This window comes from Ahaetulla prasina, chromosome 3 (genome assembly GCF_028640845.1).
Source record: "Ahaetulla prasina isolate Xishuangbanna chromosome 3, ASM2864084v1, whole genome shotgun sequence".
In the NCBI taxonomy this organism is placed as follows: domain Eukaryota; kingdom Metazoa; phylum Chordata; class Lepidosauria; order Squamata; family Colubridae; genus Ahaetulla; species Ahaetulla prasina.
Window position 1 is genome coordinate 94,033,335 of NC_080541.1, and position 576,716 is coordinate 94,610,050.

General features: G+C 37.7%; 1 protein-coding gene and 1 pseudogene across 1 annotated transcript; one reads left to right on the top strand and one right to left on the bottom strand.

Moving 5' to 3' along the window:
- The first annotated feature begins 24,952 nt into the window (after positions 1 to 24,952).
- CDH12 (cadherin 12) lies at positions 24,953 to 483,268 on the top strand. Its single transcript, XM_058176923.1, has 14 exons — positions 24,953 to 25,025; positions 40,410 to 40,489; positions 137,942 to 138,092; positions 289,844 to 290,266; positions 367,405 to 367,699; positions 401,638 to 401,757; positions 408,210 to 408,377; positions 430,303 to 430,490; positions 442,607 to 442,860; positions 460,435 to 460,571; positions 464,494 to 464,615; positions 473,959 to 474,076; positions 479,525 to 479,776; positions 482,158 to 483,268. Exons 4-14 carry the CDS (start codon positions 290,036 to 290,038, stop codon positions 482,655 to 482,657), a joined length of 2,385 nt encoding a protein of 794 aa, XP_058032906.1. The 5' UTR covers positions 24,953 to 25,025; positions 40,410 to 40,489; positions 137,942 to 138,092; positions 289,844 to 290,035; the 3' UTR covers positions 482,658 to 483,268.
- Positions 483,269 to 537,926: 54,658 nt separating this feature from the next.
- On the bottom strand, positions 537,927 to 539,434 carry LOC131194976 (zygote arrest protein 2.L-like; annotated as a pseudogene).
- Positions 539,435 to 576,716: the final 37,282 nt, after the last annotated feature.

Genomic DNA, 576,716 nt, shown 5'->3' on the forward strand with positions numbered 1-576,716 from the left:
GGAGAAAAAAAATGATTCAAAGAAGATTTAATAGAATCAATAATGATGCATTGTAGTAGGTAAAATTTAGTAACCAAAGCATACTTTGCTAAAAATTTAACCAATATGGAATAATGCAGTTGTAGGGTACACTACAGAATGTGAACAAGAGGTTGAAAATTATGCATAATAATGGTGTTGTGATGTTCTGAGAGATATTCAACAAATTGTTTGACCTTTCTCTGTCTATATTTGCCACCTGGTAGAGCAACTATGTTGCACTCATAATTTACAAGAATGGTGTGGTGTCTGTAAATCATATTGACATCATTAGACAAAATTGGTGCGGAGATGACACTGCAGTCTTGTGACAGGAATTGTAAGGTTTCCCAATTCCTCTTGTAGGGATGTGCAATACATATTATATATCCAAATAGGATGCAAATTATCATGAAATAGCATTGACTGTCTTTGGCCTTACAGGTCTTTGCTCAACTCTGTTTTGATGTTATATACAAAAAATGAATTCTTGATTCATGACAGGGTAAAGGTGACAGTTGTTGACTTAAACAAGTCGGCCATGAGTTCCATAATTTATACAAATAAAAGGGATCATTCCTATTCATGCAGGAATCTAAATTAAATTTTCCCAAATGAATATATCATTTGTGAGAAAAACTTTCAAAGAGGAAGAGACCGCCATTTATCTACATAATTGGTTCCAATGTTCTGAACAATTTAGCATAAATAGTGTATGGTAAAAATATAATTTAAAGTGATGAGACTGTGGTCCTTCAAAGCATAATAAAGTTACAGTTAGTACCTGCCCCTCCCCCAAAAAAGAGTTGGAGATACATAAAAGTCCCACCAGGCCCAAGGTTGACTCAGCCTTCCATCCTTTATAAGGTAGGTAAAAAGAGGACCCAGATTGTTGGGGGCAATAAGTTGACTTTGCATATAATATACAAATGGATGAAGACTATTGCTTAACATAGTGTAAGCTGCCCTGAGTCTTCGGAGAAGGGCAGGATATAAATGCAAATAATAAAAAAATAATAATAGTAAATTACAAAGTAATTAGTGTATAAAGGAAGGGAATATAGATGTGATTAAACCAAAAATAACTCTTGATAGTTCTGGTAACTCTTCATGGATTTTTTTTTATGATTAGAACCGACTAATGAGATTTTAGGGATGTATCTGTGGATAAAAGTTGTGTTATGGGATAAAGAAAATATTGTGGATAAAGAGGGAAGTTTCTTCTTTGCATTTCTTTCTCTCTCTCTTGGTAATACTCTTATTTGAACTTTATTTCCTATACCTTCTTTTATATTATCCCTTTTTTATTTTCTTTCTTCTTTCTTCTCTTTCTTCTCTTCTTCCTTCTCTTCCTTCTCTTCCTTCTTCTCTTTCTGTGCTGCTATTTATTTTTGTAGTTTGTATTATATTTTATCTGTAACATATCTATATATGTGTATGTGTGAGAGTGGGGGGGGAGTTATTTTTGCTATTTTACCAGTAAGGAAAACTCTTAGTCACAATTACTCAACACCCCCTTTTTCCCCCCCAAAATCCCAAATTTCCTCAAATCCTATTCAAAATTGACTAGAAGAGTAATTAGCTCAGTTTTTCCTAAACATGTCCTGTCCTTACTGTGTTGTCTTAGAAATCTTCTATCCTCCCTTTAGGATATTGTTTTTAAGTGTATCATTTTTTATTTTTTTTTGCATTTCTTGAAGAATTTGAATTCCCAAAAATCTTCCGATTCGTTCCTCTTATATTTTGAAGGTTGTTCTTCTTACATACTGAAAAAATATGTTCACTATTAATATTCACAATAGTGTACAAAAATACCCTAGATTCTTTGGGGGGGAAAATTGTATATGCCTTCCATCCAGGGAGTTGATATAGCAAGACTTATTTAGCTCCAGCAGTAGAATTGTTACCTGGGAAAATAACAAGTTTCCTGGGGAGAATGAGACAATCCTTTCTGCCAAGTAATTTCTATGAAGATTGAAATAGCTGCAGTTATACTACAGATGATGGACTGGAATGGGAGATGTGATCGAGAAAATATGGAAAGCTATTTTTGAGTCTGTGACATCCATGAAACACCAAAACTCATAATCTTTCCTTTTGTTAAACCCACAACTTGTACAAGTGTATGTTATGCCTTGTTTGCTTTCTTGGTGTGCCGCTTCAAATATGTTCAAATAGTATTAATTGACGGCACAATAATTGAAGAAAAGCAACCCCTGCCAAATGTTCCATTAAAACAAGAATATATCACAAACGATGAAAATTTTTAATTTCATGATGGCTGTTTGGGTGGGCAGAAATGAAGGAGAAAAGTAGGCAAAATAGCAAAACAAGTACCTCCCATTGGCAGCTTATCAAGGGCTTCTGCAAGGCAGCAAGAACATTTGTATTGCAGTTTCATCTCACAAATGACACAAATTGAGTAATGATTCAATTCACATAACTTTGCACAATTATATCATGACATATGACTTCATCTTGGCTAGCACCAGAAACTTATGCTTTTTCTTTTAACTTTGGGTGTATCTATAGAGAGAGAAAGAAGCAGCTATTGCTCAAATAGTAGCATTAGATTTATACAAATAAATCTCAGGCAGAAGAAATTACCTTGGTGAGACTTTTCATCCCTATTTGCTCATACTCATAGAAATTATTTATATGCAGCTACACTTAGTATTGATAAGAGGCCTCCATGGAGAGTAACCCAAAGAATGAACTGTTTCTGTGCTGCCTATGGAGAAGTACTCTCTCCTTTCTTTGTTTCCTTCTGGTTCTTAAAATATGGAATTTAAAGAGGTTCATTTAGAAAGGTTTCATAATAAAGACTTTGTGCATCTCAAAATGCAAACCAAGATGAAAATGTTCTAAAGAGACAAGCTAAAATGGTAGGATGATTCAATGAGTTATTCATATTTATAGAAACACTTCCCAATTTGGTTAAGTTATAATAATTGGGGATGTTCATGGTCTCTGCCTTCAATAATACTATAGCTTTCATGATCTCAAGGCAGTCATTATTTTATCTTTACTTTGAAAGCACACAACACTTTCAACTAATGATAGTCTGTGTACCATTTTTAAGAGATCTTTTTATGTGATATTTATATGACTATAGAATGTTTCCTGTTCAGCTGTTAAATGAAATATATATTTGCCTAAGCTGTTCGCCCACACCATTCAAATACACTAATAATCCTCGTTTAGTGACAATAATTAGGAACAGTGAGCTGGTTGCTAAGTGAAGTGGTCACTAAATGAAAAATCACATGACTGCAGCTGTGCTTATGATCCTACTTCAGTTTTTTGTTTTTTGTTTTTCTTTTGCAGTATCAAAAGGATATAGCCCCAAACTGCCACATTAACCCAAACAGTAAGGAAAGTTTCCGGAACTCAACTCATGAGGAAACCAGGTAAAAAGACAATCTTATAACTTATTCCCCACTCTCTTCCCTTTGTAATGCTCACCCTGGTGCTGGGATAATTAGCAAGAAGATAATTTATGTTTTTATCTACATTCATAACATAACATAACATAACATAACATAACGTAACAACAGAGTTGGAAGGGACCTTGGAGGCCTTCTAGTCCAACCCCCTGCCCAGGCAGGAAACCCTACACCATCTCAGTCAGATGGTTATCCAACATTTTCTTAAAAATTTCCAGTGTTGGAGCATTCACAACTTCTGAAGGCAAGTCGTTCCACTTATTAATTGTTCTAACTGTCAGGAAATTTCTCCTTAGTTCTAAGTTGCTTCTTTCTTTGATCAGTTTCCACCCATTGCTTCTTGTTCTACCCTCAGGTGCTTTGAAGAACAGCCCGACTCCCTCTTCTTTGTGGCAGCCCCTGAGATATTGGAACACAGCTATCATGTCTCCCCTAGTCCTTCTTTTTGTTAAACTAGACATACCCAGTTCCTGCAACCGTTCTTCATATGTTTTAGCCTCCAGGCCCCTAATCATCTTTGTTGCTCTTCTCTGCACTCTTTCTAGAGTCTCAACATCTTTTTTACATCGTGGCGACCAAAACTGGATGCAATATTCCAAGTGTGGCCTTACCAAGGCATTATAAAGTGATACTAACACTTCACGTGATCTTGATTCTATCCCTCTGTTTATGCAGCCCAGAACTGTGTTGGCTTTTTTAACAGCTGCTGCACACTGCTGGCTCATATCTAAATGGTTATCCACTAGGACTCCAAGATCCCTCTCACAGGTACTACTATTGAGCAAGGTACCACATATACGGTACTGGTGCATTTTGTTTTTTTGGCCTAAATGTAGAACCTTACTTTTTTCACTGTTGAATTTCATTTTGTTAGATAGCGCCCAATGTTCAAGTCTGTCAAGATCTTTTTGTAACTTGAGCCTATCTTCTGGAGTGTTGGCTATTCCTGCCAGCTTGGTGTCATCTGCAAATTTGATGAGTTCCCCATCTATCCCCTCGTCCAAGTCATTGATGAAGATGTTGAAGAGTACTGGGCCTAAAACAGAGCCTTGGGGTACTCCACTGCATACTTCCCTCCATGTGGATGTAGTTCCGTTGAGGACTACACGTTGAGTGCGGTTGGTCAGCCAGTTACGAATCCATCTGGTGGTGGTGCTGTCTAACTCACATTTTTCTACTTTATCTAGTAGTAGGTTATGGTCTACTTTATCAAATGCTTTACTAAAGTCCAAGTAAATTATATCGACAGCATTCCTCTGGTCTAAGAAAGAATGCGATAAGATTAGTCTGGCATGATCTGTTTTTGACAAACCCATGTTGGCTTTTGGTTATTACTTTGTTTGCTTCTAGGTGTTCGGTGATTCGTTGCTTGATTATCTTTTCCAGAATCTTCCCCGGTATTGAGGTCAGACTGATAGGTCTGTAGTTTCCTGGATCTGTTTTTTTTTCCTTTTTTGAAGATGGGAACTACATCAGCTCTTTTCCAGTCCTCTGGCAGCTCCCCTGTGCTCCAGGATCTTTGAAAGATATAGTTCAGTGGTTCTGAGATCACGTCTGCCAGTTCCTTCAGAACCTTGGGGTGTAATCCATCCGGTCCTGGTGATTTGAACTCGTCTAGGGTAGACAGGTGTTCACTTACCATTTTCTTCCCTATTTTAACTTGTGTTTCTAATCTGTTTTTGTAGTGCTGTTTTGATAGGTTGGATTGTTTTTCCTTTTGTGTAAAGACAGATGCAAAATATGAGTTAAGTAGATCTGCTTTCTCCATGTTGCTTGTCATCTTCTTGCCACTTTCTCCCAGCAATGGGCCAATTGTTTCCTTGACTTTTTTCTTGTTTTTAACATGTTGGAAGAAGCTTTTTTTGTTATTTTTTACTTTTGTCGCTAGCCTTTGTTCATTGTGAGCCTTAGCTTTCCTCACTTCATCTTTACAGGCTCGGGCTATTTGCTGATATTCTGCCTTAGTTATTTGCCCCTCTTTCCACTTTTTATATTTGTCCTTTTTGTCTTTCAATTTGTCAGATAGTTCTTTATGCATCCATGCTGGTTTCTTTTGAGATCTATTATTTTTCTTCTTCATTGGTATTGTGTTAGACTGTGCTTTTATAATCTCACTTTTCAAAATTTCCCAAGCTTCTTGAGTTGTTTTCCCCCTGAGGATTCTCATCCATTGAATCCTTCTCAAGCTCTCTCTAAGTTTATTGAAATTAGCTCTTAAAGTCCAAGACTCTAGTTTGACTTTGTTCTACTACTTGTATTTGCTTAATGTGGAATTCCAATATTGCGTGGTCACTTGCCCCAAGGTTCCTGTAGCTTCAACACCTTCTATCATTTCATCTCTGTTAGTGAGAATTAAGTCCAATATGGCTGATCCTTGTCGCCTTCTCTATTTTTGGGAAACAAAGTTGTCTGCTAGGTTTGTTAGGAACCTGTTGGATCTTCCACTTGGTGCAGAGTTTGTTTCCCAGTTGATGTCAGGGTAGTTAAAATCCCCATTACTACTGTGATGTGCTTCCTACATACCTTAGTTAGCTGACTAGCAAAAGTTCATCTACTTCCTCTGTTTGGTTGGGTGGCCTATAGTATAGACCTATGGCAATATCGTTTTCACCCTTTTATATTGACCCAAATACATTCAAGATGATTTTCATCATTGTTGTGCTCTATTTCTGTAGAGATGTAGTTATTTCTTATATATAGTGCAACTCCACCTCCTCTTTTATTTGGTCTATTTCTTTTAAATAATTTATATCCTCTAGCTGTATGTTCCATTTGTCAGTTTCATCCCACCAAGTTTCCGTAATGGCAACAATATCATATCTACCCTCATTTACTTGGGTTTCTAATTCACCCTGTTTATTCCTCATACTCTGTGCATTGGTGTATAGACATTTGAGTCCATTTGGATTGATCTCGTGTTTACTGTCTACATAACCTGGGTTGATTGCCCTACTTTCTTGCCACCTGTTGGTTTAGTGCACATGGTATGGCACTCACTGTTAAATGCTTGGTTTTGCTTGATAGCATGGTTGATAGTCTTACCCATACAGACATCTATGTTACATGCACTGATAACCCTTTTAGTTTTCGATTGCTGGGGACAGAAATTTTCTATATCAGTTAATTCTCTGTCCCCACTGTTCAGTTTAAATGTTTATCCAGAAAATCTGTGAATGTATTGCTAAGTAACTCAGTCCCTTTCTTTGATGGATGCAATCCATCTCTTTTGTACAATTTTTCATTGGACCAGTTGCAGACATCATGACTAATAAAACCAAAGCCTTCCCTTTTACACCACTCCTTTAGCCACACATTAAACTCCACTACACGCTGGCCTTTACCTTTTTGTTCCTTATGTACTGGTAAAACCTCTGAAAAGTTAAGCCTACAACCTATGCTATTAAGTTCATACCCCAAGCTCTGGAAATCATTCTGCACAGAAAGCACATCCTTTTGGGACAGATCATTTGTGCCAAGATGTATAATAGCATCAACATCAGAATCCTTACTGGCATTCTTGACTATCTTAAGAATATGCCTCTTGTCTCTGCTGGCAGTAGCACCAGGTAGACACCTGACGTCTTTCTAAACCTCCATATCCTTTCCTAAATTTACATCCCTTACAATTGAATCACCAATCAGAAGGTGGCTTCTCTTTTTGGATACCATGCTCTTCTTGTGTGACCGATCTGTAATACTTGATGCACACTTTTCCAAAGTAGGTTCACACTTTTCCAAAGTAAGTTCTTCATCTCGAACCATAATCCCTTGATTGTTTGAGTTATCAGTATCACAACTGCCTTGATCTGTCACTTTAGTGTTCCTATTTAGGTCAGCAAGGGCACTATATCTGTTATATCTGTTATTCGTTGGAGAGGAAGGCATTACAACAGATTAAAAAGGCACCAGCTCTTTACTAGCACTCTTGGTTCTGTGAGCAGCAGCTTCTTAAAGAGGGAAGCAAAAGCCTTTAAGTGTGAAACTGATTATGTCAGCAATTTCAGGCAGCAGATGTAAGATGGTGGGAGGGTTCCTAATCATATAATTAAGATCACAAAACTGAATCGTCGCAAAAGTGTGGTTAGCACTTTTTTGGAGGATTCTATTCTGGAGAAAAAGCAACTCAGGAAGGGAGAAAAAAAGGGAAAAAAGTGTCAGGACAATGCATATTAATTGACAGTATTGGGTAACATGTGACTGAAAGGGGGAGAAAAAGAGAGAGATATATGTGAAAGTCATTAAATACAATATTACAGCCAAAAACCTGGGTGGATGCCAGGAATCGTGTTTTATTTAGGAGGTTGTATCATTAGCCATGTAGCCTAGTTCTGAACACATTGACTGCCGCTGACTTCACCATTATGAAAATAGGTCCTTCAAATTCTAGTTTGACAGCCATGGTAAGCTAAACATCCCTTTCTGCATCTGGATGGTGTGACAAGCAATATGGGATGGGGGAAACTGGCTGCCAAAATTCTCTCTGGATTAAGGAGAGAATTTTGAGATAGCCCATGGGACTCTGCACAACTGCTCTTCATGAGTGAACCACGAGATTTGTCATTTTGTGAGGTTTGTCTATGGGCTGCGAGTCTAAGGAGGAACCATCTTTGCTCACAGTTCTTGATGTAGCCTTTAACGCATAATATCTTAATTTGCATCTTACATCTTAATCACTTTGGATTTGAATTCCAAAAGATTCTTCCTAATGGCAAGTTATATTATATTTGGTAGGTCAGTCAGCTTCTTAGAAAAATAACTTTTAAAGGGTGCTTTGAATATGGACTTTAGAAAGTTTAATCGTGGATTAAGGGCTCAGAAGGACTTTGAATTTTAATTTTAAATGCCAACAAAGGGTTTTGACTAGAATAAATTTTCCCATGGGAAAAATGGCAATTGATCTGATATAGATAGATAGATAGATAGATAGATAGATAGATAGATAGATAGATAGATAGAGGGACATGGAAGGTTGAACACTAGAGTAAGCTATAGGATAAAGAAGACAAAGCAGAAATCTATAGTAGAAGCTTGAACATATTTGTCTGCTAAGCTTTTGGACAAAGTAAATAAATTTCCTGATAAGGTTCACAGAACTTGTAATGAAATTACAGAGTAAGAACTAGTTGCAGCAGATGATTTCAAAATTACTTTGAAGGAGGACTTACATTTAGCAAATAATGAGAAAGATATGGGCACATACAGTAAATGGAATTGATGGATGACTTATTCGTAAAAAGAGATCTACAAATATTGAACGAGGGAACAAACCTTCTCTCTCTGTGTGTATGTGATATACAAAGAGCTCTGCTAAGGTTTTGAAATATTTTATTAGATGTGATAAACAAAAGAACAAACTTTATTTATTGGATATAAAGAAGAAATCTGCTAAAGGTCTTATTGGCTTGAAACACAGATGAGCAGAAAATGAAATCTCGGACTCTTGAAGGAATTAAAAGATATTTTTACAAACTCAGGAAGGAATTTGAGGTTGACTAGAGCTAAAAGAAAAAAAATATTTACTTCTGATTGCCCTTTCTGCACTTTTCCTGACCAAAGGATAACTTATGAAGCATTTGGATTTTGGTTTTGTTTTGTTTTTCCTAAATAGATGAGCTATGGCTGAGGAGAGATTGTGTTGTATTAGAGATAGTGATAACTGTTAAGACTGTATTCACTTGCTGGGATGAAAATAGAACTTTATTGCTTTCATTTTTTTCCATTTTTTAAAATTTTGTTCACACTTTTCTATTCTTTTGTATATTTCTGTTTTGACTTTTTATACCCTGTATTATTCTTTTCATTTGTAACCCTTAATAAAATTATGTGGAAAAAATAAACAGGGATTTCCTAGCCCTACCTGAAGATGCTATGCTTTGAACTTGGCAATGCTTACAAACAAAATGTATCTTCTGATCTTGTGTGTTTATATTTGTGTGTATGTATAAGAAAGATTATGCACTGTTTAAATATGATAGAGATAAAGATGTGGCTTAAATCTTTATCCCTAAAAATGTAAGATGTTGATCTGACATTCTGATGTGTGGAGTTTGATTGGGTTGCTTTGCAGAGTGCTTACTATTCCTCTCCATTGTGTTCTGTTAGTTATGTCAGTGATCAAATCTAGGGCTACCAACTTTTCCACTGCAAAAATCCAGATTGGAAGGCTCATTTAAGATGACAAATTCTGGGTTCTGTCGTTCTTCACTATTTGGTGAAGGTTGCAGTGAAGGTTTTGATCAGAGTTTCCCAGATTGCAAGAGTGTAATTATTTTGTTTGGCAATTGAGCCAGAAACAACTTGGTGCAGAGTTTATTTTTATTTTGTTTACTTGGTGGACAGAAATGGTGTAACTGTATGATTTGGAATGTCACTGGGAGTTCTCCTGACACATCTTCTCATCTGTATTCTTCACAGTTACTCTAAACAGGCAACCAGCCAGATTTTTTCTTTCACAATTCCACATCCCCTCCTACACCAGCCTGCCTTTTAACTTCCACTGATCCCCATAGGGATTCTACAACCGCAATATCATTCTCATCACTGCATCTTGTTCATCATTGTGACACCAAATACCTCAGAATTGAGGGAGCGGGGAGAGAGAGAGATGGTCAAGGATATGAAGGGGAAAAGAGAAATAAACAACTTCCCAAGAGAAGCAGTTGTGCTACAAGAAACTGCGGGAGGTAAGAGAAAGCCAATTTCTCTGCCAGCTGCTAGACTGAGTGTAAAATACTGGTTGGGCAACTCCTGAGAAGTTTAGGAGTTAGAGGGGAGGAAGAATTGTGATACTCTTGATTTCTTTTCCAAGTGCAAAAGATTAAGTGAGGGAGTAGATTGAATAAGGGCAAGAACAAGGCAGGGGGAGAGGGGAAATAATTAAATGAATTGTGTACACTACATTAGTTAAAAAAACTGGATTTATATTATCATTTATTAGAATTCCCAGAGAATGGTCATTTGTGTTGCCTAAATATAAGCAAGCTATGGATCAGTTTGGAATTTGCAAGGCAGTAGTATAACTATTATTCCTTTCCAATATCTATATGATCTGAAAAGAAACATTGCTGCAAATGTACATTACCAAAACTCCTTTTGATTCTCTGTATCTTTAGGAACTGGGCCCTTGCAAATTTCTTCATTAAATTATCTGATCCATACATCTCTCATGGGGGAGAAGATATTTAGAATATTTGTAAGGGCACAAGCCCTGATAGAAATCTTTGGATGTTCTTTAAATAGTGCATATTTCAGATTTTAAGATGTTACTCACAGCAAAAGAAGTTATCAAAATTTAAAATAAAAAAGAGTGGAAAAAGTGAATTAGCAATAATTAAATATCTAAAAGCATAGTGAAATAAGATTGAATTGATTATGTGACATCAAATCAATATCAGACACTTAGCAACCACATTCATGGTTTTCTCCATGATAATCAATCCTTAATTTGGTCTTTCAGGTATTCTAATGGTAAGTACATTAATCAATGTAACTAAATGGAAGATCATATCTTGAGCTCTGGTGGCGCAGTGATTAGAATGCAATATAGAATTTTTAGAATAGAATTTTTTTTATTTGCCAAGTGTGATTGGACACACAAGGAATTTGTCTTGGTGCAAATGCTCTCAGCGTACATAAAAGAAAACATACATTCATCAAGAATCAACACTTAATGATAGTCATAGGGTACAAATAAGCAATCAGGAAACAATATCAACATAAATCATAAGGATACAAGCAAAATTACAGTCATACAGTCATAAGTGGAAGGAGATGGGTGGTGAGAACGATGAGAAGATTAATAGTAGTGCATACTTAGTAAATAGTTTGACAGTGTTGAGGGAATTATTTGATTAGCAGAGTGATGGCATTCATGAAAAAAGTGTTCTTGTGTCTAGTTGTTCTGGTGTGCAGTGTTCTATAGCGTCGTTTTGAGGATAGGAGTTGAAACAGTTTATGTCCAGAATGTGGGGGGTCTGTAAATATTTTCATAGCCCTCTTTTTGACTCATGCAGTATACAGGTCCTCAATGGAAGACAGGTTGGTAGTAATTGTTTTTTCTGCAGTTCTAATTATCCTCTGAAGTCTGTGTTGCAGAACCAAACCAGACAGTTATAGAGGTGCAGATGACCGACTCAATAATTCCTCTGTAGAACTGTAACTCCTTGGGTAGTTTGAGCTTTCTGAGTTGGCGCAGAAATAACAATCTTTGTTGTGCTTTTTTGATGACAATTTTTTGATGTTAGCTGTCCATTTTAGATCTTGCGGTATGATAGAACCTAGAAATTTGAAGGTCTCTACTGTTGATATTGTGTTGTCTAGTATTTTGAGACGTGGAAGTATGGAAGAGTTTCTCCTAAAGTCTACCAGCATTTCTATTGTTTTGAGTGTGTTCAGTTCCAGATTGTTCTGGTCACACCACAAGACTAGTTGTTCAAACTCCCATCTGTATTTGGATTCATCATTGTCTCGAATGAAACCAATCACTGTTGTGTCATCTGCGAACTTCAGTAGTTTAACAGATGGATCATTAAAGATGCAATCATTGGTTTACAGAGAGAAGAGAAGTGGGGACAGCACAAAGCCTTAGGTGGGGGGCTGTGCTAATTGTACAGTTATCTGATGTAATTCTGCTTAGCTTCACCTGCTGCTTTCTGTTTGCAGGCTAACTTTGCCCACTGCCAGGAGTTTGACCCTGACTGACTCAATGTTGGTTGACTCAGCCTTCCATCCTTCTGAGGTTGGTAAAATGAGGACCCAGATTGTTGGGGGAAATATGCTGATTTATAAACAGCTTAGAGAGGGCTATAAAGCAATATGAAACGATATAGAATTCTAAGTGCTATTGCTATTGTTATACACTGTGCTTCTGTGTTTTCAGCATCATACTTTAAGAAAATGCAATATTTCCGAATCAGTATTTTCCCCAAAGGAAAAAAAAGTCTTCAGCATCTCAGATAATTCTAGACAGGTATAAAAGTATACGGTATGAGAAATTTCAGATATGTTCAGCAGATGTAGTAAATTAGTTATTATCTATATAGAACTCCTTGCCTTAAATTGACCTCCAGGAATAGTAAAATTAAATTAAATTAAAATAGACTAATCTTTCTCAATCACACTTTTCTATAAAACATTGCTAAGGGGATGATGAAGGGAACCCAAGATTAGGATTAGGGTTTGATTTTCGATGAACACATATAAAGAATAAAGTTACCATTTGAGTGATTTGAATAGCACTGATTTTAATTTGGAATTGCAATTTGCAATACAGCCATACATGCACACACCCACAGCTGTGGAAAATAAAGGATAAACATATGAAGAACAAAGTTGTGCATCCAATATAGATATCGTTTAGGCTGAAGAATCGAAGCCTTTGAACTCTGGTGCTGGAGAAGACTCCTGTGAGTCCCTTGGACTGCAAGGTGAACAAACAAGTCAGTTCTAGAGGAGATCAACCCTGACTGCTCTTTAGAAGGCCAGATCCTGAAGATGAAACTGAAATACTTTGGCCACCTAATGAGAAAGAAAGACGCACTGGAGAAGAGCCTAAAGCTGGGAAAGATTGAGGGCAAAAGAAGAACGGGATGACAGAGAACGAGGTGGCTGGATGGAGTCACTGAAGCAGTAGGCATGAGTTTAAATGGACTTCAGAGGATGGTAGAAGACAGGAAGGCCTGGAGGAATGTTGTCCATGGGGTCGCAATGGGTCGGACACGACTTCGCAACTAACAACAAAAGGCTGAAGAACTTTGAATTTTTCAGTGTATAATTCTGTATCACTGAATTAGCAGCTTCAGTTTGTGTCTATGTACAATCCATATTTTTATCTTCATATGCTTAATAAGAATAGTGACCTTCATCAAACAGTTGATTAGATAAGTACTGTTTTCATCTTGTAGTTATTCTATGGACAGGATCATTTATGGCAGCAAAATTATCAGGGGTGTCACATTTTGAGAGAAGGGAAAAGCTGTGCTTGTTTGGTTTCATTACAAACATGATGTAAGTTTGAAATTTACATTATCAAATGTTGCAGCCGTAAGAGACAGCATTAAAGGCTACATGATACTAATCTAAAAGAGCAACACAATTGCTATGCGAAAAAGGCAGCCAGCTTTTGTTATGGTTGTTCCATTTTTCCTAAGCTTAGGAGATACAGAAACCTTTTCATTGGTCTTCCAAAAACCCTGATTAAATAGCTTACCTGAGCCTTCCTTCTGAGAAAAACTTGTTTGAAAGGCACTATCAGAGAGGGAAAAGCCTTTGTCCCTATAGTCTTCAGCCTCATCTTCAGTGACGATTGTGTCTTAGCTCATTTACCTTTTAAGATCTTAACGAATAACAGCAAATACTGGAGGAGATATAACCTGATAGAGTTGCCAGTGGAATGCTTTAAAGGTCAGAGCCAGTCTTCTGAATTCTTTCCAGAATGAATTGGCAACTAGCTGAGTTCTTCAAAACCCCTGTAATATCTTCCCTGAAACTTATGCTAGCTAACAAGCTGCAATCTGGACCAGAATGAGTTGATACAGCCAACCCTATAGAACATTATGGATGATATAAACTCATTATCTTTCACACCGCTCCTGTGTTTGCAGTTTGTCTGTCCCCTTGCCAATATAACCTCCAGGGTTTTTTTTAAAGCTTTTTTTCACATGCTTGGAGTTTTGCAGAACCATAAATGAATTCCCTGCCTGTAATTACCAACCAAATCAGCATTATTTGTCACATATCACTGCAAGAACCATTTCTCTGGAAAGTAACAATATGAATAAGACTGCTTGTAAAGTGTAATTCATAAGTGCTTAATATATAAGGGGTGTATTATGCAAGCAATAGATGAAGACAATGGTTTTTGTAGGCTGTTATTCCTTGCACTGGGTATAGCAGAAAGAAAACAAGGTGGTTTGAATATCAGTTATTCATCCTTCATCCCTATAGTGACTCTTATATTTAATTTTCCTTAAGAATTCTTGATTATTTCATTTTACTGAATAGGATAATTCAGATTGTCCCAAATTTCAAGCAAAAAGTGATTATTTAGAGTCCCCTTCTTAATTTTCCTGCAACAATCCTTTGGAATTTTGATGATAGCAAGTATTTCCCTTCTTTTTCATAATCCAGCAGTCAATTTTGTCTTCTTTTAGTACAGGGAACAGATACAACCATCTTAAAACTGAGGCATATGTCTGGCTACCCAATCTTCTCAGTAATGCCATTTTATTGTACTGTGTCATTTTGGTGGATTATGAACCTGGGAAGGAAAAATAGAGAAGGGATAAGAGATATATAAAAGCTGAACACAGAGAGGAATAAGATATTCAGAAATCAGACAGAACTAAATCAAGCTGAGAATTAAACAAATTTTGGATTAACGCAAACAGCAGGAAACTACATAGAGTGTCTGCTGAGAATAATAATCAGCGAAGTGACTACATCAGAAAGGGGAAGTGTATTTAGTCGCAGGCATGTTAGTATGTGCTGTCTAGTATAAATACAGCATTGTGACTTCACAATCCTCAATGCTGAGTTGAACCACCTCCTCCTATGCCCAGCCTCAATGTGGGGGAAAAAATAGTCTTCAAAGCGACACAGGAAACTGCATTAGGAATTAAACTGAATGGTGAAGCAGAACATTTGAATGACATATTCACTGTACCTCACAGAATAGAGGAAGAAATACCTCTGTGGAGCCTCTTTGAAATGACACTTCTAGTATTACAAGGCTGAGAGATAGTGGAGTAATGAAAAAAGAAATGGTAAAAAACTGAAAGAATAATTTTTGGATTAATACTCTCAGACATACTGAAAAGATTGTAGGAGTAAGATAATGTATAAATCAGATAAACATGCATGCATCCATGCATACATACATACAAAAAATTTCCTACATGTTAAAAAGATATGCAATTCCTGGAAACCTGGACCTTCCCGAGGATGTTGCATTTAAGCTCTGAGTATTCATTGCCCTTATCCCAGCTAAGAATTCTGGGTATTACAATTCAGTATAAGCTATAGGATCCCAGATTGTTCCTCATTTCCTTAATCACATTTAATGTAAAGGAAGAATCTTGCTGGATCAGATCAGGCAAGCAAGGCCTGGGGAAAAAAAAGTAAACTGCTTTAATGTAACAGGACTTCACCAAACTAAGTATGCACTATTAAGTCTTTTAAAAAAGTAAAATATGGAAAAACGAGGAGCAAAACCAGGGTTAAAATCCAGCAGGTTCTGACAGGTTCTGGAGAACTGGTACTGGAAATTTTGATCAGTTCAGAGAACTGGTAGCGGAAATTTTGAGTATTTCGGAGAACTGGCAAACACTGCCTCTGGCTGGCCCCAGAGTGGGGTGGGAATGGAGATTTTGCAGTACCCTTCTCCTGCCAAGCCCACCAAGACACACCCACAGAACCAGTAGTAAAAAAAATGGATTTCACCACTAAGCAAAACTATATTTGAAAGAACAACTCAGTTGACCAGTTAAGGTCCTTAAATTAACTAAATAAGTCCATGAAGGAGAAGTTGCTTCTTCATTTCCTTTTCCGTCTCCTCCATTAGTCTGGTTTTTTTTTTAAAAAATGTTTAATTCAGCTGCCTTTTCTCCTTTGCTCTGATAAGTCAATAAAATTATTTGTTAATATGCATCATGTTTTATTATTTATACAATGGATATTATACAGAAATATATTCTTTAATTCATGACTGTTTCAGCCAACCTCTGACAAAATTTGAAGTGGGGGAGATTTATAAAAAGAATGCAGATACAATTTGGAGGAAAAGAGAAAATGCCTGTTAGAATAGGGGAATTTGGATGGTAGGTGATCATACAATGGAAAAAAATTAAGGCTAGTTAGCAATGAACAAGTGACTTCATAAAGAGTAGAAAAAGAATGAGCACCTACTTCCTAAATCCATTTTGGGATTGTCATTTAATAGAGTTGCTGTATTGTAAGATTTGAGAAAATGAGAGTTAATAAATAACATCATTCATATTTTCCATCATACTCACATTTCTTCAGACACTTTAACTAAGGCAAAACAGAGATGAAGTTCCTTTCCAGTCTCAGCCTCCTCCCATCACTATCCACATGAATGTTAAAAATGGCTCAGATCAGTGGTGGAATACAATTTTTTTGTATTTATTTATTTATTTATTTATTTTTCGTATTTTTATACTGCCCTATCTCCCTAGGGACTCAGGGCGGTTTCCAGCCAGAATAAAACATACATATAAATACAGGATAAAACAACAATTAAAAAACTTATTAAATAAGGTCGAATATTTAAAATAGAAACACAAATAATAAAACCCCATTAAAACCAAATTCAAAATTTAAAAATTCAAAAATTCTAGTCCAGTCCTGCGCAAATAAATAGATGTGTCTTAAGCTCGCAGCGGAAGGTTCGAAGGTCAGGAAGTTGGCGAAGTCCTGGGGGAAGTTCGTTCCAGAGGGTGGGAGCCCCCACAGAAAAGGCCCTTCCCCTGGGTGTCGCCAGTCGGCACTGCCTGGCTGATGGCACCCTGAGGAGTCCCTCCCTGTGAGAGCGCACGGGTCGGTGAGAGGCAATCGGTGGCAGCAGACGGTCCCGTAAGTAACCCGGCCCTATGCCATGGAGCGCTTTGAAGATAATTACCAAAACCTTGAAGCGCACCCGGAAGGCCACAGGTAGCCAGTACAGTCTGCGCAGGAGAGGTGTCACATGGGAGCCACGAGGGGCTCCCTCTATCCCTCTATTTCTGTGGGCGTGGCTTAGTGGGCGTGGCAGGGGAAGAATACTGCAAAATCTCCATTCCCATCCCACTCCAGGGGAAAGATACTGCAAAATCTCCATTCCCACCCCACTCCAGGGGAAGGATACTGCAAAATCTCCATTCCCATCCCACTCCTGATGGAAGGATATTGCAATATCTCCATTCCCACTCCACTCTGGGGCCAGCCAGAGGTGGTTTTTGTCGGTTTTCCAAACTACTCAAAATTTTCACTACCTGTTCTCCAGAACCTGTCAGAATCTGCTAAATAGCACCCCAGCTCAGATCCTGCAAGAAGAAATGTGTTCCAGCAGCCCATAGAATATTTATCTTTTGATACAAAAACTTATTCTCCATTTCAAACTTTGATGGATAACTTGGAATAGCAACCTAGTTTACATTCAGATTTGCCAGAATGTGATGGAAACGGTGTATGAAGTTTTTTTTAAGTATAGTTCTTGTTATTTTTATAGCAAATAAATGAAATTATACATTTAAAAAAACTGCTTGAACATCTATGTGTGCTGTGCAACACAAGCTTTGTACACATACCATCAACTGCTTAGCATTATAACTAAGCTTTTATTTTAATAGCATAACTAAAGTCTTGGATGAATTAAAGAATGGTCTTAGTTGCTGCAGGACATAGAATCTTTTGTTTGTTTGTTTGTTTGTTTGTTTGTTTTATTTGTCAAGCCATATATAAGAGAACAGGTAAAAGTATAAACATAATTTGAATACATGAAAAGAGTAGAAGTAAAAAGGAATATTAGGACAGGGACAGTAGGCATGCTGGTGGATCAATTAAAACTGTAAGAATTTAAAGAAACTTTGAATAGATAAGTAAACTGTGCTTCTTAGTTAAAGGCCCATAAAATAAATTCTAATAAAGGGAGTTGAAAATATTGCAGTATCCTATACTATTTTACCATCTGTATTTCTTTTTGTAATTGAATATTACAAAGTACTGAATAACTGAATTTGTATGGCTAATGAATAATGGAACAGAAAGTTTTAATCTTTTATTAATATTAATAAAGGAGATAATAAAATCATCAACCATACTATATTATAGGCCATTGGTATAATCCATTCTGATGGTTCAGTAAATAATAGCAACACTCCCTCCTTCCTGTCCAATTTAATTTAAAATTGAAAGGAAACAATTATGTGGCAAAAATATGCATGAAATTTGTTCCATAAATGAAACTGGACAGAAAATCAGAATGTCCTTCAGAAATAGTGAATTTATATTTTCTAGAATAACTCTAAATAAGGCAAAGCTTTTTTTTTTTAGCACTAGATAAACACAATTCATTATGTTTAAACATTTGTTTGCAGATTTAAGAAGCTTGCTGATTATTTTTGATACTGTGTAAATCTTTTTTTAATCGTGGAAGACATATTTCTCAACTATGAGCATCTGTTTCTCTTTGTCAGGTAAAAAGAGTTCTGAAAATATGAAAGGAAAAAAAATGGTTTAAAATAGTGGAATTAAAAGAAGATGTATTAAGTGAATTTTGTAGTGGAATGCATATTTCTGGCAAAATGTTTTCCCTGTTGTTGAATTTATGATGGATTTTGGATTCTCTGGCTAAAATAAATCCACATATCTATAGTGTTGTAGCTTCACAAGTTTAGCAATGCCAGCCTACATATTAATCAAAATAACTTTTTGCATTAATGTGCTGGGGCTAAGTTTCACAACTGGCTTGTCAAAAGGAATGTTTATTTACCAACCAACTTTAACTCATAGATCCTCTGGGATATGCATGAGATACAGAAGCAGAGGGAAAAAATACACAATCAATACTTTTATGCTTCCTCTTTGATTGCTTCTGAGGAATCTCTTTTGAGTCTTGTTTCATTCCTGTAACTTCATCTCCGTGTGCATGCAACTTTTTTGGCCATTTGCCATTGTGTAAGGATAGATGGAAATGACCTTATGAGACAGATATGGAAATGAGACAGGAGGATGCATAGATAAAATCATGCAAAGTTACCTCCGTCTGCAGGGGCATGGAAACTGCCTCAGAAAGGACTCTTCCTAGTTTCTTATAAAGCACAAGTAAAGAAGGGGAGACCGGCATTCAGACTTGCAAAACTGATGTCAACTTTTTAAGACAGCACAGACAAAAAGGACAAACCATGAGTTGTAAAGTTTCCTTTACTGTAAGGTTACAGTAACAAAACCTTTAGCTCAAGCTCTAATGATAGAAAATGGGTTGCATTCAAATGAACTTATTTTGCCTCTAGTCTCTCACAGAACCCTAGGATTCCATGGAACTAAATTTGAAAAACTGTCTTCTAATTTATAGGTATATCTTCTAAATACTGTGCTAAAATTTCATCTCTAATTTCCAAAATAGTTTTCTCTTGTTCATAGAAGAGGTTTAATTTTTCCCTCATTTTGTCATTTTTCCCTATAGAGTGTGTGTGTGTGTGTGTGTGTGTGTGAAAGAGAGAGAGAGAGAGAGAGAGAGAGAGAGAATGATGTTTCCCCAAAAATAAACCCTAGCATGCTTTTTACACCTGCGCCTAATATAAGCCCTACCCCTAAAATATGTTATAGTATTAAGTTAAGTTGATAGAGCATGCTGACATTGTTGATGTTTGTTCCAAGTCTCTCCATCATCCTATTCCTTTCCTAGTCTTCCTGATCTGAAAAGGCCTTCCCTTCTGCATTAATTGAGGCAAGGAAAATCTGGGAGCTGAAGGCTGTTGAAGGCAATATTGTACAAGGAAATGTCCTCCCCTCCCCATAAAATAAAAAGGGACTCTGGGGGAGAGAGAGAGAGAACACCCAAACCCAAACTATTGTATGTGGCACAACATTAAGTACTCTATAGGCAGTTCTCTATAGACCCAGTTCAAGCTATCAGTTCCAACATAGAAATATTTCAGTTATCAATCATTTCTCCTCCTCCTCACTTCCCTCCCTCCCTCCCTCCCTCCCTCCTTCCTTCCTTCCTTCCTTCGTTCCTTCCTTCCTTCCTCCCTCCCTCCCTCCCTCCCTCCCTCCTTCTTAAAAACATACACAGAAGAAACATGAAAACAAAAAGAATGATAGAAAAGGGATTTCCAAACTATATAAAACCGAGTAAAAAGTTCAAAGTGATAGTAGATTAGCATTGCATATAAAAATGATCAAACCCAGTATTAAAATCAAGTCGAGATGAAATAATTAACAAAAATAGCCAGGATAATAAGATTCCTGTCAGAATAAACAATTAGCAAGAGTTTCTAATTTTTTTAAAAAAATCCTCTCTTTATTAACAAGCCAGGCAAGACCTAATGTATTAAAACACCCTCATGTTAAGAGAAATCCAAACTTCAAATGTGGTATGAGACTACAGTATACAGAATTATATACAGTAGAATTATAGTCAGTTGCTGGTCATTATTTAGCCTCTTTCTCTTTCAGTGGCAAATGCAACTGAATCCAGTAGTAATTAAGATGTGCACAGGAGGATGTTTGCCCGAAAAAGAACCAAGTATTTGTTAACTGTCATTGCACAACAGAAGTTAAATGGGAGGATTAATTCTCTTTGTTTTCTGCTCATCCTCTTAATTGAGATCCCTAATTTTTGGAATATATAGATGCACACACATGAACACACAAACATAATTTCTCTGAATCAGAACTGCCAGTGATTTGTTGGCTAGGAAATATTGTATTTTTAATTAAAAATGTTAGTTTTTACCAAGCTTTCAAAATCAGCCCTTACTATTACTATTTGATACAAAGCGGTTAATTGTAGTCCATGGGTTCTTGATGCTTATCATTTTAGTCACTTGTGTACCTCATGAAAAAAAGATGCTGGATACATGTTTTTTAATGGGAGTTAATTGGTATATTTAGAAAATGCTTAGGAAGAGATGCTTCAGACCTCCTGCTAGCACTTCTTTGCCATTCCATCTGCACTCGGGGAAAAATGCTCTGACTATGAAAGCTTTGTTCTTGAGATCTGTAAAAATTCAGAGCCAGTGTGTCCCCAAAAATACAGAAGGCAGCTTTCTAAAAAAGAAAATGGCAAGATGAAGGAGAAGCTCTGCTTAATCTAGCATTTAGAATGGGGGGGAATGATTCAATGGGATTCAATTCTAATTTGACATGTATAAAATAGCATGGTAGGTTTCAATTAATCTAAGAACCAAATCTACATGTCTCCATCTACAACAGTAGGACCGTTCTCAAGTATTGGTGAATTTAAATATAGCCATCAGTTATCAAGGTTTACTCAGTTTGCAACTGATAATAATGGGCTTTGTTTATCAGTTACAAAAACAGGAGACAAGAATGATGAATTATGCAAAAGTACCTGTAAAGCAATATCCTTCCTTCCTTCCTTCCTTCCTTCCTTCCTTCCTTCCTTCCTTCCTTCCTTCCATTACACTTTATCTAATTATTGAAAGTAAAAGTGGAGGCAATGGTGAAATTCAATTTTTTTACTACCTGTTCTGTGGGCGTGGCTTGGTGGGCATGGGAGGGGAAGGATACTGCAAAATCTCAATTCCCACCACATTCTGGGGCCAGCCAGAGGTGATAATTGCCGGTTCTTTGAACTACTCAAAATTTCCGCTACCAGTTCTTCAGAACCTGTCAGAACCTGCTGGATTTCTCCTCTGGGTGGAGGTAAATCCATCCAGGCACCTAAAGTGCTGAACTATTTAAATGTCAAATCTATTTAATGGGAGGCTTAATGCACCACTGTGTATCTGCTGTTTCCTGGTGTAATACATATATCATGAATGTAATAAATCATTATGCTGATGGGTTATAGATGTTCACTATGCCATGGCAAACAATTGTTTCTTCATGGAACTGATGGCTGCTATTACCTGACAGATTACCTCAGACTTTGTTAAATGAGAGTCAAAAGATCGAATAATATCATAAAGAAGTGTCTGTGCTGAACTGATTGATACGTTTTTAATTATAAATCAAATTTTAATTCGGTTGCTCGGTTTACTCAGGCAGAACTTATGAAATTTAATATATAAAATATTCATATGTGTAATAATTGAGTTTGTAATGTTGGAGAGTCCCATTGCTCAGGAATGCAAAGAGTTTCCTCATTCATAATTTAAAGTTTTGTAATCTGCACCAATGTAGTTAGGCACTTGCAGCCTTCCCCAACTTGGAGTTTCTCAAATATATTGGGAAATTAACTTCCAGAATTCTCAGAAAGCATGTTAAATTTTTTTTTTTAAAAATCACCACATCTTTATATCCCACAGGAAATTGGGTATCTTTTTACTCTCAGTCAAATCCTACCATTCATCATTGTGTGTTATATAACTGCTTTGCATGTTATATAACATGCACAATATAGAGCGAAAACCTCAGAAAACATATCTATATCTATATCTATCTATATTTATCTATCTATCTATCTATCTATCTATCTATCTATCTATCTATCTAGACAAACTATTCTTTCTCCGTTGTGTTCTGGTAGCAAATCAAGAGCATGAGGTTTGGGGAGCACCCAATAAATGGAAATTTAAACCATCTTTCTGCAATATGGACTTTTCCAGGTTTGTATATCTGCATTTCCCAGAATTGTCTCTAAAGCCTGGGATTTCTGAAAATTATATTCCCAGCATATCAGGAGGGCACTATATTGGGAAAGCTGTTTAAACTATGCATTGCTACCTGGTCAGCCTTATATTGTATTATTGTAGGCCATACAAGTAAAAAAAAATGTCATCAGTTGTTGTTTTTTCTTTAGTCTCTTGAAAAAAGATAGTAACACATGGTCTACTTACTGTATCAAGGTGGTCCGAGTTAATCTACAGTTGTGCCATAAGTTTATTTCATTGATTCATTCTTTAAAGCTGACCAATTTTAAGAATTGAATTGTTATATCGTCTTAAACAATGAGACATAACACAGATGTAGCTTAAGTTTTATTGTAAGCAGACTAAAGGCCTATTAAGGTGATGACTCAATTCTCACTAGCTGTTAAGAATCCTCTCTCTATAAAAGTCTTCTCTCTATAAAAATCCACTCTATAGAAATAGATTCAAAAACCATGCACCATGTTCCTGCATTTTCTTCCAACTAACCCAATTCTATATTTACATTCCTTATCCCCTCCTCCTTAAGTTACTATAGAATTTCTACATTCTTCACATTTTTCCCCATAGAAGCAAACAAGGTTGTGACCTTAGTCTGAGAAACATCTTCCCTTCCCAGTGCCATCTCACTTGCTCTGTAGATTTTGTGTGTGTAAACAGAAGCTAAGAAAATAAAGCCGAGATCATTTAGATATGAAGCATGGTTAGTGTATTTTGAATTTTCAACATACATATTGATGTTACTATAGTTCCCTACAGTTATTACTAACAGTAGTTTGATTTCAAAACATACACACAGAAGCAGTACTCAAATTTACTAAGAACGTTTGATGTAGACTGATGGTGACCTGGAAATTTATATGACTAGAGAAATGATTTTGTAATTTGCATAATGAAAGCTCAGATACATTCTCTGCGATTTTAAAAACAGTCACACAGTTGTTAATTGTCTCGTCTAATAGAATTCCATTTAAGATCAACTGGAAGAGAATACAATCCTCAAATTAACTTGCCTTTCCATTCTGTAACACCTCTGTTGAAAATATTACCTCAGTACAACTCATTTTAGCAAGGAGAATCTGTAATCAACTTTGATTTTCCTAAAAAGAATAGGGTTTCCTTTCCTGAAAGAGACAGGGAACAGTGGCCCCCCTGATATTTCTGAGTTATAATTTCCATACAATTTCCATAACCTTGCCGGTTATGGTCAGTAAGTCGGTAGGTCAGTGCATGGTTAAATACAGTCTTTGGAATGACGAACATTAGACTGAGGGTTAGCTGGTAGATATTTATTTACACAGTTTGTATCCTTCTCAACTCTAGAGACTTGGGTAACGTAAAAAAATATAATTGAAAGCACGTACAAATGCAAGTAGAAAAAATAGGGACCACCTTTGGTGGGAAGGTAACAGCATTCCGTACGCCTTTGGCGTTGAGTCATGCCGGCCACATGACCACGGAGACATCTTCAGATAGCGCTGGCTCTTCGGCTTTGAAACAGAGATGAGCACCGCCCCCTAGAGTCGGCAATGACTAGCACGTATGTGCGAGGGGAACCTTTACCTTTACTATAATCAATGCAGAAATATATATCAATGACTTTAGCCTAGAGAGAAAACTGGGTCTTTATTTTCTAGTACTTGTATCAAGATCTCTTCACTAACATCTATGAGGTTTGTCCTTTCCAATGCCTCAACTTTTTCATCAGCCAATATGCTTTTCAAATTTCAATGATTCACATAGTACAAACACAATCCTAGCAATATCATTCAACTATCACCAATCTCCTCTACATCTTAAGAGCTGGGTAATATTTGAGATATATATATATCATCGGCTCCAAGGTGCCTAAGTTAGGCACAAGGCTTAGTGTTTCTATGATAGTTTGTGTCATGCCCCACAATATAACTTTTATATACTGTTCTTGCTCTTTATCTAGGGAAAAATGTGCTCTAACATACAATCTTTATATACTGATGTTGCTCTCTAGTGTTGTTCTAGATGTTGCTCTCTTTAGTGGCCGGAGAGAAAAATACTATATTGTTTGAAGCTGACCCCACCCCATTGCTCATCAGCCCAGACTCTCATAACAAGTGCATGCTGGGAAGCCAGGCTCCATTTCCTTTAGCATTTGGAGAAGATAGAAGCACAAAGAAAAAATCTATCTTAATCTGTGGCACATGGTCATCCAAGGACAAACTCACATTCCACACGCAAAGCATCACTGGTGAGACTTAAATTGCTTCGATTTATTCATTGCTATGTTCAGCAATACTGTCTATCTTGTATTTGGTTCTCATTGTGTGTATTCTTATTTTACCCAGTTTCACCATATCCTGTTCTTTCAATAAACCATTCAGGTTTATGCACACAGTCTGTTTTATTGGAGGATAGGTGTTGAGCTGCACACAGACTTAACGGGTAGTGAGAGCAGAACACTGCATGGTGCTAGCAAGGAAGGGGGGAAAATCTTGAAACTATTTAACAATTCTGTTTCAATCAGGTTATTTCATTTGCCATGTAGGACTAATTGGATTATACTTTTTTGCTTACAACCAAAATATGCCATTGGCTTCCATTCCTACCGGCATCAGATTCAGAATGATAGGGCTGAGAGGCTTCACATTTATTTTATCTTCTGTAACTGTGGTTTCTCAAAATTTCATCCCCTCCCTTACTTCTCAGCTCAGGGAAGCAGATTAACAAGTTTATAAACTTCTGAGTTAAAAAAAATATTATTACTACAGTAACATCTTCCCACTGAGATGGGAAGAAATTTGCACTTGGGAATCCTGGCAAGATTCAGGCCTCTTTGTCACTGTCACTATTCACGCCTTTTCAAATTTGCTTGATATTCCCAGTAATGCTATTGAATTTCTTGTAAATAAAACTTAGCATTATATACTTATTTCTCTCTGTAATGGAAAATACTGGGGAAAGCTGTGTAGGATTTATTCATTGGTTTGCTTTTTTTTTTTTTTGGGCTGGCAGCTTATTTCTTAGTATTAGTAAGTGGTGTGCTGTATCTTCCTGTAGTGAGTGTTGAACACAGAGGAGATCACCTAGATCAGCTGTCAAACTCACAGCCCATGGGCCAGAGGTGTCAAGTGCTGGCCACACCCACACCAGTTTAGCAAAAGGGAAAAAAATTCCCGTTACATCACATGATAACAGCGTGACACCGCATGTTTGACATCTCTGACCTAGCCTGTTTCTAGGCCTAATCATAAGAAGAATTGAAGGCTGATTAACATTGAGTGGACATTTACATCTGGGATTGTCTTTAAGTGAATAATAAGCAGAAAGATATTGCAGAGAGATGCATGCTCACAAAGAAACATATTATAAGTGTATAAAAGATCCTAAGAACTAAACAAGAAATGCAGGCAAATTGCTGCAAAGATTCTGGATGATTAAGGCCAAGGAAATATATTGTTTGTTTTAATAGATGGTAACTTCCCTGCGTGTATTAAAATAGTGGCTTACTTTATAAAATGTAGTCCCTAAAAGATTCTTCAGGGTCTGAAATGTATGTTCAATGTCAATATGCAACTTATCTACTAGTGACACTTTTCTTCTTCTTTAAGGTACAATATAATACTATTCCCTGTGTATCAGAACCTGATAGATTTCAGATATAATTTATTGGATGACCAGACTGGCTAAGAATTCTTGGACTATAGTAGAGGGAGTAGAGAGCATCAACCTGAGCTAGTTTTTCAGAATAGATGGGGAAAGTATTACTTTTATAAGCTTCCCTTTTTGTACAAAATCAGAAATGGATCAATACAGGATCAACTCTGAAAAAGACCCTATGCAAAGAAAAAACTGGAAACAGGTGATTGTACAGCAAGATTCTTAGCTGCCTCAGTGCTGAATCTTACTGTAGGATAACTGTAAAAATCAAGCGTAGGTCATTAGTTCACTTAATCCTGCCATATTCTTTTCTGGTGCTACGAATCATTTAGTATGCATTTACATGGCAAAGGTTATATTCATCTGATAATGAAACTATCTTTATGGGAGACAAATAAAGAAATAGGCCTCAGAAATCCTATGAAAAATGATCAGGAAACAGGGAAGTCTTTCCAATGAGCTAGAATCTACATGATAGGATTTGCCATTTAACAACTTGTAGAAATTTATAACATTCTTTGCTTTTGGGTAAAGGCAACCCACTATTCAACTAATTTAAGATGATTTCCCTACCTCAAGTAGAAGATTAGTCAGAGAATGCCTATCACATTTTAATGTTATTTTAAAAGTGAATTATTTCACATTACTATAGTAATATTTAAGACCAAGATAGACAACTTTCTGCCCACCTATGTGGCAGCATCTACTGGACCTTGACCAGGGGTGAAATGCTACCGATTTGGACCGGTTCAGCTGAACTTGTAGTGATGGCAGCGGGTGATTCGGAGAATCGGTACTGATGGCAGCGTGAGGCTCTGCCCACCCACCCAGTTGTCGTTACTTCCTGGTTTTAACCAGGAAGTAATCTGTTTTTTACCCTCTGCGCATGCACTACTGGCGTGTGCACTTTCGAATTGGTAGGGAAGGTAAGTAGATTTCACCTCTGACTTTGACTGGTCTCAGAAAGCAGGAAGGGACCTGGTTTTGTTTGTACAGGAGTTATGCATACAAAACTGGAAAATCAAAACAGCAATCTCCAAAATTGACCACTCCAAGAAAATTGCATGTAGATTTCCATAAATTCACAAAGAGTTCAGCTTGACCTGAGCAAGAGTTTACTTTAGGCAAAATTACTGTGTGGGTGTAGATTGTGCAGATGTTTCATTGTGCGAGATAAGTATGTTTGCATTAATCCTTATAGAGTCCTATGTCAGATAGATAGATTGATGACAGGTGGATGGTTATATCCAATAGTAATCTGTACACAGAAATGTTCAAGTTTCATTTCGTTCAAGATAACAAGGTATAAAGCTGAGTATTTTAAATTTGCTATGAAAATAACTGCTTTGTTTCTTCATTATTCAAACAAAGGGCTTTCAAGGACTTTTCAATTCTGTAACTAAAAACTAAAAAAAAAAAAACGCACAGAGATAGAAATGAGGCTTCTAAAAAAGCTAAGCTTTGAGAGGATAATGATAATGGGCAAAAATATTCATTTCTCTTACATTGTTTTACTTGCCTTGATTTCAGTAAATGCAGATCACTGTTTGCAAGACACCCCCCCTTTGAGGGGATGCTTTGTATGAAAATATCAAGGACAGCTCAAGAGAATATGTCTCAGGGGAAACATCACAACAAAGTAAAAGATTGATTAAAGGGAGATGTATATTTGGAAGCATCTGTTGAGCGATTGTAACTGAGTCATAGGATAAAAGGCCAGAAGATAAAAACAAATTTTTGAGATCTCCTCCGCCACTCCTTTTTTGATGGCATTGTTTCTTCATTCAACACATTAAAAAAAAAATTTAGGCTCTCCAGAATGCATATGTTAAAACATGCACTTCCATATGAAGCTTTGTCTAAAATATTTCTCTTTATCTTTCTGAAATGTTCAGTGACAGTTTTGAACATAGTCTGTTCCTTTTCAGCGAAAATTAATAGGACACTCTTTATATTATTCCCCCTTTTCCTTTATCTTTTTTTAGAAAAATCCTAGCACAAAGCTATCAATGCTCCTTTCTTTTTCTGGTATAGAAAAATTGATACCTTGTACATAATTAATTTTAAAATGGCTTATAAAGTTTTAGATTGTCAAGCAATTGCCCACATCACTTGGCATCAGAGCTCCCAAGATTTCAGATGGAAATCATTTGGGGGGCCTTACTTGATAAGGGTGGGAATTGAATCTAGGATTCTACACATGTGTGGCATATGCTCTATCGTTGAGCTATTCCCAATGAAAAATTGCAGTGCATGTGAAATTAATAGAAAAGAACTGGGGGGAAATAGTCAGAAACCAGAACATGATTTGAATGTTGAAATTCCAGGTTCAGAGATCTCTTCATGTTTCCAAATAAGACTGGAGAAAAAATTGTGTTTCAAGCTCTTGATGTTCTGCCAAGACATCTAGGCAATTCTGGGCTGTAAGAGGATCCTAACATTTTACTTTATTATTTATTTGTTTTAGATATTAAATGTAATAGCAGATATGATATGGTATTATTCCTAAGTCTTTCTTCCCCTAGCCTTATCCTCATCCCCAGGCCTCTTTGCTGTTTTCTTTTAGGAATAAACCTGTTGTTGTGACCCAGGCCCAAATAGGTAGTAGTAAACTCAGTCAGTTAAAAAACAAACAAGCTTTATTAGAACAGCTATTTCTCAGTGTAGTCCAAACTAAATCAAAGCAAATTCTTCCTAACACAATTCTTTCGTCTTATCACCAACTTTGGTCTAATTAGGCAAACTGTCAAAGGCTTTTCTTGGCAAAAGTTCAAAAGCAGAAGACGCCGACAAGAAATAAATGCAGCAAAACAAGGCTATCAACGTTGTTTTCCGGCAAAGAGCCCAAACACCATTGCTGGTCTTTTAAGCCTTATATGAGGGGCCAATCATCTCTTGGCCTTACTCCCAAGTTGTCCTCTTTGCTTTAGCTGCTCTTGCCTTCTGGCAGCTCTTCTCATGCATGCATTAGGAGCAGGCTCCTCCTGTTCCTCTGCCTCACTAATGTCAGCCTCTAGAGGCTCCGGAGTCCACACATCACTCCCAGATGGCCCTGGCCCCATCTCTGCCTCTGACGCAGAGCCCTCATCCGGGCCTTCCCCAGCCTCCAGGACTGGCCCATGTTATTCCTCAACCTCATTGCTGTCTGACTTCATTACCAGCTCCCCAGGCTGCTGGCAGACCACAACACCTGTTATCACTGTATTTATTGATGTACTACAAGCAATTTTATTTATTTACCTATGTTGTTTTTATGGTTTTATTGTGCTTGATTGTTGGCAATTTTCAGTAATAAAATTTGGGGGGAAAAGCACTATAAAACCATAAAAACTTCAAAAATATTTTTTTAAAGAATATGGCAAAACCATGTCATCAGATAGTACCGAATGGTATTGGACTTCCAAAATGATGCCACATAGTTCAGGTTTCACTGTTTTACAAAAATAAAATAGTGCAAAGCCTCCACAAATTGCACTTTTCAGATACCTAGCATCCCTAATCAGGATGTTTCACGTGGGAGATGGTAGTCCTAGAGATAGCAAGCCAAGTAGATACCTGAGCCAAGTAGAGCTGTCAAGGCTAGAACAACCTTTTGAATATCATTGCTAGATCCTTTTGTTTCAGATAAGACTATAACTAGCACATCATCTGAAACTGGATGAGGACCTCTTCCCATTCAATAATAATTGGGAGTCTAAGAGAACAACCAAGAGAACAACCAAGTCTTAGACCTGTTCTTTCATGGGGATTGCCACTACCTTGAATATAATCCCTAGAACAGACCGAGAGTCCCTTTTCCCAATGCTGCATTAACAGAGGGATAAAATCAAGGTCACGTGAAGTGTTAATACCACTTTATAATACTTTGGTAAGACTATTCTTGAAATACTGCATCCAGCTTTGATGGCCACAATGTAAATAAAAAAAATGTTGAGACTCTAGAAAGAGTGCAGAGAAGAGCAACAAAGATGATTAGGGGACCGGGTGCTAAAACACATGAACAGCATTTGTTGGAATTGGTTATGTCTAGTTTAATGAAAAAGAAGGACTGGGGTGACATGATAGCACTGTTCCAATATCTCACGGGTTGCCACAAAGAAGAGGGAGTCAAGCTATTCCCCAAAGCACCTGAAGGCAGGATAAGAAGCAATGGATGGAAACTATTCAAGGAAAGAAGCAATCTAGAACTAAGGAGAAATCTCCTGACAGTTAGAACAATTAATCAGTGGAAGAACTTGCCTCTAGAAGTTGTGAATGTTCCAACACTAGAAGTTTTAAAGAAGAGATTGGATAACCATTTGTTCTGAAATTGTACAGGGTTTCCTGCCTGAGCAGGAGATTGGACTAAAAGACCTCCAAGGTTCCTTCCAACTCTTTATTCTGTTCTGTTAACATTTACTGCCAGACCCTAACCTAACCTGGGAATGTAGATCTTCAAGAGATCAGTTTCTTTATCCTCACCTATTCAGGTTTTAGGAATAAGCAGAATTATATTTTGGCTTTGAAAGTTTCATGATACAATTAGCTATTTAGTAATTTTCAGGTATCTAATTTCAAAACACTTCGAATAAAATGGATGACATTATGAGGGGTTTCCTCCCATTTTCTGACTGAAAAGTCTGGACAATTAGAATGGCTAGTTTATAAAAAAAGAATAATTAAAAATATTTTTAATTAACCATTTAATTAACCAGCATAAAATTAACCAGCAAATTGAGAATTTCCTAGATGATGAAGAATGGATACACTTCACTTTCATAAACTTTCTAATTTAGATTCTGTATCCTGGATCCAAGCAACATGAGTTTGGGATAATAATAGGAACCGTTCCCCCAGCACATATTATCGGTTGTGAATTTGTGACTCAATGAAGTAAATGCAAAAGTATTCAGACTAGTGAAATATATTAAGGGAAAGGATGATATGATGATATGCTTTGCACTGTCACAACACAAACTCTCCTGTGCATTGGGCATGATGTCTTTCACATATAGAATAAGAGTGGAACTTTGGACTTTATTATTACAAGGTGTGGTGCTGGCTATCAGCTTGATTGGCTTCAAAACGGGTTGGACCAGTTCATGGACATTATGGGGATTGATGGCTATGGCAGTGTGACTGCCTCTAAAGGCCATCTTCTGAAAAACTGTTGAGTTTCCTTTTGCCACTGTGAGGACTGCCTGCTGGATTATATGGACAAGGGGTTAACTGGAGGCTTTTAAGAAGAGACTGGACAACCATTTATCTGAAATCGTATAGGGCAGTGATGGGTAACCTTTTCCGGACCGAGTGCCCAAAGCATGTGCGCGTGCACGCAAATCCACAAGCATGCACCTCCCTCAAAATGCAGTGCGTGGACAGCTCCCCCCGCAAGTTCCCCACCGCCACTCAGGCACACATGCCCCCTACATATGCCCCACCCCCTATGCATGCACGTGGCCCCCTGAATGCCCCCACCCCCTGCGCATGCACGGCAGAGACCCAATTACCAGCTGGCCAGCGGGAGGTGCACGTGCATGTGTGGCGGAGCCGAACTGGGGCAACAGCCCCCAGAGAGGGCACACGTGCCATTCGCCATCACGGGTATAGGGTCTCCTGCTCAAACAAGGGGTTGGACTAGAAGACTTCTAAGGTCCCTTCCAACTCTGCTATTCTATGTTCTAGTAATTAAGCTATTATGTAGTATTATAGCACAATACTTTTTTATCATTTTGATGGAAGTTCTGGGTTCATCAGATGCCTCTGAATCAGGCCAATTTTTGCTCCTTTACTTATCAAATGTGTTACGTTCTCTGAAAAATGTAAACTTTCCTCTGCCTTTTTCACAAACTAAGTTAATTGCTCAAAGGGTGGTGGTGGGGGATGTCTTTTTTCCGAAAGTTGGGCTGCATGCTAATGTGAATGGCATAAGATTAGGGTGGGTTTTTTTTTTTTTACACAACTTGTTTACTGCTTCATAAGCCTTCATTTCATGAAAATATCTCCAATTTGAATCCCTGGATTTGGACTTGATAGCAATTGTTTTTTTTCAAAATCCAACTACAGATATGGAAATCTTTAATTAAAATAGTACTATTAATTAAAATAGTAACATATACTACAGCAAAGAAAACATATCTAACCATATGCAAGACAAAAAAAAACACAAACAAAATCAAAACAAGCTGTAGTCCAATTGAATATAGGAAAGTATCTAATTACAAAAATCACAAATGTATAAGGAATTTATTTAATTGCTAGGAATCAGTTCTATAGCTACAAAAGGCCCGTTAGAATTCTCCCAAGATTTAGGCAGGAAATATTTATGCAGTCCAGTCATTGATCTTATTAATAAGCTAAGCACATCACTTTTTCCATATTTACTTACAATCAGTACTCCTCTAAATTCTTTTTCCCCTTCTACAGGCTGTTGCAGTATATTAGGATAACACAAGACAAAAGAAATCCAAACATTTTTTCCTTCTCAGCATGATACTATTGGAGTAGTTTTTTGTAACACAGTGGTACTTCAGTACTCATTGTTAATTGGTTCGGGGAGGTACATTGAATACCAAAAATTAAGAGTACCAAACAAATTACCCCCATAAGGAATAATGTAGTGAGTTAAAAGGTAGCCAACACCGAGAAGTTCTAGATTCTGTGTTGAGTACCAAACAAATGATGAGTACCAAACGATGCAACAAAATGTTTGTATCAAAATGCACTGAGTGCCAAATTCGATGAGTTTTAAAGCAGTTGAGTACCAAGATACCATTGTAGTCTATTGAGAAATTGAAGACATGATTCAGTGGTTGCTGAGGGAGCCATTCTTATTTTCCTTTTCTATAGGGTTCGTATATTTATTTGTACAATATTTATATTTTAATGTGGATTTTTATATTTGTTGGTTTATTTGATTGTTATACAATGCCCTGATCACTTTTTGTGAGATGGGCAACTATACACATTTGATGAATGATTTTTTTTAAAAAAACTGTTTTACTAGTTGCCACCAAGAACCTGGAAGTGGAGCTATATAAGGTGATGAAAAAGTTTAATATGGATAGCTGAAATCTTCAGCTACTGGGAGGCTGCTGGAGGTAGTTTACCACAGATACTTTAACACAGTTTTTTCAAGCTTAGCAACTGTAAGATACTGGACTTCAACTTACAGAATTCCCCAGCCAATATCCTCGGCCAGCAGGAACAACACAATAAAAAGCATCTTTGTTGGAAATAGTAACGGAGGATAAAGTAGGGATCACTGGGGAAATAGTGTTCAGTGGGGAAATAGTATCTATGATAAAAAACAGTGCTGAAGAAATAGAAACAAACGCGCGCACACACAAATTCCAAAAAGCATTAAGTGAAGTCCAGCAGCATCTATATTAAGCAATGAAAATGTCAAAATGATCCATGCTTCGTCCTGTTATCAATGTAATGATGTCTAACAAAGTACACAATGTTATTTGCCCTTATTGTCCCCCATGCAGGTATTCAAGTAAAAGGCAATGGGAAATGGTAGCTGTGTGTGTGTGTGTGTGTGTGTGTGTGTGTGTGTGTACATGTATACACTGATCACTGGAAATGATTATTCAGTAAAGAAATAACATTTAAGCAGAATTTAGATAGCAGCTAAGAACAATACAAATATTATTTTATGGAACAGAACAAAGTCCATATACGTTTTGCAGAAATCCCTTTCTTTGCCTTACAAAGAAAAGAAAAACAAAATCAAATGGGCAGGGAACATGATAGCTCTGGTACATATACTTTAAGAATTAGAAGTGGGAGAGAGGAGTACTGAAAATCTACCCTGTATATAATAAATAAATCAGTTCATTAAGAAAAACTGATGAGGTAGAAAGTATTAGTTTTTGGTTAGAGAGAACTCTGATGAAAACATTTGTCAGCAACAAGCTTCATATTGGAAATTTGGAAGGGCAGAAGCCTGAAATTTAAACAAGAGTCTCGCAACATAACTCTCAGATATGTCTACGCTGCAGTGAGCAATCAAATATTTTGTTTGGGACTTTATTCTTGTCTGCAATGAAGATTCTATCAAGTTGAGTTGTGTCAGGAAATCTTCTGCCAAATCCAGCTAAGAGGTAAATTAAGGTCCTGATGTTGTGGTTGGAAGCTGGGAAAGAAAAAGCAAGGAAGAATAAGAGAAAGGGGGATGAGAAGCCAGCCTGTATACAAAGGCAAATAATAGATCAGGAAAAGAAGAAATAAGAAGGATGGATGCATGGTTATCTTACTGTTACACAATCTTCTTAAGGAATGGGGTTACAGCAGGGGTGTCAAACTTATGTCGTCATGGCAGCATCACGTGATATATTGGGACTTTTTTCCCCTTCATTAAACCAGGCATGGCCAGCATGTGACGCATCCAGCCCATGGGCTGGGAGTTTGACAGCCCTGGGATAGAGCCTCCAGAAGTTCACAGAAGGAAGGTAGGTAACTCCTATCCATAGTTTCTCATCACTGCTTTATGGCCATGTCAGCTCAATGCATTTCTGGACTCTAATATGAAATTCAGACCACTTCACAGGATGGTCATTGGTATTATGCTCTTTTTCTGGATCTAGACCTAGGTGATCAGACCAAGAAGATTGTCTTTATGAAATCCAACTTAGTGCAGGTTGCTCCACAATCTCGGGATCTCTGTTTCTGGGGTCCAAAGAAGCAAACTACTGGAGCAGCCATCTACACCTCATGGAAAACTCAGCAACTTCCTTGGCCTGTAATTACAAGTCTAGTTTAGTTGAAAATTATAAGAAGCCTCTACCCACTATGAGATCATTCTTATGAGCAACAAAGAGACCTACTAGCTCCATTGATATCTAGCCTCTAATGGTTCAAATCAATGGTGAAACCCAAATGTTTTTTCTACCGGTTCTGTGGACATGGCTTGGTGGGTGTGGTGTGGCTTGGTCGGCGTGACGGGAATGATACTGCAAGATCTTTCCCACCCCATTTCAGGGGAAGGATACTGCAAAATCCCCATTCCCTCCCCACTCTTGGGGGAAGGATATTGCAAAATCTCCATTCCCACCCCACTCTGGGCCCAGCCAGAGGTGGTATTTGCTGGTTCTCCGACCTATTCAAAATTTCTGCTACCGGTTCTCCAGAACCTGTCAGAACCTGCTGGATTTCACCCCTGGTTCAAATGATTACCTTGAGCAAAATTTCTAGGAAGAACAATCCTTAGAGCAAACTGCAACTTTTCTTTGAATAAATTCAGTTAGAAATAGACAGAGATGAAAACATTCTTTTCTTCTCATTCTTTGTTGTTGTTAGTTGCGAAATCGTGTCTGACCCATCGCGACCCCATGGACAACATTCCTCCAGGCCTTCCTGTCCTCTACCATCCTCTGGAGTCCATTTAAACTCATGCCTACTGCTTCAGTGACTCCATCCAGCCACCTCGTTCTCTGTCATCCCCTTCTTCTTTTGCCCTCAATCTTTCCCAGCATTAGGCTCTTCTCCAGTGAGTCCTTCTTTCTCATTAGGTGGCCAAAGTATTTCAGTTTCATCTTCAGGATCTGGCCTTCTAAAGAGCAGTCAGGGTTGATCTCCTCTAAAACTGACTGGTTTGTTCACTTGCAGTCCAAGGGACTCGCAGGAGTCTTCTTCAGCACCAGAGTTCAAAGGCCTCAATTCTTTGGTGCTCAGCCTTTCTTATGGTCCAACTTTCATAACCATACATTGCAACTGGGAAAACCATAGCTTTGACTATACGCACTTTGGTTGGCAGGGTGATGTCTCTGTTTTTTAGTACGCTGTCTAGATTTGCCATAGCTTTCCTCCCCAGGAGCAAGCATCTTTTAATTTCTTAGCTGCATTCCCCATCTGCAGTAATCTTGGAGCCAGGAAAATAAAATCTGTCACTACTTCTATTTCTTCACCATCTATCTGCCAGGAATTGAAAGGGACGGATGACATGATTTTAGTTTTCTTAATATTGAGTTTCAAGCCAACTTTTGCACTCTCCTCCTTCACCCGCATTAAGAGACTCTTTAGTTCTTCTTCGCTTTCTGCCATTAGAGTGGTATCATCTGCATATCTGAGGTTGTTGATATTTCTTCCGGCAATCTTAATTCCAATTTTTGATTCATCTAGCCCCACCTTTCTCATGATGTGTTCTGCATATAAGTTAAATAGGCAGGGTGATAGTATACAGCCTTGCCGGACTCCTTTCCCAATTTTGAACCAATCAGTGGTTCCGTGTCCAGTTCTCACTGTGGCTTCTTGACCCGCATACAGGTTTCTCAAGAGACAAATAAGATGGTCTGGTACTCCCATCTCTTTAAGAACTTGCCACAATTTGTTGTGATCCACACAATCAAAGGCTTTAGCATAGTCAATGAAGCAGAAGTAGATGTTTTTCTGGAACTCCCTAGCTTTCTCCATGATCCAGCGTATGTTGGCAATTTGATCTCTAGTTCCTCTGCCTCTACGAAATCCTGCCTGTACTTCTGGTAGTTCTCGATCCACATATTGCTGGAGCCTAGCTTGTAGGATTTTAAGCATAACCTTACTAGCATGTGAAATGAGTGCAATGGTGCGATAGTTTGAACATTCTTTGGCATTGCCTTTCTTTGGAATTGGAATGTAAACTGTCCTTTTCCAATCCTGTGGCCATTGTTGAGTTTTCTAAATTTGCTGGCAAATTGGGTGTAGCACTTCTCATTCTAGCTGACCTGAAGCCAGTTTTTAATGTGTTTTGCAAGATACATTCTGCACCTACCAGCACTTCCTTAAAGAAGTTGTCTTTTCTTTAGTTAACATAGTAGCTATTTTCCCTGGAAAATAGATAACTTCAGATAAATGATATTCTGACCAGGTGTGGCAAAATACTTTAGGTAGGTATGGGCGTTCTGTTACTGCCTCACACTCAAACACATATTTTCATGGGATCTCATAATTAACCATGTGAGGCCAGGAAAAGATTGGTTTCTTTAAAGAAGTATATATATCCAAGCCCTCTTCAAAACAATATTTCTGCTTTGTATCCATTTTCTTTTCATATCTTTACTAGCAACTTTCAAGGATACTAGCTTATCCTACTTCATTACCCTGAAGTAACCCTATGTCCCCCACCCCCCAACAACTGCTATCTTAAGAAGGCTTATCTTTCTTTACAATCCTAAAAATTTGGTATTTCAGGTGTGTGATCTCACAGGATAATTTGAAGTGGATTTCAGCAGCCATATTACCTTTCAAAGCTAAAACATAGCTTAGAAATATAATATGACTGTAAGTGGGTTTTATGTAAATTGCTATGTTTTAAAACCATATCATACTGTTTCTATAGTGCGCGGGTGATAGAGGGAGCTCCTCGTGGCTCCCATGTGACACCTCTCCTGCGCAGACTGCACTGGCTACCTGTGGCCTTTCGGGTGCGCTTCAAGGATTTGGTAATTATCTTTAAAGCACTCCATGGCATTGGGCTGGAATACTTACGGGACCGTCTACTGCCACCGATTGCCTCCCACCGACCCGTACGCTCTCACAGGGAGGGACTCCTCAGGGTGCCGTCAGCCAGGCAGTGCCGGCTGGCGACGCCCAGGGGAACGGCCTTTTCTGTGGGGGCTCCCATCCTCTGGAACGAACTTTCCCCAGGACTTCGCCAACTTCCTGACCTTCGAACCTTTCGCCGCGAGCTTAAGACACATCTTTTTATCTGCGCAGGACTGGATTAGAATTTTAAATTTTAAATTTGGTTTTAATGGGGTTTTTACTATTCTATTGGGGTTTTAATATTCGGCCGTATTCAATAAGTTTTTTAAATTGGGGTTTTAACTTGTATTTATGTATATTTTTTACTTGGCTGTAAACCGCCCTGAGTCCCTTGGGAGATAGGGCGGTATACAAATATGATTAAATAAATAAATAAATAAATAAAATAAAATAATACAAACCAATAACTATAATATAGAAATGGAAAGGGAGAAAAAAAGTGACTCCTTTAGCTCAACATGTGAAGGTCAGGTCATTTCCAAAATGTGATTGTTCTTTTTGACACATTCTCTTTCTCCCCACCTTCTGTCCCCCACCCAAGATCTTACTCTCAGAAAACTTCCAGCAAAACAAGCACATAATATCAACTAACATGTCAGAACAGACACTCTCCCTCCCTCCCACAATATACTTTCTGTCTCTCAAATCTTAAAGAGAGCCAACCATATGAAACCTTAGTAACTGGAATGAAATAGTATTTGACTTTGAAAGAGCATTATTCCCTTTAGAGCAAACCAGTGTGGTTAATAAGATGTTCTAGCTTTTGTTCATCTGCATGCATACTTCACAGCTGGAAATAGTCTGCCTACTAGTTCAACTGAAACTGTTATTCTCAGCAAATGCAAATGTCTACAGCAGATTTGCTTTTGTTTTTAACCAAATGCACTTTCATAGCATTTTTGATTGGATTTCTATCTCAGCACAATATGTTTTTGGACGTACTGTACATTCTTTTGGATACAAAAAGAGCTTGAAGCAACTGTTACAGATAGAATTAATAATTCTTAATAAGCAAGATCCTTGACTATATCAGTTTTGAGAAATAGATGCCAAAAGCCACTCAAACATCCAAACCCAGACTGCATCATTTCTGTTGTCTAGCAATGTTCGATATTTATAACACTCACTTCCATCCCAAGAATTCCATACAGAATTCTGTGATGTGGGAGTTCCATATCAACAAATATATTGACCAAGTTCCTTGATCTTAATCAATGCATTGCAATGATCTAATACAAAAGTGCTGTCTTGTCTGTATTCCTAGTCTTCTGTATCAGTAAGCCAGTACAATCACTTTCTCTACTGTCATAATTTGTGTATATACTGTTGTTATTCTCTGGCTCTATCTAGTGGCCAGGGCCAAATACCAATCTGTATTGTTTGGAAGCTGACCTGGCCCTTTAAGTATCATGTTCCCATAAACCCTCACTCAAAAAGCAAGTACATCCTGGGAAGCCAGACTCCATTTCCTTTAGCATTCTGAGGAAACAGAATTATAAATAATTACAGAAAAAATTATACCTGTTTTCATTCATTTGGCTAGAAGGAAACCCTGCATAAACTCTGAGACTGTCAATTCCATGAAGCATTTTTCCCCCTAATATGACAAGTATAAACTTGTCCATCCTTCTATGGCAGGGGTGTCAATCTTGCGGAATCACATTGTTGTCATGTGATGTATCGTGACTTCCCCCCCCCTTTGCTAAACCAGAGATGTGTTGTGGTCCGCCAGCAGCCTGCGGACATGACAGCGGAGTCAGATAGTGAGGGGGCTGGGGAGGATGATGGGCCAGTCCTGGAGTCAGGGGAAGGTCCAGACGAGGACTCTGCATCAGAGGCAGAGATGGGGCCAGGGCCATCTGGGAGTGATGCACAGACTCCGGAGCCTGCAGAGGCGGACAGCAGAGAGGCAGAGGAACAGGAGCAGCTTGTTTCTAGTGCATGCATGAGAAGAGCTGCCAAGAAGATAAGAGCAGCTGAAGCAAAAAGGACGACTCGGGAGTAAAGCCAGAAGATGATTGGCCACTCCCGTAAGGCTTAAAAGAGCAGCAATGAGCTGTTGGGTTCTTTGTGGAAAAGCAATGTTGATTCCATTGCTTCTTGTCAGCGTCTCTTGAACTTTGTGGGGGTTTTGCTAAGCAAAGCTTTTGGCAGGTTGCCAAAGACAATAAAGGTTGGTGATAAGGCCAATGGACTGTTTATTAAGAATTTGTTTTGGATTAAGCTGAGAATGGATTAATTCTCAGCTGTCTTAATAAAATAAGTTTTTTCAGGCCTGTATTGTTTTTGGTAATCAGTACTGGGCCTCGTTCACAACAGCATGGGCGTGGCCAGCACATGATGCAGCAAGTTTGACACTCCTGTTTTAGGTAGTCCAGAAAAGAAGCACCATCCATCAGTACTAATGCTACCTTTATTATATGGTCACAATAACAAGTCTGAAAGTACATTTTTTCTCCCTTGTATTTAGAGTCCCAAAAACTAGGAATGGTCCTTTCTGGAAGGTTTGTCACACTCCCAATCATTTTACCTTTAACCAGTTCTGAATCAGTAAGTTTTATAAATCCATTTTCTTCCTCTGTTTTCTAGCTCAATGGGCAATAAAAATGATGAGATGTTTCCTATGCACTCTTTATTTCTGTTTGACATTTTTTCCCTTTGCTTCTGCTAAAACACTTTGAGTAGAGAATTTATAGTATTATGCCAAACGTATAATATTAATACTATGGATCAGTTTATAGTATTGCGTAATGGCCATTAATGTTTATAGTCACTAACATGGAATGAAATTCAACTTCACTACAGTCAATAGCACCTTGGCAAATCATGTCAATAATATGCATATTGTTCCTTTGTTCAATACTATTTTCTTCATGGTTGGCATCAGATGGCTCTATAGATTTTTCAGAGCTTCTGGAATTATTGCCCATACAAAAGTATATAGGTAGATTAATTCTAAATTTATTGGTGGAAATCTTCCAGCCTGATATACATTCATGTACGGCTTAGGTCCCAGCACCAATAAACACATCAGCCGGGCCTTTTTTGTTTATATTATTTATATCCTTTCTGACAGTATGTTTATGTGTAATGTGTAAATTGTGTGGAATTTCCACATAGGCAAACTTAGTGGCATTCTGTAAGATGAAAATACCTGGTCAATAAAGGGACTCAGGAAGAATTACCTGGAAAGGGGCGTGCATAAGAGCACAAACGTGCCTACCATTCCTGACCTATTGTTTCCTTTCGTTATATCCAATTAATATAGTCATTACATACTTATACTCATATATATGCTTATATATTGTACAATTATGTCATGCTTATGCTTATATATATACTGTGTGACAAAATAAATAAATAAATAAATTTAAATGAAACTTGTACCAGTTTCAGGACAGGAAAAGGTTAGTCCATTCTCATTACAACTACTCAGAGTTTATAATTTTCAAATAAAGATAATTCCAATCTCACCATTGTCCTTAAGGCTGTCAATAGCTTCTAAGATAATTCCTATGCCTTTGACAGATTTGTGGCAAATAAATATTCAGTATGAGAAAGATTTTCCAAAAGATGTACATAAAGGATGCACTTACAGATTTGGGCTGCAAACCTCAAAAGCACCACTAGATGTCAGCAAAAACATATTTCCATATCTATTTGCTGCTAACTATTGATTCTCTGGATTTTTGCAACCCAAATTTGGTGACACTGATTATTCAGATAAATACTCTATGTGTGTGATATAAGACTGGAAAGTGCCTAACCCCTTTGAGTGTTGGGGTATTTACAAAATAACCTCTTGGACTTTTCTTCCCTTTGAAATGGTTAAGGTTTCTATAGATGTGATTTTAAGAACTTGGTGTTATATATCATCTGTCTCATATATTTATAAATATTTTTCTATTTTTTTTTCATAAATAGTTTCACTACATTTACAATTGTTTCTGGGGTTCTAATGAATTCTCCATAGCTGTTTTAAATATTGTGTCATTTTTTTAATACATAGGCTTTACTCAAGCTTTAGTTATTGTTCCTCATGCATCACCAGACATTCTACCCAATTTTTAAAAGACTTTTGGCTGTACTATATTTATACCAATAAAACATTTCTCACACAAAAATAATTCTTCCTATCACACATATTATCTCTACTTTTCCTGTATATGACCAGAATGTCAAATATGGATCTATAAAGAATATGCTATTGCAGTCATTTTTTGCTTCCCCTGTATCATACAATAAATACTTAGCAATAAAAATGATGGGAGGGAGGGAGGGAAGGAAGGAGGGAGGGGGGAAGCAAAGAAAGTTAGCAATCTCCCCCCCCCATTTTAGAAGAATGAAAGATTTTAGGAAATATTAAAAAGGCAGATTATTATATTTTCCCTAAAGGAGAAACGTATTTCTAATTTTTTTTTTTTAAGACAGAAATTCAGCCCCATCTCCCTTCCCCCCCTTCAGTTCCAGGATGATGGGATTAAGACATGACACTCAGGACATAGTAGGATTAGCCCTCTACCCATCTAACAGCAGGGATCACTGCATTGCAAAATCACCTGGGGACATTACATCAGCTCACAGTTCAACCAGAAAAAATCCTAAGATTTGCATATGACCCCTACAGCAACCAATGGGATACCTATCCTTGCACAGGAACAGGAAGTTTAAAGGGAAGGCCCAAGGGACAATGTAACTATATCTCTCTCTCCATCCCATGTGGTCAGCTACCCAGGACTTCAAACCCATGTGGTCCTGTCCACCATTAAACCATCCTTCCAAGCATGTTTCTCCATGTTTCCACTCTCTTTCTTCCCACTTGGAACTGAACCCAGATGGACATTTCTTCCAACAGAAGGAAAAAAGGAAGGAAGGAAGGAAGGAAGGAAGGAAGGAAGGAAGGATCTATCTATCTCCATTTTTAGACAAACAACCTCATGTTCATCTCCACTTCACTTATCTCCCCAAATGTAACTAAAAACTGTTTTACTTTTTCTAATACCAAAATATCTGTAAGTACCTTCTAGATGTTATTTTGCCCAAACAAACTGAATACTTATTTTTAGTTTTGTTCCGTTTTGTTTTTAATTAAGTGAGCCATATATAACTTCACAGTTCCTTTTGTTCATTTTCACTATCACTACTGGGAATTGTAAGTTTTAATTTTGGATTTACTTTGAACTGTGATATGACAGAAATGAAAGGAAGGAAAAACAGACAATCAGCATTTAAATATATAAATGCAGTTAAGGCTTTTGCCTGAAAATATAAAATAATGTGGGGGGAGGCAAAGCCCATAGTTGGATTTTAAGGAGCATATTGAGAAAAAAAAAGCCAGAAAATGGCCAAGTCTAAAGGGTACCTTCACATAATGTGGTTGCTGGCTCTTTATCTAGGCCTCTTTTCTCTTTTTATTCCTCTCTGGTTTGTTTTCTTTGTCCTCTTTGTTCTATTTTTAATTCTTGTTGTGTCTTCGTTTTATTTCTTTTTTCCCCCCTTAAATGATTTTAACAATTGTAAACTGCCCAGAGCCACTGAGAGTCAAGTGACAAATTATTATTACTGTAGTTAGTATGCACAATTATTAATATTACCTATCTATCAGTGGTGGGTTTCAAATTTTTTTACTACCAGTTTTGTGGGTGTGGCTTGGTGGGTGCGGCATGGCTTGGTGGGAGTGGCTTGGTGGGCGTGGCAGGGGAAAGATACTGTAAAATCTCCATTTCCACCCCATTCCAGAGGAAGGATACTGTAAAATCTCCTTTCTCACCCCAATCCAGGGGAAGGTTACTGCAATATTTCCATTTCCCCAGATCAGCTGGGACTCAGTGGCAGAGAACAGATGGGGGCGAGGCCAGTCAGAGGTGGTATTTACAGGTTCTCAGAACTACTCAAAATTTCTGCTACCGGAACTGGTCAGAACCTGCTGAAACCCAGGTCTGCTATGTATTGTTTTAAATGTTAAAAAAATAAGTTAGAAATTATGCTGGACTTTAAATATAAAATTTGAGATTTGGAACTGTCAGGTTTGAAGCTGCATTTTGCAGCCTGCTACCTGGTTTGGATGAAATATGGGTGCTGCTAGGAATAAGAGAATCATAGAACTTAGAAGAACACAACCTGACGTTTGGGTGGCATGGTTTTCTCTTGTATAATAAATTAAAAATTAATGTAGACTTTTTTTTAAAAAAACCCACAATATTAGTAATGTCCTATTGAGAATATGGAACAGATATAAATCTAGGCAGGACCGAAAATGTCTTTGTAGGTATTATCACAAGAAGCATTTTCTAGAAAAGAAACAGAAAGCAGACAAAGCCGAGATAGTTAACATACAGTGTCAAGAGCTCTTAGAACAAGAATGTGGAGAATATAAGATGAAATCAAGAGCTCAATTAACTGTAGAAGGATTTAGCTTTCAATAGTTTTCCTATGCACAGTTAAGAGAAAAATGTGAAGTAGATAACAGAACATTTGGAATTGAACAGCACAAGAACAAGATAGAATTTGAAAATGAGCTAGGTACAAATGATGAACATGTAATTACTAAAATGTATGAACTTTCACTGAACTTAGAAACAGAAGAAGAACAAGGAAAAGAGTGCATGATAAAATGGACAAAACTTTGGACATAATAGAGTGAATGAAAAATAGGAAAATGTTGAAAGGACTGAAATTCACATTATATTAGAATTTAAAAGAGAAATAAGTTGATATATGACTTCATAAAAATTATTTATGTGCAAAAGTACTTCAAATTTATGATGGAAATTTGGAAAACATGAAAGAGCATTTTTCAAAAAAAAAAAAAAAAAGCCAGAAAACTTTGGGTTCAAAGACACATAGCCATACAAAGAATTTTAAACATTAATATTCAATTTAAATAAGTTTTTTTCCCTCATTGGGACTAATGGATAGTCAATTAGGAAAGAGTTATGGAATACTGTTTTTATATATGATAACTGTTGCAAGATTATTATATGAAGAAAAATGGAAAGAGTGTGAAATAGCCACAAAGGAAGAATGGTTAGGGAAGATGACAGAGTTAGCAGAGATGGAAAAAAATGACCTTTTTGATTAAAGAAAGGACAATAACTAAATTTATTAGTGACTGGAAACTTTTAAGAATTTTTGGTGAAGCAAGAAAAAATGAACATATGACTTATGGGTTTGATCATTAGAAAGGGTAGACTATGGAAAGTCAATAAACTTAGTGAATTGGAAACAGAGAAGGTAAAGTATAGTTGTTAAGAAGACTGGAATCCTTTTTTTATTTCTTTCTCTGCTGTTTTTACTTTTTTATTTCACAATTTGTTGTGCTTTTATTAAAATTGTTTAATAAAAATTATATGGAGAAGTTGTGCTGGGTTTTGAAGGGGTATTTGATTTGATGATTTATCTGTCAAAACATTCTCTTGAAAGGACACTGCCAACAGGAGCAACTCTTGCACCCACTGAGTAATGATGGATCATGGGTCCGGCCATAGTATTTGGCATCACCTGACTAAACTGCATTCTATATGTGCCCTGTGAATATGTAGAAGTCATTTTCCTCAAGATGAGGCCAGTAGTTAAGGAAGATCAACTACTGGCCTCATCTTTCATCTTCCCTGAAGATGAGGAACAACCAACTTTCCTCAGGATGAGAAGGATCATCTCTATCTTAATGCTTTTAGGTTGTTTCACTGAATGACAAGAAGCACTAAATATGCTGGCTTTGTCCTGGCATTCATATGCAATGTAGTAGAATACTGTTAAGCATAGGAAGAAATCTATAAATAAAGGCAGCAAGTTTAGTCATAAAAATTCAACAGTACTAACCATGGTCTCATTTCATCTCCATTTTGGGGGGAAAATGCATCTCTGTATCTCAGGCAACTCTTAAAGTGATAGCCTTAATAGAGAGAGGAAGGGGATGAAAGGAACTAAAATATGGATTCTAGATTCTTTTGAGCTTTCTGTTGCTTTTCCTCTAGAGTATTCATCCATTAAGGTGCGATGCAAGTAATTAAAAAAACAAAAACAAAAGGCAACTCTCCTGAGAATAAAACACTCTCAGAATACGAAAGGGATTTTACACATTAGCCTTCCATATTATGTTTAGTGCTTCTACCCAGACTATTTGAATGGAGCAATGTTTATGTCAATGGTCCATCTCACAGATTTTATAGTCACAGATGAATCTATGTTCCTTTTAATTTATTCCTTAGATTTTTATTCCAAGCTCAAGGTGGTATAACCAGCAACACATCCTCTTAATTCTCCTGGAATTCCAAGGTAAACCAATGAATTTCCCAAGATGCAAATTTGAACCTGGATTTTCCCACTCTTATCCAACACAACCATGACCCTTAAAACAACTACATTCATAAAATATCCTTTTATATCAAGATAATTCTAATTCAGTAATTGAGGAACAGGGCTGGCACAGAGAGAAATCAGCAATATAGCCATTGGATATGATCTCATCCCAAACTTGTGCACATCTACGTGCAGGCAAACTTTTGAAGACAACTGTGTTGGAAACTGAGAATACATGTTGAAATGGCCATTCAATCGTATTGAGCATTGCCCTTTTATTTAATTAGCATAGTTATAAGCATATTATTCAGAAACAATTTCAACAGCAATCAAAGTGACTACTTAATAAATATGGTGACATTCACTACTGGGGAAAAATAAAGTGCTGAGGTCACTATATGTAGATACTGACCTACCTCTCATGCTATTTCTTTTTGGGGTAAACAACTTCATGTAAAGTTCAACCTCTAAGCAAATAAACATAATATGCAATTCAATACCATCGCTAAATTAGCTTTCATTGGCTATCTGATTATTATTCTGCCAAGAATATTTACTTCTTGTTGTTGTTGTTTTGAAGAACTTAATGTAACAATATTCAAAGTTATATGTTTGGGAGTTATGCCATTCTCACTTCCAGAAATTTAGCTGGAATAATCACATTGTAGTTAACTTCCAACAAAGTTCTTGTTACTCAATCTAAGTTCTTCCATGCAGAGTCATTTATAGTAGTTGCTCATTAATGGCAAAACCATTGCTCCATGAAAAAGTGGGCAAGACCTTGTAACATCAAAAATTGAAAAGTCAGCTTAGTGAAAAAAAAATATTTTTCAGTATCCCTTATCTGAAATGATTTCTTGCCTGCAGTGTGTTATTATATTAATTATTCATCTGTATATGATATTTATAATTAAAGGGTTTTCCATGTTAAAACTAGAACTACACTTGTATCAAATGCTTATAGTCAAAACTTGAGTGCAAGATCGTACTGGCTCAATTTTTGAAGATGCTTTAGAGATTCTCAGAGATTTTTGCATTGTAAATATGTTTTTTTAAAATCCATATACCTAGTACTGGTGTTTATGGTGCTTTAACACTACATTCAGGGAAAATGAAAATCCCTCTATATACAACTTTGCTTATTCTAGGTGTATCTTTCCATGTGAATATACATATAATTTGCAAAGATAGTGCCTTCAAATTTGTCAAGGCTGGACATGTTTTGAAAATAATTGGGAGTTGTGGTTCAGCCTTGCATGAACATAGCACCTTTGTCCTCTTCATTAAAGCAGCCTGACTTTTTCCAGAGTGCTAAAGCAGTGCCACTTTTAAAAAAACATACTTTCACAAAGTCTGAAAAAGCCTAGGCTATTTTAATATAAAGGTACTTGGTCTTCTTCTAAGGCATTTTTGAAGCTTATATCCTGTTTCCCCAAACATAAGTCATTCCCTGATAATAAGCCCAATCAGGCTTTTGAGCGCATACACTAAAATAAGCCTTCCCCCGAAAATAAGCCCTCTCCGAAAATATTTAAATGCAGAGCTGGAAATCAGGTAAGACGGCAAGAGGAGCCCCATCTTACTCCACGTGCCCCAAAATAATAAAACCTCCCTGCAAATAAGGCCAAGCGCTTATTTCAGTATTCAAAAAAAATATAAGACAGGGTCTTATTTTCGGGGAAACACGGTATATCTCTCATGTTTGTCTTTGCTCTTTGACAATATACATACTAAGATGATTTTCATCTCTGTAGGATGGTCATGTTGATATAGGTAGAAATGCATCCATACAAGTGATCTTGGACTACTTTCAGAGCTGGAGATCTGGTCACAAAATTCTTGCACAATCCTAATTTTGATACCATTGGGAGGGTAGGATGTCTGAATTAAAATAACATGGTTGGGTACTAACAATTTAAAATTAGCCTTTGCATTCATTTCTCTGTGTAAGGATTAAAAAAAAAAACTGGTCTTTGAATCAATCAACTTTGAAATCCTTCTCTGCACCTCTGAGATAAGAAAATAGGAACCAAGGAAATGCAAAAGGGGTGCTAGAATGCTGCACATAACCTATGTTCTGCAATGTTTGTACCCCAGATCTAGGATTCTTAAAAGTGAAAGCTGGCAAAAATAAGAAAACATCTACACTTCAAGCAAAATCAGCAGGATGTCAAAAGTATCTCATCACTTCTAATGAAATAGTTGAAAGGCAGATTCAACTTCAGTCATGCTCCTGGGCAATAATTCCACATAGTGGTTATCACTTATTCTTAATTAATGGACTGCTTAGCTGTTTGGACCTCCGGAGATAATACTACTTGTTTTAATACATGTTGCACATTGGATGTCACTTTATACAAGCCAAATATAAAAATATGCCTTTTCTCTTCTGAGGTTAAGAAAAGAAAGAAAAGAAATTCATGTAAAGCCAACATCATGTCTATACTCAGAGAGATGTTTCCCTTGTCACACAGGGTAGAGAATAGAAGTCTGATTCACAAGCTTAGTTGGTTTCCCCCTTAGGAACACTCTAATGTTCAGCTACAAGGAGTGCAGGTATACAATTTCTTTCTTGCCTCTACAGGAATTTCTTTCTTGCCTCTCATTTCTATGTGTTGGTGCTCCAGGATGTATGAGCTGTCAAGCTGAACATAGCTGAGAAGTCCTGAACTCTTTGCTCTTTTGCAAAAGCAAACAGGATATTTATCAAGTTCATAACAGAGCACAGTACACAACTAGCGGATTGTATTTGGCTTCTCAGCTCCAGCATTGTGCAGGCCTGAACTAGAAGCAATCTAAATAAAACTGAATGGCTATGTGTGTGTGTGTGTATGTGTGTGTATATATATATATATATATATAGGTCTTTGGTTGTTCGGGTTTTCTCCCGTGTAAAATTGGAAGTGTCTTGGCGACGTTTCGACGAAGTCTCATTCGTCATCTTCAGGCTTCAGCTTCGTGCTTCTGGGAGCAATGTGTGATCGCAGCTGTTTCTTCCTTTTAAATGCTAGTGGGGGTTTGAACTGATTGGATGGGAGCTTGGCTGTGCTCTGATTGGATGGGGGTTTTTCTGTGCTCTGATTGGCTGGGGGTGTCCTGTGTTGGTGGGGGCTTGGTTGTGCTCAGTCTAGTCTGTGCTGCAGGGGGATTTGAGCTGGTGAGCTGCATAGCTGTTGTTTGGCTTTGTGGTCGTGCTACATCTTCATAGTGGGTGTCAGTCTGCTGCATGAATGGATTGGAGGGGTTTGAAATGGCTAATGTTGCAGCTGCGGTCTGGCTTCTGGTCCTTGGTCGTGCTTCATGATCAGTGTGGGTTTGGGTCTGCTTTCTGGGTGGATGTGCGGTGGTGACATCCTGTGTGGACCTTGTGAGTGTGGGTCTGGTGTCATTCCTCGTGTTAGGGACTCGTTTGTCAATAAGGCGGGTTTCCAAATGGCTGGTAGGCGGAGGTGTCATCTCGTTTGTTCATGCTGTGTGGGCGTTTTTCTATCTCAATGGCTTCTCTGATTATTCTGTTGTTAAAGTGTTCAGTTTTGGCGATAGTTCTGGTCTTTTTAAAGTCAATATCATGTCCTGTGACTTTAAAGTGTTGGACCAGGGAAGAAGTTAGTTCCTCTTTTTGAATGAGTTCTTGTGTTCTTCAATCGTGCACTTATTCTTCTGTTGGTTTGTCCAATGTATGTGGTGGGGCAGGCGGTGCATGGGATTTCATATACTCCTTGATTTTCTAACTCAATTTTGTCTTTGGGGTTTCTTAGGATGGTGGATATTTTTCTGTTTGTGCAGAATGCTGTCTTGATGTTGTGTTTGTGGAGGATCTTGCTGATTCTGTCTGTGGTGCCTTCTATATATGGGAGGAGGGCTGTGCCGTTTTCTTGTTCTCTGTCTTGGATTTTAGTGGGGGTTCTTTTGGATTAGCTTGGTAATCTTATTTCTTTGGAATCCATTGGATGTTAGTACGTTAGTGAGAGTGTCTAGTTCGGTTTTAGGTGTTGTTCATCAGCTAAGCATTTTGTTCTGGAGATGAGTGTCTTGGCTACGGAGTTGATCTGTGCTGGGTGGTGGTGTGAGAGTGCGTGCAGATAGCGGTTTGTGTGTGTTTTCTTCTGGTAGATGGTGTGTCCTAGGGAGCCATTGGGTATTCTGTAGACTAAGACATCCAGGAAGGGAAGTTGGTTATTAACTTCTGTTTCCATGGTGAACTGTATTTTGGGGTGTAGGCTATTGAGGTGTGTGAGGAAGTTTTCAAGTTTTTCTTTCCCGTGTGGCCAGATTATGAAGGTGTCGTCTACATATCTGAGCCAGAGTTTGGGTTTGTGATCAGATTTTCTAGAGCTTGGGTTTCAAAGTGTTCCATGTAGAGATTGGCAATGACAGGTGAGAGGGGTGATCCCATGGGTGCTCCTTCTATTTGTTTGTATTTTTGTCCATTATAGATGAAGTATGTGTTGGATAGGCAGTGGTTGGTCAGATCTAGGATGTGCTTGGGGGGGTTATATTTGTTTTGGATAGCTGTCAAGGCTTCTTTGATTGGCACTTGGGTGAAGAGGGATATGACATCAAAGCTCACGAGTAGGTCGCTGGGCTGTAAGTTTTGTTTCTTTATGATCTCTATGAACTGGAATGAGTTTTTACGTGTGAGGTGATGGATTCTGCATAGGGCTGTAGTTGTTTGGCGAGAAATTTGGCTAGGTTTTGTAGAGGTGAGCCTATGGAGCTGACTATGGGTCTGAGTGGGGTTCCTTCTTTGTGTATCTTGGGAGGCCATAGAGCTTAGGGCATCTGGATGATTTCTCTCTGGGAATGATTCTTTGTTGGATTTCTTCGCTGATGGGGGAGGCTTTTATTTTGGATCTAGTGCTTTTTTCTAGGTAGGTGGTGGGGTCTGTGTTTAGGGGCTTGTATGCAGGGTCTTGGAGTAGGTTGGTTAATTTGGTTTGGTAGTCAGATGTGTTCATAACCACCGTGGCGTTGCCCTTGTCTGCTGGTAGGATTATTATGCTGGTATCTTTTTTCAGGTTAAGTAGTGCTGTCTGTTCCTCTTTGGGTAAGTTGCTTTTGGGTGGCTTGCTGGTGCAGAGGATGTTGGAGATCTTGAGTCTGATTTTGTTAGCGTCATCGGGGTTGATTTTGGTCAGGCTGGTTTCAACTCCGCATATAATGGTTTCGGTGGGGATGTATTTGGGAGTGACTGCAAAGTTGAACCCTTTGGAAAGGACATCGGTTTCAGCTTTGGTGAGGATCCTATCTGAGATGTTATGCACTGTTTGTTTCATGTGTTGCTGTGAGGGTGGAGGGGTTTGTTTCTGGCGTTCTTGTAGTCTTCGGAGTTTGTTGGTGTGCGTGTCTGTCTTGAGGGTGGTCTGTGTTTCGGCTCTCCAGACGGCAAGTTGTTTGGATTTGTCCCAAAGTGCAGGGTGCATCTTGTTGCTGAGTTTGAGGTGAAGTGTGAGGAGATCTTTGTTGATTTGATCTAGGAGGAATCTTTTTGTGTGAAGTTCATTTCTGATTAAGGCCAATTCTGTTCTTTTTAGGATGCGTTTGGTGGCTGCAGAGTTGGAGTGGAATTTCAATTGGAAGCATTTGGGGATTAAATTTTGATCGCGGCAGTTTCGTAGGAATGCGAGGTCACATAAAATGGAAGCTCTTTGGACTTCTAGTTTTTCATAGGTCCTGGTCAGATGGTGGATTTCCTCCCCGTAGAGGTGCAATATTTGTTTTCTGAGGTTTTCACGGGTGTTTGTATATAGGTCTTTGGTTGTTCGGGTTTTCTCCCGTGTAAAATTGGAAGTGTCTTGGCGACGTTTCAGCCATTTGGAAACCCGCCCTTATTGACAAACGAGTCCCTAACACGAGGAATGACACCAGACCCACACTCACAAGGTCCACACAGGATGTCATCACCGCACATCCACCCAGAAAGCAGACCCAAACCCACACTGATCATGAAGCACGACCAAGGACCAGAAGCCAGACCGCAGCTGCAACATTAGCCATTTCAAACCCCTCCAATCCATTCATGCAGCAGACTGACACCCACTATGAAGATGTAGCACGACCACAAAGCCAAACAACAGCTATGCAGCTCACCAGCTCAAATCCCCCTGCAGCACAGACTAGACTGAGCACAACCAAGCCCCCACCAACACAGGACACACCCCCAGCCAATCAGAGCACAGAAAACCCCATCCAATCAGACCACAGCCAAGCTCCCACCCAATCAGTTCAAACCCCCACTAGCAGTTAAAAGGAAGAAACAGCTGCGATCACACATTGCTCCCAGAAGCACGAAGCTGAAGCCTGAAGATGACGAATGAGACTTCGTCGAAACGTCGCCAAGACACTTCCAATTTTACACGGGAGAAAACCCGAACAACCAAAGACCTATATATATATATATATATATATATATATATATATATATATATATATATATATATATGTATGTATGTATGTATGTATGTATGTATGTATGTATGTATGTATGTATTTAAGTATATGGGACACGGTGGCTCAGGGGCTAGGACGTTGAGCTTGTCGATCAAAAGGTCGGCAGCTCAGCGGTTCGAATCCCTAGTGCTGCTCTGTAACGGGGTGAGCTCCCGTTACTTGTCCCAGCTTCTGCCAACCTAGCAGTTTCGAAAGCACATAAAAATGCAAGTAGAAAAAATAGGGACCATCTTGGTGGGAAGGTAACAGTGTTCCGTGCACCTTTGGCATTGAGTCATGCCGGCCACATGACCATGGACATGTCTTCGGACAGCGCTGGCTCTTCAGCTTTGAAACGGAGATGAGCACCCCCCCCTAGAGTCGGCAACGACTAGCACATATGTGCAAGGGGAACCTTTACATTTATATATATATGTGTGTGTGTGTGTGCATATATATATATGTGTGTGTGTGTGTGTATGTGTGTTTATACACATACACACACATGTGTGTACATGTACAGTATATGTAGATGTTTATGCTCATAGATTCAGATACTTATACATATATACCAGGAGTGAAATATACTTACCTTTCCTACCGACTCTGATTTACATGTGCTGCACACCGTCATCTACGCATGCACAAAGCCTTCTGCGCATAAGCAGATGGTCAAAACTGGGATGTGATGACATTCTGGTTTGGGGGAGTAGAGCCTCCCGCCACCGGCGCTACTAGCTCTCCAAACTACCCGCCGCCGGTGCTACCAGCTTCTGCAAGCCAGATACAGCCGGCAGCATTTCACCCTGATATACACATACATGAATACATACATACACATACATGAATGTGTGTTGGTGGGTGGGCATATGTAGTGCCTGAGGGCCTGCCTTGACAAATCCCTGCATTTTAATTAGCAGGTTTTTAAAAAATGGTTTGCCTTTGATTCCTTCCTAGGTTTATACAAAATGACCAGCCCAAGGTTACCCAGCTGGCTTTGTGCCTAAAGCAAGACCACAATTCACAGTTTCCTGATTTCTAGCCTGTTGCCTTAACCACTGCACCAAATTGGCTCTCATATATATGAAGGATGTATGCCAAAATTATATTTCATTTGTAAATGACAACAACTACCTCAAGATGGCTATATGGGAAGCAATGTTAAAATATACTGATCAAATAATGAATTACACAAATAGATTTATGATTAAACAGAGGTCACAATGACTTGGGCAGTAAAAGATGGATTTGTCCATTGCTAAAAACTATAGGGTCCTGAATATTGCCACAGTGAACATGAAAGTAATTTCATTCTGAATTTAGGTATGCTTCTAGACAAGATTGATCCTGTCAGGTCTAACTTTATGTGCTTTATTTGCCTCTCCACTCTTTATCAACATGATTCTGATAGAGCTGTTGCAAACGCTGAACAGATGAAGCTCAGTTGCCCAGAATGACCCTGGTCTTGGCCTAAGAAATTGATGCTAATATTTTTTAAATGACAGGCTTAAATGTAAAGAAAAATAGAGGCAGATGCAAATTTAAATTTGATCTGTACTACGGACTACATTTCTGCTGCTTTTTATCCTTTCTGAAATACATGGTGGTGATTTGTAGTTCTGCTTTTGTTCATCTCCATTTCCATCCTTCACTTTAAGATAATTTATTTTAATTCATGATTTAAAAAGGGGAGAATGTTTTGAGGGAAGAGCAAAGATGATGTCAGCCTGAGAATGTAGACCAGTCCAAGAAACAAATTATGTGGAAATTTAAAGCAACTTTTATTAAGATGGATTATAATAACAGAACCTTGCAAACCTGGTTATTCTTTGCCTTCTCTCTTTCTTATATTCATATACATGAGGGAGGTGTTTCTCGGAGGTGTTTCTTTGAGCCTCAAACCATATTCTTATATTTGATAATGGATCTCTCCTCTCTCTTTTAAGGTTATCCTTTTTACTCTCTATATCCAAATATAAATTAAAAAAAAACTTATTAAGGAGTAACTTAGATTTTCATGTCATACTTTTTGCTCCTATTTCACTGAGTGATTGTGATGGTGATTTTTGCTCCTATTTCGCTGAGGACATACCATGGTGATTTTTACTCACATAAGCAATGAAGATCTAGAAACTGAAGCAACTTTAGTCTTCATAGGTACTGTACATTCCTTGAGCGACTTCTGATTCATTTTATTTATTTAGTTTGTCAAACATGTAATAAGATAACAGATGTAAGTATAAACATGATTATGAATACAGGAAATTGATATGAATAAATGGGGATAGTAGGATAGGGATGGTAGGCACTTATGCACCCCCCCTACAGACCTCTTAGGAATGGGGTGAGGTCTACGGTAGACAGTTTAAGGTTAAAGTTTTGGGGGTTTGAGGATGTAGCAACAGAGTCAGGTAGAGCATCCCAAGCGTTGACCACTTTGTTGCTGAAGTTGTATTTTCTGCACTCGAGTTTAGAGCAGTTTACCTTGAGTTTGTATGTATTGTTTGCCTGTGTATTATTGCGGTTGAAGCTGAAGAAGTCATTGACAGGTAGGACATTGTAGCAGATAATTTTGTGTACTACGCTTAGGTCAGACCATAGGTAGTGTAGTTCTAGGTTGTCCAAGCCCAAAATTTCAAGCCTGGTGGCATAAGGTATTCTATTGTGAGCAGAGGAGTGGAGTACCTCTGGACTCGCTCAATTGTATTAATGTCCAATATACAGTGCAGAATCCAGGCAGATGAGCTGTATTCAAGAATTGGTCTAGCAAAGGTTTTGTATGCCCTAGATTGCAGTACAATATTACCAGAGAAGAAGCTTTTTAACGCTTTTTTGGCAATGCTGTTACAGTGGGCTCTGGCACTTAGATCCTTTGAGATGAGTACTCCAAGGTCCTTGACAGAGTGAGGGTCATCTACGACGTCGTATCCGCCCAGCTTGTATTTGATGTTCTGATATTTATTTATTTATTTATTTATTAATCATATTTATATACCGCCCTATCTCCCAAGGGACTCAGGGCGGTTTACAGGCACTAAAAACAGATAAATACAATATAAATACAATATAAAACATTTAAAAAACTTATTCTAAAGCCCGTCCAATTAAAAATAGAAATAAAACCCAATTTAAAACCCAAAATTTAAAATCTAGCTCAGTCCTGCACAATTAAATAAGTATGTTTTAAGCCCGCGGAAGGTCCGAAGGTCCAGCTGGCGAAGTCCGGGGGTAGATCGTTCCAGAGGGTGGGAGCCCCACAGAGAAGGCCCTTCCTGGGCGTCGCCAGACGACATTGCCTCGCTGACGGCACCCTGAGGAGACCCTCTCTGTGAGAGCGCACGGGATGGTGGGAGGTATTCGGTCGCAGTAGGCGGTCCCGTAAATAACCCGGCCCAATGCCATGGAGCGCTTTAAAGGTGGTCACCAAAACCTTGAAGCGCACCCGGAAGGCCACAGGAAGCCAGTGCAGTCTGCGCAGGATAGGTGTCATATGGGAGCCACGAGGGGCTCCATCTATCACCCGCGCAGCTGCATTCTGGACTAACTGTAGCCTCCGGATGCCCCTCAAGGGGAGCCCCATGTAGAGAGCATTGCAGTAATCCAGGCGAGACGTCACGAGTGCGTGAGTAACCGTGGATAGGGCATCCCGGTCCAGAAAGAATAAATAAATTTTATTTATTTAGTTTGTCAAACATGTAATAAGATAACAGATGTAAGTATAAACATGATTATGAATACAGGAAATTGATATGAATAAATGGGGATAGTAGGATAGGGATGGTAGGCACTTCTGTACCCCCCCCTACAGACCTCTTAGGAATGGGGTGAGATCTACGGTAGACAGTTTAAGGTTAAAGTTTTGGGGGTTTGAGGATGTAGCAACAGAGTCAGGTAGAGCATCCCAAGCGTTGACCACTTTGTTGCTGAAGTTGTATTTTCTGCACTCGAGTTTAGAGCAGTTTACCTTGAGTTTGTATGTATTGTTTGCCTGTGTATTATTGCGGTTGAAGCTGAAGAAGTCATTGACAGGTAGGACATTGTAGCAGATAATTTTGTGTACTACGCTTAGGTCAGACCATAGGTAGTGTAGTTCTAGGTTGTCCAAGCCCAAAATTTCAAGCCTGGTGGCATAAGGTATTCTATTGTGAGCAGAGGAGTGGAGTACCTCTGGACTCGCTCAATTGTATTAATGTCCAATATACAGTGCAGAATCCAGGCAGATGAGCTGTATTCAAGAATTGGTCTAGCAAAGGTTTTGTATGCCCTAGTTTGCAGTACAATATTACCAGAGAAGAAGCTTTTTAACGCTTTTTTGGCAATGCTGTTACAGTGGGCTCTGGCACTTAGATCCTTTGAGATGAGTACTCCAAGGTCCTTGACAGAGTGAGGGTCATCTACGACGTCGTATCCGCCCAGCTTGTATTTGATGTTCTGATTTTTTATTTTTATTTTTTGCCAATGTGTAAGAGAGAGCATTTGTTAGTTGAGATTTGAAGTTGCCAATTGTTTGACCATTCTGACATATAGTCAAGGTCTCTTTGTAGGGCTTTTGTAGATTCATTTTAGAATCAGACTCTAAGTAACCTCTGGGCTTGTAAATAGAGAGTCAGAAAACAGTGTAGTGATGGTAACAGGAGGGGAGTTATACCTAGTTCTGTGGCTTATATTTAATCCTTTCATTTAGTTACACAATTTTTTTTCAGTTCCTAAGGAGAGTTTCTAGACAATGTCATCCTACTATTCTTGAGTAAACTGATTTCTAGAATTGGGGATGTATACATCTGAAAAACTCAATACAATCTTTCCAGTGCTATACAGCGAATACTACAGGTAGTCCTTGACTTATGATTACAACTGAGCTCAAAATTTCTGTTGCTGAGACACTTGTTAAGTGAGTTTTGCCCCCATCATGACATTTCTTGCCACAACTGTTCAGTAGTTAAGTTAGTAATATGTTTGTTAAATGAATCTGGTTTTCCCATTGACTTTGCTTGTCAGAAGTTCACAAAAGGTGATCACATGACCCTGGACATTGCAACTTTCATAAATTTGAGTCAGCTGCAAAGTGTCTGAATTTTGATCAAATGACCCTGGGGATGCTGCAACAATTTTAATTGTCAAAAACGATCATAAGCCATTTTTTCCAGTTGTAACTTTTTCCAGTTGTAACTCCAAAAGGTCACTAAACAAGCTATTGTAAATTGAGGATTACCTGTATCTTATAAGACTTCCAATTTCTAGTGGTGGAGAAAATTATGAACACTTTCATCCTGATCTTAGCTGGGCAAATGAGGATATAGGACTGATTTATGTGCCCATCATAATTTCCCACACTTTTTTGAATTCTCATTGTGCAGGATTAAATCTACTGCTTGGGAAAATGTTTGTTATCGTATGTTCTACAATATGACTCATGCTATACTAAAAATATAGAAGGAGAAGCTCTAGAACCACTTCCACATTACTACAATAACAGAGATTTATGAGCAAAAATTATTGATAAGAAAGGCAAACTCTAACAAAACAAATCTTTTGAAAATTATCACTATGCTGAAAAGTAGTTTGTATTTGAAGGGGAAAAAAGTATGCTTCAGAGTGTAAAAGTGTATGAAGAGAACACCTCTTTGCAAGTCTTTAAACTGAAAATTTTCCCCTCTGAGTTCACATATGATCTACGAAAAGCCTTTTTTTGAATTGCTTTGATTGATAATGATGAATGATTGAAACTGTTAGGAGAGAATTTGAGGTGAATGAGTTCTTAATGTGGAGCTATTATTTATCCTATCTAAAGCGGTTCTTCAGGAGAAAATGGACATGGAAGAACAAGCCAGAAATGGGGAGAAAAACAACTAGAATGAAGGCAAAAATAATTTTAGGAAAATTGTGTACATGTCTTGAATGGAGAGAAATTTAGATGATAAATTCACCTTCAAGCAGAATCAGCTAAAAGCATACCTAAAATGAAAGCTGTGGAGTTAAAAGGATTGTCTTACTGAATGGTATGGAAACTGCAGGAGTTGTGCTAATGAGAAGAATGAGGAATTACTGTTGGTGAAATTACGAAGTGAAAGAGCCTGTGGATGAGGGGAAAAAAGTGGATATAAGAGAATGAGTGATTCTAAAATGATGAGAGGAATATAATGTATCATGTATCTGCAGAAAAACAGATAAGCAATGTCTGTGTAGCTTGGTTTAACTTGTGTGTGAAGAATGCATCTCTTTCTGATAATTGTTAAAATGCTGTTGGAATTTCAGAGCTGGAAAACACAAGGCACGGGTTACACGTGTAATGGGCTGGGAGAGGAAGGAAGAAGTGGTCTGTGCTAGTGATGACCCAAGCAGAATGTGTGGGTCTGCCTTTATTTTCAAACTGGTATTGGTGTAGTGATGGGGGGGGGGAGGGAGAACAGCACAAGAAGAAGACAGAATTTGAAAATGAGCTTTGAACAAATGATGAACATTATTTCTAAATAATTACTAAAATGTACTGTATGAACTTCTGTTGAACTTAGAAACAGAGGGCGTTGACTTCCGACTCCCTCTGATACAGTAAAATAAGGCATTAACATCGAACCTCAACTTTTTACTTCTCCATAATAGTATAAACTAGCCATTTCTATAAGAGCAAATCTAATCTAATCAATCTAATTCAGTAAAACCCAAAATCAATGTTTCATTTTTTTTATCCCATTATTTTTTGACATGGCAAAAGAGCCTTGGTAGGGTTTAAGGAAGATTTGGAGCACTCTTTTTCCTCCTATGATCCTGAGTATGACATAAATATGATATTCACAAATGAGTATCTACTTTCCACTTACAGCTGTGTGCATGGTATTTGGGTAGTCTATGGAATGAGGCTGTATTATTTGGCATGCTTTTTTTTCTCATTTTCTTTTTGTAACTACAAACAAAGATTATCCATTTGCTCTATCATTTCTCTTTGTAACTTGAAATTGTTCCTATTTCACTCAATTGTTTTGCATAATGGATAGTTTGATTTAGCCCCAAATCTGAAAGTAAATTACATAAAAGGTTAAAATACTATCCCTATCAAATACCTCCTCCTTAACTATTGTTTTTCATATTTAAGTCTCAAGAGTTCTAAAACAGGCAAATTCCGGATCTGTAAAATGCTTTAAAGTTTTGCAAATTCTATTCAGGTCAATGAACTGTTACAGCAGCTTAAGTTTAATCAAAAGTTAGAAACAATGTCAAAAAGCAAGGATCACAATAAAATTGTTGAAATAATTAATATAGTACATAGTTTTAAACAAATTGTAGAAGTCCCATTTCCTGAATTACTGTATGGATAGCAGCAATTATTATCGCTGAATAGTTTCTTTATATTTACAGTGGGTTTTCTTATTTTTTTAAAGTTAGCAGATCAAGAGATTTGATAACATGAATTAATGACTGAATACATACAAAACTAGGGTTTGATACAGAATGATCTGTAGATTCCTAGATCAGGTAGACTAATAGAATGAAATTAAGCATATTGTTACAAAATAAAAGGTTAGGCTTATTTAAGGAAGAAAATGAATTCAATAGAACATAAACATTTTGTCCTAGTGAGTTCTTATGTGATACACTAGCCATGATATAATGACCTTTGCAATGGCTGTTGCCTGTGTAACATGGATCAAATTCTCACTACATTTGAGACAATTTTATAGCGCCTAAGTTATGCTACAATTTGATTTAAAGGCAGAACATTATGCTCTGTTTTTAAATTAACCTTTAAATGTTTAGCTTCAGATATCTCTTGCATATAACTTAAAATAAATTAAGTATTTGGTATATGCTGTGCTCACTCTAACTTCCATGGAGGTAGGGCAGGATTTTAAACCCATTTATTTATTTATTTATGCCGCCCAGTTCCATTCCAATTCTGGGTGGCATACAATAAAAATAATTCAAAACCATAGAAAGTGATGGAATGTAGAATACTTCTCGGTCTTCTGTCTGTATACCTAGAGGTACTTAAAACATTTTTTAATCTCATTTCATCTAATATTAAAGAAGTATCCAAAGTATACTTCCTGAATTTTGGCACCATCCACAATCTCTGGCCACTGTTTTTTTATATATTTGCAATTCTGGGTAGCCCTTCATTCCCCCCCCCTCCTATTTCCAGTTGATCAATCATGGTAGGTAGAAAAAAATGACTGCTCTGAAGACCTTATTAAGAGAGCAGTGGGACAGCCATAATACTTTGGATTGCTGGCTGGTGTGTCAAGCTTTATGTAATGATGCTAGGACCAAGATACAGTATTTCAGTTGGGATCACTGGAGATAAGAGACTTCAACATTTTGTTGCTTCTTTTCCCACCAGTTTTCTCATTGTAATTGTCATCATACTTGCCTCACCTTATCAGGCAACTGTTCATTTGACAGGAAGGAGACTAACTTTACTCAGCTGCAACAAATAAGTATTTGCTTTTCTACAGTTCACAACAACAAGAGAGCAAGAGTGCCACCCGAATCCTGTTATACATGAACTAGGGTGCAGTCAACCTTAAAAATGTATATAATATAAATTTCTCACAATTTTGAAAATAATATAAAGTACACGCATGCAAATCTGCTTGCAAAAATGTATCGATTGAATTATAGGCAATCATACATACATACATACAATTTACAAAATTATATGTATGAATAGACAAAGAGTCTGGACAAAATGGTATATATGGAAAGATGCACGTATACAAAGGCACAGACAGAAGACAGACCGATAGATATTTTATTAATTTGATTCAATTTACTAGCCATCAAACTCCAGTGGGTAGCTAGATGGCTGGATGGAGAAAAAAAGAAAAATAAGAGGAGAAAATTGTCTTAGCATTTGTTGGTATACTGAATTTACCCAGAATAAGCATTAGAAGATATTTGAGTATCCTTGCTTTGCTATCCATGTGGGGAAATGATAGATTTTCCCTGTGAAGGCTGCAGTTGTACAAAATACTTTCCAATGATAGGATTTAATCTGTTGATACAGCATTATCACAATGCTCCCCTCATTTTAAGTATCATTCCACACTGTTTTGTGCAGTGTTGAATTAACATGTGTCCCCACCTTTTCCTCATTGAGATAGCTGCTACTTCCTCCAGTTAGCTATTGGATAATGTCAGAACAAGAATCCATTCTATTTGTGACAGCTTTTTTGCCCTAAACAAAGAAACATCTGGGAGATTAGGATGAGGAAGCAAAACTCCCCGGAACCATAGTTTCTGAGAACAAAAATAAAAATCTAGAAATTATTGTGGATCTGGAATCGGGTTTGTGTAGATGATGTCTTTAAAAAAAAGAGCTCAAGTGGTTTAGAAAAGGATAAAGTAAAATTGACTTGAGCCATGACCTTCTGTGTGGTGTTAAAAAGCTGAACAAATTTCTAAAAGGTTGTGTTATAAGCCTCTTAAGAGCAGATCTTATTGCAAAAGTGCTGATGCAATCTTAACTATAAGGGTGGGTGATTCAGACAGCTATAATTTAATTAAACAGAAAATGTGTTTGTCTCTGCCTATGAATAACTAATATATCTTTAATGGTAAGTGCCAAACGTATCCTCTAAATACTGAACAGGAAAGATGGAAGTGAACTACAGCTGTGATGAGCAAGTAAAGAATCTTAAGACCCTATAGAATGGGCATTTGGGGAAGTCAACAGTGAGAAGGAAAATAGGGAAATATTATTAAATCAATTTCTTGAAGAGTGTATGTAGTATCATTTACATGGGTAAATGGGACGTAGCTGAATGTTGAAGAAGTTGGTGTGGCGTGCAACATCATTTGCCAGGTTTTTTTTTAATTAAAAATAAATGTAACACAGTTATAGATTTTATTACAATTTACCTTTAATCTAATTTATAATGAACTATTTTAACAAGAGTGTCATGAGAAGAGATTTGGTTCATTGCTGCAGAGGTACAGTTAGAACATTTTTTTTCTTTGTTATTTGGTTCTTTGTGACAAAAAGCTGTAGGAAAAAAAAGGCTGGCTTGCGATTTCTTCCTTATCTATCTTCTGGATTAAAGTATTAAATTATTTCCTAACTGGTTCCATTATTAGTTCAATACCAGGGATAAAGCAGTTCAAAAAAGGTTGCTGTTATCAAAAGGATGAGCTGTGACTCATAGTCAACTATACTTAGATTTAATGACTGGGGAAATAGTGAGAAAGAAGAAAATCAATCTCGGATGATGTGAGTATTGGAAAGTAGTACAGCTTTTTCTGAGTTTCTCAGTGTCATGCTGTATTTACAACCATAGTGATGACTTATATTTTTAGTTGATTAAATAGTTGCTGCTTGGGAATCCCAGGAACATAATTTTGTTCCGTACAGATATAAAGGAGTATCATTTATTGTATTTGGAGTAATGAGCCCAGGCGTTCAAGCACTATTCCCTAGTGACTGCCAACTAAAAAACCTCAGGAAGGAGTAAAACCACTAAAAACGAAACCACTAATGCAGGGGTGAAATCCAGCAGGTTCTGACAGGTTCAGAAGAACCGGCAGCAGAAATTTTGAGTAGTTCGGAGAACCGACAAATACCACCTCTGGCTGGCCCCAGAGTGGGGTGGGAATGGAGATTTTGCCATATCCTTCCCCTGCCATGCCCACCAAGCCACACCACGCCCACCAAGCCACGCCCACAGAACCGGTAGTAAAAAAGTTTGGATTTCACCACTGCCCTAATGTGCAACCCTTGCAAGTGAGCCAAAAAGGTATTCTAGCTGATTATATCAAATGCCATGATAGGTATAACAGGATCAAGAAAGGTATTTCCTCCCCATACAGGTCTCCAAAAAATCCTAATCCACCAGAAAAGTCAGTACAGTTTTGGTTTCATTTCCAGATCTGAATCCAGATGAACTGTACCTTCTAGAAAAATCTGTTTTACTTTCACAACAATGTTCCCCCTAAAAGGGAAGGTTTGAAATTGGATGAAAGTTGTCAGTCATGGACAAATCACTGGACAATTTGTTTGAAATTCTTTATTGGAGAGCACATTATCATAATTCCAACCCTTTGCTACAAATAATCACCTTTATTGGTACCTTATTACCACTTCAGAGTCAAATCCAACCTCTCATGTCCTGCCTGGCAATGTGCAAAAGCCAGGATAAGCATGGCTGTCAATATAGAGGTAACAGCATTTAAACTAAAGGAACCTTTACACTTACCCAGGTTCCAGAAGCACAAAAGAACCCTAGTTAACATCACAAACACCACTTTGCTGATCACCATAAACTGCCCAACTGGTATCCCATCCTGAGCAGATACAAGACACCTTATTTATTAAGAAATCCACAAAATCATCCAGTATAACCGTGGGTGTTTTATCCTACTTTTTACACTTTCAAACTATTATTCTGACCTCCACAATGCTCATAGGGGTGTTCTGAACTGCATAGTACCTTTGCATTTCTTTCAGAAGAAAGTGCAGAGACAGCCAACCTCTGTACTTGTTCAACTCTGTATCCCAATGTCAAATATATACACACACACACATATACATACATATATATGATGTATGTATGTATGTAAATAGATACAGACAGACAGACAGACACACACATACAGATGCAGACACACACACACACACACACACACACACACACATTTATATAAAGTTGAAGCTTCATTTGATTTTGGATCTAGTCCAGGGGTGGGTTCTACTTACCTTTACTACAAGTTCGCATCGTGCCTGCACACTCTTCTGCACATGCGCAGAAGAGTTTTCATGACATTTGGATCAGTTTTGCTACTGGTTCTATAGAACCAGTCCGAACTGGGAGCAACCCACCACTGATCTAGTCCAGAATCCTGACTTTTATTGTATGGCTGCCAAAGAAGGCAGTTTTAAGTTAAGTTAAGAACAGAAGGAACAAGAAATACTTAGCTGAAAGCCTGAAGGTGTTTTGAATTTTCTAATTCTTAAGGGTAAATGACATTGCATGAAAATATATCTAACAAAGTTATTTTTAAAATGAAAACTTGCCTCAGATGCTTGTTATCGTGAATGGAAGAAACATTCTGCGTTTGCAGAAATGGGAAGAAGGAATAGTATTTAATCTACCTTTTAAGTTACTGATCTCATTTATATTTCCTGAAGTAACATATAGATTGGAACATAGACATATTTTGGGTTATGTACCTTTCTAAATTTGACAACATGGTTTTCAGAACAACACTTGCATAAAAATGCACATACAAATGAAAGTTTTATAAAAGAAAGCACATGCTAGAAAATACGTTGTACAAAAATAAATGCTGACTGATGTGGAAATTAAGTGGAATGGATTTTCAAGTAAATCCATCAAGAATTGGAATGGATTTGAAACAGTGACTTATTCGTCGATTCTGGGTTCATTCATGTAAACATGGCACTCTTCTCGAAGAAAAGTGGCTGATCTTGAGGTATGTAATTTTTTAAGTGGAAAAAAAAAAGTTAAATGGCAAGTGTTAAGCATTTCCATCAGAGGTGGGTTTCAGCAGGTTCTGACCAGTTCTGGAGAATCGGTAATGGAAATTTTGAGTAGTTTGGAGAACCGGTGGTAAAAATTCTGACTGGCCCCACCCCCCTCTATTATCTGGCTCCTGAGTCCCAGTTGATCAGGAGGAAATGGGGATTTTGCAGTAACCTTCCCCTGGATTGGGGGGGGAATGGAGATTTCACAGTATCCTTCCCCTGGAGTGGAGTGGGAATGGAAATTTTGCAGTATCCTTCCCCTGCCATGCCCAAGCCACACCCACCAAGCCATGCCACGCTCACCAAGCCACACTCACAGAATTGGTAGTAAAAAAATTTGAAACCCACCAGTGATTTCCATGTCACTAACTGACTCACAGTCTCTTTTGGCCTCTCCTTCTCTTTCTTGAAAAGCATCAAAGACTTGGTCCTTTCTTTGCAGTTTGGGGCCAAGTGATTAGATATTCCTCCTAGAGGGGTAAATTTCAGTTCCTGATTATTATTTTCTGTTGTTTTTAACCTGGTTCGTTGTCTATTTATTTTGTTAATTATATGTTGCCTGAAATCTGAATTGGGTGGCCATATATATTTATTAAATAAGTGGGGAGAATAAAATCTGACAGAGTCTGCTATACACATTTGTTCATGGTTTGACTTTTTTGTTTCAAGAAATATACAGTATATTATGCATAACTAGAGCACTCAAGTCAGATTGAATGATTCATATATAGTTCAAGGGTGCTTCAAAGCAAATAAAGCTCCTTGATCTAACCTATTTATACAGATTAATTGCTTCTGTTATAATCTTAATCTTTTTATCCTCTTAGGTCTTAAAATCTTTGAACCAAGTTTTTTTTTTTCATTTAAAAGATATACCTGTATTAGGTAGTGAGTGAAGGGTTTGTATGAAATGAGGATTTAGCCAATTTAGGCCAAATTTACACTAACAGGAAATACCATATTTCAAAGACTAGTGATTTTTCATGAGCAGTTTTATATTGAAATGATTTTGTTGGATAAAGCAGCCCAAACTGAAAAGACATTCCTGTTTGGATTTTTAATCCTTCAATTCAAACAGACATGGAAGGATAATGATTCCATGTTCTTCATATAATCCAGATTAAAAGTCAGAATAGCAAGAACTAATTATATTTTTATGTGATTCTAGGAAGTGTGAGGTCAGAGAGTGTTATACAGCCTAAGTCTTTTACATTTTCAATACTGCATACAAATAAGAGCCAACCATTTTGATACAAAGGTTAAGGGGTAGGATTCTAAACAGCAAGTTTAAATCTATTCATAGTAATGGACGCTCACTGGGTGCCTTAATCCAACGACATTAACAGCCCAATCTACCTCACGTTTGATGGGGGAGTGCAATATAAACCTAAGAAAAATAAATAAATAAATAAATAAATAAATAAATAAATTAATTAATTAATTAAACAAGCAAATAAATAAATAAACAAACAAACAAACAAATAAATAAATAGGATTTTCCCATTTATCATCTTGGCTTCTTTGAGAGAAGCTAAATATAAAACTAAATATACATTTATAAATTTTAAAAGAAGATAAATATAAAGCTGCTACTTTGTATAATGACATCAGTTTTATGGTCATGTTGTTTCATGCTCATGTAGCTTATACTGAGCACATAGTGCTTTGTTTCTTTGCTCTGGAACTGTCGAAGACAACAGAAGAAGACAACCATGTCCATCTAAATTTATAGCTTTATAGCTTCATCAGTCTCAGAATTCATGCTGGAGGCAGTTTCAAATGTTCTGCAGCCTCAGCAGGACATGATTTGGCTTGCCTGTTAGCCAAACTTTAATGAAGGATTAATAGTGAGGAGACTATGAGCATAAAATCCCACTTGACTTTATTGAAAATCTGAACATCAGGGGCCACATTGTACCACTATAGCTAGATGTTTCTATCTTTAACCAATTGGAATAATTGTTTTAAAGTGCACAACTACAAATAGTGCTGTGAGACAAATGCTTTACAATATACAAACTCACAACAAAAATATTGTGGAATTTGAGTTTATATCCATTTGTACATATACATACATACAGTGCAGAGGTGGGTTTCAGCAGGTTCTGACCAATTCTGGAGAACCGGTAACAGAAATTTTGATTAGTTTGGAGAAATGGTAGTAAAAATTCTGACTGGCCTCATCCCCATCTATTCTCTGCCTCCCAAGTCCCAACTGATCGCAGAGGGACTTGAGGATTTTACAATACCAACACTCTTCATACTATACATAAATGATCTTTGTGACCATATCTCAAGTAATTGTGTTCTCTTTGCTGACGATGTCAAACTATTTAACACCACCGACAATACATCTACCATTCAAAAAGACCTTGATCATCTAACCGCTTGGTCTAAAACTTAGCAACTCCAAATCTCAACCAGCAAATGCTCAGTCTTTTTGGAAAAAAGAACCCAAACACTAAGTACATACTTGATGGACATTACCTTACAGATGACCTCCACCCTGTTAAAGACCTTGGAGTTTTCATATCAAATGCTTTAAGTGCCAAAGCCCACTGCAACTACATAGCAGAAAAGGCTCTAAGAGTTGTAAACCTAATCTTGTGTAGCTTCTTTTCCAAAAACACTACATTACTAACCAGAGCATATAAAACATTTGCTAGACCAATTCTAGAATACAGCTCGCCTGTCTGGAACCCTCACCACATTTCTGACATCAATACAATTGAACGTGTCCAGAAATATTTTACAAGAAGAGTTCTCCATTCCTCTGAAAACAACAGAATACCTTATCTCACCAGACTTGAAATCCTAGGTTTAGAAAACTTGGAACTCTTCGCCTTCGACAAGACCTAAGTTTAACTCATAGAATCATCTATTGTAATGTCCTTCTTGTTAAAGACTACTTCAGCTTTAATTGCAATAATACAAGAGCAACCAATAGATTTAAACTTGATGTTAACTGCTTTAATCTAGATTGCAGAAAATATGACTTCTGTAACAGAATCATCAGTGCTTGGAATACTTTACCTGACTCTGTGGTCTCTTCCCATAATCCCAAAAGCTTTAACCAAAAACTTTCTAATATTGACCTCACCCCATTCCTAAGAGGACCATAAGGGGCGTACATAAGAGCACAAACGTGCCTACCGTTCCTGTCCTATTGTTTTTCTTTTTCTTCTTCTTATATATATAATGCTTATTCCTCCTAATATTTACTCATATATATGTTTATATACTATATAATCTTTTTTGTATTGTTGTGACAAAAATAAATAAAATAAAATAAAATGAAATGAAATAAAACAATAACCTTCCCCTGGGTTGGGGTGGGAATGGACATTTTACAGTATCCTTCCCCTGCCATGCCCACCAAGCCATGTCATGCCACACCCACAGAACCGGTAATAAAAAAAATTGAAACCCACCACTGATACAGCAGGAGATAGAGAGTAAGTAATAGAAAAAGACAAAATAAAATGACAAACGGACTTCTAAAAGCAGGGACATCTTTGGAAAAGTTTCTCTTGAAAATATTAAGTCCTACCTAGATTCATGGCAAGATAAGCTCAGAGTTTTAAGCTAGACTTTTAAAAACTCTTTGGGGGATCCATGGGTTTTGCAAGAACTTTATGGGGTTCTGTGAATAACCAGAGGCAAAACCAATAAGCAAATCACTTGAATGAAACCAAAGAGCTTTGCCTCTTGATTAGAGGTTCCACCTCAGTCATTTTTTTAAACAGGTTCCATGGCCTGAAAAAGAAATGGAAAACCCCTGCTCCAAGCTCTTTAAGACCAACGTTTTGAATTGGGTCAAAGAATCTACTGGCTACCCAGTACAGATTTTTAAATATAGTTTATACAATTGCATCAAGCATGAATTACCTGGTGAGCAGCTAACACTCTGGGCACAGTTTAAGGATAGCCTATCTAGTTATGATGTAATTAAAGCACAAGTAAGTGCTAACTAGATCAGGAACAGCTACAGCTGACACACAAAGTCTGTGCAATTTCAATGCAAATTCACTGCTACCGTTTGGGCCCAGAAGGAGAAAGCAGTGCTCCCAAGGTATGAATCAGATCATTTGTAAGCAATTAAATTTCTTTTAGAACATCCCAATTCCTGAGCCTGATTTTCCACATTTAATCTTAGCTTCATCATGCTTATCTAATCTATTTCTGAACACAGATGTGAGAGATCATTAACAGATCATTTTCAAGACTATTTTGCTTCGTTTGTTTTAGGAGAAAGTAATAAACCTGAGAGAATTCTTGATATACATTTAATTGACATGTGAATAAAAAAAAAACCCGATCTCAAATTGTATGATGGACAGATGAATAGAATTATATAGTAGTCTCCAGAAAATAAGAGATGGAATTAGTACAAATAAAGAGGGAGGGAAAAATGATCATTTTCATGGGCTACAGCAGAACTCAGAATCTAACAACCTTGGGTCTACACATCAGAGCAGTTATTTTTGGGGTGAAACACCATAAACAATGAAACAGGCTTATGTGGTGAATAAATTCATCAATGAATATTATAGCCAGCTCTTCCTTTTTCAAAAAGATTTGCCCAGCAGATGTTCATGACCTATCTAAGCAGTTGTCTTTATGCTCATTCTTTTCATCATTTTGTTAATGACGATAAATCATGTAATCTTTTGAGAAGTGTTGTTTCAATCACTTACCTTTGCATCGTTTTATCTTCTAATGTATCAGATGAATGGAAGTTCATGAGTACTCTGGAGCAATGGTGAAATCTAAATTTCTTTCCTACTGGTACTGTGGGCATGGCTTGGTGGGGTAATGTGACTGGGTGGGCATGGCTATGTAACAATGGGACTGGGGGATCAAAAGACAGAAACCCACTAACAATGTCCTGCTGGAGCACGGTTGGACTAGATGATCTCCAGGTCCCTTCCAGTCCTGGATTATCCTCTGAAACTGCGTCTAGTGCCAGGTTTGTAGTCCTTCCTTCCTCTCCTTTTTCCTTCCCTCCCCCCTCCCTCCCTCTTTCTTTCTCTCTCTCTCCAAAATGAACTCCCCCTCCATTTTTTGCCCAGCAGGCTTCAGCTTTTTTACCTTTTAAAAAATGCTTTTAAAAGTAAAAAAAAAAAGCCTCTGACAATTAGGTAACTCAGCTGGGATTGTCAGAGTATTTTTTTACCTTTTAAAAGCTTTTTTTAAACAACCTCTTCAGCAGAATAGCTTGTTAAAACATGCTTTTAAAAGTAAAAAAAAAGCCTCTGATGATCAGGCACATCAGCTGTGATTGTAGAAAGAACATTTTTTTTACCTTTTAAGAGCATTTTTTACAACCTATTCAACCAATAGGTTGTAAAAAATGCTTTTAAAAGTTAAAAAAAGGCTCTGACGATTGCGTGACTCACCTGGGCATGGGTGGGTGGGGCGGGACTTTTCCTACTGGTTCTTCGAACCATTTGCCTCCATTGCTATCAGGTCGGCCAATCCGGTCTGAACCGGGAGCATTTCACCCCTGCTCTGCTGGCACCTTTCTTCTCTGCTTGGCTAAGGTATCGTTAGAAGCTATCCACAACCTGTTTGTCAGTCCCTCTTAGAAAATGAGAGTACTAACTTGATGCAAGCCACATATATGCCATGTTTAGCTTGACTGGAGTGGTGCTGCTATGCAGACATTGTGAAATTGATGCATGTGTGTGTGTATGTGCAGTGTGCAAAGAGAGGTAGCAAATCAAATATGTTGGATGATGATGATGATGATGATGATGATGATGATGATGATGATGTTTAGTCACACACTCAGCCAGGTGTTGAGACCGGATTTAACATTTTGGTCCATCTATCGAGTCCTTTCCAAAGATCTAGGGTAGGGAGAGATTTTTAATAATACTAAAGATATTGTTGCAGGATATAAACTATTTCAGATAAAGCTACCTTTTGCAATTGACTGGTGGTGATTTTGTCAATGCTAATGGTGTTCAAGTGGTGCTCCAGTTGCTTGGAGTTTACACCCAGGGCATCTATTACAATTGGTACTAGCTTTGCTTTATTTTGCTGCAGTCATTCTATTTCTATTTGCAGGTCTTTGTATTTTATTATCTTCTGCAGTTCTTTCTCTTCTATTCTGCTGTCTCCAGGTACTGCCACATCCACTATTCAGGCTTTCTTTTATCTTTCTTATTGACAATTGTTAATCTGGGGTGTTATATGGCAGGTGTTTGTCTGTTTGAATTCTAAAGTCCCAGAGCACTTTAGCCTCTTCATTTTCTATTACTTTGTCTACTTTGTGGCTCTACCTGTTCTTGCTTGCAGGCAAGTAGTATTTCTTCCACATATTCCAATGCACCATTGTGTCAAACCCCGACCCGGGGTTTTCCATACCTGGGGGAGGGACTCCAGCACAGGAGGTGGGTGGTGGGAAGACTGGATGTCACACAACAAGGCTGCAAGCAGTGTCCCGATCCCGAAGCAGCAAGCGGTGAAGCAGCAAACTACGTGATGCCAACAAACAGATGATCGTTGGCCGGCTATGCATTCAGCCTGGATCATGATTGCCTGCAAGCTGGCCAAAAGATCTGTTGATCGACTCTGCCAGCAGCCTGACAATTGGGCCTGCCGGCTGCTCTGGAGATGCAAGGGCATGGCTCCAGCATTTAGAAGACTCTGGGAGGCAAAGCGCAAACTTTAGTCCTATATTTTTCGGAACTCACCGTGTTCCAAGAAACTGGCTTAATAAACCACTGGGAACTCCAAGCATGTGGCATCCTGATTGTGGATTGGGTTCAGAGCTCAGACCTTTGAGACATTGTGCTACTTTGTCATGCCATTGTTTGTATATGCAGTTTTCTTGCAGCAGCTAACAAGATGTCCGCTGTTTTTTCAGCTCATTTGCAGAAGCTACATTTGCTGTATGTTCTGTCTTCTTATGTCTGGCTTTGTATACACTTGTCCTTAAGGCTTGGTCTTGTGCAGCCAGAATTAATCCTAGTGTCTCTTTCGTCAGGTTTTCCGCACTTAGCCATTGCCAGGTCTTGTTGTTACCATATCTGGTTTGCTGTTATATTTTTATATATTGACATAACAATGCATCTTCACTGTCCTTCAGAAATTAATACTCTATCCTTTTTTCTTCTTCAACTCTTTGATCTAGTACAACATTCCACATCTACCTATTTTTCTTCATAAGTAGAATCTGTCAATGTTGCTGAGTGCAAGAATTCATAATCATTATTATTCTGTTCTTCCTACCTTCAATTCTTTTCAATTCTACTTCTGTGAATATTTTATGTTGTATTATAAATCAATGTTGATCTGCTAACCTCTGTTCTATTATTTATGATTCTGGATATTATTCTTTCCAGAACTGGTGCATTCTTTTCAGATATCTTTTTTTCTCATTCATTTGATTAGATTTGATTTGTATTAGCAGATCATTATTACTTTCTTTTCAGTCTTTGTATATTTGTAATGGTAAGCAATTTTCTTCCAGCAGTCCAGCAGCTGCTTTCATTTAGCAAAGCTCTTCATAAAGTCAAGTAATATCTATATGAAAAATATTCAACAGTTTGGGAAAAGAACTTTGATTCATCTGAAAAATTTGGCAGCTGAACCAGTGAAATGATGCTGTAACTTCAAATCTACCAAATGGATGTGTCTTTCATTTACACTAAAGACATATACCTTTTCTTCTCATGAAGAAAAGCCCTTTTCACAAAATAAATATAATAAAAAAGCATGAATTTGCATATTCTCCAGTATGAGAAAAACCTTTTCCATCAAATTTTCTAGTTCTTATTATAGTGCCCAATAGCTTCATTCAATTAATGAACAGAGTACAGATAGTCCTTCAGAATAAAAGCCTCTGAAAGAAGCTTCAGGAAAAAAGGCTTCTTTTCTGAAGCTGTTTCGGAGGCTTTCAGAGGCAGAAAAAAAGCAAAAAAAAAAAAAGCAAGGCACAGAGCTCACAACCAAGGAAACTGTTGCTAAAATTCACCTCTGCGGAACAGCTCATTTAGGGTATTCCGGGAGGCCAATCCACCTGCTAATCAGCTTTTTTCTTATTTTCCTCCCCCAAAACTAAGGTGTGTCTTATACTCCGGTGCGTCTTATACTCTAAAAAATACGGTATATACCGTATATACTCGAGTATAAGCCGAGTTTTTCAGCACGTTTTTTGTGCTGAAAAACTTCCCCTCGGCTTATACTCGGGTCTATACGGCTTATACTGGTCTATACGGCTTATACTGGTCTATACGGCTTATACTGGTCTATACGGCTTATACTGAGTGTTTTTTTTCTTTTTTCACATTTTACGGATGAAGCCCTGCGGTGCAGTGAGAGGCGGGCGGGGAGCCGCCAGCCTTCTCAGCTGAGGGAGGGAGGGTTTCCCCAACCGGTAGGTGCCTCATTTCCCACCCTCGGCTTATACTCGAGTCCCCAGTTTACCCCAGTTTTTGGGGTAAAATTGGGGACCTCGGCTTATACTCGGATCGGCTTATATTCGAGTATATACGGTAACTGAAATGCATAGGTTTGGTTTTGTTTTTTTTGTGGGGGAGAGCATATTTTAGAAAAAGAAATTAAGGGCTTTATAAAATCTGTCTTCTAACATTTGCTGGTACATGTTCCATGAAAAAAAATAGCATTTCAGTTTTCATTGATCCCTTGTTTTAACATTGTCCTTTCCTAATGATCAATTAACCTAAATCAATAATCAAGTCCTACTTAAAGATATAGCTGTCAAATAAAGAACTGAACAATAATTAACATTGGGTTACACCAATGCCTAGTGACCTTCTAGTTCCCCTTCATTTATTTCTTTACAGCTTTACAGTTCTTTTGCTTTATAGTTTAACTCCCCCCACACCGGTATTTCCCATTGTTTTTCCCATTGTATTGTATTTGTATTGTATTTGTATTGTATTGTATTTCCCATTGTTTTCCATCGCATCCTGGACATAAACTGTTTCAACTCCTACCCTCAAAACGACGCTATAGAGCACTGCACACCAGAACAACTAGACACAAGAACAGTTTTTTCCCGAAGGCCATCACTCTGCTAAACAAATAATTCCCTCAACACTGTCAGACTATTTACTGAATCTGCACTACTATTAATCGTTTCATAGTTCCCATCACCAATCTCTTTCTACTTACGACTGTATGACTATAACTTGTTGCTGGCAATCCTTATGATTTATATTGATATATTGATCATCAATTGTGTTGTAAATGTTGTACCTTGATGAACGTATCTTTTCTTTTATGTACACTGAGAGCATATGCACCAAGACAAATTCCTTGTGTGTCCAATCACACTTGGCCAATAAATTCTATTCTATTCTATTCTATTCTATTCTATTCTATTGTTTTTTTACATTTTGAAATCACAACACTGAAAGCTACTAGGAAAGCAGGACCTTGTAGATTTATTCAACTTCATAATCCTTCTAGCATGAACACCTGGCCATTTAAAATCACCATTGTATGTTTACAACCCTATTATCACTTTCTTTTTTTTTTTCAAATAAGCATTACTTCCTAACATGAAATAAATCTTCAGTGGAAAAGGTGGTTCATTTACATACATTATCTGCCAATCAGCACAAATCTTCTGCTGATGGTCTTTGGTCTTCTTCAGAGAGGCAGATTAGACACTATCCAATTAGATTATATTTTAATAAAAGTGCTCATATACAGTAGTTGCATTCAAAACTCCAGGTACCCATGATCAAATTGTAATTTTTAGCCAATTTTAGGTGAATTGAAGCTGATGAAAGTTTACACTGCAAAAAATTAAACACCTTTCTGACAATTTGAATGTACAGTTACTATATATTTCACATTGTCTACCAATTCAAAATAAGAAAACAGTAAATATGAAAGATATGAATGTGTAGAACCTTTCAATCTGTACATTTGGAATTCCCCCCCTTCCACTTTGCAGAATTCTTCCACCTTAGAAATAATCTTAGGTCTCCATGCACCCATTTCATATCGAAGATCACCCCTAGATTTCAATAATATGCAAGTCTGAGATCTATGAATTCCATTCCAAAATCTTTATTTTTTTTCTTTTCTGCAAGTTCCTCATGGTTCACTTGGAGCTATGTTCGCGTGTTTGTCTTGCTGAATTAACCAATCTCTTTTCAGCTTCCATTTCTTCACCAACTGTGGGACATTAGCTTTTTCAATATGTTATTTGTGATTTCTATTTTGAAATTTTTATGTCATCAAACAATTCTATCTAATATTAGTCCTGGGCTTTTATTTCTTGCTTTCACTTCAATAGTTCCATTTCTTAATGTTTCTCATAGTGGAAATTGCTAGCTGGAAGCATCTGAATTTTTAAAATTATCTTCCCCTGGTTTGCAAGAATGAATGATCTTCATTTATAAATGTTCATAGATCTGTTTAGAAGAATTCTTAGTTGCTGGAAATACACAGAACAGAAAGTACAATTTGAAAGGTTACAAGAACCAAAGTATTTGTTCATCTGTGAAATTGTGTTCATCTGGCTAAATGTATATCTAATGAGTCTATTGTCTTTTTCTTTTTAGTTAAAAAAAATTCCCACTGGCACAAGGTTGACTCAGCCTTCCTTACCTTCTGAGGTCGGTAAAACGAGGACCCAGATTGTTGGGGACAATATGCTGATTCTGTAAATTGCTTAGAGAGGGCTGTAAAGCCCTATGATGTGGTATATAAGTCTAAGTGCTATTGCTATTGCTAATGGATGAATTGGGTGCATATGCACCATTTTCTTATTTTGAATCCCTAAGCAATTACATATAAATAATTAACTATGATTTAAGTGAATTAAGTTCATACATTGAATCTATGAATATGTTGGTTAATTGATCGGAATGGAACAACCAAATAAAGAAATTCATGTTAAGAAATATATCATATAAGATTGTCATGTTACAGTGTGCATGCGGATAAAGGTTCTTAATTTTTTTTTATTTTTTCCCTGATAGTTTAAATTTTGCCATTGTCCTGCACTTTTCCAAAATTCCTTGCAATATTTAAATAGGCCAATACAGGTAGTCCTCAACTTACAATCATCAAGTGAGCCCAAAAGTTTGGTTACCGCAGGAGACAGTTTTGTGAGTTTTGCCACAATTCTTAAGCAAATCACTGCAGTTGTTATGTTAGTAACATGGCTGTAAGACAAAACTGGTTTCCCCATTGACTTTGCTTGTCAGAAGGTTGCAAAAGGTGATCACATGACCCCGGGACACTGCAACTGTCATAAGTACAAGTCAGTTGCCAAGCACCTGAATTTTGATCACATGACCACAGGAATGCTGCAATGGTTATGAAAAGTGAAAAACAGTTATATGTCACTTTTTTGAGTGTGGTTTTAATTTTGATCATTAAACGAAATGTTGTAAATCAAGGGCTATCTATAACAAGATTCTATTAGATGTGACATCCTAAAAGACTGTTTGCAAGGCCTGAAAGAGGAGGGGAGAGGCACAGAGTATGATATTAGTGTAAACTGTATTTAATTATGTACTATGAAAGATAATTCATGGAAGACCATAAAGACCTGGTTCTTCCCTCAAGCACTGGGGCCTCGTGGCAAATGAGCTTAGCACTTGTTTACTTGTTTTTGAGAGAGTACTGGTATGGCAATAATGGTGTATTAATTTGAATTTTGTGTCTTTTATTTATCTGTTTTGTCAGCTGCCTGGGCTCTTTTTATAAGGTGGTCATATATACATATATATTTTTCAAATGTATAAAACAATATTCCACTGTATATTCATTGTTCTCCCATTTTAGTTATGACCTAAATGAGAAGATAAAAGGATGATTAGCTTGGAATAACTAATTAATTCCACCCATGTGGCACCTGATATTCAAAACATGTAGCACGAAACAAGCCAGCCCAAGTTATTGTGGAATTTCCTCCTAGGTAAAGGGCAAAGGCAGCACATTGTTTCTTTCTAGGTAATATAATGAAGCAGAAAGGAAAAATAACAAAGGATGTAAATTCATTTGCGGCAGACAATGTATTGGAAAATTAACATTGTTCTAGTGTAAAGAAAGTCCATGAATAAAACATAACAATGCGAGTGTTGATTCAAAATGCATCAGTTTCTAAAAGAAAGTCTGAAATCAGCAGACCAAAATCTCTTGCTCCCAGCAGATCATTTCTCCCCCCAAAAAGCTGCTATTATGTTTTGGATTTAACATGCACGATTTTACTTGTTTTTATTTTTTAAACTTGCAAGGATCCCCCCTCCCCCCTTAATTTTGTTTAATGCCATCCGTGATAGAGCATTTATCCTTATAAAGCAATTCATGGTCTCTAAGCATATTTCTGATTGAGAACAGTCTGCAATGATAATAGAAAGCCTTTTCAAGTATGTAGGTTCATAATCATAGAGCTGGAAGGTGGAATTTAGGGTATGCTTAATGTGTATATATTCAGTTTTAAACATCTATGATACATAGCTGTCTAGCTTCCACCTGAATAAATGGGAGGCTACAACATTTTTGGGTAATTGGTTTCAATTGCTTCTTTCTCTGCTGAACTATTCTTCTCTCTCTCCCTCCCCCCCCCTCTCTCTTTTAACATTCAGCTGGAATCTGCTTTCCTTTAGCTTAAATCCAATATTTTATGTCATGCTTTCTGGAATGATAGAGAAAAGGTCTTGACCTTCTTTTGTGTGATATCTTTTCAGAGGAGAGAGCTAAAATAGGAATTAAATAGTTCTGTTTTTTCTTTGTCACTGGTTAGCATTTTTGCTGCCTTCACTGAATACCTTTTCTCTTTCTTTTACTTTGAACGCATCGAAAGAAACCTTTCCTTCCCTGTACTTAGCATCTGTGCCAACTTCAGCTCATCATGAGTTTCAGTTTTATTGATTATTCTCTCTATAATTCCAGGAGCCTCAGTGTACTGTTGTTGTTGTTTTTATGAGACCTCATTCTTGCCATTCCCCAGTCTCCCAGTATGTATTTCAGATCTTTATGCATATTTTTATGTCATCCGACTGACTTCTGCTGTCTTCCATTGTACTCCTCATTGCAATAGTCTTAATTATCTTTTTAAAAATATTTCATCTGTTAAGAACTCCTGCCAATCATGAACTACTACTTCTATTAGCTTTTCAAGCCCTGGAATCCTTTTTAACATTCTTATTTAAATTTTACTAAAATGTGATTTTTGAAATGCAAAGTGTGTGTTTAATTTCAATCAGCTTTTAAAAACGTCAAAAATATCATTATGTAAGTTAAACTTGGCTTTGGGCAACTGCATAAATGCATCTTTTTTGGCAGTATTACAGAAATGATTTACTACTTCCTACTTCCATGGAACCCTGGTGGTACAGTGGTTAAGTGCAACATTACAAGCAAAATCTGCTCATAGCCTGGAGTTCAATCCTGATGGGGCTCAAGGTTGACTCAACCTTCCATCCTTCTAAGGTTGGTAAAATGAGAATCCAGATTGGTGGGGGCAATATGCAAATAATGCTTCCACGTTATAAACCGCCTAGATAGCACTATAAAGTGCTATGAGGTAATATATAAATCTAAATACTATTGATATTCTGGGATTTTTTTTAAAGCTAACTAGCCTATATTATACACTAGGAGTGTCCAGACAATTTCCCCATCCAAGTACTATGCAATTTTAGTTTCCTTTTAGATTTTTAATATTGTAGTGGGATATAAATGTGCTAAATAAATAAGTAAAATGAAGAACTGCAGAATTAAATGATCACTTTTTCCAAGCAGTCCTGTTATTTCCATTTACTCAAGCAAGTCTTTTGATTAGTGTCAAGTGAAGGGTAGCTTAATTTATTCCTTATACCATTGTTTAAAAATGGAATTGTCAGTAAGATAAATTAGAAATTTCTTGAAAGTATCATAACTTTGTTCCCCAACAGGTATGGGGATAATAAAAGTCCTCAGCCATTACTGTTTTGCCCCTCTTTGAAAAATCTGCAAGTTAATTTTGAAAGGCATTGTCTTATCTTTTCCTTTGTTGAGTAGATGATAGTAGACATTAATCATACTATTGCTTGAATTCAATTCCTCTACTTATTCATACCTCTACTTTAACCCAGATGTACATTTTACACAATCACCACATTTAGACACTAGGATTTCTGGTATGTGCATATTTTTACCATGAACACCTTCATTTCTTTTTAAACACATTGGATCCTATAATTTCACTATTGTGAACATGGAAAATAGCACAATCCTTTGATCTGATCAATCTTCACCTTTTCTTATCAGCTGTGAGCTGATTTGTTGCTCTAATCCTCTGGCTTGTTTCAAATTCTCTCCTGCTGTAAATATATATATCAGAATGTTTCAGCTAGTAATACATATATATCCCTAGAATTGTTACAAAATCCTGTATCCATTTTTACTTTTATTTCTTAAGACATGATTAACAGAAAGCATTTATTTTTGTTCCATGAAGCAAATAAGGACAAGCATTCTTGTAAAACTCCACTGCACTGATTTTACTTAACAATCTAACTTCTTCATATTAATGACATTGCTTACTGGGACCTGTGGGTGGGTGAGTGGGTGAATTTGAGTCATTGTTGACTCTTGGTGATTATCTGGACATGGCTCTACAATTTTATTAGCGAAACAGATATATTTATTATGTTTGCTTATTATATATTATTTGTTGGTTTATTATATTGATGTTTTAATTGGTTGGTAGTCACCCAGATTTCGATAGAAAATGGGTGGCTATGTAAATTATTTAAATACATGAATTTCAAAACTGGATTGCTATTGCTTTCTTCATAGGGCTGAAAGAAATGACTGGCTCAAGGTCTCATCCCATCTGGTTTTGTGCCTAAGGTGACACTAGAACTCATACCCTTCCATTTTCTAACCTGATGCCTTAACTGCAAACAAAAGTGGTGCTGTCCCTGATCCCTTCTAGAAACTCTGTTTATTCAGCAGGACATAATCAAGCAGAATGGAAAATCAGGAGTTCTGATTATTGCTGATTTATCTAGGTACATATATACAATATTTTTTTCACCTTGCAAAACCTTCTTGGACAAATAGACATGTAAATAATATTATTATAATCCTAGGTCATAATATAGGAATGCCATAAAATACAATAAAACCATAATAAAACAAATGAGAGGAATAGAAGTATTAGATGTAAAAAGTTTACAACAAAACAAAGTCAAAGCTATAAGTAAGAACGTAAGTAATCTTTCTAAGTTTAAATGACAAGTACTACAAATGTAGCAATGTGGTTGCTGACAGTTGGAAATACTTCTGCAAAGTAGATAGTTCAATTTTTCAATGTCAGAGCCATGAGTTCATCTGCCATTAAAGATTTGGTCCTGATCTCATTGTAATTCTTATACAAATATTGCCTAGACCATTGATGGCTAACTTTTTTGCCATCGCATGCCAAAAAGGGGGGGAGGGGGCGGCACACGTGTGCGTGCCCACACCCATAATTCTATGCACCCCACCCTTGCGCATATGCACACAACTCTTCCCCTCCCCCGACATGATGGCCAAGTAAAACTGGGAAGGCCTGTTTTTCTCTCTTACCTGGCTCCAGAGCCTCTCTAGAAGTCTGGGGGAGTGGGAAAACTGCCTTTCCCATCCCACCCCAGGCCCTCCGGAGGCCAGAAATGGCCCGTTTACCAACTTCTGGGTGGACAGAAAGTGATGCAGGAGTGAAATCTAAAAAATTTTCCTACCGGTTCTGTGGCCATGGCTTAATTGGTGGGCGTGGCTTGGTGGTCAGATGGCTTGGTGGGCGTGGCCAATAACAATAAATTATAAAAATTATAAACAAAATATAAAAAAACAATGAGGTACCAAAAACCAACTTTCACACTTTACACACACACAACACAACTGACTCACACACAATGTAAAAGCAGCTGCACTTCACACTTCACACAGCCACAAAAAGCTCAAAAACCAAATTTCACACTTTACACACACACAACACAACACAACACACACACACAATATGCCACATACAGCTTTCTGAGATTTTGTGTGTTTGTGTAGTTAGAGTGAAACACTACAGAAACACACCAAATCTCAGAAAGCTGCACAAATATTTTATTTATTTATTTATTTATTTATTTATTTATTTATTTATTTTATTGTGGACTTCAAATCCCAGAGTTCCTCAGTCAGCAAAGCCAGCCAGTTGATCACCGAGGAAATAGATTAGCTGAGCCATTGATTCTGTCTAGCTGAAACTGAAACTGCTTTGGGGCTGTGGCCATGTGTTCATCAGTAATCAGGTAAGTGCCTTAGAATCTCTACTTTTACTTGTAGAAAACATGTTTTCTACAAGTAAGAGTACAAGTAAGGTTCTGCTGTTTTTTACTTTTAAAGGCCTGTTTCTGCTGAAGCAAAACCGGCTTTTAAAAGTAAAAAAGAAACCACCTCTGCAGATGGTGCGGCTTAGCAGAGGCAGAGGGCGGGGCCAGTGATTTTTGCTACGGGTCCTCCGAACCAGCAACCAACATCACTAGACTTTATTGATATTCACACAGTGTAAAAATTAGAAACTGGTTCAGTTTGTGGATATCAGATCATTAATAACAATAAGCTAGAAGAAAGGGTGTCTGTGTATCTCTTGATTTAGTAAAGAAGGAACAAAAAGTCTAAATTTATAGGAACTGTAGATTACTATAAGCAGAACTTTGGTGTATGAAGTTACAAAAATTCTATTTAAGGAAAGTTCACATTTGTTGATTGGGGAAGGAAGGAAAGGAAGGTAGGTAGGTAGGAAGGTAGGAAGGAAGGAAGGAAGGAAGGAAGGAAGGCTTTTCAGAATAATAGAAAACTGAGGAATGTGACCTAGCACATTTATTCTTTGCCCTCTACGAATTTTATGTTTTCATTAGAAACTTTAAAAGCAATAGAAATAATGCTAACAGAATAGGTGGAAGAAAGAAAATCTGACATAGACTACAGCATTTGTTTTGATTAATATGCCCACTTCAAAGTTTTTTTTCTCCCAGAACAGCTTACAATATTCTGAAATGTAAATTTGCCTTTTGTCATTTAAGAAAGATAATATAGCAACCAAAATCTTCATTCCATTGGAACATGTTTTTGGCTCATGGCACCTAATGACTGAAGAATATAATCACACTGTGTACACATTCAATAATAATAACAATAAAAATCTCATACAGTTAAATAAATTTTAATTATCTTCACTAACTAGCCATTTTGTAATGATTCCCTAATCTCTCATTACAAACATTTCTGAGGTCTTAAACAATCTTTGTCTATTTCTTTTTTTGCTTTTCATTATTTATTTTATTACTGCTGGATACTATTAGCTATTCTTAAGCATGTATTGAAAACTTGTATTGGCTTTTATACTCCAGCTTATTATTTTATGATTTTTTTAAAAAATAACGTCCTTTAGGTTAAAAGGACATGAGTGATACAGACTAAAGCACCTATGAATATAAAGGTACAAGATATTTGAACAATAAATATTCAACAGACATTATTCTTAAAACTGATATGTATATGGGACATACGTAATATAATTTAGTGGCAATTTATTCACTTACAGTATTTCAAAATGACCTCTTTAGTTTTGAAACTGAGGTCCTGAGTTTTATTCAGGTACAAGGGGAATGAAAATTAGATTTATAGATTTTATAATTTCAAACATGTGAGTCTCATTAAGATTGGAAAATAGAAAATTTCAAGTGGTGACAAGGTGCATTTCTTACTATTTTTCTAGTTAGAACAGTATATATAAATACTGGCCTAGATTTCCCTTTCCAATACTAAAGAGCTATTTTTAAAAAAAAAAAAATTGAATACATGATGGATAGAGATCAAGCATGGCCAACAACTGTAGTTCAAAATACCTGGAAGTTATCAGATTGTAAAATGCCCAACATATCAACAATCAGGCAGAAGATAATCTAGAAATAGCATCTGGCCCAGAATATGATAGGGTATATTTTAATCTTTAAAAGACAGGTATATGTAGAACAGGACTTCTATGAGATTTTCCATGTATCTCAAGTTGACGTAGTTTGACTGATTGCCTGGTATAGGCTGAGCCCAATTCAAAATGCTCACATTTCATTAAAAATTGTTCAGAATGCTCAAGTTTGCTTTAATCCTTGGCTCATTAATGGATGAATTCTCCTTCTGGATATATTTAACACCAGTAACTTATTGTGACAGGACCCATATTAGAGGGGAAAAATACTGTACTTGGAATAAGAGCCAGGACTAGGTAACTATAATCAAGGATGGTTCATATCATTTATTTTTCCGTGGCTTTTAATGATATAATTGTACTGTACTCTATATTGATTTGTATACTGCTAAAATTCTCATTGTCATGACCTTTAACTGGACAAAATGGTCCATCATAGAGTAAAAATTTCAAACCAAGGTAACCTCAAATGAGCTAATGTGTTGAATTTATACAAAATTCAAGACTCATAACTCCCAAAGGAAATGAAATTTGGGAAAGTTATGACTTCTTCAGTACTTTTGGCTGCTGATGCACTGCTGGGCTGCTGCTGTGGTCATGTGATATTCATTTTTAATGTTCAGTGACAGTTGTCTAGCAGTCTCTCAATTCCTCCCTCCCTCCCCCACCCAGCTTGTCTTCCTGCTGGAAAGGGAGTCTCAGGAAAGGAAGGGAAGGAAAAGAAACATCTGCACACCCCTTATGGACCACACCACTCACTGCACACTCCCCCAACTGTCCTGTTCCCCCCATTTCCCATGCACCTTCTGGACATGATTATTTCCCATGTGCTTTCTTTGTCCTGTGCAGGTCCTCTTGCACATCCCACCAGTGGTGGGTTTCAAATTTTTTTACTACCGGTTCTGTAGGTGTGGCTTAGTAGGTGTGACATGACTTGGTGGGCGTGGCAGGGGAAAGTTACTGCAAAATCCCCATTTCATCCCAATCAAGTGGGACTTGGGAGGCAGAGAATAGATGGGTGTGGGGCCAGTCAGACTTTTTACTACCGGTTCTCCAAACTACTCAAAATTTCTGCTACCGGTTGTCCAGAACTGGTCAGAATCTGCTGAAACCCACCTCTGATCCCCACACATCCTCCTGAACCGGTGCCCCTTCTATATGCCTTTCCTGACTAATGCACACCTCTTGGCAACCCCAGACATCCTTTCTGACTTATGCATCCTTCCTGCGGGCTCTTCCTGGCCTGCACAGCACTATGCACACACCCCTGTAACCCCAATTCATTCTTCTTGACCTGCAATTCTCCCTATGTGCTCTACATGATCCATACAACACCTTATGCACATACCCATTACCCCAGGAACCCTTCTTGTCCTGCACTGTTTCCCATGTGCCCTACTTAACTCACACAGCACAGTCTTGCACACCCATAGACATCCTTCCCAACCTAGTCGACTCACTCCTGTGCCCTCCCTCAGCCTTGAAGAAAGGATAGGAATTCAAAAAGAAAGGAATGACATTTTTTTTTTAAAAAAAAGCTGCTTCTATACATATAGGGCTTGCTTTTAAAACCTAGCAGTTGCTAGAATTTGTTTGTTTTTGGCTTGTATGTATGGTTTTCCATAAAGGTTCCTTATCAGAAGTTCTCAGATTAGTGTAAACTGGCCTAATTGATTCTACTCTTGCTTACTGAGTGAAGTCTGACAAAAAGCTCCTCGGTGAATAATTGTAATTTGGGCATCTGCTACATTGTCATCTATTAACAATTGCTGCTAGGTTTGAACAATGTCCAGTCTGGCACAAACACTTCCCCCAAGTAGTGTGTGAGGTTTAAAGCATTAAAGCAAAAATGTGGATCTTGCTTCAAAGCTTTATTTACAGTGCATTTATAATCCTACAAATGCAGACACTGTCATCAGGCTCCATGACAGGAACAACAGGTGTTGCCTAACTAGTGTGCATGACTGGTTCAATAATTCCTTGTGCAATGATATATGATCCAATTTTGTATTGATCTCTGGGTGCAAAACAAAAATGTGATTCAAACGTTCATAGGCATGGACACTATATGGGTATCCAGCTGGATTGCCATAGGTTATCTTGAATTCACCTAACACTTTCTTGAAAAGCTGCGGGAAACTCAGCAATAAATGTCTGGGTGCTGCCAAACTGAAACATACTGAACATTTAAAAGGCACCATTAATCTGTTTATCACAAAGCTGATAATTGGGTTTTTCTATCTTAGGAAGTCATTAGGAAAATGTCATTTTGCCAGAATCTGCGTCAACTTTCTTTATGGATTCCTAGCCGTATTTATTTGCAGACACCCACATCTGTGACTCTGGATCTTCTGAAAAAATAATTGTCAGTGAAAGTTCATCCAGGAAATTCACGGCAAAAAAATGGTTTGAGATGGGAGGGTGGGGGAAATTCAAGCAGTTAGCAAGATAGTCTTTAAAATTTTGGCATGAGAAGTATAAAAATAATTTGTTAGTGAAATATGCTGCTTTAAATGATACTGGGTCTGATCGGCTCAATTTGTGGATGATTCAGCTATTAAGTTGATCATATAGGATAGGTGTTAAGAGCCAGGTGTTGCTCTATTATAAGCTGCTAATGGTAGAGGATGCTGTGAGTTGTAATTGACCAATACGGGAGGCCATCAGTTTACAACTAAGGCTGCTTAAACTTATTTAATCATACATGTAGTCCGGGGTGAAATGCTACTGGTTCAGACTGGTTCGCCCAAATCGGTGGTAAAAAAGGCTACTGGTTCGCCAAACTGGTAGTAAAAAATGTTAAAAAAAAAGTTCTGATGATCAGCTGAGTGACACATAATTGTCGGAACTTTTTTTTTTTTTTTACTTTTTAGGCATTTTTTTTACTACCGGTTCTCCGGAACCAATAGTAAAAAATGCTTTAAAAAAGTAAAAAAAAAGGAGGCTCCGATGATCACAGCTGTAGTGCGCAATTATTGGAACCTTTTTTTTTTACTTTTTTAAAGCATTTTTTTACTACCTATTCAGGTAAATAGGTAGTAAAAAAATGCTTTAAAAAGTAAAAAAAAAAGGATCCGACGATCGCGCGTCACAGCTGATCACCCCCCCCCCCACATGTGCTGTTCTACTTACCTTCCTTCCCATGCCTCCTTTTGGTGTGCACTGTGCATTTGTCACACAGCGCACACGCACAGCCACTGAACTGGTAGTAAACCGGTTCAGATTTCACCTTTAATTTAGCAATTGAAGGCATGTGTTTTGTATTCATTTTCAATTGTAAATATGTATTATTATTTCCTATAAGTTAATGAAAAGAAAATAAGTTATATGTGCTCTGATAATAATCATTTTATCATATTTTACAGATCTAGCACAAGTCGTACATATTTAAGAGAATTGGCAACAACTATGCTTATGAATGTGATGTGCTCACTTCAGACAATGATAGCTGAAGGATAGCTCTTTAATGAAAGCCAACCCAGTGAGCCTTTCTATGGTCAAGCTGGGCTTAGCTATTATTTACACTTGGCAGAAGTCTACCACTTGCTGTCCAAATTTAGTTTTCTAATGTTCTCGAGACCCACATGGAGTGTTAATACCTTTCTGAATGTCTTTCTTTATGTGGAAGAATAGGTTGCTTAGCAAAATTGCAGGTACCCTGGGCTGCCTTCTTTCTCTCTCATTTGAGCTTTCTCACCAGTATCAGCATGGAAGAATTGCCAGTAAAGCTGCAACCTTGACAGGTGTGGGAGGAGACAGGAGTAGGATGGAGATGTGTGTTGTGGGGCGCTGCAGCCATCAGCAAACTCTGTATAGCAGCCAAACGAAAGGAGGTGTTTTTTCCGTCAAAAGGTGTGAATAGTCCAAGAGAGAGGAAAAGTATATATACATATTGTATATAAATAGAGGCCCAGCAAGACAAAGCATACTGTAAAAATGTGCATGAGATATACATGTTAGCCATTAATAGAAAAAGAAGAAACCTCATTCAGAGAGGACTTAAGACAGAACATCCTTAGGAAAGAAGTATTGATGCATACTAGTAATAATACAGAATAGAATAGAATAGAATAGAATAGAATAGAATAGAATAGAATAGAATAGAATAGAATAGAATAGAATAGAATTATTTATTGGCCAAGTGCGATTGGACCAGTGGTGGGTTTCAAATTTTTTTTACTACCGGTTCTGTGGGTGTGGCTTGGTGGGCATGGCATGGCTTGATGGACGTAGCTTGGTGAGTGTGGCAGGGGAAGGATACTGCAAAATCCCCATTTCCTCCCAATTAGCTGGGACTTGGGAGGCAGAGAATAGATGGGTTTGGGGCCAGTCAGAATTTTTACTACCGGTTCTCCGAACTTGGCTGTACACCGCCCTGAGTCCTTCGGGAGAAGGGCGGTATAAAAATCGAAATAAATAAATAAACTACTCAAAATTTCCGCTACCAGTTCTCCAGAACTGGTCAGAACTTGCTGAAACCCACCTCTGGATTGGACACACAAGGAATTTGTCTTTGGTGCATATGCTCTCAGTTTACATAAAAAGACATTTGTAAAGAATCATAAGGTACAACACTTAATGATAGCTATAGGGTACAAATAAGCAATCAATCAAGGAACAATCAATATCAGTATAAATCGTAAGGATACAAGTAACAAACATACAGTCATGCCATCATAAGTGGGAGGAGCTGAGTGATAGGAACGGTGAGAAGACTAATAGTAATAGTAATGCAGCCTTAGTGAATAGTTTGACAGTTTGAGGGAATTATTTGTTTAGAAGAGTGATGGTGTTTGGGAAAAAATGTTCTTGTATATAGAGGATAGTATATAGGTAACCAGTAATAGTAATTGAATAGTACTGATACATTGGAATAGTAATTACCATAGTAATATATAACAATAGAATAAAATATAGGAAGCATTCACATATCACTGTTGGATGTTTGTTTTTACAAAGCAAGACATCTTCCTAACCCTTATAAAAAGATGTAAATATGGGTCCAATGCTTGTGTGTTTTCCATGTGTCAATCTAATTGGGTATGTTTTAAAAAAGTATCTGTGAAATATACCCCATACAGTATTCACAAATCTAAAGATCTTTGAAAATGTCAGTTTTTCATCTAATGAAATTCCAAATCTCTGGAGTTTGCTTTGACTTCACTCATGCAACATTCCACCAATAAAAGGTTAGAAGTCAGCAATAACCTATATTGTTGTCGTTACTTTTATTACTGCTGAGACAATAATATATTTCAAGTGAATAATTGGCATTGAAGGAAGGAGGAAAAAAATACAATTCCTTTGTTCTAAATTCTGAAGAAAGAGCCTGGAGTCACCTACAATGTAGTTAAATGCCAAGTGCTTTTGGACTGAAACAAAATATAATTAAGTTTTATTAATATGTCATTTTTTTTACTGGAAGATGCTCCATATTTAGTTGTGTGTATTTGTATAGGTTGCAATTTGCAAAATATCCCTATGTAGGACATGATGCATCCTGTCAGTGGAGGCAGAAAAGGAGCAAGGAAGACATCTGGAAACTTGTATATGAGAATAAGATCCCACTGAAGCAATTTACAGTTTTCTAAGACACTTTCAAAAGTAGTACACTTCCCTATCTATTTCAAATCCCTCTTCTTTTGTCCCATATAACTACTATTTGCATTAGATGGCATGCTTTCTGTGCAAATAGCAGAGATAGTGGGGATTAATGCCCTCTTAAGGGTGCGCAACTTGGGCGTTCTCCTGGATGGACGGCTGTCTTTTGAAGACCATTTGACGGCCGTCTCCAGGAGAGCTTTTTACCAGGTTCGCCTGGTTCGCCAGTTGCGCCCCTTTCTAGACCGGGATGCCCTATGCACGGTCACTCATGCTCTCGTGACATCGCGTCTGGATTACTGCAATGCTCTCTACATGGGGCTCCCCTTGAGGAGCACCCGGAGACTCCAGGTAGTTCAGAATGCAGCTGCGCGGGTGATAGAGGGAGCCCCTCGTGGCTCCCATGTAACACCTCTCTTGCGCAGACTGCACTGGCTGCCTGTGGCCTTCCAGCTGCGCTTCAAGGTTTTGGTAATTATCTTCAAAGCGCTCCATGGCATAGGGCTGGGCTACTTACGGGACCGTCTGCTGCCACCGATTGCCTCTCACCGACCCGTGCGCTCTCACAGAGAGGGACTCCTCAGGTTGCCATCAGCCAGGCAGTGCTGACTGGTGACACCCAGGGGAAGGGCCTTTTCTGTGGGGGCTCCCACCCTCTGGAACGAGCTTCCCCCAGGACTTCGCCAACTTCCTGACCTTCAAACCTTCCGCCGCGAGCTTAAGACACATCTATTTATCTGCGCAGGACTGGACTAGAATTTTTAAATTTTAAATTTGGTTTTAATGGGGTTTTATTATTTATATTTCTATTTTAAATATTCGGCCTATTTAATAAGTTTTTTAAATTAATGTTTTATTCTGTATATATATATGTTTTATTTGGCTGTAAACCGCCCTGAGTCCTTCGGGAGAAGGGCGGTATAAAATCGAAATAAATAAATAAATAAATAAATAAATAAATAAATAAATAAATAAATAAATAAATAAATAAATAAATAAATAAATAAATCTTCCCCAAATTTTGTTATTTTTAAGGACAATTAGGCAATTGCTAACCCCCCTGAATTCATCTCATCTAGTTTGACTCATTCAGAGAGGACTTAAGACAGAACATCCTTAGGAAAGAAGTATTGATGCATACTAGTAATAATACAGAATAGAATAGAATAGAATAGAATAGAATAGAATAGAATAGAATAGAATAGAATAGAATAGAATAGAATTATTTATTGGCCAAGTGCGATTGGACCAGTGGTGGGTTTCAATTTTTTTTTACTACCGGTTCTGTGGGTGTGGCTTGGTGGGCATGGCATGGCTTGATGGATGTAGCTTGGTGAGTGTGGCAGGGGAAGGATACTGCAAAATCCCCATTTCCTCCCAATTAGCTGGAACTTGGGAGGCAGAGAATAGATGGGTTTGGGGCCAGTCAGAATTTTTACTACCGGTTCTCCGAACTTGGCTGTACACCGCCCTGAGTCCTTCGGGAGAAGGGCGGTATAAAAATTGAAATAAATAAATAAACTACTCAAAATTTCTGCTACCAGTTCTCCAGAACTGGTCAGAAGTTGCTGAAACCCACCTCTGGATTGGACACACAAGGAATTTGTCTTTGGTGCATATGCTCTCAGTTTACATAAAAAGACATTTGTAAAGAATCATGAGGTACAACACTTAATGATAGCTATAGGGTACAAATAAGCAATCAAGGAACAATCAATATCAGTATAAATCGTAAGGATACAAGTAACAAACATACAGTCATGCCATCATAAGTGGGAGGAGCTGAGTGATAGGAACGGTGAGAAGACTAATAGTAATAGTAATGCAGCCTTAGTGAATAGTTTGACAGTTTGAGGGAATTATTTGTTTAGAAGAGTGATGGTGTTTGGGGAAAAATGTTCTTGTATATAGAGGATAGTATATAGGTAACCAGTAATAGTAATTGAATAGTACTGATACATTGGAATAGTAATTACCATAGTAATATATAACAATAGAATAAAATATAGGAAGCATTCACATATCACTGTTGGATGTTTGTTTTACAAAGCAAGACATCTTCATCAAGATGCTACTTTTCGTTAAGAATTCAGTTTATAGGTAGACCCAGAACTTTGAATGACTGTCCAAGGTCTCAAAGAATTTGGCACCAATTGCTACTATTGAATATATTTATTGCTTCTTGAGTTGTTCAATTTATATTCCATCTTTTCTCCAGAAGCTAAAAGTAACACATATGGAAATTATTATTACCCCTTTAACTACAATCCCTGTAATTCTGAGAAAGTACTACTGGTCTTGGGAGTTTCTATAGGCTATTAGAATTAATATTTCAATTAATTCTAATTAATTGAAATTCCAATTCCTATTTCAATACCAATTATGTACCATTTGGACATTCAGATTTCCTTAATAAATGAATATGAGGCAAAGAGAAAAGCAGGGGTCCAGGCTCCCCATTCTTTTTCCACAATCTACTGTGGAAGTGCAATTACATATGTGGATACAAGGGACGCTAATTCTTTTTAAAGATATGTTATGCCAACAATAATATCTTTCATGGCATAGCTACTTGATACATCACCTTCTTCATATGTTTTTGTCACTCTCATTGATTAACCAATGTCACTTTGCAGTGCCCAGTAAATATGCTTTCTTGGCAATGGCTCCTTGTTGAATGTTCTCTCTAGGACATCTATAATGTTCCCATTTTTCTGATATCTTGCAAATTGTTAAAAGCCTGACTGGTTTCCATCCTTTCTGGTGGATGGATTTTGCAAGCAGGAAAGAACAAGAATTTTATACATGATAGAAAACTAATCAAAATTCTGGTACACAATTTCACAATGTGGCAGGAATTATGCTCTATATTAAGTATGCACCTCCTACATCCAGGTTTTCTGCTATGTACAGTAATACCAACAACTGTGATTAAAAGCCAAATAAAATCAAGGCTGTTTAGTGCTTAAATCTTATGTAGACCAAGTCAGGCAGGAAACAAATGAATTCCCCAAAAAAAGCCATTTCTATATTATTGTCAAGTAAACTTACTATGTCCAATTAATGCATCAGAAATTAAATCCAACTTGAAGAAATTGCCATTTAAAAAAATGGTGAAATTATTGTTGTTAGTTGCGAAGTCATGTCCAACCCAGCATGACCCTATGGACAATGTTCCTCCAGGCCTTCCTGTCGTCTACCATCCTCTGAAGTCTATTTAAGCTCACACCATGGTGAAATTATGTGACCCCAATTTTTAGGTCTTGATAGTAACTGCCAGGAATGTTTATCAAATTATGAAGTCTAGATAGAGATAAATTGTCCTATTCTTGTAAGCAAGGAGTTGTATGCTGTCTTTAAGGTTCAACTATTTCTTTAATGTAATGGTTTGTATTAGGTTGAGTCAGTCCAAGAATTGTAATGATGAGTTACTGTGGCTTTCTAGTGTCACAACTGAATTATCTTTCCTAGGGATTGCTGATCAGTGTATATCTTGTCTATAGCAATGGAGTCACATAATATTTTGTTTCTGACAATAGTTTTATAAAATGACAGAAAGTCCACACCTGCTTCGCAATTTTTCAATTCATTTTTCCACAAAATATATTATTTGTATAATTTAAATAATAATTCCAAAATGTAGTATATTTCTTTTGTAAAACATCTAATATTTGTATTTCTGTGCATTACTGCAAAATGTAAACTTTATTTAAACACAATGAGCTTTAAGATAGTTTCCCCATAATGTGCTGATTTCTACGAACCTTTCTTAGATATTTCTTGCTTCACATAGTATTTCCTCCTACGAATGACATAGGCTAATTAACTCATTTGTTGCTTACATGTATGACAGATTATGACAGTTTAGCAGATTATGGCATTTTCTAACCAAAGAATGTGACCCATTGTAGTATTTCTTCAATTTCTTGACCATTTTCTTCCTGCTTCTCTTTCCTACTGCAGTCTTTCAAAAAAGTCTCTTTAGCAAAAACTGCTATCAAGTGATTTATTGGCTTATTTGATGCTATTGTAATAAGAAAAATGACTCTTGGTGGTGCACATAAAAATACAATATATATAAAAAACTCCATATAAAAATTAAAAATACAGCAATGCTTTAGAAATAAAAAAAAAGAATGAAAGATGGCAACCACAAGTCAAACCAGGAGAAGGCTCCTCTGCAAAAAAAAAAAAATACTAGCTCATGGAAAATCAATGAAGAAAGGATCTAACTGATCTCCCCAGGAGACCTTACCCAGCCTTCAAATCTCCCCAAAGTGTGTGGGACTTGCTTTGGTTTTTCCCTGCTAGATATAATTAGACAGACATGAAATTCACTAATTCCAGTATCAGTGTGGGTTGAATTCCATAAGCAGAATGGGGCATCAAATATTTGTAACATAGGAAGACATTTTTTCAATGATATCATACACGTGCCAAAATGAAAAGTGCGTATGCAAATGGTTTGTTGTTTTTTGACAGGCATTAGGATAATAATTAGGGATCACATTATAAATATGTGTTAAAAATACAGTACCATAGCACCCAGGAAGAACCTATAAGAAGAAAATATATTACTGATAATATTAATATTACTCCAACTACAGACATGGAGCTGAAGAGAAAGCTCTTAACTCCTTTCCTAAAGGTAGAAAGAATAGAGGCTTAGCATAATTTCCAAGAAGTACTTCCCCTTGTTTGGGAATGAAGCAGGAAGAAATGATGCTCCACTTCTGTTGCTCCAAATCATGGCCCTGTAGCAATTGGGCTTTAAAAACAACAGCAGTTTTACGAAGCATCCAATGGTTCTTGTTAACATTATTGAATGGCTAATTGCTACACAGAGAGATGGTTCATTGCTGAGGAACTGTGATGTTAACCCTGCTTTCCCTATGCACTTTATGAGCAATTTAAATTGGCCTCTCAGCAGCAATTAAGTTTTCATAGAGCTTCCATTGGTGCTGATGTGGGAATATGCATGCGCGTGGGTGTATTTAAAGCTGAGGGTGGCAGATAATTCTGTACAATGGGGGCGGGTTGACTTAATAGGGGAAGCAAGGATCATAGGTAGGGAAAACATCACTTGAAGTGCATTATTTTTATTACATCTCTGTTCAATAAACAGCCCTTGAAAAAACTCCAGTGGTCCCATAACTGGTGTTTTTAAAGTAATAATAATAAGCCCTGTATGAGGGAAGGCTGGGGAGGAGGGAAAGCAAGGGAAGGGAAAGCAAGTGACGAAAATTTGAGGCTTTGTGCAATATTTTGCCTTCTTAGAGCTGAGAGAAAGTGATGGGATCAAGACAAGACTAGAACTCCTGGTCTCCTAGTTTCTAACCCGATAACTTAACCACTACACCAAACTGGGTTTTTTTCGTAATATAATGATACGATAAACTCTGTCTTATTTTTTATAAGGTAGAGAAAATATGCAGAATCTGATTTCTGGAATTCATTCCAACCCTTTACCATCAGGACTTGGTTATAGAAAGTGTTTATGTTCTCCCTCCCTCCCCCTCCCTCCCTGTATTTCTGTTTGTGAAGTCTTGCTCTGCATACATTCCCTCCTGTTGCTTAGTTAGGTTGGGTGAATACGTGTTGCATCTCTTTGTAAATACGTTTCTGCTTTTTCCTCATGTATGTGGTTTGCATGCACGCATTGGAATACACAGGATGAACTGCAGATACTCTATTTTATTTTTTTATTTATTTTGTCACAACAATATACGTAAGCATCACACAAAACGATTATATAGTATATAAACATATATATGAAGGAATATAAGGAGGTATAAGTATATATATATATATATATATATATATATATATATATATATATATATATATATATATATATATATATATATATATATATATATATATATGAAGAAAACGAAAACAATAGGACAGGAACGGAAGGCACGTTTGTGCTCTTATGCACACCCCTTATGGTCCTCTTAGAAATGGGGTGAGGTCAATAGTAGAAAGTTTTTGGTTAAAGAATAGAATAGAATTTTATTGGCCAAGTGTGATTGGACACACAAGGAATTTGTCTTGGTGCATATGCTCTCAGTGTACATAAAAGAAAAGATACGTTCATCAAGGTACAACATTTACAACACAATTGATGATAATATATCAATATAAATCATAAGGATTGCCAGCAACAAGTTATAGTCATACAGTCATAAGTGGAAAGAGATTGGTGATGGGAACTATGAAACGATTAATTAAATTAATTAAATTAAATTAATTACTGCAGATTCAGTAAATAGTCTGACAGTGTTGAGGGAATTATTTGTTTAGCAGAGTGATGGCCTTCGGGAAAAAACTGTTCTTGTGTCTAGTTGTTCTGGTGTGCAGTGCTCTATAGCGTCGTTTTGAGGGTAGGAGTTGAAACAGTTTATGTCCAGGATGCGAGGGATCTGCAAATATTTTCACGGCCCTCTTCTTGATTCGTGCAGTATACAGGTCCTCAATGGAAGGCAAGTTGGTAGCAATTATTTTTTCTGCAGTTCTAATTATCCTCTGAAGTCTGTGTTTTTCTTGTTGAGTTGCAGAACCGAACCAGACAGTTATAGAGGTGCAAATGACAGACTCAATAATTCCTCTGTAGAATTGGATCAGCAGCTCCTTGGGCAGTTTGAGCTTACTGAGTTGGCGCAGAAAGAACATTCTTTGTTGTCCTTTTTAATGATGTTTTGATGTTAGCTGTCCATTTGAGATCTTGCGATATGATAGAACCCAGAAATTTGAAGGTTTCTACTGTTGATACTGTGTTGTCAAGTATTGTGAGAGGTGGAAGTATGGAAGGGTTTTCCTAAAATCTACCACCATTTCTACGGTTTTGAGTGTGTTCAGTTCCAGATTGTTTTGGTTGCACCACAAGGCTAGTCGTTCGACCTCTCGTCTATATCGGATTCGTCATTGTCTCGAATGAGACCAATCACTGTTGTATCATCTGCGAACTTCAGTAGCTTAACAGATGGATCATTGGAGATGCAGTCATTGGTATACAGAGAGAAGAGAAGTGGGGAGAGCACACAGCCTTGGGGGGCCCCTGTGCTAATTGTACAGGTATTTGATGTGATCTTGCTTAGCTTCACCTGCTGCTTCCTGTTTGTTAGGAAGCTTGTGATCCACTTACAAGTCTGTTCCGGTACCTGTAGCTGGTTTAGCTTAGTTAGAAGAATGTCTGGAATGATGGTATTGAATGCTGAACTAAAGTCTACAAAGAGGACCCTTGCATAGGTCTTTGGAGACTCAAGATGTTGTAGGATGTAGTGCAGAGCCATATTAACAGCATCATCTGTTGATCTATTTGCTCGGTATGCAAATTGCAAGGGGTCTAAAAGCAGATTCGTGATGGTTTTCAGGTAGGAAAGCACTAGCCTTTCAAAGGTTTTCATGACTACAGATGTTAGAGCAACTGGTCTGTAGTCATTCAGTTCCTTGATGGTGGGCTTCTTTGGCACTGGGATGATGGTAGAGCATTTGAAGCAAGAAGGAACATAGCACATCTCTAGTGATTTATTGAAAATATGGGTGAAGATGGGGGCCAATTGGTCAGCACAGACTTTTAAGCAAGAAGGAGTTATCTTGTCTGGGCCTGGAGCTTTTCCTGGCTTTTGTCTGTGAAATAGGTCCTGCACTTCCTTTTCTGTGATCACTAGGGGTTGTGAACCCAATGAAATGGGGTCAGTTGTAGGAGGCTTGGCTGTTGTTGGTGTGTCTGAGATGGGGGTTGTGGAGATAGGTGGCTGTAGTTTCCTTTCAAACCTGCAGTAAAACTCATTCAGGTCATCTGCCAGTTGTTGATTACCTTCAGCCTGGGAAGGAGGTTTGCCATAGCCGGTGATATTTTTAAGAGTTTTCCACATGTTTGCTGGTTCATTTGCTGAAAATTGATTCTTTAGCTTTTCAGAGTAGCTTCTTTTTGCTGCTCTTATCTCCCTTGTTAGTGCATTTCTGGCCTGATTGTACAGCATTTTATCACCTTTTCTGTAGGCTTCCTCTTTGGAATGTCGTAGCTGCTTAAGTTTAGGTGTAAACCAAGGTTTGTTATTACTGTGTATTCGCAAGTTCCTTGTAGGTACACATAGGTCTTCACAGAAGCTGACATATGATGTTACAGTATCTGTGAGTTCATCCAGGTCTGCAGAGGTATCTTTAAAATATTCCAATCAGTGCAGTCAAAACAGGGCTTTTGAAGCAGTAAAGAACCTGCTCTCAAGTGATAGCCTGCTCATCCAATATCACGACTCACTACCCCTAGTGCTGGTTTGCGATGCCTCCCTTATGGGGTGGGGCTGTACTCAGCCATAGACTTCCAAACGGCACAGAAGCCCCTATAGCGTTCTACTCTAGAACGATGTCCTCCTCAGAGAGGAACTACAGCCAATTAGACAAAGAAGCACTAGCCATTGTATCAGGGGTCAAAAAATTCCATGAGTATGTCTTTGGGCGGAATTTTGAAATCGTGACTGACCACAGACCGCTACTAGGATTACTGGCTGGCGACCGCCCAACGCCTGTGGCACTTTCGCCACGTTTGACCCGATGGACTATATTCTTAGCCGCTTATTCGTACAAGCTGCAGCATCGACCGGGAAAGGAAGTGGGGCATGCCCGATGCCCACTGCCCGGGGCGACCGAAGACCCCACTCCAGGGACACCCATCCTCCTTATTGACTCGTTGGACTCTGGCCCAGTCACATCGAAGGAAGTGGCTCGGGCATCATACCGGGACATTGTGTTAAGGACTGTACTCGGTTGGGTACAGAGAGGGTGGCCCGCTGCGCCGGGCGAACGGTTCAAAGAATTTGTTAAGAAACGAGATGAGCTCTCGGCTCAAGGGGGGTGCCTGTTATGGGGTGATCGTGTAATAATTCCTGTTAAGTTAAGGGAAAAGGTATTGGACCTCCTCCACGAGGGTCACCCAGGCATCGTAAGGATGAAGGGGTTAGCTAGAAGCTATGTATGGTGGCCACTCATGGACGCAGAGATTGCTGAGAGGGTAGGGAAATGCCAAGCTTGCCAAGAGTCCAGACCGCTACCCCCAACAGCCCCTGTCAGAGAATGGGAAAAGCCCCAAGGGCCTTGGTCAAGAATCCACATTGACTTTGCTGGCCCCTTTCACGGCCAAACGTTCCTAGTGGTGGTGGACGCATTTTCCAAATGGTTGGAGATCATACTCATGAAGTCCACCACGGCCGAAGCAGTAATCGCAACCCTGCGCCACCTATTCGCAACTCACGGGTTGCCGGGCACTCTGGGGTCCGACAATGGGGCCCCCAACACGGCAGCCCAGTTTGAAGAGTACCTGGCAGAGGAAGGCATCCGACATGCCCTCTCTGCGCCTTTCCACCCTGCGTCGAATGGCCTTGCAGAGCGTTCCGTCCGGAGCGCTAAGGAGGCATTGTCCAGGCTCAAGCCAGGTGACTGGCAAACAAAAATAGACTTTCCTAGCCGTCCAGCACAGAACCCCAAGCACAGCCACTGGAAAAGCCCAGCCGAATTGCTAATGGGACGGAAACTCCGGTGCCCACTTGACGCTTGAACCCCATTACACACCCGAGGGTTACAAGGGGAACTAGAAAAGACAAGAGAAATGAGCATAGGCGACCGGTGTGGGCCGAAACTATGGGGACGGCCCGAGTTGGGTCGCAGGACAAGTAACAAAGATAACAGGCCCAAAATCGTGCGTGGTAGAGCTACCAGACAACCGAGTGTGGCGGCGCCACATAGATCAGTTAAGGAAACGAATAACTGACCAAACCAAACCAATAGAGACAGGTAATGACCAATACCACTTTGAATCCACAGCTGACAATGACCCGGGGGAGGCGCAAGACTTAGCTGAGGTCCCAGAGTTCCAGCGACGCCATCAGGTCCCGAGGAAGCAGCAGGAAAATTCAAAATTAATCCAAGGCCGGATGGCCAAGAAAAAGAGTCGGCCAATAATCCGAGCCCGATGGCCCAGAGAAAGAGCTGGGAGGAGAAAACAGCCCTCCGACCAGCTCAAACACCACCCAGAACTGAACCGCGCGAGGTCAGAAAGAACTAGGAGACGCCCAGGTTATTTGCGTGACTACGTCGAAAAATAACATGTAAATAAATATGTAAATAGAGACATGGTTCATTGCTGAGGAACTGTGATGTTAACCCTGCTTTCCCTATGCACTTTATGAGCAATTTAAATTGGCCTCTCAGCAGCAATTAAGTTTTCATAGAGCTTCCATTGGTGCTGATGTGGGAATATGCATGCGCGTGGGTGTATTTAAAGCTGAGGGTGGCAGATAATTCTGTACAATGGGGGCGGGTTGACTTAATAGGGGAAGCAAGGATCATAGGTAGGGAAAACATCACTTGAAGTGCATTATTTTTATTACATCTCTGTTCAATAAACAGCCCTTGAAAAAACTCCAGTGGTCCCATAACTGGAGTTTTTAAAGTAATAATAATAAGCCCTGTATGAGGGAAGGCTGGGGAGGAGGGAAAGCAAGGGAAGGGAAAGCAAGTGACGAAAATTTGAGGCTTTGTGCAATATTTTGCCTTCTTAGAGCTGAGAGAAAGTGATGGAATCAAGACAAGACTAGAACTCCTGGTCTCCTAGTTTCTAACCCGATAACTTAACCACTACACCAAACTGGGTTTTTTTCTTAATATAATGATACGATAAACTCGGTCTTATTTTTTATAAGGTAGAGAAAATATGCAGAATCTGATTTCTGGAATTCATTCCAACCCTTTACCATCAGGACTTGGTTATAGAAAGTGTTTATGTTCTCCCTCCCTCCCCCTCCCTCCCTGTATTTCTGTTTGTGAAGTCGTGCTCTGCATACATTCCCTCCTGTTGCTTAGTTAGGTTGGGTGAATACGTGTTGCATCTCTTTGTAAATACATTTCTGCTTTTTCCTCATGTATGTGGTTTGCATGCACGCATTGGAATACACAGGATGAACTGCAGATACTCTATTTTATTTATTTATTTATTTTGTCACAACAATATACGTAAGCATCACACAAAACGATTATATAGTATATAAACATATATATGAAGGAATATAAGGAGGTATAAGTATATATATATATATATGAGAAGAAAAACGAAAAACAATAGGACAGGAACGGTAGGCACGTTTGTGCTCTTATGCACACCCCTTATGGTCCTCTTAGGAATGGGGTGAGGTCAATAGTAGAAAGTTTTTGGTTAAAGCTTTTGGGATTATGGGAAGAGACCACAGAGTCAGGTAAAGTGTTCCAAGCACTGATGATTCTGTTACAGAAGTCATATTTTCTGCAATCTAGATTAAAGCGGTTAACATTAAGTTTAAATCTATTGGTTGCTCTTGTATTATTGCAATTAAAGCTGAAGTAGTCTTTAACAGGAAGGACATTACAATAGATGATTCTATGAGTTAAACTTAGGTCTTGTCGAAGGCGACGGAGTTCTAAGTTTTCTAAGCCTAGGATTTCAAGTCTGGTGGGATAAGGTATTTTGTTGTTTTCAGAGGAGTGAAGAACTCTTCTTGTAAAATATTTCTGGACATGTTCAATTGTACTGATGTCAGAAATGTGGTAAGAGTTCCAGACAGGCGAGCTGTATTCTAGAATTGGTCTAGCAAATGTTTTATATGCTCTGGTTAGTAGTGTAGTGTTTTTGGAAAAGAAGCTACGCAAGATTAGGTTTACAACTCCTAGAGCCTTTTTTGCTATGTAGTTGCAGTGGGCTTTGGCACGTAGATCATTTGACATGAAAACTCCAAGGTCTTTAACGGGGTGGAGGAGATTTAACTAGAACTAGATATAAAAAGTGGGTTTCCCTTGAAACAAAGTTTATTCCATCTTGGAGTTTCTTTCTTTCTTTCTTTCTTTCTTTCTTTCTTTCTTTCTTTCTTTCTTTCTTTCTTTCTTTCTTTCTCTTTCTTTCTTCCTTCCTTTCTTTCTTTCTTTCTTTCTTTCTTTCTTTCTTTCTTTCTTTCTTCCTTCCTTCCTTCCTTCCTTTCTTTCTTTCTTTCTTTCTTTCTTTCTTTCTTTCTTTCTTTCTTTCTCCCTCTCTCTCTCTCTCTCTTCCCCTCTTTCTCTCTTTCTCTCTTCCTCCTGCCTTGTTCCCTCCTCTTTCCCAACAGCAGGAAGGTTTTTTTCAGTTGCTCAATTCTTCCGGATCCTGTATGCTATTTTGGAAGTTATTCATGATTATTGGAATGCTATATGTTTAACTATAAGCTTGTCAGAGTCATTCAGAGTCAACTGGTTTATAAATTCTATCAATAATAAATAAAATTGGTGTTGCTGTATTTTCATAACTGTTATGGAGTTGAGTGTCAAGTGCTGGGGAAATCAGGAGATTTAAGTCGTTCAAATGAGTATGAAGATTTATTACAAGCTGAAGCTCTGTCCAAAAAATTTGAAATACTAGTGGTCAAGGGAAATGAGTGGAAGCTAAGAAAGGAATTCAAGGTGGGCTGAACTTAGATCTCTTGTGAGTACTCAGGGACTCATGACTGATGATGTATTTGACCCCTCCCTTGCGCTCATCCTGGTCATCTTGTACATTAAGAATGAACAGTGAGAGTTAAAATTTGCTTATTATTTTGAGAATTAAAAAATGAATTTTTCCAAGCTTAGCACTCAAATACCAAATGAAACTGAATGTGAAATGAAAGGTGATACATAACAGGCCAAAAATAAAGTTTATAAAAAGTTTATGTGGAGTGAAAATCTAGTTTTTTAAAACATTTAGTTCTACAACCTGTTTTGGTAGCGTAGCTTTCAATCAACCATAACTATACTAAAATCCATTTTTTAAAAAAAAATATTGTGGGGAATAGGAGGTGTAGTACCAAAGACAAATTCCTTGTGTGTCCAATTTTTTTTATTTTTATTAGCCAAGTGTGATTGGACACCAAGGAATTTGTCTTGGTGCATATGCTCTCAGTGTACATAAAAGAAAAGATATGTTCATCAAGGTACAACATTTACAACACAATTGATGATCAATATATCAATATAAATCATAAGGATTGCCAGCAACAAGTTATAGTCATACAGTCATAAGTGGAAAGAGATTGGTGATGGGAACTATGAAACGATTAATAGTAGTGCAGATTCTGTAAATAGTCTGACAGTGTTGAGGGAATTATTTGTTTAGCAGAGTGATGGCTTTCAGGAAAAAACTGTTCTCGTGTCTAGTTGTTCTGGTGTGCAGTGCTCTATAGCGTCGTTTTGAGGGTAGGAGTTGAAACAGTTTATGTCCAGGATGCGAGGGATCTGCAAATATTTTCACGGCCCTCTTCTTAATTCGTGCAGTATACAGGTCCTCAATGGAAGGCAGGTTGGTAGCAATTATTTTTTCTGCAGTTCTAATTATCCTCTGAAGTCTGTGTTTTTCTTGTTGGGTTGCAGAACTGAACCAGACAGTTATAGAGGTGCAAATGACAGACTCAATAATTCCTCTGTAGAATTGGATCAGCAGCTCCTTGGGCAGTTTGAGCTTACTGAGTTGGCGCAGAAAGAACATTCTTTGTTGTCCTTTTTTAATGATGTTTTTGATGTTAGCTGTCCATTTGAGATCTTGCGATCACACTTGGCCAATCACACTTGGCCAATAAAAAATTCTATTCTATTCTATTCTATTCTATTCTATTCTATTCTATTCTATTCTATTCTATTCTATTCTATTCTATTCTGGCTTTTGAATCCTTGATGTTTGTCTATCACTGCTTGATGCTTTTCTGGGAGGTTTTTCGTAGCACTTCATGGGAAGACCATATGACAGGGCATTGCCAAGTATTTAAAAGGTTAAAACAGGAAGAGATCTTATAATTTTTTTAAAAAAGCAGGTGCAATATTTCTTGGGATGAGAAGGACAAATGATAGTCATATTATGCTTCTGGCTAATGTTTGCCCCTATACGGATTTGACAACATGTTGTCAATATTAACATAGCATTAAAGTAAAATCCAGCAAACCTTATTACACTTTAATGCAAGGTGTGAATGCAGCTGCTATATGGCTGGGAGAAGTGAATAAAAATACCAAATTAGAAATAAATGAACATTCTTTTGAAGTGTCAGGTTTTTTAATGGTATGAGGAAAAGGTATAGAAGTATGTTTGGTATATTGATAGTAGACAATACATTTTTTTCTCATAGTGCTAGATCTCATAGTAGCTCAGTGGTAGAAATAACGATTTTTTTCCCAACACAGCATGTTAACTTGTTAATATAGTATTGACCATAGACAGGTGGAGTTCAAAAGAGAATAGACAAATTTATGGAGGATAAGTTTATTCTTGAATATTAGTCATTATATCTATCCATTACCTTTATATGGATAGCTATAAATACTATATTATATTATATTATATTATATTATATTATATTATATTATATTATATTATATTATATTACATTATATTATATTATGATATGATATGATATGATATGATATGATTATATTATATTATATTATATTATATTATATTATATTATATTATATTATATTATATTATATTATATTATATTATATTATATTATATTATATTATATTATATTATATTATATTATATTATATTATATTATATTATATTACTTCCAATATCGAAAAATAACCAAACCCTCTCTACCTGTTGCTTGCGATCATGAGTGGGAAGGTGCTATTGCATTCATTTTTGTGACATCAATTTGGCCCAGTAATAATAGAATAATGGTTGAAATGCTTCTAAATATGATTCAGTAAAGCTCTTATGAGCATAATATCCATTATGTTTTCAAATTTCATATGTATGATCAAGTTAGACAACTTGTTATTTAGATGGACAGCCTGATCTGAATAAAGTTGTACTTTACATTTTCTATCCCTGATTTAGACCACAGAGTATCTCAAAAGAAATATGCTGATCTTTTCTAAGTAAGTTTAATTTCTCTCCAAAATGTATATGTGAGTGGAATAAGAATATATATCTATATTCATATATATCAGTATGTCTGTTGACTTTCTCTCAGGTTTAAAATTGTTAAGGCATCAGCAAAAAAGAGTATTAAGTCTGCTCATATTATGCTTTGCACCAAAATACTTCAGTTCTTCCACATCAGAAGGTGTAATTTCTACTGCCCTCAAGATATACATTTATAATTACATTCAGATCTGCATTCAGATCAGCTGCATTAAGACCACCTCAAAGAGATCTGAGATAATATGAAAATTCCATCTGCACAGAAAATATTGGTTCTCTTACTCATGATGTCTTATGTTGCAATGATCAGATAGTGATGCATATCTGAATCAACCCATAGATGTGCCCATTTCTTCAGAACTTCTTAAATCTTGCCAGTCTGTTTTTCATCATTATTTTTAAATTTAATCCAATTCATAGATATATTAAGAATTTCTTTAATTGAGGGGAGGGTATTTCAGAAATATTTTACAGGACATATTTAGGTTACAATTTTTCATAATTTGGAAGATTGGGTTGACTACCATAATAATCCTTAACTAGATTATTGATCTGAAAACAGTATGCTGCAGTGCACATCTAATCCTTGACTTCCAACCACAACTGAGTCCAAAATTTCTGTTGCTAAGTGAGACATTCGTTAAATGAGCTTTGCCCCATTTTGTGACCTTTCCTGCCCGAGTTGTTAAGTGAATCACTGCAGTTAACTTAATGACATGATTGTTAAGTGAATTTGACTTCCCCATTGATTTTGCTTGTCGGAAGGTTGCAAAAGGTGATCACATGACCCCAGGACACTGCAGCCATCATAGATATGAGTCAGCTGCCAAGCACTTGAATTTTGTTCACTGTGGGGATGCTGCAACAGTCATAAGTGTGAAAAAGTGTAAAAAAACCCACCCATTCATAAGTCACTTTTTTCAGTGCTGTTGTAACTTTGAACGATCACTAAGTGAACTGCTGTAAGTCAAGCACTACCTGTACTGAGTAATGAAGAAGGTCATATGAATGAAAATTGTATAAATGTTTGAGGAGATTCACAGTTTTGTGTATAACAACATGTGTCAGATACTTAGAGACATAAATAATGGGTTACTCTCATTTCTCCCTCTGCTCAGAGATGTTTTGCGCGTACGTTTCTTACATAAAGCGATAGACAGTATATTTTGTCCATTTGGATTTATATTTTATAGTCTTTCACTTTCACAATTTTATTCATGAGGGTGGGGTGTAAATCTAAAAAGGTTCGTCCTAAAGGGTTTCTATACCCAACTGATCTGAGACCATTTGCAAGAGTTGCAATGATCACCCTTTCATAATATATTACCGGTAGCTTTCCTCTATACAATGGAGGTTACCCTTTCCCTCTCATTCTGTGGAATAATGCTGCATCATTTCATAACTTTTCGTATCTCAAAAACCTTTTTCATTTAAAGCTAATGAATTTCTCCAGTTTTAAGGTGTCACGGGATGTTTTGTTTTTGCACGAAACAGTAAGCATAGTTTGAAAATGCTAACACGCTGTTATATCATTGCTTTAGCTGTCACCTGTATCTCCATTATTATAATACTAGTGGACCATTAATTTAGTAAATGGTAAATAATAGTAAAAAAAGACACATCCATTGTATGTAATAAGCATTCCCTACAGAAAAAAAATATTTAAGAATTAAATATTTAAGGTGTATTTAAGTTTTATCACCCCAACCACAGAAATGCATGTTTTTCTTACTTTCTATCACCAATTCTACTCAACTTAAGAAAAGCTGAATTATGAAAGTCATTTCATTTTTAGCTGATCATACTAAATAAATGTCTAAATGGTTATAACTAAACATATAGATGCATACGAACTGGATTCTTACATGGTTCATTTTAATCATAGTTTCCTAATTAGGAAATCACAAATTGTGCCGTTAAGTACAGAATGAAGAAATATACAGCATTTTTCCCCATTATGTTTGAAACCTGTGGTATGAAATTAACAACATTTGATTTTTTAAAAAATATTATTTAACAAATGGCAAGCTTAGTTAATTTGAAAGGGCATACGAGATACTTTACATGTAGTAACTCCAAATCATCTTTACACATAGTGATCTACAGTGGGGAAAAATATCTAATTGCGCTTTCCATAAATAAGACAATAAGAAAGTAATATATAAATTGTTACAGTTGTTTGATTTAGCTTAGCATATTGTATCAATTTATACACATGGATTATTCAAGAAGTCACGTTTAAACCAAAGCTCAGTGAGAGGTGTGAATAAAGGATAAAATAGGATAAACTGCTACTGACCAAGGATCTGTGAATTGCCTGATGATAGTTTATTATTTATTTTTTTCAAATTATTAATAATGAATGAGAGTTTAAGCAATGCTTTGTTTTATACATGATCAGAGAGGTGAAGCACTGTAGTTAAAAGTAAGTAAAGGAAACATGTTCTCCTGCTCCTTTCAAAGCAAATACAAAACAAAATAAAAACAAGCACAAAATCTAACATATGGTGGGGAAAAAAATAACATAAGGTGGAAATGATCTTTTAACGAAGTGGCATTGTATAATGAATTCTAATCACCGGCTTGAAAGTTTTCTTTTTGCATGTATAGAATTTTAATGTGTAAGCAGGCGTTTATCAGAAGGCATTGGAGCTACTTATTTCCTATATATAAATATTGCACATTGCAATTTTTATATCTCCTGTGAGGCCTTATAACAATTTGAGCAATCTTTTAAAATTAAATGTAATGGGCATTATAGCGTATTGTGAGTCTGCAATAGGGACTCATTACATGAAAGAATCATTTAAATCAGAAAGGCTACTGATCTGAACCTAGTTAGGCTGAAGTAATGCTATCAAAGGCATAATAACTATTACAGAATTAAAATAAATAGCGATGTTTAGCGAAAGAAAGAGCTTCTTCGTACTCAGTAGGTTCCACTATAAATTTTCTCTGTCAAGCACCACCCAAATTTATTTCTGCAACACCTCTATCCTAAGAATATTTCCTTTTCTTTTTTTTCCATCCCTGTCCAGTTGTTTTGAATGCACATACTTGAACAGGCAAGGAAATTAGATATAATCATTAGATGTAATTATTAGCATTAGATAGCTATTTCCTTATTGTTAATTTATCCATAGCAAGTATATAGATGCATTTAATTTAGTCTGAAAATGAGGAGATTACATTTGGGAATGGCAAGGAGATTAAAATCTTTGCATTGTAATGGAACAGGTTGTGTTTGCACAAATTTCCCATTATCATTACAGTGAGAGTGGGTTCATGTTGATCCATATTCTCATCTCATTACAAGTCTCATCACAGGAATATAACATTTCTCCCCCTAACTTGGTCTCTCTCTCTCTTTTTTTTTTCCAGGGGGAGGGAAAGAACAGGGAATAGAGCAAATATGCTAATCTGTCCATTACCAGACAGCAAGATGGCCCTTCCTGCTATTAACTTTTAAACTGGTTTAAAATAAAACAGGGTCATTCCCATTACAGTGCTTATCTCAGAAAAAAAACCAATGTAGGGAATCACTCTTTCCATTTTGTTATCTTTCTTTCACATATCATATTTCTGGTTTCAAAGATGTTAAAGTATATCTTTAACAACAATGTTATTAATAGAACAAGCAAATATAAAAATGGTATAGAAGTAAACTCTGAAAAAAAAGAGCCCATCGTCACAGACCCGTAGTTGCCTCTAAAGCAGTTTGTGTGCTATGTTTTTTTTTAAAATAATTTATTTTACAGAGAGCAAACAGAGAATTATTATGGAGCTAAAGCATAGTCTGTTTGTCCAGTTTTGGGTTAAGTGTATTAGTGGATATGTTGTTGCCTTGTAACCCATAAAATATGGCTTGGTGCCTCCTGTGAAATCAATCAGTTTTAGTATATTGAATCATGAATAAACAGAATGGGTTACCATTCAGTTATTGTTTCCTGATTGCTTATTTGTACCCTATGAGTATCATTAAGTATTGTACCTTATGATACTTGATGAACATATCTTTTCTTTTATGTACACTGAGAGCATATGCACCAAGACAAATTTCTTGTGTCCCCAATCACACTTGGCCAATAAAAAAAGTTCTATTCTATTCTATTCTATTCTATTCTATTCTATTCTATTCTATTCTATTCTATTCTATTCTATTCTATTCTATTCCTGTGAAATCCATCAATTTTAGTATATTGAACCATGAATAAACAGAATGGGTTACCATTCAGTTAAATGTGTATTTAATGAGCCGACAAAGGGATCACGTACCAAGCCCACTTTATCTCCATTTCTGACACTCCCGTGGAATCTTTTGCCATTTGCCACGAGCCATGGTTGTGCAATGGTTAGAAGTACTGCAGGCTACTTCTGCTGACTGCCAGCTGATTGTAATTTGGCAGTTCAAATCTCACCAGGCTCAAGGTTGACTCAGACTTCTGTCCTTCCGAGGTGGATGAAATGAGAACCCAGATTGTTGGCGGCAATATGCTGACTCTGTAAACCAGAGGGTTATAAAGCACTGTAAAGCAGTTTATAAGTTTAAGTGCTATTCTCAAATGCCACCCCTTCTTCCTTGAGAACAGTACTTGTGGTACCTGACTTATACAGTATAGGTATATGAAATAAAGAGAGAAATTTAGCTATACTGCCGGCACATGCGGTCATGCCCATTTTTTTTCTTAAACATGAACTTTCTTGGAGAGGGCTTACAATGTAATTTTTCAACATTAGGGGCTTCAGTATAACAAACAAACATTATACAGGAAGTCTTCAAGTTACAACCATTTGTTCGGTGAGTGTTTGAAGTATTTGGTGGCACTGAAGTAATATTATGTATGCCTGATCTCTGAAATTAAGGGCATCACAGTGTTCTTGCAGTCACATGATCAAAATTTGAATGCTGAGCAACCTATCTCCATGACTGTAGGGGCACTTCAGTTTTTCCCCCATGTACCTTCCCCCATCTTTGCCTTTTTAACTGCCCTACACAATAGCTTCATGGTGATGGTAGTAACTCGGGCTGAATCAGAAACATGGGGTTTTTCATCAATATCACCCAATCCCCTTTATCCCTGGGCCTCTACTTCAGCCCTGCTACTGCTGCCAACAAGGAGTGCTATCTCATGCTCTAACACACCCAACCACCCCAACATAACAATGCAAAGTTCCAGCAACACACACTGCTTGCACTTCACTTACCCTGCAACCATGGCCTAGCAAGGTGGCAAGGCAAGAGAAGTACAGTGACAAGGCCAGCAGGGTTAGGAAAGGAAAGAAATTCAGGACACCAAGGCCAGTGGACTGGCAGAGTAAGCAGAGTGCAGGTCAGGAAAGCAAGCAGGTTGGTAGAGGCAGCAGTGTGAAAGGAGTGCAAGGCAGCAACAAGTCCAGCAGGGCAGCCAGAGGTGGTATTCAGCAGGTTCTGACCCATTCTGGAGAACCGATAGTGGAAATTTTGAGTAGTTTGGAGAACCGGTAAATACCACCTCTGACTGGCCCCACCCCAATTTATTATCTGCCTCCCGAGTCCCAGCTGATCGGGAGGAAATGGAGTTTTTGCAGTAACCTTCCCTTGGAGTGGGGAGGGAATGGAGATTTTACAGTATCCTTCCCCTGCCATGCCCACCAATTCACCAAGCCAAACCATGCCCACAGAACCGATACTAAAAATTTTTGAATCCCACCACTGAGGGCAGCTGAATGCAAGGAGCCAAGGCTGATGGGCCACTAAGTCTAGCAGGATGGCATGTAGAGTGTAGGATGGCAAGACCAGCCAAGCAGCAAAGTACAAGGCTACAGAAAGGGCAGAGATAGTGGGAGAGCTAGGTGGATAAGTGCAGTTGAAGAGGAGGAAGTTCCTTACCTTACCAAGGCTTGAAGCTAGGAGAGACCAAGTCAGGATGCTTTGGCTTTTTGGGTGGTGGATGGTTCTTTGCCTAATAACTAGTGGGATTCAGTTAACAGTAAAAGGGAATCTTGGGATTGCCATCTCTAAATTAGATTGTCATGTGAAGTTGCATTTGATGACTGTACCCTGCAGTGACAGAAATTTTGGTCCCAATTACTTGAGGACTACCTGCATGATGATCTGCATTCATTTTCAAACTTCAAACTCTGTGTGGAGCCAACAAAGATTAAAATTACTCCACCCTAAGTGGTTAAGGGGCTAAGTGGCTAAGATGCTGAGCTTGTCTATTGAAAGGTCGGCAGTTCAGCAGTTCAAATACCTAGTGCTGCTGCGTAATGGGGTAAGCTCACGTTACTTGCCCCAGCTTCTGCCAACCTAGCAGTTTGAAAGCATGTAAAAAATGCAAGTAGAAAAATAGGGACCACCTTTGGTGAGAAGGTAACAACCTTCTGTGCACCTTTGACACTTAGTCATGCAGGCCATATGACCATGGAGATGTCTTCGGACAGCGCTGGCTCTTCAGCTTAGAAACAAAGATGAGCACTGCCCCATAGAGTCGGGAATGACTAGCATATATGTGCGAGGGGAATCTTTACCTTTTAAGCTGCTGACAAAAATGCACTAGCCCCTCCAAATCTCTTACTTATTTTATGTTGTGTGCATTATTGTGATAATCTTAACAAATTTATCAGATGCAGTAGTGTAATTCCATTGTATGCTTTTTAACAATTGCATATTAAGGAATTTAACAGTGAAAGCATCCCTTGCTTTTTCCTGTAACAATGTATACTTGGATCTCTTTTACTTTTAAAGCACAAAATAAACTATTAGGGATGTTTCTGCCTGATCAACTTGATAAGGAAATAGAAAGCATGTGTTCTCATCAGGCAAACTATTCCCCTCCCCTCAAAAAAGGGGGGATATGAAATAATGTGATGGTTACATTTTTATAGCTGGAAAGTTAGACTTTCCTTCTGTAGAAATGACAAGATTTACTTTGTTCTTGTGAAACCAAGAACAAACAACAGTGAGAAAAAATCAAAACCAAAAGAATAGCATTAGCATTAAACCCTAGCATCATTTTATTCCAGGACTTCTGTTAAGCTACAGTATTTGTAGACTCAGATAAAAACTAAAGAGAGAAGTTGATCATGTACATTCTGTCTTATAATATGCTTTTGATTATATTAGCATTTATAACTTTAAAGTGCATTTGAGATTAACCTTGACTTGTGATGTATTTTTCCTTATAATTTGCCTTATTATTTATTTTATATGATTTATGTTGCCCTGAAAACTTTTACTATAAGACTAAAGACTAATTCATAAATTGACTAAATAAATATATCTTCCATCCATTTAGCTCCACTGTAATCTAGTGATGCCCCTCTAGTACATTTTTTTCAGATAATGTAGACAAAGATGCTAAAGGGTTAAATACGCTACATGATTGGAAAGTTTTCAACATTACACTGAGTTTGTTATGCATTATTTTTAATTATAAATAATAATATTAAAATATAGTGACATGCTTATGCATTAAGAGCGCTTCAGAAATTCAACATTTGTGGATTGTCTGTAAATTAACTGCATCTTCTGCATCAATGTACAGATCAAATCATAGTTGTCTATCAACATTAGTTTTTTGCTTATATCCTAATATAGTACTGTGCTCCAGCATGTGTGTGTGTGTGTGTGTATCTGTCTGTCTGTCTGTCTGTCTAACTATTTATCTATCTATCTATCTATCTATCTATCTATCTATCTATCTATCTATCTATCTATCATCTATCTCAATTTTTGATGCTACAGAATAACAGTGGAAGAGGTCTTTGTTGTGATGCTGAATGAAATTGGTTGCTTGATATGGAATGCTGCAATTTTTAAAAATACAATATCTAGAAATATATACTTAAATATGAATTTCAGAATGGATTTTATAAAGGGGGGAGAGAGAGAGAATTAATTGACATGTAACATTATGTAACATGACAAGCAAAAAGGCAAAGATTAAGAATCTTGATTAATCTGTCCCTGGGCATATTCCAAATATTCCAAGTAGAGTTAAGTATTTACAAATGTGAGACTTTTAAACAACTATTCTTTTTATTGGATTCAATAAGAAAGTCCTTTAGTTTTGACTACTTAAATTAAAAGAATTTGATGTTTTAGCAGGTTTCAACATTAATGAACAGAAGACAAACATGTTAACAAAAGTACAAAAATAAAAGATCAAACAGAATTGATGAATGATGAAAAGCTTTGGATGTGGTTAATTGGATTGGAAGGGAAAATTCTATTCTATGTTTGGTTTATGTATAACAATACCTTGTGATTGACCCGGGAAGCCGGGGGAAGGAGGGGAAGGGGTTTTGGGAGGAGGGGAAAAAAGGGGGGAAAATGTCTTTGTTTTTTTAAAAAACTCTTTCAATAAAAAAAAAACAGAATTGATGAATGAAATAGATTTTAAGATCAAGAAAATAAAATATCTGCACATCACTAAGATAAATATGAGCTGTATGTTATTTCAAAATAACTACGTTAAGAGATGGAATAAAGTTTAAAAAGATGGAAGATAATACAACTTTCATTTCTGTGAAAAAATGGAATGTCTTGCCTAGAATGATGTTTTTGGAAACTGATGCACCATTTTAACAGTGGAGAAGAAGAAGAAGGGGCCGGTTTAGCTCACGCTGGTAAAAGCCTGTTATTAAGAACACAGTAGCCTGCAATTACTGCAGGTTCGAGCCCGGCCCAAGGTTGACTCAGCCTTCCATCCTTTATAAGGTAGGTAAAATGAGGACCCAGATTGTTGGGGGGGCAATAAGTTGACTTTGTAAAAATATACAAATAGAATGAGACTATTGCCTTATACACTGTAAGCCGCCCTGAGTCTTCGGAGAAGGGCGGGGTATAAATGTAAACAAAAAATATATATATATCTAAATTTGTGGACGAGTGAGGGGAAAAAAACGTAAGTTAAATGTAAGGTGCTACAAGAGTCAAAAGAAAGAGGAAGATTGAGTCTAACAAAATTTGATATTTTGAAGCTTGCTCAGTGAATGCTGCTGAGTGTTATAAGGCTCTTGGATATAGATAAGGCTCTTGACTCAGCTCTTGGAGAGAGAAGGATATGATGTGAAATTTGAGTGGCATGAATATTTGTGGCACGACACAGTTGAGTTTAATGAGGATCATTTGTGTAAAACAGAAAATGAATATGTGATTTGTGGTTTTGATAATTAGACAGATTACAGGTAATTCTCCACATGCAGCAGTTTATTTAGTGACTGTTCGAAGTTACAATGACATTGAAACAAGTGACTTATGACTCTTTTTCACACTTGTGGCATCCCCATGGTCACATGATCAAAATTCAGACACTTGACAACTGACTGATGTTTATCATGGTTGCATGTCCCAGGGTCCTGTGACTACTGTTTGTGACCTTCTGACAATGGGAAGCCGGATTCACTTAACAACCTTGTTACTATATTAACAACTGCACTGATTCACTTAACAAGTGTGGCAAGAAGGTTGTAAAGAAAGGCAAAACTCACTTAATAAATATTGCACTCAGCAACAGAAATATTGGGGCTCAGTTGTGATCATAAGTCAAAGACTACCTGCATAGAAAGAAAGCAGTTATGTTATTACTATAGAGCAAGAGGTAAATTTAAAATCATATTTTAATTGTTGATCAAAAACTACTTTATATATGTGTGTGTGCATGTGTGTGTGTGTGTGTTTCTTTTATATTTTATTCTTCAACTTATTTCCTTTCTGGGACTTTTAGTTTTCTCTTTGATTTCTTTCTCTTTCTTTTCTTTTTCTTACTTATATTAGCTTTTATTAGTTTTAATATTCTTTTAAAAAATATTTAGTAAAATTAGATGTTTATTTATTTGTTTGTTTGTTCAATTTCTATAGTCGACCATCTCAGTCATTCATGTATTATAAAGTTTTGGCTGTTTAATGACCTTGGAGATAAACATACAGTGTTACAGTGATGTATAGCAGCTTTGGAGTGAGAATATGTCTCTATATAAATATTAAGAAGGATGTTTGGAAATAATATTTAAAATATAATCCAGGATGAGTTCTAGCTTTATAGAAAGCTTAATTGTTTTCTAAACTATTTTAGTGAAATTTCATTCTGGCCATGAAGAGGCCAAGGATATGGTTTATTTACGCTTGTTTTTCTTGCAAGGATATAATATTTCATACTTAAATCTAATCATAAGTAAGTAAATTTTTATCTTTTATATCATTAATGAAAGTTTTCATCCAGGTGATTGCTGTGCAAATAACTTCCTTATGTGGTGTTTTATTCTCCACATTTTATATACAAGTAGGAGCAAATGTGTATATAGATTTAAATATGCAATAAATAACATTTTAATAAGTATGTATATTGTATTATGGAAGAAGCCCACAAATGGAAATATATGAAACATGACTGATGATGAGAATGACACTTTTATGTTGAGAGCTCAAAATAAACTTGCATTATTTGAAACAGTGGCATCAGCAACATTCTGATTGTATTAACAAACTTCAATTACAAAATGTGCTGAGACAGGGCTTTTACTTCAGGTGCCAGAGTCTCAGAACCAGAAAGCAGTTTATTGACAGCAGAGTGTTGAGCTATAGATAAATGGCTCTGTAATAGTGCAATTCACACACTCTTTCAGGCTAGGCGTGTATAGGTGATGGGCTTGCATATCAGATAATTCTGCGCCAACTCAGAAAGTTCAAACTGCCCAAGGAGCTGCTGATCCAGTTCTACAGAGGAATTATTGAGTCTGTCATTTGCACCTCTGTAACTTTCTGGTTTGGTTTTGCAACCCAACAAGAAAGACACAGACTTCAGAGGATAATTAGAATTGCAGAAAAAATAATTGCTATCAACCTGCCTTCCATTGAGGACCTGTATACTGCACGAATCAAGAAGAGGGCCGTGAAAATATTTACAGATCCCTCACATCCTGGACATAAACTGTTTCAACTCCTACCCTCAAAACGACGCTACAGAGCACTGCACACCAGAACAACTAGACACAAGAACAGTTTTTTCCCGAATGCCATCACTCTGCTAAACAAATAATTCCCTCAACACTGTCAAGCTATTTACTAAATCTGCACTACTATTAATCTTCCCATTGTTCCCATCACCCATCTTCTTCCACTTATTACTGTAACTTTGTTGCTTATATCCTTACGATTTATACTGTAATTGATTGTTTCCTGATTGCTTAATTGTAGCCTATCGCTATCATTAAATGTTGTATCATTAAGTGTTAAATTTGTACCCTATGACTATCATTAAGTGTTGTACCTTGATGAAGGTATCTTTTCTTTTATGTACACTGAGAGCATATGCACCAAGACAAATTCCTTGTGTGTCCAATCACACTTGGCCAATAAAAAAAATCCTATTCTATTCTATTCTATTCTATTCTATTCTATTCTATTCTATTCTATTCTATTCTATTCTATTCTATTCTACTCTACTCTACTCTACTCTACTCTACTCTAGTCTAGTCTAGAATAATGCATTTTATTTACATTTTTGTTACTTTGATCTTCTATTGGCATCTTCTCACCTAGGTTATCTAGCGTGACTTTTCCTGCTCTGCTTCATTTGAACTAACATTAAAGCAGTTCTATTATCATCATTGAATGTATCCAAATTAGGCTCTACCCTTACTTACAAGATGTAAGTTTTATGGGACGCAGATAACTTATTCATCTGAGATCCCTTTTCTGTTTTGGTGTGGCACTTCCTATAGGTTACCACTTCTAGAAGAACAGCCATTTAGATAAAAACAAAACACTTTTCAGGCAAGTTGAAATAACAATAGCTGGAACAAGTTGGGCAGCTAGAATTTTGAATGAGATAGGCAAAACCAATCCCCTTTTTGCTGTTCATTCTAATTACACTTGCGAGATAGAACAATTGCCAGAGAGAATAATCAACCCCTGGAACAGATTGCCTTCATGTGGGTGCTTCACCACTGGAGTTTTTAAGAAGAGACTAGACAGCCACTTGCCTGAAATGGTATAGGGTCTCCTGCTTGAGCAGAGGGTTGGAATAGAAGATGTCCAAGGTCCCTTCCAGGTCTATTCTGACTACTAGGAAATCAGTAGCATTTCCCTGATTTTTTTTAACACAACACTCACCCCCCCACACACACTGTAATGTAATGCTTTATATAGGCTTAACTGTTTAAAAGGCAAAGGAAAGACATTAGACTCACTCTATAGAACATAAGACAAATAACCATTTGATAATTTCACCCTTTGGACATTAAAAAGTATGCTGAGTATGGCCCTTGTCCATCTAAAGGTTGTTTTCCTGATCTAATAGAAGTAAGTAGATTTAGCAAAAACTTCTTGGTGTCCCTAAGGACAAAAGGAAGTACACTGTAGGAATCCTATCAGTATTTGCCAGACAGAGAACTGAATGTTCAGCTACTGCCTCAAGCAGATCTTTAGTGCTCTGAGGATATATTGCAGGTAAAGTGTAAAAAAGCAACTATAGATGTGTATTACAGGTAAACCCTCCTCAAAGAATCCCTGTGGTCCATTTCAGGTCTATGAAACGACCTGGTGATGTCCTAAAATATTCCATTTTGCTGAATCCAGTGAAATTATTCTTTAATTAATTAGAATATTTCATTGGGCATTGATGCACATACACACACATATTATACACACCTATATCCATATTTATACATGTATTATATACACACTCACTGAATGTACCGGTTAATTTTTATTTAATCCCACTTAGTTTTGATCTTTTACATATTTATAACTTTTTCTTAATCTGCTATCTATTCATTTTTTCAATTGCAATTGGCGAAAGCTACTTTGGAATACCTTACAAAAAGCATTTTTGTATAGGTTTACCTAAAAATAGCAGAAAAGCTATGCAGCTCTCTTAAATTCCTTAAGAGCATTAGAAGAGCCCTGCTAGATCATACAATTATTCCTTGTAGCCTAACTATTAGTGTCACTTTACAGACATCAGTGTAGATAGTGGATATTTCCTCAGCCAGTGAATCATACGATATCCAGAAGTAAATATTCTAGGCAGTAGGTGACTCACTGGATGGCTTTAGGTTAATCTTACAGGTTTACTATTGTGAGATAACATTATTGTTGTTGTCATCATCATCATCAACAACAACATCATCATCCCCATGGCAACAGCATTGAAGTGTAGATCAGTGGCCAGACTTAATGGACTTTTGCTGAGCAGGATTGAACCACAAAACTTTAAGGATTTATTTATAGATAAATATGGAAAGAAAAGAGGGTGATAAATTATTAAAATTGTTTATTCCTTCTCTATTTTTTTCCGGCAATTTCTATTTTGTTTCCTTTTTTTAAACATGGATTAGTTATCTTATGCCTGTAATTAATACAATTACTATAAAGAAGGAATATCAAATAGTTGTAATGTTTGAGACAGTTATTATAAAAAAGGAATATCAAATAGTTCTATAACTATGGCCCAAAAAAAGGGAAAAAAACATGTGGTTGTGTTAATAGGGTTTGCTGCTAATCTGTTAATAGTCTTCAGTGAGCCTTAAGTGTTTCCCTAAGCCTCTTGTTTAAAAATAATGCTGGCCCATATGACCTCAGTTTCCAGAAAATGGTAAACAATAGCATCTCCCTTTTAAGCACAGAACTGGGCTAAGTTCTGAAATAAATGCCAAAATCATCTTGGTTGGATACTATAATAAACACTGCTCAGAAAATAATATTGAAAAAAGTGACTATATTCTTGGCAAGAAAAGACTGTTTTTTAAATGTCCTCTGTTTTAAAATAGTTACAATGGCTGCTATATTTAAACTTTGGTTATGTGGGTGCATATATATTGGAGCTTGGTGCTCTGTTTTGTATTCTTAGAACTGCAGCAGAAATCAATAATTAAGCCACTTGGCAACAAATGAGTCACTAGGAAAGAGACATTACATTTATCCGCTCAATTTCTGCATTAGAAACTTGCTACTGCTGTTTCCTATTTTTATTACATTTCAATCATAAATGCCTTCTTTATAATCCATAACCATTTTTTAAAAAAACCCACTGAAGTCAATTTATTCATGATCTAGAAAACAGTATTTCTGGGATGTGCAACAGAAGCCTGATCATCTGGGTTGCTTTTCATATTGGGAAGTCTGTGTGGTGCAAACCATTTCTATTCCTTGCCTTCAATTACTGTCTCTGTTACACTATGGTTGGTATGCATGCATTCATCATCCTGTTATCTCTTTATCTATTATGACTGCTGAATGGGGAAGAAAAGTGGACTTGTCTTATGTACTATTTTAAAGCATTCATCACCGCCTCTCAGTAGAGGAAACCAGGAAGTCATCAAATAATGCTATGAAAATTCTGGCATTCATCATGTCATTCTTACAATTAAAAAATTCTCAAGTAAAGACAATCAGACAATGCTCAAGTGAAGACATTGACTAATGAAGGTATCTGTCATATTTGAATTACTTCACAGATTCACTTTGGATGTTTTAACTTTCAGTCATTTGACTGACAAACAAAATTTTAAAAAATCCTTGGCCTCTCTAGGCTGCTTCTCAAATTTGGGCCATATTCTAACTCTAGATCTCATGATATAGATCAAAGGCAAACACATGTGTTTATAGATGAGGTTGTTGCGGGAAAATAACATAACATAACATAACATAACATAACATAACATAACATAACATAACATAACATAACATAACATAACATAACATACAACAATATACAGTTCTAAGACATTATAAAGATATTAAAGTCTAAGATTGTTAACATTAAAGGGAAGAAATATAAAGTTGGTCTATTTGAACAAAATTAAAATAGATAATGTTATTTCTGGTAACCCTTAAAGGAATTTTGTTGAGTAGGATTGGATTAAAGCCTTGTCTATAGATAGAAATTATCCAGTACCATTTGGAAACAGTTTTTCTTTCATTCCCAATACCAAAAATCTATCATAGAAACTCTTTCAGAAAATGTAGTCACACTAATCTATTGTCAGGTGAGAATCAGGTGTGGCTTGGTGAGAACAAAGAGACAGGTTATCTCTCTTAAAAACAAAAGTACATTTATTCAACTGAATAAATTGGGTCCTCCTGTCAGATTGGAAGAACCCTGAATGAAGTTTGAAGCAAGTATATATAGATTTCTTATTTTTACTTGGTTATATAAGAGGCAATCAGCATACAGTAGATAAGGTATAGAATAGAAAAATATTTGTGCATGCATCTTCTGATTTTCTTATGTGTTCAGCTTGCAGGCTTATGGTTTCTTATGGAACTTTACACAATACACAATTCCCAAGAGCCTGATAAAGCCTGAATTTTATTTCTGCCATTTCAATATAATAACCTTTTGACCAACTGTCAGAATTATCAGAATCCTGATCAACACTATGTACTGCTAAAACTCTTGTGTCTGTTTGTCTGTCTGTTACCCTCAATTGGACAAAATGGTGAATCATAGGGTAACAATTTTTAAATTAAGTTATCTCAAATGTGTTGACTTATAGAATGGCAGGACCCATTACTCCTAGAGAAATGATATTTGGAGAAGTGGTGGCTAATTTAGTGCCATTGTGTGGCTGCTGTTTCAGCACTGCCACACTGCTGTGGTTAGTCAAGGTTACCTGATCATCATTTTGAACATTCCTTGCAGCTTCTCACAAGTCAGTAGTGAAACCAGCAAGAAACGTAAACTGTTAATTGCTGACGTTCCCTGACAGCTCCCACAAGCAAAATCATTGCTTTTGGAAAACTGGCAGGGAGTATCAGCAATGGGGAAGACAGCAGGAAAGATGGCAAGTTGCTTGGGTAAGTCGCCCCCACTCAAACATCTTCCCCAGTTCCTCTGGGTTCTTAACCACACTAACTACTCATGAACTTTTGAACACTCCTCCCACCTAACATGGTACCTTTTGTGCAACCCTGTGCAGTTCATACACCCTTCTTGACCGATACAAAATTCCTATGTGCCGTCTCCATCGCCCGAGGCACTTCTTAAGCAGTGTTTTGCACCTTCTCTGACTTTTGCACCTTCTCTGACTTTTGTGTTTTGCATCTGTTTCCTAATCCGTGCAGCCTTCAGCCTGTGTAGCACGTCTTGTGCGACCTCTTGCATCTGTGCTGCACATTGCATGCCTTCCCCATCATGGAGTATGTACAGAGTTGCACAGAGATTATGAGAACACCATGTGAGTCAGAAAGTATATGAGTGTGTGTGCAAGGGGATGCATAAGAAACCCCTTAATGATCAGGGAGGGTGTGCACAAGAGGCAGTGTGTAGGCTTCAGAAGGTGTGTAGGGGGTGTGCGGGGTGTAAATGAGTTGCAGTATGGGTCAGGGAGGGTGTGGGGGTATCATGTGTTGGGAAGGATACACAGGGATGTACAAGAATTGCATTTGGGGTATGCAAAATTAAGTAGAAAGTGCAGGAGGTACGCAGTAGTGTGAGGGAGGTATGGTGAGGGTCACAAAAGATATTACATAGTAAGGAAAGAAAACAAGCAGCAGTTGATGTAAACTACACATCTTTAATAACATATAGTATGTCTATATGTTTTGTTTACCAAATAGGAAGGTAAAAGAAAATTATTTTGTTAGGTAGAATAAACGTTTTGTACAAGCCTCCTGACGCTTCCTGCTTTTTCTCACAGTCTTGTGCATTTAAAGATTGTGACTAAAGACCATGACAGTTGCAAACATCATGCAAAAATGCACTTTAAACAAAATAAACACTTAGTTTTGCATAATTCCTTTTCTTGGTGGTGGAGGAATACTGACAGTACCTGTTTACAATTCTTCTGTTAAATTCTTCACCAGAAGTGCATTATTATATGCAGCAGTATCTTCATAACTGTTCAGTCTGCTCATAATATTCCTTTGTAACATGGTATGCCTTTTTTTTTTGTCTTCCACCCTCCCTTTTCAAGGTTAAAAGGTTTAACAGAGATTATATCATGGTGAACATAAGAAAGTTCCTTATCCTGAGGACACTTCCCCATTACCAATCTGAGCCACTGCCAATTTCAAAATGCTCAGAACACAACATGACATGATCATTAAATTATCAACTGGCCAATAGGAAAGTTAAAAAAAAAAAGCATCTAGTGCCAGGACTCTATCATCGTTTTTGTGGGTGTGAAAAGATTTTCATAAACTTGGATAAAGAGCATTCATAACCAGGGGAATTGCCAAGTTGCTGATTAATTAATTTAAAAACAATAGTGCAGCAGTAATGGAAGAAGTAAGAACAGGAGGAAGAACTGCAATGGTCAGATAAAAAGAATTAAAGGTCAGATAATTGCCGTGGTGGCTCAGGCTGTAAGATAGCCTGTTATTAAAACACAGCAGCCTGCAATTACTGCAGGCTCGAATCCCACCAGGCCCAAGGTTGACTCAGCCTTCCATCCTTTATAAGGTAGGTAAAATGAGGATCCAGATTGTTGTGGGGGGGCAATAAGTTGACTTTGTAAATATACAAATAGAATGAGACTATTGCCTTACACATTGTAAGCCGCCCTGAGTCTTCAGAGAAGGGCGGGATATAAATGTAAATAAATAAATAAAAAAGATAAAGGAAATTTGAGTCTGGACCAGATCTGTAAAATGAGTAAGTGTATCAGACAAGACACTTCCTAATTTTCATAAAGATGGAGGGAGGGGAAAGTGCATTTAGAATTATAGGATTCTGTTATTATAACCTTATAATAAAAGTAATATTAGCTTGCATCACTTCAGTTTCCTAATCTGGTCTACCGTAGAAGACTGACAGAAAGTAGAAAACTGAAAAGCTATTAGGGAGATTGTGGCACAAATGTATGCTCATAGGAAAATCTGTCTTTAAGCTGATTCCATTGCAATTTGTGAAAAACCTTAACTGGGACAGAAATAGGGGAGCTGAATTACCCAGCAGAAAGAAAAGTGTGGAATCACACAGGTGTAGAGGTGATCTGGACATGATACAAATTACAATACACTTATCATTAATAAATTATATTTTGTATTGATTAATACAATATTTTACTTTTTCTAATTTTACTTTAGAATGACTATTATGTTAGTTTTATGTTGGTCTATGCCCAAAACATAAGATAAGATAGATAAGATAAGATAATCATCATCATCATCATCATCCAGCCTCCTGGAACAAAATGGAAAATATTTATTTTATTTATTTATTTTGTCACAACATCATACAAAAAGATTATATAGTATATACACATATAAACATATATAGGAAGAAGAAAAGAAAAACAATAGGACAGGAACGGTAGGCACGTTTGTGCGCTTATGCACGCCCCTTATGGTCCTCTTAGGAATGGGGTGAGGTCAATAGTAGAAAGTTTTTGGTTAAAGCTGTTAGGATTATGGGAAGAGACCACAGAGTCAGGTAAAGTATTCCAAGCACTGATGATTCTGTTGCAGAAGTCATATTTTCTGCAATCTAGATTAAAGCGGTTTACATTAAGTTTAAATCTATTGGTTGCCCTTGTATTATTGCAATTAAAGCTGAAGTAGTCTTTGACAGGAAGGACATTACAATAGATGATTCTGTGAGTTAAACTTAGGTCTTGTCAAGGCGACGGAGTTCCAAGTTTTCTAAGCCTAGGATTTCAAGTCTGGTGGGATAAGGTATTTTGTTGTTTTCAGAGGAATGGAGAACTCTTCTTGTAAAATATTTCTGGACACGCTCAATTGTATTGATGTCAGAGATGTGGTGAGGGTTCCAAACAGGTGAGCTGTATTCTAGAATTGGTCTAGCAAATGTTTTATATGCTCTGGTTAGTAGTGTGGTGTTTTGGAAAAGAAGCTACATAAAATTAGGTTTACAACTCTTAGAGCTTTTTGCTATGTAGTTGCAGTGGGCTTTGGCACTTAGATCATTTGACATGAAAACTCCAAGGTCTTTAACGGGATGGGGTCGTCTGTAAGGTAATGTCCATCTAGTATGTACTTAGTTTTAGAGTTCTTTTTCCTATATGTAAGACTGAGCATTTGCTGGTTGAAATTTGAGCTGCCAATTTTAGACCAAGCGGTTAGATGGTCAAGGTCGTTTTGAATGATAGAAGTGTTGTCTGTGGTGTTAAATAGTTTGACATCGTCAGCAAAGAGAACACAATTACTTGAGATATGGTCACAAAGATCATTAATGTATAGAATAAAGAGTGTTGGTCCAAGGACGCTGCCTTGAGGAACGCCACTCTTGACAGGAACAGGATTTGATAAAGCATTGCCAATTTTGACCACTTGTTGTCTGTTAGACAGAAAAGCAGATATCCATTTGTGGAGGGGTCCTGAGATGCCATAGGATGTTAGTTTAAGGAGAAGTTTATCGTGTACTACTGAGTCAAAAGCTTTGCAGAAGTCTATGTAGATTGCATCTATTGATTTGCCTTGATCTAGATTTGAAGTCCATATGTTTTTGCAGTGGAGAAGTTGTAAGTTACATGATAACTTTTCCTGAAACCAAATTGTTTGTTGGAGAGTAGGTTGTTAGTTTCTAAGTGTGAGGTAATGGATTGATTGATGATAGATTCCATGACTTTGCAGGTGACGAGCAAAGGGAGATCGGTCTGTAGTTTTCGACTAAGCTGGGGTCTCCTTTTTGAAGATGGGGATGACTGTGGCTAGTGACCAAAGTTTGGGAAGAGAACTGGTAGTGAAAGCTTTATCAAAGATAATACTTAGGGGTTCAGCTATATTAATGGAAAGTTTTTTTAAGAAATATGCACATAGACCATCAGGTCCAATAGAAAGCGATGGTTTTAAGTTGTGAAGAGCTTTACCAACGTTGTCTTCTGTGAAATCTATATGAGTTAGATCATCATAGTCATTGCTGGTTCGTTTGTGGAATGTTGGATATGTGTTATCGGAGTTAACAAAAACTGAGCCAAAGAAAATGTTGAAGAGGTTTGCTTTGACTGTTTCGTCATTGCATTCTTTGTTGTTAGAATCTTTTAGTGGTGGGATGGATCTTGAATCTTTAAGTTTACTGTTGACAAAATTATAAAAGGCACGATTGGAATTTGTGCGTAAAGGTTTTCTTCTTGCTTGGTGTGGTAATTTGTGCATTCAGTTTTAATTTGGTTGCATATGTTTCTGTAACGGTTTCTGAAGTTTGTAACATAGCCTTTTTGTTTCTTTTCAGAGGATTTTTTTTGATTGAAGCTTTTTATTGATATGGGTAGTTTGTTTTCTTGGACATGGTAGTCATTCGTGGTACATATAATTTAATGACTCTATTGATTTCAAGTAGGAAGATTCTATAGAGGTCATCAGCGGTTATGCAGGTTGCAAACAGATTTTGCCAGTTCAGAAGTGAAAGATCGTTGTTTATAAGGTCGTAATTGGCTTTCTTGAAGTTGTAGTTGGGAGTTCTGGTGTTATGACGAATTAAGTATGGACGATATTGAGACGAAAATCAATCATGCAGTGGTCACTGTTTGAAAAAGGTTCTTTAATTTGTATACCGTAAATTGAGTTTGGATTGTTGCAGAAGATGAGGTCAAGGCAGTTGTTGAGTCTTGTATTGTTAGTTACAAGTTGTTCAAGACCTAGGTTTGTAACAGCGTTGTATAGTGTAGTATGGATTGGGTCAGTTGAACATTCATTGGTTGTCCAGTTAATGAGAGGTAGATTTAAGTCACCAAGGAAGATAAGAGGGTATGGGCAAGAGGTAGTCCATGTTAGCATTGAGGTTAGCATATTTGCGTGGGTAATGTCATAGTCGGGGGCTCTGTAGCATAGTAAGAATCGAAGAGTAGTGTCAAGGGATAGGTCGCATACTATGGTTTCAGGAAGAGAGAGTTTATGTGCTACTTGGATATTTTTTAGATTCAGTGTCTTTTGTAAAGATAGCCACTCCACCACCTCTTGGTTTTCCCGATCTGATCGATAGACTTGATATTCTTTGTTTGAGATAATGGAGTCAGGAAGGGATGAATTCAGCCATGTTTCACAAACAAAAATGATATCAAATGTGCCACTGTTTAATAAGAGGATAAATTCAGGTAATTTGTTGACTATGCTTCTTGCATTTATCAATTTGCATTTGAGATCTGGTATGATTGGTGTTGAAGAGGTAAGGCGTGCATACCTAGTTTTGGGTGTTAGTAGGTTGGGGGTTGTGGACAATAGATGGTTGTATAGATGGTTGGATGGTAGTTTGGGTGTTTGGATGGATGGTTGTTTGGATGGCTGGTTGGGTGGATTGTTGGGTGGCTGTTTGGATGGCTGGTTGGATGGCTGTTTGGATGGCTGCTTGGATGGCTGCTTGGATGGCTGTTTGGATGGTTGGTTGGATGGTTGGTTGGATGGCTGGTTGGATTGTTGATTGGATGGCTGTTGGTTGGATAGTTGGTAAGATGGTTGGTTGAATGGGAGGTAGGGGGATGGGTACTTGGTTGAATACTGGGATGGCTGGTTGATTGTTATGGGTGATGGGGGGTTTGGAGGTGATTTTTTGATTGCAGGTTTTATTTTTTATGCAATCAGCATGGTAGTCGATGTATAGGTTGGATTCACCATTGTCTTGTCTTCTTTTAAGTTCTGTGCGAAGTTCACGAGGCGTATCCTTTGTAGAAAGGATAGGTCAGGACGTGATCTAAGTTTACTGTAGGTAGGGTTGGATTTAGCAATTGAGTTTATAGTCTTTATGAATTTGCGTTTGCTGTCCTCATTAGTGCATATAACTCTACAAAATCTTGGTGCTGTTGTCCCATCGCTGTTTTTATATTCTGGTCCATCTCTGGAGACAGCAATTATTTCATTTGGGGAGATGGTTGATGAATTATAATTTCCAATGATGTTGTGAATCTTATTGATATCTGGTTCATTTGTGTTTTCAAGTCCAAATAATATTGCATTATTTATTTTTTGTCCTCTCTCCATTGCATCTCTGATTAGTTGATTAGTAGTTGTTTGTTGATTGGGTTGTGTTGTATTAATTTGATGTCTAGGTTGAGTTGTAAGTTGTATATTTTGTGGTGATAGATGAGTTTGGAAGAGATTTAGATCATTAGAGTTTTCATTTTTTAGTGTTGAAATTTGTTTTATCAAATCTGTGAAACTTTGTTCAATAACTGATAGAATTTTTTTCTAAGTTTTGTTCAATATTTTGAATTCTTTTTCTAGGTTTTGTTCAATATTTTGAATTCTTTTTCTAGGTTTTGTTCAATAGCTTGTAATCTTTTATCTATGTTTTGTTCAATAGTTGTTAATCTTGATTCTAAGATTTTATCAGCGTTTGATTTTCTGGCTGGCATAATGATGATCTTTCTTATTCCTTTGTTTTATTTATTTATTTATTTATTTATTTTATTTTATTTTATTATTATTTATTTTAGTAATGATTAAGTGTCTGTCACTTAATCAATTATCTTTGATTTTATATCTGTCTCTTTAACTTTAAATGGTAGTCAATTTGGCAGTTGCTATGGTAATAGGGAGTTACTATGGTAACAGTGAGATTTGGCGGAAATTTAAAATGGTGAGATAGGGTGGTTGGAGAAGCTTCTTTACAGGTGGCTGTAATGGCGGAGATTCAAAAGTCAGTAGAGGCCGGAGACTGGAGTCTCCTAGGAACTCACCAGTAGTCCTGCAGCAGTCCTGCCGATTGGGGATAGGTTGATTAGGGTTGTTGTAAATGTTGCTGGGCTTTTATCTCCTTGGTGGGAAATTTAAAGTTTGTAGCAATGTGGGAGGCGATGATGGAGGCGGTGATGGCAGCGGTGCGACTCACGGTATCGGCAGCGGCAGCGGCAGTCCCGGGTCTGGTGGGGTGGCTTTAGTGGTTTCGGTGTCTCAGCCGCCTTTAATGCGTAGCGGTGGTCTCGGGTCTGGCGGCGGCTCTGGCGGCACAAGCGGCAGCGGCAGTCTCAGGGCTGGCGGCAGCTCTGGCGGCGGCTCGGTGGCGCTCACGGGCTGGCGGCGGCTCGGCGGTGGCTCCGGCGGCACCAGTGGCAGCTGGCAGCAGCAGTCTTGGGGCTGGGAGCTCCGGTGGCGGCACAAGGCGCAGCGGCAGTCTCAGGGCTGGCAGGGGCTCAGGGCTGGCGGCGGTGGCGGGCGGCGTGGCTGCGGCGTGGCTGCGGCAGTCCAGGCTCCGGCGGTCTCCGACTCTTCGCCCACCGCCTGAGTCCTCAGCAGCCTGGAAGAACCTCGGCAGCCTCAATCCACGGCAGCCTGGAAAAACCTTCGGCTCTGGAGTATCGCCAGCAAGGAATCTTCGGGGAAACTGCTCTCCTAAGAGCTCAAAAGAGCCCTTTTACAGAGAGCATTTCTCCGGTGCAACCTTCCTGGTCGCCATCTTCCGGAAGTCAAGGAAGTCATATTGTAATAACAACTGACATGGTTGCAAAACAAGCAAAGGAGGTCAAGACCTTGAATGGAAAAGTAAAAGAGTCAATGCAAAAGGAGGATCCGCAAAATATTAAAATTAAAGCTGAATGCTGGAAACATAATTAAAGCCATCAATACATGGGCAGTTCCAGTGATACATTACTCAGCTGGAATCACCAACTGGACTTTGGCTGAACTGGAAAACCTGGACTAGAAAACACACAAACTTTTGAATATGTACCACACTTTACATCCATGAAGTGACATCGAAAGGTTGTACCTGCCAAGAAAAATAGGGGGCAGAGGACTATTGCAAATCCATCAAACTGTAGAAGAATAAAAATGAAGTTTGAATGGAAAACCAAAGCTTTGCATGGACAGCACTTGAAAAACATTGAAGGAAAATGTGATGACAACTTTACATGGGCATGGCTTAATAGTCGCTGCTCCATAACAAGGACTACAAATTAATGCCATGAAAGCAAAGATACAAAGATCCACTGACAATTCAAACTGCCGACTTTGCAACAACAAAGTCGAAACTATGAAGGTGAAGATCTTGTGGGACTTTTGAATACAGATCGATTGTCACTTGAAACACAACACGCCAGATATCACAATTGTCGAAAACCGAAACATACAATTTATTGACATCGTGGTACCAGGAGATGCCAGTCGAAGAAAAACAACTGGAAAAAATCATGAAATATTGCGACCTGGCCATTGAAACTACACGGCTATGGATGAAACATGTAACAGTAATACCCATTGTCATTGGGGCACTTGGTATCATGTCCAAGAATTTTATAAGATACATCAACAAATTGCAGCTTCCTGCAACAACACCAGCGGAACTGCAAAAAACTGTGCTCCTTGGAATATCGTACATCTTAAGAAGGTACTTGGTTGATACCTAGGACACTGGCAGCAACAGGTATTAACCATTAGCACCAGTCAATGGTATTTGTGATGTATTTTTGGATGTTCATTTGACTGAGTTTCATGTTTAATGAATAAAGTAAATAATAATATTATTTAATAGAGGGGACCTGAGAGATTTTCTGAGAGTTTTGTATTAGCCTCAGAGAAAAGCAAATTGGTTTTCTACTAAACTGATGACAAAATAACTGCTAACTGGTGTGGGAACTGATACATCTGGTTGAAAACAACCTCGGTCCACCAGGGCAAAACAAAAGATGTCCAACTACAGAGAATAAAAGATCATCTCCTAATTGATAAGATGATTTTGGAAACCTTCAAGAGAAGAAAGACCAACTTAAATGTAGTGTGGATTGATTACAAGAAAACATTTGACTGCTGCCACATGATTGGATAATCGAGTGCCTAGAAATAACAGGAGTCAGTAGAAACATCAGATCAATGGCACAATGGAGGATACAGTTCCTATTTAATGGTGATAGACTGAGAGAGATTAAAATTAATATCAAGATAGGAATATTTCCAGGAGACTCACTTTCACCACTATTGTTTGCCATTTCACTGATTCCTCTATCAACAGTTTTGAACAGATCAACTCCTGGCTAGTAAGCATCAAAAATATCTGCCAGGCTAACCATCCTCCTCCATATGGATGATCTGAAGTTATACGGAAAAAAAATCTGAAAATGAACCACTGCTCAAAACTGTCTGTCTGTCTGTCTGTCTATCTCTGAGATATTGCAATATAGTTTGAACTGGAGAAATATGCAGCTCTTACCATCAACAGTGGAAAAATAATGACAACTCAAATCTGAAATCAAGATGTCTTATGGAAATAATGTTAAGGGTCTGGGTGAAGATGATTATCACAAATACTTGGGCATCGTTCAGATTGACAATATCAAGTACATTGAAGTCAAGAAAAAAAAGGGAATGAAAAGTGAAGAAGATCTTAAAAGTTCAACCTTAGTAGAGAAAATATCATCAAAGGCAGTTAACATCTGGGCAAGTCCAGTTATTAGATACACAGCTGGAATAAGCAGAACTTAAAGCCCCGAATAGGGAGACCAGAAAAATAATGACAATAAATCATGGCCTTCATTCACATAGCAATGTTGATAGATTCTACTTACCAAGAGTGGATTATTATGGGGTGTTGCAACTACACTAGACAGCTGAAATAGGGAATAAAAACTACATTGGTAGAATATCTGAAAGAAAATGAATATAATGTACTGAAGCTAGTATGAAGGCATATTGAATAACAAAGACATCAAACTAGCCTACAAGAAAGACAAAGTGAAAAATAGAAAAGAAACATGGGAGGGGAAAGTATTACATGGCCAATATATATATATATATATATTGATTGATTGATTGAATGAATGAATGAATGAAATCTAGCAGGCAAAGCAGATAACAACAAGACCTGTTAATAATTAAGAGCAGAAAAGTTGAAGAGAGACATAGAGATAATAATTCTGGCTACACAAAACCTTAACAAATTCAGACAAAGCCAGCATTGAGAAGACAACAATAGACAGCATAGAAGCTGATGAAACATTGGACCACCTGGTTAGCTGCTGCAAAATGATTGCATGGACTGACTAAAAAGAGAACCATGTCAAAGCAGCAACAATGGTGAATTGGAATATCTGCACAAAATGTCATTTGCCTGCAAGGAAGAACTGGTGAGACAAAGAAATAGAGAAAGTAATAGAAAATGAATAAGCTAAAGTGTTATGGCACCTCAGAATTCAAACTGACAAGCATCTGTCACATAATATCTGAGACCTAACAGTTGTCAATAAGAAAGACAAAGAAGTCTGGAGAGTGAATGTGGCAGTACCCTGAAACAGCAGAATAGAAGAAAAATCACTGGAGAAAATCATGAAATACAAAGACTTGCAAATAGAAGTAGAATAATTCTGACAAAAGAAAGTAAAGATATACTAATATTATTAAGTGCCTTAGGTGTAATCCCAAAGGATTTGGAGAATCACTTGAAAACCATTGGCATTGACAGAATCACCGCCAGTTAATTGCAAAAGGCAGCTTTACTTAGAACAGTTTGCATTCTGCAAAGGTACCTTTAACAACATGAAACGACATCTGTCTAACCCAAGTCATTTGGATGAATTTGGTAGGTGGATAAAAATGCCAGTTCCAGTCTAAACAGCTGGCTGACTGTGTGACCAATCAAAATTTCCATGTTAATTATAATAGCTCCTGCTGCTTGGATTCACACATACAATACACTGATACAATTTCAATATCCTAGGTTCTTGCGAAGAACTTGATGTGAATGAAGACCAACATCAGCTAAAGAACTGGGAATTGTGATTGTAGGCCTACCAATTGTCATCAACTGTGGGCAGCTCACAACAACCAAAGAAATTACAATAAATGTCATCTTAAGGGACCTAGGAAGAATGATTTTTATGTCAGTGTCCTTACACTCTGGAAAAGAACCTCCCCAGAGATAAGGGCAATGTTCTCTTTAGGCCTGGGGTTAATGCATGATGAGAGAGAGGGAGAAAGAGAGGGAGAAAGGAAAAGAGAGGGGGAGGGAGGGAGAGAGGGAGAAGGAGAGAGAGACCTGGAACATTCTAAGTTCAGAGTGTTTTGCACATCTCTGAGATTTTTTAAAAAAAACATCATTGCAATGTGCAAACGAGACGACAAATGTATATAATTTCTGTGTTTTTTCTGTTTGCCCTTCAATACATGGTTCACTGCCAATAATTCTGTTAGTAAAATCAAGGCTTTTATTAACAAGAAGTCAGATCTGTTTCTTTTTCTAAATGATTGGTGACATAATGCAGACTTGAGAAACTTCAATCAAGAAAGAAGGGAATTGTACATCTGGGCAACATGCCATGCCTTTCTGTTTCCTTTCTATGATTCATACTTAGCAGCTCAAACATATCACTAGTACCTTTTAAAATAATGAAAATAAGATACTCATTGACTTATTAGTTGGGTTAGAATTACCACAACAATTGTATGAATGATTATACAATTGAATTATTGGCAGCTTAATATCAAAATACATGCAATCGTTGGCTTATTCTGGACACCAATAGTTGTGATAAGCCTTAATGACTTCTTTTGTTTGTTTTTATATAGCATATGACTCCAACTATGAATAACATTATTCATGAACTCATCCTTGTATATTCTTCAGCAAAAAGCAAGTTACAGCTTATCATGATTTGTGAATCTGATAATTATATAAATGCACTATGCAGGAAGTACTGTAGTATCGTATTTCCCCGAAAATAAGACCCTGTCTTATATTTCTTTTGAACCCTGAAATAAGCGCTTGGCCTTATTGCCATGCATTCAAAAGCCCGATTGGGCTTATTATCAGAGGATGTCTTATTTTGCGGAAAACAGGGTAAATTCTGTGAGAATTCAATTTACAAGTGGTTTGTGCCTATATTGCATTCACCTTTCAAATATTCTTCCTATATTGGCTTAAGCTGAAACCATGGGCTGTGTGCAGAGATTTTTAAGTAATATAGTGCTTTGCACATTAAAAGCAGTACTTCTAGTTTTGCCCAGAGGGTAAAAGGAAGAAAGTGCAAACCTTGGAGTAAAAGTCTCATGTGCTTTTGACATAGCATACCAACATAGTGGAAACTACTTTAAATTCCCAAGGCAGCAAAAATTGTTCAAAAAAAAAAAATTGCAAGGGAACCCTGTAGGATGTAGACAAAGGTTATCAGTACTGGCAGATGTTGTAAAACATGAACTCTTGATTAATGTAGCCCATCTCAAGCTTGTGTTGCATAACAATATATTAAGTGAACTGGATTTTTTTCCCCTCTTGTTTTTCATTCATATTAAATGTTATAAACCTAATCGGTGGTGTGGTAGTGCAGGATTTCTGGATCATTTTTAGTTATGTTGAGAGGATACTTATGGGGCTACAAATAAATCTAATTTTTTTAAAAAAAGATAGTGAAGGTGCAAGGTAGCGAATGTATTAAAAAATAAAAAACAAGAAAATTTTGGGTTTTAATACATTCACTGATTCAAATAATTTTAAAAATTAACTTCCAGCTGAAACCAAAACATTTCCTCTTGGGACTGATGGATGAACAGTTGGGGAAAAGTCATGGAATATTGTGTGTGTGTGTGTGTGTGTGCACGTGTGTGTATACTAGAATAGAGTATAGAAAGAAGAGAGTTATGATGTAACACTAGGATTTAATTTATAATTGTACTTTTATTTTTTGCTACTTGTTTTCATATATATATATATATATATATATATATATATATATATATATATATATATATATATATATATATATATATATATATATATATATATATATATATATACCTTATATAAAGAGAGCCCTGCCCTCTCTCTCCCCCTCCCTTCCTCTTTCCCATTCTCTTTCCCTCCCTCTCTCTCTCTCTGTCTCTCTCTCTCTCTCTTTCTCTCTCTCTCTCTGTTTGTTCATTTGCACTGCTATATGGCATTCTGAATATAGTTAGTGAATAATTATTGAACTTTTCAATTACATATTGTTATCTTGCTGATTCTACACATTTAGCAAATTTACACAATTACCTAAACTCCCAGCTAAGTCATTCATTTAAATAATGGGTTTATTGACTATATTCAAAGAAGAGTATACCAACGAATTAAAGTGTTTGAATAATTTCATCTGGAATTAGTTTATCCAAAATTTTAATATGGAATGTAATTAGCTTAAAAGGGCAATTGTTCAACTGCAATGTGGAATCCTGCTTGAGGGCACTACAAAAAGGACAGGGAAGCCCAATGAAGAGACAAAAAGTCAGATACCTCCAGAGCAATTGCCTATCTCAACATCAGTAAAATAATCCAGTCAGAATCTTGACTGCCAAGGGAAGGAAATAATTAAGAGAAATGTTACACCAATTCAAATGAAAAAAGAAGAAAGAGGGAAAATGGTAAGAGAAGGACATAGAAAGAGGATGGGTTTTCAATATTTTTTTCCAGGCTCCATTGGGCTGTAGTTGTAACATTTAGGAAACATTTGAGTTGGAAAAAGGGGGAAATTCCACAGGGATACTGGGATGATGTAATATAGATTCTCTTTTAATTTTTTAGGTCCAAATATATTGCGGTTGGTTCATGTTCAAAGATTGGTGTAATGTTTCCCCAGGCATTGCTGTTTGCAAAGGATCTTCACCCTCAATTATTCTATTTGATGGTCCAAGATAAATTTGGCAAACCTGTATATGGGGGAGCAATTAGGGACTGGCAATTGGCATGCTATGGGACAATGGCAACACATCACAGAGCACAATTTGCAAAGGTTTTCTCATGGACAAACGTCTGGTGCATAGGCAGAGGATAGATACTCTTAATCAGAACAGAAGAGGGATTATAGGCAAACCTAGTCAATAATATATGGGGCCAAAAACTCAGACAAACAGAGCTCCTTGGTCAGATTTTATCTTGACTAGATTCGCTCTTCTCCTTTCAATGTGATAATTAAACCAAGGAAATTGTGTCTGTTACTGCTATTAGCATATTCTCACTATAGGTAGTTTTCAACGTGCGACCAACAGGGCACTTACATTATTAAGCAATGCAGTCATAGTGTTTGACGTCATGTGTCTGCATGATTTAGCAATGGAAATTCTAGCATTTCCTATTTTCATTGTTACTTGAAAACTGCAGGTTGTTAAATAAGTAACCATCGCAATCCAAGCCATTCTTGGCGTGGCCCCTCCTAGACCTGAGCCTCAGTAAGACAAGGGATTGTTTCCTTTTCAATTCCTTGTACCCACATACTGTATCTGCCATTTTGGCCATCCTGCTCCTTGCCTTGTGGGTCCACAAGCAGTCCCCAAAGTACACATAGTTCAGGGACTTCTTGGTGTGCTCTGAGGTTCAAGCAGACCTTGATCCTCAGCACAGCATGAACGCCAGCTCCAGTTCAGCCCAGCAGTACGACACAAAGAGACTTCTGGGTATACTGAAACTTTGGTGCTGCAAAAATTCCTTGAGTTGCAGTGCAGATGAACAAAGCCTAGTACCAGTCCAGCTCCAACTGCAGATGAGGCATGCCCATGTTGGCCTTCATAAGTCAGTTGCTGGCCATGTGAGGCCATTTTCTCCAGGTCTTGCAAGGAAACCACTTCACACAACCTGGAGAAGAAAGCCAGCTTGCAGGGTGGCAGCAGCTGCAGAGTGCAGGCAGTAAAGGAGTATAGATAGGAAGATGGGGAGAGTTGAAGCACTCCTGAGGTCATAAGGGCAGAAGGACTGCCAAGTGCCTGAATTGTGATCACAAAATTGCAGTAGCACTTAATGGCCATTACTTTGGGGACATTCACTGCCACCGTAACTTTGAACGATTGCTGAACAAATGGTCATATGTCAAAGACTACCTATTTGCATTTTCTTGTATTTGAGTGCCAAAGAGCAGTTGGTTAATCTACAGTTTGCAAGTATATCTTTCTCAGTTCCTGAGTCATTCATCCTGACTATTTAAGTTCAAGCTGAGGGAACTGGAATATTTTTATTAGATTACTGTAGGTCAACACTGAAGGACAGTAGTAGTAGTAGTAGTAGTAGTAGTAGTAGTAGTAGTAGTAGTAGTAGTAGTTGTAGTTGTATTTGCATATCCTTCATAAAATGTAAATAAAATATTTTTTTATTAATATTAAAACCCCACAAACTCTCTCATGTCCCGAATCTTTGCTATTCACTATCCACTGTAAGAGAATTCAGGGGATTTTCCCAAATCTGTTTCAGACAGTTCCATTTACCCAGTTGAATAAATCAACATTTTGAATCTATGTTTGCATTTAAATTTGAGATAGTGAACTCATAGGAAACCATTCACATCATTTTTGTAATGATGGACAAAAATGTTGCTTGAAGGGGAGAAGTAGGTATACATTTTTTTTCTGGGCCATTGGATGTCCACTAAATGTGGTTCTGTTAAATCAAGGGCTTACTATTCTTGCATGATCAAAGCATTCATGAGGAAGTTATGGAATCCTGGATAAATCAGATTCCTCCTCTATAAAGAAGTCATACTTCAGATATGCATACCTTGTAGTGTACTTTTACTTAGTTGTTCTAAGAGTTAGAATAGAATTTTTTTATTGGCCAAGTGTGATTGGACACACAAGGAATTTGTCTTGGTGCATATGCTCTCAGTGTACATAAAAGAAAAGATACGTTCATCAAGGTACAACATTTACAACACAATTGATGGTCAATATATCAATATAAATCATAAGGATTGCCAGCAACAAGTTATAGTCATACAGTCATAAGTGGAAAGAGATTGGTGATGGGAACTATGAGACGATTAATAGTAGTGCAGATTCAGTAAACAGTCTGACAGTGTTGATGGAATTATTTGTTTAGCAGAGTGATTTGTTTAGCAGAGTGAACAACTAGACTGTTTTTGTGTCTAGTTGTTCTGGTGTGCAGTGCTCTATAGCGTTGTTTTGAGGGTAGGAGTTGAAACAGTTTATGTCCAGGATGCGAGGGATCTGTAAATATTTTCATGGCCCTCTTCTTGATTCGTAAAGTATACAGGTCCTCAATGGAAGGCAGGTTGGTAGCAATTATTTTTTCTGCAGTTCTAATTATCCTCTGAAGTCTGTGTTTTTCTTGTTGGGTTGCAGAACCGAACCAGACAGTTATAGAGATGCAAATGACAGACTCAATAATTCCTCTGATAATCCCCAGATCCTAAGGAACTATTGGAACAACTGCTCTAGACTGATCTATTGACTGTCTTATACTCTGCATTTGGAAACACTTTCTAAATGTTTGGTTTTGGCTCCGACTGTAACATTCATTTCCTTTATGAATACTGTGATTGAATAAGGCTTGCTGTCTAATCGAATTTGCAGCTCACTGAAATTGTTGGTTGTTTTGTAGCTTCTTTAACTTCATCAATAGACAGACTTTTTGGCTGCATTTTCACATTTAGTCAGTATGTAAGTAAAGTACTTAATTTAAAATTTAGTAGGTAATTTTCTGCCAATTCACTTTTTCCCTCCAAATCTATTTTGCAGGATGTTTGTAAGGGTAAGTTTATATATGATGATGGGGAAATAATTCATGCTGATGACCACATTGTAAAAAAATAATGCTAAAAGTATAGTCAGACAGTAAAATATAGGTAGGTAGACATGCCAAAGTAGCATATATATTTTATTTTCAATGTTGTACAACAGCACATGATTTTGTTTTCCTAAAGACTTTTGTGATTAGGGAAACTATTCAGTTCAAGTGTATGTAGGGGCAGGGGGCAGTGTGGTGTAAGTCAACTAACCGGTCAGGCTGGCAGATGGCTTCTCTCAAATATTTTGAAATAGTCTGGGAATTCAATAATGACCTGTTTACTTAATGTGTTATTGTTTCTCCCTTTTGTTGTATCGTGTTGTCATTCAATATTAATAGTAAGAATGATAGCCTCTTTCTTTTCAGTCCTGCAAAGTTCGGATGATGCACGCACACCATTTCTTTATTTAGGAATAGGGACACTTTCTGTACCGCAACTGTTTCCAATAAACTTCTTCCCTCCAATCTCTGAAACAAGTTGCATGCCTCTATTTTTGATGGCCCTGGCTGCAAGAATCTATGGGTGCTAAATAGAGGAGTCAGATAGCGGCATAAGCCAGTTACCTAGCCTCAATGTTGTAGTATAAATTGTAAAAATCCAGACATCAGGAATGTGAGAGACATCAAATTACTAATCCTTGAGGCAGAACATCTAAATGATATTGTCTTGCCCCTCCTACATCAATAGTGAATAATTTATTGAGCATTTATGCTTTATTGCCATTCAATGGCACCCCAGATCTGTAAAGATCAACTACTGTATCTGATGCAGATGATCACTAAATCAATTTCACATGTTCTGCAGGAGAGGAAGCAATACACAACCAGGTATGCAAAATATGTCCTTTCATAAAATTGCACCATTGATTTAACTAGGCTCAAGACTGCCAGCAGGTGACTTTCCTAGGAAAGAATCTGGGAGCTTATCTATGCAAGACATGTGTTCTACTATTTCTTATTGTGCATTTAAAAAAAAATTACTATTCCTTGAGCATTATTTAACAGAAAGCTGAGAAGCAAATGTATCCAAAACCAAACAGATTAATAAAAACCTTAAATACTGGACTAGTATTTGATCCATCTATTGATCCATGGTTTTATAATTGGACAAATATCAGATGTACTGCATAACCTGTCTTCTCTTTTTTCTTGGGCATCTTTTTTTTTAAAAAAATCTCAGGAAATGCCATTGTGCATTTATAAAATTGGCTGCCCATTTGGTAACCTTGTTTGAAGGGAGCGTTTCTGTCATGGAATATAACTTTGTACATCTAATGGCTTACTCCCACTTACAAATGTGCCATGCAAAACTACTCCCCTCCTACCCAACAATAGTAAATTGCCATCTGGGAGGTTTGCCCACCAAAATAATTTTGTTTCTGTTAAGCTGAAATCGGAGTTCCCACCTCACCCTTCAGCTCCCCGTGTTCTGTATATGCTGAGCATCCTATCATGAAATCCGCTCCATCCATCTGCTTTAATTAATCAGTCATAACCTGTTTGGAATGCTGACGCACCTTAGAAAAAGGAGCATTGCAGAAACACATTTCCTTTTGAAATCATTAAATTGCTTTGCACTGAGCATTACCCACCTTGCAAATTACAACCTCAGCTGGAGCAGCACATCTATTAATCTGCATGAGATGACATTCCCAAGTGGCCTCCGTGTCTTTTGCGACTCCCTGGTGGACCAGGAATCCTCCCAGTGCTTTCTCTATGTGTAAGGAGTGTGCTGTGTGTTAATCAGGTCAGCGATCATTCTTCAGCTCAAGGGACATGATAAAAACCTCTCGCAGCAGCCATAGGATTCTTCAGACCCAAGATGTTTTGTTGAACATCCTCCTTTTAAGCCACGGGGCTTCTGTACTCTCACTTTACTCAAGATCTCTCCGGAGGATTCCAGCTGATGTTTCCTTCTCTCCCGTCTTTTTTTTTTTCCTAGACAGTGAAGAGTTCAACGTCAAGAGCAAACGACAGCCCAGGATGATTCTTAACCTGAAGGGTGCTGATTGAAAACTTAGACTGCCCTCTAAATAACAGCTGAACTTGCCTCCTTCTGTTCACTTTGTCAAAAGAAAGGATTTTCAATTAAGGTAAGTGCTGCGTTATCTGGTTGACTGCATCACTCTGTATTTCTGCATTGAAAGTTCTAAATGAGTAAACTGACATTCTGCAGTGCAGCAGCTCCATCCGTTTGTTGTATAAGGAAAGAGCGAGAGAGAGAGCTGGAGGAATAGAGAAACTGAGTTTAAGAAGAAGTATTCCAGAATAGAACTATTGTCTCAAGAGAATGCCTGTTTTATTGTTTTTTAACCTGTAAAAGGGGAAACTCTTCTTAGAGAAGAGAAACATTTCCTGATCTGAAATCTTCAGCATCCCACTGAACTGTTTGGATTGTCTACAGAGATCTATATAGATCTATGAATGAAGCATTCAAAAGGCATATCACTTACTATTATTATTATTATTATTATTATTATTATTATTATTATTATTATTATTATTATTATTATTATTATTCATAGTTAGATTAATAACAAATATTATAGGTAAGCAGTGATGATTAAAGTTGGTATGGGAGTATTTATTCAATATTCTACGTTAGAAATAATGTGTGTATATGTGTGTGTGTGTATACACATATACACACACACAAATCATAAATCTTAAGTGAACATATACACACACACAGGGATATATATGAGGATGCTTAAACATAAAGCATGGCATGTAATGGTTGCCTCTTGCAAGATTAACAGCTGAATTTCAGTGGGGTTGTGAGGGAAAGAATTGCTTGTGATGTGTTAGGGAAATGAAATCTGTAGCTGTCAGCAGTAATAAAGTGTGACATGAATAGTCATTTTGATTAAAAGGTCAGGAACTGGTAGAACAAAGAGAGAACAGTAGCACGTTAAGAGAGAGAACTAAACTGACGGTTGAGGTAATTTATTGGAGAAGGATATAAAGTAGATGAAAGCAGCGTGACTTAAAAGATTAGCAACCTTTTAAATAAAAGTCTTCAGATGCTGCCATCTAAAACTACTCTTAGTTAACTAGCCTAAGCATGGCAAGAGTATCTGATTCCCAAATGGATTTAGTCTAGTTTTCTTGACCTAAATTACTCTACAACTTACCAAAAACATAAGCTGGAAAAGTGAAGACTATTTAAGAAGTTTGTGAAAACGGAAGGGAGTACACTTGTAGTGTCTTCTCTTCTCTGTCTTCATGTTTGGTTTCTTTAACGTGAAAACTTTCACAAAGTGTCTTCGAAGATTGGTTTGAAATGTAATAAAAGAAATCAGAATCATAATGTAATACTGCACTGTACCATTTTGGATGCTTTTGCAAAGTTAATTAAAAAGTATTAACTGGGACAGCAGTTCACAGCATTTGTATAGGGCACATATTTTATCACTTGTCATATATTATCATATTTGTGCTGTGGGGAGAAAAGGGTATGGTAGATAAAGCAAAATCAATTACATTTTTGAGGAAAAGAAAAGAAAAAAAGAAAGCAAAGCTTCTGATTTTGTAGCTGAGATGGGATTTAAATTAGCATCTTCACGGTTCAAAACTTACTTAACTCATATGCTATACCAAATATTTATACTCTGCACAATTCACAGTGCTTACAACACATGTAGTACATAGAACCTGAACTAGGTAAGTATCTCTTTCTTTAGAGATTGCCTTAAAAAGAAATATGGAAGTAGGTGCCTGAATTCTTATCATCTCTTAAATTTATGGTTTAGGATCATCATCATGATGTCCATCTCTCTCTCTCTCTCTCTCTCTCTCTCTCTCTCTCTCTCATCCTGGAATAAAAGAGTTATATTACCCTGATAAATTATTATATGGAATATGGATAACCTGCTAATTTGCATCATTCTAATCATCTAAGGTATAGAAACATTCTTGTAAATTTCATAAGAATGAAACATCTGTACCAAGTGAGAAAATAATGTAGCCCAGCTATGTCAACTTGGATTGACAGCAATCTGACAACTTCTTCAACTGAAGTCTTTCCCATCACCTGCTACCTCCTCTTTTAAGCTGGACTTTCCAAGGCTTTGACCTTGAGCCTTGTGTATGTAAGACATCTATTTGTACTGGAATTTACTGTAGGAAAATTGTGCTACATGGGTTGGAGCTTGACTTGTGTGTCTTTAGATTCATTTGTATCATTTCTGCCCAGTGGATAATATTACTCCCAATACTTGATTGGTAGTGCATTGATTTGGGGAGGAGATTATTTTTTTTCTTTTTGTTTTAAATATACTTTCACTAGTATATACATTTTTACATTTCCATGATACATTGAGTTTTTTACTTCATGACTCCTATCATACAGTATGTGTATGTGTATCATGTATATATGTATGTATGTATGTATGTATACACTTACACACACATTACACTGTATATATGCAGTATGTTTGTGTATATGTGTGTGTATATGTGTGTGTACACACAGACACACTTACACTGTATTTTCTACCATGTTTTTTTTTCCTTTTATAGATTTGAAAGCAACACTGGGAAATACCAAATAGAATGGATTCCAACATACATTTTATTTTCCTATATGTAGCATCAACTGAGTAAATGCAAAATATTCTAACATGTTTCTAATAATATGAAACAACTTGATCTGAACTTAGATACATACTGATAAAAAGTGCAAATAATAAGTAATACACATGAAATTAGTAATGAATCTATAGCATTTTGTTATTAACTTAGTATATTTCACTATTTGAAGCATTTCCTATTATTTCAATAGTCCTTAAAATGCTACATTATTCTCATGATTAGAGGGTCAGTAGCTAAAGCTTTGACAATATTGGGTTGACAAAAGAATTTGGTTTATTCATAACTGAAGAAAAGTATTGGTTATTACAAAAATTCAAGGTTGCTGCATAACATCTTCTGCCAATATTTAATTAGTGCCATAACACTAAGAACCAAAGTCATGCTGGGTAGTTATTATTTTCAGTATTGCTATTGTGTGTGTGTGTGTGTGTGTGTGTGTGTGTGTGTGTGTGTGTGTGTGTGTGTATATATATATATATATATATATATATATATATGTATATATATATATATATATATATATACATATATATATATATATATATAGTAAGTTTCCTAGAAGCAATATCTTTAAATGATCAATATAGGAAGTACAATGCTATATTTAGCAATATAAGGACTAATGAAGTCTTCAATCTAAAATAAGGGCTCTTTGTTCCTGTGTAATATGTCTCCTGATATTAGTACTCAAATCGTATGATTCATTAAAGTGCCTATTGTAGCTTTCAGAAGTTCTTTAAAACTCAGGAATCCATTCAGAAGTATCCTAAAGGTAAAATATCTAGCCCAGACAAGTGAAATGTTGTGTGTTTGTGTGTGTGTGTGTGTGTGTGTGTGTGTGTATTAAACTCTTGCTCAAACTTCAGCCAAGTCATGAGGCTCAATGGATGGCAATAACTAAAAACTGCTCTGAAAATGAAAAAAAGAAAAAAAAAAGATCATCCATAAAGTCATAAGTTTCCTCAAGGAAAGTAAACTAATACTAAGATGATAAAACAAGACAAGATGATAATCAGTGAGATACTGATAACTTTGATAATCCAAAAATATCATTATTTTTATGTTTTGCTCATAAAAATTATAATCAGAAGTTCTATCTTTTTTAGCTCCAGAGTATCATACTTCATACAATATTTCATCAAGGAAGCTTTCTGATGTATGTGCCTATGCTGACTCAAGTTTTATAAATAATCAAAACTTTTTCTACACAGTCTATATGTCTGATCAAAGCATTCAGTTCATAATTAATCCCCCTTCTTCACCAACCTTGGAGAAACAAAGGGGGGAGGGAAACCTTTATTTTCTTTTTGAGAAAATATTAGCCCAAATAGAGATACAAGAGTTGTGTCATTTACGTATTTGTATTATTTACATACCAATTATACTAAGCTACTCATTAATATCCCCTTCATTTTTCACGATAGTAGGAATAGCAGAATTAAGTGGATAAGAAGCATCACACTTGAGGTTTCAAAATTAAACAACCAAAAAAAAAAAGAGTTTGTTTTTATAGGCATGGAAACACATTAACATTAACATACACATTAACATACACATTAAGTATGTTATTTGGAATCCTATATTTTCTCTTTCTCCCACCAGAAAAAAGTGCCACCTTTCCCTCCACCACAATTAACTGCACAGACTGGGATATCATTAAAACCTCAACATCTAGGGGGAGAGTTTCTCTCACATCATTCCCTGCTATGAGCAGAACAAACAAACAAAAAACTGACCCTTTCTTCCAGTATTACTGGATCAAAAATAATTCCCATTGGTGCTGGTGACAGCTTCTATTGGAGAATGATGATAGGATGACAACAGGTGATTTTTTTTTCCTCTTGCAGTAATGAGGATTAAATCTTCCTTCTTGGTTACTGGGGCCTAATGGATTCCTATGCATGTTTATAATTAGTTACTGATGTTGTTAGGCCTTGAGCCAATATCCTGAACATAAAGAATTGTTTGTTTCATCTAACTAGGCATATACTGTACAATGCATGGCTGAAGGGCTGACAGGTGTATACCGGGGCAGGTTTCAAAACCCCTTGCTACTGGTTCACTGGTGGGTGCACGCACACCTGTGCACTCGTGTGACACTTATGTGCATGTGCAGAAGCATCTGGGCAGGGAAGCAGAGCCTCCCACGGCCACCAGATCAGGCAAACCAGTAACAACCCACCACTGGTATATTCCCCTCAGCTGTCTATATAAGGAAGGACGTGACACGGAAAGTTCTAGATATTCCTTTTGAAGATAAATGTGTACAGGATGGATTTGTACAGTGTGATTGATTTTGCATCTGCATGGTCAACAAATTCAACCATTTTGGTTTCTAAGTTATGGTTTAATATTTAGCATATTGTGTTAATATACCCAACTCTTTTTTATTTAATAAATTGTGGTGAAGCAAGTATGGTGTAAAACCTACCACATCACCCTTTGGACTCACAAAGCGAATGCATTATACCCCTAGTCTGATATATGAACATGGGTAGTACAGTGAAGTGGTCATGTGAACCGCTATCGTATGTGGTAGTCAAAAAATTTCAAATTTGGATTCCTGAAGAATTCTGATCTTTCATAAATAAATTGCTAGGCTATGTAGAATATAATCATAGCAATATAGCTTATAAATCAATATTTCCTAAGCATCCTAAGACATCCGCTCTAGTTTATTTTGAGACTTGTTTCTTTGTATTAGACTAGAGTTAGTGCTTTTGCCTCATGGCAACTTATTCTTTCACTCTAACAAATCCTGCCTATGTTTGGCTATATATTGTTCTGTGATGTTTTTCAATAAATGATGGTTTGCAGAAGCAAGATTGTAATTAGGGCAATGCTGTAGCCTTGGCAGGTGGTATTGCCTTTGTAAGATTGCTTTGCAAAGATATTGATGATAACAAGTCAGAATGTGGCTAAATGGGGTCTAAATAATAGAAAGTTAAAAATCTTGCTTCTTTTTGCAGTATCAGAAACCATTAAAGAAGCCCCATTATGTTCCTGATTTCTAGAAACCGTATATTTTCATGAAAAACCCTCAAACAAAGATCTAGGCTGTTAACACCGAGAAGCATGAAATTAAATTAGAAGCCATACCCTTAAGTCTTTCCAGGATTTTGAAGGTAAAATGTTGCAGGGGAGTTTCAAGTTGTCAGTCTAAGAGAGTGAAGAGAAAGAGAGAGAAAGAGAAGGAAGATAAGGTAAAGGTACTGTAAAGGTTCCCCTCGCACATACATGCTAGTCGTTGCTGACTCTAGGGGGCGGTGCTCATCTCTGTTTCAAAGCCAAAGAGCCAGCGCTGTCCGAAGATGTCTCCGTGGTCATGTGGCCGGCATGACTCAACGCCAAAGGCGCACGGAACTCTGTTACCTTCCCACCAAAGGTGGTCTCTATTTTTTCTACTTGCATTTTTATGTGCTTTTGAAACTGCTAAATTGACAGAAGCTGGGATAAGTAACGGGAGCTATTTAATTTATTTATTTTAAATAATTATTTTAAATAATTAAAATAATTAAATATTTTAATTTTTAATATTTTAAAATATTAAAAAAAATAATTATTTTAAATAATTATAAATTAAATAAATTTATTTAATTTATTTAATGTATTTAATTTATTTATTTATTTATTTTAACGGGAGCTATTTATTTAAGATATTTAAGCCAATTAATTGTCTCATATAAAGTGAATCAGCTGTAAGTTATTAATGATGGAAACAGGCCTGGATTAATTGTTATGCTGAGAAAGCCACAGAATAGGGACTTGATTCCCCTAGAGTTCCACTACAGTCTAATTGTCAGAGAGTATTGCTTATTTTCCACTTTGGATTCTTTTAGAGATCTCAAATTAGAATGCCACATCACAGCATCTAATCATCTATTGTGATGTGAGCTTTTAATGTGAAATCTCTAAGAGAATCTATTCCTATTCAGATTTTACAAAGTCAGGAAATTCATCATGTGACAATTTCTGATAAACCACTCCCAGAGGCAGTAGTGCTCAAATGACCTTAGTTTGCAGAAGAAGGATATTCTTCATACATACAACTGCAACCCTTTGGTATCCTGATCAGCTGGGTCCCTGATATAGTGCATGCCGACTGAATATATATACTGTGTTTTCCTGAAAATAAGACCGGGTGTTATCTTAATTTTTGCTCCAAAAGACACACTAGGGCTTATTTTCTGGTTAGGTCTTATTTTGGGGAAAATATGGTAGTAAATGCACCCATCTGGCTGACAATCTTAACTGTGGTTTATTTTTGGGAGGGTAAGGCTTATATTACAAGCATCCTGAAAAATCATGCTAGGAGTTATTTTCCGATTGGGTCTTATTTTCAGGGAAACAAGGTGTGTGTGTGTGTGTGTGTGTGTATCTTCCTTGTGCCAGTCAGATATATTAGTACCTTATTCTGTGGCCTTTGATATGATTACTTAAGGTAGATTACTTATTATTGGTTAGTTGTATATTCTTACTTTTAACTCATCTGAAACCTTAAAACAGGTTTGTGTAATGTGCAAAACTCATTCCAAGTTTTTCTGATCTTTCAGCAGTCTATTTGCATATAAGCTATATTGTCCCATTAAAGTTTTATCTAGTTCCATGGGTCGCTCTTATTTTTATTAAGTTAAATGAAGCAAATAAAGGAATCTACACTGCAGATATCAGTGCAAAGCAAAGGAGAATGCAGAAAGCCATGCATTTTGTCTTAAATGTACATAAATAATCCATCTTGTATGTGTGTTCTGGCTCATTATGTCTACCAGCACAAAACCTTTTTTGGGACTACATAAATTTTGATGCAATTCAAGTGGTTAGTGAATCTGTGAAATTATAAAAGATAATTTGCTCTGGAAGAAATAAAATATAAGAGCTACAAAATTGCATCTGCAGAAAATATTCCTCACAAAGCCATTGAAAATCCAATGTATAGATGTATGGGCAGTATATTTCACAAAAGCAAGCAAAAGCATCTTATTTCTATTAAACTTCCCTATTATTTAGTTGCTTGTACATTTTTTTTTTACAAAACTGTGATCTTCAACACAAATTCAGCTTTTAAAGTATATTGGCAGCCACTTACCGTATATACTCGAGTATAAGCCGAGTTTTTCAGCACGTTTTTTGTGCTGAAAAACGTCCCCTCGGCTTATACTCGGGTCTATACGGCTTATACTCGAGGTTTTTTTTTTTTTTTAAGCCCCTCGGCTTATACTCGAGTATATACGGCTTATACTCGAGTTTTTTTTTTTTCTTTTTTTCACATTTTACCGGACGGCGCGGGGAAGCCCTGCCGGTGCAGTGAGAGGCGGGCGGGGAGCCGCCAGCCTTCTCAGCTGAGGAGGAGGTTTCAACCGGTAGGTGCCTCATTTCCCACCCTCGGCTTATACTCGAGTCCCCAGTTTACCCCAGTTTTTGGGGTAAAATTGGGGACCTCGGCTTATACTCGGATCGGCTTATATTCGAGTATATACGGTAATTTTAACCATCTGGCTCACCATTCATGTGAGTAACTATTATTCCTTCCTTGACTGGTCTAGTCATATATAATTACTATATGTATTTCCTTGCTCCCGCATGTGTGACAGTGTTTTTATACTATGACTACTAGTAGTGCTGCTACAAGTTAGAGCTTAACTTGCAAATATAACTAGTATATTTGAATGCATGTTATTTTGGTAAGTGTTTGTGTGTAAGGCGGTATTATGTTTGTAGTGTAGGAAGATATAGGAGATTATGGAGATTCTTAGTCATCCAGGTCATGGTTGTCCCAAAGCTGCTTTTTCAAAAGGCAACTGGACTTTCTCTGTTTTTTCCTTGAAGACATTTCATTTCTCATCCTAGAAGGTTCTTTAGTTCTGAAATGAAGTGTTAGTGAAGAACTGAACAAGCTTCTTGGATGAGAAGTGAAACATCTTCAAGGAAAAAAACAAAAAGCCCAGTTGCCTTTTGAAAAGCACCTTTGAGACCTATAGATTGGTGATCCAGGCTAGTGGGAAAGGGGAGGAATGATTTTGTGTCTGTGTATGTATACTTGTATGTACTGTATGTCTCTTGCATTGCTCCAAGGAAAACTTGTAGCCTTTTTATGGATGGACATCACCCAAAGAACAGAATTTCCTCTGCAGATGGTCAGGGGCCAGTGGAATATAAAGTTAGAGGTTATTAATAGCAATAAACAACTAGTTTTTCATTGCTGATATCAGAGGTGTCCCATTCCCTTTATTTTATCCTGTAACTTTCCTGAAATTATAAGGCTGAGGCCAAAGTAGATGTGGTTAGAAAATTCACGTTTCAGGTGCTTGCATATTTTTTCCTGTGTCATTTCCCATCTCATCCACTGGCTTAATGGTAGCTAATCCAGTCTCTCCCACTAGCTTATCCTAGAGACAATTCTTAGAACTGAAATGTCCATTTCCCCTTTGGCTTAATCATGATACCTACCAGCACTATCTAATCACTTCTGATTGAAAAAGCTAAAGATGTTTTTTTTTCCCTACACAGCAAAGAATAAGCATTTGATTTTCTTCACTGGCATAGCAAATTATTTAATATGTCACAATCGTGTTGGCCAAAATGCCTCCTTTTTAATGCAGAAAACTCAAGCATGTCATATATGTTTATGATGTATCTGTCCATTAAGAAGTAAGCTAAACTATTTGGGGGGAAAAAATAACTTGGGACGGCCGTATACATAGTTTTAATAGGTCACTTTGAAATAATCAAAGTAAAGAGAATTATGTAAGGAGATTATATTTGAAAGGTATAATCTCTTTGGATGAAAGATTCCCCCCCATGCTTGTTATTTAACTCATCATTTCAAGTGTCCTGAAATATCTGTAGGCATTATCTTCTGACAATGCATCTCCTCCAACTCCTTTTAAAAAGAACAAATGCTATGTAAAGTCACCTATTTTAATCAACTCCCTTATCTTTGTAAAACTGGATGGCATCTTTGACCTATTTCTAACCAATCAACATGTAAATTTAAATCAGAAAGTTACACACCTGAGTGTCTTATTTGACTTTTTTCCATTTGTTTGTTTTGAAGATCACCTTTACAGAGCACATCTGTTTGCAAATTATGACCTAATTTAGAGAAGATACAAGCTTCCCCTGATTTCTCATTTCTCTTGAAGTAATTTGTGGACATTGACATTTCCTGCAGGTCCATGTGTGCCATCCAAATAGGCAATTCTTTTTATAAGCCTTTATATTCTGTGAAGCAAGTGTAGTTAAATGTAAAATATAATTACATATATACATTTTACATATTATTATACATATATTCAAATGCTACTAGAAACAAGCAATGTTATGCAGAAAAGGGATTAGCAAATAGTTGTCCAAAATAATTAAAGGTATGATATAAGAAAAAAAGAAAACTAGTTTATACCAATACAATTATCTATACCTCTTCAGCAGGGGTGATAGCAGGCAGGCGCAGAGCATCAAAAATGTGGATAAATGGGATGTGATTACGTTCGGGTGGCTGGGCGGAGCCACCTGCAGCCACCACTATCAGTTCTTCCGAACCAGATAGAACTGCCTGAATACCACCACTGCTCTTCAGACTTTTCTATTCTTGCATATCATTCTCACTTCCATAACCATTTCATGCATTACCTTTCCTTCTTTAAACTTCTAACCTCTTTAAACTTTCTTTTTATGTTACATTCTTCTGAACTTCAGAATACAAATAATATTTCTTAATATCTTCTTTTTTTGAACATTTTATTGATTTTGTCTTTGCTTAGTGTTTCAACATGGAAATATCAGTTTAAATCATTCATCTTTCTATTAAATCCAAACCCTTCTTTTTCCCTTCCCTTGAAGAGTAAGGAAACGCCCTGAGGAAAGTATTCAACAGATATTCTGTAAAAAAAACAGGTTAACCCTGGAAGGGATGATGGAGTATGAACGAAATTCAAGAATGCCCTATATTGATTCCCTTTGTTATATGGGGGAGGAGGGATATCTGCCAGGTTTTGAAGAGTCTATTATTATATTCTGCAACAATAAAGTAGAATTTCAGCAGTCTTTGTAGAATTTATTTCCTGACTTGGCCTATTTTGAAGAACTGACCCTTCCTTTCCCCTTCTGTTAGCAGTATACAGGTAAGCAATTTTTAGCAACTATCAGGAAAGGCTCTAACAATTTGGGGGGGAAATCCTTAGGCATTCCCTTTTGCCCATTGCTTATATGGGTGAATGGAATAGTAAAACTATCAGTAAGGTGGTATGTGGAATATCCTATTATATTTTTGGGTTTCCCGTGTGCAAACTTGTACATATGTACAGGTTTGCACATATTTTTACAAAGTTTGTTCCAAGAATAAATGGGAGTCAATTTAAACTACACTCTTGTGGTACATGGAAAAGTTACCAGATATAATGTCAGAGTACCTAGTTAATGAATTTCATGCGATAGAAGAAAGAATCTTTTCTGCTTTTGATATCATGGAAAATCTGTCTCCTGTTGACCTCACCCCATTCCTAAGAGGTCTGTAAGGGCCATGCATAAGTGCACCAACATGTCTACTGTCCCAGTCCAATTGTCCCCATTTATTTGTATCCATTTCATGTGTTCATAATCATGTTTATACTTATATCTGTTATCTGATACATGCTTGACAAAATAAATAAATAAATAATAATAAAAATAAAAATAAATGATGCTCTTAGGCAGAAAAGGCAATAAGGGGCTAATTTACTGTAGCTCAGCATTAAGCGGCATTATATGTTGAATTATTGTCTGCATCTTTACTTTTTTCTGATCGCTAGATCAAAAAGAACTAAGCTGTTCTTTTCCTTCGTGAGTTCTGAAACATGGTATGAGATTATATATTTCCTCCTGGGATATTTCTTTTCACTAGAGAATATGACTGAGCTTTTTTCCTCATCATTGTTGAGTCATTCAGTTGCTTCTGATTCTTTGTGCTCTGATGGATAGTGATTCACTAAATCTGTCAGTAACTGTTTGTAACTTCATGCTTGTGGAATTACTGACAGTATCCACCCATCTTTACTTCTGCCAGTCACTTTTTTTATTACTTTTTATTTATCCAAGTCCTAGAGTGTTATCCAAAATCCAAAATTTAAGCTTTAACTTCATTATAAGCACTTCGAGTGAGTGGTGTGTTTTACTTCATTTAGCATTAAACAGTTTGTTTTCTCTTATTGTCCAAGGTACTTTCAATGTTTTCTTCTGTTCAAAGTCATTAACTGACCTTCATTAAATCTCTCTGATAGCTCTTTCATATTATAACTGGGAAAACTATGACAATATGTGCCTTTTACGGCAGTGTGTTGTTTCTACATTTTAATGTTTTTGCTCAATTTTTCAGGAAACACTGCCTCTTTGTTTCATGACTACAGACATTATTCCTGTGGATTTTTGGAGCCATCATTCCTGGAGGTCTATTACTAGCTTCACTACTTCTTTATCTAGTTGCATTGAGTTGTTATTATCAGATAATATAGAATTAGATTAGGTTTTTCATGTTTTTTTTACCTTCAGCAAGAGATTCTTTAATTCTTCCTTATTTCCAACCACCAAAGCCATTACTGTATATCTTTGAGTTTTTTAATATTTCTTCCATCAATTTAAATTCCAACTTCTTCTTCTTTTTCTGATCCAACATTCCTACACATTTGGCATTTAAATTTAATATATTGGTTATATTACATGGCACACTCCTTTGTAATTTTTAACCATGTTTAACCATATTAGTTCTTCCATATTCATTAAGAGATGCATTACTCTAACCCTTGTTAAACTTGAATATATTTTCAATATTTCTTAAAGACCAAAGTAAAAAACCTTTTTGTAGCAAAAGCCATATGTTACATTTTGAGGAGGTTGGAGCCACTATGTGAAGTCATGCATGTTTCCTCCCTTTCTAAGCTGTGGGCATAAATTGTGTTTTTGGTGTTTTCATTTCATATAATAGGTCATTCTGTCATTAGTCTTCAATAACCATGCTTGGAGGGTTCCAGTGATCTAATTAGATATTTAGATATTCCTTAGATCTTTCAGATAGTGATTAACCTGTGTATATTTATGTGGACAGATTGCATAAAAAAATGAGTTTTCTATAGAAGGCATATAGGATTTACCTGGAGTTAATTACCTGCTCTGTTGATCTACACCAGAGGTGTGGAACTATGGTCCTTTTATGATTTGTGGACTTCAACTCCCAGAATTCTTGAGCCAGCCATAGTTCCCCACCCCTGATCTATACCACTTGATTGAGGCTGTGCAAAACTCAGAATTGCTAGGACAGACTATTGTTTTTTTTTCTCTATTTCTTCCCATATTTTCCAAGCCATTCAAGGAGTGGTTTGGTAAATGGTCAGAACAGGAAGTGATTCATGGATTGCTGGAATGATTTGAGGGGTGGGGGGGGGAAGAAAAGGAAAGACAATCCAGATTCTCAATAGGTTCAGTTTCTGGAATCTTCTCTTCAAAGGATGAGTAGCAAATGATTTTTTAAGGATAAGCTGCCAACAAGACATGCGGATATTGTTGAATTGCAACTTCATCATCACTCAGCATTGGTTCCATGTGTCTGCCTGAGATGTATTTTGTTAATAATTATCAGCCTCAAGGTTTCTTTTACAACAGCAGGGTAAAGGTTTGTTTAGAAATGAATGGAGCCTCGTAATCCCTTATATAATCAGGGATGTTGATACAAGAACATTAAAAGAGAATGCTTCAAAACACACAAATTATTTCTTCAGTCTGATGCACTGGCTAAGGAAGTAAGTAAATAAAAATAAGATGCTAATTACTATATTGAGGAAGGATGTGCAGTTAAAAATAGAGAATTTGGTTTAAATTAAAAATGATTCATAAACATTACGAAAAATATATATTTAAAATAGCAGTTGCACATGTGCTTGTCTACATGTGCATCTTTGTATGCTTAGATGGTATTCACAGTAACTATTGCTTCTACAAATGATTGTCTATCATGTTTAACAAAGAGGAAGACTGGATCAATCGCTTCCCTTTTTCTTGTGTCATTCCACCTACCAAAATTGTACATTCAGTGTAAGGTTTGGTTGTTATCCAGCCATGGCAGACAATTATGGAATACCCTATGTCCACTGTTGGCTAGTCAAGCAAAGAATTATTGCTATAGTCAGTTTCTATACATCTATATTTGCTTGCATTGTGACAACATGTTGAATGATTAAAAAAAAAACACCCTACATCTTCATACTTTTCTTTCCTGCTTTGAGATAAAATATTGCTCAGTTGTAACATGAATAATACTTCCCTTATTCATCTGTTTCATTTTGATGAGACTACATGATGGTTATGAAGTGTGCATATGAATTGGAAGTTAATATTCCATTATAACTTCTACTTTATTTCTCCAAACTGAGAAAGAAGATGTGGAATGAGTTTGAATCAGAACTCTTTTTAAGAGTAGATAAGAGTTGAATCAATGGTGAAATTCTACCAGTTTGCACCGGTTCAGTGAACCGGTAGTAAAAAAAAAAAGCTACTGGTTGGTCCAAACCAGTATTTCCAATGATCAGCTGTGCTGCACAATTTATATTCGCTAGAAAGCAGGAAATCCTACTTTCTAGCAAATCTAAATAGCGCAGCACAGTTGTTCCCCTCCCCTCGCTGTTCTACTTACTGTCAAGGTTACTAGACCACCATACTAGACTTTAGGGTTCCAGACGCTGCCACTTACCTTGTTAAGTGTCCTTTTTCCATACAAAGCACATGTTTGGTGACACTGAACCAAATCCTATCATTTTTATTTTACTCAAAGCTTGTTCCAAGATTTAAAATAGACAGGTAGTATAGATAGTCATCGTGTATAGTTTCTGATGATATTATTAAATATTAAAAATAATTTTAAAAATTCAAAATAAAATATTTTTTTGAGAATATATATATTTTAAAGAACATCATGAAACTTCTCAGAGTATTCCCTGCTTTCTCAGAGCTGGAAATTAAAAAGCAGTAAAGTTGTATGTTATCAGCATACTGATAGCATCCAATTCCAAAACTTCAGAAAATCTTTCCCAACTGTTTCATGGAGCTATTTTATGGAGAAACATCTCAATGAATGTTGCAAATATATTGCCCCCAAAGCCCAACCCAATTAAGTGGGTCAGAAAATACTACAGTTGGTAGTATCCAAGAGCTACTGAGCGATCCAGAAGAACTAGGAGGCCTGTCCTCCTACATTTTGTTTCTGATGCAGAATGGGGAATTACACCAACATCTTAAATGACTCAATAAATTGGTCCAGAAATTCAGTTTTACCCAGTCATGTTTGGAAACATGAGACCAGCACTTTTTCAATGATCTTGCCCAAGAATTAAATAGTTGAACTAGCCTATAATTAGAAATGTATTCCAGAGAGACTTCTCTTCCATAAAAGTTTTATAGCTATAGCTCTTCTTTAGGCAGGTGTAACAACTCTCCGTGCTCACGGAAAGATTGATCACCTTCCTTAACAATGAGCTCCATCCCAATCTGATTGAGTTAAAGATTGCTCTGATATTGCTTTTAGGAATTAATCCATTTGTAATGGAATCTACTATAACCCAGTTGAATTAAGGATATGTTATGTTATCAACACTGCTATTTTGATCTATTTATTTATTTTATTTATTTATTTTGTCACAACATCATACAAAAAGATTATATAGTATATACACATATAAACATATATAGGAAGAAGAAAAGAAAAACAATAGGACAGGAACGGTAGGCACGTTTGTGCGCTTATGCACGCCCCTTATGGTCCTCTTAGGAATGGGGTGAGGTCAATAGTAGAAAGTTTTTGGTTAAAGCTTTTAGGATTATGGGAAGAGACCACAGAGTCAGGTAAAGTATTCCAAGCACTGATGATTCTGTTGCAGAAGTCATATTTTCTGCAATCTAGATTAAAGCGGTTTACATTAAGTTTAAATCTATTGGTTGCCCTTGTATTATTGCAATTAAAGCTGAAGTAGTCTTTGACAGGAAGGACATTACAATAGATGATTCTGTGAGTTAAACTTAGGTCTTGTCGAAGGCGACGGAGTTCCAAGTTTTCTAAGCCTAGGATTTCAAGTCTGGTGGGATAAGGTATTTTGTTGTTTTCAGAGGAATGGAGAACTCTTCTTGTAAAATATTTCTGGACACGTTCAATTGTATTGATGTCAGAGATGTGGTGAGGGTTCCAAACAGGTGAGCTGTATTCTAGAATTGGTCTAGCAAATGTTTTATATGCTCTGGTTAGTAGTGTGGTCGTTTTGGAAAAGATGCTACGGAAAATTAGGTTTACAACTCTTAGAGCTTTTTGCTATGTAGTTGCAGTGGGCTTTGGCACTTAGATCATTTGACATGAAAACTCCAAGGTCTTTAATGGGATGGGGTCGTCTGTAAGGTAATGTCCATCTAGTATGTACTTAGTTTTAGGGTTCTTTTTTCCTATATGTAAGACTGAGCATTTGCTGGTTGAAATTTGGAGCTGCCAATTTTTAGACCAAGCGGTTAGATGGTCAAGGTCGTTTTGAATGATAGAAGTGTTGTCTGTGGTGTTAAATAGTTTGACATCGTCAGCAAAGAGAACACAATTACTTGAGATATGGTCACAAAGATCATTAATGTATAGAATAAAGAGTGTTGGTCCAAGGCGCTGCCTTGAGGAACGCCACTCTTGACAGGAACAGGATTTGATAAAGCATTGCCAATTTTGACCACTTGTTGTCTGTTAGACAGAAAAGCAGATATCCATTTGTGGAGGGGTCCTGAGATGCCATAGGATGTTAGTTTAAGGAGAAGTTTATCGTGTACTACTGAGTCAAAAGCTTTGCAGAAGTCTATGAGATTGCATCTATTGATTTGCCTTGATCTAGATTTGAAGTCCATATGTTTTTGCAGTGGAGAAGTTGTAAGTTACATGATAACTTTTTCCTGAAACCAAATTGTTTGTTGGAGAGTAGGTTGTTAGTTTCTAAGTGTGAGGTAATGGATTGGTTGATGATAGATTCCATGACTTTGCAGGTGACGCAGCAAAGGGAGATCGGTCTGTAGTTTTCGACTAAGCTGGGGTCTCCTTTTTTGAAGATGGGGATGACTATGGCTAGTGACCAAAGTTTGGGAAGAGAACTGGTAGTGAAAGCTTTATCAAAGATAATACTTAGGGGTTCAGCTATATTAATGGAAAGTTTTTTTAAGAAATATGCACATAGTCCATCGGGTCCAATAGAAAGCGATGGTTTTAAGTTGTGAAGAGCTTTACCAACGTTGTCTTCTGTGAAATCTATATGAGTTAAATCATCCTAGTCATTGCTGGTTCGTTTGTGGAATGTTGGATATGTGTTATCGGAGTTAACAAAAACTGAGCCAAAGAAAATGTTGAAGAGGTTTGCTTTGACTATTTCGTCATTGCATTCTTTGTTGTTAGAATCTTTTAGTGGTGGGATGGATCTTGAGTCTTTAAGTTTATTGTTGACAAAATTATAAAAGGCACGATTGGAATTTGTGCGTAGAAGGTTCTCTTCTTGCTTGGTGTGGTACTTTGTGCATTCAGTTTTTATTTGGTTGCATATGTTTCTGTAGCGGTTTCTGAAATTTGTAACATAGTCTTTTTTGTTTCTTTTTCAGAGGGATTTTTTTTTGATTGAAGCTTTTTTATTGATATGGGTAGTTTGTTTTTCTTGGACATGGTAGTCATTCGTGGTACATATAATTTAATGACTCTATTGATTTCAAGTAGGAAGACTCTATAGAGGTCATCAGCGGTTATGCAGGATGCAAACAGATTTTGCCAGTTCAGAAATGAAAGATCGTTGTTTATAAGGTCGTAATTGGCTTTCTTGAAGTTGTAGTTGGGAGTTCTGGTGTTATGACGATTTAAGTATGGACGTATATTGAGACGAAAATCAATCATGCAGTGGTCACTGTTTGAAAAAGGTTCTTTAATTTGTAGTCCGTAAATTGAGTTTGGATTGTTGCAGAAGATGAGGTCAAGGCAGTTGTTGAGTCTTGTATTGTTAGTTACAAGTTGTTCAAGACCTAGGTTTGTAACAGCGTTGTATAGTGTAGTATGGATTGGGTCAGTTGAACATTCATTAGTTGTCCAGTTAATGAGAGGTAGATTTAAGTCACCCAGGAAGATGAGAGGGTATGGGCAAGAGGTAGCCCATGTTAGCATTGAGGTTAGCATATTTGCGTGGGTAATGTCATAGTCGGGGGCTCTGTAGCATAGTAAGAATCGAAGAGTAGTGTCAAGGGATAGGTCGCATACTATAGTTTCAGGAAGAGAGAGTTTATGTGCTACTTGGATATTTTTTAGATTCAGATTTCAACTGCTGTTCTTTTCCATGCACACATTGGTGAAAATTGTCCAAAACCAACATCATTAAGTTGTCCTTTCTTCTAATTCATATGTTATCTTTAAGATGATCTGTATTCATCAATATGAAATACAGTTGATTATGCTAGGGAGGAAATGCTTGCCCTCACTCGAATAGCAATAGTAGTCTCATTTCAAAATGTAATATTTTAAATAGTCTGCATAGATGATCCATAGAGATGAATGCAAATCCACAAAATATGTCTTTTCCTACATTCAGAGCCCTTCAGGGCAAACATTTTTAAAGGCAGGGAAAACCATAGCGCCAAGATAAATGTTTCCAGTATGATCTGGGGATAAATATAATTCAGGGATAATAAAGATAAACGTCTTTTCAGAAATAGGGGGGAAAATGAATACTTTATTGTTCACCTAGTCTATCTCCTGTCAGGAAGCTAATTTGATAAAAAATAGTTTTCTTGCAAATGAGCCATCTGTGAAAAGATATTAAAGTTCTTGTTTTAAAAAACCAATTCAGTTTTTTCAACAGTCAATATTTTGGATGTTAAAATACATACTACTAAATAAAAATATACCTTCCTTTGACAAAAGAAGTGTTCTAAACTATGTTTTAAAATCATGGTGAAAGTAATACATATAACCAGAACAGTATGACTAACACACAGCCCTTTTTGTCTCCTATTTGCTACACACTACAGATATTTTGTGAAGTGTTCTAGATTCTCAGAGTAAAATCTGAGCCCCATCCACCTCTTTTTACATAAAAATTATCTGGTAAATTCTAGATAGGACCAGGAATAATTCCTACCTAAATTTAGACCAAAGTAGTCAACCCGGTGGCCATTTGAACTATATTGCACACAGTCATTTCAATAAACCACATTAGTGGCAGCTAATGGGATCTGGAACTCAAAATATTTTGCAAATCCTAACTCCCTATCCTTAGATAGAGGATTGATTTTACTTGAGATTAAAAATAATTCCAGATAGCTCATTGGTTGTTAGTGTTCACTAAAAATACTGCAAATGAGTCCAAAATGTTCTAGCCCAGGCATTCATGTTTCTTTATATATCATTCCCATTTGGGGGGACTTGAACAAGAACATAAAATGTTCTTTTCTTTTCATATTTACAGCTTTTCTTCTCTTATTTAAAAAAAAATCTGAAAACCTCAAATTATCAGAATGGAACATTAATGATTGTGATAAAATGTTTAAGATAGTTGCTATTCTGATAAAAAGAGGCCAGGCAATGTTCATGAGTTCTATCAAATCTTAGCCTATCAAGTCGGAATATGGAAACCATTGGGTTTTAGTTTGAAAAGCATACTAGTCTTAGATGCAGTGGATATCATGTTGCTTCTGCTGTAGATGTAGCTTGTACCATTGTGAAACATATGGTATTGCATTTATGCCTTCCAGTTTTACAAGTTGACTAGTATAAGACCATGACTACCAGTGTGAATTTGGTTACTTATGTACAATCATAAAATGAGTTATTTGGTCAAATTTTGGTAGTTAATTGCTTGTTCTGAAAGGGCAGAAAGAGAGAGAGAGAGAGAGAGAGAGAGAGAGAGAGAGAGAGAGAGAGAGAGAGAGAGAGAGAGAATGCTATAGCATGATATATTTACATTAATGCTTGGCTTGAGCGGATAGAAAGAGTAAGTTATTAGGAGCACTTTAGATCATCCAGTCAATGCTAATGTTGCAAGAATGCTCAGCGATACACAAAATATGGAATGTAAATAATAGCTTTGAACAATACAAGAAACCACTTCCTTTAAAGCAGTGCTTCTCAATTATTTTCTGTCATGCCCCCCTAGGAAGAAGAAAACATTTTTCGCGCCCCCCGCACGACTGTAAATAGTATCATGTTTGTTATGTTAGTATGTTTGCCGAGGTCAAACGCGCCCCCCTTTACGGAGCCTCGCGCCCCCCCCGGGGGGGCCCGCCCCACTATTTGAGAAGCACTGCTTTAAAGCAACTAACAGGCATATGTGAAATCATATTCGTTGAAGCCTGGTGTGAGACTTGAAAACAGATAGCATTTTGTTTGATTGATTTTCTGATCACATATTTACTACACAGATATTTGGCCTTCTTCCAATGAATTTGGAACATTTATTAAGGGAATATGTAGTGCAGCAGATTAGATTAAAATAAATTGAGAGAATTTGATTTAGCCAAAGCAAGCCTATTGAACTTTGTACATAGATGGGCAGGTTTTGAATCCAAGGCTTGCTCAAAGTCCAAAGCCACATGCTCCCAAAGATAATCACTGAAAGAAAAATGAATTGGTATAAATGACTACTTTGGATTCTAGTTTAATTGGATTTCAAAGAGATGTAATAAAACTTTTCTCCAATTATTTTATCAATCATTGTGGAGGGTTTGGGGCTTCTTTTTTTTGCTCATTATGAGGAAAAGAACATTTGAAATTAGAAGAAATACAAGAATATTGGAGGTTGCAGAGAATATGATGGCCATATTGATTTTCTAGATTTTAGGATGCTGAGGGACAAAAACATAAAAAAGACTGCAAGTTTGGGGATGATAATCTTCATAGATTTGATGCTTTGGGAAAATTTAAGAAGAATTAGAGAGTACTGTGGAAATTTAGCTAAAAGAGAGTGATTAGTAGTGAACACAAGATACGTATTGGTGAATTTTAAAAACAGAATTTATTTTTCCACAAAACAGGAAAGAAGAAGCAATATTCTCACAATAAAAATGCTCATTATTTATGGACATGATTTACTGTATGTTCATTAATCTACATGTGTTTTAAAATTCTGTAATAGTTAATGTGTATTCTTCAATAGAATTATATTCCTCCTTGAACTTTATCTCGTATTCTCTCACATACAGAGACACATATTGAAGTTCAGTTTTTCCCCCCAGTTTGTTTTCTCTTTATGTGTACATTTTCAGTGGCATTGTTGAGGTAAAATATTTCTTTCTTCCTAGATATCTGACAATTGCAACCACAAAGCTCTTTCTGCTTACTCATAAATGAATTCCAAATTTTGTACATGCTTAGTGGAACTGAACTTAAACAGATCTACTATAAGTGATCCAATGAAATGTACACATCATGTGTGATTAGTTATGGAAAAAGCAGCTGATAAGCCATTTTAATAGTTATCCTTTTCCCATTCACCAAAAAAAAAAAAAAAAGCCTTGGAAGTGCTAAAACCCTCACTTAAAGTTTTGGATTTCCATGCCAGTCTCTTTGTTAACATATATTAATTGTAAAGCCAGGATTCTGGATGAGTCAGGTGAGAATAGTTTAACCATTGTTGTGGCTTTCTATTAAAAAAAAGTAATAAAAATGGTCTCACCAACTATACACCAATTATCCTTTTATCTTAATTATTTTTTAAGTGTAATTAGTATATTATGCAAGGTACATACATAAATTTGAATATCTGGCCTGTTGAGGAAGGCTTCCTCAACAAACAGGCTTCCAGGTCAACAATTTGTCACTGACTGCCGTTACAATTCCTTGCTGAAAAATACAACAAACAGCCACATGCTAAATTATACGCTGCATTTGCTCATCTTTGAGCAGCATTCAACTTGATCTACATTCAACTATGGCAAGTTGGACTTTGATGGCCTCCTGCTTCTGATGTATAGTATAGGTATAGGTACAGGGTTAGGTGTAGTATATGTATATTTAATGCAATGTATGTAGTAAAGGTAAATAGTTTATATGAGAAGAATGATTTAAAAATAAGGACAATCACTAGGGAAACATTTCTATATATTGAGACTTGACGAGGGGTGAAACTAGCTTGTATTATAGCTCTGTTGCCCTTTAATACTTAAAAAGTATAGTAGTACTCTGTGGAGATTCGTGACCCAAAATTATTAAGAAAAAGAATTCAAATTCTTTTATATGCAGACAATGTGTTAATACTTTCAACAGTGTAAGTTGGCATGAGACTTTGTCATCTTTTTGCAAAAATGAACATTTGATCGTAAATTGTGACAAAGCACTGTTTTTCCAACAGTAGACAGAAGCACTAATGAACAATTAACAGTCATATTAGCAAGCAGGTTAATCAGTGTAAAGGATCTAGGAGTTGTTTTTCAAAGCAATAGGAAATTAAAGACTGAAATTACCCATGGCTCTTTGTAGGCACAGAGGAATGTCTTAGCCATTCTAAGATTTTATAGAAAGTAAGGAGGGAAATTCGCTTTGGCAGCAATTAATCAATTTCAGGCCAAATCAATAGTGTAAATGATATATGGAATACAATTTGGGTCCACACTCACATTTTACAGCCTATGAATAGATTCAGTCAACTTTACTTAGGGCCGTAATAGGTGTTCCCAGATGCATATCTAATGTAATCCTGAGACTGGAAGCAGGTTTGGCAAGTACTAAAACTCAGACCTTGTCCAGAATGTTAATAACTTGGGTGAGAGTTACTTTAAACCCCAGTGAATTACTTCTCTTGTTAATGGGTAAATATAAAGACAAGTGGCAATTAGTTTATGAACAAAAGCTCATTACCTGTGGCTGCTGACCTGAACATCTAAGCCAACTGGGATATGAGGATGCTAGGAGAATGCTTAACACTAGAAAAAGCTTGCCCAAGTCCCATGCTTCTTTTGCTTCTTGGTAGAAGATACTAATGGTGTCCTAATTGTTTACAAGATATTTTTAACAAATGTAGATAGGTCTTTTCAAGAGCACACATTAATGCTTTCTTCTCTTCAGTTCACACTCTTCTTAGGTGCAGCGTCTTTCAACCAGCCAGACACCAAAGGGCAACTCCATTTATTAAAGGTTTAAAAGGTTTAAAAGTTCAGCCCTTCAGAACAAGTTGCAAGATTTTACTGTTATTAATCCATAAAGCTTAAATGCCTCATGGATAAAAACTGTCACCAGATTTAGCAAAGCAAAAATATGTATTTCATCACACTTTAATACAGCATGCCATAAAGTTATTTACTTCCTCCATTTCATCTTTTCTTACTTATTTTTATGTACACCCATCCAAAGATTGTAAAGTGGAAAATAAAGTACATAGGTTTAGCTGACAAGATCAGATCAGCTTATAGCTTTTATATCTATATTTTTAATACTATCTTAAATTTACCTACTTATTTATTTACCTATATATACATGGATATTTTCCTGTCATTTTTTTTTCTTTCTCTGTTTTGCTTTGCACTGGTCACTGACCATAATAAAATTTGTTCTGATGGTTAAAATCCCCCAGTACCAAACCTAGTTAACGAGACTCAGAGATTCTGAGAAGGATTGAGTCCAATGGGACTTCTTCCCATGATGACCCTGAATTACTACAAACTGTTTGTCTTATTTTTCTTGGTCTTTTGTAATGACAGATCTGGCTGGAGACAATAAATAGCTAATGTCTAATTATAGTGCTGTTCTTCTGGTCCACAAAAGTTATAAAACATTTGTTATCTTTTAGTTGTCAAAAAACCTCTTTCTCTTTTCATAATAACAGAAAGTGTTGCTGCTAATACAATATATAAATGTGTTCAGCTCAAGAGAAAGTAGCTTTGCCTATGTAGCATTGCATATTAGAAAAATGTGTGAACATTCCATGATGTCTTGTTTTCTACCTCTGTAGCCTCTGCCATCTTAGTTATCCTTGTTTGTTTGTTTGTTTTTCGCCTAATAAGCAAACTCCCACACACACACACCAAAAACAGGTACTGAATTGGAACCATCCAGCATCTAGATTGTGAAGAATGCAGTATTTTTATGTGACCTAAAGATATTTCTTAAATACTAATCATTGTGGAGGGGGCCACTTTGCTTTATAGTATCACTTTCTAATTTATTTATTTCTGTTTATTAAAGCAATAGCAACCAGTAAGGGAAATAAGACCTATGTTTAACACACAGAATTATCTATTGCAATGTCCTTCCTGTTAAAGACTACTTCAGCTTCAATCACAATAATACAAGAGCAAACAATAGATTCAAACTTAATGTTAACCGCTTCAATCTTGATTGCAGAAAATATGATTTTTGTAACAGAGTTGTTAACGCTTGGAACACACTGCCTGACTCTGTGGTCTCTTCTCAAACTCCCAAAAGCTTTAATCAAAAACTGTCTACCATTGACCTCACTCCATTCCTAAGAGGACTATAAGGGGCGTGCATAAGAGCACAAAAGTGCCTACCGTTCCTGTCCTAATATTTCCTTTCATTACATCAAATTAATACAATTATTACATACTTTTGCTCATATATATGCTTATATGATATTTTGTTGATTTATGTTGATGCTTGTGTATACTGTTGTGACAAAATAAATAAATTGATGCCAAGAAAGGTGGCATTTTTAAACCTGGCTGCTACATGCATGCTGCAAAAGTCTGGATGATAACTAGATGACACCACAGAGTTAGAACATGTTTTAAAAAAACATGTTTCCTACTATCCAGTGGTCATCCAGAATTTTGCAATTCAGATATGATAAGCTTAGCTTATCACAGAGGCATCCCTCTGTGAAACACAGATATCCATCTCCAGGTACCGTTGTTACAGATGCAGCTTAATATGTCTGGTGGTTAGAATAGCAAAGGGTAAGGGATATTTAAATCAATTTCCAGAGAAATAACTATTAGCTTGTGGTGCAGTGGTTAAAATGCAGGATTGCAGGCAAACTCTGCCCACAGCTTGGAGTTGGATCCTGACTGGGCTCAAGGTTGACTCATCTTTTCATCCTTCCAAGGTCAATAAAAAAAGGACCCATATTGTTGGGGGCAATAAGATGACATTGTAAAACACCCAGAGAGTGCTGTTAAGCATTATAAAGCAGTATATAAAGTCTAAGTGCTATTGCAGAACATTGTATTTGTGGCACCTCAAAGCCAAGCAAATTTAGTCTCATAAGCTTTCTTGATCATCAGACCTCATTCATCTGCTGAAATGTATGAACTACAATTATAGAGTAATACACATTTTGTTGTTGTTGCGAAGTTGTGTCCGACCCATCGCGACCCCATGGACAACATTCCTCCAGGCCTTCCTGTCCTCTACCATCCTCTGGAGTCCATTTAAACTCATGCCTACTGCTTCAGTGACTCCATCGAGCCACCTCGTTCTCTGTCGTCCCCTTCTTCTTTTGCCCTCAATCTTTCCCAGCATTAGGCTCTTCTCCAGTGAGTCCTTCCTTCTCATTAGGTGGCCAAAGTATTTCAGTTTCATCTTCAGGATCTGACCTTCTAAAGAGCAGTCAGGGTTGATCTCCTCTAGAACTGACTTGTTTGTTTGCCTTGCAGTCCAAGGGACTCGCAGGAATCTTCTCCAGCACCAGAGTTCAAAGGCCTCAATTCTATATAAATACACATTTATGTATACTGTATAATAGGACTCTTTATTCTGTAGAACAATGTTACCGAATAAGAAAAAGACCATGTACTAATTGTACTAGTACAGAGTTAAAAAGACAATATTTCTCTCTTGCCAATCCCAAATACTAACATGGGAAAATTCTCTCTAGGCCTGTACCTGGGAGACAACTTGTATCCTTGTATTCTTAGCAAGAGAATGAGTGCTAAAACTAGAATAAATCAAAAGGAAAATTGATAATAGTAATCCTGAAGACCCAACTTGAAACAATTCACAAAAAAGATCTCTTCTCAGGTCTACTTCATTTTAGGAACTAATTTGTCCAACCGCACCTTTACAATTTGGTGATAAATCACTTGAGCAAGCCAGTAACATCAGGAACAAGATTCAGAATAACAGAGTTCGAAGGGATCTTGTAGATCATCTAGTCCAACCCCCTGTTCAAGCAGGAGACCCTATACCATTTCTGACCAGTGGTTGTTCAGTCTCTTTTTGAAAGTCTCCAATCATCCACAACCTCTGAAGGCAAGCTATTCCATTGGTTGATTGTTCTCACTTTCAGAAAATTTATCCTTATTTCTGGTTTAATCTCTCCTTGATCAGTTTCCATCCATTGTTCGTTGTCTAGCCGTCATGTGCTTTGGAAAATTGGTTGTCTCCCTCCACTTAGTGATAACCCCTCAAATATTGGAATACTGCTATCATGTAACCCCTGTTCCTTCTCTTCACTAGACTAACCATGCCCAGTTGTTGCAACTGTTCTTTATATGTTTTAGCCTCCAGGCACCTAATCATCTTTGTTGCTCTTTTCTGCACTCTTTCTAAAGTCTCAACATCTTTTTTATAGTTTGGTCACCAAAACTGAATGCAATATTCTAAATGTAGCTTACTAAAGCTTTAAGACTTGCTTGAGATCATGTGGTTCCCCCTTTCCCCCAAAACATTCCCACCCCAAAAGTAGAAATCCAGGGCTTCCATAAATCATTTTGCAATCATTTTGTGATACTAGTATGAGTGTATTTTAATGGATTTTCATGATAAAGCTTTGATAGGTATGCCAGCATATTGAAGTTATGGTCAAATGTAGCCTTTTCAACAATTTTTAACAATACTGACCCATCAGAACATCAATTACTTCACTTATTACCTAATTTTGGTTTCTGTCATATGTAGTGATTTCAAAAAGCATATCTTAACAGTTCATATGACTTGGAAAATATTACTTTTCACTCTTAACAATAGAGTTGTGTTGTGTTTGGAATGGTCTAGCACATATATTTTTATTAAATCTTTCTGTAACTTTGTTTGATTGTCTTTTTTGCTCTGCCTATTAATCATGAAGTACTTAACATGTGATTTTCTTGGCAAGAGTAATACAATTATTTTACTTTTCTAGGAAAGTGTAATAAAATTACCTTACCTTTTTCCTCCTTCATTCTCATATACTAAAAGAAATATATGTTTTTATAGTTACTTGTTTGCCTTTTAATGAAATTATTGAGAAGAGACAAAGAAGGAAGAAAATTATGTGTGTGTGTGTGGGGCGTTTCCCTGCAACAAACTCACTTTAGAATGTTATTTTGTGTTACAAAATTAATGCACTCTAATCCATTTCTTTAAATAACAAAGCATTTAGAAATTAGACAATCTTTACCATCTTACTATCTAAAACGATGAAAGAGACCTTTAGATGCAAGAAAAACCAAAACCAAACCAAAACTTATCCATATCTTCCATATTATAAACTAAACCAGAAAGGCATCATGATTCAATATGAGGATTAATTGTGAAAATGATCATGTTAGTTTTCCAATAATTTAAATCTTAATTATAACTATGTTAGGCCAATTAGTTTGGAACACAAGGCTAATGTTAGGGCTGGATGGCTAGTTGGCATCTGTGCACAAGTGAACAACATCTGTTGCCAGGCACTAGAGTGATAGAAAGTGTCAGCTTGCCAGCTGTGAAGTCAGGAAAGCTCTTTTAAAAAGAAATTTCAGGCAACTTAATGATTCAACATACTTGGGGAGCTATAATGCTTATTGCACTTATATAACTAATACACACCACAGAGTAGCATTGAAAAGACAACGTAGTGGATACTGGTAAGTTATTGATTTTATTTCAAGCAAGGTTTATTTGTTACATATCTCTAATGGAAAACTATCTAAGATATATTATTATTATTATTGTTGTTGTTGTTGTTGTTGTTATTATTATTATTATTATTATTATTATTATTATTCTCTTTTATTCATTAAACATGAAACTCAGTCAACTGAACATTTAAAAATGTGTCACAAATACCATTGACTAGTGCTAATGGTTGATATGGGTTGCTGCCAGCGTCCTAGGTATTAACCAAGTACCTTCTTAAAATGTATGATGTTCTGAGTAGTGCAGTTTTTTGCAGTTCTGCTGGTGTTTTTACAGGAAGCTGCAATTTCTTGATGTGCAGTTGCTCCTGCTGCTGCTGCTGTTGCTGTTGTAGTTGTAGTAGTAGTAGTAGTAGTAGTAGTTGTTATTACTATTATTATTATTATTATTAATCATCACACAGTCAGCCAGATGTTTAGACTGGGTTTGGCATTTTTGTCTACCTATCAAGTCCTTACCAAGGACCTGGGATAGGCAAAAGTAAAGCCCAGTCCAACCCCCTGCTTTCTGCAATTGACTGATGGCAAATTTGTCAATGCCGATGGTATTCAAGTGGTGCTCCAGTTGTTTTGGGACTGAACCCAAGGCACCTATTACTATTGGTACTACCCTTGCTTGCCTCTGACATAGTCGTTCTATTTCTATTTGTAGGTCTTTGTATTTTGTTATCTTCTCCAGTTCTTTCCCTTTTATTCTGCTGTCTCCAGGCACTGCCACATCCATTATCCAGAATACTACTACTCCTTCTCCTTCTCCTTCTCCTTCTCCTCCTCCTCCTCCTTCGCCTCCTCCTCCTCCTCCTGTAAAAAATCTTCAGTCTAAATTGAGTTTTGAAAAACGAACAAGTGTAATTTTTCAACGCCAAATATATTTCTGAAAATTAAAGCAGAAATAATAGCAATACCGCTTAGACTTATATACCACTTCATACTACTCTGAGTGGTTTACAGAACCAGCATATTGCCCCCAACAATTTGGGTCTTCATTTTACTGACCTCAGAAAAAGGGAAGGCTGAGTCAACCCTGAGCTGGTTAGGATCAAACTCATGGTAGTGGAATGCAGAGTTTGCCTGCAATACTGCATTCTAACCACTGTGCCACCACAGCTCTAAAAACAGTATGAAATTGAATGCTAATGTACTAATTACTTATTATATTATTTTAAAATGTTTGTCCTATATCTCCTAGCAGCTTTTTCCTACCTCTTTCTGGTTTGACAGATACAATGATGGCCTCTGTGAAAGCCCTCTGTGTTTCTCAATTTGACCAAATTGACAGTGGTTAGAATGAGTATTGCAGGCTAAATCTGCTGATGGCCAACTGCCAGCGGTATGGCAGTTCCAATCTCATGGCTGAAGGTTGGAACTCATCCTTCTGAGGTTGATAAAACAAAGACCCAGATTGTTGGGGGCAATATATAAACTGCTTAGAGAGGGCTGTAAAGCATTGTGAAGTGGTATATAAGTCTAAGTGCTAATGCCATTGCAGGTGAAAAAAGAGCCCTTCTTTGCACATTTATATTAGAAATTAGCATTTGAATTGGGTTCAGAAACAAATGGGCAATTCTACTTTTTTGGCTAGTAATAATGTGCTGCTTTTTGCTAGATTTATATAGAAGGTATACTGTACATTCTGTGTTGTTTCCAGCTCATCATTAACAGCAGGAACACCAGTGGTGGGTTTCAATTTTTTTTACTATCGGTTCTGTGGGTGTGGCTTGGTGGGCATGGCATGGCTTGGTCGGCGTGGCTTGTTGGGTGTGGCAGGGAAAGGATACTGTAAAATCTCCATTCCCACTCCACTCCAGGGGAAAGAACACTGCATAATCTCCATTTCCTCCCGATCATCTGGGACTTGGGAGGCAGAGAATAGATGGTGGCGGGGCCAGTCAGAATTTTTACTACCGGTTCTCCGAACTACTCAAAAATTCCACTACCGGTTCCCCAGAATCATTCAGAACCTGCTGAAACCCACCTCTGAGTAACACCCTGAAATACTTGTATCATCTAAAAGAAAAGGTGGCAAACAATGAACGATTGAAGTCATAATATCCTGGATACCCTAGCTTGATGAAGACAATGAATTTTGTAGCTGAACATATCCAGAGAGTAGAAAGTTTAGAAGGTGTGATGAATATGGATAAAAAGACAATATGAAAAGATGGTATTGAGGACAGTGAACTCTTACAGTACATAGAGAGGGAACAATATCTAATGTTTAAATAACATCATTTTTAATTTTACAGTATCCATTTTCTTTGACTGACCATGGAGGAAAAAGATAGAAGGATATTAAAGATGCATTAATTATAGATTGTCCAAGCATTTAAACTTTAACAAATGCAGAGTGGCAGGATGGGGTTTTATATTCTCTAATTATTAACAGCAATCTTGGTCATGTCTATTATTGCTGCCCTCAATTGTGGATATTAACAGTATTACTAACTTTATGGAGATGTGCTTAATATTAATGTATGATTAATATTTAATGCAAGCACGTAAATTTTCATGAAAGGTAATCAGCTGGTATCAAGATAGCAAAGAAAGAGCATCAAAATTGGTGACAGGATTGTGTTGAACATGAAGATATGCACTTGTGCTAAGTATTTATGATAGACCTTTGTCAATAGTTTCATTTGGATTTTTAAAAAAATTGTTTACACTTAAAAACTACAGATAAAGGAGATGACTTTTCTTTGAGTAATATTGTTCTTAATTTGGATAAAATATATGATTTTTCAGTGCATTTGGACATGCACTAAAAATGAATTTCCAGTCATGATGGAATTTTCTTGTCTCCCTACAATAAAAAGAAGTTCTGTCTTGTAGCATTTACATACAGATACAGATACAGATATATCATTAAAATGCATTCTTGTTTGTTTGCTTTCAGATCACTCTTTTAAATAGCACATCTGTATTACCCCAGACTGGAATCTTGACATCAGACCACAAACACAGATATAGAAGATATGACTTTTGTGGCAATGTTTGTGGCATTGACTCAGTGTTTATTCTTTATGACTTCATAAATTTCCTCCAGGATAAATTGTTCTCAACTTGGTTCTTCAGGTCTTTGAATGATACTCCCATTGCTGTTGTAATTGATGTTGAGCATCCTCTTTTTCACTTTTCTTCTTTTTCCCCATTTTTCTCAATAAAAGCTTGTCTTCTCATAATATGTCCAAAATGTGGTAGTTTGAACCCAGTAATTTGTGTCTAGGGTGAGAAGATTATTATTTTTTCTATAATACATTTATCAATACACTTTTTCTTCTGCTTCCTCAAATTTCAATTCTGCTTCCATAGGACCAATTCTCCAAAGCAGAAATGATTTTCATTATTAGTTCTAAGGCTGGTTGTTGCCTCTATTGTCATTAGTTTATTCTTCTTTATATTCAAGCCCATGGTTGTTGTTTTTTTCCACCTTGCTCCTGGGATTTCAGAACTAAAACATGCAGGAATTGCATTGCTAGAAGTTGCAGATGCTTGGTTTTTTTAGTTTAGGTTGTCAGGGATAAGGGTACGCTTTGTTCTTCTATTCTTTGATTTGAGTTCTTCTATTTCCATGTACCAATAATGTAGACAATCCAATTTCTCTGTGTGCCAGTGATGTGCACATATATAAGCATGGTTGTTGGAAAATTATGTTAGTAGCATAGAAGTCACTGAACTAGCAGAAATTGCTAAATCATTCTCTTTTTTAAAAAAATAATATTTATTAAATTTTCAACATATAAAACACAAAATGCAAAAAACACAAAAAGAAGAAAAAGACACAACAAAAATTTAACAATAATGACAGCTTTTCCATATCAGTATCTCTATCATAATAAACATATTTACAACGATTCTAATTCTATATATCTCTATCCTTATTTAAATTAAATGGATTACATCCTTATTTCTAAATTATACTAACATCTATTCACAATTCGGTTTCATATCCTATATTTCTTCAACAGTTTTACCTTCTACATATTATATTTAACAAATTATCCCTTAGGTTTTAGATTTACTCTCAAGCCAGGAATACCATCTGTTCCAAATTTAATAGTAGTTGGTTTCTTTGATTTCCATAGACAGTCTATCCATTTTTGCACAGTCATTATTTTTTTTTATTATAATTTGGTCTGGAGGGATATCTGATTGTTTCCAATTTTGTGTTAGGACAATTCTATTTGTGGTGAATATATGTACTGTTATATATTGTAATTTTTTTTCCTCCATTTTCCCTTCAAAAATGCCCAAAATGAATAGTTCTGGCTTCATCTCGATCCTCTGTTCAGTTATCTCTTTCAACCATTTTCTTGTGTTACACCAGTATTTTCTAACCTTAGGGCAGGTCTATCACATGTGGTAGAACATCCCTTGTTTATGGCCACATCTCCAACATTCCGGGGACCTGTTCAAGAACATCTTGGCCAATCTCACTGGTAGCAAATGCTATCGATAAAACATTTTGTAAAGGTTCTCTTTATATGCAGCTGACATTGTTAGTTTGTAGTTTCTCTCCCATAATTTATCCCATTGATCTAATTGAATACTGTGTCCAAAGTTTCTCGCCAACTAATCATTCTAAATCATTCTCTTGCTTCACTTCGGTTTCCAAGTGATTTCCGCTTTAACATTCCCAATCTCCAAGCATCTTATCATGCTAATAAGACAGAAGGGGTTTATCATTGTCTTTTCCCACATAGAATGATTTTATTTTTTTAAAAAATGCTGTTTTGCTGGGTTGTTTTTTTTTTCCTGGAGTAAAGTTTAATACACTAAACTCTTTCCTGTACACAGATTCAATTCAGATCAATAATCTTTATTTTTACTTTTTGGAAACTTTTGCCTAGAAAAAAAACAAACAGATTTTCCACACTCTTCAGTTTGCTCTAAGCCGTTGTATAGAACAGAAGTGTCAGTGAAGCAAAGAGAAAGATTATGATTAGCTTGCCAGACACTTTGTCAAGAATCTTGCTTCTGTTTGTTCTCATTTGCTTTAGAGTTTATTATATTGATCCCATGGATTTACTTTTGACAATCCCTGGATATTATTATGGACACTTTCCATTTATGCAGACTAAAGATAGTCCATTTTGGAACTGGAGTTGATTATTGGTTTTCCTAGAAATTAAAACAACCAGACAAAAAATGATCATGTAGTAAAAGTGTGTGTGAGGGGAGGGGGGATACATGACTGTAGCCTTCCACACCTTGCATATGGCTGTTGGATGCACTCTGAAATTACAACTTTTAATTTATGATTAGGGAGAAATTAGTAAATAGATAAGGCATAAGCTCATGAATACTTGTTAATTAATGGACACAAAGTTGCAGCTCATAAACTTCTCATTTTATACAGTTGAAACTACAATTTAGCTGCAAAATGTTGTCTTTTTAGATAGTATGAGAGTATAGTACTTGCATACTTTTTTCTTAGTCTGCCAATTCAAATAGGTTTTGTGGGATTATAAAACATGAATTTGGAAGTGATAAAGCATGATGCTGCTTGACAAAAATGGAACAAGAAATCATTTTGACAGAGTCTAGATCTTGGTCAGGGCTGCTGACTGTGTTGCCTCCTTCCTACGCTTTCAAGGTCAATCTTCTTTATTCAGAGTACATCTAGTATGTCAGTAGAGAAAGAAAAGTGGGCAGGCTGGGTTAATGCATTTGGGGTCAAAATGGACTCACAAAATAAGAAAGGCTGTCCCTTTGAGAGATGGGACTGACACTCAGGCATTAAAACCGATTGGAGATTAAACCCCAGCTGCTTAGAATGCATAAAACATTCATGAGAATCAGGATGATAGTGCAAATTGAACTCTAAAACAAAATAAAAACACAAAGCAAAAATTTGCTTTTCAGTTCAATTCAAATGCAATTCAGTTCAAATCTTTATTGTCAGTGCACAACATATGTGCAATGAGATTAGTTCCAATATATACCACATATTTAGCCATGCATACACACACACACACACACACTTCCCTCAAGGATTTAAATATAGTAGTAGTAGTAGTAGTAGTAGTAGTAGTAGTAGTAGTTAGTAATAGCCTAAAATAATCCACCACAGAATAACGAGGTGTGAGAAAGAAATGAAAGGTCTTTCAAAATGGATCCAATGCTTTTCCACCTGAATTTGTTTTTGGATTATTTTGCATAGTTCAGATTTCTGCATGTACTTTATACCATGTTTAGTTATAGTTTTAAAAAATGGGGGGAAATGTGGTTTTGAACAGCTGTTTCTCTGATTTGCCAACCCTTTTAAATAAAGTATTATAATCCAACTCTTCTACACAGTTGTCAGATTCTTTGTCAGCCACTTTTGAGAGCCACTTTGGTCTAGTGGTTAAGGCACCATGTTAGAAGTTCTAATCGTGCATAAAAGCCAGTTGAGTGACTATGGGCCAGTTAGTCTCTTTAAGCCCAACTCACCTTACAGAGTTGTTATGGGAAAAATAGGAAAAATAGGAGGAGTGTTAGATATGTTTGCCTCCTGGAGTTGTGTATAAAAAGTAATCAGTAACATTACCTGAAATAATAAAGACAAAATAAAATATCTAAAAAAAAGAAATTTTAATGTGCAGATATTTCTAATAACAGTAAGGCCGAAATGGGGGAAAACATGTAGGGGATGCTCATACCATTTCTATGACAAGAAAAAAAATCAAATATATTTACCTTTTTATGGAGAGAACCACATTCATAAATATTATTGTACTGGTGTCAATTCTATTCAGAAATATGTGGATTATGAGAGGACCTGTTTTTGTCACAGAGTTCACAGATACGCAGTTGAATTTTTCATTACATCTAACATTTAAGATAAAGAAAGATAGACTGATGTTTAAAATATTAGAAAAAGCTGTAGAGATATTAAGGCAGAGTTTATGAATGCACAGATCAGGAAGCAAAGCAAAGATAAATGTAATCTGTTTTCAGATGGGAAGGCTTATGATTAAAAAAAATTGGATATGTATATTTTTATTTTTAACATCTATAAAATTAGGATGCCATTTTTGGTTGATTTTGATACATGGTTACAGTAATAGGATAGAGTGAGATGAAATTAGAGGGATGTTTATGATAAAATGTTTAAATATACATATATAAATATATAGGATTTAGGCCACATATCTTGACCATATTCTGTTATTAACAACAGAGGTTTAAATGTTTTTAATATGTATTAATTTTTGCTGACTAGAATTAAATGAGGAGGTTTTAAGAACCTTTATAAATAAGAGATGAGTTTTGGGATGAAGAGGGCTTTTGATGTAGTATTAGAGTAGATGGCATTGTGTTTGATATGATGAAGGAGGATATTATTTCTTATTTCTTTTTTTGTTTCTTTCTTTTCTTTAATATATACTGTCCCCCCTTTTTCTTTTTGCATTTGATTTTTCTTTTCTTTTCTGGAAATTTAACTTTTTATATATATTTTAAATTTGTATTAGTTTTTGTTTTCGTAATTGTAAACTTTAATAAAATTACTGTTAAAACAGATTTCTGACAAACTGACAAATCACTTCTTTATCATATGTTGCCTTGACCTTCTGCATTTTTTTCAGTTTATTTAAAAATAAATTTGCATTTGGCATGCTACAAATCAATCTTTCAGCCTGAAGTATAATCATGGTCTGTCAGATTTGAGCTGCGATAATCTCGTTGACTACTAAGTGGCAACAAAGAGATAAAAAATATACTGTATCTGGATTTTTGAGCCTAGATCTAGTAATCCTCCACAATTCTTATTTTTGAAAATATTTCAGCATTCTTCAATATACCAGAGCCCCTATTAGAACTTAAAAATAATAAAGACTGGAAATGGTCATCCATAATGCCTAATACTTTTTTTGGAAGTGTGTGCCAACCTGTGTAGAAATGTTCAAAATGAAGTAATAGCAATCATCCTGAGAAATTAGTCACATTTAAATTGGTGTTTTGTCTCTGACCAGTCTGATCATGACAGTCATTTTGTAATACGTGCTCTCAAAATCCAAAATATTTCAAACTACTTCAAACTACCTCAGAAGGCTAGGTAATTTTATTCTTTGGTTTCTGTACTAAATCTTGTTTCAGGAAAATTGTTTCAAAAACTTTCTGAGACAGAACTGGAAAGGCTTTTGAGAAGCTATTTAGCTTGAGACATGGCAAGTTGAGATGGGATTGAAACCTTATTTGCAATTGTAATCCATCAAGATCCTTTTGGAATTAGGGTGAGTAAAAAGTATTGTATAAAGAAGGAAATAAATCTGTGGATGATTGTAGAGCTTATTATGTTTAGAATACTCATGCCTGTTTTACGTTTCTTCCTCATTATATATGAGTTCTTAATAGTTCTTTATTTGTCCATCTGTAGTACATAAAAGTATATTCTCATGGATAAAAACACATTTTTGCGACACTCAAATGTTTCAAGGATGATATAGCTTTATAAGTTTTTTTTCAATCACTTTTTGGTGCTCTGATAGTTTTTTAGTTCTCAATAAAACCAATAAAAGTAGGTGTTTCATAAATAGATAATGAGACAAGATTTGGAATCTATCCAAGCTTCTTCCTATTGTGTCTCTGAGCAGATGGCATGTTGGAGTAACACCAGTGAGATGTTTAGCTCTATAATTTTTACATATATCTTGTAGAGGGGGTTGGAAGCTGCTGATTTACAGGCTGTGATTCAGTTACTGCCTCAAGAGCCTATGTGTTTGCCTTAGCAAAGAGAATGCTGCTGCTGTATGTTCATGCCCATAACGATATAAGTATGTTTTCCCTCCTTTGGCAGGGCATCAACAAATAAAGATTGGGCGATCACATACCCAACTTTATAGACACCCCCAGAATTTTATAGATGGGAAAAGTCCTTTATAAATTATATGAAATAAGTGTGGCACTGGTCCTCTTCAGCTTCCTCTTCTGGAAGATGGTTTGAGCTTTTCTAGGCACAATTTCAGAATGTGGGAATGAAGATACTCACTCACGGACTTTTTGCCGTGAGCTGAAAACGCACCTATTTATTCAAGTGGGACATCTTAGAAGTTTTACTAAATTTTAACTGGGGCTATTTATATTTTAGGGTTTTAAACTGTTTTAAATTTTGGCCATCTTGTAATATGTTTTGTTTTAGTCTTGTTTTAAAGTGTATATTGTGGATTTTTATTTGGCTGTACACCGCCCTGAGTCCTTCGGGAGAAGGGCGGTATAAAAATCGAATAAAATAAAATAAATAAATAAATAAATACTTTTAGTTGAAGGGAAGCAATATGTGCAAAAGTGGAATTCTGGAGTTGATGATGCACGTTTTTAGCTATAACAAAAATAAGAGTTTGTTGATGAAATACAATAGAGGTAGGCAAAACTACCTCTAAAAATGATTAATTGCATCATACCAAAGAGGAGGATTAAAAGGTAAGAGCTCAGTGATACATGCCTGGGAACAAAGGTAGAAGGAATGACCCTTATTAACAATCTCAAACAAAGAGCAGGCAGCGTTAGAGACAAGAAGCAAACATGTAGTCTCTACTTACCTTTCTTTCTCCAGTAGTCAATAAGCTGTGAAGTGTGAAGAATTATTGCCAATGATGTCAGTCTTCCAACATCCTTCTCACTGATTAAGATGCTGATTTACAACTCTAATAGCATTTCTTGGAATATTTTATGTTCATTTCTATAGAATACATTTGCCAGCATTCCTTTTTACAGGTAGCGGCTTAGTTTTATATGTCTCTTTTTGAATGCTTCACAAATCTGCTGTGTGTCAGATGCAGTTTTCTAATCTGGGAGCGCTAAATAAATTCCTAATTGTTCTCAAACATGACTATTGGTTTTGGCTTATCTATCTCCCGATCTGTTGATAGTTTATATAAACATACAGTCTATTGGCATATTTATGCTATAGACACATGCTCTGTTTCAATGGAGAATGTAACAACTATTAACTATTTTTTTTTCTATATATGGATTGGATTACCTCCTTATAAGAACAATTATCCATTTATTGCCTTATAATATTCCCTACCTTCTGCCCAGTCTACATCCCTATGGCCTAACAATTTGACAGTGGAGATCTAAGTTTACAGCGCCATTTAGATTTTAATTATCCTCTCCAATTCAGTCCTCTTTGGTTAATGCATTCACTTCCTATATAAGGGATAATGCTTTTGCAGTAGTGATTGACCTTGTCAATGGGGCTATGTACAGGTGGTTTCCAACTGCAGACCTGTATTCATCAGTTTCAAGAGGTGGATCAAATCAATTTGTTTTAGGAAGTCAGTTTCTATTGGCATCATTGACTTTAGTCAAGAAAATCCTTTGTTCTGTTTCTTTGGTTGAGAAATGAAATTCCATCCTTCTGTCTATCTTCCATTCTCCATTTTTCCTTCTACCGGTATGGCTCTGCTGAATAACTTTATAGTATCTTAGGTAGCCTTCTTATTTTGGTAGCATATGACTAAATCATCCACAAAAGTGCAAATTTATTCCATCTGTTGTTTTTGAATTCAGAATAAAATTGGAATGAATTTTACCTTCACCGAATAAATGCTTGTCAAGCCTCTGGTTCAAATTTTCATTCTTGGTTCTAGCTTGCTTCAGGACTGACATGTTTTTTTTCTGAAACTTGCACATGAAACCTTCCTTTTCTGTATCTTTAAAATCGGGTGAATGTTATGTGTAAGATATCCATTTCTTCATTAAGAAAAGTAGTATTTACAATCACTGTGCAGGCTTCTTAGATAAGAATTAGAGTCCTTTTTTGTATTTCCAGGTGTAGCTTTAAGCTACCAGTTTGGCTTTATGGTTCTACATATCCTGCATCATGCTTGTTCTCCAGGCTTATTTTTATCTTATTGTTTTCCATCTTGCATTAGCTTGACAAACTTCCATATACTATTCTTGATGATCTTTTCTTTTATGTACACTGAGAGCATATGCACCAAGACAAATTCCTTGTATGTCCAATCACACTTGGCCAATAAAAAATTATATTCTATTCTATTTTATTGTGGAGCATTTGGTCTCTTCTTCTGCAACTTTTCTAAATTTGTCTGCTGTAATGATTAACCTTTTGATCTTCTTCCATATGGATTCTCTTCCATTTCTTGTTCTTGGTAATGTAGGATAATCTTCATGATGTTATCTCTTTTCTGACCTCTCACAGCATCTGGGCTGTTCATACACTATCTTCTGTTTCTGGCTCTTCCAGATCCAGTTCTGGACATGTGAATAGAGCCTCCTCAAAGATTTGTGGTTAATGCTTTCCATTAATGTGGATATGGAGGACAAAAATCTGTCACCACAAGGCACATTTGCATAAAATGTAGAACCAAATACTTTTAATGTGTCTTAGGCTGGGCTTCCTTCCATCCCATAGCACATTTGGTACTGCACTTAATGACTTTGCTTGCTCACATGTCCAACATTTTAAAAAATCTCTCTCTCTGCAGCCCCACCTCCCATACCAGGCCACATTTATTTTTTCTTGGCCAATCAGACTTTATTTTATGACCAGAAATGTGTTCTGTGATTGCATTTTTCTGAAGGGTTTTTCTCAAATCTGGCAACAATTCCTGTAACTGAATATTTACAGGATTTTGTAAATTTGAAGAGCATTGGAAAAAAATCTACCCTTATGAAATTAGAGATGTGGGATTGAGAAATGAACAGACAATATATTGACATATTAGAATGTCAGGGGTGGAAAAGAAGTAATGTAACCACCCTCTTGTGGCTACTAAGGGATAGCAAGATCTTTGGACTTAACATGAGATACAAATATAAACATTTAAGCAATTTTCACTAACAGAAAGGAAACATCAAAATCAGAAGCAGAAAATATGGGAACATTTTTTTCCCTTTCAAAGATCAGAAAACAATATCAACCCCGATAAGAGAAAGGAGATGGAGACAAACACAGAGCTATAGGCTATATGAGAAGTTAAGATGGTATTAAGTTCATAGGCTTAACAGCACAACAGAGTAAAGACACTTAAAACAATATTCCTCAGCAGGAAAAGAAATATTCAGGCACTGAACCATCAAAAGGAATATTAATTTTGAAAAAGTAAATAAAATTTAAAATATATTGCATATTGTCAGAGATAAAAATCAAAACAGAAAAAAACATCATTTAAGGGATTAGAAAGAATAGAATAACAATTCATTTTTTTAAAAAGGAAGTACAACTACTCCTGTGTTCATAGGATGGGATGGTAAAAGGAAAGCGACAGATAAAATATATGGAAAATAAATGTACATGGAATAAAATATGTTTTATGATAATCTTATTTAAATGCACACACTAATAGGAATGGGGAGAAGTGCTCTGTCTCTTTTTTATTAAATGTTTTGCATGAATGCAGAGTGGTTTAGAACTGCCATCCTACAAATTCAAAATTAGCAGCATTTCTTGAAATTATCAATGATTGCACTCTTTCAGAAGAAAAGAAAGAAATTGTTTCCAAAGAAAACAATTCTATAAAATCAATATTTTAACATTGATACCTGTTCAATATTTATTTATTGATGTAAAGTGTTTTCAAATACAATATTCAATAGCCAAACTTCATATTGCAGCTTTATAAAATGTCCAGTATCTTTTGTAAGACAAACATGTTCAATTAAGATGATTCTATATTTTTTTCTGGATTTGATCTAAACTGGAGAATATAATTGTCAATGCCCTTTACTAATTACATCCAAAATGCATTTCTTAGACCATTTCTCGCTACACTTATCACTGCTACTGGAATAAATATTCTAATATTAGCTAATAATTGTATTCTCCCTCTTATTTTCAGTTTATAGCTATGCATGAACTTAATGAAATGTTGAATAAGCTTGCAATTATTTTTTTAAAAAAAGGCCTAAAATGGTATTTCTTCAGTAGATTTTTTTCATTTTAAGTGTAGCCAGTTTTTAAAATGAATATTAAAATGAATATTAAATATTTTTAAAGTAGTGTTTGTGACAAAACCCCACCCAAATTTTATACCAAATTTTGAAATCTTAAATTCAGAGTGTTATATTTGAATTTCAAGTGATCAGAACATGACAGAATCAAACTAATTCAACCATAATAGTAAGTCAGGATTTTAATTACAGTTTGTTGATTAAATCAACAAATAATCAACAAATTAAATAAAGAGTAATTTGTTTTACACATTTTGCCAAGCTGAAAAGAGATCCTATTATACCAGTGAAATATTTATAGACAACTTCTGAATCACATTTGAAATTGTTGTTCATGTGCTTTGAATGCTAGCAAACTTAAAATTTTACTGTTGGGTATTACACATTGACTTTTGGCCAAACCACAAAAAACAAAAACCCAAACAAACCTAAAAATGAAAGTGGAAGAGGACATTGCATTTTCATTTTAAATTTTCATTTTATTTCATTGCATTCAACTTTTCTATAGTGTTCATTATCCATATTTTTCACATTGCCAGCATTGCCTCCATTATTGCTCAACAGACCTCTTTCAAAAAAAAGAGGAGGAGGGAGGAGGGGGGAGGGAAGAGGGAGGAGGAGGAGAAAGAGGAGGAGAAGGAGAAGAAGAAGAAAAAAGTATTTTTAAGGCAAGCTTTTCCAGCTTAGTACTTTTAATATACTGGGACTAGTAGTCCTAATATATTCAGAGGACAGCAAATATGGAAGATTGTTGTAAGAGCTTTATATTAACATAAATACCAAAGAACACTCTCTAACTTATTCTGTAAACTTCACTCATGTCCCACCAGGTGCCTTCAGTTCTTACATGCAAAATATGACCGTGGTATGAATTTATTGGTATATAATACTAGCAATCCCAAATGAATCTTGAACAGTACTATGGAACAACATTTTTATACTGAAGTACACAGCATTATAAATGAAGTGCCCCCCCCAAAGAGACTTCTTTATGAAGGCAGGTGATCTAAAGACACAAATTGATAAATTTTGGCCCAACTGAGAAGACATCAGAGACAAGTATGAGTCTGGTAGCATTATCTATAATTGGCTACAGCTGCTCAGTTTTGCATTATTAAACTTGCTGGTCATTTGTAACAGCTTATTCATTCACTGACTGACTTAGTATTTATGAGCACTAAATGCTGTTTCCATGATCAATTATTTCCTTATAGACAAGCACTTTAAACCTGCTATTAATGAAGTCAGATATTGACAGAAGTAGGGTTTGATCATCATCTGTTTTGGCACAATATCAGATTGAAATTGGAAGGTGTAAGCTCACTGTTTCCAGCTGAACTTAACTATCCTCTCAATCATATGAAGTATTTCAGATAGAGCTGCAGAACAGATTTAATGCCCTTTGGTGAAATGAAGATGATGCTGATATGGTGTAAACTCTGGGAACTCCTCTGAACTGCCCATCATAGACAGTTCAAATTGACTTGTGAAGTTTAGGAACTGGTCCTAGTCTCCTCCAAATTTTCACTGGGTTGCTTGATGGTGAGATGGGTGGTGTATAAATTTAAGAAATAAAACTTAAAAACAACAAAGCCAAAGGATCTTACAAAGTGACTGTGGGGCCACTGAGGACGGGATTGGTGGAAATACTCAAGTAGTCAATTATATTTACAGGTCATACACAGTGGTATGGAAAGAACAACAAATATCACTTGGTGAAAACTTTCTGATATCTTGGGCATTTTCTTTTTTTTTTTTTTTTTTTTTTTTGTTTTGTTTTACATTTATACCCCGCCCTTCTCCGAAGACTCAGGGCGGCTTACAATGTATAGGGCAATAGTCTCATTCTATTTGTATATATTTACAAAGTCAACTTATTGCCCCCCCAACAATCTGGGTCCTCATTTTACCTACCTTATAAAGGATGGAAGGCTGAGTCAACCTTGGGCCGGGCTCGCACCTGCAGTAATTGCAGGCTTTGTGTTCTTAATAACAGGCCTTACCAGGCAGAGCTAAACCGGCCCTTTCTTCCATGACTAATGGTAGAATGAGGATATTTGACTGATATAGTCAACAACCCCCAGTTGCATATGAGATCTAGGAATAATCCCTTCATTAGTATGGAACATACTTGCCTTAGCAACTGCTAAAAAGACAATGTCCACCTGGTTGGAAAAATGCCTCCCCAAAGGTCAGAATCAGCCTAATACAGTCTGAAACACAGCAGGTATGTTCTAATATCACAAAATTTGCAGGATTTGCTCAGCACAGAAAAGGTTGGGAGGATAACTGCAAGGACTTATTAGCCATGGCTGCCATTGCTCCAGCAATTATACTTTACAATTTGCATTGCTAGAGCACATGAATTAATGAATGAAACCTGAACCACCTGGTGCAGAAATAATGAGATATATGGTAAAACTATTAATGGGAAATTATGTTTTAAATAGTGAAGAAATCAGTGTTTCTCATAACATTTTTAACCTCCTGCTTTATACAATAACAATTATTTCACTTTAAAGCTATGCTTGCATCAAAGGGGTGAAGAACATAACTCTCTCAGATTTGGATAATGAAATTTCATTTGGGTTTGTTATAATGAAACAAAGAAAAAGATCACAATGTAGCTTCATTATTAAGCAGCAATGAATGTTTCACTTTTCCATTTCAGCATGTGTGGGAAAGGACAAAGATAGACAATATAGTCCAGAATGAATATTATTATTTTGTTTAAAACAATTTGCTAAAAAATGTGAAACTGACCTTTTGGAAGCTTTCTGCTCTGTATAGAATAGAATAGAATAGAATAGAATAGAATAGAATAGAATAGAATAGAATAGAATAGAATTTTTTATTGGCCAAGTGTGATTGGACACACAAGGAATTTGTCTTGGTCCACGTGCTCTCAGTGTAAATAAAAGAAAAGATACGTTCATCAAGAATTCTAAGGTACAATACTTAATGATAGTCATAGGGTACAAATAAGCAATCAGGAAACAATATCAATATAAATCATAAGGATACAAGCAACGAAGTTACAGTCATACAGTCAAAAGTGGAAGGAGATGGGTGATGAGAATGATGACCAGATTTAGTAAATAGTTCGACAGTGTTGAGGGAACGATGGCATTCAGAAAAAAACTGTTCTTGTGTCTAGTTACATACTTAAATATATTTTGAAGGAAACTCCATATTTTGAGGGACATTTTAATGCCTCTAATTTGTTCTGACTCTTACTCCAAAAATATTCAATTAGTGTTGCTTAGAACAAAATATATATATTTAAAGCTGTAAAAATACTGAACTTCCTGTATTAAAAATTGCACATTTTTACTAATGATTCCTCTTGGGATATGAAGGATGACTTTTAATCTTCACTTGTTGTCTCACTCAGCAGTTTAAAATTATACAGATATATTTATAAACTTAGAGCAATATCTCACTAAATGTGCTACTGTATCTGTCTCTATCAACATCGTATGGTAAAAGATAAAAAATAAATTTAAACAATATTTTTTCTCTACATAGAGCAAATGAAGTAGCACAATAAGTGAGATATTCTGTCTGTGAATATCCACCAATATAAGTGAAAGTCAACACGTGTTTGATATCATTCAATACTATTTTTAAAGGTGGATGAAAGCCTGATCAGTAACATATTGATAAAGAAAATTGCTGTTTTTCTGTACTCATTTAGCCTATTTGTTTAAAACAGAAGAATATTCAGTCATGCTATTTCCAGAACTAAAATGCTATATTCAAGGAAAGTTTTACAACTCACGTATTTTTAAGAACTATGCACAATGGATTATTTGTAGTGCCAGTTTTACAATAGTAGGAGGAATTAGACGCTTGTAATAGCCAATTAGAAGAGAATTGTCTTCCTAGGATAAGAAATACATTAAGAAATATTATTTCTCTTTATTTATCCACATATCTTAACATCTCATACTAAACATTTCATTAACAACCCAGAGTAATCTGTGCTTGCACCAGTCCTACATTTTGGCAGAATGAGACAGTGGCCTCTGAGAGCTTTTAGAAGCAATTGGAAAATAGCAATAAGATTGTGAAGAACAAAACTGTGTATGCTCTGTCACCTTTCCTGAATCACCTTAAGTCAGCTTGCTACAATAGATAAAATGTGGATTGTTGTTCAGTTGCCAGGGTCAAGATGACATTAAATTACCTGTCTGGTTGAGGTTCTTGTTTTGTTTGTAATGTGATAGGAGAGTGGCAAAGTACTTTACTTCATTTCTCACCTCAGGCAGAAAGTGATATGGTTTTCATAATCAGCATTCCATTTTTTCTCTGTTCAGCTATATTAATTAAAAGGCACAAGCACCAACATTACTATTTAAACTTAGAAAATTGTGGGGGGCGGCGGCAGGGAATGAAGGGAAAAGACATGATTCCATTGTTTCGTGTCTGACTACCTGCATTCAAAGGGGTCAGATAAGTTATCTACAAAAGAAAACAGCTTGAGATATGATAAGACCGGTGTCAGTCAAAACAAACTGAAATATGGTGGCTCCATGTGCTCAAAGCTAAACTTGACAATTTATCCCAAGCACCTCAATTTCTTTCTTAACTTTGTTACAGTTGGACATACTAATTAGCTTACCTTGGGTGAGGTTTTTCAGCTCCTATATTTCAGAGGAAGTTTTAACTTTACATTTCAGTTTTTAAATAAAACACGGAGACTATTTAATGAGTGTATTTTTAAACTCCTTAGAGACCTTTCCTGCCAGGTTGTCATTGCTGAACTTTGGTTACAAGAAAAATATCTGACAGCTGTTTGAAAAGAGGGCAATTGCTGAAAAATTAAAGACTTATTAGTCTGTGAGGTGAACATGTGGGAGGTTTTCTTTTCGGATAAATACTGTACAAATAAAGGTCATACTCATTCTCTCTCTTTCCCCTCTTAAATATAGTCGCTCATGGAAAGCTGTAAGTTAATTAAAGGCTTTTCTTTGCTGGTAATATCAGAATCCATGTTTTGATCTGAAAGAACTATATATCTACCCTGAAAGCTGAAGGATTAAAAAGCAATTTAAGCTTCAGCAATAAATGTATAGATTGGGCATGATTTGACAATTTGTCACCTGTAAATTTTTAAACTTCAAATGATTTTTAAATATTTTCTTAGTGCATCTTTGTGTGTGTGTGTGTGTGTGTGTTTATTGTGTGCTTGTATTTTCATTTGAGTTCAAAAGCATCATTTAAGCTGTGATTCTACAGTTAAGGCAGGCCCTAATTCTATTCATTTCCATATCCTGTTGACAAATACAAGAACAAATGTGTTGAAGTGGAAATGCATTGTTTAAAATAGTTTTGAAAAGTGGTGCTGCCAATTTTCTAGTTTGAGCATATTTTATTTTAAGCTTTCAGTGTCGCCAGTCCTGATTGTCAGAAATGTTCCACATAAAAAAGCCATTGCAAATCACACTCATCTACTGCATGTCTCAATAGTTAGAGAGTAAAATCAGTCCAGTCCTTTTATTAATGTGAGTCCTGTCATCATGCAGGGCAGTTATACCAATCCTGATTTTTATATTTCCATGTGTGATTATCATTAAAGATGAGTGAATTTTCCTCACTATACTGCTTTCTTGGCGAGTGAGTATGATTGCTCTGCAGTTTAATCTTCCTGAATTACTTTAAATCAACTTTAGAAACAGAACATGGAAAGATTGTCAGACTTTTCTGTATTGTTCCAGCTTTTCTTCAATTATTAATGTTTGTGTAAAAAAAATCCCACTTATGTGGCTATAGATGTGGCTTATATTAAAAATAATAGTAAACGGAAATCTGGCATACTAGAAAACCAAATATGATAAAGGTAGTCAGGATCAGTTCAGAAATAGAAAAGGAGAATGAATGAATGAATGAATGAATGAATGAATGAATGAATGAATGAATGAATGAATGAATGAAATGAATCCCAGAAGATTCTCTAGAGTGAAGAAAACATGGTTTCCCTGAGTCATAAAATCCTAGCTACTGGACTGATTGGTGATTGCTATGTATCCCAAAGCAAGTTTAATCATTCAAACTAAAAACTATTTAACACCACCAACAATACTACTACCCTTCAAAAAGACCTTGACTTTGTATCCGTTTGGTCTAAAACTTGGCAACTCCAATCTCAGCCAGCAAATGCTCAGTCTTACACATTGGAAAAAAGAACCAAAATACTAAGTACCAGCTTGATGGACATTACCTTACAGATGACCCCCACCCTGTTAAAGACCTTGGAGTTTTCATATCAAATGATCTAAGTGCCAAAACCCACTGCAACTACATAGCAAAAAAGGCTCTAAGAGTTGTAAATCTAATTTTGCATAGCTTCTTTTCCAAAACTCTACACTATTAACCAGAGCATACAAAACATTTGCTAGACCTATTCTTGAATACAGCTCACCTGTCTGGAACCCATACCACATTTCTGACATCAACACAATTGAACGTGTCCAGAAATATTTTACAAGAAGAGTTCTCCGCTCCTCTGAAAACAACAAAATACCTTATACCACCAGACTTGAAATCCTGGGTTTAGAAAACTTAGAACTCTGCCGACTCTGACGAGACCTGTGTTTAACACATAGAATCATCTATTGCAATGTCCTTCCTGTTGAAGACTACTTCAGCTTCAATCGCAATAATACAAGAGCAAACAATAGATTTAAACTTAATGTTAACCGCTTCAATCTTGATTGCAGAAAATATGACTTCTGCAACAGAGTTATTAACACTTGGAACACACTACCTGACTCTGTGGTCTCTTCTCAAAATCCCAAAAGCTTTAACCCAAAACTGTCTACTATTGACCTCATCCCATTCCTAAAAGGACTATAAGGGGTGTGCATAAGAGCACAAAAGTGCCTACCATTCCTGTCCTATTGTTTCCTTTCATTATATCAAATTAATATAGTTATTGCATACTTTTGCTCATATATATGCTTATATGATATGTAGTTATTTTATATTGATGCTTGTGTATATTGTTGTGACAAAAAAAAAGGAGGTAAGTTCTGCTTCCGGATGGCTCACCAGAACCCATATGAAACTCATAACTGACTGAGAAATTATTAGTTTAAGAGTCTGATTAACTTTCTAGCTCTTGGCTTAAGACAGTTGATAAAATTTATCTTTTGAATCTACCTGAGCTGGTGTTGAAAATGTAATTACAATTTCTAATCTCAAAGAAGGGAAAGAGAACAAGATATAAAGCCAGGAGAACAGGAGGCATACCTGGGTGAACCTGGATTGCATAGCCAATTTCCTGTTGGGTGTCAGACTTGGCTCTTAACATAATTTGCATCTTCCCATTTCCATGCTCACATACATATCTCTCTCTCTCATGAATATTAAAACAGTATTAGGTCTTTTACAGTTATTTCTTAATATTATGCACCTCAGGCTAAAAGTTTAGAAAAGAACCAATTTGTCATGAACTTAACTAGTCTAAAGTAACTGTAGAAAACTGAAGAGAAACAGTAGATAAAACTGCTAATTTTCTATGAGGTGAGGACATCACAATTCTGTCTTGTGCAAACTCCTAGAGGTATCATAAGGTATCACAGAGACATTGTGGAGATGTCACGAGGCATCACAAAGGGCCAGCAGCAGCAGCCTTGGCTGGGTATGCCTCATCACTGGGTGTGGTGGTGGTGGAGAAGACAGTGAATTTCTGCTGGGGGCCATGGGGATGCCATGAGTAGGTGACAGTGGAATGAAGGATAGCCAAAAGGGCACAGATGGAAGAGGAGGAGATTGGTGAGTCAGGGGGGTTGAAATGCATGCTGTGGTCAAAAATGCAGGCCGGCTGCCAAGCACCCAAATTTCAATAATGTGAGAATGGGGACACTGAAAGAGCCGTAACTTAGAGGATCAATTATAAAGGCTTTTTGTTCAGCACTGTCATAACTTTGAATGGTCACTGAAAGAATGGTTGTTAAGTGACTTGTAGATGCAATCTGGATGGCAATTTACAAATGTTCAATACTATTCCAATTTACATTTTGCTACTTTTATTTTGGCGGGGGGGATTCTTTGTGTTTTTCAAATGTTTAACGTGCACAAAAAGCAAAACTAAAAATTGTTTCTGAGTACATGTTCAAATTATGGAGTAACATTAGTTTTATTAATTTTTGAACCGAGTTTCCATCTAAAATCCAGCATAAAGAAATCCTAGATTCCACCTCTAGTGGAATCTGGAATAGCCAGAATGCACCCTACTGCAGCCAATTATGACTTGTTTCAAAAATAAAACTCTTGCATGTAGGCCAACAAGTAAGTTGAAAAAATATCATATTCTGACCTAGAGCAAAATGACCTCCATGGGAAAACAGGGTATTCTGAATTACTCATAAACCAGTTTATATGCCACAGTGATAGGATAATAATCTACTAAATAATACCTAATTTAAATCATTTAAGAGGTTAGTAAGTCTGGCCAAGAAGTTAAATTGATAGAATTCATGGTAATGAAGGAAGATATAATTCTAGGTTCAGGCATCACTATTTTTGAGGTATACACTTGAATTATTAAGAAATATGAGTTATTATCAAAGAATAGATTCTATTAAAACACCAGTTTTTCAGAAGGAAAACACCAGTTTAATATTCTTTACTTACTTTATTGATTAGCCCTTGGGCCATATCAAAGTGAGTTTAATATTCCAATAAGGATTTTTTTTGGGGAAAAATAAATCTGGAAATATAGTTTACTTTTGTTTTGAAAGACTAACAAAAAATATTTATCTCTGGCATTGTTGGAGAACCTACAGACACACAAACACACACTGTATAGTGACAGGAATAAGCTTGCATGAGCTACAGCTCACTTGCATCTGATTAGGTGAACTGTAGCTTATGAAAACTTATTATTTTTAATAACATTCTGTTAATCTGAAAAAAATGTTACCAGCCTCTTTCTGATTTTTATGTTGATGGCAGAGAGTGATATTTCCCTGGAGATTACTAAACAACCGAATATTAAAATAGCATCATTATGTATTTTTTTTTTCCTAATCTGTTCTCAGCGAAAGGATTTGCAGAAATGCCAAGACATGGTTTTACTTCAGATGAGTTAAGTGTATGCTTTCATTTATGACAAAAAGACGATACAGTGTACAGCATATTCTGAGTGTACACAGCTATGCTGATTAAAACAGGTGTGCAACCTTATCTGTGTTATGACATACAAGTATTCCAAGGACTTGGATGTTAATGGAGTAAGATTTCTTGGGGAAATAGCGTGTGTTTACATTGTGTCTCCGCCAAGTGATTGATTTTTCTTATAAAAAGAAGGTGCCCTGCATAGCTGTTTGATTGTTTTTCTATCCAGAGATACTCTTTCTTTTACTCTTTTATTAACCTGGTGCTCCTAGCTCCCCCAGGGAGATCAAGGATACTAGATCATCTAGATTGTTTAACAAGATCAGTTTCCAGTTTATTTTGAATGAATTTTACCATGGATCTCACTTGGCCCTTAGCTTATTGTTTAACCCTTGTACTACATGACATAATACACATATAAAAACCAGCAACAGAATTTGCTCTTTCTCTTTTGTCAAAGACTGACTAGCCTCATAAGAATCAGGGATGTTTCCCTTTTCTAAACTGAATTCTGTGAAAAGATTGTATTCATGGGAAATTATAACAACTAATTATTTTCATTTATTTTCAATTCCATGTTTCTGGAATAAAGTGTTAATGCCACAGTATAAAACTATACTTCTTAGGAACTCACTTTAGGTTTCCAAAATGGAGCAACAATGGTTTTCAAATGATGCTTGGAAACACTTCAATCTACACACAGTCTTAACTGAATAAGACCCATTAGAGTAAGTAAGGCTTTTAAACATACTTGTGTAAGGTCCCAAAATGTACTTGAGTCACCAGAATGCCAAAGAGAGAGAGACTCAAGATGAGGCTTTAAAAAGAAGCAGAATTTATTTATGGCCAAAAAAAAAAAAAAAATACTGGGTGAAGCTATATCCAGAACATACAGATACAGTGCATGTGAGGAATAGCCACACCTTGGGGAAAGTATGACATGTTTTTATACTTTCAGAATACCCAATTCTGGCCCCTTGGCCTATCCCTTCCTTTGTTTTTGTTTTTTTTTTTATAAAAAAGTTTTATTTTTACAATCATAACAAATAATTCATCCAATGTACAATTATATACAATTAGTCGGGCTTGCCCAGTCACCACCCCCCTTTTTAACTCTCTTCCCTCTTCTGCCTTCTTCTGCCTTCTTTCCAAACCTTCCTCTCCTTCTCTTATCTACATCCTCTCCTCCCTCCACCCTACACTCCTTCTCCCTCTTCTACCCCTCTTCCTTCCTCTTCTCCTCTTTCCTACCTCCTACTCTCTCTTTTCTCCCTCCCCACCGTTCTAAAATGGTAACTGGGCAGACTCGACCCTACATATTTATATTTATACATCTTCATTAATCCTGTACATTCACCATCACTCCATCTCTAGCCTCAACCCCAATTCCCTCCCCATACCCCCCCCCCGACTTCCCAGAACAAAATGCAGGGTATCAAAACTAACAATCATAATCTAAAATAATTCCTAAATTATAATCTCTAGTCTCTCCACACTTAATCACACTCTCAATTCCCCTCTCCTTCAGAAATATATCTAATACAAAATATTTCCTAAATTCTTTATTCTCTTTCAGACCACGGATTCTTAGAGCAAATTCCATATTTCTATATTGTATCAAAACTATTTCATCATCTGTTTTTTCCATTTTACTTTGAAATTCAGCCATTTTATTATCTAATTTTGAATTATGTTGCTTAATTTCTTCCATCTCCTCTTCTAATAAAATCACATTTGTTGCCAAACTTTGTACTGCAATTACAAATCCTTCCTTAACTTCTTTATTTCCCACTTGAATTTCTGATATCTGCTCTTTCATTTCAGACATCTCATCAGTTATTACTTTAAATTTTTCTTGCATAAAGTCTTTTAAATTCTCTTGTACCGCCTCTAAATTCAATGTTCTAGTCTCTGCTGTATGAGCTGGAGAGGCACCAGCTGATGAAATTCCAGAGCCCTTTGTTACAGTAGACTTTAATTGTTTGGCTGCCATCTTCTATAAAATTATTTATTTATTTCCAACTTAATATTCACTTTAAATCTTCTTAACCTCTGAGAAACACAGTCTTTTAAAGCAATATTCAAAAAGAAAATCTCCCCTAGATTCTAGGCAGCAAAGAGTTAAAGAGTTGAAGTAGCAAATAACATGCAATTTACCACAGGCAGACGGCAAACGCTGAAAGTATCACTTTCGCTTTCCACTCGTTAACTTGTTAACAATTCGCCTCCATTTTCTTGCTGTTTTCAAACTTGTTACAAAGTATCGGGGAATTGGCTTGGCTACTTGCATAAAGTTCTCCCACTTTCGTTCTGTCCGGTATAATCCTTTATTGTCCAAAATAAATCTCGGTGTTTGGTCGTGGTGATTGGTTCCTCCAAAGCAGAAAAATCCTCGGATCTGGAGCACTTCGGGTTGCTGGAGGGAACTTAACCCTTCAAACCCCTTTTTTCTCAGGGGCTTCTGCCCTCAGCTCACCATCTCTTCTTCTCCCGAAAAGAGGGTTTTTCGAACCGCTGGACAGCAGATTTAAACTGTCCTAGCGATTCCACATAATCCAGAGGTTGGTGATCGTAAAGATCACCGCCATCACCTACGGTGCCAAACCGGAAGTTCGCCCATCCCTTCCTTTGGCAGTGTAGCAAGGAACAGGGGAGCTGAGTTCTTAGAAACAGAGGGGCTGGGTACTTAGCAACAGAGGTATGTGCCCATGACGTATTCCGTTCCAGGCACTGTGGTATACAAAAAAACAAGGAGTTATATTCCAATTCTTAGCAAAGCAATTCTTACAGAAGAAAAACAGCAAGTCAAACCAATTCTACTGTCTACTATTATGTCCCACTAATTCTACCTATTCTATTATTATGTCCCTACACTTGTATATCATCATACTGTTAATAGAAGGTCCTTGGAAAAACATTATCGTCTTGAAGATATGTAGAATGAGATCACCTTCAGAAGTTCCTGAATAAAAATGATATGTATTTACATATTTACAAATCATGTATTTACATGATTACAAATTAATTAAGATTAATAGTCTATGATTTTACCAAAATATTTTAATTTGCAGCCTTATGGCAACATGTTCCTGCCAAAGGAGACTGATGTGTTCTCCTGTACGCTGCTAAGAGAGTCCAAAGCAATGGGTTGTTAACTTCATCTGATTGGCCTGAGACTGAGTTGAATTTGTTTAAACACACCTCCTCTTCCTGTTTAGCTCCAGTTTATTAACTTAGTCGGCCATAGAGAGACTACCTCCTTTAGCTCCATTGCTTTTGACTCTTTTATCAGCTCATAGGACTTCAATAAATTAGGAAAAATTCTTAAAAAAAGTTTTAAAGTGCCCAATTGTTTTTTCTTGACCGCTGGGAGCCGGAGCGGCAAGGAAAGAGGCTCGTGCTTCGCGCGCAGCCCAGCGCCGCTCAGCTGAGCCGCCCGAAGGCCGGCGGCCATTTTTTCACATTCCAAGCCTCTCAAGCCTTGTAGAATCGCCGGTTTGAGGAACGGACATCACTGGACCTCACCAAACTGTAAGTGGAGGCCAGCGGAGCGCAGGAGAAGCCGTGGTGTCGGCTTCGCGCCTGCAGGGGTGGAGAAAAAGATCCGTGGTGTCGGAGGCTAGTTCCCCCTGCCAACGCTGCAGTAAAAAGGGCGCTATAGGAGCAGTGGTGCCTGCTTCGCGCCATTTGGGGACCCCCCCAAAGCAACCCCCCATGCAGCCTTTGAATGCTTTGAATCCGGCTGTGGTGTCAGCTTGGTGCTAACTGGCCCTTATTGTTTGACCTTATTCCAGGATTCTCAGATCAGGGCCACTATATTATTTGGGCATATATTCCAAGGCCTCTGATAACCACTAGGCCTCATTTCCAAGATGGCGGATCGCAGCAGATCTCCTTCCCGGGCTTCTGCCTCGCCCTCCCAAGGACACCTTACTAGCGTGGCTCCTCCCCCTCACAAGAGCAGATCCAAATCAAGGGCTTCTGCCACCAAATCTAAGTCTTCTACTTCTCTCCAAACCTCTGCTGCTGCAGAGAGAGATGCCTCCAGAAGACAACGGGCCTTGGATAGGCAATTTGATAAAGCAAAACAAAGATTAGCAGAGGAAGGCAGGGAAACTTCTGTTCCACTAACTGAAGATTCTCCTTTATTAAATCAGCCTGGATGGTCTCCCACTATCCCTAGTGGTTCAGGAGAAAACCAGGAAACAATTTGTACAGTTTTTGGAGATTCTTCTAGAGCCATGCCTGAGCCCCCACATCAGGCACCTTCTGCCACCTTCACTCCCACAGCAGCGGGAGTCTCCCACAGAGAGGACAGTAATCCTGCCATTTCTCAGGATATACGTCATCTTATCATGCAAACCATTTCTCAAGGCATTGACAATGCCTTCACTCAGAGAGGTTTCCCAGCTCCATCTCCTTCGGGCAGCTCTGACCAAAGACCCCATTCTGATAGCCACCCACCCAGACTATGCGCGCTGCGCATACGCTCTCCAACCCCTTCACACCATAGTGAGGACTCCTTTTTGGGGGAGGAAGACATAGCAGAGTATAATCTTTCTGAAGACGAAGAGTCTGCCCCAGACAAACCTGCTCCCACCGGCCTTTTTCGCCATGAGCTTTTCTACACATTACTACACAAGGCAAAAGTTACGGCCAACATGGGGGTTGCCTTACGCCAATCTGAGGGAGCTTCAGATCCGTCAGACCCCAACAAATTCCTCTTTACTGAACCAGTCTCAGAGCAACGGGTAATTCCTTCACCCAAGCTCTTCTTGGACACCATCCAACGTCAATGGGGTCACCCTGGTGCCATTCCTACTCCTAGTGGCTCAGACAAAAAGATGTACACGACGGATCAAGATCTTGAGGACCTCCTCAAGGTTCCTACCAGACACCCCAATTGCCACCTTGGCTTCTTCCTCCAACATTATACCTTCAGATGCAGCAGAAGGTCTCGAACGGAGGACTGCAGAGCGGAACTCTCCACCAAAAACCCATCAAGCGGCTGCCTGGGCTATCAGATCTGCCACAGCAGCCTCATTCTTTGCTAGAACCTCTTTGATATGGCTCAGACAAATGCAGGAGAGGATTCCTCAGATTTATGTCCTCAGATTACATCAGGACATAAATAAATTGATAGCGGCTGCTGAATACACTGCGGATGCCACCCTTAATTCTGCAAAATTTGCATCCCGAGCCCTTGCCTCCAGCATCACCTCCAGGAGGCTGTTATGGCTCAGACAATGGCAAGCCGACATGAAGACCAAATGGCGGTTAGCGGCTGCCCCATTTAAGGGTGGATCTCTCTTTGGTGAAGCCCTAGACCCTATTTTAGTTGAGGGAAAAGACAAACGTAAGATCCTTCCCTACGTCTCTAGACGTTCAGATAGACGTCCTTCTCTTCCTTACCGCAGACAGCCTTTTCGCACCCAGGATCCCGGGTTCCAATCCCCGGCCTATCAACGTTCCTTCCAACCTCCCCCTGACAGGTTTCAGGACAGACAGTCCTTTCGTGACAGGACCAGGCAATCCCAGACCAGACGTCCCTACCGTGGATCCGGTTTCCGACCTTATCGCAGGAACAAATGACTATCCCGGCCAGGATCCCATCGGCGGTCGTCTCACCAAGTTCGTCCCTACCTGGTCCCACACGACAACCGATGCCTGGGTACTGCAAACCATCACCCTTGGTCTCTCCCTCGAATTCAATTCAAATCCTCCGAGGAGATTCATCCAATGCCAGATTCCCAAAGAACCCACCAAGAGGGCTCAAATGGAAGACGAGATTCAACACCTGTTGTCCATCAGTGCCATAGAACCGGTTCCCATGCCTCACCAGGGGACCAGCTTCTATTCAATTCTTTTCCTAGTGGACAAAAAATCAGGCGGCACCAGAGCCATCTTAGACCTGAAGCAACTGAACCTTCACATCAAATATCGCAGATTCAAGATGCACTCCCTCAATTCAATCTTAGGAAGCATCAGAAAAGGGGACTATCTAACATCCATCGACCTCAAGGAGGCCTATCTACATGTACCCATCAGACCAGCCCACAGACGCTTTCTCAGGTTCAGTTATGCCGGAGCCCATTTTCAATACAGGGCCCTGCCCTTCGGTCTATCTTCCGCTCCTCGTACCTTCACCAAGATTCTGGATGCTGTGGCCCACCTTCGCACAATTCCAGTAAGAATGCAATGTTACCTGAACGATATATTGATTCTGTCGTCTTCCGCCCAGCAGGCGTTACGGGACTTACAGGTAACAATTCAATCCCTACAGGATCACGGCTTTTCGGTCAACAAAGCAAAGAGCCATCTAGTGCCTACGACCGAAATTGTCCATCTGGGAGCAAGAATCAACACCAGATCCGGCCAGGTGTTTCTTTTCCGAGACCGTCTCCTCAACATGAGAGACACGACAAAAAAGGTAAAGGCACTCAAGAGGGTTCCACTTTCACTGCTCTCACAGTTATTGGGAAAGATGGTCTCTTGTCTGTCGATCGTGCCCTGGGCACGTCTTCACTCACGACCACTACAATGGCTACTTCTCCCACACCAAAGAACAGGCAACAGCCATACCGATATCAGAATTCCTCTGCCCCCAAAGGTCAGAAAGTCTCTACAGTGGTGGCTGTCTCCAGCCCTGACAAAGGGCTGCTCATTCCAGGAACATTGCCGTCTCGTCCTCACCACGGATGCAAGCCTCTACGGCTGGGGTGCCCACCTATCAGACCAGGTAACTCAGGGTCGTTGGTCCCCCAATGACCTCAAGAATGACATCAACTGGTTGGAAATGAGAGCTGCTCATCTAGCTCTCAGGTACTTCCAAGTGCAACTATCAAACCATCATGTGCTACTGCTGACGGACAACACTACCACAAAGGCCCATGTGAACCGTCAAGGAGGCACCCGATCCTGCATATTGATGAAAGAGGCTGCAGCCATAGGCCTGTGGGCAGAAAAACATCTTCTCTCACTACAGGCAGCCCACATATCCGGAGTCGCCAACACACAAGCGGATTGGCTGAGCAGGACGACCATCGATCAATCAGAGTGGCAACTGCATCCGGATCTGTTTCTCACAATCACGATCAAATTCGGGCAACCCATAGTAGACCTCTTTGCCAGCCCGACCAACAAACAACTTCCAAGGTTCTTCTCCAGGTTCCAAACCCCAGGAGCAGAAGGAACAGATGCTCTACGATGTCAGTGGCCCCGGGGCCTTCTTTATGCCTTCCCCCCGACTCCCCTTCTGCCAAGGGTCATACGAAAGATCTTGGAACAGAAGGCAGAAGTTCTCCTCATAGCCCCTTACTGGCCTCGGCGGATCTGGTGAGCCTGTCCATCAATCCACCTTGGCGAATTCCACCGGATCAGATTTCCCTACGCCAAGGAGCCATTCTCCACCCAGAACCTCAATGTTACCAACTAGCCATCTGGAACTTGACAGGGAGATACTAAGGAAAGAAAAGCATTCCATGGGGGTCATCTCCACCCTTCTGGCTTCCAGACGCCCATCCACAACGCGTATTTACGAGGCCACATGGTCATCATTCCATCGCTGGTGTCTTAGACATCGAATAGAACCTACTTCTGCCTCCATTAGACATATCCTGCAATTCCTCCAGGACGGATTGGACAAGGGTTTAGCTACCAACACCATCCACCGGCAGGTTGCAGCTCTTGCCACTGTTTTATTCTGTGACGGGACCTCCACACTTTCTCAACACCCCCGTATCCGACGTTTTCTGAGGGGAGCTTACAATCTGCGACCGCCTCCGGTACACAAATACCCTACCTGGGACCTAACCCTTGTCCTTCAGAAGCTTACGTCTTCCCCTTTTGAACCCTTGAGCTCCTCCAGTCTCAAGCTCTTAACCTTTAAAGTTGCCTTTCTCATAGCCATAACCTCAGCCCGCAGGATCTCCGAGATCGCTGCCCTTTCGGTCAGGAAGGACTTATTGATTTTTCACTCTAACCGAGTCATTCTCCGATTAGACCCTACCTTTCTTCCTAAAATAAACACAAGCTTTCATAGGTCTCAAGAAGTCATCTTACCGGATTTTTGTCCTCATCCCAAGCATCCATCGGAGCGTCGATGGCACACGCTGGACGTAAGAAGGGCCCTGCGTATTTACCTCAACAGAACAGCTCCTTTCAGGAAGACAGAATCCCTATTTGTTTCCTTTCAACCAAGGGCTCTGGGCACCAAAGTCTCCCCATCCACCATAGGCAGGTGGATAAAAGCCTGTATTTCCATGGCCTACGACCAGCAGAAACACCATCTTCCAGGCCGCATCACTGCACACTCCACCCGCAGCTGCCACCACAGCTGCCTGGGCCACCCAGGCCTCTATCTTGGACATTTGCAGAGCAGCCACGTGGGCCTCTCCTTCGCCATTTATTAAAAACTACAAGATGGACCAATTTGCCTCAGCCGAGGCCTCATTCGGACGGAGGGTCCTGCAGCGAGTTCTTCCTGTTGCTGAGTCTTCCTAATCTTTCCTTTCCCACCCTAGGGATATTTAGCTTGGGTATATCCCATTGCTTTGGACTCTCTTAGCAGCGTACAGGAGAAGGAACATTGGCTTACCTGAAGGTTCCTTCTATGTACGCTGCGTGAGAGTCCAACCCCTCCCTATTTTCACTTATTGTTTTTGTCTATATACAGGGATCTGGAGGTTATTGTTCCGTTTTTTCCAGTTTTCAAATTGAGTTCGTCTTCTCCAATACCGCTTCTTCGTTAATAAACTGGAGCTAAACAGGAAGAGGAGGTGTGTTTAAACAAATTCAACTCAGTCTCAGGCCAATCAGATGAAGTTAACAACCCATTGCTTTGGACTCTCACGCAGCGTACATAGAAGGAACCTTCAGGTAAGCCAATGTTCCTTTTCCTGATCATAGAAGCTACCTCTTGTTTTTATAATAGATATATTGAGAATTAGTGAATACCAGCGATCAATATTTGTTAAATCTTTTTATTAACATTTTCATAATACTTGATTTCTTTTGGCTAAATGTTCCTTGGTTTTCTTTCCAATTGAATAATTCCATGGATGTATCTCCTATGTAGTGATAAATATTAGTTCAGTTTATTTTGATCATAAACTAGCTCAAAGTTAATTTAAAATTAAAACACTTGATTCCCAAATAAAAAAGTAAAGGTTCCCCTCGCACATATGTGCTAGTTGTTCCCAACTCTAGGGTGCGGTGCTCATTTCCATTTCAAATCCGAAGAGCCAGCGCTGTCCGAAGATGTCTCTGTGGTCATGTGGCCGGCATGACTAAACCCCAAAGGCACACGGAGCGCTGTTACCTTCCCACCAAAGGTGGTCCCTATTTTTCTACTTGCATTTTTTATGTGCTTTCGAATTGCTAGGTTGGCAGGAGCTGGGACATGTAACGGGACCTCAACCCATTACGCAGCACTAGGGATTCAAACCGCTGAACTGCCGACCTTTCGATCAACAAGCTCAGTGTCTTAGCCACTGAGCCACCACATCCCAAATAGTGAGTAGTAAAAATGAGCATTAGTTCAGAACTGTGAAACCTAAATATGACTGACTGACTAAAATAAAATAGAGTAAAACTAAAAATAAGTAAGCAGCTTGTCTGGGCAAATGATACATTTAAAATGCTTATTGATATGCAAATCAATAGACAACAAAACAGCTTCTGACCTGAAACACCATAACAGCAGCTATATAGTATAACATAGCTCATTGAACTAGAACGTTAAATAAATAATTAAACCATAACCACACAAAATAATCTTCCCCCTCCTCCTCCTCCTGTCTTCTTTTTTTTTTACAAAAGTTTTTATTTTTCACAACAACAACAAAAACTAAACACATTCACATCAAACAATTATAATGTGCTGAAGGGGTGTTTACATATCTTGTGCAATCTCAAAATAAACATCTCTTTCATACATATATATTATCTTTTCTAACATATCTTTCCTTCTAACCAGTGGTAAAATAAATCCCATATTTTATAATATTGCTTATCTTCTTGATCTCTAATTTACCTCCTCCTCTGTCTTCTATTGCAATGAAAGCATGTACTTTCATAAATGGGAAGTGAGTGCATGCTATATAATTCAAGAACATTGTATAATTCCGAAGTGCTGTTATTCTAATTTGTATATTTTTCATGGTGAAATAATAGGTATTTATGTTCAATTTTGTCAGATGCAAACAATTACAAGTATCAGATTTACATTACATGAACTGATCCCTTTGAAAAGAGCATAGCACCTTCCAGGGAAACTCAGAGCACAGACAGCTATACAAATTAGCCTTTTTTAACAAACACAAATCTTACTTTATAATAAAACAGCAGCATGATTAGAATGCAATATTGCAGGCTAATTCTGCTGACAACCAGCAGTTTGATCTTGACCAGCTCAAGGTTGACTCAGCCTTCCACCCTTACGAGGCTGGTAAAATGAGGACCTAGATTGTTGGGTACAACATGCTAACTATGTAAACCACTTAGGTCTGTATAACACTATGAAGCGGTATATAAGTCCAAGAGCTATTACTACTGTTTAAACTACAAAAAGCATTTTATTATGCTGAGAAAAGTCCCATTAGTCATAATATAATGGCAGCATATGGTTTCTTTAATATACAAGCTTCTTGGTCATTTTATTTTTGCAAATAAAGCATTTCTTTTTGTATACAAATCTGTAGGTGGCATTTTTGAACTAAGTAAAATTTTACATCCTGTACAGCAACTTTAGGAACATCAAATTTAATTTCTTCACAACTCATAGAAATTGTTCGCAATGTTAACATGTTAATTTTTTTGTAAGTTGAATTTAGGTGCTGAAGCTGTTTGGCTTCACACTTCGCTTGTTTTCTTCTCTATACCCATTCTGTAATATATTCTGCAATATTGTTAAGTACACTAGCACAACTAAATAGCTTAAAGCAGCTTTCTTTATTACACTGAATCAGCTACAGTGTGAAACTCAGGATTGGCTTTGCATAAAATACTCTCACATGAAGAAGCCAAACAGTAATGCTTGCAGTTTCGTTTTTAAAACCTAGAGAATGCAAGAAAGTGGAGAACAATACTAGAACAAAATGTTTCACTTCTTTATGTTCCTTGTTTTCATCCCAATAACTCGTTTGGGGGGGGGGAGTGTAAAAAAGTTTGTGAACCCCACGTAAAACTATACAGTACATAAGAAGTATACTTTCCCTGTGAAAGCCATGTGATGAATTTAGATATCTTCAGCCAAATTTCACATTTACATGAAACTACTAGATGAAGTCATCTGTCGGTTCAGGATCTGGTATTATTACAAACATGCTTCTAATACTCAGTTGTATAACCCAATCCTGAAGTTCACAGATGAAGCTGAGTCAATGTCTGTAGAGGTGTGAATGGGAGTGATTCTGACTCAGCCTGTCAAAAGTGTGTGATTATGGCTAGTTAAGTCCCTTAGCTTTGAATAGGGCTATTTCCACACTGCATTTCCCCATCTGAGACTAGGGTACAATTTGTAGATTGTACAATTTGTACAACAGTACATCTACTGTTCAAAGAGGAGATAGCAACTGTGGCCAGGAAGGCTTTTTCACAGGTCCACATGATAGATCAATTGCACCCTTCCCTTGGTTCTAAACAGGAGCAGCCTTGAACTACCACAATGTAGCACTGAGGACAGTAATGAATTCTTCTTGTTATGCCCATGTGTTATTGCTGCTGTACAAAGTGCATTGACTCCCATTGGGCTTCTAGGAACAATTCAAGGTGATGGGTGACATTTATAAATCTTTTCATGGCATAGGGCCTAATTATTTGAGGGACCATGATCATTTCTGTCTATCTGGTATGATTGGGAAAATATGTGCATTCCATTAAATGTGTCATCTTGTGGAACCAATGATTGTTGGCTATGGTCCCTTCCCTCTAGAATGATTCTTAGTCATGGCTCCTGTCCTCTGGAAAAGCATTGTCCTGGAAATATGCATGACTTATTCAATACTTCTTCAAGTATTGACTTCAAATATGGAAGTCTCCTCAGACATGGCCCTGATCCCATGCTTCAGTCTATAGTACCTCTAAAAACTATGTGGAATATTTTGGGATATTGATGTGCTTTTGTTAGGACATATTTTTTTTTACAAAAATGTGTATTTTTAAACACATTGCAAGGCCCAGAGTCTTTTCAGAATCAGGTGGCCTCAAAATCCACTTAATAAGTCAGTAAATGCTTTCTTTGCCATAATTAGCCTTCAGCAATTTAGTCTCTGAATTTATGTTTTGAGACTACATACTGAGTTTGCAGCCTCATTTCTTCATTAAAATACATTTTTTAAAAAAGTATACTAGGCTTCAGGCCTTCCCCAACTTTGTCTTTGTCCTACCAAGTTTTCAGAATTTTATTGTACAAATGGAGTTAAATACAGCAATATTTTTTTCACATGGTCAATAATAAATGTTGTAGTACGTTTGAGGATAAAGTGTGACTTGGACTGGAAACTTCACACATTTTCATAGTCATTATTCAGACAGTTTCATTGCTCTGCATCATTATCAAACATCAGGACTTTCATTAATATATTTCATATGCTCATTAACATATTTAGGGACTTGCCTCTTCTACTTGGTTTACATGCTTTGAAGTAAGATATCAAATATGGCTTGTCAACAGCAAAGGATGTCCTTTAAGACTAAATACAAAAAAACAAACAAACCACCACTTAGTGAGATTTAAAATAGCTATAATTTTCCTGTTAAATGAAATGGATTTGAGGAGTTTGGGTCAAAAATAGTTTACTGTATTTAATATATTAAGTGACAGAAACTATTAGAGCTCATGGTACCAGTGAACCATACATAGCACTAATATTCATAACTGTGGTGAGGTTTGTGAAAGTACTCCAGAAACATAATGGTGTGATGAGTAATATTTAATTTGAGATGAATTATATATTTTCATCTCCCTTCTGGTTTGATTGACATACAGTTTGAACACCTAATATTAATATGCAGTGAGCTACTGCCAAGGGGAGTAGGGACCAGTGAACATGGTTCAGAAATTGCAGAAAGAATTGTAAATGGTACAATCTCATTTTATAAAGGATGAAAGTATTACTGTTTAAAGCAGTCTTCTTGTATTCTGCTAAATAGATATCTAACTTCTGGGAGTTGCATAGGAATCTGGATCCTGAGTAAATATCAAAACAAAACAAATACAGAGACAGAGATAAAGCACTTGTCTGTATACAGTAGTTTTACATATATAGTGCCTTCCAGAGATGTTAGACTATACTGACACCGTAGTCATTGACTATGGTCTATATTTGGAGAGTATGGTCTGTGGGAGGTTTAATACAGGTGAACTATACAAGATAAAAAACCAGCAGCCATATTGAAACAGTGAAGTATGTCTTCAGAGGTGGTAACTTCTCTTTTATTGAACACAGCTCTCCATATTTTCTTCCCATAATTATAAAGAATAATAGCAAGCTAGCTTCATGCAATAAACTTTGTATCTTGTGTGCTTATGGATTTGGATGCTTGATTTAGACATTTTAACCAGAGTTGAGAAAGACAGGCAAATTTTGAAAAGAAAATGTTTTGAACACTCAGAAATGAGCTCGCTAGTTTGGTAGGCTTCCATTTTCCAAAGAAATTTATCTACTGATCACTGGTTGGTTTGTATGACCAGAAATATTATTTACAAATATAATTTAAAATGGCTGTGTGAGACAGTTTCTATTACCTTCTTGAAAGAGAAGTGATCTGTTTATCTAACCCCTTGGGCCAGCTATCTGTTTGAATATTTAACCTGAATGAACATGAGTTCTTGCCTTCAGACATGGTTTTCTTTGGGGACAGTTTTCAACTAGTTTCAGTTTTCCTGTGGGCTTCCCAGAACCAATTTGGGCATAATTGCATCTTTGTGTATACTTTGGTTGTTTGGCCTTTTACAGCTATCATTAGGTATAATTAAAAAGCAATTTGCGCAAGGTCTCTGTTGCTTTTGTTGCTTTTTTAAAAAAAAGGATTTTGGATCTTTCATTTTTCAACACTGTGAGAAAGATTGAAAGATAATAGAAAGTTCCTAAAGCTTTCATTGAAACTGAAATGGAAAATTTCCTTTATTCTGGAATCATTATATTGTTTGTAAAATTTATATTCTGTTTTTGTCCAGGAGTTTAAGGCAAGATATGTACTAATTCATTTTCACTTTTTCCCAAAAATGTTCATTGTGAAAAAGTTTGAGAGTTAATGACCTAGATTTTTCACAGTCCTATTTCAATAACTTCATTTCTTCATTCCATTACAGATGCTATAAATCCACAAGATATAGAACTCTGCTTTCTATCCCAGAAGCATATTAAAAAGAATTGTTTAAATAGTTGAATTGTTGTGAACTATCAATCTGGTTCTACAGATCATGTTATCCGTACTGTATCATGTTAACTGATTTCTAAATTGTTTCAAGATCTAATTCTAAAGTTTTCATAAAATCCTATAACATGGGTTATCTGAAGTCATTTCTTACACAATACCTGAATTCATCTTCAGGGGCTTCAATTTATTATTCTTGCCTGGTTGTAGTATGTTAGATGGTTGTTTGAAAGTGGACTTCCCAAGAGAAGGTCCAAATCCTCAGAAAGAGTGGCATTTTGTTATTTTTTTCATTGCCAGGTAAAATTCTACATTTTTTTCTTCAATTCCTAATAAGAATAGGCTTTCTATGGCAAAAAGCCTGTAACAAAAGTAGGCTCCTCATGTCATAAAACTTGCATTCAGCCTCTACCACCTTTTCTTGTGTTACCTGGAACACTCCAATACTGCACTGATGATATTAGATTACAAGCTGATAAGTAACAGTGCTATTGTTTCTAGCCTTTTTTTTTTAAAGTTGCAAAATGACAGTAAATAAGAGACATAGTACCCTTTCAGAATGCTTAAAGATTTCTATATTAATAAAATTCTAAACTATAATTCTAAACTATAATTAGATCAAAGGGCTAAAACTGGTACTCCCATAACATATCAGAAAGAAAGAAAGAAAGAAAGAGGCCACCAGATTGTCTAGTTCTACCTTATATAATTTTATTATTTGTATTGTTTTAAGTGGTGCAATCTATTTTTATTCTCTGTGAGATTGGTACTTGCTTTGATTGGCCTTTCTGTTTTAACTGATATAATTTCAACATGCTTTTCTTTCATGTTTGGATTGTCACAAAATATAAGTAAGCAGTTACCTGTAAAGGTCAAAGCGGCTGAATACATTTCTAAGTTTGTTGTTGTTAGTTAGTTGTGAAGTCATCTCTGACCTATCGGGACCCCATGGACAACATGGGCCTTCCTGTCCTCTACCACCCACTGGAGTCCATTTAATTTCACGCCTACTGCTTCAGTGATTCCATCCAGCCACCTCATTCTCTGTCGTTCCCTTCTTCTTTTGCCCTCAATCTTTCCCAGCATTCGGCTCTTCTCCAGTGAGTCTGTCCTTCTCAATAGGTGGCCCAAATATTTGAGTTTCATCTTTAGGATCTGGCCTTCTAAAGAGCAATCAGGGTTGATTTCCTCTAGGACTGACCAGTTTGATTGCCTTGCAGTCCAAGGGACTCGCAGAAGTCTTCTCCAGCACACCATAGTTCAAAGGCCTCAATTCTTTGGCGCTGAGCCTTTCTTATGGTCCAACTTTCACAGCCATACATTGCAACTGGGAAAACCATTTCTAAGTTAGTATTATCCATTTAAGGGTAAAGTATCAACACCTTTCTTATCTACAGATTTCCAGCTAAAAAGTAGAATAACACATACATTTATTTACTTCTACAGAAATTTTACTGTCTACCCCAAATACTCTTTTCATCTTCCCTGTAGATTTACCATAAACCAAACTGTGCTGCCATAAACTCAGCACAGAATATGGTTCATACTTATAGATGATAGCTCAAGAATATAATGCATCCTCAGATAGTAATTTTGACTTTGAAATTAAACATAGCTAATGTTCTAGCTGCTTTAATTGAACTCAATGCAGGGAGAAAAGTTATAGGGTTTGCAATTTTATTTCAATAAAGTAGAATCAATGGTCTAAAAATAGACTTTACTGTATATATATATATATATATATATATATATATATATATATATATATATATATATATATATATATATATATATATATATATATATATATATATATATGTAGATCTTTGGTTATTCGGGTTTTCTCCGTAAAATTGGAAGTGTCTTGGTAGCGTTTCAAGTCTCATTAAAATCATCTTCAGGCTTCAGCTTCGTGCTTCTGGGAGCAATGTGTGACTGCAGCTGTTTCTTCCTTTTAACTGCTAGTGGGGTTTGAACTGATTGGGTGGGAGCTTGGCTGTGCTCTGATTGGATGGGGTTTTGGTGCTCTGATTGGATGGGGGTGTGTCCTCTTTGGGTGGGGGCTTGGTTGTGCTCAGATTAGTCTGAGCTGCAGGGGGATTTGAGCTGGTGAGCTGCACAGTTGTTGTCCGGCTTCGTGGTCGTGCTACATCTTCATAGTGGGTGTCAGTCTGCTGCATGTATGGATTGGAGGGGTTTGAAATGGCCAATTTTGCAGCTGCGGTCTGGCTTCTGGTCCTTAATCGTGCTTCATGATCAGTGTGGGTTTGGGTCTGCTTTCTGGGTGGATGTGCGGTGGTGACATCCTGTGTGGACCTCGTGAGTGTGGGTCTGGTGTCATTCCTCGTGTTAGGGACACGTTTGTCAATAAGGGCAGGTTTCCAAATGGCTGGTAGGCGGGAGGTATAATCTCTTTTGTTCATGCTGTGTGGGCGTTTTTCTATCTCGATGGCTTCTCTGATTATTCTGTTGTTAAAGTGTTCAGTTTTGGCGATAGTTCTGGTCTTTTTAAAGTCAATATCATGTCCTGTGACTTTAAAGTGTTGGACCAGGGAAGAAGTTGGTTCCTCTTTTTTGACTGAGTTCTTGTGTTCTTCAATGCATGCACTTATTCTTCTGTTGGTTTGTCCAATGTATGTGATGGGGCAGGCGGTTCATGAGATTTCATATACTCCTTGATTTTCTAACTCAATTTTGTCTTTGGGGTTTCTTAGGATGGTGGATATTTTTTGGTTTGTGCAGAATGCTGTCTTGATGTTTTGGTTTCTGCACATTACCAGAAGAAAACACACACAAACCGCTATCTGCACGCACTCTCACACCACCACCCAGCACAGATCAACTCTGTAGCCAAGACACTCATCTCCAGAACAAAATGCTTAGCTGACGAACAACACCTAAAAACCGAACTAGACACTCTCACTAACGTACTAACATCCAATGGATTCCAAAGAAATAAGATTACCAAGCTAATCCAAAAAGAACCCCCCACTAAAATCCAAAACAGAGAACAAGAAAGCACAGCCCTCCTCCCATATATAAAGGCACCACAGACAGAATCAGCAAGATCCTCCACAAACACAACATCAAGACAGCATTCTGCACAAACAGAAAATATCCACCATCCTAAGAAACCCCAAAGACAAAATTGAGTTAGAAAATCAAGGAGTATATGAAATCCCATGCACGCCTGCCCCACCACATACATCGGACAAACCAACAGAAGAATAAGTGCACGCATTGAAGAACACAAGAACTCAGTCAAAAAAGAGGAACCAACTTCTTCCCTGGTGCAACACTTTAAAGTCACAGGACATGATATTGGCTTTATAAAGACCAGAACTAACGCCAACACTGAACACTTTAACAACAGAATAATCAGAGAAGCCATTGAGATAAACGCCCACACAGCATGAACAAACGAGATGACACCTCCCGCCTACCAGCCATTTGGAAACCCGCCCTTATTGACAAGCGAGTCCCTAACACGAGGAATGACACCAGACCCACACTCACAAGGTCCACACAGGATGTCACCACCGCACATCCACCCAGAAAGCAGACCCAAACCCACACTGATCATGAAGCACGACCAAGGACCAGAAGCCAGACCGCAGCTGCAACATTAGCCATTTCAAACCCCTCCAATCCATTCATGCAGCAGACTGACACCCACTATGAAGATGTAGCACGACCACAAAGCCAAACAACAGCTATGCAGCTCACCAGCTCAAATCCCCCTGCAGCACAGACTAGACTGAGCACAACCAAGCCCCCACCAACACAGGACACACCCCCATCCAATCAGAGCACAGAAAAACCCCCATCCAATCAGAGCACAGCCAAGCTCCCATCCAATCAGTTCAAACCCCCACTAGCAGTTAAAAGGAAGAAACAGCTGCGATCACACATTGCTCCCAGAAGCACGAAGCTGAAGCCTGAAGATGACGAATGAGACTTCGTCGAAACATCGCCAAGACACTTCCAATCTTACACGGGAGAAAACCCGAACAACCAAAGACCTATATATATATATATATATATATATATATATATATATATATGGTTGTTCGGGTTTTCTCCGTGTAAAATTGGAAGTGTCTTGGCAATGTTTCGAAGTCTCATTCGTCATCTTCAGGCTTCAGCTTCGTGCTTCTGGGAGCAATGTGTGATCGCAGCTGTTTCTTCCTTTTAACTGCTAGTGGGGTTTGAACTGATTGGGTGGGAGCTTGGCTGTGCTCTGATTGGATGGGGTTTTCTGTGCTCTGATTGGCTGGGGTGTGTCCTGTGTTGGTGGGGCTTGGTTGTGCTCAGTCTAGTCTGTGCTGCAGGGGATTTGAGCTGGTGAGCTGCATAGCTGTTGTTTGGCTTTGTGGTCGTGCTACATCTTCATAGTGGGTGTCAGTCTGCTGCATGTATGGATTGGAGGGTTTGAAATGGCTAATGTTGCAGCTGCGGTCTGGCTTCTGGTCCTTGGTCGTGCTTCATGATCAGTGTGGGTTTGGGTCTGCTTTCTGGGTGGATGTGCGGTGGTGACATCCCGTGTGGACCTTGTGAGTGTGGGTCTGGTGTCATTCCTCGTGTTAGGGACTCGTTTGTCAATAAGGCGGGTTTCAAATGGCTGGTAGGCGGAGGTGTCATCTCGTTTGTTCATGCTGTGTGGGCGTTTTCTATCTCAATGGCTTCTCTGATTATTCTGTTGTTAAAGTGTTCAGTTTTGGCGATAGTTCTGGTCTTTTAAAGTCAATATCATGTCCTGTGACTTTAAAGTGTTGGACCAGGGAAGAAGTTGGTTCCTCTTTTTGAATGAGTTCTTGTGTTCTTCAATCGTGCACTTATTCTTCTGTTGGTTTGTCCAATGTATGTGGTGGGGCAGGCGGTGCATGGGATTTCATATACTCCTTGATTTTCTAACTCAATTTTGTCTTTGGGGTTTCTTAGGATGGTGGATATTTTTGGTTTGTGCAGAATGCTGTCTTGATGTTGTGTTTGTGGAGGATCTTGCTGATTCTGTCTGTGGTGCCTTTTATATATGGGAGGAGGGCTGTGCCATTTTCTTGTTCTCTGTCTTGGATTTTAGTGGGGGTTCTTTTGGATTAGCTTGGTAATCTTATTTCTCTGGAATCCATTGGATGTTAGTACGTTAGTGAGAGTGTCTAGTTCGGTTTTAGGTGTTGTTCATCAGCTAAGCATTTTGTTCTGGAGATGAGTGTCTTGGCTACGGAGTTGATCTGTGCTGGGTGGTGGTGTGAGTGCGTGCAGATAGCGGTTTGTGTGTGTTTTCTTCTGGTAGATGGTGTGTCCTAGGGAGCCATTGGGTTTCTGTAGACTAAGACATCTAGGAAGGAAGTTGGTTATTAACTTCTGTTTCCATGGTGAACTGTATTTTGGGGTGTAGGCTATTGAGGTGTGTGAGGAAGTTGTCAAGTTTTTCTTTCCCGTGTGGCCAGATTATGAAGGTGTCGTCTACATATCTGAGCCAGAGTTTGGGTTTGTGGTCAGGTTTTTCTTGGGCCTGGGTTTCAAAGTGTTCCATGGAGAGGTTGGCAATGACAGGTGAGAGGGTGATCCCATGGGTGCTCCTTCTACTTGTTTGTATTTTTGTCCATTATAGATGAAGTATGTGTTGGATAGGCAGTGGTTGGTCAGATCTAGGATGTGCTTGGGGGGGTTATATTTGTTTTGGATAGCTGTCAAGGCTTCTTTGATTGGCACTTGGGTGAAGAGGGATATGACATCAAAGCTCACGAGTAGGTCGCTGGGCTGTAAGTTTTGTTTCTTTATGATCTCTATGAACTGGAATGAGTTTTTTAGGTGTGAGGTGATGGATTCTGCATAGGGCTGTAGTTGTTTGGCGAGAAATTTGGCTAGGTTTTGTAGAGGTGAGCCTATGGAGCTGACTATGGGTCTGAGTGGGGTTCCTTCTTTGTGTATCTTGGGGAGGCCATAGAGCTTAGGGCATCTGGATGATTTCTCTCTGGGAATGATTCTTTGTTGGATTTCTTCGCTGATGGGGAGGCTTTTATTTTGGATCTAGTGGTTTTCTAGGTAGGTGGTGGGGTCTGTGTTTAGGGGCTTGTATGCAGGGTCTTGGAGTAGGTTGGTTAATTTGGTTTGGTAGTCAGATGTGTTCATAACCACCGTGGCGTTGCCCTTGTCTGCTGGTAGGATTATTATGCTGGTATCTTTTTTCAGGTTAAGTAGTGCTGTCTGTTCCTCTTTGGGTAAGTTGCTTTTGGGTGGCTTGCTGGTGCAGAGGATGTTGGAGATCTCGAGTCTGATTTTGTTAGCGTCATCGGGGTTGATTTTGGTCAGGCTGGTTTCAACTCTGCATATAATGGTTTCGTGGGGATGTATTTTGGGAGTGACTGCAAAGTTGAATCCTTTGGAAAGGACATCGGTTTCAGCTTTGGTGAGGATCCTATCTGAGATGTTATGCACTGTTTGTTTCATGTGTTGCTGTGAGGGTGGAGGGTTTGTTTCTGGCGTTCTTGTAGTCTTGAGTTTGTTGGTGTGCGTGTCTGTCTTGAGGGTGGTCTGTGTTTGGCTCTCAGGCGGCAAGTTGTTGGTTGTCCCAAAGTGCAGGGTGCATCTTGTTGCTGAGTTTGAGGTGAAGTGTGAGGAGATCTTTGTTGATTTGATCTAGGAGGAATCTTTTTGTGTGAAGTTCATTTCTGATTAAGGCCAATTCTGTTCTTTTTAGGATACGTTTGGTGGCTGCAGAGTTGGAGTGGAATTTCAATTGGAAGCATTTGGGGATTAAATTTTGATCGCGGCAGTTTCGTAGGAATGCGAGGTCACATAAAATGGAAGCTCTTTGGACTTCTAGTTTTTCATAGGTCCTGGTCAGATGGTGGATTTCCTCCCCGTAGAGGTGCAATATTTGTTTTCTGAGGTTTTCACGGTGTTTGTATATAGGTCTTTGGTTGTTGGGTTTTCTCCGTGTAAAATTGGAAGTGTCTTGGCGGCGTTTCGACGAAGTCTCATTCGTCATCTTCAGGCTTCAACCGTGCTTCTGGGAGCAATGTGTGATCGCAGCTGTTTCTTCCTTTTAACTGCTAGTGGGGTTTGAACTGATTGGGTGGGAGCTTGGCTGTGCTCTGATTGGATGGGGTTTTCTGTGCTCTGATTGGCTGGGGGTGTGTCCTGTGTTGGTGGGGGCTTGGTTGTGCTCAGTCTAGTCTGTGCTGCAGGGGGATTTGAGCTGGTGAGCTGCATAGCTGTTGTTTGGCTTTGTGGTCGTGCTACATCTTCATAGTGGGTGTCAGTCTGCTGCATGAATGGATTGGAGGGGTTTGAAATGGCTAATGTTGCAGCTGCGGTCTGGCTTCTGGTCCTTGGTCGTGCTTCATGATCCGTGTGGGTTTGGGTCTGCTTTCTGGGTGGATGTGCGGTGGTGACATCCTGTGTGGACCTTGTGAGTGTGGGTCTGGTGTCATTCCTCGTGTTAGGGACTCGTTTGTCAATAAGGGCGGGTTTCCAAATGGCTGGTAGGCGGGAGGTGTCATCTCGTTTGTTCATGCTGTGTGGGCGTTTTTCTATCTCTGTAGACGACACCTTCATAATCTGGCCACACGGGAAAGAAAAACTTGACAACTTCCTCACACACCTCAATAGCCTACACCCCAAAATACAGTTCACCATGGAAACAGAAGTTAATAACCAACTTCCCTTCCTGGATGTCTTAGTCTACAGAAAACCCAATGGCTCCCTAGGACACACCATCTACCAGAAGAAAACACACACAAACCGCTATCTGCACGCACTCTCACACCACCACCCAGCACAGATCAACTCCGTAGCCAAGACACTCATCTCCAGAACAAAATGCTTAGCTGATGAACAACACCTAAAACCCGAACTGGACACTCTCACTAACGTACTAACATCCAATGGATTCCAAACAAATAAGATTACCAAGCTAATCCAAAAAGAACCCCCCACTAAAATCCAAGACAGAGAACAAGAAAACGGCACAGCCCTCCTCCCATATATAAAAGGCACCACAGACAGAATCAGCAAGATCCTCCACAAACACAACATCAAGACAGCATTCTGCACAAACCAAAAATATCCACCATCCTAAGAAACCCCAAAGACAAAATTGAGTTAGAAAATCAAGGGTATATGAAATCCCATGCACCGCCTGCCCCACCACATACATTGGACAAACCAACAGAAGAATAAGTGCGCATTGAAGAACACAAGAACTCATTCAAAAGAGGAACCAACTTCTTCCCTGGTCCAACACTTTAAAGTCACAGGACATGATATTGACTTTAAAAGACCAGAACTATCGCCAAAACTGAACACTTTAACAACAGAATAATCAGAGAAGCCATTGAGATAAACGCCCACACAGCATGAACAAAGCGAGATGACACCTCCGCCTACCAGCCATTTGAAACCGCCCTTATTGACAAACGAGTCCCTAACACGAGGAATGACACCAGACCCACACTCACAAGGTCCACACAGGATGTCACCACCACATCCACCCAGAAAGCAGACCCAAACCCACACTGATCATGAAGCACGACCAAGGACCAGAAGCCAGACCGCAGCTGCAACATTAGCCATTTCAAACCCTCCAATCCATTCATGCAGCAGACTGACACCCACTATGAAGATGTAGCACGACCACAAAGCCAAACAACAGCTATGCAGCTCACCAGCTCAAATCCCCTGCAGCACAGACTAGACTGAGCACAACCAAGCCCCCACCAACACAGGACACACCCCAGCCAATCAGAGCACAGAAAACCCCATCCAATCAGAGCACAGCCAAGCTTCCACCCAATCAGTTCAAACCCCCACTAGCAGTTAAAAGGAAGAAACAGCTGCGATCACACATTGCTCCCAGAAGCACGAAGCTGAAGCCTGAAGATGACGAATGAGACTTCGTCGAAACGTCGCCAAGACACTTCCAATTTTATACGGGAGAAAACCCGAACAACCAAAGACCTATATACAAACACCCGTGAAAACCTCAGAAAACAAATATATATATATATATATATATATATATATATATATATATATATATATATATACGTTTTCTGAGGTTTTCGCGGTGTTTGTATATATATATATATATATATATATATATATATATATATATATATATATATATATATATATATATATATATATATATATATATACATCATGTGTATTGTCTGTGTTGCTCATTAATTGTGAGGGAAGCAAATCTTTCCTCAAAATGGTGCTTCTGATTGTGGAGTTCCACTTTATATTAGATATTAGCTCTAAAAGTGGACCTAAAATTGCAATGGACTGTACAACTTCATGGCATAATCGTTTTTTTGAACATTTGTTTTTTGGTTTTTTTTAAAAAAATCTGTGTCATATTTCTCAACATAGCTATAGCTCAGATATGATTCATATTTCTTAAGCTGTATTGATTTGATATTTTCTTTGTTGTTTTGATTTAGTACAGTAATCAGAGTTATTCAGAAATATATAAAGCACCACTAATTATTTTTAGAAATGTTCGTTTTATAAAATAATTGCCCTTGGATGTTATGCCACCTGTAGTCTATCCCCTGACCTGTTTAAAACATTAAAAACAGTACCTATTGTACCTATTTAAAGAAAACAAATGTCATAAATTTCATAAAGCAAAACCACAATATTTGAATGGATTGCAGGGTGTCCAATGCAGGAATGCCACTTTGTAGCTCTTAGTCTACATCAATTCTATAGTTGAAATTCAACTTTCCTATTTCAACAAGCTAGGACTTACTCCATGAGTCCATGGTCAAAGATTAATCAAGGAATGTTATAGATGGAGTATACTTTCCTCAAGGTAACCAAAAACAGACATTCTATTTGTCAAGATCAAATTAGACATTAATCTTATTTGTCTGCACTTATTTATTTTAGGGCGACATCAAATTCATAGGAACAGTTATTTAAGAAGTAAGGTAAATTTTAGCACAGAAAAATATAAAATATGTACTTACAAAGATGGTATCCATCTGGTGACTGATGACTTACAGAACTCTATGGGTCTCTCTTAGTCTTTCTCTTCCTCCCTCAGATTTGTTTTAATAATATTCTATGCAAAACCAATGAAGCAAATGCAAACTGGAATACTGATTCTTTTGGAGATCTCACCTTTATCTATAATTTATGGCAAATATTAGAGTGAGAATTCAAAGAGTTATAGACATGCTGTCTGAGCCATTGGGAATGATCTCCACCTGCAAATGGAAGCATTACTTACATTTTGTGATGTATTTAATTGATTTTAAACAAGACTAAGTGTAATGTATTTAAAATAAACATCTTTCTTTGGGCTTAGCTTTAAAAATTAAGCAGGTGTTTGATAGTCTCATTAAAATCAGTGAAATTTTACAATGTTTAATATGGATTGGGCCATACTTTATATGCTTTATTCTATGTCTGAGTTAACTTGCTTTAATTCCTCATTCTTCTCTAATGAAATACATTTGGGAGGCATCTAAGCATTGAATTAGAACCAAAGATACTGGAATTCAAATTCATTCTTGCCTTTGAAAATTCACTAGGTGCCTGAATCAAACTCTTTCTTAGCCCCACTTCATATTAAAAAAATGGAGTTGTCCTTCAAATTCATTTTGGATGATTCAGGATAAGCAAATAGGAATAGTTTTGATCCACAAAGATTTTTACATGTAGTCCTCAATCTATGACTATTCATTCAGCAACTGCTTGAAGATATGACAGTACTGAACGAATGGTCCTTGGAGTTCCAGCCATCCCAGCACCCAGGGCAGTCACATGATTGCAGTCTAGTCACTTGCCAACTGGTTCACATTTTCAACAGGTTGTAGCGTCCCATTAGAATGTGATTTGTAATGCTCCCTTCCAGCTTCCCCAGAAAGTCAATGGAGAAGCTGGCAAGTAAGGCTGCAAATTGCTAGGTTAAGTCTCCTCCACCTGTGTAGCCCCACAGCAACTGTGTGCTGGCACTGCACCAGCCAGCCATTCATGCACCCCCTGCCCTTCCGTGCACCCCCTCACTTACTTGTGACCCCCCCCCCATCACTCTCAAACCCTCTCCTCACTCATATGGGTGAATCACTGGCAAGTAAACATCGCCTTTTACCTCAGAATATCGACTGTTTTTGCTTTTGCTTCCATGTAGCTTTTAACTGAGCCTGCTTTTTTTCTATTAGTCGCCACCAATTCAGCTCTTCTCCTGACTGCTCTGTGTCATTCTCTTTCCAGACCCATATTTCTGTCTTGTTTAGATGGAACAATATACTCCAGGCTTAAATATGTCAGCTCCTTTCCCAAAATACTACAAACTCCAGCTCCAGCAGCCACCGAGCAATCTAGCTTTCAGCCACTGTTCCAGTTTCTGAGTCTTATTTACCAGTTAGTAGCTGACAAATACCATAGATGCTGCTCCTAGAACAGTTGTAGATCTATTCCAGGAGAAACAAGGTACACATTTGGCTCATCTCCAAAACACTAGCATTGGGAAAAGGGCATTTTTCCAACCTATTGGAATGTCTTTGTACATATATACATGTAAAAGAAAAGTTCACATTCCACAGCTTTTCCATGTGAGCTTCACAATTATCTTAAATTTATGGAGCAAAGGCAGGCTAGAACTCTAACAAATTAATTTTAAAAATGTACGTTTCAGGTAATATCTTCTTTCCACTTTAATCTGTACTTCTCCCCTGGTAGATAATACTCTTAAAATCAATGCTTCTTGTTTTATTAAAACGGAGTAATTTTTTTTTTTTTAAAACCACTTCTTGACAGATAACATTTTATGGTATTTGAAGGGCAAAGGAGTTCTACAAGAACAGAACTCCTGGGACAGACTGAGGAACAGCTACATAGCAGTAGAGCAAGATGAAATGACCTATGTTCTTAGTACTCTTGTCAGTTATTTGCTTCTTGGGAGTTGGGTGGGGGAATAGGCTCTGCAAGCAGGAAAATTAGAAGAACACAGCTGAAAAGCAGTCTTTTGGCAGAAAAGCAAGACAGATTTTGATATATCTTACCCAAACAGTTTCTGTGTAGTGGATTTATTTTTTGACTATTTGAAACCTGCTAATTAACTGTTGTAGTTCACAAAGTCATGTTAACCTGGAATCCTGCTCTGTAAGCATTTTTTTTTAACACAGCTGTCCTCAATCTGATCCCTGCCTGGGGAACTGGAGTTAAAACTCTCAGGCTTTCCAACAGACCCTTAGCTAATTTGACCTGGAAATTTTGTGAGCTAGAATCCTAACAGGACTGTGGGCTTGAGAAAGTTGCCTCCTTTCCTTCTCTCTTTCCTTTGTTCCCTAAAGTTACCTTTCCATACACTTGCTATTTTCATTATTAGGATGAAGATCAGTAAATACAGGAGTAAGCATCCTCATCTGTCCATTTCTCCAACACAATAGCATAAGCCACAGTGGTTAGAATGCAGTATTACAGACTAATTCTGCCCATTGTCAGGAGTTTGAGCCTGACCGGTATTTAAGTGTTATTGCTATTCTCAACAGCCTGCCAAATAACAAAGAGAAATTTGGTTTAAATGACGGAGGTTGATGAGTCCCTCTCCTGCATGCAAAATAAGATGGAAAAGTGTGTGTGTGTGTGTGTGTGTGTGTGTGTACTGAACCTGCACATAAATGGGTGTATATGTCTAACACATCACTTGATGCATGTTCATGAATGCCCACCTATGTGTATATGTATCTCCACAAGAATGTAGATATTCACAGGTATGGCACTGACATATTTTAACAGAAAAGAACTATGACTTGGTTAATTTACCGAGCAAAGCTGAGATCATATTTAATTTTTCATGTATTTACTGTCCTGGTTCTATATCTGATCATAAATTTCCCATATGGAAATCATGAACATGTGAAGTGTTTTCCTTCCAATATTCAAATTCTCATATATGTTTGGTAACTGTTTTTATTAATGTTATTTTTACATAATCTTCACAGCATGCATGTCATGCAGGCTTTTTTCTTGGTATTTTTGTATGCAAACAAAAATGCACTGCCAAGTTCAGAGTATTTAATTATTATTTCATATATTCTCCAACTATCCTAAATGTTAGGGAAACGTGAATTACAGAACTTCATATTTACATCCAAACAAAAGGAATTCCTGCATGGACCTCCATCCAAATATACTCCAGGGCTGAGCTTGCTTAGCTTCTGAGAGCAGTCAATTACTGATACAGAACTGGTGCATTGCTTCTGATGGATCCCTCAACTTCTCTTTTCCATTATTTTTAGATCTACTACACAGATGGGTGTTACGAGCGGCATCCTTATTGCCACGACTTGACTTTCTATATTCCTATTTTATTTATTTTTGTCACTTTCTGTTATTAGAACTTTATGGTTCCCCAAGTGCAGGGCCCAAAATATTCCTCTTGCTTTTTTTCACTCATGAAAACACGTGCCAGGGATAGGTTTGTGTTAACTGCAGACAGTTTGATAAGATATAGACATCATAGATCATATATACGACTTTATTGCAGATCTAGAGGAAATTAACTTTTGAATGACTTATGGCACTCTCTCTGAAATCAGACTCTAGGAAGAATTCTTCTCTAACTTTGTACAAACAGTTATGCATCTGATCTCTTGCTGGCGTAGCACTGTCATAGACAGACCATGTTTAACAGCTGTGTCCTGACAAAATGCAAATTTTGAGCTCCATAGCTAATAGATTAAGAACACTTCCATATACTTTTTTTCTTCAATAACCACAGCTAATTCAACTTGTAATAGGACTACTGTAATATTTATTTCATAGTTACGTTTATTTAATTTAATGCAATTCAAAGGACTTGGGGTCAGAAACATATGCTAATTTCTCTACCAAGTCCTTATCTCTGGTTGTCCAATGCCAATCTGAGAAAGACCCCTATTAGGAGAATAAATTGGTATATTAGTGGATTTTTAATTTGAAAAACTTCATTAGAAATAACATCTGTAAATCAAATCATCCCACTCCTATTTGGTGAATTCATCATGTAGCTTTAGGCAAGGTGTTATATCCTATCCTTCTTTTGGATACGAAAATAATTTATACTTTTTGCCTAGGTTTGAAACATATGGTTGAAAGATCATAAGATTGCAAGCCACTGCCTTAGAGAAATGTGACTTATGATACATGTGCCTTCAAAGGACAAATGTTTGTCACTGAGTTACCAAAGAAATCTGCCTTTTTTTCTTCTTCTTTTAGAATAGAATAGAGTAGAGTAGAGTAGAGTAGAGTAGAGTAGAGTAGAATAGAATAGAATAGAATAGAATAGAATAGAATATGGGCCACGGTGTGGCTCAGGCTGTAAGAAGCCTGTTATTAAACACAGCTGCTTGCAATTACTGCAGGCTCGAGTCCCACCAGGCCCAAGGTTGACTCAGCCTTCCATCCTTTATAAGGTAGGTAAAATGAGGACCCAGATTGTTGGGGGGGCAATAAGTTGACTTTGTATATAAATATACAAATAGAATGAGACTATTGCCTTACACAATGTAAGCCGCCCTGAGTCTTCGGAGAAGGGCGGGATATAAATGTAAATTAAAAAAAAAATAGAATAGAATAGAATAGAATAGAATAGAATAGAATAGAATAGAATAGAATAGAATAGAATAGGATTTTTATTGGCCAAGTGTGATTGGACACACAAGGAATTTGTCTTGGTGCATATGCTCTCAGTGTACATAAAAGAAAAGGTACCTTCATCAAGGTACAACACTTACAACACTTAATGATGGTCATAGAGTAAAAATTTAACACTTAATGATACAACACTTAATGATAGTCATAGGCTACAAATAAGCATCAGGAAACAATCAATATCAATATAAATCATAAGGATACAAGCAACAAAGTTACAGTCATACAGTCATAAGTGGGAGGAGATGGGTGATGGGAACAATGAGAAGATTAATAGTGCAATTTAGTAAATAGTTTGACATCGTTGAGGGAATTATTTGTTTAGCAGAGTGATGGCGTTCGGAAAAAAACTGTTCTTGTGTCTAGTTGTTCTGGTGTGCAGTGCTCTATAGCATCGTTTTGAGAGTAGGAGTTGAAACAGTTTATGTCCAGGATGTGAGGGATCTGTAACTATTTTCACGGCCCTCTTCTTGATTCGTGCAGTATACAGGTCCTCAATGGAAGGCAGGTTGGTAGCAATTATTTTTTCTGCAGTTCTAATTATCCTCTGAAGTCTGTGTCTGTCTTGTTGGGTTGCAGAACCAAACCAGACAGTTATAGAGGTGCAAATGACAGACCTAATAATGCCTCTGTAGAACTGGATCAGCAGCTTCTTGGGCAGTTTGAGCTTTCTGAGTTGGCGCAGAAAGAATATTCTTTGCTATCCTTTTTTGATGATGTTTTTGATGTTAGTTGTCCATTTTAGATCTTGCGATATGGTAGAACCTAGAAATTTGAAGGTTTCTACTGTTGATACTGTGTTGTCTAATATTGTGAGCAAAATATTCTTTTGCTATTCTTTGTGTTTAATTTTAATGGTGTGCTGGTTAGTTAACGACAGTGATTTATTTCTGTACCTTTGCTTTCTCTCTCAAACAGGGATGGGCAATGGGAAAGTTGGAAGTTGATAGAGTGTCAAACCTTACTTCAATATATCTGGTTTATTTCTTAAGTTATTTGGGACTGTTTTTCATAGTGAATGTTATTTGCTGCTCTCTGATGGTGGCATGATAGCAGTTCTTTTTATATTCCTTCTATTGTAGATTAAAGATAAGAAAGTGTATAACCTCATTGTAGTGTATTCATTTAAATACACTGAAAACATTTCAAGTATTGATATTTGTGAGAAAGGGTTCAAGATAAAATTTCTTCTGTACTAAAATAATGGATCTCTGAAATTTGGCTTAAAAAGGATTACACTTTCTTTTAATTGATGGCATGTAAATAGCTTTGAGAGTTGTTTTGGTTTGTGTCGAGCACTGATAAAAATGCTTTAAATGCATTATCAATAGTAAATTAACTTCTTTAATATACAGTACGCATATTTTAGTCTATATTTCAGCTTGGCTCTAGTGTGTGTATTTGTGTGTGCATGTGTGCATAGTCAGAAGTAAATATACTATGTACACACTCAAAAGAAAATCCATGTACTTTTAGTAATAGCAGCTATGTTAATGTATACAGAATTGCAATGGTTTTATTTAATTATTATTTTAATAAAGCCTAATCAACTATACACACACACCTGTTATACACATAGATTTAGCCCAAAACTCTGATATTTCAGTATTTTAAAAAATCCCAAATTGTTACATTATACAAACCTACTTGCTGCAATATACAACACTTATATAGCTAGTGATACCACTGATATTCAATAACTTATTCCAACTTCTTCATCCTGAAATGATTAATACTCCTCTCCAAGCAAAACTGTTCAAACAGACAGAAAAGAATAATAGTCCCTTGGTTATAAGGGACAAAAGCCAAAATGCAGAGACATTGCCCATTAGAGTTGAACTGATGACAGGCTATGGTCAATAATTTTTATAGCTCTGCTAAACCTTAATTGTTATATGCAGAATTATAACAAGTGCACACAGAGAAAGGTTCTGCAGTGGTTTTTACAACAGTATGTTTTTTTTTAAAAATGAGAATGAATATATATATATACATACATACATACATACATACATACATACATACATATATATATATATATATATATATATATATATATATATATATATATATTTTCTGAGGTTTTCACGGGTGTTTGTATGTAGGTCTTTGGTTATTCGGGTTTTCTCCCGCGTAAAATTGGAAGTGTCTTGGCGACGTTTCGACGAAGTCTCATTCGACATCTTCAGGCTTCAGCTTCGTGCTTCTGGGAGTAATGTGTGATTGCAGCTGTTTCTTCCTTTTTAACTGCTAGTGGGGGTTTGAACTGATTGGGTGGGAGCTTGCCTGTGCTCTGATTGGATGGGGGTTTTTTTGTGCTCTGATTGGCTAGGGGTGTGTCCTGTTTGGATGGGGGCTTGGTTGTGCTCAGATTAGTCTGAGTTGCAGGGGGATTTGAGCTGGTGAGCTGCATTGCTGTTGTTTGGCTTCGTGTTTGTGGTTGTGCTCCATCTTCATAGTGGGTGTCTGTCTGCTGCATGTATGGATTGGAGGGGTTTGAAATGGCTAATGTTGCAGCTGCAATCTGGCTTCTGGTCCTTGGTCGTGCTTCCTGATCAGTGTGGGTTTGGGTCTGCTTTCTGGCTGGATGTGTGGTGGTGACATCCTGTGTGGACCTCGTGAGTGTGGGTCTGGTGTCATTCCTCGTGTTAGGGACTCGTTTGTCAATAAGGGCGGGTTTCCAAATGGCTGGTAGACGGGAAGTATCATCTCGTTTGTTCATGCTGTGTGGGCGTTTTTCTATCTCGATGGCTTCTCTGATTATTCTGTTGTTAAAGTGTTCAGTTTTGGCGATAGTTCTGGTTTTTTTAAAGTCAATATCGTGTCCTGTGGCTTTAAGGTGTTGGACCAGGGAAGAAGTTGGTTCCTCTTTTTTGACTGAGTTCTTTTTTTTTTTTTTTTATAAAAAAGTTTTATTTTTACAATCTTATCAAATAATTCATCCAATGTACAGTTATATACAATTAGTCGGGCCTGCCCAGTCACCACCCCCCTTTTTAACCTTCTTCCCTCTTCTACCTTCTTTTACTTTCCAAACCTTCCTCTCCTTCTCTTATCTACCTCCTCTCCTCCCTCCACCCTACACTCTTCTCCCTCTTCTACCCCTCTTCCTTCCTCTTCTCCTCTTTCCTACCTCCTACTCTCTCTTTTTTCCCTCCCCACCGTTCTAAAATGGCAACTGGTCAGACCCGACCCTACATTAATTATATTTATACATCTTCAATAATCCCTGTACATTAACCATCACTCCATCACTAACCTCAACCCCCCAATTCCCTTCCCCTTTACCCCCCACCCCCCACCCCGACTTCCCAGAACAAAATGCAGGGTATCAAAACTAACAATCATAATCTAAAATAATTCCTAAATTATAATCTCTAGTCTCTCCACGCTTATTCACACTCTCAATTCCCCTCTCCTTCAAAAATATATCTAATACAAATTATTTCCTAAATTTACTCATATGCTATTTGATATTTTTTTATCTGATACTTATTTTGAATATAATCAATCCACATTTTCCATTCTAAAATATATTTTTCTTGTGTATAGTCTTTCAAGTAAGCAGAGATTTTTGCCATTTCTGCCAGATTTGATACTTTAAGAGTCCATTCTTCAATTGTAGGTAATTCTTCTTTCTTCCAATATTGAGCAATCAAAAGTCTTGCGGCTGTTATTAAGTTCAGAATCAATTTAGTCTCTATAGCTGTACAATCCATAATTATTCCTAGTAAAAAGAACTGCGGGGTAAACTTAATCTTCTTTTCAAAATATTCTGCATGATCCACCATACTTTAATCCAAAATGCTTTAACTTTTTTGCAAGTCCACCATATATGATAATAAGTAGCATCTTCACAATCACATCTCCAGCATTTAGCCTGTACATTAGGATACATACATGACAATTTTTGGGGTCTAAATGCCATCTATAAAACATCTTATAAAATTTTCTCTCATATTTTGCGCTTGTGTAAATTTAACATTCCTCACCCAAATTCTTTCCCAAGTTTCCAACATTATTGGTTGCTGAAAATTTTGTGCCCACTTAATCATACAATCCTTAACCAAATCAGTCTCTGAATCTATTTCTACTAATACATTATACAACCTCTTAATATGCTGTTGACCTTGATCTCTCATTTGTTTTAACAAATTATCCTCAATTTGCTTAACACCTATTTTTTGATCTAATTTCCATCTAGCTTGTAGTTGTCCATATTGGAACCATGTATAATTTTTCCCTTCTTCCCCCATCTTTTCTCTAGATTTTAATTGTAACTCCCCCTTTTCCATACAAAGAAGTTCTTTATAAGTAACTACCTCCATCTTTTGATATATATTTATATTTTCTATCATGTGTCTCGGGTTTGCCCATATTGGAATCTTTCCATCTAATTTGTATTGATATTTCCTCCAAACCCTCAATAATGCATTTCTAATTATATTATTTTTAAATATTTTATCAACTTTCTTATCATATAATAAATAGGCATGCCACCCATATAACAAACCATAACCTTCTATATTCAGAACTCTTTCCTCAGTTAAATTAATCCAATCAGTAATTAATGATAAAACAACTGCTTCATAATACAATTTTAAATTAGGCATTTTAAGACCCCCCCTTTCCCTTATATCCTGCATTACTTTTAATTTTATTCTTGGTTTTTGCCCATCCATACAAATTTACTAATCCCTTTTGCCATTCCTGTAATTTAATATCATTCTTAAACACCGGTATCATTTGAAACAAAACAAAACCTGGGCAAAACATTCATTTTATAGCCGCTATTCTTCCCAGCAAAGATAGTTGTAGCTTCTTCCAACTCTCCATTTCTTTCCATACCTTCTGCCACAATACCTCATAATTATTTTTGTATAATTTAACATTTGAAGCTGTAATATATATTCCTAAATATTTAACCTTTTAACGATTTCAAAACCTGAAGTTCTTTCTAACTCTTCTTTTGTTGTATATTCATATTTTTAGTTATCATCTTTGTCTTTTGCTGATTCACCTTAAATCCAGATACTTTACCATACTGACCAATTATATCTTTTAAACCAGTTACTGAGTATATTGGTTGAGATACAGTAACAACCAGGTCATCTGCAAAAGCTCTTAATCTATAATCTTGATGTTTAACTCTAATTCCCTTTATTCGATCGGAACCACGTATGTTATTCAGAAGAATTTCTAAAGTTAAAATAAAAGTAATGGGGACAAGGGACATCCCTGTCTCGTCCCTTTCTCAATTTTAAAAGTTTCTGTTAACCCACCATTTACTATTATTTGTGCTGTTTGCTTCTGATATATTGCTTTAATTGCACGAATAAAATAATCCCCAAATTGCATTTTTCTATTACTTTAAACAAAACTGCCAATCCAATCTATCAAAAGCTTTTCAGCATCCAAAAAGGAATGCCGCTGATACTTGGTTGTTTCGTTCCAAATATTCAAGTAAATTTACGATTTGCCTCACATTATATCTCATCTGCCTACCCTTAATAAATCCTGACTGATCATTATGAATTATTTGATTCATCACTAGCATTAATCTATTAGCCAATATCTTGGTAAATATCTTGTAATCAGTATTTAAAAGTGATATAGGCCTATAATTCTCTGCTTTAATACCATCTCGATCTTCCTTGGTATTAACGAAATAAAGGCTGTCCTCCATGAAGGGGAACATCTCCTCCCATTTGAATTTTATTAAATAACTCTTTAAGTGGTTCAACCATCTCATTTTGTAAATTTTATAATAAACAGCTGTTAAACCATCTGTTCCTGGTGCTTTACCGATTTTAAGTTGTTTAATTGCTAAGAAAATTTCCTCTGAAGTAATTAATTGACTCAATTCTTCTCTTTGATTTTCTGTAAGCTCACAAATATTTTGTTGTTGTAAATATCTTTCTATCTCTGGATCATCAACCATATCCCTAGAATATAACTTACTATAATACTCTAAAATGCTTTTTAATCAAGTTCTTTTGATAAACTTCCTTACCCTATATTCTATTTTATCAATCGTTTGTGATTTCTGTTTTTTCCTTATTAAATAGGCAAGCCATCTTCCTGGCTTATTGGCATTATTAAACGTATTATGTTTTACATATTGTAAATTAATTGCTACTTGATCTGCCATCAACATATTAAACTGACCTCTCAATATATTTATTGATTCTTTTATTTTACTATTTCCTGGGCTATTTATCAATAATTGTTCTTTCTTTTAATTTCCTCTTCCAGTTCCTTTTTCTTTTCTGCAATTTATTTTTGTATTTAATATTCATTTGTATAAGATTTCCTCTCATATAAGCCTTACTGAGTCCCAAATCATCTCTATAGATGTCTCTTTTTCATATTCATAATAAAAATTCTTTCATTTGTTTTTACATTCATTTACATTTTGTTCATATTTAAACAAATTCTCATTCAACCTCCATGATCTCCTAGCCTCCTTTTCCCGATCAAATTCAATCCAAACTGGACTATGATCAGATAAAGTTCTTGAACAAATCTTCGTCTTCTTCACTCTAGAATACAAGTCATTAGTAATCAAAATAAAATCAATCCTCGAAAATGATTGGTGCCTATCAGAAAAGAAGGTAAAATCCCTCTCTTCTGTATTATGTTCTCTCCAAATATCTCTTAATTCCAAGTCCTCCATCATTTCAAAAAGCCTTTGGTAATTTCCCGCTTGATATCTTCCTTAAGCTTTTTGTCTTTTGAGTATCCAACACACCATTCCAATCACCCATTAATATATATGATTTATAATCCCAAAATACTATTCTTTTATGTAAAAACTTGAAAAATTTTCTTGTTGTTGATTCAGCATAAACTCCTATTAATAATGTCTTCTTTCCTCCAACAAGAGTTCAATAGCAATGTATCTTCCTTGCTTATCCACCTCAATTAATTTTGCTGATATATCCTTCTTTATATATATAACTAAACCATTTTTTTCTCCAAAGAGGAGGCAACAAAATGTACTCCCAGTTTTGAATTTATCAAATATTTCTGGTCTAAAGATCTAATATGTGTTTCTTGTAAACAAGTAATGTCATTTTAAATTGTTTCAAATAATGAAATACTTTCCTTCTCTTCTGGTGAATTCAAACCATTAACATTCCAAGATAATAGTTTAATTGCCATTATCGGCCAAAGGAAACTTTTGGAACACTAGCCATAAATCACATTTTGCTTTAGGCCTTGCTCCTCCACTGTTTCCGTTGTAGTAGTTGCCAGTTGTTGTTGTGCCTTCATCTCTTGTTCCTTGCGTTTAGCAGCAGCTCTTGTCAGCCTTTGTTCTTTTGAATCTGGACCCGTCATAGGTATTTCCAACACTTGTAATAAATCTTCTTCCATCGCAATCTGTTCTTGAACCTGCTTCACTTCTCTTTCCTTCACTTCAGTCTCCTTTCTTCTAGCATCCAGTGGAGAAAGACTTCCAACTTTTAATGCCTCAACATAAAATTCTCTTGCTTTTCCAACTGTATTGAGGCGATGTACTTTCCCTGCATAATATACTATTATACCAGTTGGAATATCCCATCTATATTCAATCTGACGTTTTTTAAGTTCATTCACCAGGAAGGCAAATTCCTTTCTAGCCCTTAACATTTTTGGTGGAATTTCCTTTAATATTAAAATATCCTGACCAGCAATCTGAATCTTCTCCCCCTTATATGAGGCTTGCAAAATCTGATTTCTCACTGTTCTATTTGTAAAATAAATAACAACATCCCTTGGCAACTTTTTTTGCCTTGCTATCCAAGAATTCACACGATATATTTTATCAATTTGATAAGCCACATCTGCTGGACGAGCTGCTAATATCTCAGCAAATACTTCAGAAAAATTTCCTTAAATCCTCTTCTTTATTCTCTTTCAGACCACGAATTCTTAGAGCAAATTCCATATTTCTGTATTGTATCAAAACTATTTCATCATCTGTTTTTCCATTTTACTTTGAAATTCAGCCATTTTATTATCTAATTTTGAATTATGTTGCTTAATTTCTTCAACCTCCTCTTCAATAAAATCACATTATTTGCCAAACTTTGTACTGCAATTACAAATCCTTCCTTAACTTCTTTATTTCCCACTTGAATTTCTGATATCTGCTCTTTCATTTCCAACATCTCCTCAGTTATTACTTTAAATTTTCTTGCATAAAGTCTTTTAAATTCTCTTGTACCGCCTCTAAGTTCAATGTTCTAGTCTCCACTGTATGAGCTGGAGAGGCACCAGCTGAGGAGATTCCAGAGCCCTTTGTTACAGTAGACTTTAATTGTTTGGCTGCCATCTTCTATAAAATTATTTATTTATTTCCAACTTAATATTCAGTTTAAATCTTCTTAACCTCTGAAAAACAGTCCTTTAAAGCTTTTTAAAGCAATATTTAAAAGAGAATCTCTCCTAGATTCTAGGCAGCAAAGAGTTAAAGAGTTAAAGCAGCAAGTAACATGCAAATTACCAACTGCAGACAAACGCTGAAAGTATCACTTTCGCTTTCCACTCGTTAACTTGTTAACAATTCGCCTCCATTTTCTTGCTGTTTTCAAACTTGTTACAAAGTATCGGGAATCGGCTTGGCTACTTGCATAAAGTTCTCCACTTTCGTTCTGTCCGGTATAATCCTTTATTGTCCAAAATAAATCTCGGCGTTTGGTCGTGGTGATTGGTTCCGCCAAGCAGAAGAATCCTCGGATCTGGAGCTCTTGGTTGCTGGAGGAACTTAACCCTTCAAACCCCTTTTTTCTCAGGGGCTTTAGGGAAATTCAACCTCTGCCCTCAGCTCACCCCCTCCTCTTCTCCCGAAGAGAGGGTTTTTCGAACCGCTGGACAGCAGATTTAAGCTGTCCTAGCGATTCCACAAAATCCAGAGGTTGGTGATCGTAAAGATCACCGCCATCACCTACGGTGCCAAACCGGAAGTCCTTTTTTGACTGAGTTCTTGTGTTCTTCAATGCGTGCACTTATTCTTCTGTTGGTTTGTCCGATGTATGTGGTGGGGCAGGCGGTGCATGGGATTTCATATACTCCTTGATTTTCTAACTCAATTTTGTCTTTGGGGTTTCTTAGGATGGTGGATATTTTTCGGTTTGTGCAGAATGCTGTCTTGAAGTTGTGTTTGTGGAGGATCTTGCTGATTCTGTCTGTGGTGCCTTTTATATATGGGAGGAGGGCTGTGCCGTTTTCTTGTTCTCTGTCTTCGATTTTAGAGGGGGGTTCTTTTTGGATTAGTTTGGTAATCTTATTTCTCTGGAATCCATATATATATATGAATATGAATGAATGATTACATATCTTAAATTAAAATTACTATTGAATTTTATATTTCTTGAATATATAGTGCACAAAAATATATAAGGGCGGGAACCAGCCCTACAATTTTAAATGATATTATAGTGTAGTCCTATGCTCAAAAACCAACCCCCTCTGAATTCAGTAGATGTCAGGTATGGAGTTTAATACAGTAATTTGATCTGTAGAAGATCAACAAAGACAAAACGAGATCCTTCTAGAGAAATAGTAAAGTTCTCAAGTTTCCTCTAGGCTGTGGAGATTTTAGTTGCTAGAATTTTCTGTATTGATTATGCTTCTGTATTGATTCTGCTATTTTGGAGCACATTTATATGTTCAGGGTACAGATTGAGGAAGATTGAATTAAGGAATACTGTATCATCACTAGCATTAATAATGGTAGAAAAAAATAACTTATTTGTAAGTATGACTGTACAAGGGGCAATTAATGGTGGAGAACAATTGTACTGAAACCCTAGTTTTGATTCCCAAAAAAACAATATTATACCTGATCCTGCAGGAACATCTGTGCTGTTCACAATATAGGATTTTGAGGCTGTTTTCTTGTTGCTAAATATGTCGAGAGAATTGTGGGGGAAATCTAAGATTGACACTGCCCTTTGCCTAGCAATTCGATGGGCTGATACTCTGTAATGTTCTTCTATACATGTATAGCTCTTGATCACTCTACCAATGTTCTAATTCAATTCATGGTCTTCATTCACTCTAAAGCTCAATGAAGCCTTGCTCATTTTAATAGCTATCAAGCAGCCATTTCCAATAGGGATGTAGCAAGGAGTGGCACAAGAACAATATGGATGTAGAGTGGAACTTGTAACTTTATCCTCTGTTAGTGTTCCTTATGAAAGTCACGATTTTCCTGCTATGAATGAAATCACTGAACCTCTTGGTACTGGATTGAGAAAGAAGAAATAGTTTTCTGCTCCAAGAACCATACAAATATGTGGGGGAGAGAGATGGAGAGGAGACATGAGTGAGTTTCCAATCTGTATTAATGTGGCTCCCCAAACAGTTCTGAAGATATATTAAAATATTTACTACTGATGCTCATATAAATGTCCATGCGCCCAATCTATAGAGTGTCCAACAGATATTGGGCCAGTTTGTATGTCTACTTATGAGTAGTACAAAGGACTGGCTACTCTTCTATGAATTTGGTTATTTGATTGCCAATCTTGAGAGATTCTGAAAATAACTTCTGTGGACAATATATTATTAAGCGTTAGAGTTTATCATCATTGACCACTGTGTTGTTTTGTTAATGGACATTCAATTTTCCTGTGATTAATTTTAATGAATTAAATATCTAAAGCAGTTTTGAATCTGCCTGGAAGTGTTGCACTTCTTGCCAAAGGATCTCTGTTGGCATTATCACAGTGCCCCCCAAGATAAGAAGAGATGTGGCTTTGCACATTTTTAGGCATGCTCATCATCCAAAACATGGCAGGTAAATTGCTTTAAGTTTGTAGAGACAAACCTGTCAAGTTTTTGACAGCCAATTTGCCATACTGCTAATTAATAATGAAGTGCCAAGTCTGTTACTATTTATGAAGTGATAGGAAGTGTCATAAAGAAATGAGCATGCCCTCATGAAGAAAGTAATTCATAGAAGCATTAAAAAAATATTTCCCTGTATGTTTAACATCCTGGCCAAAACTCATTTCTTTTAATCACTTTTATTTGTCTGCTTCTTAATGTAATTATGTAACTGAAGCACCCACTCAAATATACATTATCTGACATACTTGACTTATTAATTTCACACTTTTGAGTGAATGTATGAACCAAACCTCAATTAACCATTAAAGTTCTTTAAATAAAAAATGTATATAGAATGTATATGTTATGGGGAAATGCATGCTAAAACACTCATATAATTATAAAAATAGCTACAGATACATTATTTTAAACCAAACTTTAAAACTTGCTAAAATGTATACATTAAATAAGATTCTGTATAAATATGTCTAGCAGGATAAAGTTACAGCAAATGCTGAAATGCAAACAAAAATAATTGCCTAGGCATGGAAAGCGCACAAACCAAAATTAAACAAAAATGGATAAAGATAAAATATGAGAGAATTGTGGGGAAATCTAAGATTGACACTGCCCTTTGCCTAGCAATTCGATGGGCTGATACTCTGTAATGTTCTTCTATACATGTATAGCTCTTGATCACTCTACCAATGTTCTAATTCAATTCATGGTCTTCATTCACTCTAAAGCTCAATGAAGCCTTGCTCATTTTAATAGCTATCAAGCAGCCATTTCCAATAGGGATGTAGCAAGGAGTGGCACAAGAACAATATGGATGTAGAGTGGAACTTGTAACTTTATCCTCTGTTAGTGTTCCTTATGAAAGTCACGATTTTCCTGCTATGAATGAAATCACTGAACCTCGTTCCAGAGGGTGGGAGCCCCACAGAAAAGGCCCTTCCCCTGGGTGTCGCCAGTCGGCACTGCCTGGCCGACGGCACTCTGAGGAGTCCCTCTCTGTGAGAGCGCACGGGTCGGTGAGAGGCATTCAGTGGCAGCAGACGGTCCCGTAAGTAGCCCGGCCCTATGCCATGGAGCGCTTTGAAGATCATTACCAAAACTTTGAAGCGCACCCGGAAGGCCACAGGCAGCCAGTGCAGTCTGCGCAGGAGAGGTGTTACGTGGCTCCCTCTATCACCCGCGCAGCCGCATTCTGAACTACCTGGAGTCTCTGGGTGCTCCTCAAGGGGAGTCCCATGTAGAGAGCATTGCAGTAATCCAGACGCGATGTCACGAGAGCATGAGTGACCGTGCATAGGGCATCCCGGTCTAGAAAGGGCCGCAACTGGCGAACCAGGCGAACCTGGTAAAAAGCTCTCCTGGAGACGGCCGTCAAATGGTCTTCAAAAGACAGCCGTCCATCCAGGAGGACGCCCAGGTTGTGCACCCTCTCCATTGGGGCCAATGACTCGCCCCCAATAGTCAGCCGCGGCTGCAGCTGACTGTACCGGGATGCCGGCATCCAAAGCCACTCCGTCTTGGAGGGATTGAGCTTGAGCCTGTTTCTCCCCATCCAGACCCGTACGGCTTCCAGACACCGGGACAGCACTTCGATAGCTTTGTTGGGGTGGTCCTGTGTGGAAAAGTACAGCTGAGTATCATCAGCGTACAGCTGGTACCTCACACCGAAACCACTGATGATCTCACCCAGCGGCTTCATGTAGATGTTGAACAAGAGGGGCGAGAGAATCGACCCCTGAGGTACGCCACAAGTGAGGCGTCTTGGGGCTGACCTCTGCCCCCCCGTCAACACCGTCTGCGACCGATCAGAGAGATAGGAGGAGAACCACTGATAAATGGTGCCTCCCACCCCCAATCCCTCCAACCGGTGCAGCAGGATACCATGGTCGATGGTATCAAAAGCCGCTGAGAGGTCTAATAGGACCAAGGCAGAGGAATAACCCCTATCCTTGGCCCTCCAGAGATCATCAACCAACGCGACCAAAGCCATCTCAGTGCTGTATCCGGGCCGAAAGCCGGACTGGAACGGGTCTAGATAGACGGTTTCCTCCAGGTACTGGGGTAGCTGACATGCCACCACTCTCTACAACCTTCACCACGAAGCGAAGGTTGGAGACCGGACGATAATTACCTAAAACAGCTGGGTCAGGAAGGCTTCTTGAGGAGGGCCTCACCACCGCCTCTTTCAAGGCGGCGGAAAGACCCCTCCAACAAAGAAGCATTCGTAATCCCCTGGAGCCAGCCTCGTGTCACCTCCTGTGTGGCCAGCACCAACCAGGAGGGACACGGGTCCAGTAAACATGTGGTGGCGTTCAACCTACCCAGCAACCTGTCCACGTCCTTGGGAGCCACAGGATCAAACTCATCCCAAACAGTCTCAACAAGACGGCTCTCTGACATCTCGCCTGGATCTACCCAATTTTGGTCTAAGCCAAAGCTGAACGATTTTGTCGTATAGATAATCACTAAACTCCTCGGCACGTCCCTGCAACGGGTCATCCCACTCCCCCTGTTGAAGGAGAGAGCGAATCACCCGAAACAGGGCAGCCGGGCAGTTATCTGCCGACGCAATGAGGGAGGAGACGTAGCAACGTCTCGCTTCCCTCATTGCCACTAGGTAGGTCCTAGTATAGGACCTAACTAGTGTCTGATCAGCCTCCGAACGACTGGACCTCCAAGAACTCTCTAGGCATCTTCTCCGGCGTTTCATCCCCCTCAGCTCCTCGGAAAACCAGGGAGCTGGTTGAGACCTGTGCCGGGTCAGAGGCTGCAAAGGCATGACACGGGTCTAAGGGCCCCACCGCGGCCCTTTCCCAGGCCGCGACAAGTTCCTCGGCCATGCCATGAGCCAGACCCTAAGGAAACGGCCCAAGCTCCGTCTGGAACCTCTCCGGGTCCATCAGGCACCTGGGACGGAACCAACGTATTGGTTCCGTCTCCCTGCGGTGTTGAGTGGCGGTCAGAAAGTCCAGGCGAAGGAGAAAGTGATCTGACCATGACAAAGGTTCGATGACTAAATCCCTCAAGTCCAGATCCTTCAACCACTGACCAGAGATGAAAATCAAATCCAGTGTGCCTCCCCCACTGTGAGTAGGGCCATCAACTATTTGAGTCAGGTCCAAGGCCGTCATGGAAGTCGTGAACTCCCGAGCAACTGTCGATGACATGCCGGTCGATGGCAAGTTAAAGTCCCCCATGACTATAAGTCTGGGGGTCTCAATCGCCACTCCAGCAAGCACCTCCAGGAGCTCGGGGAGGGCTGCTGTCACGCCGCAAGGAGCCAGGTACATGACAAACAAGCCCATCTGACATCTATGACCCCACCTCACAAAGAGGGATTTTTTCCTAAATCCATGGTGTCCTTCTTAAAGTGAATTACTAAAATTCTACCACAATATTCCAAACAAAAATAATATTTTATCAATTCCCAAACCTCCAAGAAAAGATGAATTGCAACTTCATAATAGACCGCCCATGACTTGCATACTTGTTTCAAGGTAGCATGCAATTTTAAAGGACTGAGGTTGAAGAGATTCTGAACACACCTTGTATTAAACCCAGAGGTGTGTCTCCTTTTGTTACTGTTTGATTAGGGTCATTTTCATTTCTGATATTTAAAATTTATATGTCTTTGTGACATCCAGAACACCAATTTATATGGAGTTATTGAAATCACCAATTACTAATATAATTCTTTTTTTTTTCAGATGGTCTCTTAATTTAGTTTTGTATCTTTAGGTCAGTTTTAGTTTCTCAGTCAAGGAGCAAAAATCCAAACATGCTTTTGAGGATTCATATGAATATTCATAGCGATTTGTAAGGCTTACATTAAATGCTTCATGGCTTGTTTGACATACAGGTTTATTCTATCCTAAGTATGCCCTTCCCTGTTGCTTCCACAAACCTTATATTTAAAAAAAAAGGTTTATCTCTCCAAGTGTTTCATATAGATGGTTTAAAAAAAATGGAGACAGAATGGAGCCCTGGGGAGCAACATACAAAAGCTGTCAAGAAGCAACTTTTTTCCTAGAAACACCATCTGGTATGTCTGAGAGATAAAAACAGAATCTCCACAGAGCACAATCTCTTCTATCCAGATTTCTCAGAGAACTAAGATGTTTACATTAAAACTGTCTAAGAAAACAAATCCATTTATCGCTGTCTTCTAAGTAGATGGCACAAAGTATATCAGGAAAAAAAATTAACTAACTGACTAAATCATTCCAAAATCCTGCACCAATTGCATAACCCAGAAAATAAGAGACCCAGAGTTAGCTTGTTACTGCAAGGTAATATGATACCTAATTATCCTTGAACATAAAGCCTATATATACATATGGGTGACATCAGCAATTCCTTTGCAAGGATTTTGTAAAAGAGATGTTATTCCTGTGATGCACCTTCTCATCATCTGTTCTTCTGCAGGGCCAAGCTAAAGAGCAATTTTTCAAACTCAGGACTTGGTGGTAAATTAGATCTCTCCAAATTCTTTCCTCCTTCTTCAACTTTTGATTGGACTTGGCAGAAGACTCTGAGATGTACTAGAGCAGACCTGTGCATGTGTAGGAGCACATCCAATTCTTTGGCTGTCCTGTCTGATCCACATAAGGTCAATCGAAAATTAGAAATCAAATGTAAATAATTGTGCACCATACACGCAATACATTGCTTTCATTTTGAAGGTGACTGCTATTTTTTTCTCCAATTTATCCATGGTTGTGAGTTAGTGTTTACACCTTCACAGCCCCATTGGGTCATCCCTCCACAACAGTCCCAGTTTCTCATATGGCCCCTTAGGAAAATTAATTGCCCAGTCCTGTACTACAGTAATCATTATTATAGAAAAAATGCAACATTTCACATAAATGTTAATTGTATACTGCACTGCAAAAATCCCCCCATCCCTCTCATAGTACCATACCAGCATAGCATAGCATAGCATAGCATAGCATAGCATAGCATAGCATAGCATAGCATAGCATAGCATAGCATAGCATAGCATACACAATACAACACAACACAACATAACCTAACCAGGCTCTAGGGTTTAAACTTTAGAGCTTTTTTCCCTACTTATTACTATTAACAGTCACATGGGCAGTCACTCAACAGCCTTGGGAGGCAGTTGGAATATCTTTACACAATGGATTTCTTACATCTAAATTAATCTCTGCAATCCTAGACAGGCATTAGTTGTAGTAGTATTAGCATTACTTTGTAGTTATACTCCCACTAGACTAACTTGTAGAAATTTGAAATGCAAAGCTATAATGAGAATGTGATAACCGTTTCTCAGAATGATTGCAGTCCTTCACCAAGAAATATGGAAGGATGGAAAAGAAGCACTGGACTCCTGAGTGATTTTTTTTTTTTTTGGCCAAATTCCATTAAGTTAGTTGTGTTTACAACAAGCTAATAACTCATACATCACTCTGCAATCATTTTAAATCCTGCTGTATGTCCAAACTGATACCCAAGGAGGCTTGCTGATTAAGGATGATGTGCAAGTTTCCTGTCAGCCTTCGCTTCACAGAATCTGAATAAAGGACAAGGTCAGGCTTTCCAGGCCGGCTGGCTAGATTGACATATGATAATAACTCATTCCCAGCCTTTTCAAGAGGGCAAGCAGATATGATTATCTAAGAAGCTAAAGCCTTCCAAAGGGCCGTATTTGTACTCTTATAACCCCACAAAATGGTTGACTGATTGGCAGGGATAGAAAGGGTACATGGGGGGAAAATCTGATGCAAAGCTTCATGACAGTTTAGTAGAAGGTTGTTTATAGATGTGTGCATTGTTTCTCCGACGATAAACAAAAAAACAAACAAATCAGATCTTACAAAAGGATTTTAGAATCCTAATAGGCCCAGAAAACCAACCATTGCATTCAAACTTATTTGACATACCTGTGAAAAGTTTGCCCTTAATGCCTTTCAGACTGAATGAATAGGATGACTCTAGACACAAGCAGTATTATTGCTTTTATTTTGACAGAAACTCTTGAATTCGTGTACTTAACCCCATCTTTTTCAGCATTTGGTTTGGAAAAAGAAAAGTGACACTTTCTGGTGTCTCAGAATTATGGTTGAAGTCTTTGCTTGTGGTCCTGGCTTTCATAGATAAGTTGTCAGGAGGACCTCTGGTTTACAGGAATGGAGGCTTTAAGACTCTTGTTTTCCAACCTCAGATTAAATCAAGAGGTATTCCTTTCAAAGCATTTTAACACTTTTATAAACATTTAATACTTCCTTCTGTTGGGTTTCTATACGGGATTGTGTTTGCATTTCCTAATACATGTACAGCGGTGGTGGGTTGCCCCCGGTTTGGACCGGTTTACAAGAACTGGCAGTAAAACCAGCGGGAGGATCCACCACTAACCCGGACATCATCAGGAAGTTTCTGCACATGCACAGAAGTGCGCTTGCACGCTTCGCTCATGCATGCACGCAGCCCCATAACAAACCGGTAGTAAAGGTAAGTAGAACCCACCCTTGATGTATAGAATATGTGTACATGCTTGAAAGGGACTCTGTCCATGTGATATCTTAATAAAAAAGAAGAGGGCAGCACAATGCAAAGCAAAACCTCAAACTCTAGTGTTGAGTTTATTTGCAGCAATTTTTCTGGGAGACAAACCATAGTAAATGCTGGATAAAATTGCCAGATCAAAGTAGCAAAAAGCAATAAACCCCTAGATAGTAGCAAAGAATTTGACTTTTTTTTTGTTTGTTATTTCTTTGCTGCCAACTATTACTTGTGGTGATTTTGTAACCAGATTTGATAGACATAATACAAGCAGATTAGGTTACTTTCTATAAATGTATCTTTTATAAATTGCCATGCCCCCACCTCCCGGCAACTATTTTAGGAATATACAAATCTTGTGTGGCACACATTTTGTGAGGATACTTTTATTTTAAAAGTGTTAAAAGTAGATTACATACACACATTCATATATGAAACCATACTTACATACATACAAACATTAGCAGGAAAAACAAAACAGAAAAACATAAAAATCAGGTAAATGACAAGAAGTGTACAGCACAATTGTGCTGAATTTATGGTTTTTCATAAGTTATTAAAGAATAGATTAATATTTTGGCAGTGGTTTGCTCTCCAAGCTTGCTTCAATTTAGTTTCTGAACATTTTCTTACCAGACTAGGTAACATCATCAGCAGGAAGATGATTCCTAGTCTGGTAAGGAAACATTCAGAAACTAAACTTGAACAAGCTTGGAGAGCTAACCACTGCCAAAATCTAAAACCCGAGCTACAAGTATTTTCTATTATTTCAATAGATGAATAACTTTGTTCCCCAAAATCACTATTAAATATCTTGCAGAATATACATACTAGGAACAACAAGTTATGTACCTTTTTTGCTTTATTGAATTTTACATATAATTCTGATGATTGGCTTTGTCAGGTACTTACTTAGTTGTCACTAGCAACTGCTCCCATAATGGTCATACTCAAAGGACAAGCGTGGTTAATAGTTACTGATATGACTCGGAGAAAATTTAAGTTAAATAAATTATATATTTAGATCAGCAATTCTTAGCACACTATACATGCAGTGCAACAGATTAGGGAAGAAATTAAAATTTGTGGACAGTAAAAAAAAAGAAATAAAAAAAGTGTAGTGTTGAGGGATGGTGCCTATCTTACAATATCCTCCTAACTTTAAATACCAGTAGGTTTAATGAATCACACCACCTATTCCACAAAGTATAAAATGCTCAGATGAAATGATTGGTAATTGTAGCAGAGTGTTGTCAGGAATTCATAGAAGTATGTAAAACGCTCCAATTGCTTATATAAATTAGGTGGCTACTCAGACCTAGAAGAATTGCAAAAAAGAAATAATTACCATGTCTATAACTAGGTGACAAGCCAATAAAAGAGAATCTCTGTTAAATTCCACAACTGCATAACATGGTCCGGTGTCAATTTCTCCTTTTGATCAAACTGCCATGGGTTATTATATTTTGCCCTACTCATTTTTTAAGTGGATTGACTAGAAATGATGGGATAGTTCCTTAATTTATGTAAATGATTTGATTTTGTTGCCTCTGATTGATCCATGCCTAACGACCAGCAGATAACTGTGTGACCTGAAATTATTCAAAAGTCTTACACTGAAGAGGAGATGGTAATAAGCATAGAATAAGTAGGAAATGTTCACGATCAACTTGGGGGGAAACTTAAAAAAAAGAAAAGAAACTGAAAAATTCCAGATACAATTACATAGTCTACAAGGCTACTTTTGGACCAATTCCAATACATAAACTCTGCAAGATGGTCTGATTTAATAGACCCATTCCAGATGTAAAGCCTATTAGTTGTTTTGGTTAGACTGCCACTTATTGTCAGAACTTGATTTCAGAAAAGCTAATCAAGATTGGATTTGGTTAGCATCTGAAAAGCCCAAGCTGTCAGTTGATCAAGGTAGTCCATATTCATTTATTCTTTAATAGATGAGCACTAAAACTACCTTTATTGTAAGGTTATAGTAAAAGAATCTACTAAAACTATTTTTCCCCATTCTTGATTTTTTACTTTCTGGAAAACTAGGGAGGACTTCTTCTGAAATGCTTCCCATGACCCTTCTGTTTCTTTAGGCTGAGATACCTTTTGCATGAGAGTTATTAAGTCTGTGGCTCTTCTGCCTAACTCCCAAGGTCATTCCTACATATCATTAAACTGGCACACTCTACTAAAGGTAGAGAACCTGTCAGAAGTGGCCAGTGACTGCCGTATTGTGCCCTTCCCCACAAAAAGATGGCTTCCTGTAATTAAGAATAAAACCTGCTTTGAGGGAGACTTTATCTTATATTCAGGCTAAACGGACACTTTGTATATCCTTACTTTTAACCCATTCTGGCTGTATTTCTTCCTTTCCTTTCCTTTCCTTTCCTTTCCTTTCCTTTCCTTTCCTTTCCTTTCCTTTCCTTTCCTTTCCTTCCCTTCCCTTCCCTTCCCTTCCTTTCCTTTCCCTCCCCCGTCCTCCTTCCCCTCCCCTTCATTCTTCTACAATGTCCCATATTTGATGTAAATATATGAGTTTTTCACCATGAAATAAATAAATATATATATATTTTCTCTGAAGTTTTCGCGGGTGTTTGTATGTAGGTCTTTGGTTATTCGGGTTTTCTCCCACGTAAAATTGGAAGTGTCATGGCGACGTTTCGACGAAGTCTCATTCATCATCTTCAGGCTTCAGCTTCGTGCTTCTGGGAGCAATGTGTGATTGCAGCTGTTTCTTCCTTTTTAACTGCTAGTGGGGGTTTGAACTGATTGGGTGGGAGCTTGGCTGTGCTCTGATTGGATGGGGTTTTTGTGCTGTGATTGGCTGGGGGGGTGTTCTGGTTGGGTGGGGTCTTGGTTGTGCTCAGATTAGTCTGAGTTGCAGGGGGATTTGAGCTGGTGAGCTGCATTGCTGTTGTTTGGCTTTGTGTTTGTGGTCATGCTACATCTTCATAGTGGGTGTCAGTCTGCTGCATGTATGGATTGGAGGGTTTGAAATGGCTAATGTTGCAGCTGCGGTCTGGCTTCTGGTCCTTGGTCGTGCTTCCTGATCAGTGTGGGTTTGGGGCTGCTTTCTGGGTGGATGTGTGGTGGTGACATCCTGTGTGGACCTCGTGAGTGTGGGTCTGGTGTCATTCCTCGTGTTAGGGACTCGTTTGTCAATAAGGCGGGTTTCCAAATGGCTGGTAGGCGGAGGTATCATCTCGTTTGTTCATGCTGTGTGGGCGATTTCTATCTCGATGGCTTCTCTGATTATTCTGTTGTTAAAGTGTTCAGTTTTGGCGATAGTTCTGGTCTTTTTAAAGTCAATATCGTGTCCTGTGGCTTTAAGGTGTTGGACCAGGGAAGAAGTTGGTTCCTCTTTTTTGACTGAGTTCTTGTGTTCTTCAATGCGTGCACTTATTCTTCTGTTGGTTTGTCCAATGTATGTGGTGGGGCAGGCGGTGCATGGGATTTCATATACTCCTTGATTTTCTAACTCAATTTTGTCTTTGGGGTTTCTTAAGATGGTGGATATTTTTTGGTTTGTGCAGAATGCTGTCTTGATGTTATGTTTGTGGAGGATCTTGATATATATATATACATATATATCATATATCATATGATATATATGATATATATATGATATATGATATATATACATACATACATATATATATATATATATATATATATATATATAGATAGATATATATATATAGATAGATATATATGATATATAATATATATATATGAAATAGAAATGGTAAAGCCTATTGATCAAACTGGTGAATGGATTTCTTCTGGTATTTATTTGCAATGACAATTGTCTCAGGTCATTGCCTATAGCGATGTTGGCTAGAATATATCAAAACTGTGACACAAAAACTTGCATAGAAGGAGCTGTATCATTATTTATTTCTTTGTCAAATTTATATGGCTTCCCATTTCACATGAAGTGACTCTGGGTAGTGTACTATAAAATTGTTTATAATATAGCCTCCAGCTGAATGCTTGGCATATAATTGTGTGGTTTACAGGCCTTTGAGTTGAATCATAGGAATGATTTTGTCACTATGGCTTTTTCTCATAGTGTGGGATTACAGTAGTTGGATAAAGCTTTGCTTGCTAAGTATTTCCTTTCTCTGTTGCTACTAAATATACAGGAGAGCTCTTTGAATCCAGGTGCACTAATCTAAAACAAATGAAGACATAGACTTGCCAGGAAATAAAAGGAAAAACAAAAACTGGGGCATTTTCAGAATTAGATTTTTAAAGAATTCCTTTCAGTGATATGCATACTTCAAAGTGATTACAAATCAGATTCAATGCTAGAATAATATAGTGAAAGTTTGACAGCTTACATACAATTGCAGGGTGTAAAGCAGGTTGATGTACTCTTATTTTTCAGATATGACTGCTTTGTCTTACAGTACAACATGATAAAGGAATACAGGAATGCAGTTTTTGCCTATTGTTACAATATGCTGCAATATGTGCACAACTATCAGGCATTTGGGATAGAATCCCATAGGAAGAATTCTCATGAAAAGTGTTTCAATATGAACCTGCCTTTACAAATTTCAGCAGTCTGCATGCATCAGTGACCTCCCTCCTTTTGGTACCTTGCACAACCATGGATCTGTTTCTTCACTTGCATTTGTTTCATACTGTGTTATTAAGCCGAGGCTACTTCAATCAGACATGGGAGATTCCATTTGCATTGGAAACAAAGTGTTTGGAGTTTCTATACTTATGGAAAACAAAAATACACCAATTTTTTTAAAAAATGGCAAGTTTTCTTTATCCTTTCTTCTATTAGCAAACACATAAGGCAGTGAAACAGAATTACCATGAATAAGACAGAAAATATTGAAAATATTAAAACTTTCTTCATTTATTTTTTAACATGTTATTCATTGTGTGTGTGTGTGTTTTCTTTCCACACACATCCAACCACACACATGCACACACATGCACACACACACATACACATGCACATATGGTGTAGGTGTATACATATATATATACACCTAATACAAAATGAAATGTCATGTTACACTGTACTACATATGTAATATATGCTGTAAGTCTATATGAAAATTTATATTTTTATACCATCTTCCCCTGTTCCCAACTAAACTTTGTTTTCTTACTATGCACACTTGCCCCTGATTTAGTTAAGTGCAGATTTAAAAGAAGATTTTCTACAAAATTGAGAAAAATATCAAGACGGATATTATAATTTCATATTTAAATTTGAGAAATGTAAGCGTGCTAATTCACATTATATTGTGAGCCAAAAAAAAAGGCAAGAGACAAAAATACATACTTTTATATTCACAGGCTCAATAAGGCACATCATGACAGGTAGCGCAGGGAAGAGTAGACAATAATGTGTGTGATGATGTCATAAATGTGACAAGTTAAATATTTGCATCAGTTGTCAGACTCGTATATTACTGATGTACATTTTTACAGTTTGATGCAAATAGTGATGGTGATTCATACATGAATAAGTATTAGAAACTAGCAGACTAATGCAAACTTAGTGGCCATTGCTACAAGTTATTTAATATTTATGGTATTTAACATTATAAGAAACATTATAGGCAATGTTAGGGATAAGTTACTGATTTCTTGCAGAGAAAAATGATCTGTCATGTCAAGCTAATACTTTAAGCTTTATTAGCCTTTTGTGACAAATTGTGAACTTTGATGAAGGTGTTTGTTCAGTGATGATTAAATGTCCTGTAAGTGATTCCTCCTGAATGTCCTCCCATCAGCTTGCTGTTTGTGGATAAAGCACAGATTTGGGGGTTGGCCTGATCACCTTTCCCATTGTGTATTAGGTATCCCCCATTTGTCTCTGCAGTTTCCAGGTTGCCCCAATGTCCTCTGCTCACAGCCTTGAGATTTTGATTGATGATTGGCTGACTTTTTGCTTGTTCATTGATCTTACTGTGAAGGTTGCTAATTTTTATCTGATTAATACTTTTAAGGTTTGTAAGATTCTGACTGCAATAAGATTGAAGCTTTATTTGAAGCATAGCTTTGTTGCTTCAAAATTAGATTATTACAGTACAACATCTCCTAGAACGTGTTCCTGATTCTTCTCTTCATCCCCTGATTTTAGTTAGAACCATACTGTTTGGGCTATTTGGTAACTTCCATGCTACTCTCACATATCTTCAGACTGCAGGCCATCTGTGCCTTTCCCTTCTTCTTTTTCTCTACAATCCTGTTTGCTCTTTCAGATCTGAGCAGGGCCTTCTTTCTGGTTCTTGCTCCAATATCCAAATTAGTATCTATAATCAGTTTTCTACTTCTGTTCACTTTATAAGTAGTTGATGCCCTTTAAATAAAGATTTTTCTTAATTTAAAGAATTAACAGATTCATATTGAATCTAATCATCTCACTCCACTTTTGTTTTATTTTTTTTAATACTGGATGCATGCATGTTTGTTGGATTGCAAAGTTTTGAATTTATTTGTATGTTGGTAGTGTTTGGTTTGTCTAATTTGTTAATATTTACTTATTCGGTTGACTATTAAGTAGCAAAGTGATTTTATTGAACATAATTTTTTAATTGCTCTGTCTTTCTGCACCTTAGGAAATACAAGTCATAAATATTGTCACTGTCATTGTTTAATAGGATAAGAAGTCAAGACTTAAGAAGCCAAGCACAAGCTGCTTATCTGACGCTGAATTAACATCATACCTATGTAAAAGATTGTTCATATTTTGATAAAAAGAAGCAAAACATTAGTCTTGTGAGGAAATCTAGACAAAAAGCACACCCAGGAATAGCAGCTCTGTATTTATTGTAAGACTAGCTGATAACCTGGCATTGTCCAGGTTATTTATTTATCCCAATCCTGTATTAAACAGGAAAAGCCATCACTCACTCTGGTGAGAATTAGAGACCTTTTTGCCCTGGTCAACAGCCTGGGAAAAATTCTACATGGAACAGCCTTTGAGGTGATTAACTGCATTAGCAGACACCTTCCCCAACAACTTGCCTTCTTTGCTTGAAGCTGAGGGCCTAGGAGGTTTTTGTTTGTTTGTTTGTTTGTATGTATGTTTAAGAACCAATCTCCCTTACCAGAGGAACCCCCTTGTGGAGTACTGTGAATATGTTACCATTTAACTCCATTGTATGTACATTAGAAGCCATTTTAAGGCACAACAGGCTGTATCTTATCTGTATAAGGCTGTATCGTATCTTATCAGAACATGAATACAAAATGCACACTATCATTGTCAAAAGTAATGTGATTTGACACTGTTTGACATTCATTCCTTTTCATTTCAGCAGCCTAGGCGTTCCAGAGTTATGCTGGAACACACACACACAAACACCCCCTGAGGGGTGATAGGGGTGCCTTTCCTCACAGTATTTTTTTACAGAGAGTAAGTCTTCTGTGTAGCACATTTGCTTGAGGTGTTCCAGAGTTATGCTGGAACATACACACACCCACACAGACACACAGACAAACACCAGGGGTGTCTTACGCCCACAGTATTTTTTTCCAGAGAGTAAGTCATCTGTGTTCCAAGTTTGGTTGAAATTGCTTGAGCCATTCCAGAGTTATGCTGGATCGTATATATATATACATACATAGATCCTTTTATATATATATATATAGAAGGAGGAGGAGAAGGAGGAGGAGAAGATTACATTAATAGAATCTTACAAGTCTAACAATACATCTCTTTCCCCTTGCTTTTACAGTCCCCCCAAAAAACTAGAGAGGTTGCCTTCTGAGACATTTACTATGCCTCATTCCTTCTGCAGACTCAGCAACCACTTATCTAACCTTTGTATAGTTTGCAGCAGTTCCTTCTTTCTCCCAAGGTCTTTCCCATATACCATTACACAGAAAAGCTATTTGATTCAGAACCTTGGAATGAGGAATGTTTGTTTCTAGAAGTGGGTTTTGCTTCAATGATAGTTATGCCTATTTCCATTTTAGATACTTTAAAAAATCTAATTGAGACTAAACAGATAATTTCCAGTCAAAAATACATCTTAGGCTCTCATGCAAGATTACTGTTATTAATCTCATTAAAGTACAAATACCCATTAGTTTCTGGACTATTAACTCCATAATTCCATTGATAATGGTTTTGCACTCGGGCTCATGCATCACTTTATAGAAATTACAAATAAAGATCTTTAGGCCACAATTTAGCATTTTCATCATAATCCTGAGTTAGGGCATCATGTCCCATGCCTTAGTCATTTTAATCTGTTGAATAATTAGTGCTAGTGATAGCATTGCAATAGCAATAGCATTTAGGCTTGTGTACCGCCCCATAGCACTCTGAGCACTCTGAGTGGTTTACAATGTAGCAGCATTGTTTGAACATTGCCCCCAACAATCTTCATTTTACTGATCTTGCAAGCATGGAAGGCTGAGACAGCCTTGAGCTGGTCAGGATCGAACTCCAGGCTGTGGGCAGAGTTTGCCTGCACTATAACCCCTATGCGACCAGGTCCTCGGTGTTATTACTGACGCTCTTTATAGACTAAAATACTTTGAATACCTACTTATTTATTTTTATGTAAATAATTTATATATATGACATTTTACAACACTGCAGTGTACAAGGATTAAAACAACAATAAATAACCCATGATGCCCAAAGTTAAAACAATCAACCCACATTGGAAAACAAACAAAAACAAAACCCGCCACATATGAAGAGAAAAGTGTGCTTTATCCCACCCAAGGTGAGAGTAAACTGCTTCATGTAGTTGTTAAATAGGAGCAGGAAGAGAGTAAAGGCCTGTGACAATCCAGAAAAGAGCTTAACCTGACTCAACACTGACTAGAATTGGTTCCAGAGAAATGAGGAACACGACGGTAAAACAGTCCCTTCCATTCCCGATCCCCGAAGCTGGTCTAGAAAGATATCATGACTGATGGTATCAAAGACAATTGAGTGATCAAGGAGGCACAGGAAGAATGCACTACCACCATTTTGATCCCAACAGAGATTATCAACAAGAAATGTCAATCTTGTCTGAAGGGATTCAGATAATTTGGTTCTTCCAGGGCACTTTGGAGCTATAAACCAACCACCTTTCTCAAGGGGGATAGAACCATTCTGTCTCACACAGAAGGATTCATCATCTGTCACTTGCTGGGAGACTTTAATCAGTGAGGAGAGAAAAGGATCTAAAATGCAGGTAGCTGAACTCAGAACTCCAAAAATTCTGTCCATTTTGTCAAGGTCAACAGGTTTAAACCTATCACAGATAACCACACATGGCTGTGCCTCAGATAACTTCACTGGAGGTTTTAAAACAGAGCTGAATAATTATCTTTCAAAACTGGTGTTGTGAATCCTGAAGTATGTAAAGGCTTGAACTTAATGACTTGTTTTCCCAACTCTATGAGTCTGTGAACTCCACAGGATTTGTAAAGCCAGGTTCCAATTCACAGCAAATAGAAGCAACTTTATCCAACAATTACCTAGAACAATTCCTGCAGCAAAGATTTATTTATTTATTTATTTATTTGTTTGTTTGTTTGTTTGTTTGTTTGTTTGTTCGTACTTTTATACCACCCTATCTCCCTAGGGACTCAGGGCGGTTTACAGCCAGATAAAAACATAAATATATACAGAATAAAACATTGATTTAAAAAACTTATTCAATAGGCCAAATGTTTAAAATAGAAATATAAACAATAAAACCCTATTTAAAACCAAATATAAAATTTAAAAATTTAAAAATCCTAGTCCAGTCCTGCGCAAATAAATAGATGTGTCTTAAGCTCGCGGCGGAAGGTTCGAAGGTCAGGAAATTGGCGAAGTCCTGGGGGAAGCTCGTTTCAGAGGGTGGGAGCCCCCACAGAAAAGGCCCTTCCCCTGGGTGTCGCCAGTCGGCACTGCCTGGCCGACGGCACCCTGAGGAGTCCCTCTCTATGAGAGCGCACGGGTCGGTGAGAGGCAATCGGTGGCAGCAGGTGATCCCGTAAGTAGCCTGGCCCTATGCCATGGAGCGCTTTGAAGATAATTATCAAAACCTTGAAGCGCACCCGGAAGGCCACAGGCAGCCAGTGCAGTCTGCGCAGGAGAGGTGTTACGTGGGAGCCACAAGGGGCTCCCTCTATCACCCGCGCAGCCGCATTCTGAACTACCTGGAGTCTCCGGGTGCTCCTCAAGGGGAGCCCCATGTAGAGAGCATTGCAGTAATCCAGACGAGATGTCACGAGAGCGTGAGTGACCATGCATAGGGCATCCCGGTCTAGAAAGGGGCGCAACTGGCGGACCAGGCGAACCTGGTAAAAAGCTCTCCTGGAGACAGCCGTCAAATGGTCTTCAAAAGACAGCCGTCCATCCAGGAGAACGCCCAAGTTGCGCACCCTCTCCATTGGGGCCAATGACTCGCCCCCAACAGTCAGCCGCGGCTGCAGCTGACTGTACTGGGATGCCGGCATCCACAGCCACTCCGTCTTGGAGGGATTGAGCTTGAGCCTGTTTCTCCCCATCCAGACCCGTACGGCTTCCAGGCACCGGGACAGCACTTCGATAGCTTCGTTGGGGTGGTCCGGTGTGGAAAAGTACAGCTGAGTGTCGTCAGCATACAGCTGGTACCTCACACCGAAACCACTGATGATCTCACCCAGCGGCTTCATATAGATGTTGAACAAGAGGGGTGAGAGAATTGACCCCTGAGGCACCCCACAAGTGATGCGCTTCGGAGCCGATCTCCGCCCCCCCGTCAACACCGTCTGCGACTGATCGGAGAGATAGGAGGAGAACCACCGATAAACGGTGCCTCCCACCCCCAATCCCTCCAACCGGTGCAGCAGGATACCATGGTCGATGGTATCGAACGCCGCTGAGAGGTCTAATAGGACCAAGGCAGAGGAATAACCCCTATCCCTGGCCCTCCAGAGATCATCCACCAACGCGACCAAAGCTGTCTCAGTGCTGTATCCGGGCCGAAAGCCGGACTGGAACGGGTCTAGATAGACGGTTTCCTCCAGGTACTGGGGTAGTTGACGTGCCACCACACTCTCTACAACCTTCGCCGCGAAGCGAAGGTTGGAGACCGGACGATAATTACCTAAAACAGCTGGGTCCAGGGAAGGCTTCTTGAGGAGAGGCCTCACCACCGCCTCTTTCAAGGCAGCCGGAAAGACCCCCTCCAACAAAGAAGCATTCGTAATCCCCTGGAGCCAGCCTCGTGTCACCTCCTGCATGGCCAGCACCAACCAGGAGGGACACGGGTCCAGTAAACATGTGGTAGTGTTCAACCTACCCAGCAACCTGTCCATGTCCTCGGGAGCCACAGGATCAAACTCATCCCAAACAGTCTCAACAAGGCAGCTCTCCGACATCCCACCCGGATCTACCCAATTTTGGTCCAGACCGTCCCGAAGCTGAACGATTTTATTGTATAGATAACCACTAAACTCCTCGGCACGTCCCTGCAACGGGTCATCCCGCTTCCCCTGTTGAAGGAGAGAGCGGGTCACCCGAAACAGGGTGGCTGGGCGGTTATCTGCCGACGCAATGAGGGAGGAGATGTAGCAACGTCTCGCTTCCCTCAGTGCCACTAGGTAGGTCCTAGTATAGGACCTAACTAGTGTCCGATCAGCCTCCGAACGACTGGACCTCCAGGAACTCTCTAGGCGTCTTCTCCGGCGTTTCATCTCCCTCAGCCCCCCGGTAAACCAGGGAGCTGGTTGAGACCTAGGCCAGGTCAGAGGCCGCAAAGGCACGACACGGTCTAAGGCCCCCGCCGCGGCCCGTTCCCAGGCTGCGACAAGTTCCTCGGCCGTGCCATGAGCCAGATCCTCAGGAAACGGCCCAAGCTCCGTCTGGAACCTCTCCGGGTCCATCAGGCGCCTGGGACGGAACCAACGTATTGGTTCCATCTCCCTGCGGTGTTGAGTGGCGGTCAGAAAGTCTAGGCGAAGGAGAAAGTGATCTGACCATGACAAAGGTTCAGTGACTAAATCCCCTAAGTCCAGATACTTCAACCACTGACCAGAGATAAAAATCAAATCCAGTGTGCCTCCCCCACTGTGAGTGGGACCATCAACTACTTGAGTCAGGTCCAAGGCCGTCATGGAAGCCATGAACTCCCGAGCAACTGTCGATGACATGCCGGTCGATGGCAAGTTAAAGTCCCCCAAGACTATAAGTCTGGGGGTCTCCACTGCCACTCCAGCAAGCACCTCCAGGAGCTCGGGCAGGGCTGCTGTCATTTATTTATTTATTTATTTATTTATTTATTTATTTATTTATTTATTTATTTATTTATTTATTTATTTATTTATTTATTTATTTATTTATAATTACATTTCTATACCGCACCATCTCCTGGAGGACTCAGGGCGGTTTACAGCCAAAATTAAAATACCCACACCAATACAATATAAATATAATAAATAACAATATTTAAGAACAATTAAAAACAAATATTTACTGGCCAAATCACTAAAACGATCGAAGATCGATTAAAACCCATTAAAATTTTGCTAAAATATGTCTTAGGCTAGTCCCGCTCGGTGAAATAATAAGGTCTTCAGTTCACGTTTGAAGGCCCGGAGGTTGGGGAGTTGGCGTAACCCCGGAGGAAGCTCGTTCCATAGGGCTGGTGCCGCCACAGAGAAGGCCCTCTCCCTGGGGGCCGCCAACCTACATTGTTTGGTTGACGGCACCCTAGGAGGCCCACTCTGTGGGAGCGCACAGGTCGTTGGGAGGCAATCGGTGGCAGAAGGCGGTCTCGCAAATACCCCGGTCCTAAGCCATGGAGTGCTTTAAAGGTGATAACCAGCATCTTGAATTGCACCCAGAAGGCTACCGGCAGCAGTGCAGGCCGTGCAGGATGGGTGTTATATGGGAGCAACACGGTGCCCCCTCTATCACCCGCGCGGCCGCATTCTGGACTAGCTGGAGCCTCCTGGTGCTCTTCAAGGGTACCCCCATGTAGAGAGCATTGCAATAGTCCAGGCGGGAAGTGACAAGGGCATGAGTGACCGTGCGTAAGGAGTCCCCAAGATATTCCCAAGGCCCCTCCCTACTGAAGAGGTACAGGTTAATGTGGACAAGACAACTGATTGCCTCACTGCAGTTACAGTAAGGGTACAAAAATAGCTAAATTTAATTTATCATCATGAACCATAATCCTTAAGAAAGGCCTTCAACCATTTTTGGACAGGTTGACTTTTTATTAGAACTTTTTATTACTAGTGTTCTAAGCATCTCTTATGCTGTTTCATCACTTTCAATTCCTCTGAAAACCAGGAGAATCTCCAGGATCCATGCTCTGATCCAAGTCTTCTTCTCATTCCAAGCAGCAATTAAAGCCCAGTCAAACCAGGTATCAGAGCTTCTGGGATTATTCCAAGCTCCTTCTGAAACTCAATGGAATCTACATATCTCCCACAATTTTCATTCCCAAGTGAATCAGGAAGGATTCATTTTGAATTTCTCCTGAACATGAACCCTCTTTCCAGGACTTAAGGAGTGGCTGTATTTTCTATTTATAGAACAGTTTATGAATATTTCTTTCAAGAATGTCTCTGTGATTCTCTACACCTTGCCTCCAAGGCCAATCAGATTTCAGTAATGGGAAAAACATCAGCCTTGTCATCCACAATTCAATCCTTGATGAAGTAAGCTTTGTTATGAGCAGACCAGGAGAGAAATGCTACCAGTTCGGACCGGTTCTTCCAAACCGATAAGTAAAAAATGCTACCAGTTCAAGTGAACCGGTATTTCCGACGATCAGCTGGGTGATGATCAGCTGTGACACATGATTTATATTGGTTAAAATCATCGGATTTCCTGCTTTCTAACTAATCTAAATTGCATGGCACAGTGGATTCCCCCCTTGCTGTTCTACTTACCTTTGCAGACTCGGAAGGCTTAATAATGTTCTTTCTTTAGCACTGCGTGGGCGTGCATGAAGCACTCGCTCGCTAGCAGACTCACAGAACCGGTAGCACACTTCAGAGGATTTCACTGCTGGAGCAGACCATACATTATGTAGCAGCAGGCAGAAGAAAGTATTTCCAACGCCCTATTTATCACGCCTTGGGGCAAAGCCTAGGGGACTGGAAGACAATATTGATATTAAACTTTGAGGTTTAATATCTCAAATATCTTTGAGGGAAGTCTAACTATCTACTTAAATAGAATGGTAAAGGATCAGAATTGAGTCATGGGTCAAATAATGAATAAAAATAATTTACCAACAATTGTAACTGGTTACACAACCTTACACATTGTGTCGTGTCCCACTCCTCCGCTGACGGCCGGGTCAGGGAAATCCGAATCAGGCTTGCCTCTGCAGCTCTGCCCAAAGTCCTAGCAAAGTCCTCAGAGCAGGCAGGAGACCAGTAAGTGACTTCAGCAAGATAAGTTGGACTTTTGCCTGACTCAGAGACTGCCAGAAAGCAGATCCTTTATATAGGCCATGGGGTGTGGCTCCATGACTCAGCACTCATTAAGGCCTGCCCCTCCCTTCCTTCTGTTGCCTCCGCCTATCCAATCTTCTGATGCGAGGGTCACTCCAATCAGCTGTTGGTAATAAACCCTCCTCAGGCTCACATGCTGTGGAGGAGGGAGAGGGGTCTAGCTGCTCTGTTTGCCTGGGCATGGAGTCAGGGCTGGGGCCGAGAGGTGCTCCTTCTTCTGCAGTTTGTCTGGGCATGGAGCCAGGACTGGGGCCGGGAGGCATACATTCCTCCGTGTTCGGGAGCAGATAAGAAGGCCCCGGCTGCTCTGAGGGCGGGCAAGACACAACACATTGAGATTCAGTAGAGTTGCAAAAGACACTCTGTTTTCTTTTTTAGCTAGCTACAATATTTAGAATCAAAGTTTTGTTTACGAATGTATCTGCATCCTCATGGACAAAATCTCCATATGGGGATATATAAAGACAGTTAATAAATAGAAAAAAATAGCTTCATTTGTTAGAAAACAATGTGAGAAGATGAAGGATGTGAGGAAGGATATAATTCTGAAAGATATACTGATATAATAATTCAACTATAAACTATTCTGCAACCTTTTCTCCTTCATTTTCTAAGCGCAAGGATAATCAATACAAGAAAGGAAGGAGAATTTGTAATACTTAGCTTGAGCTTTGCTTGCAGAAAAGTCAACATTTATCTTTACATAATGGAATGGTTCTGACTTGACAATAATCTTAGTCCTTGTTGATAAAACTTTGTCATCTCTCATATATTAAGAGACATTTGAAAGACATGATATCAATATTTGCTTCTTTTAACAGAGCTCCTAATAACATCCTCACCTATGTTCTTTAACCATAGTCTTTATCTTTTCCAGAATTTTTTTTGAACTTATATTTTAAATAAAGTACTGGACATTTTTAATTCTAAATATAGTTGGACATTTTTTAACCATACACAGTGCAACATTATTGCTAAGTGAAAGGGTTCTACACACAAATATCAGTTATAATTATTTATTTTACTTACCCCTTCCAACTTCTCATGATCTCTTATTTCACCTAACTTCTCATGATTTTTGTGGGGAGGGAGACATGTTTATAAAAATAAACATCCATACAAGTAAAAGTTATATAGACAGCCCAAATCCATTACAAACTTTGATTATTTATGAAACCTTTCATTTACTTTTCAATAGTAATTTAACAACAAAAATCCAAATATATAGTCTGAAATGTATTTCAAATCAGTTTTTAATTCTTGGCAATTGCATTATTACAACTATTTAATTGAAAACTTTGTCCAGTTAATCAATTACTTTGGCATACCCAGGCTAAATTCTTATAAGTGTCTTGAGGTGACAGCTCCTACAAGCATGGTTGAACATGCAAATTCTAGTCCCAAGAATGAAAGGTTGAGGGAGAAGAATGTTGAAAATGTAGATTTACAGTACACATACACTTACACACACACACACACAAACATGCACACCATGCACACACAAGACAGTTTTGATGCAATCAATATCTGCTGTTGGCTTAACCATACAATGCTTTTGAATTCATTTGCAGAGCTAGCCTCCACGAGCTTTGATGACAATATTTTTAGATTGCTTGTATATATATTCCAATTTTAACTATAAAAAAACTGAACCCAAATCTAAACCAGATATGGCAAAACATTTGTTTATTCATTGGCTGTTTTGCTCATTTATAAATGGTCTTTCATTAGTTTTTGAATTTATTTAATTGTGAACAAGAAACATGGCTTGGAACTTAGCCATTTGCTGGCAAAGGCAATGTTAGGCCACTATTGAAGAGGAAAGTTCAATTTAAAACAGAGATGAGCAACAGTTTCCTTCTGGTGGTTTTCTTTCTATTTCTTTATCTATCTAGATAGTATGGATGGTACTATAAACTAAGAGTTCTAATTAATTTCTGGAGGAGAAACATACCAATGAAGATGGTATATATGGAAAGAGTATTAGAGTCAATAAAACGTGAAGTGATAACAGTCAAAGTGGACAGAGAAAGCAAGTCAGTAACTTACTGTTTTAAGCTAAAATAAATCAGTCTATTCCTTGAATATTTGCATGTTCTCTACAAGCAACCAAATTGTTCCATTTTAAAATTAATGAACAAACTTCTAAGAAGTATACACTGTAGAATGAATTCATTCTAAATCATCCATTTAAGAATAGAAAAGACCACTCAGTGCCTGAATAATGTATTAATTTCTTATTTTCTTTACATAATAATTATTTAGAAAACAAATAATTGAGATTGTGGCTTAGTATTGATTTTTAGTAAAGTATCTTTTGTACAATCAGAATTATTTATTTACCACTCAATTTGTCTTGGTGCATATGCTCTCAGTGTACATAAAAGAAAAGATACGTTCATCAGGTACAACATTTACAACACAATTGATGATCAATATATCAATATAAATCATAAGGATTGCCAGCAACAAGTTGTAGTCATACAGTCATAAGTGGAAAGAGATTGGTGATGGGAACTATGAATGAATACAATTAAAGGGAACATTAGGACAGGGACGGTAGGCATGCTTGTGCTCTTATGCATGCCCCTTACAGACCTCTTAGGAATGGGGTAAGATCAACAGTAGCCAGTCTATGGTTAAAATTTTGGGGGTTTGGGGATGAAACCACAGAGTCAGGTAGTGCATTCCAGACTTTGACCACTGTTGCTGAAGTCATATTTTCTGCAATCAAGTTTGGTGCTGTTTACCTTAATTTTGTATCTATTGTGTGCTCGTGTATTGTTGTGGTTGAAGCTGAAGTTGTCATTGACAGGTAGGACATTGTAGCAGATGATTTAATGAGCTATGCTTAGGTCATACCGAAGGCGGCATAGTTCTATGTACCCTCTTTCCCAAGAAGTATAACTTTTCATTGAAATTTGTAACTTCCAATTAATTAGTCAAGTTCACCTTGAATTTTGTTTTAATCAGAGTCTAATTTCAAAATAGACATAAAAGGTAAACATTTAGGTTCCCCTTGCACATATGTGCTAGTCGTTCCCAACTCTAGGGGGCAGTGCTCATCTCTGTTTCAAAGCCGAAGAGCCAGCACTGTCCGAAGACGTCTCCGTGATCATGTGGCCGTGGTCAACACCAAAGATGCACGGAACGCTGTTACCTTCTCACCAAGGGTGGTCCCTATTTTTCTACTTGCATTTTTTATGTGCTTTTGAACTAGGTTGGCAGAAGCTGGGACAAGTAACGGGAGCTCACCCCGTTATGCGGCACTCAGGATTTGAACCGCTGAACTGCTGATCTTTCAATCAACAAGCTCAGCATCTTAGCCACTGACCACTGTGTCCCTTTTAAAATAGACATATAAAAAATGGTTTAGTTATATATATAAAGAAGGATATATCAGCAAAATTAATTGAGGTGGATAAGCAAGGAAGATACATTGCTATTGAACTCTTGTTGGAGGGAAAGAAGACATTATTAATAGGAGTTTATGCTCCGAATCAACAACAAGAAATTTTTTTTAAATTTTTACATAAAAGAATAGTATTTTGGGATTATAAATCATATATATTAATGGGTGATTGGAATGGTGTGTTGGATACTCAAAAAGACAAAAAAAGCTTAAGGAAGATATCAAGCCGGGCGAAATTACCAAAGGCTTTTTTTGAAATGATGGAGGACTTGGAATTAAGAGATATTTGGAGAGAACATAATACAGAAGAGAGGGATTTTACCTTCTTTTCTGATAGGCACCAATCATTTTCGAGGATTGATTTTATTTTGATTACTAATGATTTGTATTCTAGAGTGAAGAAGACGAAGATTTGTTCAAGAACTTTATCTGATCATAGTCCAGTTTGGATTGAATTTGATCGGGAAAAGGAGGCTAGGAGATCATGGAGGTTGAATGAGAATTTGTTTAAATATGAACAAAATGTAAATGAATGTAAAAACAAATGAAAGAATTTTTATTATGAATATGAAAAAGAGACATCTATAGAGATGATTTGGGACTCAGTAAGGCTTATATGAGAGGAAATCTTATACAAATGAATATTAAATACAAAAATAAATTGCAGAAAAGAAAAAGGAACTGGAAGAGGAAATTAAAAGAAAGAACAATTATTGATAAATAGCCCAGGAAATAGTAAAATAAAAGAATCAATAAATATATTGAGAGGTCAGTTTAATATGTTGATGGCAGATCAAGTAGCAATTAATTTACAATATGTAAAACATAATCGTTTAATAATGCCAATAAGCCAGGAAGATGGCTTGCCTATTTAATAAGGAAAAACAGAAATCACGAACGATTGATAAAATAGAATATAGGGGTAAGGAAGTTTATCAAAAGAACTTGATTAAAAAGCATTTTAGAGTATTATAGTAAGTTATATTCTAGGGATATGGTTGATGATACAGAGATAGAAAGATATTTACAACAACAAAATATTTGTGAGCTTACAGAAAATCAAAGAGAAGAATTGAATCAATTAATTACTTCAGAGGAAATTTTCTTAGCAATTAAACAACTTAAAATCGGTAAAGCACCAGGAACAGATGGTTTAACAGCTGTTTATTATAAAATTTACAAAATGAGATGGTTGAACCACTTAAAGAGTTATTTAATAAAATTCAAATGGGAGGAGATGTTCCCCCTTCATGGAGGACAGCCTTTATTTCGTTAATACCGAAGGAAGATCGAGATGGTATTAAAGCAGAGAATTATAGGCCTATATCACTTTTAAATACTGATTACAAGATATTTACCAAGATATTGGCTAATAGATTAATGCCAGTGATGAATCAAATAATTCATAATGATCAGTCAGGATTTATTAAGGGTAGGCAGATGAGATATAATGTGAGGCAAATCGTAAATTTACTTGAATATTTGGAACGAAACAACCAAGTATCAGCGGCATTCCTTTTTTTGGATGCTGAAAAAGCTTTTGATAGATTGGATTGGCAGATTTTGTTTAAAGTAATAGAAAAATGCAATTTGGGAATTATTTTATCCGTGCAATTAAAGCAATATATCAGAAGCAAACAGCACAAATAATAGTAAATGGTGGGTTAACAGAAACTTTTAAAATTGAGAAAGGGACGAGACAGGGATGTCCCTTGTCCCCATTACTTTTTATTTTAACTTTAGAAATTCTTCTGAATAACATACGTGGTTCCGATCGAATAAAGGGAATTAGAGTTAAACATCAAGATTATAGATTAAGAGCTTTTGCAGATGACCTGGTTGTTACTGTATCTCAACCAATATACTCAGTAACTGGTTTAAAAGATATAATTGGTCAGTATGGTAAAGTATCTGGATTTAAGGTGAATCAGCAAAAGACAAAGATGATAACTAAAAATATGAATATACAACAAAAAGAAGAGTTAGAAAGAACTTCAGGTTTTGAAATCGTTAAAAAGGTTAAATATTTAGGAATATATATTACAGCTTCAAATGTTAAATTATACAAAAATAATTATGAGGTATTGTGGCAGAAGGTATGGAAAGAAATGGAGAGTTGGAAGAAGTTACAACTATCTTTGCTGGGAAGAATAGCGGCTATAAAAATGAATGTTTTGCCCAGGTTTTTGTTTTTGTTTCAAATGATACCGGTGTTTAAGAATGATATTAAATTACAGGAATGGCAAAAGGGGATTAGTAAATTTGTATGGATGGGCAAAAAACCAAGAATAAAATTAAAAGTAATGCAGGATATAAGGGAAAGCCGGTGTCTTAAAATGCCTAATTTAAAATTGTATTATGAAGCAGTTGTTTTATCATTAATTACTGATTGGATTAATTTAACTGAGGAAAGAGTTCTGAATATAGAAGGTTATGGTTTGTTATATGGGTGGCATGCCTATTTATTATATGATAAGAAAGTTGATAAAATATTTAAAAATAATATAATTAGAAATGCATTATTGAGGGTTTGGAGGAAATTTTCTTAGCAATTAAACAACTTAAAATCGGTAAAGCACCAGGAACAGATGGTTTAACAGCTGTTTATTATAAAATTTACAAAATGAGATGGTTGAACCACTTAAAGAGTTATTTAATAAAATTCAAATGGGAGGAGATGTTCCCCCTTCATGGAGGACAGCCTTTATTTCGTTAATACCGAAGGAAGATCGAGATGGTATTAAAGCAGAGAATTATAGGCCTATATCACTTTTAAATACTGATTACAAGATATTTACCAAGATATTGGCTAATAGATTAATGCCAGTGATGAATCAAATAATTCATAATGATCAGTCAGGATTTATTAAGGGTAGGCAGATGAGATATAATGTGAGGCAAATCGTAAATTTACTTGAATATTTGGAACGAAACAACCAAGTATCAGCGGCATTCCTTTTTTTGGATGCTGAAAAAGCTTTTGATAGATTGGATTGGCAGTTTTTGTTTAAAGTAATAGAAAAATGCAATTTGGGGATTATTTTATTCGTGCAATTAAAGCAATATATCAGAAGCAAACAGCACAAATAATAGTAAATGGTGGGTTAACAGAAACTTTTAAAATTGAGAAAGGGACGAGACAGGGATGTCCCTTGTCCCCATTACTTTTATTTTAACTTTAGAAATTCTTCTGAATAACATACGTGGTTCCGATCGAATAAAGGGAATTAGAGTTAAACATCAAGATTATAGATTAAGAGCTTTTGCAGATGACCTGGTTGTTACTGTATCTCAACCAATATACTCAGTAACTGGTTTAAAAGATATAATTGGTCAGTATGGTAAAGTATCTGGATTTAAGGTGAATCAGCAAAAGACAAAGATGATAACTAAAAATATGAATATACAACAAAAGAAGAGTTAGAAAGAACTTCAGGTTTTGAAATCGTTAAAAGGTTAAATATTTAGGAATATATATTACAGCTTCAAATGTTAAATTATACAAAAATAATTATGAGGTATTGTGGCAGAAGGTATGGAAAGAAATGGAGAGTTGGAAGAAGTTACAACTATCTTTGCTGGGAAGAATAGCGGCTATAAAATGAATGTTTTGCCCAGGTTTTTGTTTTGTTTCAAATGATACCGGTGTTTAAGAATGATATTAAATTACAGGAATGGCAAAAGGGATTAGTAAATTTGTATGGATGGGCAAAAACCAAGAATAAAATTAAAAGTAATGCAGGATATAAGGGAAAGGGGGTCTTAAAATGCCTAATTTAAAATTGTATTATGAAGCAGTTGTTTTATCATTAATTACTGATTGGATTAATTTAACTGAGGAAAGAGTTCTGAATATAGAAGGTTATGGTTTGTTATATGGGTGGCATGCCTATTTATTATATGATAAGAAAGTTGATAAAATATTTAAAAATAATATAATTAGAAATGCATTATTGAGGGTTTGGAGGAAATATCAATACAAATTAGATGGAAAGATTCCAATATGGGCAAACCGAGACACATGATAGAAAATATAAATATATATCAAAAGATGGAGGTAGTTACTTATAAAGAACTTCTTTGTATGGAAAAGGGGAGTTACAATTAAAATCTAGAGAAAAGATGGGGAAGAAGGAAAAATTATACATGGTTCCAATATGGACAACTACAAGCTAGATGGAAATTAGATCAAAAATAGGTGTTAAGCAAATTGAGGATAATTTGTTAAAACAAATGAGAGATCAAGATCAACAGCATATTAAGAGGTTGTATAATGTATTAGTAGAAATAGATTCAGAGACTGATTTGGTTAAGGATTGTATGATTAAGTGGGCACAAAATTTTCAGCAACCAATAATGTTGGAAACTTGGGAAAGAATTTGGGTGAGGAATGTTAAATTTACACAAGCGCAAAATATGAGAGAAAAATTTTATAAGATGTTTTATAGATGGCATTTAGACCCCCAAAAATTGTCATGTATGTATCCTAATGTACAGGCTAAATGCTGGAGATGTGATTGTGAAGATGCTACTTATTATCATATATGGTGGACTTGCAAAAAAGTTAAAGCATTTTGGATTAAAGTATGGTGGATCATGCAGAATATTTTGAAAAGAAGATTAAGTTTACCCCGCAGTTCTTTTTACTAGGAATAATTATGGATTGTACAGCTATAGAGACTAAATTGATTCTGAACTTAATAACAGCCGCAAGACTTTTGATTGCTCAATATTGGAAGAAAGAAGAATTACCTACAATTGAAGAATGGACTCTTAAAGTATCAAATCTGGCAGAAATGGCAAAAATCTCTGCTTACTTGAAAGACTATACACAAGAAAAATATATTTTAGAATGGAAAATGTGGATTGATTATATTCAAAATAAGTATCAGATAAAAAAATATCAAATAGCATATGAGTAAATTTAGGAAATAATTTGTATTAGATATATTTTTGAAGGAGAGGGGAATTGAGAGTGTGAATAAGCGTGGAGAGACTAGAGATTATAATTTAGGAATTATTTTAGATTATGATTGTTAGTTTTGATACCCTGCATTTTGTTCTGGGAAGTCGGGGTGGGGGGGGGGGGGGGAAAGGGGGAAGGGAATTGGGGGGTTGAGGTTAGTGATGGAGTGATGGTTAATGTACAGGGATTATTGAAGATGTATAAATATAATTAATGTAGGGTCGGGTCTGACCAGTTGCCATTTTAGAACGGTGGGGAGGGAAAAAAGAGAGAGTAGGAGGTAGGAAAGAGGAGAAGAGGAAGGAAGAGGGGTAGAAGAGGGAGAAGAGTGTAGGGTGGAGGGAGGAGAGGAGGTAGATAAGAGAAGGAGAGGAAGGTTTGGAAAGTAAAAGAAGGTAGAAGAGGGAAGAAGGTTAAAAAGGGGGGTGGTGACTGGGCAGGCCCGACTAATTGTATATAACTGTACATTGGATGAATTATTTGATAAGATTGTAAAAATAAAACTTTAAAAAAAAAATAAAAAAAAATAGACATATAAGGACCTTTTAGTGACACATGGAAATACATAAATACTAAAGCTTATTTTCAGATGTTAAGGTGTAGACTGACCAGGAAATAGAATACTGGCTTTGAATTTTTCTGATTTTTTTTTATTTTGTAAAAATAAAATCCTCTGTAATTGTTTTGAGATTCCTAGCATAAATCTAGGGACACTAACCAATAACTCAAGAAGGATCTTTGTGAATGTAATCTTTTGAGGAAAAGTCAAGGTTTCAAATTGTCTTTGAATTGTCTTAAAAGGCTCTTAAGAAACTTAAAACATAATGGAAATAATTGATTAGTAACCAAAGTTAGAAAGCATAGGATATCTAAATGCTTTCTTTTGAAAAGTAAGAGCATACACAAGCAGTGTGACCTTCAATGGTTTTTGAGCGAAATTATGTTAGAAAATATGTGCATTGTTTGCTGAGAAGAAGGCATAAAAGCAGATTTGACACAAGATTTAGACATACAATACTGTATAAAATGAAAATAAATAATAATAATAAACTTCATGTTGGTCTGCAAGATGTGGAAAATAGATAAAAATAAAAACTATATTACTGTTGGATCTTTGGTCCTCTTTGATATAAACTATTCCAAGTAAAGCTGTATTTTGCAACTAAGTAGGGATGATATTGTCAATGCTAAATGGTGTCAAAGTTGGTGCTCCAGTTCTTCTGGGATTGCATTAAGGTGCCTATCATTATTGGTATTACCTTTGCTTTCTTTTGCCACAGTCATTCTATTTCAATTTGCAGGATTTTGTATTGTTATCTTCTCAAGTTCTTTTTCTTCTATTCTGCTGTCTCCAGGTACTGTCACATTCACCATTCAGACTTTTTTGTCTTTCTTATCAACAGTTGTAAAATCTGGGGTGTTATGTGGCAGATGCCTGTTTGCTTGAATTCTAAAGTCCCAAAGCAGTTTAACTTCTTTATTTTCTATTACATTGCCTATTTTATGGTCCCTGCATAAATGATCTGTCTCGGAAATATTCTAATGCACCATTGTTGCTACTCTGTCATGCCATTGTTTATAGTCTATACAATTTTTTTGCAGCAGCTAACTAGATGTAGAGCATCTGGATTCCTTCCAACTTCACTATTTTTGCTCTGTTGATGGTGAAGTGGCATATTTGTCCAGTCCAATACTTCGGCTGTATATACAGACAGTGTTAAGCAGCTACTGTATTCTATTTCAGATTATGTTTTTCCATTACCTTGAGACTGTCTATGAAAAGGAGTTGGGATAACCTGGCAGACGCTTTTGATGCTTGATAGCAGTGACCTGACTTGTTCAATATTGTTGACAGAAGAACCAATGCAATGAGAAAGAGGACTGGTGACAGTGAGTCTCCTTGAAAGATTATCTTCAAACTCATCTCTCCCAGTTTATCACCATTGACCAGCAACTTCTTCTTTCATTGCACCATTGATCTTTGCATAAAGCTACTGATGTTTCCACTAATTCCTGTTATTTCTAGGCACTTGATTATTCAATAATGTGACAGGTAGTCAACTGCCTATTTGTAATTAATCCATGCTACGTTGAAGTTGGTCTCCTTTCTCTTGAAGTTTTCTAGACTCTCCTTGTCAATTAGAAGTTGATCTCTTATTCCTCTATTGTTTGCATAGTTTCCTTTCAACTCAGGTAGAAAGAGCTTGTTTTCAACTAGATGCTAATGAATTGTATCAGCTACCATCTCAGCAACCGTTCCTGTCCTATTGTTTTCTTTCAATATATGTTCCTATATATAACGTTGTGACAAATAAAAAAAAAATTGAAAATGGTTGATACTGGCCTGTAGTTGCCTGGTGATGATGATGATGATGATGATGATGATGATGATGATGATTAATCAGATAGATATATTCCAAAGTGGCAAACATACCTAATTCCCACCTTTTATTTTCCCACTAACAACAACCTGTAAGATGGGCTGAAGTGAGAGAGTAACTGATTCAAAGTCACCCAATCAGCTTTCATGCCTAAAGAAGGCCCAGAACTCACAGAAAGGAAAGTAATCAACATGTTTAAAAATAATAATAATTAAAAACTATCAGTGATTTATTCAGGAAGCTGTCCTTCCTTACTAAATATTTCAACACTATTCTGGCCACCATGCAAGTATTTTCAGGTCACACTAGTTGCTTTCTTAACTCTTGTATCTTGAACATCTATTTCAAACTTTATTTCTTGAATGTTAAGAATAGCATTGAGGGCCTTCCAGCAAAGCTTAGACCCGGTGTGATTGTGTTGAGCTGAGCTGAAATAAGGTGTTTGTGTCCTGAAATATTGTGAACTTGAAAAGCTTGCCTACCTCTAGAAGGGGAATAGTATTATGAGATAAAAAAACAGGACTGTGCAGTAGTCAATAAGTTTTTATTTTCATAGTCTGCAGTTAAAAGTCAGGCAGATATATTAATATGGGGAGGGGCGAAAGGAGGTAAGATGCTGACTAGCAGATAGGAAAGAATAAATCTGTGGCAAATAATATACCAACACATCTAACAATTTTTCATTCAAACCAGACATATAGTGATTGTATTTATTGAATAGCCAAAGGGCCAGTAAAATCATAAAGACTTTACTCATTTTTCTGACTTTGAGTTAGATTTTTAATTCTCTTAGAGGCAACGAGCTATACATATTATATATTTGCACAGCAAAATGGAGTTTAAAATAAAGGCTTATTTGAGTCTCTTTGAAAGGCTCCTTGTAAAATGGAAAGCCTTTGGGGAATATCAAAAAGGTCCAACAACAGAGAAATCTTTTGTTAAAGGATGGTAATGTTACAAAAGCCGTTTGAATCTGGGATGAACTAGTTTTAGAAGCAAACTTTCATTGTCTTTCATGTCCTTGTTTGTCTTTTACATCTTTCTGACAACCTTAGAAAAGCAAATGCTTAGAAAATGGTAGAATAAACTCTTTAGCTAATGGTGTGTTGAATAAACTATCACAATATATATATATTTTTCTAAAAAAGACTGCAATCAATAAGAGGATAACTGTAACCTGTATCAACTTATGCCTTCTGTTGTCTTGAATAATATTAGTTACAATGTGACCACCAGTTCAAAGATGTTCATGTTTGAAAACACATCCAATCATATCTTACTAATTTAATTATCTAATCTAATATCCAGTGGTGAACTTCACATTTTTTAACAACCGGTTCTCTGCAGGGCCGGGTGGGGCAGGGCCAGCCAGTGATGGGATTTGCTAGTTCACCGAACTGTGCAGAATTGTAACAACCGGTTCGCTCGAACTGGTCTAAACTGGCAACAGCCTACCTCTGCCAATATCATATTATAAACAACAGTGAAGTATATTCAGCAGTAGTTTTGAATGAAATATATACCTTTGGGACTTTCTCTAGCCAACTGTGACCGATATCAAAAAAGTTAATGTCAGATCTAGCTAATGAATTGGTTAGAAACTAACAGAGCAGCTGAGCACTAGGTAGAGAATTTGGAAAAGCATATCAGGAAAAAAACTTATTTGAATTATCTAAGCATTGTTGCATGGGAATTATGTGATATTCCATGTATTCATTGTGAGTCTGGTTTGACATAAGGGAGCCTTTATCTTTCACCAAACTCTTCAAATAATTTTAAGGAAAGCAATTATTTGTACATGAAACAATACAATATCCACTGGTTATCAAAGGCCGGGTTACTTATGGGACCGTCTGCTGCCACCGATTGCCTCCCACCGACCCGTGTGCTCTCACAGGGAGGGACTCCTTAGGGTGCCGTCCGCCAGGCAGTGCCGACTGGCGACACCCAGGGGAAGGGCCTTTTCTGTGGGGGCTCCCACCCTCTGGAATGAACTCCCCCTAGGACTCCGCCAACTTCCTGACCTACGAACCTTTCGCCGCGAGCTTAAAACACATCTATTTATCTGTACAGGACTGGACTAGAATTTTAATTTTAAATTTGGTTTTAACAGGGTTTTATTATTTTAATTGTAATTTTAAATTTCGGCCTAATTTAATAAGTTTTTTAATTAGTGTTTTATTTTGTATTATATTTGTATTTTTATCGGGCTTTAAACCGCCCTGAGTCCTTTGGGAGATAGGGTGGTATAAAAATTTGATTAAATAAATAAATAAATAAATAAAAATAAATAAATAAATTTTACAGATTAAAAAATGCTTAGCTACTTATTTTTAAACTATAGGTTTCTTATTGGTTTCCAAGACTGTGATTGGGAAAGGAAGGAAGAGACCTGCCCCCTACAATTACCATTATCTGTCATTTTTTTATAGCTATTATTGAAGCAGCCACTAAATTGCTAGGTAAGATTTAAGACTAGATGATTCGGATCATTTTATTATATTTATAAAATTTAGGGACTGCCCCTCTCAGAGTGACTCTGGGCAGTGTACAATTAAAAACATAAAAAATAGATACAAAACATGAAAATACTATATCTCAGTAAAAGAAGACGGGTAAGACAAGAATAGAATAGGTAGAAAAGAATTTTTTATTGGCCAAGACACACAAGGAATTTGTCTTTGGTGCATATGCTCTCAGTGTACATAAAAGAAAAGATACCTTCATCAAGAATCATAAGGTACAACACTTAATGATAGTCATAGAGTACAAATACACAATCAGGAAACAATCAATATTATATAATATAATCAATATAATATAAATTGATATAATACATCAATATAATATAAATCGTAAGGATACAAGCAACAAAATTACAGTCATACAGTCATAAGTGGAAGGAGATGGGTGATGGGAATGATGAGAAGGTTAATAGTGCAGATTTAGTAAATAGTTTGACATCGTTGATGTTAAATTTAGTAAATAGTTTGACATCGTTTTTTTAGCAGAGTGATGGCCTTTGGGAAAAAAACTGTTGTTGTGTCTAGTTGTTCTGGTATGCTCTGGAGCATTGTTTTGAGGGTAGGCATTGAAAAAGTTTATGTCCAGGATGCGAGGGGTTTGTAAATATTTTCACAGCCCTCTTTCTGACTCGTGGAGTATACAGGTCCTCAATGGAAGGCAGGTTGGTCGTTATTGTTTTTTCTGCAGTTCTAATTGTCCACTGAAGTCTGTGTCTGTCTTGTTGGGTTGCAGAACTAAACCAAATAGAATACATTTAAAGTTAAAAAGGTTAAAAATGCTAACCAACCCCAAGATCAAATGCTTTTGTGTGAGTCCCAAAGGGGTTGGCAAAGTCAGGTCTTCAAACTCTTTCAAAATAAATTTTGAAATAAATTTTACAATTTAGTTTTGCCAAAGTTCTCATCTTACTAACTGTAAGTTCTACAATTCAGCTGCTCACAAATAGAACATAGAACATCAGAGTTAGAATGGACTTTCTAGTCCAACTCCCTGCTGAAGCGGGAGGCCAAATACCATTTCAAAGAAATGGCTGTCCAGTCTCTTCTTAAAAGCTTCCAGTGATGGAGTACCCACAACTTTTGAAAGCAAGTTGTTCCACTGCAGGGGTGAAAGGTTATGACAGGTTATGACAGGTTATGACAGGTTCTGGAGAACCGGTAGCAAAAATTTTGAGTAGTTTGGAGAACCGGTAAATACTACCTCTGGCTGCCCCAAAGTGGGGTGGGAATGGGGAGTTTGCAGTGTCCTTCCTCTGCCACACTCACCAAGCCACATCATGCCCGCCATGCCCACAGAACATTAAAAAAATTTGAATTCCACCACTGTTTCACTGGTTGATTGTTCTTATTCTCAGGAAATTTCTCCTTAGTTCTAGGTTGCTTTTCTCCTCGGTTAGTTTCCATCTATTGCTTCTTGACTTGCCTTCTGGTGCTTTTGCATAAATATATATTTTAAAGATTTTTCATATGAAGTTTTCCAAAGAAATATACTTCATAAGCATTTTTGTAGAAAATATAACTTTTGCCATTCTTCTTTTATCAACACGTTCTTTTCCCTCTCTCTCTCTCGTCCTATTGTATGTCAGTGACTTTCATTGCATCAATTGCTACATAGATTGATGATTCTTCCTTCTCTTTTTGCTTTTGCCATTCAAGTTTCTTGGGGCTTTCATTATTCATGTGCGAATGAAATTACATGATGTTGTCAAAATGATGTTGCCACTCATTTAAACAAAATTATACAAATAGTAAATATGAAGAACAGAAAACAACGGCATTCCAGAAGCAGGTGTTGGCATGGCTGCATCAAGCTTCATGTACAAATGTACATCTGGGGGAAAATATACCAGCTACATATCTCTTGATTTTCATAAGAACAAGAACCTTGTGCTTTCCAGCTCCATGGAGACTAACACTTTATGCACAAAGATCTCAGCAATCTAGATATCTTTGTTCTTTGTTCTATATATATTTCTTTACTGACATCAATGGTCATTCGGTGTTTTATAGTGCAGATTTGGCAGCCCTTATTCACACCTATAAATTAGGTATGTCATTTAAGCTATGTGTCATTTATTAGGAGCAAAAAGCAAAAGCTTAAATCAGAAAGGGGGAAAAAGTCAAAATGTTGAACTCCCTAAAATACAGAGTATAATTAAACCAACCAATTTTAAGAGCTGAACATAAATCATAGATAAAAAAGCAAGTTTGTGTTTGGCATGCTTAGGAAAGATCCAGTATTTGAGAGAGAAAGAGAAACAAAAGTAGTGAATAATGGTATGGGAGCAGCAGCTGCCACTTTATACTGAGCTGTGCTATTGTTCCATGAAGACCAATATTGTCTATATTATAAAAGGTAGTGGCCCTCTGAAGTTTGAAACAGATGCTTTATTATCTACTATCCAATCTTTCATCATATATTTAGATGTCAGGTACTGGACCTGGCATTGCCTAGATACAGGGCATATGTTCTTCTACTTAATTATCACATTTCCCAACTGGAAGAATGGAAAAAAGAGCTAGCATGAGCTTTGATGCATTTTTAGCAAGTGCACAGTCAAGCAGAAGATCACATTAGGATACCATATACTTTGTTGTTATTTCAAAATAACGATGACAACATTGATGACGATGAGGCACTTTTCGTTGTTAGAAATAATGTCAATAGCAAGAGCAGTTCTAACAGCCAATAAAAGGAACAATAGCACCAACTCAACAAAGTTTCTTGTTCAATAAATAAGCTTTCAACTGGTCATGAAAGCCTGGAAGATGTAGATCCAGCTTTTTCATAACAGGAAAAGAATTCCATAATAAGAGTGTCTAATAAGAGAATATCCTCTTTTGAATTATTACATAGAGAATTCCCTGGGCAATTAAGACAGAATCTCGTAATTCTTAAATGATAGACCAATACATAAAAGAGAACATGGTACATCATTTATCTAGGTATTAAAACATATTGACAATTGTATTGTTCAAATGAGTATCTTTAAGTTGTACTTGAATTTGGCTCAGGATCAGATCGATACTGAACAAGTATAAGACCATCATGGTCAGCCCAACTTTGAGCCTCTCTCTTTCTCAAAGTGACAAAACAACATCCTCCTTTGTCTCCAGAAACAAATATATTCAGAGGGATCAACAGGATACAGTCAATTTTCTTTAACCATGGAGATAAATCATCTATTGGCATATGTCTGTTTTAATGGGATGACTGAATTAAAAGATATTTTTCAAAATCCATATTGTATCATATATCAAAGTGTATCCCTTCCAACTGCTAACATTCTCTTTTCTCTACCAGCAATGCAGGGCTCTTTCTTTCAGCCAAGAACTTATAATATTTGTAGAGGTCTATCACTCATTTTCTCCAGCATCCTTTGGGGATTCTTTCTAAATTTCAAATCAGAATTACTCAATATTTGAAAGAAAGGAATAAAGAAACAAACAAGGTAGGTGAACAGGGAAAGGCTTGAAGGTTAATGTAGAGTTTTCAGTTACCTTTTGTTTTGATTGCTGGTGTGACCTATATGCTGGTTCAGGCTGTTTGACTAATATTTTGGAAATAACCAAACTCCTCCTCCTCCATTATCATTAAAAATAAATTATCATTAACAATAAATAAATTAAAAATAATTACTTGTTGGCAGTTTCTCTGAAAACATAAATGTCAAACCAAAAACAAAGCATTTTAACACTTAAACATTTCCTCCCCCACATTAATTGGAAATTTTCTATATATTGAACATAGAAAGTAAGTGCTTAATAGAATTCCAATGAAACAGTGATAGGGTGCAATAGGAAGTGCTTATTACATATGCCAAAACTAAGTGAAAGAGAGGGAATGGAAAATGGCAGAAAAATGCAAGGCCTAGGATAATCGCTGGATTATATGCCATCAAATTGGTATGGACTCTTAGCAACCACATAGATAAATTTTCTCTATGATGATCTGTCCCCCAACCTGGTTCTTTAAGTTCTCCAATGATGTACTGATCACCACTGTAACTGAGTTCTTCTACCTTGCTGTAGTCAACCTCTCATCTTTTTCTTTATGCCTTTCCCAACATTATAGAATTCTCCAAGGAGAGAGTTTTTTAGCTACCCATAGATATGTCTGAAAACTAATTGGATCACATCCAATTTCTGAAGAAGTATCAACTATGAACTAAGAACTATGATCCATCTCTTTTTTTCACAGAACTATAAAAGGATTATATGCATCAAGATAGTCTTTTTATTAAATATATCTGCATACGTACAATGGTGTAAAAAGCAACATGAAACAGGTTTGCCATCACTCAAAATAATTTTTCTGTGTCTTCTTTTTTAGTATGTAGGCACACATAAATAACATCAGACAAGCATTCAAGTGAGTTAATAAACGCTTCAATTTTAAAAAGCAAATTTACAATTCCATGTTTTTTAAAATTGAAATGGGAGTAATAGAATACAATACAAAGTAAACTTCAAGCTCAATAATGGAACAAGACAGGATAAATTTATTCACGCCTAAGAGCAAATTGGCAGAGTCACTTAGAATCAGTAAGGAAGAAACAGATTTCCAGACAATGTTAAAACCATTACTTTGATAACAACTTCATGATTTTTGTTTTTGTTACTCCCACAAATTAATTCCCCGAGTGCTAAGCTCTTACATTCTAACGTAATCAACATTACACATCTTTGAATTTGCATGACAAGTGCATTTGTTTAGTTGGAGAAACAGGATTTGGACTATAGACAGATAGGGAATTGGCACAGAGAGAAGTGGGGAGTTTCTTGGCAATAGAATCATGGGAGATGGGTGGGTTAACACACCTGGCTGCATCTAACCTAGGGGTTGGGACAGTGTGGGACTTCCAGGCTGAGTATCTGTAGCTTAATGTAATTGTGCATCTAATCTAGCCTCCCCTCCTGAATATTTGCAGAGAGGGAGGGAGGGAGAGAGAGAGATTGATTCACATAATTGGCTTTATAATTACCCAGAATTCTGAGAGAAAAAAAACCCAATGATAGGTAAAAGTTGTACATTTCACATACTGTATAAGCAACCCCTGTAACATGTACTTACACACACATGCATACATGTATATCTAGAGAAACTCCTTTTTAAATATATAACAAAGTGAAGGTTGTTGCTTGCTTTTTTTTTTTTTACTAATATAAAAGATATGGAAGATTTTTTACAAAAGCATAAACAGAGAGAAAGATTTGACTTCGGATATACAGAATATTCTATACACATAGGATTCAATCTATATAAAGCAAACATGAAGAATTAATTAAGGAACAGAAACGGAGAAGATAGCAGAATAATATTCTGTAAATTATAAATACAGTGTATTTTAATTGAAGTCTAATGCAGTACTTTTTTCAAAATCTCTGCTCCATTTCAGTTCTCTGTATGTGTTGTTCAGAACGCAAAACATAGTTCTTGGTTTTACCCATCATGCTACTTTTTCATAAATGTACCATGGTGGAGATTTCTTTTGTTCACTCCTTTTATGCTTCAATTTATGTGTTTTTAAGAATAGAATATGTGTAGTGCATTTATTAGTTAGGATCTGCCTAAGCAATGGCTGTTCACAGTAGTATAAACTCTCAATATGAAGCCATTCATTGTTGGTGTATTTTTCAGAGATATCATTTCATCAAGGACCATGTCAAAGCACAGCTTCAGGGAAGCTTAACTTTACAAATGTGTCATTGATTTTATATCTAAACCACATGCTGTCAAGCTTCAAGGAGTAGACAAATTTATGCTTATTGTCAAAGGTTAGGCAATAAGCATTGTATTAAATCTATTGATTTCAGCTGCATTTATGGAGTTTCAGACAGCCTTATAGTAAAATAAATAATTGTATTTTAGCTGTAATTAGTGTTAGGCCAAATATGATTTAATTTCATTTTTCAAACTAGTCTAAAATAACATAGCCTGTTTGAATTAGTAAAATTCCTAATTCCTTCTGGAAAATACTGTGTGAATTGTTTCACTCGCATGTTTTCCCTTGCTTGCCTTTATTCCTGAACTGATCACCCTTGATTATTGAGTTAAATGCAGTAAGAATCTTTAATTCGACAGATTTTTTAAAAATCAAATGAGATATGCGATTTTGGTTCCTCAAAAGTCATATTGCCCATGGGTGGGAAGGTAGGTGTCAAAATCTGCAAGATGACAGGGCTGGCCTTGTGACTGAGTCTCCAGTCCTTTTGTATGTGCACAATACATATATAAAACAGCGTAGGCTTTCATTATTATGCTGCACCAGCCATCTTGCTGTTTTCATGCTGGTTATTTTTCTTGATAATATGCACCTCTTGAACCTTGACCACAGAACTACTCTTAGTAGGAGAGAATCTCATCCATACAGAAGAAACTGAATACTTTTTAACATGGGACTCATTTTATCAATGGCTAGCCAAAAAAGCAGAAGTTAGAAATATGGAAATATAAGAGAAGGGTTAATTTTATGAATGTTTATTAAAACAAATAAGCAAATATGATGATGATGAAACCAATACCAATGTGATGAATACTATTGTAAATATTATGATTGTTGATTCTCAAAATTATTTTATGCAGACAACACACTATTCATTTAGAAATGGAATTTTTTAAAATGAAAAAAAAAAAAGGAAGAAGAAGAGCTGACAGGAAAAAGACCCTAATAATTGGAGTTATTAGGTGTCAAGTCAAAGGAAGACACATCTTCCTTTTTGTCCTCATCTCTATTTGGCAGACATAAACTTAAATTAAATATTGTCCAGCTTTTTGAGTATCTCACATTATTTGTTTCTAAGCAACTTTTCCCCATAGTGCAGAGCTCCTTTAATAAAGGTAGTTCTTGTTTAACAACAGCAATTGGTACTAGAGTTGTTACTGCTAAGTGATATATGGCACATGACCACAACACTCTCTCTCTCTCTCTCCCCTCTCCCTCCCCCCCCTCTCCTTTTCTTTGCTCCTTCCCCTTCCAATAATTTCTGTTGTGGATGCCAAGAAAGTTAAACCCTTAGTATAGCCTCCTTTCATCCCATATATCCTCTTTTCCAATTTTCTATGTCCTTCCTTGCATGATAAGCTATCTGGTAGCATAAGATACAATTAAAGTAAATTGAGAGGCCAATATAAATGGTAACACTAAGGGATTGCATAGCAATAATAGTAATAAAAAGGTAAAGGTGCTTATCTGTTGTGCTTGCCTCTTGGTGGCTACATTTTTTCTCCTTAAGTACAATTTGATCATTTAGTAGATGGAAACTAATCAAGGAGAATAGCAATCTGGAATTAAGGAGAAACTTCCCAAGAGTGAGGACAATTAACTAGAGAACAGCTTGGCTTCAGATGTGGTGGGTACTTCATCACTGGGTTTTTTTTCAGTCACTTGTCTGAAATGATATAGGGTTGCCTGCTTGAGCAGTAGGCTGGACTAGAAGATCTCCAAGGGTCCTTCCAACTCTATTTAGATAGATGGATGGATGGATGGATGGATGGATGGATGGATGGATGGATGGATGGAGGCTGCAAAGAATCCCTACAGTTAGGATAAGCAGTTTATGATGTTCAAATACACCTGAGCTTTTTAGTTACTATCTCAGCATCCCAAGGTTGCACCTCTGAAATTCAGTGTTTTCAAAAAGTGTAATTCTTGCTGGATTGTAAGGTTAACAGATTAAAAATAAGAATAGTAATCATTACAATGGTACTGCATCTACAATTAAATAATAAATGAAAGTGACCAATATTGAGCCTGACATGCAATGACACAAAGTCCAAAACCATTCAAAAAGGAAAACAGTTGCCTGATTACTTTCCCCAACAAATATTCCTGTTAATTTCATGACACATTAATTCTTTTTATCTAATTAATATATAATATCTATATTAATAAATACACCCTTACCTGGCCCAAGGCATATAACAATTTCCTATTATTTCTGTATTGTTCTAAGGTTTGCTTCTGACCTAAGAAATTGTATAATCCAGTTTGGTTGATTCGAAGTTGTGATGTTGCCTCCATCTTGGGGAAGAGGAGAGGACTCCTTACCAGAGGTGGTATTCAGCAGGTTCTGACCAGTTCTGGAGCACCGGTAGCAGAAATTCTGAGTAGTTTGGAGAACCGTTAAATACCACCTCTGACTGGCCCCGCCCCCATCTATTCTCTGCCTCCCAAGTCCCAGCTGATTGGGAGGAAATGGGGATTTTGCAGTAATCTTCCCCTGGATTGGGGAGGGAATAGAGATTTTACAGTATCCTTCCCTTGCCACACTCACCAAGTCACACCCATCAAGTCATGCCACCGCCACCAAACCACACCCACAGAACTGGTAGTAAAAAATTTGAATCCCACCACTGCTCCTTATCCACCTAATTCTTTCATCCAGTTTTACCTTTCCTGGCTGTGGCAGAGTTAAGATACAAATCAATTTGCTCTCATGGTGAAACTGCTAAGCAATTGTGGCTGATGTTGCTGTGTTCTACAGCCTTGCTTCCTGTATTTGATCCCTGTTTTTACTGTGTCCTTTTTTAAAAAATGGAATATTATCTGTTTCCTTCATTCACTCAGCAGGGAGCAGGCGGCTTGTGTGTTTAGGATGCTGACTTGACAAGCAGCAAGCTTGTGTTTGAGACCCAAATGCTGCCTTGGAGGGAAGGGGTAAGCTCTGGTTCTTCTCTCCAGCTCCTGCCAGGAACATAAAAAGAGCCCCCAACTGGGTGTCCCCTGGGCAACAATGATGTCACCAGCTAATCTTTTCAACCTGAAAGTGCCTCAGTGCCTCCGACATGAGTGTGATTCAATTCACCAAAGAGCCAAGATAGAATGCTACCAGGAGTAGAAGTAGGAAGGCTGCATAGTGTGGCCTTTAGAATGGCAGTTTTTATTGCCAGAGACAAATGTTTGTCTCTAGGCTGAAAGGACCTCACTTTTCTACAAGTAAGATGGCAAAAAAATAGCCAATCTAACTTTTTCCAGTACTAGTTATCTTGTAGGAACTGCTTGAATAACTCATGAAAATAACATTGAGTATGTGTCACTCCACCTTGCCTTCTGACAGAAAGCTCAAGTTGGTAATATGGTTTCTGGTCAGAAATCACAAGGCTAGACTTAGAAAACCCTTCCGTGAAAGTACCAACATTCACTCCAGAAATGAAATACATTGCATTCAACTTTCTGTGATATAGCACCCAAATTTGTCCCCCAAGTGTTAAAAACCAACTCAGCATCTGTTGCAAAATTGCTCAGCTCATTAGTCATGAACCTTGGAAATATGCAGAGTACACAGTAGAGACATTTTAGAATTTATAATCATGTAGGTCAAACAGATTTCTTGCTTTCTTTTACCAAGGGAGAAAGTGTAACTTTTTTTAATGCATGCTGACATTTCATGGCTAAATCTGACTTATAAGCATTGGAGCAATCCCCTAAGAAGGAATAATTGATTTGCTGTAAAACTATTTTAATATCTTTTGAAGCACAAATGTTTATTTCTACTTGGAAAATGAGGGGCAATAGTAGACAGAAACCGCAACGAAAAATATGTGGGATCAGTATACTGGTGTGGATTCAGCAATTCAATTTTTTTTCCTGATTTGTTGAAAGTAAAAACTTAGAAAAGGAAATAGAGCAGGAATCAACAACACCGAGCCTGCAAGCAATCAGATCAAGTGTGTTTATGCGTATACTTTTATGCAGTGTCCAAAATGCTATGAAATTGCAGTATCTGCAAAATCTTGCCTAACTCCTGTAATAATAGCAATATGGGTCATGGAATAAAAATAATTAACTCTAGCTCCTAGGAAGTACTTTTGGATATAAAGTACAGTCAATTGCTACACTTCAAGGAAAATTGCAAAGTGAAACATCATAATTTAATGTCCATTCATAGTTACTGTCAGAGGTAACATTGTCTTAAGTGTGCAAAACACCTTTGCATACAGAATTAATAATAATAAAATTCATTGCAGCCATTCTGGGACCATCTAGCAAGCAGGCTCTGACTCTATCTTTTGTAGAATGATAATTGCCATTTTGTTAGCTGAAAAGTGCATGTGACTTTACTTGAAATGAGTGGTTTTTGATTTGATTTGATTTGATTTGATATCTATCTAATTTAGATGGCAGTCCATTCACTCTCAGTGAGTCTGGGCAGCTTACAAAAAATAAAAATCCAATATACATCAATAAAAACAATAACCCCTCATTCCCCCTACCCCTGATGATGATAAAAATCAAACAAGCCACTTGATGGGTTCCATCCCACTCTGGGTACCCCAGGCCCACTGGCAAAACCAGGGACTTGTGAATGAGTGTCAATGTGGGGGCAAGTCTAATCTTCGCAGGGTTAATGTTCCAAAAGAGGGACATTTAATTCTTTAATTCTTGACCACCTCTAAAATGCTTAACTTGCAGATACCATATTTTTCGGAGTATAAGACACACCTTTTTCCCCCCAAAAAGAGGGTGAAAATCTGGGTGCATTTTATACTCCGAATGTAGCCCCGCCCAGCTTCTCAAATGGAGGTTTTAGAGGCTGAAAAAAGCATCAGAAACGGAGCTTCAGAAAAAAAGCCCCAAATGGAGCTTCACGAGCCTAGAAAAAAAGCCCCAAACAGAGCTTCAGAAAAGAAGCTCCCAAACAGAGCTTCAGAGGCCTTTTTTTCTGAAGTTCTGTTTTGGAGGCTTTCAGAGGCAGAAAAAAGTTTTTTCTGAAACAGAGTTTCAGAGACAGGGGAAAAAAAGCCAAAAAAAGCAAGGCAAAAGAGCTCACAACCAAGGAACCTGTTGCTAAAATTCACCTCTGGGAACAGCTGATTGGGGGTATTCCGGGAGGTCAATCTACCTGCCAATCAGCTTTTTTCTTATTTTCCTCTAGGTGCGTCTTATACTCCAGTGCGTCTTATACTCCGAAAAATATGGTACTTTTAAATATTCCAGTTGTACAATAGTATCACTGTATCACTGTAGTTTTGGCATTTTGACCTAAATTAGGGACCTTGAGCTGGTACATTAAGAAGTCAAAGGACACAGTCTCCTTCCCACAACCCTGTATCCCAGGAGAAGAAAAATCTGTGTTCACTCCAGATGATCACTTCACACCTCCATTGTGCACAAAATGAGATCAACAGGTTTAAAAATGTGATAAAGAATGATAAAATAGGTTCCAATCAGGGGTGGGTTCTACTTACCTTTACTACTGGTTTGCAACAGGGGCATGCACGCTTCTGTGCATGCGCAGATTGTCAATTATGACATCCGGGCTGGTGGGCAGAGCCTCCTGCTGCTTTTACTACCAGTTCACAATAACCGGACAGAACGGGGAGCAACCCACTACTGGTTCCAATATTTTAAGGCTATGTATGAAGTAGATTTGTATTTGTATGCAGAAGGCCCGTGGCAAATCATAAAAATTCAATAATTAGAGAATGTTGTTGGTGTTTACTTTAAAACCAGCAGTGGACCAATACCACATTAGAAGAAGAAAAAAAATAACAAGACCCCAAAATCAAACAAAATAAAAAGAAGCATCTATGTGTGTTTGTTTTCATTTTTTAACAATACAGCTTGGGAGTATATAGAACTATGTTTATAACTTTAGACTATATTGAAAGTTTCAAATATTTATATTCAAAATTTGGTACAGATACCTGTGTAAGTATTCATATTGTCAGAAATAATCTATTAGGATATACACCATGGTTACAAAACCTGAATAAAACAACCTAACCTAAAAATTCTACAAGAAACCTTGTTCTTTGTGTCTTTCAGCCAATTCTATTTTATACATATTTAACCTTGACTAACACACACATGTACTTTAATTTTATTACAACTATGTCAAAATTTTCAAAATTCATAGAAACTACATTTGCTAGATCAGAGATTTTATAAATTACTTTTCTGTAAGTGGCAGCTTAAATATACAGTATAACGGCTGTTCTCTGCTCTAGAAAATTCACTATTTTTATCAGAGTTATTTAATTTCCTTTTCAATTGCTAAATATTTGAACCTGGAAATTAGCCTTAAAGTTATTTTGAACACCATTGTAGGACCTTCTTGTCACCCAAACATCTTTAACCACTAATTTGAAAAGCCTTGCAAAAACATTGTTTCCATGCAAGTAATTTAGTAGGGCTTCATTTGATAATGTGATAGGATTTTCTACTATCTATGCTGAAAATATAGTGAATAGTTGCATACCATGTTTCTTACTTATCAAACAGAATAGTACATTATATGCTTCTGGCTCTCATCATATGTTATATGTTTACCTCAGCAAATTGTTCAGGTTTCCACAGCTGCAGAATGTTGCTTATACATTTTGCTTTACCAGGATAATATTTCATTGTAACTATTCTAGTCATGATCTGTTTAGTTCACAGTTTTCTTAACGGCTGTTCAGATTTGAAATTGTCTCTTCCAAAATAGATTAAGCAGGAATTAGAGGTTAATAGGACACTAGCAGTCATTATGTACAGATATAGCAGTTCCACTGTAGACTACTTCATACTTGTGTTGATAACATTTGAAGAAGTTCATGTAGAAAATTTAGAGACTAAACTCGCTGACCTACATCTTGCTAGCAATGCTAAGGACTACTAGAAATGCTTCAGGGATGTTGTCCATTCATCTGCATCGAAGATGTCAAGGCCTTCTACTTGCAAGCAGCAAGATTGGTTCAACGAGAATGATGAGGAGATACAAGTTTTACTTCTTGGAAAACATCACCTTCATTGTGTCCATCAGAATGATTTATCATCAGCTGCCAAGAAAAATGTCTTTACCAGTACTAATAGGATAGATCAGAATAAACTGAGTAAAATGCAAGATTCCTGACTGAGTGCCAAGGCAGGCAAAATATAGGAATATCCTGATAGAAGCAAATTAAAAGTAGTTCTATGAAGAACTTAACACTCTTTATGGACCTGAGTCTCTTGGGGTTTCCTCCCTTATGGGTATAGATGGTAAACTTTTATTATAGAGAAGACTCAGAGTGTGCAGAGATGGGCTGACCATTTTGAAGCTATCTTCCATTAATGATGAGGCAATAGATGGGGATCCCCAGATCAACATCAACAGCACTATGGATGACCCTCCAGTAGAACCATAGTTGAAGTTGTGGTTAACCAATGGCAAAGCCCAGGGGCAGATGCCATATCTGCAGAGATATGCAAAGTTGAGGGTCATTCATTTTATTTATTGAGAATATATATATGGTCCCCCAACCCACTCACAGTGACTCCGGGCTGCTTACAGAAGTAAAACCGCAAGTCCAAACCCAATAAAAGTTCATTCCTTTGGTGAAAAACACACAAGCAAATCACTTGCTGAGTTCCATATCACCTTGGAGTTCCCAGGCCCACTGGCCAAACTACATTTTCAGGGCCTTTCAGAGTATTAAGGTGGGGCCAATCTTACCTCTGAATTTTAGTAAAGGAAAAGAGAAAGAAAAAAAAAGAAAGAAAAAATCAACAGAAGTTTCTTTTTTCCCCCCTTTGACTTTGTTGTTGTTGTTAGTTGCGAAGTCATGTCCGACCCATCGCGACCCAATGGACAACATTCCTCCAGGCCTTCCTATCCTCTACCATCCTCTGGAGTCCATTTAAGCTCACGCCTACTGCTTCAGTGACTCCATCCAGCCATCTCATTCTCTGTCGTCTCCTTCTTCTTTTTCCCTCAGTCTTTCCCAGCATTAGGCTCTTCTCCAGTGAGTCCTTCTTTCTCATTAGGTGGCCAAAGTATTTCAGTTTCATCTTCAGGATCTGGCCTTCTAAAGAGCAGTCAGGATTGATCTCCTCTAGGATTGACTTGTTTGTTCGCCTTGCAGTCCAAGGGACTCGCAGGAGTCTTCTCCAGCACCAGTTCAAAGGTCTTTGACTTTAACACTTCTCTTTTACTTTCAGAATAAAAATAAACAGCATTAACAAATTATGTTCCTCCTCTTTCTCCTCCTCCTCCTCCTAAGTAATTTTTCTCATGTATTTAACTATTATCTTTAAAACATTATATTAGGAAGGAAAATGATGAACTCTTAAAAGAAGTCACAGATATTTTAATTCTGACATATTTTATCAACAGACACAGATTTTATCTGAGGAGAAGTCACTTGAGGGTATAAGTAGGGAAAAGTATAAAATAGTTGTTCTAAACTGAATGGTTAGACTCTGTAAGGTGTTCTTCCACATGGCACACTATGTCCATTCAAACACATCTCTCTTGGACTGGAAAATTGTTTAATTAACAACAGAATTCATAAACTTTAAGCTAATATTTGTGTTCCAGGTGCTGGCTATAGCAGCAGGCAATCTATATTATGCTGACAGAACCTGTTATGGATACAATATTTTATTAGAAATAAGGCATGCTCTGGAAGTTTGTGTAAGCACAATCTGAAATTACAGTTACATCTGCTCCTGTATTGGTGTTGAAGCACCAAGTCAAATGATTCTCTCATGATTTGGCAGAATCATTAGGGCAGTCATTTGGTTCCCAGAATAAATGTTCATTGGTTTTACCATGTTTTGTGAATGTCCTCATCTCTTATTTGGCAGATGGCTATATTTGTAGCATCCAGCAATTTGAGCAGTATATTTCTTGCCTCTCCTTGTTATCTCCAATACTAAATTCAGCTTCGCGGGTGGAGATTTCCTTGATCATAGGAAAACAATAGAGTCTGCTCTTGTGGATGATGCCCTTTTATCGCTGAAGAGTTGGAATATTTTAGCAAACTTTGCAGCCCCATTAAGTGTCTGTACCAATGTCAGTTTACAACTTCGCTCTTTTGCATAAAACCTACTTAAATAGAATCTGAATAGTATTTTTTTTATTGAAGGCACTTTATGGAATAAAAACATTACAAATGTAAAGAAAGGGAGAAGGAAATTGATAAATAAGTAACAAATGAAAAGAAAGAAAGTAAGAAAGAAAGAAAAGAAAAAGAAAGAAAGAAAAAGAAAGCTTATCTGCTGACAACAGTTATAAATACTTTTTTATGTTATTCTCTCTCTTTATAATTATATTGTGGGATCCTTCTTTCCATATTTTACCTTTCTAATTATCAAATCTATAAATCATATTTCTATTTTCAGCAAAAAGTCCATAAATAGTTGTCACTGACAAATGTAATAATTGTCATTTCCCTAATCAAACAAGTCAACTTGTTATCTCTGTAAATTCTGTAATCTTTATCAACCATTCCTCCATTGTAGAGGAGTCTTTCCCTTTTTGTCGTATAAGAATTTTACTTCAGTTACCATGTATGAAAACAATTTTCTTTTGGTCTTTTCCAGTTGTTTGTCCACCAATCCACAAAAAAAATGGCTTCAGTTGAAAAGTAATATTTAAAAATTCTTGTAAGACTTTGAACCCATTTTTTAAAAAACTTTTTTACAAGTTCCCCAAGCAAGATAAAATGACATTTCCACATTTCCAACATAAATTTAAAGGACTTTAACATTCTAGAAAGTTTTTTGTTATCATAAGAATCTGAATTGTTCTAGTTATGTTAGAATTCAGGCATACTTGGCACAATTAAAAAAGGGATTAATACTGTACTGAAACATGGACCTGCCTTGAAAGACTCTAGAAATTACAGGCATATTTTATTTCTTATAATGGGTAGGAAAAGCTTGGAGGGAAAAAATATTTTTCATTCACCTGTCATTTTCTACTCTTTTTGTTGTCTTTCTCTTTTTTCTTCTATTTTTCTTTTTCTTTCCTCATACTTCCTTCCCTCTTTTTCTTCTGTCCCCTTCTAAGAAGAAAATGAGATCTAGTTACATTTAGAATAGAATAGAATTTTATTTTATTTTATTGGCCAAGTGTGATTGGACACACAAGGAATTTGTCTTAGTGCATATGCTCTCAGTGTAGATAAAAGAAAAGATACCTTCATCAAGGTACAACACGTACAACACTTAATGATAGTCATAGGGTACAAATAAGCAATCAGGAAACAATCAATATCAATATAAATCATAAGGATTACCAGCAACAAAGTTACAGTCATACAGTCATAAGTGGAAGGAGATGGTGATGGGAACGATGAGAAGATTAATAGTGCAGATTTAGTAAATAGTTTGACAGTATTGAGGGAATTATTTGTTTAGCAGAGTGATGGCGTTCGGGGAAAAACTGTTCTTGTGTCTAGTTGTTCTGGTGTGCAGTGCTCTGTAGTGTCGTTTTGAGATAGGAGTTGAAACAGTTTGTGTCCAGGATGTGAGGGATCTGTAAATATTTTCATGGCCCTCTTCTTGATTCATGCAGTATACAGGTCCTCAATGGAAGGCAGGTTTTTCTGGAGTTCTAATTATTCTCTGAAGTCTATGTCTGTCTTGTTGGATTGCAGAACCAAACCAGACAGTTATAGAGGTGCAAATGACAGACTCAATAATTCCTCTGTAGAACTGGATCAGCAGCTCCTTGGGCAGTTTGAGCTTTCTGAATTGGCGCAGAAAGAACATTCTTTGTTGTCCTTTTTTAATGATGTTTTTGATGTTAGTTGTCCATTTTAGATCTTGCGAAATGATAGAACCTAGAAATTTAAAAGTTTCTGATTTTTTTTTTGCCATTTTTTATTTATTTTTTATTTCATTTATCACAACAGTATACACAAACATCGTCATAAATAAAAAACAACACATCTTAAAAGAAATATATATTTTCTGCAATCAAGTTTGAAGCGGATGACATTAAGTTTGAATCTATTGTTTGCTCTTGTATTATTGCAATTGAAGCTGAAGTAGTCTTTTACAGGAAGGATATTGCAATAGATGATTTTGTGTGTTAAACACAGGTCATGTCGAAGTCGGCGGAGTTCTAAGTTTTCTAATCCCAGGATTTCAAGCCTGGTGATATAAGGTATTTTGTTGTTTTCGGAGTCGCAAAGAACTCTTCTAGTAAAATATTTCTGGACGCGTTCAATTGTATTAATGTCAGAGATATGTATGGGTTCCAGACGGATGAGCGGTATTCAAGAATAGGTTTGGCAAATGTTTTGTATGCTCTAGTTAATAGTGTAGAGCTTTTGGAAAAGAAGCTGAGTAAATACTGTGTTTTTACTGTTTTTACTTATTATTAATAATAATAATATTAATATTATTATTATAATATTAATATTAATATTAACATTATTATTATTACTTATTTATTATTATTATTATTACTTATTATTATTATTACTTATTATTACTTATTATTATTATTGTTTTTAGTTTTTACTGTGTAAAAACAGTATCTACTGTTGATACTGTGTTGTCTAATATTGTGAGAGGTGGAAGTATGGAAGGGTTTCTCCTAAAGTCTACCACCATTTCTATGGTTTTGAATGTGTTCAGTTGCAGATTGTTTCGGTCGCACCACGAGGCTAGTCGTTCGACCTCCCGTCTATATGCAGATTCATCATTGTCTCAAATGAGACCGATCACTGTTGCGTCATCTGCGAACTTCAGTAGTTTAACAGATCGATCGTTGGAGATACAGTCATTGGTATACAGAGAGAAGAGAAGTGGAGAGAGCACACAGCCTTGGGGGAGCCCTGTGCTAATTGTACAGGTATCTGATGTGATCTTGCTTAGTTTCACCTGCTGCTTCCTGTTTGTTAGGAAGCTTGTGATCCACTTACAAGTTTGTTCAGGTACCTGTAGCTGGTTTAGCTTAGTTAGAAGAGTGTCTGGGATGATGGTATTGAATGCTGAACTGAAGTCTACAAAGAGGACCCTTGCATAGGTCTTTGGAGATTCAAGATGTTATAGGATGTAGTGCAGAGCCATATTAACAGCATCATCTGTTGATCTATTTGCTCGGTATGCAAATTGCAAGGGGTCTAACAGCAGATCCGTGATAGTTTTCAAGTGGGACAGCACTAGCCTTTCAAAGGTTTTCATGACTACAGATGTTAAAGCAACTGGTCTGTAGTCATTCAGTTCCTTGATGGTGGACTTCTTCGGCACTGGGATGATGGTAGAGCATTTGAAGCAAGAAGGAACATAGCACATCTCTAGTGATTTATTGAAGATATGGGTGAAGATGGGGGCCAATTGATTTACATTTGCTTTAGATTTAGAATATAAGCATCCAATTTCCAACTATTTGTAAACATATAATCTAATCATGACCTGGCATTGTTAACACTGAAAATTAAAATAGCATAATTATAGTACTTATTCATTGGTGGAGGGGTTAATTTAAAATGGTGGCTGTTACACGTAAGGTCTTGAGTGTTTATTTCCTTTCCATGTGCACAGTTCAATATATGAGTTGTGCTACAAGATTCATGAGCTACACATGAGTCTTTGACTTTTTCAATTGCTGAATTTTAGAAAAAAAGTGGGTTTTGCTTGTTATTGTTCTAAAGTTTCTTAATGGAGCTCAGTCCATGCTTTTGGAATTCTTCCAACAAGAAAATGTATTCTTACTTTGAAAAATAGAATAAATGATGGGAAATAAATAGATCTGAAGAATCTCATCTCTATGCAAAAGTCATTTATCTCAAACCTTTTATTAGAATTTGAGATTTATTATTTTGTATTTCCAGGAATGCTAAAGCATTTTTTCAGTCCTTTTATTATTGTCTTGTAAATTAACCCACTAAATAAGTACCTTCATTTACAAATTAATCACTTAAGAGGCTAATAATCTATACTTCTCTGCTATCTCTAAAAGAGGGAAGCTTTATATCTAGCATTGGGAAAATACTTCTAGTGAATAAACGGAAGAAATAAATAAAGTGATTTGTCCTTCCTCCAGCAGCACATTTTACTTCACTCTTCTGAGGCCAGCATAGAAATATAGGGTGGCCGAAAAAGAGTAATAAATTCACCATTTACCTGCATAGAATTCCTTTCTTTTGCCTGCACTATTTTTTTTAAATTAAATAGTATTTATTTAAAAAATAGTGCTGCTTCTTTTAACAATGCCTAGAGCAATTTACAATAACTATACATGTCAAAAGCAAGATAAAAACAGATCAAAACCCAAGTGAAAAGAATACAAATAACATAAAACCAAAAATAAGCAAATAGGGGAGGGGATAGATTAATGGCCAGAGAATGCCAACATAAAACATTAGCTTTAGACCCTCTGATACCACAGACGATAAAATAATTCCACAGGACAGGTTTACTACATATCCATACATAGGAAAGTACAATGACAATGCCCCCAAAAGATAACACAGGAACTTTATCCCTCAAATGAATATTTGTGCCATGTCAGGCGCAAATAATCAGATTCACATGGGTAGAATTCAAGTTGACTATTTCATTGTATTCTGCCTATAATACAGGAATGTTCTGAAACTGCTTGGTTTCCTTGGAAACAGATGGATCTATGGATATTGGGGAGAGGTAGAATCAATCCTAGATTTCTTGCAGTTGAGCATCATTTGAGTCGTCCTCCCTGACCAGCTGGGCATTTCCCAAGTACATAAGTCATGGAACTGAATAATTATACAAACATCACCCTTGCAGTTGCCTATGATTCCATCCTAGCTGGATGCTCATACTATATCTGGACTACAAAGACAATTGCTAGATAGCAGCAGATCCATCCAGATTTTTGGATCCCAAATTTGGTAACCCTGATCTCAGTGTTATTGCCAATTAGTAAGCCAAAGAGTGCTGATCAAGATCTTTCCACAGATTTTTGGCTTCTGAGAGATGAACAAAATGGCCTATTCCTACATTTGTCTCTGGAAGTCCCCTGCATTGTCAAATGCAATATCGTTTTTTTCTGAACTTGACTCTTACAACTTCCTGCATTCTGGCAAATTCTTTCAAAGCCCCCCTCCCTTTTTAATTCTTCTGCTGGATAATAGAATTGTTATGCTGATAACTTTTCACCTTTATACATGTATCTTATTTATGTATATCATGCTATGTGGTTTTACATTGGATTTTTACTTCACCTTCCTTTTTCTTATATTTCTCTCTTCCTGCTTTCTCTCAGCTCTGGTAGCACAACATTTGCCAAACTTGGTCTCTACTTCAGGCAGCAATTTTCAGAGAGATTATTTACACAAGACTTTCTTTGCTAAGAGAATTTTTATCTATCTTTTTATACTAAGCAAAACAAGTCAAACACTGCAGGGGAACTTGCTAATAACTTAATGAGTAATGCTTGAGAGCCAGTGACCTGCTTTGTTTAGTTGCCTAGGAAACACAATAGTAGAAAACCCAGTCTTTCTTTTGATCTCTGTTTGCCCAGAGGAGTTAGCAGCCTCAGTTATGGTTCTTTTGAAAGTAGAAAGCATCTTGATGCCCCTTAAAAGACATGAAATTTATTATGACTTAAGCTCTCATGAACCGCAGGCTCCTTCTCTGGATACATATGTAATAAAAAATATCTATAGTCAATAGAGCAACAAACTATTTTCCATGACAGAGGCCACAGAACTCTTCATGGTATGTTTAGCAACAGATAACATCATTGTGTCCTTCTCAAAATTGTTGTTGGGAATGATCACTAATTTAACTCGCACGCATTGAAGTGCTGATTGAATTGTCATGCTGTTTAAAATTCATCACCAAGTAACCTAAAGTTTTGACAGGTTTCCCTCTTCTAACAACTGAGGGATATATTTTACCATCTGGGAAGTATGCAGTATGCATCTATAGGAAATAGAAGTTTCCTAATATTAGAGAGGCCACCAGAGTCATTGCTTTCTAAGGAAATTGTTTTTGACCTGTAACAAATTGAAAAAGAAGGATCTGTTTGGCATGTATCCCCTTGTCTAAAGCTCTGTAAATATTTAAAAGCAGAAAGAGAAAGTTATATACACATAAACAAGAGTTATAATGGGAGAAGGAGAAATTATATATAAGAAATAATTGTATTTCTTTCTTCTTTATAAAGAAAAAAAGCTGTGATTAAAAAGAGCCACGGTGGTGCAGTGGTTAGAGTGCAGTACTGCAGGCTACTTCTGCTGACTGCCGGCTGATTGCAATTTGGGCAGATTGAGTCTCACCAGGCTCAAGGTTGACTCAGCCTTCCATCCTTCCAAGGTGGGTAAAATGAGGACACAGATTGTTGGGGGCAAGATGCTGACTCTGTAAACTGCTTAGAGAGGGCTGTAAAAGCATTGTGAAGTGGTCTGTAAGTCTAAGTGCTATTGCTATTACATTGGGAGGGGAGCCTCTGACATATCACATAACTATCCAATGGAAAATAAACTGTTTTCCATTTCCATGATACTGAATAGCCCACAGATACTTCCCCGCTTCCTACAAAAGTTATCTGTGTGCTTTATTTGGCATAACTTCTTCTATATATACTTCTTCAATAACCTGTGTTTTAAATAGCTATATTGGCATTGCCACGGCAGGTTCTTGGGGCAGAATATTAGGGCTCTATCCAGCAATTTAATATGTATTCAGATCCTCTTTAACATAAATGTCAAGACATTCTCAAGTCAAACATGACTTTTTTTTAAATATTTTTATTTTATTTTATACACAAACAAACATATAATACATCAGTCATTCCTTTCATGTGACATCTCGGTGTTTTCTCCTTGACTTCATCTTTTTGTTGCTTCTTCTATCTTTATTTTCATTTAATCTGTTACAATTTTTTCCACCAATACAGTATTCTGATTATACCATTTTCTTACATAACTATTAATTTGCTTATCTATATCTTTTTTCTAACCAATGGTAAAATTGATCCCATATCTTAAAATATTCTGAATCCTTTCTTTCTTTAATCATCATCATCAACAACAACAACAACAACAACAACAACAACAACAACAACAATAATAATAATAATAATAATAATAATAATAATAATAATAATAATAATAATAATAATAATATTTTAATTTGTATACCGCCCTTCTCCCGAAGGACTCAGGGCGGTTTACAGCCAAGATAAAATACAGCAACAAACACATACAATACTAAAAACAGACATTAAAAAACTTTGGCTCCATTTTAAATTTGGCTCCATTTTAAAATACAATCAAACCCTATAAAATTGATAAAAATTTTAAACCCATAAAATCAACTAAAGGATTTAAAAATTCAAGCCAGTCCTGCAAGACGGAATAAATAAGTCTTAAGTTCGTGGCAAAAGGTCTGAAGGTCAGGTAGTTGTCAAAGTCCAGGAGGAAGTTCGTTCCACAGGGTAGGAGCCCCCACAGAGAATGCCCTTCCCCTGGGAGCCGTCAGTCGACATTGCTTGGCTGACGGCACCCTAAGGAGTCCCTTTCTGTGAGAACGCACAGGTCGCTGGGAGGTACAAGATGGCAGTAGACGGTCCCGTAAGTATCCCGGTCCTAAGCCATGGAGCGCTTTAAAGGTGGTAACCAATACCTTGAAGCGTACCCGGAAGACAACAGGCAGCCAGTGCAGTCTGCGCAGGATAGGTGTTACATGGGAGCTCCGAACCGCTCCCTCTATCACCCGCGCAGCTGCATTCTGAACTAACTGGAGCCTCCGGGTGCTCTTCAAGGGGAGCCCCATGTAGAGAGCATTGCAGTAGTCCAAGCGAGAGGTAACAAGAGCATGAGTGACCGTGCATAGGGCATCCCGGTCCAGGAAGGGGCGCAACTGGCGAATCAGGCGGACCTGATAAAAAGCTCTCCTGGAGACGGTCGTCAAGTGATCTTCAAAAGACAACCGCCCATCCAGGAGAACGCCCAAGTTGCGCACCCTTTCCATCGGGGCCAATGACTCGCCCCCAACAGTCAGCCACGGCTGCAGCTGACTGTACCGGGGTGCCGGCATCCACAGCCACTCCGTCTTGGAGGGATTAAGCTTGAGCCTGTTCCTCCCCATCCAGACCCGTACGGCTTCTAGACAACAGGACAGTACTTCGATAGCTTTGTTGGGGTGGCCTGGGGTGGAAAAGTACAGCTGCGTATCATCAGCATACAATTGGTACCTCACCCCAAAACCACTGATGATCTCACCCAGCGGCTTCATATAGATGTTGAACAGGAGAGGCGAGAGAATCAACCCCTGTGGCACCCCACACATGAGGCGCCTCGGGGTCGATCTCTGCCTCCCTGCCAACACCGTCTGTGTCCAGTCAGAGAGATAGGAGGAGAACCACTGATAAACGGTGCCTCCCACTCCCAAACTCCCCAGCCGGCGCAGCAGGATACCATGGTCGATGGTATCGAAAGCCGCTGAGAGGTCTAATAGGACCAGGGCAGAGGAGTAACCCTTGTCCCTGGCCCTCCAGAGATCATCAACCAACGTGACCAAAGCCGTCTTCGTACTGTATCCGGGTCGAAAGCCGGACTGGAACGGGTCTAGATAGACAGTTTCATCCAGGTACTGGTGTAATTGACGTGCCACCGCACTCTCTACAACCTTCGCCGTGAAGCGAAGGTTGGAGACCGGACGATAATTTCCTAAAACAGCTGGGTCCAGGGAAGGCTTCTTGAGGAGGGGTCTCACCACCGCCTCTTTCAAGGCAGCAGGAAAGACCCCCTCCCGTAAAGAAGCATTTGTAATCCCCCGGAGCCAGCCTCGTATCACCTCCTGCGTGGCCAGCACCAACCAGGAGGGGCACGGGTCCAGTAAACATGTGGTGGCATTCAACCTCCCCAGCAACCTGTCCATGTCCTCGGGAGTCACAGGGTCAAAACTATCCCAAACAGTCTCAACAAAACAAGTCTCGAACCTCTCGCCTGGATCTACCCAATTTTGATCCAATCCATTCCGAAGCTGAATCAAGGTTAATCTATTCATTTCTGCACAGCCTAATTTTTTTTAATAACTTCCCCTTCCAGAGATATTTTCTCTGCTTTCCAATTTTGTGCAAAAACAGTCCTTGCCGCTGTTATTACATGTATAATCAAGTAAATATTTTCTTTACTAATTTTCTCTGGGAGGATACCCAATAGGAACAGCTCTGGTTTTTAATCAATATGTTGTGTCATTTCTTCTAACCATGTCTTAATTTTATTCCAATAGTTTTTAGCTTCTGGACATGTCCATCACCTATGATAATAAGATCCTGGTAACTGGTAACATTTCCAACATTTAGCTGATTTATCTTTAAACATCTTTAAACATATGCCATCTATAAAACATTTTATATTGATTTTCTTTATATGCCGTAGACATTGTTAATTTATAGTTCTTTTCCCATAACTGTTGCCATTTGTCTAGATCAATTGAATATCCAAAATTATTTGCCCAAGCTATCATTGTTTCCTTTACTTGTTCTTTCTCTAACTCAATGCCAAGTAGAAAATTATATATTTTTAAAATTAATTTATCCTCTGTTCCCATTAGTATCCTATTGACCATCATTTGTATTGTAAATGTTGTACTTTGATGAACTTATTTGTACCCTATGACTATCATTAAGTGTTGTACCTTATGATTCTTGAAGAATGTATTTTTTCTTTTATGTACACTGAGAGCATATGCACCAAGACAAATTTCTTGTGTGTCCAATCACACTTGGCCAATAAAAAATGCTATTCTATTCTATTCTATTCTATTCTATTCTATTCTATTCTATTCTATTCTATTCTATTCTATTCTATTCTATCCAACTCTGTCTTTTCTAAATAAAAGCCACATAGTTTAGCATCTTTTTCATATCTTGTTTGTATTTGCATGTACATATACCAATCCAATTCAATCCCCTGTTCTTCCTGCTCTCATTCCCCCTTCAATTCTCCCTTCTCTGTTAATAACTCCTTGTATCTAACAATATTTCTAAAATTAAAAGTATTTGGGTGTATTAAAGCTTCCATTATTGATAAAAATATTGGTATTTTCACATAATACTAAGTCAAGCTTGACTTTTGATGATTAATTCATGGCCACAAGGATGCAGTTTCCTGGACAGCAATAATAAAATACTTCTCCCAGTTTTAGCTTATAGCTCTGGTAGTCACTGGTGCTAGCCAAGATTGATTCTGCTTAGCTTCTGAATCCAAACATGGTTGGTTCAATGCTACTTTTGCTCCTAGCTAGACCAGTGAATGTTTATATAGCAGAATGAATGACAGACTTATGCCTAGTATCAACATGGTGTGGCGTTACCAGTCAAATATATATCTTTACATTGTAACTGAACTCAGCTTCTCTCCTTTTTTCTATTTTGTCTTGTATGAGTTCCTGGACCTGTCTGATTTTTAATAATATGCTCTACTTATCTTTGTGTGTTCTGCTATACTACATGTTTCTGTAACAAAAACAACAGAACTTTATGCCACCCTGAAAGACTTAAAACCCTCTGGGTCTGCCACAATCATTAATTAAAGCTCCAAATTAAGTGAAATTCATTTGATTTGCCCTAAGTCACAGAAATATTTAATTATACCCTTTTAATGTTATCAATGTACTAAGTAGCTACAATTATTTAGAAAAAGCATATATGTGAAAAGCAAATACTCAAAATGTCTAATTAAAAACTAGCTAGGAAGTATACATTGGCATGATGTGTGGTACTCATCACATACTTAGTGAACGGTAAGTGTTCGCTCTATCAAGATGTTTTCCTATGAGAGCTATGCCTCAAAATGGTTGTACCTTGTGCAATTCCCATTCAGTGCAATTGATCTTATGTGGGAGATACTGCCCTTGGGATAACAGTAGCAGAGTTGGAAGGGACCTTAGAGTCATCTAGTCCAACCCCCTGCTCATGCGGAGACGTATACTAGGGATTCGAGCTGCCAAACTGCCGACCTTTTTGATCAACAAGCTCAGCATCTTAGCCATTGAGCCACCTAGCCAGGCTATTGTCAAATATTAAAACAACTGATCCGTCAAGAGAAGAGCAACAAAGATGATTAGGGGACTGGAGGATAAAACATATGAAGAACGGTTGCAGGAACTGGATATGTCTAGTTTAACAAAAAGAAGGACTAGGGGAGACATGATAGCTGTGTTCCAATATCTCAGGGGCTGCCACAAAGAAGAGGGAGTCGGGTTGTTCTCCAAAGCACCTGAGGGTAGAACAAGAAGCAATGGGTGGAAACTGATCAAAGAAAGAAGCAACTTAGAACTAAGGAGAAATTTCCTGACAGTTAGAACAATTAATAAGTGGAACGACTTGCCTTCAGAAGTTGTGAATGCTCCAACACTGGAAATTTTTAAGAAAATGTTGGATAACCATCTGACTAAGATGGTGTAGGGTTTCCTGCCTGGGCAGGGGGTTGGACTAGAAGGCCTCCAAGGTCCCTTCCAACTCTGATGTTATGTTATGTTATGTTATGTTATGTTATGTTATGTTATGTTATGTTATGTTATGTTATGTTATGTTATGTTATGTTATGTTATGTTATGTTATGTCAACTGATTTCCTTCCTCATTCTTCTTGCCTGAGTTCTATACTCAATTTATTTGGGATCAGCTTTAAAAGCAAAAGCAGATTTTCCTCTGGCATGTTTCCCCCCCTCCCCCCAGAATATTTTTCTGAAGTTGGGAATGAGTTCAGGATGGTTCTGTACTATACAGTGTACACCGCTATGGCACAGGACAATGCATATTCATTGACTACAATGATGAATGTGTTGTTAAGAGAGAGCAATGCTGAAAAGCAACGCTGAAAAGATAGTAAATATAGACATTGTTCCCAAACTTACTTTTTCATCACTGTTATAATTGCGAAAGTCGCCATGTAAGGCAGATTATTTGTACTATGTTTCCTGCTCTGCATTTCTGGTAACTTCTGGCTAGATGGAGGAACAAGAATGAGATCCTGAATTATTTTTCTTTCATTACAGATTTTTAGGAAAGGGAACTTCAACAGAATTGGCATTTCTTTATTTGGTTTTGAATTTCTCCTCGATGAAACTCACATGTGTGAAAATAATGGCAGTAGTTAAAGTCATTCCATAATATCTTCTCTTTTAAAAAGACCTATTGTAATAGAAATAAATTCTTTGCAAAATGCAGGTAACTGGGATAATAGAAACATTTATGTTTGCTTAGTTGCTGTTAAGCCCATTGTAGGCACAGCGCAGCAGCACAAAGTACAGCGAGGCACACAAATGAGAAATGCCTTTGTGCATATTGTTATAAAACGTAACACCAGTGGTGGGATTCAGCCAGTTCACACCTATTCGGGAGAACCGGTTGTTAACTTTCTAAGCAGTTCGAAGAACTGATTGTTGGAAGAAATCTTATTTTGTTTTTTTCCACTTTACAGGGCTAATCCTCTAAGGAAGGCAGGAAGGAAACATTCTGGTGTTGTTTCTTGCCTAATCTTTATTTCCCTGCTTACAAAAACTGCCTCTCTTGTTAACCCTTATTACATTGTAACAGCTAAGGCGAAGCGCCCATTTGACGTAAATGATGTTGAGTTGGCCATGCCCATACAGTCACATGACCACCGAGCCACGCCTATCCAGCTGGTCATTAGGGCAGAGAACCTGTTGTTAAATTATTTGAATCCCACCACTGTGTAACACCCATGCTTATCTTACCACAACTTCATCTGTGTGTGTCTGTTTATGGAGTTGCTTGATGCCTCTTTTGTAGCCAATAATCTCGTAGTACTTACATTTGGTGATAGGAGGCAGACTTTCACTTTGGGAATATTGTAAATGTGTCCTCTGGGTGACACAGAGATGAATTTCAGCAGGTTCTGACCAGTTTTGAAGAACAGGTAGCGGAAATTCTGACTAGTCCCATGCCCATCTATTCTCTGCCTCCTGAGTCCATCTGATCAGGCGGAAATGGGGATTTTGCAGTAACCTTCCCCTGGAATGGGGTGGGAATGGAGATTTTACAGTATTCTTCCCTTGCCATGCCCACCAAGCCATGCCATGCCCACCAAGCCACGCCCACAGAACCAGTAGTAAAAAAAATTGAAACCCACCTCTAGGGTGGCAGACCAAGTTCAAGAAACCCTTAAAAACCATTATTTGGAGACTGAGTATTGGTTTTGCAGTCCTGAAGGATAAATAAAGTTCACCCTTATTGTAATATGGTTGAGAAGGGAGAGGGAGGTTACAAGTTTTCTTTCCAAGCTAACATAAATGGGCCAGTGAGATGGGACTAGCCTTGTTCTCATTTTTTGTTTGTTGGTTGGTTTTTCTTTCTTTTCCCTTGTGAATTGCGAGTAAATAATAACTACATTCACTGTTGTGTAACGGCTTTATTTTATAACTGGGCCATAAAGGGCAGACACTAGAATAATACATAGCAGAAGCAGAATGAGGTCCTGCTAATATTAGTTTACTATATCTGGTTGTGAATCAGTGCTACAGCTATGTAGGTGTGAGAGTTTGGATGACTACTTCATTATAATTTTTTGGTATAATTTCATGCTGCCATATAATTTTTTTTTATAGGTCCCTTTAGATGGAATTTTATGCAGCAGAAACCTTGTCAACAGAAGAATTAATGTCTGAGTTATCATTTTGGCAATAAGAAAAAAAAAAAGCTGAGCAGTGAAGGTCAACAGACAGCCTCAAACCTGGATTCGTCAGCTCATCATTCAACATTGGAGTTTTTAAATCCTTGTGGTAGAGAAACCATTGCCAATGCTTACAAGGAACTGCTTATCCCTGCTTCTCTGGGTCCTGTTCAATGGAGGTATCTTAATGTTACTTCATTCACAACCACAACAGATGTCAAAAGCTGAGTCAAGGAGAAATGTTGTCACCAACCCTGAAAGGAGGATACCCACCTTACGGGTCAAGAGAGGCTGGGTCTGGAATCAATTTTTTGTCCTGGAAGAATACATGGGCTCCGAACCCCAGTACGTGGGAAAGGTAAATGCTTAATTTTTAAAAAAATCAAAGTTCACTCAAAGGAGATTTTTCTTTAACTTTTAGTCATAAATTTGTTTTTTTAATTAAAAACAAACAAACAACTCTTTTTCACTCTTATCACTACGTTATTATAATTTGTGATTATTTTTGCATAGTTTAATGAAGTCATCTATTTTTTTTTGAAGATGTATCCATTATATATAACCATTGCCTTGATTTTTAGTAGCTCAAGGAAGAATTCATCTGCAATTATAGGTTAAAAGTTAACAATATTTGAAGGATGTTTTTTTCAAAGATGGGTAATCCTGAATGTGCAGCATAGAGAAACAAATTCTAATAATTCAGACATATCATTTGATACACCATGTTCTTATTTATCTTGGAGTGGATCCCAGTTAAGTTAATAAAGCTTTCTTTGGAATAGATTTGACTAAGATTGTGCTTTATTCCATTGAAAGAAATTAAATAAACTTCAAATATTAGGTATTTGAAGTTACTAATAAAATGTTTAATGTTCAAAGTTGTTATTGGAACACTTGTATGTGTATATATTTGTGTATAACAATGTTACAATAGGGATATTAACTTTGTGATATGTCGACGCAATATAGTATATCAAATAGTTTATGCAACTGAGCAATTTGATGAAATTGAAAGATACTTTCCTGTTTCTCATTTCAACAATGCGTGTGTGTATTCATACATGTGAATACACATTAACATATGCCCTGTGGAGACATTTTAGATGTATTTAATTTATTCAAGCAAATCATGAAAAATGGTTGGAATTTGACTACAATCAACTTGCATCACTGTTTGCAAATGCAACCATTAGATGTAATTGTGCTCTCTTTATACAAAAAAACATAGGTATTTCTTGCCCCCTGTTCATATAGACTTTTATACCCACAAGGAAAAATGTTATACACATATTAGAAATTGGATTCTAGTAAGAGAGAAAGGTAACAATGTCATATTGTACCAATTTTTTCCAAGCTTTTTCTTGCAATTTGAGGCTTTGTTTTAGTTTGTTTCATTGTATGTTTACATCTATTAGACTTATCGCAAAAAACGGCAAGTTGTCATAAGATTTTGTATATTGTACATCTTAAAATATACCTACAGGCATTATGAATATTGCTGTTTTCCTAAAAGAACAATAAAGTCTTCTCTAAAAAAGAATGAGGATTCATGATCTCCCAAGTTTTATATGATTCTGCTTGCCCATATTTGAATGCCAATGATCTGAGATGATGGAAGTTGAAGTCTAACAATAACAAAAAGTCACTTTTTATGGCCCGAGTGAGACTTTGTTTTTTTTTCTTTTTTAAGAACCAAGTGCGGAAACCAACTAACGTAATTGGAGGGATGGAATTTTCAGCTGTTTTTAATCCTTTCAGGATGAATTTTTGAAAAAAAAAAGGATAGAAATAAAGGGATTAAAACTATCAAGTATTTTGCGATTTTTCCCAAACAAGAGCAGAAAATCCTTTAATAGCAATAGCACCTAGACTTATATACCACTTCACAGTGCTTTACAGCCCTCTCTAAGTAGTTTACAGAGTCAGCATATTACCCCAACAATCCGGGTCCTCAATTTACTGACCTTGCAAGAATAGAAGACTGAGTCAACCTTGGGCCACTCAGAATCAAACACCTGGACTGAGCAGTGAGTTAGCCCTGCAGTACTGCATTCTAACCACTGTGCCAACATGGCTCTAATTTTAATGCTGTTACAAATTCACCAGTGCATTTTGGTGTGCTGTGTTCTGAGGGGTTCCAGGGCCAGAAAAAAAGAAAGAAACTAAGGTGAAATCAACTGAAACTGTCTTTCCCTGAGCTAAAGGAATATTATTCTTTTCTCTTGCCTTGGTAGCAACTAACTTGGGGAGAGTGCAAGAAAAAAAGACATGGATCCAATGTTCCAAATAGCAATAGACTTATATACCACTTCACAGTGCTTTTACAGCCCTCTCTAAGCAGTTTACAGAGTCAGCATCTTGCCCTCAACAATCTGGGTCCTCATTTTACCCACCTTGGAAGGATGGAAGGCTGAGTCAACCTTGAGCCTAGTGAGATTCAATCTGCAGAAGTAGCCTACAGTACTGCACTCTAACCACTGTGCCACCGCAGCTCACCCACCGCAAATAGCAGATTATTATTGTGACTCCCTACTTTGTTGTTTGCTTACTTTTTTTGGGTGGGGGAGACACGGTTATATTTTCAGAGGAAAAGCTAATTTCATTTGTACGTTTTCTTATCCCTTTTCTCCATCACTGACTTCCATGTTGACTTGCCTATTGTAAGCACAAGCATGGTAGAATGTTGTATTAGAGGAGAAATTAAAAGACATTTGAAAGAAAAGAAAGGAAAATGTGAATAGATTGTCTTTTACATTCAGCAGTAGCTCTTTATTTGCCATCATAAATAGTTTGATCATAAGAAGCATTTCCGGCTGGATTTAAGGTGATAAAAGCACACAGAATTCATAAATATATAAACTATTTAATGTCAGCATGAATTTGAGAGAATACCTCTCACTTAAGATCATTGATTATTACAGATCTTTGTTTTTGTCCATGTGCTTTTTAAAATGAATTTTAGGCTGAGAGAATATATTCTCTTATTTCTGAGATTAATATTCATTCAGATAACATTGTTCATTTTATTGTAATACCGTAAAATATTTCTGTTGCTGTTTCTATCTTTTGATCAAAACTGTAGCTTCTAATGAGTTAAAATAATCAGGAACAAAATGATGAGGATTTGTTATATTTGATCTCAGATTAACATGATCTAATTGTTACTTAGACATTTTATTACAGGGTGGAGAAGCTATAATGATGAATAAAGGTTTGGTGTTTTTGTTTTGCTAGGCATGTGTCCTGGGTATAATTTCAGTTTAAGATGAGTAAATTGATGCATCCTTGAGTACTCAGTGTAGACTTTTAAGCAAATAAGTCCCCAGTGTGCTCCTTCTATTTCGAAGATAAAAATAAAATATGGATGGATCTGGATGATAGAATACAAACTAATGAATGCATAACAAATACCTCATTAACAAGAAAGCAAGAAGCACAACTGTGAGCATGATTTTTTTGTTGTTGCTGCTGTTGAAGAGTTACGGAATTGGTGCTTATGTCTGACTTTATGAAGGATTTATACCAGTCAAAATGCTTCTATCCAGTATCAAAAATTTTATGCAACATTCTTTGTTTTGATAATTATCTATCTCCTTGGTTATTTATTCCCAGCTTTGGCAATATGTGCACAAATATAAATAGCCTTGATATGATAGGCTATTTTTGTCATGTTGGCACCAAGGCTGTTGATATATGCCAGTATGTTTTGCACACTAGTTAGAGATGGTGTCCATTATTATATAACAGAAGGTAACCAGCAACAAAATTAAAGCATTTTTAAATGGCTGGTTGTTAAATGAGGTAGTTTTGCAGAGATGGGCCTAGGAAGCTATGAGAGAGAGAAAAAAAGAGAGAGATTCGATGGGAGTGCTTAATTCTATATTCACTGGCTATTTATGTCCCTTGACTTGTCAGGTTATTTTGGCAGCTATGCTGGAAGAAAAATGGGAAAGTTGTAACTAGACTAGCCTTCAAATGTTGCAACTGTGGCTATTGCTTCTCCATCACAAATTACTTCCACCCAGATATCCTCTGTGCAGATGGTGTTCTCAGAATAATTTTGGTCAATCTAAGCAAAACTCTATGGTAAGATATAAACAGGATAGGTTCCAGCATTGCAGTTGAAAAAGAAATCTGACCTTTTGTCTGTTTTTCAATTCTTACACACATCAGAAGCATTAGTTCAGTTAATCGATAATTTCAGCATGCTGACTTGTGAGAAGTTGTCACCTTTTCTTAACTTCAAGATATTTTTGCCAGGGCAGTAAAATTAGTACTGGACCATTTATAGTTCTCTCTCTTTATTTAAAAATTCCCGATTAGCAATTTGTCAATTCAAACCCTGCATATATTTTTTTATTTAGTAAAACTTGGAATTGTTTCTTTTTAGCTTTTCCCTTAAAATATGCCAAAGTATTATATATTTGTAAATTCTACACACTGCAAAATATATTAAGGTGAACTTAAAAGTCTTGGATGTTTTATCACTGAATTCTGGTGAATAAATGATTTCACATTTACTGACTGATGTCTACATTATATTCATTGCCTTGTCCAGAATGTTATATGTTCTAATCCTCCAATTCCTCCATTCCACCCATGCAAAAAAAAAACCCAACACCAGGCTTTTATGTTAATCTGAAAAGTGATGGTTTCATTCCTTATTATAGATCTAGGGCACTAACAGTATTAGTGTAATTTATAAATAGATCCCTAATGGGTCTATAAAATTAGCTGTCAGTTTTGTTAAACATTCTGGATAACTAGTTAATTTTGGAAGCCACCTGGAATAGCTCTGAAGAGATTAATAGCAGCCATGTCAGATGTTAACAGCCCAGATTCTCAAATCAATTTATGCTGTCTTTCACCACCACCATCAAGCCCTTTCAGGATATTATTTGAAAAAATGTCAGGTTAGAGAACATGATGATTAGTCAAATTCATAGACAGGAAGTCTAAAAAAGTTCCCGAGGTTGACCCTTTCAAATCAGGACAGTGTACTTCTGCTCTTATATTGATATCCTATATCATATCAGAAAAGGCAGGCACAGTCATACACCTCTTTGCTTTTCAACTGTGGAGGTGGTTAGAAGTATCAAGTTTTTGGGTGTGCAGCTGACTAGCAGGTTAGTTTGGTCACTCAACAATAAGACACTGATGAAGCCTGCACAGCAGCATCTGCATTTTCTGCATCTTATGAGAAGCGAACATTCCCCCCCCCCACCATCCTTACCGCTTCTTACAGAGGGAGGACTTAAAGCATCCTGTTGTATTGTATTATTGTGTGGTTTGGAGGTATTACTATTTTGGATAGGAAGGCTGTGCAGAGAGTGGTGAGGACAGCAGAAAAGATTATTGGAAGTTCACCTCCTTCTATCCAGGATGTAGCATATAAGCAACACTTCATCAGGGTCCATAGTATTGTCTGGGATGCTACACATCCTCTCTATGACCAGCTTTCTTTGCAACATCTGAAGTAAAATAACTAGATTCTGTTTATTCTGATTTCTGTTTATTCTATATCAACCTTGTTAATTCTCAAAAGTCTTTTTTCCACTGTGCTCTGTGATGTGTGTGTGTGTGTGTCTGACTATAGTATATGTATAAATAGCATATGTATATGTATGTGCATGTATGTGTATAAGGATCAGGATTTCATTTTTTAATGTGTGCCAGTTTGTTCAAAGAAAAAGTGACAATAAAGCTTAGTTCAGCTCAGCTCAGCTCAGCTCAGCTCAGCTCAGCTCAGCTATCCTATCCTATCCTATCCTATCCTATCCTATCCTATCCTATCCTATCCTATCCTAAATGACATAGATGAGGGAATACAAGGGGAACTCATCAAATTTGCAGATGATACTAAACTGGCAGGAATAGCCAACACCGCAAAACACAAGCTAAGGATCCAAAAAGATATTGACAAATTTGAAGCATGGGCCATATCCAACAAAATGAATTTTAATGTGGAGAAAAGTTAAGTTTTACATTTTGGCAGGAAAAATCAAAGGCATAAGTACAGATTAGATGAGACCTAGCTCAAAAACAGTAACTGTGAGAGGGACCTTCAAGTCCTAGTGCATGATCATTTGAATATGAGCCAGCAGTATGCAGCAGCTGCAAAACAAGCTAATACAATCCTAGATTGTATAAACAGAGGAATAGAATCAAGATCACATGAAATATTAGTGCCACTTTGTAAAATCCTAGAAAGATCACACCTGGAATACTGGAACCAATTTTGGTTCTACATGCTACAAAAAGATGTTGAGACTTTGGAAAAAGTTCAGAAAAAAGTAACTAAGATGATCAAAGACCTGGAGATTAAACCGTATGAAAAATGACTGCAGGTTTTGGGTTTGGCTAGTCTAAAGAGTATTATCGGTGACATAATTGCAGTATTCCAGTATTTGAGAGGCTGCCACAAAGAAGAAGGGGTAAAATTATTCTCCAAAGCACCAGAGGGCAGGAAAAGAAATAATGGTTAGAAACGAACCAAAGAGAGAAGCAACCTGGAATTAAGGAGAGTATTCCTAATAGCGAGGACAATTAACTAGTGGAACAGCTTGCCTTCAGAAATCATGGGCACTCCAGCACTGGAGGTTTTTAAGAAGACATTGGACAGTCACTTATGGTATATGTTCTCCTGTTTGAGCAGTGGACTGGACTAGATGTCCTCCAAGGCCCCCCCGAGCCTGGCCTCCTGGCAGAAAGTGACTCATAGAATGAGGGGAAGAGCTGACAGGGCTTCCCTCTGCAGGACCTTCCTCTCTGGCTCCACTTCAGGTCCCAGAGGCAGGCCAGGTGGAGGAGATGATGAGGCCTCTTTCTCCCGCACCTTCCCCCTCCCAGGAACTGCCTCAAGACTCAGCTGCTGACAATCAGTCCTGGTTAAATCCCAGGCATCGCAGAAAGGAGAGTCGGAACAACAAAAGAAGGGGTGGGACAGGCCTAGAGAGTACCGAGTCACAGAGCCACACCCCACAGGGTATAAAAGCAGGAGGAGCTGCTCTATAGCTTCTTGTGACGGACAAAAACTGACTCTTGGAAACTTTGGCTGCAATCCTTTGAGATTAAGACTTTGGCTTCTGTTTATTTCTGAACTGCAATTACGCTGGTCTGAGGAGATAGGAGAAATTGGCAGGCAATCGTAGGTTCGTTGCCAGAACTGATATCTGTCGTTGGAGTAAATTGCTGGCAGATAAAGTCAATGTCAGTGTCAGTGTCAGTGGAAACCATACTAGACTCGCGTGTCTGCTTGGTTGTGGTTGGTGGTGCTATGCTATGCTATCCTATGCTATGCTATGCTATCCTATGCTATCCTATGCTATGCTATCCTATGCTATCCTATCCTATCCTATCCTATCTCCTTCTCAAATAGGAGGAAGAAGGTGTGTTGGCTATGTTTGCTGCCTTGAGTTATTTGTAAATAATAATAAAAGTGAGATATAAACAAACAAACAAACAAATAATAGTATGGGATCATGAATGAAACCTACACCATTTTATCCAGTTTGGGCAAAAACCGACCTATGGGATTTTGCCTCAAACTGAAAAAAATAGTAATCATTTTTTCCCCTTGTCATGGTTAGCAGAGCATATAATGTAAGTGCTATAACAGATGTCACTAAACTATAATCTCTGAATCATGATAAACTAGCATACCATACCTCATAGTCTGGAAAACAACCACTAGAGCAGCATTAAAACAAATTGGGAAAGCATCAACCTTTTAATGAAAGCAATATTTTGAAGTGAATTTGGGAAGATATTTTCTTACTATATTAGTGTACTGTGTGTACATTCTAAGTGGAGGAAGATACCGGAGAGAATTTGTCAGAGGATGAGGGTTTGGGGCCGGATCAGCCTTCATTTGTGGGACTTTTTAAACCACACCTATTCCGTTCCCTCCTGTTCAAAGCCTTGACAACCACGGGCCTTGGTAGCAGCGCGGCTACCACAGCAGAGTCTCTAGCCCTGCCCAGCACGTCAGCTAACTTATTTGTGGAACCCACGGTGGCAGCAGAAACTATTCCTGCACCTAAAATGTTCGTGGACGTGGTCCAGCGTCAGTGGTCCCATCCGAGTTCGGGCTCTAATCCCAATGCCACAGACAAAAATTTTTATAATTGTGCGCCAGATCTTGAAAACATCTTGCAGGTGCCCACGGTAGATGCCCCAGTAGTGGCCCTAACAACAGCCTCCCATGTCACGGGTCCGGAGAACGAGGCTCTTCGTCCGGAAGACAAAAGGGCGGACCAATCCTTGGTCAAATCCCATCAAGCCTCAGCGTGGGCCGTCAGGTCATCCATCGCATCTTCATTTTTTAATAGAGCATCTATTATGTGGCTCAAACAGCATCAGAGCCGTTTACCAACACCAGATGTGAGGGCTCATCAGGACCTTAACAAGGTAATTGTAGCCTTAGAATTCTCCGCCGATTCGACACTGAACGCGGCCCGCTTTTCTGCCAAGTCCATCGGATCTACGGTCACATCCCGCAGGCTCCTATGGCTACGCCATTGGCGGGCGGACACCAGAAATAAATGGCGTCTAGCTTCCTCCCCCTACGCAGGTTCGCACTTGTTCGGTGCCTCCTTAGATCCGATCCTGGTGGAAACCAAGGACAAGAAGAAAGTGTTACCATCTTTATCCCGACGAGGAGATCTACGACAACAGCCCTATTTTCGTCCCTCGGCCTCCCAGGCTTCTTCCTCTTCCTCTTCCTTTCGTGGCCAGGAATTCGGAGGGTCGGGGTTTCGTCGGCAAAGATTTCCATCGTTCAGAGGGAGCTCCCAGCGGAACTATCAGGTTAGAACAGGGGCCAAATTCACTGCCCGTAAACCATTCCGGGGGGGGACGAGGCAAACCGTACAACCGTTTCAAGTAGTGTCCCAACAGATCTTCCCATTGGAGGCCGTCTGGCTTATTTCTCTTCCCAATGGGACTCTTCCACTTCGGACAGGTGGGTCCGGAATACAATTCGGCAGGGTCTGGCCTTAGAATTCCTTTCCACTCCCCCGACGGTTTTCGTTCCCTGCCCTGTTGCCTACCACAGCTTAAGTGCTTCCCTTGTGGAATCGGCGGTCTCCCATCTGCTGGCTATCCGGGCCATCCAGCGGGTCCCTATGGACCAACAGAAACAGGGTTTCTACTCTAGACTCTTTGTGGTAAGCAAACCGTCGGGTGGCTGGAGGGCTATTCTAGACCTTAAAGCCCTAAACAAATACATTGTGTACCACCGCTTCAAAATGCACTCCTTACGTTCCATCCTGGAGTGCATTAGGCAGGGGGACTACATGGCCTCCATTGATTTAACAGAAGCCTATTTACATATTCCCATTAGACGAGATCACCGTAGGTTCCTCCGGTTTTGCTTTAATGGCTCTCACTATCAGTACAGGGCCTTACCCTTCGGGTTGTCATCGGCCCCCAGGGTATTCACCAAAGTCATGGCGGTGCTAATGGCCCACATTTGGGGCATCCCTGTTAGGCTTCAGGCTTACTTAGATGATATTCTCATTCTGTCTACGTCTAAGGAAAAGGCAAATAGGGATGTCTCTTTGACCATTGAAGCATTACAATCACACGGGTTCTCGATTAACTGGGATAAGAGCCATCTTATCCCTTCTACCTCCATTGTACATTTGGGTGCTCAAATTGATTCACAAAACTCGATGGTCTTTCTGTCGGCTGAACGTCAGGATAGTTTAGCCGAGTTAGCCAGCATCTCTAGGATGTCTCGGTCAGTTCCCTTAGAACAACTTTCCCAGCTCCTAGGGAAAATGGTGTCTTCATACGATATCATTCCGTGGTCTCGCCTCCACAGTCGGCCTCTTCAGTGGTTCCTCTTGCCACACCAGAGGAAACGGTGCAGTGCTTCCAAGCGACGGGTGAGTCTTCCACGGGAGGTGGCTGACTCGTTGACTTGGTGGAATCCAGAGGTGGTGGCCAGGGGTTCGGTCTTCAGGGAACCAGTGAGAGACGTGATCACCACCGATGCCAGTCTGTCGGGCTGGGGAGCACATCTCGAACAACACCTGGCCCAGGGCAAGTGGTCTCCCTCGGAAGTCAGTCATGGCATCAACTTTCTAGAGCTGCGTGCCATCCGTCTGGCACTTCTGGCCTTCAAGGATCTTATCCGGGACAGGAATGTCCTCATTCGCATGGACAACATGACGGCAAAAGCGCATATAAACAGGTGGGGTGGCACTCATTCTCGCACGTTAATGACAGAAACACTCACCCTCAGTCGTTGGGCCGAGTCCCACCTGCGCTCATTGAAGGCGGAACATATCGCGGGGACGGACAATGGTACGGCGGACTCCCTCAGCCGTCAGACTATCGACCAGGGAGAATGGTCCTTGTCCCCAGCGAATTTCCGCGAGTTATCATCCCGTTTCGGGCTTCCCCTAGTGGACTTGTTTGCCTCCGAGACGAACAATCAAGTGCCTCGGTTTTTTTCGAGGTTCCCCTCGCGAGGTGCAGAGTCGGTGGACGCCCTACGCAGCAGCTGGCCTCGGGGCCTCCTATATGCCTTCCCACCAATTCCACTGATTCCCAGAGTAATACGAAAGCTTCTCACGGAGAAGGCAGAGCTAATCTTGGTTGCCCCCTTTTGGCCCAGAAGACCCTGGTTTGCGGACCTGATAACTCTCTCAATCCGGGAACCGTGGAGAATCCCAGACAACCAGGTGTCGCTCAGCCAAGGGCTAATTCACCACCCCGAACCGCAATGGCTATGCTTAGCCGTGTGGAGATTGAGCGGAGCATCTTAGCTAAGGCAAAGGTTCCTTCTCAGGCCATCCCCACCATGCTGGCCTCTCGCCGGGACTCTACCAAAAGAATTTATGAGGCCACGTGGCGCACGTTCGATAGTTGGTGCTCATCTCAAAATATAATATCCTCCATGGCTTCGGTACTAGACATTCTGGCCTTTCTCCAGCGAGGTCTCGATTCCGGGCTGGCGACCAATACTCTCAAGAGACAGATAGCGGCGCTTTCCTCAGTACTACGATGTGGTTCACTTTTACCCCGTCAAGAGAGCCTCTCATTCAACAGTTCCTCCGAGGGGCTACTAATGTCAATCCACCAGTGGTCCACCGTTTTCCATCTTGGAGGTTGAACGCGGTGCTCAATGCTCTGACAAAGACGCCGTTTGAACCACTTAGAGATTCCTTTCTGCGTTTTCTGTCGCTGAAGGTCTCCTTTCTGATAGCCATCACCTCGGCCCGCAGGATTTCGGAATTGTCGGCCCTATCAATTCGTCACGACCTCTGTTCTTTCTTCAACGATAGGGTGGTTCTGCATCTAGATCCTACTTTCCTCCCGAAGGTGAACTCTCAATTCCATAGGGCACAAGAAGTGGTGTTACCTAATTTCTGCCCAAATCCCAAGCACCATTTGGAAAAAGTGTGGCATACTCTAGATGTACGGAGAGCATTGAAGATTTACATTGATCGGACATCGACCTTCCGCAAAACAGAGGCCCTTTTTGTATCGTTCCAACCACTTTCGATGGGTCAGAAGGTGACCAAGTCGGTTCTGGCTAGATGGATCAGGGCGGCTATCGCCACAGCTTATGAAAGTCAATCTCTCCCGGTGCCGCGCAATATTACGGCACACTCGACCAGAAGCGCGGCCTCTTCTGCCGCTTGGGGCGCCCAGGCGTCAATCGATGAGATCTGCAAAGCGGCGACGTGGTCCACTCCCTCTTCGTTCATTCGACACTACAGGGTGGATTCCTACGCGTCGGCCGACGCTGCGTTTGGCAGGCGTGTCCTGCAAACGGTTTTGTCTCATCAACAATGACAGGCCACCTTCAACCCTCCCGGTAAGACATTGGGCTTTGGTATGTCCCAGTCCTGACGGCCGTTTTCCCCGACGGTGAGAAGGGAACATTGTCTTACCTGAACGTCCCTTCTTAGAGAGGGGAAAACGGCCGTCAGCCCCACCCAAGGCGACTGTCTGATCGGGGTTCAGGGGCGGGAGGGCACTAATTCTCTCTCATTACAGTACGACACGACGGTCGGATCCTCGCTGAAAAAGCTGGAGGGAAATTGGAGGAGGCGGGGACAACAAACAACAAATTAAAAGACTCGGTCCAATCAGCAACGAGGAGAAAATACCCAGTCCTGATGGCCGTTTTCCCCTCTCTAAGAAGGGACGTTCAGGTAAGACAACATTCCCTTCTGGTGCTTTTTTCAGCCTCTGAAACCTCCATTTGAGAAGCTGGGCAGGACTACATTTGGAGTATAAGACGCACCCAGATTTTTACCCTCTTTTTTGGGGGGAAAAGGTGTGTCTTATACTCCAAAAAATACGGTAATTATCTTCTGTGTACAGGTGTAAGATTGCATAACCCCAGGATATTCTGAAACATATTATTCTTGTTCATCTTTCTAGACTGTTATTGCAAGAGATGGAAGTCATGGCTAGAAGGGCTTTTGCTCACTACATCTGGTGTATTAGTTGGACTCTACCTGGTACACTATAAAACTTGTATATGCTGAAAGAGATCACCCCTTGTTTCTTAGATGGGTTTTGGATCTGACCTTGTATCTCTAAAAGCAAAGTCAATGCATCCCTTTGCCTTGCCTCTGAGGACTCTTCAACCACTTCCAGGAGTGGACAGACAAAATTGCTTCTGTGCCTGAGGGGGCGGGGGGGGGGCGAGAATTGTGGTGCTTCTTTGATGCAGATTGACTCATGGAGACAAATAGTAATCTCACACACCTCTGTGATATAACTGCTTCCATATGGGATCTCTGAGTTTCTTCTCCTGTATTGTTCAGCTATAATGAACAATTCACTTTGGGAGAGAATTTTTTTTAAGAAAGTTGCAGAGCCTTCAACTCAAAAAAATAAAGTGTGCAAAAATGAATATTTTTTTAAAAAGAATAATTATTGCAATTGTAGTTTTCTCAAAGGAAAATAAAAGGAGCAAAGTAATAGAGATGAAAGAGTAGCTAATTCACCAATGCATCGGTAATGAGGTATTATTATGGTTTGATCACTTTTGAAGGGCACTTTGAATGAAGAGATGTTAAAAAAGAATACTGCTGACACATATTATGTTGCTCATGGTTTTTTTTTCTTTCCTAATAATTTTTAACATCAGATTTGCCTTTCTAATGGCCTACATACTGAATTGACATTTTCATTGACCATAGCTTTAATTATACTTACATAAATAGTCCTTTCCACTTCCGTGCACATGCAAGATTAGGAAGTTTTCCTACAAAACTCTACCTCTTTTGTCATTGTAAAGTTGTGGGAGAGAATGAAAGGGCACAAAGTTCCACAGCAACCTTTCTCTAATTTCTACACATTCACCAGGAGAGCTTTGAAGAGAATGTGTGCCTTTATTCAAGAGAATGAATGATTGAAAAACCTGCAGTGAAAGATTTTGTATCATCAGGATAGATCATGAAGGTTCTTAAAAAAAAAAAAAAGTTTACTCTATTCAAATGAGAAAAACTAAGGAGGCTATATTACATAGATGATAAAAAGTGGAAAATTTCTTCTTTCCATTGCCAACAAAGATACTTAAATGATTTTTTCTTCTTCTTTGATTTGAAGGGACAAAATTAAGTGACGCAAGAGTGCTGGCTGAAAAATGATGACATGGAGACAGAAATTATTCTTTTGAGGGCAGTAACAGATTTACAAAAAATACAGAGTGAGCTTTTTCCCCCGATGACTTTTAAGAATCTAGAATATGTTCTGTTCCAAAAGAGTAGCCAACTATAATAAAAATGTAAAGGTTATTGTATTAACTGCAACATGGAGTTTAAATGGCATAAATCTATGTCAGTTCCATGAAGCTGACAGTGAAATTGTTGAATATTAAGGGGTAGTATGGATTTTTAAAAATTCTTCAGGCGAAGAAATTATGCATTGTCCTTTCCCAGGTCTATGCCCTTCAAATATATTGGAATTACAACTCTCATAATTGCCAGGCAGAGCTGGCCCAATATAATAGTGAATATAAATAACCCAAATCCTTAGAACTGCAACTTTTCACTGTAAAATAATGAATATTGTCTTCAGTTGATTTCTCTCTGGAATTCAGGCTCGTTAAACCAAAATATCTAGATAGGTTAACCATCCAGAGTTCATTTTAATTGGTGGTAGTAATTCATGCAATAAACTCTCAAGCTGTTTCTGATGCCATGTGAGTGGTATGAATGTAGGTGGACATACAAGTTGGGCTTTACATAATTTCTGAATATTCCTTGCATTCTTGAAGATGCTCCTGTGCAGCTGTGTTATGAGCCATTCAATTGGAGTAGGGTTCCTCAAACTTGTTTTCCTGAAAATAAGACCCTGTCTTATATTTTTTTGAACCCCGAAATAAGTGCTTGGCCTTATTGCCATGCGCTCAAAAGGGCATATTATCAGGGGATGCCTTATTTTGGGGAAAACAAGGTAGTGTTAGCCAACTTAAGCTGATTTTGAAAAAGCTAGGAGACATGGAGACCTGTCCCCCATCCACCCACTTTTAAAGCACTACTTTAAAAGCAGCCGCACCCCTTCTTACCCACCAACCCTGGATTACATGACTATGAAAAACACCCCGAAAGACTGTTTTTAAAGCATTTTAAAGACTTTTAAAGCACTGCTTTACAAGCTGGCAGCTGCTTTTCAAGCCAGCAGCAACCCCTCTCCTACTTATCCTCCACACCCACACCCCGGCCCTGGATCATGTGGCTGCACTGGCGAGATCACCCCTCAGTCAGCTCCCCACCACCACCTCAGACCCTTTGGCCTTACCTTCAGCAGCAGCATGTGATCAGCAATGCAGCTCAACCCGTAAAATAACTAATCAGAAGTGCAGCTGGAGTGGATGCTTGCTGGAAGATAAGGCTGACGGTGAGGGGCAGGGCTGAATCCCACCACTCCATGGGCCAGATACTTTGCATTGGTGGGCCATATCTGTCCCACGGGCCAGAGTTTGAAGATGCCTGAATTGGAGGTTTCTTTGAACCACAAATACATGAAGGATTTTGGAACATCCTTGAAAAAGTCATACTGAGTTTTAGTGTAAATAATTGCAGCTGCTTCGTCACTTTGGGTGTATATTCAAAAAAAAAGCCTGAAAGATAAACTCTGTGGTCCTATTATTGCTTGACTAGAAGTCGGTCCCAATGAATTTTGTTCTGAAATTCTTTGCTTGCTCTAGTTTCACAACTCAGGTAAACCTCCTTTTCTGTACACCCCAAAAAGTATCAGAATATGAACCAGAGACTTGCCTGCTTAGATTTTCCTGTAAAGAATTAAACTAGAACGTTCACTGGAATTCTTATGTTGTGATCTTCAGCTTCCTTCTAATTGTTATAGAACTTAACAATGGTGTTAGGAAAACTCTGAATAGGAGAATATTTAGTAAGTTCTAAAAAACATAAATGTAAGTTCTAAATAGTTAGAGGGAACCTTGAATGCTAAAGGTTATTGGTAAGTTTGGTGATAGCCTGACTTCACTTTGGCAACCATGATGCTGTTGTATTTGCATGTCCTTTGACATAAGAGTTTAGATTACTTTGTACTAGGGACCACTTTTGATCAAATGTTTATGTTTTTTTTTAGTGCTTGTTACTGTTGTCTGGTTAACTGGACAGCCTCTGCTCAAGAAACAAATATTTGGAAATTAATATCTCCTTAAAATTGTAAACTTGGAAAACTTTCTTCTTTTTTAAATTAGCTATTTCCAGGCCAGGAGTGCTAGGAGTGAAATCCAGCAATAATTTCTTACTCTGTTTGATAAAAAAAGAAACACCTTTCAGGATTGTTTTCAAAGGAAAAGAATTATTGATAGCAATTGTCTTGGGCATGTTCAAGAATTTTAATTACCATACTTACAAGCTGATATATGAATGTTTTTCACTGTATGATCATTACTCCAGAAACGTACAGTCTATTGGGCTTCTGAGACTTCACCCAAAAGACTTCATGAACGTTTTCTTCCCTTCATTTTATGAAGAATGGATAGCCAAAGAGGCCCAGTGAGGGAGCTGGAATTGCCCATCCTATTATCTATTTTATGAGGGAAAGAACTTCACTGATTTACTTGATTTGCAAGTAATTTCAACTCTTTTTTAATTTTATCCACATCATATTTTGATGCATTCAATATCTATACATTGCATTTTTATTATTATTATTATTTACCTAAATATAAAATTGTTTAAAACTGATATTCTCTTTCCCTATCTTTCTGGGCTCAGTAATGAGGAAAAATATGAAAATGGATTACAAGACTGGGGAGACTAAAATTCTTCTAAGGCCCTTTTAGAAAGACAGCATTGGATTATTATTTTTTTACGAAACAACAATTCCTTTTAACTCATAAGCTCATAAAATAAGTTATTTTTAAATAGAAAAATATGTAAAGGAGAGAATAAAGTACCTGGCAGGTTTGTGCTGATTACTACAAAAATTGAGAGGAAAAACATTCAGTCTGTAGCACATGATTTGCTGCAAGGGAAATGGCCTACTTCTACAGTTGGAGTCTTGCAGTTTATTCTGGTTTAATTGTAGGTGTTTAATTATCTTAACACTTTATTTATGGTTGTTTTCTATTTTATGAGAACTTCTATTAACTTGGATCTGTGATTCATATTTTTTGCTCTGCTTTCATATTTCACTGGTAAAATAATATTCCCTATTACCATAAATATGAAAACTATTATGTTAATAGTATCTAGAGATAGAAATACTATCTAGAGATAGAAATGTAGAGATAGTGACAGAAACAGAAATGATAGATATAGAGACAGGTAAAGACAGACACAGAGGCAGAGGTGTGTCTCTGTGACTCTGTGTGAGTACATATGCAATACAGTAATAAAATGGAATCACAGAAAAGTGACAGGTTAAACTGAAGTTTAATTGTACAAAATTGGCTTTTTGTGCATAATGTTCCATCCCAAACCTGGCAGTTCTATTGAAAAATATCTGAAGTATCCTGGATGAGAATGACATCTTAACTTGAAACTTTCCAACAATTATGATTCAGATCAGTCCATAGTTACCCGTAATGTGATCTGAGTAGAGTTGTTATGGTCTGAATGTATCCAGTTCCAATTAATAAGGGATGTATTCAAACAAAAATGAGAGAAAACATCAGCCTTTTGTATTTATGGCTCATTAACACAAGGGTTTTGTATACATACATTTATACATACATTTATATGCAAATTACCCTAATGTACACATTGTTTTATGCAGCTGTCCCATATATGCACATTTCTGTACACAATTGTTCAGCAAAAACACATTTTTAATGGACAGTAGCTGGCATTAACTACATATTTATTCATGCCACAGTGGATTCATAGCATCTTGCTTGAAAAGAAATCAGAGACTGATATCTGTTGTATATCTTAGAACAGGCTCAGTATAAATTAGCATTATTTACTGGAATATAACTGATTTTTTCTTTTGCCTTCTTCTTGGACTGTATTCAGATATTCCGGTCCCATTCTTTGTTAATTGTGATATACACTGTGTTTGCACAGCAAAAATAGACTTTGGGACAACAGATACACAAAGCTGAACATTCCCAAAAGGTTCCCATGACAAATGAGGAAGTAACTGAAATTTACCTGATAAAATTTCTTCAATATGATTAGACGGTATTATTCAACCAAGCTTTATATTGGGAAACATTCCACCTTAAACACGAAAATCACCAAAACCTCTGTTATTGGGATTAGAATAATATTTACAGAACTTTGATTCCTCAATCAATCAATCAATCAATCAATCAAGGCCCTCTCTCATCTGCACAACCTCTTGCAATCCAGCAGTAGGCAAGTTCTTCTAGTCTAAGCATAAATAATACTAAATTAATGAAAAATTAATGAATTAATCTAGCATCAAAGTAAAATTAATTAATAAGTGTAAGCCTCTATAGATTTAGCAGGAAATTCACACTAAATCCTTCTGAAAATTGGCAGCCAAGATTTGTAACAACCATTGTGAACAAGGACTAGACTCTTTCAAGAAATGTCTATTGCTGTCCTATTTTTCTGAGACCTCTCGGCACAAAATAATATTTTCCTAGGTCAACAAATAATAAAAGTTATTGAATTAAATGGCAGATCAGAGTGATTGCCAATGCTAGCATTTTGCTTTCAAGAGTTCAGAGCAGTGCCAGCTTCATGCCATGCCATGATAATTTATTTCATAGCTTAAACTTACTAATGAGCTTGATGTAATGTGGACTTTCAAACATTATATCTTGGATATAATGCCACTCTCTTTAGATAGCCATGTATATTGTTGCTTATTTTCCTCATGCTTCCATGCTTTCTCAATTGGCTAATGTAGATGAGCAAATACATAAATAGTTTCTCTCTGGATAAAAAGAGAAATATCCTAAATATGTATAGCTTCACATTTCCTTGTAACTACGGGAATATCATGGAATTTACTTCTACTGGACTGACATTTAATTACTGGTTTTTAATGTCTATTTTTCAATTTATAATAATGAAATGAGAATCTACATTCAGGTGCATCTAGTCATATGGAAAAGATTCTATATTCAGTAATATTGGCTCATCTGGGCTGCAGCATTTCTGTAATTGCACAGGGGAAAGCCTTTTGCCACTTCATCAGTTTTCCTTTGTGGTTCCTTAGGTTTCCAACCCATCCTTAGGGAAACAATAACACTCAAAGATCCAACTCTTATATGCCCCTCTGATTTCAAGGGAAAATACAAAGAACTAGTTGCTTAGATGGATAGCCTATGAATTTTTAATAACGGAGAAAGAAATTTAATAAGATTAGGAACATTTCTCAGGAGAAGGCTATCAAAGTAGGAATAGGAGAAGGAAGTAAAAAATTCCCTGTGTTCAGACAAGCAAATAAAAAGAAAGAAAAACCTTTACAAAAATAAGTGTATTTGTAAGAGATTTATAGTAGATTTTTTTTCTGAAAAGAAGTATCAATTTCATTATCTCATGGATGAATATCACAGAATTTTTGACTGGGAGATAACTGTAAGAGAAATCAGATCCCATCATTTTTAAACCTATTTATTTTTGGGGAAGTTGGCAGAAGTACTACAAAATGTCTGCACTAGTTCAACTGCTCATCTGTACGTTAATCTTTTTTTCTCTTGCATTCAATCATGTCCAATTCTTGGAGACTGCCCAGACAAGTCCTTGCATTTTTCTTTTTTTTATTTTATGTTTAGATGTACTACAAGAGTGTGGCATCTGGGTATCGTTCATTTTGGTACAAATAATAATAATATTTGTTATATTAGTCAAGCTTTTGCAATCTTAGTGTTGATACACATATTTGTATTAAGATATAATCCTCATTATTTAATTGTTCAGTGTTTCAGTGTGCCATTCTAATGCCAATCACCATATTAGTTGTGCATATATAGTAATTTCATCTTCCAACCTCTAATCTTTCCATGTGGTTATTACTTTTATTCTATTATATAAAAATGTGCATACTAATATTCCCCCTATTTCTTATTTCTAACTCTACTGTAACTTTTAGTCAGGCCACCATTACTAGTCATAGTCCTAGTTGCTAGTCCTAGCATTGATACATGTGTTTGTATTACGATATAATCCTTCATTATTTAGTTGTTCAATGTTTCTTTCTTTTTTTTTTAATTCAAAAAGTTTTACAAAAAAAATTTTTTTCCCCTTTTCCCCCAACCCCCCTCCCTTCACAAACCCCCTCCCCCCTCCCCACTTGGCTTCCCGGAACAAACACAAGATATAGTTAAAAATAAAACAAACATATGCTAAAAAATTTTTCCCAAAACTATTATACCAATTCTCCTCTCTAGCTCTGACTTCCTCCCTACATAACCAAATCCTTCAAAAAATTAACAATAAACAGTAATAAAATATATAAATAAGTAGAACAAATTAATCCTAAAATATTTAAAACCAGCTAAAGCATAAAAATCCAATCCAATTCAGAGAATATCTCTTTATAGCTTCTATAACCATATAACCATATAATTTCCCCCCCAAGTCTTTCTTACATAAGATCTTTCAAGAATATTCTATTTAAAATTCAATACAACAAATTATAAAATTTATAAAATTTCAATAGAGAAAATTACAATATTATTTAATTAATTACAATATCTATTCAACTTTAGTCCTTCCTCATCAAAATCCAGTATATCCAAATATCTAGTCTCTTATAATCACAAATTGTCTTTCGGGGACACTAATATTTTTGTCTATTAATATTTTAAAAAAACCTTGTTTCAAAAATAATACTTTTGTCTCTTGCCATTTTTTTTGGTGCATTAATCTCTGTCTTTCCTTCGTTGCTCCTTTTAAAAAGTCAATCACAATATTTCCTAGTAATTCCTTATGTCCAGAAATCCAAAAATTACTGCCGTATATTCCATCAGTCCAAAAAAAGAACTCTTGGGAAACATTAAGCTTGTGAGTCTTTTCCATTTGTTCAATGTTTCAATGTGCCATATTAAAAATATAAATATAAATAATTCCCTCTACACTGTCAAACTATTTACTACATCTGCGCTACTATTAATCTTCTCATCATTTCCATCACCCATCTCCTTCCACTTATGACTGTATGACTGTAACTTTGTTGCTTGTATTCTTACAATTTATATTGATATTGATTGTTTCCTGATTGCTTATTTGTATCCTATGACTATCATTAAGTGTTGTACCTTAGAATTGTTGATGAACATATCTTTTCTTTTATGTACACTGAGGCATGTGCACCAAGACAAATTCCTTGTGTGTCCAATTGCACTTGACCAATAAAAAAATCTATTCTATTCTATTCTATTCTATTCTATTCTATTCTATTCTATTCTATTCTATTCTATTCTATTCTATTCTATTCTATTCTATTCTATTCTATGCCAATCACCATATTATTTAAACATACATAATAATACCATTTTTCAACCTCTAATCTTTCCATCTAGCTACTGCTTTTATTCTATTATATAAAAGTGTGTATTCTTATTTTTACCTCTGTTCTGACTTTTAGTCAGGCCACCATTATATTAAAAGGCATTTCCTTTCTATCCATCATCTCTTGCCTGTTTTAATACTTCAAATCTTATTCATTTTTTGGCTTGCCTCCAATATTCCTTTCTTGAATCTTTATCTTTATCTCTATCTCTATCTCCATCTCCATCTTTCTTTTAAAATTCCACTCATTTCCCCCTGATGGAGCATCTTGTCTTATTTTAGTAAGTCCAATTCTTATTCAATAGTCCAAAAATTCAGGCTTAATCTTCCTCCTCAGAGAGTACAATAATCATAGTTATTTATATCCCAGGATTTATCAATCACTTCCTTTTAGGTAGTCCAGGATCCTTGTTCTCACAGTTATACCTCTAGTAGTCATAAAGTAGATAAATATAGAACAGTAGGTATCACGCAGTCCTCCACATAAATGTTGTTTATTTCTCTTATATTTCCCAGACTTGTTGGGGCATGGTATGTTTTCCATTCATCAGTAGGTGGCACCCTCCACTTAGGTTTCAGTATCTCAAATCTGACAGGTATTTAATCCAATTTTAATTCAATTTATAGAGGCCAAGTCAGTTATTTAAGTAGATAGTTCCAGCATTTTTAAATGCCTTTCCCAAGCCAGCGCCTACCCAGTTTAAAAGTCTAACTTTCTGTGTTTTAAAAGTTTTTTTTATTACTTTTCTCCCCTTAGTTCCTTTCTTCTGGGTCTGGGATTTTTCTCTTAAGTAGTTATTTGCCACTTAAACAGATAGATCTAAGAGTCTCTTTTTGTGGATTTTTTTCCTTTTAGGGTTAAGTTCTAAGTAAAAACAGAATCATCTCACCCAGTTCCAATCACTGTTCATCTGTACCGCTCCTGCACTTTCTTTGTTGCCTTGGCTGTCCCAGCTTCATGGCAGCCATATTGGCTGCCTCTTCTCATTGAGGATGAGTGGGGGAGGGAACCCTGGGTCAAGCAGGAGAGTTGTGACTCTGCAACCTTCAGGGAGACCCTCTTTTCTTCACCACCTCTCGGGGTGGCTTTAGCTCGTTTCAGAGCCCTCCAATGATGAGAATTTGGCACGAGAGTGTGGAGACCCACTGCTCACATCTGATCTTGCTACGACGTCAACCAGAAGTCTGTCCTTGCAATATTCTTGGCAAGGTTTTTCAAAAGTAATTTGCTATTACATCCTTCCTAGGACTGAGAAAATGACTTCTCCAAGGTCACCCAGTTGGTTTTGTGCTCAAAATGGGATTAGAACTCATGGTCTCCTGATTTCTAACCTGGTGCCTTAACCACTACACCAAACTGGCTCTCAGTTTCATCTTAGTATTAAATTTTGCCATTTTTTTTAATAAATTTCAAGAGACTGTTCCATATTTAGGATTAAAATGTCATGATTGTTTTTGAGTTAATAACTAATGCAACTCCCTTCCTTCCTTTCCTCCTTTCTTCCTTCCTTAAAAATTAACCTGCTATTTTGTTAAATTGTTTCATTTTTTAGTCCACCTACTAGTTTTCTAGTAATGGTATATTTCACAATAGTTAATGTTGTTTAATAAGGACTATTCTAAGCATATTCATGAAAAGTACATTAATACTTAGTGGAACAATAAATAATAGCAACTATTGTAAACCCATTATTTTTAGTGGGATTTAATCTAAGTGTTACTTCTGAATTCTGAATTTGCAAAGAAAGGCACTATATAAAATAAATATACGTAACACATTTATGACCAGTTTGGTGTAGTGGTTGAGGCATCAGACTAGAAACTGGGAGGCTATAAGTGCTAGTTCCACCTTAATCACAAAGTCATCTGAGAGACCTTGAGCCAGTTCTCCCTCTCTCTCTAGCTTAGGAAAAAGGCAACAGCAAACCACTTCTGAAAATCTCACTAAAAAAACCCTAAAAAGATCAATCCAGGTAGTCATCAGGAGTTAAATCTTATCAACGCTAAAATTATAATTGAATCGAATAAAGTACAACAGTATTCCACTTTGACAAACTCTTATTATTTCCTTGTGTTGAAGTTCTTGGAACTCTGTTCATATACTCATTCCTCAGTTAACAACCAAAATTGGAGCCAGAAACTCCATCATTAAGTAATACAGTCATAAAACAAAATAACTGTACCAACCTATGAAGGCAATTCTAGCAGTTATTTGCAGTAATTGACTGAATAAAACATAGTTCTTATGTATTATGTCATATGACTGCTACTTGTGTTTCCCTGCTGGCTTCCCTATTGCTTGTCAGAAGCTAGCAGTGAAGATCACAAATGGATATCACATTTCAAGCCAAAAATATTTAGGAATTGCCCACCTATCTCTGCCTCACTGAGATTTAATCCCCATACAGTTCAACATTGTATTTATGGACTAGTTCAAAACATATAAAACTAGAAGGCAATGTGAAAGAAAATATTTCAGTATACTGTCCTCTCAGACAATATTTCTGAAAGCTTCTTGGAAGAGTCCCATAATGTGGCAGACCCAGAAGCAAATGTATCATTTTCTCTTCCAACTAAAATGTTCATTTAATGGGTCCATGTGATTTGCTGCGTACTATATTTTTCCCCCTGGATAAACATTTAATTTTACCCCAGAGCTTTTGGTAACTTCTTGTATAAGCTTCCATTTATGCATTTTATCTCCCATATTCCCTTTGGTGCTTTTACTTAAAAAGTGCATAACTTGGAATCCTAAATTTCTTCACTTCAAGTATTTCCTCCTTCTCATGTACATATTGCCTTTGAAACAGAATGGATAAAGGTTTAGTGAAGCCATAGGAGAAAATTATGGATTCACAAACTTGAAATTATTACAGGATGGTCTTAAAAAAATTCCTTCCTAACCAGGGTCATTAAGGATGCATTGGCTCACCGGATCCAGAACTCTTAGATGAAACAGCTTTTCTCGTTCCATTTTAATAGGGGTATATTTAATAGGGCCTGGACATGGAAAATGTTCAGTGGTAGCCCTGTCCAACTTTAAAATATCCAGCATTTTGATACTGCTGGCACTATCATTAATATATTTTCACAATATTAAAGATTTATTTACTCTCCTAGGCCCTTTAATACTGCATTACTGCTGTTTTTACGCTTTGTTATATTCTTTATTGAACATTTTAATATACTTTAAAAATGTGCTAACCATCTGTTTTAATTGTTTAAATTTTATTGTAAACAGATTTAATATTTTTTTTGTAAGGAAATTGGCACAAATATTTTAAATAAAATACATGCTAGACTTCTAGCTAGCTCACAACAATAACAAACAAAGAAATAAAAAAGAGTAAAAGTAGAATCTTGCATCCCAATCAAAACTCTCAAATGCATCAACAAATACAATCCCTGGACTCCAGTCCCATTGCTGGTATGGATTTTTCATGACCTTCTGGAAAATTAAAAGGACGGGGACTTTCCAGTTCCCAGGGGGAAGGATGATTCCCAAGTCAGAAGCTGCTGCAGAAAAGACATGTTTAGGGATCGCAGTAGATGGAAACATTTGTAAGAAGGAACCTAGAGTGCATTTTACCCTATCTGACTTGGTGCAATGGGTAGATACCCTCAGGGTATTAACCATCAAGAAGCATAGGTCTCCTCATAATAAACAAGATGAGAAATTTCTAGCTGGATTAGGGCATACAGATAAAAATAAGGCCAATACAGTAGACTTTTGGGCATTAAAAATACCCCTCCCTCTCATTTTTCACTTTTTAAAACAAAAGAAGTTTATTAGAACATTATGTTTGTATTCCCATAAGCCCATGCATGTTCTCTTTATTAGAACTTTTACAGTTGCAGCTCTGTTGTTCTCACTATGCAGATATGAAACGTTAGCGGCTTTCTGCTGAGTTTTCTAAAATAAAAAGTGTGAGAGAAATGAGGAAGAGCAGATCTCTCATTGATAAGATTTTGCTTCCCCTAATAATTGCCGCTCGACAATGTGCTTTTCTTTTTAAGCCCGGTCAATTGACATTAACAGTTTGAAATTTATTGCTGCAAGGTGAATAAAGCTGTAGGGGATGCAGAGAAAGCAGACCAGAAGCATAAGGGAAAGTTGTCATCTCTTACAAGTTTACCAGCATAGGTCATCATTCTGAGCCACTCTCTTCAAGCCACAAGGGACAAACAAACAGCAGAAGAAAGCTATGCATGCTATTAAAATTCATAAGGCCCATTTGCTCCTTCCCTGCAATTTAACGCTGGCATTTTGTAAATCATCCTGCTGGGTTTTTTGTTTTTTTTCGTGGAAAGTAACCTTTTACTTACCTGTATCACAAAGATTGCTGACCCTAAGCAAATGATACCGCAACATTTTAAAGCAAAGGCTCTATCTTCCTTGAAGTATGCGAAGTAAGGCTAGTAACAACGTGCTTTATTTTAGAGAAAGGAAAAAGAAAAATAGCTATAGATAATGAAAAGGGCAAACGCTTTAAAGACTGCAGAGGCATTATTTGCCACCCAGACATGATTTTCTGCTGGCTTTTCTAGTTAAGTCACAGTAGATGGTATAAGTTATCTGACCTTGGCTAATCTCAAAAAAGCTTAGCAAGCTAGACCTGACTAGTATTAGAACTGAAGCCAGAATGGAATCTCAGGGCTACGGACTAAATTAAGAAGTTGTGGGGGGGGGGAAAACACTATTCCCAGTGGTGGGATTCAAATAATTTAACAACCGGTTCTCTGCCCTAATGATTTCTTCCAACAACCAGTTCATCAAACTGCTCAGAAAGTTAACAACCGGTTCTCCTGAAGTGGTGCAAACTGGCTGAATCCCACCACTGACAGTTCCTGAAGAAGCCCGCAGCAAAGTATTTTCATATCACTGCCAAGAAAACCACTTGGAGTTGAGTTATACCTGAGGAAAGCTACTGTTGGCCAGAGAAGCCCAGGCCAGTAAAAAATCTCCCACAGAAATGCTGCTTTGAGAGGAAAAGGCTTTGGCATGTGAAGCATATGAATGGTGGCCAGCATAAAAATAGTTTACCTACATTTTCCAACACTGAACTTCCAGTTACCGTGCAGTTCAATTAAATCGCGCAGTTGTATTTCGAAAGGATATTCTATTTAAAACAATATAGTATAAACACTAAAATTGCTAAATCATCATGTATACAGCCAAATCCATTTTCTTCTTTCCACTTGTGCTTCTAAGAGAACTCTAGCCCTTCTTCCATCCTCTTTACCATTAAATGTAAATGTACGTTCTTGGACCCATCAATTGGAAGTGTTGGGACTAAAGTAAAATGCAAGAAATGGGTTATTTTGGTTACTCCCCGTTGTTGCCCTATTACAATTTAATGCTTCCAGAAGCTGTGTTTTTTGTTTGTTTCGTTTTGTTTTAAATGGTGATACTGGGAAGTGATTGGGAACTCAATACACATACCTGCCTCTAAGCTATTTGTCAGTTTGTAAATGATTTTATTTATACTTTCATATAGGAACACAACAATAGATATATACTAAATAGAAATCAGTGGTAATCGGATGGGTTGATTCTTGGTTTATATGGGAAAAGCAATGATTACAAATAAACAGCACGTAATCTCTATGCAGATAGATTGCTTCCACTTCATCACATCAGTTTCCATTTTTCATCAATTACGGACTGTATGTTATGATGAAGCCACATGAACATTCACAAATTATTTGCTTCTATAGTCACTCTCCCAAGATAACCATCTGGAAATGCAGCTGAAAGAGCAGGGATACATTTGAAGAGGAAGGGAAAGGAAGCATTCTGAAAATGTCCTGATCATGTATTAGAACTATATATGCTTCTAGTCAGAGGGATGAAAACAAGAATATGTTGAATTGAAAGTTGATTTCTAGATTACATAGAACTTACATAGAATACATGAGTCTGTAAAACTGGGTGTTGTTTGCATATATATATATATATATACTCAGCAGGGAATGCTACATGAGATTTGAGACATATCTGTATGTTTCCTAGCTTATTTTACAGTATTAGACAAAAGTCTCAAATGATCAAAGGCATGTTGGTAAGCAGAAGTCATTGTCTATGCTGATAATAATAGAATATGGAAAAATTGTGATTTAGAAAAAAAGAGTAAATGAATTAATAAATAGAAAGAAAATACATGCTTATAAAGAAACAGTGGAAAGATGTAGTAGGGCTGAATGAGATGATCTGTTTTGATAGAGTTGATCAATACATGCACAAAAGGTATGGCTTTTATTATAAATAAAAAGGTTAAAATGCATGTCAGGAAGTATGAGCCCATGTCATTTAGATTGTTCTGATTGCTATTCCGTGGTTAGTGAGAATTATTATAGAATATTTATTTAGCTGCTTTCCAAGGCCAGCAAAAAATCAGCTTTGTATCGTTAAATTGAAACAGTAGGAAGAAAACTGTGGAGCATTTAGGAATAGCAATAGCACTTAGACTTATATACCACTTCATGGTGGTTTTACAGCCCTCTCTAAGTGGTTTACAGCAGTGGTTCTCAACCTTTATAGTGCTGCGACCCCTTTAATACAATTCCCCACGATGTGGCGACCCCAACTGTAAAATTATTTTTGTTTTGAATTTATCGCGCCTGAAGCCGTATTGGCTAGCGATCTGAACTATTTGCGATTGCCTTGAGGATGGAGGCATTAAAGCGGAGACTCCTCCCCTATTAAGTTTATCGTGCCTGAAGCCAGATTAGGCTAGCGATTGGGAGTGATTGCAGCTGGCTTGAGAGGGAGACATCAGAGCAAAGATTTCTCTCTTTTTTAATTCATCGCGCCTGAAGCCGAATTCGGCTAGCGATTTGAAGAGCCTGCAGCTGGCTTGTGGAGTCAACCATTGGAGAGCGATTCTTCGACTCGCAAGTATACTTCCCATATTTCTGATGGTCTTAGGCGATCCCTGGCAAATCGTCATTCGACCCCCAACGGAGTCCCGACCCACAGGTTGAGAACTGCTGGTTTACAGAGTTAGCATATTTCTAACCCACTTGGAAGGATGGAAGGCTGAGTCAACCTTTAGCCTGGTGAAATTAAATCTGCCAAATTGCTGGCAGCTGGTGGTCAGCAGAAGTAACCTGCAGTACTGCACTCTAACCACTGCACCACTGCGGCTGTTCCCTGCAAAGATTTAGTATTGTTTCTAAGGCTTCAGTTTAGTCCATGATAAAGCTTTTAACATAATCTGGTTTTAGTGTCTCCTGTCAAGTTAATCCTATTGTTGTATAAGGGACAAAATGACAGGCTAGCTAAATTTTACTACCAAACACTAGTGTGAAATTTGTCAGTGTGAAAAAAGAAATTCATAGTTTTGTCATAGTTGCATATTATACTCTAATGAATAATTAGTACAATAAAGAAGAAAGGATGAATTTTGAGAAACACTGAGCAACATCCTAAGTTAATGTGATTCAGAGATAAAGGTTATTTGATTAGATAGGAACAAGAGAAAAGAAAACAGTAGTCAAAAAGTCAATATGGTGAACCAAGAATGAATGAGAATGGTGACTGGGATTGGGTTAGAACAAGATCTGCTTTGAATATATGATTTATATGTGATATATTCATTTGCTGATGAATATGCATTAGAAAGGAAGGAACATGCAGAGGGTCTTGAGGAAAAATGGAGATAAATTTTAAAAAAGGGAGAAGGTGAATAAAGTTCAAATAAAAATTGAGCAATTGCAGAAAAAAAAGGTTCAAGCCTTGTATGACAGATTTGTCTTCCAAAAGAATTAATGGAAAGTGGAAGAAGTTGTTTCAAACAGAATAAAAACAATTACATTGTGGGGTACCAGAAAGGTGTTTGAAGATAGGTTGAAGTGAATAGGCTTGATGAGAGATGTTTTCACCAATATGAAAATGGATTAGTGAATAAATGTAAATAAGAATGGTATATTTTGAAAGTAAAACATGCATGAGAATGGTTCAACAGTATGCCTGAGAATGGGTCAACTGAACAGGAAATTAGCCAAGGATGTGTTACTTCCACTTGATTATTTAATGTATTTATGGGTACAAGCAGGGGTGAAATCTAGCAGGTCAGCAGGTTCTGATAGGTTCTGCAGAACGAGTAGCAGAAATTTTGAGCAGTTCGGAGAAACGGTAGCAGAAATTTTGAGTAGTTTTGAGAACTGGCAAATACCATTTCTGTCTGGCCCCAGAGTGGGGTGGGAATGGAGAGTTTGCAATATCCTTCCCCTGCCATGCCCACCACACTCACCAAGCTACACCCACAGAACTGGTAGGAAAATAATTGGATTTTACCACTGGGTACATGTATTCACATCATGTTTTCATCCATAGCAATCTTTACATGCTTATAGCAACGTGAATGTACATGTATTTTTGCACATGGATGATCAGGCTGTTAAATCTAAATGATTTGTACTCAGTTTTGTATAGATTAAATAACTAGCAACTAGGAATATGGAATTGCACTTATCTTTGACAGGAGAATGAAGTGAATGATTGCAAGAGAAACGGCAAAAAACTGGAGTAGTCAGATAGATGGAAGAATGTTTACTAAATATGAAATAATGGATGGAGAAATTATAAAGTAGACGTGTGTGGCGTAGTATGTGGCTTGTTGTGATGTATAGTTGTTTACAGAATCAATAAATGCTTTTGTATAAGGACATGCTTTCCTCATTTTGCTATCTGGAGAGCTGAGCATAAATGTAGTAGGATAAATAAAACAGTCAACTGAATGCAGTGGGAATTTGGGTACGTAGGAAACATGTGGGTGGTAAAACAAGAAAAGGTAATGTCAAGAATCAGTGTGTGCTAAATTAATGTGGATTGAATGCAAATGTGAGTGCCCAGTGTGAAAGAAATACATTGAGGTGGTTTGCTGAAGTAGAAGGAATGAATGAGGCTCATTAGATTCACTTGACTGAAGCAGCATAAAAGCACTTGTAATAAATAAATAAAAACATATATGAAGGAAAAATAAATGGGTTGAAAGGAAGGGTGAAATAAAGAATGTTATGGTTGGATGGAGCTGATGAGATACTCAAAAAGAAAGAGGTGAGGGTTTTAAATAACAAAGGCAATGTATGAAACTGAGCATGGACATGGTGAAAGCAAGGATGGAGGAAAGGTATAGTGGAGCATAATGAATGAAGTTGATTTAAACAGTTTTCAGCTATGGAAGTTTTCCTTATTTATCTAATATCTTTAATACTTTGATTTATATCCTACTGCTTTTCTGCGCTCTGTAAGGCTCTGCTTACTTCATAGTGTTAATACTGTAGTGCATGCAGAAGATAAGGCAGCCTTGGTCAAATCCAGCAGGTTCTGACAGGTTCTGGAGAACTAGTAGCAGAAATTTTGAGCAGTTTGGAGAACTGATAAATACCACCTCTGGCTGGCCCCAGAGTGGGATGGGAATGGAATTTTGTAATATACTTTCCCCAGGAGTGGGGAGGGAATGGGGATTTTTCAGTATCCTTTCCCTGCCATGCCCACTAAGCCACGCCCACAGAACCGGTAGTAAAAAAATTTGGATTTCACCTCTGGTCAAATTGTATATTTTAATTATTAGTAAGTGAACTGAAACTCACACAATCTCTATATAATATGAAGGTATATATAGCCCCTTACTATGTGTCTGAAGGCAGACTTAACTATTTATTTTGTTTTTAGATTTAAATAAGATTACTTTCCCAAAGCTTACATATTTAGCTATTATATTATACAGTTATATTCTCAATATCCATCAGTTTTCCCCACCCCATATGCAAATCCAGAATTACTTTCTAACATCACCAAAGATCTTAAACAAAGTACAAATTGGAAAAAACAGGATGAACTATAAGAAAGGATGAACTAGAACTGGAGAGATATTTTATTTATAAGGTATGATAAGATGATACCATTTATCTAAATACTTCCAAGACTGTACTTATTTTCATATTGTATAAATACATTTTGAAAATTAGAATTCAGACAGAGAAATAAATATTTACCCATCAGTTTCCTATTGTTCTGCCTTCATCACTCCATTTCATTTGTTTCCTATTTCATTCTAAGATAACTTAGAAATTATTTCATTAGCCATTAATATTATACATATTTCCCTTGGTTTATTGAAAGTAAAGTTTTAGTTATGCCGATTAATATTTCCACATTGTGGAACAATAGTAGCTGAATTAGTTTTTATGTAAATATTTATTTTAAAACTCCATATTATTTTTGTCTAAACTCACAAGTAAAAAACAATATAGAACAGGGGAAAAAAACCTTCTCAGACAAGGTTTGAGATCTAGAAGTCACATAATATTTGCCAGTTAAATAAAATCAACAATCAATTGATTGCAAATGCTACTCAAGCATTGAGAGGTGTGGATTTTGCCACTTTTAGCCCAGGGGTGGTATTCAGCAGGTTCTGATCAGTTCTGGAGAACCGGTAGCAGAAATTCTGAGAAATTCAGAGAACCGGTAAATACAACCTCTAACTGCTCCAGCCCCATCTATTCTCTGCCTCCTGAGTCCCAGCTGATTGGGAAGAAATGGGGATTTTGCAGTAACCTTTCCCTGGAGTGGGGTGAGGTTGGAATGGAGTATCCTCCCCCTGCCACATCCACCAACCATTCCCACTAACCCATGCCCATAGAACCAGTAGTAAAAAATTTTGAATCCCACCACTGTTTCAGCCTAAATATTCATTGAATCTCTTCTCTTTTCCTTTGTTAAATTGACCCCTGTTACTGAACATTGGCATTCAAGAGAATGATGAGTCACAGAGGTATCATCTGCTTAAGAAACAGAAATGAAGATGAGCTCTCAAGCCATGCCAAGACTGCACAGTTTTCTGAAACATTTGGTTCATGTGGCAAATAGATTTCTCGTACAGGTAGGCTGTAAGCAGCAGGATCATTGTTTCTCTAACTCTGTAGCAAATAGCTAGGTACTGCCTAGTTATTTTAGATAATAGGACACTCAACTCTGACTGGTTTTACAAAGAACAAAAACAATATCCATAAAAAAATAACTACCCAAGAAAATAAAACTATTCTTCCATATTCCCTTGTAGTTTTAAGAGGCCTGCAATTGTCTTAACCCAAGGCCTGAGGAAAGGGCCAAGTTTTTAAAGATTGTTTGAAAGCAGGCAAAGTAACAGTCATACAAATATCTGAGGAATCTCACCTGTTTCTTGCAAAGGGAAGGTATAGTGCCATAGAAGGCCTACTTCCTGGATCCCACCGCATAAGTCTGTTTAATTGAAGGGACTTGAAGCAAGCTAATTTTGCCAGAAAATCAGTAGTGGATTCCACTTACCTTCGCTACCGGTTCGGAACATGCACAAAGCATCCGTGATGACATCCTGGCAGGTGGGCCTCCCGCCTCCACCACTACCGGTTTGCCCAAACTGGGGTGAACCAGTAGAAACCCACCACTGCAGAAAACACAGGATGAGCAGACATTATATCCTTAAAATAACTAGGCTTTGTGTCATTTACCTCTCTATGACATAATCAGCATTTGATTTGCACCACAAAGCCAGCTGGTAATGAGTTCAGCTCATGTAGCAAAGTATCATATGCTGTTAAAAAGCCTAGCCCATCATTGCTCAGGCATTGCTCATCTTCTGGACTAGTGGTAGCTTCTGATGATCTCCAAGAGCAGCCCCATATAGAGTAAGTTACAATAGTCTATCTGAAAGTTGATCAAGCTATGAGTGACCATGAGGAGAGTTTTTCGATCCAGAAATAGGTGCAACCTCTACCCAAGTAATTAAAAAGAAGATGCCTCAGTCTTCTCTTATTTGCTGCCAGCCAGATGAATTGAGAATTGATATCTGGAGGACAACAGATTAGAAGGACTGTGATAATTAGTCCTGACCTTATGGGAGATGACCACACAAGATAAAAAGCATAAAACAGAACTGCTGCTCTGATATAGAAAATACATTGTGAACAGTTTATCTTTTATTAATAAGAAATGTGAGATGTTGCCATAATAGGAGTCATCCAATGTTATTTATTTAGCAAAAATGTGAAAAAGCACATCACAATTACATTCTCAATGAGCAAATACAAAACTATAGTATAAAACTACTGTATATATAGTAGTTTTATTATATAGACTTATTACTATGTAAGGATATTATCTTATATACATTTTGATTTTCATGTTGTACATTTTGTAAATTTTACTGGTTAACAAGTGAATAAAGATTCACTATTAAAAATGCTAGGGATTACACTATTTTTCTCATAATTGTTTCATTAACGATTGTTTTATTCTGAAAATAATCTCTTAGTGCCATGATGGAGAACCTTTGGTATGCATGCCACAGGTGGCACTACCGCCCTCTTTGTGGGCACATGAGTTGTCGCCCCAGTTCAGCTCCACCACACATGCACACGTGCCTCCCTCTGGCCAGCTGGTCATCAGGTCTCTGGTGCGCATGTGTGGGGCATGTGTAGGAAGCTGCACATATGCATGGGGGATGGGTATGTATGCAGGGACTGCACATGAATTGCATTTTGGAGGTTCAGGCAGTGGTGGGATTCAGCCAGTTCGTACCACTTCGGGAGAACCGGTTGTTAACTTTCTGAGCAGTTTGGCAAACTGGATGTTGGAATAAATCATTAGGGCAGAGAACCGGTTGTTAAATTACTTGAATCCCACCATTGGGTTCAGGCATACACACTTTGGCCACTAAGTTCAGAAAAGGTTAGCCATCACTGTTTTAGTGTATTTTATTATAATGATTTAGAAGCTGCTTAGTCTATTTTTGTTATTGAACAACAAAAGAACAGGAAAGATGCCATAACAACAGGGTACAATCATTTCTCTTACCTGGGTCAGAATCCCTGGTATGACACTAGAAGTTTGAAAAGACAGATTCAACATATTTTACCATAGGTTTTAAGGCAGGTAATTCCTATTTGTAGGGGAAATCTCATTTGGAGCAACAAATGGCACTAAGGGACCTTCATTTGTTTGGGCTGGTAAAAACAGAAGTCACTGCTGGCACACTGGAAAGATGCCTTCCATAGGACCATTCAGTATGCTTGTAAAGACTCAGAATGATACTCTACATCAGGGCTGTCAAATTCGTGTTGTCACAGCGGGAGCATGTGATGCATCGGGACTTTTTTCCCCTTTGCTAAACTGGCCGTGGGTGTGGCCAGTGCGTGACACATCCAGCCCGCAGACTGCAAGTTTGACAGCCTTGCCCTACATCTTCTCAGTCCACAAATACTGGGACTGGCCATGGGAGGCTTCCCCCTCCACCCATCCACCTATCAGTTCTTCATTGTATTATTTTTAGGGCCAGATCACTGAGGGTGGGAAAGAAGTACAGGTAACTTGTATCTGTTATGGAGATTTCTAGCAAAGGACCAAGATGAGAGATGTCCAACTTTGAGAATGAAGAAATAACCTTCCGTTGGTTTGAACAGTGCCTTGTCCCAGGGCAGTACACTCAAACCACTGTTCATCAAGGGTTGTTGTTTTTTTTTCCCACTCTGCCAGCTTACAAATAATCAGGCAGTCAACAGGATCAGTGGTGGGTTGCTACTGGTTCGCCCCAGTTCGGCGAACTGGTAGCAGCGGCAGCGGGAGGCTCCGCCCACCCACCCAGATGTCATCAAATATGCTCTGCACTTGCGCAGAAGTGGTGCGCATGCTCGGTTAGCGCATGTAAGCAAACCAGTACCAAAGGTAAATGAAACCCACCACTGAACAGGATGGCTCTCCATGCATGGAATTTGGATCTGGCTTAGGTTGCACCAAAGCCTCAAGTTACCATAATCAGTAAAATATAAGAAAAAATTTCCACTTTCTGAAGCAGTTTATCATATCACTTATTAAGCATTTTTTATTTGCAGTAATCCATTTTTGTCTACGTGCTTTCATCTAGTATGCTGCATTTAATACTGTTGAGCAAATGTATTTGTTTCAGCTATAAGTAGTAGACAAATATTTAATCATAAGATCAATGTAAAATAAAATGTACTAAGTCTTCATAGATATTTGCCATCGGGGAAAATCAATGTTTGTACTGGATTGACTGGTGCTTGTGTTTTTGTTTTTTAACCATGATAATATAAATATATTTCCCATTTTCAGTTAATGAACAACAAAAGAAATTATGTGCAATATTCTCAACTTTCTCTTAGCTATAAATTGAATGCCTTGTTTAGATTTTTACATTACATTGCAAAGAGGAGAATGGAATATAATCTAAAAATACTTTTCTTACAGAAATCTGAAATTAAATAATCAGAAAATTCCATCATATTAAAAAGTAGCATAAAGTTCAATTTCACTGCAATCTATGTTTCTCTGCAAAAATTCCATATTTGAAGGAAATGTGAATACTGAGTAATTAATTTTGAAATCAAGTGTGTTATTTAAATGTATTCGCTTGACCATACTATATTACATAAAACCCAATTTTGGAAGTCTTTCAAGACACTGACAATAATTTATTTATTATTTTTATTTTATTTATTTGTCACAACAGTATATATAGCTATAAGTATGTAATATTACACGAATTGGATACAATCAAAGGGAACATTAGGACAGGAATGGTAGGCACACTGGTGCTCTTATGCATGCCCCTTACAGACCTCTTAGGAATGGGGTGAGGTCAATAGTAGATAGTCTTTGGTTAAAGATTTGGGGATTTTGGGAAGAGACCACGGGGTCAGGTAGTGTATTACAGGCATTAATAACTCTTTTACTGAAGTCATATTTACTACAATCAAGTTTGGAGCAGTTCACTTTAAGTTTAAATCTATTGTATGCTCGTGTATTGTTGCGATTGAAGCTGAAGTAGTCTTCAACGGGACTTTCAATTGTGAAAACAATATAAAGATGTGTGTGTGTGTGTGTGTGTGTGTGTGTGTGTAAACATTTATATAAACATAACTTTATTTTTATTAATAATATTCCATTTTAAATTCACAACATACCTTGGATTCCTTTCTTGGAGTTCTTATATTTTATTTTGAAGAAACTTTGAAACAGATACTTGTAAAATTCCTAGTACAAAGAACTGCCAGTATATTATTAGAGATACCGTTCCTCTGAAGTTTACCTGAAGTGCATGTGTATTTGTGTGTGACTAAAAATCACATCTGGTAATGCATATTATGAGCAAGGGACATGATCTGGATAATGTGATTTTCCACAGGCAGGATATTGAAGTAAAAATAAGTTCTTCATTAAAGAACTCATGATGGCAAATATGCAAGATTAGGGGATTGTTGCAAGTTAAGTATTTTTTTTTAAGATAGAAAGCTTAGAAAACAAAATTCTTGTTGAGCCAAAGGCATATATCCCATTGCGTATTCCCATCACTAAGAGACATAAACTGGGACAGACTGTCCCCTGTTAATGTATTTGCCTTAGGAATATTACAGTATGCTGCAGAGTATTAGAACTGCACTAAATCTAAATGTAAAAGTGTGGGATCCTTAAAATGCAGTTACTTTTAAATGTTAATACTTTTCTCTGCAAATGAAACAATCTCTCCCATAAACTTACTCATTCTAATGTTGATAGAGTTTAACTTCTTACATTTTTGTGCAGAGAGATAAATGCAACAAATAAGAAGACATGTATTATTCACAAACCTTGATAGAAACATCTTGTACTTTTAACTTAACTCAAGTTATAGTTTATGTGCTTCCTTTTTCAGAATTACTGAAATGTGTTGCATTTCCCAAGTGCAAAATATATTTGGATTTTTTATTCATGATGATGTATGTAGTGTGTTCCCATTAAGATTAGCAATTGCAGCACAGATCCTCCCTTCCCACATCAAATACCCAGTATTCAGCCATAATTAAAAGCATAATGTTGATTTTAATTTGTCCACAGGTCAATTGAAATAATGGAATTTGAATAATTGTGAACATTATCTCAAATGTGGGTGATCCAATTATCTTCCCCACCATCATCATAAGGATAATTCATTGTTGAGTTTCTTTATAATCACAAAAATAGAAGATTGTGCAAGAGGAATGGTGATGAAAGTGTTAAGACAATATATAGATATATAATATATATAATATTGTAATTATATCATATAGGGAAAAAGTGAAGGAAATGCTGCTCTTCACTTAAATCAGGATTCTCTACGATGACTTTGTCCAACAGAATTTGCTCCTTTTTTAGTCCCTGTAGACCTAATCTTTTTGGAGCTTATATACACACACACCCCTTTAGTGTAATGTTAAATGTCTACACTTCCCTCCAAAATGTGAACACCAAATGAACATAAATAAACAATTAAAAAGACAATGAAACTTTGGGAAAGGTAGATTTATAGTAGCAATGCTTAACAGTTTGGGAAACCCTGCTATAGATAGTTGTTCTCCTACTTAATTCCCTCCAAATTACTAAAATGAAAGTCCCCTAAATTCCTATCTAGGAAAGTAGAATATATTAAATTGGACAGGATCAGTGGTGGGTCACTCCTGGTTCAGTCCAGTTCTTGTGAACGGGTAGTAAAAGCGGCTGGGGGCTCCACCACCCACCCGAATATCACCATGGATGATCTGCGCATGGGCAGAAGCTTCCCATTGCAAACTGGTAGTAAAGTAGAACCCACCTCTGGACAGGATGCTGTAATAGGAATGAGGTGGGGGAGAGAGAAGAGAGAGAAAGAGGGAGAGAGGGAGTCGACACATAAATTTCCTATCAAAGTTACAATTATATGGCTATCTTTACTGATAAAGAGCAGAATTCTTGGTTTTGAGACTTCTAAGGAGTAATGCTGGACTAAGAAGGTTTCATACTTTCAGAGCTGATTATTGCAGTAGAAGTAGACTCAGTGAAAGAACCAGTTCCTGGAATTCATCTCCAGAGAAGGAGAGGACTTGGGATCACCCAGTTGACTTCTTAAATATGTCCCCTCCCCCATGACTGGATGTAAAATAGCCATCTCCAGCGGGTTTTAGAACTCTGAGAAATACCTAGGAGCAGTGGTGGGATTCAAATAATTTAACAACCTGTTCTCTGCCTTAATGATTTCTTCCAACAACCAGTTTGCCAAACTGTTCAGAAAGTTAACAACCGGTTCTCCCGAAGTGGTGCGAACTGGCTGAATCCCACCACTGCCTAGGAGAAATAGCTATGATTGGAGCCTTTGATACAGACACTGGTTTCCATTCTCCATCATTATTTTTTTTTTACTGGAAATGGCTTATAAATTGCTTTTTGGACATCAAGAAACTTCAGAAGGACACGTTTTATTGTACTAGGTGATTTTTCTCCCACCGACAGAAGAAAAAAAAAAGATTTATGTAAGTTTAAAACTTAAAGAAAAACTTCATTTTGTTTCAAAATAAGCAACAAAGGAGCTATTAGAATGTTGATTTGGAGAAGATTTTAAATGGAATAAAAGATTGCCTGGAAACAAGGTTTTGGAAGAAAAATATATAAGAATATTACTTGCTGTTATTTAAAAATCTTATTAAAAATATATGAGGGTCTGTATATATGAATATATGAAGTGTAAGAAATCTCTTCCTGGGAAATGTTCTGGATGAGATAAAAACATGATAGAGGAGACATTGAAAGCTGGTTACTAGAGGCAACCAAAAATAATTTAAAATTATAATTGAAAGAAAATTCCCACTAATGCATAATGGAGAAAACATTTTAATTCTGGAAGAATGTAAGGATATTTAAGAACTTATTATTTAATTAAAAAATGGGCTCAAAAGAAATGATAGAAGAGAACGTAGTGGAAAATCAGACTGTTTTGGACATGGATTTAAAAGTGACAGGGTATAAGACTGGCATTGACAAAGATTTTGTACAGAACCAATAAACGAAATGAGCTTTTAAGTTAAAAGGGATGCACAAATAATAAACCAGAAGAATGACTTGGATACATGGATCTTAACTCAGAAAAATGATTTTTCTATTATATCTATGAAGGAATTCCTGAGAAAAGCAAAAGCAAAGAAATCAGCTTTTGGGACACTACTTGAAAGAAATAATCAAGACCCTTAAAGCTAAAACTAAGGTTTACAAAGTGGTCAATTTGATCAATATTAAACTGTATATGATATTTTCTTTACTGATAGCTCTAGTAGTTTCTAGCAGGATGGATTGACCTCAACCAATCTGAAAGAATATTGACTGCAAGTGGTTTTGCTTGCAGGAGGAAAGTGTTACAATGGTGTCTTGGTACTTATCATTAATTGGTTCCAGGAGGTGCAGTGACTCCAAAATGAGTACAGGTAGTCCTTGACTTACAACCACAATTGAGGCCAAAATTTCTGTTGCTAAGTGAAACATTTGTTAAGTGAATTTTATGACTTACCCCATTTTATGACCTTTCTTGCCCCTGTTGTTAAGTGAATCACTGTGGTGGTTAAGTTAGTAAAATGATTGTTAAATTAATTGACTTTGCTTGTCAGAATGTTGCAAAAAGGCAATGACATGACCCCCAGGACACTGCAACTGTCATAAAGCTTTAAGATCTTGGTTACCATCTTTAAAGCGCTCCATGGCTTAGGGCCCGGGTACTTACGGGACCGCCTGCTGTTACCTTATGCCTCCCACCGACCCGTACGCTCACACGGAGAGGGTCTTCTCAGGGTGCCATCCGCCAAACAATGTCAGCTGGCGGCCCCCAGGGGTAGGCCCTTCTCTGTTGGAGCCCCTACGCTTTGAAACGAACTTCCCCCTGGTTTACGCCAAGTGCCTGATCTTCGGACTTTTCGCCGTGAGCTGAAAACACATTTATTTATTCAAGCGGGACTGGCTTAAAAGTTTTATTAAATTTTAATTGGGGTTATTTATGAGTTTTAGGGTTTTAAATTTTTTAAATTTCGGCCATCTTTGTAATATGCTTGGTTTTAAGTTTCTGTTTTAATGTGTATATTGTGGGTTTTTATTATCTGGCTGTACACCGCCCTGAGTCGTTCGGGAGAATGACAGTATAAAAATCTAATAAAATAAAATAAATAAATAAATAAATAATAAATATGAGTCAGTTGCCAAACATCTGAATTTTGATCACGTGACCATGGGGATACCCCAACTGTCATAAGTGTGAAAAATGGTCATAAGTCACTTTTTTCATTGCTGTTTTAACTTTGAATGGTCACTAAATGGACTATTGTAAGTCGAGGACTACCTGTACCAAACGATTGTTTCTCCATAAGGAATAATATAGTCAGTCACAAGGCAGCTGACACCAACAAGTTCTAGCTTCTGTGTTGAGTACCAAACAAGTGATGAGTACCGGGACAAAATTTGAACTTCAAAATGTATCGAGTAACAAATTTGATGAGTTTCAAAGCAGTGGAATACAAGGTGCCAGTATATCTCTATTTTAATAATCTCTATTGCTTCTGAACAACTTTCTTTTTTGCAGACATTGTTTCAGGTTGGTTGAGCTAAAGCTGTCCTGTTAGAAACTTTCCTGGAATCAAATAGAGTGGGGGGAAAACTTAAGTACTGAAAGAAGAAATTAATGGAGAATAACAGAAGCTCTTAAAATGTCATTATTTCATTATTCTTTTTATCTGCAATAAGATATTAATTTGTCATCAGCAAAACTGAGTACTGCTTGAACTAGAAGCTTCACTGAATGTGATGACATAGTTAACCAAACTGTACATTAAAATGAAGGGCAATCTTAACCTTGTGCTTTTTGCATATTCCTTTGATCTTAGCATTTCTTTTTAATCCATTTGAAGGCTTCCAGGTTATCACTGCAAGGTGAGCAGCAAGAGATTTTAATGAATTATGGTTGCTGTTTTATAAGGTGTGAAGCCCAACTGTTCTTAAAAAGACATTCTACAGCTCAGTGTGACTTTCCAATGGTATGGTGCCTTGATATTTCTGACTCTTCATAAATAATTTTGATGAATGGTAGAGATACTACACAGCTACAAAGAGGTATTCGATTGGTTAATAGTGGCATAAGAAAGATAAATTTTGTTTAACTAAAGTTTCTCTTTTTTTAGAGAATGTCAACTTCCTAGTGGCAAATTTGTCTATACTCTAAAGTACTATTTCATCACAATGAAAGATACATTTTAGCAGAAGTTCAAATATCTTTATCATGTTTGAGCTCTAGCAGCAATAATTTAAAACTTACATTTATCAAAGGAAAAGACAGAAAATGGCTTATGTTGACCTGCAAGATAATTAATGGATTATTAAATAATGGATTATTAACTAAATCATTGCTCTGTTGCCCACTTTTTGCATTCTAATCATTTATTTGGAGAAAAGGATAAAGCATAACAGGAAGATTCTAAGGGAACCTTAATCATTATTTCACAGCACCAAATCTCATTCCCTGAATGTAGCTGGTATTCGATATCCCAGAAGACTAATATATGATTCTTAGCAATTTGACATTAAAATGAAATAAAATTGCAGTATTAAGAGATATATTTTCTTACACAATTTTCAAGACCCTTTTCACCATCTATATTTTACATTACTGTAAATAAGACAGATATGGGTGGATACAGCTCGCCTGTCTGGAACCCATACCTCATTTCGGACATTAATACAATTGAGCGTGTCCAGAAATATTTTACAAGAAGAGTTCTCCACTCCTTTACAACAAAATACCTTATGCCAACAGACTTGAAATCCTGGGTTTAGAAAATGTAGAACTCCTCTGCCTTCAACATGACCTGAGTTTAATTCATAGAATCATCTGTTACAATGTCTTTCCTGTTGAAGACTACTTCAGCTTCAATCGCAACAATACACGAGCACACAATAGATTTAAGCTTAATGTGAACCGCTCCAATCTTGATTGCAGAAAATATGACTTCAGTAACAGAGTTGTTAATGCCTGGAATGCACTACAAGACTCTGTGGTCTCTTCCCAAAATCCCCAAAGCTTTAACCAAAAACTATCTATTATTGACCTCACCCCATTCCTAAGAGGTCTGTAAGGGGCATGCATAAGAGCACCAGCGTGCCTACCGTTTCTGTCCTAATGTTCCCTTTGATTGTATCCAATTTTGTATAGTTATTACATACTTCTTATATATATGCTTATATATCGTATTGTTATTTCATGCTTATGTTTATATATACTGTTGTGACAAATAAATAAATAAATAAAAATAAATAAATAAATGAAATATTATTATTATTATTATTATTATTATTATTATTATTATTATTATTATTATTATTATTATTATTATTATTATTATTATTATTTATTCGATTTTTATACCGCCCTTCTCCTGAAGGACTCAGGGCGGTGTACAGCCAAAAGTAAAAACAGGCTCCTCAAACTCAACAATTGTGTCATAAAACTTATTGTTTCAGATTGTTTGTATACCCCAAAAGTTATAATTTTATAGCCATCCTATCCTATCCTATCCTATCCTATCCTATCCTATCCTATCCTATCCTATCCTATCAAATTTAGAATATACAGAATAGTGAGTATGCAGAATACAGAATAGTGAGTATTCTTTTACTACACTGAGAAGATTTTAAAGTGTAAGAGGTTGTTATGGAACTGGAGTTGGTTCAAAATAATGCTCTGGCTTGTTCCCAATATTGGGAAATTGGGAAATATTATTTGTAATATGTTGGAAAAAATAGATATATCATTTATCAGTAAAACTATATATTTATTACTTTGTAAAAACTTCTGAAACAGAAATTTACAAAGACACATATCATTTAACAACCCAAAATATAATATTTATAAAGTCAGAATAAATATGGTATATGTTAAATACTATTACTTATTTGAAATTTTATGTTACAAAATAATTTCCCTTTTGAAATCTAGGTTTGTACATAGGAATGATATAATTCTCTAAAGAAAAGTTGCTAGTGGTTTGAAAATATTTATATTTCCTTTGAAAATTTAGGATATTTCACACTAGGAAGGAGCTCCAAATCATTTTCTGTTTTTTGAAGTTGTAAGCATCAATATTTTGTAGACAGAATAACATTGTCCATTCACTAGTGATTTATATATTAATCAAATCTGTGTAGCCTCCCTTCTCACAAAGCACAACTCTGATAACAGTTGAACAACAATAAACATAAAATCAAGAAATACAAAAAAACATAAAATCCAGATGAAATAATTAATATAAAAACAAATATACAAACTCTAGACAAAGAGATGACAGGAAATGGAGCCGTCTGAGTAAATTTTTGGTTTCTTGGGAGCACCAGGTCTGATTATATTACTATGCCTTAAGGGACTTCTGGAATGTCAAAAATTGAAGGTACTCTAATTTTTGGGGGGAAGGAGATGTTGTATAAAGTGGACACCACAGCGGACAAGACATGTCTCTTTGGACCCAATTTATTTTATTTATTTATTTAGTTTGTCCTCATGTACTAGATAACAGGTATAAGTATAAACATGGACATGAACAAAGGAAATGAATACAAATAAATGGGGACAGTAGGACACAGATGGTAGGCATGCTGGTGCGCTTATGTACTCCCCCTTTATGGACCTCTTTTTTTTTTATTTGAATTTATATCCCGCCCTTCTCCGAAGACTCAGGGCGGCTTACATTGTGTTAAGCAATAGTCTCATCCATTTGTATATTATATACAAAGTCAACTTTTATTGCCCCCAACAATCTGGGTTTTCATTTTACTTACCTTATAAAGGATGGAAGGCTGAGTCAATCTTGGGACTGGTGGGACTTGAACTTGCAGTAATTGCAAGCAGCTGTGTTAATAACAGACTGCATTAGTCTGTGGAGCCACCAGAGGCCCTCTTAGGAATGGGGTGAGGTCCACGGTAGACAGTTTAAGGTTAAAGCTGTGGGGTTTAGAGGATGTAACAATGGAGTCAGGTAGAGCATTCCAGGCATTGACCACTCTGTTGCTGAAGTAATATTTTCTGCAATTGAGTTTGGAGCGATTTACTTTGAGTTTGTATCTATTGTTTGCCCGTGTATTGTTGAGGTTGAAGCTAAAATAGTCATTGACACGTAGACATTGTAGCAGACAATTTTGTGTACTATGCTTAGGTCAGACTGTAGACAGTGTAGTTCCAGGTTGTCCAAGCCCAAAATTTTGAGCCTGGTGGCATAAGGGATTCTATTGTGAGCAGAGGAGTGGAGTACTCTTCTCGTGAAATACCGCTGGTCCTGCTCAATTGTATTAATGTCAGTTATACAGTGTGGATTCCAGGCAGATGAGCTGTATTCAAGAATTGGTCTGGCAAAGGTTTTGTATGCCCTAGTTAGCAGTACAATGTTACCAGAGAAGAAGCTTCACAAGATTAGGTTAACAACTCTTAATGCCTTTTTGACAATGCTGTTACAGTGAGCTCTGGGGCTTAGATCATTTGATATATGTACTCCTAGATCCTTGACAAACTGAGGGTTGTTAATGTGGTCGTATCCACTCAGCTTGTATTTGGTATTCTGATTTTTGTTGCCAATGTGTAGGGACAGAGCATTTGTTAGTTGAGAAATGGAGTTGCCAATTGAGTGACCGTTCTGACACATAGTCGAGGTCGCTTTGTAGGGCAGAAGCATTGTCAATTTAATTACAGGTCCCTAGCTGATGGTATCCACAGCATACTTCTCTGCCAGATCTACTGGGGCAAACTAATGTAATTAGGGAGACATGGTCCCTCAAGTAGCCCTGTCCAATGCCATGAAGTAATAGGACCTGAAAGCAAACTGGCAACCACTGCAGCTTGCAGAGCAGAAGTATATTATACAGTATTTCAGGAGCTCATGCCATTTTACCAGCTGAAGCTTCTGAATACTCTTTAAGGGTATCCCCGTATACATCATATATGCAGTAATCCAATCTGGAGGTAACTAGGGAATGAGTGACTATAAGTAAGGCCTGCCGATCCAGGAATGGCTGCAAATGCATACAAGACAAAGCTGTGCAAAGGCCCTCCAAGCCATCCCTTCCATCTGCTTATCAAGCAGGAGTCACAGCTCTAGGAGACCCTCCTATATTGCAGATATAGGGTCTATCTGGGATAATGTAACCCCAATCAGCAGCAAAGATGCCATGGTCCTGGAAGCAATGTCTCAAAGTCCAAAGCTACAACTGAAGTCTATTGTTCCCATGTGGACTCTAAAACCTCCAGACAACGGGATAAGACATTCATGGCATCACTTAATTTGTCAGAATTAGAGATATGTAAGTTGATGGATGAGCTCACACAATAGTCTCATTTATCTTCAAAAGGTGAGGAGAAAGCACCAAACACTTTGGCACCTCACATAGTGCAATCCCCCCATTTCATTCATGCCAGAGATCATCCAAAAGTTTGACCAATGTTGTTTCTGTCCCATACTAAGGTAACTGAATCCTGACTGAAAAGGATCAAGATAACCCATTTCTTCCAGGGTCCTCTGAAGTGGATGCATTACCCACCTTCTTCACTATTTTCTCCACTTTATGAAGGCATCAGCAAGTTTAAAAAAAATATCAAAGGTTTGCAGAAATTAATGAAAACCCCAATATATTTCTATAGGACGGAATGCTAATTGGTGGGGAAAACTGATTAGGAAGTGAAATGAAACTGAATATTGTGGAGAGTGATAATTTACTGTTCAATAGTTAAGAGTAACATTTACATAATTGTCATTAATTTAAATAAGAAAATTGCCTGTTAACACTGAAGGAACAGCAGATTCACCCTTGCAGATCCTTCAGAAAAATGTAATTGGAGTTGAAAACAAGAGAGGAATTCCTCTCCAGGAATTGAGGAGAGCATTGCTCAGATCAATAAATAAATAAAAACTAGTTCTCCTTAGTAAATATGTGAATCAGTTCACAGAGATAAATCTGACATTAATCTTTATCTGCTATGTAATGAAACTGAACAAGAATGGGAATCAATTTTTCATTGGTTATTGTATTCAAGGATAAATATTATCTTATGCCTACAGGTAAAGTGGAAATCTATATGCTAGATTGTATGTAAGGGAAGTACCTATCATAGGTAAATGATTTAAAGAGTGAGCTGTACTTTATTAATGTGATATAAAATATACTTTTATACCTCATGAACAATGTGTGACTCCAATATGAAACAGAAGATTTCTCAGGTTGTTGAAATATTCCACTGATAACTTGGCAATAGGTGTCAGCAAACAACAAAAACTTGATTATAGTGCACCCCTGTTAAAATGTAACTTAGCATTTTGGATTCATCATCTTATTTTTTTTTTATGAAGTGAAGAAAGTATGTATGTAAATAAAATCAGGTTTAGATTAAGTCTTAACCTTGATCAATTAGTTGGTCACCGGCAACTTAAATGACCAGTTTTATCAGAACTTCATAAATTCTATTTATTGAATGGCAATGTTTTAATTGCCATTCAATTAAAACATTAATTTTAATGTTTTAATTTAATTTAATTTTTTAATTAATTCTAATTAAGAGGTTGTCTAGTGGTTAAGGCACCAGGCTAGACAGCAGGAAACTGTAAGTTCAAGTCCTGCCTTAGCCATGAAAGCCAGCTGAGTGACTTTGGGCCAGTCACTTTCATAACTCACTTCACAGGATTGTTGTGGGGATAACAGGAGGAGTAAGGTTTGTTGGATATGTTTGCCACCTTAAATTATTTGTAAAAATGATAAAGATGGGATCAAATAAATAATTGATTCAAAGTTTGCTTTAGTCAGAATTTGATAGTACCTCCAATAAAAAAATATCTGGTGCATATAATCAGAAAGAATTCTGACTGAAATATTATTTTAATACATGTGTGACAAAGTGTCATATGAGAAAAAAAATGAAATAATTACTTATGGGAATGATTATTAAATAAACTTCCTTTTTGATTTATTTATAAGTGTGTGTATCCAAAACTCAGTGGAGATTATTTCTCAGTTAACCTGCATGATATCAAACTGAATACACCCAAAACATGCAGCATACTTCTGTTGTAAAATTAATATTTATGCAAAGAATAATAGTACTTTTTTAAAAAAAATACTGAAATAAAATTGAATGTGGTCAGCATCTTATATACAGGAATGGCACTGGCTGTTCTTGTTCAGAAAATAAATTAATTGATGCACCCCAGTAGAGATGTGCTTGCAGATTTGCCCAACTTTTTTCCAGTGCATTTTAGAAAATAAAAATGTGAAGTAGGCAAAGTGAGCTCCTTAATATAGTTTCATCATGTCATAGATTTATTCTGTGTATACCTTTAGCTTACTTCTGCACTGTGATGATATTCTTGACAATAGAAATTATTTCTCACCATAAATATTGCTCAGTAAGAAGGAATAATAAGGAATATGGATATGTGGGTATGGGTGGACATCTGTAATCTATCTTGTGAATGTAAAACTAGTACTGACTTGGGATAAAGACTTTTCCCTGTCTTCTCTAAAAATTATTCTACATTTTTATCATGCTCCTACCTTTCTTAAATTAAGTTAAATTAAGTTATATCTGCTTTTACTCACATGGGTATTCAAATTTCCTGATTGTGCTGAGGCCCCTGCAGCTTAAAGCTGCTGCTGTGAGGTAAAAAAAATAATTTTATTTGCTGAATAAGGATTGAAGGATTTTTGGATGCATTGCTTTTTCCCCAAGAAGTTTTATTTTCTTTTTTTTTTCATCTTTCCATTCTTCCAAACAAGATAAATTGCTTTTTGGGTCTTTTCTATCCTGTATAAAATGATGTTGACTTTCCCATGGAATGGCTCAGACCTGGAAGAAGTATGTTTGATAAGCAGTTTGGATTGTGCTAATGAGACTCCAATTCAGAATGGAAATTAGTCTGTTTAAACATATGTTTCAGCTCTTTCAAAAAGAATGCTCTCTTGATTACTGAAGTAAAGACCTGGATTGGAAAGTTAATTGTGATTTTTGGTTGTGGACAAGCTAAGTGATAATTGAGAAACAAATGTAATCAGGGTTGCCACAGTTTTAAAACTGCTGTGCTGAGAAACAGAGGGGAATTGCACGTAGACTTCAACAAAACCTGAAGTTCGATTCTGAAATTTATTTTTATTTATTTATTCAATTTCTATAGCTGCCCAACTCAATCAAGTGATTCTTAATTGACCTCCAGGGTAGCCTTTTTTTTGTCCCTTCAAATCAGGGGTGAAATCCTATAAGTTTGGACTAGTTCGGGCAAACCACTAAGGATGATGGGCATCAGTTCCCCGAACCGGTAGTAATTACCCCGCCTTAACTCCATCCATGCCCGGCCAGTTGCCACTCACCTCTTCCAGCCACTCGATATTCCGCAGAATTCAATGTTAAAGGCAGCAGAGAGAATGCTAACCTTTCTCCCTCCATTCACAATGGAGCTGCTGCAACCTGTCCCTTTAAGATAGTCCCCAGGAGGGAGGGTGACGGAGAGAGGAGCAACTGGAATGGAGCCATTTTTGTGAAAGGCAGAAAAATGGGGAAGGGAATTTTCCTGCCTGTCATCAATTCCTCAATCTCAGCACAGATTGAGGGAAGGATGGTAGGCAGGAATATTCTCCTCCCCATTTTCCTGCCATTCGAGACAAGGAGTGGCTGGGAGAGGAGGAGCCGGTGAGGAGCCCCTCGATGTGAGTGGTGTCAAATTGTCCATGCCCACCCAGTCACATGACCTCCCCCCCAACAAGCCACACCCACAGAACCTTTAGGGAATTTTTTTTTAATTTCACCTCTGCTTCAAATGATATTTGTGACCAGAGGTGATAGAGGAAGTTGTTCATAAATATTTGAAGACACTCTACATAGGTATTCTCTGGCACAAAAATGACAAAATTATATATATATAATATATAATATATATTATATTATATATTATTATATATATATATATATTTTCTGAGATTTTCGTAGGTGTTTGTATGTAGGTCTTTGGTTATTCGGGTTTTCTCCCGCGTGAAATTGGAAGTGTCTTGGCGATGTTTCAACGAAGTCTCATTTGTCATCTTCAGGCTTCAGCTTCGTGCTTCTGGGAGCAATGTGTGATCGCAGCTGTCTCTTCCTTTTAACTGCTAGAGGGGGTTTGAACTGATTGGTTGGGAGCTTGGCTGTGTTTTGACTGGGTGGAGACACCCACCATGGAGACACCCACCATGGAGATATAGCACGACCATAAATGCAAAGCAATGCAGCTCACCAACTCAAATCCCCCTGCATTTCAGACCAACCTGAGCACAACCAACCCCCCCGAAACAGAACACACTCCCAGCCAATCAGAGCACAGCCAACCCCACCATCCAGCAGAGCACAGCCAAACCCTCAACCAATCAGAACACACCTCCACCCAATCAGAACACAGCGAAGGTCCCAACCAATCAGTTCAACCCCCCACCAGCAGTTAAAAGGAAGAAACAGCTGCGATCACACATTTCTCCTAGAAACACGAAGTTGTAAACACCCAGCCTGAAGATGACGAATGGGATTTCGTCGAAACGTCGCAAAGACACTTACAATTTTACGCAGAGAAAACCTGAATAACCAAATATATATATAACTAACATCCAATGGATTCCAGAGATATTACTCACTAACATATTAACATCCAATGGATTCCAGAGAAATAAGATTACCAAACTAATCCAAAAAGAACCCCCCACTAAAATCCAAGACAGAGAACAAGAAAACGGCACAGCCCTCCTCCCATATATAAAAGGCACCACAGACAGAATCAGCAAGATCCTCCACAAACACAAGATCAAGACATCATTCTGCACAAACCGAAAAATATCCACCATCCTAAGAAACCCCAAAGACAAAACTGAGTTAGAAAATCAAGGAGTATATGAAATCCCATGCACCGCCTGCCCCACCACATACATTGGACAAACCAACAGAAGAATAAGTGCACGCATTGAAGAACACAAGAACTCAGTCAAAAAAGAGGAACCAATTTCTTCCCTGGTCCAACATCTTAAAGCCACAGGACACGATATTGACTTTAAAAAGACCAGAACTATCGCCAAAACGGAACACTTTAACAACAGAATAATCAGAGAAGCCATCGAGATAGAAAAACGCCCACACAGCATGAACAAACGAGATGATACCTCCCACCTACCATCCATTTGGAAACCCGCCCTTATTGACAAACGAGTCCCTAACACGAGGAAAGACCCACACTCATGAGGTCCACACAGGATGTCACCACTACACATCCACCCAGAAAGCAGACCCAAACCCACACTGATCATGAAGCACGACCAAGGACCAGAAGCCAGACTGCAGCTGCAACATTAGCCATTTCAAACCCCTCCAATCCATACATGCAGCAGACTGACACCCACTATGAAGAAGTAGCACGACCACAAACACGAAGCCAAACAACAGCAATGCAGCTCACTAGCTCAAATCCCCCTGCAACTCAGACTAATCTGAGCACAACCAAGCCCCCACCCAAACAGGACACACCCCCAGCCAATCAGAGCACAAAAAAAACCCCATCCAGTCAGAGCACAGCCAAGCTCCCACCCAATCAGTTCAAACCCCCTCTAGCAGTTAAAAAGGAAGAAACAGCTGCAATCACACATTGCTCCCAGAAGCACGAAGCTGAAGCCTGAAGATGATGAATGAGACTTCATCGAAATGTCGCCAAGACACTTCCAATGTTACGCGGGAGAAAACCCGAATAACCAAAGACCTACCTACATATATATATTGTTTTCTGAGGTTTTCGCGGGTGTTTGTATGTAAGTCTTTTTGTTATTCGGGTTTTCTCCCGCGTAAAATTGGAAGTGTCTTGGCGACTTTTCGACGAAGTCTCATTCGTCATCTTCAGGCTTCAGCTTCGTTCTTCTGGGAGCAATGTGTGATTGAAACAGCTGCAATCACACATTGCTTCCAGAAGCACGAAGCTGAAGCCTGAAGATGATGAATGAGACTTCATCGAAATGTCGCCAAGACACTTCCAATGTTACGCGGGAGAAAACCCGAATAACCAAAGACCTACATATATATACAGCTATGCAGCTCACCAGCTCAAATCCCCCTGCAGCACAGACTAGACTGAGCACAACCAAGCCCCCACCAACACAGGACACACCCCCAGCCAATCAGAGCACAGAAAAAACCCCATCCAATCAGAGCACAGCCAAGCTCCCACCCAATCAGTTCAAACCCCCACTAGCAGTTAAAAGGAAGAAACAGCTGCGATCACACATTGCTCCCAGAAGCACGGCTGAAGCCTGAAGATGATGAATGAGACTTCATCGAAATGTCGCCAAGACACTTCCAATTTTACACGGAGAAAACCCGAACAACCAAAGACCTATATATATATATATATATATATATAAATATATAATTTTATATATTTATATATATATATATATATATATATATATATATATATATATATATATATATATATATATATATATATATATATATATATATTTATATTTATATATAGATATAGATATAGATATAGATATAGATATAGATATAGATATAGATATAGATATAGATATAGATATAGATATAGATATAGTTATAAAGATATTCTACCTGGCCTATTTTGTTTTATTAATGATGTAGTATATAAAGGAACCATTAATATTTAGGTGTGTAATATGTTAGTATGTATTAATAAATACATATATACCAGTATGTATCAAGAAATGCATATATACCTAGTCTAACACTGAATAGAGTTATGGGAATAGTTAGCTAACCCTTAACCACAGGCGTTCTATTTTGGCTATGCTATTACAGACATGAAGTCATAATGACCTCAGTAGCAAAAAGACATTTGATGGTTCAACATTGGTTCTAAAAATTGATGTATAAAGCAGTAAACCAAAAAATGCATTGATCTCTATCAAATCGTCTATCAAAGGTCACTTTTTGTTTCTCCATCCTTGAACTTCAATCTTTCTTCTCTAATTTTTACATTGGTCCACTGAATGATGGTGCTAATAATTTCTTTAGAAAATAATAATTTCCAAATCTCTAGGGGAATAGATGAATTTCTGAGATTTCTAGCTGCTGGCCGTAGTCCAGGTAATTGCACAACAATATTGTGACTAGCAGTTCTGGATCTGTTGCTTCCAAAAGGTGCAGAAAACCATTTGAATTTGTTCTTGTAATATAAATGATTGAACAAAGTAGATTGTACCTGGTCATCCATTTCATTGAGAGTTTCATAATTGCTGATGTCAGAAACGGTAGTGGCGGGGGAGGGTTTCCTCATCGTCCATTACAAAATTTCCATCACAATCCAATTCCACTTCACTCAGATCACTCTCTGCTTCTCCATACCATTTTAGAACAGTTTCTTCAAAGTTTGGATCACCAAATCACACACTTTTCGGCAGAAAACTTGACCCTGACATTATATATATATATATATATATATATATATATATATATATATATATATATATATATATATATATATATATATATATATATATATATATATATATATATATTTATATATATATATATATGTGTGTGTGTGTGTGTGTGTGTGTGTGTGTGTGTGTGTGTGTGTGTGTTTGTGTGTATGTATGTATGTATGTATGTATATATATGAAATCATTAACAAAGATCTGCAGTCGAAATGACTGAAACTCAAATTCAAATGCCTCTACAGAAAACATCAAATAACTGATGCAAGCACAATGCTGCATATACTGTTATTGGTGGGAAAACAAAAGCTATTCGCAACCGGAATGGTCCATTTCTAAAAATAGAAGTGTTCCAGACATTTTGGAAAACTGTTGTGGTCACTATGACTGCAGGTCTGCGGTTATAGATTAAATGATGGAAGTTGGGGGAAATGACTAAAATGGGAAAAAACATTCATCCTAAGAGGTTAGCATAATCACAGCTTTTTTGCACTCATTTCTGTTGCTGAGATTATGAATATCAGGTGCAGTTTGCCAAATTTAATAGGGGATAAAATTTACCATAGAACTTACGAAACTCTATTAGTGTATTTTTAACAGCAACGACGATAAATGATATTGATATATGTACCAGTAAGGCTTTAATTATAAAGTGAAGTAAACTATTTAATTAAGATATCAATTATCTGCTTGCTTGTTAACTACAATACATCTGCCTTTCCATTGCAGGAGACCAGGGCATGAATATTATGAACTCATAGTTACAGCTAGCAAAAGCACATGGTCTTTGCTTATTATAGAATTGTATTACATTAGACTCTAAATAAAGATGTATTTATTTTTATTCATGTCTCATATTACTTTTCCGTCAAAATCCAGAATCCTTGTGGTTCGCAGGTATAATTATAGACCTAAAAGCTTCCTTTTTCCTAAGCAACAAGAAGAGCACACTGTATAGCTATGTCCCTATTACACTTAGATTTTTCAGATAAAAAGTATTTGTCCCACTCATGCCTCTCATGGATAAGTAAAATCTGTATAACCTGCCCACAGATATCCGTTATTTAATGCTGCCCCTCCTTATAACTATAATGAAGCATTTTCTCTGGATTGACAACTTTTAAGTGTCATTTAAAAGCAGTCTATGCTCAGCACAGTCACCCTGTATTAAACAAAATAAATCTTTTTAGCTAAGATTAACTACAGTAATGGGCCTTTTTTTCATTTATCACAATAGAAATACATGATCAGGGTTATTTGCTATGTCTTAGAGTCTTTAGTATTATCTCTCCCCATTTTTTATTCTCTGTGATTTTTTTTTAAAATATTACTCCATTGGGAAGTTAGGGGAACTGGATTTTTCTTCCTTTTTTATGTGATTGTCACTTGCATTCCTTTGTCATTTTTTTTTGAGTGACATCTGGAAGCCGAGATAACTTGCAATCCCTTTATATAACTCTTAGTTAGTTGGGGAATTTATACCCCATCTTTTTTGCCAGCAGCAAAACACAATAACAGTAAACACAAATGCCTAAAAGTACAGTTTAAACCTGCTTAAAACTCCACGAAAATGCATTTATAAAAACAGGACAAAATATAAACATCTTTTCTCCCCACAGCTTCAGCAAACTATGAAACCTAAAACTGGCTATATATTAGGGGACCCCTGTGGATTGTACTCCATTGTCATTGCCAATTGTAGGGGGCAGTGCTCAACTCTTTTTCAAGGCCATTGAGCCAGCACTGTTTGAAGACATTTCCCCAGTCATGAGTAGATAAATAGGTACCACTAAGGTGGGAAGGTACCAGTGCTCTGTGTCATCATGACACAGAGTGCTGTTACCTTCCCAGCATAGCAGTGGTGTTTGGGTCTCATATCTAAACACCTATCCTGCGCAGGCTGCACTGGCTACCTGTGGCCTTCCGGGTGCGCTTCAAGGTGTTGGTGAACGTCTTTAAAGCGCTCCATGGCATAGGGCCGGGTTACTTACGGGACCGCCTGCTGCTACCGAATACCTCTCACCGACCCGTGCGCTCTCACAGAGAGGGACTCCTCAGGGTGCCGTCGGCGCGACAGTGTCATCTGGCGACACCCAGGGGAAGGGCCTTCTCTGTGGGGGCTCCCGCCCTCTGGAACGAACTCCCCCCAGGACTTCGTCAACTTCCGGACCTCCGAACCTTTCGCCGCGAGCTTAAAACCCACTTATTCATCTGCGCTGGACTGGGTTAGTTTTTTAAGTTTATGGGTTTTAATGGGTTTTAGTCCTAAATTTTAATCGTGGCCAATTTAATAAGTTTTTTAACTGTATTTTAATTGTATTTATAGTGTATTGTGTATTTTTACTTGGCTGTGAACTGCCCTGAGTCCTTCGGGAGAAGGGCGGTATACAAATTTAAATAATAAATAAATAAATAAATAAATATCTGGGATTCTGGCAAATGTCCCCTTCATTTAATATGGGAGAAATAACGGGGGGACTAGAAGCAAAAGCACTGATTAGAGCTCTTTCTCTATCTATCATTTGCTTTCTCCAAACTTTGAAACATCCCTAATTTTCAACCTCCTGGGAGGAATTAGGCATTAACTCCCCTACCAACTTTCTTTCCGTTTATTTTTACAAAATGTTTGGCATTCTGCCCATTCACATCTAAGACCTAAACATGTCTAGGGCAATATAATCATCAATGTTAAAATGGCTGCTGTCCTGAGTTAGAGCTGGCGGCCAGATTGTTTATGATGCAAGTTGCTGTCAAGCACAGACAGGTTGAAGCAGAAGCTTGTTAATCTATTGTTTTCTGCAATAGGTAATTTTCAGTCTAAATTGTAGCAGTGTGAAGGGCAAAGTTTTAAAGGCAGAAATGATTACCATATGTTGATTTTCATGGCACTGACAGCATAAGTAAAAAGAAAATGCTTAATTGCTGTGAGTGGGAATGCTAATAAGTAAACAGTATGCATATGTAGAAATGATTCTCTCTCTCTCTCTCTCTCTCTCTCTCACACACACACACACACACACACACACACACACACACACCAAGGTATATGTATATAAAACCTCCACAGAGATCCATCTTCAAGATTTAGTTTGGACGTTTAGCATGAACTGGAATGATTTCGATCAAATAAAAGGAAATATATATGCTTTGTATCTGCATCTGTGCAAATGTTCATATTCTGAGAAATAAAATTATTGCCTTTAAAAATAAATGTAAATGTTGACATGTGCTGTGAACGGAATGTAATAAGAGATGGGTTGGTAAAGCAGAGGAGTGGAAAACTGAAGAAATGAATTAACCAAAGCAGGAAAAATTGTGAATGGATCAAGCAGTATGTGAATATATGTACCGTTAAGTAAAGAAAGAAAAAATCATAGCCATTGTTCATTTAGAGGAGAGATTGCCACCAAGTCTATGTAGTCCAGGTAGTAGCAAGATATGGTTGCAGTGACAACAGATATAAAGAAATTTACTTCTATGTTCCCCTCCCCATAATTTTGTCATTCATCCAAAAAGGTATGTTTGAAACAATTAATAGCAAGAGCCACCAGTACTGAGTATGATCCTTTTAATCCCTGAAACTATATTCTTTGTTCTTTTAACCTACTTTCTCTCTCACCAAAGCTATATAAAAACATAAAAAGAATCTTTTTGGTGAATGGTATAATGTTCTTCTCATTGCTAAATACCAAATGAAATCTTAAAAATGGATCTCTGGGGGGGATTTTGATTTTATATAGAAAGTTAGAGATATACTTCCAACCACAGGGGACTTACAGTAACACTGCCAAATAGCTTCACTGGGCATCGGGTTTAGGCTTTGCGCCAAATAAGAGTACAGTCTGTTATACAAAGAAGGAGAGTGATCCTTGGCCTTACTCCAAATAGATCCCAACAGGTATGGGGTAGGTGGAATACTCCTGAGTCTGTATGGAAAACACACACACATACACGCGCACATATACACGCCTGATTTTTCTTAAGGGTAGAATACAACAACTTGAATTACATCCCTGTCAACTACATAAGAGTGGTGGATTTAAAAAAGTAGCTATAATAAATAAATGTTCTCTTCTGAGTCTGTGGGAAAAAAACACTGAATAGTAGATATTGTGGATTGATGGAGGATTGGAGCCAAGAAAACAATGCAATAAAAAAGCAACTTGGAAGTAAATGTTCAGTTTACTTCTGTGTTTTGTATTTGTATTCTTCCTTCCTTCCTTCCTTCCTTCCTTCCTTCCTTCCTTCCTTCCTTCCTTCCTTCCTTCCTTTCTCTCTCTCTCTCTTTTCTCTCTCTCTTTCTCTCCTTCCTTCCTTCCCCCCTCCCTCCCTCCCTCCCTCCCTTTCCTTTTTTTCTTTCTCTACATGGATTTGTGCTGCTGAAAATGCTTGATTTTTTAGGAAGTTTGAGTAGTTAACCTCATGCCAGAGGTTATTGTGTTATCTTTCTTTTTACATTTTTACCTACTTTCTCAAAGGGTTCCTCCCATGGTGAATGCTACAACAGTCCTTAATGTGTGCTTTCTTAACCTTTATCTCTTTTTCACTGGACTTTTTTTTTTATTAAAACACAAAGTGAAGCTTCAGAGAACATTTTAGGATACAGGGTCAATGATCAGTTTTCATAGCATGAGCTGGATTTTATGTAGTTGGGTGAAAACTCTATAATGTGTTAAAATTCTGCCTCAATTTGATCAGCTATCCTGTTTATCTAATGTTTGCTATCTCTTACAGGAACATATGGTTTTGTTTTGTTTTTGTTTTTTAGAAAGAAGAACTTGATAGGCCAATAACATTTATGCTGCCTGCTGACATGTAAACGAATTGTTTATCCATTTCTAACAAAGAGAAATAAAATCTTCAATATATTTTTCCTACCTCATTTGTATATTAAAAAAAAAGAACAATCCTTTTAACCCTATCCAAATCCTCACATCAAAAATATAATTATTGATGTGAGGATTTTTGTAGACTTTAGTTCAGCATTCAATACCATCATTCCAGACATTCTTCTAACTAAGCTAAACCAGCTACAGGTACCGGAACAGACTTGTAAGTGGATCACAAGCTTCCTAACAAACAGGAAGCAGCAGGTGAAGCTAAGCAAGATCACATCAAATACCTGTACAATTAGCACAGGGGCCCCCCAAAGCTGTGTGCTCTCCCCACTTCTCTTCTCTCTGTATACCAATGACTGCATCTCCAATGATCCATCTGTTAAGCTACTGAAGTTCGCAGATGACACAACAGTGATTGGTCTCATTCGAGACAATGACGAATCCGCATATAGACGAGAGGTCGAACGACTAGCCTTGTGGTGCAACCAAAACAATCTGAAACTCTGGTTCGGTTCTGCAACCCAACAAGAAAAACACAGACTTCAGAGGATAATTAGAACTGCAGAAAAAATAATTGCTACCAACCTGCCTTCCATTGAGGACCTGTATACTGCACGAATCAAGAAGAGGGCCGTGAAAATATTTGCAGATCCCTCGCATCCTGGACATAAACTGTTTCAACTCCTACCCTCAAAACGACGCTATAGAGCACTGCACACCAGAACAACTAGACACAAGAACCGTTTTTTCCCCGAAGGCCATCACTCTGCTAAACAAATAATTCTCTCAACACTGTCAGACTATTTACTGAATCTGCACTACTATTAATCAATCGTCTCATAGTTCCCATCACCAATCTCTTTCCACTTATGACTGTATGACTATAACTTGTTGCTGGCAATCCTTATGATTTATATTGATATATTGACAATCAATTGTGTTGTAAATGTTGTACCTTGATGAACGTATCTTTTCTTTTACGTACACTGAGAGCATATGCACCAAGACAAATTCCTCGTGTGTCTAATCACACTTGGCCAATAAAAAATTCTATTCTATTCTATAAAAAAAATTCTATAATTAATCTCCATGGCAACAGTTTAGTAGTTTAGTACTTTAATAGTTGTTTAAAAGCAACAACCATTATCATTCTAGGAATGTAAAGTTTAGAGTTTTTCTTTATGTTCCAAGATAGCCAAGGGGAGGGAGTGTATGTGTGTGTTTGTGTGGAAGTGTGTTTAAACTTTCATCAGTGCCTTACAAGCTTTCCAGCTTCCTGCACTTTGTCAAAACCCAGGGGAGTCTGAGACAAAACTTCTCATATGGGAAGCTTTTCTTGTTTCAGATCACAGAAATCAAGCACGGAGAGGGAAGACTCCCGGCCACCAAATACTTCTTAATGGCTTGGGGGGGGGGGGAGACAGAAATACTAACTTCAGAAAGATTGTATAGGTTTTCAAGCAAATTTACTAAACTGAGTTTCCAAATGGCATTCCTAAAGAAATTTGGAAATTAGGCTAAACAAACAAATGAGAAATGAGAACAGAATTATTTTCTGACTCTAGAAGACATGTTTTGCTGTAACAGTAAAACACTGATGCTGTTTTTTCCACATTATTAGTGAAATAACACATACTTGCACTAAGTTTAGTGTTAATTTTGTTTAGTGTTGCTTTTTTTATGGGATGATGTTGGTGAATCTAATTGTCAGGTCCTAATTCGATACTTGAAGCAAGTTCAGGAAATCAGTTAATCTGGGAATCAGGTTAAATATGTTGTATAGATATAACCACTATAATGACGTCAGGGCATATTATAAGTTGAACTAGATGCTATGAACCAGAAAGGGGAATTCAATATAGACCTGATATCTCTTTGTAACACTCAATTTTTATCTTAGCATTTGCAATTTGCCAAAATTCTTGGGCTGTGTGTGGTTGTGTGTGTAGATATTGAGATGTTGTAGATATTGAGATATTGAGATGTTGAACAGCACATACTCTCCTAGAGAGAAGTTACTTGAAGGTGGGCTCCAGCACAAGTCCAAAAGCTTGGAAGACAAAACATCTGGTCCTGGTGACTGACCCAGATTAGATCCTGCAACATTATCCTGGGACAAGTATGTTCACCTTCATTCGTGAAAGCATGGAGATAGTTTCCCTAAATATAAATTTGCATTCTTTGTAATATTAATGTCTGACCCTTATAGGGATTCTTTATCAGATGTTTAATAGGAGCAGCCTTTATCCTCTGGAATTAAATATGTATGCTTTTAACTTCTTCCACATTCACTTCCCTGGGGAGTATATTCCATTGTCTTGAAGCCTACAGAGATGAACCTTCACTGGTACTTAACAGCCAAGCTTCTGTAAGTGGAGGTTTTTCATAAGGGTGTCTAAAGCTTTGAAAATCTGCCCAGTTAATGTGAGAAGCTGTCCTACATATAAATCAGTCCTCAAACTCTAAAGAATAGCTTTCTTAAATTGTGGCAGTATACAACTGATGGCCCATGCAGATTGTTCAGCCCAAAAATTATATACCTAGCACCTGTCAGAAACCTGCAATTTCACACCACTTTTCAAGAGTAGACCCACATAGTGCACTGCAGTAGTTAAGACAAGTTGTAATCAAGTCATGAATATTTGTATCTAAGTCTGACTGGCTCAGTTAGTGCAGTAACCACAGTTGTACAACATGTCCCTTGCCACCTATCAATCCAGCCATAGCTGGAATATAAAGAGCACCCCCCAGACTGTGGGGCTTCTCTTTCCAAGGGGATACAATTACAGTATATCCTGAACAAGCTTCACCTCAGTCTCAGAGTTCAGCTTTTTTTCTTTCCACCAGCACTTCCATCTTAGATTTAATTTCAGCTTCTTCTTCTTCATCCAGCCAAATGTCAAGGTTAGGCAATGTACAAAGGAGACGATTATGTCTTCTGCATCGAAAAATACAGAACAATAGAAAGGAGTGTCATTAGCATATTGAAAGCATCCTATTGTAAAAGATAAGAGAGAATCCTTTAAAAAAAAAAAAAAAAAAGTTTTTCCCCCCATAATAATTCCCACAATTTGACCAGTGTACAGTACAATCACTTATCCAACAATCAATCCTATACTCAAATTGTGCTCAGTCGGGCCTGCTCGGTCGCCACTCCCTTCCTTAATCCTTTCTACGCTACTCATCCTCCTTCTACTTTCCTCACCATCCTCCTCCTCACTTTCCTATTTCCCCTCCTCCTTCCCACTTCTCACTTCCATCCTTTCTAACCTCTATCTTCCCCTCCTTCTCCTCCTCCTATCCTTTCTTCCCCTTCCCTTTTTCCTACCTACCTAGGAATCCTATAGAACATAAGTCGAACAGTTCCCCAGCGCACTTTCCTATGCCAGGAAAGACTAGAACCACTTATAAAAGGATTTTATACTACATTTTGAAGTACAATTCCCACGATGCCATTCTAAAGTCAAATTCACATTGCACACCCAAGCATAAGTTACACAATGCTTTTCTCAAATATATATGGGTACTTTTGTCCATTATGTATTTTCCTGTCTTTTCTTCTTTTCTTTTCTCCCCTTCTGCTTCTCTCAAACAGGGCAGGCGTACACAGTGTTTTTCTAACTAATCATCTTTTCATATGACATTCCAAGTTTGCTGCTGGCCAATTATTGCCTCAAAGGAGTAGTCTGCCTTTATTTGTTCCAGACTGCTTGATTGATTTTTCTTGCAGCCAATCAAATGCTTATCAACTATCTCCAAATACACAATCTGAAAAAGTCAAGCTTTGTTTTCTCACTTTTTTCAGTTCCTTCTCTCATTGTCATATACTGACACTGGTTTAAAACCCTTGGTCTGCCTTCTCTTTGAGATGTACTTATCCTCCATGATAAATTTCTCAGTGTCTTTCTCCCCAGCATCAATCTTCTCTCTACACAAGCATATCCCCCCCCTCTTCTTCTTCTTCTTCCCCCCCCCCCCGCACACATCCATCTTTTGTTCCTCCTCACAGTTAACATGAGGAACAATTCTTCTGATCTTGAGTTGGCAGGAAAGTATATTGGTATAAATTGTGCTCCCCTTTGTGGCTATGCTTGCCCTTTCTCATGTTTTTGAGGGCAGTGTCAAGGTAAAAAAAAATGATAGATTGCCTAGGTTTCTTTGACTTCCCACCCATCGTCACCTACTGGTAGGAAAAACATTAATCAGTACCACCATCATCACTGAGTTGCCCTGGATTGTCCATATGGTAAGATTTATTTTGGGAGAAGAAAGAATTCACCTCTTGCATGTTGGAAGGCAAATGGGCAGTAGGATGAGATGAGACAGAATTGACATCAGAAAAGAAGTCAATCAAAAATAGTTATTAAGATATTTTTTTTCCTACTTCAGCTTGTAGGACTTGAAGACATTTTATTTTTATTTTTGTGAGCCTACCTTCATGTCTTTTTCACCAACTGGACAGTAAGTTCACTATGTGTGCAGATATTGCCAGTGAGGTATAGTGATTAAAGTGTTGGACTGGAACTCAGGACATGCAGACTCAAGTCCACAAATACCTATAGAAGGCCAGTAGATGAACTTTGTCAGTCTTTCCCTCTCAGTTCTCACAACAGTTTCTATTTCATTAAAAAGATTTCTCAGAAGGTTAATCAGTGTTCTGATTCACTCATTATAATAATGTGCTATTTTTATAAATATTTTTTTCTCTGTAATGTATTTTATATCAAATATGAAATATCTATGAGTGTTGTTTTAAATGTCTTTTCTTACATATAACTGTCCAAAAGTGTCTCACCATATTCAGAGAAATGTAAATGCTGGTAGTTAACCAACTACATTATCCATATCTGGTCATAAAGGGAAATTGCAAAGATTGAATTTCTCAATTATATTAAGAAAAAAGTCCACATCGATTGAAATGTTATCACTGGTAGCATCATGTATTTTTATAAGCATACACTTGATAATTGCCCAACTCATTGTTTTGTATATATCGCTTCTTTTTTCTATCATTCACACCTTGCCCTTGCTACATATAGAATCTTTAAAATGTAGATTTAAGACTAATTAGAAATCTCAAATCAATTAAAATAAATTACTAGATTTCTGAGTTTTGTTATATTAATTATAGTACAACTAGCCTGATTTAGATCACCGTTCCTCCTCACACTGGGTTAAAAACATGCAAATATTCTCTTGGGTTAGACATAGAATCAGGAAATGGAACAACATGTATAAATACTAAAAACAGACTATTAGTTTACATGAAATTTAATTATTAGCTGATGTAACATGTATACAATTTTCCTCGAGAAAAATTTTGAATTACCAAAGTACTCAGAAAATAAAATGTTTACCTTCAAAATATCATGCAATGATGTATTTAGAGATGTCTATCAGGTTTTTTTTTTCTTTTTCCTGTGTGTTATTTCTCATCCATGTGTCATTAAATCTAGTGTACAATTTTACGTGAAGTATTTTTTCAGTATTTTAGATTATAATTAATTCTAAAATCTTATTTTCAAACTTATCTGGACCATTAGTTTGAAACTTTCTTAAACCAATGTTTTAATCTTTTACTGTTTCTTCCAAAACAACAACAATAACAATAGCCTTAAACTTTAAAATTGCTTTCACTAAGGATTGAAAGTCAACCAGTGCTGCGAAATCTGCTGATTTTAAGGTTCCTAATAGCTGTAATGCCATTAACAAGCTATTTCCAATAGTGATTAGAAAAGAAAGTACACATGAATCTAGTGTCCTTTTAAAAACATTGACTGCAGTTTGAGCAACATGGCTGTTCCCTCATCCCTCAGAGCTCTAAACTCTCCAGAGACTGCTGTCTCAAAGAAAGAACTGTCCCCATAAGAGGCCATATTTGCTACAATGCAACTTCTTGAGCACCACTTCTGTTGAGAATGAAATGCACTGTATGAAAAATACTACAACCGTACTAGAAAAGTACTTGTATTTCATTGTTATGAACTGCATGAAAGGCTACTGTACCTTTGGCCAATACATTCTACTTTTAGAAGCTAGGTGAACAGAGTAATAAATTAATGTCAGTGTCAAGCTCCATTAGTCATTAAGGTTAATTATCTGATTAATCAAATACACACTTTATTTTGACTCCACTTTCTTTACAAAAAATAGCAAAGTACATCAGCATCTAGGTTAATTAATGAAACAAGTTTTCTATGCCAATGCCAATCTATGTAGCAGATTACTGAATTCACATGCCAAGTTTCCGAAATAAGGAAAGTATTACATCAGACTATTGTAGGAACTATGCAGATAACTAAAAATCAATTTATAAATCTTTCTAGAAGTTTCCAGTACTTGTATAGATAGAAAAAAGAAAAAAAGATAGATACATTCATTATTCATTGACTACAAAATAACACCGCTTTGCTTACTTCATATCGAACTTTGTTTTATTTGACATACTAGAGACAGTGTCAACTCTTCTTATTTTTCTCCATAGGGAAGAAAACAATCAGCAGTGATGTGCAAGGCAGAATATTTTCTGACATTGTCAACTATATTCTCCACACTAGCGTAGATTATTCTTCTGCGTCAGGGAAGTTTGGTAACTACTGTCATTTGACAAAGCTTTTCTTTTTTTTTTTTTTTTTATTCAAAAAGTTTTTATTAGTCAAAAAAGGTTTATACAAATACATATCAGGTATGGTAAATTTTCATTTTTCTTATCTAAAATAAGAATTTTACTCAAATTTTTTAACACATACAACAGCCATAAGGCAAGCAGGTGACACAGTAGCTAAGTTTGCAAATTTTAAGGTTCCTAATAGCTGTAATGCCATTAACAAGCTATTTCAATAGTGATTAGAAAAAGAAAGTACACATGAATCTAGTGTCCTTTTAAAAACATTGACTGCAGTTTGAGCAACATGGCTGTTCCCTCATCCCTCAGAGCTCTAAACTCTCCAGAGACTGCTGTCTCAAAGAAAGAACTGTCCCCATAAGAGGCCATATTTGCTACAATGCAACTTCTTGAGCACCACTTCTGTTGAGAATGAAATGCACTGTATGAAAAATACTACAACCGTACTAGAAAAGTACTTGTATTTCATTGTTATGAACTGCATGAAAGGCTACTGTACCTTTGGCCAATACATTCTACTTTTAGAAGCTAGGTGAACAGAGTAATAAATTAATGTCAGTGTCAAGCTCCATTAGTCATTAAGGTTAATTATCTGATTAATCAAATACACACTTTATTTTGACTCCACTTTCTTTACAAAAAATAGCAAAGTACATCAGCATCTAGGTTAATTAATGAAACAAGTTTTCTATGCCAATGCCAATCTATGTAGCAGATTACTGAATTCACATGCCAAGTTTCCGAAATAAGGAAAGTATTACATCAGACTATTGTAGGAACTATGCAGATAACTAAAAATCAATTTATAAATCTTTCTAGAAGTTTCCAGTACTTGTATAGATACAAAAAAGATAAAGAGATTAATTCATTCATTATTCATTGACTACAAAATAACACCGCTTTGCTTACTTCATATCGAACTTTGTTTTATTTGACATACTAGAGACAGTGTCAACTCTTCTTATTTTTCTCCATAGGGAAGAAAACAATCAGCAGTGATGTGCAAGGCAGAATATTTTCTGACATTGTCAACTATATTCTCCACACTAGCGTAGATTATTCTTCTGCGTCAGGGAAGTTTGGTAACTACTGTCATTTGACAAAGCTTTTCTTTTTTTTTTTTTTTTTATTCAAAAAGTTTTTATTAGTCAAAAAAGGTTTATACAAATACATATCAGGTATGGTAAATTTTCATTTTTCTTATCTAAAATAAGAATTTTACTCAAATTTTTAACACATACAACAGCCATAAGGCAAGCAGGTGACACAGTAGCTAAGTTTGCAAATTTTAAATACGTAATAAAGAAGAGTCAAGAATAAACAGAATATCGTACAAAGAGAATAAGGAAAACCAACACAATCCCAAATATCTTTATCACTTCCTAGTTTTGGATCTCAGAACTCTGGGTTCAGCCTGACCCAACTCCAGGGCGCAACAGCGGCAGCCGCTTCAGCCCCATGATCTATAACCTCCCTTCTTCAATTCCTGGGTCATCTGATTCCAGGAAGGCTTTGTGTTCCTCCACATAGGCCGTAGCCTCCATAATTGTACTGATTTTTTCGTAATGCCCTCCCGGAAAATCATCAATCCCTCTGGCATCAGCCATCTGAAGCCCACTCCCTTCTGGTACAATTTGCTTGACAAAAAATAATATTTCTTTCTTTTTTCACGTACCTGTCTGGGAATCTGCCTCAGAATGGCTATCTCCCTGCCCCTGTAAATCAGTGCCCCACTCCTATGTTTTCTAAGAATTTCATCTCTCGTCTCTCTTCTCACAAATTTGACATGAACCTCTCTGGGAACTGCATGCGTGCGTGCATATTGCAATTAACTCTATAAACTCGATCCACATCCCAATTCATGAAATCAACACCTCTCCCAAGAAATTCTCCCAACAATTTAGTCACAACATCTCTCAAGTCTTCTTGGTCCACTTCTTCCAAATTTTGAAACCTAAGGAAATAAGACATTTTATCCATCTGTAGTCCAAGCACAGCATTGCCTGTCGTCTCCTCTCTTTTCTGCACTGCCGCATCTCACCCTCAAACCTTCCACTTTCTGCTTGTTTTCTGCTGAAACTTGTTGAGTATCCTTTAAATCCTTTTGGATAGTCACAATTTCTGCTCTTATTTCATCAATTTCTTGTCCATATTAGATAACTTTTCCAAAATTCTCTCCATCTCTCCAGCAGTTGGTCTCTGACCTTTTGCCATTAAGGAAAAAAAATACAAAATCCTCAGGCAGGCACAGTATCCTTGTAATTTCCTCCGGATCCACCAGGGGCACTCACAGGAGCAACGAGTCCAGAGTACAGTTAGTCAACCAGGAAGCGAAGGAAGTGATGTCATCAAAATTCTCATAGTGAAGGCGGAAGCTGGGCGCCACCACTGTTCCCCAGAAGGAGGGGCCTCAAACCTTCCCTCCTAAATTTCTCCATCACCTCTTCTCTCCAGAGCTCCACAAAACCGGTAATCTTCTTATTTTAAGTTCTCCTCTCTCCAGAATAACTCGTGCTCCTTCCAACCGCAGGGAGAAAACCCCCGCACTCCGGAGCACTCCACTCACGTTTACCGATATTCCCTTCCCTTCTCCTCCTCAATTCTTCTCCGTGCCCTGTTCACCACCAGGCTGCTGCAGTTATAGATCCAATGCCCCGGTGTCACTGGGCACAGCGGCCCAGGCGACGACCAAAATAATGGCCGCGGCCTGTGGCCTCCGAACCCCGCCGAGCCTAGGACGCGCCAGCATCGGTCCCCACAGTCCTGTATGTCGGCTGGGAGACCCCTGGCGAGCCGTCCGTGCGGCAGGTGTCCTTTTCGGAACACCTGGCCCCTGAGGGCCTCGGCGGCGGCCGGATTCGGGCGCTGGAGGCAGGAGAAGCCTTCCAGACGTCCGTTGCCGCTGGATACCGGAAGTCGTCTCCACAAAGCTTTTCAATTTATCCATGCCATGACAACTATAAAGAATTCATAAGTTGGTATAAATTGTCCCTTTCCCCCTTAAAATAAACAGAACAGCATACAAACAACAACAACAAAGAAACATTGGCTTTGAAATTCTTTTAAGGACAGGGCAATATAAGCGTCTGCAAGGAGCAGGGGAAGTAACAACGTGTGTACGTGTGTGTGTGTGTGTGTGTGTGTGTGCATGTGTGTGTTATAAGTACATAACACTGCGCGAGTAGTAACGGGAGCCACTCGTAGCTCCCACGTAACATCACTACTCCGTAGTCTGCACTGGCTTCCTGTGGTTTTTCGGGTGCGCTTCAAGATTTTGGTTACCACCTTTAAAGCGCTCCATGGCTTAGGACCCGGGTACTTACGAGACCGCCTGCTGTTACCCTTTGCCTCCCAGCGACCCGTACGCTCTCACAGAGAGGGTCTCCTCAGGGTGCTGTCCGCCAAACAGTGTCGGCTGGCGGCCCCCAGGAGTAGGGCCTTCTCTGTGGGGGCAGTGACGCTCTGGAATGAACTTCCCCCTGGCCTACATCAAGTGCCTGATCTTCGGACCTTCCGTCGTGAGCTCAAAACACACTTATTTATTCAAGCGGGACTGGCATAATAGTGTTGAATTTTAAATTTGGGGTTTTGCTAATATTTTAAAATTTTTAAATCTAAATTTTTAATTATCAGCCTTTTATAATCTGCTATGTTTTAAATGTTGTTTTAATTGTATATATTTTGTGTTTTATCTTTGGCTGTCCTTCGGGAGAAGGGCGGTATAAAAATTTAATAAATAAATAAATAAAATAAAAAACATGCATACATACATACATACATACATACATACATACATACATACCTGGAAACAAAGATGAAAAGGCTATTTTCTGCCATGACTTTGTAATATGTTTCCTTATTTTGGCATGGAAAAGTTGTTGAAATTCATAACCAACTGCGACAGAGATCCTTGGCAGTTTTAATTATATAAGACACTAATTGATATGATTTCTGTCCAGAACTGCTCTTGTGGAATCTCTGAGTTGAACACAAGATCTTACATTAATACAAAACATGTCACACATACAGAGCAAATAGTTTTAGGATAATATTATTTGGCTTTTCTAACAAAGATTAAATCTCTTTATTGACTTTAATGCAGCACTATGGTAAATAAAATGGCAAGCCACAATCATTTTTAAGTCAGTTCAAAGTGCTTAATAAACATTTATGTGGAATTTTACCACACCAAAGCATATCACTGGGCGGCTTATACAGTGTGTGACAATTAAATGAGAAATGTAAAATTTGTATTTGTTATTATTGTGTTTTTATTTGCTATCGCAAACCACAACAAAGCAAAAGACCGAATGGAGAATTTACCATTTTCATTTCGAATTACACATTTCTTGATAGAAGATATTATTCAATGAGCAATACTCAAAGCACATGAAAAATCAATTCTGGAATAGCGTCATGCATTTTTCAATCCCTTTATGCTGTTTTCCCAGTGTATTGACTTTCTGAAATAAGTTAAAAGCACACTTTGTCAGTGGCACAAACATTCGAGATTATAGCAGAAGTGTGTAATGATATTCTAAGGAAAGCTTAAGGACTTACTTGTTGTTGTTGTTTTACTCCCCATGGCCATCCTGCTGGTTTTCCTCACCTCTGTCTTCTACTGTTTCACAAACTGTCAACTGTGTATAATTGTAGAGCGTTGTTATTCTTTCATTACTTGATTCCTATGTAAGCAAAAACAATCTCAAAATCGTCACAGTGCCAAAGCTGTTATTTTTATTTTTTCTCCAAATTATCTAAACATTCAATTCATCTTACTCTAGCCCATTGATTAATTGTCATTAAGTTGGTATTGAATCTTGCTGACGGCATAGATAGTCCATGATCTCCTGGCTGTTCAGGTCTTCCAACAAAGCATCTACCACTACTGTAATCATCTACTTAGCTGCTAGTGGTTTTGTTTTCCTTTCTTCCACTTTTACCAGCATTATATGCTCCTTGAGAGAGAGCTAACCTAAAACTAAGGAGACGTTTCCTGATAGTGGGAACAATTACCATATTTTTTGGAGTATAAGACGCATCGGCTTATAAGATACAGCTTAGCTTTTGGGGAAGAAAATTGGGGGGAAAAATCTGGTATTCATCTGGCTAGCATCCTTAGTCTGGTCAGCTTCAACACATTAGTTTGCTGTTTTTTATTCCCTGCATGGGGATAAAAAACAGCTTCTAAGGCACAGCTGAGAGGAAGTAGCAATGAGAAAAGCAGGCAAAGCATGGGAAGATTGGGAAGATCACCTTCTTAGGGCAGAAAAAAAGCTTCTAAAGAACAGCTGAGAGTCGGAGCAAAGCATGAAGATCCTTCACTCTCTAGCACCTCCTTAAAGCACAGCGGAGAGTCAAGGGTCCAGCAAAACTGGGAAGATCGCTTCACTCGCTAGTGCCTCAGCACCTCAGCGCCTCGTTAGGACTGAAAAAAAGCTTCAAAAAAGCAACATTTGGAGTATACAACACACTCAAATTTTCAGCCTCTTTTAGGGGGGCAAAAAGGTGTGTCTTATACGCCGCAAAATACGGTAATCAATGGAATGGATTGCCTCCAGAAGTTGTGGGTGCCCCATCACTGGAGGTTTTTAAGAGTAGATTGGGTAGCTATTTATCATAAATGGTATATGGTCTTCTGTTTGAGCAGGGGATTGGATTAGAAGACCTCCCAGGTCCCTTCCAATTCTGATATACTGTCTTAGTATAATGTCTTCAAAATAGGATAATCTGAACCAGATCATTCATGCTTTCAGTGAGACATCTAAATTGATTTGTTTTATAATACTTTTGTTCGTATTCTTGACTATCTATGGTATTCTCAGGACTCTTCTTAAAAGCCAAAATTCAAAACTATCAATACTTAAAAAAAAAAGAAAATCTGCTTTTTCAAATCCATCTTTCTTCGTCATCTGAATATTTTTTTCCAAGGCCTTCATTGTTACTTAGTCAAGCACTAGTCTATGGTATATTTCTTGATTGCTGGTTCCTTTACTGTTGAGTTGATCCTAAAAGGCAAAAGCTATCTGTATTTCTTTTTTTTTTTTGTATTTGTATTTATTTGTCAAGCATGGATTTTATGATAAATACAAGTGTAAACATAATTATAAATACATGAAAAGGATATGAATAAAAGAAAACATTAGGACAGGGATGGTAGGCACGCTGGTGCGCTTATGCACACACCTTATAGACCTCTTAGGAATGGGGTGAGGTCTATAGTAGACAGTCTAAGGTAAAAATTTTGGGGATTTGAGGAAGAAACCACAGGGTCAGGTAGTGCATTCCAGGCGTTGACAACTCTGCTACTGAAGTCGTGTTTTCTGTAGTCTAGTTTGGATCAGTTTACCATGAGTTTGTATCTATTGTGTGCTCCTCTATTGTTTTGGTTGAAGTTGAAGTATTCATTGGCTGGTAGGACATTGTAGTAGATGAATTTATGTACTATGCTTAGGTCAGACTGAAGACGGTGAAGTTCTAAGTTGTCTAAGCCCAAAATTTTGAGTCTGGTGGCATAAGGTATTTTGTTGTATCTTCATTGTCAGTTCTAAGATTGGCTTGCTGTATACGTTGTCAATGGTTTGGTCTTATTTACATTTAATTTTACTGTAGTTCCATTTTTTCTCTATGTTACTTGACTTTCATTACTAGAGCTTCCATTCATTTGCATTTTCAGCTCTCAGAGTAATGCCATCAGCTTAGCACAGGTTATTTATGTTTTCTTATCCACTTTTAAGAATACACTTATCTTATTCTAATACAGCTTCCCTCAATATATTTCCAGATGCAGGTTGAATAAATAAAAAGAGTATACAGTCTGCCTTGCAAACTGATATTTTTCGTTGATAATACTCATTAATCAGTGCAAACATTTTTTTTTAATTTAAGGGTTATATTTATATGCATGTGTGTACCTTTATACAACAACATTCCCTTTTCTCAAATTATACCATGAAATTATATCAAATTATGTGTTGTATTTGTGGATACAACTGAGAATCTGAAATAAGATTTGAAAAAATACCATATTTTTTTAACTATAAGATGCACTGATGTATAAGAGGCACCAAGATTTCAAAGAGGCAAGTAAGGGGAAAAAATGGTTTTTGCCCTCTCTGGCCCCCAGCAGCACTCCGCAGGCCTCACAAACCCTCTGCGCACCCTATTTTTGCAAAAAAACGGGCCCATTTTTTACAAAAATGGAACAAGCAGGGCAGGACTTCGGGAGGCCAAAAATGGCTGTATTCTGTGTATAAGACACACAAACATTTCCACCATCTTTTAGGAGGGAAAAAAGTGCAATTTATACTCTGGAAAATATGGTAAATTCTGTATGTTGAAAAGAATAGGATATAATGGGATTAAGCAGCATTAATATACAGATGGGAACCCACCTGAGGATGATCAACAGCAAATATTTTGAAGGATATGGAATGGCACTGAACTGTGATGCTAAATTAGGTATTTTATTCTGAGAATCTTTGTATTGGATTTTTATTTCCTTTTTCCTTACCCTGACAAGTACATAATAAACAGAAGCTACGCTAGCTAAGAATACTTGAAGTTCTATAGTAGCCTCAAGATATTGGGAAGATATCAGGTTAAGGAGAGCTGTTCTAAACTTACAACTCTGGAAGTATTGCATTTTGTTTGAAAATTCTTTTTTTCATATTTATTTCTGAGCAGACCGGATAAAGTACTAACATAATAAAATAGAAATAATCAAAAAGAAGGAAAGAAATAAAATATTATTGCTCTAGTATATAAAGTTCTTTAAGAGGCAAACAGGATTCTTATATTTCTTTCTTTTAGTGTCATTTATTCCTTGAGGTGGGATAGAGGAACTGTGCACAGTATCTTAGAAAGTTACAGACATTAGGTGTTCAGGTAGAGATAGTTGTTCCTATCCACAGAATTTCATTAATCCAAGTTATTTTTGGAAAAAGAATGAGACCTACATTTGAAACCTGAGGTGAAATGCATGCTTTGCTGCATGTTAAAGAGGCAATGGATTTTCGACACATGCAAACAAATAGTATTTGAATTGGAAAAAAATGTTGGAGATAATAAAAGTTCAAAAGCAAACCTTTGAGAAAACCATAGTTGAGTGTTTTTTATGGGATTTTTGTTTTGGATTTTTGGAGTTTGTTTTATTGGTTTTTATTTGAATTTGAATTTTCCAAAATCTAGGTATTTGATTCATTTCACAAACCCAAATCTCATGTTTTTAAATTTTGGTTTTGAGTTTTCAGATAGTTTTCAATTAAATAAAAGCATAGAAAAATACCTATATGATTGTTGAATTATTTTCTAAAAATGGTCAAAACTTTTAATACAATATTTAAACCAGGAAAAATGTTACCAAAATTGCATACATATACTTCTGTAAAAAAAAATTTAAATCTTCAAAGTAATGTGAGAATGGGGTGAATTTAAAGATTAAATATTTGAAATTAACATACTCTATCCATCCATCATTAGAAGGTTCAAGTGACTATGGCATAAATACCTTGTAAAATGTATGCTTCTTATTTCTTTCATATTTCATTTCCTATATTTCTTGTATTCTCTACATTTTTACATCTTTTTAATTCTTCTTTGTATATTTATGTTTTGTCATCCCCATTTAACAGTTTATGTACAAAGATGTTTTTTTAATGGAACAATTGGCATCCCTTGTACTGTATGAAATCAATTAAAAATATATAGTATAACAAGTGTGGTATAGTGATCAGAGTGTTTGAGTTCAGAGTTCAAATTTCCTCATTGAAGAAGCTCAAGCAGTAATCTAAATTCTGAGGGTTATGTGGAGGTGACATTTGCACACGTGAGCAATTCAGTGGAAAATGTAAAATTTAATGCATATTCAGCTGCCAATCTTTAAATCCGGAGCAATCAAGTAATGTAGAATCTGCTACTATTTTGCAGCTGAGTAAAGAGTGCTTTGTGTTGTGCATTTGTGTGTGTGTGAGAGAGAGAGAGAGAGAGAGAATATTTCCCGTCCTACTTTCTGTTACTGCTGTCTGCGTATTATTCATCACCTGATATGCAGGGTTATTTTTCTTTTTAGTACCATTTGGCTTTTGAATATTGCAGCAATTTTTCATACTGACTAAGTGATGCAGACCAGTTAGGATTGCTCATTATTATGGTTTGATAAAACATGAACATGGTAAGTGCAATGTGCTACAAAACCAGGCTGTTGTCATGAAGCACTTTTGGAACAAGGGCAGTGATTTAAATCTTCTTGGCCTCCAGTTTTGCTATCCCTTCCATAGAACATGTGCTTGTCTGGTAGTCTTCCAATATTTCAGTATGGCATTTCCAGGCATTGCTATATTAGTCCTTTGAAATGAAAATGCCAGGTTTTGTTACTTGAATATGTCAAAATGCATACATATATGTGACTGTTTGCATATATGTATGCATGCATACATGCACAGACACACACACACACACACAGTTTCTATTCCAGGACTTTAATTTTGCAGGAAGGTGCAAAAAGCAATACCATTCTATTCAATATAATTTAATACATGCACATGCTAAACACAACCTTAAAATACGGTCAGTGGATCATTTTAATCTATTTATAAATAATAAGATTCAGAAGGGCAAATGGCTTTTTAAATAGTTCAGGACCATCCAAACCATTGCCACTTTGCTTGACCTTCAAGGTTTTGTCACCTCGGTGTTGATAATAGAATTATTGAATCTGTCTTGGTTATTTTCATAGGCCTAGTTCCATATAGATCTTGCTCTAAGAAATTTCAAGGAGGGGATAAATATGATGGAAGAAAAAAAATCAATTTAAGAGATAACTTAAACTCTATATTTTATTATATTCCATGTATAAAACTCTTTTAAAGAAAAAGTTTCATTTTAACAACCATGATCATATTTTTATAACACTTTTGTACATTTTCCAACTTAATATAACCTTAAAAACATTCCTCAAACTTTAAGTCAGATGTATTCTTTGAATTAATTAAATTATATCCAGTAAACATTATATAAAAGTAGTTTCTATGCAATGTTATCTTTTCATTAAACCCCACCCTATAACCAAATACATTTTATATAACAGGAGAGGAGGTATTTTTTTTTCTAATTGTAATAAAATTGACTCTTTATAAAGTACTTTTCTATAAATTATTGTTCTCTACTACATAGAGTGAAACTACTGTAGAATTCACCTATAAGTTGTAACAATAAATACCATAAAGATGAAAACTAAATAAAGCCTTACTCAGTACTATGTATAGGGTTTCCAATCATTTATTACTGATCAAATGGTTCAGGCAGTATCTGGTAACACCAATTACCGGTTTGAAAGTAAGAGACAACTGAATTTAACCTTCCCTTCAAGGCAATTTGATCAAGGTTGCTTTTGCAGGAACCACATTCCATGCAGAAAATTCAAAGCAGTTATATCTTCTTCATTTCATATTAGCAAACTGTGATTCTTAGCCAGCATGCTTTATTTTTAATGCATTGTTTTAAATTACTGTAAAATATCCATCAAATCATTGGTTGAAAAGGCAGTGTATATCTTTAAAAACATCAAATATGAAATGTTTATATTGAGCCTGCTTCTAACTACACATCATAACAAGGCTTATCTGTGGCTTAAGTGTTTCCAAATGGTTAATGTCTAGCACTACCAGTCAAAAGCCATTCCCCACCTTCTTCATCTTCTCTTGATTAAATTTTCTGGTTATTTTTTGCACAATGAAGAAGCTGCTAGGAAGCTGCATGTTATATGTAAAGGGATGCTATTGCTACAGCTCTTAATAGTTAGGGGTCACTCTGGATAGGGCCCTAATGTATAAGCAGTACTGTACCAATACTAAACTGAAGGTCAGTGGAAGAAATAACTTCCTTAGGAAATTAATGAGCTCTACCTAGGGTGCCAAACCAAGGGTCCTTAAGACAACAGCTTTAGCTCTTTGCTACTTGGCAAGCGGATATGCCTGCTGTCTGCTGTAAATCAGCACATGCTGAGAAAGTAGATGTTGCTCTGAATGAAGCTAGCAGACTTATTACTGGATGCCTTAAACCTACGCCTCTAAATAAGATCTACCAGCTAGCTGGCATTGCTCCGCTTGCTCTTTGCAAAGAAGAAGGAGCATACAGAGAGAGGCTCAAGTCAACAATATCTAGACAACACCCTCTTTATGGCTTACAAACAGCTCACCAAAGATTTAAATCAGGGAAAAGCTTCTTTAGGTTGATGGAAGCATTTGAAGAATTTGAAAGCAGAGTGGATGCATGGAAAGCTACAAACAACCAACACTGGATGGAACCAATGGAGGCCCTGGCAACTGGGTCTAGAGAAAACTGCAAAATCATTGAATATACTGCGTATGAGTACAAGAAGATCCCAGAGACATTCTGAACAAATGGGGCTATCTGGTGGCTTGTGACATTTGTGATTGTGTGACATGCAGGCAACACCATATATGTATACTCCCTTTGTGTCCTTATCAGTGTACACTTGACCTCATGGCAGTGTGACAGAACACAATTAATGTTGCTAGTTTTTGGGCAAGATTTGTTTAATTTGTACATATTTTATATGTACATATTGTATTTTATATAGAGAGTAGGTTAGGGTAGAATAGGAATAGGAATTGGAGTGGAGTGGAGTGGAGTAGGATAGGATAGGATAGGATAGGATAGGATAGGATAGGATAGGATAGGATAGGATAGATAACTTTATTTGATCAAGTATGATTAGACACACAAGGAATTTTTCTCTGGTGCAGAAGCTCTAATGTTCTATAGCAGTGATGGCTAAACTTTTTGCCATCGCATGCCAAAAGCAAGGGGAGCACGGGGGCGGGTGTGTGTCATGTGTGTGTTCTCACACCCATAATTCAATGCGCCCCACCACCCCCACCCATGTACATACACACTCTCCATATTTCTCCCGCTTTTGGCACATGATGGCATGGTGGGCCCAGTAGGCCTGTTTTTTGTTCTCCCCAGGCTTCTGGAGGCCGGAAACAGCCCATTTGCTGACCTCTGACCTCTGGAGGGCCTCCAGGGGGTGGGGAAGGCTGTTTTCGCCCTCCCCAGGCTTCTAGAAGGTCTCTGGAGCCTGGGGAGAGCAAAAAACGGGCCTTCCCCTCCACCTGGAGGCCCTCTGGAGGCTGGAAACAACCTGTTTCCCAACTTCCGGAAGGCCCAAATATCAGCTGGCCAGCACATACATGTGCACCAGAGCTGAGCTATGGCAATGCTCGTGTGCCCACTGATATGGCTCCATGTGCCACCTGTGGCACGCATGCCATAGGTTCGCCATCACAGTTGTATAGGATGCCTTATTTTAATTGTGATGCTTCTGATACAAATAAACATAAGAATTTTTTTTAAAAAAAAACCTGTAAAATAATATAGGAGGATTGGAACTGAAAGATAATTATGTTTTCATTTGCACATACTAAAATTCTGTGAATGAAATACAGTGATTGCACAAAAACCTGACCTGAAAAAACCCAGAGCTGGAAGCATTCTGTTACCTAGCATGTAGTACTTTATCTTCATTGCCACTTACATACAAGAGAAAACAGATGAACAGAAATCCTGTGTGATGGATTTGACAGTCTCAATCCATATTTCTACAATCTTTGACAGACACCGAAACCTGGAAATATATTGGGCCATAATCCATGGCTGCTGAAAAGCATTTGAGCTGCTATATCAAAAACTGAAAAAAAGCACTGAGACTGCATTTACAGTTTAAATGATAAGAAAGGTTGATCAACTGCAAATCTACAGCAGAACATCAGCGTAAAACTCAGAAGCTTCCTGAGAGAACATTGAAGCCATTGACATTATCAACCAATCATTTTTAACTATAAAAATTACAACCAAAAGTGGTGCATCAGAGCAGGAAAGACAAGAAATGTACGTAAATTAAAAGTCACCATTTTATGATTACCAGAATATTGAAATTATGAAAGGAAGCCCAGATTTAAAAACCTTCTTTGGTATAAATTAAAAGCAGTTTGGAGTGTTACGAATGCTTGTAGATCAATGCAGGAAGTATAGCTATGCTTATGCATATTAGAAATGTGCTCCTCACACCTCATGAATTTCCTGTTCAAGGAAATGTATGAGACTGAAATCAAATAATGGAAATGTTACCAAGTTGAATGAATGTTCTCTACATGCATATACAATGTCATTAACATGAAACTGAGATCCATGCACTTCTTCCTCTTCATGAAATATGAGCAAAAGAAATATACTCTTATTTATGTTTCCAAAATGACTGCATTTTGCCTTGCAAAGTTGTCCCAAAGGTGCTTTTTCAGGGGGCAACTGAACTTTCTTGTTTTTTCTTTGAAGACATTTCGCTTCTCATCCAAGAAGCTTCTTCAGTTTTGACAGGATAGTAGGGAATGGAAGGATTTATATTCCCACTATCCTGTCACTATCCTGAAGAAGCTTCTTGGATGAGAAGTGAAATGTCTTCAAAGAAAAAACAAGAAAGTCCAATTGCCTCCTGAAAAAGCACCTTTGGGACAACCATGACCTGGATGACTGAGAATGTCTACAGATTCTCTCAAAGTCATGTTAATAAATATATACATTATAAAGATTTAAATACTAGTAATTGTGATGTTTTAAAAACTGTGAGCCTATACATTTGTGATCCAAATACCCATGTCTATATATATATATATATTCATGATTTAATAAATTGAGTTAAAAATTGCTATTCTTCCATCCAGGAATTGTTCTATTAATTATTTTGCCCTTTCTTTTTCTGCTATTAAGCTTCATTCTGACTTGGACAAGGGAGTGGGAAGTGTTAAGTATACATTATCAGGAGATGGAGCTGGTACAGTATTTACCATTGATGAAACTACAGGGGACATTCATGCCATAAAGAGCCTTGATCGTGAAGAGAAGCCTTTCTACACCCTACGTGCTCAAGCAGTAGATATTGACACAAGGAAGCCATTGGAGCCTGAATCAGAGTTCATCATCAAAGTGCAGGACATTAATGATAATGAACCAAAATTCCTTGATGGGCCTTACATTGCCAGTGTCCCTGAAATGTCACCAGTAGGTAAGTAATATTTTAAAGAATTCTTATCCTCAAATATGAACTTTGAAAGTTCATTCCATCTCTCTTTGTTTTTTATTTTCTCCCCCTCCTTTTTGTTTTTAAGTCATGATACAAATTAAAAAGTTGATGCTTGGACAATTGTAGATGCTGTTGACACATGAGGTACCTGCCAAATTGCTTCTAGGATAAGAAAGACTACTACTGGTTTTACCTTGCATTCTCTGTTTTTCTGCCCTGTCATTTCCACATAAATGATTACTGAGTTCATTATGGTGGTAGCTAGTTTTTTGTATATAGTTGCATGCAAAAATGTAAGTACCTACTTCAATTGTATAGTCCCATGAATGAACTTGACTTAACAAATGTGTGTGATTAGTCAGAGGTTCAAAATAAGAATATAGGGAATGTGGCAGGTGCAGAAGTTGGACAATCTTTCAGCCAGTACTTTGTAATTTCTTCCTTTCTGTAGCCAGCTAATAATCTTTCTACTTTGATTTTCTTTTCTTCAGTTATTCTTGCCCAATTCTAACTTCAAACTGTTTGTATGCTTTCCTGCGTTCGCTGCATTTTTGAGGTCTCTCTTCAGATCTTTAATAACATTGTATTCTGAGGATTGTGAAGCCTGTTCCAAAACCTTTCTCTTTTTTTGCCCTATAAATACTTCATGGTTGATTTGTAATTAGGTCTTGGATTGTTGTCTTCCTGAAATATTCAACTTTTGAACTTCAACTGTTTCACTGACTGTGGAACATTGCTGTCATGCTGACATTTAGTTGAATCTATTTCCCTTTGCATTTGCACATTTCTCCTACCAATGGCTGCCACATAATGTTTAAAAAATTACAGCCACCCTTGTGCAATGTGTGTGTCCTCGTAAGACATCCCATCCCTTTTTCTCCAAATATAAGTTGTGTGGTTGTGGAAGCAGAATTCAATTTTCTTTTATCAGTCCAAAAGAACTTTGTTCCAAAACGTTTCAGGCTTATCATGTTTCTTTCCACATACTTCAATTGATGATTTTTCGGATAAAGCCGGATGAACATTTCATTTCTGAAAATTTCCATGCAGACCAAGGTCCTTTGAACAACTTCTCTGCTGTCAGCTAAACTGTTTGTCAAATCATTGACAGTGAAATGGCCATTCTGCTTTGCAGATTTGACTAGCTTTCAGGATGTTGTAGCAGTTTTTTCCATGGTTGTTTTCTAGCTTCAGAAGTCCCATATGACTTCTATTTTTTAGTAATGTTCTTCATCACTGAAATTACTAGCTGAAAATGTTTAGAAAAGTTTTTGTGGCATTTGCATCTTTGTAAGAATGAATTATATTTATTTTCAAATATTTAGATGGTTGCTAAAAGTCCATCGTTTTGAAGTTAGCCAGAACCAAAATTGTAATTTGAGAGATTAGAAAGATCAGATTTTTTTCCCCTGTGAAATTGTGCTCATTGAGCTATTTATATACCCAATGAGTCAACTATCTTATTGATAAATTTAAAAAATAAAAAGTAACACTGCAGCAACAGTATTTAAACTTGTCTTCTAAATATATTTAGTGTTCTCTTCTGAGTTTATAAACAACTGTGCAACTTAGTAAATATGCATTCAAATTTGGAGGAAAAAAAAGCAAGATTATATCAAATTCTGTTTGTAGGAAAATATTGAATATACAATTTCACCAGGATTTTGCATAAATGTTGTAAGCAGCTGTATATGCAATATTATTGTGGAAATGTGAGCTTGCACATTTAGCACAAACAAACAATTGGTACTGAACCCAGAAATTGCAAAATAAAGATTAGAGAGACACTCAGTGGTGGGATTCACGTAATTTAACAACCGGTTCTCTGCCCTAATGATTTCTTCCAACAACCAGTTTGCCAAACTGCTCAGAAAGTTAACAACCGGTTCTTCCAAAGTGGTGTGAACTGGCTGAATCCCACCACTAGAGACACTGCCATGTGAACCACATACCATTTAGGTAACTACAGTGTTTCCCCGAAAATAATACCCTGTCTTATATTTTTTTTAACCCTGAAATAAGCACTTGGCCTTATTGCCATGCACTCAAAAGCCCAATTGGGCTTATTATCAGGAGATGTCTTATTTTGGGTACATTGTAATGGTGTCCTAAATTTGGATAACCTTTAATTTAATGATAGCATTTTAAATGTACACCAACTTTATTTTGACTAATATGTTACCATCAAAGATGTCATAGAATAATGGCCTGGCTTGAATAAAAATAAAGGGCTAGATACAAAGAGTTTTAAAAGGTGCTAATATTCACAGTCCACATGCTACTCTTACCATCCCAGTTTGTAGTAAACAGCTTTACGGTCACATGGCCCATCTAACATGAAGCTTTACCACAAGTCTTCTTTTATTCAGAGACACTAACATCTCAGCATGGAATCTATTTTTTTCACTTCCCCAACTTCTGGATTAGTTTTCTTTTTAACCATCAAATGCAGCGTCTAATTAGACTTGACAGCAGGTGATCTGTAATCAAATATATTGCCATGTTTTAAAAACTAATGAAAGCTGGGAGGCGAGTGACTGCAATTGGAACTGCAGAGTGGGAGTGTGGCATTTTCCTTGGTGTTTTATAACGATTTTAGCCTGTTCGTTAAAAGTAATTGCAATTTCATCTGCATTGCTTCTATTTGTCAAAGGGTCATTTGGGTTTATGTTGTTTTTGATGGGCAAGATGAGAACCTAAATCATTTAAAGATTAGGTCTACTGATTATACTTTAAAAAATGGCATATCAATTTACTGTGCTTTCCCTTTCTCTTCTGAAGAATATTACTACAACTAATACAGTTACTACAACTAATAATAGAAATTGCCAAGTACAAGCCAAATATATTGGATTCCAGTCTTACCTTAACATTTTAAATTAATCACTAAGATTTTCTGAACCACAGACACATTTATTTTCCCAGTATAAGATTTTGCTCTTTAGCATTTAGATTGTTTAATGTTTCAAAAATAATTGCATCTTTGTAGTATGCTAGAAGCAGAAATAAATACTTTTGTCAACTATCTATTACTATATCGAGACAGTCAACAAAGAAGAGTTTTTATTTATTAGAAATCTTGGACCAGGAGAAGGCAAACGGGTGCCTTCTCCAGATTGGTTAGAATAGAATGCCGATACAGTATTTCCTTTAATTTAGTAATGCTGACAGAAGCTGATGGGAATTGAAATATAAAGTATCGGCAAGGTACAAGGTTAACTACTTCTGGTCTTTTATATTTCCTGCTTGGCACTGTATCATAACCAAATTTAAAGGGATTTCATAAAGTTATGAAGTTCTATCTCAGCCTTTTAAAAAAAAATTTTTAACATTATGTCAGTACTGCCAAGAATTACTAGTATATCAATGGGATTTGCAAGTAATTATAAATGCAAGCATTTTGAGGAAATGACGCAAACTTAGCACATCTGTTTGCATCTTTTCAGTCAATAGTCTTTCAACAAGTTCTTTTTAATCTATATTTTCATAGAATATGGTTTGAGGTACAGTAGCTTCTATGTAAGGGACACAGTGGCTCAGTGGCTAAGACGCTGAGCTTGTCGATCTAAAGGTCGGCAGCTCAGCAGTTCGAATCCTTAGTGCCACATAACGGGGTCAGCTCCTGTTACTTGTCCCAGCTTCTGCCAACCTAGCAGTTCGAAAGCACATAAAAAATTCAAGTAGAAAAATAGGGACCACCTTTGGTGAGAAGGTAACAGTATTCCGTGCACCTTTGGTGTTTAGTCATGCTGGCCACATGACCAAGGAGACATCTTCGGATAGCACTGGCCCTTCGGCTTTGAAAGAGAGATGAGCACCACCGCCTAGTCGGGAACGACTAGCACATATGTGCTAGGGGAACCTTTACCTTTAGCTTCTATGTAGAATTTTAGGGTTCTTTGCTATATTTCTAAAAAGTGTGTAAGAGATTTTTGAGATCATTTGCTAAACTTTGAAAGATTGTACCACTGTGTTACAGGAATCCCTATTACTGTACCTTAATAATTCATAATCAATAATTTAATCTATAAGTTATCTATGATGGCCCTGCCAAACAAACGAGGGTCTAACAACAGTCCAGGGTTCAGTCAGAGACACATTGGGCATATAGGCAGATCTGGATCTGATCAGTCTTTGGATGAAATCATTATCTGAGATGCCATAGGTGATGTTTTGAGTTCCAAGGAAAGAAAAATCTACTAAAAATTGTAATTTTTCCAAGATGAAGGGAAGTGTTGTTAAATTTGAATTTGATGAACATTTCTTAATCTTGCCTGAACCAAATGCAATTTGAATGAAAGCATGTATCACCAATGAAGGCAAATATATGTATCCCAGTATCATGTTGCAGGATCCAATCTGGGTCAGTCACAGGTACCAGAGGTTTAGTCTTCTGAACATTTGGATTTGTACTCTAGCCCAGCCTCAGGGATGGGTTGAGGATGGGCTCCAGCACAAGCTGAAAGCTCAGAAGACTAAACTTTTGGTTATGATGACCAATCCAGATTGGATCCTGAAAGCATTTCTTTTTATGTACCATGTACATTTAGATACTGTACAGCTTCATTTCTTTTTCGCTTCCTGAATGTTTCCACACGCTTCTTTCTTGTAGTGTATACATTATGCAGATTATTTCCCCCCTCGATATTACGGAAATAAGCTCTAATAGACTATCGGGAGAGAGACAGCATATAATAAGCTCAGCACAAAGTGTTGTTCTGCAGAGTGAAGGCATTAAAACTAAATCAGCACTACTACAGCTACTCCTCTCTCATATAATTCATCACAAACTTACAGTGCATCGTGAAATATTTTTCACAAATGATGGCATTAAGAACCCACATATAGAGCCATCTCTTTTTCCATCTATATACACATAAAGATTTTTAACACCTACTCTCAAATACATTCAAATTTGCAGTTCTTTCAGACAAAAATTCCAAGTGCCGTTACTTTGAGATATTTTCTACAGAAGACAGATAAACATCACTTGATTCTGCATTGCTATACTCCGTTTCTAAACAAAAAGGTAATTCTCGACTTACGGCCACAATTGAGCCCAAAATTCCCACTGCTACGTCAGACAGTTGTTAAATCAGTTGTGTCTCATTTTGCAATCTTTTTTGCCATAGTTGGTCTAACGATGGGTTTGGATCAGTGGTGGAATTCAAATTTTTTTACTACCTGTTCTGTGGGTATGGCTTGGTGGGCGTGGCATGGCTTGGTGGGCGTGGCTTGGTGGGCATGGCAGGGGAAGGATACTATAAAATCTCCATTCCCTCCCCACTCCAGACGAAGATTACTGCAAAATCCCCATTTCCTCCTGATCAGCTGGGACTTAGGAGGCAGAGAATAGATGGGGGCCGGGGATAGTCAGAATTGGTGGGCGTGGCTTGGTGGGAATGGCAAGGGAAGGATACTGCAAAATCTCCATTCCCACCCCACTCCAGGGGAAGGTTACTGAAAAAATCCCATTTCCTCCCCATTCCTGGGGGAAGGATACTGCAAAATCCCCATTCCTACCTCACTCTGGGGCCAGGCAGAGGTGGTATTTGCTGGTTCTCCAAACTACTCAAAATTTTTGCTACCGGTTCACCAGAACCTGTCAGAACCTGCTGAATTTCACCCCTGCTTATTATGTAAAAATGATCCACTGACCAAATTTTAAGGTTATATTTAGCATATGCATGTATTAAGTTATATTTTATGGGGATGCTGCAATGGTCCTAAGTGCGAAAAACTGCCATGAATATTTTTTTTCAGTGCTGTTTCAACAGTCGCTAAATGAATTGTTGTAAGTCAAAGACTACCTGTACTTATAAGAAAATAGGTCTAATGGCAATGTGATTTAAGCAACCCATGTGGAACAGTGGTGGGTTTCCAATTTTTTTACTACCAATTCTGTGGGTATGGCCTGGCGGTGTGGCATGGCTTGGTGGGCGTGGCTTGGTGGGCATGGCAGGGAAGGATACTATAAAATCTCCATTCCCTCCCCACTGCAGACGAAGGTTACTGCAAAATCCCCATTTCCTCCCAATCAGCTGGGACTTGGGAGGCAGAAAATAGATGGGGGGCGGGGACAGTCCGAATTTTTACTACCAGTTCTTCGAACTACTCAAAATTTCCACTACCGGTTCTCCAGAAGTGGTCAGAACCTGCTGAAACCCACCTCTGATGTGGAGAATTACTAACATATGAGTATCTGCTCAGATTTTAAAGTCCTTGGATCTTTTTAGCCACCCAAATGCTTTTAAACATTAACTATATTTTATAAAAATTGTTTTTTTCTGGTTACTGGTTGAGTGGTTATAAGCATCCTTTTCAGCTTTCCAGCTGCTGAGTTATTTTTCTCCTCTTTCACAAGGATCTATTTATATTTCTCACATCAAAAAGTAGGCAAAGGATGCTGCCTTCATCCAGGCAGTCTTGTTTTATGACTAGCAATAATAACCCAGTCGTTCAGCTGTCATAAAGACATTGGAGGTAATGAGACCAAGCTGAGATTTAAATAGATTATAATGGATATTTGGCACAATTCCTGGCTGTTTTGTTTTAAAATGCTTTGTTTTCCTGTATTCCTTCCTTTATAAGCATATTACTTATAAAGTAAATGAGAAGAATGCAGTGTCCTGGCTGTGCAACAAGGCTGGCTGATTTCTAAGACCAAATGCAGGTGGATGGCAGGAATCCATCTAGAAATCATCAACCTTGGAGGAAAAAAAGAAAAAAAAAAGGAAGAGTAAGTAGGAGAAATAGCTATTATAGAAGAAAATCAAGGAAGCTGAGCAAAGGAATTAGCAAACCAAACTTGATTAATGATTTTAATTCTAGATATAGAAACATTGGTGAAGGAGGTAATACACAATCTGAAGAAAGGTTCCCTAATTTGCTCATTAGGGAACTGATGAATGAACAAAAATAAAGAGAAGTCACTGACTTGGAAAAAGACGAACACGTTTAAGATCAAGGTCAGATCATTCTAGATTGAATAATAATAATAATAATAATAATAATAATAATAATAATAATAATAATAATAATAATAATAATAATATGATGATGATGATGATCATGATGATCATGATCATGATATCTGTTACACCGTCAAACTTTCAGATTTGCCTATCCCAGGTCCTTGGTATGGGCTCGATAGATAGACAAAAATGCCAAACCCAGTCTGAACATCTGTCTGACTGTGCAATGATTAATAACAATAACAACAACAGTTCAAGTCCTAACCAAGAATCTAAGAGCTGTTAAAATAACATTTAACTTAATAGACAGTTCTGAGTAAGGTGGCTTTTTGCAAAGTCAGAAGATGATGATGATGATGATGATGATGATGATTTAATCTTCAATTCAATTCACAGTCTGGGACTATTAAAACCTTAACAGTTCAAGTCCTAACCAAAGACCTAAGAGCGGCTAAGGTAACATCTGAATATACAGGCATTATTGTTGTTCTTGTTTATCTCACAGTCAGCCAGATGTTCAGACTGGTTTGGCATTTTTGTCTACCTATCGAGTCCTTCCCAAGGGCCCGGGATAGGCAGATATGAATGTTTGATCATGTTACAGATATCGTCACAGGATGGAAGCTATTCCCAGTAAAGCTGCCTTTTGCAATTGCCTGATGACAAATTTGTCAATGCCAATAGAGTTCAAGAGGTGCTCCAGTTGTTTTGGGATTGCACCCAAGGTACCTATTATTATTGGTACTACACTTGCTTGCTTTTGCCACAGTTGTTCTATATCTATTTGTAGGTCTATGTATTTTGTATTTTGTTAAGTGGTATTTCTTGATTAGTTATTTTTTGGTCTTGTTCTTCAGCTTCTTTTCTTTCATCTGTTCTAGCTTGCTTACATCTGATCTCAATTTTAGAATAGAGTAAGTAGAGTAGAGTAGAGTAGAGTAGAGTAGAGTAGAGTAGAGTAGAATAGAATAGAATAGAATAGAATAGAATAGAGAGTTGTTTTGATTGTGACTATATTGAAATTTGAAATATAAGTATATTGTTAATATTCTTATAAATAGGCTATACATTTCAGCAGAAAAGATAAACCTAAGAAAGGAAATACATGTACATCCAGATATGATGGGGGTTTTATTTCCTCTTTTGAAATCTGTTTTTTAATAATATTAATGAAACCTTGAAAACATTCTTGAACTCTTGGAAAAAGACTGCTGGATTGTCATATTGGAGATATTAGCTTCATATAATTCTTGTGCTTTTGAAAGTGCCTATTGCTCAGTGTTGAGCCTTCTCTTCAAAAGAAATAGCAAAAAGATATCTGTGATTTCCAATATATGATTCTATGAAAGATACTGAAGAAAGTGTAGCTTGAATTAACCAACTTTCTTATTCCTGCTTTGGTTCAGTAACTTCAGAATCATCCTTTTTCCCTGGTGATTTCTAGACTGCAGTCCCTTATGGCTATAAGCCAACCAGACAGTTGTCAGCAGATGCTCTGTCATAACTCTCACATGTAGTGATCAAAAAATCCTCTGTTCACAAGTTCTAAGTCCTCAACCAATAATAATCACTGAACATAATCCAGTGAGACAAAACACCTTACTGCTCAAATAATAAATGATCTTGCTGCTCATCCAGCTGCTGCTGCTTAGGCAGCAGAAGGAATATTCTCTTCTATGTGTTGTTGTTTTTTTCAAAAAAACCTTACCCAGTCAAGTTGAAAAAATATGTTTATGATGATAAGATGGTAAATCTTGGCCATCTGGTGCTGGAAAAATATTGTAATAATATATCTGGAAAGAAGGTGATTTGTTTATCATAAGGAACCTCTAATTATCAGGGTCACATGATGCATGCTAAAAAATATGTTTTATTTTTTGAAACTCTGTAATAATGAAATTTGAGGAAATGATTTAACATTCATGCTTTAAAGTGCAATAAACTTCAAATTACTAAGTAACTGTTTGTTCCCTAACTTATAGTTTCTGCAGAAACTGTACTTAGGCCCACTCTGAATTCTCTGCTATGTGTTTTGTACTAAGGAATTTTATTTCATTTATTTATTTACTTGAGTCTTACCTTTATTATTTTTTTTTGTTACAAAAACCCAGGACACTGATAAAAGAGAATATTTATAGCTCAGGGTTCAAATGAAGGGTCCTTGGTGCTCTCTGAGGTTTGTTTTTTCTTGCAGAGATTTCATTATCCAGATTAGGTAACTTCATCAGTGCTAGTAGAATCATCTAGCACTGATGATGTTATCTCCTTTGGGCAATGAAATGTCTGCAAGAAAACAACCAAACTCAGGAAGCCCCTAACCCTAGGCTTCCTGAGTCATTAAAACACACGAAAAGCCCCAAAAACCATTTTTATTGCAACAGCTTTGAATTCTGTTCATTCACAGATGAGTCCCAATTAGTTATAGAGAGTCCTTTGGGAAAAGTCCTTCAGGATAATCACCCACCTTTATCTCCCTTGACATGCTGCCAAAGACCTAACTGGCAAAGCTGCATGGAGTCCAGAATCAAACAGAGCTTGAGGCTTTAAGTTGAACCGAATGAACAAACGTTGCTTCCTGCAAAGGCCCACGTGCCTTTGCTCTTCTTTTAAGTCTTATGGGTGGGGCCAATCATCTCCCAGCCCTATTCCCGAGTCGTCCCTTTTGTTCTTGCCTTCTGCCAGCTCTGCGCATGCGCACACTGGGAACAGCCTCCCCCTGTTCCTCTGCCTCACTGAAGTCTGACTCTGGAATCTCCTGAGGCAGCACATACCTCCCAGATGGCTCTTTCTCTGCCTCCGATGCAGAGCCCTTGTCCAAGCCTTCCCAGACTCCAGGACTGGCCCATGGTCCTCCCCAGCCTCTTCACTGTCTGACTTTGCTGCCAGCTCCGCAGGCTGCTGTCAGACCACAACACTCAAGACAGTTAACATACCCAGTATACTTTCCTCCTCCTATTGTCCTCAGAACAACCCCCTGAGGTGGGTTGCATTGAGAGAGACAGTGATGGCCAAGGTCACAGTTTATGGCTAAGGATTAAGAATTAGATGGACATTTTGGAAAGCGGCCTATTTTTTTGTACATTGACTTAGAGAAAATGGGAATGAAATGGTTAGGGTTAGGGTTAGGATTAGGGTTAGGGTTAGGGTTAGGGTTAGGGTTAGGGTTAGGGTTAGGGTTAGGGTTAGGGTGGAGCTCAACTAATGCAACTGGTAATACTGTAGATGATGGTGTGATTCAGTCCTCCAGTTCAAAAACAACACTTTACCATTTAGTTGCTCTCGTATCATGTTCAATGTGAACTTTATTAAATCAAAGGTGGTCAGGGTAGATCAGATGTGACCTTAATGGTTTGAGAGTGAAAAAGTTTGTAAGACAACTACAGCTTGTCAAGTCTAATTTCCCTAAATGGTAGTTCACTTCTGTCAAAATCTTCTCTACAATAAAATATAGTGAATTTACCCATATTGTAAATGGGTTTAGAGTTTAGAACAATGTTTAGAGCCGTGATAATGAACCTATGGCAAGTGTGCCAGAGGGGGCACGCAGAGCCCTCTCTGTGGGCACGTGCGTCATCACCAGCTGCTTTTCTGGTTTCTCAAAAATGGCCAAAAAACAGCCTGGAAACGGCCCAATAAATCATTGGAAAATGGCCCCCAAAATGGCTGGAAAACAGACTGAAAAATGGGCCAAAAAAGGCCCAAAAAACAGCCTGAAAATGGACCGAAAAATGGCCAAAAAACAGGTATGCACATGTCGGCCAACTGGTCTTTGGGTTTCCGGTGCTCTGGTGCGCACACATGTAACGCATTCCGGTTTGGGTACTCGGTGCCGAAAAGGTTCGACATCACTGGTTTAGAGAATATGGAAGCTCTAATTTATAACTGTAAAAATGGCAATGGTGAAGCAGTTGATCAGTTATTGATCTCTAATTTATCTATATAAAATATTACATTATTGACTAAACATATCCCATAAACTATGAATTATAGACTGCTAAGTGTTCAACAATCCAACTATTCATGAAGATACAAACTGGCACCAAAAGCAGAAGGTATATGAAATTTGTGATAAATAGTTATAGTTGAGATAAAGTATTCAGTTTATTGGTTCATGAGTTGTTCAAGTTTAGTATACTGTAATTCATAAACTGGAGAAGATGATGGACTTTATATTTTATGCTGTACTTCCACTCCAATCAAGAGGAGTATTACTGATTCATAATATCTGAGGCTCTGTCAAGTGTCCTATTACAGTGTCTTCTTACTGTCATAAATCTTTACCCTCATCATTGCTGTAATTTTGTTAGACTTTATTCGTCACCATACCTGGCTTTTTAAGGTAGTTTTTAAGTTTGAATTGTGTAGTGAACCATTTCTGGAGAAATAAATATACTTTGCTATGTATTCTGAACCATTATTTTTTCCCTTGACAAATCATCCCCTCCCATTTGAAACTTTTAAAATTAAATTACTATCTTTGGAAAACTACTTTGGTTTAACTCCCCCCCCCCCATTTTTTAATGCACATGCTGGAATATACTTGTCAATCATATGGATGAAAAATCTTTGCTTGAAAAGTCACTTCTTGAAGACTTTGAGTGCAATTCTTTATTTCAGGGACTTTATCTTCATGAATACTCTTCTTTAATTTCTTTGTGAGAAAAATGGGCTGTTTATTTTGTAACTTTGACAGTAGAGCTGAGGGCACTTGGTCCAACACAAAATAGTTTGAGCTGTGCTGAAACTTACTGAAATCAGATATTGATTTTTCTGTCTTCCCTTGGTTGTGTACCAAAATTGTGATGATGACCTTGTCAGGCTGCATTGCCATTGTGGCATAGTACTAGTACAATATACTGGGCCTGATTGACAGATGTAGGTCAATCTTCCCTAGCCAATGTCACATGAACAGTATTGGCTGTCAAACCTTGCTGAAATGGGCAAGGAGAGGTTACTGTCAATAATCTGAAAGGCAAGGAATATAATTGACTGTGTAACCTGCAGCCTTTCAGCTGGAAAAGGAATTAGCAGATGAAAGAGGAAGTACCACTGTGTCCATCTCCTGAATTCCTTATGATAGAAGTCAGTAACTCAAGGCTTAAGCCCTGAAACCTTTGCTTTCATCAAGTCCCCATTCCTAGGAGGTCTGTAAGGGGCATGCATAAGAGCACAAATGTGCCTACCGTTCCTGTCCTATTGTTCCCTTTCGTTATATCCAATTAATATAGTTATTACATACTCATATATATGCTTATATATTGTATAATTATTTCATGCTTATGCTTATATATACTGTGTGACAAAATAAATAAATAAATAAAATCTAGATTGTAATATGATTCAGATGTTTTAGAATGAGAGCAGGTCTACCTTGCTTCCACTTATCTAGCCTTACACAAACTAGATACTATGATAAATATTTCTGAGCAATCTAGACATACCAGAAAATGCATCAGACAAGCTTGCCAAAGGGATGGTGATGGGAACCCGAGTAGACATAAGAACAACAGGACAATTATGCCAGACAATTTAGAAAGGATTATAAATATGGCAAGAGAGCTGGGACAAATTTAATCAAAGGCTGTTCTTCGTAAGTGTGGAACAGGGCACTCATTATTCATTGCTTTCTCTTTTACAAAGAGCCATCACTACTATGATATCAGTAGCTCTGAGACTTTTGCTTTCCAAATCCTTAGCCTGTTTGCTTGAATAAGTATTCTCCAAAGGAAAGGAGTAACAACTGCCATTCTTTACACACTTAAAACAACAGTGAATATAAGCACACAAGATAGAGCAACAAATAACAGATCTCTATCTTCTTTTGGAATGTTCCCCAACTCTGATAGCTGTTTTTACTTGTTCCTATCTATTTATGTTTTCAATATCAACCTTAAGTTGGGTTTGAAGAACATTTCTGAGCATACATTCATAAAACTGAATAACATTTCTTGGTTCACAGTGACAAATGACTAATATAAATTTATTATAGACTTCAAAGTAGTAAATAATACTACAGACTGGATGCTGTCCAAATTCTCTGGGTAAAACTATTTTCTTCTTAACATTGCAAGTTATGCCTTATTTGTAATTATCGTTTTTCTCCTTTCCTAGCATAGGAGAAAAAAAAAATGAATTGATAGAGGAAAACTAATGTAAATCCTAAAACCAGAAACAAAATTAGAGGCAGGTATATAAAAAATTAAAAAGAATGGTCTAATTTTATAGCATAATTGCTATAAAACTGAGAGCAAAGAGGGAGGATTTTAAGAAAACAAGAAATGTTTCTGTTGCTGCTTCTTCTTTTTTATAACAGCAAAACATGTTGGATTTCATCCCATGTTCAGAAGAAAGCAGAGATAACACACATTATAAATATTGATTTAAGTGAATAATTTGATATTTTACAAATACATACAAATCTTGGTTTGCTTTTAATTCTTTTTGTGTGTGTGAATGAACTGCTTTTATATATTAAGTGCCTTGAACCTGGTGAGAGTGGAAAAGCAAATAATTATCTCAGTTATGGATTACAATATGGAGTATGATATTTTAGCTGTTAATATTACCTGCTTTCCCCCCCACTCTCTCTTTCACACTCTGTGATTATGTTTTACTCATGCTCACCATCTGACTGATTATCATATATAGTGTGGAATAAAAAAGAAATGTCCTAGTCTTATTCAATTGTCTTTTTTGCAACCCCAAGCTCTTAGAGTTTACTCCAGCTTTGGCACGGTGAAATATATAAATAGCTGGGCTCCAGATTCTTTCATTCAGCTTGTACAGAAGGCAAAGGGAGTTTGACTGATGAAAATACCATCACGGTGTCACAATCAGGGATGATATTCACTTATTTTTCCTACCGGTTCGCAAATGTGAGTGTGCGCCTGGCCCCGTTCATGCTTGCACCCAGCCTTCCGCGAATGCACTTTGCTGGTGCGCGCATCTTCTGCGCATGCGCCTGGCTCCAAAAACGTGCCTAAATAGGATGGCATAGAGCCGGGGCGGGTGAGTGGGCAGGTGGGGGAGGCAGACCCACCCACGATTTTCGCTACCGGTTCGGGTGAACCAGTCTAAACCATCTGAATACCACCTCTGGTCACAATGTGTGTGAATATGTATCTCATGCACATAGCAAAGGAGCAAAGCTTGCAGCGCATGCCATGATAATGTTTTTCATATGACAGCAGAAATGTCCTACAGTTGCCACTGAGGTTTTAAGTAGCCACTTGCTTGGCTCTATCTGTCAGGAAACAGAACTGTCTCTGAGTGAAAATGCATGGGATCCCTGATAAGGGGAATAAAATGATTAAATCAACCCGAATATATGCAGCATGCTGTCTTCAGTTAGCATGCTGTACCAAGCTAACCAATTTAAAATGCATCACTGCCAATTTCTTTTCATGTTTTGGCATATTCTTCTGAGTGATTGCTTTAAATGATGACTGGAAATGGGTCAGCCTTTTTCCCATGTGAGTGATTCCTCCCATTTCCATTCCTGACACTAAATTTCCTGTTTTTTCCCCCCCGAGCTCTTGCACTTGCTGCAATATATTCAATCTGACATATCTCATTCATTGAAGAAAGCTTCTGTGGTATGAAGTTAATGACTGTACAGGCAGCCAGGAACTCAAGTCACTTTTCTTCCTTTTGTCTTATAATAATGAGGGTGACAGGTATAAAAATGCATAATAAAATGTTTCTGCAACAGTTAATATCAGCTTCCGCAGAATCATTTTTTAAAAAATGTAATGTAACTTTTAAGCTGCAAACAAACAGAAACCAGTTTCTGCTAAAAATTGTAACTCAGGATTTTGTTCTTCCTGTTTTATTTTTTAGATTAAAAAAAAAAGTTTAGATCTTCCATAGATGAATTTGTCAGCTTCAGTTTCTTCTGTTCTCATTGTTCTGTCTTCAGTTATTCCAACTTTTAAGGTCCATGTGTTTTTCCAAGTAGGTTATATGCATATTTGCCTATTTTGTGCATAATTTGCATGCAAATTTCGCCCATTAAATTGTCTGAACATTTTGGAATAATTTCCCTTTGCATTTCTGTATGGAATTGTTGCTAGTATTTCCTATCTAAATGGCTATATTATTCAGAGATTTGCATCTCAGAATTTGGAGAACTACAATAAAAAGTACTTTACATATTGATTTGATAAGTAAGAATTTCATAAACTCTTACAAACAATTAGGTATGGATATCAAATGTCGAGAAATATAAGCCTGTCATTTCCATGTGGTATTAAAGTATACTGCAACAAAATGTTCCATGTTGAAGTTGGATAGATTAGCAAACACTATATTTATCTACTCAGCTTGTTCAAACCAGGGTTCAATCTAGTCTAATGTATATTTGGATCCCATATGAGAAATGTTATTTTGATATTATTTAAATTCTTCAGATATTTCACAGCAGGATGAATCTACAAATTCACTTCATAGTTTATTTTGGGAAAAACAGAGGAAAAATATTATGGAATATTCATGAGCATTGTACCTTTTGTTTTTTGTTTTTTTAAATGCTAACATTAGACATTATCTGTGGGATTTTGTACATCAAAACATTGCAATGAGATTGAATAAGGCAGATACCATTGCTACCAGAATAAGTGGAATGTACCCAAAGTAAAAACAAATCTACACATTTTAATGTTTATATAAGCATTTCATAGATATATTACAGTATTTTCAACTGCCTTTCTCAATCACAATTTAGAGCAGGGATAGTCAACCTTTTTATAACTACCGCCCACTTTTGTATCTCTGTTAGTAGTAAAATTTTCTAACCGTCCACTAGTTCCACAGTAATGCACTGTGTATTGTCATCTGTGCATGCCTCTCATGCATTGTGGATTGGGTTTGGGGAGGGGGCACTGGCTACCAGCTCTGCTTGTCTGTTACAGCTGGGTGGTGTGGGGGGAGATGCGTGAGCTATTTTGGGACGAGGCTCTTTTGTTTGCGGTCGCACCATAGCGCCATTTAGTTTCACTTACATAACGTGAACTAAACTTATGCATGGGCAATACAAATAGTATATTTTCAGAAATTTACTTTGTTACAGGGAATTTTATGAAAACCTAATGAAAATGTTTTTAAATAATGCTATGAATTTTTTTAAAAAAAGTCAATTAAATTAAAAAAAAGGAAAGTGCTTCAGTATTGTATAAAACCCCTACCACCCACCATGAAAGTTGGAATGCCCACTAGTGGGCGGTAGGAATCAGGATGACTACCACTGGTTTAGAGTATTCAAAAAATGAGTGATTTATGTATTCATTTGAAACATTTTAATGTTTAAATAAAACTTTGGGTGGCTCCCAATCAAAGATTTAAAAACTTACAAATAATTTTTTTAAAACTGTAAAACATAATCAGTTAAAATGTAAAACATTAAAAACAACAGAAACCTGGTGTCTATCCCTGTTAACATACCATCTTCTAACTAAAAACCAAAGTCTTTAAGACCATATGGAAATCTAAAAGGAGGGAGGCTTACTAAATTTCAGAGAACAAAATGTTCCATAGGGCGGGGACTGCCATGGAAAACACATTCTTCCTACCTTCCATTACTTTGCAATATTCGGCAGCCCACCCCATCTGACTTGATAGGAGGGTAGATCTCTTTGGGGAAATGTCGTCCTGCAGTTAGTCTGGCGCTATGCTATGCTATTGGGTGCTCCAGCACTGGATGTTTTTTTAAGAGGAGATTGGATGGTCACTTGTCTGAAGTGGTATAGGTTCTCCTGATTGAGCAGGTGGATGGACTAGAAAACCTCCAAGATCCCTTCCAGCCTATTCTATTCTATTCTATTCTATTCTATTCTATTCTATTCTATTCTATTCTATTCTATTCTATTCTATTCTGCTCTGCTCTACTCTGCTCTACTCTACTCTACTCTACTCTACTCTACTCTACTCTACTCTACTCTATTATATTATATTCTAGCTAAGGCTTTAAAAGTGATGACCAGCACCTTGAATTTTACCTGGAAAGAAACTAGAAGCCAATAGAGCTCATGCTCTTCATGGGCAAACCTTGCCCTCTCCTCCATTATTTTGCACACTTCTGCATTATGGACCAATTGAAGTTTTCAGGTGGTCTTCAAGAGTAGCCCTATGTAGCATGCATTGCAGTAATCCAGATGGAAGGTGATCAAGGCATGAGTCACTCCATAAAGTATATTCCTTGTCCTTGAAATTGAGTTGACAACATTTAAAAACTTAAGTTGTTATATCCCAGGGGATATAAGTTGTTAAGTTGTTATATCCCAGGGGAAGAGCCTTCTCTGTTGGAGCTCCTACTCTCTGGAACGACCTTCCCCCCGGTTTGCGCCAAATATCTGACCTTCGGACCTTTCGTCGGGAATTAAAAACTTATTTATTCATCCAAGCGGGACTGGACTGATTTTTTTTAGACTTTTAAATTTCTAAATTTTAAAATTTTAAATTTTTTATATTTTCTGTAATTTTATATGGGGTATTTTAGGTTGGTCAATTCGACGGTTTTAATTCGGCCACTATTGAATAGGTATTTTAAATTGATTTTTAACTTTGTATATTTATTGTTTTTATCTTGGCTGTACACCGCCCTGAGTCCTTCGGGAGAAGGGCGGTATAAAAGTTTAATAAATAAATAAATAAATAAATCTTGATCAGCAATGTTTGGAAATCAGACTGTGATGTTGATGCAAAGAGTAACCAGTGTAAGTTTTAAGAGTCTGTGGGTTCTGCTGAGGATAACACAGTTCAAGTGATAGCATAAGACAATTTGGTTATGTTAAGCTTCAGAAGGTGAAAACAGAAAATGACAAAATAATGTATTCTAATGAATTAGAGTATGAAATGGTGAAGGAGGATGGAAACAAAGCATTAGCTTAAGCCATGATATGTCAGCACGATCATCCTGTGACAGTATAATATTTCAGTATATTTCATTTCTCTCTATTTCTTGTAATAATATGCTTCTGTTAGTTGTTATGTAAATTCCAAGATAAAATAATGCTTGGCTCTGTTATGAATAGTTCATTGAAAAAAAGCATGAGTAGGAGATACAATACAATAAATTGATCTTTTAATTCTGCCTGCCTTAGCTTTCAGTCTTGTGAATTAGAATGACGTCTCCTTTTGAATTCTTTCTTAATAGCTTTTTTTTTTTAACTGTAGCCATTTCTAATTAGATGCACCAATAGAAATGCCAACCAGCAATTTTGTGCCAAGCTAAGTTATGTGCATGTGGAAGAAAAGTACCTATAGGCTCTTCTGATGCTTTCTTGTTTATTTACTTTTAAAAAGAAATACAGACATTAAAAGGGCTAAGAGGACAGGCCCAGTCAGAGTCCAGTTTTACTTTTATTTTAACAAGAGTAATTTAAAATCCTATTTAATTCCTGGCAGTTCAATTTTCAAATAACGTCTTTGAAATATTCATCTATTTGCTGAACATGGTATCTATTCTCTGACAATCTTTAAACATGAATCAAAGATCTAGTTACTCTTCACATATAGTATTTAGTGTGTTCATGGAAAATATCTGAATAGTATATCGAACATCCTCGCCGAACAAATGGAATGCATGTATGTAGACAGGCAGGCATGTATGTACGTGTTTCTATAATTTTACTAAAGATTACAATATTAACATTGAAAACTAATACAATCTAAAAGGATAACAAATTGAAGGTGCAGAAAAGAAAGAGAAAATAAAAAAATAAGACTATAGCAACAAAAAAGAAAAAAAAGTAAACAAGTGACTTTTCTTTTCATCATAAGTATAAATAATTTTAGTAAAATACATTTTTTTCTTATTTGCCTTTCAAACTAGCTGAAGGGCATTAAATTGAGCCAGTGTTAAGGCCCTTCTCAGCTTGGATAATGTAATGTGGTTTAAGTTATCTTGCTGGCTGCTTTGGACAGGAAAGAGCTGTCTTGTTTCCTTTGCACATCCAGGATGTGATATGAACAAGCCAATTTTGTTGGCTTGTTGTATTTCAAAGGAAGGATAGCCTGTTGTGAAAAGGCGTAAAAGTACAATTTATCAAGGTACCATATTTATCAAGGAGATACTGCTTCCAGCTAGCATCAAAAGTATCAGCTAATGTCAAAAAGAGGTGGGGGTGTCATCCTGGTGCAATCATAGCTTTTCAAATCTAAAGCTTTGTTTGATTTTATACTGTGTGAAAAGACACCAATTTTAACTGTCTGCTGTTCCACTGTCCAAAAGTAAATAATCAGCACCAAATAACCTTTCAGCTCTTGGCTCTTCTTTTCCAAGCTAGTGCCTTCTGAACACCTTGGGCCTGGTCCTGAATTTCTAACCACAAAGCTCAATGTCACGAAGGTCAGGAGTTTTAAGTCTTGAAGTCCAACATATTTTGAGGCTGCCAAGATTTGAAAAGATGCTCTTGTAGATTTTCCCAAATCATTGTAAGAACAGGTCTTGCGGCCACATATCCTCTGTTTTCAGACCCAGGCAGTGGAATTTAAGATTTATGGGTATTCTGCTGGATTATTTTTTTTTTTTGCCATATTTCATGCATCTCCTTCCTCTTATATTGTCGTTTTAATGTTGACTATAATGATTTCATTAACTGAAAATAATTATTATAAAGAAATGTACCAGCACTGGTGTCTGATTTAACTAAAATATTATTTGCATGTTTATTAAAGTTCTTTTTTTTAATAAACAAAAGTTTAATTTCACAGTCATTCTTCAAAATACAATTGTGCGTCTTCCGAACAAGTGGTACTAAAAATAATTGGATACAAACAATGTACTTTTTTAATGTTTACAAATTGTGTATATTTCAGATATTGGTGGCACAGCATATTGCAGCATAAATTTTGCAAAGAGAAATGGGTCATTTAAAAAGCTTCAAATGGAGAAACAGGGAGGTTAAATGAAGGTGGATTTCTATTAATCGGTAGAATCATGTTGATTTTTTTATTATTATTTTGAAATATTTTATTCTGAAATGCTCAAGTAAGCACTGTAATTCTTTACATTAAGTGAATGCGTACTAAAAGAATTAAAGCATCTGGGCATTTAAAATGATCAGACCATTCCTATATTTCATCAGGCCAAAGGGTGTGTTTGCTACCCACTGAACAGACAACAGTAGAACACCCAAATTGGGTAGTGTTTATTTGATATTCTAAGCTTCATCCGAAGTGAATGCATACCTTGCCTTTATATTCCTTAAATCCATAAATACCCAGCTAGCCAAAGAATGGGGCTAGAATTTAAAATTACAGTAGAAAACATGAAATCAAATGCCATGATGCATTTTTTTTAATGTTCAGGATTGAGGCATCTCCTAATATTACGTTCCAAGTGGAGAAATGTGCTTTATGTATTTGTATGTATTTTGTAATATACTTTGGGTTCACCTTTTCTTGTTCCTGAGCAACTGGTCTTCAGAGGCATACTGAAACCAAGACTGGAGATAATATATAGGCCATCAGGCTTGATAACAAGTGATAGTATTTCCCCGTCCCCATTTAGCAGCTAAATATCTTAGTTTCTTTTCTTTTTTTAAGGTTTTTTCCCCCAGAATTTTTGGCTAAGAGGAAGAATGAAAATCCATTTCTAATCAAAGTCCTGAGCTTTACAAAGGAAATAGCACCATCTGCTGATAGCAATAGCACTGTTGAAATAAAGTTCTAGACCTCTTTGTTTTAATGTGGAGCTTGCAAGAATGGAGAGGAAGGTAGTATTTAAGAAAAGGAATGTGGGTTTTCATGCATTATGTCATATCTTGAGGAAAAGCAAAGAGTAATAGCATTTAATGTGTTTAGATTTAATGTTCTGCAACTCAATACTTTCTGGATTTTTTTTAATCATATGTGAAATGGAGAACAATTGATCAGTGGAACCAGTTGCCTTCAGAAGTTGTGGATACACCATCACTGAAGGTTTTTAAGAGGAGGTTGGACAACCATTTATCTGAAATGTTATAGTTTCCAGCTTGAGCAGGTGGTTGGATTAGAAGGCTTCCAAGATCCTTTCAACTGTGTTATTCAGTTAAGCCATGAAAAATTTCTGAATGGATTCAAAAAAAGTTCATATTTATCTACCAATGACATAAACTGAGCAGGAAGAAGACGAGGAGGAGGAGATATATACTGAGGGTTTCATGTGTGGAAAGTTAAAATGTAGGCATTTGGGTTTTTTAAAAAATTAATGCATGAAAAATTGAAAGCCATGTATCTTGGCACACAAACAAGAAAATGGGTTTTAAATAGTTTTATAAAATTTGTCAGATTTTTTTCCCCCATTCCAAACTGATCCAAGCAGAAATGAACAGGACCATGGACAGCTCGCTGTGAGAATCCATTCAGAGTCAGGCACAATACCAGATTTGCAAACAAATCAAAGCAGAGCTGCCTTTCATTCCAGGACCGTTCTGCGAAATACTAGATGTTCCTAATGTTCCTGTTGGGTATAATTGAATATAATGGATGTCCCTTGTTTCTGGAAGACAACACTACAAAATCGATGCCTATGATTTCAGTTTAAAAATAGCTTTTGTATTTGTAGTTGCTTCAGAACATAAATGAGAAATAACCAGAAAGGGCTTAGAATCCTTATATTCAGACATATAAATACAGTATCCACTCACCATACAAAACATAGGTGGCTTATTTATGTAGCAACTAAAACTACTGTTAAGTTACAGTAAAGAACCATATACCTGTATTCCATAAGGAAGTTACTTGATTAAATCAGGTGTATATGGCATGGGCAAAGAAATGGAAAAGAAATAACAGACCGTGTGGTTGGAAACCTACACAGTCAAACCCCAGTGATTTATAGACCGGCAAAGGTTTTGGACTGGTGCACTTAAATAATAGCAGAGATAGAAATAGTCCCATTCAGTCTGAATGAAGAAAAACAGGAGTAACTATTTCTATAAGAGAAGTGTGACCTCATTTCTGATAATAAAAACAAAAAGACATCCATCCTTTCTAAGTGCATGAGGTCTCCTCGCCTATCTTTCACTTGTCTCCTGTTGCTAGATCTTAAAGTTCAAATAAAACACAATGTGTTTCAGTTGGATACCTGAAACCTTTTCATCTTTATATTGGACAGCAAATTATGCATCCCATTCAAAAATAAGTACTATTTTATAAAACGTATGCCTTTTTCCAACTAAATGCTAATGTTTTATTAGTTAAAAGGTAAAGGTTCCCCTCGCACATATGTGCTAGTCGTTGCCGACTCTAGAGGGCGGTGCTCATCTCCGATTCAAAGCCGAAGAGCCAGTGCTGTCCGAAGATGTCTCCGTGGTCATGTGGCCAGCATGACTCAATGCCAAAGGCGCACGGAATGCTGTTACCTTCCCACCAAAGGTGGTCCCTATTTTTTCTACTTGCATTTTTACGTGCTTTCGAAACTGCTAGGTTGGCAGAAGCTGGGACAAGTAACGGGAGCTCACCCCATTACACGGCAGCACTAGGGATTCGAACCGCCGAGCTGCCAACCTTTCGATCGACAAGCTCAACATCCTAGCCCCTGAACCACCGCGTCCCCTTAGTTTTATTATTATTAGTTTTATTAGTTAGGTACCGTTAAATCAGTCCTAGTTCTTGGTAACTTTTTGAACAAATGTCCATAATGTCCAGCTTTTCTTAGTAAGAGGTGAATGCAGGCTTATTTATCTTCTGGTACTGTATCTTTCATTAACTGATTTTTTCTTTTACATTAATGAGCTTTTTAAGTTTTGTTTTCTTTTATCTAACCAAATGGCATTATCTTCATAAATATTAGTATTTTGACTTTCATTTTTTATTCTAGCTGTTATTACTTCCAGTTCTGTCACGCTTATAATACATTCATTGAACCATTTAAACAAACACGAAAACAATATGCATCCTTGTGTTACTTCCTTCCCTATTCTGAACTAATCTTGTTCTCTTTCTTCTCAAAAGAATACTCAGATTAGGGTTAAATTTAGCTTTATAAATCCCACATCCTTGTATGATCTACACAATTGAATAGTTCACTGCAGTCAAGAAAACAAAATAAACATCCTTTATAAATTATTTTTCTCTGTCCATTGTCCATTTTATGTTAGCTTTTTGACTGCATTTTCTATCCATACTTTCTGAAATTTGCCTGTTCATTTGGCATTTCTGTCATCATATTTAGCACCTTCCTTCTCTCCAATCTGACAAGCTACCCACAGTTACTATTTTTGTAGTATCTGAAATAAAACTTCATGTATCTGAGAAATAATTTTTCTTGTACTGTATCTCTTGTCTATCAGTATATATACCAACCCTTTCCAGTTGTTTGGTCACAGGATCTTGTTCCAATCAACAAAGGCAGTAAGAGGGTGAATTTGTCTTGATCTCTCGGTATTATCAACTATGTTATCTTTTTTTTTAATATTCTGTGACACTTTGGCAGTATAAGGCACTTCTTTACTATCATTATTTCTGCCTCTCAATTGATGTTGCTTGGAGACAGGTGCCTCTCAAAAAGTGTTTTGAGTGTTATAATAGTAATAATATAATGTTCCTCGGAGTCAATTTTGTGTATCAAATGGTTCAATGTCTACCTAAAACTGCTGTAGGAGATCATTAGGAAATATGAAGGTGAATGTTATTCCTGTACTGAGGACACTGAAATCTATGTAACGTTTTCAGATGTGAGTTCTATATCCTGCAAGGGTTCAGTGAGAGAATAATATTACATTTAATGTAGACATAAAGGGACTTCATCATGTGGGGTCCTAACTGTAGAGAAGTAGCCTATTCTTTCTTTTGGATGCAGTTATACTTTTTCAAAAATCTGGCACTAACCTTGGCGGTGCATGATGATATGGGTCTTTCTTGTTTTCCTAAACTAAGACAGCAGTCAAGATTAATATTTAGCATCTTTGGACATCCTCTAAGCTTTAGTAGTGTAATATACTGTTTACAAGAGTTGCTTTGAGTCTATTCTGAAAACGCCAATTAGTGAAAAAATCAGTGTCCATTTGATCTTTGGGAGAATTCAAAAAGGTCTTTTTATATACCTGGGCTAAAAGCTTTCCCGTGGCTGCATTTATTGCCATTTGAGTGTAAGCTTGTACTTTTAAAACTGTACAAAATTAGAATCTGGATACCAGGAGGGAACCCTTTCACATGTGTTGAGGTCAAATTGAGAGATTTCTTTTTTGTTGCTATCGGCTTATTATAAGCATTTCAGTTAAATTTTTAAAGATTGTGGTATTAATAATTGCCAACGTAAAAAATCCAACCAACCAATTGATTTTTTTTTTTAAAAAAGCATTCTGATGTGCATTTTATTGAACATTTGAAACTAGATATATACAGAATGTTAAGAAGTGTGAAGGGGAAGGGAATAATACCAGGGGTGAAATCTAAAAATTTTCTCTATCGGTTCTGTGGGCATGGCTTAATTGGTGGGCGTGGCTTAGTGGTCAGACGACTGGGTGGGCGTGGCCAATAACAATAAATAATAAAAATAATAAACAAAGTATAAAAAACAATAAGAGGTACCAAAAATCAACTTTCACACTTTACACACACACAACACAACACAATTGACTCACAGCTGCACTTCACACTTCACACAGCCACAAAAAGCTCAAAAACCAACTTTCATACTTTACACACACACAACACAATTCACACACACACACACACACACACACACACACACACAAAATGCCACATATAGCTTTCTGAGATTTTGTGTGTTTCTGTAGTTAGAGTGAAACACTACAGAAACACACCAAAGCTCAGAAAGCTGCACAAATATTTTATTTTATTATTTTATTTTATTGTGGACTTCAGAGCTCCTCAGCCAGCAAAGCCAGCCAGCGTTAGCTGATCACTGAGGAAATAGATTAGCTAAGCAATTGATTCTGTCTGGCTGAAAGTGAAAATGGGGCTTTCGGGCTGGAAAAAGAGCCATGCATTCATCAGTAATCAGGTAAGTACCTTAGAATCTCTACTCTTACTTGTAGAAAACATGTTTTCTACAAGTAAGAGTACAAGTAAGGTTCTGCTGATGAGGAACTCAGGTGAGATCGCCAGAGGAGACTTTTTTAAAAGAAGTTTAAAGGCTCTGCCGATCTCAACTGAGGGGCGGGATCCTCAAAGGCTTTTTTTTACTTTTAAAGGCATGTTTCAGCTGAAGAAAAGCCGGCTTTTAAAAGTAAAAAAAAAACCCTCTGCAGAGGCAGGGGGGTGGGGCCAGGGATTTTTGCTACCGGTCCTCCGAACCAGCAGCTGCCATCACTACCGGATCACGCAAGCCGGTCCGAACCGGGAGCATTTTACCCCTGAATAATACGATTCAAATTTACATGTTAATCCAGGAAACATGAGCTACCTTGGTTCATTAAAAAAATTGTAATATTTCCTAACCGTTCCTTATACATACAATACACATACAATATACATACAGTAACTCTTGCTTCAAATTATCTCTTCAAGCTCGTATTCTGCAGAAGCCCAGATTAGAAAATGATCTACATTTGATCACCTGCATGATAGTCTTGCAGTCAATTATCCCAATTAGAGATGACAAGTATACTTGCTTTTTGTGGCTCATTCAGAATAGTGTTCTGTTTTGGAAATGGGGAGGGGAACACTGTTCATTCTGACTTTTGTGGAAACTTGTGTGAAAAGCTCTGTTGAGCTTTGAAATTTCTCTGACACAGGAAGGGCTAAGGGCTAAAAAATTCAGCGAAGTACAAGCTTTGCATAGTTACAGTAGTAGTGATTTGAGGTTTATGGCAAAATTCTCCCCAAATCCTCCTCTCAGACACAATATTGGGGGGAAGGAGCATTGGCGATACTACGGAAAAATCTCTTTATTGTACACCTGGCTTTGGGGAGGTGAAGCGGTAATTCAGGAGTACGTATCATATTCAGTTTTTCTCAAGAAGTTTCACATTCCTATACACTTCTTCTGCCTTATGTTTGGATGTTGATGGTGCCAGTTTGGAAAGGCAATCAGTTGATAGAATAGAATAGAATAGAATAGAATAGAATAGAATAGAATAGAATAGAATAGAATAGAATAGAATAGAATTTTTTTATTGGCCAAGTGTGATTGGACACACACGGAATTTATCCTGATGCATATGCTCTCAGTGTACATAAAAGAAAAGATACATTCTTCAAGAATCATAAGGTACAACACTTAATGATAGTCATAGGGTACAAATAAGCAATCAGAAAACAATAAATATCAATATAAATTGTAAGGATACAAGCAACAAAGTTACAGTCCTACAGTCATAAGTGGAAGGAGGTGGATGATGGGAACGATGAGAAGATTAATAGTAGTGCAGATTTAGTAAATATTTTGACAGTGTTGAGGGAATTATTTGTTTAGCAGAGTGATGGCGTTCAGGAAAAAACTGTTCTTGTGTCTAGCTGTTCTGGTGTGCAGTGCTCTGTAGCGTCATTTGAGGGTAGGACCTGAAACAGTTTATGTCCAGGATGCGAGAGGTCTGTAAATATTTTCACAGCCCTCTTTTTGACTCGTGCAGTATATAGGTCCTCAATGGAAGGCAGGTGGGTAGCAATTATTTTTTCTGCAGTTCTAATTATCCTCTGAAGTCTGTGTCTGTCTTTTTTGGGTTGCAGAACCAAATGATGTGTATGAATGTTGTGCATTCTGAATGACATTATGTCTATCTGTATTAATGTTAAAACATTGTACAACCATCTATTTCTGTTCCCACTCCTCATGTGTGGTGTTTTACTTAAAAACATTCTCTATTGTTTTAGGGTCAGGTAAGGGGAGAATGCAGAAGGATCTTTCCTTTTTCTTTCTTTATTTAAAGGCCCAAACAAATACTGATTAACATTCTGTGTCTTAAATTAAATACATATTTGAGCTGAATTTGCATAAATCTTCTGTTCTGTCATGGAAGGGTGATCAAACAGGATGTCCAAATAGAAACTGAGCAAAGGTTCAACAGAAACAAATGGCTGCTTTCAAAACAGCGCCAAGAAAGTTACAGAAAGAAGCTAAGTGTAAATTTCCCAAATAATATATAAGGAAATCTTAATCCCAAATAAAGAAAACAAAAAGTTCTTCAATAAAAATTAATCCCAGTGCATTATAAGTTTCTTTAATTCAGAAGAAAAGAAGAATCTCAAAAGTGATTCTCCTTTACAAACAGCATTCTTCTTCTGAATATTTTATTTTACATCTGTCGCTCAATTGCGGTAAATTCCCCTTGCTATGTAGCAAGTTAATGCTGAAGATTTAGACTACATTCTATACAAGCATATCTGAATAAATTAGATTTCCTTCTGAATAGACATTCACAAGATTGCTTTTACAAGCTTATCCTTGTAGGGGAGAGCTTATTTTGAATCATTTGCTTCTCTGAATGAACAATTGATAGACTGTTACTTCTTTTTGTTATCCCTGCAATATATATGACTTAGCAAGACCCTCAGTTGACAGTAAAATGTATGTCCTGTTAAATTAGGTAACTGAATCCTTCACCCCCACCTCAGTAATTTTTTTTTAGGCTTACGAAGGATTTGGATGATGGGAACGATGAGAAGATTAATAGTAGTGCAGATTTAGTAAATATTTTGACAGTGTTGAGGGAATTATTTGTTTAGCAGAGTGATGGCGTTCAGGAAAAAACTGTTCTTGTGTCTAGCTGTTCTGGTGTGCAGTGCTCTGTAGCGTCATTTGAGGGTAGGACCTGAAACAGTTTATGTCCAGGATGCGAGAGGTCTGTAAATATTTTCACAGCCCTCTTTTTGACTCGTGCAGTATATAGGTCCTCAATGGAAGGCAGGTGGGTAGCAATTATTTTTTCTGCAGTTCTAATTATCCTCTGAAGTCTGTGTCTGTCTTTTTTGGGTTGCAGAACCAAATGATGTGTATGAATGTTGTGCATTCTGAATGACATTATGTCTATCTGTATTAATGTTAAAACATTGTACAACCATCTATTTCTGTTCCCACTCCTCATGTGTGGTGTTTTACTTAAAAACATTCTCTATTGTTTTAGGGTCAGGTAAGGGGAGAATGCAGAAGGATCTTTCCTTTTTCTTTCTTTATTTAAAGGCCCAAACAAATACTGATTAACATTCTGTGTCTTAAATTAAATACATATTTGAGCTGAATTTGCATAAATCTTCTGTTCTGTCATGGAAGGGTGATCAAACAGGATGTCCAAATAGAAACTGAGCAAAGGTTCAATAGAAACAAATGGCTGCTTTCAAAACAGCGCCAAGAAAGTTACAGAAAGAAGCTAAGTGTAAATTTCCCAAATAATATATAAGGAAATCTTAATCCCAAATAAAGAAAACAAAAAGTTCTTCAATAAAAATTAATCCCAGTGCATTATAAGTTTCTTTAATTCAGAAGAAAAGAAGAATCTCAAAAGTGATTCTCCTTTACAAACAGCATTCTTCTTCTGAATATTTTATTTTACATCTGTCGCTCAATTGCGGTAAATTCCCCTTGCTATGTAGCAAGTTAATGCTGAAGATTTAGACTACATTCTATACAAGCATATCTGAATAAATTAGATTTCCTTCTGAATAGACATTCACAAGATTGCTTTTACAAGCTTATCCTTGTAGGGGAGAGCTTATTTTGAATCATTTGCTTCTCTGAATGAACAATTGATAGACTGTTACTTCTTTTTGTTATCCCTGCAATATATATGACTTAGCAAGACCCTCAGTTGACAGTAAAATGTATGTCCTGTTAAATTAGGTAACTGAATCCTTCACCCCCACCTCAGTAATTTTTTTTTAGGCTTACGAAGGATTTGGATTACAAATAGGTTTTTCAAATGTAGCAAGATTAGAATCATATATGAAGGGGGTGAGGGAATTCTGGATTGAACTTCTTGTTGAACTAGATTATTCTTTCCCACTAGAACAGTTATTATTATTATTATTATTTTGGTCAGGATTATTTAAAATTATTGGAGGCATCCATAGATATAATGATTTGAAGATCTTTCTCTAAATATTATGGTAAACCTAAGAAGTTGAGAAATAGTTTGTTGGACCTCGTCTATGACCAGCCTTTTCTGCTACATACATCTGAGCAACATGAACTCAGATGTATGGAGCAGAACATACTACTTACATGTAATATATATGCAGCAGTTGAAGCATATGCCTAGTATAGATTGTCTGTATCTTTGTCTGCATCTGTCAGGGAGCACAGAGAAGAATATTAAAGCAGTTCCTTTTATTCAGGAAAGATGCATCATTCGCTTAGAGCGAGGAAACAAGAAATGAAGTCCTACTACAGTTACTCTTTGTAGCTACTATTTTCACTTCCCATGGTGACCCATTTTAATCACTCTGTTTTATTATCCCCAGATACTAGACATACAATGACTGAGTTAGTCTTAAAAGCATAATGGTAACATGCTCAACATTTCCTGATATGTGCCATTTTTGTGACATGAGGTTATATTTTGCCCATAAATTCTGGGAGTTTTATATGCAGAATGTCAGAATATTTATGAATTGGCAGAGACATGGTAACAAGGTCAGCCAATGAATAGGCATAGTAACAAGGTCAGCCAATGGGAACTATTTTGGAAAAAGAAACTTAAGCAAGAAGTTTGGGTGTGCTTTAGCTGTGCGCTCAGGTCTAAAACGAAACTAGCCTGCTGCTGAAACTGAAAGCAATCTCTCCTCTCTACCATGTTGGAAGAAATCTGCTATTAGTATTGTACATTTGTTTTCATGTGTTATATGTATATAAAGAAGTTAATGAATCCTGGTGAATCTGTGTGTGCTTCCTGCAACAAACTCTGACACAGAATAATTATCAAAGGGATATTTCTATTAACATCAAGGGTATTGGAAAGAAAACTGTAAGTGCTTGATCTTTGCAGTTACATAACCTGACTACATGGATTTAAAGCTATAGTACGATCTTCTTTAAGTCAGACTTGGCTCCCAGTAATTTCATGGATATATCCAAAAAGATTGGGGTGTTGTTTTTTTTGGTCCTATATCTACTTTTTGGTCCTATTCCTACTTAGTTATCAAGATGGCATTTTCAAATATTATCTGGATTGCTTTGTGCTAATAGTTTATTATTTGAGAAGTGAGCATTCTTCTATTATGGCATGATAGATAGATGGAGTCAACTATTCTATTTTTGCAACTCCTTTTCATGCATTTTTTTTAGATACAGATCATTAAGTTGTAATTTTGAGCAAACTCTCTTTTCAACATTGCCCACTAGAAATACATAAAGTTAATCTAATCAAGAAAGGCTGCATTAAAAATAAAATCAGGGAAAACTAATTTGGGTTAGTTATAAATATTTTAATAATTTACATTAACACTACATTTACATAAAGGGAGATCATTTTCACCTATGCAAAGAGTTCAGTTTTTGATATACAATTATTTTCAGCCTTGATTGTTTTCCTAATTTTTAAAATAAAACCAAGTTTTTAAACATCCAAGAATAAGCCCTTTTTCCTACCTTCCCTCCCTCTTTCTGTCTCTCTCCCTCTCTTACACACACACACACACACACACACACACACACACAGAGAGAGAGAGAGAGAGAGAGAGAGAGAGAGATCTTCTATTGTATTCCTTCTCATTCCCATATAAGAGTACCTTGGAAAAGAAAAATAAAGAAATTACTGATTTGTGATGCAATGGAGCTATTCTAAAGTACTTTGGAGTCCTTGGTACTTCCTGAGCCTGGTTACTTTCCTGAAGATGTTTTGTTATTCAACTAGGTAACATCTTCCATTCTAGAATGGACAAGAATTTGCTCTCTAATTATATACAGTAGGTTCTCCTGTCAGAATTAGTGGAAATATAGTTTTTTTTTCCTTAGTAGTTCCTTCAATATGCTTGATTGTTTATCTATGTTGGTAGTTCCTTAATCTGGCTATTGTTTGCAGCTTGATATGTTTGTCTGTGTTATTATGTTGCTGCAATATGTTTGTGCTTGTCTGAATAACATTCTTACACACCGTCTCTTGTGAGAGATTAGTTGATACTTTGGTAATGGAACACTTGGTTAGTATGGATGATTTTTCGATAAACTTAGGTTTCTAATTTACCTCTATTTCCTCTGATGAAGATATCCAGGAAGAGTAGTGTGTTGTTGTTGTTGTTGTTTTCCTTGTGAATTCTATTCCTTTGAAGATGTTTTGATCTTGATAGTTTTATGTGTCTTCTCAAATTGTTCTTTTTTTTATGACAAAGGTGTCATTTGCATACTGTATCCATACTTTTGGTTTTATGTATGATTGTTATAAATGCAATTCAGTCTTAACGTACCTTTCACACTGTCAAGTGCACAAAAAATGTTATAATATATACGTACGTACATACATACATACATATACATATACATACATACACTTCTGAATTGGGTAGCATGTGATCCAACAATTGCCCAGTTCCATTGTTTACTCTCAGTGAAGCAGGAGGAGGGGAAATGGAGTTGAACATGTAGATCCACTCAGTGTCAGTACAGGGGGAGGAGGTGGCATGTCTACTATGATTCCATCATTATATAGACATTATATTAAATCAGAAGTAGTGGGATAAACATGATCTTTATCTGCTCCTGTGCATGTTTCAAGAATACAAAACAATGATAGAGAGATTCTTGTCTCTGTTCTTGTCTCAGTTTTTCCTTATCACATGGGGAAGCAATATATAGCAATAACAATTTAAGGGGATTAGTTTATGTACACCTATAATCAAATCCTTTAAAAAGAACATTTTGCAGCAAATACAATTGTTCCTGCACCGTGAATCTTGTCTTAAAATCTAGTTCTGCAGTTTTTGCCCAACACTGATCTATATGAAATTTGCTCAATGTTAAATACCCATAAGTAGGATATTGGGTAGAAATTAAACATTTGTTCTTAGAAACTTTCACTGAATTACATATTTAATAATTAAGAAGCAGAGGAATAAAGTGCTTTATCCAGACCTTTTTGCTCATATTGACAATACCATAGCTGTACCTAATGAAGTGCAAGGTCACAAGCAATTTTTAAATGGCTTGAAATGCCTCTCAGAAGTTAATACTAGTAATTTTTAATGTATCAAGAGGATGATTATTATATATTTTTGGATTAATCATGCTCATTGCTTCAATAAAATAAAATGCATTGCATATGATGCGGGATCATTTCTGTCCTTCCCACCTAGTCTTGGTTCTTTATCATACACAATTTTTTTCCCTTTTTTGACTGTACAGTCTCTGGCCTACTACTCAAAGGTCATATACAGCGCTCATTCTGAAAAAGATTTCAGAAAGACATGCTGATAATTGTATATATGATAACTTATTTGCAAAATATGTTATTTCACTGAGCAATAGTGTTTTTAACTCTTTTCTGAGTGGTGGGAAACAATTTGGGTATTTTTTAAAGTAAGTTTTATGTACAGAGGAAAGACAGTAGCCAGATCTAAGTTTTCTTTCAGTGGTGCTCAGAACATACATTAATATCTGATGATAGCAATGGGTCTATCTTTTGAAAAGAAAAAAAAAGAATAACAGCATTTGAGACCTCATATAGCATAATCAGTATTTAACATATACAAGAATTCCTATTAAAAGTAACAATATTAAAAACTGCCCAGTAGGTCTACTCAAATCACATCAGTTTGTCTCAAAATATCCTGATTTCTTATAGTAATCTTCAGAATAGTGTTGGATGTTTTGCGTTTCCAAATATGCATTTCAAGACTAAATGTAAATCAATGCTTCATTCTTTCTTTAACCTCTGTGAGTCATGTATACAGCTTTTCATAAATTATAATCAGAAATGGCTGAGCTGTTCATGTGGAGACTATTACATCTGGAATAAAAAAAAAGGAGGAGGAAATACATATTCATAGCATTTTGAGGAATCAAAGTAGCATATGAGAATTGTTCTTTGTTTCTAGCATCTAGACTATTGATAAAGGCAGCAGCTCCTATTTAACATCTAGGACAACCCTAGTATAAACACTGCAAGTTGAAAAGAAAAAAAAAGTTAGTCCTAGATCAGATCTTTCTTGTATCATTACTCATATTAGAATTGACTATAGGAATATATCTTCACAACATGGTATGAGTATTTTTATCATCTCTTTATATTGCTGTTCCATATATTTTCACCATTATAAAGCTTTACTAAATCTTCCAGTGTGTGGTTGAAATAGCAGATCCTGAGCCTCTGAGATCTTCCTAGTACAAAACAGCAATATGGATACTTTAAAATCTTTTACAGAGTTCCCGCCCCACCAAGAAAAAGATAGATTATATATTTAAGTTTTATTTTGGGTGTGTAATTATTATATTTCACTTTTGTTATATGTGACCAATGTACATTTGATGGTTTTGTCCTTCCATCCTCACAACAGTCCTTTGAAATAGGCTAGGAATAAATGATTTCATTCAAAATAATCTAAAAATCTTCACAGCTGAATGGTGTTTTGAAGTTGGATCTTCCCATTTTAGCTCTATGTCTGACCACCATACAATCACTACCCGAAATGATTGATGTAAATCTCCCCATTTGTAAATACATTGGAAATAGTTTCAAATCCTCCCTTCATAATAATGCTTGTGTGATTTTTTTTTAAAGTGGCTTTAGATTGGTTTAGATTTAAGAAAGACTCTTTGTCTCAATAGAGTTGCCTGTCTATTTAGGGTAGCAGTTGCTCAAGGCAAAATGAGAGTCTTAACATTCCCAAATGACCAAGTGCTCTATTGCTTAGGATAAGAAAAACAAAACAAAACAAAACTGAGCGAATTAGACCAAATCCTATTTCTGTATGTTTTGCCACCTGGAAATTTTATGGTTACAAAACCCAGAATTTTAGGACATTGTTATAATAAACACATGTTGCATCACAAAAGATATATCCAAGGCTGAGCTATTTTTAAAGTGTTGTTTTACTGTTTTATCTGTTTAGCTTTATGTGTTGTTCCTTTCACAGGGGCATATGTGCTTCAGGTCAAAGCAACCGATGCTGATGACCCAACCTATGGAAACAGTGCCAGAGTGGTTTATAGCATTCTTCAGGGACAGCCATATTTCTCCATTGATCCCAAAACAGGTAATTAACATTCAGTCCTTTGGAGTGTTTTCTTCTTTTCTCTTCCATATTTCAGGCTGATTTGGCACTTACTGTATCTCAGCATTCTTTATCTAATTACAAGGGAAGAAAAGAAATGCCATTAATGCTCACTGAAAAATGCCAACTGCTTTCTTTTGATAATACGACTATATTCCCACTTCAGAAGCAACTGCTGAACAAAAGGACTAAGCAGATGTTGAAGAACTGTACAGGTCCTGTTGCATAAGGAAAATTCTGTGATTGGGTGATATAGCAGTTTTCCTTTTACTGAGTGTTCTATTATATGAAATGGGAGTAGCATTCAAGACCTCACTGGAGCATTTCCAACTTCCATGAGCTTGGCTATTTAACCAAAAGCTTTCTTAGCTGAGCTGCATTCATGCTGTTCTATTTCTAACCAAGATTAGGCAGCTGGTTTAGAGTATTAATTTGGGCAGTTGCAAGGAAACTATGGATCTCCAGAACTTAACCATTATCTGGCTTTATCCCCTACTATGGCCACTGTTAGGATTTCTAGTTCAGCACTATCTGGAAATACACAGCTTTACAGTTCTCATTTACAAAGTTGCATAATAATAGAGAAGGAAATCATTTTATTCATAGCATTTTTTCCCCACAGATGCTAGTGCAGTAATAGTGACCATCTATATCAAATGATATAGATTACAGGGGTGTCAAACTGGTGGCCCATGGGCCAGATGCATCATGTGCAGGCCACACCCACCCCAGCTCCATGAAGGGGAAAAACATTGTGATGGCAACGTGATGCAGCGAGTTTGGCACCCATGATATAGAACATATAGAACTAGGAATCCCATGAATGCTATTAAATATATTTAGATTGATTTTTTTAAAAAAATGCTGCCTATTTTTGACCTAAAAACGTAGCTTCTCGTGACATCCCTCTCACTCTTCTTTTACGTAAAGAAATGTTTGTCTCTGAGGGAACATTTGTTTAAGAGATGCACCTTCTGGTTCTACCATGCAAACCTCACTTCCCTTAGAATAACTGGGATTGTTTTATTTTTGTTTTTTTCCCCAATGACTATCTACTTGATTGACAGATAGAATATTAAAAACCCTTTGCTTCCGGGCTGATCAATTATTCCAAGAATACAATCTCCCTATAGAAAAAAAAAGCATAGCTATGTATTTTTCTTCCATAAATTTACAGCAATCTTGTGTTAACCACATATAAAATATGAGAGTAGTAGGGACTTTGGAGCATGTGCTATGCTGATAAGCTCTTATAATTATATTTTAATCTGGTATTTTAATGAACGTTGGTATTCAGTGGAAATCTATCCTTTTTTCCCTCAGCAGCCTGCTTTTGGCAGGTGGTGGATTGGAGGATGGGAAAATGGATGTTAATGTCAGCCTTGTTGTTTGGAGGTCATTGGATGTGGTGGGTAGATGCATAAACAGACAGAAATGCTCATGGGATTGGAGGACAGTTAATTGCATATCTTGTCCTATATTTTGAAATGTCATTCCTGTTTCTGTATTTAATAATTCAATGACTTAACCAAAATGTTCCACACTAAATGCTGCCAATTGTGTGCCTTGAATGCAAGGCAGACAGGGTTGCTCATCTGCCTCCTTTCTGAAAAAATGGAATTTGTTTTCCCAATGAGTCCCTACTTGAATGTCAAATGGAGTATTAAAAACCCTTGCTTCCTGGCTAATCAATGCGTGGAGATGGAAGCAGCATAACACAGCATAAGCTCTCCAGAGGTCATGTTCCTTGTCAAATATATTCTGTTTTAACAAAAGAACATATCAGAAAAGTGAATCAGTAGCTTCATTTTATTTTATTTAATTTGGATGAGCTACCTCCCTCTTCCACTTGCTCCAGGAGATAAAAACCACCTCTTTTTAATGTTTTCCCTTAATTAGCTCTCACTGGCAATAGAGAAGTTTTAAAATCCATACTCCTCTGTCTTTTACAACATTTCTGGATCAGGTGAATAACAATACAGAGATACCCTTAGGAATATCTGCTGTTCTTTTCTTTATTAATTATAGTTAAAGGAACCACCAAAGCAGGAACAGGTGAATTTCAGTTTTAAATACTTAGCATTGCAAAGACATTAAGGTTATTCATCACAGGATGAACAAAAGACCCAGGCTTCATATTAGGATCAACTATAAAATATAAGCTCTACAGACACTTAACTTGTTATTTAGGACTTGATCTACTGATCTGTAGGCCCTCAGATATTACCTGATTTGTCTCGCTTGGACTATTGCAATGTCTTGCTTGGACTATTGCAATGCTCTCTACATGGGGCTCCCCTTGAAGAGCACCCGGAGACTCCAGTTAGTCCAGAATGCAGCTGCGCGGGTTATTGAGGGAGCAGTTCGGAGCTCCCATGTAACACCTATCCTGCGCAGACTGCATTGGCTACCTGTTGTCTTCCGGGTGCGCTTCAAGGTATGGGTTACTACCTTTAAAGTGCTCCATGGCTTAGGACCGGGATACTTATGGGACCGTCTACTGCCGTCCTCTATCTCCCAGCGACCGGTGCGTTCTCACAGAGAGGGACTCCTTAGGGTGCTGTCAGCCAAACAATGTCGACTGGCAGCCCCCAGGGGGAGGGCCTTCTCTGTAGGGGCTCCTACCCTGTGGAACGAACTTCCCCCTGGACTTTGACAACTATCTGACCTTAGGACCTTTCGCCGCGAACTTAAAACCTATTTATTCCGCCTTGCTGGACTGGCTTGATTTTTAAAAATTTTAATTTGATTTTATGGGTTTTAAATTTTTGTCAATTTTATAGGGTGTTATTGTATTTTAAATTTGGCCATTTGAATAAGTTTTTTAAGGGTTGTTCTTAGTATTATATGTATTGTTCCTTTTGTATTTTATTTTGGCTGTTCACCGCCCTGGGTCCTTCGGGAGAAGGGCGGTATACAAATTAAAATATTATTATTATTATTATTATTATTATTATTATTATTATTATTATTATTATTATTATTATTATTATTATTATTATTATTTATGTTGCAGATAAAGAAGTATCTGTTTATATATATATATATACCCCCATAGTACACAAAACATAGTCTATATAGCTCTGTGCTCCAGAGTTTAAACTATATACTTTTTCATTCTACCTTTCTGAGTTAATGGATACTTTGCCATTTTCATATGGCTTAGAGATACTTAAATTGGGGTTGACATGACAATGTTTTCCAGCATGGAACTGCTAGTTCCTACCTCATCAATTTAATTCCTTACAAAAACAATTACAACTCTGTTGAAATAATTCTTATTTGGAATCAATAACTTTTGCCTTCCTGTATCATAAGTGTTATTTTTTCCTGGGCTCATCTTAGCACACTCTTGGTCACAGCAGAAGCTTCGTGCTGACCCACCAATCAGCCAATGGCTGCACAGAAATTGTTCTTAGGAAACCTTGTAGTGAGAAATGTAAAATGACCTCTTTAGATGTGTGTAGAAGATTAGGAAGGCAGTAGGTGAAGTTTTATGCATTTTCTGTTTTCCTAGCCAAAGTAACATTCTAATAATAGGGTTGAACCTGACTATTGAAATATTTTTAGATGTGGCTTTTGGCTATTGGAACTTCTTTCTTCTATTCCCTGCACTTCCCCAATCTACAATAGCACATTATTGCCTTCATCCTAGAATAGATCAATCTACAGATTTTTCTTAATGTTGGAATTGGGGAGTCATTTCCATTCTCCTAATAAAGCTGGCAAACTTCAACAGTCAGCAGCAAAATGGATGAAATATACAATTTCACAGCTTAAAATGTATTACTTAAAAGGTACAATTATGACTGAACAGCACTAAACACTTAAGGACATAACTATAATTGCAAATACCCAAGACATCTAAATGATGAGGAACTAGCCTAAAGCTATTTAGAAAAAGGAAACATATTAATGTAAAGAAAAAAAATCACTCCCCTTGAGGCAAATTCAGCGTTATTTTTTGAATGGCTAAGCTTTGGCAAAAGACAATCAAGAAAATCATCTTTGTTCTCGCTCAGCCCAATTCTATTTCCTTTGGAGGCCTTGCGCTTATTTATTGCTGTAATTATCAATTTACACTTGGGTGATAGGAAGAAAGATTAGCTTTGAAAATTAGTGTTGGGTATATATATCAGTTGTGTTTTCCCTCAGTTTCTCATTTTTCTGACCATTAGTTCCTTTCTGCCTTTGATCTTTGTTGCTTTTTCAACATTACAAAACTAAGTAAAAAGAAATCTATGCATTAGAAACAAATGTTCTGTTCCCACACCAGATATTTAGCTTGTATTGCAGTGCTATATGACTGTGTATCTATTTTTAAGTATGTCCCTGATATCATTAATAGGGAAAGGTTCCCTTTGCACATATGTGCTAGTCGTTCCCAACTCTAGGGGGCAGTGCTCATCTCTATTTCAAAGCCAAAGAGCCAGCACTGTCAGAAGACGTCTCCATGGTCATGCGGCCGGCATGACTAAATGCCAAAGGTGCATGGAACACTGTTACCTTCCCACCAAAGGTGGTCCCTATTTTTCTAGTTGCATTTTTTATGTGCTTTTGAAATGCTAGGTTGGCAGAAGCTGGGACAAGTAATGGAAGCTCACTCTGTTACACGGCGCTAGGGATTCGAACCAATGAACTGCCAACCTTTCGATCGACAAGCTCAGCGTCTTAGCCACTGAGCTCCCACGTCCCCGTCGATATCACTAATATCTATGTCTATAACATATATATTTATTCCCCTTCTAGTAAGCTAGTGATTTCAGTTTACAACCTCAAAATGTTATTGTGGTCTAAAACTTTTGTGAATGGACACATGTGTCTCTCTGTAGTATGGCAGTACAAAAATAGTTGATGAATCTTTAACATTTCTCATCTTGAAAGTTAACTACATATAGTTATTTGTTTTGGCAAAGGGCTTATGTCACAACACAAACATACTTGCTTTTCAAAGGACTGTTTCTATTTTACTGACAATTGGAGCAGAAATCAAGAGAAAGAAGGAAATATTACTTATGAGCACTTATAAACATGCCAATTATTTTCATTTTTTATTTCTAAATAGAAGACATGTCACAATAAACATTTGGACAGGAAAAATTATTGTTTTATTAGGTAGCTCTTTGGTGGAATGACAGCCAGTTGTTCTTGTACTGAATTATTAGAAAGAATTATTGAATTATTGGTTCAATACATGCATAAATAGAATTATATTGTTCTTCTCTCAAACAATGTCCTTCACCAGATAAATCCAGTTCCTCTCTTCTGTATGTCAGCAAATGCCCATTATACTTTCAGCCTCGGGGTTTATCTGAGTTCATCCTGGTTCCAAATTCATCAGTCAGGGAAGTTCCCATTGGGACATCTTAACAGGACCTATTGCCTGAGGTTAAAGGAAAACACATTACTTCCATCCTGTTTCCCCTTGCATATGTTTCCGTACTAGCCAATACCACAACCACCTCGAATGCTCAGGACTCCCTCCCTAAAAAGACCATTTAGTTGATTTATTTATTTTAGTTAAATAATTCATATGACGACTCATCTCACAAAAGTGACTGTGGGTGATGTACAGGGAATAAAACAAAAACAAAACATGTGGTGCCCAAAGTTAAAATACAAAGTCCAATCACAAAAAGAAAGCATATCATCAACACCAGAGATTGCCCATGTATGTGGAGAAGCAATCAGGTTTTTGGAGCCTTTTGAAAGGGTAACAGGATCATATCCGGATTTTGAGGGAAGGATTTTGTTCCATAGTGCAGATGCAGTCACTGAGAAGGCATAACTCCAGGGCCCAACAAGGTGGTATGTTTGGTGAAGGACACATGGAGGATGCTCCCTCTGCTGCATCTGATAGGGTGACCAGAAACAATGGGGGAGAAGCAGACCCACAAATAGCCTGGCTCTAAACCCTGTAGGGCTTTATAGGAGATAGCCAGCACATTGAATCACATTCAGGAACCTCTGGAAATGAATGGCATGGTATTCTGGAGTCCCTGAAACACAACAAAGATGGCCGATTGGGAAGATATCAGGTGGAGACTTGGCCACGATATATTCCCTGCCCCAGTCTTCTACTTAAACCTGCTGCTTCGTTCTACCTAATGTAGGACTTCCCTTGATACCTATAGTTGAAATATCTGCCTTGCTCATTCTTCAGTCCCAAAAGATGATATAGGAATGTCAACAGCTTTGTCCAAATCTAATACTGTTTGCTGGAAACTATTTTTAAACTGACAGATGGAAATGATGCGATGCAAAAATTCTGGAGCACCATTTTATTACCTTGTAATATCATAGTATAGATTTCCTTGTCTCTGGACAGCAATGAATACCAAATGATATATGTGCTAGGGGACACATTTTAAACTATTCTGAGTTCTGTTTCATAAATAAATAGTTAACAAAGACAGCATTTTTCCTTCCTAAAGGTGTTATAAGAACAGCCTTGCCAAACATGGACAGAGAAGTTAAGGAACAATATCAAGTTCTCATTCAAGCAAAAGACATGGGAGGTCAACTTGGGGGACTGGCTGGAACCACAACAGTGAATATCACCCTAACTGATGTCAACGACAACCCACCAAGATTTCCCAAGAGTAAGTTTTCTATCATCAAAACTCAGAATGAAAGAGATTTTGTGCTAAATGGGACAAGAAACCAAGTGGGTTGATTTGTTTTTTCGTGCAATCTAGAGATCTTGCTATGAAAGTTGTTAACAGAAAACAGATATTACAGTTTTTGTCTCTTGATACCATATATTATCTGTCAGAATTTGTCCTGTCAGATAATCAGAATATTATTTATCATTGCAAGTAGTCCCCAGTTCAAGGACAAGTTCTGTTCCCGAGGTATGTCCTTAAGCTGAATTTGTACAGAAACTGTACAAATGTGTTATTCATAATACTGTATATAGTGTATTGAACTTGAACCATTGTGTATTTAACTAGAATCATTGTATCTTTAACTCAAATTTTGCTATAACAGACTCTGTCTTAACTATGGGCCATCCTTAACATAGGGCATTCTTAACCCCAAACTTAATGTATATTATTTGTCATCATTTGAACTGTACATAGACAACTTATAATTTCTCAGAACATTAGGTAAAGAAGTGGGAATTTGAGTAAATCGGGATGAAGCATTATGTACAAAAGAATAGTGGAAAAATAAATTAAGATTCCTCACCCTCTATCTGTTAGAGATAATTATGTGTGTTTGTGAGTATGTATAGTCCAACTTCCTACTAGTAGACGTTGCTTTTATCTTTTCCCCAACTCTTTGTTACAGTATTAGCAACCATTACACCCATTGTCGCCGCTGAGGAAAATGCTAATTTGAGTTCTCTCCATTTTTCATTTAGCCAGCAGCTTTCATTATGCTACTGAAGTATTTCATAAGAACTAGTCAGAATTATGGCTTACATAATTAGTGTCTAAGCTTGCTTTGATGGTCTTTCCTCTATCTACCCTTGTGCTATCATATCTTTCAGACTGTAGGTCTGAAAGTACCTGACTGCCTTGTTTCTAATCCTTAATCTACTCTGAGAACCTTTTGGGGATAATTAAAATACTTTATGCATTAAGGATGTTAAAAGACAGAATTCTTATTCCCCCAATACTCTATAACACAGCCCATCTCAGACTCATGCCCTCAAGAAGGTATTTTATATAAGTCTTACCCTGGATACTTTTAACATTAGTGATGATTTTTGTTTTCTCTATTATGAAACTGATGAGACAAATTGCTTTTAGAACTGAAGTGGATTCCTAATGCTACAGCTCAGGAGGAAGCTTTTTAATGTTCTAATGATTCAATTTCAGGGAACCTAATTTTTCAAGTTTTATATTTCCTTGTTCAGCTATGTTTTGTGAATATATGTTTTGTAGCATTTAGCTAAGCTGCCCAAAGTTGTTAAAGGAACAAAAGCATATTTGTTTGCTGAATTTTCTAACGGGGATACCTTTAGAGACTTCTATCTATTTAAATGTAGCCTTCCTTGCCTATAAAAAGGAGTGGCTAGATTACAAGAATGAGGTTTTTGCACGGAGGCGTGCAAAATTTGATTTGCACAACGTCTATGGAAATGGGTGACTATAATAAATGTAATTAAATAATAAAATTAATACCCTGGTTGCCCTAATGCAATGAGTGAATCAGATTATATAGTTAGATTAATTAGTTTTAATAGCCTTATAACTGACATTAAACTTTTTTTCCTTTTGGATGCTAATAGAACCAGAATGGACTATGTTTCTAATATTTCCTCCATAGCCAAGCAGTTCTACTGTTTCTCTTAAGTATCACATTAGAAGATAAGTACAACATCTGATTTATCCAGAGACTTCACAAAGAGGTCTATATTTTGCCTGATGCTTGATTTCATGTAGTTCTCACAATTGCAGTATTTTTTCTGCTCCCACTATTGCTTAAGCCTAGGTCCTGATTTGACTTGGATTGCAGCTTAATATATGCCAATATTTCCAAGCGCAAAAGAGAAATAATTCTTGTAACATGCGACTCATAGTTATTTCTTTTTCTTTTAAACCAACAAGTGATAAGGCCTGTTTACACTTCCTGAGAATGAATCTTACAGCTCTGCATTTGTCAGTATAAAACTATACCTTATAAGTGATACTTTTGCTGTCAAAGAAGCCTGCCCTTCTGCTCTGCTCAGTGCTAAAGTTGAAGATCTTTTCTCTCCATCACATAAACAGGCACAAAAGCCGAAACAGCCTTTGCCCTCTGTTGGGAAGAGAAAAACACAAGCAGCACAAGCTGGGACAGAAAGATCACATCATTAAATTAAAAATTAACATAACCTGTAGCAGTTTTCTTATTCAATGATTCATTGAATCGAATGTACTGTGCTTTAGTGGAAAGTTATTGTACAAACCATAGCTTTAGACGCACCAGTTCTCTAAGTGAGGACAAATTCCATATGCCAACAAATATATGTGACTTTGAGATTCAGTTCTAATGACCAAGTTCTTAATATTGCTTTATTGCTTTCCTTTTATCATAAAATCTGGTATTTGTTTAATGTCCAGTTTGTTTAACATTTTGTTTAGGGTAGTTTAGGGCAAGGGTGGGCTTCAAAAATTTCAGCAACGGGTTCTCTGCCTGGTTGCTAGGTGGCTGTGGCCTAGACGGTCTCCTGAACCACGGCCGGAGGGCAGTGTTTTCACCTTCCCCAGGCCCCGGAGGCTTTCCTCGAGGCTATGGGAGGATGAAAACTGCCTCCCCCAGACTCTGGAGGCCCTATGGAGCTTCCAGGAGACCCATTTTCCCCCTCTCTGCGCCTCTGTGTGGGCCCTGCACTTACCTTACATCAAAATGGGCTGCGTGGAGATTCATGGGAAGGGAGGGGTGGAGCCATCCAGGGGTAACATTTGGAGGTTCTCTGAACCGGCCATAATGTTAGCTATGGTTTCTCCCAAACCCGGGCGAACCCGTAGCAGCACACCCCTGGTTTAAGGCTACATCAACACCCAAATCCTTCCTATTTATTTATTTAAATTATTATTGTTACAAATAATTCAAGGTGGTGGAACATATGCAGCACATATCCCTCCTCCAATTTTCCTAACAACAACTCTGTGAGGTGCATTAGGCTGAGAGAGAGAGAAAGTAAGACTGGTCCAAAGTCACCTACCTGGTTTTCATGGCTAAGGTGGGATTTGAACTCACAGCGTTCTGCTTTCTAGCCTGGTGCCTTAAGTAGATACAGTGATTAGCAATATTATCTCATTCAGCAGTTTGTAGCTTTATGGGAAAAATCTGGGAGAAAGACAAATATCTAATTATTATAAACTATTACTATAAAGTATTATAAATAATTATGAACTATTATAATTATTATAAATTGTTGGCCAATCACATCATCATAAAAAACATACAACTTTAAAAAATCCCATTAGAAGGAAAGTATTTTTGTAAAGAATTTCCATGTCTTATTCAACATTATTCTCTTATAGCCGACTTTCTAAACGATTGCCATTTCTTTACATGAAAGCTGTGCTTACGCATAAACATTTAAATTATCTGGTTATACATATCAGTTTCATTAAGGAGGAATATTTGTAGGGTTGAAATGTTCACATATCTTTTCTGGAGAATCACATATTGGTTTTCTAGAAAAAGGAAATATTTAAAGCAATGTATGTGAAGCTGAAGTATGCAAGGATTCAGGTACTTAGATTCCAAGCTATAAAGGGGTTTATGTATTTGTCTAGCCCCTTGAATTGTACACAAAGGCATATTAATAAATAATGGAGTTTTCATTTTTTTAATAGCAGGTGGCACCAAGGCTCCCATTTGCCAACAAGTAAGCTGCTGCATTTTGCAGCAACTGCATCCTCAAAGATAGTCCTGTACTGCAGCAATCAGCATAAGAAGTGATTGCAGGGTCTATGGCAGGGGTGAAATGCTCCTGGTATGGACCAGATTGGCCGATCCGGTAGCGATGGCGGCAGATGGTTCGGAGAACCGGTAGCAAAAACCCCTTTCCCCCCCCTCCCCCATGCTCACCCAATCGCCCGGTCCCCACTTCCCCACTTGTCGCTTCTTTTAAAAAAGAAATCATCAAAGCCTTTTTTTACTTTTAAAAGCATTTTTTACAACCTATTGGGCCGAATAGGTTGTAAAAAAAATGCTTTTAAAAGTTAAAAAAAAAATCACATGCCACAGCTGATCACACACACCCACGCGCTGTTCTACTTAACCCATGCCTCCTTTTGGCATGCACTGCGCATGCACGTGCACCTTGCATTTGGTCTGTGGTGCACACTGGGCCTCTGTGGCTCAGGCTGCTAATGCAGTCTGTTATTAACAGCAGCAGCCTGCAATTACTGCAGGTTCTAGTCCCACCAGGCCCAAGGTTGACTCAGCCTTCCATCCTTTATAAGGTAGGTAAAATGAGGACCCAGATTGTTGGGGGCAATAAGTTGACTTTGTATATAAATATACAAATAGGATGAAGACTATTGCTAACATAGTGTAAGCCGCCCTGAGTCTTCAGAGAAGGGCGGGATATAAATGTAAATAATAAAAAAAAAAGAGTGCAGGAGCGAAGCTGCCCTGTACCTGCCTTCGCGCCACATTTTTTTTTTGTTTTGTTTTTTTGTTTACATTTATACCCCGCCCTTCTCCGAAGACTCAGGGCGGCTTACAGAGTATAAGGCAATAGTCTCATTCTATTTGTATATTTTTACAAAGTCAACTTATTGCCCCCAATCTGGGTCCTCATTTTACCTACCTTATAAAGGATGGAAGGCTGAGTCAACCTTGGGCCAGGCTCGAACCTGCAGTAATTAACATAACATAACATAACATCAGAGTTGGAAGGGACCTTGGAGGCCTTCTAGTCCAACCCCCTGCCCAGGCAGGAAACCCTACACCATCTCAGTCAGATGGTTATCCAACATTTTCTTAAAAATTTCCAGTGTTGGAGCATTCACAACTTCTGCAGGCAAGTCGTTCCACTGATTAATTGTTCTAACTGTCAGGAAATTTCTCCTTAGTTCTAAGTTGCTTCTTTCCTTGATCAGTTTCCACCCATTGCTTCTTGTTCTACCCTCAGGTGCTCTGGAGAACAGCCCAACTCCCACTTCTCTGTGGCAGCCCCTGAGATATTGGAACACTGCTATCATGTCTCCCCTAGTCCTTCTTTTTGTTAAACTAGACATACCCAGTTCCTGCAACCGTTCTTCATATGTTTTATCCTCCAGTCCCCTAATCATCTTTGTTGCTCTTCTCTGCACTCTTTCTAGAGTCTCAACATCTTTTTTACATCGTGGCGACCAAAACTGGATGCAATATTCCAAGTGTGGCCTTACCAAGGCATTATAAAGTGGTACTAGCACTTCACGTGATCTTGATTCTATCCCTCTGTTTATGCATCCCTCTGTTAATTGCAGGCTACTGTGTTCTTAATAACAGGCTTTACCAGCGTGAGCTAAACCGGCCCCTTATTTGCACATAAGATAGCCTTCACTTTCTGCCACTTCAGGCTGGAGTCTCCCTGTGTGTGCAAATGCTCCCAGCTCAGCCACAGCCAGCCAGGGAGTTATTAGAGGAGGGGAGGAGGAGGACGATCACTGAAAGGAGGGGGGAAGACACACACACACACATACAGAGAGAGAGAGACAGAGAGAGACACATATAGAGTGAAACAGACAGGGATGAGAGAGACATAGACACATACAGAGTGATACACAGAGGGACTGAGAGAGTAGGGAGAGGGAGAGATATAGAGGTAGAGAGACACACAGGGGGAGAGAGGGGGAGATAGGGAGAGGGGGAGAGAGACATAGTGAATAGTTTTGTGACTGGGTAGGCATGGCTAGGTGGTCATGTGGGAGTTAGTGACATCGACTTGGCCATGCCCACCCAGGTTTTGTGGCTCCCAGTGTGTTTTATTTTCCTGTAGGAAACAGGTCCAAGTGGCTTTTTTAGTGTTTAAGGTTGCTGACCCCTGCGCTAGTGTATTCTTTCTCAACTTGATTGTGACCAAATTTTGGTGGAACTGTAGTTGTCAGAATTACTTATTGATATTAATGATGTTTTCTAGAAATATTGAGAGTCATCCCAATACATTTGGAGAAGACTCATTTGTGTTTAATAGACAGAGTTACCAAATCCCAGAAAAATCAGGTATTTGTCACATGGCATAAAATAGGTGTCTTTGATATATAATTCTGAAAATTTCCTCTAAGTTCAAAGTGAACTTAGAGGACTAGACAACTAAACAACTAAATGATTGCAGTATAATAGTGGCAAAATATATTAGGGCAGTTCTATGGCAACTCTAGTGGATTTCTGACCATCTTAGTGTATAGGTAATCCTCAAGTTACAATGGCAATTGGGATCAGAATTTCCATTGCTAAGTGATGGGGTCATAAAATGCAATGTCACATGACTGCACTGCTTAGTGACAGCAATCCTTGCAGTCCCAGTTGCCATCATTAACTGAATCCCACCTATTATTAGGTGACACTCACCTAATCAGTGCCATTACCAGCAAGATTCCTGCCAGCCTTGAGGCTTGGTAAGATTAGGAGAGTCTCTTCTTCAAGTCCCCCACCCACTTATATCCTTACCATTTCTGCCCTTGCACTTTGCAGCTTCTTTCAGTCTTGCTACTTTGAGCAACTAGCCCTGCCTCATGGACTGTTGGCCATGCTTCAACTAGTTGTAAGTGCAAACTAGCTACCAAGTGCCCAGGTTGCAATCACATGACCATGGAGGTGCTGGAATGGATGGAAGTCCAGTGACTGGTCATAACCACCATTCATTCAGCAACATCTGTCAGGGGTTCAAGTAACACCCCCAATGAAAGAAGACTCGGAGGCTAGAAGTTCCTCAAAGTTCCATTTTATTAGAGATGTCATATTGCACATCTGGGAAAACCTGAATCTGAAAACTTTCAGGTTTTCCCCACCCAAAAGAAAGTCTAAGTCCCTGCCCAACACCGACATGTTCATCACATGGTCCAATCAATGCACTGTCCCAATTGGAGATGCCTCCCAGTCACGCCACTCCAGGTGCAGGCTGAACGTCCTTGACTCCCTGAGAAAAGAATGTTATTATGGCTAGATATCTCTACAACTGCATGCAATCCCCTCTTCCAGTTTCCCACAGCACTAAGTGTGGCAGCCCTGAAGATCCAAAGAAAAAGATGGCCTCCAGGGCTGACACAATCCATAACTTTGAATGGATACGGAATGAATGGTTGTAGGCCAAGAATAAAGGAATCAATGGATTAACCAGGGATCTGCAAACTTGGCTCTTTTAAGACTTGTGGACTTCAACTCCCAGAGTTCCTCAGCCAGCTTGTTGAAGTCCACAAGTCCTAAAGAGCCAAGTTTGCAGACCCCTGGGTTAACTTAAAACTGTTCCAACATAATTCTGGAATTATTTTCCCAACACATTGGGGGTCTTCAGGATATTTAAGCTTGGTGTAAAATCAGAAAATGCATAAAATAAACTGCATAAGGATAGGTAATAATCACCATTTGTTCAACCATGTCTCAACTTCAAATGCTCAAATTCACCATTGCAAGGGTGCACAAGGGTTTGAGGAAGGATCGGGAGGGTTGGGATGTGCAAGTGGTTGGCACAGTGCAAGCATAGAGGGCCTAGTAAAAGGTATGCAAATGGGGGATATTTAGCCCTTTGACTTGTGGCTTTTTCTGCCAGTTTCTTCTTCTTCTTCTTCTTCTTCTTCTTCTTCTTCTTCTTCTTCTTCTTCTTCTTCTTCTTCTTCTTCTTCTTCTTCTTCTTCTTCTTCTTCTTCTTCTTCATCATCATCATTATTATTTTGCACTCCACTACCTCTTACCCCTTGCCACCCAGAGTTCTCTGGTTCTGCCACTCTGCTGTCCTTGCCACCTACACTTGCTGCCCTGCTTCGGAGGCTTCCAAAACCTCACAAGAAGTCATATGCAATTTGTAAAACAGGTGGGTGCAGCCTATCAACCACAGCAAGAAGAAAACTGCAAAAGCCATCAGGGTGGCTGATGTAAGTGTGGGCAGGCTACTAAGAGACCAAATTCTGATCATGTGTATACATGGGCACTGCAACAGTCAAGACTCAGCATAACTACTATTTGTTCAGTGCTGCATTAAGTTTGAACAGTTATTGAATGAATAGTTGCAACTTGAGGACTTCAAGTAATGGGGTTATGATTAAGGTATAGTATAAACCACAGACCAGGAGGCATAATGCTTTTCCTTGGATATTTAAAAGAGGTAGTTATATTAAAGTCTTTTCTTCCATACTTCTTCAGTGTGAAATGGTGTTATTTACTTGTTTAAGCAATAGAAGCTAAATAATTATCTCAGACAAATTTTGCATTATAGAATCAAACTTAATTAAATGAAGTGGATAATTCATATTTTATAGCATTTCAGTCCTGGCTTCTTTATTGCTTCTTATTGGGAGAAAAGAATGCAAAAGCAATTAGATATATACAGAGTGATACACAGAGGGACTGAGAGAGTAGGGAGAGGGAGAGATATAGAGGTAGAGAGACACACAGGGGGAGAGAGGGGGAGATAGGGAGAGGGGGAGAGAGACATAGTGAATAGTTTTGTGACTGGGTAGGCATGGCTAGGTGGTCATGTGGGAGTTAGTGACATCGACTTGGCCATGCCCACCCAGGTTTTGTGGCTCCCAGTGTGTTTTATTTTCCTGTAGGAAACAGGTCCAAGTGGCTTTTTTAGTGTTTAAGGTTGCTGACCCCTGCGCTAGTGTATTCTTTCTCAACTTGATTGTGACCAAATTTTGGTGGAACTGTAGTTGTCAGAATTACTTATTGATATTAATGATGTTTTCTAGAAATATTGAGAGTCATCCCAATACATTTGGAGAAGACTCATTTGTGTTTGGCCATAGACAGAGTTACCAAATCCCAGAAAAATCAGGTATTTGTCACATGGCATAAAATAGGTGTCTTTGATATATAATTCTGAAAATTTCCTCTAAGTTCAAAGTGAACTTAGAGGACTAGACAACTAAACAACTAAATGATTGCAGTATAATAGTGGCAAAATATATTAGGGCAGTTCTATGGCAACTCTAGTGGATTTCTGACCATCTTAGTGTATAGGTAATCCTCAAGTTACAATGGCAATTGGGATCAGAATTTCCATTGCTAAGTGATGGGGTCATAAAATGCAATGTCACATGACTGCACTGCTTAGTGACAGCAATCCTTGCAGTCCCAGTTGCCATCATTAACTGAATCCCACCTATTATTAGGTGACACTCACCTAATCAGTGCCATTACCAGCAAGATTCCTGCCAGCCTTGAGGCTTGGTAAGATTAGGGAGAGTCTCTTCTTCAAGTCCCCCCACCCACTTATATCCTTACCATTTCTGCCCCTTGCACTTTGCAGCTTCTTTCAGTCTTGCTACTTTGAGCAACTAGCCCTGCCGCTCATGGACTGTTGGCCATGCTTCAACTAGTTGTAAGTGCAAACTAGCTACCAAGTGCCCAGGTTGCAATCACATGACCATGGAGGTGCTGGAATGGATGGAAGTCCAGTGACTGGTCATAACCACCATTCATTCAGCAACATCTGTCAGGGGTTCAAGTAACACCCCCAACGAAAGAAGACTCTGAGGCCAGAAGTTCCTCACTGTTCCATTTTATTAGAGATGTCATATTGGCACATCTGGGAAAACCTGAATCTGAATGTTTCCAGGTTTTCTCCACCTAAAAGAAAGTCCAAGTCCCTTCCCCTGTACCAACATGTCCATCATATGGTCCAATCAATGAACCGTCTCAACTGGAGATGCCTCCCAGTCACGCCACTCCAGGTGCAGGCTGAACGTCCTTGACTCCCAGAGAAAAGAATGTTATTATGGCTAAATATCTCTACAACTCCATGCAATCCCCCCTCTCAGTTTCCCACAGCACTAAGTGTTGCAGCCCCGAAGATCCAAAGAAAAAGATGGCCTCCAGTGCTGACACAATCCATAACTTTGAATGGATACGGAATGAATGGTTGTAGGCCAAGAATAAAGGAATCCAATGGATTAACCCAGGGATCTGCAAACTTGGCTCTTTTAAGACTTGTGGACTTCAACTCCCAGAGTTCCTCAGCCAGCTTGTTGAAGTCCACAAGTCCTAAAAGAGCCAAGTTTGCAGACCCCTGGGTTAACCTAAAACTGTTCCAACATAATTCTGGGAATTATTTTCCCAACACATTGGGGGTCTTCAGGATATTTAAGCTTGGTGTAAAATCAGAAAATGCATAAAATAAACTGCATAAGGATAGGTAATAATCACCATTTGTTCAACCATGTCTCAACTTCAAATGCTCAAATTCACCATTGCAAGGGTGCACAAGGGTTTGAGGGAAGGATCGGGAGGGTTGGGATGTGCAAGTGGTTGGCACAGTGCAAGCATAGAGGGCCTAGGAAAAGGTATGCAAATGGGGGATATTTAGCCCTTTGACTTGTGGCTTTTTCTGCCAGTTTCTTCTTCTTCTTCTTCTTCTTCTTCTTCTTCTTCTTCTTCTTCTTCTTCTTCTTCTTCTTCTTCTTCTTCTTCTTCTTCTTCTTCTTCTTCTTCTTCATCATCATCATTATTATTTTGCACTCCACTACCTCTTACCCCTTGCCACCCAGAGTTCTCTGGTTCTGCCACTCTGCTGTCCTTGCCACCCTACACTTGCTGCCCTGCTTCGGAGGCTTCCAAAACCTCACAAGAAGTCATATGCAATTTGTAAAACAGGTGGGTGCAGCCTATCAACCACAGCAAGAAGAAAACTGCAAAAGCCATCAGGGTGGCTGATGTAAGTGTGGGCAGGCTACTAAGAGACCAAATTCTGATCATGTGTATACATGGGCACTGCAACAGTCAAGACTCAGCATAACTACTATTTGTTCAGTGCTGCATTAAGTTTGAACAGTTATTGAATGAATAGTTGCAACTTGAGGACTTCAAGTAATGGGGTTATGATTAAGGTATAGTATAAACCACAGACCAGGAGGCATAATGCTTTTCCTTGGATATTTAAAAGAGGTAGTTATATTAAAGTCTTTTCTTCCATACTTCTTCAGTGTGAAATGGTGTTATTTACTTGTTTAAGCAATAGAAGCTAAATAATTATCTCAGACAAATTTTGCATTATAGAATCAAACTTAATTAAATGAAGTGGATAATTCATATTTTATAGCATTTCAGTCCTGGCTTCTTTATTGCTTCTTATTGGGAGAAAAGAATGCAAAAGCAATTAGATATATAATACATAGCAGTGATCTCCCATAGGAATACTTCAGTTTGAATATACTCACTATTTTATTTTAATACTAAATAGTATCTTATTGATATAATGCTCACAAAAGGTAAAGCAATTGCTAACAAAGTTAACTGCACCTAGTTTTCATTTTAATTGTCGCACATCAGAAATTTCTAGTCAGATAATTGAAAAATTGCCATGACCTTAATTCACTTTAGAAAAAAAAGTAAGACAGCCAGCTTAATTGTTTGCATAAAAGAAAACTGAATTAAGAATGTGATGGTTAGAGTTAGGGTTAAACTCAGCCTTAATCTCTGCTAGAGGAGGGAAAAGATTTTAAAGCTTTTTCTTCCATGTCTCAAGTGGTTGGACTGAATGCTTACTTTATTCATTAATCTACTCATAATCCAGTTGCTGTGGACTGGAATTTATACATAATCCTTTCTCTCTCTCTCTCCCCACCCCCCACACGTGCTCTTCCATTTCAACCAACCATGTATGGATAACCAATTTATGGATAATGAGACTTTAAATTTCACATCTGTGCAAAACCCCATCCACTATTTTGTGCATACATAAACATCTTCCAAACATTGTCCATTAGGTAGAATAACACAAAAGCACCATACTTGCATGCAAGTTTTATCTGTCCTGCATTTAGCAACTACCAATGTGCAAAAATTGAGACGATGAAATGAAGAATTACAAGGGCCACATGTATTCAACCTTACAGGCTTATAATCTTTTATGCTTTCAGTAACATAAATTCATAAAGCAGTCATTTATTAACTTTCTTTCTTTAGGGAACCCTTTGCATATAGACTTCCTGAAGATGTTGCTAGAAAGAATAGTAAAAAGTGAGGTTGAGGTGAGATCCACATTCAAAGGGGATAAAGTTATTCCACACGTGAAAAACACATTGCACCTATGAGTGGCTCCTTAAATAAGCTGCACATTTTCATATACTCATGTGACAGTAGCTATGCAGCCCCAGGAAAACGCATGTTTGATTGAGGGATGTGCCAGAGCAGTGATGTGTGTATCCATCTGTATTCCAAATTGCCTTCTCCACTTTGAATCAGGAACTCTGCACAGTCCTAGTAGAAAGAAAGACAGCCAGCAAGAAATATCAAGTAAAAATTAGATACCCAAATAGAAATTAGATACCCAAATTAGAATCCCAAATAGCTGTCGAGGGAACAAAGCTTCCTTAATGATCTCCATGGACAGGGCAACTTCATGTTCTAATTAGTCTTCAGTGTCTTGAATTTAAGAGGTTATATTAAGAATTTAAGATAAAATGCTTATCCTATCTGTTGGAATATTTCAAACAAGGAAGGGCAAAAGTATTTGAATTGAGAAATCACAGGCAAACAAGGGTGCTGATGATATGATTGCTCAGAACTTGTCACAGTCCATAACTAGTTCAAAGGAAAAGTACAATCAGTAATAGTTTTAGGACATGTAGTGGTGGTACCTTCTTTATTTAATACTGTTCCCAGCTTTATATGAATTTGGAACGAGCCATAATCTGTTATGCAACCCTGAATGATGAACTTACATTTATAATTTTTATTTATAGAAGCTCAGCAGCTTTAACAATTCATAATGTATTAAAAAAACACAACTCCAGTTAAGAATTTAGGAAATAAGCCTAAACCAAACTGCAAACAGTGAGATCAAATTACATACCAGTGTAATTTCGTGAACACTTGGTTGTGTGAATCGGCTCTGATATATCAAATCAGGGGACAGTTGTGGGGGGGCACTGTTGTGCACAGAGCTCACATAATATCTGTGAATTCAATTATACTGTAAACGTTAAATGTTTCACAGGGGAAGTAAGAAGTAAAGCAGGGAACTTAATACAATGTGACATTTTGCAATAGTCACTGTTGCCATTTGGGTAACTTCAGCTGAGCAAAGGCAATTTGTTCATGTGTAAATTATGGTGTGTTGCCTTTAAATAAATCAAGATTGTGTGGCATTTGGAATCAGCTTGCCCTTTGCAGGAGTCTCGCACTGACTCCTACATATGTGACCATTCTTTTGAATCTAAAATTCACAGGATTATTCTATTTCCATTATTGTCCCTTTAGCAATAATATCAAGTAGAAAAGGGTTTCCCCCCCCCCATAGTTTTTCTTCCCGTGCTTCTGTGTATCTCCCTCATATTTCATAAAACTAACCAACACAGCATAAAACTCAATAAAATGTAGAAGTCCAGCCTATATTTTGTACTGTCAACTTTCAAAATTTTTACAGCAGACTTGGACAAATTACATCCTGCCATGTTAAACTTATTATGATGGATTACTGGGGGCAGGGGGGGGGACCAGTATCCAGAAAAGTTATTTTCTGACTCCTGCAGGCCCCATCAGCTTGCCATCACCAGCTACCTCTTTGTATGAACCATCTAAGTTGAGTTTCTACTGGCCACTGTTCTTTTCCAGCTTTCTTTTTCAGGCTAGATCTCAAATCCCCTTTCTTGATTTTTTTGTTCTCATCCACCAGAGTTCCATTGTTCCTCTCCATTTGTCTTTTGTCCTCTCTTTTCTCTTTCTAGCCCAATATTTCCCCATATCAGAAACATGCATTCCTCATATTTAATGCCTGCAACTCCACCTGACAAAACACAATTTTCTCTCTCTTTTCTTTCCTCCAACTCACTTTTTTTTTAACCACCCAAAATTCAGTATCTCACTCTTGAAACAAACTATTGATCTAGGAAATCAACTTCCTTCCTTCCTTCCTTCCTTCCTTCCTTCCTTCCTTCCTTCCTTCCTTCCTCCCTCCCTCCCTCCCTCCCTCCCTCCCTCCCTCCCTCCTTTCCTGCCTTCCTGATAATTATTTGGTTGTGTTTTGAAACTATTATTTGTCCATATCAGAAATGAAATTGCTGGTAGACCATATGTAAGCCTACAAAAACAAGATAGGCTGTAAGATCCTTGATACATGATTATATGACTGATGTGTAGTGTTCACTTGGTAGGTCATCAGAATGGATGAATGAATACATCAAGTTCAAGCTTCAGCTCTCGTTTTTAACCTTACATTTATTCTGTCTCATTTCTGAATCCATTTGCACATTTTATTAAACCTACTGTGAAAATTGTGGATATTTTTTCCTCAGTCTGCATAGTTTAATTCATTTTCTGTTATGCACACAAATGTGCATTTTCTGCCCATTTTTTCCTTAATGTATGTGTTCACCATTTTTAAAATACAATATATGGCTCTCTTATAAAACTAAGTATTCCCTCATTTGGACAAGTACAATATGGAAGGATAATTCAGCGATTCACCGAAATCAATGGGACCTTGCTGATTTCAGTGCATTTACTTTGTGCATAGCTTCATTTACTACAGGCCAATAACTCTGAACAGAAAAAGAGAAATAGCCTCACAAGGCTGTCAGGCAAACTGCATACTTCTTAATTCTTTCTTCTTATACAATCTCTCTTCCCTGTAATTAGTCAAAGGAAATGGCAAAGTGAATCTAACATTTTATCCCTCAGTTGTTTGTTTTCATTATTTCCCCTAACAGTGTGCTGCCAAGGTAAGAGCCATTAAGATGTTCCATATGCTACTAAGGTACTATTACTGGTGGATGATGGCAGTATAATTACACAGTAAGTCATCAGAAATATGAGTTTGGCAGGAGTTGAAGAATCCATCAGAATTTCAGATTAATTTGAACGACCTCCATTTTCATTCTTGTTGAAAACGCTAGAATGTCAGATTGTTGCAAATGGCCTCTTGCAGCCCAAACAGTTTGAAATAAGCAGTGTGCAACTTCTGTGATGTGAGAGTCATGAGAGTGAGCCAAATGTGCTTGTTTGTTTTTAAGACAGAAACCTCTTTCTTAATGGACTGTAATGCTCTGTAGTTCTCTAAAAGAAAATGGAGAGGAAAAGAATAGAAATCCCCCAGTTGGTTATCCTCCTCTGAAGATGGAAGCATAAGTGTACTCATTAATGAAGAATAGAAAAGTAATCTATCTGTATGACCCATTTGCCAGGGGTTCTAAAAGGGGTTTGGCTCCATTTTCAATATCAACTCTATTGTACTTTCTCCATTAAAGGCTGCATATATTTGCAGAATGTTGGAAGGGAAGTATAATTGTGATCCTTATTCATATGACAATTTACACCCTGGAATAATCCTAGTTCAAAATTGCACATAAATCACCTCCTTCTCCTGCCGAAGTCATGGCCATATAGGATTATTAATATAATAGTTTAAATCAGCTTATTGCTAGTCAGGTTTTTAACTGTTTGAATTATGGCCAGAGAAGTGTGGATTGTAAAATGACAGCACATTCAGTTAAAACATATTGATTTTGCCGTTTGCTCCAAAGCATTAGCTGTATCTAAAACTCCTGAATTATCACCCACCATAATGTGTTTGGAATGATTCTGTCTGCAATATTTTCTGTTTAATGGTAACATATAAGGCATGATTTTATTACCTTAAGGAAGTGAAAACTCTCGTCCACATCTTCCAATGGTGTTCCTTACGGATAGCCTTCAACTAACTGCTCTTTGGGATTGGTAACTCTGCCATTAAACCAGACTGAGGAATTCTTGGAGTTGAAGTCCACAAGTCTTAAAGTTGCCAAATTTGGACACCCCTGCATTAAACGTTGTGGTTGCTAAGTGGGAAATCACATGACCATGATTATGCTTTCCTGTGGAAAGAGACAAGACTAGTCAATTTCATACCTTTGCCCTTTTTTTGCCTCCTAAGTACTCCCTCACCCTTTGTAATATTTAAATCCCTGCTTACTGTGTTGTCCACACTGAATGCAAGTGATTTTGTAGGCAATCTTTCCTTTGCTTGATTGTTTCCTGATTGCATTTGCTTCCAATGTATAAAAGAACAAAGAGTTTACTCTTTTGAAATCTCTTTCTCTCCAATCTCTCTAATCTGTGAGGGATGGGGAAAAGCAAACAGTTTCTGTAAGCAATCACTGCTTTATATGATCATTCCCCTCTCACCCTGCCCCCCCCAAGAAGCAGAGAGATTGGAGAGTAAACTACTTGCTTTTCTACACATCAAGAACAATTTGATTATACTGACATCCATAAAAGGCAAAGGAAGGATTGTGTGGAAAAATTGCTTGCTCCCTCTCCCAATCCCCAAAGTAGAGAGATTGGAGAGAAAGAAATTTCAGGAGAGTACTTTAAGATCTCTGTGTAGTGTGCCTGCAGTTCTAAGTCTCAGGTTGCCAGCACAATCACATTCTTTTTGATTTGTAGAAGAACAGACATCTTATTTTCTTGCAAAAAAATATATATCTTTCCAATCAATCTGCTCTGTGACGGCAGGGAAAAAAAGAGGGGAAAACTACCATAGTTCAGGCACATGACAACACATACTGATTCTAACCGTGATACCATGGTTGAAGAATATTGTGAAGGTTTTAAATGTTTGTAAAAGGATTGTAAAGCTTTTCGCGTACCATCATAAATCTGAATGGTTGTGGAATAAACAAGGACTACCTATGTATGATAACTTAAGATATATGTTCCTCTTGTCAATTATTTCCAAATTTGGGGCTCATATGATACAGGTACATTTTTTGATCATTATTTTTTAAGGAATGTTCACACTTAACTTTTTCAGTGGTCAAATATCAATACTAAGCAGCTACATAAAACTTAACCTTAGATGTGTGGTTCTGTTGTTTTATGAGATTTTGAAAGATAATAGATTTGCTATAAAAATTGTTTTCTTTTTTTCTTATTTTTAATGCTGGTCAAAAATCTTAATAAAGAAAATTTCAGTTTCAGTATATCACGCTGGATTTTACTTACGCAATTCAGCAACAATAAGAAAATGAGCTTGATGGTAGACTCCAAAGAATATGCTTCCTCCGCCAGTTGGCAGGAATCACTTATTGTCTGCAGCTGGGGACTTGCAACTTCCTGCCAACATCCCCACTGACTTTGGTTGTGGGGAACCAGTAAGAAAGTGCCCTACCTAATGACAGTGGATTCAGATAACATTGGCAACCACAACCACAGGGATTACCATTGGTAGCAATGCAGTTGTGCTTTATGGTTGTTGGGAGAAAATTGGAAGAGGAAGGACTATGACGTATGGTCACTGCCTTGACTTACTTATAAAGTAGTAAAGGCAGAATAAAAGTCTAATAAATAAATAACCCTGCTTTTGAATCACTGAAGCTACTATCGTATTTTTCAGAGTATAAGACGCTCCGGACTATAAGATGCGCCTACCTTTTTTGGTGAGGAAAACAAGAAAAAGAAATCTGCCTCTGCCTCCCAGGAATTTTGCCTCGTTGCAGCAAACAGCAAATAGACAGCTTTACTTTCATTTTCAGCTTAGCATAGCACAAGAAAAAAAAAATCTGCTTCCAGCAATTTACCTCCTTGCAGAAAGCAGCAGAGGCCCCTGCAAAACGGCTGAGAGTAGAGAGGCAATCAACTTGTGCTTATTAGACTGTGCTGAAGCTGAAATGGGCTGTTTCTCCTTGCTGCTTGGTGCAAGGAGGTAAATTGCTAGGAGGCAAAGGCCAAAAGGTGGGGGCCAGTGCATGGATGGGGCTACATTTGGTGTATAAGACGCACCTGAATTTTCACCCGCTTTTTTTGGGGGGGAAGGTGCATCTTATACTCCAAAAAATACGGTATGTGTTTTTAAGGCTTATGTGGCCACTTCATAGGTTGTCTTTTCTCTGCATACAAGTCTCATGGCCTTTTTTTTTTTTTTTTTTTTTTAGCAAACTGGAATTCTCTTGAAGGATTTGCACAGCTTTATTCCATATTTTACAAAATATGAAAATATTTTGAAAACATAGTGGTGCTAATGTACAATAGTCAAAAAGAAATGATATTCATCAACTAATATTATATATCCTCAAAAAAAATCTGTCAGATTTATGTGTCTGGAACTTGATTTATATTTCCACATATTCCCAGTCATTCTGCACTTGAATAACTAAAATAACAACACAACAAAACAAAACAACAACAAAACAAATATGTGTGTTGGGGTTGAAATTCATAGTCAGACTTAAAAATCTTGTCTGTCCTGAAACTTAGGTATTTTTTACTAAGTGCAGGTGGTCTCAGTCATATTTACTTAGAAGTAAATCCTTCTAAATGTAAATAATTATTTTACAGTTTCAGCATGCATGGAATTGCAATTTTAGGAACTTGTGTCTAGCAATTCTTAGGCGATCCAATGTTAAGCACAAATAGTAGAGATTTTCTTTGAACCTGATGGCACACTTAGAAATTGACATGCGCCAAATCACAGTCAGTGTAAAGGATAGCTTAAATAAATAAAGCTTTTGCTCAGAAGTAGAACATATATGCCTCCTAGCTCCTCTTTTTTTTCCGCCTCTGAATTTTAGTATCATGCTGTTCTGCCCAGCATTATGATTCCTTGATGTATTTTTGGGAAAAGAGAAGTGATATAACCTCCAGTTAAGTTTACACATCCATACAAATAGAATACCATATCCAAGTCCTCATAAAACTTACCACATGTGAAACTCCACTTATTCTTATGAATCCCCCATTTTTCTGACCCATTGACGTCATCTTTTAGTGTTTTTTAAAAAGAACATATAGTTCTGAATGCTAAAAAAAAAATGCCTGGTATACTTCAACTGCTTAATCTTTGTTATCATCTGTCTTCATTTTTTCTGTACAATTTCAAAAGGAACAATAGAAGGATAATATCATAGGCACAATACTCAGCTTTAGAGGCATTAAGTGCTTTGGAATACTCTGACATATGAAAATATAGATAACCTCTTCATTAGTCAAGTTCTGTGCATGTGCTGCGACCCTCACACATGCAAGATTTAATGTTATATATTTTCTCTTAAGGTCTCAGGAACCATGGAGATCTCATTTCAACTAAACTAACAAAGTCTATTTGTATAATCTCTTTTGTTAGGGTGTAAAAAAAACCAAATTCATACATGATACTCCAGCTTGCAGCCTGAAACATGAAGAAACTAATTTCACAAGAACCTCTCTTCTTCTAATGCCCTATTTATTAAAGGGTGGGAGATGAGGCCATCTCTACCGTCAGCACAAAAGCCCAGCCTTTTAGTTTTGATGGAAATAATTATCAAATAATCAAATAATTATCAAAATGTTAGACATTATTCTTCCTTTTTGGAATAGGAGCATATTGTAACAGTGGAGACATTCTGTCAAAAAAGTTTTAACTATTAAAAGTTCTTCCTACTGACAAGGGGGACACTTCAAGCAATGAAAAGGATTTTTCAGATCATCTGTTTTAACGCTGTCCGACAGAGATGTTACATCAAAACGACCGTTGCTGTGGTAACATCAGAACTTCATCTATGAACGCGTAACTTGAAACTCCAAGATTATACATGGTCTTAACATTTTTGGTGTCATCTTCAGCCCACCAGTTATTTGTTTTTGTGAGAGAAGACCACCCTCTGACCACTTTTGTTGAAAACTACAGCAGACTGCCTTATGCTTCATTGCAGCGCTCTTTTTCCCAAGAGTTTAGAAATCATATCCATACAATTCTATAGGAATATCAGTAGTAAATGGCCAGAATTCCCAGCAGCCATCAGAAAAAGAAAAGGGGCTGTTTTCCAATCTGGATTAAAATAACCATAAATGTTTTTGCTCTTGTCCTGGTGCTGATTCATTTTGGAAATGTAACATGGACATTTTTTCCCCCTTACATTAAAAGGCCATTCACCAAGAGAAGCTCTACTCATCCAAGCTTTGATTTTGAACAAAGTCGTTTGTCATCCTGCACACATCCAAAGTTGCTATTGGCAGCTCATTTTCCCATTGGCTCCTGTTTGGGAGAGGAAAGGACAGTAAGGATTTTGCCAGTGCTGCCTGAGAAACCATCCCATGTTATATATAGTATGTGGAACACATCGATCATGCATTTAAAAAAAAACCTGACATTTTTTTCTTTCAATTCAAGAATGGAAGGAAGATACTTTTACTGCATATGCATGTGAGAGAGAGCCCTTATGTACTTAAGGAGAGTGCTGACCAACGGGCCACTCTTTTCTCAGACATCTTCAATCTCTCGTTGCATCAGGCCATGGTTTCATCATGTTTTAAGACTGCAATCATTGTGCCAGTGCCCCCAAAAACTATAATTACATGCCTTAATGATAACCAATCAGTTGCACTCACTTCCATTATAATGAAGTGTCTTGAGAGATCTGTCTCATGCCTTCCCCCTACATTTGACTCATTACAGTTTGCTTATCAAAAGAACTGCTCTATAGATGATGCACTTTCCTGTTTGCTTCATTTTAGCTTGGTACACCTGGAGAAGAAGAATACGCATGTGCACATGCTGTTTGTTGATTTTAGTCTGGCGTCCAACACAATCATTCCTCAGCATTTGGTGAACAAACTGGGCCTATTAGGTTTTAATACTCCTGTATGTAATTGAATACTGGATTTCCTTATTGATAGGCCCCAGTTTGCACGAGTTGGAAAAAAAAGTTTCCAACTCCATCTCTTGAGTACAGGTTCCCCACAGGGTTGTGTCTTGAGTCAACTGCTGTTCACCTTGATGACCCATGACTGCTCTGCCAAATCTGCTAGAAATCATATTGTGAAGTATGTGAATTATACAGCAGTGGGGATCTTATCTGGGATGACAATGAAGATGCTTTTGGGGAAGAGGTGAAGGCTCTGGTGGACTGGTGTAATAACATGGTTCTAAATGTTTATAAAACAAAGGAGATCATTGCAGATTTTAGAAAGAGCCGGCATAGTCATACTCCACTCAGTATCAAGGATGTAGCTGTAGAGGTGGTCAACAGTATTAAGTATCTGGGATGCATATAACTAACAATCTGAACTGATCTCTCCACACATCATCCTTAGTGAAGCGTGCAAACCAGCATTTGCATTTCCTGCATCTTTCTCCTTCTATCCTAGCCACTTTTTACAGAGGCATAACTGAGAGTGTTTTAAGAAACTGCATCACTATTTGGTTTGATGGCAGTGCCTCAGATAGAAAGTCCATACAGAGAGTGGTAAGGACAGCTGAGAAGATTATAAGAAGCTTGTTTCCTGTTATTCAGGATACTGCTTATAAACGCTATGTGCTTAGAGCTCAAAGCATTGTTAGAGATCCCACACACCCTCTTTACGGTCTGTTTCTGTTGCTGCCCTCTGTGAGGAGGTTTCAAAGTATTTCTAGCTGGACTATCAGATTCTGTAACAGCTTTGTTCCCTGTGCCATCCATCTGGTAAACTTGGAAGATTCACTTTTTTCACCATATATGTGTATACATCCAAACTAGACTGTGTTGTTTCTCTGGGTCATATATATATGTGTGGGTATATACATAAATAAATATTTATTTATTTATTTTGTCATGTTTATGTAGTGTACATTGGAAGTGGTGACCCTTGGAGACCTTTATGCAGCAAAATTTCATTTTAATGTATGCCGATTAGTATACATTCAAAGTGACAATAAAGTTATTCTAAGTTCTAAGTCTATCGCTACTCATTGCTAATTAAAGAAGATTTGTGTTCTCAGAATGTGTGATATTTGCATGTGGTACGATGGTAATGTTTTATGTAAGAATTTGAGATTTGCTAGCTCTCATACATAGAGGAAGATTTCTATCTGTATTAATATAAGGGTTACATAGTCCTTGTGGTGTGGTGTGTTAATAATGATAATGTAGGATATATTTGTTCTCTGATAAATTCTTTATAACTGGTCAAGGGATGATCCAATTAATTGTCACTTCATCTTAGGTATCTTCCACCTAAAAGTACCAGAGTCATCTCTTGTTGGTTCAGCTGTTGGAAGAATCAGAGCAGTGGATCCTGACTTTGGGAAAAATGCTGAAATTGAATATACCATTGTTCCAGGAGATGGGGGGAACTTATTTGACATTAGCACAGATGAGAACACACAAGAAGGAATCATCAAACTGAAAAAGGTATTTAGCAAAGATACAGGATAACTGTCTACCTCAATTTAATCTGCTCAGATAAACTGATAAGATACCAGACTTACTGACATAGGTGACTGAATGGAAAATGACCCTGATGTATGATTTACATGTTCATATTTAGGTAATTATGGCTTTTGTCCAAGTGCAAACTTTTTAAAATTTTGGCATGAAAATAAAACTTGGTCATTTCATTCAGAGTGGTAAGTATGCTCGTACTCTTCTGAAAATGTCAGGATAGGGAACAATATTTCAAATCATGGTTTAAAATCCTGGCTTCTTCTTTAAGTAGAGATTGACCCAGTTCAAGTGAAATGGAAGACCATAACTAAGGCTTGTTATACAAACTCAATTTAGTCAGCGCATGTTTTGTTTGGGGATTTTTGCTCTGTTTCTTTCATTTCACGAAGGGTATTTATATTTTTAAAGACTTGCTGATTATGCAGAAGCACCGGATGGCGTGATCCTCCTGTAGCATCATGTCACAAACCTTTTCCTTGTACAATCAAAACATTTTGAACCTGCAAACTCAAGCTTATCAGGACCAAGAAAATGAAATGGTGGGGGGGACATTATTATGGGCACTAGATTGTATATGTCTGTAACCTTCTGAAACAGATTTTCTAATTGGGGTTTGTTGTAGTATAAGCTCAAGCAGCTGAACCCATGCATAACCAAAATCTAAGGCTAATCTGAATTATTGTTACATAGTTGGCTTAATTGTACAACTTCAATAAACTTTCAGTTCTCTGTAAATCTGTAAAAAGTAATTGCACCCTGGGGCTTGTTTGGAGATAGTTTATGTAAAAGTAAATGTGAGCGGTTTTAGATGAAGAAAGGCACTGACATTAAAAAAAAAAAAAGCTTTCCTGTGCTGCCCCACATAGCTACAACATCCATCTCTCTACTGGGGAAGAAAATATTGAAAACAATATAAACATTACCTTTTCTACTGAGAATATTTCAGATTTCAGATTTGCTTCATCCACTCCTGCTTAATCAACCATTATGTTTCCATGTGCATGAGTGAGCCCTTAGTCTGCATCTAGTTTTCCACAAAATCTGCTTGGAATTCCTCTTTTGATCTCAATGTTGTTGTTTATATCTTCATCCAGTCATTAGCTATTAGCAATTTAGTATTTGTCATCAGTAAAATCTATCTGAATTGTTTCCCACTGAGCCAGGTTCACAAAACCAAGTAGCAATTGAATTCAGATCATCAGTACTGTCACGGCATTGAATTATAATCTTAAAGAGATATTTTATAAAATGATGCATACTGTCATATGACACTGGATACATGTACAAAAAATATAAAAGGGAATTTCAAATATTTGTTGGAAGTCTAACAAAAGGTACATTTTCTTTCATCTCTGGTGGACATACAAGAAAGGTAGAAAATACTGAGAGCAGATATGTGTTTTGATCCAGGAAATTTTAAAAGTGAATGTACAATTGAAACCAGAGACTTTTCTTTTGGATTTAATAGAGGAACAAATGGAAACCTTATGGAACTTTGTTTATATATGTGATAACAGCAGCGAGATTTTTATATGCACAAAGATAGAAGGATGTTCAAATACTTATTCTTTTACAATGGAAAAATGGATGGTGAAGTTAACGGAATTGGCAGAGATGGTGAAATAGACAGCTTTGTTTAAAGAAATCACCTTGAATAATTTTGTTTCTACTTGGAAATCACTTTTGGATTATTTTGAAAGAACAGCAATAATAATAGCATTTAAGTTTATATACAGCTTCATAATGCTTTACAGCCATCTCTAAGCAGTTTACAGAGTTAGCCTATTGCTCCCAACAAACTGGGTCCTTGTTTTATTGACCTTGTATGGGTGAGGCAGTGAGAATCAAACTGCTGGCAGTCGGCAGAATTATTCCGCTATACTGCATTCTAACCACTGCACCACCACCATGGTTCTGGCGATCTGAAATTAGTGAAATGTTGATTTGGGGATTTGATGATTAGAGGTATATGGGATTTCAGAAATAATGTAGATTTATGTTAGCCATAGAGTAAGAGTTTGATTTGGTTTTTTAATTCATATTTGTAACATAGAAAGTTGAAAATCGGTTTTCTTTTTCCTTTGCTGTTTCTTTCCTATATATCCCACATACATCAAACACATACACACATACACACACTGTGTATGTGTGTGCATGTATGTATGCATGCACGTGTGTTTGTGTGTTTGTGTTCATGTACATTTCTGTAGTACTTGTATTTTATATTGCTATTCTAAATTTATATTATCCAGTTTGCTAATTTTAATTTTTTCTTGTATATGTGTAGGTTGAATAAGCTTTTTAGTATATTTGGTTTCAGATTGTCTTTTAACCATTTTTTTTTGTGGGGGAGGATCTGTATGTACTTTCCTTAACTATCTTGGCATTGTGAATTTAATTTTGGATATTTTGAATATTTGAACGCCAAATTTCTTGTGCTAGTTAATGACTGCAGTAAAGTTAAATAAGATATATTCCAATACTTGTTATTAATGTATGTTTGAATGCATGTCAAAACATTTTGTATTGCCTAAAGGGAAAATAACAAATTTGTTGGCTGGAGGAATATATATTAGATTCTATTTCTAATTATTTTCAGTTACTTCTGTAACACGGAATTTTTGGGGAAAGGGCAGAGTAGATATGTGTAGCTCATCTTATATCTCAAAACTGCAGTTGCTAACTCTTTGACTTTAAAACAGACTACAACCCTGCTATTTCCCAAGTATGTCTAGTACTTTGCTGATAATCTTATGTCTTCTGATGCCACATAGTGGTTTGTGTAAAAATAGCAGCCAAATAAAACTAAGCCAAGTTTAATGCATTATTAGCATTATAGCTGAAAAGTATGTTTACGGTCTCTAGCAAAGCAATTTTATTATTTATTTAGGGGATTCTAATTTGGAGTAATTCAAAAATACTTTATGTTCTGTCAGCTGTAACTTGCAAGATAGGAATAGGAATGGAGAAACGTTTGGTGGATGCCTTTTGTTATTTCTTTTTTCCTACCCTTCTATTGGAATATATATATATATATATATATATATATATATATATATATATATATATATATATTTATATATATATATATATATATACATACACACACACACACACACACACACACACACACACACACACACACACACACACACACGTACCAGCTGAATGCAGCAAGAATGCTAGCTGCTCAGAAAGGGAGTGAATAGTTTTCAGAGCCTCAGATTCTCCCATCCTAACATCAGAAGGAATAAGCCTCAGAGACTGATAAGAAGTATTAAATAGAATCATCGAGATGACCTTGAAGATCATGTGCAAAACACAATTTTTTTGGGGGGTGGGGGGAAGACTTTAGAAAGAAAATTAAGCTGGTCCACCTTGATAGTTTTTGGAGGGAAAGGCACAGGCTTTCTAATTTCTGTTATTGTAGCCCAGTGTTTCTCAACCTTGACAACTTTAAAAATCTGATTATGCTGGACAGCATCACATGAAGTATCTCACGCTAGTGAGCCATGGTGGTGCAGTGGTGCAGGCTACTTCTACTGCCTGCCGGCTGCCTGCAGATCAAATCTCACCAGGCTCAAGGTTGACTCAAATTTCCATCCTTCCAAGGTGGGTAAAATGAAGACCCAGATTGTTGGGGGCAATATGCCGACTTTGTAAACCGCTTAAAGAGGGCTGTAAAAGCACTGTGGTGCAGTATATAAGTGCTGTTGCTATTGTTACTCCAGCTTGTACAAAGGCTATTATATATTGAAGAAAGAAATGCCAACAGAAACACTCAACTGGAAAACAGCAATTTAAAAATAACAGGCAGGAATTTTATTGATGGTGAATTCATTCGAACAGCCAAATCATAGATAGATAGCGAACAGCAGGAGTCTCCAACCTCTGCAACTTTGTGGACTTCAACTCCCAGAATTTCTTAGCCAGCCATGAGGGCTGGGGAATTCTGGGAGTTGAAGCCCACAAGTCTCAAACATGCCAAGGTTGGAGATCCCTGGCCTAGATATTCACTGAATCAGTTGCAAGAAAGAACAGGGGAATGTTTCAATTTTACTCTGAGACAGTCTTCTGTATACACAGTGATGCATACTAACCCACAAGCAGAGTTATTTAGAATATTCTTCATTGTTACCCACTCTGTAGTATACTAGGAAAGATGTAGCATTTTGTTCAAACTAATAGGAATGCTGTGGAAAATTGAGGTCAAGAAATTAACATTATTTAGTTTTAAAACCGTGGCACTGTACATAGTAGAGATACCGTATTTTGCAGAGTCTAAGACATACCTTTCCCCCCAAAAAAGAGGGTGAAAATCTGGGTGTGTCTTATATTCCAAGTGTATCCCCACCCAGCCTCTCAAACGAAGGTTTCCGAGGCTGAAAAAAGCCTCTGAAAAGAAGTTTCAGAAAAAAAGCCTCCGAAACGGAGTTTCAGAGGCTGAAAAAGCAAGGTGCAGAGCTCACAACCAATGAACCTGTTACTAAAATTCACCTCTGGGAACAGCTGATTGGAGGTATTCTGGGAGGTCAATCCACCAACCAATCAGCTTTATTTTCCTCCCCAAAAACTAAGGCATATCTTATACTCTGGTACGTCTTATATGCCGAAGAAAAAAAATATAGTAAATTATTTATTGTCTCCATTATGATCTTTCAGATGACTTGAAAAAGAAACACATTTCATAAGGTTCCCTATTATACTACTAGGGTGTATACCATGTCTCTTTCTCACTATAACATTATTTCAGACACATGGAAATTGGACAACAAAATAAATGTTTATAATTTGAAAAGCAATTGAAAACAAAGCTGCCTATTTATTTATAGTATTTCTGCACCATTTCAACATATGGGATAAGGCAATCAACATATAGAATTCTGGTTGAAAGAGAACCTGACTCGCTTTCATTTCATATCCCATGTTGCCCGTAGTCTATCTATATTTATCAAGTTTGTGCAGCGAGAAAATGTAGCAGAGTTAGATGATTGCCCCACTATTGAGAAACAGCCTTTCCTAGAAATTCATAAAGGATTGTCCTGATTTCCTTGGGGAGATCTGTGAGTTTGGCATGCTGTTAATACTTTCAATAGCTCACTCTGTGCCAGCAAGCATTAGAAGAGCAGTGGCAGAGAGCCGATAAGTAAGAAAAAGAAACACAAGATTTTTGCAAATGAATTATTAAATTTATGGAACTGATCACATGCATTTAAGAAAGGTTTGACTACGTAAGAAGTATTGTTTTGTTTTGTTTTGTTTTGTTTTGTTTTGTTTTGTTTTGTTTTGTTGCTTCATTTCGCTTTGCTTTGCTTCTGTTGAGCACACCATTAGAGGCAGGGGTGGGCTCCTGGGAGTTTGGCAGGATTCGGGCAATCTTCTAGCCAAGGATCATTGGTGTTCGGCGAATCCCCAAATGCCACTCCTGGCTGGCCACGCCCACCCTGCCCCTCCCCTCCCAGGAGTCTCCATGTGGCCCGTTCATCATTCCAGGTAAGTGCAGGGGCCACACAGAGGGTCTGCGAGTGCAAAAAATGGGCCTTCCAGAGGTTCCAGAAGACCAGAAACGGGCCTGTTTCCGGTCTCCGGAGTGCCTCCAGACCCCAGGGGAAGTTGTTTTTGCCCTCCTAGAGGCTTGAGGAAAGCCTCCAGAGCCTGGGGAGTCTGAAAAACACCCCCACCACCATCATGGTGCAGGCCATGCCCACCATGGCAAGGCCCACCCAGCCACGGGGCAGTGAACCCATTGCTGAAGGACCTGAAGCCCACCCCTGATTAGAAAGGTCCATCTGACTCAATGATCAAGAGATTACGTAACAACTCAGCCAGAGTTTGGGGCGGGGGGGGAGAAGTTAGTTGAGATCTCATAGTAAAAATAATTTGAAAAGCAAAGCAGTCTATTTCTATTATTTCTGCATTGTTTCAACAAGATGTAGTGATAGCCATTAACATGGATGCTTTCAAAAGAAGATAGATTCATCGAGGAAACAACGTTGAACAAGAGCTATATCAGTGGTGGCGAACTTATGGCACGCGTGCCAGAGGTGGCACTCAGGGCGCTCTTTATGGGCACGCCCCAGGCCAGCTCCATCGCGTTTCTCCCACAGGGGGGAGAGAGAGAGGGAGGGAAGGAGGGAGGGAGAGAGAGGGAGGAGGGAAAGAAAAATGATATTACAAAAGTTTTTCTTTTTTATTGTTGCTAAACGTTATATTTCAAAAACAAAAAAAATTAAGAGGCATAAAAGTGCATTTAGCACATTTTTCTTAGAACGTTTAGCTGAACTCTGCCTTGTTTACCATTATTTTAGGTAGTAAAACCTCATTATTCAGGTTAAATTGCCGTATTGGCACTTTGCGATAAATAACTGGGTTTTGGGTTGCAGTTTGGGCACTCGTCTCTAAAAGGTTTGCCATCACTGAGCTATAGAGTTGAAGGCTCCTCTGGGTTGAAAGTAGCATATTTTTAATTACTAACTAAATTGAAATGAAATGAAATTGAAATGAAGTGATGAAGACTATTTCACTCTCTCCTGCTTGCGAGCACCTAGAAACATCCAATTTGCCATTGTAAGAAACAAAACGTTGATCTAAGATGGGCCTGGTTTTAATTCAGTAGAGTTAATCTTACATTTTTATGGGCAAGCAGGTATAAAGAAATTGTGAACATTTGTTTTTAATGTTTCCCATTTCAGTTTAGTGAATAGGTATTTTAAAGCCATCATTTCCCAGACAAAACCTTACAGATGGAACAGGAGAAGAACCGGAATAATGTAAGGAATTGTCCATATGTTTGCCAGCCTGTAGTGGTTCATATACTGTAAATTTTTAGGTTGTTGCATTTATGTTTTCCTTCCTGAAAGCAGATTGAATGGGAATCCCAAATACCAAAATTTATTTGATTGGTGGGTTACTAACTGCATGCTTAAATTAAAGAGAGCTTACAAGAGCCTTGTTTTCTTAAACAAAGACTGAACAGCATTCCTAATTCTGTGTAGGGATTCTTCCCTAATTCTGTTCACGCAATGCCAGTCAGTGGATAAATATAGAATCTGTTTAGCTGTGCTAGTCTTTACAGATGGTAGACAGCACTGTTTTGTTTCCTGTTACTGTGCAAAGACTATGAATGAACATAAATATGTCCCTTTATTTTTGTATTTCTGCTTTCTTTATAGCAACTGTCTGGCCAATCATTTTGCTTATGTTGTGTTCTTTGCTATTATTAAAAGAAATAAAGAAGCATTCAGTTAGCCCTTTCTTCGAATCCTGAATTGTTATGAAAGCTGAGCTGTGATTTTAGGGGCAGGGGGGTTTGCTCCAAAGTGGAACAATTCAGATTCCACCTGAGGTTTAAATGGAAAGGAAATACATTGGGAAGTGGCAGAGTTAATTACAGTAAATATTTGTCCTTGGATCAATTCATGATGTGTACGTGTGTGTGTGTGTGTGTGTGTGTGTGTGATCTTTCCCTCTGGTGTTTTTTAATGCCTTCATATGTGTTTGTATATTTAGTTCTGTCTCACCATAATTAGAGCTACTTTATTAACATTAGAATATTAATAAATGTTTAACTTTTGAATATATTGTATTTTTCAGAGTATAAGACGTACCTTTTCCCCCCAAAAAAGAGGGTGAAAATCTGGGTGTGCCTTATACTCCGAATGTAGCCCTGCCCAGCTTTTCAAACGGAGGTTTCAGAGGCTGAAAAAGCATCAGAAATGAAGCTTCAGAAGAGAAGCCCCAAACAGAGCTTTGGAGGCTTTTTTTCTGAAGCTCTGTTTTGAAGACTTTCAGAGGCAGAAAAAAGTTTTTTCTGAAACAGAGTTTCAGAAGTTTCAGAGGCAGAAAAAAAAGCAAGGCACAGAGTTCACAACCAAGGAACCTGCTGCTAAAATTCAATCAGAGCTAATTGGGGTATTCTGGGAGGCCAGTCCACCTACCAATCAATTTTTTTTCTTATTTTCCTCCCCAAAAACTAAGGTACTTTGAAAAACAGGGTAGATCATTTTTACTTTTTCATCCAATAGTTTGGCAAATAAATTGCCTTTACTGACAAGAAAATTGGTTGTTCAACATGAACATTCACATCATAGCAATGATCCAGATCAGGGTTCTGCTACACTGCTTTATGCCCTAGTAAATAATAGCAATTTAGGAATGTGCAGGTTCGTAGTTTTAATTCTGCTTTGTGTGTCACTTTATGATGCGAAATCCTGCATATTTTGTAATCTACCATACTCTTGAAAAGTTGACTTCTTGACTTTAAATGGCTCCCTATTTGAAGCAAATGAATCATCTTGAGTCTAGAGCAGGCTGAAGATATAGTAATCGGTATATGGTTTAGCTCATACTTTGCAAATGAAATTGACACAGCAGTCATTGCTCCTGGCAAGAAGCCTCCATTGACAATAAAAAAATAATAACCCACATGAAGAATGGTGTCATGGAAAGTTGGTCTTCAGCATTTGGAATCTAAACTTGTTATCAGATTTAGTCCACAGAAGACAATGAAGGAGATTCTGATAGAAAGATACAGAGAAATTATATGGCAGGGTAAAAAGGCGAGGGTTAAAATGAAAATAATACAGGACTCACGGGAAAGAGGTGGTTTAAAATGCCTAACTTTAAACTATATTATGAAGCAGTAGCCCTTTCAGTAATAAGTGACTGGTTTAATTTAACGGAGGAAAGAATTTTGTAAAGGATTGTATGATAAAATGGGCACAGAATATTCAGGAACCAATAATGTTGGAAACATGGGAGAAAATATGGGTTAGAAATGTTAAGTTTACACAAGCACAGAATTTAAGGGAAAATTTTTATAAGATGTTTTATAGATGGCACTTAGATCCCAAAAAATTATCATGTATGTATCCTAATATTCAAGCGAAATGTTGGAGGTGTGATTGTGATGACGCTACATATTTTCATATTTGGTGGACTTGCAAGAAAATTAAGGTCTTTTGGATAAGAATTTGGTGGATTATTCAAAATGTACTGAAGAAGAAGATAAAGTTCCTGCCACAATTTTTTCTTATTTTCCTCCCCAAAAACTAAGGTACTTTGAAAACTAGGGTAGATCATTTTTACTTTTTCATCCAATAGTTTGGCAAATAAATTGCCTTTACTGACAAGAAAATTGGTTGTTCAACATGAACATTCACATCATAGCAATGATCCAGATCAGGGTTCTGCTACACTGCTTTATGCCCTAGTAAATAATAGCAATTTAGGAATGTGCAGGTTCGTAGTTTTAATTCTGCTTTGTGTGTCACTTTATGATGCAAAATCCTGCATATTTTGTAATCTACCATACTCTTGAAAAGTTGACACTTCTTGACTTTCAATGGCTCCCTATTTGAAGCAAATGAATCATCTTGAGTCTAGAGCAGGCTGAAGATATAGTAATCGGTATATGGTTTAGCTCATACTTTGCAAATGAAATTGACACAGCAGTCATTGCTCCTGGCAAGAAGCCTCCATTGACAATAAAAAAATAATAACCCACATGAAGAATGGGGTCATGGAAAGTTGGTCTTCAGTATTTGGAATCTAAACTTGTTATCAGATTTAGTCCACAGAAGACAATGAAGGAGATTCTGATAGAAAGATACAGAGAAATTATATGGCAGGGTAAAAAGGCGAGGGTTAAAATGAAAATAATACAGGACTCACGGGAAAGAGGTGGCTTAAAAATGCCTAACTTTAAACTATATTATGAAGCAGTAGCCCTTTCAGTAATAAGTGACTGGTTTAATTTAACGGAGGAAAGAATTTTGAATATAGAAGGTTATGACTTGTTATATGGATGGCATGCGTATTTATTTTATGAAAAAAAGTGGATAGGGCTTTTAAGAATCATGTGTTGAGAAGTGCTCTTTTGCGGGTCTGGAAAAAATATTCTTATAAATTAGATTACAAGATTCCTATATGGGCGAGCCCTAGACATGCAATAGAGAATATAAATATAGAACAGAAACAGGAAATGATTACTTATAAAGAACTTTTGTATGCTGAAGGAGGTAGATTGCAATTAAAATCATTACAGGTATTAAATGAAGAAGGGAGGAATTATACTTGGTTTCAATATGGGCAAATAAGTGCTAGATGGAAAGAAGATCAAAAAATTGGTATAATGCAAAGGGAGGAAAATTTAATAAAGCAAATTAGAAATCAGACCCAGGAGCATATAAAGAGATTGTATAATGTGTTGCTTGAAATAGATTCGGAAAAGGATTTGGTAAAGGATGATAAAATGGGCACAGAATATTCAGGAACCAATAATGTTGGAAACATGGGAGAAAATCTGGGTTAGAAATGTTAAGTTTACACAAGCACAGAATTTAAGGGAAAATTTTTATAAGATGTTTTATAGATGGCACTTAGATCCCAAAAAATTATCACATATGTATCCTAATATCCAAGCGAAATGTTGGAGGTGTGATTGTGATGACGCTACATATTTTCATATTTGGTGGACTTGCAAGAAAATTAAGGTCTTTTGGATAAGAATTTGGTGGATTATTCAAAATGTACTGAAGAAGAAGATAAAGTTCCTGCCACAATTTTTCCTTTTGGGAATTATAACGGATTGTACAGGGATTGAGACTAAACTGATTCTGAATTTAATAACAGCAGCAAGACTGTTGATTGGACAATACTGGAAGAAAGAAGAGGTACCTACAATAGAAGAATGGATACTGAAAGTCATTAATTTGGCTGAGATGGCTAAAATCTCAGCTTTTTTAAAAGACAATACGCAGGAAAGATATTTAATTGAATGGAAAAAATGGATTGATTATCTACAAAACAGATATCAGATTAAGAAATATCAGATTGCCTTTGAATAATTAGAAAGTTATTTTATGTAATGGGGAGGGGGTTGGGAGATGAAAAGCTTTGGATGTGGTTAATTGGATTGGAAGGGAAAATTTTATTCTGTGTTTGGTTTATGTATAACAATACCTTGTGATTGACCCGGGAAGCCGGGGGGGGGGAGGGGTTTTTTTGGGAGGGAGGGGGGAAAAAAAGGGGGAAAATGTCTTTGTTTTTTTTAAAACTCTTTCAATAAAGAAAAAAGAAAAAAAAAGAAAGATACAGAGAAAGCTCTATGAAATGCTGTAGAAAGGCATTTCATAATTACTAAACCCATCTTATCTTGATTGTCTTTTCTATGCCAGACAATAGCACTTTATTTCTCCCAGAGCTTTTAGTGATTTGTTATTTGTGATAAATTTAAACATTTATTACCATTTTTACTCTTGGTTATTGTTCTTTTACGGTATATGTTATTGTTTATTGCAGGGATCTCCAACCTTGGTCCCTTTAAGACTTGTGGACTTCAACTCCCAGAGTTCCTCAGCCAGCTTTGCTGGCTGAGGGACTCTGGGAGTTAAAGTCCACAAGTCTTAAAAGGACCAAGGTTGGAGACCCCTGGTTTATTGTGTCTTGCATATTTTATATAGTGTAATGATATCAGTTTTTATCAATGATTTTAATCTTCCATTGGACTTTTAGAATTTATTGCTAACTGTTTTGAAATAAAAATATTATATATGGTATTTTAATTGAAAAAAATTCAGACTGAGAGATTTTCTGATATCCTGTCTGATAGTTTCGTTTTTGTATTTTTAGATAACAAAATGAGGTTGTTATAATACTGACCACAAGATGTCAGTGTTTGCCAGGAATCCACCAAAAAAGCCAATAAATGCCAAATACCCAATCCCCTTAAATTCTTCTCAGGATATTTGTTTCTTTTCAGAAGGCATCAATAAGTGACACCAAGATGCCAACTGTGCAATCTTTAAAGACATAATAATAAAAATGTTTCTTGATTCCTTTTACAAAATCTCTGTAGCTGGATCCTGTATTTTATACTAGGGTTTGTTACATGTTGCAAAATGTGCTCTGACTCTTTACTTCAGCCCCATCAAAATTGTGTTTGTATAATAAACAGTAACAACATGTTAATATTCTAATTCAGTTAAATGATGATATGCACAGAGGCAACATTTTCATTCTGTAAAAATATCTGAGACATATAAATATATATAATTAATCTCAATTATTTGTCTACATTGCAGCCACTGGATTTTGAAACAAAAAAGGCATACACTTTCAAAGTAGAGGCTTCAAATGTCCATCTTGACCATCGCTTTCATTCTGTGGGTCCATTCAAGGATACAGCAACTGTGAAGATCAATGTTCTAGATGTGGATGAGCCTCCAGTTTTCAGCAAACCATTTTACACCATGGAGGTATATGAAGATACTCCAGTTGGGACCATTATAGGAGCAGTTACTGCCCAGGACTTGGACATTGGAAGCAGTGCTGTCAGGTAAGGAAATGTTCCACAGCTCATGAATGAATGAATCGGGAGCAGTAAAAATAATCACAGAAGGTATAAAAGATGTGCGGAGCTGGCAAGTTTATGAAACAATCCCTTGGATTTCTGGAAAAATCTTTAGTCCTAGTAGGATAGTGTAACCAAATTTTGAAATAATTCTGAAAAACTTCCACCTTGTATAAATTAGGCAGAATTGTTCTATGTCTCTTGTTCACTTTTTCCCTGGCTCTAGGAACCTCATCTATAATGACCCCAGAATCAATTTATCTATTAGGCACAACAGGCACACTTTTAATCAGAAACAGTGAAGTAGAAGTTCCTTTTAATAAAAACAGGCAAGAAATGCACATTTGAATATCAAACGGATGGTCTTAGAAATGTACGGCATAGCATAAATACTAAAAATTCGGGACTTGATTATAAGCAACAGACATATAATTAGCAGCAACTGGTTTACGCACACACGCACACAGACGTGTATGAATGTATGTGTTTGAGTGTGAAGTACAAGCAATATATAATTACTATTCCTTCGTTCTCGGTAAAAATGCAAATACGACGTTGAAAATCATGTTACCTGTAATTTCAATACTATTATTTTTAAGGGAGGGAGGTTCCCCCAAAAGACAAAGACAGGTAGAGAACACAAAAGTGACAATACAACCCTGAATTGCCATTTCCTTCCTTAACTTTCTTACTGCCTCTTCTGTGTTCTCAAGGTCAGTTTGGCATTCTGTCACAGAAGATGAAGTTCAAGACACTAAAAGCCCTTTATTCTGCATTCAAAACCTGAGATCAATAAATAGGTTGGTGAAACCGTATCATTTTCAGTCAGGCAGCATCTTCTGGGTCCCTTTTATGTATTCTGAATTTCATTCCATACCCTACATCGCTCCTGCGCATACTTCGTAACCCCTGAGCTTACAAATTCAGCTTATTTCTGTAACCTGCAACCTGCGTAGCCATAGTCGTGCCCTTAGTCTCACCCACTAAAAAATAGAAAGCCACCATCTGTAAGCAATATATTGTTTTCCAGATATTTAGGTTATATACTTGTTAGGGCTCAATAAAGATACAATACAAAAACATCCTTGAGTGCACCAGGGTTGTTCTCCCTGCTCAATTGGTTGATTTAAATATTCTGCATGATGACCTGCCCCTATAGCGGTCCTTCAGATCTTCCCACTGCATCAAACTGAGTCCATCCAGCTTGTGGCTGTTTTTCCTCTTTTGATCTTTCCTTCTACCTTTCCCACCAGCAGCGCCTTCTTCAGAGAGTTAGGTTTTCACATAATGTGTCTGAAATATAATAATTTGAATCTCGTCATTTGTGCCTTAAAAGAAGCATGCTAATTGTTAATTCTGCCGTATCTATTGTCATCAGATGGTCTTCTTGGATTCTTCTACTGTATTTCAGGGGTGAAATCCCTGAAGGTTCTGACAGGTTCTAGAGAACCTGTAGCAGAAATTTTGAGCAGTACAGAGAATCGACTCTGATCCCAGAGTGGGGTGGGAATGGAGATTTTGCAGTATCTTCCCCCGTCCCAGGAATGGGGTGTGAATGGAGATTTTACAGTATCCTTCCCCTGGAGTGGGGTGGGAATGGAGATTTTGCAGTATCCTTCCCCTGCCATGCCCACCAAGCCATACCATGCCCACCAAACCACGCCCTCAGAACCGGTAGTAAAAAAAATTGGATTTCACCATTGCTGTATTTACATGAATATTCCATTAGTGCTTCTGTAGCACTTGACAATCCTGTAAGCAAGGAATGTCTTGTAGGGTATCTTGTATTTTGATTCGTCTTTGAATTTGTTTCTATCCATCCATTAGTAACTTTTAGCATATCAGTTCAAGATTGGAATTTTGTTTTAAGTTTACCTATCTTTACAAAAATATTCCTTTTGTTTGCATACCTCTTCATATGTCATTTGTTCATGTCATCCAGTTCTTGTCACTTTTAACAACTCTGTATTGGGAAGGAATTGAACTCTTTATTAAATTCCTCCCCAAGATTTTTTACTTTTTTGGCTTTTGGCTTCTCTTCTTGTGAATTTCCCTGATTTATTCAGACATTGTTTCTTCATCTTTTCACACTCATTCATTCATAACTTCTTAAAGTACATTCCCCATTTCCTGTGGCTCTTTTTCAATGATGTTCAGGATTTCAAAGAAATTCCTGATGTTTTCCTTTATAAACAGTTGTAAGATGGCCGTTTCTTCTTCTTTAGCTTAACTTAGAACTTGTACATAAATAGTTTGTGATCTACTTCACAGTCAACACCTGAGGCATGTCTTTCACGCTATAACTGAATTCATCCACCTCTACGTAGCAATAGTATAGTCAATTTGATTTCCATGTACTCCATCTGTACTGTACATTATTTTCAGGTTCAGAGGCATTGTTTTGATTGTTTAAAGATAGTGTTAGCAATGAAGAAATAATTGAATTGGCAGAGTTTGATAAGTTAGGTAAGGTAAAGGTTCCCCTCGCACATACATGCTAGTCGTTCCCGACTCTAGGGGGCGGTGCTCATCTCTGTTTCAAAGCCGAAGAGCCAGCACTGTCCAAAGATGTCTCCGTGGTCATGTGGCCAGCATGACTCAACACCAAAGGTGCATGGAACGCTGTTACCTTCCCACCAATGGTGGTCCCTATTTTTCTACTTGGATTTTTACGTGCTTTCGAAAGTGCTAGGTTGGCAGAAGCTGGGATAAGTAACAGGAACTCACCCTGTTACACAGCAGCACTAAGGATTCGAACCGCTGAGCTGCCGACCTTTCGATCAACAAGCTCAACGTCCTAGCCCCTGAGCCACCATGTCCCTCCTTTTGATAAGTTATCCTGATTCATTTTGGTTTCTTAAACCATAGAATACAACTACATTTTCTTCAATATTTCCAACTTTGGCATTCCATAAACATACCTTATTTCAATGTTTTGACAAACATTCTCTTCTTCTGCAACAATAATGGAATTATAAATGTGGAAAATTGTCATAGTAAAGAACTGTCCACAAATTGATATTATTCAATGACTATTGCATTGTATTCAGATTTTGTTCTTGCTATACCCTTCCTAACTACAAAAGTAACATAGCTGCTTCTTTGTTTTAAAAGTCAGCTGAACTTGTGACAGAAAGTGTGAATTCCCACTGGACCTCAATTCACTGATGCTTCAGATGTCAATACGAAGTTGTTTCATATTCACTGTGTTGAGCATTTCTATTTTCATGCTTGTACGTTAGCTATTCCCACTATAATTCAGTCTTTGCAGATTTGGATTTTCTCTTCCGGTGTGGTAACATCAGCAGTTACATACCCACAGGCCTTTTAATCTAGCAACATCATAAACATCATTGTATTCTAAAAGTGCCTCAGCTCTTCTCGGTAGCATATTGAGTGCCATCTGATCTGAGTGTTTCATAATGTAATACAATATTTTCAATATTTTTTTTTTGTATTCTATACATGTCATTGTCTTGTTTAAAAAGAACCCAATTTATTTGCTATTGCTTTCTCCTAAACAGTATGAATGGATGCCTTTGCCAATTACACTAAAGGATCATCCACCTCCTTCATCTTTCTGTGTTACTATTGCCTGATGTGGGTGCCTGCATCCCTTAGCTCTATTAACAATGGTCCCTGGTTGCCTACCTGGTTGGGGCCTTGCCCCTGGAATGGAGACAGGAAGAGACGCTGAGAGACATTTTTTTTTCCTGGGCAAGATAATCCCCAGCAGGATGAGTAAGAGGACAGCTTCAGGGAACTGAGATTAAAAAAAGGACAGCTTGAAGGACCTAGAGTAAAACAGAATTTAAGGGAAGCTGAGGAAAAAGAGGAGTGCAAGGGAGCAAAAAAATAACAACAACAAAGCTGCTACAAGGGAAAGAGACTGCCCTCCTTCAGAAAGAAAGAGAGATTATGAGATTGCCACTGCAGGGAAGAGAGGATGGCTACTGTTGGCCTAGAGATTGCATCATTTCTTGCATGCCACAAGAAAAAGACTGGATAGACCTCTCACTGGGTTTTAGAGGACATGTTGATGAGGGAACAGGATTGGTGAGATGATGGTATAGGTCCCAAGGCCTGACCAGGACAGGTCGGGCTGGTCACATGGGGAAGAAATAGAAGAAGGCCAGATTGCCAGTGGCTCTTTGGGGGGAAGAGCTACACCTGACAGGTAGAATGATCCTGGGTGATCCTGCTGGGAATATGTATGTATGCATGCATGCATAGAATGCCCTCCCACCATTCTTCACTCATCCTTCCCTTGAAACCCTCTCTCTTCCTTTCCTCTCCCTAATGAGGCAGCACAGCCAATCTTGAGAAGTCTAGTCATTAGCATAAGCTTATTTGATTGATCTGATGAGCCTTGCATGTTGGGGTGGGACAGGGAGGACTTTTGGAAAGAACAGAAAAGAAAAGGTTTACATTTATCTCATTTTCACACACACACACAAAAATCATAAATTAGGATGGATGGTGATTCCATCATACATCATATGTCTTTGATGGCAGCAACACATATTTACATTCTCGCTATAAACAATATAAGGGTTTTTCTGATGTCCCGACAGTCATATTGCAAGCTCTATTTAGTAGTGTAGGTACTAGTGGTATCTTCAATGGGACTCAGATGGGCAATACAAGATATATGTGTACCAGTACCTTTTTTTAATGTACCATGATTTTACACGCAAATCCAAAAGTGTCTGAGCTTGTGGTATAATAACTAAATCCTTATTTCCAGGTTGAATGTCCTTCCACCCATTGCTTCTTGTCCTGCCTTCAGGTGCTATGAAGAATAAATCAATACTCTCTTCCCTGTGACAGCCCTTCAAGTATTGGAAAACTGCTATTGTATTTCCTCTGAGCCTTCTTTTCATTAGGCGAAACTTGCCTAGTTCCCTTAGCTGTTTATTGTATGATATAGCCTCCAGACCCCTTACCATCTTTGTTGCTCTTCTCTGCACTTTCTCTACATTCTGTTTTTCAAAACGTAAAATATTGTAGAGACGGACTAATAAAATATTAGACACAATTATTAAGAGCGTTATTAATTATTAAGAATTGCAGGAATGCATTCCTGGAGATTTGCTATCAGAAAAAGGAAATTTGTTGCTTTAGAAAAGCACCATTTCTTCATTTCACTTTGCCTGTTTTTGATATTGAGAAATATGACAGAGTCTGAAAATGCTAAACTCTTGTGAATATGATTAACAGTAACAGCGAAGACAAAGATGAATGCATATAAGGTAGATAGATGTAATTTATCAAGTAGTCATATAAAAATAATGGGCAGGGGTGAAAGACCATGTACTCATTCTTACGCTTCTGAAGAAAAGATGGCATATAAATCTAATAAAATTTCCAGATGATAGCTAGACAATTAAGACAGACAGACAGACAGACATGATAGAGATAGGGATAGAGATATACAAACTATCATATTGCCTGCTGACTTTTCTGCATAGGATTTCCGAAGGTTTGCTTATTTTTTTTCTCCCTGCCAGAATTATCAATGAAGCACACAATAGGCTACAGGGGCTTTTGAAGCAACTACACTGAGCTTTCAAGAGGACATGCTTCAGTTTTGGGAGTCATGGGTTCAGAGGAGCACTTCTGACACTGAGCTAAGTGCAACAAATCCTCGCATTTATAACTGCTGCAGCTGTCTCAGAGTAATATAATTGATATTCAGGCATTTCCTAACTGGAAGTGTTTACAAGCGTTGCAGTGTTCCATAGTCATGTAATTGGTATTGTGTGCTTCAGACAACTTTCTGATAAGCAGAATCAATAGAGAAGCTGACAATAAAGGCACAAGTTGCATTTGTGTGATGTCTCACATAATAACCATAATGATTTGCTGAGCCATAGAAGCGTAAGTGACAGTCTATTCCTGTCTGGAATAATCACATGATATTTTGCTTAGTGACAAGGTGCTCAGCATTGAAATTACTGGTCCCATTTGTGGTCAGTGAGTGAGGACTATCTATTTTCACATAAATACAACTAGATGGTTCTATTTATGTGAATAAAAATGTTTCAGTTGTTCCCTCACATTTTACACTTACTTACAAGATGTACTGACAATTAAATAACATTTTTGAAAAACAAAAAGATTGTAATTTTTGCGATTTTTAAGTAGTAGCCAGTTTATTAAACTCTTTTTGCTTATTTATTCCCTGGTATAACTGAGAGGCAGAAAATATATGCCAGTCTTAGTTAATGATGTGTTGGACTTCACTACTACATAAGGTTTATGTCCCTAATTTAATTTGAAAGTCAATACATAGATGTTAGTAAAATCATAAATTACCTTTAGACAATTTTGTGTGATTACAACTTCTGAGTGTGTCTTACAACCATCATGCTGTGTTAGCTTTTAAAAATCGAGTTTGCCTTGTCAGGGTAAATAATCTGTTGTGTCAGTTTTGAAATATTTTAAAAGAAAAACTTGCAAAGTAGAGTGGGAGAAAGAGGTAGGAAAGAAATAGGTCTTTAGGAAGATAATATGCTTTCCTCTATGCAATCACCAATATAATGTGGTGTGCAATTTCATTGCAAATTAATTCATTTTCTCTCAGATACTTCCCAGACACAGCTTTAGCCTTCACAATGCCTATTACACTGATCTATAATCTGTAAAACAAAGGAGAGAGAAACAAGACAATAGATCTGTGCTTTGTACAACAGATGGCATAACTCCAGAATGCAAAACAATCCAAAACTGTTCATGTTATCAGGAGAAACACTAAGTCCTTATAATTTATCATATTCTATAAAGGACACAGACTTCCAAATCTGTTAGCTTTGACATATGGGAATCAGAAGATAATAGCTAAATGACAATGGAATGGAAATCTACTTATTTAAAGAATAGGAAAAAAAGAGAACATTTTCAAAAGATGATTGTTAATGCTGAGTTTATTTTTCTTGTTTGGATAAAACCAAAACAGTTTTTTTTTTAAAAAAAGCAAGTGTTTAATTACGTGAAGAACAAAGCCATTAGGATTGTGGAAAGAGAAAAATCAAACACTGGAAGAACAGCAAATGGGATAGATGTAATTTCAAAATGAATGGAACATATTTTTAGACTTTAGGGTAGTGATCTCCACTGTGTCAGGTTTAGGATCCAGATGCCATGAAAACCATTTTTTAATGTCTTTTTTCATCTTAAAGTCTCCTTTGGGTTGAATCTGACTTTTAGTATACTCATAATTGTACGAGGAAAGTAAAACAATTTGTATTATTTAAAAAAAAATAGTATCTAAAAGTGTAACAGCTTCAAAAATACTCAGAATTTTGTATGTAGGGCAATATGTATGTGATACGTTTTTCATAGATTTATCCTGTATTGATACTGGAAAACATTCTGGATCAATACAGTGTAATTGGCAAATTTTCTCCTGTATTCTCTCTTGTTGATATACGTTCTAATTTTTTTTTCCTCTCGTTGATATTCATTCTAATTATTTTTTTTTTGTACTAAAATAGTTTCACATATTATATATTTGACCAAAGTGTCTGCTGAGAAATCTCTGTGACATTGAGATGGAGGGCTGATTTTCTCACTTCTGTCTTTTGTTCCCTTATCACAGCCTGATAATCATCACAATCTAATATGCTTTAAAAAGAAGGGAAGGAAAGGAAGGAAGGAAGGAAGGAAGGAAGGAAGGAAGGAAGGAAGGAAGGAAGGGGAGGAAGGATATCTTGATGCATGATTGAATTCATTCTGAGAAATAAAGAGATGACAACAAATTTGGCAAGACAATTTATTTAATAAATGCACAATTCATCTAAGAAAAACAGGGTAGTAAGTGATGAAATGTTTAGACAGCAATTAGAATGTGTTGATGACTGCAATGTAGTCACTTTTTCACCTCTCTTGTGCACAGACAAATTTGTTTGGAAAGAGACGTGACATGTCGTCTTCTCTGAGAAACATTAGCAACTCTTTTCCCCTCAGTCGGCTTCATTTGACTCTTTGAACCTCTAGAGTTATCTTTGTAAATTAGTTTTTTGCATCCTGTCAAATCAAATGAACACTTTGCATCTTGGGCATTTGCAGCAAAAGCGTCAGGTCAGAGTAACTCACATCATATCTGCTGTCACACAAGCAGCCAGAGGAAAAAACAAACAAACAAAAGAGAAATAATTAAGTTCAAACTTTAAGGATTTCAGTATTCACATACTCTAGGTTGGCGTGTATTCTAAAATGCCTTTTTAGGTACAAACACAGAACTTTGTGTACACAGACTATTTAGCTATTTAATATCAAAATATATTGAACCCACAGTTTTCATAGTCAAATATTATATAAAATTAGCTAATCAAATTATTTTCAGGGGAAGGGCTCCCTTGCTCTGCAAGGTATTTGTTAAGTTCGGGAAGTAACGAGGCTGGAGACCAGGGTAGTGACAACAGCTCTTTAATATAGGGTGAACCCAGCAACAGGCTGGGGCAAAAACCTCTCCTTTTATACAGTTCTGTTGGAGGCTTCGACCAATCAGCAACGTGCTGATTTCCCGCTCAAATATTTAAAGGCACAACTGTTAATACATAACACTCCTCCCCTCCCAGAAAACACTTGGTCTTATTTACATATTTATTCACATGTTATTTTTCGACGTAGTCACGCAAATAACCTGGGCGTCTCCTAGTTCTTTCTGACCTGCGCGGTTCAGTTCTGGGTGGTGTTTTGAGCTGGTCGGAGGGGCTGTTTTCTCCTCCCAGCTCTTTCTCTAGGCCATCGGGCTCTGGATTATTGGCCGACTCTTTTTCTTGGCCATCCGGCCTTGGATTAATTTTGGAATTTTCCTTGCTGTTTCCCTCGGGGACCTGATGGCGTCGCTGGAACTCTGGGACCTCAGCTAAGTCTTGCGCCTCCCCCGGGTCATTGTCGGCTGTGGATTCAAAGTGGTATTGGTCATTACCTGTCTCTGTTGGTTTGGTTTGGTCAGTTATTCGTTTCCTTAACTGATCTATGTGGCGCCGCCACATTCGGTTGTCTGGTAGCTCTACCACGTACGATTTTGGCCCTGTTACTTTTGTTACTTGTCCGGCGACCCAACTCGGGCCGTCCCCATAGTTTCGGGCCCACACCCGGTCGCCTATGCTCATTTCCCTTGTTTTTTCTAGCTCCCCCTTGTAACCCTCGGGTGTGTAATGGGGGTTCAAACGGTCAAGTGGGCACCGGAGTTTTCGTCCCATTAGCAATTCGGCTGGGCTTTTTCCAGTGGCTGTGCTTGGGGTTCTGTGCTGGACGGCTAGGAAAAAGTCTATTTTTGTTTGCCAGTCACCTGGCTTGAGCCTGGACAATGCCTCCTTAGCGCTCCGGACGGAACGCCCTGCAAGGCCATTCGACGCAGGGTGGAAAGGTGCAGAGAGGGCATGTCGGATGCCTTCCTCTGCCAGGTACTCTTCAAACTGGGCTGCCGTGAATTGGGGCCCATTGTCGGACACCAGAGTGTCCGGCAACCCGTGAGTTGCGAATAGGTGGCGCAGGGTTGCGATTACTGCTTCGGCTGTGGTGGACTTCATAAGTATGATCTCTAACCATTTGGAAAATGCGTCCACCACCACTAGGAACGTTTGGCCGTGAAAGGGGCCAGCAAAGTCAATGTGGATTCTTGACCAAGGCCCTTGGGGCTTTTCCCATTCTCTGACTGGGGCTGTTGGGGTAGCGGTCTGGACTCTTGGCAAGCTTGGCATTTCCCTACCCTCTCAGCAATCTCTGCGTCCATGAGTGGCCACCATACATAGCTTCTAGCTAACCCTTCATCCTTACGATGCCTGGGTGACCCTCGTGGAGGAGGTCCAATACCTTGCCCCTTAACTTAACAGGAATTATTACACGATCACCCCATAACAGGCACCCCCCTTGAGCCGAGAGCTCATCACGTTTCTTAACAAATTCTTTGAACCGTCGCTCGCGCAGCGGCCACCCTCTCTGTACCCAACCGAGTACAGTCCTTAACACAATGTCCCGGTATGATGCCGAGCCACTTCCTTTGATGTGACTGGGCCAGAGTCCAACGAGTCAATAAGGAGGATGGGTGTCCCGGAGTGGGGTCTTCGGTCGCCCTGGCAGTGGGCATCGGCTCAATCGTCTGCATGCCCCACTTCTTTCCCGGTCGATGCTGCAGCTTGTATGAGTAAGCGGCTAAAAATATAGTCCATCGAGTCAAGCGTGGCGAAAGTGCCACAGGCGTTGGCGGTCGCCAGCCAGTAATCCCAGTAACGGTCTGTGGTCAGTCACGATTTCAAAATTCCGCCCAAAGACATACTCATGGAATTTTTGACCCCTGATACAATGGCTAATGCTTCTTTGTCTAATTGGCTGTAGTTCCTCTCTGGGAGGACATCGTTCTAGAGTAGAACGCTATAGGGGCTTCTGTGCCGTTTGAAGTCTATGGCTGAGTACAGCCCCACCCCATAAGGGACGATCGCAAACCAGCACTAGGGGTAGTGAGTCGTGATATTGGATGAGCAGGCTATCACTTGAGAGCAGGTTCTTTACTGCTTCAAAAGCCCTATTTTCTGACTTTCCCCAAGACCAAACAGTATTTTTCCCTAAGAGCCTATGCAGCGGTTCCATAGCAGTTGCTTTGTTCTTTAAAAGACCGCGTAAAATTAACCAATCCCAGGAATGCCTGCAGCTCTGCTTTGTTTTTGGGCGCTGGAGCCTTCCTAATTGCCTTAACTTTGCTCTCAGTAGGGTGAATTCCTTTCTTGTCTATCCGGTAGCCCAAGAAATCGACCGATTCGACCCCTATCTGACATTTATTTGTCTTGACTTTTAATCCGGCTGTCCGGAAAATGCTCAAGACCTTTCTTAACCGCTCCCCCAATTCCTCCATGTTTTCCCCTGAAATTAGGACATCATCAGTAGGAACTACCCTGGGAGCCCTTGCAGTAGTCGTTCCATCAGGTTTTGGAACAGCCCTGGTGCCACACTAACCCCAAATTGCAATCGGGTGCACTTGAATGCCCCCTGTGCGTCACAATCGTTTGGGCTTCGCTGTGCGGGCGTCTACTGGCAGTTGTTGGTAGGCTTGGGCCAAGTCTAACTTTGCAAAGACTTGCCCTTGCCCCAAGGAGTGCAATAAATGTTGCACCACGGAACCGGTAGCGCTTTTCTGTAAGGCTTTGTTAAGCGTCGCCTTGTAGTCAGCGCAAATTCTAATTGACCCGTCCGATTTGATGGGGTGACGATTGGCGTCTCCCACTTTGCGTGATCGACTGGCACCAAAACCCCTGATTTATGAGCTTGTCCAGCTCCTTATCAATTTTGGTTTTAGGGCAAAGGACTCTCCTCGCCTTAAGCCTAATGGGGGCTACCTGGGGTCTAAGTTGAAGGAAATAGGGGTCCCCTTGTACTTGCCCAGGCAGTCCTTGAAGACATCTTGAACTCGTTAAAGAGAATGTCTTTCAAATTGCAGTCACTTCTGTAGATGCCAGTCACTCCCATGCCCAGGGCACGAAACCAGTCTAGTCCCAACAGACTGGGCAGAGTTCCTTCGACGATCGTGATGGGCAGGGTCTTTTTGTGAGGGCCGTACTCGACTCGGACGGAGGTGGTCCCTCGAACAGGGATGCGATTCCCCTGGTAGTCGTGCACTCGTAGCCGCTGTGCTTGCAGATGGCGCTTCGCGACGGACGGCAGCGACTTCGCCAGGGTGTCCCAGGACATGATGGTGATCGCTGATCCCGTGTCTACTTCAAGCCTGCACCGTACTCCCTCGATCTTGGGCTTTGTGAAGATCTTCTTTTCCACTTTGGTTGAGGCGCGGCCTATAATGACAGTCGTTTGGTTAGACTTCGCGCCTTTCTTGTTTGAACCAATCGCGGGCCGCCTTTCCGGTTCCGCGTTTTGATTGGCCGATTTGAATTTTCGGCGGGAAGGTTGGGCCGCTCTGCAAACCTGAGCTAAGTGTCCTTTCTTCCCACACCGCCGGCATGTTGCGTCTTTAAACCTGCAGCGTTGGCGCTGATGCTGCCCTCCGCAGCTTCCGCTCGTCACGGTCCTCAGTGTCGCGTTTCTCGGTCCGGCAGACCACTTCCTCATCCTCGCCCTCACCTTCGGATTCGGTCTGAATCTCCTCCTGGTGTACTGGCGTTGGTCTTGCGCCGCCTTGGATTGAAGAGGCTTTTGCAGAGTCTCTGCTGCTTTAGTAGACATTTCGTGTGCTCTGGCCTCGTCCAGAGCGGTGGCTAGTGTCAGGTTGCTCCTGGCTAGCAGTCGTCGCCGTAGGCGGATGTCCTTGACCCCTCGGATGAGTTGCTCGAGTAGCACTTCGTCTAAGTCTCGGTATCCGCAGTCCTTGGGCGCTCTTCTTAAAGCGGCCATGTAGTCACCGATGGACTCGCCCTCCATCTGTCTACGTTCTCCGAATTCAAACCGCTGCACGTATTTGGACGGCGTCGGTGCGAAATGGTTCTTCAGCAAAGTCTGCAGAGTCGGCCACGATACCGATTGTATCGGCGTTGGCTCTGCCAGGGCTTCCGCAATCTCGATTACCTCCGGCCCGCAATGGCTTAGGAAGTAAGCCCGTTTGCGGTTATCAGGATCCTGTAGTTCGTTGGCTTCTAGAAAGCTTTCGAAACGGGTCATATATGTTCCCCATTTCTCCTTGCCCGGGTTGTACGGTGCGGGTGGCGTGTTTGCCATTTCCGCGTTTCTGCCCTGAGTTTGCTGGGTTCGGGACTAGCGTGCTTCAGCTCGGTTCTGGTTCTCCTTAGCCTCGAGATCCCACCCTCGTCGCCAATGTTAAGTTCGGGAAGTAACGAGGCTGGAGACCAGGGTAGTGACAACAGCTCTTTAATATAGGGTGAACCCAGCAACAGGCTGGGGCAAAAACCTCTCCTTTTATACAGTTCTGTTGGAGGCTTCGACCAATCAGCAACGTGCTGATTTCCCGCTCAAATATTTAAAGGCACAACTGTTAATACATAACAGTATTGAGTATGGTGCCTTCCTACATGGACAACATAAAAAATAGATACCTGAGATTGTACTTGGAATAGAATTAGCTGTATTAAATGTATAGTATTTCCTTTTTAAATGGGGCAATTATAGTTCACAGGAAGAAGAGTAAGGTATCCCTGCAAGTACCAGAATGTGGCCAATATCAGAGCCAAGCATTAGCTGCTACTACTGCAGGTGAAAAAATTCTTAAAAGCTCTAACTAACTGCATAGATTTCCAGGATTTCTTAGTAAATTGGCTATATCCTAATAGTAGCCATTGCCATTTCTTTTTCTGCATTTCCTTATATCTCAACCACGTACATAAGCTTACTTGACTCTGTGCTTGGAATATTGCCCAAGGAAACATTGTTAAATGTGTTCCTTGTGTGGTTGCCAAAATTCTGCAGACTCTTAATACAGGTACTGGAGACTTCACAAACTGTATCCTGATTAAGCAGAAGGACAGACTTGGACTTCATCGCTTAGGTGACTGAGATAAGACAAGAGTGCTGAGGGAACTGAGATAATTTTCTTCAACTTTTTCCAGAAATTTGTTACTATCCAGTTATTTCAGAAAGCCTCGAAAGACTAATCCTTTTCTTGTCCTAAGTGAAATGCAGCACCATGAATGTTGAATCTTGTATGTTATCTTGTAGGATGATGGATTTACTATGGAAAAATTTATATATCATTTTGCTTTGTATTCTTTGATTAATACTATAATTATTTACTGGCTTGTAACCCATTTAGAATCAGATGAATTGTAGCAGTATAAAAATATAATGCAATATAATATAAAGGAGAACTCATTTAGGAGGAAAGTGGCCTGTAAGCTGTTTGTAACTAACAAAAAGTGAGAACAGCGTAGATTTCATCAGTGCTCTTAATGCTAGTCAGGAAAAGAACTTGAAAACTAATAGTAAGTTCCCAGGTAGATTTATGGTAAGCCAATTAAGACAGAGTCTCTTTGAATCATTTTGTTCTAATGCAGGGGTGTCAAACTTGATTTCATTGAGGGCCGCATCAGGGTTGTGTTTGACCTTGGGTGGGGGGGAGTGGCCGTGGCTAGGGTGGGCATGGCCAGTTCAACATCACTCATGTCAGGGGTGCCTGTGGTGGCTTGAATGCTCTGCCAGAGAAAGCAGGCTCCTGAGCTCCGTTTGGGGCTGCGACGGCCTCCTGGAACCCTCTGCCAGAGAAAATGGACTGCACGCAGCCCTCCTGTGCTCCATTTTCTCTGGCAGAGGCACCACAGGCCAGTCCTTCACTGTTTCCAGGATGGCCCCGTGGGACCGATCTAAATACCCTGTGGACCAGATTCGGCCCCGGGGCCTTAGGTTTGACACCCCTGTTCTATTGCCATTTCTTTGTCCTCCGCCTTTTCCCACAGTCTTTCATGCCTCAATGCAAGTTGGATCCTTTGGTCTTGAACTTGCTAAATCCTATGAGTGAGCTGGCTGCATGGAAACTTAATTTTCTCCCATTTCTCCCAGTGAAGGATGTCAATTCATCCTTCATATATTTATTTTGTGATTCAATAATTTATTCTTTCTATTTGGCCAATTTATTTTCATGTATTTGTTCCATGCTGATAAGTTACTCTTGTATTCAATCTACATTAATTCAGGGCTTATCCATTCTTGGGGTTATTTCTTTTTATGTTACCATATACAATTCTGAACTGTTACATTCCCACTGAATTCCACTTAATTTTATGTTTCGCTTGCCATCACCAATTCTCATTTCCATTTATCAAATCAAACATAAAGCAATTGTCCCTTCCTTTAACATTTGTCCTTCCTTTTTGTACATAAAAAGACAATACACTATTCACTACATTTCTGCCAAAACTTACAGATTATTTCTCCATCCATTTCTCCACCTTTAGTCAAAATTCTATGAAAGTACATTAAATTATCTGCTTTTTTTTGCCAGTTAAGTATAACTTAAAATCATTAATTCTATTTTCTCTGTCAAATGCTATTGCCTTGGTCTTTGGTGTATTAATTTTTAAATCCATGGCTCCTTGTTACATTATTCAATCTAACATTTGCAGCAAATCATTTGTATTCACCACTAACAATAGGACATATACTGAATACAGATAGTCCTTGACTTATGAGAGGTTGCTTAACAACCGTTTGAAGCTACAATGGATCTCCCTGGGGATAATTAGAATCAAGATTCAAAGCTGCAAGAGTTGCCCACTCATAGTCATACTTTAGCCATTAAACTGCATTTACATTGTTTGCATTTATTTCCAGTTTTCAGCAAAACCATGCCTATTGTGAGGGGTTTTTTTATGGTACAACTTTTGTCAGCTCAAGTTAATTGACCTGAAATTAATGGGCTCTTGTAATTGAATCTTGAAAGAATGCCAGATTTTATTCCATTTACACCAGGTTGAATCTTGAAAGAATACCAGGTTTTATATAAATGCAGTTCAGAAATTATGCTAAGCTGTTGTATGGTTGGTTTGCTTTCAATTAGCATGTCACATAGTCCTAACTGTTATGATACCGTGGCTTATGTCTTAATGCAGGGGTCCCCAACTCCCGGGCAGTGACCTGGTACCAGGCCCCAGTCTGTTTAGAACTGGGCTATGTGAGCAACGGGTGAGCAGTCGAGCATCCCCTGTCTCCACCCCACTCCTACTACCACAACCGGTTTGCAAAGCTAGAAAGGTTGGGGATTGCTCTCTTAACGTATTTTGTGAACCCAACCAAATTTGGTTTGTTCTTGAAATTAACTAAATCAACACATTGTGTGAACCAAATTAGAGTCATATGCATTACTGTTTGCTTTCAGCCAGAACAATGTAAAAAAAAAAAAGGTGAGGTATCAGTTATACAATCACAAGTGCTGTCTTTACATTGGTGACCTTCTTCCCTATAAGCACTCCTGCTCCCAGCTCACAGGTTGACAAAATTCTATTTTTTTCCCCAAGGAATTGTTTCATTCAACCTTAGTACCTTGACTACAAATATTTGCTTCTTTAAATAGGGCACTGAATACTATGACTGCAACACCAGCACTTCATAACCTATGACTTTGTATTGGCACACATGTATTTACTTGCTTGTTGGCACTGATATCAGCTTGAGACCTATGAACATTTATTTAGGATTACGTTTCAATGGATTCAGAAGAGACATTTCAATTTTCATGATTAATAGTAAATCATCCAACTGAACAAAACAAAAACAAAATTCACACACCATACATTGAACTATAAAACCTCTGGATTTATTTTATTTTTATTATTATTTAAGAGAAGGTTTGTAAACTGTAGGCCGTTATTTTCTATGCACACAAATTTAACGACTTGCTCCAGCACAAATAGATATTCTTTAATAAAAATGGTTAATAAATTTTGATTCTGTTCTTGAATTATCCTTCACTAATCCTGGGTCTGATTTAAACAACATTATGTTAAATAATGGTAATGTAATATGTTACAATTCTCTGCATGTTTGCCTTTCACCCCTGTTATCCTTAGTTGTTGCTGTTGTTCCTTGTATTACACTCAAATGGCATTAGAAGTAGTACTTTGCTAACATCAGCCATTAATCTTTCAGCAACTTCGGTGATACCTGCTTTTTATAGTAATACTATTCTTACCAGGTTTGCCCAGTGCACAGATCCCTTGCCTTTTCAGACAGCCTTTATTATGACTCATTTAAAATACCTCTCCAAAATAGTGAATGTGTGTCTATTTCTTTTCCACTTCACAAATAAAAAATCTTAGGTATTCATGGTGCTTTAGAATAGATTGACTTATTTGTTGCTTCAAGTGTTTACTCAGTAATTCATTTCCAAAGAAACAATCTATGCCAATCCTCAGATTTGTGAATAATTACCCTGTTTTCCCCAAAATACGAAATCCCCTGATAATAAGCCCAATCGGGCTTTTGAGCACATGGCAATAAGGCCAAGTGGTTTCAGGGTTCAAAAAAAATATAAGATAGGGATTATTTTCAGGAAAACATGGTAATAATATGAAAACTCAATTTAGGTACAAGACTAGTCAATGTGACTTTTGTTTATATTCTATTAAAATCACTTCCAATCGATAAAACAAACAAAGTCGAGGGAAACCTACACAATAATAACAAAAACACCAAACAGCAGAAGCATACTGGAAAATGACACATTCCTGCTAAATTAGGAAAAAGACATGAGCAAAGGCAGCCGGTAAAAGTGTTTAAATTGGATTTAGAAGCAACAGTAACCAAATTATTGAAAGAGAGAAAAATGTTCTAAAATTTGATGATCTCTCTGGGGAAGAGAAAAACTGGAACTGCACTCAAGAACACAATTCTGAATGCTTTTATTGGAAATACAATTAAAATGCTTACATATTCCCTGTTAATTTTTTTCCCTCAAGTCTATCTTTCATTATTTTCCATTTAGCCTTCTGACATGGTGTTAAAGCAATCATTGCTTCTTTATTACAAAGCAGAGAAATAACTCCTGAGAGTAGAATAATGCATTTAGATGCACCAAATGATATTATTATAAATGATTAGAGGCTGTCAACTTCTATTGTTTCTTCTATTTCTTTCCCTCTCAACCTTCTGCATCTGCAGGTACTTCATAGACTGGAAGAATGATATGGATAGCTACTTTACTATAGATGGAATGGAAGGAACTATTGCCACAAATGAGTTACTTGATAGAGAGAATACTGCACAGTACAATTTTTCAATAATTGCAAGTAAAGTTAGTAAGTACAATAGAAATGGGATAGATGTCATTTCGGGAATTGTCATTGTTATATTGTTTGTCCATTTTGATGAAATCATTTTTTTTTTTGTTTACATTTATACCCCGCCCTTCTCCGAAGACTCAGGGCGGCTTACAGTGTATAAGGCAATAGTCTCATTCTATTTGTAGATTTTTACAAAGTCAACTTATTGCCCCCCCAACAATCTGGGTCCTCATTTTACCTACCTTATAAGGATGGAAGGCTGAGTCAACCTTGGGCCGGGCTCGAACCTGCAGTAATTGCAGGCTACTGTGTTCTTAATAACAGGCTTTACCAGCGTGAGCTAAACCGGCCCTAAACATTTAGCAAAATGTCTTTGTTTGTTTTTTTGACTTATGAAATAGAGCACATCATAACACTTCATTCAGCAGATTTCCTATATTTTTGGGCAGACTCCTAGGGATCTTTTAGGGAACAGCTTCAAATAATCTATATCTTCTGTCAGTAATTAGCCTCATTCACTATAGCATGATTCTATTCTTAGCGTTCTCAGCCCTGAAGGAGGAAAATATTGAATAAGCAGCTAAAATTCCAGACATGATTCCTCTTTCTCCTTTTGTGGGGCATAAAATGATAGGGTCCCTATTAGTTTTAGTGGAAGTCTGAACTTTCATTTGGTTGCCTCATATCCAAAGCCCTGTAGTGTATCTATAATTTGGATTGATGTGTGCCTCATAGTTACCATCTGGCTCCATGTATATAGGTTATTTATTCTCTGAGAATAGTCAAGGCCTCTGGTTTTCAATGTAAAATAACATATGAAGTTGCAATTGCAGGTAATGAGTGGGCAGGGATAGTTTGGTGTACTTGTTAGTTACAAATCTAGTCCAAGAATAATTGTCGAAGCAACCCAACAAACATCAAGTGTTTTGTTCTACTGCTCATTAGAGGCATTAGAAATAGCGATGCAAACACATTTATCTATGTCTTTATCTCTGCTCTGTTTTCCTCTAATTGGAAGTCTCTTAGACTCTGTCTTTCAATCTGCTTCGTACAGGAAGACCTGATCTCTCTCTCTCTCTCTCTCTCTCTCTTTTTTTCTTCTTTTGCTCAACCTTGGAAGCTTGGAAAAGTAAAGTTGGCTTTGTATCAGAGCATGCAACTTCATTAATACATTTTACTTGTCCTTTTTGACCTTGAATATGTGTGTCTAGAGATACATAAAAGGGTTTAATTTTCCCTCAGACACATATGATCGGCTTAACAGAAACCCCTAGAGAATGAATGGAAGGATTGTTCCTCCGAGGATTGCAAAAATCCTATTGCTTCACAAGGGAATCCACTCCCATGTGGACAATTATATGGACAGGGTGACGGGAGACTTTATGATGAACAGAGAATGTGTTCTACGGTTAGGTGAACTGCTTTCCTTTCAGACTAATGGTTTAATCCATTGTTTTCCATTCTGCATAAAGAAATCTCCCTTAATTGCAGCGTTATGAGTCACCAGCTGTTTCTTACCAGTCATATTTTAATAACTTTAAAGGCCTCTTTTTTCTTCCTTGATTATTTTGTTTAATTAAGTTTTAATAGTCTTTTTTTGTCTTGTTGAAGGGAGGGGGGTAACTGGTATGTGACTCTACAGTGTAATGATGACTCAGAAACAAGCAGGCTTCCATGAACAATTTTCGAAGCTATTTCAGTGCCCTTGTAAGCTTGTATAATTACTGATTAAACATTCTAAGTATGCCGTGAAAAAATTAATCATAACTAAATATGCTGGAAATGTATCATGGTTATGATTAATAAAACCCATTGGTTTCAGCGGGATTTGTTCTGAATATGTTTTGCCTGAGTCTGCCTATTATTGTTTTTAAGTATTAAAAATATAGTTAAGTAAAAAAACATCTAGTTCGAAACACCTTGATGGAGGCTCTGGTTTCATTTTTATTTGAATCTCATTAATAATAAACATTAATAGAAAATCTATATCTTGTGCATATTTCCCTTCTATTTATCAAATGATCAATTCTATATCATATTATAATAATATTTTTCTGTCCAATAAAGGGAGGTATATGAACTCATAATTTAGGGATGTGTATTACTTTGCCTTCCTTGTTTATGTTCCTTTTTTTGATATTTTAAATTTAACCATTCAATTTAAGAACATTTAAATCTTAGAAATGTTTAACGAGTCTACTATTGACTGATAACTGCCAACAAGCATCCCTATACAAGGCTTAACAAAAAAAAATCATTCTTTTTTTTCTTTTCTCAATTTTTTTTTATTATATTCCATCTAATTTCAAAATGTCTGGAGGTGTTCTATGTAAAACTTTGAGTAGTTTCGGCTTCCAGCATTTTAAAATATATATATATATAAATAAATAAATAAATTCTAAATTCTTTTATACAAGATTTGTATAAATCAGAGTTACATGCCCTTTGATAATGAGAAAACTGGGAAAATTATTAAATAAGGAATCATATTTAAATCAAATTAATTAAAGACATGTATATAAAATTTCATTTTTGATCTGATCCAATTTACTCATTGCAATGTAGTGTACTGTAGTAGTCAACCCAAAATATGTTCTGCATCACTGACAAAATTCATTTTACCTTAACAGCATATTACACCTAATTGTAACCCTTGTGCAAGCATCTGGGGACCCTGAACTTGTAGCCAGACAATACTGCTGTAGTAAAAACTGAAACAGGTATCCACCCCTGATGTTTGTAGACATATACAAACTCCATCCAGACCATCTAAGTTTGTTTTTCTCCATCAAAACCTTAATAGCCCCCAGACTCTTATTTAAACATCTACAACATCTTTAGTTTCATTTTTAAAGCTAACTTGGGTGAAAGGATGATCCTCCCACATTCTTAATATGTATCACTTCCTGAAGACCAGAACCACAGACCTGCCAGGAGCCAGGCTAGGTTTATCTCATTCATGGAAGACCTCATGCTTCTGAGTATACTGTTTATAGTGCTACCTCAGTACTCATCATTATTCGGTTCTGAGAGACCCAATGAGTACCAAAAACAATGAATATCAAACAATTTTTTCTCTTAATTAATAATGTAGTGAGTCAAAAGGCAACACCAACAACTTCTAGCTTGTGCGTCAAGTATGATGAGTACTGGGACATATCAAAATGCATTGAGTATCAAATTTGATGAATTTCAAAGCAGTTGAGTACCAAAGTACCACTGTACTTCCTCAGGTTTCAAAAGCTGAGAATATTCCTGGTTGAAATGCAACCAGGTTGCCTCATTCACCTCACTTGTCTCTGTTCAATGGAATAGTGTAGAAGAAATGCACTTGTTTTCTTGCTTAGTTTGATGTTCTCTGAGTTTGGTCATGTCATCGGGATTGGTACAATCTCTTTAAAAACTAAAGCAAATCATATAAACATTAGAGCTATATATTCCAGGTATTCACTTTAAAACTGATGTGTAACTGAATTGCCTTCGGAATATATAATCTGCATATGATGAGTTTTCTCTTTGTGGAAAACTGTTTACCATGCATAGGTATATTATTTACAAAATGTGATGGTTGTTTGCTTAGGTGCTGTATGTATATGGTTGCTTAATCCTAGATCCTTGGTTATTTATTGTATTCTATACAAGTAATAATACAATTCCTGCATGAATTTATACACTGTAAATGTTTACTCAGTTCCTGCAGAACAAAAACATGATAAGTACTTTCTAATAAATATGACAAATTGTATAGCTAAGTTTTCTGTATCATTGTATCATTACCAGGCACAGTCCATTTTGTATGAGAGATTTACCAAATCAGTCTAAAAGGACATATCAAAAAAAGATGAGCACTTCCATTTATTATTGCTGTGTGGAATGTAATATTGCCTAGGATAGTACCAATATTTCATGGCCCATTTTCAAATTATTTTCCTAATAGGCAATCCACTCTTGACCAGCAAAGTTAATGTCATCATAAATGTCTTGGATGTCAATGAATTTCCTCCAGAAATTACAGTACCCTATGAATCTTATGTGTGTGAAAATGCACGGCCGGGACAGGTATATATAATTCTTTTTTTAATATTAGATGTGCAGTCTATTATGTGTGGATATAATCATATACAGTATAATGGTTAACAAACTATAAAAACTGACTTAAGAAAGCCTACTTGAAATTCTATAATTTACTGTTTTATTTATATGCTTATTAATCATTGGGTCTTACAGCCAAGTAATTTGTTTGGAAGTATCTTGTCCAGTGATAAAAAAATGAATTTCTATATTGTCTGACTACTTGGCAAATGGATAGTTTGCCCATGCGCAGAAGATATTATGCCATTTCATGTGAAAATTTTAGAATGTGCTCTCAAGATTTGTCCCCCAATCTAAAAATGTTGCCTAATACTGATTTGCCACAACTCTAAAAAACAGGTTAGTTTATTTAATCCTATATTGCAGTGGTAGTCAACCTGGTCCCTATCGCCCATTAGTGGGCATTCCAGCTTTCATGGTGGGCGGTAGGGGTTTTATCCGATACTGAAGCACTTTCCTTTTTTTAAATTTAATTGACTTTTTAAAAAAATTTCATAGCATTATTTAGAAACATTTTCATTAGGTTTTCATAAAATTCCCCGTGACAATTTAAATTTCTGAAAATATACTATTTGTATTGACCACACATAAGTTTAATTCACATTACGTAAGTGAAACTAAATTGCGCTATAGTGCAACCCCAAACAAAAATGGCAAATGGATAGTTTGCCCATGCGCAGAAGATATTATGCCATTTCATGTGAAAATTTTCGTATAGAAATTAAATTATAAAAATAAATAAATAAATAAATAAAAGAGCCTCATCCCAGAATAGCTCGCTCCACACCACTCAGCTGTAACAGACAAGCAGAGCTGGTAGCTGGCGCCCCCCCAACCCAATCCACGATGCGTGAGAGGCATGTGCAGACGACGATACACGGTGCATTACTGTGGAACCAGTGGGCGGTTAGAAAATTTTACTACTAACAGAGATACAAAAGTGGGCGGTAGGTATAAAAAGGTTGACTACCCCTGCTATATTGCATACTGACAGCGGATGGTTATTATATAATTGTTTATCTATGTTCACATAATAATTTCCCAGTAGAACTGGGAGCAACAAAAGCAAACCAAAAATCCATTGAAGGCCAGTGAAACAATGCTTCAATTTTTATTTTGACTCAGTTTTATGTTTAATTTCTCATGATCCCTGCAGGGAAATCCATAATCCAGAAGCTAGTGCAGAATAAGTTGTCTTTTGTGTATATAGCTGATCAGATTCTCTTAATAAAGATGGCTAAAGATAATATCCTTAATGAAGACTGCAAATTATGGGCAGTCTAGAGAAAAAAGAAAAAAAAAACATTCAGCTATCCTGGCTGAATAATATTTGAGGCCTTGTGGATAAAATAATAGGATATTACATTGAGTTCAGAAATTTATATTTCATGTTGAAATATAAATATTTCAAAACTGATGTCTATAAACCACATGCCAGTGTCATTCTAACCACTATGATATGCAGTAGCTGATAAATCTATATAGAAATGTTAAAGTGCTCTAAAAAAAAAAAGCTAATTAAGATCCAGCAGATCTGTGAATATCTCTCTCTTGCCAAGGGGAGATTTAAATACCTAACCAGCTGTGATTATAGTAGACAATTAGTTATGTAAAAGTAATATTTTGTCAAAGAACACTTGCATCTTTATCATTCAGAAACAGTAAAATCTGAACCAGGTTATGCTACTGTATATCTAAGATCACCAACTGGCCTAACACCAGATGAAACTAACTACATTTGACTTTGGAGCCTTCTGATTATTTATTCAGAACTAATCAGGGGTGGGCTGCTGGGGGTTCGCAGGGGTTCGGGAGAAACTCTAGCTAAGATTCTGTGCAGTTCGGAGAACCCAAAAATCCCAATTCTGGCTGGCTCCTCCCGCCCCATCCCACACCTCCCAGGAATCCCCACGCAGCCCGTTTTGGATGCAGGTAAGTGCAGGGTGCGCAGAGAGGCTCAGGAAGGGCAAAAAACAGGCCTACCAGAAGTTTGGGAAGAGAGCCTCTGGAGCCTGGGTAGGCTGTTTTTGCCCTCCTGGAGACTCGAAGAAAGCCTCTGGAGTCTGGGGAGGGCAAAAACACCCCATCCCTCTGCCGTGGTACAGGAGGCCAACTAGGCCACGCCCACCATGGCCATGCCCACCCAGCAACCGAGCAGAGAACCCCTTGCTAAAATTTTTGAAGCCCTCCCCTGGAACTAATCCATTATTACATCCAGACTTCTGTAGACAACCGACTTTTGCAGAAACGGTGAGTTAGAGCTGAATATTATAAGTGATGAAAGTCAACCCAAGAAATTCAGTGTGTAGTTTAATGTAATAGGACCTCAAAATTCAGCAAAGAATGACTGAAGCTCTCATAAAAGATACCCCAGATCCCAAACAGACCAAAAATGCAATGAGTGATAATACAGACAATCTGAAAGTTCTAAATGTCTGTGTAGATTCTCAGTCATCCAAGTCATGATTTATATTTTTCATCAGGTGTGCAGTACATACATGTTTGACCTACCAAGTCAAAGATACCTCCTGTCATGTATGATAGCCCATCAAAGAATACATTAGAAAAAAATAGGTTGTGTCAATTATCTTTCTTTTTCTTCTTGTGCCATATCCTTCATCGGATATTGGTGATCATGTTGGCAATCCTATTTTTGTCAACAGCCACATGAAAAAAGTGCTGCTGAGTTTTGTCCAAACCAATTACCTTTACACAATAATATAAATTAGGTTTTTGCATGGGGATCAAAGTCTTTCGACGTCATATCAAGTTATTTTTTGAACTTTAATGAAAAATGCATTCGTTGTTCAGCAAATTAACAGTGGCCTTCAAAAGATATATTCAGCTACTATACAATGAGTCTTCAAACAACCCCTGAACCTAGTTTGTGTGAGTATAAGCTGTTTACCTTAGAACCAAACCTATAAAAACTATAGTTGCCTTGTCAGGTTAGGAAAAATGATAGGCTGAAATATACTCATGGTGATAAAGACAACACATTTTAGCCTGTTATAATTCAGTCCTGTTTTATAAGCTACATGGAATCAAATGTAGTGTTCCAAATCCCATAGATTCTAATAGGGTTTTTTTGTATAAAACTGTTGCCCAAAGGACACAAGATACTCTCCTCTGTATAGACCATACATTATTTTTAAAGATCTGTTTCTGGAAATGGTTTGTATGGGATTTGTCCCTTTTATGCATTTGTTCCTGTGAAATGCTTAGAACATACAGTAGATGTACAACAGATGTGCAACAACAAATGTCCAAAACAATAAAAAGATTGGTATAAGAATGGAACATTGCCAGGCCTGGATGAAGAAGGCTGATATTCTTGCCATCCCCTCTCTCTGAGAACTGAAGGGTTAGGATAATCTTTTATCATATTGCTAATGACTTGGAAGCCTACAAGTGTTGTGACCCAGGCCCAAGTAGATAGTAATAAACGTAGTCCTTGGAAAAACAAACAAAATTTATTCGAACAGCTGGGAATTACTTCATTACCAGCGTTGTTCAACTCCAAGTAAAACATTACGATGGTACCGTCCCAGGCGCCTGATGGACCCAGAGAGGTTTCGGACGGAGCTTGGGCCACTACCTGAGGGTCTGGCTCACGGCACGGCAGAGGAACTAGCTGCAGCCTGGGAACGGGCTGCGGCTGGGACTTTAGACCGTGTCGTGCCTTTGCGGCCTCTGACCCAGCGCAGATCCCAACCGGCTCCTTGGTTCTCCGAGGAGCTGAGGGGGATGAAACGCCGGAGAAGACGCCTAGAGAGTTCCTGGAGGTCCAGCCGTTCAGAGGCTGATCGGACACTAGTTAGATCCTATACTAGGACCTACCTAGTGGCACTGAGGGAAGCGAGGCGTTCCTACGCCTCCTCCCTCATTGCGTCGGCAGATAACCGCCCAGCTGCCCTGTTCCGGGTGAGCCGCTCCCTCCTTCACCAGGCGAAGCGGGATGACCCGTTGCGGGGACGTGCTGAGGAGTTTAACGGTTATCTATACGATAAAATCGTTCAGCTTAGGGACGGTCTGGACCAAAATTGTGGCGATCCAGACGGGGTATCTGAGGGCGGTCTTGGTGATGTTGTTTGGGATGAGTTTGACCCTGTGACTCCCGAGGACATGGACAGGTTGCTGGGTAGATTGAATGCCACCATGTGTTTACTGGACCCGTGCCCCTCCTGGCTGGTGCTGGCCACTCAGGAGGTGACACGAGGCTGGCTCCAGGGGATTACGAGTGCTTCCTTGTTGGAGGGAGTCTTTCCGGCCGCCTTGAAAGAGGCGGTGGTGAGGCCCCTCCTCAAGAAGCCTTCCCTGGACCCGGCTGTTTTAGGTAATTATCGTCCGGTCTCCAACCTTCGCTTCGCGGCGAAGGTTGTAGAGAGTATGGTGGCATATCAGTTTCCCCTGCACCTGGAGGAAACTGTCTATCTGGACCCGTTCCAGTCCGGCTTCCGACCCGGTTACAGCACTGAGACGGCTTTGGTCGCATTGGTGGATGATCTCTGGAGGGCCAGGGATGGGGTTATTCCTCTGCCCTGGTCCTATTAGACCTCTCAGCGGCTTTTGATACCATCGACCATGGTATCCTGCTGCGCCGGTTGGAGGGATTGGGAGTGGGAGGCACCGTTTATCGGTGGTCCTCCTCCTATCTCTCCGACCGGCCGCAGACGGTGTTGACGGGGGGGCAGAGGTCGACCCCGCGGCGCCTCACTTGTGGGGTGCCGCAGGGGTCGATTCTCTCGCCCCTTCTGTTCAACATCTATATGAAGCCGCTGGGTGAGATCATCAGTGGCTTCGGTGTGAGGTACCAGCTGTCGCTGATGACACCCAGCTGTACTTTTCACACGGGCCACCCCAATGAAGCTATCAAAGTGCTGGCCCGGTGTTTGGAAGCCGTCGGGGTCGGGATGGGGAGGACCAGGCACAAACCCAATCCCTCCAAGGCGGAGTGGCTGTGGATGCCGGCGTCCCGGTACAGTCAGCTGAGTCCGCGGCTGACTGTTGGGAGCGAGTCATTGGCCACAATGGAGAGGGTGCACAACTTGGGTGTTCTCCTGGATGCACGGCTGTCTTTTGAAGATCATTTGACGGCCGTCTCCAGGAGAGCTTTTTACCAGGTTCGCCTGGTCCACCAGTTGCGCCCCTTCCTAGACCGAGATGCCCTCTGCACGGTCACTCATGCTCTCGTGATATCTCGCCTGGATTACTGCAATGCTCTCTACATGGGGCTCCCCTTGAAGAGCACCCGGAGGCTCCAGTTAGTCCAGAATGCGGCTGCGCGGGTGATAGAGGGAGCCCCTCGTGGCTCCCGAGTGACACCTATCCTGCGCAGGCTGCACTGGCTACCTGTGGCCTTCCGGGTGCGCTTCAAGGTGTTGGTGAACATCTTTAAAGCGCTCCATGGCATAGGGCCGGGTTACTTACGGGACCGCCTGCTGCTACCGAATACCTCTCACCGACCCGTGCGCTCTCACAGAGAGGGACTCCTCAGGGTGCCGTCGGCGCGACAGTGTCGTCTGGCAACACCCAGGGGAAGGGCCTTCACTGTGGGGGCTCCAGCCCTCTGGAACGAACTCCCCCCAGGACTTCGTCAACTTCCGGACCTCCGAACCTTTCGCCGCGAGCTCAAAACTTACTTATTTATCTGCGCTGGACTGGGTTAGTTTCTTTTAAGTTATGGGTTTTTAATGGGTTTTATCTCTAAATTTTAATTGTGGCCAATTCAAATAAGTTTTTTACTAGTATTTTAATTGTATCTATAATGTATTTTCATTTTTTACTTGGCTGTGAACCGCCCTGAGTCCTTCGGGAGAAGGGCGGTATACAAATTTAAATAATAAATAAATAAATAAAATAAATAAATGCCTCCAACACAAATTCCTCAGTTATCTCACAAACCTTGGTCCAGTTAGGAAAACTGCCAAAGGCCCTTCCTGGCAAACGTCCAGAAGCTACAAAAACAAAAATGTAGACGAAGCAGAAGACGAAGCAGAAGATGCAGCTACAACGTTATTTTCCAGCAAAGCTCAAACACTGGTGCTGGTCTGTTTTAAGCCTTATGGGAGGGGCCAATCAGCTCTTGGCCCTACTCCCGAGTTGTCCTCTCTGCTTGAGCTGCTCTTGCCTTCTGGCAGCTCTTCTCATGCGTGCATTAGGAACAGGCTCCTCCTGTTCCTCTGCCTCACTACTGTCAGTCTCTGGAGGCTCTGGAGACCGCACCTTACTTCCCAATGGCCGTGGCCTCACCTCAGCCTCCTCACTGTCCCACTCTGTTGCCAGCTCCGTAGGCTGCTGACAGACAACAACAAGTTTTACTACAAAAGCATTCACAAATGTTATAAAAGATGACGGACATTCAACCTCAGAAGATGAATGTAATGCCATCTAACCAGGGCTGGGTTCCAAAAATTTTTAGTACCGGTTCTGTGGGCATGGCTTATTTGGTGGGTGTGACTTGGTGGTCATGTGACTGAGTGGGTGTGGCTAACTTGAAGTCACTCAGGGCAAGGTGGGGCAGCACCTTGCTGTGAGTGACATCAAGTTGGCCACGCCCACTCAGTTACATGACTAATGCTGCAGAGACAGGGCTATTTCTCCTGGGGGACAGCCAGAGCTTCATCACCTCCTCTTTTCCTTAGAGGAGCTGCCTCCAAGTCCTTGCGAAGAGACACACATACACACAACACAACACAACACAACACAACACAACACAACACAACACAACACAACACAACACAACACAACACAACACAACACAACACAACACAACACAACACAACACAACACAACACAACACAACACAACACAACACAACACAACACAACACAACTGATTCAACACACACACTCACACACACAAAATGCCACATACAGTTTTGTGAGATTCTGTGTGTTTGTGTAGTTAGAGTGAAACACTATAGAACTACACCAAATCTCAGAAAGCTGCACAAATATTTTATTATTTTATTTTATTTATAGTTTTTAGATCAGGGGTCTCCAACCTTAGTAAATTTCAGGTTTTTGGACTTCTATTCCCAGAGTTCCTCAGCCAGCAAAGGCACTGAGGAGATGGATTACAGGCAGGCAGGCAGATGCAGTTGCTAGCTGATGCAACTGATTGCAGAAGCTGAAGGAAAGCGAGTCCAAAAGGAGCAGTAATTATGTAAGTGAGGAGGGGGGAATGGGTGGGCCAGAGGAAAAAAAGGCTCCTCTGACGATCCCAGCTGAAGTTGCCTAATAGCAGCCCACAACCTCTTAGCTGGGATCACCAGAGGAGCCTTTTAAAACCTTTTGTTTTAACAACCTCTTCGGCTGTTAAAAAAAAAAAACTTTTACTGCCTCAAATGCCCTATTCTCTGACTTCCCCACGACCAAGCAGTGTTTTTCCAAGCAATTTATGCAGCGGTTCAGCAACGGTTGCCTTGTCTTTTAAAAACACGGCGTAAAGTTTACCAGACCCAGGAAAGCCTGGAGTTCTGTCTTGTTTTTGGGTGCTGGGGCTCTCTTTATCGCCTTGACTTTGCTCTCAGTGGGTGAATCCTTTTGTCTATTCTATAGCCCAAAATTCAACAGATTCGACCCCTATCTGACACTTGCTTGCTTTGACTTTAATCCTGCCGACCTAAAATGGCCAAAACTTTCCTTAACCGCTTCCCCAGTTCTCTTAAATCTTCCCTGATACCAACACATCATCGAAATAGGGTACGACTCGGTAACCCTTGTAGGAGCCGCTCCATCAAATTTTGAATAGCCCGGGCCACGCTCACCCAACTGTAACCGGGTGCACTTAAAGGCACCCGTGCGTTATAATGGTCTGGGCCTCAGCTGTGCTAGCATCTACGGGTAGCTGTTGGTACGCTTGTGCCAAGTCTAATTTGGCGAAAACTTGTCCGTGCCCTAGTGAGTGCAATAAGTGTTGCACTACTGGAACTGGGTAGGCGCTCTTTGCAATGCTTTGTTCAAGGTAGCCTTGTAATCAGCGCAAATCTTATGGACCCGTCTGGTTTTATAGGGTGACGATTGGCGTCTCCCATTTGGCATGGTCAACTGGCACTAGTATCCCTGGCTGACTAATTTATCTAACTCTTTGTCGATTTTAGGTTTGAGTGCAAAAGGAACCTCCTTGCCTTTAACCTAATGGGAGCTATTTGGGGTCTAAATTGAAGGAGATAGGGGTCCCCTTGTACTTGCCTAAACGGTCCTCGAATACGTCTGCGAATTCATCCAGTAGGGCGTTTTGCAGGTTGCATCCGCTCCGGTGGACGCCAGTCACCCCCATTCCCAACGCCCGGAACCAGTCTAGCCCCAGCAAGCTTGGCAAGGTTCCTCGACTAACGTGATGGGCAGGGTCTTTTCGTATGTCCCGTGATGCTGACCTCGACGGTCGTTGTCCCTCGAACAGGGATGCGGTTGCCCTGGTAATCCTGCACCCGGAGTCGTTGTTTCTGCAGCTTGCGCTTTGCGATGTGCGGCAAGGCTTTCACAAAAGTGTCCCAGGACATGATTGTGATAGCTGATCCTGTGTCTACTTCCAGTCGGCACGGTACGCCTTCAATTGTCGGGTTTGTGAAGATCTTTTCTTCGATGCGGGTAGCTGCGTGGTCTATGGTAACAGTCATTCGGTTTGACTTGGCGCTCTTTCTTTCCTGGCCAATCGCGGGTCGCCTCGCCGATCTCGCTCTGATTGGCTGGTTTGAAATTTCGGAATGTGGGGTTTGCATCTCTGACTCAGAGCCGCTCTGATTGGCCGATTTGAATTTTCGGCGGAAGGTTGGGGTGCTCGGCAGACTTGAGCCAGGTGCCCTTCCTTTCACACCGCCGCAAATGGCGCCCTGAACTTACATCTTTGGCGCTGATGTCGCCCGCAACTTCCGCATTCCTCCGGGTCTTCCCTTGCTCAGGCAGGAAACCTACACCATTTCAAACAAATGGCTGTCCAATTTCTTCTTAAAAGCTTCCAGTGTTGGAGCATACACAACTTCTGGAGGCAAATCATTCCACTGATTAATTATTTTAACTGTCAGGAAATTTCTCCTTAGTTCTAGGAATGGTCACATGCAACTTATTGCTAGAGATGGATCATATTGCAGAGTAATGTTCTTTGAGATGGACAGCTATGCATGTATATTGCTAAATAAATATTATAATGTTAGGCTACATCGGCTGGTCTTGCCCAGCTCATTAAAATAACCACATTTCTGCTTACAATTAATATCTCACTCTCTACTTCTATTGCATCATCTAACTATCAAATTAAGATCTTGTTTTATTTTCATACATTTTTTTTTATTCCATTGTGGGTTTAGGTAATTCAGGTTATTGGTGCAGCTGACAAGGATTTGTCTCCTGCTGGGCAAAAATTCTCTTTTCGACTGTCTCCTGAAGTTACTACAAAGCCAAATTTCACAGTCCACGATTTCACAAGTAAGATGGCTTATACTTCAAACAATTATGGAACCAGTTTGTTCTGTCAGTCCTTGTCTAATGTTTTTCATGTATACATGTGAAGGTGAATTATTTCAAAGTGTAATTGTTTCTTAGATGCTGAGCATCTAAGCATTAGGTATGAGAAGGGTCTTTTTCAGGAAAAGAGACAATTTTGGCAAATTCTCTGAATCTTCCACAGTGGATTAGGCTTCAGGAATAACTTTGAAAGAGCTGCAACTAAGACAATGGTTAGATAAGCAAAATTTGGGTCTGAGGCAGAAATATAATTTGAGGAAGATCTTAGGCTTTACTCTCCCATAGTTCCCTTAAAGATGGAGGGAGGGGAGAGGCACACTCAGACTGGAAAAAATCTGTTACGGTAACCTTATAATACAATTAGTATTATCATTCATAACTAGTCTGGTTTACTTCAAAGGTTTACCTCAAAGGGCTGACCTATCTAGTTTACCTCAAAGGCCCCATCCACAGTATTGTAAAAGAATCAGACAGATCATTTTTCCCTTCTAGTCATTCTAGGCAATAAAACTAGTAAGTTTTATTTTTTTATTATTTTTAAAACACAATAGCAATAATTATTTTAGAATGGTGAGTTTTCTGAATACTCCTGTTTCTTGAACCTTTGGTTTCAACTGACATAACATCAAAAATGGACATAGGACACAGTAAGAAGAAAGTTGGGAAGAGAATTCACCTAAGTTTTATCCCTATATTTTATTTTTATTTATTTATTTATTTTTGTCACGCATGTATTAAGTAACAGATATAAGTATAAACATAACTATGAATACATGAAATGGATACGAATAAAAGGGAACATTAGGACAGAGACGGTAGGCACGCTGGTGCGCTTATGCACGCCCCTTAAAGACCTCTTAGGAATGGGGTGAGGTCAACTGTAGATAGTCTAAGGGTAAAGTTTTGGGGGTTTGGGGAAGAAACCACAGAGTCAGGTAGTGCATTCCAGCCATTAACAACTCTGTTTCTGAAGTTGTATTTTCTGCAATCAAATTTGGCGAGGTTTACCATAAGTTTGAATCTATTATGTGCTCATGTATTGTTGTAGTTGAAGCTGAAGTATTCATTGACAAGTAGGACATTGTAGTGGATAATTTCAAAAAGACAATAGCACATATATTGATCATGAAAGAGTGATAGTGACAATGGCAGAAATTGCCCACAGAGCATGGGTGTCTATAGAAGCTTCATGCTTTCATCAAAATGATGCAAATAGCATTAGATCACCTCTTTTGGGGTGTGAATGCATCATCACAATGAATATACAAAAGAAATGGGCCTTGTATTCAGAATCAGAAAAAGGAAACATCGACAATGTTTATTATTCATTGGATTAGAGCACTGTTTCTCAACCTATTGGTTGAACTCTGGGAGTTGATACCTGCATATCTTAAAAGTGCTTAGGTTGAGAAACACTGGATTAGAGGATAGATAGGATCCTGACATCGCAAGCTGGGTCCAATTAGAATACAGATGAAACAGTCTTGGCACAGTAGTTACAAGGAGGAACAATTGTTTATCTAACACTTTCACTACTAATTCTGTGAAAAAGCAAACAGGCTTTGCTGGAACCCTGCATCAATTCTAGCTTCCTTGGGTTCTGAGTATAGCTGAAGTGGAAGAAAACAATTTTATTTAGGATGAAGAATTTGCTGGAAAAAGCCATGGAAAATTAGGAAGGGAATTTAATGGAAATTAATATATTTTCAACCTGCTTTTTCTTTTTTTTTTATCTCTTAACTCTCAACCACTAATTTTTGTGGTGGATGCTGCCAAAATTAGCTTCTCTGTGATTCTTTTATTAATTTTTATTACTAAGAAAGTTATTTTTTTAATGGTTTTAATTATACCACTGTTATCTCTACACCCACTACAATGCAACCCCAGTATTCTGTGTTTCTGTTCCCTAGACAAGGAATGGCAGCAAGGAATATGAGGACATATATGAGGAGATAGATGAATAATTCACAAACCCTACCTTGAATTCTCAAATAGCTTTCTTAATTCTAACCAGATTTGTGATATTTTAATGTGTGTTGATTAATTTGATTTATCCTTTCGTATGTACTTATTAGCTTACACTTTCTCAATTAATGAAGAATCTTTTCATTTCTATATTTCTCATTTCAAACAATTAATTTACTAAAAGTATATATACCTGTGATGGCGAACCTATGGCATATGGGCCAGAGGTGACATGCAGAGCTCTCTCTATGGGCACGTGCACCATTGCCAGCTGCTCTTCTGGTTCTTCGGTTTCTGGTGTGCGCATGCTTGTGGGTCAGCTGGTCTTTGCACGTGCCGGAGTGCTGGAAACCCGCTGGTCTTTGGGTCTCCGGTGCTCTTGCGCATGAAGACCAGTTGGCTGGAGCACAAGCGTGTGCCAGAAACCCAAAGACCAGGTGGCTGGCACATTATGTGCATCAACCAGCTGGTCTTTGAATATCTGGCACTCCGGCGTGGATGCACCCACATGTTCCGGTTTGGGCACTTGGTACTGAAAAAGTTCACCATCACTGGTATATACATTACTCATTGGAAAAAAATAGGTTCAGTATTTATGTACTGAAAAATGCTATATGAAAATCACAACCACTAATGGCTTACAGAGCATGGGTGTCTATAGAAGCTTCATGCTTTCATCAAAATGTTGCAAATAGCATTACATCACCTCTTTTGGGGTGTGAATGCATCATCATAATGAACATACAAAAGAAATGGGCCTTGTATTCAGAATCAGAAAAAGGAAACATGGACAATATTTATTATCCATTGGATTAGAGCACTGTTTCTCAACCTATTGGTTGAACGCTGGGAGTTGATACCTGCATATCTTAAAAGTGCTTAGGTTGAGAAACACTGGATTAGAGGATAGATAGGATCCTGACATCGCAAGCTGGGTCCAATTAGAATATACTATACAGATGAAACAGTCTTGGCACAGTAGTTACAAGGAGGAACAATTGTTTATCTAACTCTTTCACTACTAATTCTGTGAAAAAGCAAACAGGCTTTGCTGGAACCCTGCATCAATTCTAGCTTCCTTGGGTTCTGAGTATAGCTGAAGTGGAAGAAAACAATTTTATTTAGGATGAAGAATTTGCTGGAAAAAGCCATGGAAAATTAGGAAGGGAATTTAATGGAAATTAATATATTTTCAACCTGCTTTTTCTTTTTTTTTTATCTCTTAACTCTCAACCACTAATTTTTGTGGTGGATGCTGCCAAAATTAGCTTCTCTGTGATTCTTTTATTAATTTTTATTACTAAGAAAGTTATTTTTTTAATGGTTTTAATTATACCACTGTTATCTCTACACCCACTACAATGCAACCCTAGTATTCTGTGTTTCTGTTCCCTAGAGAAGGAATGGCAGCAAGGAATATGAGGACATATATGAGGAGATAGATGAATTATTCACAAACCCGACCTTGAATTCTCAAATAGCTTTCTTAATTCTAACCAGATTTGTGATATTTAATGTGTGTTGATAAATTAATTTGATTTATCCTTTCATATGTGCTTACTGGCTTACACTTTCTCAATTAATGAAGAATCTTTTCATTTCTATATTTCTCATTTCAAACAATTAATTTACTAAAAGTATATACCTGTGATGGCGAACCTATGGCATATGGGCCAGAGGTGACATGCAGAGCTCTCTCTATGGGCACGTGTACCATCACCAGCTGCTCTTCTGGGTCTTCAGTTTCTGGTGTGCGCATGCTTGTGGGTCAGCTGGTCTTTGCACGTGCCGGAGTGCTGGAAACCCGCTGGTCTTTGTGTCTCCAGTGCTCTTGCGCATGAAGACCAGCTGGCTGGAGCACAAGCGTGTGCCAGAAACCCAAAGACCAGGTGGCTGGCACATCATGTGCACCAACCAGCTGGTCTTCGAATATCTGGCACTCCGGCGTGGATGCACACACATGTTCTGGTTTGGGCACTTGGTACTGAAAAAGTTCACCATCACTGGTATATACATTACTCATTGAAAAAAAATAGGTACAGTATTTATGTACTAAAAAATGCTATATGAAAATCACAACCACTAATGGCTTACAGTATGTCAAGCCAAGTCTCTTGTGGGAGTTTTTAAAAATATCTTTACATGGATGGGGGAAATCTTATACCTTTTGAAAAAAATGCCTTCAGTGGAAATTAACCAAATAAAGAAAAAAGCCATTCTTTTTAATTCCCGATAAAGCACTATATGGAAATCATTTGAAAAGCAGACTTGGTAGGGGTGAGGAAACAAGAAACAGGAAAAAGATGACATTCTTCCTTCTTGTGGTGGTTCGACTTTTCTTATTTTTACTATTCTTTGACAAGCTTGCTGTCAAACTGAGATGGATTGTATAGCAAGAGTTACAATAATTGTTATTTGCCTGGCGAAGAAGGGGAGGGTTGCATTATTTTCTGTCTTATTTCAATGTGACACTTTGGGTAATGATACAATGGAGTACTCCTGTTAAAGCACCGTTGAGATTGACATCAGCTCTGAATCTCCTCCTCTTCCTTCCCTCCCCTTTAATGTTTAATAATGTAAACTGTATAACATGAAGATCTCCCAGGGCAAATTTCCACCTTATTTAGTTGCTACGCAAGAGAAAGAAACTTGCAACCTGTTAACATGACATCTAGTTCTAGGCCAAAAATATATTTGTTATTTTTTGTTAACCATTCTCCTTCATTTTACTGGAAAAGAAATATATTTCTTTAAAGGGAAAAAGAGAGAAGGCAAAGGAAGACTTTACAGCAATGGCCCCAAACCTTTTGGGCACCAAGGACCGATTCCATGGTTTTTCCATGGACCAGAGGGGCATGGTTTTGCATGCTACTTGCATCCCATGGCCGAGTTGCTGGCATACCGTGAACCAGTGTTGGTCCATGGACCGGGGGTTGGGGACCCCTGCTGTACCATCCATGGTTTCCCACACTTCACTTATATTCCTAAAGAAATGTCATGTGGAAAAATTTCATCGTGAGCCTTTCAAATTGGGTTGCTGAGGAAGGCAACAAAATGAGAAGATGAATATTAGAAAAATGACATGAATTGTACCTTTCAGCACTTTGCAATAAAATAATAATAAAAAAAACATCCCTGTTAAAGTGCTCTGGGAAGGGGGGACCATTCAACTACCCTGCCCCCCCTTTTTTTTAACCACAAGAATAATTTTTACACAAGGCCCAGGATAAATCACCTTATTCATTGTGTGATGCTGGAGATTAGTGAAATAGAGAAAAAAGCGAGGCTACTGCATTGCTGACAATTACACGTGAGCCATAATGTTTTAGGCCCTTTTCCAGAACTTTTATTTATTTATTTCCTGCATTTTCACAAGAAATTGTGCTCAGTGCCATTTCTGAGCCATGATGATAATGAGAACGGTAACTCAATCCTGTTTTTCAGACAACACAGCAGGAATTGTAGCTGGCAGAAGTGGTTACAGCCGTCGACAGCAAGAGTTCTATCTCCTTCCAATTGTCATTGAAGATAGTAGCTACCCCAAACAAAGCAGTACAAACACAATGACAATCCGAGTTTGCAGATGTGACTCTGATGGCTCCGTCCTCTCATGTAATGCTGAAGCAATATTCTTGCCCGTTGGACTCAGCACGGGAGCATTGATTGCAATCCTGTTGTGCATTATTATACTCCTAGGTTAGTACTCACCTATTTGCATAAAGTAAATTGTGTTACCATAGTTATTTGGAGACTCTCCCCCAAATGGAATAACTATCAGATGGGCCAAAGGAAAAATTAGCTGGATATAAACTAGTGCTTTTCATCCATTTCCAATTGTGTTCAGAAAGCAAAGCCCTGATCAGTGGTTTGAATGTAGCCCTACTTTGAAATTTGGGGATATTGCAATAGGAAAGTTAATAAGCCTTTTCCAATCTTATTGAAACATTGTAACGATGAATCCTATACATATGATTACCACATTGAATGGTGAAGTCTCATCTTGAAAGTTCTTCTTTGGCTAAATTTTAACTTAAATAAACACCCATCATTAAGAAAGCATCCATCATCAAGAAAAGACACACATTTACCCTGAACAACTTCCCTTTCCCCCTTTTTTATTATAATATATAAGATTGTATAAAATATAAGATAACATTGAAATGGGCTACAATTGTGAGCTAAAATAGTGTGGGCTACCTTTAAGTAGTTGGATTAGCATTTTCTTCTTTTGTTTTTCTTTTTCTTTTGAGTTCTGCACTAATTTCTTTTTAAGTCTATACTCAAGTGTATAATATTTTATTTAATTTCTTAAAAAGTGGCATTAGTTAAATGTGGTCAATAATCACATAAACACTGATGAGTAGTATTTTGGATGCACTCATTAGGTCCATCCGATGGTAATCCTTCTGACCTTCACACATAGAGAAGAGTCAAAGAGAACTATTTAACTATAAGAATGGAGGTGGAATGTTAGCAAGGAAGGACAGGGAAATTTCAGAAAAACTGTAGGGGAATCATTTCCATTAATTAACTTCATGCAGGACAGAGATGGGTTTCATCAGTAGCACCAGTAGCAGAAATTTTGAATAGTTCAGAGAACCGGTAGTAAAAATTTTGACTGGCCCCGCCCCTATCTATTTTCTGCCTTCCAAGTCCCAGCTGATTGGGAGGAAATGGGGATTTTGCAGTATCCTTCCCCTGCTATGCCCACCAAGTCACGCCCACCAAGCCATGCTACACTCACCAAGCCACACCCACATAACTGGTATTAAAAAAATGCAGGAGATAATGCAAACACAATGCAAACACTCACTTTCCATTCATTGCTTTTGTCCAGATGGTCTGAAGCTTTGTGAGGATACAGGAAAGAAATCTGGATATTTTAGAACTGATGGTGGAAAGTTTGGTAATATATTTGGCAATATCATTGCTTGCTCATGTATATGACATCTGATATATTAGCCAGTGCTGTCTTTCTTGCCTGAAAACACGACTCTTTGAAATCCATGGCACTTGTCCTCTAATAGACCGTAAGTCATAGGGATCATCATAAATTTATAAGATGATATGGTCTGGTAAGCCCCCTCATTTTTCCAGCCTCTTATCCAGTCTTTTATGTATAGATAATACAAATGTTTAAAGAAAGCTTAAAAGATTCTGCAACAGCAATTGAAAACAAGAAAGTGTCTGTTCAAGAGACTGACACTAAATTAGCCAAGGGTCTTTTATTCTCCTTCAGTGCTTGATGGAGAAATTTCCAGTATTACTTCTCTGATAGTGAAGACAGAGTATCAAAAAAGTGTCCCATATGTATGTCAGAAATACAACAAAGCTAAAAGGTTCTATACCTATACCTACCCCACGTATTCTCACCACATGTTCCGGAAAAGAACCAAGTACACTTCTTGTCTTGAAGTGGCATAATTAATTGGGCCTCAGACATGAATGGGAATAAAGAAAAATCTTCCCTCAAAATTTAAATATTCCTTCAACATTTCACTCTGGAGAGGGAATCCACTGGATTGAGTTCATGGTGGTTCCTCCATTGTGGATTCTGCTCTTTCTCTAATGGGTTCGCTCAAAGGAACAGAGCAAGCAGCTCATTAATTTATTCCATTTTATTGGCTAAGCACAAAAAATTATTCCCTTTGAGAAAATGTCTCTTGGCTGCTAATGTTTATTACAAGGTTTCTGAGACCGAAAATAGCAGTAAAGCTTTTTGTCACCTACAGAAAAGCAGTGACCCTCTACTGCAATAATTCAGATCCTTATAAGAATTTCTTCTGACACATTAAAAACAGCAGCATTACCCACCTGGCACACTTTGTGGTGTGTGTGTGTGTGTGTGTGTGTGTACATATGTGTGTGTATGTGTGTGTGTGTGAGAGAGAGAGGTGCAAAATAGAGATGCATTTTATAGCATAGCATTAGCAATGAGACTGTTCCCCATCCTGGTACGGTAAATTGAAAAATATTTGGAACTGGAGCAGTCAGGTCTTAGATCATAGAATTAATGTGAGGTTGACTGACAAAAGCCACTCCTTTCCCTGACTTCTGTTTTTTCTCTCTTGTCTTAGTTATTGTGGTTCTTTATGTAGCCTTGAGACGGCAGAAGAAAAAAGACACCCTAATGACCTCCAAGGAAGATGTTCGAGACAATGTCATTCATTATGATGATGAAGGAGGGGGTGAAGAAGACACTCAGGCCTTTGACATTGGGGCTTTAAGGAACCCCAAAGGAATTGAGGATAACAAAATACGCAGGGATATCAAGCCAGATGCTCTCCGCTTGCCTCGCTCAAAGCCACCCACAGAGGACAACACAAATATTAGAGATTTCATAAATCAAAGGCTGAAAGAAAATGATGGAGATCCATCAGCTCCCCCTTATGATTCACTAGCAACTTATGCTTATGAAGGAAATGGATCTGTAGCTGAATCTCTCAGCTCTATAGATTCTGTTGCAACGGAAGCAGATCAGGATTATGACTATTTGAGTGACTGGGGACCACGCTTTAAAGTCTTAGCAGAGATGTTTGGAGAAGAAGAAAGTTATAATCCAGATAAAGTCACTTAGCTGGTGGTGGAGGAGGACCATGAAGGAAAAGTAAACCCACTAGTTTTACACACAAAAAAACAAGCTTTATAGAACAAGTTTCATTGATTATAAAAGACAGCTGTTTCCAGCAAGTTTCTTTATTTATCATACCACAGATCTTGGTTTACTATTTTTCAGGGGAAGAATGTTCTTTGACTATCTCTTTTGTTGTTGTTGTTTTGATGGTGGTGGCTGGGTTTAATTTAATTTAATTTTTTTAACTTTATTACTTTGAAGTCACACTGAGACTGTCTTGGGCCTATTAGGTACAATTTATCGATACAACAAACAGAAAGTATAGCTTTCCGGCATTGTGGTGGAAGAGTGGTAGATTTTTCTTAATTCCACTGAAGTGCCTATTGAAACTCTTACCAGTAAAGTGGAAATAATCGCAGCAACAGAAATAAGGAAAAACAGGATAAAAGAAAGGACATTAACTTTTATCTGGAGACACAAAAGACACCTGCTGACTTCTGATTCTTTTAAAACTTACAGTGTAGAAGAGAGAGTAGAATCTGTCAGTGGCTGAAACTTGTTGAGGAAAATGTCAGGTTTGTTTTGGGAGGGGTTGTTTTATTTCACGTTTTTTTTAAAAAAAAAACCAAGAAAACAAACTGTCTGATAGGACAACGTCTTTCTTATGCTTACATTTCAGAGAGAATTTTTTTGAAAAAAGCTAGTATTCCAATTGAAGTTGTAAAATCCAGTCTTAAACTGAAATAATGAATATTTAAAATGTTTATCAAATGTTATTCTTTTCCCCCCCAAGAATTAAAAAATGAGATACAGAAGTATGCATAGACATATGTGTTGCCTAATTAGTTGGTGCGCTTATTGTACAAGGTTCCTCTTAATCAGAGGAAAGCTGTTGTGTGGCATTTGATAGAGGGGATTATTTGACCATCTCTAGTGATATGCTGGCTATATTTTTGTTCTTCCTTTTGTTTTTTGTTTTTTTTATCACTCTAGTAAGTTGGTGAAATTGTACATATAAATTAATGTATTTTACATTTGTTTTCTACAGCAGAAAAAAATCACCTTCTTCATTTCGCCCCATTTATTATTCTGATGCTCATTAATAGTTCTGGTCATAAGAAACAATATAGTTAGGGACACAATATCCCTAAACAGGTTTCAGTCATGCCTTTCCTTTTCGGAAATATGAATTAAACCCAAGAAATATCTGCATAAGAATAGCATGAATCATAATATGTATTACTTTTTTTTAATTCTTGGTTTAACAGAACTTGACGTCATTAGACGGCCTTAGTAGTCTTAATTATAGCAATAGCACTTAGACTTATATACCACTTCATAGTGCTTTATAGCCCTCTCTAAGTGGCTTACAGAGTCAGCATATTGCCCCCAACAATCTCTGTCCTCATTTTACCGACCTCGGAAGGATGGAAAGCTGAGTCAACCTTGAGCCTGGTGAGATTCGATCTGCCAAACTGCTGGCAGCTGGTGATCAGCAGAAGTAGCCTGCAGTACTGCACTCTAACCACTGCACCTCATTATAATTATATTCTTGAGGCTATCCTTGTTTGACATACCAGTACAAAAAAATGGACAAATTGTCTATTATTTGCTGGGTTAAACTTAGATCATCCCAACCTTTAATTATAAAATAAACAACTTGATTCAAAATTTTATACCAAATAATAAGTATATAGGGGAAAGTTGCAAAAAATCTCAAAATGATATAACTGCACATTCATAGAGAAATGTATAAGATTTTTTTTCCTGCAGCCTTAAAAATAAATAAATCATGAATTGGTTCAGATACCAGACAGGATGAACCAAAAAAGTTATACAAATGAGCACTTCAGCAAAAATAAATAAATCCTGCCAGCCTTAACAGAGAATGGATAATAGATATATGTACTAATGGCAAGATGTGCACATTGCTTCAATCTTAAATCAGAGTCTGTCTCATTACACAGCTAAAGCAATCCAAGGTACTGTCTAGGCATCCTTTCTAGCAGCATGAGAAAAAATCTATAGATTAGAGCAAAGTAAAGCATCTTTTAAATTTGGGAATTAAATAAAATCACAAATCTCAGGGACAAACAAAGAGAAGGAAATGGCTTACACTTCCCACATATTTCCAAAGACTCTAGATTCCCTAGAAGTAAATCCTCTGGTTCCAAGAAATCAAGAATATGTAACAAAATTGCTGGTTATGGGGGAGTTTCAGAGATGGTATTCAGCCAGTTTGGACCAATTCGGATGAACTGGTAGCGGCAACAGTGGGTGGACCTGCCCACCCACCCTGGCGTAATACCATCCTATTTAGCCACATTTTCAAGACCAGGTGCATGTGCGGGAGGCCAGGCACATGCACAGAAGGCGCATGTGCGGTGAACCGGTGGTAAGAATATTGGAAACCCATTGCTGGGGAGATTCATTATGCAGTTATTTCCTACAGAGGAATTTGGAATGAACCTCTGCATTAAAATTGGCAGTCAGTGTTTTCCCTTTTAGACTCTCCCCACTTATGATAAGCAAAAGACTATAAAGTCTGAATTGGAAAGTCCCTGATAACTAAATTCCATCTATTAAAGTGTGGCAAAAATAGGAGTTGAGAGCATAAAGGAGGATTGTGATTACATAAGGAGTTGATAAAAATCCCTTCATTTATAGTACATTTATTCTTTGCCTCTTCCAAACACCTCACTGAGATATAGGTGCCTTTGGTTTCTCTCGTGTTCTACCTAGTTTAGAGATAAGACCAGCTGTGATTTTGCAATCCATAGATTTGAGGAAGGTGCAGGAATTCAGGATCTTAAGTAGTAATTGAGTACTCAAAGGTACACCCAGCACACAGAGAAATTCTCTGTTAATTTACAAAAGCTGGATTATTTGTAATACCACATGAGAAAATGCACATACTCATACACCCTGCTATACATACTCATACACCCTGGCCAAGAACAGAGAGTAGGCAGGACCAGAGGTTTATAGATGACCATTACACATACAAATTGAGAGTCTACCAAAAGAGAGACACAGTATACAGCTTCTCCTTTTATTCTTCTTCAGGAGTGTCCATCTCATTCCTTTGTTCCTTTCTATTTCATCACTCTTTTGTTGATCTGTTAAGTTTCTGAATCAAAGGTGATTTGCAACCTGGCATTTAAGTTTGATTGTATCCTTCAGTCCATCTCTGATCTTATTTCTCTGTAACCTGCTCCATAATAATTCATATATAGCTCTAAAATCCATGCACAATCTCATAGTTCCATCTTTTTTTCCCCTTGAATAGAACTGGGGCTGAGACCCATGGTTTGCTGGCTTGATGAACCTCCTTGCTAGCCTCAGTCTGTGGTTGCCCCCTTGCCACCACCAGATGGTTGGGCCCCACTTGTCTAGTCAGGAGAGTCCCAGTAAGACTCTATCTGTCATTTTGGGGGCTATTACAAATCGAATTACTTCCCAGTGATTCGCTAGCTCTAGCCCCATTGGTTTGGTCAGGTGGGTGGCCCCCAATAGGACCCATTGACCTGTTTGAACCAGACTGGGTGGGCCGGTATACTTGGTAATCAGAACCTCGTCTAGTGTCTTCCCTTATTCTGCACCTTCGTCTGCACGTTTTTAAGGTTCAGATTCAATTAATCTATTTGTCCTAATATTTTCTTCTTTTTTTTACTTTTGGTTTATTAAAACATTTTTAAAAATAGAATAAATAACCACAAGAAGAATTCCTTATACAAGAGTAATATGTGGACAAATTGCTATCTCTGTGCCTCTACAGCTGCAAGAACACTAGAGTCCTTTGCTAATCTTATTTGTTCAATTTCTCATGCTCCTTCTTCCTGATATTATTATTTTATTATTATTATTATTATTGTGGTCACTTGGCACAGCTACATCTATCATAATGGCTGTCTTCTGCTCTTTGTCTACTATCATGATGTCTAATTGATTGACCAGTATCTGCCTGTCTGACTGGATCTGGAAATCAAGATTCCATAAGAACCCATAGGATCTTAATCCCCTTATTTTCCATAGCCTTCTGTGGTATCTCCCATCTACACTGAGGAGACTCTAGCCCCTATTCTCTATAGATATTCCTGTACAGAATGCCAGTTACTTGATTGTGCTGTTCAGTGTATGCTGTTCCTGCTTGTATCTTACATACTGCCACTATGTGTTGGACTGTCTGTGAGGCCTCTTTGCATAGTCTGCATCTTGGGTCCTATCTAGTGTTGTCAAGCCGAGCTTTATGGATCTGGTACTTAGCGCCTGTTTGTGAGCAGTACCTCAGTGCTGTCTTTCAATCCAGCCCTTCCCATCCACTGATAGGATTTCATAATATCTGTCACTTCAGCTATCTGTCGATGGTACCTCCCATGCAGGGTGTTGACTTGCCATGTCACTTTGTCTGCTTGATCTTTCTTCCACATTTGTTGCTACCTCAGGCATTCTCTCAATAGCACAACTTTGTCCTTTCCAGCTTCAAGCGCCTTCTGTAGGTAAGTCATAATGGGTGCCTATAAGTATATCCAAGAACTATGGAGGAAGAAGCAATCTGATGTGATGCATTTCCTTCTGCGTCCATGGCTGATAATATTGTCAGTTATCAGCATTTCATCGAGCTCCTCGCCTAACCAGACCAGACAAAGCCCGCAGGCTGGGATATAAAGCCAAGCAAGGTTATGTCATCTATTGCATCCGAATTCGTCATGGTGATGGTCGCATGTCCAAAGCACTGAAGACAAAACAAGAAGCAACAGATAGAAACTAATCAAGGAAAGAACCAAACTAGAAATCAGGATAAATTTCCTAACAGAACAATTAATCAGTGCAATGGCTTGCCTTCAGAAATTATGGGTGCTCCATTCCTGGAGAATTTTAAGAAGAGATTGAACAAGTCTTTGTCTGAAATGGTTTAGGATCTTCTGCTTGAGCAGGGGGGTGGACTAGAAGTTCTTCCCTTCCAACTCTATTATTCTCTTTCTGCCATATGTCCTTCCAGTATGTTAAGTTTCGTCTATTACTGTGATATTCCACTGCAACAGGGAATACACCCTTTAGAAAACAGGACATTTATAGGTGGACAGGACAAGTTATATATGTGTGTCTCTCTCTGTTTGTCTGTATTTGTGTGTCTGTGTTATTAAAAATTTTCACTTAAATAAAAAATAAAAGATGAAATTATATAAAGTTAGAAAAAGAATTAAAGGTAAAGCAGAAGGACATAAAGGCAGAAAAAGAAAGGATATACAAAAAAGCAACTTCCAAACTTCTTCACAGCCGTTATAGACAAACTCATTACCTCTTCTCCCTCTTTAACGTTACAATGCAGTTCTCTTCTTTCCATATTCAGCCTATTTTAATCAGCAAATCCATAAAACACCAATTCATTTGTCCCCCTTTCAGGAAAAAAAAATCTGAAAGAGGTTTCCAGGGTTTTATAAAAGTATTAGCTGTTGTATCCCTGATCAGACAGGTCAACTTTGCCATTTTGTCAAGTTCCGCCACCTTCATGATCCATTCCTCCACTGTGGATGTTTCAGTATTTTTCTATCTTTGTGCATATAATAGTCTTGTTGATTGAGCTTAATTTAATTACCGAGATATAGTCAAATGTTACGTACATCCCTTCTAAAAAGTGAAATGGAAAGATGCAGAAACATGGGAAAGGATTATTATTATAATGAAAGGCGAAGAGTACAAGTGAATAGATTGCTATAACCTGTAGCTGAAACAATTTTAATTGCTTCATATTAAACCCAATTATACAAGTGTATTTTCCACTCTTCTACTGCAGAAATCTGAAGAGACTTGTACTATTTGATAGCTCACTGGAGACAGTGTGATTGGGATTGTGCTGCTTTGACCTCATTAGGCACATGCTGCTTTGCGCTAGTTGTTGTGTAATGATTTACAACCGCTCTTGGACCATGGCCATCTTTTGTAGTTTTTCTGATTAATTTTGGCTCACGTTTTCTTGGTTAGACAAGAATAAGTGATACTGCCATGAGCTATTTGGAGAAAGGCCACAATAAAAATGTAATAATGGAGAAAAAAAAGACAAACGTGTCATAAATATTATTAGATAAGTTTGAGATCTGGATAAAGTCTAGATTTCAAATGGTTGCTTATCCTTTAGGTACTGTATTTTCTCAATCAAGCTTTCTTATATCATCACATTCATCACTTCAAAAATCTACAATTAAATAAGTCACTGATGGGTAAACCTAGGATTTTATATGAAGAATACCTCAGGGTGTTTGTGCATATATTTCCATCATTGTTTTGTTAAATATTTTCTGTACTGTGAAATATATACAGCATTCTGCACAATACAGAGATTATAAATATGTACAGCATTCGGCATAAAAGGGTTACATAGAAGGATTGCATATATCAAGCCCAAGCCAGGATTGTTTTATGTAGAACATCAGGACATCCTTTGTGGTGCTAAAAACAGAGCATGGAAGTGCCTTTCTTTCTTGAAAACTGTGCACTTCCCAATAGAGCACTGTAGCCATATGACAAAACTGTATGGCAATATCAAGGAAATAATGAGAGTTTGGAAATTCCCATACTTTTTATAAGCTTATTATGGAAGGAGCATCGTTTTAATCATTTATCTTTTCTTTGTGGGATGACTTTTCTGATTGGGTCGTAAAGAGGCACTGGAGAAGGCAGGAAATTAATTCTATAATTCTTAATAATATTTCAAACCCTGGTATCTTTATTGGTTTATTGGATTCTCACTGCATAGGTGCTACTTCTTTCAACGTATAATTTATGATCACGGTGACTGCTTAGATCAGCAAAGCATTTCATTTTTTTCCCTTTTAAATATAGATAAATGAGTGCAGAAAATGAGCATTTAGAAAACTTGTTAGAAAGCCTCCACCATTTCTAGTCTTTAATATAAAAACTGTTTTGAATTTGAAGAATTGGCTCCTTCAAAGATCTCTCAAGGGAAATCCCTCTATTTTTTCCCCACCTCACTTTAAAGCAGGGGTGTCCAACCTTGTCAACTTTAAGATCCAAGGACTTCAATTCCCAGAATCACTCAGGCAGCATAGCTGGTTGGGGAATGCTGGGAGTTGAAGTCCACAAGTCTTAAAATTGCCAAGTTTGAACACCTCTGCTTTAAAAAAGAAACTCAGCCAAATCTCTGACCATCTGACCAAGAGTCAAAAAGACAATTTCTTCTGAGATATCAACCAGAAAAATATTCAGATCTCTAGTTCTGAACAAAAAAGCACAATTACTTGCATTAGAAAATTGGCAACCACACTTATATACAGGCAGTATCACTTAGGCACAAAAACAAACAAACAACAATACAAATTTAGTGAACTCATGATGATATCCTTGTGTTCTACACAGAGACTTTGTCAGACCTAACAGCACACCAAGCAGTCTCCTTAGAATACATATTTAAATAAACCAACTTTCTTCTTGCATTAAAAAAGACCAATAGCAACAGTTATTTCTATGCAAGTGGCATAAAAACTTTCACACTTTTTGGGGCTAATTTATCCTTTCTACTAGACTGGATCACCTCTTTCTTGGTCCATCGGAATCCAGTGTACTTCTGCTGTTGGTTCTTCAAGTCTTGATCCTTCCCCCAATCAATTCACTGTAAACATTCTTGTGGCTGGCCAGGCCTTCTGCCTCCACATTGGCTGAACTGCCAATCAATATTCCTGGGTTCTTTCCACACACATCCAAAAGAAGCCCATGTCTTCTCCCATTGTTACTTATAGGAAGTGGAAGTCCATTTGGACAAACTCCTGCTTACTTATGAATACGTTTTGCTGTTTTCTTGCTTATACTCTGGGTCTTATTCCCTGTTTTTTTTTTCTAGCCATTTTTTTGCAGACTAAATAATTACTGCTTTTCTCAAGGTACTAACACATTCCCCATATATGTGTTGTATCCTGCACCCACAACTCTATAATTTTTTTTAACGTGTTTGAATCTGGCTCAATGCTTGTTGGTCTCTAGTGGTCCCTAGCCCGAGATCTCCTAATTTTGATTTCCTTCACTGTCTTCAAGTTATCTATTAAGACTTTTATTTTTTCTCAGCTTCTGCTTACCTTAAAATCTCTTAGAAATCTATTCCCCCCTCCTTTTTTTTTTTACTTCTTCCAGTTTCAGATCTGGTTCCCTAGGCCAACTTTTCCAGCTAACTTTTGCCAGTTTGCACCAACTATAATTAGGGCATGTTTAAACTCTTCTGCATCTGAGTTAATTAAAACTTGGGGAGTTTAATATACACTAGTCTTCTGTCGGGAGGTGACTGCTTTTAATTTCTGGGAGTATTCTGTTTTTGTCAGAATTCTACATACCTGCAGTTTAAATTCAAAGTCATTCTGTATGATTTTAAAGTATATAGAGCTACTTTTTATGTTTGGGTCAGGGTGGGTTGCTCCCGGTTCAGCCGGTTCTATAGAACCAGTAGTAAAACTGGTGGGAGGCTCCGCCCACCCACCACGATTTCATCATGAGTAATCTGCGCATGCACAGAAGCGCGCACACATGCTCCCATTATGAACCAGTAGTAAAGGTAAGTAGAACCCACCCCTGGTTTGGGTACTTTCCTAAGGCTTAGATAACCATGAGCAATGTAAATCAACATTGCAAAACAGGTCACAAGTGGCCAGATTTGAATGTTAGAACTATTCCAATGTATTTGGTCCCTAACATTACGTTATAGGTTTTCTCCTGAAAAGAGGCCAGACAACTTTTTGTGGTCTGGAATGATTCAGTTATGGTGTGATGATTCAAACAGGGAATTCTTACACATTAAGGTTGGGCTGGAATTTTTTCCTGGATTTGGTGGGAGATTATTTATTTTAGAATGTATCTATTTTCACGAGAAACTTCATGACTGATTTTACCTAGATGTGTTATGAAAACCTATCAGGCAAATTACAAATTCCATCTGATTATTGATAGAATAATTGTTTTACTATTAGAAGAGATGAATGATAGATAGATAGATAGATAGATAGATAGATAGATAGATAGATAGATAGATAGATAGATAGATAGACAGACAGACAGACAGACAGACAGACAGACAGACAGACAGACAGACAGACAAGAAATGATAGAAAGGTGGCACATTTAAATGACTAGAAGCTGGAATGAATGACATTATGATTGTATCACTGCTCAAAAAGTCCTTGAAAAGCCAGGACAACAACCTTCTGAAACCAAAGTGTCCAGGGGCAAACCAGGAAGATTTGGTCATGTTTTCACCTAAAGATGAATTAGTCTAAATATATTTCCTCAGAAGTAAATCCTGTGCTACTAAGAAATAACTGTTCTTTTAAAAGAAATTATTATTATTTCTTTTTACCATGGTTTTCATTTTAGATTTACTAAAAATAAATGTCAATATTTGTAATTCTACCTTTGATCTAAAATAATGGTTGATTTATGGTACTATGCATTCATAATGTTCTCTAAAACCCTTATCACTTGAAGTTTGAAGCATACTGAGCTGCTTTGGTTTTTAAAAATTTAACATCAAAAGGATCAATCAATTCTATGTCATCTATATGGGGCATTAAATCCAAGTAGACTATTATACATTCCAGAAAACTATGAGTACTTAAACCCTCCTCAAAAAACCATGTCTCCAGTGCATTCCTAGAATTATTATTCTCAAGTACAATTGCAATGCAGCATTTTTTCACTATGGGATTTCTTCTAAGCAAATACGTTCAAAATGTATTTACCAATCCAAGAAGAAGAAGAAAAAACAGCTGACCACTTTCCTTCTTTTGTCATTATATTTTGCTGCTGTATCTAACCTAAAATATTTATTCTAAAGGTTGAATGTTCACTAACACCATTGTGTTAGGCTTTAACACAAATGTCAGGAATGATGTGATATTTCTCAGATTACTTTCAGCAGATTACATGGATATCTTTCTGTTTATGCAATGAGATGTCCATTCTTCTCCTTTTTGCTTCATAATGCATTAAACATGTAAAAAAAAAATGTCCGGGAGCATTCTGGAGGGGGGAGGTGTGTGTCAAAAAGTCAAAATGGCTGCCATAACTGCACATTAAAAGTTCACCCCCTTATTTTTAACCTAAGTGGTTCATATGAGAGTATCCCTCAAGTTGAGCTCAATTTCTGGCACTACATAGCCATGTCTAATTGTATTAGGAATTATACCAAATTTAATTTATCCTTATCCATACAATTTACAATCCTGGTGGTTCCTGACACTAATCAGCATATGACTAAAATATTCTTTAGAAGGTTTTATCCTTCTAGATTGGATAAAGATAAAATGAGGGATCCTTGGTGCTCTTCATTACCTAAATGTCTGCAAGAAAACAAGCAAGCTCAGAGAGCACCAAGAATCCCTCATTTCAACCCTGAGCTACAAATATTCCCTTTTTCTTGGTAAAAGGTAAAATGCGCTTGTGCTAGGGTCAGATGTATTTAGTCCACATAATGCCATGATTGGCTACAGCCCAATATACGGTCAGCCAGGCAAAAAAGATGAAACGCCCAACTTTTTTCTTAACAATTTCAATTTGTTTTCATTGTGATTAAGACTCATGTTCAAATAAATACGAATTTATTGAAATAAATCATTGGATCAATTTAGCTTTCCAAAATGTTGTCTATTTCTAATATTCTACCTTCTATTGTATTCTGCCTATTGGCACAAGAAGCTAATTAACTGTAGAAAAGGAAAGCGGGACAGGGTATCTTGGAAGATGTCACTGAAGAGGAATTCCTTCATGCTCCTTACAGGATCTCCTTGGGTTTTCTAGAAGTTTTTCCATGTGCTTCATTTCATGACGATGCAATGTATTATGTAAGACATTTGATCAGCTGTCTGTAGTTTCACTCATTTTCTGGAATTAATTGTACTGCATGATCCTTTCTTCTCATAGATTTAAGTAGCAATAGTACTTAGAGTTATAAACCACTCCATGGTGCTTTGCAGCACTCCTAAGCAGTTTACAAATGTTAGCATAGTGCCCTCAACAATCTGGGTCTTTATTTTACCAACCTCAAAAGGATAGAAGGCTGAATCAACATTGAGCCAGTCAGAATCAAACTCCTGGCTATGGGCAGAGTTAGCCTGCAATATTGAATTCTAGCCACTGTGATACCACAACTCCTGGTGTGAATGAAATAATTGGTTTAATTCACAGAAATGTTTAACTGGGTTATAGAATTAGTTCATTCTTTCAGTTTGGACAAGACACTGAAACATAAACAGAACCAATGGTTTAGGTTTGACCAACACACTAAACCACAAAGCTAATCAAGATTAGCTCTCACTAAATTTAGTATGTATTTTGAGATAATGATGCAAACTTTGCCTTTTCATTGTTGCATTGCAATGTTGCATGCAAGGACATAAGGAACTGGAGTTCACACTGTGATGTTACAATATACATTTCAGCACTTGCTTCCCTTCACCACCACAACCCCATTCCCTCAATGTTTATATCTCCAATCATAGAAGGAATCCATGTTTTCTAGATTTTCTTCCATCGCTGGATACTTGAATCATGATTAAATAATGTATGCTTGGTTTCATTTATTCAGTTTATGGATGCACAAGCAACATGTTTTATGAATGTTCTTTGTATATACATGCTTAAAGCCAGGTCTTGCTGAATCTGGCAAATGGTTCAAAACCTGAATGATAACTGTAAATCCCTAATGAAATTCAATTTTATCATAAGAAAAATTTTATCCTATATATGTGTGAGGCATGGTAATGGTTGAACTGCGGCAACAGAAATTGAATATGTAGAATTGTTGACATGCTGCACTTGTTTTTGTAGGTGTTTCTGCTGCCAATGTTTACATTAAGCTGAGATGAAGGAATATATACCAACAGCTAATCTTACAACTTCTGATGAGTAAAGTTAAAGTCTTCTTGCTATCCAATATGACACTGTGCCCATCAGCCAGTCTCAGTTCAAAGCAATACAGATTAAACAACCTTCCTAACAGATCATAGTAATCATTTACTATGATCATAGTAATCATTTATGAGCTGGCTTGCTTCCACACTTCCACAACAACCACAGCTGAGATAGTTGAATGATATGGTTGTTATAATGAAATTGAAATATCTCACTCTGTCAACATTAGAGGTATGTTAGGGAAGCCAATAACTTCCAGAACGGTGTTGCTTTAAGACGGGCTATTCTTGGTAAGGCATTAAATTTGAACAATTATTTGAAAATTATATTTAAAGTTTGTTCTGCTTCAAAAAAAACCCTGCTTCTTAAAGTTACAAAGGCTTGGCTGAGGATGGCAGCATTGATTCAAGGATGGGATCATTTTCAAATGCTGTCTCTCTGGTTTTCATAACAATACACATACATTCATTTTCTTTTTCCTTTCATTTTCTTTTGAACATGACTATGCAAGGCGGAAAGTTATTGATTTGCTTGGTAAGTTCCATAAAATGGAAGAGGAGACTGTAAAAAAGGGCCCGCAAATTGAAAACTATTATTAATAGCAATAGCTTCCCCAATAAAACAGAATGATTCCCACAGATGAGGAATTTTATGTCTTATTAACTTGTGCCTTAAGGTTCATTGTTTATGTAAACTAATTCACTAGAGCAATGTACCAGCCTTTTTTTTTTTAATGTTCTATCTGTCTATGTTTCCCCCTTTCCCTCTTCAACAGCTTTTGCAGCAATATTTTAATGACTTTGCAGATAAAGAAATAATTGGCTTCAATATGGTGGAATATTGAGGGGTTTTTTCTGGGTGAAGAATAGTTTTCAACCATATCCTTTTCCAGCTGATGCCTGAGGAAAGTCAATCTTTTGGAAGGAGAATGTATTATGACAAAGTATAATAATTAGAGCTTCTGCAGAAACTGATATGTGATTAATAATGTCATAGAGATTATTCTTTCCTCAAGTCTGCTGTGCTGCCTCTTTTTTCAGCAGTGATTGGTGCATCCAGTGAAGTACTTTGGTATCCAGCTGGGACTTCCAAGTTGTAAAAATCATCCCAGCTGCCCAGTTAAAGCAAGCAGATACCTATAGTGGGCAGTAGGCACCATAGGAGGTTGCTAGAAGCTAGAAACACAAGATTATTTTAGTGACATCAAAAGTATAGTTTCATACCGTTCAGGAGATTGCAGTGGTAAATCAACCTTATATTCCAGGAAACCCACATAGCTAGGAAAGATAAATTGATTGTCCATGTTAGTTTTTCTACTGGGATTGATCTTTGTAAGCCTCCTGGAGTCATTGAGAGCGAGTTGGGTGGCCATATAAATAATTATAAATTTTAATTTATAATTTTAATAAATAATAAATAAGATATGGTGCCAGATGATAGATCCTTCAAGTCAGATGGCTTTCAACACGCTACTGAGGAACAGCTGAGAATCTTTCTGATTATCAATTGTATAACATGAGTAGATTGAAGCCTTCAGGATGTATAATAGTCAAAGCTCCCATGTAAAAAAAGAAAATCAGAAATTGCAAAGAGAGAGTTCCAATGGGTCGATGGAACATAAGAAGCATGAACACGGGAATGCTCAACACAGTGCAAGATTAAATGAATCAACTACATATTGACAGCTTAGACATCAGCAAATACAGATTGACTGGAATTTCATATTTTCAGTCCGAAAATCACACTGTTTACTACTGGTAGCTAGGACTACTTAGAAAAAATGAAGAAATGGTATTGCTATTGTAGTCAAGAATGATATAATAAGGACAATACTTGGATAAATTTCAATGAACAAATAATATTAATTTTAAAAAAACCCATGTCCTAATAGAAAAGACATGGTCAATGATTTACTTATGTGCAAGTTCTAAGTTAAGATAAAGCAGAAGAAAGTTAACACATTTCTACAATATATTATGCATATACCCACATTTTTGGGAGAAGAATAGTAGAAATCACTTTAAACTCATGAATGTCATTGATCAGGAAGCAAAAAAAACTATGGAATGGACCAGAATAAGTCATGAAAGATGAATGTGAAAAGATCAGAAGAAAGCAAACTGACTTCAGAAATTACCAAGAAGAAAACCCAAAATAAAAAAAACCAAAAATATTAGGAAGGAACTGAAGAGAGAATTTCAGAGAGTTTTTAGAAAAAAGCAGTGTTACAACATTATACATGAAAACGTATTGAAAAGCAAGGAAAATCTTCCAAACGATCAGGAAATTCCATCTTTGGATTAGTATGTAAAAGGATTCCTGTGGTCAAATAATATCTAATTCAAACAAGATCAAAGAAAGAGGGGAGGAGTGTACTAAAATTTGGTGGGTAGTAGAAATATCAACATCCAAGATTACTTAAAAGATATTCCTACTTACAAAAATGTCTAGCATTAGCCGATGATGTTAAAACAACAGTCTGGTCATCAACAGCAACAACCTGTGCTTATGTTGATAACATATTCTAATAGCATAGAGATAAGGATTATGACCTTGATGGAGCTATGGAAAAAAGGAGTGAAGCATTTTTTAAAAGTCCACAGTGAGACAATACTTGGAAGCCACTGAACTATAAGAAGGAGGAGGAGATACAGCACAATAAGGCTTCCAAAACTTTTTGTTTCCAATTTCAATAAAAGTAGGGGTTTTTTCCCCTTCCTGTGAGAGCATACACACCAAGACAAATTCCTTGTGTGTCCAATCACAATTGGCCAATAAAAAAAATTCTATTCTATTAATTTTGTAATGTGATTTACCCAACAGAGTTGTCAGATAGCCCAAAATGAAAATGGTCCACAATTTCTAGTAGTGAAAAACAACATGACCAAACTCAAATTATGATATTTTGCAACGATCTAACTCTCTGGGAAATGCTCCAGGGAATAGATCATCAGCAAAGTGGACTGACTCAATTAGAGCAGTGATGGGTGCATTTTGGAAAGACTTGAGGAACCAAGTTGAGGACAGATCCTCCTCAAGAAAAATCTATGTGGTTGCTAAGAGATAACACCAACTGGATAGAAGTCAGCCAATCAACCAAATGTATTGTAAACATGTATCCCCCCCAAAAAAGATACAAAAAAATGCCCCCCAAATTTTATTTATTTATTTATAAATAAATAAAATGTTTTCTTGGTTTAAAAAAAAGGGGGGATGCGTGCATAAGAGCAACAGTGTGCCTACCATCCCTGTCCTAATGTTCCCTTTAATTGTATTTATTTTATGTATTCAATTCATGCTTATACCTATATATATTATCTAATACATATTCAATAAATAAAATAAAATAAAATGGGGGGGGAATCATTGTTTAGTCTCGTTCATATATGACCGTTCCTGTTTTGAGTTCCAACCAAATGAAAATCTATCAATTAAGAACTGTATTTTGTCAAAGGCAACTCTTTCCTCTGTTTTTGGGGTGTTTTCACTCATGGTAACGAACAAACATAGGAAGCTGAATTTTAACACAGTGGCTTATATTTTCAGGGTTTAGTCAGAAATTAGAAATTCATCAGCTCTAGTCATACTTCAGCCAGATGCTACATTGCAGTCTGTCAACACATATTGGATGTAGACAAGTATTCCTTGCTAACCAGCTGCTTGTTTAGTAACTGTCAGAAGTTGTGATGCTGCTGAAAAGGCAGGTTTGTGGCTAGTCCTCAAACTGCAGCCATTACAATGTCCCACAGTTCATAATCGCCATTATCATCTTTATAGTTGGCTTTTGATAAGCAAAGTCATTGGGGAAGCTGGTAGGAAGCTGCAAGCCATGGCTCTGTAACATTGTGCTTAGCAACCACTGGTGATTCACTTGACAACTGCAGCAGGAACTGTTGCAGTCTTAAGTCAGGTGTGGTCATGTGATGTTTCACTTTACAACTACATTGCTTAAAAATGAAGTGGTTGATCCCAGTTGTGACCACTAAGTGAGAACTACCTATACTGCCAATTCAGAGCAATACAGCATTGATAAAAGAAATATTTATCAGGAACTATTGTCCTCCAGGATATATTCTGGCTGAGAATTCCAGGAGTTGTATTTCTAATATATCTGGAATAACAAGTGTCAAGGATTGTAGATACTATATGATTTTTTTTTTATCAAACCAGCAAACAGACATCCATAGTAATCTATTCAGGTGCACAGATCTCTAATTGGGTGGGATCAGAGGTGGGTTTCAGCAGATTCTGACCAGTTCTGTAGAACCGGTAGCAAACATTTTGAGTAGTTCGGAGAACCGGTAAATACCACCTCTGGCTGGCCCCGCCCCCATCTATTCTCTGCCTCCTGAGTCCCAGCTGATCGGGAGGAAATGGGGATTTTTGCAGTAACCTTCCCCTGGAGTGGGGAGGGAATGGAGATTTTACAGTATCCTTCTCCTGCCACGCCCACCAAGTCATGCCACGCCCACCAAGCCACACCCACAGAACTGGTAGTAAAAAAAAATGAAAGCCACCACTGGGTGGCATGAATTCAATAAATCAATTGAATTAAATCATTTCATTTATATCAATTACAGAGGCTTGTTTCTTGTTGAATGATAGGCCAGTTGATCTAGTGGTGTCCATCACTTCAAAAATTCAAAGACTCCCTGCAATCCTTTCCCTTGTCTTTCATTTCCAGGTGTCCAACTTTCTTGAGCAAAGAATAATATTGTGGCATTATAGACAGCAGCAAATGAACTGATTTATAAAGATTATGGATCAGATTGTAAGCGCAAGGATTAATCTTGTTTGCTGAAGTAGTACATCATATATAACATTATTTACCATTGTGAGCAAACACTTTTCGCAGACACTTTTTCACAGTGACTTACTGTTCTTCTTTTTCAAATTTGCTATCTAATTAACTTTAAATAATTCATATTTAAGATGACATTTAAAGCACTAAACAATACATTTTTTTTCCTAGAAATGATCTTTTCAATTTCTAAGAATATTTATGCCTGATTGTGGCTTACAATGAAGCAAATCATTAGTCAACTTATTGTCCTGATACCTAATACCCCAAACAAATCAGATGTTTGTTTAACTAACAGCCTAGGGCCAAGTATTTAAATTTGTGGAAAATAAAGAATAGAGTATTCAATTATTTTAAGTAATAAAGGAGAAAAAAAAACATCCATCTGTGGTCAAAATAAATAGTCTTTTCTACTATGAGACGCTGCGAACAACATTATAGAGGCTTTAAGATCTATAGCTACAGAGCAAAAGACTTGATCCCATTTACAAGCTAACCTTCAGACTGCAGTTATTAATTTTTCTGTGACAATGTATTGTCTTCTTGCTATAGTGATTCATCAGAAAATTTCGAGCCATTTCCATTCCAGGAGTCCCTTTTTCTGGAAAGGAAAGGAAAGGAAAGGAAAGGAAAGGAAAGGAAAGGAAAGGAAAGGAAAGGAAAGGAAAGGAAAGGAAAGGAATAAATGTATTAAGCAAATTGAAAATGTGACATTTATATGGTGTATATGATAATAAAACTCTGCAAAAATTAAAATAAAAACAATCCTTGTTTTTTTATATGTTAATATTAAGAAACCACCTCCTTTGAACTTTCCTCATTTATCTAAAGTAGAATTAGCTGACTTCCTATAATAATTTTTTTAACAATCCAGAATCTGGTGGGAAATATCTTATGAATTATAATATACATTCTGATAAGTAAATATATAAACCTTTTAATAATTATGATCCATCTAGGAGTATTCACTTTAATTAAATTAATGCATCCAAGTACCACCAATCATTTTCTATCCACATGAATTATTTAACAATTCTACTGTAACATTCCATGTTTATTTTAGGAAATCAAGGCTGATATATGAAGGCTTTTTCAACTTTTATTTTCAGAGCAACAATTCGCATGACATAGATGAAAGTAAGAGATAGCAACTGACCCCAACTCATACATGCACTTTCTGAAAAACTAGGGACATTAATAGTTGACATGGATCAGATTTGACCCAACCATTGAAATACCACCAATATTCTTCTGATCCTCAATTTTGCATTTAGCTTGGCATTTCTATCACCTCAATGTTGTGGTCCGCCAGCAGTCTGCGGACCTGGCAGCGGAGTCAGACAGTGAGGAGGCTGGGGAGGACAATGGGCCAGTCCTGGAGTCAGGGCAAGGCCCAGACAAGGGCTCTGCGTCAGAGGCAGAGATGGGGCCAGGGCCATCTGGGAGTGATGCGTGATTCCAGAGCCTTCAGAGGCAGACAGCAGAGAGGCATAGGAACAGGAGGAGCCTGTTCCTAGTGCATGCATGCAAAGAGCTGCCAGAAGGGAAGAGCAGCTGAAGCAAAAAGGACAACTCAGGAGTAAGGCCAGAAGATGATTGGCCACTCCCATAAGGCTTAAAAGAGTAGCAACGACCCTTTGGGTTCTTTGTGGAAAAGCAATGTTGATTCCATTGCTTCTTGTCAGAGTCTCTTGAATTTTGTGGGTTTTTTGCCAAGAAAATCCTTTGGCAGGTTGCCAAAGACACAAAGGTGGTGATAAGACCGCAGGACTGTTTATGAAGAATTTATTTTGGACTAAGCTGAGAATGGATTAATTCTCAGCTGTTTTAATAAAATAAGTTTGTTCAGAACTGAATTGTGTTTGGTAATCACTACTTGGGCCTTGGTCACAACACTCAAAGTGTGTTTCCTGGATAGATAAATTGTTTCCTGGATAGGTAAATTGCTCCATCTCATGTTTTTGTTTGACAAGGAGTCTTGTGGTTTCTTAGCAGTTCCTGTTTATACCATTTTTGTGTTGCTGATACTGATGTGCAACCCAAATTTGGAGGTCTTTATTTCCAATTTATCAGTCATGTCTTACAGGCATTCTCTGGTTTTTGCTAATAGTGGCATGTTATACATGAAATCCAGATCTGTAAACAAAGAAGTATCTTTCCATGGAATTTCAAAGTTTGGTTCAGTCATGACTGTCCTCATAACAAAATCCACAGCCAGAAGGAACAAAAACTCTTGTCAAACTTGTCAAACTTTAAGGTTGATGTTGGAAATCTAATTTTGTTCCATCAGTCCTTACGCAGCAACTGGAATTCAGGTAGAAACTCCAGAAAATATCAATGTGTTGTTGACAAATGTCATAGCTCCTGATATGACATTCCACACCAGTGTTAAAAGCATTTTTGAAGTTAAAAAACCTTTTCATCAGCAGTCACTGGAATTCAGTGCTCTTTGAAGTACTCAGTCCGAAGATTTGTTTCAAACATGATCTTCCACAGCAAAAGCCAAGGTAGACTTCCATGTATATCTGAAGGAAGAAAGTAAACATACGTAGGACTATATGCATATTAGTTTTTACAGAACCAGGTCAGCAGCAATGCAGAGGCCTGGCTGGTATGAAAATGGAGAGAGAATGGATTTCTCTCTTGCAATTAGTGGTATTCAACATGCAAACACATGCAAAAGACTGGCATCATTTGTGAGGGAATGGGATTATCAGGTTCATATGATTAATGAAGCTTGTTTATTTCAGCGATCATAATGATAACCTGAAGCAAAGCATTATTTGACTTGTTTTCCCTTTCTGTTCTAGATTCCAATTGACCTTTGCTGTTTGCCGATGGCAAATATATCGTCTGAAAATGACATCTGAAAAATAACATTTCTATTTCATGTCATTGGCAGACCCAGGAGGTTAGCGTACTTTATTCAAAATGATAGTTATCCAAATGGCAGATATTTGGATTGCAATTGAAATGGGGTTTCCAGTGCCAAAAAATTTAAAACAATTGGTACAAAATGGGGTGGCCCAGGCAGTGATGGATGTATCCTGGTATACATCCATTAAGTGTGTGTGTGTCAGTTATATTAGAGTTCAGAACTAATTAGAATTAAGGAATTGGAAGAAGTTGTTAAAACCATTAAATCCTATACAAGGCTCAGGGAAGGAAGGCATTATCCTATATGATTGTCCAGCCATTGTGTGAAAATAACCAATGGAGAGGAGTCCATTTCTGTAATAATATACTCCATTGCTGATATTATTTTAGCATTGGAAAAGTTTTCTTAACATTCATCCAGGCTCTGCCTCAGTGGTGGGTTGCTACCAGTTCACCCTTGTTCAGGCGAATCGGTAGTAGTGGCAGCAGGAGGCTCTGCCCACCTACCTGGATGTCATTAAATACGCTCTGTGCATGTGCAGAAGTGGTGCACACATGAGCGAACTGGTAGCAAAGGTAAGTGAAACCCACCACTGCTCTTCTTCCTCCACCCACCCTTAACTAACATGCTTTATTTCATTTCCTATACTCCAGAATGCTAGAGAATAATTCTTAACCTGCTTTAGTATGTAACATTCTTTTTAGGTTTAAAAAGTAATACCAGATTTTCTCTTTTTTCCCCCCTCAAGACTAAATATTCCCAGTATTTTCAGTCTCCCTTCATAGGACTTAGATTTTAGCTCCCTTAACTATCCTCATTTATTTTCTCTGTAATTATCCTAGTTTTTCTGAGCCCATTTAAAGTGTGGTGCCCAGAACTGAACATAGTTTTTGTGGCAGGCTCTGATTAAAGTAAAATAAAGTGGAATACACATGATAACCCCACTTGTCCTCCAATAGCCACAGCATTAAGAACAATCCAGAGTCAGATCTCCAGGAAAATAACTGGGATTTTAGCAGAGGTGGCTAAATTGACTACTTTGATTAAAGAAAAGAACACAATTAATTTTGTTTCTACATGGAAACTGCTTTTGTACTTTGTGCTTGAGGTGGGAAAAAAAAGAAACACTGATTTTGGGTTTCGCTGATTAGATAGGTTTATTGTTATAGAAATGGCTAGTATATATTAATATATAAAAGTAAACAATTGAGTTTTCATGTTATAACCTTAATGTCCTACACCAAAAGGAGTTGGAAGTCAATGCTTTTCTTTATCTTTTTTCTCTCTACCCTATACTTTTCTCGCTTTCCTTTTTCCGCCCTTTTTTTACCATTATTTTTCACTTTTCTTTGTATTTCTGTGTTTTATATTTTGCTAAACTATTAAAAAATATTGAAACTGAAAATAATTGGATTTGGACAACATGTCAAACTAGTATATGTTATCTACTTTTATGCAGGAGAAAAATACAGACAAGAGCAGAATTTTAAAAAATTAGAAAGAGCTGACTGGAAATTACAGTGAATACAATTAACATGGTTGCTCCAAGTGAATGTAATACTGTTCCTAATTTATGATATTAAATATTACAATTCAGAAGCACATCTTTGAGGACCTTTAGGTGGCCTCATACAGCACTGAAAATATAGTTCTCTTTCTCTGATTATTGAATGGTGCACTGATTAATTCTTAGGGTACAAAATATTCCAAAGTATGCCATTGTTAATCATGAGTAACATCAAGCAGTAACCTCCAGTTTAATGCTATATGGTATTAAAGCACCTACTACATTTTAAGCATGTCTATTTTTGGTTGGGCAGGTTTGGTAAACTAGGAAATATCCTGGATGTGGTTGTTTTAATTAAATGAAATAATTAAATGACATGTTATTCATTATACAATCTTCCGGTTATGAATGAAGGCGAATATACGTGTCCAAGGATAATGTTGTAGGATCAAATCTGGATTGGTCACCAGGACCAGAGGCTTGTAGACTTGTGCTGGAGCCCATCTTCAGGGAACTTCTTTCTACACTTGAAAGCTCAGAAGAGAAAACCTCTAGTCATGGTGACCAACCCAGATTGGATCTTCCAGTTACATTTGGATTTACATGATGGATTTACATGCTTTTAAAAATCACAGACTCTGCTTGCAACACCAAATCTAAACAGATATTGTAGAATTGTAATCAAACCATTCCCTCAACAATTCTGGATCGCATCATTCTCAACATTCTCATAATACTATCTGTACCAATAGTAGATGTCAGCATATTCTACCCTAAATACCTTGTTTATTTTTTTTTATTTTATTTTTTTTACATTTATATCCCGCTCTTCTCCGAAGACTCAGGGCGGCTTACAGTGTGTAAGGCAATAGTCTCATTCTATTTGTATATTTACAAAGTCAACTTATTGCCCCCCCAACAATCTGGGTCCTCATTTTACCTACCTTATAAAGGATGGAAGGCTGAGTCAACCTTGGACCTGGTGGGACTAGAACCTGCAGTAATTGCAGGCAGCTGTGTTTTAATAACAGGCTTCTTACAGCCTGAGCCACACCGCCGCCCTATTAACTGCCTGATAGTTCATTTGAGATCATCTGAAGAAGGCAGTTATGTTCAAAAGTTTTGATTTCCTTCCTTTAGCTGATCTAATAAGTGCATATTGTTTAATTAATTGCTTAACCTACAGAAGTCTATTATATACATTATCTACCACAATGTCCTACCTGTCAATGACTACTTCAGCTTCAATCTCAACAATACACGAGCAAATAATAGATACGAACTCAAAGTAAACCGCTCCAAACTCGATTGCAGAAAATATGACTTCAGTAACAGAGTGGTCAGTGCCTGGAATGCACTACCTGTCTCTGTGGTTTCATCCCCAAACCCCCAAAATTTTAACCTTAGATTGTCTACTGTTGACCTCACTCCATTCCTAAGAGGTCTGTAATAGGTGTGCACACCTACGTACCTACCGTCCCTGTCCTAATGTTTTCTTTTATTTGTATCTTTTACATGTATTTGTGTTTACACTTGTATCTGTCATAAAATACATGCTTGACAAAATAAATAAATAAACAAACAAATAAATAAAAAGTAACTGAGGCCCAGATGTAAACAGCAGTATTTCTCTTTCCCTGAACAGAAAAAAAAAATTTCTGCAGTATTTGTACTCAAAAGAATAGGCATTGCTTTTTCTTAAAAATGGTACCATAAAATGCAGAGATTGAAACAAACAACTAGCACAATCTTAAAGATGCGTTTACCGGGTATGATTGCAATCCCACAGGCAAGTACCTTGAAGGAAGATTTGTTGAACTCAGTGGTGTATCTTGCTAATTACTAGTAAAAACACCATTGATTTTTAATGAAAGATTATCAGTTAATTGAAATGCAACAATTTGCTTTTAATCAGAAATGCAATTAGTGTGAAGAATTCTGTCAATTAAAGAGAGAAAGATATAGTTTCTATATTTATTTTGTCTCTTGATGAAGGACATTGCTCCTCCAGCTCTGGGAACTTTAAGTAAGTTGCAAGATTAAGACAGATAGTTTTGAAGGCCATTCATAGAGTCATAGCATTTGGAATGGCTTCAGAGATCATTTAATCCCCCACTTAGTGCGGTATTTGCTAAAGCTACTAAAAAGCCAGGTTTCAGCTCTGTTTCAACTTGTCCATGAAGGGGAACATCACAATTCATGTTTCACTTGTTGAAGTGAATGTCTTCACTTTCAGTCAAGACCAGCGGTCACCAACTGGTGGTCCATGGACTACTGGTGGTCCGCGAGAAAATTTTGGTGTTCTGCAGAAAAATTATTTGCATTTTTTATATTGCAATAAATCAGGAGTCCTCAAACTATGGCCCCTGGGACAAATACATGCAATGAACGTTTGTGTTGCTGCAGAGTGTTCCCCTTTGGGGTCTTTTTGTGTGGGTCAGAGGGGGGCAGAAATTCCAACTTCGGGTCTGCTTCAGCCTTCTGGTGCTGGGCTTTGGGCGAAGGCTGGAGGGAAGTGCCGCTGGTGGCGAAGAGCCGGAGGACCTTGTTCCAGTTGGGATTGCATCATGGCCTGGAAGTGGCTGACCATCTCAGCCCCTGAGCCTCCAGGCACCTATACCTGGCCTTGCACTCCTGCAGGTCTTCCCTCTTCTTGAAAAGCTTATGCTCATAGTCCTCAGTGAGATGCTTCTACTGATCCTCCTTCTTGGTCAGAGTGGCTGGGAGGGGTGAGTAAAGGCTGGCGAGGTGCCTCTTGACATGAGTAATATTGAGTTGGCCATGCCAACCCAGTCACATGACCACCTAGCCACACCCACACAGCCAGTCATTAGGCAGATCATATTAGTGGTCTGTGGGATTATAAATTATGAATTTAGTGGTCCCTGAGGTCCAAAAGTTTGGTGACCCCGGCTAAGACATTCCTTCTGATATCTAAATGAATCTATTTACCTGTGATTTTAGCTCATTAATTGAAAAAAAGGAAAATTTCTTAGATTGACGCTTCCTTTGATAAATTTAGAAGTAGCGTGGACTTATGGAAAGATACAAAAGTTCAGCACTGGATGAAACCTGCAGAGGAACTGGCATGTGGCCATGAAAAAAACTGGGAAGTTTAGAAATCACAAAATAGATTATGCATGGATGCAGCAAGAGACAAGAAACACATTGAATAAATAGGGATACTTAGAGATTTCTGCCTACTGTGGATGTGGAGACTTGCAGACTACCACACGCATGTACACCTGTTCCCTGTTCCCCACCCATTCTCCTTTTGAGGACCTTATGACTGCACAATAAAATTCAATCAATGTTGCACACTTCTGGGTGCCTAAATTAGACTTTTATATATTTTAGATTTCATGTTTTACAGTTGTATTTATATTTATGCCTACAATTTTTAATAATAAAGCTTCTGAGATGAATAAATAAAATCATCGGTTCTGGTCCTACCCTCTGGGACAACAGAAAAGAAATTCACACCCTCTTCTGTATTAAATATCTGAAGATCGCTACCATACTTTCCCTCCATTTTCTCTTTTGCAGGCTAAACATGCTTCCTTGAACATTTCTCATATCACATGGACCGTAGTTTCCCTCAGCATCTCAGATGTCCTTCTCTTCAGACTCTAGTTTGTCATTTTTAGATTGCAGTGGCAAGAACTGGCCACTGTGTTACAAATGGGATCTGATAAAAAACAATTACAACATATAGTTGTCACTCATATTTTAATATAGATATTAACATTTTCTAAAATAAATCTCTTAACGTAACTCTAAAAGCAGCCATTAATTCCTTTCAAAAAAATGTCATGTGTCTACATCAGCAGCACCTTCTCTGTGGGAATAGTCCACTATTCCATTCTTACTTTCTTTCTTTGCCTGTGAGTTCTTCTTAAGTAAGGAATTCTCCACTTAAATCAGTAATCCAAAGACACACCATCTAGAAATCTCTTCTAAAACTGTTGTGTGGTCCCAACAACACCAATCCTCTTGGGAATAGTGACAAGAAAGCTATTCGACTCATGCTATTTTTCTCTGCCTCTAATTATAAAGGCAGCCATAAGTTCCTTTCAAAAAAATGTCGTGTGCCCACACCCACAGAATTTTCTCCATGGGGAATAGTCTGTTATTCCATTCTTGCATACTTCCTTTGCCTCTGGGTTCTCATTCAAATAGAGAATTCAATTTCTATAATTCAAAGACACGCCATCTGAAACTCTCTTTTAAAGCTGTTGTGTAGCTTTAGCTGTCTTCCTCTGCCTCTAGATGTCTCCTTTTGAAACAGTTACTGCTCACAGATAATAAGTAGCCATTTTGGTGACAAAATCCTTTGTTCTCAAATGCTTTGGTACGTGGAGGTCAATTTTCCAAGATTTTCCCTTAACTGTATTTATTTATCTTCCAGATTCTTATGTCCTATTGATATCTTTAATATTCCATAAATTTAAAACATAAAACTGTTTAAAAAACAGTTCAATAGCATCTTTTACTTTTTTCTCCTATTTCTTTAGTTTCCAATATAATCCATTAAGACTTCCAAGAATCTCCAAACCATTGTTTAGTTGGAAAAAGTTTATTTTCCTTTTCTTTATTTAAATGGGGCTCTGCTTCTATTCCAAACCCTATCTTCTCTCTTTCACTTCCTGAATGTGTATTCTCCTAATTGACTTTCACTTTCACTTGTTATTCAATTAGCCGCCAATCTACAAGTTCTCCCCATGGCTTGTGCCTATTTTAAATTCTTATTTTTTCTTTGTGAGATCATCATTTACCCGACTTCAACAATTTGTTTCTTGATGGTTCTTCCTCCTGCTCGCTCTTGTAGCCGCCGCGGCTTTGGTGCAGCTGCCATGATGGACTATGGCGCTGCATTTCTCCCCACTGGGTTGGGGGAAAATATCCGGAGCTATGGGGAGTTTGCCAACTCCCCGTTTGCTCTGGCGGCTCCCCCACTCTTCACTGCCCCTTCAAGGCAGCTATGGTCTGATCCAAAATTCGGATGGACCCCCCTGGGTAGGGGGATATTGGTGCAAACCCTGGAGAAATCGGGATTTGCGACCGTCTCGCCTGCGGCGCTGGCCAGGCATGTAGTACTGCCAAGCCAATTCAATCTTTGTGTTTTCATCCTATATGAAACAATATTTTGAGGCAGTGGGAGGGACAGCCAAAAATGTCTAGTAAAATTCAAGAATGCTCTTGAAAAGACACTGTGCTAGCATAATTCTGTTTGCTCTGCTTACCGAACTCAACCTTCTCTTACAAATGCTCTGTCTCATTCATGGTAAAGCACTATTCTACCTTAATCCTAGCCAAGGGCTTTCCCAGTTAGCCCAGGATTTTCAAGGGAAAAGAGCTATTCTATAGCAAATCTCTGGTGGAAAGACTGTGGATTTTTCATTATTGTTTAATACTTTTTTTTTTGTCACTGCCACTTTAATTTTTTTTAGTGGCTTTAAAAAAAAGCACATTTTCATTTGTTGAGACTTGACAATTGCAATCAATATTTTATTGTGTCTTTATTTATGTATACATCACAAACCCCAGTTTTAATAAACAGCCTTGTTTTCCTGGCACCACTGAGCTGTGTTTTGGCATGGCATCTTCTATTTTCATCCCCCTTCTACATTGCTAACATGATAAATACGCTAAAAGAGCTTAGTAATTGTCTTTGCTCCTTCGAATTTCCATTGTTCTTGATAGCCATTATATGATTATTTTATTTGAGCTTTAATTGTAATGCAAACCCAACAATAGTTTTATTTAAACTAGATTTAGGGTTTTGAAAGTTGAGTGAACCCAAAAGCAGTATATCTTGGCTAGAGGCTATTTTGCTGAAAAAATAACTAATCCTTTTTATTGTTTGCAATTAGAAAGGTTTTGACCAGAGCATGTGCTTGCTCTTCTTCCATTTTCCCCTCATTTTCCCTGCATCTAGAAAATTTCCATTCCCAAGATACGCTAAACCAAAGAATCTAATTCATGGATGTGTTCTGCCAACTTGCTACCACCTACACTGATGGTCATAAAAAGTCATGCACTCAAAGTCTTAGGTTAACCTTCTTCAATTCAATGCATTCCAGAAGCTAGAATCTTTACCCTGCCTTTCTTTCACAAGCTTATCGCCACCCTCACATTATCTTCATTGTTGTAATGAGAGTCTATTTAAATTGCTGGCACTTGTATTTTTCTCTTTGCCAAGAGCTTGTCCCCTCTATACACTCTGAGAAAAATATGTACTACTTAAATCAGGGTCCCTGGAGGTGGGGGAACTTCTTGTCAATGAAGTTGCCAAGGAGCATATTAGAGCTGCTTGGTAGAAAATCTATGTTTCATTTGTCACTGATGAGATGAAATAAAATACTCCTTAAATGCCACTGATCTGTTTTTGTTTCATAACCAAGATGAGCATTTATCAATATTTGAAACCTGAAGGCAATTTATTGCTTTGTATGCATGACCCAAATCACAAAAGCATTTGCAGGGTCAACAATCCAAACATGATGAGGTATCTAGGAGCAGGATATAAAAAAGCACTGATAGAATTGAAATGTTTTGAAAAAATAAGCAGGTATTCACTGTCCCTCCCTCCACACCCTAAATACACCATCATAGTTATGAGAAGCTGGCTCCTCAAGAGAAAATTCCATGGATAAAGTGCCACCATCAAGGAGGTCACTCTTGCTTCAGACAAATTCAGCAGAGCTACTTTGGAACTGCACAAAAAGTTCCCAAGGCCTACAAAGGTCCCAAGTGCCAACAATTTCTTGAAGGCCTAAACTGATCTATATTATATAAAACAATGATTATATCAGGGGTGGGATTCAAAAATTTTAGCAGCTGGTTCTCTGACCGGTTGCTGGGTGGGCATAGCCATGCTGGGCGTGGCCTACTCGGCCTCCTGCACCATGGTGGGGAGGGTGTTTTTGCCCTCCCCAAGCTCTGAAGGCTTTCCTCGAACCTCCTGGAGGGTGAAAATACCCTCCCCTGGGCTCCAGAGGCACTCCGGAGGCTGGAAACAGGCTCATTTCTGGACTTCCAGAATTTATGGGAGGCCCATTTTTCACCCTCCCACAGCCTCCGTGCGGGCCCTTCACTTACCTGGCATCCAAAATGGGCCATGTGGAGACTCCTGGGAGGGGAAGGGTGGGGTGGGAGGGGCCAACTAATCCTTGCAACTACTAGTTTGGTGAACCAGATGTAAAATTAGCATCCATTTCACCCAAACTGGTCAAAATTGGCTGAATCCAACCCCTGGATTATATCATTGGGACCTATACCTTACACAGAACACAAATAAAGATCTCTAAGACTATCTGGGGGGGAGATCATATTATAAAAGTACCCAGGCTCTCCAAAGATTTCTAGCTAGCCTTGCTTTTCAAAGGCCATCACTTAGTATTTTACAAAAAAGAAGGGGGAGAGAAAAATCGAGTAAAATTTAACAAAAATACCTAAACATAAATATATCATCCCGCTTTCTATTTAAAGCCCTAATGTCTCTCTTTAGCTGGATGTCTTTGGCCTGTCACTTTCTCTCAGCCCAACTCACTTCATAGGGTTGTTGTAGGGAAAATAAGATAAAAGTTTTTATGTTTGAGTTAATTACAGGTAGATATGTTTGTCGCTTTGATTTATTGATAAAAATTATAAAGATGGGATATGAATAAATAAATGACACTAAAGAAAGTGACTTACAACCAGTCCTCACACTTATGAACATTGCAACATCTCCACAGTCATATGATCAATATTTGTGCCCTTGACAACGACAAGTATTTTCAATAGTTGTAGCCTCCCAGGGCCATAGAATTGTCATTTGTGACCTTCCCAGTTGGCTGTCAACAAGCAAAGTCAATGGGTCAGGAGGGAAGGGGGGAACTGGATTCACTTAACAACCACATGACTCACTTAACAACTGCAGTTATTTAACCAGGGATGGTATTCACTTACCTTCGCTACTGGTTTGCAAATGTGAGTGCTCACACGTGCCACCTCCGCGCATGCGCAGGACCTTCCACACATGTACAGAGCATCAAAAATGGGACATGATGACATGTGGGCGGGTGGGCAGAGCCTCTCGCCACTGTCCGAACTGGATAGAACCAGCTGAATACCACCACTGGATTTAACTGTGGCCAAAAAATTCCCATAAAATGGGCTGTGAGTTATTTAGCCTTCCTTAATAATGGAAATTCTGGTCCCCATTATGGCTGTAAGTCAGAGACTTTGTGTGTGCCTGTGTGTGTGCATGCAGTCATTAGTCATGAATCTCATCTTTAATCATAGAAAAACCTCCTCTATATTAGATAGCATTAGGTCTTAACAGTTTTTATAAAGCCCAAGAGGAACATGGTTGATTAACTTTTCTGAGAAAGAGGTTCCATACTGTGGGGACAGCTATCCCAAAAGTCTGCTTTTGAGGCCTCATTAGATGGCAGCTTATTAAAGAAGGGAGTGCTGTCCTACTCTCTCACATACAGACATGTAACTGTGGTTTAGTGAGTTTATTAATATTCCCCAGCAATTCTCTTCACTAAAAACTCAGAACTGTTCCAATTAAGTCCAGCCACAAGCAGACCAATACAAGTCCACAGAGCAATGGCCAAAGAGTTCACAAGACACTTGAAAGTTTCTCAGTCGAAACTTAAATTCACAACCCAAGGGAGTTCATGAGGCAAGAAAAGTCCAGAGTTTCCAAGGAACAATCCAAGTCAAGGCACGGTATCAATCCAAAGTGAGGCAGGAATCACAACAACCAGAAAACACACAGCTAAGAAACACACTGGTTGTTTCCAGCATTGCTTCTATCTGTCTACTGTGCTAAATAGCCAGCTTCCTATGCAGCCCACCAAGAAGGCCGAGGCTTCCAGTAATCTGGATGACCTTCTCTGCTCCTGCCTTTTCTCTACTCTAAGTGTTCTTGGTTCAGTTGCAGAAGACAATTCCTCTTCCTCATCACTACTTGGCTGCAGCTGCATGCTTCCCCCACCTGGAGCCTCAGGACTGTTTTGCTGTTGCTGCGCCTCAGCCAACTCCCTCACAGATGGCTGCTCAGAGCCATCAATCAATTCATCTCTTGACATGCCAGGAACTGATACATCCTCCCTAAGGTAACTTCTAGAGAAGTTTCTAGGGAAGCGTCTGGGGAAGTCATCACGCAGGGTTCTAGGTCAAATTAATGCTATTCAATCTAGTGTGGTAGACAGATAAATATGGAGAATATGTTCCCTTAGATAACCATGTTTTGTGATGCTTTAAAGGTGACAACCAGCACCTTGACTCACATCTGGAAATTTAGATGAAGGGTCACCCAGGTATATTTTAATATCCATCACTACCAGGGCTACCACATTCTTGAGCAACTGAAGTTTTTGAATGTTTGTCAGTGGCAGCCCCCATCTAGAATATAATCCAATCAGGTTGTGAATGATTATGAGCAGGGCCTCCCATTTCAGGAATGGCTGCACATAATATAATTGTGCGAAAGGTCTCCTAACATAGCTGCCATTGCTCCTTGAACAGAATCTATACATCTGGGTGGACTCTGATAGTCTCTCCCTTGATAGAATAGAATATAATTTTTTATAATTGATTTTTTTATTGGCCAAATGTGATTGGACACACAAGGAATTTGTCTTGGTGCATATGCTCTCAGTGTACATAAAAGAAAAGATACGTTCGTCAAGAATAATAAGGTACAACACTTAATGGTAGTCACAGGGTACAAATAAGCAATCAGGAAACAAATCATAATATAAATCATAAGGGTTTATGATTTATAAATCATAAGGATACAAGCAACAAAGTTACAGTCATACAGTCATAATTATGTGGGAGGAGATGGGTGATGGGAACGATGAAAAGATTAATAGCAATGCAGACTTAGTGAGTAGTTTGACAGTGTTGAAGGAATTATTTGTTTAGAAGAGTGATGGCCTTCGGGGAAAAACTGTTCTTGTGTCTAGTTGTTCTGTGTGCAGTTCTCTATAGTGTCGTTTTGAGGGTAGGAGTTGAAACAGTTTATGTCCAGGATGTAAGGGGTCTGTAAATGTTTTCACAGCCCTCTTTTTGACTCGTGCAGTATACAAGTCCTCAATGGAAGGCACGTTGGTAGCAATTGTTGGTTTTTTAGGCTTGAATATCCTATGGAGAACTGCTGCGCTCTTACTTAAAGGTATTCTAAACTTGACCCCAAACTGGTAAACGGGCCAGCACTTAATCTTTTCAAATATTCCAAATCCCCAAGCAGTTGTCTAACATTTTTTTCAAACTCTCCATCAAATCCTAGCAAACAACATACTTAGCAAATGCTTTGGTCATGATATCTCCCCCCCTCCAAAAAAAGATTTGGATCCCATTATTATCTTCTCCCCTCAGTTTCTCCTCCCCAATACTCAAGCAGCCAATGAAAACATCAGCATTAGAAAATAAACAGATACAACAGCAAAAAAATAATTTGCTAGATTGAATGCAAATTTGGAAGATATTTGCATATATTTCAGAGGCAAATTTTTGGGAAAATTTGTTCCCAAAATTCATGGACCTGTGCTCACCACCAAAGATTCTGTTGGTTCAAACTAGGGTTTATGGAGCTTGGTGGAGGCAGCGAGAGACAATCTAAGCTTGAAATGTATCTTTGCAAGAAATCAGTTAAGTGGTAAAATGTTTTTTTAAATATTTTCATTTATTATTGTTTTATTCTATTCTATTTTATTTCTTTTTATTTCTTTTTCTTAATCGGAAAAAAGCAGGAAAATAAGAAAGACGCACAAAAGGAAAACTAACCAGCTCCGAATGGCAGAAATAAAGTATCTATTGGTTCATGGGAGTCAAAGAGCGCTAGATAATAAGAACAAGCTTCAGTTGAAGAAGAATGAGATATAGTTTATTTTCAGATCCAGCAGGGATTTTCATGCAAAACATGCATTTCTTACTTTGTGAGAATTCAGTGCGTTTGTTTTCATTCTCTTGAGAGATAAACAGCACTGTTGCAGATTTATTTGGATGGACATTTAAGACATTATAAACTTTTATAGCAATGATTGAACAAGCCCTCAATCCTAGTCTCTTTCTTCCTCGTGTTCTGCTTTTAAGATACTCTCCTACCTGTTAATAAGGCACAGAACTGGATATCAGTAGAGAAACCAGAATTTTATCCTAGTTCCTTAGATGATATTAAGCCAGCACTCCTTGAGTTTGGAGATATAAACCAGTTCTGCTTTCATACGAACTCCAAGCATTGGAAGATAAAGAGTGTAGGGATGCCAACGTTTGGTGCACAAGGCCTTGAAGCCAAACCGCGTGTCTAATTTGAATGATAATCTGAACCAAGCCTGCATCACTGTACTTATCAGACTGCAGTCAGAATGTTAGAGAAAACTAACATTTCTGCTATGTTTGTAAGAAAATGTTGATAATTTCTTATCTAAACAGAAGAAATTACTCCTCTGAACTCCACTAGTGTCAAATGAAGATATCTGGCTTGAGGTTGGTCTTTGAACATAATAAAGATTTGATTTGATCTGATGTCTTGCTGGTTGGGGTGGAGCACAAAGGATGTTCACCCACAATCTAGCAGACTTCAAAGCTGCATGTACAATTCATACTTCAGCTCCTGCCTCCATTTCCTCAAGTCTCCAGCAGTGTCTTCCAAAGTAGCTGACATCTCCCGGCTGAATGACAGACCGGCTTTGAATGTAAATCTTGCTCCTGCCTTTATTAAATATTATTTTAAAATTCATCCATGAGGGGGTAATTGCAAGGAAAGGTTTTGTTATAATAATAGATTCCAGCATCTTATTCAACCATAATGCCGCCTCATGCTGAAAATAGATAATAAAGCTCTCAACAATGAAGCAGAGGCATCATCAGTTGTGTTTGTCCCAGGAGCAGCCCCAGCATGTAGAAAGATTGAAATCCAGCTCCCAAGTTTGAACATTTACTTTGTGTGCCAATGACTCAATCAAGCAGAAATTGCAGAAATGCCCACACTGTGCTTTGGAGCATCTGAACTCATAATGAAATCTGTTTGATACTAGGGAACCTGCTGTTCTGAGACTATCACTGTGATATCAACTCTTCTGGAGGAATTTCAACATTTGCAGCTGTTTTCCCTTTGCACAGGAAGTTATTTAAAATTGTTTCTTAATAGATCACTAATTATAGGTCCAGAAATTTAGATATTCCTGTAAGGCTCATTTAAGTTTTGGCTCTTTTTTGGAGGTTTATTTGTTTTGTGGAAGAGGCATATTAGAAATCCTTCATAATTTACTTCTGAATACGAACTGCTGTGCTGATGCCTTCATTTGTTTCCATGAATTGAGTTTCCCACATAGTGTCAAGCTACATATACATAAATAAAGAAATGCAAGAAATAATAGTATACTAAGCAGGAAATATTTTCTGCGCAGGAACTATTTGATTCAAGAATAGAGAATAAATAGAATGTTTCTGGATTGAGGGGGGGAAAAGACACAGATAATGGGGGAAAAGTAACTTTTTTTTAACAGCTTGAATGCACAGTTTTGCTTTTCAAATATCACTGTGAGATGAAGCTTCTAACAGAAGGAGGTGAAGGAAGATGGAAGTCCCTATCAATTGTGCTTGCTGGTGTTCTTTGGCTGGGGCCATTCAGGGTTCTCTTTGGTTTCCTGAAATGAGGCTTCCCCTGGAGCTGGAATAGTTGGCTGTTTCTGGAGCCAGCTGCTCTGATGAAGCCAGTTGGCTCTACTAGGTTGTAAAGCTCCATTCAGTAGCATTGTTGCAAAGACCTAGGAAATCTAAGAAGCCAACATTCTGAGGCCAAGTCCAACAGTCTCCTTGGGGATGGAACTGCAAATCCAATTCACTGAAGGCTCTCACAGGTCTCTGCCATTTTGAGGATCACACTGACCACCTTCAAGCCCAGTCAAGGATGAGTATGTTGTCAGGTGCCTCAAATAGTTCTCTCTCTGGAATAAGCAAAAAGTTATGTGGTGCGAAAGCTTCCAACAAGCAGATGAGCTGAGATCTGAGACTTGAGTGACTTCAGTTATTGATGGAAAGAAGGAAGAGCCAAAGAAAGGGCTTCCTCCTGCTCTAAGACAAAAGAAAACTAGTCCAATTTGGTCTGTTATGGAAAAATAGGGAACCAAAATAGGTAGTCAAGAAATAAAAGATCTCTCTCTCTCTCTCTCTCTCTCTCTCTCTCTCTCTCTCTCTCTCTCTCTCTCTCTCTCTCTCTGTCTCTGTCTCTCTCTCTGTCTCTCTCCCCCCTCCCTCCTTCCCTCCCTCCTTCCATTCATCTATCTAATCTATCTAGCTATCTAATCTAGCTACCCATCCATCTAATCTATCTATCTCTGGGTGAGGGATGATGGTCCAGATGAGGAGTAGGTTAATGATTTTCTTCTTGACTTGAATAAAGGAATTGGCAAGTTTAGTGGTCTGAACAGATTTTTCAGATTCCTGTTATTATTCCATAATTCCAAGGAGCAGCTGATGATTCATTGAAAACTTATGAGTTTTGCTTTGAATAACCAAAAGAGTAGTCCTGACAAAGGTCATAGCATGATGGATATAGCTAGCTAGATATTTAGCTATATATATGTATGTATGTGTATGTATATCGAGCTCTCTCTCTCTCTCTCTCTCTCTGTATAGTGGAGTATTGCAGTTTGACCTTAGAAGGCAATGTAGGCAATACATTTCTATAGTATCATTTTCTAGTCTTGAAAAATATTGCCAAGCTTATTTTCTTTCTTTTTTAAAATGAATTATTCTACCTCTCTCGCAGACACAAAATGAAGTTATAAATCACTGTAAAGTATTGAATTGGTGTGTGTGTATGTGTATGTGTGAATGTGTGTGTGTATATATACATACATACAGTACATATACACACACGCATATATATATACATTCTCCTCCAAATGTAATTATAGATTACTTAAATTTGAGATGAAGCTGAACTCAAGGCAACTATTATGGAAAAAAATTAAATTTTGGCCTTCACACAATTTCTGCTCACCCATTGGGAATTAGTCGATTGGGTGCATTAACCAGGGACACGTGGGAAAAGAAGGCAGGGATATAGACCCCTCAGTTTGCCTGGTGCCATACAACCTGGAACAGGCATAGCTTTGCCAAATTTAATCTCATGAGAGTAATGGATTCTAGATTTTGGATGCATTTTTTAAGTTATCCTGTTTGAGGTATGATAATTCAAAAATTATTGTCTCTTTGAGTGACAATTTCTTAATTGGACCCTTTTGCTCAATTCATTGTTACCACTGAGAGTTTTAATAATATATAGAAATAGCAATAGCACTTAGACTTATATACTGCTTTACAGCGCTTTTACAGCCCTGTGAATATAATTTTTACAAAGGAATACAATTTCTATATTCCTGCAATATATTTAAAGTACATTCCTTATATACCTACAACCAGAGTTGTTTAGAGGTAATTCTTGTTAGAGACTCAATTTGTGATTTTTCTCCCCCATACTACCTCTATCTGGTTTTATTCTGAAGGTAGAAGAATAATAAAATGTAATTATTCAACTCAGATGTCCATGCCTAAATATTCCATATGGAACAGTGGTGGGATTCAAATTTTTTTACTACCAGTTCTGTGGGTATGGCTTGGTGGGCGTGGCATGGCTTGGTGGGCATGGCAGGGGAAGGATACTGTAAAATATCCATTTCATCCCCACTCTAGGGGAAGGTTACTGCAAAATCCCCATTTCCTCCCGATCAGCTGGGACTCAGGAGGCAGAGAATAGATGGGGGTGGGGAAAGTCAGAATTTTTACTACCGGTTCTCTGAACTACTCAAAATTTCCGCTACTGGTTTTCCAGAACTGGTCAGAACCTGCTGAAATCCACCTCTGATATAGAACTTTCCTTTATAGAAAACTTTTGATATCAAGTTGAAAGGCAAGAATTTGTTCCTTTGACACATGAAAAGAGACCCATTTCTCCTCCTTTGTTTTCTTAAACTCTACCAGTCTTTGAAGGGTGGCAACATCAACCTTCCTTGAATGCATTGAATCAATAAGACACAGATCGGGGGGAAAATCAAGCAAGTCACCCTTATAGATATGGGTATAATTATCTGTCTTCCTACAGAATCCTGCATGAAGTGAGATTTACAGCAAAACCTGATGATGCATTTCACTTGTGGTGTCATTACTGGAAATATCACATGTGTAGTAAATTTTAGTAAATATATAGTTTTGCAGTAAGTTATGTTCCCCTTGCTATTTGCTAGCATTACTATTCAGTAGTGCCAGTGGTGGGAGAAAGGGTAAAATCATTGAGGCGCCTCAAGTGAAGGGGATACTGACTTATGAACAAAAGAGACAAGTCTTTATTATAATAAAATAATATGTCTCTCAACTGTTATCTGTATGTCTGACACAACCCTATCCCTTCATTCCTACAGATGTCACTGACTTTATTGTTGTCTTAGCTTTTCTAGCTGTTATGGTATTTAGCATGTTGCAGCAACTCATTTCTTTATTATAATATTTCAACACTTGTTTTTAGGTAAGAAATCTTTAATGAAAATCAAACATGCAAGTGTGTGCCCCAGCATATCCATACAACTCTATTAACATTTTAAAACGCAATAAACAGAAAACAGCAATAAATAAAACATCATAGATGTATTATAGCTCTAAATGTCATGATCTATAAAATTAGGAAAAAACCCCCACATTTTCTTTTCCATTGCTGAATTTGTTGGTTCCTCCCAAGGTAAATTATAAGAAGAAAGTTTAAAGCTAATGGTGAGTGTATGTATATGTGTTTGTGTGTGTGTGTATAAGGATATGTGTGTTTTTGTATATAAGCTATCTGTGCATACATTCACACACACACATTATTATAAATAGTAACTGTACAATGGTATTTTGTGGTTGTAGAATACATCTGAGGATGCACTTTATATATATATATGCAATTGCTCCCAGAAGCACGAAGCTGAAGCCTGAAGATGACGAATGAGACTTCATCGAAACGTCGCCAAGACACTTCCAATTTTACACGGGAGAAAACCCGAACAACCAAAGACCTACATACACACACACACACACACACACACACAGAGAGAGAGAGAGAGAGAGAGAGAGAGAGAGAAACTACAATAAGAATAAATTATATATGACCTGTTTCAAAGAACATATGAACATGAACATATATAACCTGCTGAAGATAAAAAAAAGTAGAACATCTTAAGTGCTAAGACTAGTTAAAGGTCAGGAACTGTGATTTTTTCCCCCTCTCAGCTATCCATATAATCATGTCTCAATGGCATGAAGTATTTTGATGAGAAACAGGGTTGATCTGTTGATACATTTTCGCAGAAAACAAGTAGGAGAATATCTAGATTTTCTTTTCCCTCTCCTCGCATATATTACCCCTTCTTATTGGCAAGGTCTTTTATAATTGTTTCTGAAGGCTGCTTACAGTGGAACTGGCGGTTTTGAGCTGAGTGACTTGGGCACAAATAGAAAAGTTGAGAAAATATATTTTGAGGAAAATTTCAGTGCAACTTTAAGTCAAACAGTAGGGCTTATTAGACTGCATGGCTGAGGACTAAAATTAGCACATTTAAATATAGATGGGATAACTGATAGAAAATGTACCAGCCTTATTGAGATATTACCATCAAACATTTCATTCTTTGCATTACAAGTTTAATTCATTTAATACTTCGATTGTTTTCTATAAAAATCTACTAAAGAACAATTGTATGACTCTTTGAGGCTTCTTTATAGAGAGTCATCAAAGTATCAGTTGAAAAGCAATATTTCACTCTGACAACAAAATCAGTCAAGCAGGCATTTTATAATCTAAGACGACTGATGCACAATTCCAGGTTCCCCAATTTGAGTACAGACCACTAACTATTTCTTGAGGATAGAGATCATCCTCAACATATACTCAACTTTGTTCATGTTTTTTTGTTCTTCATAAAAAATAGGTATGTTCTGGCTTGTCCTTAGCTATGCTACCTACCTCACTAGCTTCATTCACTTCCACTTAGGGCAACTATTCTATTTAATTACCTCCTGCATCTTGTTCAACTTTGTTTTCAAGATAAAACAAAGTGTTTTTACCATGTTTTACCCATATTTTCAGCATCTCTTTTTTAAAGGTATCATGTCAATTTTGATAACAATTTGAGAAAATGTTTAAGACACGACCTCTTCCCTTCTAACTTTTCTATGTAATACAATAGCAATGTGACTTAGACAGTCGCAGGAATCCAAACCCTGGAAAAAACAAGTTATACGAGGAACCTCTATGGTATATAAGTTGTCCTCTCCCTCCCCCTCCCTCCCTCCCTCCCTCCCCCCCACTCTCTCTCTCCTCTCTTTTCTCCCTCTGTCACCTGGAGATCTAAATACATCTCAGTGCATTTTAACATACATTTTGAATTAGTTCTTCTTCCAAAATTGCAGTAAATGCATATACATTTTAGCAATGACATGTTCATCATTTTGACATAATTAGTATTATTGAGGATTGAAATGATAACAGCTCTGTTTAATTTCAGGTGGATTTGGGAAGATATGGTAAGCAATTCTTCCTTGGTCTGTCTTCCATTCCTCCTCTACATATAGACAGAGAGCTGTCAAGTAAAGCATTTTCAAGGAAATGCTATGTGATTCAAAATAAACATTCATTTATTTTTCTTCGTGAAGGAACTGTGAAAGAAAAACACTGATTATGTGAGAAGAAAAACAGAATTGTGTGAGTGAGTGTGGATATGTATGTGTGGGGGAGAGAACTTTTATTTCCAATACAGGCTAATAAAACACAATTGTGTTCCAAAGAGTTCTTTAATTCTATCTGCATTATGCTATATAAACATATTGATTGGCTTGGCTGTGTCACACTGAAGTAATTTCTAGATCAGGGGTGTCCAAACTTGGCCCTTTGGAGAGTGGTGGACTTCAACTCCCAGAATTCCCCAGCCAGCATGAGCTATAAATTTAAGCAAGTTGCTAGTTGGAGAATTCTGGGAGTTGAAGTCCACCACTCTCCAAAGGGCCAAGTTTGGACACCCCTGTTCTAGATCATTAAATGTGAGAAGCAAGCTTCATTTTGCCAATGATTCAGCTGCATATTATATGCAGCTAGATTTATTCCATGGATGTTTATAAGCCAGACCATTTTAATACTTTACTGAAGTTGTAATAATGGGATATAAAGACTCAGGTTCTGATGTATGGGTGCTGTTTAAACCACACAATGTATGAACACCGAGGATTAATCAGCTAATCCAGTTCATTCATTTACAAATAATGGCTCACTGATCATTTGTATGAAGATGCCTTGGTGAGAAGACTATTTTTTTTATTTCATTTTGTCACGACAGTATACACAAACTTTGACATAAAAAAAACAACAACACATCATAAAAGAAAAATATATATATAAGCAAAAGCATGCAACAGCTATGTTAATTTGATATAATGAAGGGAACAATAGGACAGGAACGGTAGGCACTTTTGCGCTCTTATGCACGCCCCTTATAGTCCTCTTAGGAATGGGGTGAGATCAATAGTAGACAGTTTTTGGTTGAAGATTTTGGGATTTTGAGTAGAGACTATAGAGTCAGGTAATGAGTTCCAAGCGTTAACAACTCTGTTACAGAAGTCATATTTTCTGCAATCAAGTTTGAAGCGATTGACGTAAAGTTTGAATCTATTGTCTGCTCTTGTATTATTGTGATTGAAGCTGAAATAGTCTTTAACAGGGAGGATATTGCAATAGATGATTCTGTGTGTTAAACACAGATCATGTCGAAGTCGGCGGAGTTCTAAGTTTTCTAATCCCAGGATTTCAAGCCTGGTGGTATAAGGTATTTTGTTGTTTTCGGAGGAGCGAAGAACTCTTCTAGTAAAATATTTCTGGATGCGTTCGATTGTATTAATGTCAAAGATGTGGTATGGGTTCCAGACAGATGAGCTGTATTCAGGAATAGGTCATTATACAAATTTACATATATATATACAAATTTGTTTTCTGAGGTTTTCGCGGGTGTTTGTATGTAGGTCTATGGTTATTCGGGTTTTCTCCCACGTAAAATTGGAAGTGTCTTGGCGATGTTTCGACAAAGTCTCATTCGTTGAAACGACAAATGAGACTCCCAGAAGCACGAAGCCTGAAGATGACGAATGAGACTTCGTCAAAACGTCGCCAAGACACTTCCAAATTTACGCGGGAGAAAACCCAAATAACCAAAGATCTACATATACAAATTTCATTATACAAATTCAAGGAGGGCATAAAATAAAGATTTAAATGATAAAAATTAGAGAACTATATACATTCCTCTCACTACCAATAAAATAAAAGGAGAAGGAGAAAGAGAGAAATTTTCCCCTTCATATTTAAAACGGAAAAAAAGCCCCATTTGAAATGCTTTGCTGGAATATTCTGAGTTGCCTATGTTCCAACAGAACAAAATTAAAAACAAGTAGAGCTTTCTGAATTCCATCTGAATAAAACTTGAAATGATTTTCCTGAGTTCCTACATATTTTAGGTTAAGAATCAGAAGTCCTGCAATTGAAAGTAGTCATTTTTGCTCACCACAGAAATTTAGAGACCACTACAAATGGTTGTCCCTGGTTTCTGCAACTTACTGCAACAAGAGCTCACCTATTCTCTTTATAATTGGTCCCACTGTTAAACTGCCTTTTTTGTTACAAAGGTTTTCTTTTCCCCTAATGTTAAATTCCTGCAACTCATTCCATACCTTTCATTCCAGAATCAAAAGTCTTGATTTTCTTTTGCCTGGCTTTCTTTCAGGCATTTGAAGCATATGATCATATCCCCCCACCGGTTATTTTCAAAATTTTATATCATATACAAAGTTGACAAGCTGTCCACTTCATCCAAATCATTAGTAAAAAAAAAATAATTATAGAGAGCCTATGACCAAACCATAGCTCACTTGATTTTTCACCTTTATGAGGAGCCACTGATAAGAATTCTCTTGGTAGAGTTTTCAGTATATATACATAATTATTATGCCATCACTATATGCTTAACTAGCTTGTTGATAAGAATGATCCATAGATTGCTTCTATAAATCTCTAGCTTCAGTCCTGCTCCTCTAGTTTTCTCTTCCTAACTGCTTTATAATAAAATGCCCCTGGCTTCTTAAACAAAAGTGATATAACAAAGAACATAAGGTGTTTAACATCCCATCAATTGAGGGAAACAGTTGCAGTAAAAGATAGCATCTTTATGTCTAATATGCTAAAAGAAGAGAACATTTTGCTTTTGTTTTCATAGCAATTTTATTAAAGATTATAATTACAAACAGTACAAACTGATACAACAAGAAAAAAATGGAAGAATAAAAAGAAAGAAGATGGAGAAAAGAAGGAAAAAATAAAAATAGAAATAGAAAAGAAAGAAAAAAAAGCCATAGTAAAAAAAAAGAGAAATATATAAAGTGATTTTCCACTTTAATCACAAGTGTAAACAATTTTAGTAACTTATCTTTTTCCCATATTCCCTCTCTTATACCTGTATATAAATAAATCCATATATCATCATCATGAAATAGAATAGAATAGAATATAATTCCTTATTGGCTAAGTGTGATTGGACACACAAGGAATTTGTTTTGGTGCATATGCTCTCAGTCTACATAAAAGAATAGAATAGAATAGAATAGAATAGAATAGAATAGAATAGAATAGAATAGAATAGAATAGAATTTTTATTGGCCAAGTGTGATTGGACACATAAGGAATTTGTCTTGGTGAATATAAGTGTACAAGTGTATAAGTGTACATAAAAGAAAAGATACGTTCATCAAGGTACAACATTTACAACACAATTGATGATCAATATATCAATATAAATCATAAGGATTGCCAGCAACAAGTTATAGTCATACAGTCATAAGTGGAAAGAGATTGGTGATGGGAACTATGAAACGATTAATAGTAGTGCAGATTCAGTAAATAGTCTGACAGTGTTGAGGGAATTATTTGTTTAGCAGAGTGATGGCCTTTGGGAAAAAACTGTTCTTGTGTCTAGTTGTTCTGGTGTGCAGTGCTCTATAGCGTCGTTTTGAGGGTAGGAGTTGAAACAGTTTATGTCCAGGATGCGAGGGATCTGCAAATATTTTCACGGCCCTCTTCTTGATTCGTGCAGTATACAGGTCCTCAAAGATACATTCATCAAGAATCATAAGGTACAACACTTAATGATAGTCATAGGGAACAAATAAGCAACCAAATCATATTAGGAAACAGTCAATATGAATCGTAAGGATACCAGCAACAAGGTTACAGTTTTACAGTCATAAGTGGGAGGAGATGGGTGAAAGGAACGATGAGAAGATTAATAGTAATGCAGACTTAGTAACTAGCTTGACAGTGTTGAGGGAATTAGAAACATTCCAGCTTTGATAGCAGCAAAAGTCTATTAAGGATCAGCTGAGGTAACAACATGTGTTATAACCTTGATCAAATAAACCAACTTTCTATAGTGCCTGTGCTCAGCCACTCAAGCCATAGTTAGTTATTTGAACTATTGCAATGCACCCTACATGGAGCAATGCTCAAACAGAATTCAGAAGCTACAGCTTGTGCAAAAGGCAAATGCATTGGCAGTTCTTGGGGCCCTAGGGTGGCCCATGTAACAGCGCTGTTCTGCAAGCCGGTATCCTTCAGGGTGAAATTCAAGAATGGTGGTTATACTCTTTAAAGCCTGTATGGCATGGGTTCAGGCTATCTGAGGAATCTTCTCACCACAATAGGACTGGCCTGCTGCAGGCCCCATTGGTCAAGGAATTTTGGGTGGTGGGTTGCAGAAAAAGAGCCCTTTCTACCATGGCTCCTATCCTTTAGAACATCTTAACCCCCTGAAGTGAGATCCTCTCCCATCCTTCTGACATCACCTATGGGCCTGATGCCTGGCTCTGCCGGTTGATTTGGGGCCCCAATGGGAGTGTATCACACTGGAGGTAATTGGCAGATTAAGAGATAACCCTACCTTCCACAGTGTGCATTCTGCTCCCTTCTTCCCTGACTTTTAAATTATAATGTATTACCATTATTAGGAATGTTTATAGTTCATGGTTTTATTGGCTTTTAATATCTGTAAGTCACCCAGAGTTGCTGCAAAGTGAGATGGGTAGCAAACAAATATAATAAATAAATAAATAAATAGATAGATAGATAGATAGATAAATGAATGAATGAATGAATGAATGAATGAATAAATAAATATTCCTTCCTTTTACATCTAAAGTAGCAATCTTAATCCTTAGTCTCTTCAAACAATGTCATAGACCTTTCTTGTTTTCATTTTTTCTTTATCTCTTCCCACAAAACAACACATTTACATGTTCATGTAAATCAAACACAGGAAAAATATCCATCTCTCTCTCTCTCTCTCTCTCTCTCTCTCTCTCTCTCTCTCTCTCTCTCTCTCTCTCTCTCTCTCAATTTATTCTTTGTACATTCCTTTTGATTATTAAGACTTTAGCCAGGTTCTTTTGCATGCACTTTTTCCATATGAATCTTGATTTTGTCTGGCAGAATACTTTTTTCATAATATTATTTAGACACATTCTTTAGACATTATTAAGATAAACTTCTGGGCTTGATGTTCAAAAATATCTTCAGTATATCTAATGTTAAAATATTTTGCCTCATTTTGTAATTGTAAGTCAAATGTAAGTCTTCTCCTTTAACCGTTTCGTTTCTGCTAGTTCCCCCAGCACTCATTTTTAAAATCTTATCACACTGGTTTTTTTTAAAAAAAATCAAAACAAAAGCATCTGTCTATAATTGATCATTATAATTCTTTATAATTAATTCCAAAATCTTATTTTAACTCTATCTAAACCCCTTTTCTATTTGTAGCTTCATAAAAACAAACTTTTAATCACCCCTTTGCTTTACTAAAAAACAAACAAAAAAAACCTGTTTTGGATTCCCAGGAGATCTCCTATGAGAAAATACTATATTTCTCTGATATTCTGATAATCTTTTCCTTTAAACTATAAATCAGCTGGATATGTCATAGTAATTAATGTAAAAAAAACTTGTGGAGAGTAAGTTGCCTAATTAACCATATTTTTTAATGATGGGATGAATTTTAATTTGTGATCTACATATTATCTTCATTGCAATGTCAACATGAAGAACAAACACCATGTTTAAAAAAATTGACAGTATTGGCGAACCTATGGCATGTGTGCTGGAAGCGGCACGCGAAACCATCCTACGAAAAATGTGCGGCCTCGCTGGCTCTTCTTCCGCATTACTGTGATCACATACATGGCGGTCAGCTGCCCGTCATGTGTGCAGGAGTAGCAGAACCCACAAGAGCGGCGTTCCGGCCCACATGTGCAGGCTGGCACCTGACCTTCCGAACTGACGTGCGCATATGCAATGGTCAGCTGTTCATCGGGCACTCTTCCATGCTAGTATCCGGGTGTTTGGGTGCCGGCTTGCGCATGTGTGATGGACCGCCGCTCTTCTGGGTATTGCTGCTTCTGTGCGCGCGAAGGCCAGTGGGGCATACCTCGCGGGATGGTTTCGCGTGCCACTTCCGGCATGCAGGCCAGCACGTGTGAACGTCAAAGGTTCACCATCACGGGTCTATGACAACTTATTGAAGAAGTATTTTAATATATAAAATAAATATTTCATTGAAATAATATATATATGAAATAATATATGAAATATGAAAATAATATATGAAATAAATATTTCATTGATACTCTCGGAGATGCACTCGGAGGCTTCAGTTAGTCCAGAATGCAGCTGCGCGGGTGATAGAGGGAGCTACGCATAGCTCCCACGTAACACCGCTCCTGCGCAGGCTGCACTGGCTACCTGTGGCCTTCCGAGTGCACTTTAAGGTGTTGGTTATGACCTTTAAAGCGCTCCATGGCCGGACTGGAACGGGTCTAGATAGACATCTTCATCCAGATATTGGGGTAGCTGTCGCGCCACGGCACTCTCTACAACCTTCACAACAAAGCGAAGGTTGGAGACTGGACGATAGTTACCCAAAATAGCTGGGTCCAGGGAGGGCTTCTTAAGGAGGGGTCTCACCACCGCCTCTTTCAAGGCGGCAGGGAAAACCCCTTCCAACAAAGAAGCGTTGATAATCCTCTGGAGCCAGCCTCGTGTCACCTCCTGAGTGGCCAGTACCAGCCAGGAAGGGCACGGGTCCAGTAAACATGTCGTGGCGTGAAGCCTCCCCAACAACCTGTCCACGTCCTCGGGAGCCACAGGGTCAAACTCATCCCAAATGGGCTCAACAAGACGTGCCTCCTCTCCCTCGCTTGGATCATCCCAAATTCGGTCCAGACCGTCCCTCAGCTGAGCGATTTTATCGTATAGATAACCACTAAACTCCTCGGCTCGTCCCTGCAAAGGGTCATCCCGCACCTCCTGATGTAGGAGAGAGCGGGTCACCCGAAACAGGGCGGCCGGGCGGTTATCTGCCGACGCAATGAGGGTGGAGGTGTAGGAGCGCCTCGCTTCCCTCATTGCCACTAGGTAGGTCCTAGAATAGGACCTAACTAGTGTCCGATCAGCTTCGGAGCGACTGGACCTCCAAGTGCTCTCTAGGCATCTTCTCCGGCGTTTCATCTCCCTCAGCCCCTCGGAGAATCAAGGGGCCGGACGAGATCTGCGCCGGGTCAGAGGCTGCAAAGGCACGACACGGTCCAAGGCCCCGGCCGCGGCCTGTTCCCAGGCCACGACCAGTTCCTCAGTCGTGCCGTGGGCCAGATCTTCAGGGTATGGCCCAAGCTCCGTCAGGAACCTCTTTGATGATAGCAAAGTAGGTACACTTCTCTTTATTGCTTCAATGGAGTCTGTCTTGTAAAACATTGAGTTAGGGCCAATTCTGCTTGGTATCATCAATTCAGTCAGAGAGACTTTTGCACCCATGAAGAGATTCTGATAGGCAAAAATGAACTGGCTTGATTGCTTTGCTGCTAACAAGCAAAAGAGCTGCTTTGTTTCAGAATCTTACTCCAAGGGGGTGCTTCACACAAATCTTCACTGAAGCAAAGTGCCTTTTTGCAACTTTGCTTTATTTGTTTGTTTGTTTCCTTATTTATGCCATGTGTGCAAAGCCAAATAAGAAGCCAACTTATGTTTGAATGTCAAACATTTGTTTTTGTTTCTGTTTGGAATGTTTTTCCTCTGACAGATTCAGATTTGTCTGATTTCCCCAGGCAGCTGCCTCACCAATGTTTGCTTGCTGAATTTCCATTATCATTGTTCTTTCACATGCTACATCATTTAATTCTCTCCTGGCTTTTGCTGCTCCTCTGATTTTGGAAAGGAGAACTACTTGGTGCCCATGTAAAATTTTTCAAAGATATAATCTATATTCACACCAATGGAATTTTCACTCTGGGCCTTCTAATCACTTTCTTCACTCAAAACTGGCACAGAAGAAGCCTTCGGTTGATGATATAATGCTACTCAACATATCCAGCTCTTGAAGCATGCAATAATATCAGGAACAGGCAAATACTCATTCCTAAGAAACATGTATCAAAATTTGACTGGGAGCAGTGAGAAAAATGAGATAAGGGCAGAACAGGAAAAAAATGTGTTTCAGACATTCTTTGGGGGTTGTTAGACTTTCCTTTTGTACAGCAAACTATTTTAAATATTTACAGTATTTGTATAACACTGACTCCACATGGGTTTTATAAAAGCAGGCATAAATCTGATAATCGTTACAAACACACCCAACATAAAAAGGCAAAATCCAACCAATTCTGGCATTTCCCTTTACCATTTCTCATGTTTATTATCCTCAATACTAACCATAAAATTGATCACTGAAAACTCCGCGGAAGAGCTCTGTTTGGATTGCCTTCCTGAACATTATCAGGGAAGGCCCCACCTGTATCTCTTTGGCTATGAAATGCCACAGAGTTGAAGCATAATTTTAAGAAATGCCACACTTGTTGTGACTTTCCTATGCTTGGGAAAGTCTCTCAATATCTCAGCTTCAGACAAATGAACCAGGTGGGTCAGTTCTACATGAAGGTGCAAAGGTGACAAGCCAAAAATGGAGTTACTGGTTAAAAGTAGCAATTTGAATTGTCTTCATAAGCCCATTGATACATGAAAAGCTGGGGTTACAGAGTACCATTTTTCCAGCATGCAGGAAAAATGGATTTCATAGCAGGAATCTAGTTAGTTGACCCAGGTAGACAATCTTAACTACTTCCCTGTCCTGCAAAGAATGCTGGTTGAATAAATCCCAAACAGACCAGAACAGCAGTTTACTTTTGACAGACTTTTTTTTTTAAAAAAATAAAGACTCTGTAAATCCTTGTATTGGGGTAGAGTCGGAGCAACTGAATGGAGTTGAGCATTTATTGGCTGGATGCCCTTCCTGATGCGTACATGAAGTTTGCAGCAGATTTTTTTTCCTTTTTGTACCACTGCACTGCTCAAACCTTGACAGACTCTAACACCCTCTAATTTCAGTTCATCTATCAACTGCTCAGACGTGAAGACTACTTATATGAATTTAAATAACATGAGAAAAGTTCACAATTGCCATAGTGGCCTTGAATTGATTAGAGAGCTTTTCACTATTTATACTCAAAAGATGATTAGAAAGCAGGGTTGCTTTCTTACTTAACCAAAAAAATCCTTCTACCCTTCACCTTCAAACTATGAGGAGCAATTAAAGGCTTCCACATATCCAAAACTAGTGCCTCCAGATTACAGGTAGTCCTCAATTTACAACAGTACATTTAGTGACCATTCAAAATTACAACGACACTGGAAAAAATGACTTATGACCATTTTTCATATTTATGACCATTGTAGCATCACCATGGTCTCATGATTTACATTTGAATGCTTGAAAACTGACTCACATTTATGACGGTTGCAGTGTCCTGGAGACATGTGATTCCCTTTTGTGACCTTCCAACAAGCAAAGTCAGTGGAGAAACCAGATTCACTTAACAACCATGTTAACTAATTTAACAATTGCAACGATTCACTTAACAAATATGGCAAGGAAGATTGTATGATGGGGCAAACCTCACTCAACAAATTTCTACGTAACAACATGAATTTTGGGCTCAGTTGTGGTCATAAATCGAGGACTACCTATTTTGTATAAGGAAAGGAAGCAAATTCATAAACAACATGTTATAAAAAAAATTCCCATTCAAAAGACTTTCTAAAGTTCTAGATCTGAGAGTAACTGTTCAAACGCTGTCATGCTTGAGCTTGATAAAATCATAGCTAGGAAATATCAATGGACCTTGAATGTAGTTGACACATCAGGCAAGAAACAGCTACACTCTTAAACCTCTTCCTTTCATGGAGGAATGCACCCATAGAATAAATCTTGTCAGACATTGGTGTGAGAGGGAGGTTATAATAGCAAGCAAAATTACACCTAGATCCATATTAGTTCAGATTTCACTTCAGGATATCTATTAAATTGCTTCACACTTTTGTTTTAAGCAGATGATTTTTTCTTCTTCTTTTCGGCAGTGTATCTGTCCTTTTAAATATTCCTGGGTAAGGATTGACTCTGAAGTTGGTTCCATTATTTAGCATCATAACTTTATTGATGCAGGATATGAATAAACATTATCGTTCTTTAACCATAGGTTTTCAATAGTCCCTCCCTAGCATGTTAGTCTGTTCTTCTTCACTCCCGATGTCCAAAGTTGTATAGCTTCATAGTGCATTTTTGTTTGTTTTTGTCTGACCAAGTTATGCCTTTGAGGAAGAAAATCATTACTGAAAACATCATATGTAAATTGCCAAATTAACAGTGGATTGATTTGTTTAATGGAACATCATATGTAAATTATGAAAGAGAGAGAGAGAAAGAAGGAGGGAGGGAGGGAGGGGAGAGAGAGAGAGAGAGAGAGAAAGAGAGAGAGAAAAAAAATCAACTGGTTAAATCAATTAGTTTCACCCTGTGATATTTTGACCTGTTTTAGTCATAAATTCATCCTGTCTGGTTTCTCCATTTTTCTAGCAATTTGTAAGAAAACGCATTTGAAACTGTATGTCCACTTTTTCCTTCTCATATACATTTTATATACATTGTACACATTTTTACCTTAGATATGCATCCTTGAATGAAAATGATGTGTTAATAATTGCATTGTAAAATTATCTTCACTCGGAATGCTATTGGCTTTGCAGAATTTCAGATTCAGATGTTGCTATTTTGGAATTAATCTTTTCATCCTTTCATCATTTCTTCATCATTTCATCATTTCAATGAAGTTAGAGGTGGGTGGAAAGTAAGCAGTTCCAAAACATGATTTCTGTTAATCCCGACTTTGAGTAACAAATAAAAAAAACATATTCCAAGAATAAGAATAGAATGACATGTCCCATGTAGAAAAGCTTCTACTGTAAACAATCAGAACTTTTCTTTTTTAAAATTTTTAATTTTTTATTAATATAAATAAAAAGAGCAGCATGTTCAAAATCCATATAAACAGTGTGTTGTCTGATTACAATTCTTTTGAGTAATATTCATCATAGTAATAATAATAGTATTATCTAATAATAATCTCATAATAACAGTGCTTTCCCCTCATATTAATACATATTAATTGTTAATAGTAATCAAAATTAATAAGTTACAGTAAACAACTCTAATAATAAAATTAATCTTTCTCTTGTAATTTTTGAAGTTCTAACTCCTGTTTCTCTTATCTAACCATTGATAGAACAGATCCCATACTTCAAAATATTCAGTGTCTTCCTTTTCTTTAATTTCAAATGTTAGTTTATTCATTTCTGCACATTCTAAAATTTCTGTTATTATCTTATCTTCTGTGGGGGTCTTCTTGCCCTTCCAATGTTGTGCGAACACAATTCTGGCTGCTGTTAACACATGTATTATTAAGTATGCATTTCTTTTCTTGGGCATTATTTCCTTTTGTCCATTTTTCACCATTCTGTCCGTTTTTCACCACTCTGTCTATACATACAGCGTCTCTTCAGAACTCTACTATATCATTGTAAGTCAGCATTTTGCCTTTTATGCCTGAGACTGAGATTATGCTAAAGAGGAATTTTGGGGGTGGGGGGGAAATGGCAGTCATGAAAAGAAGCTCAATCATTTAATCTCACATTTCATAACTGGCATCAACTTTCTATTGATTTCAGCAATAAGTTATTAGATATCTTGTTCTACGATTGATCAATGGCATTAAAAGGTTGACCTTGAAACAAACTTTCTATTTGATAAATAAGCCAACAGAACAAACATCATTTCAACTGATTCCAGTTTACTGAAGTATTTCACAAAGATGTTTTGTTGTATTTAATATAAGAAGGCAGGTGGCAGAATAGCACCACATCCAGCAGAAATCATTCTCTCTTTGGTTTACATTATCCACAGCCCACTACTTACTGTTTTTCTCTTACTCAGTCTGAGGAATGTGTAAATCCTCTGCAATAAGTTGCAGGTTTGCTTCTCACTCTTCCCTTCAGCTTGAAGTCCCACATTTATGTGGAATGCCTGTTCAGGCAGTGGACTTTAAAACCATGTAATCCACCTGGAAAAATCCGGTAGTCTTAAGAAAAAGAGATGCTGGAAAAAATATATCAGAGATTTCTCCTCAATCACAATAGGATGAGGTACCAAAACATTTGCACTACAAACACATAAGTCATCTATCAAGTTCAATAGCTGTAAAACTATCTGAACAAAATCTCTTCATAATCAACTTTGCAATAATTGAACACATATATAGCTATCTGTTGCGAACTTCATTTGCAACAGATAGCTAAATAGAAATACTGGATATCAAAAGAAAAGTATGCATATTTTATATGTGATGAAAAATCAGATATTTAGGAAATGCATGTACAAAATGCATGTATTGGAGAAAAATACTGACAGAAAAAATATAAATGTTGCTATAAAAAAAACCCCAATGTGCACATTTTATAAAACTGATTAATGTGTGACTATATCTGAGATGGAAACACAATAATTCATACCTTATAATTTGAGATATAACAACAACAACAACAACAACAACAACAACAGAGTTGGAAGGGACCTTGGAGGTTTTCTAGTCCAACCCCCTGCCCAGGCAGGAAACCCTACACCATTTCAGACAAATGGTTATCCAACATTTTCTTAAAAATTTCCAGTGTTTCTTATTCTTGGTGTTATTGCTACCGCTTGGCTTCAATTGTTCTATATTTTATGATATACCAATGGATGGTAGTAGAATTTTGCTGGCAATTCAATGCTAGATTTTCCCCCCCATTGGATATTAATGTCAGAACTTCCACCTCACTCCTGCACTCAGTGATCCTCTGGTGCCAGCCTGCCATGAATCTTGGGTGGAGGGGGAGAGGGAGAAGGAACGCTTGGGAGGAAAAGTGAAAGTTAAGAAAGTGAAGTTGCCTCTCCGAGTTGGCATTTCAAGATTGTTCCTTTATTAGAAGAATGCTGTTGTAATGCAGCTGCAAGCCAGCCTACCATCAGAATGACTGTTTCAGAAACATCTTCCTGGAAATTGAAGCAAAGGGATGTGCCTGAACAGGAAAACATTTTCACTTGGGGATTTGGTGTACAAATTTCAGTTCTGGTTTTGCTTTACTGTACTTCACTTGACCTTTAGTAAACTATACCTTTCTCAATAAATGGAGTCAAGGATTGTTCTTGCTTAAAGGTTCAAGCTGAGGCAGAATTGACAATTATTTTAGGATACTTCCAGCTGGTCACTGGGCCTGCCCCTCTTACCTTCTGCACCAGTTTCATGCTCCATTATATTTAATTGTTCTTCGCATATACAGAAAGACACAATACTTCTTTTATTTAAGATGTTGTTTGTACCTGGTCTTAGGGCTGTAATTGAATTAAATTGAATTGAATTGAATTGGATACCATGGCCAAGCCAATTTAAAGACTACTTTTTAGGGTCTGGTGGAAAAGGGCAGGGGAAAAAGAAAGGACCGTCAGGGTGGCCAATGAAAGAATGGGAAAATTAACATATCTTGCTCATTTCCTTTTTGAGTTTTCCCTCACAATGAGGAAAATAAATATCACTATGCTGAGAAAAGAAAAGAAAAATGTTTTTCTCTTAGGAGATATTTGTGTGTGCATGTGTGTGTGTGCATACTAAGCATGATGTTATATTGTCTTGGTTTGAAGTGAAAAGAGGGATATCCTAGGATATACATGTGGAACACAACAGGAGTTGCCACCATTGAGAAGTTCCTCTGCATGCATTTTATACAATATACTATAAAACTGCTTTCGTAGCATTTCCTGTGGAAGTGAAGTTAAGATAAAAGTTAATTGGTTCAGCCTCCCAAGAGCTACCATTAACTTAAAATTAGTGCCACCCCCTCATGTAGAAAGGGGTATTGAAACAATTTATCAGGCCTACTACTTGCCTGATTCCAAACAAAAATGTAGGGCAGTGTAATAAATGTATGTACACCTTCGCATAGGCTACTTTGTGCTTGCCGAGCATTTATTGAAGAATGAAGCATTACAGGGTAGTATAATGTATCCTATTTTGCGGTACTACATTCTTCCAACATAACAAAGAAGGACTAGGGGTGACATGATAATAGTGTTGCAATATCTAAGGGGTTGCCACAAAGAAGAGTGGGTCAACCTATTCTCCAAAGCACCTGAAAGCAGGACAGGAAGCAATGGATGGGAACTAATCAATGAAAGAAGCAGCCTAGAAATAAGGAGAAAATTCCTGAGAGAACAATGAATCAGTGGAACAGCTTGCCTCCAGAAGTTGTGAATGCTCCAACACTGAAAGCTTTCAAGAAGAAATTGGACAAACCAGTTGTCTGAAATTGTACAGGGTTTCCTCCCTAAGCAGGGAATTGAACAAGAAGACATCCAAGCTCCTTCCAACTCTGTTATTCTGTTATATATAGTGTCTAAGGTTGGATCTACAAAAGAGAGGACACCATTACTTTGGACCTTAGATTACAAGACAGCAATATTGGCGGGCAGTTGAAATCCCAATGGGGCAAGAGCAGAAGCAGTGGCTATTCAATTGAAGCTGCAAAGCATTATTTAGTGAAAAGTTTAATGTGATAGACGATAAAGTACATCATTGTATATAAGAAAGGGATGACTGATCTATTGATCTATTGAATATCCCAGCAGTAATGCTTTCAAAAAATGACTTCACTGTGATTTCAGAAATGTGAGTCATAATTAGATGGATTTTGGTTTTCATTCATTGTAACAACTATATCTTTCCATGTGAACTTTCTACCTTTTATAAAGTTGAGCGGTATAAGTGCTTTTTTTCGGGCAAGTCATACTTAAATGTTCATAGAAAGACACAGACAGATTGAAAGGAAGAGAGATTTAGACAGAGGCGTTGTTTCTAAAATCCTTCGGTGTTCAAGGCATTCAATATGTTGTATATATGTAATGTAATGAGTATATGTTATGAGTTCTGCCAATTAATATAGGTAGAGATCAGTGGTCTAACCAAGTAACATTCCAGAATTGCAACTGAGAGATTTATAATATTCAATGTAGACTGATTTTGGATCTTTCGTGGCAGTTGTGCAAGTGTTGAAGGTATAAAACATAATTCACCTGTCTCAGGATAGTCTAAGAACCATTTATTTATTTATTTATTTATTTATTTATTTATTTATTTATTTATTTATTTATTTATTTATTTATTTATTTATTTATTTATTTATTTATTTATTTATTTATTTATTTATTTATTTATTTATTTATTTATTTATTTATTTAAATTTCTAGACCGTCCTTCTCCCGAAGGACTCAGGGTGGTTTATGGCCATATAAAAAAACAACATTTATCTGAGATGAAAATGCTACCACCTGATTTGGAGAACCCCCCTCCTCTCAATCCAGGGGTGGGCTGCTGGGGGTTTGCAGGGGTTTGGGAGAACCTCTAACTAAGATTCAGTGCAGTTTGGAGAACCCCCAAATCCCACTCCTGGCTGCCCCTGCCCACCCTGACCCTCCCAGGAATCCCCACACTGCCCATTTTGGATGCAGCTAAGTGCAGAGCACATGTGGAAGCTTGGAGAGGTTGAAAAATGGGCCTACTGGAATTTCAGAGCCTCCAGAGCCTGGGGAGGCCGTTTTCACCCTCCCAGAGGCTCAAGAAAAGCCTCTAGAGCTTAGGGAGGGCAACCCCCTCCCGCCATGGTGCAGGAGGCCGAATAAGCCATTCCCACCATGGCCACACCCACCCAGCAACCGGGCAGAGAACCCCTTGCTAAAATTTTGAATCCCACCCGTCTCAATCCATCCCTTTTCATGGCTCTTCTTCCTGATGTCTCCTTTTTAGCTAATACCTCATTCTGGAATAATGCCAAACTTAATACACTGAGAGCATTGGAGTTCATAGCTGCTTCATAGCTGGGCATCCACCCCAATTCCTCAATCCAAGTAATCTCTAGAACATGTCATTATGGCAGCTGATGTTCTCAAAGTGGCTGTCCATTCTGAGAATTTAGCAGGACAAGAGGTAGAGCAGGGTGGTCCTGATAGTTGTGTATCCCCACCATGATATTTGTTCCAAAAATCCTGAGAGTGACACATCAGACTGATGGCTTCTCCAAGTTATAGATCAGGACGGTGATGAATGAAGACATAGTCTGTCACCTGTGACAATGAATCTTCTACTCCAGATATATGGGTAAAGACAACACAATAATGTAATGATTGATATGTGCCATGCTATTTGAAGCTTTGTAACACCTGATTCAAGATAAATGCACTTACCATATTTTTCGGCATATAAGATGCACCAGAATATAAGATGCACCTTAATTTTGGGAGGGGGAAACAAGAAAAAATTTTTTTTGCCTCTGCCTATTAGCATCAGGATCAGCCATGTCCAGACTTCCACTTGATTTTGATAACAAGCAGCACAGTTATCGGTTTAAAACAAATCCTATAACTCTACATGCATTTAACTGAAATGAGTGGGGTGGGGGATGATTATTTTTTTTTTAGAATTTAAGTTTTATTAATTAGGCAGTACAGTGATAAATTACAAATATATCTTAGCACTGCAAACATCTTTAGTCCATTATCCATTGCCAGGTCAGAATCCTAAAGTCATATCCATATTGTGAAACAAAGTGCATAGCTAAATGCAACTTCAGCACACAAACTGCACAGATCAAACAGTGTATTTGAAGCTGTAGGTGTTGTCGCAAGATAATCTTTTGCCTTTACAGCAGCCACATAATTCTTGCCGATGGGGTCTCTTGAGGTCAATGTGCCTTTTTTGCGGGGACAGGAGCAAGGAGTCTTTGAACAGATTTGGCATTGAATTGCTTCTATTTTATAGGGATTAATTCTCTTTTGGCACTTGCGACAAAGCTGCTTAAAGTATACCTTATTAGTTCCAGAAATGCACCATACATAGGCACTTTCCCATCTGGTCTTACAGTCATTGCAATGGAAATAGCCATATTTCTGTTCTAAGAACTGGCAGGTGGTTCTTCTGCCCTCTTCGTTGAGGCGACTCCCGCCTTCCTCAGCCTCACCTCCTTGTCCCACCTGCTGCTGGGCAGAGTTTCTGACGGCGTGCCCTGGCAGCTCGTCCTCTGCTCCTGCCTTCTCTTCAGCATCACCCTCCCCCTTCTCTACGGATGATCCCTTTTCCTCGGACTCCTGGTTGAACTGAAAGGAAGGCGGCCCTTCAGGGTGTGCCTTCGGTTTCTCCGCCACTTCGGGCAAGGTGAAGAGGTGGCAGTTGAGCACGGGCGAGTAGAATCCTGGGAGCAGCAGCTCCCGGCTGAACTGTCCTGAGGGGCTTTGAGGTCAGGCGGCCTGTAGTGGCCGGGATCTGAGCGACCATTGCACCGTGGCATCCACCCAGAGGTTCACCTGAATGCCCACTTCTTTGGTATTGGCTTTACTGAGCTGCGAGCTGAGGCCCGGGCTGACGTGAGACCGCAGCGCTCACTTGTAAGTGTCCAAATAATCTGGGGAAGACAATGAAGGAGTCGCAGAGGGGGCTGTGAGAACCCCTCGGTAGGGATTAGAGATGCCACTGCACTTGCTTTGCTTCCAGCTCGACTGCTTTTGCTTGGGTGGTAGCCTCGAGGCCACGTTGTGGCTTGGGGTAAAGCTGGTTCCATAACTTTGATAAACATTTTGCCGCCACCACCTAAGCCCTTCCTATGCCCAAGAACCGAGCCGAGCGGGAGCCGTGAAACGTCCCTCCTTTCCAGCCACTGCTGCCCATTGGCCTGATTCCCCAAGGCAAATTTCAGAGCCGCGTTTCAGATGGCGTCCAGTTCCCCTGCAATGGGCAGCGGGGAACCGGGAACCCTTTTGGATTTGAGGAGGGGATCGCAGCGCTGCTGCCTGAAAGTGCTCCTTGGGAAAGAGGTGAATCTGCTGAGAAGGAGGATGAGGATGCATGGCTCTGCATGGCTCTCCTTCCCGTTGCACATTGCAGAGCCGCGCACCCTCGTCCTCCTTCTCAGCAGACTCACCTCTTTCCCAAGGAGCACTTTCAGGTGGCAGGGCTGCGATCCCCTCCTTGAATCCAAAGGGTTCCCGGTTCCCCGCTGCCCATTGCAGGGGAACTGGTTGCCGCCTGAAACGCGGCTCTGAAATTTGCCTTAGGGAATCGGGCCAATGGGCAGTGGTGGCTGGAAAGAAGGGACGTTTCATGGCTCCTGCTTGGCTCGGCTTGGCTTGGGCGGGGCTACATTCGGCATATAAGATGCACCCAGATTTTCACTCTCTTTTTGGGGGTAAAAAGGTGCATCTTATATGCCAAAAAATACGGTACTAAATATATCATGGTTTAGTCAGAAAATACTGATACCCAGCTTTCTATTCTCCTAGTTTATTATTATACTCACAGCTAGGAAACATCTTGGTGGAAGGCTAAAATTATAAATATATGAATTACCAATTACCAAGTTTTTGTGAAAACCTACCCTCCTTAATTTTTAGGCATGCTTCAGTTTCTTTCAAAAATATCCAACTAAAAAGCAAATAACATTGAAATGTTTAGCTACATAAAACAACCATTGCTTCCTCATGCATGTTCCCTAAGGACAATATTTAGTTCACATTTTTGCCTTATTTCCAAGGTTTTCCTTCCTCCCTCCCTCCCTCCCTCCCCCTCTCTCTGATCACGGCTTACCTAGCCTGGCTAGGTGGCTCAGTGGTTAAGACACTGAGCTTGTCAATCAGAAGCATCGGCAGTTTGGCGGTTCGAATCCCTAATACAGGTCTCCTATTTGAGCAGGGGGTTGGACTAGATGACTCCAAGGTCCCTTCCAACTCTGTTACTGTTATTGTACATGGTTAATTAAAATATTTGTTCCTATTTATAATTCAATAATTATAATTCCCAAGGTTCCCAAACTGAGAAGAGCATCTGTGATCTGTATAAGGTTAGAATTAGGGTTAGAGTTAGGGTTATACTTACTTCATACTCAGAATGGAAATAAAGGATGTTAAGCAATAGAATGGAGCAACTATTGGATGTTTTTATAAAAAGCAAAAATAGCAAAGTTATTCAAATGCTCACAGTTTGGAAATATTGATACTTTTAAAGACTCTGGTTTTCTATTTTTTTTTAATCAGTTGTCGATTTCTATTGGTCTTTTTGGATCCATTTTGGTGAAGAATTAGAGAAAATGCAGTGTGTAGTGAAGGTTATTCACTTTCAATTCCTCCCCCCCCCCCGAGGTGACTGACTTTCTCTCTCTCACGCTCTCTCCCTCTCTCATTGTGGCTTCCCCTTCATTCTGTGGAGGAGATCAGGCAACATACAACCCCCATCTGCCAATTTCAGTTAATGGCTTTGAGCTACAAAATCCATTTCATCCTTATTATAGGATATAATAATTTAGTATAATAAAAAATACCCTCCTAGATATCACTTCAGACAATCTAAAAACAAGAATCAGGTTAAGCACATTATTTCCTTACTATATTTATTACTATCATTGTTATTTCCTAGTCCAATTAAAAACTGACATTTTATGAGAATATTACTGAAAACATGCAATGTTTTAAATACATTTTAAAAGGGCCACAATGGGCTGTAAATATGTTAAATATGCAGGAGACATAAAAGCCATCAGTTTCAGATTACAACAAGCATTCAATAAAACATTATAAAAATGCCAAGACCCTTGGCTTTATTTTATGCAAATATAATTTCAACTTTTTTTTTGCAATTAATTTTATGGATTTAATTTCAAAATCCTTCTTCAAACGATTTACTAAAATCTCAGGAAGACTAAGCTGACCTGCTAAAGAAGCAGCAAAAAAGGTGTGAGGTGAAATGAAAGAGCTGTCAGCTTTGGAAGCCATATTAGGCCAGAAGCTTTCATGCTGCCACCTTCTTATATGTGGGAAAGTAGGAGGACGGTTGCCTTTAGACATAATAGCATTCTTCCTGTCGGTCAAGGTCAGGCTGATCCTGCATCTGGAGAAGGAGTGGTCGGAGTGCTATCTTGAGATGGGACGGATGGTGATTGGAACATGTGATTGACTGAGGAGTTAGGGGATGGTTTGGGGGGGGGGATTTGATTTACTGAGGGAAAACCCGGACCTCTCAGATTCGGGTTTTCCCAGATGTGCCAGTTTACTTATTCTAGTATATAGAACTTTGAAAAAATGCTTGCTTCAGAGTTTTTACTTGGAGTTGGGGGGTTTTCAGGAACGCTGACAAGAGGTATATCAGGAAACTCTTGCATCCTCTCCTGCAAACCATCAGCATGGCTCCCTAACACAGAAAATGTAGCTGTCGAGAAATGAATGGTTGCTATTCCTAGCCAAGAATGAATAACCTGCTGCTCCAGGACTACATGCAGTGCCTGAACTTCCTTCAGCAGCCCTCATATCCTCTTTTGACCTGACTGCTGAAAGCACACTTTCTTGCCATTTGGATGTGAGAAAGACATGCAAATTATAGTGTAAACTATGAAATAGACGTAATCTCTCTGCAAAGAAAGAGATATCTTCAGATTTTCTGTTCTACTTACATGGATGAGGTGTGTTTCCCTCAAGATTTCTTCAACATTCCTGGACAACTAGACATTCTGCAGAACAAAGAATCGGCCTTTAAATTTTTAATTAAAAATTGTATTTGACAGAATTTATGTTAAAGTGATACCCATGAGAAGTTATATGCAAAAAGCCCTTTATATTATTATAAGCCATCTAGAGTAGCCCTATGGTGAGATAGGTGAAAAATAAATTTAGTTGTTAAGCAAATAATGAAGTCATTAACCAATCAAGCTTTCTCAATTGTGGTTGCTTCTTAGAAACTGGCTGGAAGGATAATGAATCTTAACCATATGATCAGAGCATGCTGCAACCAGTCGCAAATCTGAACCTGTTGCCAAATGCTCAAAGAATAGAATAGAATAGAATAGAATAGAATAGAATAGAATAGAATTAACAGTATAGAGCTGGAAGGGACCTTGGAGGTCTTCTAGTCCAGTCTCCTGCTCAAGCAGAAGAACCTATGCTATTTCAGATAAGTGGCTGTCTAGTTTCATCTTAAAAACCTCCAGTGATTGAGCGTCCATGATTTAATTGTTTAATTTAATTTAATTGTTGGTTAATTGTCCTCACTGTTAGAAAGTTTCTCTTTAATTCCAGGTAGCTTCTCTTTACAATCTTACAATCCTATGATTGTGTGGGATGGTGCAAAAATAAAAAAATTGAGAACGATCATAAATAATTTTTTCCATTTTGTTGTAACTTCGAACTGTCATCAAAGATATGGTCATAAGTCAAGAACTTCCTGTACAGTTTTGGTAAGTAAAATAACTACAGTGGAAGAAATCACAATGCTTATCTGCTACTATTTAACCAGGACTTCATTATTATTATGGTTCATACAGTCAGACAGATTTTCAGATAAGATTTGGCATTTTTAACCACCTATCAAGTCCTTCCCAAGGAACTGGCATAGGCAGATGTTCATGTATGATGGTATCCTCACAGAATACAGTATAAGCTGTTACAAGTAAAGCTGCCTTTTGCAATTGACTGATTGTGATTTTGTCAATGCTGATGGTGTTCAAATAAGAATAAGATTGTAATTGGGATTGCATCCAAAGTGCCTATTGCTATTATTAATAATCTTTGTTTTCTTTTGTCACAATTGTTCTATTTGTAAGTCTTTTGTGGTTTTCAGGTGCTGCTGCTGCTGCTGCTATTACTATTATTATTACTATTACTATTATTATTATTATTATTATTATTATTATTATTATTATTATTATTATTATTATTATTTACTTTATTCATTAAACATGAAACTCAGTCAACTGAACATTCAAAAATGCATCACAAATACCACTGACTGGTGCTAATGGTTGATATGGGTTGCTGCCAGCATCCTAGGTATCAATCAAGTACCTTCTTAAGACATACAATGTTCCAAATAGAAAAGTTTTTTTGCAGTTCTGCTGGTATTATTGCAGGAAGCTGCAATTTGTTGATGTATCTTATAAAATTCTTGGACATGGTACCAAGTGCTCCAATGACAATGGGTATCACCGTTACATGTTTCATCCATAGCCATGTAGTTTTGATGGCCAGGTCGCGATATTTCATGATTTTTTCCAGTTCTTTTTCTTCAACTTTGGCATCCCCTGGTACCGTGATGTCAATAAATTGTATGTTTCAGTTTTTGATAGCTGTGATATCTGGTGTGTTGTGCTCCAAGTGACGATCCGTCTATATTTGAAAGTCCCACAAGATCTTCACCTTCTTTTCTATAACTTTTTCCACTTTAGTGGAAATTATTATTATTATTGTTGTTGTTGTTGTTGTTGTTATTCATTGCACAGTCAGCCAGATGTTCAGACTGAGTTTGGCATTTTTGTCTACCTATCAAGTCTTTACCACGGACCTGGGATAGGCAAATCTGGATGTTTGATGATGTTAAAGATATCATCGCAGAATAGAAGATGTTCCAAATAAAGTCCAATCCAATCCCCTGCCTTCTGCAACTGACTGATGGAGAATTTGTCAATATCAGTGATGTTCAAGTGGCATCCACTTGTTTTGGAATTGCACTCAAGTTGCCTATTACTATTGGTACTACCCTTGCTTGCCTTTGCTACAGTCATTCTATTTCTATTTGAAGGTCTTCATATTTTGTTATCTTCTCCAATTCTTTCTCTTCTTTTTTACTGTCTCCAGGAATTGCCACATCCACTATCCAGACTTTTTTGTCTTTCTTATCAGTAATTGTTAAGTCTGGGGTGTTATGTAGCAGGTGCCTATCTGTTTGAATTCTAAAGTCCCAGAGCAATTTAACTTCTTCATTTTCTATGACTTTTTTCTATTTTATGGTTCCACCAGTTCTTGCTTACAGGCAAATGGTATTTCTTGCAGATCTTCCGATGCACCATGTTGCTACTTTGTCATGCCGCTGCTTGTGGTCAGCCTGCACAATCTTTTTGCAGTAGCTTGCCAGGTGGTCCACTTTTCTTCAGCTTCTTTGCATAGGTGTCACCTACTGACTGTTGTTGTCTTCTCAATTCTGGCTTTGTATGCATTTGTCCTTAAGGCTTGGTCTTGTGCAGCCAGAATTAGTCCCTTAGTCTCTTTCTTTAACTTTCCAGCTCTTAGCCATTGCCAGGTCTTGTTATTATCTGCTTTCCCTGATTGTTTTTTTAATGTACTGCTTCCCATGCCTCCATTCAGTTCTTTATTTGATCTGTCTTGTAGGCCAGTTTGGTCTCTCCGGTAGTCAGTAAGCCTTCCTAGCACACTGACTTCAGTGCATTTTCTTCATTGTCCTTTAAATATTCTTCCAAAGGCCCTTTGTCTTCTTCAACCAACTGATGTGCTTGCAACATTCCACAAACACCTATTTGTCCTGGTAGGTAGAGTCTGTCAGTGTCCCTGTTTAGTATGGAGTCCAGTCCACTGTTCCTGCTGTGTATCTAATCACTGGAATTGCCTAGATGTTGATTGCTTTGATGGCATTTCCTCCATTGAGATGGACTTTAAGACCTTCTTCACTCTCTTGATGTATTCACCTCTATTATTGTTGTTATCATTGTGGCTGCTGCTGCTGTTAAATTATATGCCATATGACTCTGAAGTATCTTTCCAGGTTACCTGCTTTTATGCTCTTATTTATTCTATTCATTGTACCTATGACTGAAAATCAATAATTTTAGGTGTATGTGTTTCTTTATATATATATTTTGGCCTAAAGAGTATAAAAGAGGTTTCTTTATCTTGTTGTTTTGGTTACACAATTTGGAAATAAAAGGAGGACTCTAGAATCATGGGCAATGATATGGACATACCTGACCATACACTTCCTGCTCTACCTATCTAGAAGCTAAAAATACACATTGTGCAGTAGCATCTCCTTCTGTGGCATAACCTAATTTGCCCTATAAAAATATTTTGTGTATGAATATGTGTTTGGAGGCTTTCTGGGATGAGATGTTTGTTCCTGTTGATTTGTGTTGACATCAAAATGGTATATCAATATATATGGTATTTTGAGAGCTAATAATTTCCATTAAAAAGGTAATTTTACTTCCTGATGTCTCATCTCCTCACCACCACCCCAAAATTTCAGCAGGTTCTGACCAGCTCTGGAGAACCGGTAGCGGAAATTTTGAGTAGTTCAGAGAACTGGTAGTAAAAATTCTGGCTGGCTCTGCCCCAATCTATTCTCTGCCTCCCAAGTCCCAGCTGATTGGGAGGAAATGGGGATTTTGTAGTATCCTTCCCTTGGAGTGGGGAGGGAATGGAGATTTTACAGTATCCTTCCCTTGCCGTGTCCACCAAGTCATGCCCACCAAGCCATGCCATGCCCATCAAGCCACACCCACAGAACCAGTAGTAAAAAAATTTGAAACCCATCATTGACCTGTTTGGATAGTCAAGTATGATTCTGCCTTTGTTTGATTATGCAGCTGTGTCCAAGTTTAGGAGGCCAATTAAACTCTTAGCTTAGAAACAAAGAAATGCAAGTTACTAATTATCTGCTCTCTACCTGGAGAAGAGAGGAAGGTCTTATCATAATTAATGACTTGCTGTCTAGGTTGTGTTTTCCAGCCAGAAGTCTGGAGGGGTTATCATGAGTTTCAAGAGCACAAAGTTCAGGTGTAAATTTTTCTACAATATAAAGAAATTCAACATTCCAACTCAAATGCTGTTTTTCAACTAGCGGCCAAAATGATTCTGCCTTTGGTTGTTCTCTGTCAAATACATGAAAGAATAGCTAACAGGCTGTTTTTATTTCTTCCAGATTCTCATGGTTACATTGACTTGTAGGCCATCAACTTTAGCCTTCAGTTTAAACAAGTCATTGCTTCAACACCATTAAAAAGAATGTAGTTGCGTCTATCAAGCAGATTTTTTTTCCTATTTACTTCCTTCTTGTGAATTTGCTCTCTTTTTTTAAACTTGGCATCTGGGTAATAATAGTTCTAGTCTTTCAATGACCTCCTGGAGAAGAAGAGAAACAACTTAGTCTCGTGGCTTTTCTTTCACCTGTTAACTGTCACCAGCTTTTAGCAGATGTGGCCTAAAAAGGGAATGAACTATATAACTGAAAGCAGATGCCACCTATTGAACTTCTGATAAAGTATTGAGTTCTGTTCAGAAAAAAAAAAGACTATGAAAGCAGAGGAGCTTTGCACAGGATTTCTGAGAATTCTTATAATAGTAGATTCCATTCCACAAATGCCTTGACAATTCCATCCAATTATGCCAAGCTTTATGGTGTGTGCAACCTGATATCTTTAGACCATACAGTAAATAACTCAAACAATTTCTAAAATTGGAATTTAATTGCTTTGGCCCTTCCCACCAGTACTGGGTTTCAAAATTTTTTACTACCGGTTCTGTGGGTGTGGCTTGCTGGGCATGGCTTGCTGGGCATGGCAGGGGAAGGATATTGTAAAATCTCCATTCTCACCCCACTCCAGAGGAAGGATTCTGTAAAATCTCCATTCCTTCCCCGATCCAGGGGAAGGTTATTATAAAATCCCCATATCCTCCCGATCAGCTGAGACTTGGGAGGCAGAGAATAGGATGGGGGGCAGTCAGAATTTTTACTACCGGTTCTCTGAACTACTCAATATTTCCACTACCAGTTCTCCAGAACTGGTCAGAACCTGCTGAAACCCACCTCTGCTTCCCACTCTAATTATGTCACCAGATTTCTGCCATGCTGATACAGCACTGAAGGAAAGACCACGCAACAGGCAAAAATGTCTTCACCATTGAAGTAAGGAGCAGAGAACCGTTGTCCTTCCTAATGTGGAACAATTATGTTTTTGACACTTTCTGCCAGCTTGGATAGAAATTACAGATGCTGGTAGTTATACTTTAGTAAGTTTGGAAACCCCATACCTTTCTTAGTTGTCTGCTTCAAAGAAGAACATCATCTTCAGAGATAAATCACTGCGACCGTATCATCCTCCAGTCCCACTGTGTGATCTATTATAAATTCTACAATAATTCTGTTAATATGTGGCTTAGGTGATCCAGGGTAGCAAAGTTGGTCTTTTTTTAGAAATTGGTGATGGAAATGAACCAAAATAGCATGCTTTATTTATTTGTTGGTTTAACACAGCCAGCCCTGATGGAATTTTAATGAATAAACATTTAGTGACCAGCATTAGTCTAAACAATTTTAATTGGGAAACATTCCATTTGCTCAATGATGCTTAATTATTTGCAAGATAATTTCTTCTAATTAACATTTGATTTTTTTTTTAAATTGGCTCATGCTGATTTTGAGATTGACTGATCAAGAAGGGGACATAGAATTTTATTTGGTCAGGTTGCTTTCTTATCTGAGTTGTATTTCAAATGGTCTCCAAGATCAGCCTCTTTTGACCTTGTGCCTTTAAGTTATGTTGGATTTCAGTTCCCTCTTCTGTGATGAAATGGGGAATTATATTTCTTAGTTAATTATATTTCTTAGTTAATTAAGGTTTGTGATGAATGGAAAGGTGAAGCCTACCTGCTTGAGGTATCCCACAAAGAAACTGATTACAGGTGAGATGCTTTCAACATAGACACATAGTATCTCTGCTAAAAACCAACACAGCCCCATTATTCCAGTAGGAATCTGAAGTGTCTCTATTATTCTCTATCCCTTTCCCAAAGAACAGTTGCCTTAGATGTGATTTGCTTTTATTCTAGTTGAACATTATTAGAAGCCTCAATTTCATAGTACAATTCTTGCTTTGGAGTAATCTCTGATCAGTTTTACTAAACTAAAATACTGAGTCAGTATTGCATACTCTGACCAATGCTAGTTAAGTACCTTCATTGTCTATACATCCAAGCCTAAAGGTTATTTAGTTAATCCTATATTGCATGAAAAGGTATAGCATTAAATGCTTCCAGTTATCCAGTCCTAAAGCAAACATAATACAAAGTCCTGAAGCATGATCCTAATAATATTTTTCTTCTCGAAACCCTGATAAATTGAATTTATAGTAGAAGAAGAAAATTATATTAATATATCTTGTGCCTTATGGCAATGAAAATCATTGGCATGCTCATTTATATAGTGTCAAATATCTCATCTATTTGGTACCAAGCTCAATATTGAACTGTGTAATACATAAGATCAGTGGAGTAGATAAAATATGCACAAGAAAAGGAACAAATTATATTTTGACACTTATTAAATGTTTTCTTTATTTCCTGTTTGTGCAGAGCCAATGCTGGTTATCAGTTAGGCAATAACATCATTGTACTTTGAAATGGGCTTATCAACAAAGCACTTGAGTAGATTATGAAAAAAAAAAGATTCAAACAGTACAAACCTCATTTTTCATTCTAAACACATGATAATATTGGCCCAACTCAATAAGTTACTATTGAAGTAATAATTCTTACCAGAGTAAAATGTCAAAATGGTTTGTATTTATACAATAACTTGGACAAATCCTCTTGAGAGCAATTGATAAACATGATGAAAACGGTCAACAAATTTGGGGATAGAATTACTTTTTAAACAATTAACTGATTAAATAAATGGATACATTAGTCAGTGGAACACATATTTCTGAGATATTGAAAGGTTGGAGAAGTTATTTTCTATAGAACGAGTCCTACCTCTCAGTTAAAAAATAATATTTGAGTTTTGTGGAAACTGTTTCCTGGAACTTGTTTTTGTCCAAATCATGGGGCTTAAAATATGTCAGTTTGGATATGAGATCTTCTAAATTTATACAGTTGGACAAATTGGACTATTGGTTATATGCATCACTTTTGTAAATGTATAAACATAAATTCAAATATTTCAGCATTTGTCAGGGTATGTGACTTGCGTGTAAATTCATTTTGATTTTTTCCCCCTAAAATATATATCTCCTATTCACGTCGATACTTTCTGAGCTGATCAATGGCTACATTTTTTATGACATGGCTAACCTAGTCCTACTCTGTCCTAGTTATTTTTTTGTCTCACTTCCATACTGGTTCCTAGGTTTATATTAGCTATTGTTTACCTATCTAGCTAAAGAATATAATTTCTTTGTTTCTGGAGAAGTACAAATTTTCTTGGTATACAATTCTTATGGTGATGCTAGAGATGTATCAGTTGGTTATGTGAATGTGTGTACATTCAGATCACATCATTTTGTTAACTAAGAATTTAAATGATTTTAAATGCACGTTAGATAGATTGTAACATGCAAAAAACTATAGTTCTGAAAATTAATATTTCAAAAATCAAGGTAGTTGGAATAATCTTTGTAAAATGTTTATTAAAATTGGAGAAATGGATAATATAGTTTAAGATATAAATGTATTGGTGTTACAATGAATAAAGTAGGAAAGGATTACTTAAATGTGTATGTGATAAAACATGAGATGATTGGGTCAAGAATGGATGGATGGTGAATGAATGTAAATTGAATACAAAAATGAATGACAAATATGAAAGAAGTATGTTGAGATGGTTTGATCACATACAGTGAAGGAATAAGGAACAATCCAGACAACAAACATATGAAGAAAAAATGAACAAGTTGAGAAAGAAGATAAAGAAAGTTATGATTGGATGGAATTCATAAGACTTACAAAACGAGACATGGTGGGAGGAATATAAAGCTCAACAGCATCTAAAAGCAAATGAATCCTGGAATTGCTATACAGCTGTATTCAATGTCAGTAACAGGGTAGACATTATCTTGTGTTTGCTTTGGTGAAGAGAAGAAGCCTTGAAGGAACATTCCCTTTTTTCAAGAATAGTGGCTTAAATCATCATACCGCCATTGCTTGCTATATGTGGATATATGATGGACTGAGGTTTATACAGGGGTAAAATTCATCAGGTTCTGGAGAACCAGTAGCAGAAATTTTGCATAGTTCAGAGAACCGGCAAATACCACCTCTTGCTGATCCCAGAGTGGGGTGAGAATGGAGATTTTACAATATCCTTCCCCCAGGAGTGGGGAGGGAATGGGGATTTTTCAGTATCCTTCCCCTGCCATGCCCATCAAGCCACGCCCACAGAACCAGTAGGTAAAAATTTTGAATTTCATCCCTGGGTTTATATATATGCATCTCTGTGTCACTAGCACATTTATATCAATGTTACTTTGCAGGTGAACACATGGAGTGGTTGTGCCGGCATGGTTCTTAATATGTCCTCAATCTGAAAAGTTTGTCTAATCTCTTTGGACACACCTCTGCCACACTATTAGCATCTGTGCTTCACTTAAACTTTAACTTTAAAAATAATTGTCACTTATTAAAATCTCTCCCCATTACATTATTGCTAGTCATGCAGAAAATTACTCTGCTTCAGGAAATGAAACCATCAAATATAATCACTTTTCTCCCATAGAAGGGTGGATAATTAAATTCATCACAATACAAAATGTTTGAAGTAAAGTTCCTTGTTTTCCAGTGTGAACTGAACCTATCACTTAGCAAATAAGACAGAGATCCAAGTCTTTGCAATGGTTTCTCCACCTCCACTATCATTCCTCAATGATAATCGATCTATATGTTTTTACTACCAATGCAGTACCAATTTGTCCCTTGATCCAGAATTTCTTACTATGGAAGATTGTGTACTTGATGAGTCTGACTTTAAGGAAATACTGGTGAAAAGTATTTTCAGCATTTTTCTATCAGAGAAAACTATAGACAAATGATAAAGGAGACTTTCCTTGATTACTTTAGTAGAACTTGAGATACAGTAATTTCTTTCCACAAATACTGTACAGATGCTGATAGGCAGAGGATGATTAAGGTAACAGATAGCTGAGATATCAGTTTTGGATCCTTCACCTGAGAGCTGGAGAATACATGGAAGAAGAACTGATTAGATTCTTTGTAAAGATCCATTACTTTAAAATACAGACAGTTTGAGTGGTAGTTAAAATTACTTTTATCCCATTAATCTGATTCTTTAAAGTAGAGATTGTAAACCCATATCCCCTCCCCCCATTTTTGAAGACAGAAATATTTTTGGAAACGGTATAGAGATGGGTTGTTTTTTTAATTTTAGGGTAGCCTACAAACCTGGAAACTCCTGGTATCTGAATTCCAATTACTAATTAGATCCAACCCAATCACTTAAAATTAAAATAGACCTGTAATTTCAACTTCACTTTGCTGATATCATTCTTCAGTCTGCAAAGGTAATGGAGAAATATGTGAGCTGCCCATCCCTGATCCAATATGATATTGTGGATAAGATCCACCCATGCTTAAATTATGTAAGTCCCATCCAATAGGCTGCCATGTCTGAAGAGTAGGAAGTCTTTCAGACACTTTTTTTCAGGGTCTTCATATAGTTTGGAGAAAAGGTAGTTTAGGTAACATTTCCTCAAATGTGTCTTTGTGGTTGTCCTATCAGGAATCATAAGCAATGTAATCATGTTCTGAAGTTGAGAAAAAAAAATCAGTTCAAAATACTTGGGCTTGTATGCAGCATACAAACAAGTTATCTATTTTTCAATTTAAAGTGAACTGCCTCAAGCTGTTAATCATCAAAACTTTATTTTCTTGGTACTTGGAAAACAGAATTTGATGGATCGATTCTGATTAACAGTGGCAAGGTATTTCACATACAAGCCAGAATTGATTTTCTTGGTTTATTTTGCTTATTATGAGAATTTGATCACTTTTTATCTATCTCTTTGCAGGTAGAAGGATATTAAAAGAGTCTGGTGGTGTACAATTAATTCAAGACTACTAAAATGCCACAATCCCACTCTATTTTATTATTTCAGGATAAAAATAATACCAGATCTTGAACATTTGCTGTATGTAGCCTGAGAAAAACAGAATGTTTGCAGGAGCTGCATCTGTTAAGAAGAATATGAATAATAATAATAAGAAGAGCAACAAAGATGATTAGGGGACTGGAGGCTAAAACATATGAAGAACGGTTGCAGGAACTGGGTATGTCTAGCTTAATGAAAAGAAGGACTAGGGGAGACGTGATAGCAGTGTTCCAATAACTCAGGGATTGCCACAGAGAAGAAGGAGTCAAGTTATTCTCCAAAGCACCTGAGGGTAGAACAAGAAGCAGTGGGTAGAAACTAATCAAGGAGAGAAGCAACTTAGAACTAAGGAGAAATTTCCTGACAGTTAGAACAATTAATAAGTGGAACAACCTGCCTGGAGAAGTTGTGAATGCTCCAATACTGGAAATTTTTAAAAAGATGTTGGATAACCATTTGTCTGAAGTGGTGTAGGGTTTCCTGCCTGAGCAGTGGGTTGGACTAGAAGACCTCCAAGGTCCCTTCCAACTCTGTTGTTGTTGTTGTTGTTGTTGTTGTTGTTGTTGTTGTTGTTGTTGTTGTTGTTGTTGTTGTTGTTATTATTATTATTATTATTATTATTATTATTATTATTATTATTATTATTATTATTATTATTATATTTGATGAAAAAGTAGGAAGTAACATATGCCTAGGGATATCGTAGTTGTTGAAATCCATGCTTATAATGAAACTTTCATTTTGTCTCAACCTCTCTGCAGCCCTGTTCAAATTAGGGTTCCCCAACCTTCTGGGAAAGGTAAGCAAACTAAAGCTTTTTCATTAATGAATGAATGTAGTTAGAAAAATCGTAGCAATAAGCATTATTGGACCATTATATTGTCTAGCTTAGAATTCTCTTCACCGAGTGACATCATTTCAAGGATATGTGACAAAATACATTCTGAGTTCTCTCAGGGGATTTTCCTCAACTAAAGCTTACATCTCTGTCAGTAAATTATCACTCCACTTTTTAGATACACATTTTCATAAGTTGCAAATGTGTGGTCACTGTGTGTTTTTTTCTTCAAGTAATATCATTGAAGAATTGTTGGCTCTCTTAAAAGTAAACTTGGTTCATGAAATTACATAAGGTGATAAGTGATTTGCAGAGCTAGGCTCTATTTGCTATAATTCATTATTGTAAATATGTAGCACATTATTTGAAGGCTAAAGAATAAACACTGTTCCATAAACCTAATGGATTCATTCATATATGACATATATTATTACTGCTTCTAGCAACTAGGGCTTGGCTCAAGCATACAATATGAATGGGCATTAAATTCAACCAAATCCCAGCTCCTACGCAAAACAACATAATTCTCAGTAGCATTTTTATAGTAGTCTAGCAGACTTGTCCAATGCCCTTTACTCTAATCCTAGATGCTACAAAACTCAGTTTCTAAACAATTTCCTTGAAGTTATATTGTTTGATGACCCACCCATCCCCAAATTAATAAACAGCAACAACAACAGTAGTTTGGATTACTAGATCTCAGGGACTAATAAGTGTCAGATTTAATTTTGGAATCAAGCCATTCCTTCCTGGTAGCTCTAGTTGTAGCATTTGACGGTAAGATCATGGGGCATTCCTTAGTTTGATTATGTGTCTATGACATAACTTTGCTTCATTGCCCTCCAGCTTTTATTGTTAAATAACTGTCTACTTCCATCGAAAGTTCCAGTCAGAACATTTTCCAGAGGTCTAGATGTTATCCCCATATTGAACCAAGTGGCCTAGTTAGACCCCATTGGGGTTCTCTTTAGATTATAAATAGATACACTATTAGCTGTGTTCATGTAGAGAGAAAAAAAAGGAGAAGTTAGTTATATAGTATCAGTCAGTGTATAGCTATTTATATGTTTCTTTGTTTTGTTTTTTACAGCACATTGCCTTACACAATGTAAGCCGCCCTGAGTCTTCAGAGAAGGGCGGGATATAAATTTTTTAAAAAAAGATTATTTTTTGCAGACTGTAAAGATATTTTTACCATAATGGGTGTCTATTATTACTGGAGAATCAATCTTGATAAAATACCTATGAATTGGTAAAACTACGGTAGATTGAAATAAACCAGTTTAAGAATACTTTATTTTTATTTATGTATTTGTATCCTGCCTATGGTCAAGGGTATGGTTTTCCCAGTTGCACTGTATGGCTGTGAAAGTTGGACCATAAGAAAGGCTGAGCGCCAAAGAATTCAGGCCTTTGAACTCTGGTGCTGGAGAAGTCTCCTGCGAGTCCCTTGGACTGCAAGGCGATCAAATCAGTCAGTCCTAGAGGAGATTAACCCTGACTGCTCTTTAGAAGGCCAGATCCTGAAGATGAAACTCAAATACTTTGGTCACTTAATGAGAAGGAAGGACTTAATTGCCTGTGAACCGCCCTGAGTCTCTAGGGAGATAGGGCGGTATATAAATCTGAAAAATAAATAAATAAATAAATAAATAATGAGAAGGAAGGAGCCTAATGCTGGGAATGATTGAGGGCAAAAGAAGAAGAGGATGACAGAGAACAAGGTGGCTGGATGGAGTCACTGAAGCAGTAGGTGTAAGCTTAAATGGACTCCAGAGGACGGTAAAGAATAGGAAGGCCTGAAGGAACATTGTCCACGGGGTTTCGATGGGTCAGAATGATTTCGCAACTAACAACATCCTGCTTTTATTACTTTTACAAATAAGGCAACAAACATATCCAACACACATTCCTCCTCCTATTTTCCCCACAACAGCCTATGAGCTGAGCTGAGAGAGAGAGAGAGAGAGAGAGAGAGAGAGAGAGAGAGAGTGACTGTCCCAAGGTCACCCAGCTGACTTTCATAGTTAAGACCAGACTAGAATTCACAGTCTCCCACTTTCTAGCCTGGTTCCTTAACCACTAGAGCAAACTGGCTTTCTGATTAGCGTATCTCTATTGTGACACAATATACTGTCAAGATTTAATGGTCAGCCTGCATTCAAACAAAACTCTGGCAGATCATAACAATATCTTAACTCTGTGACAGTGATAAACCACAATAGATCATACAGATGCTGACAACCTGCATGAAATGCCCCTATTTTTTTTAATTGTGCAGCCATTTCCTCTATTCTTAAAATACAGTACTATGTCTGACCTAAAAAAAACCTGCAAACCACCATGAGATCACAGCAAACCAAGAGAAATTCTGTCTCTTTGCTACCATTCTAATAATCACCCAGATATTTGCAACCCAAATATGGTAATTTAATTGATACTATATTTAGGTATAAAGGCAGGTTCGGTTGCTTATTTGTCTTCTTAGACTCTTTTTAAAAAAATAATCAATACTTGACCTACAAAAGAGGAACCAAACTGTTTTATTTAATAGAGTGTCTGGCATGATAAAGTTGGGAACAATCATTTATCAAAATACTTCTAACAAATAGCTCTGTTTCATATTCTGAAAATATCTGCAGGCCCAAAACTTCATCTCGGATGCAGGGTGGGGATTATAACTTTCTTCACTTCTTCTTAACTAGTCTGTCTGAGGAAAAAAAGCAAGATGTCCCTTAATCAGCTGAGCTACTTTTTAAAGCATTTTGAATCCAGATCTGTATCTCTTGAATTTAGTTAACTTAACTGTAGAAGAAAATGGAAAGAGACAATGATTGGATAAATAATCATTATTCTTCCTGTATTGCAAGATTACAGGTTGAATAAAAGAGAAGAGAACAATGATTTGAGAACAGATAGATTGAATAGGAAAATAGAGAGGGAAGATTTTCTAAAGCTCATTGGGAAACCAGGTACAGAAAAAACAGATTCCACTAAGAACTTCGGTGATATCGGAGGCATGGAATATGATTTAACCAAGAAGTAAGTAATAATAGGCCAATTTGTTTTATGAGTTAGTTAGTTAGTTAGTTTGTTTTGAGGGGGAGAAGTTAGTTATATAGTATCAGTCAGTGTATAGCTATTTATATGTTTCTTTGTTTTGTTTTTTACAGCACATTGCCTTACACAATGTAAGCCGCCCTGAGTCTTCAGAGAAGGGCGGGATATAAATTTTTTTAAAAAAGATTATTTTTTGCAGACTGTAAAGATATTTTTACCATAATGGGTGTCTATTATCACTGGAGAATCAATCTTGATAAAATACCTATGAATTGGTAAAACTACGGTAGATTGAAATAAACCAGTTTAAGAATACTTTATTTTTATTTATGTATTTGTATCCTGCCTATGGTCAAGGGTATGGTTTTCCCAGTTGCACTGTATGGCTGTGAAAGTTGGACCATAAGAAAGGCTGAGCGCCAAAGAATTCAGGCCTTTGAACTCTGGTGCTGGAGAAGTCTCCTGGACTGCAAGGCGATCAAATCAGTCAGTCCTAGAGGAGATTAACCCTGACTGCTCTTTAGAAGGCCAGATCCTGAAGATGAAACTCAAATACTTTGGTCACTTAATGAGAAGGAAGGACTTAATTGCCTGTGAACCGCCCTGAGTCCCTAGGGAGATAGGGCGGTATATAAATCTGAAAAATAAATAAATAAATAAATAAATAATGAGAAGGAAGGAGCCTAATGCTGGGAATGATTGAGGGCAAAAGAGGAAGAGGATGACAGAGAACAAGGTGGCTGGATGGAGTCACTGAAGCAGTAGGTGTAAGCTTAAATGGACTCCAGAGGACGGTAAAAAATAGGAAGGCCTGAAGGAACATTGTCCACGGGGTTTCGATGGGTCGGAATGATTTCGCAACTAACAACATCCTGCTTTTATTACTTTTACAAATAAGGCAACAAACATATCCAACACACATTCCTCCTCCTATTTTCCCCACAACAGCCTATGAGCTGAGCTGAGAGAGAGAGAGAGAGAGAGAGAGAGAGAGAGAGAGAGAGAGAGAGAGTGACTGTCCCAAGGTCACCCAGCTGACTTTCATAGTTAAGACCAGACTAGAATTCACAGTCTCCCACTTTCTAGCCTGGTTCCTTAACCACTAGAGCAAACTGGCTTTCTGATTAGCGTATCTCTATTGTGATACAATATACTGTCAAGATTTAATGGTCAGCCTGCATTCAAACAAAACTCTGGCAGATCATAACAATATCTTAACTCTGTGACAGTGATAAACCACAATAGATCATACAGATGCTGACAACCTGCATGAAATGCCCCTATTTTTTTTAATTGTGCAGCCATTTCCTCTGTTCTTAAAATACAGTACTATGTCTGACCTAAAAAAAACCTGCATACCACCATGAGATCACAGCAAACCAAGAGAAATTCTGTCTCTTTGCTACCATTCTAGTAATCACCCAGATATTTGCAACCCAAATATGGTAATTTAATTGATACTATATTTAGGTATAAAGGCAGGTTCGGTTGCTTATTTGTCTTCTTAGACTCTTTTTAAAAAAATAATCAATACTTGACCTACAAAAGAGGAACCAATGTTTTATTTAATAGAGTGTCTGGCATGATAAAGTTGGGAACAATCATTTATCAAAATACTTCTAACAAATAGCTCTGTTTCATATTCTGAAAATATCTGCAGGCCCAAAACTTCATCTCGGATGCAGGGTGGGGATTATAACTTTCTTCACTTCTTCTTAACTAGTCTGTCTGAGGAAAAAAAGCAAGATGCCCCTTAATCAGCTGAGCTACTTTTTAAAGCATTTTGAATCCAGATCTGTATCTCTTGAATTTAGTTAACTTAACTGTAGAAGAAAATGGAAAGAGACAATGATTGGATAAATAATCATTATTCTTCCTGTATTGCAAGATTACAGGTTGAATAAAAGAGAAGAGAACAATGATTTGAGAACAGATAGATTGAATAGGAAAATAGAGAGGGAAGATTTTCTAAAGCTCATTGGGAAACCAGGTACAGAAAAAACAGATTCCACTAAGAACTTCGGTGATATCGGAGGCATGGAATATGATTTAACCAAGAAGTAAGTAATAATAGGCCAATTTGTTTTATGAGTTAGTTAGTTAGTTAGTTTGTTTTGAGGGGGAGAAGAATATTTAATTTTCCAGACCCTGTTCTGAACCTGGTAAAGTGAGTTTACTCCACTGCTACAATCTTCCCAACTATAAGTTAAAGGTAAAGGTTCCCCTCGCACATACGTGCTAGTTGTTGCCGACTCTAGGGGGTGGTGCTCATCTCCGTTTCAAAGCCAAAGAGCCAGTACTGTCCGAAGATGTCTCCGTGGTCATGTGGTTGGCATGACTCAACGCCAAAGGCACACGGAACGCTGTTACCTTCCCACCAAAGGTGGTCCCTATTTTTTCTACTTGCATTTTTACGTGCTTTCGAAACTGCTAGGTTGGCAGAAGTTGGGATAAGTAACGGGAGCTCACCCCGTTACACGGCAGCACTAGGGATTCGAACTGCTAAGCTGCCGACCTTTTGATCGACAAGCTCAATGTCCTAGCCCCTGAGCAACTATAGCTCCCTATTAAATCATTTTTGCATAGGGGTGTCTAAAAACACTAGAAAAGAATTCAATTGTGGATGGTTCACAAATTATCAACCATCCCCTTATTACTACATCCTTGCATCTTTCCTGTTTAAGAATGTCCTTCCTTGCACTAAAATCCAACTTGTTTCTCTTAGCCCTTTTTTCTTCATGTACTGTATGTCTAATGAGATAGAAAATCTATAACCGTATTAAGAATTGTAATTAGCATCTAGCAAAGATGAAGCATTAGAAGGCACATTCTTCCTCAAATTAACATTGTTGTAACATTGGGACTATATTTTTCTAAGCTAACCAATTTTTTAAGGAACATGGCCTTGAATTAAATAAAGCTAAACCCTGAGTAGCACCAATTTCCTGTAGCCTTATTAAATTTAACTCTAGCCTACTTATTTTTAACGTCAGATATTTGAGCAGACCTGATTAGCTGAAATTGGTTTATTCAATTCAATCTGGATTTATCCAATAGGATCATCATGGGCCAAGATGATGAAGAAATAACAGTTCTACCGACTGTAAGAATTATTCTATCCTCGGAGATACATTACTGGAATTATATTTTAATACTTTTAATGTATACATTAATTTTTGCACTTTAAATAAATTTGGTCTTTTACCAATATATCATTAATACATCTGCTTGACAGAGCAGCTAAAATGACGGGATGGAGTAATTATTGGTAATAAATCCTTCGCCTCATTTTATAGGAAGATTTAAGAAAGTGATGACCAAAAAATTGTTGCTTGACTCCTTGAAAAATATATCTCTACGTGCATTGAGACATACATTTATCATATTAAAATGTATGTAATTTGATGATCTGAAGTTAGAATTGGGCAAAACGAAAATATATAAGTGGAAAGTCAATTCATATTAAATCAAATTCTTAGAGCAAGAAATTGAAGGATTATTTAGTAAAGGGAAAAACTGATACTTGCTTGGTGTCTTAGGAGGGATAAAAATATACTCACAGTAGAAACACCAGTATTAATTAGAATTACATTATAATACAGTGTAATACTATATTAGGAAACAATCAAAAGGGGGAAAATGACAGTTGCTCTTTCCCAGGAAACTGATTTTATTTTAATAGTAACCTGAAAACCAGGTATATGGAAATGAGAAGTTTCTTTGTCAGCTCTACATGGCTATCGTAAGAGTTCCTTGTAATGAAGGATCTCATTTTGTAAATGTCCACCTAATATGGTATAACTCAGTGCAAAATATAACCATTATACTGTTTGTCAAAATAAGCTTTTGAAGATGGAAAGGAAACCTTTATTCAACATTAAGCTCTTTGAGCGCACAGTTTGGATGCTGAGATTTCAGGGTGTTTGATGGGATGAATGCAGTCTTTGCTCTTGTCTGATTTGTTCTCTTGAGATTTCATGTGTCATGTGACTTTCTATCTTGTACTTTTCCTGTATTAGTGTTTGTGCTATCCTTGTAGATGATATCTCTGCCAAGAAACACAAGTGCTGATATGTGTGCACATGGAATACTTGTTTACTTGGAGAACATTTCTCAAGAGGATTTCTGAAGTTTTTCTTCCTTGTTTTAAATAGCTGTCAAAAGAACGATGTTTTCTATTATGGGAAAAGAGAAGGAAGAAGACTATAAAATCTGTAAGAGAAGTTCTGGCTTTTCTTTCTACTATTACTGCATACTAATTCTGAAGAATAATCTTGAACTCATTTTCTGAATATAGAATCCAGTTTAGACAAAAAAACAAACAAAAAACACCCACCATCCACACTAGTGGTGGGATTCAAATAATTTAACAACCGGTTCTCTGCCCTAATGATGGGCTGGGTGGGTGTGGCCATAGTGGCCATGGCCAGGGGGTGTGACAGGCAGCACTTGGCCTCCCTGCAGCTCCCTGGGGGCAAAAGCGGGCTGTGGTAGGGCCGCACCGCAGCCCCCGTGCCCCATTTTGGGCCTAGTAGGCCTCCCTGCAGCCCCCTGGGAGCAAAAATGTGCTGGGAGGGGCGATGCCACACACACCCATGCCCCATTTTGGGCTAGTAGGTTTCCCTGCACTTACCTGGGAGCCAAAACGAATTGCTTGGGGACTTCTGGAAGGGGAGGGAAGAGACCAGCCAACAATTTAACAACTGGTTCAGCCGAAGTGGTGCAAACTGGTTGAATCCCACCACTGATCTACACCCATAAAAGAGATACTAACTCATCAACCTTGTTAACATTTAAGACTCTTTTTTCACTATGTATTCAAAATAGACTGTGATTAACATGCATATGCACATAAATGTATTTGTATTTGTATCTTAGCTTATTATTTTAGCTTAGCTTAGCTCTTATTTCTTTCTTTCTTATCTTGTCTTATGTCATCATCTGAAAACTTACCTTACTCAACCTTACCTTACCTTAATATGACTGAAGGAGTTGTATGTGTTAAGTAGTACTAAAAGTTAGGTGAATGGTAATTGTAAATCAGAGAAAAGCAAACCATAAATTAAAATACTGGGAACTGATGATAAATTGGAAGAAAATATCAAGCATCCATGGTTAGGTAAGGCAGAAGGAGGACCAACGGTATACATTAATCTAGGAGAAGATGAGGAGAGCTGTGCCCTGCATAAAACAATTCAACACTATAACTATAAAAATGTTCTTATATTAATAGAGTTTGTAGCTATGTACTGGTATATACACATGCATATATACATGAATGTATTTACTGGAGTTTCTGTGCCACTAAATTTTCATGGCATCAGTCATACAACACATTTGACAATATACCATGAGGGCTCCATACTCAGGAGTAGGGTAAAGCAAAATGTTTTCCTAAACAATCAAATATTTACGACCTTTTGCAAACCCAGTGAGATGGAGGAGAACCAGGTAGCCTTTTTTTTTTTTTGCCAAAAAATATTTCAAAAAATATTCACTGTGCCCCAGTGGTGAAATCCAAATTTTTTTACTACCGGTTCTGTGGGCGTGGCTTGGTGGGTGTGGTAGGGGAAGGATACTGCAAAATCCCCATTCCCTCCCCACTCCTGGGGGAAGGATACTGCAAAATCTCCATTCCCACTCCACTCTGGGGCCAGCCAGAAGTGGTATTTGCCGGTTCCCCGAACTACTCAAAATTTCCACTACCGGTTCTCCAGAACCTGTCAGAACCTGCTGGATTTCACCCCTGCTGTGCCCCCTCCCTCTCTCTTCAGCATCATAGCAGTGGTAACAATAGTCAGTCCACACACTTGAAAGCAATGGGTAGTTTTTCCCTTACTTAGGATGAGGAGCCAAATGTTATACAATAGTAGACACTATTGTTTGTGTTCTCTTTCAGATTATGGTTGAGTGTTCACATATTTTTTCCTCAGATAGTTGTCAATAGATCCCATCATCCAACCCATTCAATTCTTCATCTTCTTTCTCAATTACTGTGATTGATATTTCTGTTACGGTCTGGCTGACACAAAGTTCTTCTAGTAATCTGAGGCTAATATTTAAATCTAGCATAATCTTCTGAAATTTCCTGGCTCTCTCTTATGATAACTATGTTGTCTTGGAATTCTGAAAATTGCAGCCTTAACATTTTGGAGGGAACAAATTAAGAAAGCTTCCTTAGAGAAGCGGAGTCAGTTCTCTTTCTTTCTGGCTGTCTCTGCAGATAAATATATAAGTAGGCAAGTAGGTAGATATTTGATTAATTAATTCCAGTTAGATGTTGGACTACTTAATTTAAATCTTTTTAATCCGCATCTAGAAAGATCAGGGAGTGGAGACCTCTACTAGCCAATCCATAAATTACAATAAGACAATACCGAATTATTTGGAACAATTATCTGATCTGATCTAAGGAAGTTTCTCATTTTTCTGTAAAAGTTTCCATAGGTAAACATATATAGCAATAGCACTTAGACTTATATACTGCTTCATAGTGCTTTTACAGCCCACTCTAAGCGGTTTACAGAGTCAGCATATTGCCCCCAACAATCTGGGTCCTCATTTTACCCACCTCAGAAGGATGGAAGCAGGGGTAAAATTCAGCAGGTTCTGACAGGTTCTGGAAAACCAGTAGCAGAAATTTTGAGCAGTTCGGAGAACTGCCAAATACCACCTCTGGGTGGTCCCAAAGGGGGTGGGAATGGAGATTTTGCAGTATCCTTCCCCTGGAGTGGGGTGGGAATGGAGATTTTGCAGTATCCTTCCCCTGCCATGCCCAACAAGCCACACCACACCATACCCACCAAGCCACACCCACAGAACCGTAGTAAAAAAAATTGGATTTCACCACTTGATGGAAGGCTGAGTCAACCTTGAGCCTGCCAGCTAGCAGTCAGCTGAAGTAGGCTGCAGTACTGCACTAACCACTGCACTACCTTAGCTCTTATACACTCAAATATATAACCACTTTTGAGATAAAGATGGTAAATACAGGTAACACAATTGTATATGTTTTGGAGCTTTTTCACTTGATCTCCTCCCCTAAATCTTAACAATGCGGTCAAAGGCTGTGTTTTCAGAGTGTAATAAATTCAATGAAACTTACTCCAAATCCCTGTGAGTCCAATGAGATTTCCTTTCTATAACTCAGGATTTCAACCTTTAAGGCTTTTTGAGATATATGCCCTAGATATTTCTTATAAGTGTTGTCATATGCTATGTATTAGCAAGTGAGAGTTGCAAGTTTATTACTGAGAAGAGTCTTGGTTTTTCAAAGTAATTGCTTCAAAGCGGGTAAATAAAGAAAGGGGTCAATGGGAGGTAGCAAAATGTACGCTTTTCTCCTTCAGATGGGAAGGGGAAGAAAGTTTTCACATGAAAGGAATAATAATAAAGCTGTAGTTCCATTACATAGGCTATACAATTAAATGGGCTAAAGAGAGGTAATTTGATCCTATCCCAATTGCCTGAAAAAGAAAGAAAAAAAGTAAGCAGGCCTTTTAAAATTTGCAATTAAGGCTCCCTAAGTATAAAATAACGTTTCAAGCACCTTGAGCAAAATAGAAAGCCAAATATAAAAAAAGTACCGATTTTGATAACAATTGTAATCATCATTGGAAACAGAAGTGGGTTATTTCTTACATCTTTCCTTTTTTCCCCCCCTTGTAATGACCCTGCATCGCAATGGAGTAAGGGCAACTGAATGCTAAATGCTCAAGCATTTACTGGCCAAATGTCCTTCCTGATGCCTATGGGGCATTCACAGTAGACAATTACTCATTGTGCCCAGAAAGAGAAATATCTGCCACTACTTAGGACCGAACTCACAGCCTCCTGATTTTGAGGTGAGAGCTCCAGCTCTAGGCCACTGTACTGCTCATTTCTAACATCTTTCTTATAACCCCTCATATTTTCAGACTGGGGGTTGACTTATTCTCCAAAGCACTTGAGGGCAGGATGAGAAGTAACAGATGGAAACTTATCAAAGAGAGAACCAACCTAGAACTAAAGAGAAATTGTCTAACGGTAGGAACAATTAATTTGTGGAACAGTTTGAATAGAATAGAATAGAATAGAATAGAATTTTTTATTGGCCAAGTGTGATTGGACATACAAGGAATTTGTCTTGGTGCATATGCTCTCAGTGTACATAAAAGAAAAGATACGTTCATCAAGGTACAACATTTACAACACAATTGATGGTCAATATATCAATATAAATCATAAGGATTGCCAGCAACAAGTTATAGTCCTACAGTCATAAATGGAATTTGCCTCCAGAAGTTGTGATTACTCCATCACTGGAGGTTTTTAAGAAGAGACTGGACAGCTATTTGTTTGAAATGGTATAGGGTCTTTGCTTGAGCAGAGGATTGGACTAGAACAGGGGTCAAATAATAAAGTACTTTGTATGTGTGTGTATATGTATGTACAAACTCTCTCTCTCTCTCTCTCTCTCTCTCACACACACACACACACACACAGAGAGAGACAGACAAAAACACACATATACATAATACACATGCATACACACTCACGCAAGGCTCCAGCATAGTGTAAAGCAGATGTTACATCATTACTTAATTGATTCTCTAGATATTTATGTCAGTATTACAGACAGACAGTGCACATATACACATACATACATACATACATAAATACATACATACATCTTATATGGATGTACAATAAATGAGCATCCCTCTGTAACACTGATATAAATTTTTTAGCGAATCAATTAAGTAATGATACAGTGTCTGTTTTACACTGTAATGGAGCCTTATCTAGTATTACTTTATGAGCTGTCTTATTTTCTTTCCTTCTGGTTGTAGTGTATGAATTAGCACAGAGGTTCCCAATCTTTTTTGGTTTGCGGCTCCCATAACACTTCGGATTTTTTCCGCGGCTCCCTTAATAGGTACATCCGATTTTTTTTTTAATTTTTGTCTTTTTAAGGATTTGGAAATCTACTTTTTAGATCGTTAAGGTTAGGTTAATTGAAAAATAAATTAAATACGAGCTTTAAATTCACAATTTATTGAACATCGTTTAATGATTTAAAATTATTAATGGGATGGATGGCCTTGTTGTTCGCTGCACAACTTCTCAAATCTTGGAATAAAATTGGAAATAGCGACTCTCATTTCTTGCTCGAGGTTAATTTTTGAGCGATATTTACTTTTTATTACTGCGACTGCCGAAAACCCAGCTTCGCACAAATAGGACGTTGCAAAAGGAATTAATATTCTTAGGGCTTTGCAACTAAGCAGTGGGTATTCCTCTTTTACTGATATCCAAAAATCAGAAAGTTCCATGCTACCAAATTTTAACTTCAATGTTGTGTCGCAAGACAACTCAATAAGAGATTCTTCTTCTGTAGAGGTAAATTCTGATGGAGCTTTGGCTCTAAATGGGTCTTGAATCCAAGTAAATTTTTCAATGTTATCTGCTTCAAAGTATTTTTCGAACCATTTGATAAGCTGAGATAAATGATCTTCAAAAAGAGATTTTAAATTGCAAGACAAACTGATTTCATTGGAGGTTAAAAACTGGTGCAACAAGGGAAAGCAATCATTAAGATCATCTTCATTAATTTTTAGTTTCCATAGCTGTAATTTTTTTCTGAAAGCTGAAATCTTTTCTGTTAACTTTAAAATGTGCATATTGCCTCCTTGTAAAGAGAGATTCAACACATTCAACTTTTCAAAGATATCACATAGGTATGCGAGTTTAATCAAAAAGTCTGTTTCAACAAAGTGTTTGGCATACTCATGTTTTTCTTCTTCAAGGAAAGTGTATATTTCCTGCCGTAATTGGAACGTACGAGACAATACACCCCAGAAAGCCATCGTGAGTGGCAGTAGTACAACAAAGATGTATATTCACTTCCCATATCTTCACACATTCTTTTAAAAATCTTGCTTTTAGTGGCCGTGTTTTATATAGTTCACTATATTTACCACACGTTCTAAAACTATATTTAGTGGAGGACTTATATACTTTGATGCAAGTGCTTCTTTGTGAATGATGCAATGGGTCCAAACTGAATCTGGAGCTTTGTTTCGAATAAGCGCCTGCAATCCTCCATAACAGCCGGACATCGAGCGACCACCATCAGTACAGACGCCAACGCACTTTGTCCAGTCTAAATTATTTTCAACCATAAATATATTCAGGATCTCGAACAAATCCCGAGCCTTTGTACTTCCAGTAATACTTTTACAAAAGAGAAGGTCCTCAACGACTGAATTACCATCCAAGAACCGTACGTAACAAATCAAGTGTGCGTCCTTATTATTGTCTGTGGCCTCATCAAGTTGCAGTCCATATTCACTTCCTTTTAATTTTTCAATTAATTGTGCATTGAGATCCTCTCCCATGTGCTGAATTCTGCGACTGATTGTATTGTTAGACAAAGGGACATTTGAAAGTAGTTTCCCCGCCGACTCACCAATCATAATGTTCACTAAATCTACAGCAGCCGGTAGAATGAGTTGCTCAGCAATAGTATGGGGCTTTTTACACTTAGCAACTCTATATGCAACTTTGTATGATGCTAGCAAAGCATTATTTGGTATTGACATATGTTTATAAATGCTGCCTTTTTGTTGTTTTAATTCCATTAACTTTCTTTTAAAAAAGTTGTGAGGTTTACCAACAAAGTTAGAATGGTTGGTTTCTAAATGTCGTTTTAACTTACTTGGAAGCATACATTCCGGTGCCAAAACTTTCATGCACAATACACACTGTGGTCTCTCTTTATCATTTTCGTTTATTGATGTAAAGCCAAAATCCAAGTAACTGTCGTCATATTTACGACGTTTTCGCTTCTCGGAACCCTTGCCACTAGTTTGTGGAACTTCGTCTATACTAGATTTAGCACTATCTTGATTATTCAAGTTTAATAAGAATTTATCCATTTTAGGGTGATCAGAAAAATAGCTTTTGAAAAGTACCTTAACTTCTCCTTTAGTCCGTCGGCTGGGCAGGCGCTGGGTTGAAATGGGCGGGAGAAGCCGGCTCGCTTCTTTTAAGTTTAGTGTCCGTCGGCTGGGCAGGCGCTGGGTTGAAATGGGCGGGAGAAGCCGGCGCTCGCGCTTCTCCTTAATTTTAGTGTCCGTCGGCTGGGTTGAAATGGGCGGGAGAAGCCGGCGCTCGCGCTTCTTTTTAAATTTAGTGTCCGTCGGCTGGGCAGGCGCTGGGTTGAAACGGGCGGGAGAAGCCGGCGCTCGCGCTTCTCCTTAAATTTAGTCCGTCGGCTGGGCAGGCGCTGGGTTGAAACGGGCGGGAGAAGCCGGCGCTCGCGCTTCTCCTTAAATTTAGTCCGTCGGCTGGGCAGGCGCTGGGTTGAAACGGGCGGGAGAAGCCGGCGCTCGCGCTTCTTTTTAAATTTAGTGTCCGTCGGCTGGGCAGGCGCTGGGTTGAAATGGGCGGGAGAAGCCGGCGCTCGCGCTTCTTTTTAAATTTAGTGTCCGTCGGCTGGGCAGGCGCTGGGTTGAAATGGGCGGGAGAAGCCGGCGCTCGCGCTTCTTTTTAAATTTAGTGTCCGTCGGCTGGGCAGGCGCTGGGTTGAAATGGGCGGGAGAAGCCGGCGCTCGCGCTTCTTTTTAAATTTAGTGTCCGTCGGCTGGGCAGGCGCTGGGTTGAAATGGGCGGGAGAAGCCGGCGCTCGCGCTTCTCCTTAATTTTAGTGTCCGTCGGCTGGGTTGAAATGGGCGGGAGAAGCCGCGCCGCGCTTCTTTTAAATTTAGTGTCCATCGGCTGGGCAGGCGCTGGGTTGAAATGGGCGGAGAAGCCGCGCCGCGCTTCTTTTAAATTTAGTGTCCGTCGGCTGGGCAGGCGCTGGGTTGAAATGGGGGAGAAGCCGCGCCGCGCTTCTTTTAAATTTAGTGTCCGTCGGCTGGGCAGGCGCTGGGTTGAAATGGGCGGAGAAGCCGGCGCCGCGCTTCTTTTAAATTTAGTGTCCGTCGGCTGGGCAGGCGCTGGGTTGAAATGGGCGGGAGAAGCCGGCCGCGCTTCTTTTAAATTTAGTGTCCGTCGGCTGGGCAGGCGCTGGGTTGAAATGGGGGAGAAGCCGGCGCCGCGCTTCTCTTTAAATTTAGTGTCCGTCGGCTGGGCAGGCGCTGGGTTGAAATGGGCGGGAGAAGCCGGCTTCTTCAAGGAAAGTGTATATTTCCTGCCGTAATTGGAACATACGAGACAATACACCCCAGAAAGCCATCGTGAGTGGCAGTAGTACAACAAAGATGTATATTCACTTCCCATATCTTCACACATTCTTTTAAAAATCTTGCTTTTAGTGGCCGTGTTTTATATAGTTCACTATATTTACCACACGTTCTAAAACTATATTTAGTGGAGGACTTATATACTTTGATGCAAGTGCTTCTTTGTGAATGATGCAATGGGTCCAAACTGAATCTGGAGCTTTGTTTGAATAAGCGCCTGCAATCCTCCATAACAGCCGGACATCGAGCGACCACCATCAGTACAGACGCCAACGCACTTTGTCCAGTCTAAATTATTTTCAACCATAAATATATTCAGGATCTCGAACAAATCCCGAGCCTTTGTACTTCCAGTAATACTTTTACAAAAGAGAAGGTCCTCAACGACTGAATTACCATCCAAGAACCGTGACGTAACAAATCAAGTGTGCGTCCTTATTATTGTCTGTGGCCTCATCAAGTTGCAGTCCATATTCACTTCCTTTTAATTTTTCAATTAATTGTGCATTGAGATCCTCTCCCATGTGCTGAATTCTGCGACTGATTGTATTGTTAGACAAAGGGACATTTGAAAGTAGTTTCCCCGCCGACTCACCAATCATAATGTTCACTAAATCTACAGCAGCCGGTAGAATGAGTTGCTCAGCAATAGTATGGGGCTTTTTACACTTAGCAACTCTATATGCAACTTTGTATGATGCTAGCAAAGCATTATTTGGTATTGACATATGTTTATAAATGCTGCCTTTTTGTTGTTTTAATTCCATTAACTTTCTTTTAAAAAAGTTGTGAGGTTTACCAACAAAGTTAGAATGGTTGGTTTCTAAATGTCGTTTTAACTTACTTGGAAGCATACATTCCGGTGCCAAAACTTTCATGCACAATACACACTGTGGTCTCTCTTTATCATTTTCGTTTATTGATGTAAAGCCAAAATCCAAGTAACTGTCGTCATATTTACGACGTTTTCGCTTCTCGGAACCCTTGCCACTAGTTTGTGGAACTTCGTCTATAGATTTAGCACTATCAAGTTTAATAAGAATTTATCCATTTTAGGGTGATCAGAAAAATAGCTTTTGAAAAGTAACTTAACTTCTCCTTTAGTCCGTCGTCTGGGCAGGCGCTGGATTGAAACGGGCGGGAGAAGCCGGCGCTCGCGCTTCTCCTTAAGTTTAGTCCGTCGTCTGGGCAGGCGCTGGATTGAAACGGGCGGGAGAAGCCGGCGCTCGCGCTTCTCCTTAAGTTTAGTCCGTCGTCTGGGCAGGCGCTGGATTGAAACGGGCGGGAGAAGCCGGCGCTCGCTTCTTTTAAATTTAGTGTCCGTCGGCTGGGTTGAAATGGGGGAGAAGCCGCGCCGCGCTTCTTTTAAATTTAGTGTCCGCCGGCTGGGTTGAAATGGGCGGGAGAAGCCGGCGCCGCGCTTCTTTTAAATTTAGTGTCCATCGGCTGGGCAGGCGCTGGGTTGAAATGGGCGGAGAAGCCGGCGCCGCGCTTCTTTTTAAATTTAGTGTCCGTCGGCTGGGCAGGCGCTGGGTTGAAATGGGCGGGAGAAGCCGGCGCTCGCGCTTCTCCTTAATTTTAGTGTCCGTCGGCTGGGCAGGCGCTGGGTTGAAATGGGCGGGAGAAGCCGGCGCTCGCGCTTCTTTTTAAATTTAGTGTCCGTCGGCTGGGCAGGCGCTGGGTTGAAATGGGCGGGAGAAGCCGGCGCTCGCGCTTCTTTTTAAATTTAGTGTCCGTCGGCTGGGCAGGCGCTGGGTTGAAATGGGCGGGAGAAGCCGGCGCTCGCGCTTCTCTTTAAATTTAGTGTCCGTCGGCTGGGCAGGCGCTGGGTTGAAATGGGCGGGAGAAGCCGGCTTCTTCGCGGTGCCCTTATGACGATAGTGCGGCTCCCTGGGGAGCCGCGGCTCACACTTTGGGAATCACTGAATTAGCATATCATTCCAACAGAGATGATTTGCTACTTTTAAATGATAAGTGAAATATTCTACTTCATTTTACACATTTTCTAAAATCAAATAATTATGCCAATGGACACATAGATGCTTAAAGCAGTTTCAATATTTTTTTTCCTTCCATTCTGATATTAGAGGCTTTTTCAATGCCTTCAGGTTGATTATCATAATGGCAATATACCATCTTAAGGGGCATAAAGAAAGAAAAATAAGTATCTTATGTTTTTGAATATTTTTATTGCTTCTTGGAAATATGGTTTTGTATAATTTTAGTGTCCCTGTATTTTAGATGTTGAATATGACAGTATAATTTAACTACAACAACATTATATTTCAATAGTTATATTTATAGCTATGAGTTTGGCTTGTAGTTTTATTGCTGTAAATTTATTGTGAACTTGTCAACATTACTTCAAATACTCAGAGGAACAGTATTAAGAAAAGCTGAGCTGCAGATCATATAGAATAAAATTAGAATTGACAGTTTTTCTGCTAATCTAACTTTGAAATTGTAATATTGCTGTTTGGAGGGCCAATCTATTTAGTAGGCAAGATTACAGGGGTGAAATCCAGCAGGTTCTGACAGGTTCTGGAGAACCGGTAGCAGAAATTTTTAGCAGTTTGGAGAACCAGCAAATACCACTTCTGGCTGGCCCCAGAGTGAGGAGGGAATAGGGATTTTGCAATATCCTTCCTCTGCCATGCTCACCAAGACACACCATGCCCACAGAACCGGTAGTAAAAAAAAATGAATTTCACCACTGGGCAAGAAGGATAGAAGAAGTAGTAAGGTTGCCATTCCAAAACAACTGTCAGTCTTGCAAGGCAGTCCAGACAAGATGCACACTTAAGAATGCTAGTTCTATCTTCATTGCAAGGTATACTAAAAAACTCTTTCAAGTCTAAAGGTACATTTGTTCTTAATTGCCTTTACAGTCCAAGAAAGTACAGAAGATCCCTTCTGAGACATTTGCCACTCCCCCATTCCTTTTGTGGGTTCATCTGCCTCTTATCAGACCATTGCCAATGGTCTATGGCTCTTCCTCCTGCCTCCCAAGGCCATTCCCACATTCCATTAGAACAACTTTATTTATGAACATATGAAGAATCCTGAAGCAGGAACTGGGTATGTCTAGTTTAATGAAAAGCAGAACTAGGGGACACATGATAGCAGTGTTCCAGTATCTCAGGGGGTGCCACAAAGAAGAGGGAGTCAAGCTATTCTCCAAAGCACATGAGGGTAGTACAAGAAGCAATGGATGGAAACTAATGAAGGAGAGAAGCAACCTAGAACTAAGGAAACATTTCCTGACAGTTAGAACAATTAATCAGTGGAACAACTTGCCTCCAGAAATTGTGAATGTTCCAACACTGGAAATTTTTAAGAAGATGTTGGATAACCACTTTCTGAGTGGTGTAGCGTTTTCTGCCTAATCAGGGGTTTAGACTAGAAGACCTCCAAGGTCCCTTCCAACTCTGTTATTCTATTCTATTCTATTCTATTCTATTCTATTCTATTCTATTCTATTCTATTCTATTCTATTCTATTCTGTTAATTATTATATTTGTTTGAATGGTTAGGGTTGTGCCAAATAATTTAAATTTCTTTGATTACATCCTGTTTGTGGAAATTAGTATATATTGAGCAAGGAATTAATTTAAAGCAGAGCGAATAAAAAAAATAGATACAAAAGTGAAGGTGATTTTTACTTTAGTTGGTGCTGGTGTTTCTTTTTTCATTTGCACTTTTGAAAAGCTTCTGCAGATATTCTGAGTGGTATAAGCCCTTGTCTCCATCTTCCTTCTGCTTCATCTTTTTTGTGCTGTCATACTGTGTGATCAAAAAATTATTGTAAAAGAAGAAAGAAATTAGGAGAGAGCTCTTGCATGAGTTATTTAAAAAAAATAAGAGGGAGGGAGGAAGAATGTTAGCAACTGATTGTATGAGTTCCATTTAAAAATGGATGCTAAGAGAGGCTAAATACAAATTAAGTATTGAAAATGATAGGTTTTCCTCTTCCTTGTCTAGACCACTAAAGTACCCATTTACTGATACTTATTCTTTTTGTATTCATTCTCCATTTTAGTTGGTTGCTGCTATTGTGCATAAAAAAGCCAGACAACACAGAAAAATATAAGTTAAAAAATTGCTCAAAAGGATTTTGAACTGATTTTTTTCTGAAATGATTTGATCATATATTGTTTGAACCAATAATTAGCCAATATATCAAGAAGATTACACTGTTCTATGCTTATAACTAATTCTTTCTGTTCTCAGTGAGACTGAGACAATGCCTTGGTAAATGACTTTCTAAAATATGAGTCAAGAGAATTGACATACCTATCTAATTGTCAATTAGTACTTTAATTGCTTACAACTAATAAGATCAGAGTGTAGGTCAGCAGTGAAATTCTCCTTTCATATTAACAGCCAAAGCACTTTGGGAGGAAAATCTGTTTAATGAGTGAAATCAGAAGGTAGTTTGTTCAGCTAAATTTAGTCTTGGAAACCCAAACCTTGATTCTGTATGACACATCACAATTAAACTACATACCCATGTAGGTATGTGAAAAGAGAAAGAGGGATACACATATAATAAAATGTCAAATTAAAACCATTACTGGCAACATTTATTAGCTTTTTTAGATTTCTTATACTTTTAAAATTCCTGAATATTTTTTACAACTTATTTTGAATATTTATTGAATCTACACTTTTGGCCACATTCTTAAAACCAAACAATCATTACAGTCTATACCTGTATTATAGCTACCGGTAGTCTGGGATACCTGATGAAACCATCAGCATGACACCAAACAAGAAGCAAGCAATTTGTTGGTTTCCTTGACAACAGTTACGAATGCCTGCTTTCCTTGATTTCTAATCAGGTGCGAAAGTACAGTAAAATCTCCTTTTTTCCCCCTCACAAAGAGATAACATTACAAACTCCATTTTAAGTGACCGCTTGGCAAAATAACAGCTGTTTGAGCAGGAGATGGCTTGTAACAGCTAAGAGGAAGGAGTTTATTTTGAAGTCAAGAAATGCTGCCAAAACTATGTTCATGTGAGATCCCACCATGAATACACAATGCAAATGGTGTGCCCAACTGTGGGGTAACATCTGTCTCTCTATGTCTCCACCATTTTCTTTGTCATTTACCAGACGTTTCATGCCATTTCTGTGTACAACAACTACTGAGGAACAAACTGTATCAGTTGTACCCTCAACCCTGAAGAACATTTTTCTCTCCCTGAGATTAAGATCATATCTACCTTGCTTGCTTTCAAGAAAACCAGTCACCATAATAAGTAGATTTTTTTTAATTTTTGCTGGACTATTTAGTTTTCATCAAGGTTGCTGGTTTAACATTATCCTTTTTAAAAAAAAAAAATTGAATTCTGATTGGCTATAATTGATCATGGTTGCTGGGATTTGGATAATGTTATTGGATTGGACTTGGACTAGATTATGAATTTGGTTAACCACATACATAATTAAAAATGAATACCATTTTTACATATCCCACTGAGTAAAAGAAGTACCTCTCTCTGCTAATATGGCTAGTAACTGCTATATAAACAAAATCCAGGTGCAGATGGGCTCACCTTCTCAGCATTCCCATTAAACCAAAAATATGACAGAAAGAAACCCATAATCAACAGCCTTTGTTTGCCTTTTTGGAATCCAATTCCACATTTGAGTGCAACAGTTACTTGCTGTAAGTATTCCCACTTCAACCTTTATGCTAATAAATCTTAATAATCTGAGCTCAGAGATAATTGTTCCTTGGATGTTCTCTATGCCTGTTTATTGCTAAGCAAGACACAGTGTTTTTTCCAGACTGCTTCTGGACTAATGTTACAATTGGGAGAAAATGGGAGCCAATTGCTGGAGACTGCTGGGAAGAATTTCATAAAGAAGTTGATTTACCTTCTCACGCCATTAATGCAACTTGCTGCTATATTATATCAAAATGCATTTCTAAATACTGTTTTGCTGTAAGTAACCAACAAGTTTCTGAGTTATATAGACATCAATAGATGAAACTGAACAGTGCTGGTAGAATATATTGGAGAAAGAAAAGAAACATAACAACATTGCAAAGTGGCTACAGAAGTTGAGAGCAGACCACAGCAATCTCCAGAACAGGAGCCAGTCACCATCATAGTGCTCTATGTTATAAATATAGCAGCACCTGACCTGGACATGATCCACACCTACTGGCTAAATGAACTAACAGCATTGGATGAACACTTAATAGTACAGTTCAACAGCTATAAACAGGCTTCCATCCAGACTGGGTAACACAAGGAAGGACAGTGCTGATCATTAAAGACTCACAGAAGTGAACAGCTCTGGCCAACTACTGGTCAATAACTTGTCTTCCAAAAACATTGAAAGTCTTATCAGGCTGATGCCACCAAGCTATATGAATATATGGGCCATTAAATAAGCACAGCTCAGAAGGGCATTAGGAACAACATCATAAATTCAAAGATAGAGCAGCCATCCAAAACTCAAGGTCTAGAGAAATCAATTTGAACCTACAATTCAGTGCAACACACATGGATATGTGAATGTCTGGTGCTACATAAAGTCAATGGGATACTAAGGACCTTCCTCAATAACTTAATGGGACTGTGAAAAACCACAGGATCCCTCTTTGAGGAAGAGGGGCAGTTCATAAATTGAAAAATAAATAAAATAAAAACACTGGAAGTCAACTCAAGACAGCTAGAATAAGTGGCCATCAAATGCAATATATACCAAGGTGATGCACTGTCCCGATTGTTGTTCTGCATAGGCTTGAATTGCCTAGCCAGATAATCTCAAGGACTGGATATGGATATAAGTTCAAGAGTAGAATTACCATCACCACCTCCTCTACATTAATGTCCTCTGAGACATTGAATCACTGAACTATCTGACATGGATCTACAATGAGGACATTGGGATATCATGTGGAATTGGAGATATATGGCCAGAGGGTAGTCAAGAAAGGAACAGTAGTTAAGACTGATCTGGTGGAACTACCCAAGGGCCGCATAGAAGACATTCAGACCAGCTACACACTGCTGAGAGAATGCCTGCACAGAGGAAGACATGGAAGGAAGATCAAGCAGAGAAATTGCCATGGCAAGGCAAGATCCTGCAGGGAATATATCAATAGATAGCTGAGATAGCTGAAAACAGGGGTGAAATGCTCCCGGTTCGGACCAGATCGCCCAAACCAGTAGCAATGGCAGCGGGTGGTTCGGAGAACTGGTAGCAGAAATCCCTGCTCCCCCCACCTGCCCATGCCCAGCTGAGCCGCATGATCATCAGAGGTATTTTTACTTTTAAAAGGATTTTTTTCTTCGGCCTAAAAAATGCTTTTAAAAGTAAAAAAAAAAAGCCTGTGATGATCATGTGGCTCAACTGAGATTGTCAGAACCTTTTAAAAGTATTTTTTCTACAACTTCTTCAGCTGAAGAGGTTGTAAAAAATGCTTTTAAAAGGTTCTGATGATCAGGCAACTCAGCTGGGATCATCAGAACCCTATAAAAGCATTTTTTACAACTTCTTCGACCGAAGAGGTTGTAGAAAAAATGCTTTTAAAAATAAAAAAAAAGTTGGCCATGCCCACCCAGTCACATTACCCACCACCACCACCAAGCCAGGCCCACAGAACCAGTAGTAACAAATTGTACATTTCACCACTGCTGGAAAGGACTGAACTAAAATGCAGCAGTGAGGCACTAGTCATGGGAGCATAATATCAGGCACTAAGCACCAAATCTATAGAAGTAGGTATCTACCATACTACACCCAAGGTGCAGACAATGCAGAGAGACCTCAGAGAGAGTCCAAAACAATCTGAAGAGATCCAGATCCATACAGACGAGCAGGTACTGGCTAATCAACCAGACATTGTAGTAGTAGACAAAGACCAGAAGACAGCGGCGGCAATTGATGTAGTAGTACCAAGTGACAGCAACATTGGGTAGAAGCCCTCTACATGAAACTGCTCTTGAAAAGTATCCAAAAGCTATAACTGGTATAGAAAGCAGCCACAAGGGCAAATATGTGTGCCCCTGGAACAGCACATGTCATACCTCTGCTCTAAGCTGCATTGGTTGTGGGTTTGCCTTCCGATTCAGTTCAAGATGCTGGTTTAAATCTTTAAAGGCATTTATGGCATGGGACTGGGGAACTAAGAGACCACCTCTCCCTGATTCCATCAGCCTGACCCATTAGATCTGGAAGTGAATGCATGTTGTGGGTTCCATTTGCCAGAGACATAAATTTGGGGTTACCAGGCAATGGATCTCCTGTACCACAGTACATGTACACACACACACACACACACAGAGAGAGAGAGAGAGAGAGACAGACAGACAGACAGACACACACACACACACACACACACACACACACACACACACACACACAGAGTTTAGGATAACTTCATCTGTCTTGATGGTCCAGACGTTCCTCAAGACCTGGTTAGGTCACCAGGGTTGGGGCTCCTAGGAAGACTGGAAAAATATTTAGATGTCTCCACTGCTAAGTGGATATACTCACTTTCTCTGTCTTGGGTTTCTGTTTCAATTTTAATAATATTTCATCTTGAATACTGTTTTAAAATATTTTTTGTTTTGTTTTGTACAGATTT

Bases quoted from the DNA above. Each gene is read 5' to 3' on its own strand.
- CDH12 (XM_058176923.1), top strand. From the start codon at position 290,036: ATGCTTACAAGGAACTGCTTATCCCTGCTTCTCTGGGTCCTGTTCAAT. The intron at 464,616-473,958 runs GTATATATAATT...TTGTGGGTTTAG, and splicing joins AAAATGCACGGCCGGGACAG to GTAATTCAGGTTATTGGTGC. The intron at 479,777-482,157 runs GTTAGTACTCAC...CTCTTGTCTTAG, and splicing joins GTGCATTATTATACTCCTAG to TTATTGTGGTTCTTTATGTA.